Source organism: Ovis aries, chromosome 18 (assembly GCF_016772045.2).
Source record: "Ovis aries strain OAR_USU_Benz2616 breed Rambouillet chromosome 18, ARS-UI_Ramb_v3.0, whole genome shotgun sequence".
NCBI lineage: Eukaryota > Metazoa > Chordata > Mammalia > Artiodactyla > Bovidae > Ovis > Ovis aries.
Genome location: NC_056071.1, coordinates 26,228,950 through 26,780,706, shown reverse-complemented (window position 1 = coordinate 26,780,706; position 551,757 = coordinate 26,228,950). Strand labels below are relative to the sequence as shown.

The 551,757-nt window shown below is 43.8% G+C and overlaps 3 protein-coding genes and 2 pseudogenes across 27 annotated transcripts; 3 read left to right on the top strand and 2 right to left on the bottom strand.

Annotated features, from left to right (window-relative positions):
* The first annotated feature begins 128,704 nt into the window (after positions 1-128,704).
* On the top strand, positions 128,705-129,358 carry LOC114109043 (NADH dehydrogenase [ubiquinone] 1 alpha subcomplex subunit 5-like; annotated as a pseudogene).
* Positions 129,359-135,234: 5,876 nt separating this feature from the next.
* TM2D3 (TM2 domain containing 3) lies at positions 135,235-147,814 on the bottom strand. Of its 2 annotated transcripts, XM_012098604.4 has the most exons (6): positions 147,706-147,814; positions 147,269-147,361; positions 144,613-144,770; positions 139,865-140,039; positions 138,093-138,168; positions 135,235-135,982 (listed from the first exon to the last, which is right to left on the bottom strand). In XM_012098604.4, exons 1-6 carry the CDS (start codon positions 147,791-147,793, stop codon positions 135,817-135,819), a joined length of 756 nt encoding a protein of 251 aa, XP_011953994.1. In that variant the 5' UTR covers positions 147,794-147,814; the 3' UTR covers positions 135,235-135,816. The 2 variants fall into 2 exon arrangements, with proteins under 2 accessions (XP_011953994.1, XP_004017856.1); XM_004017807.5 differs by lacking the exon at positions 147,269-147,361.
* A 2,238-nt stretch (positions 147,815-150,052) lies between these two features.
* TARS3 (threonyl-tRNA synthetase 3) lies at positions 150,053-194,925 on the bottom strand. Of its 3 annotated transcripts, none has more exons than XM_042235172.1 (19): positions 194,556-194,925; positions 192,685-192,744; positions 191,336-191,532; positions 184,205-184,328; positions 182,563-182,684; positions 181,266-181,383; positions 179,059-179,123; positions 176,030-176,108; positions 175,031-175,177; positions 174,113-174,211; positions 172,253-172,419; positions 170,404-170,617; positions 163,187-163,324; positions 161,454-161,531; positions 161,274-161,374; positions 154,868-154,972; positions 152,637-152,709; positions 151,905-152,019; positions 150,053-150,562 (listed from the first exon to the last, which is right to left on the bottom strand). In XM_042235172.1, exons 1-19 carry the CDS (start codon positions 194,856-194,858, stop codon positions 150,414-150,416), a joined length of 2,454 nt encoding a protein of 817 aa, XP_042091106.1. In that variant the 5' UTR covers positions 194,859-194,925; the 3' UTR covers positions 150,053-150,413. The 3 variants fall into 3 exon arrangements, 2 of the variants coding, with proteins under 2 accessions (XP_042091106.1, XP_014957441.3); XM_015101955.3 differs by having other exon boundaries at positions 170,455-170,617; XR_006056837.2 differs by lacking the exon at positions 150,053-150,562 and adding an exon at positions 154,319-154,498 and having other exon boundaries at positions 151,983-152,019.
* A 92,927-nt stretch (positions 194,926-287,852) lies between these two features.
* On the top strand, positions 287,853-551,116 carry TJP1 (tight junction protein 1). 22 transcript variants are annotated; one of them, XM_042235168.2, is made up of 29 exons: positions 287,853-288,132; positions 299,783-299,915; positions 465,617-465,673; positions 491,034-491,158; positions 492,090-492,192; positions 502,236-502,512; positions 506,828-506,931; positions 507,512-507,680; positions 507,877-508,024; positions 520,461-520,600; positions 521,520-521,625; positions 524,348-524,498; positions 526,514-526,622; positions 527,791-528,010; positions 528,239-528,423; positions 528,519-528,614; positions 530,886-530,968; positions 531,675-531,885; positions 532,189-532,289; positions 535,295-535,645; positions 535,972-536,211; positions 536,802-537,656; positions 537,753-537,850; positions 539,102-539,329; positions 541,498-541,673; positions 544,247-544,718; positions 545,950-546,167; positions 547,025-547,108; positions 549,634-551,116. In XM_042235168.2, exons 1-29 carry the CDS (start codon positions 287,963-287,965, stop codon positions 549,726-549,728), a joined length of 5,505 nt encoding a protein of 1,834 aa, XP_042091102.1. In that variant the 5' UTR covers positions 287,853-287,962; the 3' UTR covers positions 549,729-551,116. The 22 variants fall into 22 exon arrangements, with proteins under 22 accessions (XP_042091102.1, XP_042091101.1, XP_042091100.1 ...); XM_042235167.2 differs by having other exon boundaries at positions 547,025-547,129; XM_042235166.2 differs by having other exon boundaries at positions 547,025-547,168.
* On the top strand, positions 420,026-420,106 carry LOC114109263 (U4 spliceosomal RNA; annotated as a pseudogene).
* Positions 551,117-551,757: the final 641 nt, after the last annotated feature.

The window sequence follows — 551,757 nt, the reverse complement described above, 5'->3', positions numbered from 1 at the left end:
ACGACTATGTGAATGTCCTTCACTGAGTTCATTCACCATATATATGGTTAAAACAGTATGTTTTATATTATGTGACTTTTACCACAATAAAAAAGAAAACATGAAAAAAAAGTGTGTGACTCTCTTCACGCTAAGGCTATACTGCACAAAATCTAAGTTATTATGAGGCAGCTCATGCCTCCCAAGAGTGCACCCCATGACAGCAGTGATTTTGACAGACAGAGATAAGGGTTTTTCCATAACAATTTAGTAGATTAAGGGATTCAGCCCACTGAGCTGAGAGTAGACTAAAATGCATCTGAATTTTTATTTGGAGGGATTGGAATTTATTAACATCTGCTCATTTGAGGCTAAACTTCCCATTTATTGTGGACGTGCCCAGACAATATCTTGGCTTCAATGTGATAGGCAGACCAGCTTCCCAAAATGAACATCCCAAATCATAGTGACCCCTGTGGCTTCCTGTTGATTTCACGGTGACAGGACCGCTCAATCACAGAAGTCTAGCCCTCTGCTCTGTGATGGGACCTGGAATGCAACTTGGCTCATCCTCCTGCAGGAAGAGGGTTTCCCACTCACTCTAGTTTCAGCTCTCCAGACTGCCCTTGGGGGTCGCACAGCTCTGCAGGGAAGGGGAGGTCAACAGTCCTACAGGTTGATGGGACATGGACCAGAAAGATGACTGGAACCAGTACATTTTTCAGAATTTTGCAGCAAGTGGGAGTCTCAGTTCCCCCATCAGGGATTGAACACGCACCCCTCGCACTGGGATAGCCAGTGGTGGACTGCCAGGGAAGTCCCTTCAGAAGTTTTAGCAAATGCTAACATGACAACGTGATAGTTATGCCAGCATCTTCTCAAATCAGACCAGAGACGGCAGCATTGCTGGTGGATATTACTTCACACAAAGGCTGACCCCTTTACACAAGTGCAGGCTTATACAGCTGGGGCCATGAGATGCCCAGTACTGCCCATACCACTGAACAGAAGATGATTTCACATAGCTACTGGGGTGTGCTGGAGCAGAATTTGATCCAGAAATTGCCTCCATTTAGGCAACAGGCACTTGACTGAAAAACTGCATTTCTGGACATGTGCTCTATTTGGCAGGTCAAGGTGGCCCCCACAGAGTGTCTGATGCGAGGGAAGAGCAAGCCCTCAGCAGACCTTCGCCCCTGCTCTGTGCAGCCCCAGGCAGAGTTTCTTCAGTACCCTCTGCCAGAAATGGCAGTGATGATGCTGTCTCCACGCAAGAGCCGCAAGGCCAGTCAAAGCTGAAGCGGGCCAAGTCCCTTGCCCAATCTGGCACCGAGTTTGCACTGAACAAATGGTAACCACTGCTGCTGGGCACCAGGAGCCTCCAGGGGGGCATGGAAATGTCCTGTCCTCCCCCAGGCCTCGTTGCACATTTCCTTGCATTTTAACATCCCGGAAATCTCATAGAAGGTGTTTTGCGATCACCACTGGCCTGGACCGAAATTGAGATCTTCCCAAGTAGGTTTCTGTTTGCTCCCACCAGTGATCTGGGGCATAGCTCCTGAAACCCCTTGGGGACCACGTGGGTGGTGTGGCCCCAGTTGAGAACTGGCTGGCCGTTCAAAGGGTCGGGATTCCTCCCTGACTCCACAATGGCCAGGACAGAGGCGACAGGACTCTGTGCGGTCCCTCTCTGGTGGTGGTTTACTTATCTTCTGCACCGACTGCAGCCTTTCACTGGCACAGCTTCGTGGAAGGGTCCCCGTGACACTCCCCAACTTGGACACATTTCCTTTCTTAGTAACATGTCAAACCCTGATCATCCTCTACTCAAGGCCATCTCTTGGATTTGATGACTGTGGCACTAGTGCCTCTGAGGCATACTGCAGTAAATATAACCTGTTTAACCCTCTCACATGTATCTGACCTTTTTTCTTGTAGCATCTATTGACATCCTACAGCAGAGGTAGAGAGTGCGGTGTTTTTAATGAAAATCTGTTGTGATTCATTTGGCAATGCAAGGGCTCTTCCATTACCTGGTTAGTGTGAATTTTCAAATCCTATCCTGTCGGGAGAACCCCTGGGTGCTTTAGGCTGTGCAGCCTTCAGAGGTGTGACGCCTGATGAGACGCACAGATGCATCCTGTGGAGCTGACAGCCCCACCACCGAGCCTGGATGGCACACCGGTCCCCAGCCTGGGGGACAGGAGATGCTGACACAGACACCGCATACAGCACCCAATGAGAGAGCCTGAGATGAGGGAGGGGTGGGAAAGAGCAGACCTCTGCCTCCCTTCATGCACCTCCATCTTCACCCCACCCGCAGTCCCAGAGAAAGCTTCACCCAGGCCCAGGGCATCTACAGACAGGGATCCCCCAACCAACCCCAAGTCTTTTCAGCCCAAATCCCACCTGGAGCCACTGCCTCTAGCTGTGGCGGGTCAGAGGTCTTGCCCTTCCCATGTTCTGTGCTCTGCCTTCCGTTCTGTGTTGCTGCCTGTTTATCTTATCATCTCCTTAGTGAGGGCTCCAATTCCTACTTTACTCCTTTCTGGGGGGATGTCTGACCATCTGGGATGGGGGGGCCATAAACAGCCCCCACTCCCCACCTCCTTGTCTTTATGGCTAGACTCTCCTTTTATTTCTAGATCTTCCATGTCTGAAGAATCTTGTGAAAACTGCTTCTCCTGCAAAACAGTTATCCTGGATCTAGCAGTTGTCTATTTCAGTGTTCCTTTCATAAACTCCCACGTGGAAATTTAGTGTCAAGCGAGGAATTTATGAGCAAAACAACAAAATCCCTCAGAAGCTTGTTCCAACTAAGAATAAAAGCCTTGAGGTTTCTCCAGTTTCCCTTCTTGCCTTGGCTTCTAGGAGGCTCAGCAGATGAGCAGTGGGACCTGCATCTGGGTCCTGGGTGAAGACACCATCACTTTGACACAAGAACGAGTTTCGGCTTTACTGCCCGAGCACTCTTTCCAAGTGAGAGTAACTTAGGAACTTGGGCCCCTTCACAGTCTCTGCAAATGGAGCAAGGCAGTGGACGGGGTGGCAGTGGGGCTGCAGGCACAAGTTGGAGAGAAGGGTTCCAAACGAGCCCTTTCTAGACAACTACTGTCTCGGGGGCTGGAGTGTACACGGAGATAATGGAGATGTGCATCTCAGGGGATGCAAGCAGAGTGGCTGAGCTGGGTGGGTGGACCAATTGGCTACTGGGGCAATGCAGTCCCTCTCTGCCCTCCCCCACTTTCCAAGCCACCCGTCCCTGGTCGCCCTGGTCCCCGGGGAACTCCTACTTGTGGCCCCACCCCACCCTGTGAGCTCCTGGCCCTTCGCCTGATGGTCACTCTGGGCCCACAGTCATCCACAGTTGAAGGACCAGCCACCGGGTGTCTCTGACACTTGCTATCCACACTTCCAGGGTCATGCAAGTCCCCATAGTCCTCTCCCACTCCCCTTCCAGCCCCACCCTCTCTCTCCCAGGCCCTCACCCTTCCCTACCACATTCTCAGGGGAGACCCTCCTCTCCTACCGCACCCAAGGGCTCTGCTGCCCCACCCCTGCAGCCTGAGGACCCCCGCCCTGCCCCATGGTCACGCAGGGGCTTCCCTGCTCCAGCTGCCAAGTGATCTCTGTGCACGAACAAGCTGCTGTGTTGCCATGGTCTCTAAGACAGAGATGACAACAGACTCTCCGGCAGCCCTCCGTTTCTCTCCCTCCTTTCAGAGCGGCTGTCACCACTGCCCACGTCACTAAGTCCAGCGGCCGGTTCTCAGCCCTGGTCCTCAGGCCCTTCCTGCAGCTCGTAACAACTTGGCCCTGAAGCCTTTCCCACGTGGTCTCTGGGACACCCCCTCCCCCTGCTGGTTCCCCACCGCACAGCTGCTCCTCAGCCTCCACAGCCTGGTCCTTCTTGGCATCAAGGGCCCCAGGCCCCCGTTCTTGGGCTTCTTCCCTCTTCCCTATCCCTGCCCCTGGCACAGGTCTGCCATTCTCACACTGTGGGCGCCCATTACAAGCTGATGGCTCCTAACCCTGTGTGGCCCGACAGCTGAGCTGTGGACACTGAGGGTGTTTCCCTTCTGCAGCCAAGGCCCCCCACACAAACAGCTCTGGTCTGCCTAGTCCCCACCCTGCCCCAGACTTCGCATCACAGTAGAGGGCAGCCCCTTCGACCCCTCCCCATTCTAGGCTCTCAGGGATCTGATCGTTTCTACCTTGGAAATGCGTTCAGAGTTTGAGTTCTCACCACTCTCACTGCTACCACTCACACGTGCCCCCTGGTGTAACTCGGCAGTCTCCCAAATGCCCCCCCACCCCGACCGTGCCCCTTGAATCAGCCCACAACATGGGGGACCATGTGAAACAGTCACTCAGGCCACTCCCTGGTGCAAAGTTCCCCCGGCTTCCAGGCTCACGTAGAGCAAAACCGAAGTCGGAGCAGCCCAGATGTCCTGTGTGACCCACCCCCCTCCACCCTCACCGCGCACAGTGGACTGGTCAGATATTGGAAGCACATTGAACTGGATGGTTTGAGCTCCCTGGAGGAAGTGACTTTTAAGCTGAGCTCAAAGAAATAAACAGGAAATACCCAGATGAGTGGACATCTGTCAGGTCTAAGTAGGAAAACACAAACTGCACCAAGTGTTTACACTGGAAGAACTGGTGGCCTGGGCGAGGGAGGAGCTGAGGTGGGGGAGACAGGGGCAGCCCTAGATCTGCACCAACTCCCCCGTCCCCCCCACCTGGTGTCACCAGCTCTAGGCATTGCACCTGCAGTAGGACCAGCACATGCAAAGGGCCTGATGGAGGAAGAAGGTAGAGGGGCAGAAGTACTGACAGTGAAAGGAGAGCGGCCTGACAGAGGCAGGGGCCAGGCTGCGGCAGCCTCATCAGCTGGCAAGAATCTGGACTTGATCCCTGGAGGAGAGACACTGCCCTGCTCCAGCCCGTATCTGAGCCACCCTCATCTTCAGAAAGCCACACCCCCGATCCACACCTTTAGCCCTTTACTCCACACCCTCACTGCCTCTGGCCTCTTCAACCCCACCCAGACCCTGGCCTGGAAAGTTCTCTGTGACATTCCCCTGCCTCTCTCCCCAGCCCCTCCTTCCCAGCCCCATCCTGGAAGAGCCCTCACCACTCACACAGGCTCTGGGGGTAACTCCCCATGTGGTCTCCAGCTCTAGCTCATTGCTCCTCAAACCCACCCCTACCACACCTGACAAGCTCCTGGGAGCCCTTTCAGACCACCATGAGTCTCTGCGGCCGCCAGGGTGGAGCCCAGACTCCACAAGGCACAGCCCTCATACCCTTAGCAGGCTGGCACTGTCTTTCTTGTTCGTCTGGCCCTGTCATGGGCAGCCATGTTCCCAGATAGACCCAGCCCTTCAGGCCCAGGCTGCCTGGCTTTGGACATCTCCTCCCTGGGCGTGCCTTTCTCCCCTCCCTGCCCCCCCACACAGATTCCTCCTGCCTTGGGGCACCTCCTCCAAGAAGTCTTCCTTCACTGAGAGTGTCCCTCCCTCCTGTCCCCAGGAGGAACTGCTTCAGTGCTCTCTTTTCTGTCTTGGAACCTCTCACACCCAGCTTGGTGCCAGCAGGGGACTGTCTTAGAAGCACTTTTCATCTCATGGGGCTCCCTGGGCTCCCCATTCATCCCTGTGAGATGAAGCCTCAGGCCTGATGCCCCTCCCCTGCACAAACCAGCTGGAACCTCCTTCTGGGGCTTCCTACAGCAGTGTCTTCCAGAACCCTGGGGAGGATGGCCTACTCTGATGTGGGTGGGCAGACTGTGAAGGGAATTCTCCAAGTTTAAAGAACAATTCATTGGAGCCTTGGGTTTTCCCTATAAATGTGACAGTGATCATCCTAAATGTCACTCTGCAAAGGTTCTCTATCCTTTGGTGACAGGTGACAATGACTTTGCTGAAAGAGTTAAGACCAGAACACCTAACCACAGACGTCCAGGAGCAGCAGCCGGTCAAGGGCCAAGGGCAGGAGAGCCAGATTCCATCCGTGCCGAGCCGCCTGGTGACCAGGGTGGGCGTCGGGCTTGTTGAGCCAGGGCATGAGGGGCTTCGTGACGTCAATGGGTCACATGAAACAAGGGCCGCAGAGACGAGAGGAGCCTGGCGACCGCAGGCCATGAGCAGCAAGACACAAGGACATCCCCTTTCCTGTCCACGTGCTCGCTGCTTTGATTTTCTGCTGACATGAGCGCAGCTTCAGGCAGGCTTGCCCTGGCGCAACCAGAGCCTGGTCTTGGGCGGGGCAGGCAGCAGGCAGGGTACAGCTCTGGGAGGAGGGTGGAATCCAGCCCAGCACTGGCCAGCTGTGTCACCCTGGACTGGTCACCTGGCCTACTCAACCTCTGGAATGGGACTTGAAACGGGCCCTCCCTGGAGAGTGGACCAGCACTGTGCCGTAGCCCATAGCCGAGCTCCTGAGGCGCGTGTCTGGTTTGGCAGACGCTGGCAGGGGTTGTGGAGACAGCAGAAGCGTGGGGCGGCAGGCACTGTGCCGAGTTACATTTAGATATTACTAAAACCTAAATGGTTTCTGTTATCTTGCTTGGATCTATGTGGTGGATTTAGGACTTCCAAAAATCCACTTGAGGCTTTTTATATACTCACTATTTATAGTCTAAACTCTTCCAAATCCCCAGCCCAGCCAGCACATCCCTGTTATGCTTTCTCTCCGCCCAGACACTCCAGCCTCAGAGAACAGAGCTACGGGATCTGCAGCCCTGGCCAGCACAGCGCGCTTTCTCCTGGGGATGAAACCAGGGACTCCTCTGCTCCTTGCAGAGTCGCCAGTCACCACATCCAGCCCCTCTCCCTCATAGGAACTCCAGCAACTCTATCCATTCCTGGCATTCCATACGGTCATTCCCGAAAGGTGGAAAATTCAGTTGCTGTTATTCAGTCGTGCAGTTGTGTCCAACTCTTTGTGACCCCATGGACTGCAGCACGCCAGGCTTCCATGTCCTTCCATGTCCTCCAAAGCTTGCTCAAACTCATGTCCATTGAATCAGTGACGCCATCCAACCATCTCATCCTCTGTCATCCCCCTTCTCCTCTTGCCTTCAATTTTTCCCAGCATCAGAGTCTTTTCAGATGCGTTGGTTCCTCACATCAGGTGGGCAAAGGACTGGAGCTTCAGCTTCAGCATCAGTTCTTCCAGTGAGTATTCAGGACTGATTTCCTTTAGGATTGACTGGTTTGATCTCCTTGCTCTCCAAAGGACTCTCAAGAATCTTCTCCAACACTACAGTTCAAAAGCATCAATTCTTCAGTGTTCAGCCCTTTTTATGGTCCAACACTCACATCTGTACACGACTACTGGAAAGACCGTAGCCTTGACTATACAAACCTTTGTCAGCAAAGTGATGTCTTTGCTTTTTAATATGCTGTCTATGGTTATCATAGCTTCCCTTCCAAAAAGTGTCTTTTAACTCATGGCTGCAGTCACCATCCACACTGATTTTGGAAACTTTGGTAACCATACAATATTTCTGTAGCCCATGCGATTTTGTGTCCTGCCCTCTTCTGGATCAGGGCCAATCCCTTATTCTTTGTCTTTCTCCTCAGCTCCTTCTCCCTCATCTTGTGAGCTGATCCTTCATATAAACCAGCAACAGTGAGCAGTGTGCTCCATCACGGGTCACAGATGTCACGGTCGTTCACTCAGTCTCCGCCCTTAGGCCAAGATGCTGTGCCTCTCAGGTCAAAGTTCATGTGGGACTTGGGGCACAAACAAGACAGCATGGCAGGAAGTGAGCTCAGGTCCTGCCCCCAGAACAGGAAGAGAGGGTCCAGACTGAGCAGATGTCCAGGCAGGAGGACGAGAGGCAGTGTATCACTGGGCTTAGAGCACAGATTCCTGAACTGACCATCTATCCAGCCCTGCCCTTCCTAGCTGTGTGACCTCAGGCAAGTCAGTTAACTTCTCTGGGCCTAGGTTTTCCCAAATGAGGATAAAATGGGCATAATATGTGTGTTCACTGGGAATGAATCGGTAGATATAGACTTGTGCCCTTGCCTAGACAGCATCACATAAGAGCTGTGACTATGAGGCAGGGAAGGTATAGACTTGTGTCCTTGCCTATACAGCAGCATATAAGATCTGTGACTATGAGGCCATAGGCTGGGAGGCATCTGACCACTACCTGTGAACACAGACGCTGTAGAAGTGTATGTGTACTGTGTGAACACAAACATGCTCCAGGCCGGCCGGCCTGAAGGTGCCACTCCTTGAAGACAGACGCTCCACATCCTAGACCCAGAAAGAGCACACCATGCGCAACTCTGGGGCCACCAGACGGGAGCCAGGCAAGGGAGGGGGGAGGAAGGGGGCCAAGAAGAGAAACACACCCAGGCCTCCTGAGGCCTCTGCCAGGCTCTCCTGCGTGTCTGTGTCTCATTGGTTTTGGAAACTGCCCTGAATAGTACCTATCATTTCTCCCATTTCACAGATAGGAGAGTCAAGGCTCAGAGGGAAGAAGGGCCTTGCTTAAGGCCTCAGAGCCCACTGAGGTTGAGTGAGCCAGAGAATGTGCTAGGCAGGATGGAGGTGGTAGCTCTGAGGGCACAGGATGAAAGGCAGACGAGGAGGCCAAGTCACTCCCTGCACACAGTGAGTGAGCTCCCTGGATCCCTGGGTCCCAGACCAGGCCGCAAGGGCAGGGAAGCAGAGCCCCGACTGGTCCACTTGTGTCTCAGCAGGAACAGGCGACAGGCCCAGGGAAGTCCCTGCTGTCAGTGACCTGACGTCTTTGGCATCCCCATCTGGCTGTGCTCCTGGGCTCTTGGGGTCCCTACAGAACTGCCCCTGCGGTCAGCAGGCCATACTGTGCCCCTGGAGGAAAGAGGAGGGGAAGCCACTCCACACTGCCAGCCTAGTGAGGCGGGAGACCAGGTTTTCCAAGCTGGGGACCCCCTGGCGGGGGGGCCCACCATCCCAAGAGCTGCCTCCACTCCCAGTCTGGGACACCCTCAGTCAGTCACTGCCCCTGCGTGGTGGCAAACTGGCCCTTTAGAATGGAAAGCCCAAGGACACACCCACAGCCCATGGCCCTCCTCCAGAGGCGGTAGCAAGGCCACATCCAAGGGTGGGCACCGAACACCAGCCTGGGATGCATGTGTCCCTAGAGCAGACGCAGGACTAGCTGGGAGGGTTGCAAACGAATACCAGCCACCCAGTTAAATCTGAATTTCAGATAAACAATGAAAAGATTTCAGTATAAATGTATCCCACACAATCACTGGGATATATTTACATTGTCTATCTGAAATTCCCACTTAACCTGGCCACCATGTATTTTTCTTTGCTAAGTCGGGCAGCCTTACATGGTATCATACACTTCAGCTAGAGCTGGGGAGGGCAGGTATCACTGATACTTTGAGAAGTGTCAGGCAAAGGCTTTGGAGGAGAAATTCAGAACACTTTCTGATGGGGCCAGGAACTGAGGCAACGCAAACCAGCAGCAAAGTCTTGCCTTCACCTTTCTGATGCCTTCCTCCTTCTGATGCCTTCCTCCTGAAAGACAAGGCCCTCTTATCGATGTCTAGAAACATCTTTCTGCCCCCCGATGTCTGCAAGCCTACCCTGCCAGTGGCCTGTGGGAACTGAATTATACCTTCTTTTTCAAAACAGAAAAGAACAGAAAAGGTCTTCTCTCCAGAGCAGCAGCCACATGCCCCTGAGCTAGGCCATCAAGGATGAATATTCTCTTAAAAATTATGGTGCACTTAAAAAGGAGCATGTTATGTCAGCAGTGGTGATAAGACAATTTATTACTGTCTACAAAAAGAAGGCTCTAATGACGTGGTGGAAGCTGGCTCAGTGGGCTGTAAATTATGAGCCTTTCTCTTGTTGGCAGAAATAAATCCTCCCGTCAGTCACTGTGCTGCCTGTGATGGCCAGCGGGCTGCGGGGCGGCAGGAACGACATGCCCACTGCCTGGAAACAGCACCTCCACTCCTCGGGCCCCCGAGTTGTTCACGGGAACACTGTGCCATCTCTGGTCACAATTTTGGGAAATGTGTCTTTTTTGAGATGAAAAAATAGCAACTAGTTATGGTCTTCTAATAGGCAAATAAAAGAGGAAGAAAGAAAGGAAGGAAGAAGGCGTGAAGAGGGTAGAAAGCAGAGTTCACTGTGGAGGAGCAGGGCCCATGGTCAGAAGGCCTCACAGACACCCTACTCTGGGAGCGCTCCTGTGCCTCCTGAGCCAGGCTTCCCTTGGCCAGAGGATGAAGGAGCTGGGCTGAAGGGCAGACCCACAGGGACCGCTGTTACCATAGGTGAGGCGAGGAGCCTCCTGAGTAGGGAGGGGTTCACGAAGAGCCGGGGCAGCACCTGCTGGAGACGCTGAGGCGGGGGCCTCCTTTACCCTCCATGAAGCTGAGCTTAAGGAGACTCCCAGAGCCTGCTCCCTGAGTCCAGAATTCAGTGTAAACAGTCTCAAAGCCCACCTGCCTGCCCCTGGCAGAGCTTGGGAGCACCCCACATATCCCCTCCAATGGCCTTACATCAGCCCTTCCTCAGGAACCCACTGCTGAGGCATGCCTGGACACACGCAGCCAGAGACATGCACACCGCGAGCAAGTAATGCAGGTGATCGCTAGGCAGCAAACATGACCACATATGTCTAGGGTGAGTGAGCCTGGGCTTACATGCTTTCATAGAATGGCTAAAGGATTAGTTGGCAGGGTTGCCAGACAAAAACTGGGTTGATGTTGTTCAGTCACTAAGTCATGCCCAACTCTTTGCAACCTCATGGACTGAAGCACACCAGGCTCCCCTGTCCTCCACTATCTCCTGAAGTTTGCTCAAGCTCATGTCCATTGAGTTGGTGATGCCATCCAACCATCTCATCCTCTGTTGTCCCCTTCTCCTCTTGCCTTCAATCCTTCCCAGCATCAGGGTCTTTTCCGATGAGTCGGTTCTTCACATCAGGTGGGCAAAGGATTGGAGCTTCAGCTTCAGCATCAGTCCTTCCAATGAATATTCAGGGTTGATTTCCTTTAGGATTGACTGGTTTGATCTCCCTGCAGTCCAAGGACTTTCAAGAGTCTTCTCCAGCACCACAATTTGAAAACTGGATGCTGGGTTTAATTTAAATTTCAGATAAACAATGGGAAAAAAATTTAAGTATATCCCACCTAGTAGTTGGGATATACTAATAAAATAATTTGTTATTTATCTGAAATCCCAGCTTATCTGGCTCTCCTGTACTTTTCTTTGCTAAATCTGGCAGCCTTAGATGGTTAAAAAATGCTTCAGCTGAGTTGGGAAGGGCAGAGTATCACTAATACTTTACGAAGAAGTGCCAGGAGAAGAACTTCCTTGGTGGTCCAGTGGCTAAGATGGCGAGCTCACAATGCAGGGGGCCCAAGTTCCATCCCTGGTCAGACAGCTTGATCCCACATGCCACAGTTAAATATTCTACATGTGCTTGCTTAGTCACTCAGTCATACCCAAGTCTGTGTGACCCCAAGGACTGTGGCACATTAGACTGTTCTGTCCATGAAATTCTTCAGGCAAGAATACTGGAATGGGTCTCCATTTTCTTCCTCCAGGGGATCTTCCCAACGTAGGGATCAAAACCATGTCTCCTGGGTCTCCTGCATTGCAGGCAGATTTCTTTACCTGCTGAGGATTCAGGGAAGCCAAAGACTCTGCATGCCACAACTAAATATCCCATATGCTACAACTAAGACCCAGGAGAGCCAAAAAAGAGTACCAGGTGAAGGTTTTAGCTTAAAAATTATGAACACTTTCTGATGGGACCAGGAATCAAGGCAACGAAAACCATTAACAGTGTCTTGCTGAGCTCAATTACAGCCCATCAGGAATCCAGACAGGTTAAAATAACACAAAAATAAAAACAAAGACAGACACAGACAGGAAAGCCATCACAATAAAGCTTGGAGCCTCCGGCAGCAGCATCCAGGGCTTGGAATTGGCTCAAGTCAGGGAGCTTTTGGAAGCTGGTGTATCAGGAAGGGTTTGGGTGACCCAGGAAGCATCCTGTTACCTGTCCATCCCCCTCCCTCCCTGGCCCCAGAGGGCTCCGTGGTGTGAGGAGTGGAGTGAGAGACCCAGGCCCAAGGCCAGATCAGGTGAAGGTTTCCTGTGCGCATCGCCCTGGAGCATCCCTCCTGGCTCCCACCACTCACCCAAGCACCCCAGCAAAATGGACCACTGTCCAAATCAGAGGCTCCATCCCAAACAATTCTTGTTTCTTCTGTCATTTCCTTTCACCTCTTACCTATCTTCCTTGAGTTTTAAATTCTGTTTTCCTCCATTTTTGGGGTACTTATTTCCCTCTTCCCCAAGTATTTTTCTGATTGTGAGCAAGACTCTTGTCACGTTTTACAACGTGACGTGAATTCCACCTATTGTCCTTTCTGCCCCATGAGACCAGATAACCAGGAACCTTTTCATGAACTCTGCTTGGCTGGAGCAGCCACGGTGAGAGACAGCACATGGGGCAGCTTGGACACCAGGTGGGAGGCCGTGGGCACACACAACACCCCCTGCAAGGAGGGGTCCAGCAGTGTCTACAGCACTGTCTTCTAGTCCAAAGCCAGGGGGCAGGGTTAAGGGTTGGTGACTTCAGTTCTACCATAACCAGCCCTTCTGGAGGCCTGCAGAATAGTGAGCATCAAGGCTATAAGCAGTCCTAGGGTTGTTTGAGTCTCAGGTTAAAGAGAAGCCATGATACAGTAATTTACTGAACTGTTTCCTAATTATTTGAAAATGGTCATCCTTGTCTGCCACACATGGAAACAGGGTGCCAACCATGAGGTCTGACTAACCCACACTTCTTCAGGATCAGGGAGACCTGGATGTACCTGCCATCGCTGGACCCAGAGACCTTATTCTGTATTATTTTGTGCTTTTCCCAGAAAAAAAGTGATGGATTGAAGAAGAAAAGCAGGTACAGGCTGTCCTCAAGTGAGCACGTTAAAAGGCAAAAGCTACGGAAATGTCGAACTTTGGCCACCAGCCCACCATCTGAACCCTTTACAGCTGAGCGTGTCTGCAGTGGCATCATCCCCTCCCAGAGCTCTGTCAGGCAAGGGTGGTGGCGGGGGGCTGCTATTTGCTGACAGTCACTGGGAACCTGAGCCAAACCATGATGAGGGGGGTCATCACTCGTGTCAGCAGAGCAGTCAGGAGGGGCCTTCTCAGTGGGTGTCCCAGTGCCTTTCAGACCAAGTGTTAACAGCCCACCTTGGCCCCAGACCTTCTCCCACAGCCCTGACTCTGCTCTCCTCAGTCTTCTCTTCTAAGTGAGGCTGCGATGCACACTACCTCTGTGCAGACACACATAATGCAAAGCTTTTCCCACAGGTGCCAGGCAAAGGGTCAGACAACAGCCCCAGAGGCAAAGATAACCAAGTGGCCATTTAAACCAAGCAAGTGCGATCACGGTAAGCATCTAAGGGCTGGTGGAAAAGACAATGCACTGGAAATGGCCTGAAGGGGCTGGCAAGACGCCCTGCATTTTTGGCCAGGTGAGACTTCGTTCCTCGTGAAATACGTGATGTACAGTTTCCACCAGCATCGTGAAAGCCAGATTGGATCTCAAGGTCAGAGCATCCGCTGGTGCTGAAACTCAGCATCCCTAGGCAGTCCACGCCATCTTATGCACCTTGGGGTGGTGGGAATGAGCCAGGGAGGAAATCCCGTGGGGGCTGTGTCCATAGGTCTGCCATCTCAGAGGCCTGAGGACACTAGGCCTGTGACCTGGGCGGTCAGACACGGTCCATGGGAGGCCTGGATCAGCAGGTAAGAGGTCACGCAAACAGGAACTGCCTCCCACAATGAGATGGCAGGGGAGTTGGGAGGACGGAGGCCCTGTGTGTCTGCCAGGCGGCAAGTCACTACCAGCTCTCCAGGGTCTGTCTGCCAGGACCCAGATGGGATGCAAAATCTCCAAGATTGCTGAACTACACAAGCATACAAGGGGCTCTCTCTGAGCAGAAGCCACTGGGGAAATCTGTCACAGAGGAGGATCCCAGCCAGCAGTTGGCTCTATCACTAAAGATAATAATAGCGGACTTTCTCTTATACTTAGTACTGTTTTATTTTTAGGCCTTCTAAATCACGTTCTACAAAAACTGCTTGTCTGTTTTGATTCATAACTCAGACACTTCACTCTTCTTATCATTCGCTAGGCGTGTACACACACACACGGACACATGGCCTCAAAACAATACCCCATGTTCACTGTAAGCTTATCCTCATTCTAGGGTTGCTGCTGCTGCTGCTGCTAAGTCACTTCAGTCGTGTCCAACTCCGTGCAACCCCATAGACGGCATCCCACCAGGCTCCCCTGTCCCTGGGATTCTCCAGGCAAGAATTCTGGAGTGGGTTGCCATTTCCTTCTCCAAGAAAGTGAAAGTCACTCAGTCTAACTCTTTGCAACCACATGGACTGTCTGCCAGGCTCCTCTGTCTGTGGAGTTCTCCAAGCCAGAATAGTCAACTGGGTAGCCATTCCCTTCTCCAGGAGATCTTCCCAATCCAGGGACTGAACCCAGGTCTCCCGCATTGCAGGCAGTTTCTTTACCGTCTGAGTCACCAAGTCCTAACTAAAAATGGACTGTCCCCTCATTCCCAGCAAGGTCAGCATCCTGGAGCCTGGTGACAAATGGACGATAAACACTGAAGACCCTAGTATCCTGATGGTTAAAAAATGGGCTTTTCCCTATCAACAAGCCTTCGCATCCAGACCTCAGAACAAGTGTGTATTCACAGTATAGCTATTCTGCACCTGACTCCTCCTCTCAGTAACCAGTGACGTGGTTGAACAGGCCCTTGTGGCTCTTATTATGACTGCAAGACACCCTTCAGCAGTAGCCATCAGGAAGCCTGGAGAAAAGAAAGGTTTACTACTTATAGGACCCAGAAACCACAGTCACAGGGAAGTCTTGGGCCAGGGTTTCTGTTTCTACTGAGGCTGAGTATGGGGGTCTAGGGTTTCACAGGCTCACTTTTTATTGGTGAATTTAAAATGAAAGAGCGGGAAGAGAAAAAAACAAGTAGCCCAAGCAGTCAGTTACTGAAATCAAACAAGATCTCTAAAATGAGGAGCCCCAGTGGGAGAGGCAGCCTGGGTCTTTCTCTAGTCCCGTGGATGGTGGTGTATTTCCCAGGCAGCCGTTTCTGAGGTGGGTGCTTAAGCAATCAGGACATCAGTCAGGCACTTGCATTACAAAACAACAACAACAAACAGTTGTCTGGGCTTGTACTACATCAATATTTTATTTTATTCATTTAAGCATTCCAAAATGCCTTTCTGAATACGTGTAGCAGAAGAGGGCATGTAATGAAAAGCAAAGACCGCCCTCTCCTTTCCTTTCCCAACCCAGAGGCCCACAAGCCGTCATATTTAACCATTGCTGCATTTGGCTCTTCTGGTGCTTAGCATCCTAATTCTAGCATACTCTGGCTCTATCGTGATACTCAACTCGACCCTTTACTATGAAACAGGCTTTAGCTAACTTAAACTACATCCTCCCCTAAATTTTGACAGTTACTATTTAAATTTTTCTGTTGACTACCTTGAAACATTCAGTCTCACACCTAAACTTTTACTTCTTGTTCTATTGTTTTCAATCTGTTAATTTCTCTCAATGATTCTTTGACAAGGGCTTCCCTGATGGCCCAGCAGGAAAGTATCCACCTGCCAAGCAGGAGATGTGAGTTTGATCCCTGGGTCAGAAGACCCCTGGAGAAGGAAATGGCAACCCACCCCAGTATTCTTGCCTGGAGAATCCCACAGACAGAAGAGCCTGGTGGGCTACAGTCCATGGGATCACAAAGAGTCGGACACAACTTAGCAACCAAACAACAACCACAAATTATACCCTAACAATTTTTACATTGCCAGAGTTGATAATTTTATATACTCTTTTATGAACATAATTCTTGCATGTTCTGTCCATAGGCTGATTCTTAAAAAAAATATATATATATACTGTTTTTATGCTATTATGGCTTCGAAAATATTATTCAAGTCAATCAGGTAGGATTTTTTTCTCTCTCTGTGGGTTCAGTGTCATTAACTCCAAGCATCACAAATGGTCAATCGTTACATGCATGTTACTTTGTTTCTTTCACATTTAGACATAGATATGAGCTTCTTACATAGCTTTTCCTTCTTCTTGGAATTTTTATTGGCCTTATTTTCCCTTTGCTAGATCTTTGTGATTACCAAGCCTCTTAATTATACTATTTCTTGAAGCTTTTTGCTGGAATACATCCTGCAGAAACAGAAAGAGCACTCTGGAGATCAATTTTCTGAGTACTTACAAGTCTGAAGTTCTATATTTTCTCACATGCATGACAATTTTCTATGTATAGAATATTGTGTTTTTAATTATATTTTTCAGAATTTTTTCTTCTAATATCTAGTGTTCCTGATAAGACATTGAGGACAGAATATTTTTGCTCTCTCAAGGATGACTTCTCTTCTCCTCGAAGCTTTAGGAATTTTTCTTTATATTTGGTGTCCTGAAATATCTTGAGTCTGTATCAAGGCATGAATCTTTTATTCTCTGTCCTACTTGGAACCTGGAGGCTTTTTTAGTGTGGCGATAAATATCTTCCTTCACTTTCGAGAAACTTTCTTCTATTGTGTCTTTATTCTTTTAATAGAAGTTGTATATTTACATGGTTCAAAAATAGTTTTACGAGTCTCACATAAGGTTAGCTGTTTCCCTCCCATTTCCCAAAGCTACTACTTTTAATGATTTTTGCCCTTGGTATTTGCCTCTGTATTTCTAAATTGCATGCTTAAATTCCAATGTCTCTTTTTATATATTTTAAATATAATGTATTTACTTCAGACAATGTACAATAAGGGTTCAGCTCTCTCACTCTACTTATGTGCCCTAAAATACATTTCTTCTCCTTCCCATTCTGCTAATAGAATGATATCATAATTTTTGGACAAATCAATATTTAGCATTTATGACATTATGACTATGTACACATTAGAGGCTGTAGCAGGTAGTACATTAAATTTTTCTTTCCTTTCTTATACAATCTTGTGTTTTCACTGGAAGCCAATGTTTTTTTCCATTTGTTTAGTTTTTAATATACCTATCCCAAACCCATCCCCAAACTCTTCAACAGAAGAGATAATCTTCCCTTTCTTGGGAAAGAAAACATAAGCAATTTTTTAAAAGTTCCCAAGATAATGCATGTCTGAAAGTGCCCACCAGTAACAACAGCACAGTGAGGGTTTGAAGACACAAAGTCCTAAGAAGCCACTTTCAGTAAGACATATGTATACCTATGACTGATTCATGTTGATGTTTGACAGAAAACAAAATTCTGTAAAGCAACTGTACTTCAATTTAAAAATAAATAAATAAATAAAAATTGTGAAGGTCTTTCTCACCCTTCACCTTCACTTGCAGGACTAACACTGGGTCTTGTGTGGGCCTCTGCTTTCTGCCTAACTGCAGTGCCTTCTTTTTGCCAGTAGTGTTTTGAAACTTTTCTCTGATGTGTCCTGTGTGGCTTTGTTTCCACTCAGCATGCTGGGTGTGTGATGAACCCCTCAGTATTTCACGTACAGAAAGTCTCCTTGAGTTGTTTCTCTGGTAAACTGTCCCCCTCCACTTTCTTTCTTCTCTATTTTTGAAAGTTTTATAATTTAAGCTTTTCTACTTCCTGCAAGGAGATCCAACCAGTCCATCCTAAAGGAGATCAGTCCTGGGAGTTCATTGGAAGGACTGATGTTGAAGCTGAAACTCCAATACTTTGGCCACCTGATGCGAACAGCTGACTCATTTGAAAAGACCCTGATGCTGGGAAAGACTGAAGGCAGGAGGAGAAGGGGACAACAGAGGATGAGATGGTTGGATGGCATCACCGACTCAATGGACATGAGTTTGGGTGAACTCCAGGAGTTGGTGATGGACAGGGAGACCTGGTGTGCTGCGGTTCATGGGGTCGCAAAGAGTCGGACACGACTGAGCGCCTGGACTGAACTGAACTTCCTGCTTAGTCTAATTTCCTCACTTTTTAGCTTCTATTCTCCATTTCTTTGTTGGAGTTGTTCTAATTATTAGATTTCCTCAACTTTCTTTTTAGGCTTCTACTAAACATTTCATTTCTGCTTTTTTATTTTTAAATTCCCAAATCATTTTTGTGTTCTAAATCTTCCTTTTTACAGCAATATTCCTTGATCAGCTTTATTGAGATATAATTACTATGTAACTGTTCACATCTAAAATATACAATTTGCTAAGTTTTGACAAATGTATATAAAATTGAAACTGTCACCACAATCAATATAATAATTTTTCTTGCACGGATTATGCTTTTCATGTTGGATCTGAAAAATCTTTACCTGACTCATGCTCACAGTGATTTTCCTTATGTTTCCTTCATCTACAAGATTTGTAGTTTTAGGTTTTATATTTTAGTCTATGATCTGATGTGAACCAATAAACAAGGTTCATTTTTTTTGCATATGTGTATCTCACTGTTTCGGTGCCAGTTATTGAAAAGGCTAGCCCTTTCTTCTTGAACCACTTTGGCATCTTTCTCAAAACTCAATTGCCCCAGTTTGTGTAGAACTGATATTTTTTCCTTCTTAAGTGTATGGAATACACTTAAGTGAAGCCATATGTGCTTGGACTAATCCTTTTGGAAAGATTTTTACTTACAAACTAAATTTCTTTAATAGATCTATTCATATTCAGATTATGTATTTTTGATTCGGGTTATCTATTTCAGACTCAGCTTTTAAAAATTTTTATGTGATAAAATATTCATAACATACAATTTCCCATTTTAAACATTTCAAATGCACAATTCAAGGGCATTAGACACATTTACAATGTTCTGTAACCATGACCACTATTTCTAGAATATTCTCATCATTCCAAACAGAAACTCAGTACCCATTAAATAGCAAACCTTTTCCCTACTCTTTTGGGTCCCTGGTAACCTCTATTCCTCTCTTTGAGTTTGCCTACCATAGGCATTTCATATAAGTGGAATCATACAACACTTTCACTTTTGTGTCTGGCTTACTCAGTATTAACTTTTCAAAGTTCATCCATGTTGCAGCAAGTATCAGAATGTTGTTCTTTATTATGGCTATCTCTTTCTTTTTGAATGAGCTTTGAAAGTTTACGTCTTTTCAAAGAATGTCTCTTTCATCTCAGTTATTAAACTGATTGATACGAAGTTGTTTATACTACTTCATAATTTTCTTTTTAATATGTAAAAGTCTATAGTGATATTGCCTCTCCATTCCTGATATTGGTTATTCCTATCTTCTTTCTTTTTTTCTAATACTTCTGGCCAGAAGCTTTGAGTTTTATTGATTTTATCAAAGAACAAACTTTTGGTTTCATTGATTTTTTTCTTTTGTGTTCTATTCTCTATTCATTTATACTCTTACCTTCATTCTTTTCATCTGTTCTGAGTTCTTCTTATTTTTTATAGTATAAGATGAAGTAATTTACTTGAGACTTCTCTTTTTTCTATACATTTTCTTCTGCATAGTGCTTCAGCTATATCCCACAAATTTTGACACACTGCATTTTCATTTTGATTTGGTTATCTTTTGATTTCTTCCTTGACTTTTGGGTTGTTTTAAAATGTGTTCATTTCCAAATATTTGAAGATATTACAGGTATCCATATAATTCCATAGTGGTCAGAGAATAGACTTTGATTTAAATTCTTATAGAGTTATTGAATTTTTTATTGCCCAAGAATTTTCTATTTTAGTGGGCATTTCATATGCACTGCAAAAGAATGGTAAGTGGAAGGTTCTATAAATATCAGAATATGTTGGTTGAAAATACTATTCAAGACTTCTATATCTTTACTGATTTTTATATACTTTTTGCACAAATTACTGAGAGTAGAATGTTGAAATCTCTAACTAGAATTTGTATCTGTCCATTTTCCCTTACAAATCTTTTCACTCTTGCTTCAAGTATTTTGAAGCTCTGTTATGATATGCATTAATGTTTACATTTGTTTTTTATACTCTTGTTAAATTGCCTCCTTTAGGGTTATGAAATTATCCTTTTTACCTCTAATAATATTCTCTGCTCTGAAATTTAATTTCTCTGACAGCCATTCCTGCTTTCTTTAAATCCAGACAACTGGATATTTTTAAAATCTTTTTTTCACCTTTAAATGCTTTCTTTCAACTTTTACTTTTAACCTATCTGTGTCTTTATATTTTGATGGGTTTCTTTTAAGAAGGAAATAGTTGTCTTGCTTTCTTTTATTCACTCTGAATATCTGTGCCTTTTCATTGGGGAGGTTTATACTGTTTACATTTAGTGTGATTATTAATGTGTTTGCATTTAAATATGCCATTTTGATATCTGTTTCCTCTTTGTCTCATCTTTTATTTGTTCCTATTTTCCTTTACTGTTGCTTCTTTTGGTTTATTTTATAATTTAATTATCTCCTTTTTGGGCTTTATTAGCTATGCTATAACTTTACTTTCTTATCTTGGTGGTTACTTTAGTGTTTACAGTATACATCTTTAACTTATTATAGTCTCACTTAAGTAATATTATACCATTTCATGTATAGTATAAAAATTTTACAATAGGATATTTCCATTCTCTCTCCCCTGAATTTTGTGCTATGTTTCATCTAGATTTTACATGTTACAAACTTTACCCTCTATGGTTATTACTTTTATAATTAAAGATTATTTTTTAAAAAACTAGAAAAGAAATCTTATATTCACGTACATATCATTTCTGGGGCTCATCATTCCTTTGTGCAAATCTGTTTTTACCCCTAGATCATTTTCCTTCTGCCTTTATAACTTCTTTTAAAATTTCTTGTAGTTTGTTTCTGCAAGTGATACTTTCTGCTTCAGTATGTTCAAAAATGTATTTAGTATTGCCTTTGTCTTCAAAGTACATTTTCACCATGTATAAAATTCTTATTTGACATTTTTTTCCTTTCACTACATAAACATGTTGCTCCACTGTCTTCTGGCTTGCTTTGTTTCCAACAAGAAATTGCTAGAAATTAGCAATTAATAAGAAATTAGCAATTTCTTGTTTCCAACAAGAAATTAGACTTGTATCTAACAGCAATGTATTTTTTTTCTTGGTGCTCTTTTCTCTTTATCTCTGATTTTAAGCAATTTTATTATGATATGCCTTTGTGTAGTTTTCTTTACATTTCTTACGCTGGGGGCTACTGAGTTCCTTAGACCTGTGGGTTTATAATTTTCATCAAAATTGGAAAAATTATGGCATTATTTCTTCAAACTTTTTTTTTCTGTTTCCTACTCCTACCTCATGCACTTATCTTCTCCTTCTAGGTTTCCAATTACAAATAACAGGTCATTTCAAGTAGCCTTCCAGTTCAGTTTCAATCATTTTTCCATATTTTTAGTTGTTTTAGGAGAGAGGATAAATCTGAACCCTGTTACAGTATCATCAGCTAAAACAGAAGTCCAATAATCTTGTTTGATGGATATATTTGTTTCTAAGATTTCAATCATGATTTTTAAGCTTTCTTCTGCTCATCACAAGAGAGTGATGGTCACCTGAATGAACACGATGAGGATGGGAATCTCGGGAGGTCTACCTACTTCTTGTAAAGGTCTTCAACCAATTCTCCTCATTGAGCCTCACCCAGTCCCCACTCCAGTGTTCTTGCCTGGAGAACCCCAGGGATGGGGGAGCCTGGTAGGCTGCTGTCCATGGGATCGCACAGAGTCGGAAACGACTGAAGCAACTTAGCAGCAGCAGCAGCAGCAGTAGTCCCTTCATTCAGAGTTAACTGATGCTTTCAACTCCAGAGTCTTTCGGTGGCTCTTCAGTTTCTAGAGTTTACCCTAGTGTAGGCTTCAGCTTTCGTGGGTCTATTAACAGTTATTGCTCATCCACCTGCCTCTCAGCTTCCAAATGGATTGCTTCAGTCTCTCCTCCCATTCTCTTTGCCCTTACATATTCATCCCCCTCGTTTTCATTTTACTGAAATTCTGAGAAGGAGCAGCCATGAATTCAGGTGTTTATTCTGCCACATTAAATCAGAAGATAGATCTATTTCTAAACTATTTCTAAAGTATCTCTGCGTGGAGTGCAGCCAGGGTTGCACCATGCACAGCTGCACTCTGGGGCTCTGGCCCCCAGATGCCTGGCTACCCCACCGGTCTCCCTACCATCTCTGGACCTGGTCACCCTGTTGCCACTTCTCTCAGGTCTGCTCTGTCACGTGGCTCCCTCAGTCAGACCACCCACCACTGACGCCAGAAGCATGTGTCTTATAAGCAGAATATGGCAAAATTTTGAGGCAACCTGACAGTGTTTGTTTTTCAGTAGAGGGACTGCCTACTCACAGCATGGATTTCTTTAATATTTTATTTTTATTGATTTATTCATTTGGCTGCAGTGGGTCTTAGCTGGTCTTTTTGCAGGGACCTTTTAGTTGGGGCATGCGGTATCTTTAGAAGCAGCATGTGAACTTAGTTGCAGCACGCGAGCTCTTAGTTGCAACATGTGAGACCTAGTTGCCTCACCAGGAATGAAAACCAGGCCCCCTGCATTGGGAACATGGAGTCTTAGCCACTGAATCACCAGGGAAGTCCCACATAGACTGCATTTCATCCAATGCCCCCACAATATCACTATGAGGCAGAGGAACAGAGGCATCCTCAATAAGGATAAATAATCTTGAGATTGAAGACAACATCATGGAATAGAAGCTCTTAAGCTCACACCCTCCCATGAGAACACTCAAATCACAACTAACTACTGAACAACTATCAATAAAAAAAAAAAAAGTGGAACCTACCAAACAAAGATATATTACAACCAAAAACAAAGAAGGAATCACAACAAGATGGTAGGAAGGGCGAACACGTGATATAAAAAAACAACCCCATACCCTCCTGGGTAGGTGATACCCAACTACAGAATAATTACATGGCACAAGTTCTCCCACAGAAGTGAGAGAACCTCATGTCAAGCTTACCAGCTTGGGGGTCTGGTATCGGGAGGAAGAGCCCTGTAGGGCATTTGGCTTTGAAGCCCAGTGGGTCTTGATCGCAGGGCTGGGAGAAACAGAGATCCAGTCTCAGAGGGCGCACAAAAGGTGTCATGTGTGCCAGGACCCAGGGCAAAGCAGTGATTCCTCAGGAGCCTGGGCCTCTCCTACCTGCTGCTTAGAGGGTCTCCTGCAGAGGCAGGGGATGGCTGTGGCTCTCTCCTAGGGCATAAAAGCTGGTGGTGAACATACGCAGAGTACTCAGCTGAAGGCTGACATCTTGCTTGGCACATCAGCACCAAGACCTGGCCCACTCAATAGCCTGCAGGCTCCAGTGCCGGGATTCCTAAGGCCAAACAATCAGCAGGTTGGAACATAGCCCCACCATCAACAGACAACCTGCTGAAAGACTTTCTGAGCTCTCACCCTCCTCTAGACATGCCCCTTGACATGGTCCTGCCCAATCCTGTCCTCTCCCAGAGGGCCAAGACCCCATTCTACCCAACAATGGGCAGGCACCAGTCCCTCCCACCAGGAAGCCTGCACACGCCCCTAGGTCAGCCTCACCCATCGGGGGGCAGATACCAGAAGGAAGGAAACTACTATCTTGCAGCCTGCAGAACTGACTCTGTAAGCACAGGTCAGAACTGACCTGGGTCGACTGCTCCCTGGCCCCTGGGTGGTTAGAGGGGAGAGGACTGCTGGGACACATAGGACATGCCCTACAGAAAGCTACTTCTCCAAGATCTAAAAACACAGCTAAGCTACCACATACATAAAAACACAAATACAATTTATCATGTAAGAAGCGAATCGCCAGTCGAGGTTCGATACAGGATACAGGATGCCTGGGGCTGGTGCACTGGGATGACCCAGAAAGATGATATGGGACGGGTGGTGGGAGGGAGGTTCAGGATCAGGAACTCACGTACACCCATGGTGGATTCATGTCAATGTATGGCAAAACCAATACAGTATTGTAAAGTAAAAAAATTTTAAAAATAACAAATAAAGAGCAAAAAATAATAATAATAAAATAAATAAATAAAAACACAGCTAAGCTACTACATACACAAAAACACAAATAGAATTTAAACAAAGTGAGACAGAAAAGAAATATGTTTCAGACAAAGGAACAAGACAAAACCCCAGAAAAACAACCGAGTGAAGTGGACACGGGCAATCTACCTGAGAAAGAGTTCCAAGTAAAGGAAAGTAAAGATGATCCAAGAACCTGACAGAGAATGAGTGCACAGTGAGAAGTTACAAAAGGTTTTTAATGAATAAAATAAAGAACAACCAAACAGAGACGAATGTCAAAGTGAAATGAAAAATGCACTGAAAAGGAATCAATAGCAAAATAAATGAGGCAGAAGAACACATAAGTGACCAGACAGAGCGCTGGAAATCACTGCTGTGGAACAGAATAAAGAAAAAGAATGACAAGAAACCAGGACAGTTTAAAACACCTCTGAGACAATGCCAAATACACCAACATTCACATGACAGGGCTCCCAGAAGGTGAAGAGAGAGGGAAGAGGCCTGAGAAGATATCTGAAGAGTTAACAGCTGAAAATTTCCCTAACATGGAAAAGGAAGCCATCACCCAATCCAGCAAGCACAGAGAGTCCTACACGGGATTAACCCAAGAAAGACCACACTGAGAAACATAATAGTCAAACTGACAAAAATTAAACAAGGAAAAGGGAACACTTAACATATAAGGAAATTTCCATAAGGTTATCAGCTGATTTTTCCAGCAGAACTCTGCAGGCCAAAAGGGGGTGGCATGATATATTTAAAGTGATGAAAGGGAAAAACCTATAGCCAAAATACTCTCCACAGGAAGGCTCTCATTTAGATTTGACAGAAAAATCAAAAGCTTCACAGAAAAGTAAAAGCTAAAAGAATTCACTACCGCCAAACCAGCTTTACAACAAATGCTAAACAAACTTCTCTAGGTGAAAAAGAAAAAGCCACAACTAGAAACAAGAAAACTACTAAATGGGAAAGCTCACTGGTAAAGACAAACATATTGTAAACATAGGAAAGGTTTGATACACACAAATATAGATATCAAAACCAGTAAACATAAGAGAAAGAGGGTATAAATGCAAGATATCTGAAATGCATTTGAAATTAAGAGATCAGCAACTTTAAAAAAGCATGTATTTACATAGATTGCTATATCAAAACCTCAAGGCAACCACAACCAAAAATCCATAATAGATATATATACACAGAAAAATGAAAATGGAATCCAAACTGAAAATAGCTATCAAACCACAAGAGAAGAGAACAGAGGAAGAAAGGAGGAAAAAAGACGTACTGATACAAATCCAAAACTCTTAACAAAATGGAAATAAGAACATATATATCGATAATTACCTTAAACAGATTAAATGTTCCAACCAAAAAACATAGACTGAATGGATACAAAACCAAGACTCATATATACGCTGTCTACAAAAGACCCACTTCAGATCCTGAGACACATACACTGAAAGTAAGAAAATGAAAAAAGGTACTCCATGAAAATGGAAGTCAAAAGAAAGCTGGAGTAGTAACAGTCATATCAGAAATAAAAGACGTTAAAATGGAAGTTGTCACAACAAAGAAGGACACTACATGATAATCAATCCAAAAAGAAGATATGACGATTGTAAATAAGCATTTACCTAACATAGGGGCATATCAATATATAAGGCAAATGTCAACAGACATAAAAGGAGAAATTGACAGAAACACAGTAATAGTGAGGGACCTTAACATCCCACTTATATCAATGGACAGATCATCTAAACAGAAAACCAATAAGGAAACTGAGAATTTAAATGAAATATCAGGTCAGATGGACTCTGTTAATATTTACAAAGCATTCCATCCAAAAGCAGCAGAATACGCCTCCTTTTCAAGTGCACACAGAACATTCTCCAGAACAGATGACATGCTGGACCATAAAGCAAGCCGTGGCAAATTTAAGAAAATTGAAATTGTATCAATCAACTTTTCCAACCACAATGCCAGGAGATTAGAAATCAACTACAAGGAAAAAATACTGCAAAAAAAAAAAAAAACACCCACAAAAATGTGAAGCCAAATATGCTACTTAACAACCAATGGGTCACTGAAGAAGTCAAAGAGGAAATCAAATAATTCCTAGAGATAAATGAAAATGAAAACACAACAATCCAAAACCCATAATCCAAATTCTAAGAGATGCAGCAAGGCAGTTATATGAGGGAAGTTTACAGCAATACAAGCTTACCTCAGAAGTAAGAAAATCTCAAATAAACAACCTAACCTTACAACTAAAGCAAGAGAAAGATGAATGGGGAAAAAAAATTAGTAGAAGGAAGGAAATTGTAAAGATCAGAGCAGAAATAAATGAACTAGAAACTAAAAAACCCTATAAAAGATCTAGGAAACTAAAAGCTGGTTCTTTGAAAAGATAAAACAAAATTGATAAATCTTCAACCAGACTCATGAAGAAAAAAAAAGGAGAGGATTCAAATCAATAAACTCGGAAATGAAGAAGTCACAATAGACCCCACAGAAATACAAAGGACCATCAGAGACTACCTACCACGTGTTATTACAAGCAACTATGTGTTAATAAAATGAATAACCTAGAAGAAATAGACAAATTGTTAAAAAGGTATGATCTCCCAAGAAGTACCAAGAAGAAACCAAAATATGAACAGACCAATTACAAGTACTGAAACTGAATCTGTGATTTACAAACTACCAACAAACAAAAGTCTAGGACAGACAGCATCACAGGTGAATTCTATCAAACAATTAGAGAAGTCCTTCTGAAACTACTCCAAACAACTGCAGAGAGAGGAACACTTCCAAACTCCTTCTATAAGGAAAGTATCACCCTGATACCAAAGCCAGACAAAGATAACACAGAAGAAAAATTTACAGGACAATATTACCAATGAACATAGATGCAAAAATCATTAACAAAATTCTAGCAAACCAAATCCAACAACACATGTAAAGGATCATACACCATGAGCAATTGGATATATCCCAGGGATGCAAAGGTTTTCAATATTTAGAAATATTCAAATATTTCCATTTTCAATATCTACAAATCAATCAGTGCTATAAACCACATTAACAAACTGAAGAATTAAAAACCATATGATCATCTCAATAGATGCATTAAAAACCTGTTGATAAAATTCAACATCCATTTATGATAAGAAAAAAAACTATCCAGAAAGTAAGCATAGAGGAACTTACCACAGTATAATAAAGGTTACATATGCAAACCCACAGCTAACATCATACTTAAAGATGAAAAGCTAAAAGCATTTTTTCTAAGATCAAAAACAAGACAAGATGTCCACTCTTAAGCTGTAGCAATCAAAGAAGGAAAAAATAAAGGGAATCCAAATTCAAAAAGAATCAATAAAAAGTGTCACGGTCTGCAGATGACATGATACTATGCATAGAAAATCCTAAAGACACTATCAGAGAACTGCTAGAGTTCATCAATGAATTTGGTAAATTTTCAGGATATACATTTAAAAAATAATAAACCCAATAAAGAAGAAATAGGCAGAGGCTCTAAAAAGACATTTTTCCAAAGAAGACATAACAGATGGCCAAAAAGCACATGAAAAGATGTTCAATTTTTTACTTATTAGAAAATGGAAACCAAAACTACAATAAGGTATTATCTCACACACACTGATCAGAATGGCCATCATAAAAAAGTCTACAAATAGTAAATGCTAGATACAGTGTGGAAAAAAGAGAATCCTCCTAGACTGTCAGTGGGAATATAAATTGGTAAAGTCAGTATGGAGAACAGTATGGAGGTGCCTTAAAAAACTAAAAATAGAGCTACTATATGATCTTTCAGTCTCCCTCCTGGGCATATATATCTGGAGAATACCATAATTTGAAAAGGTACATACACCCCAAAGTTCACTGCAGCTCTATTTACAATACCCAAAACATGGAAACCATTTTAATGTCCATCAACAGATAAGTGGATAAAGAAGATGTGGTACATAGATACAACAGAATATTACTCAGCCATAAAAAAGAACGAAATTACGCCACTTGCAGCAACATGCATAGCCCCAGAAACTATCACACCAAGTGAAGCAAGTCTAACAGAGAGAGACAAATTAACATATGATATAAGCTGTAGGCGCAATTTAAAAAAGGATGTAAATTAACTTATTCACAAAACAGAAACAGATTCACAGATATAGAAAACAAAGGAGATGGGGGAGAGGGATAAATTAGGAGCTGGGGATTAAAACATCACACTACTATATATAAAATGTGGGCTTTCCCGGGTGGCTCAGTGGTAAAGAATTCACCTGGCAATGCAGATGCAGAACATGTGAGTTCAACCACTGTGTCGGGACCATCCCCTAGAGAAGGAAATGGCCACCCACTCCAGTATTCTTGCCTGGGAAATCCCATGGACAAAGGAGCCTCGCAGGCTACAGTCCATGGGGTCGCAAAAGAGTCAGACATGAATTAGCAACTAAACAACAACTACAAATATATGAAATACATAACAAGTACTGACTGTATACCACAGGGAACTATACTCGCTCAATATCTTGTAATAACCTACAATGGAAGAGAATGTAGAAAAAGGAATATATATCTATATAGTTTATATATATAACTGAATTACTACATACTTGGGACTAACACAACATTATAAATCTACTACATTTTAATAAAATTTTTAAAAGAAAGAACAAAAAGTTTGCTTTTTTTTGGTAATATTCTCTGCATCTTCTGTCTAAAAATGGATAGCCTGGGTGAGGCTCTCTTGGAGTAATGCTATAGGTCCCTTATGATTTCTCTTATATTTTTAATCTCTTCGTCCTTGTGTCTCACATCCAAATGGTCTGCTCAGCTTTGTCTCTCAGCCCTCTGTCTGAATGCTTAGCTTCCAAAAGCCTCGTGATTCTCCCCTAGAGCCCTCAGAAGGAACGCAGCCTTGCCAACACCTGATTTCCAGCCTCTAGGACTACTGCTACTGCTGCTGCTCTAAGCCAAAAACCAAACAAACAAAAACCACTGCTTCTGATTCTCTTTTCATAGCAACCAATTCTGATTTTGTGGATGCAAAATCTCACCCAAATTTCTCTGAAGATACTAATAGATTGGTGTAAATGTAATTTTGGTTTTGGACCATGAATTTTAAATAATTATATCCATATTCAAATACATCTTCATTAATCAAAATACGAACCACTACAATCAACACATTTTTGCCAACAAGAAATAAGTTTGTTTATCCCTGAAGGTTAAAAATCTGTGCTTTAGGATTCAACAAACTCTTGGAAACCATTACTGCATCCTGCTGGTTGTGGAAGCATCTTCCCTGCAAAAGGTTGACAAGATGCTTGAAGAAATGGTAGTCCTCTAGTGAGAAGTCAGGTGAAAATGGCAGATGAGGCAAAGCTTTGTAGCCCAGTTCGTTCAACTTTTGAAGTGTTGATTGGGCAATGTGTGGTCAGACATTGTCGTGGTGAAGAACTGGGCCTATTCTGTTGACCAATGCCAGCTGCAGGTATTACAACTTTGGGTGCATCTGGTGGATTTGCTGAGCATACTTGTCAGATGTAATGGTTTCACCTGGGTTCAGAAAGTTGTAGTGGATCAGATGGGCAGCGGACCAACAAACAGTAACCATGACCTTTTTTTGGTGTAAGTTTGGGAAGGGCTTTTCTAGGTTCAATCATTGAGGGGTCATCACTGGTTGTCATATAAAATCCACTTTTTGTTGCACGTCACAATCCAATAGAGAAATGGTTGGTTTGTTATTGAATAGAATGAGAGAAGACCACACTTCAAAACAATTTTTCTGATTTGCAGTCAGCTCGCAAGGCACCCACTTTACTTCAAACGCCAAATGACTGTAGAATGGTCAATGTTGAGTTCTTTGGCAACTTCTCATGTAGTTATAAGACTTCCCTTGTGGCTCAGATGGTAAAGCGTCTGCCTACAATGCAGGAGACCCAGGTTTGATCCCTGGGTTGGGAAGAACCTCTGGAAAAGGAAATGGCAACCCACTCCGGTACTCTTGCCTGGAAAATCCCACGGATGGAGGAGCGTGGTAGGCTACAGACCATGAAGTCGCAAAGAGTCGGAAACGACTGAGCAACTTCACTTGGTCATGTAGTTATACGAGGATTAGCTTTGATGATAACTCTCAATTGGTTGTTGTCAAATTTCGATGGCCAGCCACTGTGCTTCTCATCTTCAAGGTTCTCATCTCCTCTGCAAAATTTCTTGAACCACCACTGCACTGTAATGTTCATTAGCAGTTCCTGGGCCAAATGCACTGTTGTCGCAAGTTGCTCTACTGCTTTATGACCCATTCTGAACTCGAATAAGAAACTCACTCAAATTTGCTTTTCATTCAACATCATTTCCCTAGTCTAAAATACATATAAAATAAACAAGTGGTAAGTCATTAGTAAAAAAAAAAAAACATGGAGTGAGAAATGCACATTAAAATGATGTATAACATAACCACATTTACTTAATGTATTCCAATATCAAACAGCAAAGTTCAACAATGCAAAACTGCAGTTATCTTTGCACCAACCTAATCACTAGATTGTCAGGTTCTCTCTCATCCCTGGGTTGTGATTTTAATCTTATGGGGTCAGCTATTCTGTTTCGTTTTCTTGGTCTTTTTCTTTCAGATGGCCAGCTTTCCCCATGTGTCTGGTTATCTTCAGTCCTCTATTCATATCTGAGATTGAAGGAACATATTTACTGTAGCTGGCATGTGGTGTGTCATCAACAAGCCATACCCTAAGCTAAAAAAGGCTTGGAGGCAAGAATCACGCATGGGCTTGGCCATGTGCACCAGTAGACTTTGCTTTAGGGTTCACCAGTAGGATGCTGGTGCTCTTGGGAGCATTCTTTGATATCTGAACAGGAAGTCCCCAAAACCCACACTGAGACTGTTGGATCTCCTTGGTCAAGTGCCTTTAGGAGGAGTCTTCTGGTTTTTCAGTTCACTCAGGGGTAAATACCTGATTGTTGGTCTCTCCTGGTGAAGTGGGTAGGGTTTTAGGCTAGAGATTAATTGACACAACTGTTCTGTTGATAAACCTTCAATTAAACATCCTGTCTGATGCGCCTGTTCACTTTCCAGTCTCTCCGTGTTCTGCTGGGAGGACTGGCCACTGTTGTAAGGCCCACTGCCGCGTTCTTGGAATGGGCGCAGTCATCCTTGGCTTCTTCCCATCTGTCACCTGGCCTTTTCCATCTCTCTGTATCCATTTTAATGTCTTCTTTGCCTATAACCCCTTCTTCTGCTCCCCCTTCCTGTTAAGGAATTTTTTTAGTTTTGTATTGAGATTTGGAAGGAAAAAGAAAAATCTACCATCTTAAAGCAGAAGTCTGTTTTTCCCTAGTTTTATGAGCCCTTAAGCTTCTGCAGAATAAACACATAATTGGTTTTTTCTTAACTTAGAGAAACATCTAAGTAGGAGTCAAAGGACCTTCCAAGTTCTTGAGCCAGCCGGTGCCATGGGTCTGTGGTGCCCAGACTTGATGTCTGCTGGTCTGTGGGGGTTACGGTCTCCTGGATCTGAAGCCAGATTTGCTGTAGCAAGATCTGTGACTCCGAAGGATTATAAGATACTGAATCACTGCCACGGAGACCCAATAAGCAACCGGAAGCTGCATCTTGGGTTCATCTGAGTTGGAGTCAGAGCACACTGGTCCCTGGAGGGGGGGTTCTATCCTATGAATAACACATCACCTGAGGCTGTGCTGGGAAGATGGAGTGCCCCAACCCTGTCCAAGGGACCTGCTGCTGCGACTGCGCAGCCCCAAGTCATCACTGGGTGCTGTCTCACTGACACCAGAGTCCCCCACAGGTGATGTATCACACACCCAGGAGATGGCCCCTGGAGGAAGTGAAGAATCTGCAAGAAAATTCTTCATAATTACTGGAGAGAAGACAGCTACCATGCAGCACATAAAGAGTCTTTTTTCTCCCCACTGTCAACTAGGGAAGAAGACTGATATGCACTTGCTTTTCCCAGGTTAGCTCCTGCTCTCCTGTAATATGTCTGGATACAAGTAAGAATAATTCCTCAGAGAGTCACCTCCTCCCCTCAGAATCCTTATTCCCTGAGTATCTCAAAACCCCCAGAGGTTCAAAGATGAATAAGCATTAAAATGTCACCATCTCTGGGACTAGGTGCTTTCAAATTTCCTGTTTCACAACCACTGAGATGTAATTTCAAGTGCAAAAATATCTGTCAGGGAGAATATTAAACAACTCCACACCTTTCAGCCCTCCTGTCTTCAGCTATTTACAGATGTGTTTTAAAAACATATGATTTAAATATGAACAGCAACTTCCTGTTAAACTTTGGATGTAGCAAAAGGCAAGAAACATGGCCCCCGGTGGTGAAAGAGGAAAAAAATAGTTTTGTATACAAAGCCCTAACACAATAAACAAGCAGAAGCACTTCCTGATAAATAGCACCAAACAAACATTCATATCCTTGCCTCCACCGTATTCAAAATATTTTCACTAGACCAAGTGCAAAGTATTATCATCATTAATATTAAGTTTATCCTTCTGGGAACTGACTCAGGCTCCAGTTCGACTAGTAGGTCTGGTGGGAGCCGACTGTATGGACATTTATCATGGCAGTTACTTTGGTTTTAATTTTCTTCCTATAAATACTGCAGAGCCGGGGATGGAAGCCCACGCCCCATGGCCCCAGGCCCGCAGCAGCCACCCCACCAACCAACCAACCAGCACAACAGAAATGCCAGAGCAGTCAACAGGCAGAACTCAGCTCCAGGGACAGTCCCCGGGGGTAGGGGTGGCGCAGGGAAGAAGGGATCTAGTGCCCACCGCTCCCTCCAGCAGCCGCGGGAACCTGGCTCGGCATGGACAGACCCCAAGGAAATCTCGCATCTTTGTGTTCTTTGTTCACCAAAGCCAAACGCTCCAAGGGTTCTATTTCTTTTAAATCGCAAACAAAACCCTGTTTAGCGACGTTTTCCGCGGGTGCGAAGGGCGCCCTCATCACAAGGCCGCTGACAGAGGACTTTTCATATTCTGACGGGGAGCCAGCAGGCCAGCCGCCTTCTGCGAGGCTTGGCTCTACCCTCCCAGGGGACCGCTCATCGCATCCTTGCTCACACTTAATCCGGGACAGGAACCACACCTCCCGAAATTGGATGGATAAAACAAAGGCGACCTCGTGCCAGTGTTTCCAGGTTGAGGACACGAGGCCCGCACGTGACAAGGAGTCACATCGCCAGGACAGGGAGTGAGGGGGACACCCCGTGGAGGGGAGTGGGGGTGGGGGAGGCATCCCGTTGGGGGAGAGGGAATTAGGCGAGGGGGGAGCCCCGCAGGCCGTCCAAGCCCTGACAGCAAGGAAACCCTGGGGAGGCGCTGGCCGTGAGGAAGACCAGCTCACTGGTCTCCTTCAGCCAGGAGGCCCTGACTGAGGCCAGCCAGCTCCCCACTCGGCCACCACCCCAAGCCCAGAGCCCAAGGAGCCCCTGTGGGAGAGCCTAGTGGCAGATCCAGCTCACAGGCGCTGGTCACTGGGACGGGGGGCGGGCGCCGCTGGACCGACAGGGACTGCGCTGCCCGACCCCAGTGATCGCCGCCCGGCAGCGGGCACGCTTCCTTACCTCACAGGTTCGCGGGGGCTCCAGAGGCCGGCGGTCCTGGCTCCTCCTCAGCCGGGTCCTGAGGGTGTGTGTGCCAGCCCCACGCCAGGGTGCCGTCCGCCTTCACCTGGGCCCCACGTGGCCGCTGGCTCTGCACAGTGTGTCTCCTAACTGCTCCTCAACTTCCAATGAAACAAGATGGAAGGGGTAGGGTACGGCCACTGAAAGGCAGTGGGCGACTTGACCTAAAGCTGGCAGAGCCTGAATAGGCCCAATATGGTGGAAGGCTGGACTTCAGGTGGAAGGTCTGCCTTATTATACACTCATTGTAATACATTAGCATCTAAGCCATGCCCACAGGTGCCATGACAGTTCCGGAGGACCATAAAAGGCCCAAAGTGGGTGGGGCCCCAAAGCCTGGAAATCCACCCGCTTTCTCTCAGTAGTTAGCCTGTGAAATTACCCTGCCGCTAGGTCAAACAGAGTCGGACACGACTGAAGTGACTTAGCAGCAGCAGCAGCAGCAAGAACTAACCACTCCATATTTCCCCAGCTGCCTCTAGCCTTCTGAGATGCCCACACTGTGTCTGTGGAGTGTGTCTCTCTCAGTAAACCTGCTTTCCCTTTACTGGTCTCACTCTTGAATTCTTTCCCAAGCAAAGCTGTAGACCCTCACTTAGTGGCCAATCCCAGGGACTCACCAGAGAGCAGTACACAGTCATCCTGTCCTGCCCCACTTTTCTTCAGCACCATCAGTGAGGGATAAGTAAATCTCCCCTTAGGAAAAAATCACTGTCAAAAAAATAGAAGGTCACATAATATGCTTGAGTGGGCATTGGCAGACATTTTGAAAATTATGCTCATTATCTATCACAGACAAAGAACAACACAGGGCAAAGACAATTGTGTCGTGAGCTGAACTGTGTTTCCATAAAGGATGTGTTCAAGTCCTAATCCCCAGTACCTGTAAATGTGTCCTTTATTGGGATACAAGACATTATCAAGTTCAAGTGAGGTCATACTGAATGATGGTGGGTCCTGATCCAATACAACTGTGGTACATAGGGGAAGAGGAAACAGTCACTCTCCCGGAACACCAGGTGGTGATGGAGGCAGAGGCTGAAGGGCTGTAGTTGCCCAGCAGGGCTCACCTGGGATTTCTGGCCTGCAGACCCTGTGAGACAACAGATTTCTGTCATCTGAGCCACTAACTCCTGGCAACCTATCAGAGATGTTGTTGTTCGGTCACTAGTCGTGTCCAACTCTTTGCCACTCCGTGTGGCAGGCTTCCCTGTCTTTCACTGTCTCCTAGAGTTTGGTCACACTCATGTCCACTGAGTCAGTGATGCCATAACATTTCAATATCCAGGCCATTGTAGGGACACCAGGGGGTTGTCTGTACCCTCCCCTTGGTTCCAGGCCTCAGGTAAGAGGGCAATCTGATGGAATTCGTCTTTACCCCAGGCCAAGGTCAGCAACAACCCTCGAGGAGGGGCAGTAGAGTATAATGATTGAGAGTCTGGACCCTAGAGCCTGAATTCCAATCCCTTCTCTCTCCCTTCCTGGCTGTGTGATCTTGGGCAAGTCATTTAACCTCTCTGTGCATCCGGAGCCTTATCTACAGAAAGGAGATAAAATTGGAGCTCCAAGGAGTAAATGAGTTCAGAGACGTTAAATGTCTTGAGCAGCATCAAGCACACAGTAAGTGCTTGCTGAGGAGAGCCATCCTGTCCTCACATGTCTTGTCTGTCCCGTTTATAGCACAGATCCAGGAGTTCACCTGATGGTCTGTACTAAAGTGAAAGGGGGCAGGGGACTCAGGCCTGGAAGGATTATTAGGCCAGTACCTGGAGTGACAGCAAGGTCGGGGTAGTGGACAAGGATGAGCAACATTCTAAAAATGCCAGCGAACGGGATGGCATGCAGATGCCGGGTAACAAAACAGCTGCCTGAAAGTCCTGCACACAGGCCCTGGAAGTGGGAGGAGGGGGGCTTCTCGCAGGGGTGCTGAGGCAGGAGATACTGGAGACCTCAGGCTGCCCTGCCCGTGTGGAGCTGGTGGCACAGGAGGCCACTTACAATTGGGGGTGGCAAGGGGACCGCTGCCTACAGTGCAGGTCATGACACCATTAGCCCGTCAGAGAGAAGGGAACACTGGAAGGGAGGAGATATTTATATCCCTGGGGGTCTGGGGATATGAGTGCTCCGCAGTGCCCATGACTGGCTGCCAGCACCCAGCTCTCTGGCCTCTGTGCTTGGCAAGACCTGGTCCAGAGCCTCCCAGCTGCTCGCCTGGCCACAGCCTTGCAGGGAGCAGTGGAGCCTGAGGACAGCCAGCTCAGCATGCAGAGGGCATTTGAAGCTGTACCTAAGCTTGCTTCCCCGCCCTGAACAAGCAAGAAAGAGAAGGCAAACATGCCCTTGGGCAAAAGTCTTCATTTGAGAAGTTAAACAAACCACATCTAATTTGTGAAGATACACACAGTCTTGTGGTGGTTACAGTAAGACAAACAGGCCCAGAAAAATCCCTAGCAACCTCTTTTTGCTCAAGGAAACATAAAAACTCAGGCAAATACCTTCAGAAGCAAATGGCAAAGGAAAAAAAACAAAACAGCACAAAACTGTCCCAAGCCTATAGAGCAGCTGACCCAAGGCCATAAGACAGCGGACTCTGTGACAAAGATCTGTAGTTCTGACCTTGTTTCCATTCTTAAAAAGAATCCATTCATTCACCATCAGAACTCTTGGTAGTAAGCCAATACATCTACTTCTTCATTTGTCATTTTTAGACAATACTTACTGATTCTACAGTATTAAAAATGAGAATTTCACTCACTTACCCTAACCTCACTTCCTCCAAAATACGATTTTTTATTTTTCATATTTTTTTACATCTGCAGCCTTGAAACGCATTGCTTGTCTGTGCACTGTAAGGAGCATTGAGCTTTCACCATGGCATCTCTGCCCTCTCCTCCATTTCCCTTCCCTGTTTCTCCCTTATCAGCTGCATTTTCCTTTTATAGCATCAAAGATTTATAACATTCCGTTTGACAACCATAATTGAGTTTTCTATTCTTTGTTAAGTTTTATCTAGGTAAAAACAAGTAAACAACATTTGCATTTTTACAACTACTTAAAGCATTCACAATAGTGCCAACCAAAAAATAAAAAAGCAGAGCTTAAAAGTTATGGCTCAGCTGTAAAGAATCCACCTGCAATGCAGGAGATTCGGGTACAATCCCTGGGTCAGGAGGATTCCCTGGAGAAGGGCATGGCAACCCACTCCAGTATTCTTGCCTGGAGAATTCCACAGACAGAGGAGCATGGCGGGCTACAGTCCATGGGGTCGCAAAGAGTTGAACACAACTAAATGACTAAACCACACCAACACAGGCTGGGATGGCAGCCTCTCAGCTCCCTTGGAGGGACTGTTCCAATGAGGTAAGGGAGGAGACAGGATATATAGGAATTTTTGCTGGGGGAAAAAGAAAAAAGGTTGAACATCAAAAGATTGCTGCTAATCACAAAAAAAAACCAGGTATTTCAAATTAATGATTTAGTACTTTTCTATGTCTGAGAGGATGTAAGAGTCTGGGCTTATTGAATTTATTCCTTTGAAAGGGACTTTTAACTGTTTCAGACCAGTATTCTGTTTTTCTCCATCCTGAATCCCTTCAAGGTGCATCTTGGTGGGATGGGGTCGGGGGAGAGCTGCAGTGCCTGGTGGCTTTAGGCTTCGTGGACACAGCAATATCCTCTGTTTACTGAAATGGCAGGCAACATTCTCTGTCTACCGCAGTTGGCGAGTTTCCTTCTCTACAGGCCGATGGCATTCCCAAGTCACACAAAGGAGAACAATTTTAGCCTCAAGATTGAAGGATTCTTTCTCTTCCACACATTCATCTTGCTTAAAATCAGACCACGAGTTCAGTTTATTCATGATGAGAACATGACTTTTGTAGACCACTTTCTTTTTTTTTTCCCTAAATGTTCTACTACCCATTCTTTTTTTTTTCCTGTAGACAAAGAGGAATTGCCTTCTGATTCTTGAGCTTCTCAGTTGTGTGCTGATCATTTACTCAGCGGTCTGTCTGGGAACGTGGCATTCTACATTCCCATGGGCACCACAGCGCTGGAAATTTGTGAACTGTATTCCCCAGCAAGGTCTGTCTCTGGTGGCAGCAGCTGGCAACGGCAGGTGCCTGAAGCCTCAGACAGTGGAGGGCCTGGCAGAAGGAGGGGGCTCTGTGTGTTCAGACTCTGCACTAGCCAGGGGCCAGCTCTCTGCTTCCCAATGAATGGCAGTAGTGCTCCCATGCCCTGGGTCACCCCACTTCCCACTCTACTCCTCCAGTTCTAGAAGGGGCTGGGGGCCCCCTGTGGCCACTGATTTCTGGGTGTTATGCACTGAGTTCATATGTTGAAGCCCTGGACAGGACATTTAAGGAGGTAACTAAGGTTGATAAGGCCATAGGATGGAGACCTTACCCTACTTGCCTGTCTTCCTACAAGAGGAGATGCCGGAGTTCTGTCTCTGTCTGTCTGTCTCTCTCTGCACACACACAGAGGAAATGTCATCTGAGGACATGGGGAGAAGGCAGCTGTCTGAAAACCACAAAGAGTCCTCACCAGAAACCAAACTTCCAACACCTTTTCTTTCTTTTTTTTGGCTGTGCTGGATCTTCATTGCGGTGCATGGGCTTTCTCTTGTGATACGTTGACTTAGTTGCCCCACTGCATGAGGGATCTTAGTTCCCCAATCTCAGATCAAACCCGTGTCTCCTGCATTGGAAGGTGGATTTTTAACCACTGGACCACCAGGGAAGCCCCCAGACCTCCAGCACCTTGATCTTGGACTTCCAGCCTCCAGAACTGTGAGAAATAAGTGCTGTGTAAGGCCCCCCAGCATATGGTCATGGCTGCCCAAGAAGACTAACACACTGGGTGACATCCACTCCCCACATCTGTGCCTCTGTCCTTCAATCCTTATTTTTTCCTCTTTACATTTCAGCTTGAGAACTGTTTATTGACACTCCTTCAAGCTTACCAGCTCTTTTCTGGACCACATCCAGTCTATTAATGAGCACATCAAAGGCATTGTTCATTTCTGTTCTGATGTTTCAGTTGCTAGTGATTCTTATCGATTCTTTCTCAGAGTTTCTATCTCTCTGCTTACCTTATCCTTGTATTTTTGCATGTTGTCCACTTTTCCATTAGAGCCCTTAGTGTATTCATCATAGTTGTTTTAAATTCCTAGTCTGGTAATTCCAACATCTCTGCCATATCTGAGTCTGCTTCTGATGCCTGCTCTGTCTCTTCAAGCTGTGTGGTTTTTTGTTTTGTTTTGTTTTGTTTTTAAATCTTTTAGTATGCCATGTAATGTTTGCTTAAAGCCAGACAGCTGTATCAGGTAAAAGAGCTGGGGATGTAGGTAGGCCTTCCCCATGTGTATCTGGCTAGAAGTCAGGCTGTGTTTATTGATGACTATAATTGTAGGGTCAGGGGCTAAAATTTACTCTAGTGTTCTTGTTTACATCTCCTTGTCTTTTGAGTTTCCCTAGAGGCTTCTAAAATAAAGCCTGAGACACACATCTTATTAGTTGTGCTCTGGTTGTTATTCAGAAGTCCTGCTGAAGTGCTGGAGATTGTGGGGGAGGGGAAGCTTCCCATAGTCCAAAGTTTGGGTCTCAGCCTTTTGGAGGGTCTGTGCCTCTGGGCTGTGACCTTCACAAGCTCTTCTCAATACCCCAACTCCCCATAAGACAGGAAGGCTGGAGGGGATGGAATTAGACATTTCTCTCCTCCCAGGTCAGTTAGGGCCTGATAAAACCCTAGTTGGTCAGACTCTAGCAAACTAGTTTCTCTTGAGGGCAGGCCTTGTTAAGAAGGACAGAATGCTCTGAAAATGTTTCAGAATGGCTGCATTTCTTTCATTTTTTCATACTGTTTATGGAGATTTTGTTTTCTTGAGTTCTAAAATCACTGTGGACGGTGACTGCAGCCATGAAATTAAAAGACGCTTACTCCTTGGAAGAAAAGGAGCTATGACAAACCTAGAAAGTATATTAAAAAGCAGAGACATTACTTTGCTGACAGAGGTCCGTGTAGTCAAAGCTATGGGTTTTCCCAGCAGTCATGTATGGATGTGAGAGTTGGACCATAAAGAAGGCTGAGTGCCAAACAATTGATGCTTTCAAAGTGTAATATTGGAGAAGACTCTTGAGAGTCCCTTGGGCAGCAAGGAGATCAAACCAGTCAACCCTAAAGGAAATCAACTCTGAATATTCGTTGGAAGAACTGATGCTGAAACTGAAGCTCCAATACTCTGGCCACATGATACGAAGAACTGACTCATTGGAACAGACCCTGATACTGGGAAAGATTGAGGGCAGGAAGAGAAGAGGGATAACAGAGGATGAGATGGTTGGATAGCATCACTGATTCAATGGACGTGAGTTTGAGCAAACTCCAGGGGATGGTAAAGGACAGGGAAGCCTGGCACACTTCAATCTACGGGGTTGCAAAGAGTCGGACACAACTTAGCAACTGAACAATAACTTTTCTCTCTCTTTCTGTTTTTGTCATTTTTTTTGGTGGCGGGGGGGTGGAGTGGGCGGGGGGAAGGGGCCACTCTGTGCAGCATATGGGATCTTGGTTCCCCAACCAGGGGTTGAATCCATGTATGGTGTATTCTGCAGTGGAAGCCCAGAGTTCTAACCACAACCTCCAGGGAAGTCCCCAGAATGACTACTGTTCTAACTCCCCTGTTGGAAGCACAAGGGAAGATTATGCTCTGAAATTCACTGCAGGGATTGTGGAGGTAAAGCTCATGAATGTGTGGGCCCCCACCAAAGGCTGAAGCCCTCTCAGACACATTCACACCAGGGATCCAGCCCTCAAGGGCAGTTTGGGCCTTTCTGCCTCGGTGCTAGACCCACAGACCCACCGGACTCACTGGAGGCTTCCGCTCTAGTGAGCTTCTATTCTCCGTATCTACCTGTCTGTCTCTACAACATTTGGGGCAGTGGTTTGCTGTGACCCCAGTTCTCCTGTAGGTCTAAGGGGAGTTGTTGATTTTCAGTTGGTTCAGCTGTTTGGTGAAGACAGGAGTGGTAACTTCCAAGCTCCTTACATGTCAGACTGGAAACTCTAAGTTGCTTTCAATACATCTTAAAGCAGTTCCCTCATTTCAACCCCCTCTGTTGGAAACATCTGTAGGAGTTTTTGCTTTACTGACCCATGCAGTGACCCATGCACCGAGTCTCCTCTGCCTGGAGACAGGCCTCCCAGGCCCTCTTGAAAGCCTCACCTCCTGACCAGGGGGCCCCCAGGCTGCTGCACCCATGTCCTCTGAGGACTTCCCTTCACCAAGAGCCTGTTTTTTGGATCCTTCCTTCTTGATTTTCGTCCTTGTTTTGCTGGAGTACTTCCTCAGGAAACTCCACAAGAAAAGCTCGTAGAATTTCTAAGTTTTCAGTTGTTGGAAAACTGCTTTAGTTAGTCCAAACCCTTCTGAGAATTGTTTCAGCAGGTATAGAATTCTACATTCAAGATATTTCCTCTTAAGCCTTGGAAGGCCTTTGTCTTCAAGAATGCAACCTCCCTGAGGAGGTCCAGGCTTTATTTCTTTACAGGCAGTCCTCCTGTATTTGTTTGTTTTCTCCCTGAATGCTTTCAGCACCTGCCTTTCATCCTTCATGTTCTCAGATTCATGAGGCTGTGTCTGGGTGTGGACATTTCATTATCCACCCCAAGTGAACCTTGTAGGTCTCCTCAGTCTGATGACTTACAGCTCTTACCTCAGAGAAGATACCCTTCAGTCCATCTGAGATTGCTTTTTTCCCCTCCCTGTTCTCTGCTTGTTCTGGGACTGCAATAGGCAGACGTTGGACATCCTGGTTTGAATTGCTATTTGTCTTTTTTTCCCCATCTCTCTCATGTTTTCAGTTTTTTTCTCATTTCTATCCTATTTTCTGGGAAGCGTCCCAGTTTTTCTTTTATTGAAAGTTTTGTTTAAAAGATCGCATTTTTAATTTTTAAAATTTCTTCTTGATTATGTAATTATTTCCTTTTCATAGTATTGGTTTTTGTTTCACAGATTTAATAACTTCTCATATCCCTTTGAGGATATGAGAATTTTTAGGAATTATCTTGTGATCCCTGCGTTGTTTCTTTTCCTATAGGGCTGGCTTGCTTGCTTATCTTCCTATTTCTCATTCACATGGCAGGTCTCTCTTATGTGTCTGGGACCATTATATCTCCTTTCATGTTTGAGAGCAGCGCTCCAGACCAGTGGTCCTGGGTGCTTGGTACGTGGTTCTCCTGTGGCTGCAGTCAGTCTGGACTCTACTAGTCCTCTCCTTTAGCTGAGGAGGGTGACAGTGAGATCTAAGTGGGCAGGGCTTCTGGCTGAGAAGCTTCAGGCCTAAGCAACTGGGCTGACGGCTGATGTGTGAGAAACAGGAAGGCCTATTGGAGTGGTTCTCTGTCCTGGCTGCTGCTGCTGCTGCTAAGTCGCTTCAGTCGTGTCCGACTCTGTGTGGACGGCAGCCCACCAGGCTCCCCCATCCTTGGGGTTCTCCAGGCAAGAACACTGGAGTGGGTTGCTGTCCTGGCTGGTGGATGTCTTAAAAATCCTGATGCCTGGGCGATGTGCAGAACCCATGAAGTCAGAATCTTTTTAGGGGGTGGGGCCCCAGGCATCAGCATTTTCTAAAGTGATTCCGATATGCAGACAAGGATGAGAAGCTCTGTTCTAGATCAAAGATCCTCAGCCTACAGTGTGTGGCTTTCACCTCCTGGTGGGGGTGAGGTGGGGGGAGGCTGGTTAAAATACAGCCAGTGGGCCCCAAGGCTGAGAGCTTCTGATTCAGCAGGTATGGGGTGGACCTCGGAACCTGCATTTCTAACAAGTTCCCAGGTAATGTTGATGCTGCTGGTAGGGAACATGTTTTGAGAAGCATAGCTTTAGAGTTAATTCTTGCACATCGGAAAGCTTGTTCAATGTCTCTAAATAAGAGCCCATTTTGCGGCCTGAGGTTGTCGTTGTTCTGTGCCTTGGGGTGGGGAATGGCCAGATTGAGCTACTTCATAAGCAAATTTCCAATGAGTCCTGCACTTTTCAACCTTCCCCTCTCCCACCTCCTGACCTGCCAGCTGGCAGCCTGTGCCCCTCTGGTTGGGGGGGGGGGGGTACCAGCAGCCTGCAGCCTCCCTCTGGTGATGTCCCGGGCTGGACTCTTCTGTCCTTTCTCCTCTGTTCATACCCATCCACCTGGTTTCCAGCTTAAAGAATCATTTCGTGTTTTGTTTGTTTGTTTTTTTCAAAATTTTTGACTGCTAATGCCCCCTGCTTCCAGGCCGGCCTGGACCACAGCAGCCAGCTCATCGTCTCCCAGTGACCCCCATGTGCACCCTGGACAATTCCTGTTCCACCCACGCAACGCTTCTTTCCAGCTTGCGGTTACGGCTGTGGCTCCAGCGCTTACGTTGCTGGTTCACCGTGTCCAGGCACCACACTTCACAGATGGGGTCTACTGTAATCTCCAAACACTAAGAGACAGGCATTCTATTTTCTCCATTTAGGAAGGAGGGGCGTGAGAAGCAGAGATGCCTGCATGGTTGGGGCCCATGACTCCCACACAGGCTCATGTGCTGCTGGCTGCGCCTACAACAGGCTCTGCCCACGGGAAGCAGCTGTAGGACAGGTGATGCCATACACCTGGGCCACAGCAGTATTGCAGTTTTGCAACTGTGACCCCATTCTCCCTGGTTAAAAAAGTAATTTTTAAAATTATATCTATTTTTAAAAGATAATTTCTTTTGAAAATTAAAGTGAATTGAAGTTCATTTTACTCTGAGAGCTTAATAGTAGCTCTTGAGATAAAATGGATTTCAATTGGTTTAACTTTGAGAAGATTTTAGTAGCTGGTAGGATGCACACAACTGTCACAAGATCTCACAAAACTAGGTGAGAAATGTCCAGCCCACGTTGGAGAAGGATGCTGATTTGTTATCCACGGAGAGTTCCATCGGCTCCCGCGGGGATAGAAGACCCCAGCTAGGGGCCAGAATTTCCCACGTTTTCTATGGAGACCTTCAGTGGTTTCATCCCCAACCTTCAGCCAAGGAAGGAGGAAGCTAGAGAAGCTCATTGCCTTGTGGTTCCCCCATAGTGCCTGTTTGGAGCCAGATCCACAGCTGAATCCAAGTGAATCTGTGGTTTCGGGGAGGACGTTCCAAAGGCGTGTGGTTATGACTAGAGGCCATGCGGACACAGAAACTACAGCATAGCCCGAGCTCCCAGGAGCCCTGAGCTCTGTGCCCCTTTCTGCCGGCAGCGATGCTGTGGCTGCTCTCTGAGCTCCTAATCCTTTTTCCTGATCTTCGCAGTGAGCCTTCAGTAGAGGAGTCACAGGTCTCAGATGAACCCCGACGCGGATGAAGAGCAAACAAGAGTACGGCTTAGAGGTCACAGGGCACTAGGACGGAGATGCCCGGCCCCCGAGAGGACGGATCGCAGGAGCGCGCACCTGAGCACCTGTGCGCGCATGAACAGACGCACACAAGAATGCGCGCACGCACACACGCACACATGGGCGTGCAAACATGCACAGACACGCACATGTGAGAGGGAGGCGGGGCGCATCCTGGCCATTCACATCTGACCCAGGGCCTGAGTGATGTCCAGAGGGGACAGACAGCAGAGGAGAGAGAACAGGAGCGCTGGCACTTCCCGATGCTCCATAAACCCGGAGGCAAGTGCGGTGACAGAGCAATTTGAGCCAAAGTCACTCAGGGACCGAAAGGCAATTACTTAAATATTTAAAGCAGACGCCCAGCGAGGGGCTGTGGAGGCAGCTTTGTTAATATTTAACACGATCTGGGCAGTCACTGGGAGAACAGCTGTTTACTGAGAAGAACAAACAGCTCCGATTGCTCAAAGCTGGGGAGGCTTTAGGGGATTAGCAGCTGCCAGGGTTTCCAACTCCAGCAGCCCTCGACCAGGCCCGGGCCGGGCGGAGAGGCCTGCAGCTGTCCCCGGGGGCAGTGAGAACCATAAACACGCGTCACGGGCTTAGCGGCCCGGCTCCAGAATCGCGCTCTGCAGGAAACCCAGCCCTGCAGCTGGGCCTGGGAGGCGGCTCCTGGCTGGCTGGCAGCCCCTCGCGTGGGCAGCTGCGCCCCGCAGCCCTGGCTGGGTTGTCCTCCTGGACTCCTGCACTGTCCCAGGGGGTGTCCTTGCAGACTGGGCGCACAGCCGGGGGCAGGTGCTCTCAAATGGAGAACCTCTAACTTGTGAAAAGAATCCCAGGCTTGCTTGAAAGCCCTCCAGCTCACACTTGGGCCTTTCGGGACACCAAGCAGGACGGCTTCCTGGAGATGACAAGCCAGCCCGTTTTCTGGAGTGTGCTCTCCGTTGCTCCCACCTTGCAGTTGCCTGGTCTCCACCACAGTGGTTATCTTGCCCGAGTCTGGATCAATCAGGGCAGGAGTGACAGATCATGCACTCACCTCAAGCCTTATACCCACCCTCCCCCACCCCCACCCCTATTTTCCATCATCCCTAAGGCTCTCCCACAGAGGCCTCCTGGTGCCCCGCTTCCTCCCGCCTGACTGCGGCTCTTGGGGTCACCTGCACGTGAAATTCCAGCTCAGGACCAAGGGCTGCTGCCAAACTCCCCATTTCATCATCCAGGGCATCGACTGTGGAGTTGCCCAACCGTAGGCCCACAGACCAAGACACCTCCCGGCCAGTCACTGCCCACCCTGCCCAAACCACAGCTGACCTTGACCTCCGGACAACTCTGAGGCTGTTTGCACACCTGGCCATTTATTGTGAAGGATGAAGCGCTAAGCAGTGTCCCATTGTAACAGGTCTGTAGGCAGACTGGGGCCTGCACATCAGTCCTTGGGGAAGTCACTTTTCATTTGTTAGAGCCAATGTTTGCGTGAAGACTTAGTCCCAGGTTTCACAGAATGAATATAGTTTTATACCCTGAGAAAAAGACACGAGGCTCTGTAAGGTATTGGAAGAAGGTTTTCTCTGTGCACAGCACAGTTCTGACAGCCGGAAACCAGGAAGAAACATGGAAAGAATCTGAACAGCATGACACTGGTCAGTAGTCATTTATCTTCAGCAAAGAGGGGTCACAGGGTTGAGAAACATACAGGGTCACTAAGATGGTGCTGGGCATTTTTATTTTAGGCTGTCCAGCATCAGAATGGCCTTCTCACGTCGGGGGAATCAGCTCTTTTGGTGGGAGGCCAACCCCTGCTTCCTTCTACAAAAACCCAAAGGTCCAGAAGGAGCTCTTCCTGAGCCCTGGAGGGGGCACTGGCCTGGGCAGGGACCCCAGCAGGCCTGGGCACAAATAGCAGAGGCCTGGATACAACCTGGGCAGGCCCTGGGCTGAGGCTACGGCCCCCAGCGCCTCTGGGGTTCTGATCATTTCCTCCAGGTGATCCTCCAGCCACTGGGTCTCCCTTTAAAAATGCCTCTCCTTTCAGTCACCCCATCATTCATTCACTGTCACCCAACAGAAACGCACTGAACACCTACTGCAGGCACGAGCCGGCTGCGAGTCCCCCACCAGCAGGCAGGAGTGTGTACTGACCATGGGTGTGGGGGAAGGGGTGGCCCCAGGTGGCCGGCAAGGCAAGGACAGGCTTCGAGAGCCTCGGAGCAGAGAAGGGAACCGTGGACAGCACTAAAGTGCTGGTGGGGCTGGGGGTTGGAAGGGCTACTGGCTCTGTGGGCACAAGGAAGCCCCTGCCTTTGGCAAAGCTGCTCCTGGGGAAATCCAGTCTCCCCAGCCAGTCGCCCTCTCCCTCCCTGGTAAGAACGTGGGTGTCCTCTCTGGACAGGGCAGAGGTCAGTGTCTGCCCCGCATTGCAGCCCTTTGGCTTATTTGTCTGTTTATTCCTTTTTATGTCCTCACCCTCCTAGCAAGCTGAATGTGAGTCCTTTTATTGGTATGTGTCCGTGTATACAACACACAGCGCTGTTTTTTATTATCTTCATTAAATTTTTTTTAGATTTTACTTTTTTATTGTGGTAAAATATACCTAACATAAAATTTACTGTTTCAACTACTTAAAAAAAAATTTATTTGGCTGTGCCGGGTCTGAGTTGTGGCAAGCAGGATCTTTAATTGTGGCCTGTGGGATCTAACTCCCTGACCAGGGATTGAACCCATGCCCCCTACATTGGAAGCATGGAGTCTGAGCCACTGGACTACCAGGAAAGCCCCACCATTTTAACTCCTTTTAACTGTACAGTTCAGAGGTGTCAAGTACATTCACTTAACTGGTTGCATGTGCAGCCATCACCACCATCCGTCCACAGAACTCTATCTTCCCCAAATGACACTCTGCACCCATTAACGCTCACTCCCCATTCTCTCCCTCTCCAGCTCCCAGCACCCACCACCTACTTTCTGTCCTTAGGACTTTGACTGCTATAGGGGCCTCACCTAGGGCTTCCCTGGTGGCTCAGATGGTAAAGAATCCACCTGCAGTGTAGGATCTGTGGGTCAGGAAGATCCCCTGGAGAAGTAAATGGCAACTCCAACATTCTTGCCTGGAAAATCCCATGGACAGAGGAGCCTAAAGGGCTATAGAGTCGAAAGTGCTATGGCGTCGAAAGAGTCGGACATGACTATACAACCACCAGGGACCTCACCTGAGTGGAACTGCACAGTCGTTGCTCTTTTGTGACCGGCTTATTTCACTGAGCACAGTGTATTAAGTTCAGGCACATCACAGCAGGTGCCAGTTTCCCTCATTTTTAGGGCTGAGCAGTAGTGCAGTGAGTGCTTCCCAGGGGGATCAGCGGGAAAGAATCCGCCTGCAATGCAGGAGACATAGGAGATGCAGGTTTGATCCCTGGGTTGGGGAGATCCCCTGGAGAAGGAAATGGCAACCCACTCCAGTATTCTTGCCTGGAGAATCTCATAGACAGAGGAGCCTGGAAAGCTACAGTCCATAGGGTCGCAGATTCAGACACGACTAAGTGACTTAGCACACAGTAGCACGGTGTTTTGAAACCACGGCTTGGTCATCCACTCATCTGTTGACACACAGCACCGTATTGTAAATTTACATGATTAATATGACTCTGTTGGCCTTGTTTGTTTCTTATTTCCACTCAGCACCATGACCATGATTCATTCCTGTTCTGTGTGCACATCCAGGCCTTGGCTTCTACCAGGGGCTGAGAGTCCCAGGCTCCCCTGCCCCCAGGCGAACCCCTCCCTTCAGCACACAGCCCTGCCAAAACCATCCATGTGCAGGTCCCACCTATCATTACCCTTCTTTCCACAGTTGTAGTTTCCACCCTTTGGTTCTTTTTATGACTCCCTGTTTCTGTTTTTTATTATTAATACCCTCCTTTGCCTGAGAATATTTATTATACTTATTTTAAATTCTGGATCTGCCTGAAAATGCTGCTCCCTGGGGTGACTGTGGTCCAAGGTGTAGTCTCTATGTGAGCTGCTGTACCTGTGGGCTCCTGCCTCCCCAGGGTGTTGTCACCCTGTCTGGGGACAGATAATGGGGGACAAGGTGAAGCCCAGGTTGGATCTGAGTGTTGGCGTCCCTCCCGGAGGGGCTTCAAGAGACAGACAAGCCCTAAGACCACAGAATTCCTGCCCACCTCCCTTCTTTGCTGTTGCTCCACCAGAATTTTCATTAAACTGATAGATGCCAGAGGTCCTGGGAGGAGGCCGGCTTTCCGAGTCTCAGAGGGGGAGGTGAGGAAGGCATGTGGGAGAAAAGTTGATCTGGAGGTGCCAGCTTCCACAGCTCCTCACCTGGCGGGATGGGGCCACCCCAATCAAACCCTCCCCAATTCGAGGCTGCTGCCTGAGCCTGGTCTCTGTCTCATATGAATGGGGCAGAGACAGAAACAGAACCACCCAGCTCTCCTCTGCCCTAGAGGCCATCCCCTCCTCCCCAGAACCCCCATCACCACCCCCAGGGTTCCCACCAGCCTCGGGTCTCCCCAGGGCTTTCCAGTTGTGTCTCCTCCCTCTCCTGAAGGGTCTCCAAGGTTGATGCTGGTGGGGGTGAGGACAGCCCCTGCTTGTTCTCCATCTCATCCAGACCCTCCTTCTGCTAAGTGTTAAGTCGCTTCAATCGTGTCCAACTTCATGCGACCCCATGGACTACTATAGTTAGCCCACCAGGCTCCTCTGTCCCTGGCATTCTCCAGGCAAGAATACTGGAGTGGGTTGCCATGACCTTCTCCAGGGATCTTCCCAACCCACGGATGGAACCTACATCTCTGTCCAGGAGGATTCTTCACCACTAGCACCACCTGGGAAGCCCTGGCTTGTTTTCTAACTCGTCCAGACCCTCCTTCTACCCTCCCCCAAATCCAGAGGGATTCGAAGCCCTGGCAGATGCTTGCAAACATAGGTGAATTCATGGATGAGATGGTGATGGACCCTCTGGAGCCCACCTTTAGCGCTTACTGGAGGCCAACTGGTAACCGGGCCTCTGCCCTCCCCCAGCCCAGGCCTCACCCTTTCCAGTGAGCACCCTGTGCCCATCAGTCTCTTTGGACCTGGATAAAGTCACTTCTGATCCACTGAGCACATTTCACAGGCAATAGTGAAAAAAGGGGCTTGGCTAGAACTTTCTTTAAAAATGAAACCAAATTGTGAAAATGTGTAAAAATTCACAGAAGAGTTCATTTTGTCTTACAAATTAAAAAAAAAAAACAGATACAGAACTATGATCTGCCTCTTACAATAAAAAATGCAGGAATCTATTGTTAGTCTTTTGGCATAGTTCATATTCTTGACGATTTTAATAGCAAACATTCCTATAGTATTTACTAAGTGCCAGGCACAGTTCTAAACTATAGATGTCTGTATGTATTTAATATATTTAACGTTCTCAATCGTGAGAAAAAGTATCATAATTATCCCCATTTTACAGATGATAAAACTGAAGTGCAGAGAGTTGAAGCAACTTGCCAGCCACACAGCTGGTGCTGGGGGGCCACGGACCCAGCCCCTCACCCTGGGTCAGTGGCATGTATGGCTCACTTCCTGTATGATGACTGTGTCCTGGTTAGGAGGAAGGTCAGCCTTGCAAAACCCCAAGGGCCTCCTGCGTCTTTGGAGCTTTTCTCTTTGGAAGTGGTTGTTGGTTGTCGGTGGTGTTCAGCAGTCCTGTCCTGGTCCCTGAAAGGGACCCACCTCACAGCCCTCACCGTGCTGTGTAACTCAGGAGGTTAGCTCTTCAGTGGGTCTACCCTGAGCCCCGTGGTACTTTCCCATGTGTGGGACCCTACAGCTCATTCCACCTGGCTGGGTTGGGGAGGCCCTCGATGCTGCAGGAGAGGCTGATATTCTGGGCTGTTCATTTGCTGGCTAAGGGAGGCCTTGTGTCCAGCCCTCATTTGGGCCCTGGGTGGACAAAACAGACACAGTGCCTGCTCTGTTTTTATGGAATGGACATTCTGTTACAGTCTAATGGGGAGGGGAAACATAAACAGGACAGTTAAATCAAATACCCATAATAAGAAGGAAAATGGAGCAGGAAAAGAGGACAGGAAGTGGTCCATCGGGAAGCTGCAATTTAAATAAGTGTTGGGGCTTCTTTGCAGGGAAAGATGCTGAAGCTGAAACTCCAGTACTTTGGCCACCTCATGCGAAGAGTTGACTCATTGGAAAAGACTTGATGCTGGGAGGGATTGGGCGCAGGAGAAGGGGATGACAGAGGATGAGATGGCTGGATGGCATCACTGACTTGATGGACGTGAGTCTCAGTGAACTCCAGGAGTTGGTGATGGACAGGGAGGCCTGGTGTGCTGCAATTCATGGGGTCGAAAAGAGTCGGACTCAACTGAGCGACTGAACTGAATTGAACTGAGGGTGAGGAGGGGTCTCTGAGATGGTGAGAGGGAGGGATGGTCCCCAGAGCCCTGAGATCAGGAAGGGCAGAGGGCAGGGGCGGGGGCGATCAGGCTGGGAGGAGGGAGCAGCCTCACTCCATTGAGGGGGCTTTGGCTCTGTCTCTGTGTTGTGGGCAGGGGACAAGCAGGACAGAGACTGGTGAGAGACATGGGCTTGGGGGGTCATGACATTTAAGCAGGGGGATGTGAGGGTGTCCAGCGGCAGAGGCAGGGCAGAAGGCCCAGGTGAGACCTTAAGGAAGGCGCTGGGAGTTGCATGATTCTCTCCGTCCAGTGCACGCAGAGGGCGTCTGAGGACTGGGCTTCCCAGGAGGTGGTGTCGCGGGTGGAGGGGTCAGTGGCTGGAGGGCAGCACCCCCCTGTCCGGAGCCGCGGGATGGAGCGCGGGGTTGAGAGCCGGACAGCCTTGGAGAGAGAATGGCAGAGGTACTGGAGACAAGCGAGTGTAGACAGCTCGCTGAGAAGTTTCTTGGAAGAGGATGGAGAGCAGTGATGGGAGGAAAGTGGGTCACGGAAGGACTTTTTGTTCGGTGTTGGCCTTTAGGACGTGAAGAAAGAGAAACACCCACGTGCCTCCAGCTGGACAATGTGACCTAGGAGGGAGGTAATACTGCTGGGAGTGGACCGAGGGGGCGGCGGGGAAGGGGGTGGGGCAGGGATGGGGTCGTGTCCCAAACAGCCGCAGACGGGGGGTGAGGGGGGGTGGGACACGGAGCAGGAAGGGTGGGTGGACAGAGGGCGGGGCTGTGCAACTCCCCGACTCGGAATGGGGGTCCTGGCCCAGCACCCTGGCTTTCACTGCCCCCACCCCTCACTGTCCCCCTCCCCCGTCTAAGCTGCCCCGGAGCTGCTCTGTAAGTGCACAGACGCTGAGCCGGGAGGAAGGGACGGGTGGTGCCATCGCGAGGTCTCCTGCAGGGGACCGGGTCTAAGCTGCCCCGGAGCTGCTCTGTAAGTGCACAGACGCTGAGCCGGGAGGAAGGGACAGGTGGTGCCATCGCGGGGTCTCCTGCAGGGGGCCGGGATGCAATGACTGCAGGTGTCGCGGCAGCGGGGGGAGGGGTGGCGGGTCCCGGGAGGGGTGGTGGGTCCCAGAACGGGCCGCGGTCCAGCGGATGCCTGGACGACTGGACAGGACCCGGCTCTGGGACGGGGCCTGGGGCCGCCTAGCTCACAGTACGCTCCAGTCACTGGATCCCGAAGCCCTCGCCTGCAGCCCCTCCCCGAGCTCTGGCAGGAGTTAGAGGCTCTGCCAGTTGACGCCCTGCCTGCACATCTGCACCGGCCGGGGTCAGGACTGAAGCCTGCAGAACTGCTGGTTCCTTCCGGAACATTCCACCCTCCGGGCCTCGTTCAAGCTGGCCGGACCTGTGCCCCAGAGACGTGACCCCCATAGGGTCCCTCCATCCCCACCCCAGGGGAGCCTGATGACCAGGAGGGGCTCTGAGGGCTGCCTTCCATGCCGTCTAAATGCGGGAAGGAGTTTCCTCTCCACTGTCAATTTTATGGTGTTCTTTCCGTTTACCAGCTGTTTCTCTAAGCTTGGCTTTATCTTTAGCGAGTATCTTCCGATCCTATTTAAACTTTTTGACATACACATGAGGAATGTAGCTAAAAATGAGAGTCGTGAAGAGAAACATTTTTTTAAGTCAGTGCAAATATTTTTGGAATTTAATTTTCCTGGGGAAAAAAAAGACAACATCCTGCAGACAGAGTCCGCTTCCTGTGTTTTCACACCCCTGGCCTCTGGGGTCTTTATTTGTAAGCCTAACACAGTGATACAGGACTCCACAAACCACCTCCCTCCCTGCAAAATCATAACAAAATCAAAATAACAATCAAACTGCCCTCCCCCTCCTCCCTTTCCTTCCCTCTCCTTTATCTTCTTGGATGATTGTGGACAAATAAGATGACACCCCCTGGAAGACAAAGCTCCCAGACATGGAGAATCAAATAAAACAAGCTGGGACTTCCCTGGTGGCTCAGACAGTAAAGCGTCTGTCTACAATGCGGGAGACCTGGGTTCGATTCCTGGGTCGGGAAGATTCCCCTGAAGAAGGAAATGGCAACCCACTCCAGTACTCTTGCCTGGAAAATCCCATGGACGGAGGAGCTTGTTGCAGGCTACTGTCCATGGGTTGCAAAGAGTCGGGCACGACTGAGCGACTTCACTTTCACCGCTACATCACTAGAAGCCTAATTCAGCAGAAGCTTCCAACAGTGACGCAAACAGATGCCCAGAGCAACACAGGAGAGCGAGCGTGGAAAAGGAGTAGCTGGCACAGGGGTCAGCCTCCAGCATGCTGTCACACATCATTCACATGATAACAGAGACCCAGATCCTCTTCCCAAGGCATCTGAGACCGAGGATGGTACTCGTGTGGCTGAGGGACCTTCCTCCACTCATAACCTGCTCGGCCTGCGGCTGTCTGGGTGCTCTGTCACGGTCCCTTGGGAAGTCCAGGCTGGGGTGCAGGCACCTTTTGTCTTCCCAAGGTGAGTCAGGGTGACAGTGAATGTAGCAGGCTCTCCTGGAAGCCCATACAGAGGAGGAGTCAGGCTCCCCGTCCATGAGGATGGCAGGCTTTGTGACTGAGCCCACTGATGGTATGTAGTGGAGGTGATGCGTGGAGCTCCAGGGGTATGGTGGTGGGGGAGGAATTGGTCAGAAAAGCAGCTCTCGCCTGGACCCCTCGACCTTTCAGGACAAGCACTGCTTTACTAAGGGTTGTCATTAAGTTTTGGGGTAAGTTGTTACACAGCTGTTTCAGTCCGTTCAAAAAGTGGTGTAACAAAAAGTGACATTAACTGGGAGGCTTATAAACAACATCTACTTTCCATCTCCAGAGGCTGGGAAATCCAAGGTCAAGGTGCTGGTAGAGTTGGAGTCCAGGAGACGTTCCTGGGTGAAGACGGAGCAGGACAGGAAGAGGTGGGCAAGTGCAGGGCTAGGCGTCTCCAAGACAGGACCACCGAGGTGTGCTGGAGCCCCCCAGGACGGGACTGGGCAGGCTTCCCCTGCCACTGTAGGGTCAGTCACCTGTGGTATTGAGAGGCCCCTTCCAGAAGTACTGAGGCCCCTGGGGGCGGCTGGCACCTTGTCCTAGGCATCTTGTCCCTGTCAGGCACAGGTCTAGGGATCTGGGGGGAGGCAAGTGGGGCCTCAGGGACCCCTCCACCTGCCATCAGCCCCACCAGCCCCACCCTAGTCCCCATGGGTGGGGCCACAGGGCTCAATGTGGCCTAAGGCCCGCTCTCCAGGGGTAAGTGCACATTCCTGAGAACACCGGCCTCCCCTTTGCTTGCAGTTATGGCATCCTGCTCCCTGTGAGGAGCACCTGGCAGGTGCAGGAGGAGGCCGGTCTCCAGCCAAAGGGTGGAGGCTCCACATCTTGCCCGTTGCTCTTGGTTGCTTCACGTTTGCTTAGGCAGCACCTTCTCCACCTGTCTACCAGGCCGGGCTTAGCTTTGGACAAACCTGGCCGCTCAGGCCAAAGTCAGCCCCACCTCACTGTCTTGTTTTCTGTCGTTTCTCATTCTCATGGCTCTTCCCACGTGCTGGAATTCTCCAGTCCCCCTATCTGGTCCATGTGTCCACTATCAGCCATCTCCCCTCTGAGACCTCAGGTTGGCAAAGACAGGGACCTGCCGGCAGGGCCACTGCCTGCCCATTAGGCTCAGAACCTACAGCCTGGCAGGGTTCAGGCTGCCCGTGTTCAGGGGGCAGGGGAGCGAGTGGGTGACCCAGGCTCCCGGTTGTGGGGTGGGTGCTGGGGATTCTGATGAACTGTGCACAGTCACAAGAGCCCCAAAGGGCTGGGCGCCATGCGTAGACAACAGTCAGCAGCACTGGGGGGCCTGAGGCGTCCCTGCTGGGCCATCTGGTCTCTAAGGAGGGTCTGCACAGGCAGGGAGGAGACGCACTTTAGGGGTGTAGCAGAGCACACCTGGGCCAGGTGCAGGGCAGGCTAAGGTGGGGAGCCATGTTCAGGCTCATCAGGCCTCGCTCCTTCAATCACTGTCTCCCCTGCACACTCCAGGCCCTTCTGAAACCCCTTGCTTGTGTGGGGTGAGGAAGGGGGACACAGAACCTTCTCCACATCCTCCACCCCACCCCTTCCCCGTCCACAGACCCTCGGGCATCTGTGCTCTACGGGGCTTGGCCATGGGGGCTAGAGGACACCCCTGCTCCCTGGGACTGTCTGGACGGCTTGTTTCCGGCGACCACGTGTGGGTGGAAAGGAGCCTGTGGGGAAAGGTAGCCTCCAAATAACAATATGGAAAAAATGTTAAAGAGATGGAGCTAGCGTGGGATGGCTGCAAGCCTCGTTCATTAAAGTAAAAAATAAGGAAAACTGGCATGAAAGTCAGGAAAATTACAGGGTATTTCCTGCAAGGAATAAACGGGACATCCATGGAAATTTCTTGAGGCATAGTAAGTTTACTGTTTCTCTTCTTTAAAAAATATCTAGCTGTGGTTCACCTGTCCCCACCCCCGCCCCAAGAAAAGCAGTTATTTATGGCTGCAGAACACTCCCTGTTCAGAGCAACTTCAGAGAACAAATGCGGCTCCTGGAGCCTCCCCAGCGGTGAACACTCTGGCACTGGGTCAGGTTCAGGGGTTTGGGGATTTGCTTGAAGCCATTAATTGCCACATAAAGCCCTTGAGAAAAGCCCTGGATCTGGGGTCTCGGCCATAAAAGCCCATTGAGAACCGGTGGGAAGCTGGTCTTCCAGTTCTTGTCGTCGGAAAGTCCAGTCCCCAAGCAGGAACTCCTGATTACTCACTGACAGGATGGACATGTGATGGCCACCTGGGGGGTCATTACTGTGAAAATCCCTCCTGGAAGCTGGCCTCGGGGGCCGCCCAGACTTGCCTGGGAGCTGCTGCCAGTGTGACAAGGGAGCCGAAGTTAGCCCTGATGGGGGACTGAGGAGAACATGGAGGCCTCATCTCCCTCCTAAATGAAGCAGGCTTGGCCCACCCCTGACTTTACAAATGGCCCAGCTAAATGCCTGGGTCTGGCTGCTCTGGCACATGTCAGGGGAGTTATTTAGAAAGCAAACACCTAAAATAAGCCTAGACACAAACTCTTCTCTACTGCTGGAGGGGCTTCCCATGAGCACTGTGCAGGAGAACAACCGAGAAGGAATGAGCTTCCCCAGTGGCTCAGATGGTAAAGAATCAGCCAGCAATGCAGCAGACCCGGGTTCAACCCCTGGGTCAGGAAGATCCCCTGGAGGAGGAAATGGCAACCCACTCCAGTATTCTTGCCTGGAGAATTCCATGAACAGAGGAGCCTGGTGGGCACATGCACGTGCACACACACACACACACACACACACACACACACACACAGTCAAGATGAATGGGGTTTCTGAGACAGTGGAATCCAGGAGGGCTGCCTGGCACAGGATGCAGCCAGGGTCACAGTGATTTGCAAAAGCAAGTGACAGATTCTTTTGCCCCTTGTGAGGATGGCCACTGAAATGGGAAGAACAGTGGACACCAGAGTCTATGTCCATTCTAAGCCCAGGCAGCTCTCTTCTCCACAGCACTGTGAACTCTGACCCTGCCTCTCCCTTCATGACTGTGTCTGTTCCAGAGACCTTCACCCACTCTCAACGGGGCACAGACCCTGTGGTCAGGAGTTCATCAGCCCAAATGGCTTGAGGAGGAAGTGGCTCTAGTTGGGAAACTGATATTGGAGTCTTTACGAGTGAGTCAGTGCTGATGGTTTGGGGCTGTTTTCATTGATCAGGTCACTGGGGTCACAGACTCATGCACAGCTGTGTTTTCCTTTTCCACCATCAGTTCTGCTCAGTGATGTTCAATATTCACGACCCGAGTGAAGGTTTACACAGAAAACAGTCCTCTGAGTAAATACAAATGGCCAATAAGTACAAGAAATAAGGCTCTACCACACTTGGGGTCAGAGAAAGGTGAAGTTTCAAACTCCACACTGGTCAGAAGGTTTGCTCTGCAGAGATAAAAAAGAGAAGGTGTCTGTGGTAGAGATGGTGATACCAAGTGCTGTGTGACGGGGACACAGGCTGTTATGTCCACAACTGAGAGCAAAGGGCTCCACCTTTCTAAGAAGGATGGCAAAGGTTTCTCAGTATTTTTCTTCACAATGTCCAACATTCAGTAAAAAATTACCAGGTTTGAAAAATGACAAGGTTGGACCAAAAGAAAAAACTGGACAATAGAATCAATTTGTACTGGAGAATCTGATACTGTTGTTGTCAGGCTCTTAAGAACTTTGAAACACTAGAGTCATGTGCTCCAGAGATTAAATGACAAGACGGATATTCTCACTAGCATCCTGGAAGCAATAAATGGACATTATAGAACTTTAAAATATGGTAACTAAAATTAAGGCACTGATTTTCAACTAAAATTAAGTTTAACTACAGATTACACAAAGTGAAGAAAGTAAATAACCGAAGAAAGTAAGTAACGGTGAAGGCAGATTAGAAAAATATATCCAGACTGAAGCAAGAAGAGAAAACATTAAAAATACAAAAAGAATTTAAGAGAAATGTATGTAATTCAAGTCCCAGAAGGAGAAGAGAGAGGGAATGGGGGCAAGAAGTAACATTTGAAGAGACAATAGCCAAGAGTTGTCCAAAAATGATGAAAGACAGAAAGCCACAGATTGAAGAAAAGTCATAAAGCCCAACTGGTACAAATGAAAACTACACCTGGACAGGAACCTGGTGAAACTGCTGAAGACCAAAGAGAATGTCTGGAAAGCAGTCGTTAAAGACTGTAAGATGAGGCTTGGATTCACCGAGTTTGGTGCCTAAGCCAGAAATGTGTCTCCCATGCAGCCACGTAAGACACAGGATGCCTGAGTAAATTTGAATTTCAGACAAACAAATTTTTGTGTGTTTAAGTAAATGCATGCTAAGTCACTTCAGTCATGTCTGACTCTTTGTGACCCTATGGACTGTGGCCCGCCAAGCTCCTCTGTCCATGGGATTCTCAGGCAAGAATGCTGGAGTGGGTTGCCATTTCCTTCCTCAGGGGATCTTCCCAACCTGGGGACTGAAGTAAGTATGTAAACATGCATTATTTGGACCGTGCATGCATGCTAAGTTGCTTCAGTCGTGTCTGACTTTTTGTGACTCTATGGACTGTAGCCCACCAGGCTCCTCTGTCCATGGGATTCTCCAGGCAAGAATACTGGACTGGGTTGTCATGCCCTCCTCCAGGGTACCTTCCCCACCCAGGGATCAAACCTGTCTCTTATGTCTCCTGCATTAGCAGGTGGGTTCTTACCACTAGCACCACCTGGGAAGCTCTATTTGGACCATGCTTACACTAAAAAATTATTCATCATCTATCTGAAATTCAATCCAAAGCAAACCTAACTGGGCACAAGTGCAGTTTGGGTTTCTAAGTCCATGGAGCCCCACCTTATTCCATGGAAGATGGGCCAAGCTTGGTGAAATGGTGGCCCAGGCCCCTGCCTCCATGGATGGGGTATCCAGGCCCAACCCAATTTGATGGCTTTCAACAGACTGTCCCCTAACCTTCACAAACACTGTGGATTAAATAGCTCAGTGTTATAAACAGTTCCCCAGAAAGTTCTGGGTCTCTGTTAAGGTTTTTTGATATTATCTTCAAACAAACAAATACATCAAAAAGGCTCATGGTTCTCATTAATCTGTGTTACTCATAAGAATTGGCCTTGACTTTTAAATCTCTGTTCTCAGCCTCAGTTTCTTCATCTGTCCAGTGAGTGCCTGACTCATGGACTCAGGGCTGGGTTACATGAGGTAACATCTGTAAAGTGCTTCATTCAAACTGACAATCACTACTACTCGACAAATGGCAGCTATTGTTGTGTGGTGGACTGAGTAATGCCTCCCTGCAGAGATAGCCACACCCCTATTCCTGGAACTTTCATGTTATGTCACAAGGCAAACAGGATTTTGCAGATGTGATTAAGGTGAAGGACCTTGAGATGGGGGGATTATCCTGAATTTTTCAGGGGGACCCAATGTAATCACACAAATATTTAGAATCAAAGAACCTTTCCCAATGTAAACTGGTGTAGCCACTGTGGAGAACAGAATGGAAGTTTCTCAGAAAACTGAAAATACAATTACCATATAATTCAGCAATCTATAGCAATCTATAGTTTGCTGTAATCTAGCACTCGACTATTCATGCCTGGAGAATCCCATGGACAGAGGGAGGCTGGTGGGCTACAGTCCACAGAGTCATAAAGAGTCAGACACAACTGAGTGACTAAATCATCACCAGTACTATGTATAAAATAAACAAGTTCCCCATGCGTACAGCACAGGGAACTATATTCAATATCCTGTAACAAACCAAAATGGAAAAGAAATAAAAAGACCTTCCCTACTTATAGTCAGAGGAACAGGTGGCTGTGGGTGGGGGGCAGAGAAATGAAGCCTGCTGTCTTTGAAGTGGGAGAAGGGCCATAAGAACAGGGTGTGGACAGACTCTCAAAGCTGGACAAAGCCAGTTCATACTTGGAAAGAACATCTCAGCTGCAGGGGGCGCCCGTCCAGTGCATGGAAGATCACAGGACGTGTGAAGCTAAAGCCACTCACCTTGAAGCCTCTCCGGTTCCCTGGATAGATGGGTGACCCTGTCAGTGTGTTATTCTGTTAGGGGTTAGAGAACCATTGACCAAGACTGCCTGCTTGAGGCCAGGCATGAGGATAACCACCTGCATGAGCTGTCGCACAACAGTACAGTGAAAACTAACTGGGAAAATTCAGGAGGTGCTAAAATTCATGTTGGCTGAGAGACGCCTGCACCACCAGGAAGACCCTGAGTCACCAATATGGACCAAGCAAGATGACTGGCCGAGACAACCTGGAATCTAACCTATCACTGTGAAACCTGAGACTGTGAGCCTCATGGCAGGGCAGTTCTCCTGGGTTCCCTGACCTGCTGCTCCCCGTATAGGGCCCCCCATCCCAGCAAAGTCTCTTGCTCTGTCAGCACGTGTGTCTCGCTGGGCAGTTCATTTCCGAGTGTTAGAGGAGAGCCCACTCTTGGGCCTGGATGGGGTCCTCTTTCCTGTAACAGCCTGTGCTGCTCCTCAGGATGCAGGAGGTCCTTTCACGTGCTCAGCGCTGCCATCTGGGTTCTGAGTGGATGCCTCTTTCAGGGGCAGCATCTTCTCCCTGCTTCTGTGGCTGCTTGGCTCACGACTGGATGCCAGGTCCTCAACTACACAGAAAAGAAAGCTTTAGTTCTAGCAAAGGTCAGGGGCAGGGGGGTCCTTTCAGACTTGAAGCAACAGAGTCCAGGCCGGGCAGGTTCTCTCTCCCCAGCTGCCTATTAAAGAGCTGCAGCAACGTCCACTGAGGAACCAGTGGCCAGATGTCTTCAGCCTTAAAAATACTCCTCCTCCCTGAATGTTGCCACAGCACAAGAAAGAAGAAAGGAGAAGAGCACAGTGTGGAAAGACACCTGCGCCCCAGTGTTCACTGCGGCACTGTTCACAACAGCCAAGACGTGGAAGCAAACTAAGTGCCCACTGACAGAGGAATGGACAAAGAAGGTGTGGCACATACACCATGGAATACTACTCAGCCGTGAAAAGAGTGAAACAGTGCCATCTGCAACAACGCGGATGGACCCAGAGGTGACCACACTAAGTCAGTCAGACAGAGAAAGACAAACACCGTACAATGTCACTTACATGTGGCAGCTAAACTATGGCGCAAATGAGCTCATCTATGAAATAGACTCACGGGCGCAGAGAACAAAGCTGTGCTTACCAAAGAGGAATAGGGGAGGGATACATTAGGAGTTTGGAATTAACAGATACACATTATGATATACAAATAGATAACCAATAGGCACCTGCTGTATAGCACAGGGAACTGTACTCAGTGTTTTGTAATGACCTATAAGGGAAAGGAATCTAAAAAAGAACACACACACACACATACACACACACATACACACATTATATAAGAGCTATATATATATATTGTTTTATATGGGGGTGCTGGTGCTAAGTTGTTTCAATAGTAGCTGACTCTTTGTGACCCATGAACTGTAGCCCGCCAGGCTCCTCTGTTCATGGGATTCTCTAGGCAAGAATACTGGAGTGGGTTGCCATTCCCTCCTCCAGGGGATCATCCTGACCCAGGGATTGAACTCCTGTCTCCTATATCTCCTGCATTGGCAGACAGACTCTTTACCACTAGCACCACCTGGGAAGCACATATAACATATATATATAAACATATATTTAAAGTTAGATATATATATATATATATATATATAGCTGAATCACTGTGCTACAAGTCTGAGGCTTACACGACATTGTAAATCAACTATACATCAATAGAAACATGTCCATCCTCCCTGAACAGCACAAGAAGCCAGCCCTCCGGGAATATACTCACGGCCATCAAGGATGAACATGGTTGGGGAAGCATTCTCTGCAGGAATCTGGGGGAGCACCAGGGACACTGCTGCAGATATAGACTCCTTCAGCTGAGCAGAAACCCCTGATGTGGCAGGACGTGGTGAGGCTTTACTGCAGTTTTTATGATTTGCTGCAGCTCTCCAGAAAAAGCCATCTGCTCTGATTCAACTAACCAGTCAATCAGCTGTTTTTGAAGGTTGCTGCATGGGTGCTGTTTTTGAAGGTCGCTGCATGGGTGCTGTTTTTGAAGGTCGCTGCATGGGTGCTGTTTTTGAAGGTCGCTGCATGGGTGCTGTTTTTGAAGGTCGCTGCATGGGTGCTGTTTTTGAAGGTCGCTGCATGGGTGCTGTTTTTGAAGGTCGCTGCATGGGTGCTGGCTGTGTCACTTGTTCCTGTGCGTGCACGGGTGAGGCTTCCCATCCAGCTCTGGGGAAATGTCCCTGAGGTGCTTGAGCTCTGGCTGAGACCCCAAAGCTGAGGACGACAGCAAAGAGGCACCTTCCATGTTGTCAACAGAGTACCAGCAGCTCCCATTCTGGGCTTTGCTAAAAAGGTGAAACTGATTCTGTGGCGCTTACTTTAGGGGCATCTGCCAACCCCTTGTGGAAACTTGAGAGAGGAGTGGGGTCAAGTGAGGTCACTGCCTGTCCGGGAAACCTGGGGGGTGTCCCTCAGGCCAGGTGAGGGAAAGTCCTTTAGAAATGGGGTGCCCCATGGAAGAAAGATGGGCATCATGTTTCCCAGGTACACATTGGCACACCCCCTGCAATGAGCAGGTTTCCTTGGGAGATACCTGGTGAGTGCTCCCTGGTGGAAAAGTGCAGAGGGTAACCTTGCTCCTAGATAAGTCCAAGTGCTTGAACAGTACGAGACTGCAGGCCCAGCCAGGGGGAGCAGGGGGACGGCCCTCACTCAGGCCTTTGGTGGGTGGCTCGAGCCCTCCCCCGGAGGCTGGCTTACCAGGAGAGGCATTGTTCTGGCCAAGTTCCCCCCAGAAACTTACCCCAGGTGGTTAAAATGAAGAGATTTATAGAATCCTGTTTATTGAGGTGTTGCTGTTCAGTTGCTAAGTCGTGTCTGACTCTTTGCAACCACATGGACTGTAGCCTGCCAGGCTCCTCTGTCCATAGAATTTTCCAGGCAAGAATACTGGAGTGAGTTGCCACTTCCTCTTCTAAGTGATCTTCCTGACCCAGGGATGGAGCTCGCATCTCTGTGTCGCCTGCATTCACAGGTAGGTTCTTTACTACTGACCCACCTGGGAAGCCCCACTGTCTCCCGAGTTTGCTCAAACTCATGTTCACTGAGTCGATGATGCCATCCAACCATCTCATCCTCTGCCGCCCCCTCCTCCTCCTGCCCTCAACTCAGTTATTGAGATGAAATTTACATAAAATGAAATTCATTCTCACTGGATGCACCATTTAATGAGTTTTGCTAAATGTTTACAGGTGTATAGCCACCACCACGAATGAGAAGTACAAGATTTATTAATACATAACCCCCCAAAGCCCCTGTGCTCTTCTGCAGCCAGTCCCGCCTTCTGCCTCCACTGACACGCTGTGTCCTCCGTGCCTTTTATAGAAGGTCCTGTGATGAGATCACAGGATGAGAAGTCTTCTGTGTCTGACCTTGTTCACTTGGCATGTTTTTCAGATTCACCCATGTCAACTGCATGAGCCTGTGGCTTGTTTTTATTTCTGCATAGTGTACCCTTTGTTCATCTGTTCTCTGTGGAAGGACATTTTGTTTCTGTTTTGGGGTGATTATGAAAAACGGGCTATAAATATTCATATACAGATCTTTGTGTGGACATATGTTTTCATTTCTCTGAGGCACATATCACATGTTAAGTGTGTGTTTAACATTAAAGAAAGCTGGCAGACCTTCCCAAAGTGCCTGTATCACTGTGCATTCTCGTCGGCAGTGTATGCAGGTCCCATTTCCTCCAAATCCTTGCCAGGACTTGGTATAGGAACTCTTTTAGAATTGCAGCCAACCTATTAGGGGTGTAGAGGTGTCTCATGGGGTTTTAATTTCATTTCCCTAATAACTGATGCTACTACTGAGAGTCTTCTCATATGCTCATTTGCCTTATACATATATTTGGTGAAGTGTCTATTCAAATATTTAGCCTTTTTTTTTTTTTTAGAAAATACTTGTAATAGAATAAAAATAAAAAGAGAATTTACCAGTACTTGTTGCATACAGCTGAAGCTATTAAATGCAATTAAAGACAATGTGGAGTCTTGAATAAGGTAAGAAAACAAATAATGGACATTAGCCTAAAACTTTGTGAAATTTGAATAAAATCTGTACTTTAATGATACTGTTCATATGTTGATTTCTTGTGTTTTTTTTTTACAACATAGTATTTCTTTATATTCAAATTGGATTAGAAGTTTCAAGCCTCATTCAAATTTTTCTGACTTTTGAGTTTTTTATCTTTGTTTTATGAGGTATAAGAACAGCTCACTCTTTGTGTAATCTGAACAATACAAGTGATTTGTCAGATATGACTTTGCAAGTATTTTCTCCTAGTCTGCAGTGTGTCTTTGCTTTTTTTAAATTAAAAAAAAAAACAGTCTTCTTAAAATTTAAAAAATACTTATTTATTTTGGGGGGCATTGGGTCTTAGTTGTAGTGCAGAGGCTCTCTCTTTGTGGTACATGGGCTTAGCTGCCCAGTGGCCTGTGGGATCTTAGTTCTCCTACCAGGGATCAAACTGGTGCCGTCTGCACTGGAAGGTGAAGTCTTAACCACTGAACTGAGAGGGAAGTCCCTATACCATCTTTTGAAGAACAAAAGTTTTAAAACTTTGATGAGGTCCCATTTATTAATTCTTTTTCTCTTATACTGGGTGCTTCTTGTGTTGTGGCGGGTACAGATTTTCCTAACACATGTGCCTATAGATACACATTCTCCTATCTTTTCTTCTCAAAGTTGCATAGTTTAGCTCTTACTCTGAGGACTGCGATCCACAGCGAGTTAATGCTAAAATGTGGTGTGAGGTGAGGGCCGAGGGTCATTCCACACAGAGGTCTAAGTGTTATAGCCTGCTTGTTGATAAGGACAAAAAGACCTTTTTTACTCGAGTATAAAGTACTCGCAGAAAAGTACAGGTCTGAGTACAGCTCAAGCAGGTTTGCAAACTGAGCACCTCTGTGTTATGAGCCCCAGACAGAGAAGTGGACCATTTCCTGCTGACCAGACATTTCAACTGCCCCTCAGCCCGACCCAGCCATGACGACCATTTCTGGCACTCTTCACAGCTAGGAGGAGTCCCGCCTGCTTTTAAACTCTCTAAGTGGAATCATACACAGTGTCTTCTTCTGAATCTCTTTCTTTCACTCAGTAGCATATTTGTAAGTCATACGTATGTTGCCTGTCCGTGAAGATCACTGATTCTCACTGCTGTGCCGTCCTCCGCTGAGTGGCGGCACCACAATTCATGGGCACGTTCAGCAGTCAACACACATGTGCCTGGTATCTAGTTTAGGGTGGTTAACAGTAGCACTGCTAGGGGCTTCCCTGGTGATCCAGCGGGTAGGAATCCACCTGCCAATGCAGGGAAGCTGGGAGTGATTCTTGGTCCAGGAGGATCCCACGTGGTTTGGAGCAACTAAGCCCACGCTTTGCAACAAGAGAAGCCACAGCAATGAGAAGTCCACGCACCACAACCAGAGAAAGCTCGTGAAGCAATGAAGACCCAGGGCAGCCAAAGCCAAAACAAGCAAATAAATACTTCTTTAAATTGAAAAAAAAAAAAAGTAGTGCTGCTACACATGTCTTTTAATGACCACTGCACACGTTTCTGTTGGGAGTTCTCCTGAGAACAGAGCTGCCGGGGATTAGGGTGTGTGTATGCTCAACGTCAGTGGACACACCAAGGACCTTTCCAAAATGCTCACACTCTCCCCTGGCTCCTAGAAGTGCAGGGTGTCCCAGCTGCTCCGCAGCCTCACCAGCACTTGGCATTTTCCACCATTCTCATTTCCGCCACTCAAGTGAGTGTGCACCCATACTTCACTCTCATTTTCCTGATGACCGACAAAGTTGAACCGTTTTGTCTGTTTATGAAACACATGAAAGGATATTTTGATTCATTCTCTTGTGACATGCCTACTCAAGTCCTGGTCCACATTCACGTTTTCTTTCTCTTGATGCACAGGAGTCCTGTGTACATGTGCAAGTCCTTTGTCGACCTGCATGCTGCTGATAACTGTTTCTGATATGGAACACCATGTGATGTCTTTTGAAGAATTTTTCTTTCTTTCTTTTTTTTTTTTTTCCTTTCATGGCCATGCTGTGAGGCCTGCAGGATCTCAGTTCCCCACCCAGGGACTGAACCCAGGCCCCAGCCATGGGAGTGCCAAGTCCTAAACACCGGAAAGACCAACCAGGGAATTCCCAGAATTTCTCTGAAGGTGCCCCTTCTGGTGGATGCCAGACTCGAGGACTGGTGACAATAGAGAGCCATTCCCGCTCCAGGGACAGAGGTCAAGGGCATCCTGAGCCCAGAGAGGGCTCGTGCTGGGAGGTGGGGTGGGCTGGCTTTTACCCTCCTGTCTCCTGCTGAAGCCTCCATGGGCTGAACCACAGGTGAGTGAGGGAGGAAGCCCAGAGGCTCAGGGTTTAGGCTCTGGGGGCACAGAGAAAGAGAAAGGGAGGGGTGCGTCAGGGTGGGGAGAGGGGGCGCAGAGGAAATGAACCTACTGAAATGGGTTGCAAGAGATTATCTAAAGATGGCATCTCCCAGGTTAAGAAACTGCAGTCTGCACGGGCCCAGGGGCCTCCAAGGAAACCACAGAACGTGGCCGTCAAGACAGGTAGCGCTGGAGAACTGCCAAGTGGGGACAGCCGCCACAGAGCTACTTGAGTTAGAAAGAAAAAAGCTGTTTTGCTCCCTTTCTCTAATCTCCCAGAGAGGAAGAGGAACAGCGAGGAATTGGAGAGGGGCATGGTGCTCCTCTCCCAGCGCTGGCCTGGTCTCAGGGCCTGCCCAGGAGTCTGGCTTAGATGTGAGATTTGAATTTTGATTGAGACTGGACTAGATTCCTTCATGCCTGGAAGTGAGTCATTTTTATAGAAACAGAGCTTGTTCTTCTAATTAAAACTGCTGGGCGAGGGCTTCCCTCATGGCTCAGTGGTAAAGAATCTGTCTGCAAATGTGGGAGACGAGTTTAATCTCTGGTCCCGGAGGATCCCATATACTGTGGAGCAGCTAAGCCTGGGTGCCACAATTACTGAGCCTGAGCTCCAGAGCCTGGGAACCAGGACTACTGAGCCTGCCTGCTGCGACTCCCGAAGCCCATGTGCCCTAGAGCCTTCTCACAAGAGAAGCCACCATAGTGAGAAGCCCATGCGCTGCTGAGTAGTCCCCACTTGACACAACCAGGCACACCAATGAAGACCCAGCACAGCCATAGAAACAACAACGGCTGGGCATGCTGAAGGGAGCTGGCTCGCTGAGATGTTGTCAAGGGGCAGAGAAGGGAGATGGGAAAGAATTCATTTGAAAGAAGCCCAGGGTTGGAGGAAGATCAAGCCACTTCCTGTGTGTTCCTCACTGGTTCAGACTGTTCAACAAACCAGTTGTAAATAATAAATCTCCCTCTCTCTTTCTGGGCTTCCTTGGTAGCTCAGCTGGTAAAGAATCCTGAAATGAAGGAGAACCCGGTTCAATTCCTGGGTCAGGAAGACCCTGAAGAAGGGATAGGCTACCCACTCCAGTATTCTTGGGCTTCCCTGGTGGTTCAGCTGGTAAAGAATCTGCCTGCAACGTGCGGGAAATCTGGGTTCAATCCCTGGGTTGGGAAGATCCCCTGGAGAATGGAATGGCTACCCATTCCAGTATTCTGGTCTGGAGAATTCCATGGACTGTATCCATGGGGTCGCAAAGAGTCGGACATGACTGAGTGACTTTCACTTTCACTCTGTCAGCAGACACGGGGCTACATGCTTTTCATGTACTACCTTATTAACTCTCACAGTCACTCTGAGGGTCAGGACTGTTACTATAGCTGCTTTACAGGTGTGGAAACTGAGGCACACACAGGTTAAGCAGTTGTCAGAGGCCACACTAGCCTGGTTTCAAGTTCAGCAAATCTGATCATATAGTCCAAGCGAGAATTGGACTTCTTTTTTTAACAAGAACTTCGCCCCCCCCCCAAAAAAAAGAGTGGTTTCAACGTCTCAACAAATTAAGAAGGTATAGAGAGTTCTATGTACCCCTGTCTACCTCACTGTTAACATCCCCCACCGCACTGGAACAGTCGTTACAACTGATGGACCTATACTGACACATTCAGTTCAGTTCAGTTCAGTCGCTCAGTCGTGTCCAACTCTTTGCAACCCCGTGAATCGCAGCACGCCAGGCCTCCCGTCCATCACCAACTCCCGGAGTTCACTCAGACTCATGTCCATCGAGTCAGTGATGCCATCCAGCCATCTCATCCTCTGTCGTCCCCTTCTCCTCCTGCCCCCAATCCCTCCCAGCATCAGAGTCTTTTCCAATGAGTCAACTCTTATTACCATCCAAAGTTCATCAGGGTCACTCTTGGTGTTGTACATTCCATTGTTCTTGTTGTTCAGTCACTCAGTCATGTCCAGCTCTTTTCGACCCCATAGACCGCAGCACATGAGGTTTCCCTGTCCTTCACCGTCTCCCTGAGTTTGCTCAAACTTGTGTCCATTGAGTCAGTGATGCCATCCAACCATCTCATCCTCTGTCATCCCGGTCTCCTCTTGCCTTCAATCTTTCCCAGCATCAGGATCTTTTCCAGTAAGTCAGGTCTTCACATCAGGTGGCCAAAGTATTGGAGCTTCAGCTTCAGCATCAGTCCTTCCAATGAAGATTCAGGTTTGATTTCCTTTAGGATTGACTGGTTTGATACCCTTGCAGTCCAAGGGATTCTCAAGAGTCTTCTTCAGCACCACAGTTCGAAAACATCAAGTCTTCAGCACTCAGCCTTCTTTATGGTCCAACTCTCACATTCATACACAACTACTGGAAAAACCACAGCTTTGACTATATGGACCTTTGTTGGCAAAGTACACTCCATGGACTTGACTAAATGTAGAATGACATGTGTCCACCATTACAGATTCATACAGAGTAGCCTCACTGCCCTAAAGTCCTCTGTGCTCCACCTGTTCATCCCTCTCTCACCTCAGTCACTAGCAACCAGCCCTTTTACTTTCCCCATAGTTTTGCCTCTTCCAAAATGTCACGAGGTTGGACTCACACAGTATGTAGCCTTTCCAGATTGGCTTCTTTTCACTTAATCATTAATTTTAAAGATTCCTCCATGTCTTTTCATGACTTGATGGATCATTTCTTTTTTAGCACTGAGTTAGTATTCCACTGTCTGTTTCTTCCAGAGTTTGTTTAGCCATTCACCTATTGAAGGACTTCTTAATTGCTTCCAAGTTATCAATAAAGCTGCTATAAGTGTGTGTGCGTGTATATGGACATAAAATTTCATCTCATTTGAGTAAACAAATACCAAAGATGGCTGCTGGATTTTATGTTAACAGTGTGTCTTCCCAAGTAGCTGCACCATTTTGCATCCCCACCAGCAATGAAGGAGAGTTCCCATCTCTCCACATCCTTTCCAGCACTGGTATTGTCAGTGTTCTCAAGCTCAGCCATCTGAGTTGCTGTAGAGTGATAGCTCACTGTTGTTTAAATTTGCATTTCCCCGATGGCATGTGAACGGAACATCTTTCCTTATATTTCTTTGCCATCTGTCTATCTTTTTTGGTGAGGTCTTAAGGGCTTTGGTCCAGTTTTTCATTTGTTGAGTTTGAAGAGTTATTTGAGTTTCTTATAGTTAAGTTTGAAGAGTTCACCTATCAGATGTGACTTTTGCAAATATTTTCTTCCAGTTAATGGCTTGTGTTCTCATTCTCTTGACACTTTCTTTCACAGAGCAGCAGTCTTAATGCAATGAAGTCTGGCTTATCAATTATTTTTTTCATTGACCATGCCTTTGATGCTGTATCTAAAAAGTATTCACCATATGCAATGTCATCCTGTGCTATCTTCCAGGAGTTTTATGTTTTACATTTAGGTTTATGATCCATTTTGAGTTAATCTTTATGAAGTGAGTTGGGATTCATTTTTCACATGTGGATGTACAGTTGTTCCAGCACCATTCTTTGAAAAGACTGCCTTTGCTCTATCTATTGTATTGCCTTTTTCTTTTGTTGAAGATCAATTGCCCATATTTATGTAGCTATATTTCTGGGCACTCTATTCTGTTCCATTGACCTAATCATCTATTATCCCACAGGTACCATGCTGTCTTGATTACTATAGCTTTATATTAAGTCTTAAAGTTGGGTGGCGTCAGTCTTCCAGATTTGTTCTACAGTATTTTATTAGTTAGTCTGAAGAAAGCTGAGCGCCAAAGAATTGATGCTTTTACACTGTGGTGTTGGAGAAGACTCTTGAGAGTCCCTTGGACTGCAAGGAGATCCAACCAGTCCATTCTGAAGGAGATCAGTCCTGGGATTTCTTTGGAGGGAATGATCCTGAAGCTGAAACTCCAGTACTTTGGCCACCTCATGCGAAGAGTTGACTCACTGGAAAAGACTCTGATGCTGGGAGGGATTGGGGGCAGGAGAAGGGGACGACAGAGGATGAGATGGCTGGATGGCATCACGGACTCGATGGACTTGAGTCTGAGTGAACTCCGGGAGATGGTGATGGACAGGGAGGCCTGGCATGCTGTGATTCATGGGGTCGCAAAGAGTTGGACACAACTGAGCGACTGAACTGAACCGAACTGAGTCTGTCCTTTTGTCTCTCCATTTAAAATTTAGAATCAGTTTGTAAATATCTATAAAATAACTTGCCGGGGTTTTGATTAGAACTGTATTGAATCTATAGATCAAATTGGGAAGAACTGACATCTTGACAGTATTGAATCTTCCTATCCATGAACATGGCACATCTCTCCATTTATTTAGTTCTTTGATTTCATTCATCAACATTTTAGTTTTCTTCATATACATCTTATGCATAATTTTGTTAGCTTTATACATACATATTTCATTTTTAGATTATATTGCATTTTTTATTTCAAATTTCATTTGTTCAGTGATTATCATTACTGGGTGTCAGGTTTTGTCAAAGGTTTCCTGCATCTAGTGATACAACATAGTCTGTTGATGTGGTGGGTTACATTAATTAATTTTCAAATATTGAGGCTCCCATACCTGGGATAAATCCCAGCTGGCTGAGGTATTAATATATAATTGTTTTTGAACATTGCTGGATTCAATTTGCTAACATTTTATTGAAAATTTTGCATCTATGTTCATGAGAAGTATTGATCTGTAGTTTTCTTATCTGGTTTTAATTGTAGAGAAATACTGGCCTTATAAAATGATTTAGAATGTATTTCTTCTGCTTCTGTCCTCTGAAATAAACTGTAGAGAATTGGTATAATTTCTTCCTTAAATGTTTGAGAGAATTCACCATTGAACCCATCTGGATTCGCTGCTTTCTGTTTGGAAGGTTTTTAACTACTGATCCAATTTCTTTAATAGATATAAGCCTATTTGGACTATTTCTTCTTGAGTGAGTTTTGATAGATTTTTTATTTTAAGGAATTGATCTGTTTTACCTAGGTTATCAAGTCTGTGGGCATAGAGTTGTTCACAGTACTCCTTTATTATCCTTTTAATGTCTATAAGATCTACAGTGATGTTCCTTCTTTCATTTCTGATATTGGTACTTTGTCTCCTATCTCTCTCTTGTGGTCAGCCTGGCTAGAGGCTCATCAATTTTATTGATCTTTTCAAAGAACTAGCATTCATTTATTGATTTTCTCTACTGAATTCTTATTTCCAATTTCAATGATTTCTCCTTGAATTATTTCTTTTCTTCTGCTTATTTTCTATTTAATTTGCTCATTTTCTAGTTTGCTAGGGTGAAAGCTTATTGATTTTAGATGTTTTCAATGCTGTAAAATCTCCCCTAAGTACTGCTTTTGTTGCAACCCACAGATTTTGAAAAGTTTTGTTTTCATTCTCATTTAGTTCAAACTACTTTTAAATTGGGCTTCCCTTGTGGCTCAGCTGGTAAAGAATTTGCCTGCAATGCAGGAGACCTGGGTTTGATCCCTGGGTTGGGAAGATACCCTCGAGAAGGGAAAGGCTACCCACTCCAGTATTCTGGCCTGGAGAATTCCATGGACTGTATAATGCATGGGGTAGCAAAGAGTCAGATACGACTAAGCCACTTTCACTTCACTTTTAAATTTCTCCTGAGATTTCTTCTTTGACCCACATGTTATTTAGAAATGTGTTTTTTAATCTCCATGTATTCTGGGATTTTCCAGGTTACTTTCTGAAAAAAAAAAAAAGTTATTGATTTCTAGTTTAATCCAGTGTCTCAGACCAGACACTGCATTATTTCACTCAAATCTGTTAAATTGTGTTCTATGCCCCAGAATGTGGCCTGTCTTGGTAAATGTTCCATGTGAGTCTGAGAACAATGTGTATTCTGCTGTTGCTGGATGAAGTTGTCTATAGATGTTACTTAAATCCAGGTGATTGATGGTGTTTGTGAGGTCAACTGTGTTCTTACTGCCTTTTTGTCTGATGGGTCTGTCCACTTATTATAGAGGAGTGCAAAAATCTCGAACTAGGATAGTGGATTCAGCTACTTCTTCTTGCAGTTCTATTAGTTTTTGTCTTGTGTAGTTTGCTACTCTGTTGTTAGTGCATACATATTAAGGATTGTTAAATCTTCTTAGAGAATTCTCTTCATCATTATGTAATGCCCTTCTTTACTACTTTCCCTGGTGGCTCAGACGGTAAAGAATCTGCCTCCAATGAAGGAGACCTAGCGTTCTATCTCTGGGTCAGGAAGATTCCTTGGAGAAGGGAATGGCTACCCACTCCAGTATTCTTGCCTGGAAAATCCCATGGACGGAGGAGCCTAGTAGGCTACAGTCCACGGGGTCGCAAAGAGTTGGACACGACCGAGCGACTTCACTTTTACTTTCCTTCCTCTTTATTTACTGTTTTTAGTGGCTGCCCTAGAGTTTGCAATATATCTTTACAACTAATCTAATTCCAGTTTCAAACAACACTATACCTCTTCACAGGTGCCGTACCTTCTAATAACAAAATCTCCTTAATTATTCCCTTATATCATCGCCGTCCTTCTCACTTATACACAGGCATATGTATTCAATACAATTGTTTTAATTATTATTTTGAACTAACTTATCTATCAAATCAGTTAAGAGTTAATAAAAGTGTTTATTTTACCTTCACTTATTTATCTTCACTTCAGTGCTCCTTTGTATTTTTTCTCTCAACACTTTAAATATTTCACTCTACTCTCTTCTTGCTTGCATGGAGAAGTCAGGCAATATTCTCATTTTTGCTGCTCTATAGACTCATTTTTCTCCTCTGGCTTCTTTGAGGATTTTATTTTTATCTTTGATTTTCTATAGTTTGAAAATAATGCTCTATAGAGGTATAGTTTTGGCTTTGTCTTGTTTTGGAGGGGAGGACTGAAGTTTTGTTTTGGGGGTGTTTTTGTGTAAGGTGGGAGATGTTTTCGTTTTGGGGTGTTTAGTATTTTCCTGATCAGCATTCTCTGAGTTCTTGGATCTGTGGTTTAGTGTTCGACATTAACTTGGGCAATTTCTCCATCATGAGTGTTTTAAATATTTCTTCTGCTCTTTCTTCTCTTTCTGGTGTTCCCATTATTTATATATGAAGCTTTCTGTACTTATTCCATGGTTTTGTGTATTGTTTTCCTTATTGTAGTCTTTGTTCTCTTTGCTTTTTGAGGATTCTATTGATAATATCCTCTAGTTTACAGATTCTTTCAGCAGCTGTGTCCAGTTTACTAACAAGCCCATCAAAGTATCCAAAAGTATCCTTCTTTCCTGTTAGATTACTCCTGATCTCTAGCAGTTTTTTTTTTTTTGGTTCTTTCTTGGGATCTCCATCTCTCTGCTTACTCTGCCTATCTTTTCTGCAAGCTGCCTACTATATCCATTAGAACCCTTAGCATATTATTCATAGTTGCTTTAAATTCTAAGTCTAATAATTCCAACATTCTTGCCACATTTCATGGTGAAGCTTGCTCTGCCTCTTCAAATGATGGTTTGTTTGTGTCTGTGTGTGCTTTCAATTTTTTTTTTTTTGCTTTGTTTTTTGATATACCTTTTTTCATAAAAGATTTTTTAAGTGGACCATTTTCAGTCTTTACTGAATTTGTTACAATATTGCTTCTATTTTATGGTTTTTGTTTTTGTTTGGTTTTTTTTTTTTTTTGCCAAGAGGCATATGGGATCTTAGCTACCCAACCAGGGATTGAATCCACACTGCCTGCATTGGGAGGAAATCATTATCATGATTGGGAAATCATAATCACTGGATTGCCAGGGAAGTCCCTGATATGTCTTGTAATTTTGTTGTTGTAGTAGTTGTTGTTGTTGTTGTTGTTGTGATACCCAGCTATGATGTACCAGGTTAAGTTCAGTTCAGCTCAGTTGCTCAGTCATGTCTGACTGTTCGTGACCCCATGAACTGAAGCACGCCAGGCCTCCCTCTCCATCACCAACTCCTGGAGTTTACTCAAATTCATGTCCATTGAGTCGCTGATGCCATTCAACCATCTCATCCTCTGTTGTTCCCTTATCTTCCTGCCTTTAATCTTTCCCAGCATCATGGTCTTTTCAAATGAGTCAGTTCTTCACATCAGGTGGCCAAAGTATTGGAGCTTCAGCTTCAGCATCAGTCCTTCCAATGAACACCCAGGGCTGATTTCCTTTAGGATGGACTGGTTGGATCTCCTTGCAGTCCAAGGGACTCTCAAGAGTCTTCTCCAATATCACAGTTCAAAAGCATCAATTCTTCGGTGCTCAGCCTTCTTTATAGTCCAACTCTCACATCTATACATGACTACTGGAAAAACCATACCTTTGATTGACGGACCTTTGTTGGCAAAGTAATGTCACTGCTTTTTAATATGTTGTCTAGGTTGGTCATAACTTCTTCTAAGGAGCAAGCGTCTTTTAATTTCATGGCTGCAGTCACCATCTGCAGTGATTTTGGAGCCCCCCAAAATAAAGTCTGCCACTGTTTCCACTGTTTTCTCATATATTTGCCATGAAGTGATGGGACCAGATGCCATGATATTAGTTTTCTGAATGTTCAGTTTTAAGCCAACTTTTTCACTCTCCTCTTTTACTTTCATCAAGAGGCTCTTTAGTTCTTTTTCACTTTCTGTCATAAGGGTGGTGTCATCTGCATATCTGAGGTTATTGATATTTCTCCCGGCAATCTTGATTCCAGCTTGTGCTTCATTCAGTACAGCATTTCTCATGATGTACCCTGCATATAAGTTAAATAATAAGCAGGGTAACAATATACAACCTTGATGTATTCCTTTCCTGATTTGGAACCAGTCTGTTGTTCCATGTCCATTCTAACTATTGCTTCTTGAACCTGCATACAGATTTCTCAGGAGGCAAGTTAGGTGGTCTGGTATTTCCATTTCTTTAAGAATTTTCCACAGTTTGTTGTGATCTACACAGTAAAAGGCTTTGGCATAGCCAATAAAGCAGATGTTTTTCTGGAACTTTCTTGCTTTTTCGATGATCCAACGGATGTTGGCAACTTGATCTCTGATTCCTCTGTGTTTTCTAAATACAGCTTGAACGTCTCTGTAAGTTCGCAGTTCACGTACTGTTGAAGCCTTGCTTGGAGAATTTTGAGCATTACTTTGCTAGTGTGTGAAATGAGTGCAATTGTGTGGTAGTTTGAGCATTCTTTAGCATTGCCTTTCTTTGGGATTGGAATGAAAACTGACCTTTTCCAGTCCTTGGCCACTGCTGAGCTTTCCAATATTGCTGGCATACTGAGGGCAGCATTTTCACAGCATCATCTTGTAGAACTTGAAATAGCCCAAGCTGGAATTCCATCACCTTCACTAGCTTTGTTTGTACTGATCCGTCCTAAGGACCACTCGACTTTGCATTCCAGGATGTCTGGCTCTAGGTGAGTGATCACATCATCATGATTAACTGGGTCCTGAAGATCTTTTTTGTACAGTTCTTCTGTGTATTCTTGCCACCTCTTCTTAATATCTTCTGCTTCTGTTAGGTCCATACCATTTCTATCCTTTATTGTGCCCATCTTTGCATGAAAAGTTCCCTTGGTACTGTGGGCAAGAATCCCTTAGAAGAAATAGAGGAGCCATCATAGTCAACAAGAAAGTCTGAAATGCAGTATTTGGATGCAATCTCAAAAACAACAGAATGATCTCTGTTCATTTCCAAGGCAAATCATTCATTATCACAGTAATCCAACTCTAAGCCCAGTAATGCTGAAGAAGCTGAAATTGAACGGTTCTGTGAAGACCTACAAGACCTTCTAGAACTAACACCCAAGAAACGCCTGGAGTAACAGGCAAATTTGGCCTTGGAGTACAGAATGAAGCAGGGCAAAGGCTAACAGACCTTTGTTAAGAGAATGCACTGGCCACAGCAAACACCCTCTTCCAACAACACAAGAGAAGACTCTACACTTGGACATCACCAGATGGTCAATACCAAAATCAGATTGATTATATTCTTTGCAGCCAAAGATGGAGAAGCTCCATATAGTCAGCAAAAACAAGACCGGGAGCTGACTGTGGCTCAGATCATGAACTCCTTATTGCCAAATTCAGACCTAAATTGAAGAAAGTAGGGAAAACCACTAAACCATTCAGGTATGACCTAAATCAAATCTCTTACAACTATACAGTGCAAAGTGAAATCGCTCAGTCGTGTCCGACTCTTTTCGACCCCATGGACTGTAGCCTACCAGGTTCCTCCGTCCATGGGATTTTCTAGGCAAGAGTACTGGAGTGGGTTGCCATTTCCTTCTCCAGGAGATCTTCCTGACCCAGGGATTGAACTTGGGTCTCCCACATTGTAGGCAGACACTTTGCCATCTGAGCCATACAGTGCAAGTGACAAATAAATTCAAGGGATTAGATCTGATAGACAGAGTGCCTGAAGAACTATGGACGGAGGTTCATGACATTGTACAGGAGGCAGGGATCAAGACCATCCCCAAGAAAAAGAAATGCAAAAAAGGCAAAATGGTTGTCTGAGGAGGCCTTACAAACAGCTATGAAAAGAGAAGTGAAAGGCAAAGGAGAAAAGGAAAGATATACCCATTTGAATGCAGAGTTTCAAAGACTAGCAAAGAGAGATAAGAAAGCTTTCCTCAGTACCAGGTGAGAAAAACTGTTATAAACCAGCCTTGAGTAACTAGGTGGCAACCTGGGGCGGGGGAGGGGGAGGTGGTGTTCTACAGCCTGTGATCGTCTCAGGACTCCGTGAGCCTGTGCCTCCAGACTATGACCTTCATAAATGTTTTGGACTTTTCTCCCCCTGATGTGGGATGAGGTGGCGAGAGTGGCCTAGAATTGAGTGTCTCCCTCCATTTGATCAGCAAGGCCCTGGTAACAACACTACAGCAGATTAAGCTCTGCTAACTAGTTCCCCCGAGGGCAGGTTTTGTTAACAGCAAACTGCTCGGCACATATTTCACAATAATTCCTTTCCCCTCCCCCTCCAGAAGCATGAGGGGATATTGCTCTGACATTTACTGTAAGAACCTTTTTGAGCTCCTGGTGGCAAATCTCCACAGAATTGTGCAGACTCTCCTGTGACTGCAGCCCTGGAGTTTCCAGCACTCAGCAGTGAGCCTCCCGCAGTTCATCAATTACAGTCCAGGGTTCCCACCCTGGCTGGGCTCTGTGGCAGCTTCCAGCCCCTAGTCTCTGCTCCATGAAGTGGTCCGTGTCTCCAGTCTCAGAGTAGTGGCTGGCTATGTGCCCTCGCCTCTCCTAGGGACCCAAGGAGACATCGATTTCTCAGTCTGTGCAGCTTTTTACTTGTTAGGACAGAGTGGCAACTTCCAAGCTCCTTACTTGCAGAACTGGAAAATCCCCTACGTTAAACTCTGTGCCTCATTCAGCAGCCTCAGGCTGGTCTGGTCTCCAGGGCTCTTTTAGGCTGCGGGAGCAGCTGGGCATGCATTGGACCTGAGCTGATTGAGGGGCAGGGGAGCCCCATATGTCCAGGGATGCTGGGAGGGAAGACGGACGGCAGCCTCTTCATACAACCATCTCCACAGGAGCAGAACCACCCTTCCACCAGCATTTCCACCCAGACACCCCCTTGGCTTCCAGAAGCCCCAGGGACTGGCCCTGGACCACTGTTGTGCAGGCTCTGCCTGGAGATACTGCAGGGCAGGACAGGGCCCAGGTACAAATAGCTCTAGCGTTGTATGCCCAGTGTGGCAGGGATGGGAGAGCAAAGGGAGGAATTACTGTTAGATGCTTGGATCGGAGAGGCTTCACTGCAAAGAAATCAGAATGTGAAACCAGACACAATGGTAGGAGCAAGAGAGGCGGGTGGTGGGTGAACTGGAGGGCAGAGGAGCAGTGCAAACAGTAGGGGCCATCACCGCAATTGGGGAGGGGTCACATGCCCCCTCACTGGTCTCGAGGTGGTGTTTGCTTCGCTGCCCCAGGTCTCCCTAACTTAGGATGGTGTTATCTGATGGCGCAGAGCCCCACCCTAGCAGGAGATGTCCACTATGGCTTTATCACTTAGATTATCACCTTGAGAACACATCACATCCTCTACTCATGAGGGCCAGTCCTCCACTAAATAGGCAAGTTTTCTTATACCCAAGGGGCCATTCACTCAGAGAGCCTCTACTCTGGACCATGACTGTCCCTTTCTGAGCCCAGTCCCAATTAACCAAGTTGTCTCATGCAGCTAGGTCATCTCTGGGCAGCCGGTCTCCCAAGACATCCTGGGATGACTTCCTACCACTCTGCCCCATCTTCACCCGAGCCCCTGATACCATGTGTAGGTACAGACCCAAGAGAACTTCAAGGAGTTCCTTACCATCCTTTCCCTCTGAAGAAAAATTTTGATTTAGTTTTTGGCTGTGTGTGGGCTTCTCTCGCGATGACTTCTCTCTTCTCGGGGAGCATGGGCTCTAGGGCGCGTGGGCTCAGTAGTTGTGGTGCACGGGCTTAGTTGCTCTAGGACACGTGGGATCTTTCCGGAGCAGGGATTGAAACTGTGTTCCCTGCACTGGCAGGCAGATTCTTAGCCACTGCATCACAAAGAATGTCCCATCCTTTCCTCTTTTAAGCTACTAACTGGGTGCCTGACTAGAGTCACTCACCGCTGTCTTTCCAACAGGTCCCTCTCAGGATGCCGCAGGGGGACCCGCCGCATCTGTACTGTAAATTTCACAGCCTTGATTGCCAGCTCGTCTTGCACACAGGAGGATAGAGAGAGGGCTGCAAGGGTTACCCAAGGCTACCAGTTTAGGTGACAGTGGAGCTAAGGGTCAGCTCGCCCTGCCCCGCTGACAAGCTCTCACCACCTGCTTCACTCCCAGCAGCTCTGATACAGAAGAACAGTGAACACGCAACAGTCCGAGAAAGCCCCACCCCCACTGGGTAAGAAGCCAGGGCTAGGCCCAGTCAACAGGGAGGAGGCAGCTTCAGTGACAGCTTTTGCCTTCTGGACACAGTCGGCTCGCCCAGGCACCCACTTCCCCCCTTTGCTACTCTCTCTCTGAAAATTATTTCCTTTACTCTCAAGGGAATGGCTGTTTGATGCACTGTGGCTCTGCTCCTGTCGGCAGTGTGTGGTCGCTTCTGCCTGGGCCCACCCGTCCCTTTCCTGAGGAGGCTGGAAGTGGGACTCAGACCCCTCTGGGCCCGAACTCTGGGGACAATTCTGAACCTTCTGGAGGCTGTGTCACCTGCAGGTAGCAGCTTGGCAGAGAGGCAGAAGAAACATGGAGATGGAATTGTCTCACTTCTCCAGTGCCTAGCGCCCAGCCCTTTTCCCAAGGCCAGCTCTTTCCTGCCCAGGAATGCCTGCAGACTGGCACCTACTCCAGTCCAGTAATGATGGGAAGCTAAAGTCTACGTCTCCGGAAACCTTGTAGCAAAGTCTTCACCTGTGACTGAGGCCCACACCAGGGGTGGCCCACAGCCACACACCTCAGGACACTGGGAGGTGGAAGCAAGCCCACAGGATGGAGGTCAGACCTTCTCCAGGCAGGGTGGACCTGGTGCTTAGCTCTTCCGCCTGCACAGCTGAGAGGGAGCTGAGAGGCAGCGTCCGTTATCCCAGCCCTAAGCCATGGGCAGGGGCAGATGTCACTGTTGGGTTTTCAGAAGATGAGTCCTGGGGTCTGGACAGGAATATTTCTGGCTGTAGGATCTAAGCGTGTGCTCTTGACTTGCCCAGAAACTCTATAAACCACATAAGATGCTGTAATAAACTCCTTTCTCTGAAACAAACTGGAGTGGATTCTGGAGTCTGCAACTAAGAATCCTAATTTATACATATGATGATAAATTCAGTTTATGCAAATAACAATACATTCCTTTTGTGGAAAGTTTCACCTGGGTGTCTGTCACTTGCAAGCAAAATAGTCTTAATCGATATAATAGCCAAACTGATCATCTAAATTGTCTGTTTAAAAAAATACAACTTTGAAATGGATTTTAAAACTCTCTTTTATCCAAATAATAGCTGTCTCCATTTTCAGGCAGTTCTGACAGTATCCTCGAGAATGAGACATCAAGACATGAAATTTCATTTTTATAGAATGGGAAATGTGGGGAATACTGTACAGTTGAAATTTTATCTTATAGGAGATTTAAAATAAAATACTCATCTTTGTTGCACCTGTTCTAGAGTTCCTGCTGTTATTGTTGTTTAGTTGATAAACTGTATCCCCATGGACTGTAGCCCGCTAGGCTCCTCTGCCCATGGGATTTTCCAGGCAAGAATACTGGAGTGGGTTGCCATTTCCTTCTCCAGGGTATCCTCCCGACCCAGGGATTGTTACTGCCTTCTTTTGTGTTAAATGTAAGTCTTATAATGTGCCATTTTAATTTTTGTGTTATTTACTACATACTTTGAGCTACTTTCTAAGTGGCCACACTGAAGATCACCATTAATAACTTAATTTACATTAATAACTTAATTTAGTTCATGTTAATGCTCATCTCCGTTGAATGGCTGTTGGTTCTAATTCCTCCTTGAGTGCTGAGGACATGAGGTCAGAGTGTCACTCAGCAGACACTTGAGTTACAGGGTGGGAACCAAAAGCCACATCCCTACACACTGGCCTGGTCTCTCCTCCCAGCACAGTATCTCTGGAAGCAAAGATTTCAGACCTTGTGACTGGGCCAGAAACAACAGAAGGAGAAAGGAGGACAGTGCCTCACCAAGCATTTTTTATTTATGATCATGCCAGCATTATAAGAAGTTGGAAGAACAGTGCCATGAGAGATGGGCTTGGCTAAATCCTTGTTTGTGATTCCTTCTCTACAGGGAGCTACCATTCACAGGGGAAGCATGGCTTCCCATCCCCGCCCCCCACCCTCCCCACACACCGTGGCCCACTGCCCACAATGCCCTCCCTAATATTTCAAGCAGCCTCCACATGGATTGGACTAAAGTGTCTAATGGACTCAGGAAGTTTCTGCCAAAAGAAGATTTGCTTCTCCCAAAGACACTCATTCCGAGAGGCTTCTCTCTTTCCTTCTCCCTGATCCCTTCTCTCACAGAGCACAGGGACGGTCTGCAGTTACTGTCATAAATCGAGCCCTTTTTCACGGCAGTAAAGCAGCTGCTGAAATGGAGGGGCAGACTGAAGTGACCCCTGCCTCACCGTGCAGCCTCTGGGAAGCAGTGCAGACGGAAAGGAGAAGCTGCCTCTGGAGGTCAGCCACCAGCCAGGAAGAGTGACCATTTCTGGTACAAACGCCACTGAAAATTCACTTGGAAGAGAGGTAAGAGCCTTCCTCAGAGAAAAAGGAATAAAAGAAACAAGGACTTTGTCGTGGGTAAACCATTGGGAAATGAGAAGAGCAGTCTTCTGGAGACAGTACTTCATAGAGTGAACCAAACAGGAAATGAAGTTGTGTGTGGAAGGATTCTTCTTCCTTCTCTCCACACGGAGGACAGTAACAACATCAGCATCCGGGAGATGGAAGCTCTTGGCTGTGTGAGGTATCACACCAAGTTCAACAGCCTGCAGAGGGGCCATAGGACAGGATCCTTTAACAGCAGTGGATCTCAGAGCTGAATGAAAGCCACCACCACTCTTTCCTCTTTGTCAGAAAGACCCAGGGCTGCAGAGACTAAAGGCTTTGCCTGGGAAGTCCTCCTCAACTGGATGCCAGCAGCCCGGTCGGACCACTTCTCCCTCATGAGAGGATGGGATTCACTGGTCCCTGGCCCAGAGGATGGAGGGACTTCCCCTGGGACTGGACCCCTACCCCAGCAGAGAGAGAAGGTGCAGCATGTTGGGCAGGAAAGCGAGGGCATTGGGGGAGCCATCACAGGTCACCAGCAAACAGTCCCTAGGCCTCTACAGGGTCAATACTGCTTCAGAAGGCAGAGGGAGCCTGGGGTTAGTAACAACACAGAACAACAGCAGCAGGATTCGCTGTCTGAAGACAGAGGAAAGGGAGGAAAGCAGCGGTGGCAGAGAAATAAGACTGGGCAGGAGCTGGGGGGGGGGGGGAAGGGGGGGGGAGAAGGCGGGGGGGGGGGGGGGGGGGGGGGGGGGGGAGGTCAGGGCGAGAGGGCCAGGGCTGCAGGCTCCCTGCAGCGGGGCAGCACAGCCAACTCAGAGCAGAAAGGCTCGCACAGCAGTGTTTCTCAAATCCTTCTGGTGCTGAACCAATTTAAAGCATACAGAGAGGAGCCAGGGGAAGGACAAGGAGGGTGACAACCTCGGAGAGGGGTGGAGGGGCGGAAGGGGGTGTGCAGCGTCCCAGAGACTTGGCTTCTCTCTGTGCCTGGCCTCCCGCTGATGGAGGGGACCAGTCCTTGGAGGGGGATGGCGGCGCTCAGCAGAGAAGTGCAGAGCGGCTGCCGCACAGTCCTGGAGGAGGCAGGCCACTGCATGCCTCAGGTAATGGGGGGGCTGCTGTCAGAACAAAATACCCCACGTAGGGTGGCTTCAACAGCAGAAGTGGACTTTCTCAGTCTGGAGGCTGGGCTGGACATCCAAGTGCCAGTAGGGTGGGCTCCTTCCAAATGACCCAGGGATGGGTCTGTTCTAAGCCAGAATCATCACACTATTGCTTTTTTAATGATTAAAAAATGAGAAAAAACTCTTGGGAATTACAAATACAGTAGTAGAAATTAAAAACAAGAGGCTGGAGGAGTCAAATAAAAGATGAAGATATTAAAAGTAGAGAAGTGGCTCACGGAAACGTGGGGTTGATCACAGAGATGGCCAAGACCCCTCCCTTCCCGCCCCCCCCCCCGCCCCCCCGCCGCCCGGTCAGTGTGGCCGCCATAGCCATGATGCTGAGACCAGACAGCTGGATGACTAACACCTGCTTTCCACAGTTACAAAGGCTGGATGCCCAGCACCAAGGGCCCAGCAGATCTGGAGTCTAGGGAGGGCTGCTTCCGGGTTCCTAGACCCAAGTCTTCTTGTATCATCATGTGGCAGAGATGGCACTGAATCGAGATTTCTCCTGTCTCCTTTCATAAGGGCCGTGACCCCTCCATGAGCCCTCCACCCTCATGACTTAATCTCCTCCTCAAAGTTCCATTTTTAAACACCATTACTTTGGGGATTAAGGGATTAGGGTTTCCATGTATGAACCTAGGGAGTAGCGCACGCCCGTTGTGGATGTGACTCTGCAGGTCCTGTGAGAGAAGGCAGCATCTCCTCCCCTTCTTTTGAGCTGGCCTGGCCTGGGGGTTTGCTTCAGTCAACAGAATGTGGAGGAAGTGACATACAAGCCAAGGCTCCCAACCTGGAACACTCCTGCGTGTCTCCCTGGACTCCTGCCATAGGAACACACACGCGGCAGCCATGAGAACTGACCCCACATTTACCAGCTGGAAGGTCAGGGAATTTGTGGAGAGGAAGGGGCTGTCCTAGCTGAGACCGTCTGACACCAGTCAGCCACCCGCAAGCCCAGCAGCAGATCACGGATGTGTGAATGAGCCTGACCAGGCCCACTCCTGACCACTGACCTCCACAGTCTTCAGCTAAACAAGTGGTGGCTGCTTCAAGTCACTCCATTTGGGGTGGTTTACTGCACAGTTAACTGACACAGAGCACAAATGCAGGAAGTACACCATCTCAGTAGTTAACACATTAAGAAAAAAGAGCAAAGAAGAAAAAGAGAAAAATTGCCAAAGACACAGTACAGAAAAATTTCCCAGACTTGAAAGATGAGTTTTCAGATGAAAAGAAGAAAGGAAATGGAAATGAGAAAGAAGAGAAGGAAATGGAAAGAGAAGGAAATGGCAACCCACTCCAGTCCATGGGATCACAAAGCTGAGTGACTTCACTTTCGCTTTCTTTCCAGATGAAAAGGTTCCACTTCATCTCCACTATAATAAATGGGAAAAATCCTACACGAGGGACATCATGGGGAAATGTCAGAATACTAGGGGGGAAGCAAAGTTTCTCTAAACTTTCAAAGATGAAACAAAAGTCATATAAAAAGAATCTTGGGGCCTTCTGTGGTAGTCCAGTGGCTAAAACTCTGTGTTCCCAATGCAGGGGCCCAGGTTTGATCCCTGGTAAGGGAACTAGAATCTGCATGCTGCAACTAGACAGAAGATCCTGTGTGCCACAACTGAGCCCAGTGCAGCCAAACAAAGAAACAAAAAATACATAAAAATAAATATTTTTAAAATATTATAAAAAAGAATCTGGAATAAACATGACATTGGACTTCTCAGTGGCAGCACTGGGAGCCAGAAGGCAGAGGAGAAAACGGCTTCAGGATTCTGAGCTATCAGTGTCCACCTGACAAGTCTGTACTCAGACTATCAGGCCAGGGTGAGGGTGAGGGTGAAATAAGATACCTGGAAACATTCAAGGCCCCAGTGGTGTGAGGCCAGGCGTCCTATCTCAGGAAGCTGCTAAAGGATGCACCTTATCACAATGAGTGAGTATTTATGCTTCCTACAGCTCAAGTACACTTTGGGGTGGTATAATTACACTTGCCCAAAAGAATAAAAAACACACAGCCACGCCAAAACCTGCACACAAACCTCCTTAGCAATGTTATTCATAACACTCAAAGAACCGGAACAACCCCAGGCTTATCCACTGATGGGAGTTTCCCTGGTGGCTCAGACAGTAAAGAATCTATCTGCAATGCAGGAGACCCAGGTTCGATCCCCGGGTCAGGAAGATCCCCTGGAGAAGGGCATGGCAACCCATTCCAGTATTTTTGCCTGGAGAACAATGTGGACAGTGGAACCTGGCGTGCTGCAGTCCATGGGGTCACAAAGAGTAAGACATGACTGAGCGACTCACACTTTTCCACTGATGAACGGATTAAATGGATGTATTACATCCATTCAGTGCGTATCATTCAGCTCAGTATGTGAGGAATGAGACACTGACACCCATACAGCATACAGCATGGAAGAACCTCAAAAACATGCTAAGTGGAAGAAGCCAGACACAAAAGGCCACCTATTGTGCGGCTCTGTTTATTTGCAAGGCCCAGAATAGGCAAATCTACAGGAGAGAGTAGGTTAGCAGTTTCCAGGTCTGGGGGAGAAAAGAAAGGGAGAGACTGCTGACGGGCTTGGGGTTTTTTGTAGCAGTGATGAAAATCTTCTTAAATTAGACAGAGGCACAGTGGTGTGAATATAATACAACCACTGAACTGTATACTTTAAATGGGTGAATTTTATGATGTATGAACTATATTCCAATTTAAAATGAATATGTAAACTTAGAACATAGATTTCTGGAGATTCAGAAAACAGGGGCTTCAACATAAGAAAGGGGTGACGGGAACCCTAAAGATGATATTAAAGTCCCAGGACAACAGCTGTGCTGCTGTTGTGGGGGTGGCGGGGAGGTAACCAGGCCAGATCAGAGCAGACTGGGCCTTTAAGAAAGATGTTACCAGTTCAAGAGTGGAGCTGGTGCTGGTGGTCTGAACATACTCAAAAGAATTTCATAATCGCTTTCGTGTTAGTATACAGGTAATACATGCAATGAACATGAACTTGGGCAAACTCCGGGAGATGGTGAGGGACAGGGAAGGCCTGGCACGCTGCAGTCCATGGGGTCACAAAGAGTTGGACATGACTTAATGACTGAACAACAATAAGGAAAAGGGTGTCCCTTCACCCTCAGGGATGTGTGCATGGCAGGGCTTTTCTCTGCCCCAGGGCAGTGGCAGGTGCAGATGTGCTGTATGGACATCAAGTTCAATGTCCACTTCTGGGTGGACGGGGTGGAGGAGCTGGGTGGAGCTTTCAGAACAAGAGAAGACATAGGTGGGCAGCGAGACCGTGAGACCAGCGTCCTGATCACAGCGCAATGGGCGGGCCTTTGTCTCTGCATAGTCTGAGGAGAGAAACTCTTCCCGCTGGGCAGTGCCACTCCCTTCTATAAGGGTGCCATGAATTGACAGTGATCCGCTTACCACTGAACTGGTCTGGCTGTCTATTATCTGTCTGTCTATACATTCTCCCCACCCAGAAAAACCATGTTACATGAATTACATGGCTTGTGTAAAGAAGAAACTTGTGTAAATACTGTATAAAAAAGAAAAACTCAATGGAAATTCTTGAGTAAAACATTTTGGGTTGCTTTGCATGGTTCTGAGATGACAAGTGTCAGAATTTTAAATTTTTGTACTTGAAAGTCTGAAATAAAAATAGAAAAATAAAGGATTGGACCACTACTCAACAGCCATTCCTCCCTCTTTCTTCTTTATAACTGAATCGTGATTCCTTTTTTTTTTTGTCTTCATGTTCCTCTGGGCGAACCCGGAGACTGGCTCTGTACTGTTCTGGTGCAATCCTAGTAATTCTCATCACAGGGACTGGCAGAGGCCTGTGATCTGGTTTGAGCCAGGGAGACAGAAAAAGTCTCCCAGGACGAAGTCCATGACAGATTTCTTAGTTCCTAAGATAGGACACAAGGACAAGAGTGTTCCTCTCCTACTCTAAACACTGCAGGGCAAGGGGAGGCCTGGGGTCCCTGCTGCCCTGTGACATGTCGAGGTCAGTAGAGAGAGAAGACAGGGAGAAGTTGGGGCCCCAGTGAGCCTACTCTGGAACGGCCCTACTCTGGGATTCCTTATTGTACAAGCCACCAAGCTCTTTATCTTCATGTTGTCATATGTTGGGAGCTCTATTGCAGCTGAAAGCATCCTGAAAGATGCAAAGATCCATATCTAACCACGCTTGATGAATTTTCAGAATAGCCAGAATCAAGAGAAAATCCCCGAAAATTTCCAGAGGCCAGAGAGGGACGGTTTTCAGTAGAATGAGAGTCTGACAAGCAGCAGACCAGCAACCTGCAGGACGCTGGGCACCACAGCGCAGAGCCTCCTGCCCCTGAGAGAAATGACTTCTGGCTAAAGGCCCAGCCACAGAGACCTCCAGCAGGAGGTGCACCAAAGAAATTTCTGGATACCCATGAATTCAGAAAGTTAACCTCTCATGCATATTTTCTTAGGAAACAGAGAATCCTCCAGCAAAATAAGAGAAGGAACCAAGAAAAGGGAAAACAGAGACTCCACGAAACAGTGGGTCCAAACCAGAATTTTAGACAGGAGAGCCACAGGACCACACCTGAGCAGAGAGCTCTAGGCTGGGGCAGGTCAGAGGCTCTGGGAGCAAGGGCCCAGAAGAATGGGCTTCTGAGCACTGCATGCCCAGACCCTGGAGCCATGTCAAGGACAGAGTGTGTGAGACAGGGGCAGCAGGGCACCCAGGAGCTCCACAGAAGGCCAAAGCACCTGTCAGAGTAGCAGAGGATTCAGGCAGGACTCAGCAGTAAGGATGACACAGACCTTGAGTCACACCGAGGTGTGGGGTCACACGGAGGTATAGGAAGCCAGAAGCTGCAAGCATTTGTAGAACAAGACCAGATGTCTCTTCTCTCCAAAAGAAAATCAAACTGGACATAAAAAATGTGACCTGAATATAAAATAGACCAAACATTCTGTCACAGTTTCATGCAGCTGGGAGCAGGAAACACAGCCCATGTGAAATCTTCCTTTCAGGGACCTGAGGATGTAGACCATGGACTCATAAAGAAGGAAGTGTAACTCTGCCACTTGACTGGACTTAGTTGTTCTGTTGTCTGTTGTTTTCTATCTCTGAGAATCCATCCACAAACAAAGCAATGATAGTCTGTATCCATCTCAACAGTGTAAGGCGGGGGATGAGGGGAGATGAGGTTTTATGAAGACCTACAAGATGTTGTAGAAGTAACACCCAAAAAAGATGTCCTTTTCATTATAGGGGACTGGAATGCAAAAGTAGGAAGTCAAGAAACACCTGGAGTAACAGGCAAATTTGGCCTTGGAATGAGGAATGAAGCAGGGCAAAGACTAATAGAGTTTTGCCAAGAAAATGCACTGGTCATAGCCAACACCCTCTTCCAACAACACAAGAGAAGACTCTACACATGGACATCACCAGATGGTCAACACCGAAATCAGATTGATTATATTCTATGCAGCCAAAGATGGAGAAGCTCTATACAGTCAACAAAAACAAGACCAGGAGCTGACTGTGGCTCAGATCATGAACTCCTTATTGCCAAATTCAGACTTAAATTGAAGAAAGTAGAGAAAACCGCTAGACCATTAAGGTGTGACCTAAATCAAATCCCTTATGATTATACAGTGGAAGTGAGAAATAGATTTAAGGGTCTAGATCTGATAGATAGAGTGCCTGATGAACTATGGAATGAGGTTCGTGACATTGTACAGGAGACAGGGATCAAGACCATCCCCATGGAAAAGAAATGCAAAAAAGCAAAATGGCTGTCTGAGGAGGCCTTACAAATAGCTGTGAAAAGAAGAGGGGCAAAAAGCAAAGGAGAAAAGGAAAGATATAAGCATCTGAATGCAGAGTTCCAAAGAATAGCAAGAAGAGATAAGAATGCCTTCTTCAGTGATCAATGCAAATAAATAGGGGGAAACAACAGAATGGGAAAGACTAGAGATCTCTTCAAGAAAATTAGAGATACCAAGGGAACATTTCATGCAAAGATGGGCTCGATAAAGGACAGAAACGGTCTGGACCTAACAGAAGCAGAAGATATTAAGAAGAGGTGGCAAGAATACATGGAAGAACTATACAAAAAAGATCTTCACGACCCAGATAATCATGATGATGTGATCACTCACGTAGAGCCAGACATCCTGGAATGTGAAGTCAAGTGGGCCTTAGAAAGCCTCACTACGAACAAAGCTAGTGGAGGTGATGGAATTCCAGTTGAGCTGTTTCAAATCCTAGATGATGCTGTGAAAGTGCTGCACTCAATATGCCAGCAAATTTGGAAAACTCAGCAGTGGCCACAGGACTGGAAAAGGTCAGTTTTCATTCCAATTCCAAAGAAAGGCAATGCAATAGAATGCTCAAACTACTGCACAATTGCACTCATCTCACATGCTAGTAAAGTAATGCTCAAAATTCTCCAAGCTAGGCTTCAGCAATACGTGAACTACAAACTCCCTGATGTTCAAGCTGGTTTTAGAAAAGGCAGAGGAACCAGAGATCAAATTACCAACATCCGCTGGATCATGGAAAAAGCAAGAGAGTTCCAGAAAAACATCTATTTCTGCTTTATTGACTATGCCAAAGCCTTTGACTGCGTGGATCACAATAAACTGTGGAAAATTCTGAAAGAGATGGGAATACCAGACCACCTGACCTGCCTCTTGAGAAATCTGTATGCAGGTCAGGAAGCAACAGTTAGAACTGGACATGGAACAACAGACTGGTTCCAAATAGGAAAAGGAGTACGTCAAGGCTGTATATTGTCACCCTGCTTATTTAACTTCTATGCAGAGTACATCATGAGAAACGCTGGGCTGGATGAAGCACAAGCTGGAATCAAGATTGCCGGGAGAAATATCAATAACCTCAGATATGCAGATAACACCACCCTTATGGCAGAAAGTGAAGAGGCGCTAAAAAGCCTCTTGATGAAAGTGAAAGAGGAGAGTGAAAAAGTTGGCTTAAAGCTCAACATTCAGAAAACAAAGATCATGGCATCTGCTCCCATCAATTCGTGGGAAAAAGATGGGGAAACAGTGGAAACAGTGTCAGACTTTATTTTTGGGGGCACCAAAACCACTGCAGGTGGTGATTGCAGCCATGAAATTAAAAGATGCTTACTCCTTGGAAGAAAAGTTATGACCAACCTAGACAGTATATTCAAAAGCAGAGACATTACTTTGCCGACTAAGGTCCGGCTAGTCAAGGCTGTGGTTTTTCCTGTGGTCATGTATGGATGTGAGAGTTGGACTGTGAAGAAGGCTGAGCGCCGAAGAATTGATGCTTTTGAACTGTGGTGTTGGAGAAGATTCTTGAGAGTCCCTTGAACTGCAAGGAGATCCAACCAGTCCATTCTGAAAGATATCAGGCCTGGGATTTTTTTGGAAGGAATGATGCTAAAGCTGAAACTCCACTACTTTGGCCACTTCATGTGAAGAGCTGACTCACTGGAAAAGACTTGATGCTGGGAGGGGTTGGGGGCGGGAGGAGAAGGGGATGAACAAGGATGAGATGGCTGGACTCGATGGACGTGAGTCTGAGTGAACTCAGGGAGTTGGTGATGGACAGGGAGGCCTGGCATGCTGCGATTCATGGGGTCGCAAAGAGTCGGACATGACTGAGCGACTGAACTGAACTGAACTGAACTGAGCTGACAGAGGCTGGGAAGCAGAACTGGGAGTGAGGAAAGGTGCCTCAAGTCATGGACAAAGGGATCCAGAAATGGATGACATTTGCTAGAGAGAGCAGTAATGCAGACAAGTATTGGTAGCATTTAGGGCTTCCCAGGTTGCTCAGATGGTAAAGAACCTGCCGGCAATGTAAGAGACACGAGTTCTGTTCTTGGATCAGGAAGATCCCCCAGAGGAGGGCATGGCAACCCACTGCAGTATTCTTGTCTAGAGAATGCCATGGACAGAGGAGCCTGGCGGGCTATAGTCCATGGGGTCGCAGAGTCGGACATAGCTGAGCAACTAAAACTTCTTGATAACATTTACATTTTTCATTCTTATTTTAATCACAGTACTTACAGAGTTTCACCATTAAATATGTTTGCTGCTGCTGCTGCTGCTGCTGCTGCTGCTGCTGCTAAGTCGCTTCAGTCGTTTCCGACTCTGTGGAACCCCATAGACGCCAGCCCACCAGGCTCCCCCGTCCCTGGGATTCTCCAGGCAAGAATACTGGAGTGGGTTGCCATTTCCTTCTCCAATGCATGAAAGTGAAAAGTGAAAGTGAAGTCGCTCAGTCGTGTCCGACTCTTTGCGACCCATGGACTGCAGCCTACCAGGCTCCTCTGTCCACGGGATTTTCCAAGAAAGAGTACTGGAGTGGGGTGCCATCGCCTTCTCCGAAATATGTTTGCTGTGGGTCATTTTTTAATTTTATATGTTTTAAGATTTTTAAGTGGATTTATGTTTACAGGAAAAAAATTGAGTGGAACTTCAGAGAGTTCACACAGAGCCTCACCTCCCACTAACTTCCCTGTTTTTAACATCTTGCACTATTGTGGGGAATGCCTGTGACAATTGGGGTGGCTTGTTTTTTTTTTGGTTGAGAAAGTTTCCTTATATTATTAGCTTATTGAGGATTTTGATCCTCAATAAGGCTGGGTGTCAGGGTTTTTAAGAAATATACCAAGATAAATATGTATCTTCCCCTTAATATGATAGCAAATTGTTGTTGCTTATTGCTCAGTCGTGTCCAACTCTTTGAGACCCCACGGACTGTAGCATGCCAAGCTTCCCTGTCCTTCACTATCTCCTGGAGTTTGCTCAAACTCACGTTCATTGACTTCGTGATGCCATCCAACCGTCTCATTCTCTACCATCCAGTTCTCCTCCTTCCTTCAATCTTTCCCAACATCAAGGTCTTTTCCAATGAGTCATCTCTTTAATCAGGTGGACAAAGTATTGGAGTTTCAGCTTCAGCATCAGTCCTTCCAATGAATATTCAGGTTTGATTTCTTTTAGGATTGACTGGTTTGATTTCCTTGCTGTGCAAGGGACTCTCAAGAGTCTTCTCCAATACCACAGTTCAAAAGCATCAACTTTTTGACACTTAGTTTTTTTTTTTTTTTACTGTCCAGTTCTCACATCAGTACATGACTACTGGAAAACCATAGCTTTGACTAGACAGACCTTGGTCAGCAAAGTAATGTTTCTGCCTTTGCAAGAGACAATACCAGATTTAAATACTTGATAAGATTAGAGGAGGGGCACGTAGGTGGGGCGCTCACTTGCCTGTGTAACGGGCTTCTGTGGGGCATCTGGCTTCGGGCACAACTGAACCAGGGGTGGGCAGCTTGCAGCCCCCAGGCTCCTGCCAAGGCCTGGACTCGGCCCCAACTTGTACACAGGACTGAGCCCTCTGATTGGCTGGATGTGGGTGACAGGGTGGCTTCCGCAGCTCCACCTTGGGTCCACTCCACCTCTGAGGAGGATCACACAGCACCTGCACGGGCCACCTCAGCCCACACACCAGCTGAGACCTCCACTAGGCGACACCACATGGGAAGGGCTCTCTCTGAGGCTGCAGATCCCCCCATAGGGTGGAGGACCCCTCTCTGTGACCTGACCATCAGGCCCAGCAAGTCCGTGGGGGCACATTACAGTATAAATGCCACAGAAACAAAATGAAAATAGAATTTATGACCCTTTTTCAAGCCAATATCCTAAAGCTGACTGAGACAGCCAACCAGTCATGGGCCCTGGATCGCAGAAGAAATTTAACGGGCATTTACATTAAACTGCACAGGCACGGGGTGAACCTGGCCGCCTTCTAGCTCCTCAGGGGACAGATGAAGGATGGAGAGAGAGGGCAGACTTGGCAGCAGTCAGCTCACGCCCGCCTCATTCTGCTCATCTTGCAGATGCTCATCTGTCTCCTGGTCCTCGGGTCACCTCACAGGCCCCTTGTTGCTGCACGGTCATTCTGAGGAGCTGGAGAGCATGTTTCCCTGGCTGAGAGATGCAGGCTGTGGGCAAATATCCAGCCAGATGCAGGACCAAGGATGCCCTGGTCTCAGTGAATGCTCTAAGTGTCTAGATGGATAAAGGGCTGGGGTTGGGACTGCCCACAAGGCCCAGGACTCCCCCTCACCCCATGGAGAGCCTCTCCCAGACCACAGAGCCAAGACCTGAGCAGTACTGGAGCCAGAACATTCCTCGGGGCAGGGGCCAACTGGTTCCCCACGGCTGCCTGCTGCTGGCCTACCCCACAGCTGGGTCACCATTCCTTGCTACAAGATCTCCAGTTATTCTGGGTGGTGATGGGTCTAGGAACCAGAGGAACAAATCATGACTCTGGCTACTGGTCATCTGTAGTAGAGGCGGGCACGTGACCGGCAGTTTTGGCAGTGAAACAAATTCACTAGGAAACTGTGCGACCATTTTCCTTCACAACCAGAGAAGACCCTTTCCTGGGGTTCCCTTTTCTACTCTGCACACATGCTATTGGGCAGTGCTGCCTTGGATTGCTGGACTGACTTAGGGAATTTCAGTAAAGTCAACTGAGAGCTGCTGAGCTGCCCTGCAGCTGCTCACCTGCTGCTTCCTGCTGGGTTAGGTGATACCTGTGTGAGTGAGACAGTGTCACCTTTTGCCACTTGCTGCTCAAAGCAACCGACTACTGCATTCCACAGTCGTCAGCATACTAGAGTCAGAATCAGGTATGACGCCAGGCCAGTGACTCTCCTACTGACTTGAAATCCCACTTTTCAAGGTTCCCCACACCTATCTAGAGCAGGCACCAGGTAACTAACACACACACTGGGTTCCACCTCTGCTCACCTCTGGAACTCTCAAGGAGAATTCCTACTGTCAGCTCTTGGAGCCTCACACGAACATGGTTGAGCCCTACTAATTATAGCATTTTACTTAATTTTAAAAAATTAAACTTTTTTAGATATTAATAATCCCAGGTTCAGTTGCAGCTTTAAGAATAATATAGAGAGATGGTGGGAATGTAAATTGGTACAGCCACTATGGAGAACAGTATGGAGGTTTTTCTTAAAAGACTGAAAGCAGATTTACTGTATGATCCAGCAGTCCCACTCTTGGGTGTACATCTGGACAAATCTATAATTCAAAAAGGTCTTCCTGAGGAAAAGCCTTTGTTATTTCCCGAGATGCAGGAGGTCCATTCACATGCCCAGCCTGCCATCTGGTTTCTGAGTGGATGCCTCTTTCAGGGGCAGCATCTTCTCCCTGTCTCAGTGGTCACTGGGCTGACGAATGGATGCCAGGTCCTCAACTACACAGGGAAAGCTTTAGTTCTGGCAAAGGTCGGGGGCAGGGGGTCCTTTCAGACTTGAAGCAACAGAGTCCAAGCTGGGCAGGTTCTCTCTCCCCAGCTGCCTATTAAAGAGTTGCAGCAACATCCACTTGCGGTCTTCACCCTTAAAAATACTCCTTCTCCCTGAATGTTGCCACAGCACAAGAAAGAAGAAAGGAGAAAAGCACAGTGTGGAAAGACACCTGTGCCCCAGTGTTCACTGCAGCACTGTTCACAACAGCCAAGACGTGGAAACAAACTAAGTGTCCACTGACAGAGGAATGGACAAAGAAGGTGTGGTACATATACCATGGAATACTACTCAGCCATGAAAAGAGTGAAATAAAGCCATCTGCAACAACGCGGATGGACCTAGAGGTGACCACACTAAGTTAAGTAAGCCAGACAGAGAAAAACAAGTATCATATGATATCACTTATATGTGAAATCTGAAAAAAAAGAAAAGACAGACTCAGAAATATAAAATGAACTTATGATTACCAATGAGGAAATGGGGTGGGAGAGGCATAAATCAGGACTTTGGGACCAGCAGATGCAAACTATTATATATAAAATAGATAAACAACAAGATCCTACTGTAGGCAAGATGTCAGAGTAGAAGGACATGCACTCACCCTCTGCGAGAACACCAAAATCACAACTGAACAACAGGAGAATGCTGGATCCCACCAGAAAATGATATCCTGCATCCAAAGGGAAAGGAGAGGCCCCAACAAGACAGGAGGAGGGGCAAAATCGTGCTTCGAATCAAACCTCACACCTGCCAGAGACACTCAGAGAGTATGTGTGCACAAACAAAACCCTTGTGCACACCAGGACCCAGGGAAATGAGCAGTGACACCCACAAGAGACTGGGCCAGACCTGCCTTTGGGTGTTTGAGGCATGGGTCAGCAGTGGCCTGCCATAGGGACAGGGGTTCTGGCTGGAGCAGACCTGGGAGGTGCAGCATGTGGCTTAAGTCCTCTTGGAGAGGTCTTCGTTAGTGTCACTATAGAGCTGCCAAGCAAACGAACCACAAATTGAAGAACAATTATACCGAAGAAGTTCTAGCACTTGTGCAAAAGTTCTAGGGCCCACAACAGACTTCCCAACCTGGAGATCTGGCAAAGGGACTAACAACCCCCAGGGAATTTGACTTGGAAGACAAGTGGGATTTGATTACAGAACTTCTATAGTACTGGGGAAATGACTCTTGGACGGCATAAACAAAACCTTGTGCGCAACAGGACCCAGGAGAAAGGGGCAGTGACCCTACAGGAGACTGAGCCAGGCTTGCCTGTGAGTGTCCACAAGTCTCCGGTGGAGGTGTGGGCCAACAGTCAGGGGCACTGAATACAACAGTCTTGGGAGCCTCAGTGTGCTGGCATAAGTCCTTTTGAAGGAGGTTGCCATTACCCCTACTATAGTTTGACCTCAGGCCAAACTACAGGGAAGGGACACAGCCCCACCCATCAGGAGAAAATCGGATTAAAGATTTACTGAGCACGGCCCCGCCCACCAGAGCAAGACCCAGTTTACCCCACAGCAAGTCCCTCCCATCAGGAAGCTTCCACAAGCCCCGAATCCTCGTCCATCAGAGGGGAGACAGAATGAAAACTGCAATCACAGAAAACTAACCAAACTGATCACATGGATCACAGCCTTGTGTACTGTAATTCACAGAGAACTATATTCAATACCCTGTAATAAATCATAAATATGAAACAAAGTATGTATATAAGTGAGTAACTTTGCTGTACATCAGAACTAACACAACATTGTAAACCAACTATACTTCAATCAAAAAAAATAAACACTGAGTTAATAAATACTGAGATCCTGTCAACCATCCTCCAAAATAATAATAATAATATGGAGAAATAAAGTACCCTTTACATGGTTTCCCCAAACAGTAAAACATCACACCCAGTAAACCAGTTAAGACGCAGAACCTCTCCTTCACTGCAAGGCTGCTTCCAGGGCCCTTTCATAAACACACCTAGCGCACCTCCCACGCCCAGTCCTTCAGCTGGGGCAACTGCTAATCCACTGAATATTCTCCGTTCCTATAATGTTGCTGTCAAGAATGTCCTGTAAATGAACTCATATAGCAGGCAGGTAACCAGAGCTTTTTCCCACTCGGATTCATCCTAGTTGCACGTGTACTGGTCATTTTTATTCATTCTGTTGCCAAGAAAATCTCACAGTGCGCATGCTCTGTTTACCTGCTGCTCAGGAAGATCTGGGTGCTTTTCACTTTTGGCTACTACGAATAAAGCTGCTGTGAACATTCTTGTGCAAGTTACTGTGTGAACCTAAGTCTTGATTTCTCCAGGATAATTGCCTAGGAACACAATTACTGAGCTGCATGGCAGCTGCCTGTTTATCTCCTTAAGAAACTACCAAATGTTTCAGAGCAGCTGTTCCATCTACATTTCTGTCAGCAATATATGTGATCCAGTTTCTCTGCATCCTTCCTAATAACACCCAGTGTTGTCACTGTTTTCCATTTCAGTCATTCTGATAGGTGTGCAGTAGTATCTCATTGTAGTTTCAACCTGCATTTCCCTAGTGGCTAATGATACTGAACATCTTTTGATATATTTATTTGCCACCTGTATACCTCTGGTGGAATGTCTGTTCATGCCTTTAGCCTACTGTCTAATTGTTTATTTTTCACTGTTAAGTTTCAAAAGTTGTTTATATATTGTAGATGCTAGTTATTTGCCAATTATGTGGTTTGCAGTGTTTTCGTCCACTCTGCAGAAGCTTTCATCTCTTAACAAGGTCTTTCATAGAACAAAAGGCTTAAATTTTGATGAAGTCAAATTTATTGGTTTTTCCTTTATGGATTGTGCTTTTGGTAGTAAGTTCAAGCTCTCTTTGCCTAGCTCTAAATCCTGAAGATTTTCTCTTATAATTTTTTCTTAAAAATTTAGTTTTACACTTTACATTTTTTAAAAATATAGTTTACATTTATAGATGAGCTATTTTGATTTATCTATATGTATATATATATGGGCTTCCCTGGTGGCTTAGCTGGTAAGGAATCCACCTACAATGCAGGAGACCTGGGTTCACTTCCTGGGTTGGGACCCCTGGAGAAGGGAACAGCTACCCACTCCAGTATTCTCACCTGGAGAATTCATATAGTCCATGGTGTCACAAAGAGTCAAACAAGACTGAGAGACTTTCACTTTCTTTCTTTCATATGTATATAAAGTTTAGGTCCAGCTGCATATTTTCTCCCTGACAGATGTCTAGTTCCTCTAGAACTTTTATTGGGAAGGCTATTCTCCCTCCATTGAATTCCTCAGCACCTTTGAAAAAAATCAGTTTGGCATATCTGTGTGGGTCTATTTCTAGGTTCTCTTTTGTGCCACTGAGGCGTGTGTCTATCCCACCACCAATACCACAGGGTCTTGACTACTTTAGCTGTATAACGTCTTGACATGGGATAGACTGATTCCCCCCAATTTATTTACTTCTTCTCAAAATTGTTTCAGCTCTCCTAGTTCTGTCATCTTTCCATAAATCTTAGAATATCTGTAACTACAAAAACGTCCAGAAATTTGGATAGGAATTATATTTAACCAATACATCAATTTGGAGAGAACTGGTATCTTTACCATATTGCATCTTCCAATCCATGAGTATGGTATATCTCACCATTTATGCAGAGCTTTTCTAGAATCTATTATTGGTGTTTTGTAGTTTTCCACATACAAGTCCTGAACATGTTTTGTTAAATATACACTTAAGTTTTTCAGTATAGTAAATGATATTGTATTTTCAATGTTGGTATCCATGTGTTTATTAATATTATAAAGAAATACAATTGATTTTTGTATGCTGATCTTCTTGTGGGTTTGAAGGATGCATTTATTCTATCATTTGAGGAGTACGTTTCTTGGGATTTTTTAACATAGATAAGCATAGCATCTACAAATAGGGAAATTTCCAGTTCTTTCTTTTAGATGTGTATAATTTTTACTTCCTTCCATTGCACTGGCTAGAACTTCCTTACTGTGCTGAATGAGTGGTGAAATGGGCATTCTTGCCTTATTACAGGAGGAATTATAGGTTAATTTCCTTTGAGAGACAGTATCCAGGGTTTCAATTAAGTATTGTGAATGGTATTAGTTGCACGGTTTTGTAAATGGTCTTTACCCAGCAGAGAATGTTCTCCTCTACTCTTTGTTTTCTGAGAGTTTTAAAATCACAAATGTGTGCTGCATTGTGTCAAATGCTTTTCTGCATCAATTGATATGATCATTTTTCTCTCTCACCCTGTTTATATTGGGCATTTAAAGTGAAAGTCACTCAGTTATTTCCAACTCTTTGCGACACCATGGACTATATAGTCCATGGAATTATCAGGCCAGAATACTGGAGTGGGTAGCCTTTCCCTTCTCCAGGGGATCTTCCCAACCCAGGGATCAAACCCAGGTCTCCCACACTGCAGGCAGATTCTTTATCAGCTGAACCACAAGGGAAGCCCATATTGGGCATTACATTGATTGAATTTTTAATACTGAACCAGTCTTCTATCCTTGGACTAAACACTATTTGGTCACAATTTACAGTTGCCTTTTTATATACTGCTGAATTCTATTTGCTAATACTTTGTTAAGAATTTTTGTATCTATATTAAAAAGGGATATGAGTCTGCGATTTCCCCGTTTTTGTATTGTCTTAGTCTGCTTTTGCTATTAGGGTAATATTGGCTTCATACAATGAGTTGGGATGTGTTCCCTCTGCTTCTATATTTGGAAAGATTTATGTAGAATGTTTATTCTTTAAACACTTGGTAGAGTCTTATAATGAAACCATCTATTCCTGTCATTTCCTTCTTGGAAATTTTTAAATAAAGAAACAAAAATGCCTGGAACTGAAAAGCAATTAGCGCAAGGTTCAAGATGCAATATTAATATACAAAAAAAATGAATTGCTTTTTTATATACAAGTGATAAACCATTGAAATTAGAATTTAAAATAGCACCGTAAATGAAATACATCAGCACCAAAAAATGAAACGATACATACTCAGACACATATCTAACAAAATATGTACAAGATATATAAGTGGAAAATTACACCTCTTTAATGTAAGAGGGGCTTCCCAGATGGCACTAGTGGTAACTAAAGAGCCCACCTGCCAAGGTAGGAGACATAAGAGACCCAGGTTCAGTCCCTGAATTGGGAAGGTCTCCTGGATCAGGACATGGCAACCCACTCCAGTAGTCTTGCCTGGAGAATCCCATGGACAGAGTTGCCTGATGGGCTACAGCCCATGAGGTAGCAAAGAGTGAGACATGACTGAAGCAACTTAGCACACACGTACAATGAAAGAAATAAAAGAAGGCTAAATAAAGGGAGAGGTGTTCCATGTTCATGTATAGGAAGACTTAACTTGAAGGAAAAACTATGGATAGAAGTTCGTAACACTGTACAGGAGGTGGTGACCAAAACCATTCCAAAGAAAAAGAAATTCAAGAAGGCAAAGTGGTTCTCTGAGGAAGCCTCACAAATAGCTGAGAAAAGAAGAGAAGTGAAAGGTAAGGGAGAAAGGCAAAAATATACCCAACTAAATGCAGAGTTCCAAAGAACAGCAAAGAGAGGTGAGAGGCCTTTTTAATATAAAGAAAAGGAGGAAAACCATAGAATGGAGAAAATTGTGGAGATACCAAGGGAAAATGAAATGGAGGTAATAGAATTCCAGCTGAGCTATTCAAAATTCTAAAAGATGACATTGTTCTAGTACTGCACACAATATGTCAGCAAATTTGGAAAACTCAATAGTGGCCACAGGACTGGAAAAGGTCAATTTTCATTCCAATCCCAAAGAAAGGTAATGCCAAAGAATGTTCAAACTACCGTACAACTGCACTCAATTCACATTCTAGCAAGGTTATGCTCAAAATCCTTCAAAAGCTAGGCTTTGGCAGTACGTGAACTGAAAACTTACAGATGTACAAGCTGGGTTTGCAAAAGGAGGAGGAACCACAGATCAAATTGCCAACATCTCTACTGGATCATAGAGAAAGCAAGGGAATCCCAGAAGAATATCTACTTCTGCTCCATTGTCTATGCTAAAGCCTTTGACTGTGTGGACACAACAAATTGTGGAAAATTCTTAAAGAGATGGGAATACCAGACCACCTTATCTGCCTCCTTAGAAACCTGTATCTAGGTCAAGAAGCAACAATTAGAACTGAACATGGAACAAGGACTGGTTCAAAATTGGGAAAGGAGTACGTCAAGGCTGTATATTGTCACCCTGCTTATTTAACTTATATGCAGAGTGCATCATGAGAAATGCTGGGCTGGATGAAGCACAAGCTGGAATCAAGATTGCTGGGGGAAATATCAATAACCTCAAATACACAGATGACACCACTCTAATGGCAGAAAGTGAAGAGGAACTAAAAAGAGGCTCTTGATGAGGATTAAAAAGTAGAGTGAAAAAGCTGGCTTAAAACTCAAAACATTCAAAAACCTAAGATCATGGCATCCAGTTCCATCACTTCATGGCAAATAGATAGGAAAAAATGGAAACAGTGACAGATTTTATTTTCTTGGGCTCCAAAATCACTGTGGACAGTGACTGCGGCCATATTAGAAGATGCTCTCCTTGTGAAGAAAAGCTATGACAAACCTAGACAGCATATTAAAAAGCAGACATCACTTTGCCAACAAAGTTTCATACAGTCAAAGCTATGGTTTTCCCAGTAGTCACATACAGATGTGAGCGCTGGACCAAAAGAAGGGTCTATGCCAGAGAATCAATGCTTTTGAATTGTGGTGCTGGAGAAGACTGTGAGAGTCCCTTGGATAGCAAGGAGATCAAACTAGTCAATCCTAAAGGAAATCAGTCCTGAATATTTACTGGAAGGACTGATGCTGGAGCTGAAGCTCCAGTACTTTGGCCACCTGATGTAAAGAGCCAACTCACTGGAAAAGACCCTCATGCTGGGAAAGATTGAAGGCAGGAGGAAAAGAGAGCGGCAGAGGATGAGATGGTTAAATAGCATCACCAACTCAATGCACATGAGTTTGAGCAAACTTTGGGAGACAATGAAGTACAGGGAAGAAAGTCTGGCGTGCTACAGTCCATGGGGTCACAGAGCTGGACACAACTGAGTGACTCAACAACAAACGTTGTTAAGATGTTAATTCTTTTCGATTACAGCTGATGTGTAGGTACAACACAATCCCAATCAAAATCCTAGCAAGGTATTTTGTGAACGTTTACACAGAAAGCAAAGGGTCCAGAATAGCCAGTACAATATTGAAGAAAACGAACAGAGTCAAAGGACAGCCACTATCCAATTTCAAGATTTACTCTCAGGCTACCCTGTCAATGAAGTATGGTACTGGTGAAAGAACAGGCAAATAAACCAATGGAACAGAATAAAGAACTCAGAAACAAATACACACAAATACAGTCCAACTGTTCTTGACAAAGAGCAGTAAAGGCAATTCGATGAAGAAGGGAAAGTTTTTTCAACAAATCGTGTTAGGTAAACTAGATACATGCAAATAAATAAAAGAATCTAGACACAGACCTTATATCCTTAATAAAAGTTAACTCAAAATAATCTCAGACTTAAATGTAAAACACAAAACTATGAAATTTCCGGTGGGCGACAGTTCATGGGGTTGCAAAGAGTCAGACATGACTGAATGACTAAGCACAGCAACACAACATAAAACTTCTATGCTATAACATGAGGGAAAATGTCTGTGAATGGCATTATTAAGAGAGGCTGGAGCCTAGGAGAAAATATTTGTAAAACATAACTGATAAGAGAATTGTATCTAAAATATACAAAGCATTCTTCAAATTCAACAAAAAGAAAACCACCAAATTGTTTGCCAAAAAGGGGGCAAAAAACAAATCAGAATAAGCACCTCACAAAAGAAGGTATACTTACAGCAAAGAAGCATATGTAAAGATGCTCACCATCACATATGATTAATTGATTTCAAATTAAAATGACAGTGAGGTATGACTACACACCTATAAGAATGGCCCAACTCCAAAACACTGACAATATCAAATGCTGATGGGGATGTGGAACACAGAGATGTCTCATTCATTGCTGGTGGTATGCAAACTGGCACAGGCACTTTGGAAGGCAAGTTGGCAGTTTCTTAGGAAGCTAAACAGTCTTATCATTCAATCCAGCAGTTATACCTTTTGGTATTTACCCAAATAAACTGAAGGGATCTCCACATGAAATGGGCTTCCCTGGTGGCTCAGATGGTTAAGAATCTGCCTGCAATGCAGGAGTTCAATCGCTGGATTGGAAAGATCCCCTGGAGACAGAAATGGCAACCCACTCCAGTATTCTGGCCTGGGAAATCCTATGGGCAGAGGAGCCTGGTGGGCTACAGTCCATGGGGACACAATTTAGTGACTAAACAACAACAACAGGAATTGTGGAACAGCTGCAACAAAGATGAGTATTTTATTTTAAATCTCTTATAAAATTTCATGGAGAAGGAAATGGCAACCTACTCCAGTATTCTTGCCTGGAGAATCCCATGAACAGAGGAGCCTGATGGGCTACAGTCCATGGGGTCACAAAGAATCAGACATGACCAAGTGACTAACACTACTTTCTTTCCACATGAAAACCTGCATACAGGTGTCTTTGGAAGCTTCATTCATAATTGCCAAGACTTACAAACAACTAAGTTTCCTTCAGTAGTACGTCAATGGATATATCAATTGTGGTACATCCATATAATGAAATATTACTCACCACTAAAAATAAATGAGCTATCAAGAATGAAAAGATACAGAGGAAATGTAAATGCACATTGCACGAAGTGAAAGAGGCCAATCTGAAAAGGCTACATACTATATGATTCCAACTGTATGATATTTTGGAAAAGGCAAAACTATGCTTTTTAAAAATATACTTTTATCTTTAGATCAGTTTTAGATCCATTGCAAAATTGAGCACAAAGTACAGAGTTTCCATACAGGACCTTCTCACACACACTCAGTTTCCCCACCATGAACATCTCTCACCAGAGTGGCACATTTGTTCTGATGAACCTACACTGATGCATTATTATTATCCAAACTCCATCATTTACATTAAGATTCACTCTTGGCTAGTACATTTCATGGGTTTGGACAAATGTATCATGACATGTATCCTCATTACAATACCATACAGAATAGTCTCACTGCCATAAAAGTTCTCTGTGCTCCAACTTATGATGGGGAACTGAGGTTATTTATCACCATAGAAAGACGATACCCTGCCCCACTTTCCCTCTGGTAACCATAAGTTTCTTTTCTATGTCTGTGAATCTATTTTTGTTTTGCTAATAAGGAGGGATAAGTTAGGAGTTTAGGATTAGCAGACATGCACTACCATATATAAAACAGATAACCAGGACTTCCCTGGTGATCCAGTGGCTAAGACTCTGTCCTCAAAATGCAAGGGGTCCAGGTTCGATCCCTGTCCAGGGAACTAGATTCCACTTGCCGCAAGTAAGACCTGGTATAGCCAGATAGATAAACACATTAAAAAAAAAACAGATAACCAACAAGAACCTACTGTACAATACAAGAAACTGCATTCAATATCTTATAATAAACTAATACAGAAAAGAATCTAAAAAGAATATATATATATATAATTGAATCACTATGCTCTGGTACAGCCAGATAGATAAATACATTTAAAAAAACAGATAAGCAACAAGAACCTACTGTACGATATAGGAAACTGCATTCAATATCTTGTAATAAATTAATACAGAAAAGAATCTACAAAGAATACATATATGTACATATATATATATATATATACACACACATGTGAATCACTATGCTCTACACATGAAACTAACAGGACACTGCAAATCAACTGCCCTTCAATTTAAAAAGGGAGGGGGCTACTCTTTACATATGTTGCAAGTCTCCAAGAGCACATATTACTGTTCTGCTTCCAAGGTGAATGTGTCTCACACATTCCAAGCCAAATGTGCAAGACAAAAACGATCCTAATTCTATTGTGGAGTTCGGATGCAACACAGTGGCATAAAGCCCACGGAAATGTTAAGACAATTTACTGAGGATTTCAGGATATTAATTAGCTTTTTGTGGCTTGGTGACTTGGTCCTTACACAAACCTGAGGCTAAATAGCTTCACTTTATTACTAGTACTATTATTATTATTCTAGACTGAAGCAATGTCAGTCACCCTGCATATCAGGATCCCCACTAGCATGGGCCCTTCTGAGTCCCTAGAAGGGATCCTAGCCATGGTCACATGGTTTCACGTTTTATAAAATTTTCAAGAGTAAGGGATTTTAATTGGAATTGCTTTGAGCAGTTTCTTTTTCCACTCTGATTTCCCCTCCATTACTGGGTGGTTTGGCAGTGGCTGTAGACATTGTGGGGTAGCTACAGATCTGAAGAGAAAGTGAGCTTGAGTCCTGTGAGAAATATTTATGTGATTCCTCATGACTTCAGTGTATAATTAAGTTATTGGAAGTCATCTGGTATAGTAGTGTCTTCCAAAAATTTGCTTACTGCCCACTGTGTCAACTCACCTGACAAGTGACAAGAAAATACTAATTGAATAATGAATATCATCAATCGAAAGAATACTTCAGATTATCCACTGCACAAGAAAACTTAAAATGCCTTGTAATCTCACAGTTCACATGACAGGTACTTGATAAAGATTTTCTCAAACTGTAAATAACCCAGAATTTTACCTGAGATTTCATTAATGACAACCTGTAAAGTTGAAACATAACTTTTCTAAACTCTCAATAAGAAAATAAAATTTTAATCAACAGTGCTAAAGGAAAGCTTCATTTATCTTTCAACTCTCTTTATAGAAAATGCCATTGCAAAGTTACTGTAAAAGCATTTATAAGAAAGAAGAATTCTAGAGGTATGTTGAAAGTGAAAGTGTTAATTGCTCAGTCATATACAGCTCTTTGTGACCCCATGGACTGTGGCGTGCCAGGCTCCTCTGCCTAGGGAATTTCTCAGGCAAGAATACTGGAGTGGGTTGCCATTTCTTCTTCCAGGGGATCTTCCTGACCCAGGGATTGAACCCAGGCTCTTATATCTGCTGCCTTGGTAGGCAGGTTCTTTACCATCTGAGCCACCAGGGAAGCCCAGAGGTATGTTAGGATATACAATCATTTTTTTAATTGTTATTTAGCAGAATATGTTTGAGGCTTAAATTTTGTATTTTCTTATATTTCTTCTATTTTTTCTCATTAAACATTCAACCTGAGTACTTAGTTTTGTTCAGATAATTCTATGTTCTTCTTCATAAAGGGGACTCCCAATTAGATAAATGAGTCATGCTTCTGATCCATGAACTCCCACAGAACCATGACATTTGGCTCAGGTAGGCCAGGGCTTACTGGTGAATCTAAGTCTCACAGATCCTTCAAGAAAAGTGAAGAATTCTGCTCTGGCTGAGCTCCCAGAACCTGAGAACTGGACTTGGCGACCCAACACTGCCCTGCCTCCACAGTGCTGGGGAGGAGGTGCCTCCGCTGCCTTGCCCTGCCCCAGACACACCCCACTCAGGCACCTCCTTGCCTCAGTCACACACATGTGGTGTCTTACGGGAGAGAAAGTCAGTGTGGAAGGTAGGATTCATGAGGCAGGGGACGGTGAGAGTGCCAGGAGGTGCTGAAAAGACTGCGGGCATCCAAAGTGACCAATGCCCACTACACCTGCTGCAGGACAAGGATCCTCAAGGCTCCCGGTGCAGACAGGTAATCAACACCAGGCCCCAAGTCCCAGGACTCCCTGACTTGTGTCGAAACACCAAAAGGACAGTGTAAGTAAGGCTCTGCTCACAGGTACCCTGAACAGTTCTAGGACTGAGTCTCCTGGTAACGGAGGGGCCCTGACCTCCTTAACTGGCTTGTTCATAGGAAGCAGTGCCAAGGCTGACCCCAAGTCCCTGGGAGGGACAATCCCCTGCTGTTGCCTCAGGAATTCTTAGTCTCTGGGTAAGTGTTAATCTCACCACATTAGCAAAAAAAGAGAAGGGGAGTTTAACAACCTAAAAATATAGTATATGCCGAACAGTTTCTTCTTCCCTCACCCACATAGCCACAGAATGTAAATTAAGATGTTTAGTTTCTAAATCTGTATGTATCAACAGGATCAAAAAAAAGGGGGGTAACTACTATTTCAAAACCTAATCCTCTAGTAGATGAAATGTAAATTATTTGTTAGGAACACTGCTTCTGTAATCCAGTATGGGGAAAGGTGTCCTGAGGATAGACAACAGTAACGATTATTTCATATATAAAGACCACAAGGAGGCCCACAAGGACAGCACAGGAAGATCCTGAACCCACCTCCTCCCAGAGAAAGACACTATACAGCCAGGAGTGGGACAGCGTCCTCTGAAAAAGAGCCAAACACCCACCCTGGACCTTCCAGCAGCCCCACTAAAGCTGGCAGCCACGCACAGACAACGCAGGTGACTCCAGACTGTCTGTCTCTGCTGGCAGGGCACTTGCGCCCCTGGGTCCCATGGGACTGAAAATCAGGGAGATGCTTCACTGCAGGCTTCCTCCCCAGAGCAGCACATGGACAGCAGACTAAGACATACCCCATCTTCCTGCGGAAAAGGCCTGTGCACTTGTTCTGGAACCTCAGCCTGAGGGCAGGGTCCCAAACAGGCAGGGGCCCCATCTTCATGCTCGGGTTTCACCAGTAACTAATGAGCCAATCTAACAACGTGGATTCCTCTAAAACTGCAACACACCCTCCTCCCTGGAGTGAAGACTAACACCACATCATGCTGGCTTGTCGTGTCACTCCAGGACCCACTTCAGACATGTACACTCCCTCGTCCATTAAACCACTGATGTCTCTTTTGCTGGCTCCGGGCTCTTTCTTCAGCCTTGTAGCTGGGCAAGTGCAGGCCTTGTAGGGGTGTGGGGTGCCGCCCAATGCTCACTCAGCTGAAGCCCCAGTTTTTGCACTGTCACCCAGAGGACAGCTCCAGATAACCTGGCCTGCAGACTTATGGGTCTACAGCTGCTGTCCCACAGGACTGTACACATGTGCATTCCTTAAAAAACTGGAAATAGAACTGCCATGAAGAAGAAGTGAAGAAGTGAAGTCACTCAGTCATGTCCGACTTTTTGAGACCCCCATGGAGTGTAGCCTACCAGGCTCCTCCATCCCTGGGATTCTCCAGGGAGGAATACTGGAGTGGGTTGCCATTTCCTTCTCCAGGAGATCTTCCCAACCCAGGGATCGAACCTGGGTCTCCCATATTGCAGGCAGATGCTTTACCATCTGAGCCATCAGGAACTACCATATGACCCAGCAATCCCACTGCTGGGCATACACACCGAGGAAACCAAATTGAAAGAGACACGTGTACCCCTGTGTTCACTGCAGCACTATTTATAATAGCCAGGACATGGAAGCAACCTAGATGTCCATCAGCAGACGAATGGATAAGAAAGCTGTGGTACATATATACAATGGAATGTTACTCAGCCATTAAAAAGAATACATGTGAATCAGTTCTAATGAGGTGGATGAAACTGGAGCCAATTATACAGAGTGAAGTAAGCCAGAAAGAAAAACCCTAATACAGTATACTAATGCATATATATGGAATTTAGAAAGATGGTAACGATAACCCTGTATGCAAGACAGCAAAGGAAACACAGATGTATAGAACAATCTTTTGGATTCTGTGGGAGAGGGCGAGGGTAGGATGATTTGGGAGAATGGCATTGAAACATGTATATTATCATATGTGAAATGAATTGCCAGTCCAGGTTCAATGCATGATACAGGGTGCTCAGGGCTGGTGCACTGGGATGATCCAGAGGGATGAGATGGTGTGGGAGGTGGGAGGGGGGTTCAGGATGGGGAACACATGTACACCCATGGTGGATTCAAGTCAATGTATGGCAAAACAAATACAATATTGTAAAGTAAAATAAATAAATAAATAAACAGAAAAAAAAAAAAAAAAAAAACTACAGCCTGGGAGTCTGGCTTCTAGTCAGCCTGAAACCTGGTGCTGACTGAGATCCTTCCCTCTGGAAGTGCAGGTTTCAGCACTCCCCCAGAGACTGGGACCTGCCATGGATGGATCAGGCTGCTGTGGTGGTGGTTTAGTTGCTAACGCGTGTCTGACTCTTGCTACCCCATGGACCATAGCCTGCCAGGCTTCTCTGTCCACTGGATTCTCCAGGCAAGACTGGAGTGGAGTTGGTATTTCCTTCTCCGGGGGATCTTCACAACCCAGGTATTGAACTGGCATCTCCTACATTGCAGGCAGATTCTTTACAGACTGAGCTGTTCATCTCCTCCAGAGGCCAGTCCTTCAAGACTGGGACAGAGTGGCTGCTTCAGGAAACACATAAACACTGAGATTCAAGCAAAATGAGCAAACAGAGGACTATGTCCCAAATAAAAGAGCAAGACAAAACCTCAGGGAAAAACTTTAATGAAACAGGGATAAATAATTTACTTGATAAAGATTCAAAGCCATGGTCATAAACAGTCTTACCAAACTTAGGAAAACAATGGATGATCACACTGAGAACTTCAACAGAGACAGAGAATGTAAGAAACTACCAAGCAGAAGTCATAACACTGAAGAACACAATTCAGTTCAGTTCAGTTCAGTTCAGTCACTCAGTTGTGTCCAACTCTTTGCAACCCCTTGAATTGCAGCACGCCAGGCCTCCCTGTCCATCACCAACTCCCGGAGTTCACTCAGACTCACATCCATCGAGTCCGTGATGCCATCCAGCCATCTCATCCTCTGTCGTCCCCTTCTCCTCCTGCCCCTAATCCCTCCCAGCATCAGAGTCTTTTCCAATGAGTCAACTCTTCGCATGAGGTGGCCAAAGTACTGGAGTTTCAGCTTTAGCATCATTCCTTCCAAAGAAATCCCAGGCCTGATCTCCTTCAGAATGGACTGGTTGGATCTCCTTGCAGTCCAAGGGACTCTCAAGAGTCTTCTCCAACACCACAGTTCAAAAGCATTAATTCTTCGGCGCTCAGCTTTCTTCACAGTCCAACTCTCACATCCATACATGACCACAGGAAAAACCACAGCCTTGACTAGCCGGACCTTAGTCAGCAAAGTAATGTCTCTGCTTTTGAATATACTATCTAGGTTGGTCATAACTTTTCTTCCAAGGAGTAAGCGTGGCTGCAATCACCATCTGCAGTGATTCTGGAGCCCCCCAAAATAAAGTCTGACACTGTTTCCACTGTTTCCCCATCTATTTCCCATGAAGTGATGGGACCGGATGCCATGATCTTGGTTTTTTGAATGTTGAGCTTTAAGCCAACTTTTTCACTCTCCTCTTTCACTTTCATCAAGAGGCTTTTTAGCGCCTCTTCACTTTCTGCCATAAGGGTGGTGTCATCTGCATATCTGAGGTTATTGATACGTCTCCCGGCAATCTTGATTCCAGCTTGTGCTTCATCCAGCCCAGCGTTTCTCATGATGTACTCTGCATAGAAGTTAAATAAGCAGGGTGACAATAAACAGCCTTGACGTACTCCTTTTCCTGTTTGGAACCAGTCTGTTGTTCCCTGTCCAGTTCTAACAATTACTTACCTAAAAAGTACCCTCAAGGGGTTCAAAAGCAGACTAGATGAAGCAAAGAAAGGATCCATGAGCAGAGGACAGGACGGAACTCACCCAGACAGAGAAGCAAAGAGAAAAACTTTTTAAAGGGAAGACAGCTTAAGGAATCTACAGGACAACATCAAACACACTAATACTCACATTACAGGGGTCCTGAAGAAGGGAAGGAGAAAGGAGCAGAAAACTTACTTTAAGAAATAATGGCTAAAAACTCATCTGACTTAGAAACAAAGGAAACAGACATCCAGGTCCAGAAACCCAGAGAGTTCTAGAGAAGATGAAACCAAAGAGGTCCACACTAGGACACATAATTAAAATGACAAAAGTTAAACAGGAAACAACTTGCTACATACAAGGGGAACTGAATAAGACTATCAGCATATGTTTCAGTAGAAACTTTGCAGGCCAGAGGGAGAGCATGATATATTTAAACTGTTGAAACTTCCAACTAAAAAGATTCCACCCAGTAAGGTTATTACTCAGAATTAAGAGAAAGAAACAATTTCCAAACAAGCAAAATCTAAAGAAGTTCATCACCTAAACCAGCCCTACAAGAAATGATAAAGGGACTTTTTTAAGCTTAAAAAAGGAGCACTGAGTAGTAACAAAAACTTGAAAGCATAAATATCACTGGTAAAGGTAAATATTCAGTATAGAGAAAATGCAGTGATTTGATCACTTAAAAAGCTAGCAGGATGGTGAAAAGACAAAGTAATAAAAATTATCATAACCACACAATTAGTTAAGGAATACACAAAATTAAAAAATGTAAAATGTGACCTCAAAAACATACTGGTAAAATGTAGAGGAGTTTTATAACATGTTCTTAAGTTGCTACCAACTTGAAATAGAATGACAAATAAATATATACATTTATAAATACTTATAAATACATATATATACTTATATCTGACAAAATACACTTTAAAACAAAGACTATACAAAAAGACAAATAAAGGCATTACATAATGATACCGTGTTCAATCCAATAAGATGATACAAAACTTGTAAATGTTTATGCACTCAACATAGGAGCACCTAAATATAGAGCAAATATGAACAGAACTAAAGAGAGAAACTGCCAGTAACACAATAATAGTAAGAGACTTTAATACTCCCCACTTATAACAATGGTATATCATCCAGACAAGGAAACATTGGTCTTAAACGACACAGTAGACCAAATGGACTTAACAGATAAACATAGAATATTTCATCTCAAAACAGTAGAATATATATTCTTCTTAAGTACATATGGAACATTCTTCAGGACAGATTTTATATTAGGCCACAAAACAAATCTAAATATATTTAAGAACACTGAAATCATATCAAGTAATGGTATGAAACTAGAAATCAACTGCAACATCTCACTAGCCAAAAAGCAAACAGTCCATTTTATAAAAATGGGCAGAGGATCTGAATAGATATTTTTCCAGAGAAGACATACAGATGGCAACAACATGAAAAGGTGCTCAACATCACTAATCAATAGGGAAATGCACATTAAAATCACAGTCAGTATCACCAACTGTCAGAATGGCTGTCATCCAAAAGACAAGAAATAACAAGTGCTGGTGAGGATGCGGATAAAAGGGAACCCTTGTGCACCGTTGGTGGGAATGTAAATTGGTACAGCCACTATGGAAAACAGTTTGGAGGTTTCTCAAATTATTAAAAACAGAACTACTATATAATCCAGAAATCCCACTACTAGGTATTTATCTAAAGAAAATGAAAATACTAGTTCAAAAAGATACATTCACCCTTATGTTTATTGCGGCATTTTTTATAATAACCAAGATATGGAAATCTAACTATTCATTGATGGACGAATGAATAAAGATGTGGTATATATATGTAATGAAATAAATGCTGTTGTTGTTCAGCCGCTAAGTCGTGTCCAACTCTTTTCAACTCCATCAACTGCAGCATGCCAGGCTTCCCTATCCTTCACTATCTCCCTGAGTTTGCTCAAACTCATGTCCACTGAGTCACTAATATCATCCAACCATCTCATCCTCTGTTATCCCCTTCTCCTTTTGCCCTCAATCTTTCCCAGCATCAAGGTCTTTTCCAATAAGTCAGCTCTTTGCATCAGGTGGCCAAATTATTGGAGCTTCAGCTTCAGCATCAGTCCTTCCAATGAATATTCAGGGTTGATTTCCTTTAGGATAGACTGGTTTGATCTCCTTGCAGCCCAAGGGACTCTCAAGAGTCTTCTCCAGCACCATAGTTTGAAAGCATCAATTCTTTGGCACTCAGCCATCTTTATGGGCCAACTCTCACATCCATACATGACTACTGGAAAAACCACAGCTTTGACTATAAAGACCTTTGTCAGCAAAGTGAATGGAAAACTACCTAGCCAGAAAAATGGAGAAAGAAAGAAAGAAAAAAGAAATCTTGCCATTTGCAATAACATGGATGGATCTCAAAGGAATCGCACTAAGTGAAACACATAAGGCAGAAAAATAAAATACTATATGGTTTCACTTATATGTGTAATTTAGAAAACAAATGAACAAACAAAAAAAGTCATTGATACAAAGAATATAACAGTTGCTACAGGGGAAAAAGGGTTGCGGGGGTGTGGGGGGAAACGGGTGAAGGGTGTCAAGAGATACACACTGCCACTTATAAAATCAGTCAGTCATGGGGATACAGTGTACAGAACAGCGACTACAGGCATAACGTTGCCGAGCACACGTGACATCTGCCAAGAGAGCAAATTCTAAACGTTCTCATCAGAAGAAAGAAAAGCTGCTAAGTTTATTCAGTGACAAGTGATAACTAGACTAATCGCAGTGATCCAGGGCTGCGGCACAGAAGTGAAGAGGTGATGGGCCCTGAGGGAACAGCTCCACTGAGGCTGGCAGTACCCAGTACCGTACTGTTTTGATAACTGTAGCTTTTAGTATAGTCTGAAGTCAGGGAGTGTGATTCTTCCAGCTCCATTCTTCTAGCTTCACATGCTAGAATCTTCTCACTCCCCAGTAAGAGCTGTGTTTATGTGTCTGTTCCTCAGGTCCTGAGGAGCCTGTTGCTGACTTGGTGAGTGGACTGTGGTGGACAGGATGCTGATGGCTCTGGAGCCATGTCAGAATATGGAACCCAGGTCCATGCATGCCATTATGTCCACACTGCAGAGCTAACAATCCCAGATAAAAAGACCTGACACAAAGGAAAAATAAATCAGATCATAAGGTCCACTGAAGTCCACAGGAGATACTGTCCAAATTGGTTACAGAAACTTTACATAAACTTACAAGAAAGATGCTTGCATATGACCTAAGAGACATCCTGGGTTTGTTTCCAGGCCACTGCAATCAAGCAAATATCACAATAAGGTGAGTTATGTGAGTATTTTGGATTCCCAGTGCACACAGAATTTATGTTCACACTCTACTGTAGTCTCTTAGGTATGCAATAGCATTATGCCTGAAAACACAATGTACACACCTTAACTAAATATACCTTATTGCTAAAAAATGCTCACCATCATCTGATGATGTAGGGTTGCCCAAAACCTTCAATTTATTAACAACAACAACAAAAAGTGATATCTGCAAAGTGCACTAAAGCAAAGCCCAATAAAATGAAGTCTGCCTGTAATTCAATAACTTCCAAAGAAAAAAGTTAACTTTCTGATCATATGTTGACTCAAATTCTTTCAAAGGGAAAAAACTTAACTTTGACGTTCATTAATAACCTTGGTTACCAAGTTACAAAATCAGAAGAAAAGCAGATCATACACAGCTCTTTGCTTTTATATATGGCTGGGAAACTCTTTGAAAGAAGTCATTTTATAGTTGGAAAAAAACTCCATGCAATTTTCTTGATAAATGCAGATAAATGAAAGTAAGTTTGTAATTTTGATTTAAAACAGATAATTTCTGCTTCCACATAGGAAGCAGAATGCTGCAAAGAACAATGAGAAAAATCTGGATAGTCTACACAAATTGTCATTTTCCTTGAGTCTATTAGAGGGAAGCCTGGCGTGCTGCAGTCCATGAGGTCACAAAGAGTTGGGAGAAAATAATAACAACCAAAACAACCGACAAAGAATTAATCTCCAAAATATACTGGCAGCTTATGCAGCTCAATACCATAAAAATAAACAACACAATGAAAAAATGGGCCAAAGAACTAAACAGACATTTCTCCAAAGAAGACATACAGATGGCTAACAAACACATGAAAAGATGCTCAACATCACTCATTATCAGAGAAATGCAAATCAAAACCACAATGAGCTACCATCTCACACTGGTCAGAATGGCTCTTATCAAAAAGTCTACAAACAATAAATGCTGGAGAGGGTGTGGAGAAAAGGGAACCCTCTTACACTGTTGGTGGGAATCCAAACTAGTACAGCCACTATGAAGAACAGTGTGGAGATTCCTTACAAAACTGGAAACAGAACTGCCATACAACCCAGCAATTCCACTGCTAGGCATACATACCTAGGAAACCAGAATTGAAAGAGACACATGTATCCCAATGTTCAGTGCAACACTGTTTACAATAGCCAGGACATGGAAGCAACCTAGATATCCACTGGCAGACGAATGGATAAGAAAGCTGTGGTACATATACACAACGGAATATTACTCAGCTATAAAAAAGAACGCATTCGATTCAGTTCTAATGAGATGGATGAAGCTGGAGCCTACTACACAGAGTGAAGTAAGTCAGAAAGAAAAACACCAATACAGTATATTAATGCATATGTATGGAATTTAGAAAAATAGTAATGACAATCCTATATGCAAGACAGCAAAAGAGACACAGATGTAAAGAAGAGACTTTTGGACTGGATGATTTGAGAAAATAGCATTAAAACATGTATATTACCATATGCGAAATAGATGACCAGTCCAAGTTCAATGCATGAAACAGGGCACTCAAAGCCAGTGCACTGGGACAACCCAGAGGGATGGGATGGGAGGGAGGGGGGAGCGGAGTTTGGGATGGGGGGACACATGTACACCTGTGGCTGATTCATGTCAGTGTATGGCAAAAACTACCACAATATTGAAAAGTAAGTAGCCTCCAATTAAAAGAAATTAAAAAAAAAAAAGACACAGCACTCTTAAAAAAACAAGTTCTCATTCCAAGATAAAATATTGTATCTATAGGTGGTGTTAACTAGACTTACTATGGTGATAAATTTTGCTAGTTTGCATTATATATATATATATATATATATATATATATATAATCATTATGTTGCATGCCTGAAACTAATATTGTTTTATGTCAATCATGTCTCAAAAAAAAAAAGTTAAAAAGAAAAAGAAGTCTTCAAAGGCCAAGTATGGGCCTGCAGGTACACTGGGAACAGCTGAGGAGGAACCTAGTGAGCGTGCTCTCGAGGGAAATACAGAGCAAGTCAGGAGCCAGTAGGGACTGCCATGATGCCCCCACCCAGAATCATCCATCCTATGGGCTGAGGGAAGGGCCCCAGGTCCTCCCACCCATGGGCACAGGTGAAAATCTATCACGTTTAAAGAAAGAAATGCAAAACCCATCTGCCTCGGGGAGAAAAGGGGAAGACCCATCACTGCTGTAGGAGTAAAAGGGTCTACTACCACGGAAAAATGGGAAACCACGTGGGGCCTGCGACCCAAGACCTACACCAGGCAGAGGAAGCGGGGCGGGGGTCCTTGTCCAGAATAAACACAGACACAAGGCAGATGTTCGCTGCGTGGGAAGGAGGAGCAGGGAGTCCCTCACTGAGATTCAGGAGCAGGTCAGCACAGGAACCCTCATGTCACCATAAGTCCCGTGCTGAGGACCAGACAGTAGCCTCCACCCCTGCTGTAGGGGCAAGAGTCTAGAAGAAGCTCCTCAGCCATACAGAAATGCAGGGCAGCTGCAGGTGAAGGGAGCGCCAGAATCACTGATGAAACCACCTGGCACCCCCACCCCCGTAAGCACAAGGGAGACACCCACATTTAGAGAGAGCAGATGCCTTAGCTACACAGACAGCAGCAGTGAAACGATAAGGCCCAAATGCTGCTCAACCCCTAACTATACGGACTCAGCATCACACATTAAACACCAGACAGAAGAGGCGTGATAATGAGCAGGTGAAAATAGTTTACCTCAGTCTTCCGTACTGTCCTTGTATACACAATGTTTGGCATATAATAAAAAAATTATAATTTCCAAAAAGAACTAAGAGAAAGCAATCTAGAGATAAAGCAATCAATGGAAATAGATTTGCTGGCCCAGACAGTTGAAACTGTCAAACAGGAATTTTAACATAACTGTAATTAATATGTTGGTGCATCTAGTGGAAAAGGAGGCAACAAGCCTGAATAGGTAGGAAATTTCACCAGTGAGATGAAAACCATGAGAAGGAGTAAAAGAGAAATGCTGGAAATAAACTATATGATGTCACAAATGGAAAATTCTTGTGACAGACCAGTATGAATAGAATGAATATAGCTTCAGAAATTCAACAAGCCTGAGGACCGGTCAGTGGAAATCATGTGACTTCAAACACAAGGATAATAAAGTGGCAAAAGCGAGTCAGAGCACTCCAGGGCTACAGGAACCACCAGACAGTCTAACATACATGTACTTGGAACGATAGAAGAAAACTGAGAATTGGAAGAGAAGAACTATCTTTGGGGAAGATAATTTTAGTCGAGAATTTTCCAGGGACTTCCCTGGTGGTCTAGTGGACTAAGGGATCTGGGATCCCAACACAGGGGCCTGGGTTCAATCCCTGGTCAGGGAACTAGATACCTCAACTAAGAGTTTGCATGCTGCAATTAAAAGATCCTGCATGCCACAACAAAGATCGAGGATCCTGGGTGCCACAACTGAGACCTGGAGTGGCCAAAGAAATAAATTTTTTAAAAGAAGAATTTTCCAAAAATAAGAATAAACATTAAACCACAGTTCAGTTCAGTTCAGTTCAGTCGCTCGGTCGTGTCTGACTCTTTGCGACCCCATGAATCGCAGCACGCCAGGCCTCCCTGTCCATCACCAACTCCTGGAGTTCATTCAGACTCGTGTCCATCAAGTCAGTGATGCCATCCAGCCGTCTCATCCTCTGTCGTCCCCTTCTCCTCCTGCCCCCAATCCACAGATCCAAGAATCAGAGAACACGAAAAAGAAAAGCTGTACAATGTGATGAAGAGAACTCACACTGCTTATGTTACATATGGGGCTTCCTGGTGACTCAGCAGGAAAGAACCCGCTTGCAATGCAGGAGTCACAGGAGACTTGGGTTCCATCCCTGGGTCAGGAAGATCTGCCGGAGGAGGGAATGGCTACCCACTCCAGCATTCTTGCCTGGAGAATCCCATGGACAGAGAAGCCTGGTGGGCTATAGTCCATGAGGTCACAGAGTCGGACACGACTGAGCGGCTGAGCACCCCTGCACTCGTGTTAACTATGAAAGCTGCTGAGAGAGCACATCCTAAGGGTCATCAATGACAAGGAAAACTTTTCCTTTTCTTTAATTCTGTGTGTGTATATATATATCTGATATGATGCCTATTCACTACACTTACTGTGATAATCAAGTCATGATTTAAGTCCAATCATTCCATATACCTTAAACTTACACAATGCTTTGTGTCTATTATATTTCAGTAAAACTAGAGGGAAAAAATACTTTTTTGAAGAAAAAAGCTTTAAGGCAGCCAGAGGAACGAGTACTTTATACACAGAAGAGCACACACAAGATGTTCAGGACACTTCTTTAAAGAAAGCAGACTTTGAGTTCATGAGGCAGAAGGAGGATGGGAGGGACCCCCTCCTAGGGGAAGACTGGGATGTTGAGACTCGTAAGGTCACGGGCACCAAGAAGATGTAGAAGATTTACCACCCAGGGGGTTTCCTGAGGAGAGAGGGGCAGGGGCTGCCAGACAGACCAGCTGGCTTGAGCAGCGCAGGGCCAGTGGTGATGGAAGGGGCTCTGGCAACTGGCTGAGCTCTCGTGAGCTTCCTGCCGGCCCCACTCCTGGAGGGAGAGCGCAGGTTTTCTTACCACTTTCTTATTGGCTTTTGCCTCAGGTGTGGAGCTAAAAGGGAGGGAGGAGAGAAAGTTGTGTATGGTCCAACATCAAAAGTGGAGACTCACCGTTTACTACATGGATAGGACAGCAGACAGGAACTCAACTGACAGAGAGATGGGGGGCACTGGAAATGGCAAAGATGAGGTGACTAGAGAAGATTTTTCTTACTGTAAATCACAATGGAAGATAATCCACAGCTTCTGGTTGCAGACAGAGTACACATTTCACCCTGCTCTTCACTGTGTACAAATAAAGCTCTTCACAAACACAGAGAAGCTGGCAGGATACTCAGGGGCAGAGAAGAGGAGGTAGGCATGGGGATCTTGACTGGAGGACAGCCAGGCAGCGTGTTCTTCTGACAGATCCTTGCCTGGGAGTCACAGGGGCCACAACCCACAAATGCCAGCATGCCCTGTACAGGCCAACAGCCTCCAAGGGGAGCCTCTTCTCTCTGCCCCAAAGCCTTGACAAAGGGCAGTCCTGCAGGAGAGAACCCACTCACTGCAGAGGAAACCTCAAAACAGCCACTCCACCCCCACCCCACCCAACACTGCAGCCAGAGGGATGGACAGCAGGCAGAGCTTTGGTGCCCTATACTGACAAGGATTCTCCATACTGGAGCAGGGCCGTGGAGACTGCGGAAAGCTCTGTGACCACCCCTGCCTGCAGGCAGAGGTGACCTGTCGACTGTTCTATCCTACACTAACGTGAGCAGAGGCACAGACTCGCTCCACATCTCACCCCACACTAACTATGGACGGGTCCCCGGCTACCATTTCTGTCTCCCCATCACCAGGCAGTACTACTGCAGAGACTGTGGCAGACTCACACTCACTCAGCAAACAAGGAGGCAGCACCCGCTCCCTCCCCATCGGGGGGGGGGAGGGTTGAGGATGACAGAGGGGAAAGAGCTGGAGACAGGGACATTAAATCTGTGCATGGAGTCCTGGGCAGACCCCCAAACAGCCCAGACATGACGAGCCAGAACGAGCACATCAAAGGACTGAAGAACTGCACTCCACGTCAAATGCTGGCCTCCAGGGAGCATGCAGCTGAGCAGGACAGCGCTGTGATCCAACCGGCCTCTGCACTGCAGCCCACAGAGGTGTGCCAGAACACACATTCTGACCCCAGCTGGTTGAGTGCCTGCTTAACAGCCTGAAATGGAAACTGGGACCTCATAAACTAACACTCAATTTGTCCTGGCACATCCTACAATTACTCATCATAGTAAGATCCGGAAAATCTCAACTCGAATGGGAAAGAGCTATTAGCAGAGCCAACACCAAGATGATACAGATGCTGTAATTACCTGACAAGAATTTTACAGGCACTATCATAAAAATGTTCCAAGGCACATACACTAAATCTGGGAAAAGAGGAAAAAATAGAAATTTTGTGAAGAAAATGAAGATTTAAGAACCCAATAACAACTTGAGAACTGAAAAAAAAAAAAAAAAAAGAAAATGTAAAACTCACTGAACGGGCTGAACAGCAGGTGGAGGAGACATTTGAAAGAATCCGTGAACCGGAAGACAGAAAAACAGAAATTATCCAATTTCAACAGGGAGAGAATAGATTTTGAAAATGAACAGAATCTCAGTAACAATATGTGGGACAACAAAATGATCTAATATTCTTGTCACTGGAGACCCAGCAGGAGAGAATGAGTGTAATGCTGAAAAAATAAAGAAATAAAGACTGAAAACTTAGCAAATTTGAAAAAGAAACTTACACATTCAAGAAGTTAAGCAAACCCTAAACAGGATAAGCTGAAAGAAACTTATGCCTGGATACATCATAATCAAATCCCTGAAAAAGAAACACAAAGAAAAATCTTGAAAGCCACCAGAAACAAATGTGTTACTTGGTGTGAACAGTAAAACTATAACTGTGACAGCATGTTTCTCATTAAAAATCATGAACTCCAGAAAGAAGCATTTTTCAAGTGCTGAGAGAAAAAAAGCTGTCACCAAGAATTCTATATTTAGCAAAACTATGTTTCAGGGACAAAGGTGAAATAAAGGTATTCTCAGAAGGGAATCTAAGGAATTTGTTGCTAGCAGACCTGCTCTAGTAAAAACAAAAAAAATGCTATAGGAAGTTCTTCAGATGGAAAGGAAATGACAATGGCAGGAACCCTGGAACATGAGGAGGGAGGAGGAGCAGCAGAAAGGGCATGTCAGTCTTCCACAGCTGTAAAGTGTGGATGGTTCAGAAGGACGCTTGTGGATCTAGAGTCTGAGTGGCTTAGCAGGTTCTCTGTCTCAGCATCTCACCCCAGGCTGCACTCAAGTGCCATGGGGCTGTGCTCCTTTTGGGATCTTGAGGTCTTCCTCCAAACTCACATGGTTGTGGAAAGAACTGGATTCCTCAAAGTTGTAGGACTGCAGCCCTCAGCTCCTGCAGTCAGCCACATGCTCCTTGCCCCCTGGCCCTCTACGGACAGTTCACATCACAGCAGCCTGTCCTACCAGGGCTCCTGTGACCAGGTTACACCACCTGCAGTAAGGCATGAGTCCCTGCGCTACTGTCAGGGTGGAGTCAGTGAAGCCCCACAGAAGCTCTGCATGCACCCCAGGCTGGACTTGCACACTACACCCAAACAGAAAAAGGATTTAAATGGGAGTAATATCAAACAGGTCTTGCAACACAATGCCAGAGAGGTGGCCAGGGCACAAAGCTACTTGCCACACCACAAACCAACAACTTGAATGAAAGAAGATAAACAAAAGGCACCAGCGCTGAGATTACTTGGAGGTTGGAATTAATCTGACAAGGATTTAAAGCAGTCATGATAAAGATGCTTCAGTGAGCAATTACATACACACTTAAATAAAAAACAGGAAAATGTCAGCAAATAAACAGAAGACATAAAAACAGAATAGAAGGGAAATTATAGAACTAAAAAATCATGATAATTAAAATTAAAACTCCCTGGACAATTGTTCAGAAGTAAATTGGAGATAGTAGAGGAAACAATCAGTGAATGCAAAGACACTAGAAATTTCCAATCTGAACAACAGAGAGAATATAGACTTTAAAAAAGAAGAAGAAAAACAGCTCCTCAGGAACTTGTGAGACGATTACCAAAAAATCTAACAATTGTATCATTAGAGTCTTGGGAAAAAAGGAGAAAGAGTATGAAGCAGAAAAAAATATTTGAATAAAAATGACTGAAAATATATATTTTTTAATTCAACTAATCCAAAAGTAGGCGGGAAAAGATGAAAAAGAAGACAAGGAACAGATGGAACAAACAGAAAATAAATAACAACCTGGTAGACTTAAATCCAATGTTATCACTAGTGATGTTAAATGTAAATAATCTAAAATACTCAATTAAAAAGGCAGAGATTGTCAGATGAGATGAAAAATCAAAACCCAACACATGCATCTAAAAGAAACTCAATTAAATATGAAGACATATAAATTCAATATAAACATAAAAATTAAATATAAAAACTTTTATATTTTATAAAAGGATGGAAGAAGATACACTACCAGGCAAACACTAATAAATAGTATAACATTAGTATAATAGTGGTTATATTAATCTCAGGAAAGTAGACTTCAGAAGAAGGAATATTACCAGTGATAAAGATGAAATTACAGGATAATGAACGGGTCAATTCATCAAGAAAACATCACATATCCCTCAAAAAGTTAAAAAGAATTACTATATGATCCAGGAATTCCACTTCTGGGCATATACCCGAAATAATTCAAACAGGGATTCAAACAGCTATCTGTACACCAGTGTTCATAGCAGCATTATTCACGATAGCCAAAAGACATGTGAAGTGAAGTCGCTCAGTCCTGTCCAACTCTTTGCAACCCCATGGACTGTAGCCTACCAGGCTCCTCTGTCCATGGGATTTTCCAGGCAAGAATCCTGGAGTGGGTTGCCATTTTTAAACAACCCAAATTTCCATCAACAGATGAATGGACAAACAGTGGAATGTTATACAGCCTTTAAAAGGACTGAATTCTGGGGCTGCCCTGGTGGCTCAGTGGTGAACAATCCATCTGCCAATGCAGGAGACACAGGTTCGATCGAATCCAGGAAGATCCCACATTCCAAGGAGGAACTAGGTCCATGAGCTACAACTATAGAGCTTGGGAGCTGCAATTACTGAGCTTATGTGTCACAACAACTGAAACCCATGCACTCTAGAGCCTGTGCTCCTCAACTAGAGAAGCCACTGCAATGAGAAGCCTGTGTACAACTTAGCGAACAGAAACAGAGGAGCCCCTACCCACTACAACTAGACCAGTATTCTGAGCATTTTTTAAAAAAATATTCAGAGATTAAAAATCAAAACCTGGCTGCTATTGGCGCCATTTTCCCCTTTCTGAGCAACACCTCACTCTTGGAGCTACAGGTAGTTTGCTGTGAAATTAGTTCTTTAAGCAAAAGCCATCTTGAGTGAATCAGCTAAGAAGGCTAGGAAGACAAATCCACACGCAGACTGTGTCTATTCCACGAGGATAAATCAATACCCCTGTCCAATAAGTCAATTGTCCAATAAGTCCGATAAGTCAATTGGAAGGAGTGGTCCAATGGAATCAACAACCTTGTGCGCACAGACCTGTTCTTCCCTGGTGGCTCAGAGGTAAAGAATCCACCTGCAGTGTGGGAGACGCAGGTTCAATCCCTGGGTCAGGAAGATTCTCCTCAAGTAGGAAATGGCAACCCACCCCAGTGTTCTTGCCTGGGAAATCCCACGGGCAGAGGAGCCTGGCGGGCTATAGTCCATGGGGTTGCAAAGAATGTAACATGACTGAGCAATGAACACTTTTACTTTCTCATATCTGTACACAAGAATAGAAGCTCTAGGACAGGAAGCACTTGCCCTCTGCTCTACCTCTAGTGCCCAGAAGGGCCTCAGTATCTATTAGCTGAATGAATACACTCATGTGCCCTACAGCACACACGCACACACAAAAGCAGAATTTGTCTTCTATTTCCTGAGTTACATTTTCTGCAAGATGAGCTCTTCCTCTTTCTTTCCAAGATGTTCCTTTCTCCTCTTTCTTTCTTCTGAGTTCTCCTGTTCCCCCTGCTATAGTATATACAGTTGCTGTACCATTTTTTAGCTTTACTGAGATAGTAAGACATAAAGTTAATCAGCCTAAAATATACCTGAGTCTTTCATTTGGTATCATGTTTTGGAGGTTTCAGTTCAGTTAAGTTCAGTTGCTCAGTCATGTCTGACTCTTTGCAACCCCATGAATGACAGCACGCCAGGCCTCCCTGCCCATCACCAACTCCCGGAGTTCACTCAAACTCACATCCATTGAGTCGGTGATGCCATCCAACCATCTCATCCTCTGTCGTCCCCTTTTCCTCCTGCCCCTAATCCCTCCCAGCATCAGAGTCTTTTCCAATGAGTCAATTCTTCGCATGAGGTGGCCAAAGCACTGGAGTTTCAGCTTTAGCATCATTCCTTCCAAAGAAATCCCAGGCCTGATCTCCTTCAGAATGGACTGGTTGGATCTCCTTGCAGTCCAAGGGACTCTCAAGAGTCTTCTCCAACACCACAGTTCAAAAGCATCAATTCTTTGGCGCTCAGCTTTCTTCACAGTCCAACTCTCACAACCATACATGACCACAGGAAAAACCATAGCCTTGACTAGACGGACCTTTGTTAGCAAAGTAATGTCTCTGTTTTTCAATATGCTGTCTAGGTTGGTCATAACTTTCTTCCAAGGAGTAAGCGTCTTTTAATTTCATGGCTGCAGTCACCATCTGCAGTGATTTTGGAGCCCCCCAAAATAAAGTCTGACGCTGTTTCCACTGTTTCCCCATCTATTTCTCATGAAGTGATAGGACCTGATGCCATGATCTTCATTTTCTGAATGTTGAGCTTTAAGCCAAACTTTTCACTCTCCTCTTTCACTTCCACCAAGAGGCGTTTTAGTTCCTCTTCACTTTCTGCCTTAAGGGTGGTGTCATCTGCATATCTGAGGTTATTGATGTTTCTCCCGGCAATCTTGATTCCAGCTTGTGCTTCCTCCAGCCCAGTGTTTCTCATGATGTACTCTGCATAGAAGTTAAATAAGCAGGGTGACAATATACAGCCTTGATGTACTCCTTTTCCTATTTGGAACCAGTCTGTTGTTCCATGTCCAGTTCTACCTGTTGCTTCCTGACCTGCATACAGGTTTCTCAAGAGGCAGGTCAGGTGGTCTGGTATTCCCATCTCTTTCAGAATTTTCCACAGTTTATTGTGATCCATACAGTCAAAGGCTTTGGCATAGTCAATAAAGCAGAAATAGATGTTTTTCTGGAACTCTCTTGCTTTTTCCATGATCCAGTGGATGTTGGCAATTTGATCTCTGGTTCCTCTGCCTTTTCTAAAACCAGCTTGAACATCTGGAAGTTCACGGTTCACGTATTGCTGAAGCCTGGCTTGGAGAATTTTGAGAATTACTTTATTAGCATGTGAGATGAGTGCAATTATGCGGTAGTTTGAGCATTCTTTGGCATTCCCTTTCCCACCTCCAAAACATGTTTTAGCATATATCAGTACCTTATTCCTTTCCATGACTGAACAGTATTGTATTGTTCGGATAGACCACATTTTCTTAACGTGTTACCCATCACTGGGGGCTCCCCAGGTGGCATCAGTGGTAAAGAATCCACCTGCCAATTCAGGAGACGCAAGAGATAGGGGTTCAATTCCTGGGTAGGGAAGATCTCCTGGAGTAAGAAATAGCAACCCACTCCGGTATTCTTGTCTGGGAAATCCCATGAACAGAGGAGCCTGGTGGGCTGCAGTCCATGGTGTCACAGAGAGTTGTGCACGACTGAGCAACTAAGCACACCACGTGATCACTTGGTGGACATTTGGCTTGTTTCTACTTTTGACTGTTATGGATATTGCTGCTATGAGCAAGTTTTTGCATATACCTATATTTTCTTTTTTTGTCGGGGGGGGGCATGTATTTAGAAGTAGAATTCACGAGTCAAAAATAGTTAACTCCATGCTTGAAATTTTTTAAGAACTGCCAGACTGTTTTACAAAGTGGCTGCAATCGTTTTCCATTCCCACCAGCAATATATGACGGTTCCAGTTTCTCCCCATCCTAATTCTTGTTTGACTATCCTTCCTATTGCAGTTATTCTAGTGGATATGAAGCTGTTGTTCCTTTTTATCATGTTGTTGTATGATGTGGGCAACCTCATGGTATCGAGTGAACAGATCACCCTGCTTGTTTCCTCTCTGAGCAGTGTGAAAGCTGTATTTTGTGTTCCATGTAATGCTCTGGAGCCTGACTGCCAGAGGCGATGTGGGAAGAGCTCAGCTGAGACTGTTTTTCCTGGAGTATCTGATCTCTCGTCTCTTCACCAAGGTTTTCTAAATGTCCCTGGCAGCGTTTCCTGCCCCGTGTAGGAGGTGATGCCATAACCTCTGGTGAACATCCCAGGCTCTGGATCCATTCTCTGGCTCGATGTGGAACCCCCAGCTCCATCAGAGTCCATCCTGGTTGCTCTCCAGCTGCCCTGTTCAGCACTCCCCTCCCCCAAGGACAGGGAACGATAAGGATGCTCAACCCACTCCCAGCTAGCCGCTCTCCTGAGACAGAGTCCCCAGATTGTGGTGATTCACCACCAATACCACTTGCAGGAGTAACCTGGCACACACAATAACTTTTTCTTCTCTTACCGTTTCTGGATTTTTTTTGTGTGGTGGGGGGGGGGGTTGTCTTTTTCCTCATCTCCTGCCAGGTTTATTTGTTGGCTTGTTCTTTGTGGCAAGGAGGCGCCAGTTTAACCACCTGTTTGTCTCACTTAGTATTTGCAAACGGAGATGCTCTGATCCAGCTGCTCTCTCCAGAAGGTCTCAGCAATGTGTTTAGGTCTCTAGCTTACTCTTTAGCTTACTCCTGAGATGCTGGGCCACAACACAGACCCTGAGCCCTGCTCTCCTGCAGTCTCAGTAAACCACGTCCAGTGTCTTAATCAAAGCTGCCTCCTCCTGTGTAAAAGCATGCTTTTAAAGCACAATTTCCATACTTCAAATCCAAGAATTTATACCGAACCGCATACCCTCTAACCTTCTTATGACAGTTCACACACTCTGGCTTGGACAGAGGGAAACTTGAGCACACATGAAGGAACCTGCCTGCCTTTTCAAGTTCTCCTGACATATCTGAAAAGCAGCATCAGTTACAGCATGCTTTCTATTCACTGCTAACGGAATGAATCAGAACTATCTGCAAATTTCTTACCTGATCATGTGCCAAAAATAAATGCAATTCTGGCACAAAGTACTTTAAAAGTGAAGAAAGCAAAGTTGTGTGGCATACAGAAGACATCTTTACATTTTAAATCTTGAAGTGTAAAAATCTATTCTTTTCCTTTTTGGCTGCACAGTGAAGCATGTGGGATCTTAGTTCCCCAGCCAGGGATCAAACCCACGCCCCCTGTGGTGGAAGCATGGAATCTTAACAACTGGACTGCCAGAGAAGTCCCTTGAAACATAAAATCCTCTAAAAATTTTTATAGGCACCATAAACCAATGCTCCTCAGCAATTTGCAAGAATCAGATTCACGTGGTGCTGTGGCCAATATTTATTTAGAGCCAACTTCTGTATGTCGCCACCCTGCAACCATCTCACCCGCCAGAGTCCAGAATCCCACTCAGGTGCTTCAATACCTGCAAGACACCTATGGCATTCATTCAGCAGCGCATATGAGGGCCACTGTCTGCATGACGCTGCGCTGGGGACAGTGATGTGGAGAGAGCAATAAGTAACACACCACCTGCCCACCAGAAGTTACTGAGGTGAGTGGAAGAATGCTGACAAAGCAAGATAGACGTGCTTCAAAGTAGTGACACAAGGCATGCTACAGTGATAAATTCTGAATTTCTAGAGTACCGTGATCTGAAGGTGGTGATCAACATGGCGCCCAGCCTGTGATGAGCTTCCCCATGTAACAGCCTCTGATCAGAGCTCCCACAACAGGGGAGCAGAGTCTAAAGGTCAGACCCAAACAAGACAGTTGGCTGCCAGCTGAGGCTCCTGCAACTGACTAGAGATCACCCCCACCCTCTTTGCTGCCCTTTGAACATGCCCTTGAACTTCCTTCAAGTTAGGCAGACCAAAATGGAGGAAGTCTTGTTTAGGCTTCAGCAGCAGGAGAGCAGACCTCTAACCTGCCTGGATTCTGCCTCTGTGACAGAGCACAGTAAGCGCAGATCTTAGCAGCCATTGCTGCGCATCATTATTCTGCACCTGTTACCAGGCAATGGGCCCTGCTCAGCTATTGGTCAGTGCCTCTTAGCCAGGATGGAGACCCTGGAGGGTGACAGCTGTGCCTTGGGATCTTGCTCTTTCTTGTCGGGACAGACAGTAACATTCGTTTAGTAGAGATTTACAGGAATATCATTACCTGACCATCACTGGGCCTCAGGAACAAAGGATCTGAAACCAAGAAATCTTCAACAGCTAACCATGCCCCTCCTTCCCCTTTTGCTTTATAAAGGGCTCTGCTAAGTTTTCAGTAACTTTGGGGTTCTTTGGGCATAAGCCACCCATCTCCTTGCATGAACCTATAATAAACCTTTCTCTGTTCCAAACTCCAATGTTTTAGTATTGTTTGATCTCACTGAGCATTGCATACACGGACTTGGGGTTTTGGTAACACCTGGATTCTGTGTCTGCTGGTATGTGTAGCAAGTCAGGCAGCACTTAAGATTAGGAAGGGAGTAGGTCTTGAATTTTTGAGTCCCTGAGGATCTGGTCAACCAATCCCCACCTCCCTACCCTCCCCGCTCCAGAATCTAACAAAATCCCATGATTCACAATGTGAAAAGAACAGCACTGTAAAAAGGTTAAAGTTAACCAGAGCTACATTTTTGCGCACAAACTGATGATATCACTTTGCAGCCAGGATCACACGTGACAGCCCTGGAACTGTCTCACCCATGGAGTGGACACACTGCCCAAGACCCTATCCCGCCTGGGATTCCAGACTGCTCTAACAAGGAATTTCCCACAACTGTTAAGTCTGGTTGTAGGTCAGCCCAATCTAGTGATGAGTATGTTGTTACTTCTATTGTTTCTATTTATATTTTTAACCACTGTACATTGAAATTAAGTTTAAAAATCTATAAAAAAATCGAAATTATTTATGTGTGTAACGAGTGGTTTGTTTTGCTAACAAACCCTTCAAACCTAGGTTCGAAATTAATCCTTCACAAGTAGAATTACTGGCAAAATAAGACCCATGTATGAATTCCAAGGACTATATATACAGTCCATGGGGTCGCAGAGTCAAACACAACTGAGTGACTCTCACTTTCACGAGTTCCTCACTCATAACTTTTGAGAACCTCTTCATCTTCCTACTAGTTCTCTGAGGCCATTGGCTCCATCAAATCCTTGATAGGGACTATCCCCAATTTGCTTATATTCTTTAGGTTCCTTTAGGTGTTGTTTTTAGTCACTAAGTCACGTCCAACACTTTTGATACCCCATGGTCTAACCTACCAGGCAAGGATTCTGGAGTGGGCAGCCATTCCCTTCTCCAAGGGATCTTCCCAACCCAGGGATCAAACCCACATCTCCTGCATTGGCAGGCAGACTCTTTACCACGGGGTGACCAAGGAAGCTGAGGTCTGCATGTAAAACAGCTTAGGAAGAAGTTCATCCATTGTCTCTTGTGCATTCAGTCTTTTCAGTTTTCACCTTTCAAACACTGGACACTGGTCATTTAACTCAAGACCCCAAAGCCATACAGATGGCCAGAAGTCAGGATACACACTGCACACCGCGAGCAGTTCCTGTCACCTCCCTGCTCCTCCTCATGTGGGAGTGACAGCAGTGTAGATTCTCTTCTATGCAGAGCTGAATATGGAGCAGATTCTTGGGAAATCTTTACCATAATTAACAAAGGCCCTGCTTCCTGGCAGGACAGGTCCTCCTTGAAATACCTGCTCAGCCCAGTCTCAAGTGCCCAGGTCAGGTAAGAAAGTGTCCTGTCTCTAGAAAAAAAAGTCTCACGCAATCCGGGCTGCCCACCTGAAGTGCTGCCTGTTCCGTGCCCAGGCTCATGGTCCCAGGGAAAAACAAGTGAACACTGGCTGCTTCTGGGAATCTGACAGGAAAGCAACTGTAATGGGGAAGCCCCACCTAGTGTTCAGGGCTGGAACTGCTACTTGACCAGACCAACACACACCTGCCCATACACAACTCCTGGTTCCTAAACAGCAAGTAGGACCTTCCCTGGTGGTTTCAGTGGTAAAGAATCCACCTGCAATGCAGCAGAGTGGGTTCGATCACTAGGTCAGGAATATCCCCTGGAGGAGGAAATGCCAACCCACTCCAGTATTCTTGCCTGGGAAATCCCATGGACAGAGGAGCCTGGCAGGCAGAGAGTTGGACATGACTAAGCAACTAACCCACTGCCACGAAAGGGTGTTATAGCACCAAAAGATTCAGTACCCCTTTCAGGTAAACTATAATTTATTCTGACAAAGAAACATGTTTTTGTCCTGAGGTTTATGGAGATATTCTCAAAAATATTTTATAGCTAAATATCTGATAACCTGGTTAATTATATCTGGCTATTGACACAGATGTTTAAAAAGTAACACTCTGCTGTCATGGCGGGCTTGCTAAAGATCACTGGCCTTGTGGAACTGGCTGTATGTGAGAGTCTACATGAGAGGCTAAAAATACTATTCACAGATTCTTGATGTTCTTCCACAAATCCCTAAAAATGAAGCATACAGAAAGTATACAGGGCTTCCCTAGTGACTCAGTGGTGAAGAGTCACCTGCCAATGTAGTGGACATGGGTTCAATTCCTCGTCTTGGAGGATCCCACATGATGTGGGACAACTTAGCCCATCACCATAATCACTGAGCCTGTGCTCTAGAGCCCGGGAGCCCCTACTACTTAAACCCAAGAGCCCTACAGCCTGTGCTCTGCACTAAGAGAAGCCACTGCACTAGCCCCTGCTCTCTGCAATGAGAGAAAAGCCCGTGCAAAAATGAGGACATGGCACAGCCAAAAAAATTAAATTATCATTTTTTTAAATTTAGAAAAGCATACAGAACAGATTACATATGAAAAGCTGAGTATGGTCAAAGCCGAACCAGATGTTAAGACACTAGAAGAGCAACTTCAGGGAGGCCAAAGAGGTGATTCTTCAGGCTGAAAATAAACTAAGTCTGGGGAGAAAAATGGTTCGGTGGAAATCACGGGAGTCTTTAGTGGAAGAGCCTCCTATCAACCAATGGAAATGGTCAACATAAATATCGTTAAATGACTTGTGTTGATGGGAAACTGATGTAAATAAATACTGTTATATCAGGAAAATAGAAACACATACCCAATTTAAAGCTCAACATTCAGAAAACTAAGATCATGGCATCTGGTCCCATCACTTCATGGGAAATAGATGGGGAAACAGTGGAAATAGTGTCAGACTTTATTTTGGGGGGCTCCAAAATCACTGCAGATGGTGACTGTGGCCATGAAATTAAAAGACGCTTACTCCTTGGAAGGAAAGTTATGACCAACCTAGATAGCATATTGAAAAGCAGAGACATTGCTTTGCCAACAAAGGTCCATCTAGTCAAGGCTATGGTTTTTCCTGTGGTCATGTATGGATGTAAGAGTTGGACTGTGAAGAAAGCTGAGCGCTGAAGAATTGATGCTTTTGAACTGTGGTGTTGGAGAAGACTTTTGAGAGTCCCTTGGACTGCAGGGAGATCCAACCAGTCCATCCTAAAGGAGATCAGTCCTGGGTATTCATTGGAAGGAATGATGCTTAAGCTGAAACTCTAATACTTCGGCCACTTCATGCGAAGAGTTGACTCATTGGAAAAGACCCTGATGCTGGGAGGGATTGGGGGCAGGGGGAGAAGTGGATGACAGGATGAGATGCCTGGATGGCATCACCGACTTGATGGACATGAGTTTGAGAGAACTTGAGGAGTTGGTGATGGACAGGGAGGCCTGGCGTGCAATTCATGGGGTCACAAAGAGTCGGACACGACTGAGCGACTAAACTAAAATGAACCCAATTTAAAGAGAAAAATGCAAAAAAGCCTGTAAATGTTTTTAAAGTAAGTTATTAAAACCCAAAAAGACCTACAAAAACAAACGTGAAACGATTAATAAAATGGAAATAAAAACATACATATCAATAATAACCCAAAATATAAAGGAATTAAATGCTCCAACCAAAAGAAACAGACTGAATGGATACAGAATCAAGACCTGTGTATATGCTGTCTGCAGGACACCCACTTCAGACTTAGGGACACATAAAGACTGAAAGTGAGTAGACGGAAAAAGATATTCCATGCAAATGGAAATCAAGAAATAGAGTCTTTATCACATAAAACAGGATTTAAAATAAAGACTGCTACAAGGGACAAAGAAGGACACTACATAATGATCAAGGGATCAGTCTAAGACAGTGATTAATAACTGCATATACAGATCCAACCAACACAGTCGCACCTCAACATATAAGGCAAATGCTAACAGCAATGACAGAAGAAATAAACAGTAACATAGAAATAGTGGGAAACTTTAACACCCTACTTACATCAATGGACAGATCATCCAGAGAGAAAATCAGTTAAGGAAACACAGGCTTTAAATGACACATTAGGTGAGATGGACTTAATTAAAAATTCCACCCAAAAGCAGCAGAATACACATTCTTTTCAAGTGCACTCAGAACACCCTCCACGACTGACCACATGCTGCGTCACAAAGCAAGCCTCAATAAATTCAAGAAAATTGAATATCAAGCATATTTTCTGACCACAATGCCACGAGGCTAGAACTCAACTACCAGGAAAAACCTACAAACAACACAAGTGGAGACCAAACAATATGCTACTAAACCACCAATGGATCACTGAAGAAATCTAACAGGAAGTCAAAAATACCTAGAGACAAGTGAAAACAAAACCACAACAATCCAAAATCTGCGGGATGCAACAAAAGCATTTCTAACAGAGAAGTATACAGCAACACAAGCTTACCTCAGCAAACAAGAAAAACCTCAAACAACCTAAACTTACACCTAAAGCAATAAGAGAAAATGCAAAAAACAAAACAAACAGACCAAAAAACACAACAAACTTAGTAGAAGAAAAGAAATCATACAGATCAGAGCATAAATAAGTGAAATACAAATTTTTTTAAATAGAAAAGATCAACAAAACTAAAAGCTGGTTCTTTGAAAAGATAAACAAGATTGACGAACCTTTAGCTTGACTCATAAAGAAAATGAGGTAAGGGGCCCCAATCAATAAAATCAAAAGTGAAAAAGGAGAAAACTACAACTGACACCAGAGAAATACAAAGAATCAGTGAGACTATTACATACAACTATATGCCAAAAAAATGGACAACCTGGAAGAAATGGACAAATTCTTAGGAAAACACAACCTTCCAAAACAGAACCAGAAAGAAACAGAAAATATAGACAGATCAAGCATAAGTAATCAAGTTGAATCTGTGATTTAAAAACTTCCAATAAACCAAAGTCCAGGACCAAATGGCTTCACAGGTGGAGTCTATCTAACATTTACAGAAGAAATAATACTTATCCTTCTGAAACTCTTTCCAAAAACTGGAAAGGAACACTCCAAAACTCTTATGAGGCCAGCAACACCCTGATCCCAAAACCAGAGATATCACAAAAAATAGAAAAATAAAGGCCGTTTATCACTGATGACCAAAGAAGCAAAAATCCTCAGCAAAATAGTGGTAAACCGAATCCAACAGTACAGTAAAAGGATCCTACACCATGCATGATCAAGTGGGATTCATCCTAGGGACACAAGGATTTTCTAATATCCACAAATCAGTCAATGTGATGCACCATACTAAAAGACTCAAGGAAAAAACATATGATTTTCACACTAGATGCAGAAAAGCGTTTGATAAAATCTAACATTTCTGATAATAATTCTCCAGAAAGTGGCTATAGAGGGAACCTACCTCAACATAATAAACGCCATACATAACAAGCTCAGAGCTAACATCATACTTAACAGTGAAAAGCTGAAAGCATTGCCTCCAAGATCAGGAAGAAGACAAAGATGCCCTCTCTCACCACTTTTATTCAACAGTTTTGGAAGTTCTTGTCACAGCAGTCAGAGAAAAAAAAAAAAAAGAAATAATAAGGGCTTCCCAGGTGGCTCAGATGGTAAAGCATCTGCCTGTAATGCAGGAGACCTGGGTTTGATCCCTGGGTCAGGAAGATGCCCTAGAAAAGGAAATTGCAATCCACTCCAGTATTTTTGCCTGGAAAATTCCATGGATGGAGGAGCCTGGTGGACTCTACAGTACATGAGGTTGCAAAGAGTAGGACACGACTGAGCAACTTCACTTCTACTTCCAAACTGGAAAAGAAGTAAAACTGTCACTGTTTGTAGATGTGATACTATAAGCAGAAAATTCTAAAGGCACTACCATAAAACTACTAGGGCTCATCAATGAATTTGGTAAATTTGAAGGATACAAAACTAACATACAAAAATCTCTTGCATCTCTATACACTATCAGTGAAATATCAGAGAGAAATTAAGGAAACAATCCCATTTACCACTGCATCCCCCCCCCCCAAAAAAAAAAATACATTGAAATAAACCTACCTAAGGAGGCAGAATGCCCATACTCCAAGGACTGAAAGATGCTGATGAAAGAAACTAAAAACCACAAACACAAATGAAAAGATATGCCACATTCTTAGACTGGAAGAATCAATAATGTCAAAATGACTATACTACCCAACGCAGTCTGTTGATTCAATGCAATCCCTAACAAAAATACCAATGGCATTTTTCACAGAACTTGAACAAGTAGCCAAAACAATCTTGAGAAAGAAGAATGGAGCTAGAGGATACTCCCTGGCTTCAGACTATACTAAAAGCTACAGTTATTAAAACAGTATGGTACTGACACAACAGCAGACATAAAGTTCAATGGGTCAATTAATTTATGACACAGGAGGCAAAAACATACAAGAGAAGAAAAGAGTCTCTTCAGTAAGTGGTCCCGGGAAACTGGACAGCTACATGTAAAAGAATGAAACTATAATATTCTTTAACACTATATATAAAATAAACTCAAAATGGATTAAAGATCAGATACTATGAAATTCCTAGAGGAAAACATAAGCAGAACACTCTTGGACAAAAATTGCAGCAACATTTTTTTGGAATTACTTCTAGAGTCTAACAGAAGCAAAGCAAAAACAAACAAAAAGACCTAATTGAACTAAACAGCTTTTGCACAGGAAAGGAAACCACAAGCAAAACAAAGACAACATACAAACTAGGAGAAAATATTTGTAAAAGAGGCAACCAACAAGGATTAATCCCCAAAATATACAAACAGCTGGTATAGCTCAAAAAAAAAAAAAAAATCAAATAATGAGCAGATGTTCTAAATAGACATTTCTCCAAGGAAAACATACAGATGGCCAACAGGCATATAAAAAGACTGTCACATCACTAATTATTACAGAAATGCAAATGAAAACTATCATGAGGTATCACCTCACACAAGTCAAAATGGCTATTACCAAAAAGTCTAAGTTATCAACAATAAAGGCTGGAGAAGGTGTGGAGAAAAAGGAACCCTTCCACACTCTTGACAGAAATGTAAATTGGTTCAGCCACTATGGAGAAAAGTATGGACACTCCTTCAAAAACCAAAAATAGGACTACCATATGATTCAGCAAACTTACTTCTCCGGCATATTATCCAGAAAAGATGAAAATTCTTAACTTGGAAAGATACAAACACCCTAATGTTCATAGCAGCACTATTTACAACAGCCAAGGTGTGGAAGCAACCTAAATGTCCATCCACAGAGGAATGGATAAAGATGTGGTACATTTATACAACGGAAAATTACTCAGTCCTTCACTGGAAGGACTGTGCTGATGCTGTAGCTCCAATCCTTTGGCCACCTGATACAAAGAGTCGACTCATTGGAAAAAACCTTGATGCTGGGTAAGACTAAAGGCAGAAGAAGGGGACGACAGTGGATGTGATGGTTGGATGGCATCACTAACTCAACAGACATGAGTTTGAGCAAGCTCCAGGAGATGCTGAAGGACAGGGAAGCCTGGCGTGCTGCAGTCCATGGGGCTGCAGAGTCAAACAATGGAGCAACTGAACAACAAATAGTTACTCAGCCATAGAAAAGAATGAAACAATGTCATTTGAAGCAACATGGATGAACCTAGAGATGATCACACTAAGCGAAGCAAGTCAGACAGAGTAAGACAAATACCGTATGTCACTTGTATGTGGAATCATAAAAATTATACAAATGAACTTATTTACAAAACAGAAACAGACTTGCAGACACAGAAAAGAAATTTATGGTTACCAGAGCAGAAAGGCTGGGATAGATAAACTAGGAATTGGGGATTAACATACACACAGTACTTTAAAGAAAACAGATGACCAACAAGGTCCTACTGTATAGCACAGGAATGACAGTCAGTAATTGTAATAACCTATAATGGAAAAGAATCTGAAAAAATGCACACACACACACATATACACACACATACACAACTATAAGAAAGTGGCAACTCCCTATAGTATCCTTGTCTGGAAAATTCCATGAACAGAGAAGCCTGGTGGGCTACAGTCTGGGGGTCGCGAAGAGACAGAATCAACTTAGTGACTCAACAGCATACATAACTGAATCACTCTGCTGTACACTTGAAACACTGTATATTGACTATACTTGAATTTTAAGAAGTTAACTAAAAATGTTTTTGCAACAAAGAGTTTTTGGATTAATAAATGTTTTTCTTTCCAAGAAAGGGTCTACAACAGATCGTATAAAGACTCAAAGGCATTTATCACACTGACACATTTTTAAACATTTCCACTGTGTGTTAATGAACCAGCCAATTATGAATAAATCTATTAGAATGGACTAATACCCTGAAAAAGAAACATTTCACTTCTTAATAATAAAAGAAAGTTGCTATGATTATTCAAGATTATGTTTTAATATAAAAAACATAACACACCCATGGCAGATTCATGTCAATGTATGGCAATACCAATACAGTATTGGTAAAAAGTAAAAATAAAAATTTTAAATAAAAATAAAAAACAACAGAAGCCTGTAAAAATTTTAAAGTAACTTGTAGTTTTATTTGTTTTCCAGTACTCTTGCAACCTTTTGTATTACTAACAAAATTGCTATCACAGGAACCAGACACAAAATTTCTGCATTTATTTCAAACAATCATACAGAAAGACCATACTATACAGACATTATTACACTGTAAAACTCAAGAGATGACTGAAGTTTAGATAAATAACTTTATTTAGCTGAAGAATGAAAAGATTTTCCACTCTCTGCAATTACAGCTCAAATTTTTTTATGGCAGATGACATTCAAGTTGGAGATACAAATGATACACTCTGAAGTAAGTAATATAAAACTCAAGTCTAGGAACTAAACAGATTTTCAGTTGCAGGTCGTTCTTCCAGTTTAAATTTTTTCACAGAAAAAAAAAGATTGCAGGCAAAGAAAACCAAATTCCATATAAGCATGGTTCACCGTTTTTTATTTTACCTTCATCAAGGCAGGCAAAGTACAGATGCTGTACATTAAACACACATACAAGTCCCTCAAACCACGTGGATTCCCACAGGCAAAGCACATTTGCTAAGCTCCGCTCCTCTCTGAAGCATGTAACTGCAGCTAAATGTACAAAGAGCCGTCCGCTGGTCCCACGTAGCCAACTCCAATGAGCAGGACATCGATCAGCGTCCATATTCCCAGGCCCCCGAAGCTGAAGAGCTTGCCGAGGCCTTCTCGCCACTGGCCCAGGTAGAAGCGATCTGCTCCAAACCCACCGAGGGTGATGCTGCAACAGCAAACAGGCCTGCAATGCATCAACGGCTCCCCAACTGCACCAGCTGGGGCTCAGTTAACCGTGCTGACTCACATGTGTGAAAGGGCCTCAGATCATCAGACCCTGGACGAGGACATAGCGATCATCTCACAAACACACACCACCAAACAATCACAGGCAAGAAGACTGCTCACATGTCAACAATGAACACACATGAGCTGTAATGAAATCTAATCCTTCTCTTTTGAAGAAAATCTAGGTTGCTACTTTTTTAAGTAGCAAAAAAAAAACAGTGCATCTGGGAGGGCAAAGCAGGGCTAGTCTAACAGACAGATCAGCAATGGGGAGGCTGCAGGAGCATCTCAAGGCAGCCAGCCAGCCGGCCACCTCACCCAATCTTGACCTGTGTCAGTCAACCCATGTAAAAAAGCTCTGTGTTCGGAAAAAATGACTTGTAAGGTTCCTTCAAATTCTAACATCTAACAATATTCAGACAACTTCTCATTGCTTTTCTTTTAAAATTTTTATTATGGAAAATTCTAAAACATATACAAGTTAAAAGAAAGCCAACAGCACCCATGTTTATTGTTTTTAGTCGCTCAGTCATGCCTGACACTTTGCGACCCCATAGACTGTAGCCCACCAGGCTCCTCTGTCCATGGGATTCTCCAGGCAAGAATACTGGAGTGGGTTGCCATTTCCTCCTCCAGGGAATCTTCCCAACCCAGGGATCAAGCCTATATCTCCTGCATTGGCAGGTGGTTTCTTTACCACTGAGTCACCTGGGAAGCCCACAACCCAGCCCCAATAATTATCACCATGTACACAGCCCCAGTTCATCACACCCTTTCCTTCCCACCCCAACCCAAGAACCATGAAGCAACTGCCAGGCATCATCACATTCAATATTCAGCAAGAAACCATGTTGAGCCCAGAGAAGAACTCTATTCTTACTGTTTAAAAGCCAGCTGTGAAACATGTCATAGTAATTTAAGATGTTCACAATGAGGGGAAACTGGTTGAGGGGTATACAGAACGCTCTAGCTTTACTTTTACTTTTCTGTAAATCTAAAATGAATCCAAAATAAAAAGTTTGTTGGAAAGCAGAAAGTCAGGTGTTATTTTCAACGTGAACTACTGTGTCAAAGACGCTGGGCAATCTCACCTTTGCTGTGTCTGACTTTCTGTCGTGGCCCCCTCTTTTCATTTTCCAGGGGAGTCTTCCTGCCAGACAGGACCCTCCACTTTCCTAGCCAGACCCTCAAGCAGTGGTCCCCAGACAGAGGCAATACCTGGAGGCGCTATTCACTGTCACCACTGGGATAGGGAGACTTGTAAACAACACCCAATAAATGGAGTCCAGAGAGGATGCTACACACCCTACTCTGCACAGGATGCCCTACAACCAAGAATTCTTGGCCTAAACATCCACAACGACAAGGCTGAGAAGCCCTGCCTACATCCCACCATACAGTCCCTGGGCTCTCAACGTAAACCTCCAACAGTGGCTGCACAACTTCTGAATCAGGAACCATTTAGCCAGCAGCCCACCTGCCCCTCCCTCTGGTGGGGGTGGGGAGAACTGCTACAATTTCCTTTTCAAACTGCTGAAAAGTTTAACAAATGTAAGCATATTTTTATGTAAAAATTAAGTCTATAATTATGCTTGAATAGTGGAATTACAGGTGATTTTCAACATTTATCTTTTGTCATTTTTGTTTTTTCTAGTTTTCAATACTGAGCATGTATTTTTTTTTTTATGATTTAGAAGAAAATTGCTGAAAATTAAAGACAGTCATAAGCCTAGCTACTTTAAATAGTAGGCAGCACTTCACTGACTCACAGTACGCTCTGAGTGGGAAGACTAACTGGTTCTAATGAACTCCAATATTGACTCGAGTCACCTCCAGAACGTGCAGGCATCTTGGGAGGAAAGCCAGCAACAGGCCACTAAGTTCCACAAAGACAGCAGTCTGGACACCTCAACGGCCCCCAGTAGCACAGTCCCCGTGGTTTAGCCAGCCCGTGGCAGGGCCTGAGGGAGCAAAAGAGGAGCACAGAAGAGCCCAGCAGCCACAGCAAACGCCCAGTGGTGTCTCTGCTCACCAGCAACAGCGCTTACCTCAGAGCCAGGGCTGTGGACCACTTGTATCCCCCGGTCCAGTTGCAGTAGACCATCTTCAGAAAAGTGCGGTTACCTAAGAAAGGGAAACACTCCACAATGAAACATGGGTATAAAAATACTCTGGCAAGAGACTAAGTTATAGGTGGTGGTCTTATGATTTATAACCTAAAAAGACAACTCTCTTCACAAAAATAAGTGTTCACTACCTTGAATGCTAAACAGAAAGCCCTAACTGTCCACGAGCACAGGCTTGTGAGGAGCACAGGTTCATGAGGACCACAGCTTGAAGAAGGTGAACCACCCCACGTGATGTCAAGGTGTGGATGACCAGGCACCAGGAGGGGAGGAGGCCACACAGGACCGACACATCCCATGGACACAGGGCACAGATGGTCCTGGGGGTCCTGGGACATCTGGCTGTTCAAACTGGAGAAAGTGAGTCTGACTCCACCTCACACCATACACGAAACCAATCCTGGGAAACTAAAGACCTAACCGTGAAAGGCTACAGTTACAACTTTTAAAAGAAAGTACAGAAAATTATCTCTGTGAATCTGGAGCAGGGAAAGGCTTTTTGCAACAAAAAAGGGCTAACTATGAAAGATGAAAAATCAACTAACTAAAATTTTAAAGTTGTGTTCAAAGAGACCAAAAGAAAGTGGGGGAAAAAGTTAAAATCCAGGAGAGGATTTTAAGGCCATCAAAGGTTACTATCCAAAATTTAAAAGAATTCATAGAAGTCTATAAGAAAAAACAAAACTTAGGGACGAGTATTGGAGATGATGTGGATCCTCACTAACAGCTGTGCACCACTGGCAGGAGTGTGAACAAACACAATCACATGGAAAAGAACACATGCCAGAGAGTGCATGCCAGACACACCCCTGTACACGTGTGAGAAGAGACACAGAAGCTTGAAGAGCAGCACGGTTTGTACAAAAAAAAAAAAGGCAAATAGTCCAAATACATCAGAGAGCAGATAAACTATGATACAATCTTACAACAGGTTATTATAAAGAAGTGAAAAAAAGAGGACAAGCTGAAGAATCTTAGAGCCATAACGATGAAACGAAACAAGTCCCCGGAGACCATAAGCAGCCTGCTACTATTCACACATTTACTGAATAATATACCATACTGTATTCTAGCACACACATGCTGCTGCTAACTCACTTCAGTCGTGTCCAACTCTGTGTGACCCCATAGACGGCAGCCCACTAGGCTCCCCCGTCCCTGGGATTCTCCAGGCAAGAACACTGGAGTGAGTTGCCATTTCCTTCTCCAGTGTATGAAAGTGAAAAGTGAAAACGAAGCTGCTCAGTCGTATCCGACTCTTAGCGACCCCATGGACTGCAGCCTACCAGGCTCCTCCGTCTATAGGATTTTCCAGGCAACAGTACTGGAGTGGGTTGCCATTGCCTTCGGGACAACCATAAAAAACTTAAAGGAAGGGATTGGGATCATAAGAAACCTCAAAAGGGTGCCACCCCTAAAGAAGGGGCAGGAAACACTCTGGCAGTTTCGATGGCATCAGATGTTTTGGCTGTTAACCTGGGGGAGACTCAATCACACATTATGCTCTACATCTTATACATTTTTATTTTATGAAATACTACGTTTTGAAAGATAACAGAACTGGCATAACTAAAAGGTGCTGGTAAACATTTTTGACTACACAATTGAAACCTAATTCTCAAACTTCTGCGATGGTTCTGCAAGTACGCCTGAAGAAGAGCACTCTGCCCAGAAGCCTCCCTCAGCCAACTCACCCAGGCAGTGGATGTGGTCCCGCACAGTGCAGTTGGTTGCATAGCGCTGCCGAGGGCAGGACACCGCCCTGCAGTTGCTGGAGCTGACGCACTCGTAGTCAGCCTCCGGGAGCTGCCAGCAGAACCTACAGGTCATGTTGAGGACGAAACTCTTCTGGGATTTGAAGTCTGGATCCTACAAAGGACACAGCTATTCAATCATAACCCAGCTTGTCAATATGTCAATAAAACTACATAGTTACAAGGTACAAGTGTCAAAAACACTTCTATTTAAGATCTGGAGGAAGTGGCGGACAAACAGGTACCAAGCCAGTATGTATGCAAAACAAATGGGTATGCCATGATCTAGGATCATAAGTATATAGCCCAAAATATATACCTAAGAAAAAATACCTAGGTAAACGCACATCAAACTATCAAAGGTTATCAGGATAAGATTACTTCATCACTGTTACTTTGGCTAAATTTTTAATAACACACACGCGTACTTACATAACACAGAAGAAAGGCAAAGGCACTTGATGAAGCCCCAGAGACACAAGAGAGCTGACAGGGCAGATGAGTCCCTCTCCTCAAAGTACTGTGCAGTACGTGGGAGTCCGGGCCCAGCTGGATGCTCCTGGAGGAACAGCCTGCCTACCGGGTCTCAACTCTTCCTAGGAGTCCCTGAGGTCCTGAGACCCAGGGCAGTCACTGCTGTCACACTCCCAGGAGTACCCAACAGGACCCACCCAGAGGCACCCGCAGAAGACCATCCCCAACTTAGAAAGAACCTCTTGGAGAGGTTCAGCCAGTGCTACTGTGGCCCTGAGCCTCGAAACAAGAGTTTTCCATTTCAACTTTAAATTTGTTTTCTGCCTGTAAGAGCACCCCATGTGCTTGTATGTTGCACATTTGGAAATTATAGGAAAACTGGTAACTTCTCCAGAGAGAAGCACTGTCTAACCTTCTTTCATTTTTGCTTCCTGTGATACAGTTTTACATACATGGAATTATACTGAAAACATTTTGTACCCTTTCACCACCACTTGATATTATGCTATAAATCATACTTTTCAAAACTGTATTTAAATGGTAACACAATCACCTCGGGAAGTATCATATTTACTAATTTTTTTTTATTAATGCAAAAACCACTTATAAGGGCAGTATTCATGAGTGTAAGGCACTGCTTGATTTAAGCATTATTATTGTAAATGTCTGCATATTTCTAGTGATGCATCTGTAACACATGTTTCTTATCAACCTGTTTTTTTTTTTCAACACTAGGCAGACAGTGTACATGGTACAAACTCTGGGAGACAAGAGGAGAATAAAGATATGGCTGGCCCTGCCAGGCCCTCAGCACTGACCACAGCTCATCCATGCTGGTCTTCCAGGGAGTCTGTTCTATGCATGGGCATGCTTACGTCAGATACGCTTCTTCTTTTTCTAATTTAATGTTCCCACTGATAATTACTTTCACTTAATTCTGAGGTATCAGTAAACATCTCTGGAGCTACCTAGTTCTTCTCAACAGCTGCAATGTATTTATTTCACTACACAGTGAGCTGCAAAGTGAACTGCTCTTTCTTGGACATTCAGCTTGCTTCCAACCTTGCTGGGTGAACAATGCAGCTAAGAATATTCTTAGGCATACTTATGTGTATCAATGTGCAATAAGCAATACCTGTTAGATGAATTCCTAGATATGGAACTGCCAGGTCAAAGCTTACATGCATCTGTACGTTTCAGAAAGAAAAAAAGTGAGGTCACTCAGTCGTGTCCAACTCTTTGCAACCCCATGGACTGTAGCCTATCAGGCTCCTCCGTCCATGGAATTTTCAAGGCAAGAGTACTGGAGGGGGTTGTCATTTCCTTCTCCAGGGGATCTTCCTGACTCAGGGATAGAACCCGTATCTCCCACATTGCAGGCAGATGCTTTACCTTCTGAGGCACCAGGGAAGCCTGCAGCTTTCAGAGATGAGACAAACTGTCTACCACAGGCTGACTAATCCACCCATCTACTGACAAGACACAGCAATGTTTGTCTCTTACACCTTCAAGAAAAGTGTTATCAAACTCTGACTGTTTTGCCAATCTGACAGGTTAAAAAAATGCATTAATTTGTATTAAACTACGAGAAAATTAAGCACCTTTCAAATACAAGTTGAAAGTCCACCTGTATTTCCTTTGCTATGAACCATGTGCTCATGCTCTAGCACCATTTTTCTACTGGAATGTCATCTTTTTCTCATTGGCTTTTTGGATGTATTGATACATTATGGGTATTAGTATATTACTTGTCACATGTGTTCAAAAAACTTTTTCATTGTTTGTCATTTATCTCTGGCCTTTATGCTTTTTAAGGTCATGCAGAAACCTCTCATCTTTAGTAGTCAAATGTATAGATTCTTTCTTGTATAACTTCTAAACTTTATTTCATACTTAGAAAAATATTTCCCACTTTGAGACGATAACAAAACTCTCACACTTTCTCTGGTACTTTGAGGTTTCATCTTCTCACACAAAGTCTGGCATCTATCTGGAATTTACTTTGGACAAAATAGGGATTCTACTTTTTTCCAATGGGCACCTGGGCACCCTAGCATTCACTAAGTCCACTTTCACACCACAAAAAAGTACAGACCCCAACAAGAGCTCATATGTGGTAAATACCTTTCCCTCTGTGACACAACTGTCATTATTGAGAATACAGAACCTACCTAAAGGAATTAAACTTGCCTCACTTACACTAGCAGACTGAGCTCTCCTCCAAGTAACAGAAACAAAAACCATTTTCGTCAAACACATCTCCAGCTGATGTCAGCTGGCCTGGCAGTTTCCATTACAGCTGGATTTCTGCACTTACTTCTATTTATATACATTATAAAACAATTTCTTTGACTAGTGTCATCCAGGTGAGATTCCCTTGGCTTGAGTCCCTATAAGTGCACATTAGAAGGATGAGAAGAGTTTATTTCCTTCTATTAATCTGAAGTTCAACATAAGGTAAGGGGAGGGAAGGGGGTGAATGCAACAGGTGAGAGGAAGAATGCTTGCGTGTACACCTGCAATGATCTTAAACACCAAGGGAAGAACACCAGGCCGGCCCCAAATCACAGCCACAGCACTCCTGGGACCCACAGCTCCTGACAGCCAATTGTTTGACTGCTCTTCGTTTCTGAGAAGAAACAGACCACCAGATGCTCTTGAGATTACCTTCAAAAGCCACCTCTGGGGGCTGGGCACCTGCTACTGTACAGGATTAGTGTTGACTGGCTAGTCACGAAGCAGGTGAGATGAAAGCACTTGAGGTGTGAGGAGGGAAAGAGTGCTTCCAGGGCATGTCTCAGCCAAGGGCTGAGAACGGACCAGGGACAGGATCAGCTAGGAAAAGTCCCTCCCTGAGTTTTGTCATTTCTCCACCTTTGTCATTTCTCCTGTCCTCTGCTATTTTCTGAAAAATGAAACCACCTGTTTTTTGTGAACACCTAAAGGAGGAAGAAATGAAAAACTAAGTTTCACTCAGGAACCAGTTGTGAGAGCTGAATGTCCAAGACACTACGGCAAACAAAGTAGGCTCATTCTGGGAAAAGCTCTCCTCAGCCATCAGGGTTTTCTCATTTTCCACAAGGTACCTACTATGTGCCAGACTTACGAAGCATGTGATTTCAAAAGCCATCAAACAGGTTTTGTTATTAGGTGAGTAGGGAGAAAATTCTATTTAAGATGAAGCAACAAAGACTAACTGATAATCCAAGGGCGGTCATGAAGACTCCCCGCCAGCTAGCTCAGTTTTCCAGAGCGATTTCAAGAGCAACACTGATACACGAAAGTGACAAATACTGAAGTTTACCAACACTACATCCAGATGCTGAGGCCACATAAAATTTCATGCCCCCTTGGAGTGAAGCCTCCCTCAGGCCTTCTCCTGATACTGGACTTCAGGAGAAACAGAAAGAGCCTGGGTTGGGGGGAGGGGAGAAACTTTCTAATCTAGCCCTCTGCAGACCAGGGTCCAAAGGACAGCTGGGGAAAGGTATCTTGTCTAAGCGAGAATCACTGGGTCGATGGAAATCCGCTAAAGAGAACATGACCTAGAATCTGTGTTTTCTTGACCACCTCCCACAACAAGGGCTCCACAGAAACACTTTAGGAAAAGCTGCTCTAAGTCCATCTCCTGATTAAACGGGAGACAGATGAATAAATCTCAGAGCTGGGCCTGGCAAGGCCAAGAGTAGACACTGCTTTGTTATTCATTTCTACTCTCTATCTCACCCAGATGCTGGGACTACAACGAAGTGCGCAGTAATTTACCTGGTCCAACCATTCAAGAATGCACATATGTGAATCTCCCTGACCTGGTCACACTCAGCAGGTGTAGGGCTGCCTCCAGGAACCGAGCTCTGAAGCAGGTGTTCTGAGAGCTGTAAATATTAGAGACAGCCTGCAGTGTGACAACTCTAACAGGGTCATTGCTGATGCACAACAGTGGGCGCCCTTGAGCCTGTTCTATGCCCTACTTGTTATAAGCAGTCTGACAATTACTTCAGTTTAGTCTTATGTCAGAAAATTGCTATCTGAATCCTTACACCAAATCTTGCTAGGAGACAGAAGTTTCATCTGATAAAGTAGACTTTACTCCTCAAATCTTACTTTTAAAATGTAGAGTACTTTCTCAATTTTCCCCTGTTCACATCTAAACTCTATTTATAACTTAAGCTTTACAGTGAGTTTATTAAGAATTCATAAGTTGCAGTACTTACAACACAGGTAACAGAAGGTTTGACTGTGCAGTCAAAAGTGACAGGCTTCCCATAGACACAGGAAAAATTGGTCTTGCAATCTATACAGTCTGCAGGAAGTCTGCTACACAGGCCATTGCTCGGACACTTCATCACATAAGGTGGGATATCGGTACTTTCTGCAAGGGGCGAGAGAGAAGCTTATTCTCTTAGAATATGGATTAGAATAACAGATAAAAGCAATTTTCCAAGGTTAAGGAACACAATCATCAGCATAACATACATATATGGTGCCAGTAATAAATCAGGACTGCAAAAAGTTTATTGTGTTACAAGATGAAAAAACAAAGGCTTACAGATGGTAAAGTTTGTTCAAGATCACAGAGGGCGGGTGGAACTGGAATCAGAATCCACATCTCTCCGTTTCCAATCCACTGTGCTTTTCACTTGAATTCACTAATTTTTAAGTGAAGCCACTGACCCTCGAACAGAATCAGTACAACAAGGAACCACCCCCAGAAGATATACTGTCATTGTTACACAACGGTACTTCCACAAGGCACAATCTGCAAGGAATATGCAGTTTTATACTACCAAAGTACAAATAGTTCTTAATATCAGCAACTTATTCAGCGGGTTACAGTTCTTTTTTTCCAGCCAGCCTACCCAGGAGTAGAATATATTGCTACGAGTTAAGAGATGACCAAAATTGTAAACACTGTTCTCAGGAAGGAAGAAAAGCTCTCAAAAACTGTCCGAAAGACTCAAAAATTCTTGTGCTTTTTCTACAAAATAATCTATGTTTTAAACTCAAGTATGCTGATGTCTTCTAGCAGACTTTAATAGAAGAATAATATATGGCTGCTAATTTCAGTTCACTGAAGTAATGGAACTCTACAGTGATGAAACTACAGAGAACAAGGTTTCGTTCGGCAAAGCACACTGACACTCATTTAAAACTGATCCTACTTAAAGTCACTATTAAGTGGGCAATTATGCAAAATATCAGAGTACATCATGCAAAATGCCGGGCTGGATGAAGCACAAGCTGGAATCAAGATTGCCGGGAGAAATATCAATAACCTCAGATATGCAGATGACACCACCCTTATGGCAGAAAGCAAAGAGGAACTAAAGAGCCTCTTGTTGAAAGTCAAAGAGGAGAGTGAAAAACCTGGCTTAAAACTCAACATTCAAAAAACAAAGGTCGTGGCATCTGGGTCACTTCATGGCAAACAGATGGGGAAACAATGGAAAGAGTGAAAGACTTTATTTTGTGGGGCTCCGAAATCACTACAGATGGTGACTGCAGCCATGAAATTAAAATACGCTTGCTCCTTAGAAGAAAAGTTATGACCAACCTACACAGCATATCAAAAAGCAGAGACATTACTTTGCCAACAAAGGTCCGTCTAGCCAAAGCTATGGTTTTTCCAGTAGTCATGTATGGATGTGAGAGTTGGACTATAAAGAAACCTGAGCGCCGAAGAACTGTTGCTTTTGAACTGTGGTGCTGGATAAGACTCTTGAGAGTCCCTTGGAGTGCAAGGAGATCCAACCAGTCTATCCTAAAAGAAATCAATGCTTAATATTCATGGGAAGGACTGATGCTGAAGCTCAAACTCCAATACTTTGGCCACCTGATGCGAAGAACTGACTCACTGGAAAAGATCCTGATGCTGGGAAAGATTGAAGGCAGGAGGAGAAGGGGAAGACAGGGGATGGCATCACTGACTCGATGGACATGAGTTTGAGCAAGGTCCAGGAGTTGGTGATGGACAGGGAAGCCTGGCATGCTGCAGTCCATGGGGTCAGAGTTGGACACGACTGAGCGACTGAATTGAACTGATGCAAAGTATCACTTTTTCCTTTATTGTTTTGTTCTTATTACTACTGAGGCTGGAGGATGGACACTTAGAATCACAAAACCAAAATGTCTCTGAAGCCTGAAAGGTTAGTAATTTGCTCCAGCTTCCAGCGGCATCACCAAACTTAAAGCCAAGTCTCAACCAGTCCCTCTGGAATTTCCCGCACCCTCACCCTCCCCTCCGCTGCACCCCAACCCTCTTCTCCCCTCCCCGCCCCATTTCACACAGCTCTTTTAAGCGGGCGCCTTTTAATACCCAACATCAGGATCAGGGTTCAAGAGGCACAAGAAATTTTCTGAAGAGAAAGGAATATTGGTTGAAGGTAATCTTGATGGGTGAGGTGAAAAAATACTAGAAATAAAAGAGATGTGAATAAGGAGCCTGGGACTGGAAAGAGATGAGGCAGGAATGTAGAAAGGTATTGAAATACCGAGACTGTCTACAGAAAAGGTCTGTGCATCTGTCTTTAGTTCACATAACCTAAAATGCAATCAATAAAATGTTCAAAACATGGAAAGTGAAACTCGCTCAGTCGTGTCCGTCTCTTTCGCGACCCCACGGACTGTAGCCCGCCAAGCTCTGTCCATGGGACTCTCCCGGCAAGAATACTGGTGTGGGTTGCCATTCCCTTCGCCAGGGAATCTTCCCGACCCAAGGATTGATCCCGGGTCTCCTACATTGCAGGCAGACACTTTATCATCTGAGCCACCAGGGAAGTGATTTCATATTCTACAGGAAATGTTCACCAAAAAGGGAAAGACCACTAGATATAAACACACACATTTACGAGCACGGAAAACGCCCGGTACCTGCCGCCCTGGGCACCGCTGTGAAGGTCCGTGTGGGCCCCGGGTCCTTGATGGCCTGCGGCAGCGGCTGCGAGGGCTCCTCGCTGAAGGACCCTGCGACCGGAGAGACGGAGACCTCAGGCGGTGCGGCTGCGCTCCAGGCTTCAGCTGCCTGGGCAAACCTGGAGGCCTGATCGCCCACGAACTGAAGGGGAAACCCAACGAGGTCGACATTCGTCCCGGTTTGCGAGCACCTGGGACCAAGCGCGGGGCCGGGACACAGCTCCACGCCCCCGGCCGAGCCCCCGGGCCCTCCCAGTTCGAGGCTCGCGGCTTCGGGTCCCTGAGCGAGCCGAGGGGCGGCGGCAAACCGCGCCGGACTCGGCCGCAGCGACTCGCGCCCTCCTCCCGCACTCTGCCTTCGCCTGCGGTCCGGGAGCCCCCAGCCCTCAACTCACCGCCGCCCGACAGAATATAGAACTGTGAGAGGAACAGCACCACACAACACAGTCGGCAAAGAGGCCGCAGGACCACCGCAGCCGCCATCTTGCCGGCGCGCTCACTTCCGGCCGCGCGGGGACGCGCGAGGGGCGGGGCGCCGGCGCGCGCCGAGGGAGCGGGTCCGGATGGGGCCACAGCGCCGGCGCAGGCGCGGCAGCCCAGCCGGTCTTCCCCCACGCTCCGCGGGCTAAGGCTGCTAGGTACCCCCGGGCTCTGCCTGCCCCTGGAATAAGAGGCTCACTTTTCTCCCTTGTGGCTCAGCTGGTAAAGAATCTGCCCGCAATGCAGGAGACCTGGGTTCGATCCCTGAGTTAGGAAGATGCCCTGGAGAAGGGAAAGGCTACCCACTCCAGTATTCTAGCCTGGGGAATTCATGGACTGTATCGTCCGTGGGGTCGCTAAGAGTCAGACAAGACTGAGCGAATTTTACTTCACTTTCTCCTTCCTTAGGGATTGAGGGCAGAGGCGGGCAAGTCTGGGAAGTTGGCCACTGTTTACCTGTGACTGGATGTGTACGTTTAGTGACAAAAACTCCTGCTGTGCGCTCGGCACCATGCAGAGATCTGACGAAGTTACGGTTAGTCCGACTGAAAAGGCGCTTGTGTACAGATGTGGCCCAGACTGCTCGGAAAGGACTCCAGGTGTGCCCGGGGGACCCAAAGCCCCACTCCGCGACACCCCGGGGCCCGGCCAGCGTCCCGCCCCGAAGTCTAGCCAGTCCCTAGAGACACTCCTCGAGGGCAGAGAGAATGCCTGGTTGCGCAGGTCTCAGGCCCCTAGACCTTCCGGAGGAGGCCCGGCTCAGGAAGAGAGCGGCTCGCAGGCCGCGGCCCCCTGAGGCCCCCACGGCGACCCACACATGTTCCTGCCGCAGCATCCTTCGTCCTGGGCCGCGCATAGGCCTCCCTCTTCGCATCCACCCTCCACAAGACCGTCCGGGTGGGTAGTCCTCTCACACCCCTTCCCTCATGAGTACATTTGGCGAATAAAGAAATCTATCTAATAGTTCTTGGCTTCAATAAAAGTTGGCTTAAAAAGTTACATTACACAACCTGCAGCTTCTAGCATCGCACAGGTGTGACCCTTGAACCACCTCGGGGAAAAGGGTGCAGGGGGAGCCCACATATAACTTAGAGCAGGCCCTCCAAGTCCAGTTCTTCCACCTGTCGCCGGTAGGATCCTGTATACTCTAGTATTTACTATTGAAAAGGGCTTCCCTGGTGGCTCAGAGGTTAAAGCATCTGCCCGCAATGCGGGAGACCTGGGTTCAATCCCTGAGTTGGGAAGATCTCTGGAGAAGGAAATGGCAACCCACTGCAGTATTCTTGCCTGGAAAATCCAATGGACAGAGACTGGTGGACTATACTCCATGGGGGTAGCAAAGAGTCGGACATGACTGAGCGACTTCACTACTATTGAAGAAGTGTGTTAGTTGCTCAGTCGTGTCCAACTCTCTGCGACCCCCACAAACGGTAGCTGCCAGGCTCCTCTGTCTGTGGGATTTCCCAAGCAAGAATACTGCAGCGGGTTGCCATGCCCTTCTCCAGGGGATCTTCCCAACCCAGGGATCCAGCTCACGTCTCCTGCGTCCCAGGTGGGTTCTTTAACGCTGAGCCACCAGGGAAGCCTACTATTGAAAAACAGCCTAAGGGATTTTGGACCCATACAGTTCAATTTGCTGTCATTCATGGTCGACTGTTCTGTTCACCACCTCTTCAGGAAGCTAAATGACCAGTGTGTACAGAAGAGAGCAGGTTTTAACTCTATGTCGAATTCCAGAGCACACAGCAAATGAAGACTGATGGAATGCAAGCTAAATTCACTATTGACATAAAGCCATTTTAATACGGTTCTGGGAAGCAAGGTATTCCTCTCAGTTAAAATCAGAAAGCCATTTGAGTCTGTAAGTCAGTGGAACGTGATTCCATCAAAAGAGCAATTTAATTGTAGGGGAGCGAATTATTATGGTAAAAACCCATAGGTGTAACCCTGGAAGCACTATGTAATACATTTTGAATTTTTTTTCCTAAAGATAAGTAAGGTTCAATTGTCATTTAGAAGCATTAAAATGGCAACTCATCCTACAGTGGAAACTACAAAAGATTATACAACACTGAATTTCTTTGAGTTTAGAATCCTTTTTTAGTAATTCAATATTTAGTACTGGCTTCTGTTGTGATTGTAGGTTAGCTAAAACAAATTGATTCTGATTTTGAAAATAAAGTTTCAGTGTGAACTTTAGTAAAACTTTAGTTTAAAAAATACCTGAGACATAATGTTACTAGAAAATAAGATTTTCCCCCATTCAAAAAGTTTGCAGAATTTTATTTGAGATTTATCTTTTGAAAAATCACAGTTCTTAACAGTAACATCTCATATTGTTCATTTCCTAGTACTTCCCTCTTTTGATAAACATTTTCCCATTTAAGTTTCTCAAAACATTTAGGAAATTGAAAACTTTCCACCCTTGTCCTTTGTCTGTAGACACATGAGTGAATCAGATTTTGTGGGTATCAACCACTCAGTTCCTGTCTCGCTTTTCACTGTGCCCAGCAGCAGAGCTGACAGTGGGTCCCAAGTTCTTAGAAGTACTAATAGTAATTAGGGAAAATGCAAGCTCAGGGGTCAAAATGAGGTTACACAGACTGAGCGCAGGGAAAGGACTTCAGAATTCTTCCTCAGCATTCAGGGTACGTGACTGCTTGAGATTCTTCAGTTTATCAATGGTGGAAATTACTGAGATCTCCCCATGAATTTTGTTGTCTCTTGTTCGAACATTTACAGCATTATTTGTCTCTTCCTTTTCTCCAACCACTGTAGAAAACAAAGGGAAGTAAATCTATTTTAAATCAACACTTTACTAAATATTAAGTCAGCAGTCACATGGCCTGTGTCGCACTGAGCTTCCTTCTTAGCACTAATCACCAAATATCAATCTAATGTCCATTGAGTCATCCACTGAGAGTAAGTTTCTGGAGACAAGGAGTAACTTCTAATCCTGTGGTCTATTGTCCATTTTGGAAAACACCTGTGGTGTTTGTGGGGGACCAATAGGAACAGAGAGCTCTTACAGACTCCCCAACTCCACCTGGCACACTTGAATCAGGGTGGGCACCAGACACAGGTCAACCAGCTGACAGAATGTTCTAGAATATAAGTAAAAGGTCTGTTCTCGCAACCCACACTGTGAAATGATGCAGAATTCTGCAGTCATGTGTCTTGCCACCTGGAAGGAAGACACTGGACATCAAGGAGAGGGGAATAAAGTAGATCAAGGAAGCATAAAGAACTAGAGCAAAAGGGAACAGAAATGAGGAGAAATGGTCCTGTTCAGAATGGAGTTCCCTCCTGTCCCAGTTACTTCACTAATGGTTCAGCTATTGAATTCTACCTTCCATGGCATAAGACACCCCAACTCCCAATACATTTCATCATGTCTAAGCTAATGTGAAATCTCTGTCACCACAAGAAGTCTGACTGAACCATCACCAATACCCATTATAAACACTTTTGATGACAAACTGCCCACAGGACCGCCCCCTGCATATTTATTTTGCCTTCTACAGAAACTTTCAACTTAATAGGCAATAACCACATTGTGCCCACAGGCATGTCAATATCCATCTCCCTTGGTTTTAAATTACTCTTACAGTCAAAATTTTAGATTAGATATCTAATTGCTCCTGTTCTTCAGGGACATTTTATTTTTTCATTTAATTCTTTTCTTTTGATCATCTTAAATTTGGAACTTTCCCTACTCATTACTTGAATCCTAAAGAGTTCTAATAAACCAGAAAAGCAAAGGATATTATTTCAGGCCTGTCACATGGCTGAAACATGAGTAGTATAATTCTACTGATAAGATCATTTACATAGTTTTTCCACTGTTTTGTTTGAGATATTAATTATTGCTGGTAATACTACACCACAGGATGCACATGAAATTTCCTAAGTCTTCTTCCAGAAAATTACAGGGTATCTAGCCAAGAACACGACAGGCTTTTCTTTGTGTTTAAGTATTCAACAGTTATTTGTCATAATCAAGCAGTTATACCATATTCTTTCTTTTTTGGTGAGGGTTTTTTGTTTTTTTGTTTTTTTGGAATTAAAGTGGAAAAAACAAGCATTTGGGAAAATATATATAGATTTAGATTACCGAAAATAAAATTATACTGAGCCAGCTGTGCATTTCGTATTTTGTTATTTAGTGTACAACCACGATCTAAGTCAACATCAGCCATGAATCCTTCCTCAAAGAAGTCACTGGATATCTACAAGACAATGAGACACTTTCATTAGTACTCTGTGTATGGTAGGGTAGTGTGGTAGCCAGCCTCCAAGATGAGCCCCAGCATCCCCTCTGCCCAGTATTCACACCCTGGTGTGGTCCCAGGTTGGTCCATTTGACCACAGTGGAGAGGGAGTGATGGCACCTAAGTTCTGAGATGAGCTTAAAGGGCTGAGACTACTTCCCTAGCTGGGACCTTTAAGCTCCCAAGGGCTGTGGCCTCACCAGGCGCCTGGGCCAGAGCCCACCAGCCGTGATGGCTCAGATCCTGCCCCACAGAAACTGTGAAGTAATACATGCCTGTTTTTTTGCTCTAAGGTGCCAAGTTACACAGCAACAGATAATGTAAGTATTCTTCCCTAACAGAGCCACAAGGAAAAGAATAACTATGAGATGTTTTAAAACACCAATTTCTCAAAAGCAAGATATAAAGTAGCTCTTATACAGCTACACAGACTTGACTCAGGTGTTACTGAAAACATGGGATGGTAAATAAATTTATTAGTTATGCAATGTTTTAAGGTGTGAATAACATTCCAAGTCAATGACATTCACTGACCACATGCCAAGATTATGTACTTTAAACATCTCTGATGTTACCTGAAGTGCATATTTTTCACAAGTTGGCCCCACAGGGATGACCATCACCTGACGAGGAGACAGCCAGAAAGGCCTGAAAAATGTAAGTAATATATATGTTTCAAAATGACCATTTATTACAAGATTAAAAACTAACCTAAGACTTTTTTTAAAAAATGAGACTTCACATGAGAGCAGGTTCAGAAGAGAGGGGTGTAAGTCAAGCAAACTATATGGAAAAGCAGTCGAGGAGACAAAAGTGGAGACGAGGCCTTCTGATTGGAAGGGGAGGGGAAGACAGGCTGGCAGCCAGGTGAAAGAGCTAAAAACATCACTGGCCATCTGACCCAGCAACTGCTCTCCTGAGCATCCACCCCAGGGAAGTGGAAACGTGTTTGCACGAACGTGTTTAGCCCTGCACGCTAAAGTTTATAGCAGTGTTCCGTATCAGAGCACCAATGCCCCAGCGCCCTTCAGCAAGTGAGCGCTCAGCTGTCGCCACATACAAACACACTGGCAGGAGTGACAGGGGGCCGAGGACTAGGGCTCGAGACACCTCGGATGGATCCCAAGGCAACTCCATCCACGGAGTGGAAAAGCCAGTCTCGACAGCTGTGCATTGAGATTCCAAGCCTGTATGGCTCTGGAAATGACAGAATTATGAAGGTGGAGACCAGATTAGTGGCTTCTAGGTATAGGAACAGAGTACAGCAGGAGGTGTGTGGGATCCTTGTAAGTAACGGACCTGTCCTATACCCTGACCAGCAGGTACACAAATTCACTCGTGTGCACAAGTGCGAGATCTGAATGAGGCTGGTAAGTGTATCAGTCACTTCCTGGTCATGCTGTATGCAGCTCTACAGGATGTCACCACTGGGGAAACTGCTAACAGGTGTGCCAGACCTCTGTGTATATGGTTCTACAGTTATTTTCAGAATGAAAATGTTTTTCGAGATGGAAAGGTGGGGATAAGCAATGTTTGATGTGGGAAATGGCTGTTTTTTTCTTCATCACATGGATTTAGTTTGAAGGTGTAGGGAAATGCATGGAGATTATTGTGGATGGCATTCTGTGAATGCACGTTTTTATATACTTATTCTTAAATTACAAACCAAAATAATACCTGACAAACCTAATTATATACATGATGAAACAGAGAAATATAGTAAGTGCTTCCTTCTGAGCTCTGCCCTCGTCCCAGACCCAGCCACCAGCCCCAGAAAGCCACACTCTACACACTTCTACTTCCCATCTCAGGGTCTTCTCCCAGCACTCAGCAGGTGCCCAAAGGCTTGCAGCATAAACTGTGGAGGGTGTGCATGGCAGCTCCATGGGGAAGTGCACCACCCCATCTCCAGGTCCCCTAGCTCTACTGCTCTTGGGAAAGACCCACCATCTCTCACTACGCTAACTACTTACAATGGAATCAACTGAAGAGAAATATAAACAAGTTAACTCACGCTTAGGAGGCACACACATTCATATCTGTATCTATACCTGTAATAGCTTGGACACCCTGTGACACCTCAGTATGTTTCTCTAAGATCACAAATAAAATCTCGGAGACAGACACAGACTCAGGCAACACCATCCTTGTGGACCGTTTTGAGTGATCAAATCTACATTTCCTAGCCTAAGTATCTCTAAGTCTGACCTTGCAGCCAAAGCAATAACTAGAGCCCACACATCAGTGTAACTCATACCTCTAGCCATTCTTCCCTTGGGGGCACAGAAGGTGACCAGATGAACAACTAAAAGCTGCTCTCAGGGAGTTCACCTGCCCCTTCATCCCCAGGTGGGACTGCCACTGCAGATGGCCTCTGGCTTTGGGGCCACGTGTGACCAAGGTCCATGTATCTCCTCCCAAGTCAGTGGTCACAGGGCTGTGGGTGGAAGAAAGGAGAGCAGGACAGCCAGCAGGGCAGGGGTCGGGGAGTGGGGATGGGGGTGGGGGCATGCTCTGGAGTGTGGCCCACATGCGTTCCAAAAACCAGATCTTTGAAGGTTAGACACACGTGAAAAGGCTAATTTCTCATTTCACCAAGTTCCCAAAAAGGTAAATGACAGGGTTATGCCACTCTGCCTTTGTTTTCTTTGTTTCCTGGTCTGGCAGATGCCACAAGAATTTTTTATTTGCTGTTTGGACACTTGCTAATTATAAGGTAGGAGCCATCATTTTTTTTCATTATTAATTTTATCTTTAGACATGACTTTAAAGAACAGGAAACATGTAGCTTTCCCACATCACTCACCATTTTCCCCCATAATTTTCCGAGAGAATGGCTATCATTCTTTCCACTGACCCCAAAATGGCTTGGTGAATGATCACAGGGTTCTTCTTATCGTCCCCATCCTTACTGAAAAATTAAAATTGCACATGTAATGTTCTCTTCAGAGTCAGGAATAACTTTATCTTCTTACCTTATATTTAAAAGTTATTTTTCCAAACTAGGTAAAAGATTCCTCATGAATTATCTTTAAACATAAATGTGCCATGCATTAATTAGAAATAAAGGGTTTTTTCTTTCAAATTATAGTATCTTTAATAAACCAAAGGGAAATGAAATATATCATCTAGGAAAAACCAAGGTAATATTAGATCACTATTTCTATCACAAGTCTACTGATTATTTTAAACTACCAGCTTTAATCTAAGTTACCAGTTTACCTCATATGAAGAGGCAATCTAACAAATTACATTTTAAAATTAATGTTATTTTGAACTATGGCTTACTCCACCAGTAATTTATTGAACAATTACCAAAGACATTGAAAAAATAAGTTTCTGTAATCTGTTAGAATACATTGGTATTCTATTAATTTGGGTTAATGGTATGACCACCGTGGCTGGCAAAACATTTACCAACCTTGTCTAATTAGTGTAACAGTCATTAGTTGTTAGAGAATATTGAGAACATATACAAAACTAGAGAGCACTGTATAATGAACTCACACATAACCCTTTCTCAGCATCGGCAAACATCAGCTCACAATCCACCTTGTATGGTCCAAACACGCCCACTCCTGACACCACCCGCTATAAACACACTGCCATGCCACCCTGTAAATGCTATGCCCCCACATTACATTTCAAAATGTTCCTGGTCTAATTCCCCTTACAGACCTGAAACCTTCATGATATGCTCCTTACATTGGAGGATCCTCTCCCCTCTTTCAAAAATGATGTAAAAGGCAAACTATGACTGTTAACTGTAACTCACTCCAAGATCTGTGTACACTCTTCCCAGGAAGATTAATGTCTTCACAGTGCTTACAAAGTTCTTAGGAGGAATTTTTATTTATAGGGTTGTACCAGCTAGTTACTACTAAAACTCATGTACGCACAAGCAAACAAAAACAGAGAGTCATTCACTGAACTCACTTTAGGTGAGTCTGGATCTCATCCCTGCCAGTCACCTCTGCTGAGGGTCAGGGCAGACTGACTGCAGGCCACGTCCTCTGTCAGAGCCAAGAGGATTTCCAGGTAGGGTGGGGGCCCAGGTCAGTCCTGCTCAGATACGTGAAGAAATGACTCACCCCACAACCTGGAACCAGTCTGGGTGTTCCTGGATGTCATATAATGTTGTTTTGAGGAGGGAATGAAAGAGAAGCCACACAGTCCTTTCACAGGCCTCTGGGTACCAGAAATTGCTGTCCTGTCATTTATTTTAAAAGAACTAAAACCGGCTCTAGCCTTAAGAAGGGCAAATAATGACCTAAACTATGCTTACATGGACACACTTTCAGGTAAACATTAAAATCAATGTCAAGTTCCCCCAAATAATCCCAGTGGATTCAGCTGAAATTACATTAGATTCAAAGACCCCCTTGAAGAAAATCAGTATCTTCACAATATTATTCTTCCCATTCCAATAATGTGTATGAATCTTCATTTAAGTAACTTTTTGGCCTTTAATTTTTATAGTATACACTTCATATATATATTATATAGGTATAGTTAAGTTTATTCCTAGATATTTGCTTGGTTTTTGTTGTTGTTGTTTCTGAAATTTGTTTCCCATTGCATTTCCCAGTGGGTTGTTTTTAATATATATATGAAAGCAAACTGATGTTTGCATTGACCTTATTGCTAGGTATCCTACTTAACTCTATTATCAGTTTTAATTTTCCCTCCATCTGATCCTGTTGGATTTCTTGACATCTTAGCATCTACGTATAGTGATGATTTTGTCTGTTTTTTCAATGTGTCTACATATCCCAGCACAACTGTGAGTAAAAGTACAGACAGACAATTTGTCTTATTCTCAAATAAGTAAATATGTTATCATTGTTTTTGAAATAGATTTTTTTTATAGTAACAGGAAAATTTATTTCCTTTCCTCTCACTAGAATGAATTACATTTTACCCAGTGCCTTTTAGCACTATTGAAGGTAATGGGTGGCAATATGCCTCTTCATGTTAAACCTTGCTTTCTTGGGTAGAAAACTTGATGAAGATAATGACCTCACTGCTCCTCCATCCTTCTCTCCTCATATTTAAGCCACAACAGATCACACTGGTTGGGCCTCCAAAATAAATCCTGTATACCTCTACTTTTCTCCTTCTACTACTACAGCCTCCTTGTTATAACTGTCATCTCTTACCTGGTCTACAGACCACTGCTTCCACTTATGCTCTCCAGTCCCTGTCATCCACACACCTAAGATGATGGACAGATGGATGGATAGATGGGTGGATGGATAGGCGGATGGATAGATGGGTGGGTGGGTGGGTGTGTGGATGGATGAGGATAGATGGATGGGTAGATGGGTGGATGGATGGATGGATGCTGGCTTGCCTGATCTGCTTCTTCTCCACATCCCCTTTAGATGGCCAGTAGTATTCAACTTTTGTTAAATTAGTTGGGCCATTTCTGCATAAAGTCCCCCTACTCCTAATTTTATTAATAGTAGGTTATTGGGGATAGATGGTTTTGAAAATATAAACTCCAGACACAATCTTTTCCAAAAGGCTCAAATTTATTCTTGACGGTTCTGCGCTTTCCCCTTTATATTCTGATGATTTTTATTCTTCTCATGTCCTGGTGTAACTCCATATGAACACTGCAAGCATTCCTTCAGCTCTTTACTTTCTCCCAGGACCTAACTGTGAGTGTAGTTCTATAACTATTAATTAAAACACAACACAGGGAATCCAAAATGAAATTACTGTTGGTTGAACACAAACTTGAGATCAACCCATAATATCATATGCTCTGGGGAACTGGTGGTTGTTCATTTATTATAAGAATCTTATCAGGAAAATAGTATAATAAAAATTATTAGATTTAAAATATGCCAATAATTTTTCCTTTCTTGCCTTAGTAACTTTTGAATGAAAGAGATCTCAACACATTGTCTAATCAACACTGCATCTAAAACTGGACATGGTTAGAAGAGGAGCATTTAAAGGAAGGATGTTGTGATTTTGTCTAATTAAAGTCAGGGGAATGTCTTTGAAAAGAAGCTGGCTCCAGGTGGAATGAAGTAAGCATGCCACACCCAGCACTCTCACTGGACATAGACATGGACCTAGGAGAGAACAAAAGGGCTGGGAGAACTGAGTTATGCCCAAGAAGACCCAACTCTCAAGAGCCACCAAACCAGCACTTCAGTTCAGTTCAGTCGCTCAGTCGTGTCCAACTCTTTGCGATCCCATGAATCGCAGCACGCCAAGCCCCGCGTCCATCACCAACTCCCGGAGTTCACTCAGATTCACGTCCATCGAGTCAGTGATGCCATCCAGCCATCTCATCCTCTGTTGTCCCCTTTTCCTCCTGCCCCCAATCCCTCCCAGCATCAAAGTCTTTTCCAATGAGTCAACTCTTCGCATGAGGTGGCCAAAGTACTGGAGTTTCAGCTTTAGCATCATTCCTTCCAAAGAAATGCCAGGGCTGATCTCCTTCAGAATGGACTGGTTGGATCCCCTTGCAGTCCAAGGGACTCTCAAGAGTCTTCTCCAACACCACAGTTCAAAAGCATCAATTCTTCGGCGCTCAGCTTTCTTCACAGTCCAACTCTCACATCCATACATGACCACAGGAAAAACCATAGCCTTGACTAGACGGACCTTAGTCGGCAAAGTAATGTCTCTGCTTTTCAATATGCTATCTAGGTTGGTCATAACTTTTCTTCCAAGGAGTAAGCGTCTTTTAATTTCATGGCTGCAATCACCATCTGCAGTGATTCTGGAGCTCCCCCAAATGAAGTCTGACACTGTTTCCACTGTTTCCCCATCTATTTGCCATTAAGTGATGGGACCGGATGCCATGATCTTCTTTTTCTGAATGTTGAGCTTTAAGCCAACTTTTTCACTCTCCTTTTTCATTTTCATCGAGGCTTTTTAGTTTCTCTTCGCTTTCTGCCATAAGGGTGGTGTCATCTGCATATCTAAGGTTATTGATATTTCTCCCAGCAATCCTGATTCTAGCTTGCGCTTCCTCCAGTCCAGTGTTTCTCATGATGTACTCTGCATATAAGTTAAATAAGCAGGGTAACAGTATACAGCCTTGATGTACTCCTTTTCCTGTTTGGAACCAGTCTGTTGTTCCATGTCCAGTTCTAACTGTTGCTTCCTGACCTGCATACAAATTTCTCAAGAGGCAGGTCAGGTGGTCTGGTATTCCTATCTCTTTCAGAATTTTCCACAGTTTATTGTGATCCACACAGTCAAAGGCTTTGGCATAGTCAATAAAGCAGAAATAGATGTTTTTCTGGATTAGGTCCTTATAATTTTGTCTTCCCTTTTGTATGGCCTGGACATAAAGACAGTCTACAACCAAGAATACACACCAGGTGCAGACAGGAAAAGCTTTGGGAGAAATCCTTGCTTTCTGGCCAGGGGCCAGAAAAAAAACCACTAAGTCTCAGAAAGAGCGGAGGGAGTAGTCCTGGGGTTTCCTTCTGTTTCTTTTTCCTGCTCTCTTCCTCCAGCCCCCAGTATTCTCACCATGCAGAGAGAGTAAACAGGTGCCTAAAGCTCTGAGGCAGGGACCCTTCTGTCTGACCAGACAGCCTTGAGCCCAGGTGCATGGGGTGAGTCCCTGTGCTCACTCTGGCGTGGTGTGTGACACAGAGAGTCTGGGAAAGGCATGTGGGGCAGGGAAGCTAAAGCCCAGCCTCCTGGCCACAGACTGCAGAAAGGACTTCAGGAAAATCAGACAGCAGGGGGCATGGGAGAGCTGCCCTGCCTCACCACTCACCACGAGTTTAAGGACCTGACCCAACAGCACACAGAAGCCTCGAGAACCAAGCTGTGGGATCTGGACTTGGGATGCGCACACAGGACAGGAAGGCCCCACCAATGCCGAGATTCAGGAATGCTCGAGTCCTTCCTATGCAGCAGTGGGTACCATGGGCCCCCACAGGCCTTGGATATGGATACAGAGGGCTGAGTACATAGTACATAGGCCTGGCAAACTAAGCTGACATCATAGTCACAGAAGGCAGGCTGGAAATTACAGCCTGAACCTGCCCAGGCACAATGACTGCTAAAAAATCAATAATCTGTTTAGGACTGAAACAAAACCCAGGGCTTCCCTGGTGGCTTAGTGGTGAAGAATCTGCCTGCCAATGCAGGAGACATGGGTTTGATTCCTGGTCCGGGAAGATCCCACATGCTGCAGAGCAACTAAGCCCGTGCACCGCAACTACTGAGCCTGTGCTCTAGAGCCGGGGGAGCTGCAACTACTGAAGCCCACACACCCTAGAGCCTGTGTTCCACAATGAGAGAGGCCATCACAGTGAGAAGCACATGCACCATGAGAATAGCCTTCGCTTACTGCAACTAGAGGAAAGCTGGCACAGCAATGAAGACCCGGAACAGCTAAAATAAATCAATAAAAAACTGCTATAGAAAAAAGAAACAAAACCCAGCATCTCATAGTATAATATTAACAGTATCTAGGATGCAGTCCAAAACCACTCCGCATATGCATCACCAGGAAAGTCACAATTCTGAACAGATTAAGGAAAGGGAGTAAGAGTAACTTTGCAGTGGGGAAACCTGGCAAATTCTATTTTACCTGAGCAATGGAGGTTAACATCACTGGTGACAAGTCACCTTGCTGCCACGCATGCCATTGACAGGGGATGCCACCCTCAAAGGTGACATACAGCATGACCCCACGTGTGTGACCTGTGTAAGTGAAGGAGAGCAGGCCAGTGGCTGCTGGGGGCTGGAGGGGAAGATGTGACCACAGAGGAACAGGAGTGTGCTGGTCTGATGGATCACAATCGGGGTGGTGGGCACTGCTCCACACAATGATAAAACTTACACAACTACACACATACACACAAACACACGGAGACACACAAAGTCGACTTTACTGTGTATTGAGAAAAAAAATTTTTAATTGCTTGTTTGCAGTGATGAAACAGCCTTTTCTGTCTGCTCTCCTGGGCAACCGCCTTGTCCTGGAGACACAGACCCAGGATCAGCCTGTACAAAGCCCCCTCCTCCACCTCAGGGAGATGTCACTGTCTGGGGTGTGTTTCTCTATCTGTTCACTGTTCTAATCTTCACCAAGGTAAGAAGTGAACACATGCTGAGTGCACTGTACATAGACAGACATTCACTGATGCTCGTTCTTATGTTGCTAAGGTGTGAGTGACAGTATTTAAGACATCAGTCCTGTGTTATTCATCACAGTCACTTACCTCACATATGTAAGGTTAAATCTTATAGGCAGTTGAAAGTCCAGCTGGATTGTAGCACATTGATGGTATCTGCCAAGAGCATCCTTGATTTCTACATCAATCTGTAAATTCAAAGACGTTTGCTTAGACACAGTTTTTACTTTCCAGTTTTACTCTTTTCGAGGCATATTGCCTACTTACTTTAGGACCATAAAATGCTCCGTCTCCAGCGTTTATCTTCCATGGTTTCCCAAATTCCATCAAGCTATTCTGTAGTTGCTATTTTTTAATAAGAAGAGAACATTAATAACTTCCACTTCATTGCACATTTTCTTTTTGTCCTATAGCTCAAAATAGTAAGTCACTGTCAATCTTCACTACATTCCATGTTAGTTCCACTTGTTCTTACTGAGCCTCTCACAGTCAGTAAAGTCTGGGTGAGGACACAGGAAGATGACTAAGATGGTGCCTGCTCTCAGGAAACAGACACTTAACTGGGGGCGAAAGGATCACTCACTGACATGTCCAGTGAATCCCAGTGAGAGCTGGTGGGGGAACTTGGGCTCATCTGCCTCTTCAGCGCCCCCACCTCACACTCCCAGCCCCTCAGGAGGGACTCTGCATGGTAAAGGGCAAGCAGGCTCTGCCCTGCCCCAGAGCACTCCGTGTGCAGGTGTAAGGCGCTCTGGGGTGGGGGCAGGCTGTGCACCCTCTTTTGTTCTCCCCATCTCTGTGCCTGCGGCTGGTGGGCAGCACCCCTAGTGGCCCCTGGGATGTGGAAGCGGGAGGCCCTCCATGGTCTGCAGACTCAGCTGCGCACAGTCCTTCCGACCAGCAGGCAGTGGAGACACCCGTGCTGCTGGCGGGGCCGGGTGTGCCCACGCCAGCAGGCTCAGGGCACTCTGGATGGCAGCCAGGCTTCCGTCACTGTCCCCATGCACTGGGACCCGAACAGGGACGCTGGGGTGGAGCGTCCTGAGGGGGTGACCCCGGGGTTGAGGGCCCTGAAAGGGTGACGCTGGGGTGGAGTGTCCCAAGGGGGTGACGCCAGGGGTGGAGGGACCTGAGAGGGTGACCCCGGGGGTGGAGGGCCCCTGAAGGGGTGACGCTGGGGGTGTAATGCCCTGAGGGGGTGACCCTGGGGGTGGAGCGTTTCTGAAGGGACTCTGATACGTGTTCTCAGACAAAGTGAGGCCCAGCTACAGCAGCTGAGGGAGGGGAGGAGTTTCAGGGGATTAAAAAAATTTTTTAAGCCAGGTTTGGGGGAAGAACATAAGGCAGAAGCCTCTGAGGACACAGGGATTGGGAAGGCCGGCTGGAGATGCTACGGGTCAGAAAGCTTCAGGTTTATGCAAGGTCAGGCCAGGGCTGAAAGCACTGCTCCTAGGCCTGGCTGTATACACTGCCCTGCACCCCTTCTCCCTGCCGTCTATCTGTCCTGTCCCACAACCACCACGTCTCTGGCTCCCAGGAGCACTGGGGTCTACACTGCAGTACTTGCTGGGCTCTGGACACAGCTGTCTGCTTGTGGTGTGCATGTGTGGCTGGAGTGCTCTTGACTCATCACAACTCTGAAAGTAGGACAGAGAAAGCCTGGGGTTAATCTGGCTCTGAGGAGCTGAGGGACCTACACTGGTCTCACGGGCAGAGGTCTGACCAGAGCTGCTGAAAAACGAGCCAGAGGATTTCTTGAAAAACTTATGAAATTGTTTATTAGGAAGCAGCACTGAAAAGACTACAAACAAAAACCTGATATAAACTAACGTGTGAAACAAATGTTAGGTATTGTTCTTATCGGTGTTTGAAGAAAACTGGATTAATTGTGTTCTACAATTAGCACATTTATCCCAAACTTCCCAGTCTTTAATTTCCACTGCAAAGCATCACAACTTCATGAAAGGTAAAATGAAAGGTAACACTTTGCTTCTCCCTACCTTTTCAGCTTCATCCCATAACTCAGTCTTTCCCAGGAAGTTTTCAGGTCTTGTTGACAAATTTAATTGAAAGGAGAAGCCAAACGTTGAGTAAACAGACTGCAGAAACTGCAAACACCCTTTTATCTCCTCTTCAATCTGAAATTAGAGCAAATGAGAAATTAAATCCACTTACAGCATTAAAAAAATTCTTCTTGTCAGCCAGAAATAAAGTGTGCTTTTACTGTGGAGGACAGTCCATGGCACTGTTTGCCTCGTTGTCGTTTTCTCACTGGAATATTCACAGGACACCTGCCAGATGCCCATATGTACCTTCAGGCTGCTGGTCCAGCACAGGACTGGGCAAAGGCACAGGCGAGGGTGCCTCTCCATGCACATGCCACCCAGGGGAAGAGCAGCTGGCCAGAGGATGTGATGGCCAAGCTGCACCCAGGGGAGAGGTGACAGCCCTCCAATGCGGCCAGGGCGGGTACCCCCTTGAGCATAGGAAACATGAAGTATGAAGGCCCAGAAGACAGAGGAGTGAGTGAGGGCGGGCCAGCCGTGGGAGCTGCCTGTGACCGAGCAGAAGGCAGAGAGGGAGTACACAGGATGGAGGCAGGTCAGGGCTGGGGAAACCCAGCGCTTCCAGAGCCAGGCTGAAGGCTGCACTTTTGAGCCAGCGAGCAGTGAGAAGTGGTGCAGAGGAACAACACAGCTCACCATGATTGTTTGACTCTGGGAGACTGACCAGCAAGATGAGAAGAGCAGCCCATCTGGGAGTTGCTGGGATCCTTCAGGAGCAGGAGGCTAGTGCTGGAAACAAGTGGCTGAAACAGGGGTGGGCTGCATCTGCAGGACACCTGTCCTTGTTCACTAACAGACAGTGACTGCCTGCGGAGTCAGCACTGCGCCGGATGCAGAGAAATGAGGAATGAGCGAAATTATTCAGGAATAACATGCTTCGGAAGAGCAATCGACAGGGCTTGTGACAAACTGGACATGAGACTTGAAAACCCAGCCTGGGTTCCTGGCCAGGGCTGTGGAGAGGGTGCTGGTGTGTCACTGAAAGGAGAGGACGTGGGGAGAGAGGCAGAAGAAGGGCCGGCACTGGACCTGGCCTACGTGAGGGTGCGTGTGATGGCCAAGCAGACATGTCCCCTGGAGGACTGGGGTCTGGAGCTCACAGGGAGAGCTGAGACACGCACCTGAGGTTAGCAGAGGGACTGAAGACAGAGAGTGAGCGCAGGGTGAGGAGAGCAGGGCTGAGCTGAGAGGCCAAAGAGGAGGAAGACGAGCACTAGGTGTGAGCGAAATGGGGCAGCAAAAACATAGACGCAGACAAAGGGTACCAGCAAGGGTCTGCTTCTGTCCTGTCACTGTGGATTAGGTTTGCAGATTTTCATCAGTGGAACCACATGTGGAACCATGCTATTTTCTTTCAGTTTTTACACTCAGTGCTTCCCAGGTGATGCTAGTGGTAAAGAAGCTGCCTGCCAATGCAGGATACAGAAGAGATGTGGTATGATCTCTGGGTTTGGAAGATCCCCTGGAGAAGAAAATGGCAACCCACTCCAGTATTCTTGCCTGGAGAATCCCATGGACAGAGGAGACTGGTGGGCTACAGTCCATGGGGTCACAGAGTCAGACATGACTGAAGTGACTTCGCACACATAGCATTTATTTCAAGGGCTTCCCAGGCGGCACTAGTGGTAAAGAATCCACCTGTCAATGCAGCAGACAAAAGAGACATGGTTTGATCCCTCAGGAAGATCCCCTGGAGAAGGAAATGGCAACTCACTCCAGTGTTCTTGCCTGGAGAAATTCCATGGACAGAGGAGCCTCGTGTGCTTAATAGCAAAGAGTTGGACACGACTGAGTGACTGAAACTAACAGTAAACGATTATTTCGAGATCCATCCATGCTGCAGTGTCAGCAGCAGATCACTCTTTTTCCTGCTGAGCAGCTGTCCACTCTGTGCATGCACCACTGTTCATTTACACACTCAGCAGTCATCGGGCTGTTTCTACATTTCGATGACTTCAAGCAAAGCTGCTCTGAACACGTGTGTACAGGTCTTTGTATGGACAGGTGCTTTGTTTTTCTCTTGGGAAAAGAAAAGGAGTAAGATGGCTGGGACATATGGTAGGTGCGTGTTTCACTTTAGGAAACTGCCAAACTATTTCTCAGAGGAACTGTACCATCTTCAACCTCCACAACTGGTGAGAGGGAGATCTAGTGCCTCCTCACACTCAACACATGTCAGAGTCTGTCTCTGAAATGTCAGCCATTCTGTAGGCATAGAGGCAGCTCACAGGGCATCAATCTCCATTTCCTCAATAACCAATGATCCTTAACACTTCATTCACATGCTTCTTTGCCATCCGCTTAGTTCCTTAGATGTGTACCTTCTCTTGTACATATTCTTAGGTAAACTGAATGGTCACATCTTTTTGCCCATTTTTTAAAGTTAAACTTTTTATTTTGAGGTTCACATGCAGTTCCAAGAAATAAGACAGGGATCCTTGAGCCATTTACTCAGTGTCCCCAATGATGATATAATTTTTGCTTTAATCATCAGATATAACACAGAAAACTCAAAAGAAAAAGAAAAAGCAATATTTATTGTAGTTAACTGAGCTTCCCTGGTGGCTCAGGGTAAAGAACTCTGCCTGCCAATGCAGGAGACGTGAGTTCAATTCCTGGTCCAGAAAGATCCTCTAGAGAAGAAACCCATTCCAATATTCTTGCCTGGGAAATCCCATGGACAGAGGAGCCTGGTGGGCTACAGTCCATGCAGTTGCAAGAGTCGGACACAACGAAGCAACTAAACAACAGCAACAAATTGTACTTACCATGTTTTATTCTTACAGTTCTTTCTTCGTTCTGAACGTTCTGAGACTATTTTATAATTTCCTTTCTCTTTAGAGAAATTCCTATAGCAATCTTTTAAGGTAGATCTAATGTCTTGATTTCACCTTCATCACTGAAAGATTTTTTTGGGGGGATATAGAATACTGGTTTAACAGTTATATCAGCATTTGGAAAATGCTGTGACTCTTCCTTCTGGCCTCTAAATTTTGTTTTTTAAATTTTTATTGGAATATAGCTGCTTTACAGCTAGTTAGTTTCTGCTCTACAACAAAGTGATTCAGTAACGTGTATACATATCCCCTCTTTGCCACCACAGAGCATTGAGTGCCCCACGCTATACAACAGGTTATATTTCATTTTGATGAGATATCTGCTGTTATTTCATTTTTAATTTTTTTCTTGAAGGTAAGGTATCACTTCTTTCTGTTTTCATTTTTTTCTTTATAGTTTTTGTAAGTTTGGCTCTAATGTGTCTAATGTTTCTTTGTTGTTGTTTAGTCACTAAGTCATGTCTGATCTTTGGTGACCACACGGACTGTAGCCTGCCAGGCTCCTCCTCTGTCCATGGGATTTCCCAGGCAAGAATACTGGAGTGCACAGCCACTGTCTTCTCCAGGGGATCTTCCTGACCCAGGGATCGAATCCATGTCTACTGCATTGGCAGGTGGGTTCTTTACCACTGCACCACCTGGTTTGGGTTTATCCTGCTTGGACTTTCTCAGCTACTTAAATCTGTAAGCTTATGGCTTTTGCTAAATTTGGCCAGTTTTCAGCCATTACCTCTTTTGAGTACTTCTTCACTTCCACCCTACTCTATTTTTCCAGAACTCTGGTGACATATATATGTCTCCCACATTGTAGGCAGATGCTTTTACCGTCTGAGCCACCAGGGAAGTGACATATATATTAGGCATTTGTTATAGTCCCACCGGTCTCTGAGGTTCTGTTCATTTTTCTCTCAGTCTCTTTTCTGTTTTTTCAGCTGGTATCAATTCTATTGGTGTCTTCAAGTTCATTGATTCTTTTCTCTGTCCCTTCCATTCTTCTCAAGAACCCATCCACTGAATATTTCATTTTGGTTATTACACTTTTCAGTTCTAAAATCTCCATTTGGTTCTTTATATCTTCTATTTCCTGAGATTTTTTAAATTTTGCATTTGTTCCAAGTGTGTTTGTAATTGTTTACTGAGACATTTTTATGGTGGCCTCATCAGATAATTCAAATAACCCTACCATCTCCACAGCAGGGTGCCTACACTGCCCTTTTTCATCCAAGTTGAGATTTTTCTTCTTCTTGACATGATGACTGATTTCTGAAATCTGGACATTCTGGCTATTTTAAGACTTCAGATTTTATTTAAATGACCTGTTTTCGCGGTCTTCCATGGACTCTGCTCCAACAGGGAGGGAGGACGGCCTGGCAGAGTGGGAGCACATGTCAGGGTTTCCCACCGGGGACTGTGAGAAGGCCAGGGGCTCCCTGTTACTGCTGGGCAACTGCAGGAGTTCTACACCCTGGTAGGCTTCTCCGATGACCCTCTGGCTAGGAGCGGCCGGAGTGTCCTGGTACCACTCTTTACGTGGCTTCTACTGACCCCAGGGTGCAGCCTCATCACTGAGGAGTGCTGGCGGGAGTCTCATCTCCCCACTCAAGCAGGCAGTGGAGGAGGCACCATGTGGCTGCCAGGTGAAGGTGGAAGTCCGGCGCCACTTAGTCTCCACTGACATTACAGGGTGGGTGTAGGGGGTCCCCGTTAATGCCTGCCAGGAATGAGCAGAACTTGGCATGACTCCTTCTCTAAGTGTTTGGTAGAATTTCCTAGTGATTCCTTCTGGGCCTGGAGTTTCCTTTATGGAAAGGTTGCTAACTACCAACTCAATTTCTTTCATAAAGGACTACTCAGATTATCTATCTCTTCTTGAGTAAAATTTGGTAGCTTGTGTTTTTCAAAGAATTTGTTCATTTAACTTGTCAAATTTCCTGGCGTAAGCACATTCATACTATTACCTTAGTATCCTTTCAGTATCTGTGGAATCTGCAGGAATGGCACATCTCTGAGCCCTAAGTTTTTTTCTTCTTTTTTTGCTGTACATTGTTGATTGGGGGATCTTGGTTCCCCAGCCAGGGATCAAACCCAGGCCCCAGGCAGTAAGAGCATGGAGATCTAACCACTAGACTGCCAGGGAATTTTCCAGTCTTGATATTTTTAATTAGTTTTCTCTCTGACAAAACTAAAGGTTTATGAACTTTATTGATCCAGAAGACCCAGCCTCTGGGTTGATACTGTATATTGTTTTTCTTTTTTCTATTTCACTGATTTCTTTTCTGCTATTATTTTCTTTTTTCTGCTCATCTCTAATGTAACTTGCTCTCCTTTTTCTAGTCTATTAAGTAGAAGTTGAGGCTATCTCTTTGAAAACATTCTTTTCTAATGTGGGTGTTCCTCTAAAGTACCATCTTAATGGCATCCCACAAATCCTGATATATTGTGTTTCTTTTACATTTCATTTGGTATAGAGCTGACCCTTGAACACGGCTGGGGTTAGGAGTACTGGCCCCTCACACAATGAAAAGCCCATGAATAACTGTACAGTTGGCCCTCGTTTTGCAGTTGCACACCTGCAGATTTAGCTAACTGCGACTCACGGAGCAGTGTTGTATGTATTCATAAAAACTGCTGTGTAGAAATAGACGGGGCAGTTCAAACTCATGTTGTGCACAAGCTAGTGTACAATATTTTCTAATTTCCCTTTGATTTTCTATTTGACACATGGTTATTTAGAAGTGTATAACTCACTTTCCAAATACCTGGGGATTTTTCAGATAGTTTTCTGTTATTGAGTTCTACCTCAATTTCAAAGCAGCCACAGAACTTTTAAAAAACCATTCATTTATTTAAAATTTTTTTTTTGCCTGTGCTGGGTCTTCCTCGCTGCACAGGCTTTTTCCCTAGTGGTGAGCAGGGCCCACTCTCTAGTTGCAGTGCACGGGCTTCTCACCGCAGTCACTTCTTTTGTGGAGCATGGGCTCTAGAGTGTATGGACTCAGTAGTTGGGGCTTACAGGCTTCAGAGCACAAGCTCTAGCTGTGGTACACAAGGTTAGCTGCCTATAGCATGTGGGATCTTAGTTCTCAGACCAGGGATCAAACCCATGTCTCCTGCATTGGCATGCAGATTCTTTACCACTGAGCCACCAGGGAAGCCCCAGAGAACATATTCTGCATGAACTGAATCCCTTTAAATTTATTGAGACTCATTTTATGGCCCAGAATATGGTCTATTTTGGAAAATGTCCCGTGGGCACTTTCAAAGAATGTATACTCCATTGTTATTGACTGGAGGGGTCTATAACTGTCTATTAGGTCAAACCATTTAATAGTGGCCCTTTGCCTGGCAATTTGAATTTGAATTAAGATAAAAACCTGAAAAAGTAAATTCTAACTTCCAGGCAAAACTGAAAAACAAACACATCCAAAATTTCACTAATACCCTTAAAATAATATTACTTAATAATTAATGTTAATAAAGTTGGAAGAAGCTTAAAAGAAAAAAAAATAGACTTCATGTCAAGAAAAACAAACAACCCAATCAAAAAATGGGCAGAAGACCTAAACAGACATTTCTCCAAAGAAGATGTAAAAATGGCCAATAGGCACATGAAAAAATGCTCAACATCAATAATCATTAGAGAAATGCAAATGAAAACTACAATGAAGTATCACCTCATACTAGTCAGAATGGCCATCATCAAAATGTCTATAAAATAATAAGTGCTGGAGAGGGTATGGAGAAAAGGGAACCCTCCTACACTGTTGCTGGAATATAAATTGGTACAGTCACTATGAAGAACAGTATGGAGCATCCTTAAAAAGTTAAAAATAAGAGTTGTCATATGATCCGGCAATTCCACTCCTGGACATATATCCAGAAGATGAAAACTCTAATTTGAAAAGACACATGCACCTCAATGTTCACCGCAGCACTATTCACAATAGCCAACGCATGGAGGCAAACTAAACGACCACTGACAGAGGAACAGATAAAGAAGATATGGTGCATATCTACAATGGAATATTACTCAGCCATAAAAAGAAAGAAATGATGCCATTTGTAGCAATCATGGATAAACCTAGAGATCATCATACTAAGTGCAGTAAGTCAGACAGAAAAAGACGAAATTCATATCAGATCATTTATATGTGGAAGCTAAAAAAATGATACAAAAGAATGTGTTGGAACTGATGGGACCTCAGAGACTAGACTGAACAACTCAGTTCAGAGCAACTCTGAAAGACCCAGCAATGCGTCTAAGGCAGCCACACTGGACCCATGCTGACCATGCCTCCCTGAGTCCCTGCTTACCTGCCCTAATATGGACCTGTGCTGACCATGCCTCCCTGAGTTCCCGTCTACCTGCCCCACTGTGCAGAAGATGTGAGCGTCATCCTGCTGGAAGCGCCTGACGCAGGTCAAGCCACTCAGAGCTCCTGATGGCTCATTCCTGTGAAGAACCCCGAAGTCAGCAAGTCTGATTGGCATTTCCCTCCAAGATCGTGGACGATGGGCAAACATCAGACTAGAAAAGACACAGGGGCACACAGTGTTTCCTTACTGCAGAAGAGATGCAGTAGCCATCTGAATGTTGTTAGTAAGTTAACAGTTAAATGACTCAGGATTTGTAAACACCTAATTCTGGTTCTTAGATTACCAATTAAAAGAAGTTTCTTCTCCCATGAATTACTGAACGCTGTATTTAGATCACTGCATACTCTGAGGAAGAACCCAATCATCTCCTCCAGAAATACTGCTCCCTATTCTCAACCACCTACAATCCATTTCAAAGGCTACTTCCTACGTGAGGCAGCCCTGGGCACTCCCCAGAAGGGCTGGTCAGTCGAGCCTCAGGCTCCAAGAACAGCCAGAATTGCCGCAGTTTTGACACTGGTCTTACTTCTTCAATAACTGACTGACTGTGTATTTGTTCCTTCTTCACTCTGCTCATGAGCTCCAGGAGGAAATGGTTGTGTCTAAAGCACCCTGCTAATATTCTCTCTGCATGAAAGGCCTCTCTTCTGCAGGAAGCAACCCCTGCTCACACACCCCATCACCACTAAGCCACTGTGGTCCTGATTCCTTGTTCTGATATAAGAAAATACAAAATTATACTCTCTGCTGTGTTCAGCTTTCTTGTAATAATACTGAAATCACAGCTTCAACTGGTACCCAATGGGAAACTGAGTTAAGTAGTAGTTAATACAGGTGTTTTGGAGAATGCAAAGCACTAGGTTTTAGCCTCTACCTTTGTTTAAAAACAGGAGGCTATATAATATTTACATATCAGTTTTCATAAAATTAAAGATAAATACATATCTTTTATATGCAGTTCCCACACAGTTGAACTTCCTTTAGTCTTTACTGAAAAGGGCAAAAAGTTTTCTTCAGTATTCAGAGGTTTCTTTCAAGTAGCTACCTCCTAAAGTCAATTTACTGAAAATGGTATGTTGATATGAAGCTACAACAGGTGGGATATTTTTTGGTGGAAAATATTTTTTGGTGGAAAAATTTTTTGTTCACTTCTAGTTGTAAAATCTACTTCTCTGACAAGGTTGCATTCACATCCTATGGAGCTTTATGATAATCACATTCTTTCATAGACTCTAAGACAACCTTGACTTTAAGATGGACCATTACATTATGTGCAACCAAGAAAGAAAACTACCATGAATTAAATAATGGCATAATGCTAAGATACCAAGTATAAAACATGTCTAAATTTCAGGGATATTGAAATATGGGGGGGGAATGCATCTTAGAATCAATGAAATCCAGTCACTGATTGTGAGCTCACTGGTCTTGTTATAATCAACCCAAATAGCACCTAAGAACTAAATGTTCTGCAAATATATATATCTGAAGTATATTACCACTGGGAAGAGAAATGTAATAATTTATAAAATTGATGGGTAATATTATCGTCTGAGAAGCACAAAATACTAAATGTTTTCCAGCCAACAGCCCACATCTGGCAAAAAGCAAACATATTTTACAAGTAAATTCATCCTTCAGAATGAAACAACTTGGTAAAGATGATTTCTAAACACCGCTCTTCATGTTAAAGGACCCTCTTAACTCCAAAAAGCAAAATAACATTAAAAACTAACTGTAGTGAAGTATCTGCTAGGTACAGATTGGCTTCATTTTTCATACTCACCAGTGCCCTGGGCAATTCATGGGCTTAAGGGCGAAGGTGTCCTTGTCGATGTCAAAGGTGAACATGTTCTCACTGTAATGCTGCCAGTGTCCAGAAGCCTCCCAGAGCTTGCAGCTGTACATGTTGGGGGACAGGACCTCCTTGAAGTTGCGCTGGTGGTGCTGCTCCTAAAGGAGACAGGCGCGCAGAGCTGAAATCTACTGGGGCAGGGCATAATTGCAGGCAAGACATCCAGACAAGGACTGTTAAATTCAGGATCATGCCTTACATCAGTTCACAGCTAATATGCCCTTGGTTTTAAGCATGGTACCTTATGGATCATAAAATAAAGATTCATGTATGCTCAGTATACTTTTCACATTAAGTATATTCATTTTATATGGCAACCCACTCCAGTATTCTTGCCTGGAGAATCCCATGGAGAGAGGAGCCTGGTAGGCTCCAGTCCATAGCCACAAAGACTTGGGCACAACTGAAGCGACTTAGCATGCAAGCATACACGCATATATTCATTTCATAATATAATGGTACATAGTATATAACAGAAGTCCCCAACATTTTTGGCACCAGGACCAGTTTGGGGGCAGACAATTTTTCCACTGACTGGCAGCAGGGGTGGGGGAGGTTGGGATGATTCAAGTGTATTACATTTATTGTGTGTGTCCACGTGTGTGAAGTTGCTTCAGTCGTGTCCGACTCTTTAGGACCCCATGGACGGACTCTAGCCCACCAGGCTCCTCTGTCCATGGGATTCTCCAGGCAAGAATACTAGAGTGGGTTGCCATGCCCTCCTCCAGGGGATATTCCCAACCCAGGGATCAAACCCAGGTCTCCTCCATTGGCAGGTGGGTTCTTCACCACTAGTCCCACCTGGGAAGCCCACATTGTTTGTGCACTTTGTTTCCATTGTTATTACACTGTCATATATAATGAAATAATTATACAACTGACCATAATGCAGAATCAGTAGGAGCCCTGAGCCTGTTTTCCTGCACCTGAATGGTCCCATCTAGGGGCGCTGGAAAACAGTGACACCTGGAGTGTGTTGCGTATGTCCAGCTTACTCCATAATCCCGTTTTGGCCGCTGTCACTGCAGAAGCCACCTGCAATGTGGGAAACCCCATTTGATTTCTGGTTCAGGAGGATCTGCTGGAGAAGGGATAGGCTACCCACTCCAGCATTCTTGGGCTTCCTTTGTGGCTTAGCTGGTAAAGAATCCGCCTGCAATGCAGGAGACCTGGGTTTGATCATCCCTGGGTTGGGAAGATCCCCTGGAGAAGGGAAAGGCTACCCACTCCAGTATTCTGGCCTAGAGATTTCCATGGACTGTACATGTACAGAGTTGGACATGACTGAATGCCTTTCACTTTCACTGCAAAAAACCCTGCTTTACAAAGATGGGATACTGGAAATGCAAGCAGGCTTTTCAGTGCTTTTGTGGCAATCTCAGGATATTCCACCTCAACCTTAATCTGAAACGTCTGGAGATCTGGAGTTGTGTCAAACATACTCTTAAGGCCACCATCATTTGCAATCTCAGATGGTAATGTGTCACACAGAACATTTCCTCCTTCCTCTCTCACAGGGAGTTCCACAGTTGGTCTAAAGTTTATCTTTGTATCATATGTGCTCTAGAAACTCAAACGGACAAGAAGCACATTTAATGAAATCCAAGGAAAATACAAATTGTCTCAATATTTTTAGTTGAAGGCACAATGCAGCATTTCTCTTTGAGGTTCAAAATTCTGAGTATTATTAAAATTAAATCAATGGAAATGCCTGGCTATGTTATGATGAGAGAAAATGGTAAAATACAAAATGGAGTTGAATAAGCATAGAATATTTTAAAAATTACTTACTCGTATGAAGTCTATCAGTGTGTTATAAATGAAGGCTCCTCTAGGAAGAAAGAAACAGCTTCCAGGGCTCAGATCATGGAAAAAGAAAAGTTCCTGTTCCTAGGTTGAAAAAGTAATTGCGTCTCAAATTCCACTGCTGTTGCATATTTACTGTACACATATGATATGCTAGAATAAAACATACACTCAGTTATTTCCAAGTTCTAATAGCTGACATTCCAAATACTTGAATCTGACTTATGTAACGGTGCATGTGAAGTTACAACTCATATTTATGATTACTCAGCTCTGAACTTAACTCTTATTTCACCTGGGATTTACTGACGATTTCTTACTTGGCATCTTGGGGTATGGATCTCATGAAGAGATGACACAGCAAAAAGGTCAGGAAAGTTCACTGCTGGAGGTGGGCTCTGAGTGGCAGTGACCTCTGCATGGCCGTCATGCTGAGAGCCTGCCAGGGTGGCCACCACCCTCCAGTGTCTGTCCTCCTGCCATCCCACACACCACCCAGCAGAGCCAAGGACACGGAGCTCCACAGTGAGCGCCGGCCCCTCACATCACAGCTCCCACGTGGAGGACTGAGAGTTAAACCAGGTCCACTTGCCTGCAAGTCTCGTTCTTGCTCTGCTTCCCAAACACAAAGTATACTATCAGGTATACACTCTTTTCTTTAAAAATTTTTGTATCATTATAAAAACGAGAGAGAAGTGCAATTTTTAAAATCTAATGGAAATACAAGAAGGAAAAAGGTTAGTAGACACTGGGGGTAGGAGTGTGAAAGAACTCAGCAGCAAACCACGAGTGTCAGGGAAACAGAAGACAGGAGGGGAGAAGAAACGTCAGCATTAAGACAGCCAGGTTCCGAGCCTTGGTCACAGAGCAGCGCAGCAGCGCAGCAGCGCTTGATGGGCGCACCTTCCCGATCGTCCTGTGGTCCCGGGCCCTGGCTTCCTCCTGGAGCTCCTCCCAGGCAGCCATCTGCTGCTCGTCAGGAAAGGACACCCCATAGACCCTCTGCAGCATTTCCATCTCAGGGTTGTCCGCCCAGTATGCCAAGGAATTCTAGACATCAGACAAGATTTGGGTAAACACATCAAACTCTTGGTGAGCAGTAAACCGCTCTGAAATACTAATATGTGCAGGTGGTTCATACCAGGGGCCTGAACTGCTGTGGACTTGGATATAAGCCAGGTATCCTGGACACCAAGGGATGAGGGACTATACACAACTTCCCAAATATCAGCACAGCTGACTCACAGGGGACTTCTTGTAGACTTAGAATCTTAGATTGTTTCTGACTAAACCTTCCCACTCTAAATTACATCATTAATCAGTAAATTACATAGTCAGTCTGCTGTGGGTTCTAGGAGTGAAAAGTGAGAAAGTGTGAAAATGAGGGAAGGCAAGCACCACGTGCATTACCCAGAAGAGGGCAGTAAAGGAGAAAGAGGTGTGGTAGCCGGCCCCCTCCCCCACCCGCCTCGAGAAAACCAAGGCAGGTCAGGACAGCTCCATCAGTCCCAGGCCTCTCGCTTCCACAGCATGTTTTTGGCATCATACCACTCCATCTCTGTTTTCCCTCCTTTTCCTACATTATATTATTCTCATGGCAGATAAACACTCTTGTTCACATTAGAACAACTCAAGAAAACAAGAGTATGCAGAATATTTTCACAGATAGAAACGAAATGTACTGTGAAACTTACAGTAAGGTTAAATGACAGTCAAAGGCTATGTAAAATGTTCTAATTATCAATCCTAAAACACTGTATTACTTTTAGAGGCCTGTACAAAAGTCAAATACACATGTGGTGTTTGAAAATGGCACAGTGTTCATATTATACAAGATATTATTGAACTACTCTTATCTAGTTCACTTAAAGTTTACTATATCAGAAAAAAATCAATCCTTACCTTGAAAATTTTTATGACCTTAATATTTCCAGTGTGTCTTATGTGAGGGCCTTTACAAAGTTCAACTAGTGGACCGCACCTGTGGTGAAATATTTAAAACATGTCCAGACATAGTTACAGCTTTGGGGACTATTGGTTGGACTATTGGTTGGGACTATTCTATGTTCTGGGGCAATGTTTAATTCAGGAACAACTTAGTGTGAATCCATCTTTAATTTAGGGTGCAGGAAGAGGTGAGTCACGCAGTCTTAGATCCCAATCTTCCCCCTTCAGGTCGCATACAGAAGCCACAGAATCTTTGGAAAGAAACTTTGCAGACAGACATACATCCCGAGGCTCTTTTAAAGGGCTTCCTAGGTCACTCAGCAGTAGAAAACCTGCCTGCTAATGCAGGAGATGCAAGAGACGTGGGTTCAATCCCTGGATTAGGAAGATCCGCTGGAGGAGAACATGGCAACCCATTCCAGTATCCTTACCTGGGAAATTCCATGAACAGAGGTGACTGGAGGGCTTCAGTCCATAGAGTCGCAAACAGCTGGACACACACAAGGCACTTAAAAATCTTCACTATTGGAAAATCAAAAATCCACTTTCCCGCTCTAAACTAATTTTCAAAACCAAAATTACATGAAAGATATAAAAAACACATTCACTTGATAATTTAAGTCAAAAATAAACTTACCAGACACACAGAATGCACAGCACCAAGCTTGAAACCTATGTAAATGCTGGATTCGGGTGACAGAGACATGGCAGTGTAGATGGACTATAACTCATGTCACATTCTGGATGGGGGGGATCTTGACCATGGGGAAGCCACATGCACACAGGGGCAGGGGTATATAGCAACTTGCTGTCCGCCCTCTAAATTCTGCGGCAAACCTAAAACTGCTCTAAAAAATAAACTCTATTAAATAAATATATAAATTCAAGGGTTTTCTTTGCTTGTTTTCAGGCCCTCTGGTTTTATAACAGAATGCCTACTTGTATTTTGGTTTATTAGATGATGCAAAAGTTTAGATCAGAGATGAAACCACTATAAAGCATTTTCCTGCACCTGTAATGAACAAGGCATCATAAAACCCTAATGAGCGTAGACTCTTCTCCAAGTACAGAAACATGAACAAAGTTAAGATAGCAAAAATGCAGGTCAGAGAAAAGGTGACTTAACGTCAACCAATTCAAGAGAAATTTAGTAAAGAAGGAAAGTTGTTCCTTAACTATTCCAACCAATTTTAAATATTTTTAAAGTTCACTAGTTAAAAAGTTAAAAATTATAATGAACACATAAAGGGACTGGATTATTCAAAGTAGAATGAAGTTTTGAACATGAAAACACCATTTCTTTGAATTACCGGGATTTATGTACTGTTCTCTGTCCAAAAAGGAGATTGTAAGTTAATGCTCAAGAGAAATGGAAAAAAATGCCTGATTAGTAAGAAAGACTTAAATAAGCCAATCTTTAAATAACCCCATAGGGAAAAAAGTCATTTATGTTCAAAAAATTAAACACAAGCCATTCCACTTGATAAGTAAGTGTTAATGTTGACCTAAGAAATGTTTTTTTTAAAAAAACAAAAGGGAGTCACCAGGTGGTGCAGTGGATAAGAATGCCCCTGCCAACGCAGAGGACATGGGTTCAAGCCCTGGTCCGGGAAGATTCCACATGCTGCAGAGCAACTAAGTCCGTGTGCCACAACTACTGAAATCTGGGTGCTCTAGAGCCTGCAACAAAGAGTAGCCCCCACTCTCCACAACTAGACAGAGCCCTCGCACATCAATGACAACCCAGCACAGCCATAAATAAATAGAATTATATTTAAAAACTGCAGAAGATCAAGTATTAAAAGTCAGAAATTTAAAACTCACCATATATTGTTAATTTCCTCATTTGTTTTTAAACTCTGAAATGGTATGCTAACATTTCTTTGTATTACAGGTAATAAATAATAAAATCTTATCAGGTCACTGGAGAGTGGTAAAAACAAGCACGGTATCCACCTGCAGCATAAAGTGGCCACGTGTTCACATGACCCTTCAGGAAACGCACTGTGCACAGCTGTGCGTGAAGGGGGTGTGACTTTACTCATGTACAGCTAAGTCACAGAACCAGAGCACTTGAGTGTGGAAAGGAAGTGCCCTGTGCAGGACATCTGTGGTCATACTTATTACAGGGACAAGTCTTCTCTGATGGGACTGAGAAGGTCACAGGCAGCCAAAGAAGGGGACACCAGGAGTGGGGACAAGCAGTACCCATAAGGCAGTTGAACAAGTGGCCAGTAACGGGGCTGGGAGCCTGACGTATAGCAGAACTAAGGCTTTGGGTTTGGGCTCCCATGGTCATTGCTATCCACCACTTCTATTCTGCCTTCCTGATGCATAGAGGGTGACGCTCTTGGCCCCCAAACAGTGGAGAGTGTGGTGAGAGGCAGGAAATCATTCCTGAGGAGATGGCCCACTACAGCTCCATTGCCCCCCAATATGAACATGGGAGGATAAACAGAATTCCTTTCCTGAACAGCCCCCGAAAACATGAGGCCCTGAGAACACAGTCTCACTTGCAGGGAGAGAGGCACTCTACAGCTAACATCCCCAAAACAGAATGTGGGTTTGTTGTTGTTTAGTTGCTAAGTTGTGTCTGACTCTGTGTCTGACCCATAGACTTGTAGCCCACCAGACTCCTCTGTCCATGGAATTCTCCAGGCAAGAATACTGGAGTGGGTTGCCATTTCCTCCTCCAGGGCATCTTTCCAAAGCAGGATCAAACCCATGTCTCCTGCTTTGGGAGGAGGGTTCTTTACCCCTGAGCCACCAGGGCATCCTGTGGTTTTTTAGTACCATCCTGATAAATACAAATGAGAAAATCATTACCTCCCTTTGCGGGGACACTTCAGAGTCCCCACACAAAGGAGTACTCTGTCAACCATGCAAACTTACAATCAGGCCTCCCACTCAAAGACAAACTTGCATCTGCTAATGCCTACAGATGCATCATTGAGCAGAGTTTACAATTCACACACACATGTTACCTGTAAACTGTGGTCGTTGGTGTGGCCACCTTCTCCTTCAGGATGCGGCATTTAAATTTATCGTACTACAAAGAAAAATACACCCAAATAGTATCACATAAAACGTTTAAGTGGGAAAAAATGTTCCCTTTTTCCAACAAACACTGAATGGGCATCTGCTATGTTCTAGGTGCTGAGACCCTGGGGACACATGGGGCTCAGCGCCTGGTTCTGTGCCACCCAGGATGGGTGCCCAGAGCCTGTGTGGGCCCTGAGCATTCGACACATAACTGATCTGAACTGAGGGGCACCGCCAGGCCAAAACACACTGGATTCCAGAAGCACAATGTGGAAGAAAAGAATATAAAATCACTTTTTATGTTGGTTACATATTTTTTGATTTACTGGGTTAAATAAAATGTTATAAAGATTAATTTCACCTTTTACTTTTAAAATGTGGTTACCAGAAAATTTCAGATGACATACACGGCTCAGATTTGGGAATGGTGTTATTAGACTGGACTGTTCTAGAAGATTTCAGCTTTAACTACAAGAAATCAATAAAATTCTGAAGACACAGCTACAGTATGAATTTGTACAAAAAATTAAAACAAAGTCTACACTAAATGATATTATTACATTAAAAAACAGCAGACACTTTTCTGCTTTCATCATTATTACTATTGTGCCAGATACTTTGTATTAAATAACTATTTAAAGGAGGTAATTATTGGGAGAAAAAAATAGACTTGTATGATTTAACTGCTGTGTACTTACATGTTAAAATCAAGTCATTTTTCTTCACAAAGTTTTGATGGAATTTAGTTCTCAACCCAAAATATGTGAGAAAATAATTGCAAATCACATATCTAATATGAGATTAGTATCTAGAATATATCAAGAACTCCTACAGCTCAACACCAAAAAACAACCAACCCAATTCAAAAGTGGGCAAAGGATTGAACAGACATTTCTCCAAAGAAGATCTACAAATAGCAACAGGTATGTGGAAAGATGCTCTCACCAGCCATTAGAGAAATACAAATAAAGACCAGAATAGGGTACCTCCTTCACACCCACTGGAATGGTTATTTTATTTTTTGAAGGGAAAGGGAAGGGAGAGAACGAAAAAGTCAAATTGTCAAGAATACAGAGAAGCTGGAACGCTCATGCTGGCAGGAATGTAAAACAGTACAACCACTGTGGCAAACAGCATGGCAGTTGCTCAAAAAATTAAACGTAAGATTTCCATATAATTCAGCAACTCCACTTCCGGGTATACACTGAAGAACTGAAAGTGGGGACATGAACAGATACGAGTACACCCATGGAGTAACATTTTTCTTAGTAGTCAAGAGATGTCTGTTGGCAAAGAGTGAATAAATAAAAGGTAGTCCATCCATAAAGGGGAATGAATATTATTCAGCCTCAAAAGAGGAAGGCAATTCTGACACTTTCTAGGACATGGATGAACCTTAAGCAAACAACACTGAGACAGGCCACTCAGAAGGACAATTACCGTGTGATTCCACCTGATGAGGCCCTAGAGCATCACTCTCAAGGAGACAGAAGGGGTGGGGAAAAGGGGATTCGGTGTAACTGCTGGGAGGCGCAGAGCTCTGGAGATGGGCGCTGACAGTGGCCGCACAACAGTGTGAGAGTATTAACGTCACAGAACTGTTCACTTAGAATGTGATTCAAATAGTAATTTTTATATTTTGGATAGTTTACCACACACAGAAAAAAAGCAGCTGCAACTTTTACCAAATCCAAATCTACTTTTTAATTCAAGCCCACAAAACTAACAATATCGCACGTACTCTCAAATTATGTTTTCTTTGATATTTATGATTTTAAAAATAAAATTTAGAAGATATTTTAAGTAAATTAGTTTGAACAATAAAAAGAGAAAGTTGAAGTTTTACACAGGTTACTCCAGGTTAGAATCTATTTTAAAAATTAGCAGAAAACCCCAACGAAAAGAGAAAAAGCCAGAATTTTATATGGTATTATTAACATTGTTGAATTCAATAGCTGGAGTACTAACACCACTCAGGATTAATCAGATTTATAAAACACACAAATGAACACTATTCTCCCGGCCCTTTACCTACTTATATCTGCATTACAAATCTGAACCAAGTGTTAGGAACAATGTGGTGAGCAGGGCCTGACCATTTGTTTAAAGCAGTGGTGTGCTATCACTGCTCAAGTCCCCCCGTAATCACCTTGAATAGGTCCAGGAGGACCTCCGTGCTGACTTCCAGTCTCTCAAATGGCTGCTGCTCTTTGATGATGGCCTGGCACATGCTCTGCAGCACCGGCAGCTCTGCGCTGGACACGGCCCTGCAGGGAAGAACAGTTGCCACAGACCACTGGGACGGAACCTGTGACCTGAGGCCCTAGTCATCAGCAGATCAACTTTCTCCCCAGAGGAACGTGCTGCTCCATGGTCCAGGATTTCAGAGACTCAACATGTCCCCCAAACCCCACTCCTTCCCTCCTCCACCATCTGTGCTCAGGTCCCTCCAGTCTCGTGGGCCGCACCCCCCAACTGCCAGACCCAAGGCTTCCCCACAGAGGCCTGGGATGCTCTGGGACAGCTCCCTGCCATCCTCCGTCCCACCCTACTTCCAGGTCACTGAGCTCTCAGCTCAGTGCCCACCTGCTTGTCCCACAGCTCTGCCACCTCCCACAGCAAACGGTGGTGTGTCTGTTTCTGTCTGTCTCCCCCGACTGGATGGCTGAGCCTATGAGGACAGGCTGATCTCCACTGGGGAGTCAGCAGCACCAAGCCCAGCACACAGGAGGCACCTACACATTCTGAGATGACTCTGATGGGGAGGGGTGCTCACAGGGGACGAGCTGGCTGGGCTAGGAGCTACAGAGCACTGGGAGCTTGGGCAGCATGGAGGTAACAGCTGGAGGTAGAATGAACCACAGGCAACCAGGCTACAGACACCAGGGGTCTACACTAAGGCAGAAGGAGCGAGAAGGGGGGTCAGGTAGAACCACTGAGGGGACAAAACGGGCAGAACTGGATGGAGTGACAGGGTTGGGGATGAGGGCCAGGGTGGGGTAGAGAGGACCCTTGGGTTTCAGTTTGACAGCTGGGAAGGCTTCCATATAGAGTCGTGAGAGGTAAGGAGGGCTGAGGCGGGGCCTGTGGCTCAGGAGTTCATGCACAGACCTAGGGAATGCGAAACCTCCAGGGACTGGCCCTTCTGGCTCCAGCCACGGGATATGTGGCTGGGGGGCACGTCGCCCTTGACCATCATGACGAGGACTACTTGCTCTCTGGGGATTAACCTGACCACTCCGGTCCGAATCAGTAGTCTGCCCTAACAAGCCTCAGGTTAGATAAATAGTGTGTCATGTCTTTCTTTTTGAAAGAAAGAAAACCACTTGAGAAGTTACCCTCAAATCTACACTCATAAATAATAATTTTCAGACATGGTTACCCCATCTGTAATCATGTCCTGTATCAGATCTTCAGTGCACTGACAAGTAGGCGCTCAGGGTTACCTGTCTTCCAGGTACACATCGTAGTGAAAGCCGCCGCCGCCGGGCGGGCTGCAGCACAGGAGGCCCCCGTAGTGGAGCTCCAGGGCTTCCCCGAGTATGTGGGCACTGGAGTGCCAGTATACCTGCGGTGGGACAGAGGCCAGGCCACAGCTGCATCGTGGGAAGTCACCAGGCGGACGCAGGGATGAGTGAGCATGTGGGTACAGCACTAGGAAACAGACCCCAGGACACAGGCAGTGTCGTCTCTGCAGACTGCTGAGACCCACCTGCTTCTGAGCCCTCCTTGGAGCCCACTGTGCCCCCCCCCAACCCATGCCCCACAAGCCAGCCGTGTGCTTCTCCTGCAGCTTTACTCTGAGCAGCGCTGAGCCCAGCTCCTAAACCATTTCCTTCTGGGCCTCAACCATGAGCAGAAGAAAGCTGGACCATGAGCAGAGCAGCCACCCAGAGCTGGTTCAGGCCCAGTGCAGAGGGCCACCTGTGAGTGTGAGCACTGGCCCCCTTCCTCCTCCTCTGGCTAACCTTTCTGAGTCAGAGATGCAGCCACAGTGGCTGTTCCTGACATCACTCACATTAACAAGATTTTGCGTCTACACAGCAGTCTTCACACGCTAAACAGCACATGGCTGTGGAAGTTTGAAAGAGGACTCAGGAAGGCAGAGGAGTCTCTTGGAAGAAAAAAGTTTACTGAATCATCTGAGCTCTGCATACTATTAACATGGTACCTTTGTGACAATGTCACTGGGTCTCACCTAGATAATGTACACCAGGGCTAGGGCTGGAGCCTGGAAGGTAACTCATTTTCACGGGCAACAACAACTATTCTGGAAGCCCTACAACATGACATCAGGTGCCAGGGGTGGACTGATCAGGCATTCTAGGAAGACTTCCCATGATAATATGATAAATGCTTTATCTTTCATGATGTCACTGAACACAGGGGGAGAGAACGTCAAGGAGGCTGACCCCTCTGTGGAACATTAAGTGTGGTGGTCCCCTGTCCCCACCACCCATATTCCTGACAGACTGAAGGCACTTAGCAGCCCACTGTTAAAAAACCGTGTCTGCAGGTCAACCAAGAGCCCACCCGTGTGGGAAAGTGCTCAGGTCTCAGCAGGATTCTGACCTCAGGAAAAGGTTAAAACCACCTGCCAGGCCAGCCACCACAGCTGCTCCGGACTGGCTCCTACTTGACCTTCTCCAGAGGCTGACACAACCTGAAAGCATCTAGCTGTTTGATTTGCTTACTAACTATCCCTTCCACCTGTCATGAACTCTGCCGCCCACAGGATCAGCACGTGCACCCAGCACCTTGGATGCTGGTCAGCTGACCGAAGAAATCAACACAGGTTTACAAGTTTCAGGGTGGCGTCTGGTATGAAGCTAGGTGACTGTTGTTAGGGTTAGTCCTTAAGTGAGAAAAACTACCACACATATGCAAGCTATGTATTTCATTACATATTTTGCTCATGCTCTTTATGAATCACTTTTAAATATAGTGTCATGAATGTTAGATTTATTAAACACCAAACTTAGAAGATCACAAAACCCACTGTTCTACCCGTTAGTGTGTGACTTTGTACATGGTATATCTGACAACATAAACATCCAAAGTGTGGTTGGCTGGTTTTCAGACACTTACGGCCTGGGCCTCCTCATCCTCGAAGGTGAGGAGCTCCACAGTGGCATCCCCTTCCAGCGGGCGGTTCAGGTCCCACAGCTCCCCGTTCACTTTGGCCACCACGGTGGTTTCTGCTAGCTCCTGACTGGGGAAAGGACGGTCATATGGGGGTTAACCCATCACAGACTAAAGCTATTCCTTAAAACAAAACATGAAATTAATTTCCAGGGTTTGTTTCTTTCTTAAGTGGAAAGTACAAATGTAAACTAAAGGATTTTTTTTTTAATTTTTGTGACGTTTAAGTACAAAAGGAATATGATTTGGTCACTGTAAAAATTCAGAAAACAGAATGCACAGAAACAAAATCACATACATCTTACTACCCAGAGATAAGTACTCACAACATTTACACATCAACATAAAAACTTTGAAAATATTATTCTACTTATGTTATCTAATAACCTACTTTTAAACTTTGGCTTCCCAGGTAGTTCAGCTGATAAAGAATCCACCTGCAATGCGGGAGACCTGGGTTCAATCCATGGGTTGGGAAGATCCCCTGGAGAAGGGAAAGGCTACCCACTCCAGTATTCTGGCCTGGAGAGTTCCATGGACTGTACAGTCCATGGGGTCGCAAGAGAGTTGGACACGACTGAGTAACTTGCACTCACTTTTTAAGCTTAACAGTAAACCACGACAGTTTCTCCAACAGCAGACAGACATGTAAAACATGCTACCTGACAGCTGCCGTGGAACTACAATTTGCCTAATGCACCCACTATTGCTGGGCATTTCGGTTATAATTTGAGGGTTTTGCTTTTCTTGTTTTATTTTGACAGTGACAAATAATGCTGCAGTGAATATTCTTGAATATTCACTGAATATTGAATATATCTTAGTTCCTATTTTCTCAGGAAAATTCTAGAAGTAAACCTGGGATTTAAACTTTTAACAGCTTAACTGGACTACATTGCCAAATTTTCCTACCAGGAGAGGGCCAAGAATACCTTTCTCTGTATTCTCAGGGAGTACAAAATTATGTCTTCTTGGCAATGTAATGTTTTCATTTATATTTCTGTGAGTGCCCTGAGCTGGGCACAGCCCTATGGTTAAGAGCACACACTCTGGGGTCAGGCCAACCTCAGGTTGAACCCTGAACAATTTACTCAGTTTTTCTAAGCCTTGCTTTCCTTATCAGTAAAATGGGAATTACAGGACCTTCTTCATATATTTATTCTGAGGATAAAGTAAGGTGTGGGCTTCCCAGAAGGCTCAGTGGTCAAGACTGCCTGCAATGCGGGAGATGGAAGGAGACGGGGGTTTGATCCCTGGATTGGAAAGATTCCCTGGAGAAAGAAATGGCAACCCACTCCAGTATTATTGCCTGGAGAATTCCATGGACAGAGGGGCGCCAGCGGACTAGACTCCAGAAGGTCGCAAAGATTCAGACACAACTGAGCAACTACACAGCGACAAAAATAAGGTGTACTCATCATCAGAACTTAATAAATGTTCAGTATTACTGTCAAAGGAGTAGAATCTCAGTTTCCTCTCTGCTGGCTGGGCCAGGCAGCTCAGGCCCCTCCAGTCCATCATCTCCATCGTCTACAGTCAGCATATGGCTGGCCCTGCAGCAGGAGGGGGCTATGTGGCTACAGTGGAGGAGATAGGCAGAAACACTGCCACATCTCTGCCTTTAGACTATGCAGGGCACCAAGCCACCCCCTTCCGGCCCTCTGGGGATGGAACACAAGTGAGCTACAACCTTTAGACCACACAGACAAGGCAACACTGTACCAGACCACCCAGTAGCCACATGGAAGGACTTCAGGTCCCCAAATGAGGGTATGGAGAAGCACTGCCTCCCAGCCTGGATCTTACACCCCCCGACTGCTCTCAGAGAGATGCTGACCAAATTTAAGCCACGGAGTTTTCTGTGGCCTCCACTGCAGCAGTTTAGCCTGTGTCTTAACTGACACAGAAAAAAGGACCTGGAAGTAACAAGGCAAATTATATGGCACTGGCTTAGCAGATGGGCAGCAGTTACAAGGAGAGACACTAAGATGCGCAGAGCTAACAACCCTTGTTACAGCACAAAAAAGTATCTTGTAAGACTTGTAGGCAAAAGATCTGCTCACAACGCCTGTAGCACATGAGCAAACAGGTATGAAAAGGTAGAATGTTGGGATATGCCAGGGAACTCCTGTGACTTTGAGCAAAAAACTACAGAGGATGAGATGGCTGGATGGCATCATCAACTCAATGGACATGAGTTTAAGTAATACTCCGGAAGATAAGTAAGGACAGGGAAGCCTGGAGTGCTGCAGTCCATGGGGACACAAAGAGAGGGATACAACTGAGCGACTAAACAACGACGACAGCCAGACCAAGAAGGCTTCCCAGGTGGTGCTAATGAAAAAGAACCCGCCTGCCAATGCGGGAGACTTAAGAGATGTGAGTTTGATCCCTGGGTCAGAAAGATCCCCTGAAGGAGGGCATGGCAACCCACTCCAGTATTCTTGCCTGGAGAATCCCATGGACAGAGGGGCCTGGTGGGAGTCCATGGCGTCACAAAGAGTCAGACATGACTGAAGCAACTGAGCATGCACACACCAGACCAAGGGATACTCAGGTGAGACCTGTTCTGCTTGCAAGCAGAGGTGGCAAGGGGACAGGCAGTGACAGCCCTTCTCAGAGTCCATGCAGGGACAGACAAGATGGGCCCGTCCAACTGCACAGGTCAGAGTAAGGGAGCCACTCTCCCCCAGCCTACGGTATGTCTAATCTTGGTTCATTAAATGGAGGAAAAGACAAACGAGTCAAGCACAAAGCCAAGGAATAAGAGGGTGAGAAGTCCCGGTCTAGGAGAACTCTTTAGGAAAATTACTCTCGTGTGAGACTGATTAGAAGCGTCTGGTGAGAGGCCTACTTCAGTTAATTGCTTGAGAGAACTGTTTTGCAGAACAAACCATAAGCCCCACTCACACATACCCGTGACTGATCCTCAGAGGAGCCCTGAGACCCCACCCCTAGCTTCACCATGTACACCAAGGGAGCGGCACCAAACACGCAGCCTCCACACCCAGTGGCTGTCCGCACTTGAGACGTGGCAGGTGAGGGCAAGGGATGACGATGGACCTTCCAAACTGCAAAACCAGGTCCAACAGAGGACAATAGGCGACCGAGCTACTCCCAGAGAACAAAGGGCTGCCAGACAGGCCGACCCAAGCCAACAGGACCCGAGGGCTCCTGAACACTGCCTTGGAGCCAGCCACACTGCTCCTCTCTGTCTCAAATGACCGAGACTGCATTGATCCCTCACTGTAACTCATTGTCTGTTAGCTTGCTTACAGCTGGCTGATGGGTGAAGGCGGGAGGGCGGTTGTGTGGTTCACCTAAAGTCAGTCCCAGGCTTTCTGCTGCCACTGGCAGTGCCTGGAGTTGACTCACAGGGGAGAGAGGAGGGACGGCAGGGCATGAGGCAGGGGGCTACTCCCAGGGGTCTGGACATCAAGGGGCATGGCTGGGAGACACTGCCCCTGATGCCAAGAGTCTTCTCTCCCGTGGCAAGAGTACCTGGACTGGAAATGGGTTGGGTCAGTAAGACCTGTGTCTCCATTCTCCCACAGCTCAGCACGGCCTGTGACTCCGTATGAGCTTACAATCCCTAGGGGATTCAAGCGTGCCACTCTGGGGTCTTGGACTCAAAGCACTCTCATTCTTCAGCTGCTACCCCCCTGGCCTGTGAGCTGGTCCATGGGTGACACCCAGCCTGCACCCCAGATGCAGACAAACCCCACCTAAAGGACAGCTGAGTGACAAGATGGTGAAGGGGGGACCAGGGTCCATGAATAAAGGCCTGGCCCAGAGATACCTGCCAGCAGGCCTCCGCCACACTGTAAGGGGAGAATGTGGCATCTGTCTTCTCTAAGCTGCGGTCTCTGAGGGGCTTCTTCTGACAGTTTAGTTAGGAGCCCCAAGGGCACTGGGAGCACAGGTGACTGACTGACTCCCGAGGGGCCCGGAGCGCTGCTCTTCTATCGAGCTCCCAGGTGATGCCAGTGCTGCTGGTCTGGGGACCACAAGCCAAGAGCTACTCATCACTGAGCTATCAAGTGTCCTTTGCCCATTTTTTCCTGTGGGGGTGTTTTTCTGAGGATAACTGGCTATGTATAGGATGACTGGGTCAGGGCTGGAGTTCAAACATTTAAGAAAGATAGAGCATCTCTGCGTCCCACCTTCTACAGGGCCACTCCCCTCAAACCCTATCAACATTAACTGATATTAATTAAACCTTTGATAGACCAATAGATATTATAATACACAATTAATTTGCAGTCCTAAGACTATTTTTTTTCCTGAAGTTTTCCTCTTTTTCCTATTAATGTGAAAAACTATTTAAGGAGCAATCATTTGTTTTATATGGTGCATTTTTCTCACATCTGTCATTTCCCTTTCTGTGGTGTCATTCTCATGCACAGCTATTTCTCCAAAATGAGTTCAAATCTTCCCATCCTTGCCTGAATGATCTGGACCTTATGCACTGCACTTCGGAAGGCCTACTACACTCCTTCAGAGCAGGAAGAATCATCTATGCAATCTGCTCTCAGGAAACCAAGGCAACAGGCAGAATAACTTAATAAAACTATTATTTTTAACTTTATTTTTGTATCCAGCCACTTCACTGCACCCTTACCAAGAGTTTTTCAGTTACTTCTCTAAGTCACATTTTTAGAGTTTCCTCCTTGTTTAATTGCCCTAACTGCCTGAGTTGAATTCTCAGTCATTTCATTTTTTCTTATTTGATAATAAAAGCCTTCAAGCAATACAAATCTGTTTCTGATCACCACTTCAGATTTATTCCACAGATGTTGAAATGTATTCTCCTATAAATTTTCTGAGACTTCCTTGGTGGTCCAGGGGTTAAGACTCTGAGCTCCCAGTGCAGAGGGTTTGATCCCTGGTCAGGAAGCTAGATCCCACATGCTGCAACTGACAGTTCGTTTGCCACCAAGACACGTCACAGTCAAATAAATAGTTTTTAAAAAGAAGCATTTTCTAAGAATATTCCTTTCTATTACTAAGAATACTTGTTTTTATTTCCCTTCACCTGAGCATCTTGAAGTTTTTAATTTCCTAGTTTTGTTTTGTCTTGTTGCCATTTAATGTTTACTGAGTTCACAATGGATTTCATTTTGTTCACAGAATGCTGTGTGTTTCTGCATCTTATTCTGAGGAGCCGAAAGCACAACCACACGTCCCAAGAAAGAAGGCACCATGTGGGCCACAGCACGGAGACCGGGGAGTAGCCTTGGAGCCCATCTTAAATGTTACTGTTCAGACCGTGTCATCTTAACACGTCTATTGGCCTATTTGGTCAAGAACTGAGATAGGTATATTAAAGCCTGCTACTCTTGAGTTCTTAAAATTTTGCATTTCTGGTGTGATGCTACATTATATAACTCATAAAGGGGTGTGAAAAGTTGAGGATTACACTGTTCTTCTATTTTAAAAATAAGCCCCCGTCTCCCACTCGATGACTGTATCCCTGAGTTCTGCCACCTGAAGGTAATATCATGACCTTTGCTTTCATCACGTATGTCTGATGTGGTTAGGCCCATCCTTTCAGTCAGTCAGTCAGTTCAGTCGCTCAGTCATGTCCGACTCTTTGCGACCCCATGAATCGCAGCACGCCAGGCCTCCCTGTCCATCACCAACTCGTCCTTTAGCGCTGGACAATTTTACTTTGTAGATAACTCCTGCAACCCCTCTGTCATCAAACTTGAGGGTGGTTTTGACCTGGTGCCTGTGGAAATGAATGTCACTGACAGAGCAACAAAGAACATGGCCTAGGATAAAATGACCTTGTTTCCCAAGCTTGGACCATCTCTTCAGTGCAGGGCAGCTCAGACTTTAATCCGCCAACATGCATATGACTCTCCACGAAGAGACAGAAGTTTACTCTTGCCTCAAAGCCCATTTTCCCAGTGCATCTATCCATCTCTCCTGGAAAGCACAGGAACAGATGGGAAGGCCCTCGAGAGTATATGATGTAATAGGATTAAAAAACACAATCTTAACCAGTTTTCAAAGGAATCTGAGAATTTGAATTGTTGAAAAGTTTGCTTTTTAAATAATAAGTTTATTTACATGGCAGTTCTGAGCTACAGCTTCCACAGAATTTTCTTTAATGCCAGGAATTAACATTAAGCAGAACAACGAAACTTCACTGAAGTGCCTAAATTCTAGGAAGACCAAAGCACCTATTCTAGGGCTGATCATAGCTCTAACACATACATCTTCAATTTATAATTAGTAAGCTTTCTTTGTACATTTCTAGAGAGGTTTTACGGAGAAGGTAATGGCAACCCACTCCAGTACTCTTGCCTGGAAAATCCCATGGATGGAGGAGCCTGGTAGGCTGAAGTCCATGGGGTCGCTAGGAGTCGGACACGACTGGGCGACTTCACTTTCACTTTTCACTTTCATGCATTGGAGAAGAAAATGGCAACCCACTCCAGTGTTCTTGCCTGGAGAATCCCAGGGACGGGGGAGCCTAGTGGGCTGCTGTCTCTGGGGTCGCACAGAGTCGGACACGACTGAAGCGACTTAGCAGTAGCAGCAGAGAGGTTTTAATTTTCAGAGTATCTTCCATATACATTATTTCATTTAATATTTACAACCTTATGAGGTAAATGATGAAAGTATTATCATTTCTACTTAAGGTATAAGAAAACAGGCTTGGACAGCTGAAGGGATCTGCCCACACTGGTCCAAAGACTCACCCATGGTTATCTACTGGCAGAAGAATGGCTTGGAGTCAAGTCTGACAAAAGACCTGTAAAATCTCATAAAAGTATCTTGATGATAAACCAAGTCAATATCATGCCACCTGTCAAGGATTATACGCACTTTTCTCTACTATGTACTTTTATTAGAACTCTAAAAGTTGGACACTTTAAAGCGGAAGAGACTGTGTTCTGATATTCAATTACTTATTAAATGGCCTCTTTAGAAGCCAAGAGGGAATAGATAAACTGATTACATTTAATTTATTCAACTAAGAAAAAAATACTTCAGCAGCCCCAAGAACACACTGCCACGAAGCTCTGGCGCAGCACTTAACACTACCTGCTCCACACTACAGTTTACCTTATTTCAGCAGCCACCTGGTAAGGCGTTGTTTTCCAAGCTTCCCCTTTCACTATTCTCCCATCTGCCACTCTTACTGTGATCACATTGCTTGTATCTCCCTTCTTTTCAGAAATGGCAAGTAAGAGCTGATGATCTTTCTTCAATATTTCAAAAAACTTCAATCTTTCCTTCATAAAATTTGGTGGATTCTTCACCTGAAAGCCATCAGAATACAGAATATGGTAAGGTTAACACACACAGCTCACTTTTTTTCTAACTGCTCAGCTCTAAATAAGCCCCACCCTCCTCAGCAGGCCCAGGGCATCCCCCCGAACCAGCCCTTAGGCTCTGCTTTAACTCCCACTCTCTAGAGACTCCCCTCTACAGGGCTGACCCCTTCCCAACTAAGTGCCTGCGTGCTCCTGTCTGACTCTGCGACTCCATGGCCTGTAGCCCACCAGGCTCCTCTGCCCCTGGGCTTCTCTGGGCAAGAATACTGGATTTCCTTTTCAAGGGGATCTTCCCAATCCAGGGATTGAAGCTGAGGCTCCTGCATTGGCAGGCAGGTTCATTACCCCTGAGCCACCAGGGAAGCCCAGGTCTTACTGAGCCATGCAAACCCCTCTTCTTCCAACTGGCATCGCCCTTCTCTGCACACTTAGCAAGCCTGTGCACAGAGCCACACAACTCAGCCCTTAACTGATACACTATCTGACTTTGTTCTCTAGTTGTTTCTCCTATTTGTCTGAACTCCTCAACCCCAGGGATCTCTGTGAGGCCAAGTACTCCTCCTCGGCTATTACCAAATGCTGATGTACTTTTATCAGTTCTCTCCAGTTGCTGTAATGACATATTAAAAAAGCAACAAAGCCAGTTTCCTTAACACAAAAGAAAAGCTCTGCTGTCTCAACTTAAAGCAGTGCTTTATGGCTGTGTGGCTGTCTCATCTCTAAGCTAAGATAGCTTTTTTTTTTTAATCTTTATTTTTGGCTGCGCTATCTCTCTTTTGCTGCACAGGCTTTTCTCTAGTTTTGGTGAGTGGGGGCTACTCTCTATTAGAGGTGCATGGGTTTCTCATTACAGTGGCTTCTCTTGTTGTGGAGCATGGGCTATAGGTGTGCAGGCTCAGTAGTTGTGGCTTCCAGGCTCTAGAGCTACAGTTCATGGAGTCACAAAGAGTTGGACACGACTGAGTACAAATACACACACACACACACACCCCTGGGCAATTAACTATATAAGCGTATTTAAATTACAGGTTATTTCCACATATAATATTACATATTATTTTATTATTTATATTTATATTATTTATTATTATTATATATGCAATAAAATTACATATTATTTCCACAGCAATGACTTACCTCATTGTCAGGGTCGATCTCCTTTTTAACATCCTCTTCTGGGCTTTGACTAGGAGGAGGCTGACAAACAAACGGAAATAATAAACAACTCATACCAATGACCACAAAGGGCAACAGGTTTGAAGCCTAAGAAACAGGGACAGGGGCAGGCAGCAGGCATCCCATATGAGAGGCCCTCCTGACCACCACCTTCAACCCTCAACAGGTAAGTGGTTTTCTGGGGTTCAGTCCTTCCTGACTGTGCATTTTCACACATTCTTGCTAACTGTTCAGTTCAGTCGCTCAGTCGTGTCCAACTCTTTGCGACCCCATGAATCGCAGCACGCCAAGCCCCCCATCCATCACCAACTCCCGGAGTTCACTCAGACTCACGTTCATCAAGTCAGTGATGCCATCCAGCCATCTCATTTTCTGTCGTCCCCTTCTCCTCCTGCCCCCAATCCCTCCCAGCATTAGAGTCTTTTCCAATGAGTCAACTCTTCACATGAGGTGGCCAAAGTACTGGACTTTCAGCTTTAGCATCATTCCTTTCAAAGAAATCCCAGGGTTGATCTTCTTCAGAATGGACTGGTTGGATCTCCTTGCAGTCCAAGGGACTCTCAAGAGTCTTCTCCAACACCACAGTTCAAAAGCATCAATTCTTCGGCGCTCAGCTTTCTTCACAGTCCAACTCTCACATCCATACATGACTACTGGAAAAACCATAGCCTTGACTAGATGGACCTTAGTCGGCAAAGTAATGCCTCTGCTTTTGAATATACTATCTAGGTTGGTCATAACTTTCCTTCCAAGGAGTAAGCGTCTTTTAATTTCATGGCTGCAGTCACTATCTGCAGTGATTTTGGAGCCCCAAGAAATAAAGTCTCACACTGTTTCCACTGTTTCTCCATCTATTTCCCATGGAGTGATGGGACCAGATGCCATGATCTTCGTTTTCTGAATGTTGAGCTTTAAGCCAACTTTTTCTGTGTACTTAATATATTTTGCTCTTTAATGATTCCCCCCACCCAAAATCTTAAACAATGTTCCTGGAAGTCAGTTGCAGAGCTGTCACCAGCGACTTTAAATGCACTGTTTCAGGAAGGTGTTACCCAGGAACACCACAGTCCCCCGGCAAAAAAGTGAGGAACATCCACAGTCTGAGCCACAGCAAGAACTTCAAATACCCTATATCACTGGAAGGTAAGTGAATCAAAACAATAACATGCATGCCTGCTCAGTCGCTCAGTCATGTCTGACTCTTTGCGACCCCAAGGACTGCAGCCAAGCTTCCCTGTCCTTCACCATCTCCCGGAGCTCACTCAATCTTATGTCCATTGAGTCGATGATGTCATCCAATCATCTCACCCTCTGTCGCCCCCTTCTCCTCGTGCCCTCAATCTTTCAGAACACTATTAAGTGACAAGGTTAAATACGCAAATCTCAAAACAGACCTCCCCCACCCCGCCCCGGAAACCAGGCAAGGACCAAACACCCCGAGCCACCTGTCATCAACAGGTCAGACCAGCCATTGATCAGAACGAAGGGAAGGTTTCTATAGGGAGTTGCTGGTCTTCCGCCCAAGCAAAGAACACTGAGTTTTAAACACCGCAACATTTTTTTCAAAGAAAGTAGAACCCCATTTCTGCCACTGAAGAAAATAAGTAGCGGACAATTTAGAAAAGCTGAGACTTCACTGCAAACGCAGCGGCCCTGGGGTGTCTGGCCTGCGGTGGGCTCTGGGCCCGAGCGGGATAGTGGGGGGAACGGGGAGGAGGTCCGGTCTCAGCACCTTCCTGCCGCCCATCGGTCCTCAGCGCATCCGCACCTGCCGCTCCCCCCCAACCCCCGGCGCACCCGCCCAGCCCGGCAGACAGCCCCCTCCTCCGTACCTGCGCGCCTGCGGCCTCGCGCCCCGCCTCCGCCCGCGCCGCGCTCTCCAGCCGCGCTTGGTGGCTCAGCTCCTCCGCAAGGCACAGCCGCAGACGGTACAGGCGGTGGCGCAGCTCGCGGTTCTCTGCCCGCAGCTGCGCCACCTCGCGCGTGAGGCACGGCCCCTCGGCCTGGCAGCGGTCCGGCGCGTTCAGCTGCTCGTCCCTCAGACGGTGGACCTCCGCCCACAGCCAGCGGATGTCTTCCTCCTGCCGCGCCAGGCGCGACGCCACCGCCTCAGCCGCAAGGGCCTCAGCCGCCATGGCGGCAAGCTCGCCTCCCACACGCACGGACGCCACGCGTGGACAGCCGGCAGTGAAGGGGCGCACTGCGGGGGCGGGGCGCGGCCAGCGGTATATAAACGGGGGGGGCGGGGCGCCAGGGCAGGGTGGGGCTGGTTGTACACTGCAGGGGCGGGGCGATAGATGCTGACGGGGAGGCAGATACTGGGCGGGGCTATAGGACCTGTAGGGGCAGGGCGATGTGGAAGGGTGGGGCCGGCCGTGCAGTGCAGGAGCGGGGCGATAGTAGCTGAGGGGGGCGGAGATATGAGATGAGGTGGGGCTCTAGGAATTGTAGGGCGGGGCCATGTGGAAAGGCGGGGCCGGCTGTGCACAGCCGGGGTGGGAGGATAGGCGCTGGAAAGGCGGTGCCATAGGACCTGTAGGGGGCGGGGCGAAGCGAAGAGGTGGAGCGAAAGGTACAGTAAGGAAGGCGGGGTAATGGGAGGGGTGGGGCCAGTTGTAAACTGCGGGGCGGGACTATGGAACGAGGGGCGGGGTAGTGGAAAAGGTCCAGGGGCCAGAAACCAGGGAGGGGCGGGCCAGGTGGACCCAGGTTGGGCACTCTTTTGGACTGGAGACCACCAGGTACCGGCAGACTGGCCTGTACAGCGGCGTTGGCCCTGAACAGGTACAAGGTAGCTTCAGAGCTACCAGTATGTTCAGTTCAGTTCAGTCACTTAGTCGTGTCTGACTCTTTGCGACCCCATGGACTGCAGCACGCCAGTATGTTGCCAAAATGCAAATTATCCAAAACCTGGGGAACATCTCCCTTCCCAGAATGGTTCTTGGCTTTCCCCTCTCAAATGCTGGCAGTCACCATTCTTTTAACTTGCCCCCAGATTCTAAAAAGTGGCCATTGAGAACTGACCTTCTTTGGCCTCATGCCAAGGCTGGCCAAGTGCAGAGGCCATGGCACCAGGGCACTCAGATTGCTACAAAGATTTACATCTGATGGCATAAAATTGCTAGCACCTTGAGGGTAGGACTAATGCCACATAGGTCTTTGTGTCCCTCATAACCGTGAGCACACACCCTCCCATAGAAGCAACACAAATTGATTTTTATTAACATTTTTATGGCTTGGGATGTGGCAAACCTTGTTCTAAGGTCTTTACACAAGTATGAACTCCTTTAATAGATACTCATATTGAGAGAGACAGCCATTTATAGGTTGAGAAACTGAAGCAAAAAGAGGTTACATGATCAATAGTGGAGGGAGGAATAAGCAGGCGGAGCACAGAGGATGTTAGGGCGATGAAGCTCCATCTGATCCTGTAATGACAGACACATGATATTATGCATTTTCCAAACCCACAGGATCTGCAACACCAAGAGTGAACTATGCGCACTCTGGGTGATAATTACATGTCAATGTAGAGTCATCCTTGTAACCAAAGTACCCCTCTGGTGGGGCATGTTGATAATGGGCAAGGGGGAGGCTGTGGGGAGGGCAGCGGGTACATGGGGATGCTTTGTACTTTCTGTTCAACTTTGCTGTGAACCTAGAACTGCTCTAAAAAATAAGGTCTGTGGGGGCCAAGGGGTCCCCGTGGCCTATTAGGAACCAGACTGCACAGCAGGTCAAAGTTAGGGTTAAGGTCAGGGTATGTTTGAAATGGGGCTTCCCTGATGACTCAGCAGTAAAGTATCTGCCTGCAATGCAGGAGCCACAGGAGAGATAGGTTCAATCCCTGGATCAGGGAAGATCCCCTTGTTGAGGGCATGGCAACACATTCTAGTATTCTTGCCTGTAGAATCTCATGGACAGAGGAGCCTGGCAGGCTACAGTCCATGGGGTCACAAAGAGTTGGATATGACTGAAACGACTTAGCAGGCAACACGAATGTTTGAGATAGCTTCAAATCTTCATACATTCTGGATTAAAGTCAAGGCGGAATATCCTGAGATTAGCACAAAAGTACTGAAAAGCCCACTTCCATTTCCAATATCCCATCTTTGTGAAGCACAGTTTTCTGCAGTGACAGCAACCAACATGAGATTCCAGTGTAGACTGAACATAAGCAACACACTCAGGGTGTCACTGTCTCCCATCACCCCTAGATGGGACCCTCCAGTTGCAGGAAACAAGCTCAGGGCTCTCATTGATTCCACACTATGGTGAGTGGTACAATTATTTCATTCTATATCACAATGTAATCATAATAAAGACAAAGTGCACAATATATGTGATGCACTTGAATTATCCAAAAACCAGCCCCTCTCTCTGGTCAGTGGAGAATTGTCTTCCATGAAACCGGTGAAAGTCGTTCAGTTATATTCAACTCTTCGCAACCCCATGGGCTGTAGCCCCCCAGGCTCCTCTGTCCATGGGATTCTGCAGGCAAGAATACTGGAAGGAGTTGCCTTTCCTTTCTCCAGGGAATCTTCCCGACCCAGGGATCGAACCCGGGTCACCTGCATTGCATGCAGATTCTTTACCATCTGAGCCACCAGGGTAGCCCTATGAAACCTGTTCCTGGTGCTGAAAAGATTGGGGACCGCTGTGTGAAGGAAAAGAAATCGCCTGAGAGACTACCAGATACCACAAGATGGCACTGGTTCCCTTAGACGTTTCAGCGTGAGGCACATGACCTTCGCTGCTGATGCTGAAGAAAGTAGTCAGATTCTATGTCATCTGGTCCTGTTCTAAGGACACTCAAAATGCTTTACAGTCGTCACAATTCAGCCCCAGCTTTGTACTTTCAATAAATGTTTTAAAATATGGAGTTTACTGTTACTCAGGCAGGGTGAGGCCAACAGATCAGGAGACACCTGCCATTGAAAAGATGGTCTGTCACCTACAGTTCCCAAGAGGAGAGGTGCTCTGTTCCAGGCAGGGCCACATGGGGAATCATGGGGTCCATCAGGAGACTGGAGGAGCAGGAAGCAGATGTGGATAAGAGCCTTAATGTGGTTTCTGCAGGGAGGAATGGGTGAGGTGGAGTAAGCAGGGTTACTATGGGCTAGTTTGAATAAATTAGCAGCCTGTGCAGCAGACGGTCTGTCCCTAGTTTTCTGGCCCTGCAGTGATTGGGGCAGCTGGAGTGTGGCCCAAGGTGTCAAGATCGCAGGTGTGTGGGGGTGTAGCTTCTAGATTGGTAACTTGCCTATGAAAGGTATGCTTGCAGGCAAGTCCTCTTCTGTCTCTAGGACCTGGCCAGCCCTCAGGAGGAAGGAGGCCCCAAGATAGCAAAATATCAGGAAAACATGGTTTACACAAACGAGTATGATGACACAGAATTATTTTCTCAAGATCACACATGAGGTCAGAAGCAAAGCCAGGAAATCTTTTCTGTGACACTACCAGCAGACAACCACAAGGGTGTTTGGATTTATGAAAAGTAACTCTTCCACACAGATATTGTAGAAAAATATCTATTTGCTTCTATAAACAGAACTGGCAGGGATATTAGAGAATAGCAGAACTTTTTATCAATTTCCTAACTGGAAAAAGAAGTTTTAGAAAATCAGGCTTCTTTAAATCTTTTCTCTTCACCTGGAAATGATCTGCTTTGTTTAAAAAAAAAAATGTATTGGAGTATAGTTGATTTACAATGTTGTATTAGCTTCAGGTGTGCAGCAAAGTGATTCAGTTATGCATATACATGCATCCACTCTTTTTCAGATGCTTTTCCTGTACAGGTTATTACAGAGTATTGTTATTACAGAGTATTGAGTAGAGTTCCCTGTGCTATGAGTAGGTTCTTCCTGGGTGAATGATCTTAGAGTGACTTTTAGAGAAAAGATGGGTGATGTGAGCTGGAGAAGGGCCCTGAGGCCATACTTCGTCTCACAGGCAAAGGAAGAGGGACAGGCCAGAGAAGAACAGGTCCCCTTCAGACGCAACCAGGGAGCAACCTGAGGTCACTAGGGCCTGGGGGCTCCAGCAGGTGGAGTAATCATATTATACGATCCTCAATGAGGCATGGCCTGTGGCCGTGCACTCTCCCAACCCGGCAATAATCCCTTCTAATCTGATCCATTAATTGAACACCAGGGCTGGGTCAGAGCAGGGGGTGGCGGGGGGGGGGGTGGGAGGGTGGGCATAATCTATGAGACCGGATCATTTAACCAGTCATCACACAGAAGTGTCCCAATTTCTTTTTCTTTTGAACTTTTTATTTTGTATTGGGTTATACTAGATTAACAATGTTGTGATAGTTTCAGGTGAATGGTGAAGGGCTATACATACAATGTATTCAGTTCAGTTCAGTCGCTCAGTCATGTCTGACTCTTTGTGACCCCATGAACTGCAGCACGCCAGACCTCCCTGTCCATCACCAACTCCCAGAGTCCACCCAAACCTATGTCCATTGAGTCTGTGATGCCATCTAACCATCTCATCCTTGTTCGTCCCCTTCTCCTCCTGCCCTCAATCCCTCCCAGCATCAAGGTCCTTTCCAATGAGTCAGCTCTTCGCATCAGGTGGCCAAAGTATTGGAGTTGCAGCTTCAACATCAGTCCTTCCAATGAATACCCAGGACTGAGCTCCTTCAGAATGGACTGATTGGATCTCCTTGCAGTCTAAGGGACTCTCAAGAGTCTTCTCCAACACCACAGTTCAAAAGCATCAGTTCTTTGGTGCTCAGCTTTCTTTATAGTCCAACTCTCACATCCATACATGACCACTGGAAAAACCATAGCCTTGACTAGACGGACCTTTGCTGGCAAAGTAATGTCTCTGCTTTTAATATGCTGTCTAGGTTGGTCAAGGAGTAAGAGTCTTTTAATTTCATGGCTGCAATCACCATCTGCAGTGATTTTGGAGCCCAGAAAAATAAAGTCTGACACTATTTCCACTGTTTCCCCATCTATTTCCCATGAAGTGATGGGACCAGATGCCACGATTTTAGTTTTCTGAATGTTGAACTTTAAGCCAACTTTTTCACTCTCTTCTTTCACTTTTGTCAAGAGGCTTTTTAATTCTTCTCACTTTCTGCCATAAGGGTGGTGTCATCTGCATATCTGAGGTTATTGATATTTCTCCTGGCAATCTTGATTCCAGCTTGTGCTTCCTCCAGCCCATTGTTTCTCACGATATACTCTGCATATAAATTAAATAAGCAGGGTGACAGTATACAGCCTTGACGTACTCCTTTTCCTATTTGGAACCAGTCTGTTGTTCCATATCCAGTTCTAACTTTTGCTTCCTGACCTGCATACAGATTTCTCAAGAGGCAGGTCAGGTGGTCTGGTATTCCCAGTTCTTCCAGAATTTTCCACAGTTTATTGCGATCCATGTAGTCAAAGGCTTTGGCATAGTCAATAAAGCAGAAATAGATATTTTTTCTGGAACTCTCTTGCTTTTTCAATGATTCAGCGGATGTTGGCAATTTGATCTCTGGTTCCTCTGCCTTTTCTAAAACCAGCTTGAACATCTGGAAGTTCACAGTTCACGTATTGCTGAAGCCTGGCTTGGAGAATTTTAACCATCACTTTACTAGTGTGTGAGATGAGTACAATTGTGTGGTAGTTTGAGCATTCTTTGGCATTGCCTTTCTTTGGGATTCTCCCCCAAACTCCCCTCTCATCCAGGCTGCCACATAACATTGAGCAGAGTTCCCTATGCTATACAGGAGGTCCTTGTTTGTTATCCATTTTAAATATAGCAGTGTGTACATGTCCATCCTCCCTGGAGTTGGAAATGGAAACCCAGTCCAGTATTCCTGCCTGGAGAATCCCATGGACAGAGGAGCCTGGCAGACTACTGTCCATGGGGTCGCAAAGAGTCGGACACGACTGAGCAACTAAACCACCACATGTCCGTCCTAAATTCCCTAACTATCCCTTCCCCTCGGCAGCCATAAGTTCGTCCTCAAAGTCTGCGAGTCTCTTTCTCTTTTGTAAGTAAGTTTATCTGTATCATTTCTTTTTAGATCCCACATATAAGGGATGTCATATGATATTTCTCCTTCTCTGTCTGTCTTAACTTCACTCAGTATGACAATCTCTGGGTCCATCCATGTTGGTACAAATGAGGTGTCCCAATTTCTGAAAGAAAAGAAACCATGTACTAGGAAACAGCACTCAGCGAACAGTTTGGGAAAACTGAAATGCTCTGTCCAAAATCTGGCTTCAGCCAAGTTCCCCAGTGTCTACAGGCAGGCTGGTTGGCAGGCTGCATCCAACCCCACACAAAGGCACAGAGAAGGCCAGAGAGATCAGTAGCCAGGTCCTGACACAGCTTCCAGCGTCACAAGGAGACCCTTCAGTACAGACCATGAGCCTGTTACATTTGTGATGTTCAAAATAATTATCTGGACTTGGGTTTTAAAAGTATCTTTGATATTAATTTCTCATTTAAATGCTTTCTTCTCACAATCACCATCTGTGTTTTTTCAGTCTTTAACTTTATTGAGGTTTTCAATGGCTAAGTCAAAGATCTCTCTTGGTAAATGTCACATTGCAGTTGTAAATGTGTGGGTTATTTTCAGATATCTTTTGATATTAATTTCTAACATAATTCCACAATGATAAGAGAACAGACTCTGTATGATTTCAATACCTTTAGACCATGAAATGTTTGCACCTTCTTTTATGTCCCTGGATATGTACCAGTACCTCCTGGTTTATAGTATTTGGGAACTTGAATAGAATTTGTATCCTACTGTTGTGTGAAAATTGTATACATCTATATTATGATGAATTGGTTCACAGTGCTTTCCAATTCTGCTATATCCTTCTACTTTTCTGTCTACTCATTATATTAATTTTTGAGGGTTTGATATTGAAACTCCAACTAAAAATCTTAATTTATCTATTTAAAAAATAGTTGTAATATATAGCGGAATTACGATCATGGCATCAAGTCCCATCACTTCATGACAAACAGATTGGGAAAAAATGGAAATAGTGGCAGATTTTATTTTCTTGGGCTCCAAAATTACTGTGGATGGTGACTATAGTTCAGTTCAGTTGCTCAGTCCTTTCCTACTCTTTGCAACCCCATGGACTGCAGCATGCCAGGCCTTCCTTTCCATCGCCAACTCCCAAAGCTTGCTCAAACTCATGTCCATCGGGTTGGTGATACCATCCAACCATGTCATCCTCTGTTGCCCCCTTCTCCTCCCACCTTCAATCATTCCCAGCATCAGGGTCTTTTCCAATGAGTCAGTTATTTGCACCAGGTGGCCAAAGTATTGGAGTTTCAGCTTCAGCATCAGTCCTTCCAATGAATACTCAGGACTGATTTCCTTCAAGATGGACTGGTTGGATCTCCTTGCATCCAAGGGACTTGCAAGAGTCTTCTCCAACACCACAGTTCAAAAGCAACAATTCTTCAGTGCTCAGCTTTCTATATAGTCCAACTCTCACATCCATACATGACTACTGGAAAAACCATACCTTTGACTAGACGGACTTTTGTTGGCAAAGTAACGTCTCTGCTTTTGAATATGCTGTCTAGGTTGGTCATAACTTTTCTTCCAAGGAGAAAGCTTCTTTTAGTTTTATGGCTGCAGTCGTCATCTGCAGTGATTTTGGAGTCTAAAAAAATAGTCTCTCATTGTTTCCATTATTTCCCCATCTATTTGCCATGAAGTGATGAGACCGGATGCCATGATCTTAGTTTTCTGAATGTTGAGTTTTAAGCCAACTTTTTCACTCTCCTCTTTCATCAAGAGGCTCTTTAGTTCTTCTTTACTTTCTGCTATAAGGGTGGTATCATCTGCTTATCTGAGGTTATTGATATTTCTCCTGGCAATCTTGATTCCAGCTTGTGCTTCATCCAGCCTGGCATTTCGCATGACGTACTCTGCATATGTTAGATAAGCAGGGTGACAATATAAAAATACCCAGTTGTGGATGTGACTGGTGATGGAGGTAAAGCCTGTAAAGAATTTTATAGATCCTGTAAAGAACAGTATTGCGTAGGAACCTGGAATGTTAGGTCCATGAATCAAGGCAAATTGGTGACTGCAGCCAGGAAATGAAAAGAAATTAAAAGATGCTTGCTCCTTGGAAGAAAAGCTATGACAAGACTAAAAAGCAGAGACATCACTTTGCCAACAAAGGTGTATGTAGTCAAATCTATGGCTTTTCCAGTAGCCATGTGAAGATGTGAGAGACCATAAACAAGGACCATAAAGAAGGCTGAGTGCTGGAGAACTGATGCTTTCAAACTATGGTGCTGGAGAAGGCAGCAAGGCGATCAAACCAGTCAGTCCTAAAGGAAATCAACCCTGGATATTTATTGGAAGGACTGATGCTAAAGCTTAAGCTACAATACTTTGGTCACCTGATGTGAAGAGCTGACTCATTGGAAAAGACCCTGATGCTAGGAAAGATTGAGGGCAGGAGGAGAAGGGGGAGGCGGAGGATGAAATGGTTACATAGCATTACCAACTGAGTGGACATGAATTGGAGTAAACTCCAGGAGATAGTGGAGGACATGGAAGCCTGGTGAACTGCAGTCCTTGGGGTCGCAGAGAGCCTGAAACGACTGAGCAATGAACAACAATAGTGGAACTGTATGCAGCTTCGTTCTGTATTTTCCAAGTCACTTGCAAATGTGTTATGGTGGGGGTGGGGGGATGATGTAGGGGTCACCTGGGATGGGGTGAGAGTGCTCACCTGGGAACCGGGGGAGGATTTCAGCGCGACGGGATTCAGTCAGGCTGCCTCTGGCTCATCTTTCCATGTTCACCCCCACAAGGGGTGCAGCGCAATCCTCTTAGGGCACGACCGCCAGCACTGCAGGTTTAATCCCAGCCCTCCCCGCAGACCTGCAGTCTCTCCAGACGGCGGGATGAGTCGGCCTGCAGATGCCCAAGCGGTGTGGACGGTGCCCGCGGAGGCCGAGGAGCCGCCAGGCCCCGGGGGAAGCGGTTTCTCGGGCCCTCCGCGTGCCAGGGCAGCAGAGAGTGGCGCCGACTCTTGGTTCTATCACTGCGAGCCGAGGGCGCGGAGAGAAAGGGAGAGGCGGGCCCAGCTGCTCGCGGAGATCCCCGGGAGTTACCGAGAGAGGGCGCTGCGGGCCCTGGACGTGGGCTCGGTGCTTCCACATCTGGTGTACGATGGCCTGTTCTCCCTGCAGGAGGGCACCCAGATCCTCTCCCGGGCTGGCTCTCAGCAGAGAGTGGACGCATTCTTCCTGAAGCTGGGCTCCAAAGGGCCGGAGGCGTTCTGTGCTTTTTGCTCTCATCTGGAGGAATTCTGCCCTTACCTGCTCACCTGCTTTTTTCTTTACTTCCAAGGTAAGAACACGCTTTGCTCTGAGAAAAGGTAAGAAGGATGAATGATAGTCTAATCAAAATATCTGGTACCACAATCACCTTCTTTAAGAATGAGTTTCAGGGACTTTCCTGGTGCTCCAGTGATGAAAGGAACGTGTGTTAGATCCCTTGTCAGGCAGGGAACTAGATCCCACATGCCCTACTGCAAGGCCAAAAAAAAAAAAAGGGCGCTTCAAGACAGCATTGATTTTTATTTTAATAAAAACTTCTTTCAGTACTCCTTTCCAGTACTGATGACACAGAAATAAATGTCTGTGGCATCACATAAAACCTTACACGACACAGCCTAGAGGGTGATTTCGGTTGTCTGATAGAATGATTTTCGCCTTTCTGATTTTAATGAGGACTTTTAATTGCAAAGCATAAAATATTCATTGGACTTCTCTGGTAGCTCAATCAGTAAAGTATCTGCCTGCAATGCAGGAGATGTGGGTTTAATCCCTGGGTGGGGAAGATCCTCTGGAGAAGGAAATGGCAACTCACTCCAGTATTCTTGCCTGGGAAATCCCATGGACAGAGGAACCTGGCAGGCTGCAGTCCATGAGGATCATGTGTCAGACATGACTTAGTGACTAAACTACCACCAAAACATTAATAGATTAAGATTCTGTTCATGGAAGCTGGCCTGAGCTTTCATTCTACACGTGAAGGCACCCAAGTTGCAATGGTTCCTCAAAATGTAAGAGTTACCATATGACCAGGATTCTACTGCTTGGTATATTCCCATGAGAAGTAAAAACATATGTCCACAGAAAAAACCTGTGTGAGAATGTTCACAACAGCATTATTCATGATAGCCAAGAAGCAATGATCCAAATGACCATCAAGTGATGAGTGAATAAGCAAAATATGGTATACTCGTACAATTAAATATTACTGTGACATAAAAAGTAATGAAGGCCTAAAAGATGCTGTAACATGGATGGACCTTAAAAACTTTATGCTAAAAGAAATAAGCCAGTTACAAAATGCCACATATTGTATGATTCCAGTCGTATGAAAGGTCCAAATGAGATAAATCCATAGAGACAGAGAATAGATTTGTGGTTGTCCAGGGCTGCAAGTAAAGGGAACAGGAGTAACTGGTTAGGCAAGTCTGTATCAGTGATAACATTTTATAGAACTATATGCCTGTTTGCGTGCTAAGTCACTGCGACCCCATGGACACTAGCCCACCAGGCTCCTCTGTTCCTGGGATCTTCAGGCAAGAATACTGGAGTGGGTTGCCATTTCCTTCTCCAGGGGATCTTCCTGACCCAGGGATCAAACGGCTGCCTCTTCTGTCTCCTGCAGTGGCAGGCAGGTTCTTTACCTCTAGTGCCACCAGAGAAGCCACAGAACTATACAACAACCACAAAAAGCAAAAAACCAAAAACACACAAAAAAGTGCATGTAAGAACCAGTACAGTCTGAATAACATCTATGGGTTAGCACCGTGCCAATATCAGCTTTCTGGTTTAGATGGTTGACTGACTATTTGATATCATAACTAGGATTATGCAAAATAATATATTGGAGGAAGTAGAGTGAAAGATACATGGGAGCTGTCTGTATTATTTTTTCAACTTCTTTATGAGCCTAAAACTCCTCGAAAATTAAAATCTGTGTGTGTGTGTGTATATATATATACATATAAACAAAGCAATACATTATCAAGAATTTAACTGGAGGGATTATTTTTCAAAAATCAAATTCTAAAATGTTCAATGTCTTTTGCTAACTGAATTTCATATGGATGGTCAGGATTTAAGAGTTTTAAAGTAACCTCTGTAGCTGGTTCCCTAGGTAACAATTTCAAGCTCTTCGGCAAGTTCTTTACAGAGGTTTGCTTTCTTCCAGTATGGGGTGACCCAACCGTGGGGCTCACCCTCTGTGGGTCCCCAGAAGGAGCTGCTTTATGATGGCCCATCATGACATCTCCCTTCAGAAGTAACTGGTCTCCTCAAGTGGGAGTAGAATGAGCTTGTGCAAGCGCCTAAGAGGCCTTTTCATTCTTCTTATATACACAGGGCCAGCTACCATCATTAGATATACATACTATAAACAGACATGTCCCAACGTGACCAACGCAAAAAAGCATCCCAATCAGTAGTTATGCTTCAGAGCAAATGCAAAGGAAAAATGACTTAATCAGTATAAAGGTGAAGGCAAGAAGTTATTGTATTTCGCTCTGTATCAGCAGCTAGTGCCATGTGGGGCCCAAGAGCATGATGGTGTTTTATGCCCACATTTAAAAAATGATTTTTATTCATTTATTTTTGGCTGTGCTGGGTCTTCGTTGCTGTGCATGGGCTTTCTCTAGTTGCAGTGAGTGGGGGCTACTCTTTGTTGCTGTGCGCAGAAGTCTCAATGTGGTGGCTTCTCTTGTTGCAGAGCACAGGCTCCAGAGCACGGGCTCAGTAGTTGTGACGCATGGGCTTAGCTGCTCCTTGGCATGTGGAACCTTCCTGGACCAGGGATCAAACCCATGTGCCCTGGATTGGCAGGCAGGTTCTCAGCCACTGTGCCACCAGGGAAGTCCTGTGTCCACACTGCAATGTTGTCTGCAGAGGGACTTGTTGCTGTAGCGGTCATTTGTGCCCATAGAAATGAAGAGTCCCTGACACCCTTAATGACAGGAGAGAAGCCCCCACACAGGGTGAGAGACTCATCCCTATGGCCTCCCCATTTCTCCTGTTCCCATTCTTGTGTGCAGGCCAGAGAGGCAGGCCCTAGAGCTGAAAAGACCGCTTAAGTGTGAACAGAGCCAGCCTCTCCCTCAGCCCAGCTCCTGAGGGAGCTCCTCCAGGACGATGGGATTCCCTGTGGCCACACAGACCACAGCTCATCAGCACCTGGCAGGTTTGAGACCAGTGCTGGGAGGGTGGGGAAGGTGCACGTGAGTGGGCATGTGAGGGGGAGGGGCACGTGAGCGAGGGCCAGGGCAGGCAGGGGTGGGCAGAGAGGTTGGCGAGTAGCCTTGGATGCTGAAGGGCCCCCCTGAAGGTTTAATTGGGTGCCATCAGCTCTTTGCCTGGGAAGGTGGCCTCCTACCACAGATGGGAGGTGGGACAAAGACACTGGCCAAAAACAAAACTTCAGATGGTTTGATCAGACATAATGATTTGAACCAGGCCCTGGAGAGGGAGAAGACGAGCTTCCCTGGTGAACCTCACGTGACTGTGCCTCCCAACCCCACCAGGCTGTGCCTGTCCTGGGTCAGCGGCTTGCAGGAAGCCGCCTGAGAAAGGGATTCCTGTTCCTCCTTCCACTTCTTCTGTCCCTGTTTCCATGAAACAAACATTCCATATCATAGGGAATGTAAATACTGACTCCAGAGTTCGGTACCCAGAAAGAGGGCAACATAGGCCTCTGAAAGCCAGCCCATCTCTTCCCAGCCCCAGCAGGTAAGAGACTGTTTCTTTTGAAGGACTAAGCATGAATCATGTTTCAGTGAACTAACAGGTGTCTAGTCAGCAAAATCTGGCCCGAACCCTGTTTGTCCTTTTGTGTGCCATTTAAATGGCCACGTCTCCAGCAACAGATGACTTAGGGGAAGGGAAGTGGACAGCAACATGTGAGCCAGCGTCTTGCCAGACTTTGACTCCTGGTTCTGTTCTGACTCAGAGAGGACCCGCGGGGCCCTGCAAGACTCAGCTGCTGCAGAGCAGAAGGCAAAGGCTGGAGCTCAGCCTGAAAAACTTCACAGAGTCCTTGAGCTGGAGAATCTGGAAAGTCTTCAATTATTTAACAAGTATGTTCACATTCCCAGTGTGTTTGCAGCCTTTCAAAAGTCCTGCCTTTTTCTTTTTAGATTTCTTCCTCCTGTGTAGATCTGATTCCACCTTGACCCCTGGGCCTTTAGAAATCATCTTGCGTCCTCAGTCGTGTCTGACTCTTTGCAACCCCATGGGCTGTAGCCTGCCAGGTTCCTTTATCCATGGGATTCTCCAGGCAAGAATACTGGAATGGGTTGCCATTCCCTTCTCCAGGGCATCTTCCCAACCCATGGATCTCCTATGGTTTCCTATGCCTGCTGCTAGTAGACAGATTCTTTACTGCTGAGCCCCTGGGGAAGCCCTTTACAAATTGTCATGCTGATACCCATATTTCTGAGGACATACCTAGGTCGCTGTGTGGCTTCTTCGGTTGTTTCATAGTATAGAAAGAACAGTTCTTGGAGAGCACAGTTATCGTAGGCCCTTGATGCTGTGGGAGCACACTCCCAACTTTCCTGGAGTTTTGTTCTTTTAAATTGGAGGATAATGGCTTTACAATGTTGTGATGATTTGTGCTGTGCAACAAAGTGAATCATATACCTATATGTATATATATGTGTATATATATATGTATATATAAAATATATCCCTTCCCTCTTGAGCCTCCTCCCCACCCCTGCCCCATCCCACCCCTCTACACCATCACAGAGCCCTGAGCTGAGCTTCCTGTGCTGTTTCACACGTGGTGGTGTATATCTGTCAGTGCTACTCTCTCAGTTCATCCTACCTTCTCCTTCCCCTCCTGCGTCTACAAGTCCTTTCTCTAAATTTGTGTCTCTATGCCTTGAAATAAGTTCATCTGTAATGGGGTTTTGTTCTTTATTGGAGCCCCAACTCTGCACTTTTGGAGCCTCCCAGGTAACTCTGCATTTCAGTGGTAAAATTCTAACATCTCAATGGAGGTTAAGAATCATGTATTGACCCCCTAAAATGTGTTCTAATGCTTCTTTGTGTGCTCAGTTGTGGCCAGCTCTTTGCAAGTCCCTGGAATGCAGCCTGCCAGGCTCCTCTGTCTGTGGAATTTCTCAGGCAAGAATACTAGAGTGGGTTGCCATTTCCTTTTCCAGGGTCTCTCCCTGACCCAAGGATTGGACCCACGCCTCCTGCATTGGCAGGTGGATTCTTTACCACTGAGCCACCTGGCAAGCCCAATAGATACATATAGTTCCTCTTTTTTGTGGTCAGCTCCTAAAAATGATGGTTCTCCAAATGCCTGAGTGGGTTCAGGTTCAGCTCAAGTCCCAAGAACTCTGTTAGAACAAACGTTTCCCCTACAACCAACTCAGCATATGGATGGTTTGCGTGAGGACAGATACCAAAAATAATACAGACAGAATTTGTCAAACAGGAAATACACTGAATTGGCATGTCACAAAATTAAATAACTGAAAAGTTATGTTCAAATTTTACCTATTTTTATATTTCCTTTCATAAAGGAGTATGTCCCAGTAACGATTAATCATTTAGTTCAATATTTTGAGAAAGAATTCTTGATATACTTATAAATCTGCATATATCTTTATGCATTTGAGTTGTTACAACAAAATAGCTTCATCTAGGTGGCATTTAAAGACAAATATTTATTTCTCACAGTTCTGGATCCTGGGACATCCAAGATCAAGGTGCTGGCAGATTCAGTGTCTGGCGAGAGCTTCTTGATTCATAGATGACGCTTTCTCTCTGTTTTCTCACCTGGCAGAAGAAGCAAGGGGGCTCTCTGGGGCCCCTTTTATAAGGGCACTATTCCTACCTGTGAGGGCTCCACCCTCCATCCCATGACCTAACCACCTTCCAAAGACTCCTCCTAACACCCTCAATATTGCAGGTTACAATCTAAACATAGAATTTGGAGTGCAGGGGGCAGGCGGACGGGCTTCCTAGGTGCTATTAGTGGTAAAGAGTACCTGCCTGTGCAGGAGACACGAGAGACTCAAGTTCCATCACTGTGTCAGGAAGATCTCCTGGAGTAGGAAATGGCAACCAACTGCAGTATTCTTGCCTGGAGAATCCAATGGACAGAGGAGCCTGACAGGCTACAGTCCGTGAGGTCGCAAAGACTCAGACATGACTGAGCAACTAAACACAGGAGTAGACACAAGCATTCAGACTATAAATACATATATAATACAGGCAAGTTTTATAAGGAGATACTTACTTTCTAAATAAATACTTTGAACAAATATTTACTGAGCACCACAGGGCTAAGTTTTGGGAGGAATGAAGTAAAATGTGGTTCCTCCCCTCAAAAACACGTATCCGCACACCTTCATTACTGTCTGCCATTTCTGCTTCTTCTGTAACCTCACCCACTCCCTCCCCCGGTTTAATTTTTTTTTTTTTTAGTTTTATTGGAGATAAAATTTACATATGTGAAAATGGCATAGTGACAAAACCACAGAGTTGGCTTATCATTTTAGCAAATACATACACTCAGGACAGAGAACGTCTCCATTAGTCCAGAAAGTTCCTCATCTCTCGTCAGGCAATCCCTCACCAACCAGAGGTGACTAGTAGGATTTTTTCTTTTTTTCACATTAGCCGAGCTCTGTCTATTCTAAAAAGCCATCTAAAGGAGGTACACAGAATTTACTCTTTTGCATCCAGATTCTTTTGCTTCACATAACATGTGAGGGGTTCATCCATTCAATAAATATATTTTAAAGTAAAGAATTGTGGAATAGAAGGTGATGGGAGCAGAGAGCTTGAGATGAGAACAGATTGGATGAGTGGGTTAGTGTCTGTCTGTGACTTTCCCTGGAAGCCAGAGAAAGGGACTTTTACTCTTTTTTCCTAGCTCCTAGTCAACAGTCTGCTTCATCCTTGCTGAAAGGGCCTGAGAGCTGGTTCTGACCCATGTTCCATCCCCCACTGCCTTGAGTCACTGTGGAGCCACTGAGGGGGGTTCTGGTGCCAAACTCTTCTTGGATCCACTGTGCTCACATCTCCCCTGAAGAACTGGCCCATCCACAAGTACCCCCCTCCTCCCCGACCCCTGTCCCTGGAAAGATAGGAGAAGGAGCTCAGAATTTGGCACAGGCCTTTGAGAGATGGTGTGTGCCTTCTCAGGGGGTAGCGTTAGGAAGGTCAGTGACATGAAAAGCCTGAGCAGAGCAGCTGGGGAGCCACAGCCAGGGCTGGCCACAAGGATCCAATTGGGAACCTGGCTGTGTACTGGTCAAGGAGGAACTCGGGCCACCCGGCAAGGCTGCAAGACGGTTTGATCTGAGTGGGTGTCATATGGGGTCAAGAATGCCGCAGACCAACCATCAAGCACAGCAGTGATAAAAGGTCTGCTGCCTGGTTCAGCCTCAGAACCCCAGCATCAGGCTCTGGGATTGGAATCCATCAAGAAAGAAGAAGGCAGTCTGGACTCAAGCTAAGTGTTGGGACTCAGCGAGTCCAAGGCAAGGAAGGTGTTGTTTTCCGACAAGAAGCTGGAGAGGTGTTGTCCAGAAGAAGGGGTGCCAGGAGGCTGATACTGGAGAGCTTTCCTTCTTGCTCCTGCTGCTGCGAAGTCGCTTCAGTCGTGTCCGACTCTGTGCGACCCCAGAGATGGCAGCCGACCAGGCTCCCCCGTCCCTGGGATTCTCCAGGCAAGATCACTGGAGTGGGTTGCCATTTCCTTCTCCAATGTGTGAAAGTGAAAAGTGAAAGTGAAGTTGCTCAGTTGTGTCCAACTCTCAGCCACCCCATGGACTGCAGCCTTCCAGGCTCCCCCATCCATGGGATTTTCCAGGCAATAGCACTGGAGCGGAGTGCCATTGCCTTCTCCCTCTTTCCTTCCTAAAGAAGGGTAAATTGAAAGGCCTTGAGAAAAGGGCAGGAGAACTTCAATGTGCCTTGTCATAATCAATAGGAGCAAAGATAGCCCCAGGTGTTGGAATCTGGGTGTGTTAATTATCGCTTGCTAAATAATAGATTATCCTCAAATCACCCCAGTATGTGTAGCTTTAAAAACACAGTTTTGAGGGACTTTCCTGGTGATCCAGTGGTTAAGACGCTACACTTCCATGGTAGGAGGTGCATGTTCAATTCCTAGTCAGGGAACTAAGATCCCTACATGCCAAGAAGACAAAAACCAAAGCAGAAAATCCCACAGTTATCATCTCATCATTTCTGTGGGTCAGGAATCCCGGCACAATTTAGCTGGTTTACCCAGCTCAGGGGTTCTCACAGGCCATCACAATTAGGGTGTCTGCCAGGGCTGGGGTCTCATCTGAAGGCTTCGTGGGAGAAGGACCCACTTCCAGGCTCCCTCCCATTGTTGTCGGCAGGATTCAGCTCCCTCTGAGATGTTAGGACCAAGCTCTTGAATCTTTACTGGCAGGTAGTTGGAAGCTTCAGATGATAAAGAATCTGCCTGCAATGTAGAAGACCTGGGTTCGATCTCTGGGTCAGGAAGATTCCCCGAAGAAGGGAATGGCAATCACTTCAGTATTCTTACTGGAGAATCCCATGGACAGAGGAGCCTGGTGGGCTGCAGTCCACAGGGTCGCAAAGAGTCGGACACAACTAAGTGACCAACACAGTGGGAAGCAGCCCAGAGTTTCTCACCATGTGGATTTTCCTCTTACTCTATCAGAGCAAACACTTGAGGAGACTCAGAAAGACAGTATATGAAAAAGAGGGAAGTCTTTTATAGCCTCTTCCCAAAAGTGATAACCCATCCCCTCTGCTGTATTTTGTTCATTAAAGTTAAGTCAGTGGTCCAGCCCATACACACAAAGTCATGAATACCAGAAGGTGGGGATTGTTGAGGGCCATTTGGGAAGCTCTTCCTCCCTAGGGGACTCGAAGAGTGGAAATGCCATGGGCCACAATAGGACAGTTGAGATGGAGATCACAGGGACCCAGATGATGATGTTGTTTAGTTGCTCAGTGGTGTCTGACTCTTTGCGACCCCCTGGGCTGTAGCCTGCCAGGCTCCTCTGTCCATGGGATTTCCCAGGCAAGAATACTGGAGTGGGTTGCCACTCCCTTCTTCAGGGTATCTTCCCAAGCCAGGCATCAAACCCAGGTCTCCTGCATTGTCAGGCAGATTCTTTAATGTCTGAGCCTCCAGGGAAGATCTAGATGATGGGCTGAGCTGTATTCATGGTAGGTGTCTCTCAACCCATGCCCATCTGAGGCCTGGGAGAGCTCATAGATTGGGAAGTACCCTGTTTTGACCATGCCCAGGACATGTTCATTTCATTGCAGAGTAAACTGATCTGTATTCTAGACAATCACAACTGTCCTTGAGAGGTGTAAGAGACCCTTCCTGGGAATGTGTTTATCAGCGATTTCCTCCTGATTCCCAGAGAACCAACATAAGCCTGACCTTGGCCGTGTTGTTGAACCACAGAGCCAAAAGAAGCCACTTTCTTTTCTTTTCTTTCTTTCTTTCTTTCTTTTTTTTTTTTTTTGAGACAGAATAAGGCCTAAAAATTGTTTCACCTTCACTGCAATTGTTACTTTTCTGGAAAAGGTCTCTTCTTATTTTAGACAAGGATGTAACTAATGCCCCCTGATTCTAGCTCACAAAGTTCTTCCGGGAGCCAAGCGAGATAAGGTTCATAAATGCGTTTTGAGGGGACTTCCCTGGTGGTCCAGTGGTTAAGACTTCACTTTCCAGTGCAAGCAGTGTGGGTTTTATCACTTTTATAGGAGCTAAGATTCCAAATGCCAGGGGCCAAAACACCAAAACGTTCAACAGAAGCAATATTATAAACAGATTCTTTACCATCTGAGCCACGAGGGAAGCCCATATAGCCATACAATATTATATGTTCCAGATGTATCATATAGTCATTCACAATTTTAGAGTTCTTATAAAGATCACATTCTACTTATAGTTATTAAAATATTGGCTGTATTCCCCATGTTGTACAATACATTCTTGTAGCTTATTTTATATCTGAAATTTTGTACCTGCTAAGGCCCTACCCTTGAATTGCCCCTCCCCCATCCCTCTTCCCCTCCTCCCAGGGAGCCATTAGTTTGTTCTGTATATCTGTGATTCTTTTTCTGTTGTGTTCACTACTTTGTTGTATTTTCAGATTCCTCATATAAATATCATGTAACTTTGACATGGATCTCTTTGAGGCATTATGTCTCTATGCATTGTAGATAGGGAAACCCCATCTTCTGAATCTCAACCCTACACAGGCAGTAAAGGGCTGAGCTGTGTCCAGACTCAGGCCCACCTGCTCCCTTCTCCCCCTGGCACCCCTGAGGTCCCCCAATCAGGTTAGGAGACACTCTTCTTCATGTCTTCAGATTTCCCCCAGTAACTGGGGATTCTGCCGCAGGTAGAAAACAGCCATCTGGGCAAACTCCTGACACACAGATATTTCTGCCACAACTTATTAAATATGGATATATTTCATTGGATAAAAAAGATTAACTTGTATTTTGTAAAAAAAAAAAAAAATGTTTGAAGAACATGTTGTAGTCCTGGTAACAGTGTATATCCACATCAAATACAAAGGTTGAACTTTCCCATTGCTGGTGGGTTAGGTCACCTCTGTGCTGGTAAATATCTACATTAGATGAAGTACCACACAGCCTTAGGATTTATTCCTTTGCAGGCATAGACTCCAGGGTGTAACCCTTTAATCTATAAAAAGTACTAACTAAAAGTAACCGTTACCATGGCAACGCACTGCCTGCATCAGGAGCCTCCAAAGGCAGAGTGCTCTGGAAACGAGGTGCACCAGGGCTACCGAGACTCCAGGGGTGGACTTCGAATCACTGTTCACACTTGCAGCTTCGTTCTTAGGTTCAGAAGGAAATCTCAGAGCTTGCCCCATACATACACTCTGAAAATTAAAGGAGAGCATTTCACTAGTGGATGCTGGTTTTTTATATGTAATATTATACACATATATATTTGAGGGCCTCCCAGGTGGCTCGTGGTAAAGAATCTGCCTGCCAGTGCAGGGGCTACAGGAGACTGGTTCGATCCCTGAGTCGGGAAGATCCCCCTGGAGTAGGAAATGGCAACCCACTCCAGTACTCTTGCCTGGAGAATCTTATGGACAGAGGATCCTGGTGGGCTACAGTCCATGGGGTCACAAAGAATCAGACACAACTGAGCGTGTATGCCCCTAAATATATTTGAGGAACCTGAAAAAATGAATTTTAAAGTGCATGGGTGGATGGGTAGGGTCCATGAATAGCTATGATACTTTGGCAAAAGAAGAGCTAGGGGTTGCAAGGCACACTCCCCACATGAAGTTATACTACAGAGTTGTAGCAAGAAGGCAGTATGCTCTGGAAAAACAAAAAGAGGTGAATGTAGCCGCTGAGAGAGCCGTGGACCCACAAGCCACACAAAGGCTTGAGATGAGCTTGGGAGAGCAGCAGCCCCCCAGACCAGTGGGGAGAAGCCCATGTGTTAGCAGCAGCGACTGGAGACTGGGACACCTGTCTCAGTAAATGGATTCCTCCCTACTCACCCGTCTCAAAGTAGGCAATGTCCTGTTAGAGCCAATCCCTAAACAGGAAAAGTGTGAATTGCCCTAGAGATTGTCATACTGAGTGAAGTAAGTCAGACAGAGAAAGACAAATATCATATGATATCACTTAAATGTAGAATCTAAAAAAAAAGGGTACAAATGAGTTTATCTATAAAACAAAAATAGAGTTGCAGATGTAGAAAATGAATTTACTGATTACCTGAGGGGAAGGGAGGGCGGGATAAATTGGGAGATTGGGATTGACAGACAAACATTATATATAAAATAGATAAACAACAAGGACCTGCTGTATACCACATGGAACTCTACTCAGTACTCTGTAATGACCTATATGGGGAAAGAATCTAAAAAAAAGAATACATATGCCTATGCTGTTGTTCAGTCGAGCTAAGTCGTGTCCAGCTCTTTGCGATCCCATGGGCTGCAGCATACCAGCTTCCCCTATCCTCCACCATATATGTATATGTATGTGTATATGTATATGTATAACTGATTCACTTTGCTGTACACCTGAATCTAACACTACATTGTAAATCAACTATATGCCAATAAATGTTTTGTTAAAGACAAGAAAAAGTAAAACCATGAAGTGGATGCAAAAAGGTCAAAGGAAATGTCTTGGAGACCTCAGGGAGAAGACTGATTCTCTTGTATGATCAGAAGACTGATCATATACGATCCTCAATTTACCAAAGTAAAGGGCAAAGTAGGATGGATAAGACACATAAAAACTCTATATGTGACTCTGTGAAAGCGTCTTAGTCAAAGTTAGCAGAAAACAATAATCTGGAAGACGATTTGAAATGAATAAGATTGACAAGGGGCTCATAGACAGAACGACTGTATCCGAGAGGATTTTCCATGCAATGAGAATGTTCCAGGTTTTCTCTGGCTGAGAGCCACGAACACTTGAAATGAGGCCAGTGTGCCTGAGCAGCTGTACTTTAATTAATTGTCATTCTAACAGGCGCACAGGACCTGTGACGACCCCACTGGGCAGCACAGACCTGGAATATATAAGAAACTCCTACAGGCCAATAAGGAAAGAGAGAAAACTCAAACTATGAAGAGGCAAAGAGAAAAATGTGGCTTCATCTTAACTTTTTACATTCATCCTCCTCTGTCTCCATTTCTTTGCTCACTGTATTTTGATCTTGTTGTATGTATGTACTCCTCTAATGCACCCCCAGCTCCCTTCTGGCAGTGAGATGTCACATATGGAGCTGACAAGAGTCCTCTCCTGGAACCAGCCACCCTGGCTGGGCCTCTCCCAGCCACCCCACCCCTGACTCTGAGCTTCTATGAGACAGGCCAGCACCACACATGGAGAAGTTCCACATTCCCATATGATGAGCCCAGGCCCAGGTTTTGTGGGATCGCATGTGTTCCAGTTCATTTGAAGAAGAAACATTTATCAGCCACTAAGCCTTCTAAGATAGTAAACAGAGGGGTCATGATGCTTCCAGCTTGAAGCAGGCTAATTTGCATGGATCTGTCACACCCTCTTTGCTCTTTACATAGTGGAGAAAGACGTCTAAAGTTGGGTAGAGCTTCCAGCCAAAGAGAATGTGGAAGAAACTGTAATTTATTACTTAAGGGAACCAGATCAGTATTTCATGTTCTTCCTGTCACTGCACCCTCAGAAGACGATCACAGTGGAGCCATCCTAAGAAGGATACTTGTCAGGCAAAGGGCAATGAGCTCTCTAGGAAGCAGGAAGGAATCCAGGCCTCCTGTGATGGTGCCACCCATGGCACTGCAGAGGAAACAGGCATCAAACAAGGGTGGTTCAGCTCAGAAAAAGTCTTTGAGGCAGAAACGATCTGTTCCATTATTATTGTGTGTTAGTCACACAGTCATGTCCGACTCTTTGCAAGCTCTTGGACTGGAGTCCACCAGGCTCTGCTCTCCGTGGGATTTCCCAGGGAACACTACTGGAGTGGTTGCCATTCCCTTCCCTGAATCGGGCAACAAAAGCAGGTCATTTACTCCTCCAGAAGTATGAAACTGAAGGATATGACACTGTCCTCTTTGTAGGACAAAAGTAGCCAACAAAACTGGCAACTTTGTGTGGTTCCTTGTGCAGCCCTGACCCAGAAAAGGCAGCCGGACCTCCCTAGGAGACAATGGGAAGGCTACCAAGCTGAGGTCCTGGGGCTGCGGGACAGACAAGCTTCAGGTCCCAGATGGTGTGAATGGAGAGGCAAGGACCAGGGAGGCAGCTGAGAGTCTGGGGGCGGAATTAGCAACACAGAGAGAGAGAGAGCTGGCCAAGTTGAGGACAAATGGGCATCCATACCACAATCAGTCAGTCCATCAGTCAGTTGGAAAGCCCCAAGGTCATTCCAATAGTAGACGCCATTGATCTTCAAACCCCAAGCCAAGCACTGAGATTCTACTGTATTTTTGTTGACTTGATAAATCTTTAAGCCAGGCATGGCAACAAGCCCCAGGGTTTTGGAAGCTCCATGGAAGATGATGCCTCTCCCCCAGGGGTGCTCCTGGCTGGATCAGGCAGGCAGCACCGTGTAGCTGGTGGTCCAGGGTGCTCAGAGACCAGCAAAAACCTGCAGAAGGGAATGCCTGTGACCCACATGTAGGGGGGGAAAGTGCAGGAGGACCCGGTTCGAAACTCTGGTTTGACTGGCTGTGAAATCTCCTATTTTACACTTTATAATGAATAATAATAGTCCATATTTCCTTTCATTAAGAATGCATCATACAGAATTAACCCATTCAGCCCTAAAACATCTCTAAGCAATTTAATAACCGTTTACGTTAAAACATAATTTAAGCGTTCAACGAGGCTGCCTTTGATGGAAAACTTCTTGTGTAGTCATTTCACTAAATCTCCCAAACAAGTCCTTTGGGTGGCTTGTTAAATTTTTTTTGTAAATTTGAGGATCAACTCTTTTGTTGCAGGAGGGGGACCACTTCCAGGGCCCAAGAGTGGGCTCTCCCTTAACACTCGGAAATGTACTGTCTGGGGAGACACACATGCTGATGGAGTAAGAGGCTTTATTGGGAAGGGGCGCCTGAGAGGAGGGCAGCAGGTCAGGGAACCTAGGACAACCGCTCTGCCACAAGGCTTGCAGTCTTAGGTTTCATGGTGATGGGTTAGATTTTGGGTTGTCTCGGCCAGTCATCTTGCTTGGTCCATACTTGGTGACTCAGGGTCCTTCCTGGTGGTGCGGGTCTCTCTCGGGCAAGATGAATTCAAGCACAAAAGATTCTGGGAGATTGATAGGATATATTTTGGGCTAGCATGTCCTCCTCCTTTCAGCCCCTCCCAAATTCTTCTAGGTTAGTTTTCGTGGCAGCATCCAGCGTTCTTTATCCGGATGCCCTATTGTGAAACACTTCAGGCAAGTGGTTATCCTTCTGCCTGGTCAAGGTGGGTGTTTTCCATCAGCGGTTCTCTAACCCTTTCTTTCAGAAGTTATTATGATGTAATTCACAGTTTCAAGTCAGACAGAGCTGGGGTGAAGCATGGTCCCTGCAAGGCTCTCCACCACCTCTGTGCACCTGTTTCCTCATCTGCAGTGGGGGCTGCTTTGAAAGGGAAGTGAGTGAACCTCAGCGTTTGTTGCCTGCTCCTTGCTTTGCTGTGCCTTTCTTACAAGGGTTCTATGATGTGACCTCATGTACGGAGAAGGCATTCAGCCCACAGACATTTCTGATGTGGGAAGAGCAGGGAAGTGAGGCCAAGGGCAGGCACGTGGGGCGGGATGCCCTAGGCTTATCTAACCGGCAGCCCCCACCATGGCCCCAGCCCACCATGCCCAGGGCACTGTCTTCCTGGATCCCACGGTCCCCAGAGCCCAGCTGCGGTGGTGACTGGAGGGACCTGAGCGCTAGGCCCTGGTGATTGTGGAGCAGGAGAAAGGAAGAGTCTCTAGGGGCTCCTCTGAAAGTCAAGAGGAGAACTGTACTCTAAAAATACTTCAGAGCAGTATAGGGCTTTTGTTTTCTTTTGTTTTCAAATTTTTATTGTGGTAAAAATGTATGCAACAGAAAATTTGCCATCTCATGTGTACATATCTTCAATGGAATACTCCTCAGGCATTAAAAGGAATGAAATAAGGCCATCTGCAGCAACATGGATAGATCCAGAGATTATCATACTAAGTGAAGGACGGCAAGGAAATACAAATATCACCTGTATGTGGAATCTGAAATACGACACAAATGAACTTATCTATGAAACAGAAACAGACTCACAGACATAGAGAACAGACTTGCGGTTGCCAAGGGGGAGGGTGTGGGGAGGGATGGACTGGGAGTTTGGGATTAGCAGATGCAAACTATTATATACAGGATGGATAAACAACAAGGACCTACTACAGAGCACGGGGAACTATACTCTATATTCTAGATACACCACAATGAAAAAGAATATATATGTGTGTATAACTGAATCATTTTGCTGCACAATAGATACTTCAATAAAATAAAAATAAAGAGTACTGTGACAAAAAGAAAAAAATTACCATTTTAATCATTTTTTTAACTTCAGTATAGTTGATTTACAACATTATATTAGTTTCAGGTATATAATATACTAGTTCAATATTTTTTATAGATGATGTACCATTTAAAGTTGTTATAAAATATTAGCTATATTCTCTGTGCCATGCAATATAGCCTTGTACTTTATATTATTTTATTTTTGAAAGAGAAATTTTGTTTTGTTTTTTAATACTTATTTATTTATTTGACTGAACTGGGAGTTTGTTGTGGCATGTGGGATCTTTAATTGCAGCATGCTGGATCTAGTTCCCTGACCAGGGACTGAACTCAGGCCCTCTGCATTGGGAGCACAGAGTCTTATCCACTGGGCTGCAAGGGAAGTCCTTATTTATTTTGTACATAGTAGTTGTTAGCTCTTCCCCAACTCCTGCTTTGCCCCTCCCCTCTTTCTCTTTCCCACTGGTAACCGCTAGATTGTTCCCTATATCCATGAGTTTATTTCTTTTGTTACATTCATTTATTTATTTTATTTTTTGGATTCCACATATAAGTGATAATGTACTGTATTAATCTTTCTTTGTCTGACATTTCACTAAGCATAAAATGCTCCAAGTTGATCCAAGTTTATAAATGGTAAGATTTCATTTTTTTTATGGCTAAGTAGTATCCCACCATATATATATATACACATACATGCATTTTGTTGTTGTTTAGTCACCCAATCGTGTCTGACTCTGTGACCCCATGGACCATGGCCTGCCAGGCTCCTCTATCCATGGGATTTCCCAGGCAAGATTACAGGAATGGGTTGCTATTTCTTTCTCCAGGGGATCTTCCCAACCCAGGGATCGAACCCTCATTTCCTGCATTTCAGGTGGATTCTTTGCTGCTTAGACACCTGGGAAGCCCAAATATATATAAATATATATAAATCACATCTTCTTTATCCACTCATCTGTTGATGGACACTTAGGTTGCTTCCAAATCTTGGCTATTGTAAATAGTGCTGCAGTGAACATTGGGGTGTATGCATCTTTTTAAATTAGTGTTTTCATTTTCTTCCAATATATGGCCAAGGTGGAATTGCTGGGTCACATGGTAGTTTTAGCTTTTTTGAGGAAACTCCATACTATTTTCCACAGTGACTGCACCAGTTTACAGCCCCACCAAGAATGTAGGGGTTTCTCCACATCCTCACCAGCACTTGTTATGTGTGGTCTTTTTGATGATGGTCATTCTGACAGATGTGTGGTGACATCACATTGTGGTTTTGATGTGCATTTCTCTGATGATTGGTGATGTTAAGTATCTTTTCCTGTGCCTGTTGGCCATCTGTCTTCTTTGGAAAAATGTCTGTTCAGGCCTTCAACTCATTTTTTAATTGGGTTCTTTTTTTTTTTTTTTTTTTTTTGAGCTGTGGGAACTGTTTGTAAATTTTGGATATTAACCGCTTGTTAATCATATCATTTGCAATTACTTTTTCTCATTCAGTAGGTTGTCTTTTTAAAAATAATTTTATTTGTTTATTTATTTTTGGCTGTGTTGGGTTTTCATTGCTATGCAGACTTTTCTCCAGTTACAGAGAGCAGGGGCTACCGGCTAGCTGTGGTGTGCGGGCTTCTCATTGCAGTGGTGTCTCTTGTTGTGGAGCACAGGCTCTAGGGCACATGGGCTTCACTGGTTGTCTTTCTGTGGCTGGCTTGTTTTACTCAGCATACTGTTCCCTAGGTTCCTCCATGTTGTTGCTTGTGTCAGAATTTACTTCCTTTTTAAAGGCTGAATAATCTTCCATTGTATAGAGAGAGCATAATTTGCATAGCAGTGTTTTTTATGTGCTTATTCTTTCTTTGCCTGTGGGAAGAAAATCTCTTCTAAAAAATCTTGCATTTTTTGCTCAGTCTATTTACAGTATATTTTCAGGTAAATGATTTTCTTCTGCATTGCAGTACAAAATAATGTCAAAGAAGTTGTTAATGCTTAGATTCAACAATCCACTCACGATGTAGTAACTTTCCCTTCTGGTCTGTTATTTGCTTGGAGATAAAAATAGAGATTTCAACCTCAGAGTGGAGTTGCTTTAATGTATTAATTTAGTGTGTTATAATTAAAACTGTTGTGAATTCTGTAGCCGCATTTTTCAGAGGTTGAGAAAACCTTTTTACAGTTTGGTTCAAGTAAATTCACACTTCTTGAGTTCTGTTTTGTGCTTTAGGAGCTAAAAATGAACGAAGGATTAAAAACAAAAGGCGACACCACCATTGTGGCGTGCCTGTGCTTGTGCAGAAGCAAAAGGATGTGTGCAATGCCTAGTGTGCCTCTAAATGACACATCCACAGACACAGCTGAAGCTCTAGGACCAAGTTGGAGCCCAAGGATGCTATCACACGTGTTCTTCTCCTGACTTTTGATCGAAGTCAGCTCTCTGAACCCATTGTCAACTGTGCTCTCATGTTTAGACTGAATTCTCTTTAAATCAGTTGAAGTATTATTTTTAAAAGAAAGAGAAGTCTCCAGAGGAAGGAGATTGCTAAAGTGTATTCATTGTTATTTGCCACCAGAGTTTTGGGGATGGCAGGAGCCTTAGCGATTAGTGGGATATAGGCCACTTGGGGCTCCCTAGCATCTCACCCTAATGTCTGTCTTTGGGGGTCTTCCATCAGATAAGGGGCACTGGGTCCTCTCCTGCCTCAGTGCAGCCTGGAGGCTACATTGTTAATACTGAATCTTGAGGACTGGATGCAAGCATAGGGGCAGGGGCAGGGATTAGAGGTCATGCTGTCCTGCTGGCAGCAGCTGTATCCCAATGGGGCTTTTCCTGCCACTTCCTACTTCCTGCCTCTCCAGGGATTTCTGGTCCCGCTGCTCTGGAGGCAGCATGGGCCCTCAGTACGTTTGTTGTTTTTTTTAATATAAATTTATTTTTATTTATTTACTTACTTGACTCTGCCAGATCTTAGTTGTAGCAGATCTTAGTAGTAGTAAGGGATCTAGTTCCCTGACCAGGGATTGAACCTGGGCCCCCTGAGTCGGCAGCATGGAGTTCTAACCACTGGACCACCAGGGATGTCCCTGCATGTTTGTGGGTACAAATGCCTGGAGACCAGCAGCCTAGGATTCACAGGAAAGTCAGGGAATGTAACCTTGGTTCAGAAGTACACTTAGGTCAGGTGCCAGTACTGCCTCTTACAAGATGCGTGGCCTTGGACTAGAGCTTCCCCCACGATGTTTTCCGTTCCTCACTGTGCAGTGGGGTGGAGGGTTTGCCTTGCACAGTCACTGACAAACAAGACCTGAATGTGAGAGTACTTTTTAAACTATAACTTACTATACATCAGAAATGGCTTTACTTTTGTTAACCAGAAGCCTGCAAGCCCACTAGAGTTGGATTGAAATGGCTTTGTGTTTATAGTTATAGCTCTCATGTCACTGCCTTCTGACCCCAACCTCATCTGCTAGATACCTCTGTCCTGTTCCTGGAAGGACTGCTTCAGGCTTCAGGGTTGGCCTAGTCCAGGCACTCCAGTCCTCCAGTGCTGCGCCTGTAGTGTCTGCCTCATGTTTATTTCCCAACACAGAGGCGTCCAAGGGAAGCAAGCAGGAGTCCATTCCATAGCTCTCTCAAAAGGAGATGACATGTACATGCTACTACATTTAAAATGGGTAATCAATGAAGGTTTACTGTACTGCACAGGGAACTCTGCTCAATATCCTATAATAACCTAAATGGGAAAAGAACTAGAAAAAGAATAGATACATGTATATGAATAACTGAATCACTTTGCTGTATATCTGAAACTAACACAGCATTGTTATTAATAGTCAATTATACTCTAATTTAAAATAAAACAAATGGATTTTAACACTTAAGAAAAAAACCATAGTATAACAAAAAGGAAATGAACCTACAGGAAAACAGAGGCATAACACTCTTTGACATTGCAGCAGTATCTTTTTATAGATCCCTCTCCTAGAGTAATGGAAATAAAAGCAAAAATTTGTGCATGGTACCTAATTAAACTTAAAAGCTTAAGTATCTAAACAGCAACAGAAGCCATCAACAGAATGAAAAGACAACCTACTAAATGGGAGAAAATATTTTCAAATTATTCTACAGACAAGGGATTAATTTCCAAAATAAAAAAATGGGTCACACAACTCAATATAAAAAAAAATCCAAACAATCCTATCAAAAATGGGCAGAAGATCTAAACAGATATTTCTCTAAAGAAGACATACGGATCATCAACAGCAGACAGATAGTATATGATATCACTTACATGCAAAATCTAAAATATGACACAAATGAACTTATTTACAAAACAGAAACAGATTCACAGAGAACAGACTTGTGGTTGCCAAGGGGGAAGTAGGGGAGGGATAAATTAGGAGGTTGGTGATTAGCAGATACATACTACTATATATATAATAGGTAAAGGACAAAGACCTACTGTATAGCACAGGGAACTGTATTCAATATCCTATAATAAATAAGTGGAGGGATTTCCCTCGTGGTCCAGTAGCTAAGACCCTGCACTTCCAGTGCAGGGGATGGGGTTCTAGATTAGGGAACTAGATTCCACATACCACAACTAAACTTCACATACCTCGACTAAAAAAAGATCCTGCATGCGGCAACTAAAGACTCCACATGCCACAACAAAGATCGAAGATTTCTACGTGCTGCAACCAAGACCAGGCACAGCCCAATAAATGTTAAAAAAACAAACAAACAAACAAACAAACAAGAAACCATAATGGAAAAGAAACATTATCATAGACTGCAAGAGGAATATTTGAGATCACCTGATATTCTGGCTTTCTCATAATTATAAGACAGTTTAGGACTTCCCTAGTGGTCCAGTGGTTAAGAATCTGCCTTGCAATGCAAGGGACACTGGTTGGATCCCTGGTCTGGGAAGATCCCACATGCCACAGAGCAACTAAGCCTGTAAGAACAGGCTCTAGATTGTCTGTGAGCCTTAACTAAGTCTGTGTTGCGACAAGAGAAGCCACGGCAACAAGAAGTCCAAGAACCACAATGAAGAGTAGCCCCCACTGGTGGCAACTAGAGAAAGCCCTCGTACTGCAGTGAAGACCCACCGCAGCCAAAATAGAAAACTAAATAAATAAACCTTTTAAAAAAGAGAGAGTGCTTAGTTGATGTGGTTGGAGACCACTCTGGTGAGGAGCACAGTGGTTTTTTGCTAAAGACGTGGCTGATCCCATCACAACATCAAAGTGCAAATGGGAAGCATTTATAACATTGAAGGTTGTGATCCAATCATTTGTGCCCCTGAGTGGCACAAATTACAAGAGCTGTCACAAGACTGTCCAGGGCATTCGCTAAAAAGCACTGTGTCTGAAAATTTAAAGTGCATGTGGATTAAACGGGGATTTTGTCAAAAACACAGGCTTTGATTCAGGAGAGTTTGTATTTGTCACAAGCTCTCAGATGATGCCAGTGCTGCTTCTGTGAGGACACAGTTAATGTAGAAAGACTGAAAAACTAAGGGCAGTGGGAGACAAACATGATTCCCATTAGAGCCCTTTGTCTACTAGTTCATTGAGTTTTAAAATGTAGATTTGCATGTAAGGACTCGATTGCATATGTGCTAATTCGCTTTAGTCATGTCTGACTCTTTATGATCCCATGAACTGTAGGCTTCCAGGCTCCTCTGTCCATGGGATTCTCCAGGCAAGAATACTGGAGTGGGTCGCTGTGCCCTCCTCTAGGGGATCTTCCTGACCCAGGGATCGAACCCACATCTCTTATGTCTCCTGCATTGGCAGGTGGATTATTTTCCACTAATGCCACCTGGAAGGCCCAAAGACTGTTCTCCAACTGAGATTCATTAACTCTAAGAAGTACCAATGATGATTCCCGAGCCCTTTGTTTAATTAGAATTTCATGTTTTTAAAGACTTGATTGCAAACATGAAATTCTATCTAAACGAAGAACTCTAGAATCATTGGTGCATACTTTTTAGGAAGAGCTAATGGATCTCAGAGAAGAGACTTCCTTCAAGGGGGATTCAGAAACATTTAGGGTCAGCATGGTTGCCATGACAACTGGGAAATTCTACCATCATTTGGTGCCTGAAGGCCCAGGATGCTATCTGATAATGTGTGCAATAGTTCTGAACAAAGACTTGTCCCACCCAAAATGCCAAGAGAGCCCCATGAAGATACTTGGCCAACCCCAGTGGAGACAGATGCTGAGCCCATGCCAGAGACCTCAGGCGATCAGTTCTTTGAAGATCTTTTTTAATTTGTAGTCTGTCACAGTTGGCCTTGCCTGTGTGTTTTAGCACATCTTTTCAGAATTTTGGCTGCCTTTGGAATTTTCCAGAGGAAAGAGAGGCCTACACTGGTACCATATTCATCAAGCTGTGGTCATTCTCTCAACAGAGGATGTGCTCAATGGGGAAGAATTCAGGAGGTCCTGCAGAGTCTGTATCCATCGATATTCTGAAAGAAAAATCAGAAAAGAGAAAGATGATGAAGTTAGACTTTTTAAAAGGGATTTTTTAATTTCTATTTTTAAAAAGCATTTGTCTATTTATTTGTCTGCACCAGGTCTTAGTGAGGGCACCCAGGATCTCTGACCTCTGTCGTAGCATGTGAACTCTTGGTTGCAGCATGTGGAACCTAGTTCCTTGTGCTCAGTCGCTCCGTCGTGTCTGACTCTTTGAGACCCCAAGGACTGTAGCCCACCAGGCTTCTCTGTCCTTGGAATTCTCTAGGCAAGAATACTGCCATCTCCCTCTCCAGGAATCAAACCTGGGCCCCCTGCATTAGAAGCTCAGAATCTTAGCTGGACCAGCAGGGAAGTCCCAAGACATTTTTGAAGATAAGGAAAACTTGAATCCACTCAGTGTGCTAGAAAAGAGGCCTTCACAACTGTGGTTTTAGAGACTAGTTGAAAACAAAGGATGAACTATTGGATACAGCGATAAGTATATTCAACACAATACAATTATGACAATAACGTATAGCTTTTCAAGTTTCCACATTAAGTTTGAGTTGGGAAACTCCTGGAGGGGTTTTGAAGGGCCAGTGCCATTCAGTCTGGGGAAGGTTTGTTCATCCTGGGGGGTTTGGGGGAGCCAAGAAGACGGTAACAGTCTCCAGTGCCCAGGAGGGGCAGTTTCACTGTGTTCACACCCCAATTCCCCCCTCACCACATTGGGATAGCTATCCTCCAACAACTCTAAGATGGGTAAACACTTCATCGGATAAAAAGTTAGCTACATAATTAACATCATGTGTGTGAAGAGCCCATGATCATGTGTTCACGTGAAGCTCACTTGCGGGTGGCTGACCAGTCCCCCTAACACAAGATTCCCTGAACGCTGGAAGCAGGTGATGGTTCAGGGCCCCAGGCCCGGCAGGGCTCTCTTCCTCTGGGTGAGAACTGACCGCACTGAGGCCAACTTGGCTTCAAGAACTGGAAGCTCACTGCCCTGGTGAACCTTCTTATAAAGTGGTGTATGGGGAACTGCTCAATATTTTGTAATAACCTAAATGGGGAAATAACTTCAAAAAGAATAGACACCTATTTATTAGGACGGAATCAGTTTGCTGTGCACCTGAAACTAACACATCATTGTCAATCAACTGTACTTCAATATAAAATAAAAACTTTTTAAAAAGGGAACTTCCCGGGTGGTCCAGTGGTTAAGAATCCGCCTGCTAATGCAGGGGACTTGAGTTCCATCTCTGGTCAGCCAAGCGTTGTGCCACAACTACTGAGCCCACGTGCCACAACAAGAGAAGCCATGGCAATGAGAAGGCCACATGCCACAATAAAGAGGAGCTCCCACTTGCTGCAGCTAGAGAAAGCCTTTGCATAGCAATGAAGACCCAGCACAGCCAAAAATAAATAAGTAATTAGCTAATTAAAAAAGAGGAGCTAAAGGCCTTGATTGTGGTGATAGTTTAACAGATAGAGAGCTATCTCCATTTCATCAATTTGCATATATTAAACATACAGCTTTTGGCATATCAATCATACATCAATAAAGGGGTTTAAAAAGAAAGAAAAGGCATGGTGTGTGGAGGTTCTTCTGCAGTGGTGCCACAAGCTCCAGTGTAAGGGATGTAGGCAGGATGTCCAGGCCCCCTTCTGCAGAAGGCCGCTATGAGACCCGGGAGGAACCATCAGGCAGGAGAGAGCCATGTGGAGAAGGCTGTATATGCTTTGCTCTGCTGCTCACACTCACTCCCACATGCTCTTTTACACCAGATCTGAGTGTGTCCGTACATGTGTGCTTCCACTCAACCTGTAGCCTACCTGCAGCGATGCAGGCCACAGCTGGGATGTACAGAGAAAACGGTGTTTCTCATTGTGTTTTCATAACTTCCCACCTTCATCAAGTACCTCTCAGGGCAACAGAGCAAACACACTAACAGTTCAGTTCAGTTCAGTCACTCAGTTGTGTCCGACTCTTTGCGACCCCATGAATCGCAGCACGCCAGGCCTCCCTGTCCATCACCAACTCCCAGAGTTCACTCAGACTCACGTCCATCAGTGATGCCATCCAGCCATCTCATCCTCTGTCGTCCCCTTCTCCTCCTGCCCCCAATCCCTCCCAGCATCAGAATCTTTTCCAATGAGTCAACTCTTCGCCTGAGGTAGCCAAAGTACTGGAGTTTCAGCTTTAGCATCATTCCTTCCAAAGAAATCCCAGGGCTGATCTCCTTCAGAATGGACTGGTTGGATCTCCTTGCAGTCCAAGGGACTCTCAAGAGTCTTCTCCAACACCACAGTTCAAAAGCATCAATTCTTTGGTGCTCAGCTTTCTTCACAGTCCAACTCTCACATCCATACATGACCACTGGAAAACCATACCCTTGACTAGACGGACCTTTGTTGGCAAAGTAAGGTCTCTGCTGTTCACCATGCTATCTAGGTTGGTCATAACTTTTCTTCCAAGGAGTAAGCATCTTTTAATTTCATGCCTGCAGTCACTATCTGCAGTGATTCTGGAGCCCCCCCAAAATAAAGTCTGACACTGTTTCCCCATCTATTTCCCATGAACTGATAGGACCAGATGCCACGATTTTAGTTTTCTGAATGTTGAACTTTAAGCCAACTTTTTCACTCTCCACTTTCACTTTCATCAAGAGGCTTTTTAGTTCCTCTTCACTTTCTGCCATAAGGGTGGTGTCATCTGCATATCTGAGGTTATTGATATTTCTCCTGGCAATCTTGATTCCCACTTGTGCTTCTTCTAGCCCAGCGTTTCTCATGATGTACTCTGCATATAAGTTAAATAAGCAGGGTGACAATATACAGCCTTGACGTACTCCTTTTCCTATTTGGAACCAGTCTGTTGGTCCATGTCCAGTTCTAACTGTTGCTTCCTGACCTGCATACAGGTTTCTCAAGAGGCAGGTCAGGTGGTCTGGCATTCCCATCTCTTTCAGAATTTTCCACAGTTTATTGTGATCCATGTAGTCAAAGGCTTTGGCATAGTCAATAAAGCAGAAATAGATGTTTTTCTGGAACTCTCCTGTGAAAAAGCAAGATCCAGTGGATGATCCAGTGGATGTTGGCAATTTGATCTCTGGTTCCTCTGCCTTTTCTAAAACCAGCTTGAACATCTGGAAGTTCACGGTACATGTGTTGTTGAAGCCTGGCTTGGAGAATTTTGAGCATTACTTTACTAGCGTGTAAGATGAGTGCAATTGTGCAGTAGTTTGAGCATTCTTTGGCATTGCCTTTCTTTGGGATTGGAATGAAAACTGACCTTTTCCAGTCCTGTGGCCACTGCTGAGTTTTCCAGATTTGCCGGCATATTGAGTGCAGCATTTTCACAGCATCGTCTTTCAGGATTTGAAATAGCTCAACTGGAATTCCATCACCTCCACTAGCTTTGTTCGTAGTGATGCTTTCTAAGGCCCACTTGACTTCACATTCCAGGATGTCTGGCTCTAGGTGAGTGATCACACCATTGTGATTATCTTGGTCATGAAGATCTTTTTCGTATAGTTCTTCTGTCTATTCCTGCCACCTCTTCTTAATATCTTCTGGTTCTGTTAGGTCCATACCATTTCTGTCCTTTATCGAGCCCATCTTTGCATGAAATGTTCCCATGGTATCTCTAACTTTCTTGAAGAGATCTCTAGTCTTTCCCATTCTGTTGTTTGCCTCTATTTCTTTGCATTGATCACCGAGGAAGGCTTTCTTATCTCTTCTTGCTATTCTTTGGAAATGTGCATTCATCTTTCCTTTTCTCCTTTGCTTTTTGCATCTCTTCTTTTCTCAGCTATTTGTAAGGCCTCCTCAGACAGCCATTTTGCTTTTTTGCATTTCTTTTCCATGGGGATGGTCTTGATCCCTGTCTCCTGTACAATGTCATGGACCTCTGTCCATAATTCATCAGGCACTCTATGTATCTGATCTAGTCCCTTAAATCTATTTCTCACTTACACTGTATAATCATAAGGGATTTGATTTAGGTCATACCTGAATGGTTTAGCGGTTTTCCCTACTTTCTTCAATTTAGGTCTGAATTTGGCAATAAGGAGTTCATGATCTGAGCCACAGTCAGCTCCTGGTCTTGTTTTTGTTGACTGTATAGAGCTTCTCCATCAGCTGTGATGGTGCACAAAGCACGGCCAAGAGAAGCTACCCAACGTCCGAGGTCAGGGGCAGAAGCCGGAAGGACCCCATGCCCGAGGGGCAGTGGCCAAAAGGAGTTACCCCACGTCTGAGGTCAGGGGCTACGGCCGAGAGTGCCAGGCTGCGACAGCGCAGGAACAGCCGAGAGGAGCTACCCCATGCCTGAGGCCAGGGGCGGTGGCCGGGAGGAGCTATCCCCCACCCGAGGCCAGGGGCGGTGGCCGGGGGGAGCTAACCCCATGCTCGAGGCCAGGCGCAGCGGCCAGGAGGAGTAACCCCTCGTCCAAGGAGCGGTGGCTGCACAGACACAGGAGGGCCTAGAGGAGCTATTCCACGTTCAAGGTCAGGAGGGGCGGTGGTGAGGAAATACCCCTCTTCCAAGGTATGGAGCAGCGGCTGCGCTTTGCTGGAGCAGCTGTGAAGAGATACCCCACACCCAAGGTAAGAGAAACCCAAGTAAGATGGTAGGTGTTGCAAGTGGGCATTAGAGGGCAGATACACTGAAACCATACTCACAGAAAACTAGTCAATCTAATCACACTAGGACCACAGCCTTGTCTAACTCAATGAAACTAAACCATGCCCATGGGGCCACCCAAGATGGGCGGGTCATGGAGAGGTCTGACAGAATGTGGTCCACTGGAGAAGGGAATAGCAAACCACTGCAGTATTCTTGCCTTGAGAACCCCATGAACAGTATGAAAAGACAAAATGATAGGATACTGAAAGAGGAACTCCCCAGGTCAGTAGGTGCCCAATATGCTACTGGAGATCAATGGAGAAATAACTCCAAAAAGAATGAAGGGATGGAGCCAAAGCAAAAACAATACCCAGCTGTGGATGTGACTGGTGATGGAAGCAAGATCCGATGCTGTAAAGAGCAATATGAACCTGGAATGTCAGGTTCATAAATTAAGGCAAATTAGAAGTGGTCAAACAGGAGATGGCAAGAGTGAATGTCGACATTCTAGGAATCAGCAAACTAAAATGGACTGGAATGGGTGAATTTAACTCAGATGACAATTATATCTACTACTGGGGGCAGGAATCCCTTAGAAGAAATGGAGTAGCCATCATGGTCAACAAAAGAGTCCGAAATACAGTACTTGGATGCAATCTCAAAAACAACAGAATGATCTCTGTTCATTTCCAAGGCAAACCATTCAATATCACAGTAATCCAAGTCTATGCCCCAACCCGTAATGCTGAAGAAGCTGAAGTTGAACGGTTCTATGAAGACCTACAAGACCTTTTAGAACTAACACCCAAAAAAGATATCCTTTTCATTATAGGGGACTGGAATGCAAAAGTAGGAAGTCAAGAAACACCTAGAGTAACAGGCAAATCTGGCCTTGGAATGTGGAATGAAGCAGGGCAAAGACTAATAGAGTTTTGCCAAGAAAATGCACTGGTCATAGCAAACACTGTCTTCCAACAACACAAGGTAAGACTCTACACATGGACATCACCAGATGTCAACACCGAAATCAGATGATTATATGGCCCATCAGGTTTAAAGTTCAGAGACAAACGGTTCTTTTGTCTGTTGCTGGGCATGGGCCAGCCTCCCGGTTCCATCTGTCCAAGTGTCTGAGTGTGAGACAGTCCTCCTCTGGGTCCCAGGGGCACTCCTGGCTATGTGGGCACTAAGCTCCCTGATGGCTTGAGAGCTGAGGCCTGGGGAGCCTGTAGGTTTCCACAGGGGAGGCATGGCCCCGATAGCCCCAGCTTCTCCCCCATCTCTCTGGCTGAGCTCCTCGAAGAGCCTGCATTATCCTCCCTGTGACTCCTTCAGGGCCCCTGCAGCCTGGCCTCACCCCACCACCAAGACTCTGGGTGGCTCCTAGCTCAGGCAGTGCTGGTGGGGACTGGTAAACTGTACAGCTGAGCTCTGAGCTCAGGGCTCCTCAGGAAGCTGGGCCCCCTCACGTGGGCTCACAGGACCCCACCCAGCAGCCCCCTTGTAGATCCCCCATATTCTGCACCCCTTCTTGCTGGAGCTTGACACCCACATCACACTGACCATGTGGCTGGACCCTTCTTGCTCTCTTGTAGCACCCTCCTTTAGAAAGGAGGAGCTCCCTTCACATCTCCTCTTTGAGAGCTTCCTCTCACTGGACTGAAGAAAGCCCTGAGGCCCAGCAGAGACAGATGGAAGGACCCTCTTCTCTCATCACTCAGGGAGATGGTTTAAGTTCCAAGTCAGGACTAGGCCATTCGAATGGCTACTCAATGAGTCAACCAAATGCACAAAGCCTTATTTCAAGCCTAGCATCAAGCCAAAGAGGGTGCATGTGAGCTCTCTGCCCTGGCCAGTAAGCCTCTTGACTCTGCATTAAGATGAGAGAGGTTGAAATGAAATATGACTTAAGGATAAAATGCACTGGTTTTGTGTTTGTAAAATACTGTTTTCATTACAACTGTTTTATAGGGTCTTGAAGGGGAAAACAAGACGAAGCAACAAAGAAGTATCTAATTCAGTAACTTTAATGGGGGTTTCCCAGGTGGCACTAGTGGTAAAAAACCTGTCTGCCAGTGCAGGAGACACAGGAGACATGGGTTCGAACCCTTGGTTGGGAAGATCTGGAGAAGGGCATGGTGACCCACTCTAGTGTTCTTGCCTGGAGAATCCCATGGAGAGAGAAGCCTGTAAAGAGAACCATTGTTAAGACCAGGCTTTTGACATCCTAAATGAGGCATGACTCGTATTTTGCATGTGATCTGTTCGTTTGACTATCTGCCTGTAGAGCTAGAATCCTGGTTGTTAGTAGTCCATGCATTTGCTAGTTATTCTCCTGTCCTCTTTTCAGCCTCCCTCAACTAATTTATGTTAACCTTCCCCCAAAAAGAGAGTACTTGAATGTCAGAGCAAGTGACTTGCATTCCAGGACACACTGTAACTTCCAGAGCACTGAGTCAGCAATCTAATGCTTTAGCCTGCATCCGCCTGACAGCTGTTTATTTCTTTCAGTGTAATTTCAGAGAAAAATATCCAGAAGGGATTTGCTGCCCTAGATCTATCAGGAAACATTTAAGATATTCTGTAGTTTCATAATATGAAAAACTAAAGCTAAATTATCTTATCATAAAAGGGTTACAATTTCAGGTACTGTTTATCTGAACTCAGGCAAAAAGGTGTTAAAAGCATGGGACAAATACCTTGTAAAGATTCAAGGAAATGACACATGGGAACAGCAGAAAGTGAGAAATGTTTCCAGTACTATTTTAAGGCAATTGGGAAGTAAAAGAATTGGAAAGAACCTTTCAGTGTTAGCTGATTGAGATCCAAGGTTTCAGCACCTAGACAGGAGCTTCCTGAATTTTGGCAGGCGTGTAGGGCTACTCAGAGATCAGAAAACCTTGAAGTCAAAGCCAGTGACTGTAAGAAGAGCCAGGTCGGAAGGACTGATTCCTCAGGCTCAGACTGAAGTCAAGGACTTGAGCAGCAAGCCAGATGGGGACAAGAGGCCAAATCAGTCCCCTGAGAGGAAGACGGGACCAAATCAGCTTCCAGAAGCCAGGAGAGAGCGTGGTCAGCAGTTTGTACCCACATAGTGACTCTTACCGGTTCTCCTGATTCCTATTCTGCCCCTCCTCGGTGCTTCAGGCTTACGGCAACTAGGTGGCACGTGTGGTATAGAACCTGCCTTCCAATGCCAGAGATGTAAGAGATGAGGGTTTGATCCCTGGGTTGGGAAGATCCCCTAGAGAAGGAAATGTCTACCCACTCCAGGATTCTTGCCTGGAGAATCTCATGGACAGAGGAGCCTGTCAGGCTACAGGCCATGGGATTTCAGAGTCAGACATGACTGAAGTGAGCTAGCATGCAGGAAGCTAACTAAAACCAGAAATAGTCCAAAAGTCGACAAAAGAATGACAATGATACACAACAAAATATCCACTTACTAAAAAAGAGGCCATAGAGGAGGAACAGAGGAACCAAGAGTCATAGAGAAAACAAATGTCCAGATGGCAAAGGGACTTCCAGTGAGATAAATTAAAACACAAAATGTGCATGGATTAAACACTCCAATCAGAATTCACAGACTGTCAGGCTGGATTTTTTTAAAAATCCATTAGATTCAAAGAGGTTGAAATTAAAGGATGGGAAAGACATATTATGCAAATAGTGACTGCAAGAGAACTACAGTGGCATGTTAATACAAGGCAAAATATGCTGAAGGAAAAAAGTTATTAAATGCAGAGGGGCTTAACATTTAAAAAAACCAATGTGCATGGCTAACATTTGAGTTAATCCTTTGTGTTGTACAGTTCCATGTGTTCTGACAAGCTCATAGTCTTGTATGCACCATTACAGTATGACACAGAATAGTAATGCCACCCCAGAGAAGTCCAATACTTGGGACTTCCCTGGTGGTCCAGTGGTTAAGACTTCAAGCTGCCAGTTCAGGGAGTGCTGGTTCAGTCCCTGGTTGGGGAACTAAGATCCCCACATGCTGTGTGGCCAAAAAATTTTCTTTAAAAAAAACTCCAGTATTCCACCTATTAATCTCTCTCCCCTCTTCTGCTGAACCCCTGGCAAAGACTGATCTTTTTACTGTCTCTCTTTATGGTTTCTAAGTCTTCGTTAAAAGTCTCTGGCTTCCTGCTTTGTTCATCTATTGTTTTCTTGAGTTCTTTGAACATCCTTATGATCATTACCTTGAACTCTTTCTTAGGTAGACTGTTTGTCTCTACTTCATTTAGTTCTTCTGGGGCTTTATCTTGTTTCTTCATTTGGAATATATTCCTCTGTGCCTCTTTACCTAACTTGGTGTTTTTATGTCTATGTATCTTATCTCTTGGTTGCATATATTCTGTTCTTTCTTTCTTTATATAGATCAAATTTCTGATCAATATAAATTTTCTTATCTCTGAAGATCTTTTTTTCTGACATCTTACAAAGTGTGTCTCCTGGTAATAAATTACCTGGATTTTTTGTCTTCTGAGAAACTCTTTCTTCCTTCCTTCACTTTTCAAGGATAGCTTCACTGGATATGACATTCTAGATTGGTATTGTTCTTCTCTGTGTACTTTAAATATTTTACTCTGTTATCTTCTTGCTTACATGGTTTTTGAGAAAAAGCTAGATGAATTCTTATCTTTGTTCATCTCCATTTAAAAGCATTTTGGGACTTCCTTGGTGGTCCAATGGTTAGGACTCTGCACTTTCACTGCAGGGAGCATAGGTTTGTTCCCTGGTTGGGAAATTAAGATCCTATAAGATGTGTGGTGCAACCAAAAAACAGTATTTTTCCTCTCGTCTCTGGTAATTTTCTTTGTTCTGAAGTCTACTTTGTCTTATATAAATAAAGCCATTTTAGGGAAAGATGATTCCAGTGACATTTAAACTGTTTTAAAGCACGGAGGAGAAAAGAAGCCTTCTTCTTAATTTATCCTTGAGTTAGTGCATTATGATTTCTAAAACCATTCTGCAGGTGGCTCCCATATAGATACACTCACAGAGCATCCCTATTTTAAAGTCTTGCTTATGAACTTACTTATGAAGTTACACATCCCTTACTTAGTAAGTTACACACACTTAAGAGCATGTTTTACAAGAAACACACAGGATTACTAAGCAAGGCTTAATTTAAGAATGAAAGAATCCTTTGATGTATGAACTTCATTCATTAATAAGTAATAATGAAAGCCTGATTTTTAAAAAATGAAAGCCTTACAAGCCATTTGAAAGTTTTGCATTACTGACAAGACTTTCAAAATACTGTACAGAAAGAGAAGTTTGTCTTTAAATATATAATACCAAGGTATGTTTAATGATAGACTGCTCTTTTTGTTTTTGAAAATATTTTGATTGGAAGACAAAATCCTGAGGGAGTGGTTTGTCCTGGAGTGCTCAACAAGAAAATTGTGACACCTAGTACAAAAACCAACAGAGGTTTGGAAGGGGAAGAAAGGTGGGAGGGAAGCAGAATACAGTGTCTATGTTTGAGCAAAATGGGTAGAAGCCTAAGACTCTTAGAGAAATTTGTCAGTGAGAAACTCCAAACTGTTTCCGAAAGGTATGTGTGTGGGGTCCGGTTGCTTGCTGCTCAGAAGCCAGTAAACAGGCCAGGTTGGTGGAAACGAAAGTTTGCTTTATTTCAGATGCTGGCAACTGCGGGGAGGGTGGCAGACATCTGTCCAAAGGCCGACTCTCCCCATCCCCTGACAAGCAGGGGGTGAAAGCTTTTATAGACAAGAGTAGGGGGAGGTTTGGAGAAAGCAATGGCACCCCACTCCAGTACTCTTGCCTGGAAAATCCTATGGACACAGGAGCCTGGAAGGCTGCCGTCTATGGGGTTGCACAGAGTTGGACACGACTGAAGTGACTTAGCGGCAGCAGCAGGGGGAGGTTACATGCAGAAGCAGCACAGTCATCTCTAATAGTCATCTTCAATTGATCATCACTGGTCTGACTAGCATCATCTTAGTTGTTTTAGTTAACCATCTTAGTTGCTTACAGTTAATCTTCAGTTCTGGGGTGCACTTGTTCCCATTTCTTTGCAGTTAATTCTCAGAATTGTGGCAGCTCAAGTCCTGGGTACAGTCTGGTCATCATGTAGTTAACTTCTCCACCTGGGGTTTTGGTATCTATAAGACAGCTGACAGGATATGGCTCAGAATATTATCTACAGTCCTTGAGAAAGAACTAAAGGTCCTTGACCATGCTTAGTGACTACATTATTGTTACTTATTCTCCTTAGACTATTTTCCTTTGTTTCAGCATTTCTCACTTCTCTGATTAAACTTACTCTTTGACTACAGTTTTCTGCAGGCAAAAGGCAGGCAGAGAACATGGTGGTCGGGGCAAGGACCATACAGTCCTGCTTCGTTTCAAAACTGGTGAGCTGACCATGTGGGAGCGCAGCAGCTTCACCGCATCCAATGCTTTGCATCCTCATGCACAGTAGCCCACCAGGCTTCCCTGTCCAGGGAATTCTTCAGCCAACAATACTGGAGTGGGTTGCCATGCCCTCCTCCAGGGGATCTTCCCAACCCAGGGAAGGAATCCGCATCTCTTATGTCTCCTGCATTGGCAGGCAGATTCTTTACCACTAGTGCCACCTGGGAAGCATGAATTGACCAAAGAACTTTAATGTCCAGTTTACTGTTGGTGTAGCAGCAGGAAAGCTGCACCCTTCCCCCACCCCCATAGAAAAGTCTGCTGGGAGGGGTTTTAGTGGTTTGTTGTTCAGTCGCTCAGTCATATCCAACTCTTTGCAACCCCACAGACTGCAGCACTCCAGGCTTTCCTGTCCTCCACCATCTCGCAAGGTTTGCTCAAACTCATGTCCATTGAGTTGATGATGCCATCCAACCATCTCATCCTCTGCCGCCCCCTTCTCCTTCTGTCATCAGCCCTTCCCAGTATCAAGGTCTTTTCCAATGAGTCAGCTCTTTGCCTCAGGTAGCCAAAGTATTGGAGCTTTAGCTTCAACATCAGTCCTTCCAATGACTATTCAGGGTTGATTGACAGGTTTGATCTCCTTGCTGTCCAAGGGACTCTCAAGAGTCTTCTCCAGCCCACAGTTCAAAAGCATCAATTCTTTGGTGCTCAGCCCTCTTTATGGTCCAATTTTTAGATCTGTATGTGACTATGGGAAAACCATAGCTTTGACTATACAGACGTTTGTTGGAAAAGTGATGTCTCTGCTTTTTAATACGTTGTCTGGGTTTGTCATAGCTTTTCTTTCAAGGAGCAACTGCCTTTTAACTGACAGCTGCAGTCACTATCCACAGTGATTTTGGAGGCCAAGAAAATAAAGTTGAAACCAAATGAAAACAGTAGGTGGGGTTTTCATCTGGCTGAGGGAACAGAGAGTAGACTGGTGAGGGTTGGGGAACAAACGAGCTCAACAGTTCAGCCAGAGCAGAGAATCAGGACTTGACTGTGGGACCGACAGAAACCTTGGAAACAGGGTTGAGCTTCCCTTCAGGAGTGCAATGGGGATTTGGGTTGATTTTTTGGTAAATCTCAAAAGACAGAGTGACCTCAACTGAAATCTGCATTATGTTAAGATTATACATGACCTATTTGTGATTCTTCCCATGTTAAAATACACAAACATATTCAAATTCAGTGTATTAACTTCAGATGGACTAAAGATTAGAGTTCTACAGTGAGAATCTGTAAAAAGGAAACAGGGATAAATATTTTGAATAATTTTGTTTTGGTTTAAAAGTTTGTTCATGTTTTCCCATAACATCTTACGGGAAAAAAAGCCAAATGAACTTTTGGCTGTCAACTGCAAATTGGTGCTTGCCAAGGGCGTTTGCCATCTGCCTCTGCAGAGATTGAACCCTGTGTTGTTGCAACTGCTGACCTTCAACACCCCGGAGAGTTCAGGATGGAGTGAGGCATTCTGTGCTCTAGGGAAACTGGTGGAACAGGTCTTTAATTTTCAGAAACTGATTGCATGACCCCAATCCTTGGATCTCTTCATATCTAAAAAAGCACTAAATCCCTTATGGTGACATCAGCTCCTCATGACTAACGAAAACCTTTTGTAAAATAAGCACTTGATTGCATTGAACCCCCCCACCTTCACCAAAATCTTATATATTGAGCTTCCCCCACTGCCTCTGTGGAGCAGTCTCTCAGAGCTATCTGAGGTGCTGTCCCCCAGGCTGCAGTCCTCATTTTGCCCCCAAATAAAGCTTTTAACTCACAACTCTCACATTGTGTATCTTCTTTAAGTTGACATGGCCAACCCAATATATTATAGGTAAGGAGTTTCCAAGGGTGACATCAGACTCAAGAAGCTAAGTAGGAGAAGACTGATACATCCAAGGACAGAAAAAAAAAAATGAAGCTCCTTTGCACAGGAAGAGAAAAATACAGTAAAAGCTGTAAAAGATAAATTTGGGCAAAAAACTGGTGATATAGGATGGCCAATTGTTACATGTTCCTAATAAACAAAGTGTTTCAAATCTGCAAGAAGAGAATAAACATCCCAATAGAAAAACAGGCAAATTTCTCACAGAAAAAGAAACACAAAACACAAATGTAAATTCATGGAAAGTTTCTTAATTTCATTTTAAGGTGGGAGATGAAAAACAGAAATAATAAGTATTGATGACAAGGCTTTAAAACTTCATTATACCCGCTGTTTGTTGGTGAGGATGAGGGAAAATAGTCACTCGTGTGTATTATTCATTGGAAAGTATGTCAGAATGACCTTCATGGGGGAGAGATTTCCTTCTCCCAAGAATATGCAGAGGGACAGGATGGTTCGGGTGTGCAGGGGCAGAACAGGGGTGTGTTATGTGATCAGTCAGGCTCTGAAACCAGCCTGCCAGGGGTCAGAGGTCACCTCAGCAAGTCTCCAGCTGTCTGACTGTGACAAATGACCTTAGTCTACCTGGGCCTCATCTGTGAGGTGGAGTTGACGAAGATGAGGTGTATTTCCGTTTCTGAAGGTGGTGTGGGGTCTGGGCCCTCGCCACTCAAAAGCCAATAAACAGTCCAGGTTGGTGGGAAAGAAAGTTTGCTTCATTTAGATACTGGCAACTGAGGTGGGGGAAGGCGGACATCTGTCCAAAGGCTGACTCCCTCCCTGACAATCAGGGGGCAAGAGCTTGTATAGGCTGAGGAAGGGGGCTCAGTGCAGAAACAGCACGGGCAGCCCTGACAGCCGTCTTGAAGTTGGTCGTCACTGGTCTGACCAGCGTCATCTTGGTTGTTTCAGGTACAGTTATCTTCAGTTTCAAGGTCAGTTTGTTTCCATTTCTTTGAAGCCAGTTCTCGCTATTGTGACAGCTTATTTCATGGCTGCAGTCTGGTCATCTCCACCTGGTGGGGCTTTCAGTATCACAAGGCAGCTCACAGGATATGGCTCAGAATATTATCTATAGCCCTTGAGGAGAAATAAAAGGTCCTTGATCGTGCTTAATGACTACCTTAGTATTATTTGGTCTCCTTTGATCGTTTTCCTTTGTTTCTTCATGTTCTCATTTCTCTGATTAAACTTACTCTTTGACTAAATTTTCCACAGACAAAAGGCAGGCAGAGGACATGGGGGGACGGACCATAGGGTCCTGCTCCGTTTCATTTGTACAGATTAGAAGAAGGCTCAGCACACGGGAGGTGGTCATCACAACATTCCTGTAAAGAGAACGTCCAACTGCTTCTCAGCTGTGAGCTGCTGAAGACAAGTGCAGCACGGCAGCTCCACGGGCACTGTATCCCATTCTCGGACGGAGCAAAGCAACTCTGACCGGGAGGATTACGTCTGCACTCCATTAAAGCCTGGATATCACAGCTTCCCACATCACTTTCTTTTCATGGCAGGATTCTAGTAAGAATTCTCATCTGGGAGTAAGACAAGTGGCAATTACCAAGACGGATATCTTCTTACATGGTGGCCATGGAGAGCTTGGCTCTTATACTTCCTGCCTTAGAGCTGGGTTTCTCAACAGTGGCACCGTTGACCTTTCGGAAGAGATTTTTTTTTTACTGGGGAGGGGTGGGTGGCTGCCTGTCCTGTCCATTTGAACATGCCTTATTTATTTATTGGGCTGTGCCAGGTCTTAGTTGGGACACTTGGGATCTATAACTGTGGCATGTGGATCTGGTTCCTCAACCAGGAAGTGAACCTGGGCCCTTGGATTGGGAGCATGGAGTCTTAACCATTGGACCACCGGGGAAGCCCCCATTTTAGCTTGTTTAGGAGTACCCTTGTAATAACCACTAAATACCTGTAGCACCCACCCCCAAGTCCTGACAACCAAAAATGCCTGTGGATATTGTCAGAGGTCCCTCTGTGAGGGCTGTGAAATCACCCTTGGTTGAAGACCACTGTTTCAGAGGCTGGTAACAGAAGAAAGGGCCTGCCGCCCCCCTGCACAGTCATTAAAATGACTCTCCCATTGGAGGCAGTAACTGTAGAGACATCCTTCCTAAGGATGAATGTGGACTGCACTGCTTCTGCTAGTTTATGTTTGGTGTGTGTGTGTGTGTGTGTGTGTGTGTGTGTGTGTGTGTGTGATTATCTGACCCAACAGTCACCCTCTGGGAATCTGGGTGAATACGTAAGCATAGCATCCACTTAATCTGCAGCAAAGCCCTTGAAAGTGTTCAGATCTGGAGTTCCAAAGCCCCTTCACACTCTCATGCTTCTGAAAGTCCACTTTTTTTAATTTCATTTTTTTTTTTCAAATCACCAATGTATTCACATGGTTCAAAATTTTAAAGGTATATGGACTTCCCTGGTGGTCCAGTGGGTAAGACTCCACACTTTCAGTGCAGGGGGTAAGCTTGATTCCTGGTCAGGGAACTAAGATCCCACAAGCTATGTGGCCAAAACAAAATTTCTTTTACCGTATAAATAAGTATAGAGTGAAAAGTTCACCTCTGCTTGTCTCCAGACACCTGGGTGTTTCCCATCTAAATGTATTTTATGAGTACATGAATACATATATTTATCTCTCTTTCTCTCCATCTCTTTTTTTTAACAAAAACTGTCAGCCTTCTGTATATACCATCCTGCACCTTCCTCCTGCACTTTCTGTGCTTACACAACAATCATTCACTGCTTCCTCCTCGCTAACAGAGCTCCAATTTTGTATGGTTCTTTCCCCCAACCCCACCCATGGGACCCCTCATGTGCCTTCAGTCAGTCAGTTCAGTCGCTCAGTCTTGTCCGACTCTTTGCAACCCCATGAATCGCAGCACACCAGGCCTCCCTGTCCATCACCAACTCCCAGAGTTCACTCAGACTCACGTCCATCGAGTCAGTGATGCCATCCAGCCATCTCATCCTCTGTCCTCCCCTTCTCCTCCTGCCCCCAATCCCTCCCAGCATCAGAGTCTTTTCCAGTGAGTCAACTCTTCGCATGAGGTGGCCAAAGTACTGGAGTTTCAGCTTTAGCATCATTCCCTCCAAAGAAACCCCAGAGCTGATCTCCTTCAGAATGGACTGGTTGGATCTCCTCACAGTCCAAGGGACTCTCAAGAGTCTTCTCCAACACCACAGTTCAAAAGCATCAATTCTTCGGCGCTTAGCTTTCTTCACAGTCCAACTCTCACATTCATACATGACCACTGGAAAAACCATAGCCTTGACTAGACAGACCTTAGTCGGCAAAATAATGTCTCTGCTTTTGAATATGCTATCTAGGTTGGTCATAACTTTAGTGAAGGTAAATTTCACCTCCAGACCTGGGAGGTGGTTGGTCAGAGAATGACTCATATTCATGGCCCTAAATCAGTTCAGAAATTGGTACGAGACTCAAATCAAATCAGTGAGCAAGCTGAGAAGTTTGCTGGGCCCTCCAGAAAAGACCTTAATTTTCTTTTTTCATTTCTTTCGTTAAAAAATATATTTATTTTCATCTGGATACATCTTTTTTTAAATTTTATTTTATTGTAGTTGATTTACAATGTTGTGTTAGTTTCAGGTGTATAACAAGCACAGTGATTCAGTTATACATGTAGATATATCTATTCTTTCTCAGATTCTTTTCCCATATGAGTTATCAGAAAATATTGAGTATAGTTTCCTGTGCTGTACAGTAGGTCCTTGTTGGTTATCTTTTTTATACGTAGGAGGGTCTGTCTGTTAATCCCAAATTTCTAATTTACCACTCTCCCACCCTTTCCCGTTGGTAACCATAAGTTTGTTTTCTATGTCTGTAGGCCTGTTTCTATTTTGTAGATAAGTTCATTTGTACTCTTTTTTTTTTTAAGATTCCACATGTAAGCCATATCGTATGATATTTGTCTCTTTCTGTCTGACTTACTTCACTTAGTACGATCATCTCTAGGTTCACCCATGTTGCTGCGAATAGCATTATTTTTTATGGTCAAGTAATATTCCATCACATGTATGTACCACATCTTGATCAAGTCATCTGTCAATGGACATTTAGGTTGCTTCCATGTCCTGGCTATTCTAAACAATGCTGCAGTGAACACTGGGGTATATATACATTCTCAAATTATGGTTTGCCCAGAAGTAAGATTGCTGGATCATATGGTAGTTTTATTTTTTAGTTTTTTAAGGAACCCATTCTGTTCTCCATAGTGGCTGCACCAACTTACACATCCTCTCCAGCATTTGTTATTTGTAGACTTTGATGATGACCATTCAGACCTGGTGAGGTGATACCTCATTGTAATTTTGATTTGCATTTCTCCAATAATTAGCAATGACGAGCATCTCATCATGTCCCTGTTGGCCATCTGATGTATGACACTTTAATAATCCATGACCTGGCCTAGAGTCATGCTGGGCCACCTTATATTTTAGGATAAATTCTGGATAAAGTCATTTTCTCAGGAGCTATGCTGCCCGGTGTTGTTCACCTTCCCCATTTTCTATTGTTTTATTTCTAATCAGGGATTGTCCTAGTCTAAAGAAAATCCTACTGTGACTTCCCTGGTGGTCCAGTGGTTAAGACTCTGTATTTCCAATGTAGGGCGCCAAGGTTTGATCACTGGTCAGGGAACTAGATCCCACATGCTGCAATGAAGATGGAAGATCCTGAGTGCCACAACTGAGACCTGGCACAACCAAATAAATAAATAAAATTTTTTCCATTGTTGCCCTGTAAATAAATTGTTCAGTACCATTTTTCTAGATTCCATATTTATGAGTTAGACTACGGTATAGATCTTTCTCTTTCTGACTCACTTCACTCTGCATAAGTTCTAGGTTCATCCACCTCATTAGAACTAACTCAAATGTGTTCCTTTTTATGGCTGAGTCACTCAGTCTTGTCCGACTCTTTGTGACCCCCATGGACTGTAGCCTATCAGGCTCCTCCATCCATGGGATTTTCCAGGCAAGAGTGCTGGAGTGGATTGCCATTTCTTTCTCCAGGAGATCTTCCCAACCCAGGAATAGAACCCGGGTCTCCCGCATTGCAGGCGGACGCTTTACCATCTGAGCCACCAAAGAAGCCCAATATTCCATTGAGTATATATACCACAATTTCTTTATCTATCCATCTGATGATAGACATCTAGGTTGCTTCCATGTTCTAACTATTGTAAATAGTGCTGCAATGAACAATAGGATACATATTTCTCTTTCAATTTTGGTTTCCTCAGGGTATATACCTAGGAGTGGGATTGCTGGGTCATATGGTAGTTTCATTCCTAGTTTTTTAAGGAATCTCCATACCGTCTTCCATAGTGGCTGTATCACTTTACATTCCCACCAACAGTGCAAGAGCTTTCCCTTTTCTCCACACCCTCTCCAACATTTATTATTTGTAGACATTTTGATGAGGGCCATTCTGAACAGTGTGATGTGATATTTCATTGTAGTTTTGATTTGCATTTCTCTAATAATGAGCAATGTTGACCATCTTTTCATGTGTTACTTACAGGACAACAATGGAGAAACAGACATAGAGAATAGACTTATAGACATGGGGAGACCAGAGGAGAGAGTGAAATGTATGGAAAGAGTAACATGGAAACTTACATTACCATATGTAAAATAGATAGCCAACAGGAATTTTTCTGTATGGCTCAGGAAACTCAAACAGGGGCTCTGTATCAACCTAGAGGGGTGGGATGGGGAGGGAGATGGGAGGGAGGTTCAAAAGGGAGGGGATATATGTATACCTATAGCTGATTCATGTTGATTCATGACAGAAAACAGCAAAATTCTGTAAAGCAATTATCCTTCAATAAAAAATAAATGAATTTTAAAAAAGAAAAAAAATTTTTTTAAAGAAAGGAAAATCTATTATAACACTGATCCACCCCTATTTTCTGTCATCTGCAACAACAAACATCCTAAAGGCCCCAAGACCACAAGTGTCCAAAGGGGAGAAATGAATGGAGGAATTGTCCTCTTGGCAGCCAGCAGGGCTCTGACATGAAAGGCCACTTGTGCTGGCCCTGTTCATGGCCAGCTGACTCCGTTGCACACTCTTAGGATCAGTAGCTCTCAAACAAGGTCCTCTCTGCTACAGGCTCAGTAGGGAACTGGGCCAATTCAACATCCAGAGACACCTGGGTACCATCTGCCTGGGCCCAAGTGCATGTCACATCTTTCCTGACTGTACTAACTGAACTTGGGTTTGTCTTGAAGTTTGTAAACATTTCGCAGGTTGTCAACAAAGACAATGATGGACAATCCTAGCAAATTCAATCCAGGTTTGTTCTTTTTTCCTTCAAGTCTCAGATCTTAGCTTCCTAGCAGAGTAGATTTCCAGGCCTGTTTAGATGAATTATGGGTTGTTTTTTTTTCTAAAGGTCATCCTTTAAAAAATTATTTATTTATTTTTGGCTGTGCTGGGTCTTTGTTGCTGTGCAGGCTTTCTCTAGTTGTGGCAAGTGGGGTCTACTCTCTAGTTGTGGCATGCAAGCGTCTCATTGCAGTGGCTTCTCTTGTTGCAGAGCACAGGCTCTAGGGCCCACAGGCTTCAGTATTATGATGCATAGGCTTAGTTGACCCTTGGCAGGTGGGATTTTCCTGGATCAGGGATCAAACTAGAGTCCCTTGCATTGGCAGGTGGATTCTTAACCACTGGCCACCAGGGAAGTCCAGAAAGTTCATTTCTTTATTATTATTATTATTATGGTAAAATCCATAGAACAAAATTTTCCATTTCAGTCATGTTAACGTGTACAATTCGGAAGCATTTAGTCCTATCCACTAGTTTCAGAATCAAATTTTTTTTACAGAATCAATTTTGAAAAAGATTTCTACAATTCCAACAGTCCTCTACCCTCTATTATATATTTAGCAAAATTAGTTTTTTCTCATTTTTTTTGTGTTCAACTAGGATACATCTGAGTTACCTAATTTTGAAGATCTTCCTATGCCAGTTATGCACTAAATATGAAAGGTGAATGTAGACAGAATATTTGGAACTATCTTCAAACTATTAATAAGTGTATCCAAATGGGTCATTTTTCATTTCATTGATAGTCCACATTATTTCTTTCTTTAGAAAATATATTCTATTTTTAATTGGAGGATAATTGCTTTACAGAACAGTGTTGGTTTCTGCCATCCATCAACACGAATCAGCCATAGGTATATGTATGTCCCCTCCCTCTTAAACCTCCCTCCCACCTCCCACCCATCTGTCATGGAGCACCGGATATTTCTTTATTATTACATAGACACAGTTTTTCTCTCTATATATAGCCTTTTCACAAAATCTGAAAAAAACTGAGCAAGTACAGTGCAGACAGAAGGGGAAAGTCATTAATTATATATGTTATTCTTCATAAATTCAAAGCAATGCTCTCACTTACTTTACTGTTGTAAAGGACATTATAGGGCATGAATATTTTTAAAGTCCTTAACTGGGTGGTGAGATAAATACTTTGCTCCTTTCATATAACCCCAAATATATTTCTATTTATAAAACACATACACACATACATTTTTAAAGCTGTCTGACTTTATGAGGAGGCCAGTGCTTGGAGGCAAAGACCAAACTACGAGCACCAATATCTGCTGTCAGGAAAATGTAGGGTTGTTGTCTTAACACCACAGGACATGATTAAGGCTTTCTGAAATCCCTGGTTGGGGGCTGATATGACTGTGATTAAATTCTTATTCTTTTTATTGGTCATAGATCTTCTTTATTCTCATCTTTCTCCAGTCACCTTCCCCGACTAGTGAAAGCTTCACCCTGATTTTGAAATGGAGCAGGATTCTATGATCCTTGTCCCTCTACCGTGTCTTCTGCCTGGGTCAAAGAATAAATTTAATCAGAGAAGTGAGAAATGCTGAAACAAAGGAAAATAGTCTAAGGAGAATAAATAACAATAATGTAGTCATTAAGCATAGTCAAGGACCTTTAGTTCTTTCTCAAGGGCTGTAGATAATATTCTGAGCCATATCCTGTGAGCTGTCTTATAGATACCAAACCCCAGGTGGAGAAGTTAACTATATGATGACCAGACTGTACCCAGGACTTGAGCTGCCACAATTCTTAGAATTAACCGCAGAGAAATGGGAACAAGTGCACCCCAGAATTGAAGATTAACTGTACCTAAAACAACCAAGATGATTCTAGTCAGACCATTGATGACCAATTGAAGATGACTGTTAGAGATGACTATGTTGTTTCTCCATCTAACACCCCCACCCCCCGACTCTGTCCATAAATACTCTTACCTGCTGCTTGTCAGGAGGGTAGGGGGCGTCGGCCTTTGGACAGGTATCTGCCACCCTCCCACCCAGCTGCCGGCATCTGAAATAAAGCAAACTTTCCTTTCCACAAACCTGGCCTGCTTATTGACTTTTGAGCGGTGAGCAACTGGACTTCCCACACATACCTTTCAGTAACAGATTCTGGCACCCAGCGCGGGGCTGGCTATGGCTGACTCCTGAGCTTTCATGGCACCTGGCTCTCCTGAGTCTTCCAGGGGAGAGTTGTGGCTATGATAATGTATTAGCCTCCTACTGTAAGCTAGCTAACCCCAGGTAGGAGATTTGGGGGACATTCCTAGCAGTTGCTGAAACCATTTGTTTTGAGGATCCTCCGTTTTTCCCCTACCTGGCCCTGGCTGTCAACTTACACTTTTCTTGGTGGAATGGAAACTTGCATTTGGGATGAGCTGATGAGCTCCAAGACACGGTAAGTCTACCGGTGTGCATACAGACAACCTTCCCATTTGTGAATGCTTAGGGCTATTTGGACATTCTTGCCTGTTGATTCTGATGAGTGTCTGATGCTGAAAACTGCTTGAGACATGAGGTGCTACTTGGGCACTTTGCCAGTTGGTTCTGACACGTGTCTGATGTTGAGGATTGTTTATGAGCACTGACTGCTATTTGGGCATTTTTGCCAATTGGTTCTGATTTCTGTCTGCCACTGAGGACTGTTTGTGAGCATGAAGTGCTTTTGGGCATTCTTTGCAATTGGCTCTGACATCTGACTATTGTTGAGGACCATTTATGACCAATGTGTGTCATTTGGGTAATTTGCAATTGGTTGTTACATTTGACTAACACTGAGGACCATTTGTATCAGGAAAATGTTTGTTTGGGACTCTGTACTAGTCACCCTTGGCAGGCACATGGGCCCCCAATAGGAGAGGGTTTATGACATATCTGTCATTTGGTGTGTGGGTATGTATTCCATTTGTATGATTGGTACTCTTATTGCCTTATGTAAAATGGGAAATTCAGGTTCAGTTCATTAAGAAAAATCTTAACTGTGAATTTATGACTAAAAAAGAAAGATGATTTTCTTTTGGACAATGTATAGCTATAGTATTCTTCAGACTACAGAGAAGATTGGTTAAGATGAAACTCTTGAAATTAAAAAAAACTGGTTTATTTTTGCATATGCAGTTAGGGAAAGCTAACTTAATAAAACACTTTTTTCAGACCCTGAGAAAACAAAATTATGCCTGGGAAGAAGTTTGAGGTTGATGTGCATTATGTCCTTGAAATACAAACACAGTTCACTTCGCCTGGATCTTCAGCCTTGGTTTAACTATGCAAAGGAAAAAAGGCTTTAAATTGAATGTATAATTTGGCTATTCTGGCTATAATCCATAAATTGATTACCTATTTTTGCATTCTTGTAAGACCAAGATGGAAACTAAAGATGTTTGGGTTTATTAAACATATGTGTTGTACCACTGAAGAAAAATTACACTATGAAAAAACATGTATGTTTTTGAGGTTATGAAGTATATTCTTAAGTTTGCCAATCAGAAAATGATGGTGTAACATTTTAACCACTTGCTTCTTGGTTTTGTTAAAACTTTCAAGGTTTCAGTTCAGTTCAGTTCAGTCACTCAGTCATGTCTGACCCTTTGTGATCCCATGGACTGCAGCATACCAGGCCTCCCTGTTCATCACCAACTCCCGGAGTTTACCCAAACTCATGTCCGTTGAGTAAGTGATGCCATCCAACCATCTCATCCTCTGTTGTCCCCTTCTCCTCCTGCCCTCAATCTTTCGCAGCATCAGGGTTTTTTCAAATGAGTCAGCTCTTTGCATCAGGTGGTCAAAGTATTGGAGTTTCGGCTTCAACATCAGTCCTTCTTAGAAATTGTGATATGTAAAATGATAAGTGAAACATTTTGGAATGTAAAGCAAGTAGGATATACAGTGTGAACAAAGAGAAGATATAAAGAATGGAAATATTTTTGTTGAGGAAAAATGATGATAATAATTTTGTCCTACAGTTGTTTGTTTCTGGATGAAGAAATACCAGACAAATTTGTTTGGATCTAGAAAGTAACAAAGTTTGTGAAAAAGGAATTTTGAAAAAAATTGTGTACATTGTCAGGATTAAGATTAGACTAAATTTAATTAGGTATATGAATTTTATTAACAGTAAATTGATGCAAGACTGAAGTTGGTTTTTTTCTCTGTTAAGAAAGAAAAGTTCTCCTGGAATATTGATGTGATTTGATAACAGAGACTTCTAATGGAAAATAACTGTCTTGTTTCTAATCATATTTTGACCTCAATGTTCAGGATGGAAAAATTGTCCAGTAAAGTATAACTGCTCATAATGTGTAACACTGCTGGCTTTAAGTGTGCCGCTTAAAGCACATGTACAGTGTTTGTGTGACAACTGGGTATGAATGATAAAATGTATGGCCTGTAAAGCATTTCCCTATTAATGTACCTCCCAGCCTGTTCATGATACCTGAGTAGTTTTCCCCCAATGTGGACAACTAGGCAAATATGTAAATAAAAAGGAGGCCTAGCACCGAGGGACATGCACCGAGGGACCCAGAGCAGACAAATGAACCATTCTGGAACCAAGATGATGCTAGTCAGACCACTGATGAACAGTTGAAGATGACAGAGATGACTATGCTGTTTCTGCATGTAACCACCCTCCCCTACTCTGTCTATAAATGCTCTCACCCCCTGCTTGCCAGCAGGGGAGTCCGCCTTTGGACAGATGCCTGCCACTCTCCCCATCCCCCCGCCAGTTGCCAGCATCTGAAATAAAGCAAACTTTCCTTCCTGCCCTGCTTATTGGCTTTTGACCGGCAAGCAGCCAGACCCCCCACACATACCTTTCAGTAACAATTTTGAGTCTGATGCATTTTCTTACATAAGCACCATCCATGGGGATAAATGATTCTTGGCCAGTCATATATAATCTTATTTTTCATTTGGCACAAAAAGCATCAAGCAGAGTTTGTTTTATCTGGGCAGTTTTTTTGTTTTGTTTTGTCAGTTGTAACCTAACAGTACACTTTGCATGCAGCTCTTCTCAGAATTTGTATATTACTGCTCCCCACTTGTATCACCCACTGAATACTAATTATAGAAAATGATCCATTCAGATAATTATTTTGGTTAAGAGTGAATAGATTATGAAAAATCTGGGAAAAGATCAAGCACTGGTTTTCCACAAGATGAAAATGAATGTTTAAGCCAGAAAGAAAGGAAGTGTTAGTCTCTCAGTCATGTCCAGCTCTTTGTGACCCCATGGACTGTAGTCCATCAGGCTTCTCTGTCCATGGAATTCTCCAGGCAAGAACACTGGAGTGGGTTGTCATTTCCTTCTCCAGGGGATCTGCCTCACCCAGGGATCGAACTTGAGTTTCCCACACTGCAGACAGACTCTTTACCAACTGAGCCACCAGGAAAGCTGTGTAACAAATACATTTACAGTAAATATCCCATTTGTTTGCACTGTCAGCTATTTTAAAACTTTGAATAATCCGTTACTTTCCTCTCTTCTTAAATACTAACTGGGCAAAAATTCATGGCATAAGTATAGATTATACATACAAACACATGTTTGGGAAATAATGACTTAGGATAGACAAGTAAAAATAGCTGGGATGTGTTGAATCTTGAGTGAAGAATATCTAAATCTGAATGAAAGCCATATTCAATAGGAGCTCGGGATTAACATACACACACTATATATAAAACAGGTCATCAACAAGGACCTACTGTAGAGCACAGAGAACTCTACTCTGTATTCTCTAATAACCTATATATAAAAAGTATCTGAAAAAGAGTGGATATATGTCTATGTATACTGAATCACTTTGCTGGACACCTTAAACTAATACAACATTGTAAATCAACTCCTTCGTTGTTGTCACCTGGTCGTGTCCAGCTCTTTGCACCCCCATGTATTGCAGCACGCCAGACCTCCCTGTCCTTCATAATCTCCATGAAATCAACTTACTCCTATATAAAAAATTTTTAAAAAGAACAAGTAGGGACTTCTCTGGTGATCCAATGGCTAGGCCTTCGCCTTCCAATGCAGGAGGTGAAGGTTTGATCCCTGATTGCAGAGCTAAGATCTCACATGACTAGGGACCAAAAAAGCAAGTCATAAAACAGAGATAATATTGTAAAAAATTCAGTCAAGATTTTTTAAATGGTCCACATTAACCCCGCCCCAAAGAAAGGTTGTTTTCTTTTAACTTTTTGAAAAAAGAATGATTATGAAAAAAGAAAGCCATATTTGGAAGAGAGCTTGTTCCAGAGGGTGTATCTCTGACCCCAGGCAGAGTCATGGAAAGGCAGGGTCAGCCTCACAGATGGACACTGCTTTGGAATTTAGGGCTTCCCTTTGGCTCACATGGTAAAGAGTCTACCTGCAATGCAGGAGGCCAGGTTTAGTCCCTGGGTCAGGACATCCCCTGGAGAAGGAAATGGCTACCCACTCCAGTATTCTTGCCTGGATAATTCCATGGACAAAAGAGCCTGGAAGGCTACAGTCCATGGGGTCACAATGAGTCACAACTGAGCGACTAACACTTTTTGGAATTTACAGTCATTCACAGGTTGTTCTCAGAGGTGGCTTGTCTCTCAAAATGCCCAAGAAAATGCAGATGGGAATGTCGTAAAAGCAGCCTTGTATTGATTCCTTGTTGGCTTAACTCCCTTCTGACCTACCTTAGATTAATTTGCCACTTTGCTAAGGAGATAGTTTGAACTTCAGGCTCACTGCTGGATAGGAATAGAAGTGGCCTCAGAGAGCGTGTGGGCTCGTGACATTTCTCCATCTGTCCGTGGGGTAGGTTGTTCATAAGGATGGTCACAGCAATTTGTCCCATTCTATATGCCCTTCTGTAATGTGATTTTTCCATCTCAGAACTGACATTCCTTCTTCCTCCCTTTGAGTCTGGACTGGCTCTGACTTTTTCTGACCATGGGATGCAATGCAAGTGATGCTGTCTGAGTTTTCGGCTAGGGCCTCCAGAGACCTTGTAGCTTCTGTTTCTGCACTTTGGAAGCCAGCTGGCATGTATGCAAGTCTAGAGGATACTGATAGCAAAGTAATGTGGAAGGAAAAAGGGTCCAGACAATAAGAGGAGAACTGAGGAACCCAAGCCAACCAGTGCCACAGGCAGAAGCTGGGATGATCCAGCCTCTTCTGCCCAAGCTGACCACACTGCAGCCCAGAAGAGCTGCTCCCACCAACCCCTACCCAAGGTCCTGGCCCACACACTCTGAGCAGTAAAACTGATACTGACTTAAGCTACTAAATACAGGGCTGCATTATCACACAGAAACAGATAAGTGAAACAGACATTGGCGCTGCCAATGCAAAAACCAAAAGCATCCGTTATTGGCAGGGCAGGCACACAGCTGGTCCTGCAAGACCGTTAGTTACCATGAGACCTTTTGCTACAACTAGACTGTTAGTTATCATGAGACCATTAGTTACCTTGAGAGTGTTAGTTACCGTGAGACCTTTGGCTACTGTGAGACAGTAAGTAACCACGAGACTGTTAGTTATTGTGAGACTTTTGGCTACCGTAAGGCTGTTAGTTATCAGAAGACTGTTCGTTAGGAGACTTATCACGAGACCTTTGGTTACACGAGACCGTTTGTAACCATAAGACTGTTAATTACCATGAGATCTTTGGTTACTGTGAGACCATCATTTACCCTGAGACCCTTAGTTACTGCAAGACGTTCGGATACCGTGAGACACTGGTGCAAGATGCATAGCCTGGCAGCCAGAGTTCCCTTTGGATCAACTGTCAGTAGACAGTGGTTCTCCCACAAGACTATGGTGCAGGGTGGACTTTGGCTGTCTGCCTGGGCTCTCCAGACCCTCCAACCTACAGCTGGTGGGTAAGTTGCGTCCTAGGTACAGGCTGGGGGCTGTGTCTATAGAGGCCCAGAGCCCTCACTGCAGCCACCCACCAGCTGAGCCTAGGCCTTGAGGCACCCGTAAGCCGCTCCCTCCTTCCCATGACCTAATAGCAGCAGCAGTCTCTATGGGTCATGGTCCACGGAGACCTCACCAACAGGAGTATGTGGACCCTGCCATGGGCAGGTAAGAGCATCAACCAGCATTGGTTTCTCCATTCATGTTTCAGTACTTGGTCCAGCTTAGCTCAGTTGTCTGCCTTTAGGAGATGACCAGAGGTTAAGTTGTAAGGGCCTTGCATTCAGTTACTTGAGCCCTCTGTGGTTAGGGCTGTTCTCAAAGAGGAGCAGTTGTGGTGAGCAGGAGCTTCACCTGGTGGGTGTTTGCTACAGTTTGCTTTCCTAGTAATCCTCTACAAACGATTTTCTCCAGTTTCAGTGAAAAGCCTGCGAGCTGGCTGGGTGCCTGGTGCCCTCAGGGATGATGGCCAGGCAGGGTCTAGGGATCCAGCCCTGAGGGTACCACCAACTAAGATAGGCCTCTCCCACTGGGCCTGGGCGCTTGGGAGGACCCAGACCAGGTGCTGGGCAAGTGCTTCTGGGCTGGTACCCCTCCTCCCCTCCTGGTAGCCTGGCCTGGACCTTGGAGGGTAAGAGTTGAGCCTTGGGCTCTTGCCCTCTTTTGTCAGAACAGAGAATAACATTTGTTTTAGTGGAGGTTTACAGGAACATGGTGACCTAACTGTGATGTGACCTCAAGAACAAAGGATCTGACACCAAGAAGTTTGCAACAGCTAACCACCCCCTTCCCTCACCCTTCCTGTAAGAGGGTTTTGCTGAAGCTTTTAGGGAATTTGGAGTCTTTACAGCATAAGCCACTCATCTCTTTACATGACACTGCAATAAACCTTTCTCTGCTCCAAACTCTGACATTTTGGTGGTGTTTGGCCTCACTGTGTGTCAGATGCACAGCCTTGCACTTGGTAACATCATGAGTTTTGATACTGGGTGGAAGAGGGTGAAGAATCAGTGAGAAGACTGTTAGGGAAGCCTGGAACAGCAGCAAGAAAATTGCTAGTGGATGCTCAAGAAAAGGGTTAGCTGTGTTACATCTGGTGGAATTTTTGGCCACATTATATCATGGAAGATAGAAAATTTGCAGCTAATGAACTTGCTGATTTGGATAAGAAGATTTCCAGGCGAAATACTGAAAGTGCAGGCAACTTGAATGAGTGGGAGAAAGTGTTTTCAAACCATCTATCTGATGAGTGATTAGTGTTGAAAATGTGTCAGAAACTCATACAATTCAGTAGCAAAAAATAAAAAAACAAACAAATCACAACAATTCTGGTGAAAAAGTGGGCAAAGGATCTGAATAAACACTTTACACAAAGAAGTATACAGATAGGCCAACAGGTACATGAAAAGATGCTCAACATCACTCATCATCAGGGAAATGCAAATCAAAGCCACAGTGAGACTGGCTATCGTGAGGAGAGAAAAATACAAATGAGATTATAAACACTGTACAGTCAGCCCTCTGTACCTGTGAGTTCCACATCTTTGAATTCAACTGTTGGTTTGGAAATATTCGGGAAAAAAGAGATTCCAGAAAGTTTCAAAAAACATTGAATTTATTGTGCATTGTCAACTACATAGTATTTGCATTGTATTAGGTATTAAAAGTAATCTAGAAATTTAAAGTCTATGGGAGGGTGTGCATAGGTTATTTGCAAAACCATACCATCTTGTATAAGGGACTTGAGCATCCACAGATTCTGGTATCCCAGGAGTGGGGGAGCATCTTGGAACCAATCCCCCATGGATACTGAGGGACAGCTCTGCATTCACAATGTATTTTTCAGTGATTATGCTATTTACAAAACACTGAAACTGGTTCAAATAGAGTTTCATTCATTACACATGCATTACTAATGCAGTCTTAATTGTCTCGATATGTTGGTGTAGCATATGTATTTATTGATTTACAAATAAAATATGAAGTGTTTAAAAAAATAACAAGAGAAAGTGAAGAAAAGGGAACACTTGGGAACTGTTGGTGGGAATGTAAATAGGTGCAATCTATATGGAAAATGAGGTATAGGGGTGCCAGAAAAAATTAGAGCTAGAACTCCTGCTGCTGTAGCTGCTGCTAAGTTGCTTCAGTTGTGTCCAACTCTGTGCGACCCCATAGACAGCAGCCCACCAGGCTCCCCCGTCCCTGGGATTCTCCAGGCAAGAACACTGGAGTGGGTTGCCATTTCCTTCTCCAATGCATGAAAGTGAAAAGTCAAAGTGAAGTCAGTCGTGTCTGACTCTTTGCGACCCCATGGACTGCAGCCTACCAGGCTCCTCTGTCCATGGGATTTTCCAGGCAAGAGTACTGGAGTGGGTTGCCATTGCCTTCTCCGAGAGCTAGAACTACCATATTCTTATACCTTATAGTCCAAAGGGAGTTAGTTGCTCATGTGTGTCTGACTCTTTGTGATCCTATGGACTGTAGCTTGCCAGGCTCCTCTGTCCATGGAATTCTCCAGGCAACTGGAGTGGGTAGCCATTCCGTTCTCCAGGAGATCTTCCCGACTCAGGGTTCAAACCCAGGTATCCTGTATCGCAGGCAGATTTTTTTTTTTTTTTTTTTTACCATCTGAGCCACCAGGGAAGCCCTTTTTTGGACTATATAATTCAGCAATTTCATTTCTTGGTATCTGAAGAAAACCAAAACACTAATTTGAAAAGATATTTTTCCATGTTCATTGCATGATTATTTGCAATAGGCAAGACACGGAACATCCTAAGTATCCATCAATGAGTGGATGGACTTTAAAATATAGTCTTTATACACAGTGGAATATTACTCAACCAGTAAAAGAGAAGGAAATCTTGCCATTTGCAACAACATGGATGGACCTAGAGGATGTTATGCTGAGTGAAATAAGCTAAATAGAGAAAGACAAATACTGTGTGATCTCACTTTTTATGTGGAATTAAAAAAAAACCCAAAAGTCATAGATACAGAGAACAGATTGAAGGCTAACAGAAGGTAGAAGGTATGGGTGGGAGAAAAGGATGAAGGGGATAAATAGGTACAAATTCCTATTATAAGTAAGTCCTGGGGATGTAATGTATAGCATGGTGACTATAGTTAATAATACTGTATTGCATGCTTGAAAGTTGCTGAGAATAAATCTTAAAAGTTCTTATCACAGGGAAAAAAAGATTATGTAATTATAGTGATGAATATTAACTAATTATGATCATTTTACAGTATATACAAATATCAAATTATGTCATATTAATACATCTGAAGCTAATGTTATATGTCAATTACACTGCAATTTTAAAAAATAAACTAAATATGTTGCTCATATTGGGTTGACCAACAGTTTCTTATGGGTTTTTCAACCCGAATGAACCTGTTGGCCAACTCAGTATTATAAAAAGGAAAAGAAAATGCAACTGGTTTCTTTTAGCTGCATTTATAAAATGCAGGAAGAGAGAGATTAACTAAAGAAGGAGGTATTTAGCTTTTAGGTGGGATAATGAAGAAATACAGCAGGCCTCACATAGTCTCTCTGGCCAGCAAAACATTCTCAAAATAAGAAATAGCCTCAAACTGCTATATTTAAAATGGGTAACCAACAAGGATCTACTGTATATCACAGGGAACTCTGCTCAATGTTATGTGGCACCCTGGATGGGACAGGAGTCTGGGGGAGAATGGATACGTGTATATGTATGGCTGAGTCCCTTCACTGTTCACCTGAAACTATCATAATATTTTTATTGGCTATAGTCCAATATAAAGTAAAAAGTTTAATAAAAATTAAATAAATAAATAAATAAAAGAAAAAGAAATAGCCTTGGAGTAAAGATTAAATTTGAGAAGGCAATGGCAACCCACTTCAGTACTCTTGCCTGGAAAATCCCATGGATTGAGGAGCCTGGTAGGCTGCAGTCCATGGGGTCGCACAGAGTCGGATGTGACTCAGTGACTTCTCTTTCACTTTTCACTTTCATGCATTGAAGAAGGAAATGGCAACCCACTCCAGTGTTCTTGCCTGGAGAATCCAAGGGATGGTGGAGCCTGGTGGGCTGCCGTCCATGGGGTCGCACAGAGTTGGGCACGACTGAAGCGATTTAGCAGCAGCAGCAGCAAAGATTAAATCACGGGCTTGGCTATAAGGTTCCTGGTTAAAACCCCATTAAAACTTAAGGCTGCAGAGCCTCTCAACTAGACGCTGGACTGCTAAGAATATTAAGGCTGTATTTTCCCATTGCTGCCTCCCATGTATCCCCAAATAAAAAGAAGCCTAACTTAGAAATAATTATGGATGCTTTTTTTTTTTTTTTTTGGTCATGGTGTGGTCTCCAATAAAATCCATAGGGAACCCAAAATGCTTTAAAGAAGATTATACTTGTGAAAGCACCATGAGCTTTCACTAAAAGAAGCAGAGAGTTCAAGATGAAAAGAGCTCAGCAGGCCCCCAGTTTTGGGAAGGCAAGAATAGGATTGAGAGAGAAGCTCCCAAAGAAAAGGAAGGACAATTAAGAAGGCAGAGCCATGAGCAGAGAGGATGAATTCAGGAGCCCCCAAACGTAATGACTAGGGATCCACTGCCAGGAATCCACTGCCAGGGATCCACTGCCAGGGAGCAGAAAATGGACGCCGCTGGTACATATGTGCCTGGCTGGACTTTGGAATTATAATGGACCAGTGACTGCTTTGTATGTCTCATTCTTCCTAGTTTCTATAACTGAGATGACAGGAGATGCTAATAAAATTGCCTGATCCCCTTGCTGTGGGTGATCAAAGATATACATCCTTCTTAACATTTTTGAGGACCACAAAGCAGCCCAGTTCTTTCTGCTCTGATCATCTTCCATAGCTGAGTCGGTTGAACATGAGATAATCTCACCAACCATATGTCCTGTTCCTTTCATACCTTGTATCACGTAGAACATAGATTACCTTTCCTCAAAAGCATTGTTCACACAATATACAAAGTAGACTAGGGACTTCCCTGGTGGTCCAGTGGCTCAGACCCCACACTCCCAATGCAAGGGGCATGGGTTCAATCCCTGCTCAGGGAACTAAATTCCATGTGCCACAACTAAAGAGTTCACATACCTCAACTAAGACCTGGTACAGCCAAATAAATACTTAAAAAAAAAAAAGTAAACTAGATGAAGAACCTAAGGTAATAGGGAACGCGAGGTCACCTCAAATCTCTAATTTGTATACTTAATTAACTCTTTTTTGACCATATCTGCCAGCTCAGGATCCAGCCTTTCACCAACATATTGAGCCCTCTCTTTCCCTCCCTGTCCTTTTTTTTTTTTTTTAATTTTAATTTTTACTTTATTTTACTTTACAATACTGTATTGGTTTTGCCATACATTGACATGAATCCACCACAGGTGTACATGAGCTCCCAAACATGAACCCCCCTCCCACCTCCCTCCCCATAACATCTCTCTGGGTCATCCCCGTGCACCAGCCCCAAGCATGCTGTATCCTGCGTCAGACATAGACTGGTGATTCGATTCTTACATGATAGTATACATGTTACAATGCCATTCTCCCAAATCATCCCACCCTCTCCCTCTCCCTCTGAGTCCAAAAGTCCGTTATACACATCTGTGTCTTCTTTGCTGTCTTGCATACAGGGTCGTCATTGCCATCTTTCTAAATTCCATATATATGTGTTAGTATACTGTATTGGTGTTTTTCTTTCTGGGCCTCCCTGTCCTTCTTTGTTCACCTCCATCTCAGTCCATTCCTGTGGAGAACTCAGCTCTGAGTCTCCACTCAAGACCCAAAGGCTCTACTGAACTGGGGTCTCATGTCTTCCTTTCTCCGACTGGTTCATGTCAGGAGAATAAAGCCACAGAGAGATTTCTCTCTTCAGTGGTATAAATTATGTTGCCTTCCTCAGAAGGCAGAGGCAATAATAGATAATTTGGGCTCTGTTTTTCCCTTTCCCCTTTCTTTTGCTGCTGCTGCTGCTGCTGCTAAGTTGCTTCAGTCATATCCAACTGTGCGACCCCATAGACGGCAGCTCACCAGGCTCTGCCATCCCTGGGATTCTGCAGGAAAGAACACTGGAGTGGGTTGCCATTTCCTTCTCCAATTCCCCTTTCTTTTAGATAATACTAAATAAAAGCCACAGTTTATATAAGAGTTTATATAATAATATTGGGGGCTAGAGTAGAAATTACTGAGAAGGATAAATTGCTGAGAATCTGAAGTTTCATTCCACATGAAATTTAGTACCATTTAAACACTTTTAGATTATGATTATAAAAAATAATAGAATCTAAAATTGAGGTAAATATCTACTATTAAGGACGAAAATAGGACGAGATGGAAGAAGAGGCTGAGATTCTCCAAGGTTGCCACCCACAAGCATCAGATAATTGCTTTTCTCTGGCCATTGATTTCAGCAGCTCAAAAGCTAAATAAATACCAAATTGGAGTGAAACTTTTTTTAAACCATTGGCTGGCTGGCTTATTTTAATAATACACTTTTAATTACAATATTTAAAGCTAGTTAGAGCTGTATAATTTAGGCAGAGCTGTTATTTGGCATATTTGTGTATGTACATATAAAATACATTGTGTCTTATAGGCAAACTTTTGAAATATTGCCAGAATTGTTTTTCATTTTCAAAACCTAAGCACCAACTATAAAACTATAAAAGGGAAGATTAATAGACCGAACTAAATGAGAATAACTGCTCAGTGAAAGACACACTAAAAAAAAGAAAAGAAAAGAAAGGTCAGTGTAAACTAGGAGAAAACATGTTTGGGAACGCATGTAAGAATTAAAGATTTTAAAATTTAAAAAATAAAAAACTAAAAAAAAAATACACATCATCCTCAAGGGATTAGTTCAGAATATATGTATATCAAAAAGGAAGGCACAACACAATAGGAAAATTATTAGACAAATAGACAATTCAGACAGAAGAAAATAGGAAAGCTCAGTTCCAGTAACAATCAGGAAAATGGTGGTTAAAATTACAAAAAGATACAATTTATAATCATCAGACTGGCACCAAGTACAGAGAGAGCATCACACCATCAAGGACTGGCTAGCTGCAGAACAATGTGTGTTTGGGTTCACTCCAGTGGGAGCATGTGAAGAACAATTTGAAACTTTCCATCCAGCTTTGGAGAGGTACACATTTCATGACCCAGTAATTATACTCCTAGACTCAGACATAGGGGTCTTTTTAACCTTTGTAAAAAATTTACTTTAATGAAAGATTAAAAAAAAAAAAAACTAGTACAGTCAGCATATTTTTGAAGTTTGAAAAAATTTTTAAATTACTTGTTATCTGATTGGGGCTCCATCGAGCCCGAATGGGATTTACCCACCCTCAGATTTATGCCTACAGTCAGTAAGTAATTACTTCCTTTTGTCAAGTTTTTCAAGCTACAATTCCACTTTCCTCTCCCTAGAAACTGAAATATTCATCAGATTCCATAAGAAGAGGTACAGCTCTCTCAGGCTCTCTGAGTTCTGCAGTCTAGAGAGAAAGTTTGCTGCTGCTGCTGCTAAGTCACTTCAGTCGTGTCTGACTCTGTGCGACCCCATGGACGGCAGCCCACCAGGCTCCCCTGCCCATGGGATTTTCCAGGCAAGAGTACTGGAGTGGGGTGCCATTGCCTTCTCCGAGAGAGACCAGGCTCCTGCTGCAGGAAGATTAGAAAAGAAAGCCAAGGCCAGGATTTCGAAAGCCTAGCCTTGGGTTTCTTTTCTAATCTTCCTGCAGCAGGAGCCTGGTCTGCTGCTTCCTTCCTTCCCTATAAGACCTATTTTCCCCACTTTGGGAACAGTTTAGTCAATAGTCGCAAAAGAAAATGTTTACGGAAGCCAGGCAGGTAATGCAAGGCAAGTTTCAAAACAGGAAGTGATGGCAACTGGAGCAAACCAGAGATCCAAGTGCCAACAGAGAACCACTTCTAATCAGCTCCAGCTGCTGACTAAAGGGCTCATTGTTCCAGAGGTGCCAGATCTTTATAGGAAATTTCCTGATTTAAAAAGTACTATGCAGGCCAAACAAAGATGTCTGTGATCTAATATAGATCCTAGGCCATGAATCTGCCAAATTGGGAGAAAAAATGTTTCTTCCATATTCCTGTTCCTAAAGGAGAGTGAGTCCATTACTGTGCCGCAGGGTTTTCAGTTCTCTCCTTCTGTGATGTTGCAGGGCTTCGCAGCTAGCTCAGTGGTAAAGAATCCACCTGCAGTGCAGGAGATGCAGGAGACATGGATTCAATCCCTGGGTTGGGAAGGTTCCCTGAAGGAGGCCATGGCAACCCACTATAGTATTTTTGCCTGGAGAATCCAATGGATTGAAGAGCCTGGCAGGCTATGGTCCACCAGGGTCACAAAGAGTCAGACATGACTGAAGCGACTTAACACACACATGAGTTTGCAGGAATCATGAAATCACTCCAATGACTGTTTAGTATCCAAAAATAAGCATTACTTGTTTATTTTAATTTTGTTGGTATTTCTTCATTGGCTAATTTGTCTTATTAACATCCCCAACTTAGCTAATTTTTACACTGAACATTTTTCTATGTTTTTCTTCTCACTATTATTGTGTTGTAATACAACCTTAATTCTCCAAGTGGACCAGTTTCTCAGGATTGTTAATGAAGCTTCAAAGTAGTTTTGAGATAGAAAAAATATATACCTTTAAAATGTAAGGTTAAATGTTGAATAGGATTCCTGTGTAAATTAGAACAGAAATCAATGTATGCTCAGGCTAGATATCTACCAGAGTAGATAATTCAAATAAGTGTCCAAAATAAATATAAATATATGAACCATTGAATAGGAAGCACAAAGATCAACTTCTGAAAACTGAGGATTTGAGGACCAGCAACCTATTCCTCTAACAATTTCCCATTATATAAATTTGACAAATAATGGCACGATCCATCAGTGTTTTATGTAATTTTCAAGGACAGCATAGTGAGCTTCTGCCTGAGCAATGAAAGTTTTACAAAACAAATAATGCTTTTCAGCACAAACTTGACAAATTGTGTCTCTGAAGGAGAAAAGGTAAAACTAAAGAACATTGCAGCATCCTGTAAAAACTGGGACAGATCACTGTATTTCCAAGGATGGTCTCAAGGTTAACAGCAAATATTATGCTTAGAGAGCAGACAGGACAAACATGGTCAAAATCCATTTTCCATTGACTGTTGTTGCAAGTTATGTAATATCAATATTATGCAGTATGGAAGACTAGCTATGATTGTGTGTGCTAGGAATTGTCTCTGAAAGAACCCTAGTGACTCAGGTCAGACGCCCACGAGAGCAAACCTGTGTAGGCCAGACCAGCACAATCCCTGAGCTGAGTGAAGTGTTGGGCCTCTCAGCCCTCTGACTCATGGAGGAAGTGGGGACAGCCTCCTGAAAAAAATAAACGTCAACTTCAGTCTCTGTGGTTATGTTATACACAATATCCAGCACAGAATGAAAGAGGCATACGAAAGAAGCAGAGAAACATGACTGACTGAGGTGGAAAAACAGATAAATAGATCCACAAATATCCTAGCTATTTGAGTTGGCCAAAAACGGACTTCAAATGATTAGTATGAATATGTTAAAGAATGTAGAGGAAAATATGGATTTAGTAAATGAAAAATGAAAATTTTTCTTTTTCCCAGTTTTATTAAGATATAATTGACATATAACATTCTACAAGTTTAGGGCATACAACATGATTTGATATAAGTATATATTACAAAATAATTACTACAATATATTTAGTTAAAATTTATAACCTCACGTCATCAGTTCAGTTGCTCAGCCATGTCCCACTTTTTGTGACCCCATGGACTGCAGCTCGCCGGCCTCCCTGTCCATCACCAACACCCAGAGCTTGCTCAAACTCACGTCCATTGAGTTGGTGATACCATCCAACCATCTCATCCTCTGTCACCCCCTTCTCCTCCTGCCTTCAATCTTTCCCAGCATCAGGGTCTTTTCCAAGGAGTCAGTTCTTTGCATCAGGTGGCCAAAGGATTGGAGCTTCAGCTTCAGCATCAGTCCCTCCAGTGAATATTCAAGACTGAATAACCTCACATAGTTAACATTTTTATTGTGATGAAAACTTTTAAGATCTACTCTCTTAAAAACTTTCAAATATACAACACAGTATTGTTAACTATAGTTATCATACTGTACATTTCATCCCAGAACTAATTTATCTCATAACTGGAAGTTTCACCTTTTGACCATCTTCACCTATTCCCTCACCCTACAATTCCCACTTCTGGTAACTACCAATCTAATCTGTTCTCTGTTTCTATAAGTTTGGGTTTTTTTTTTTTTTAGATTCCACATATAAATGAAATCATACAGTATTTATCTTTGTCTGACTTACTTCATTTAGCATAATACCCTCCAGGTCCATCCATGTTGTCATAAATGACAGAATTTCCTTCTTTCTCGTGGCTGAAATAATAATATCCCATTGTGTGTATATATGTATAAATAAGTATATATATATTTCATCTTCTTTATACATTCATTTGTTGATGGACATAGGCTGTTTTCATGTCTTGACTGTTGTAAAAAGTGCTGCAGTGAACACGCAGGTGCAGCATCTCTTGAAGATCATGATTTCATTTCCTTCAGGAGCCTACCCAGAAGTGGAACTGCTGGATCATATTGTTTCTGGTTCTAGGATTTTCAGGAGCCTCCACACTGTTTTCTGTAGCGTCTGCACCGATTTACATTCTCACCAATAGCATTCACAGAAGAACTCTACATAAAGGTCTTAATGACCCAGATAACCATGATGACGTGGTCACTCACCTAGAGCCACACATCCTGGAATGTGAAGTCAAGTGGGCCTTAGGAAGCATCACTACCCACAAAGCTAGTGGAGGTGATGGGATTCCAGCTGAGCTATTTCAGATCCTAAAAGATGATGCTATTAGAGTGCCGTGCTCAGTATGTCAGCAAATTTGGAAAACTCAGCAGTGGCCACAGGACTGGAAAAGGTCAGTTTTCATTCCAGTCCCAAAGAAGGGCAATGCTGAAGAATGTTCAAATTACCACACAATTGTACTCATTTCCCATGCTAGCGAGGTAATGCTCAAAATCCTTCAAGTTAGGCTTTGGAGTGCATGAAGTGAGAACTTCCAGATGTAGAGGATGAATTTAGAAAAGGCAGAGGAAACAGATATCAAATTGCCAACATCCACTGGATACTAGAAAAAGCAAAGGAATTTCAGAAAAACATCTGCTTTATTGACCTCACTTTGACTGTGTGGCTCACAGTAAACTGTGGAAAATTCTTAAAGAGATGGGAATACCAGACCACCTTATCTGCCTCCTGAGAAATCTGTATGCAGGTCAAGAAGCAACAGTTAGAACTGGACATGGAACAAATTAGGACTGGTTCCAAATTAGGAAAGGAGTATGTCAAGACTGTATATTGTCACCCTGCTTATTTAATTTATATGCACGGTATATCCTGCAAAATGCTGGGCTGGATGAAGCACAAGCTGGAATCAAGACTGCTGGGAGAAATATCAATAACCTCAGATATGCAGATGACACCATCCTAATGGCAGAAAGCAAAGAGGAATTAAAGAGCCTCTTGATGAAGGTGAAAGAGAAGAGGGAAAAAGCTGGCTTAAAACTCAACATTCAAAAAATGAAGATCATGGCATCTGGTCCTATCACTTCATAGCAAATAGAAGGGAAAAAATGGAAACAGTGACAGACTATTTTCTTGGGCTCCAAAATCACTGCAGATGGTGACTGCAACCATGAAATTAAAAGATGCTTGTTCCTTGGAAGAAAAGGTATGACAAACCTATACAGCATATTAAAAAAGCAGTCATATCACTTTGATGAAAAAGATCCATATAGTCAAAGCTATGATTTTTCCAGTAGTCATGTATGGATGTGAGTGTTGAATGGTAAAGAAGGCTGAGTGCTGAAGAATTGATATGCTTTTGAACTGTGGTAGTGGAGAAGACTCTTGAGAGTCCCTTGGATAGCAGGTGATCAAACCAGTCAATCCTAAGGCAAATCAACCCTGATAATTCATTGGAAGGACTGATGCTGAAGCTGAAGCGCCAATCCTTTGGCCACCTGATGCAAAGAACTGACTCATTGGAAAAGACCCTGATGCTGGGAAAGATTGAAGGCAGGAGGAGAAGGGGGCAACAAAGGATGAGATGGTTGGATGGCATCACCTACTCAATGGACAGGAGTTTGAGCAAGCTCCAGGAGTTGGTGATAGACAGGGAAGCCTGGTGTGCTGCAGTCCATGGGGTCACAAAGAGTCAGACAAGACTTGGTGACTGAACAACAAAAGCCAATAGCATACCAAAGCATTCTCTTTTCTCCTCATCCTCACCAGTGGTTATTTCTTGTCTTTTTGATAACAGCCATTCTGACAGGTACGAGGTGATAATTTATTGTGGTTTGGATTTGCATCCCCCTGATGATTAGTGATATTGAGCACCCTTTTTGTGTATCTGCTGGCCATCTGAATAGGTTCTTTGGGAAAAAAATGTCTGCACAGATCTTCTGCCCATTTTTTAATTGGATTTTTACATTGAGTTGCATATATTTTAAAGTCTTTATTGAATATATTGCAGTATTGTTCTTGTTTCATCTTTTGGTTTTTCCACCTCAAGGCATGTGGGATCCCAGCTTCCCAAATCAGGGGTAGAACATGCACCCCCTTCATTGGAAGGTGAAGTCCCAGCCACTGGACTACTAGGGAAGTCCCAAATTGCATATATTTTAGATATTAAGCTCTATCACACAGATGATTTGAGAGTATTTTTTCCCATATCATAGGTTGCCTTTTCATTTCGTTGATGGTTTCTTTTGCTGTGAACAGCTTTTTAGTTTGTTGTGGTCCTGTTTGTTTATTTTTGTTCCTGTTACTTGTTTTTTAGGTGACATACATAAACAATAATTTGAGTTTTAAGGCTGCAGGTCTCACATTAGGTTTTTCATTCATTTCAAGTTAATTTCTGTGAGTTGCATAAGAATCTAGTTTCATTCCCTTGCATGTGCATATCCACTTTCCCCAGCACCATTTACTGAAGAGACTGTCTTTTCCCCACTGGGTATTCTTGACTCCATTATCATATATTAGTTGACTATAAATATGAGGGTTTATTTCTGGACCCTCATCAGATCTCCAAATAGGTGGATGTATATTTACGATTGTTGTATCATCTTGTGCATTTAATTCTTTATCAGTGTGCTCAGCTGCTCAGTCAAGTCCGACTCTCTGTGACCCTCTCATCTCTTGCCTCTCGTTCATTGGCAGCCAGGTTCTTTACCCTAGTGCCACCTGGGGAGCCCCAGCACATATCCTCTCCATGCTGAATTCTTTATCATTATGTAATAACTTTCTTTGTCTCTTTTTACAGCTTTTGAGTTATAATCTATTTTGTCTGATATAAGTATAGTTACCGCTTATCTCTTTTAAATTCCACTGGCATGGAATACCTTCTTTCATCCTTTCACTTGGAACCTGTGTATGAGGTGTGGAGCCCACTGACCCTGCTGCTAGGAATGGGGGTCTTAAGTGACTGATCCACAGCCCACACCCCTGGCCTACTCCCATTTCTCTTCTTGGTAATCTCTGAGTTTGGGCCTTTTACTTTCCTAGTTGGGCTCTTGTGTACAGAAAGGAATCCTTATAATTAACTTGTTTTAATCCATATTATATTATTATAGCTATAAAAGTAAAAACCTTGTTTTCCTTAAACATTTACAACTTCTTTTTCATTTACAAATTTGATAATTTTAATAAAAAATAAGAACAGTCATTTTCACTTGTGCTTTTTCAGTTAATTCATACATGTAACATATTTAGGTATTTAATCAAATTCCCTTGGCTGCTTCAAAGTACAGTTTTAATACAATTGACCCTCTCAAACATTTCAGATACACCAAGAGGATTAAAAATATAAGAAACAAAATCTTCCTAAGCATTTAAGCCACTCTTATCAATCTACAAAATCAGCCTTATAAATTTTGTGGATAAAATCCTTTCAAGCCTTTCAAAAATCATTAAGAAAATTAACAAGAGTATGTACAGGACATCATAATGGTTATATTTAAACACAACTTATATAAGAGGACACTGAGTTTTAGAGATTATAAATTATTCATACTACTAACAGGAATAAAACAAGCATGTCAGACCAACTGATATTCCAAGGTCAAAAACTTAGGACAGTGGCCTAAGTTCCAAGTGAAACATACTGGAAACCAAAGGATACCTAGCAGCTACTGATCAAACACCTTCTTATGGACAGATTTGGTCTTGCATAGCATCAGCAGCTTCTCAGTTCATGACTTTCAAAGATTTGACCAACCGTATGCAACTCAAATTAACCTATTTCAATTTTTTACAATCTGGTGATTTTTCTCCTCAAAAAGCAACCTGCCCTTAAGTTAATGAGTGCTTTCCAGGTCTTGGTTTTAAATTCCATTTTCTGTAATTCTTGTGTAAACTTTGGTACTAAAGCTAAGAATACTCTAATGGAATGTTGGGCCCCTCACTTAGCTATAACCTTTTAGAACTTTTTTTAATCTTTCAAGCAGAATAGTTGGCAATCTAGGACACCTTTTTTCCCCCCTATATTATGCCATATAAGCAATGCATTTCTTTTCTTTATTCATTAAGGTAGAATGATTTGTAGGTGTCAAAATCTTACATTAGCAATTTGTGCCTGAGTCTTCTGAGAATTTCTAATTTAATTTCATGTGGCTAAAAAAGAATTACAAAATGTCCAAGCTCAGTTTCTGCTATTAATTTCCTGGTAGGCTTTCTGGAATTATTAATGCTAGTCTGTGGAAGCTGATTTTAGATTATTTATTTCAGTTTCCTGCTGCCCATTACAGTCTTTCTACATATCTTTATCTCTGAAATGTCTACATTAAAAAATCTAGGAACTGCTGCTGCTGCTGCTAAGTTGCTTCAGTCGTGTCCGACTCTGTGCGATCCCATAGATAACAGCCCAACAGGCGTCCCTGGGATTCTCCAGGCAAGAACACTGGAGTGGGTTGCCATCTCCTTCTCCAATGCACAAAAGTGAAAATTGAAAGTCTAGGAACTAGCACAATGCTTATCAAATAGCGTGTACTGAACAATTATTGATCGAATGAAATGGATGATAAATAGATCAACTATTATCTTTAGTCATTTGTACCTCAGTCATCCAGGTTACTTTTAGGAGAAATTTAACATATATGAAATGTTTCTCTTTTTTTAAAAAAGACCTTTTTTTTTGATGTGGACCTTTTTAAAAGTCTTTATTGAATTTGTTACAATATTGCTTCCATTTTATGTTTTGGTAATTTGGGCAACTGAGGCCTGTGGGATCTTGGCTCCCTGACCAGGGATCAAACCTGCAGCCCTTGCACTGGAAGGTGAAGTCTTACCCACTGGACCACCAGGGAAGTCTGAAGAAATGCTTCTTTAACTGCCTCTCCATTTGTGTTTTTGAAACTTAATACTTCATATCAGCTGTGGCATCAATTAGACTTATACCTTGACCTTTCAGTTTCTCATTTAATATAAAACAATTTTATCAAAATCCTGCAATGGATATTTTATTGTAGAGAGCAAACATTATAACCAAGGGTTTTTAAATTACCAAGTGATTTGTGAGACTAACCCCTTCCTGACTCTGTCCCTTCCCAGCTCCTGATTAATTAGATGATACCAGCTGTGGCTTTGGGTCAAAAGCAGAAAACACCAGATGGTATCATGTCTACCTGGGGATATAAGAAAAACAAGGTTCATTTGAGGAGGGGAGAATATCAAGCAGGTTGTATGACATTAAAACTCTGAATGTGAACGATGGAGTCTGGATAAATTTCAATAACTTACCTACAGACTTTGAAGAGAAACTTAAAAATCTTGAAGTAACAATTAATGCTTATGGGAAAAAATGATAACACTTATGGATGAGTGATTAAGACTCCTTATGGCAAAGATTGCAGGCTGCTCTCTCTTTCTTCCTTAGTAACATAGCTCTTGGAGAAGGAAATGGCAACCCACTCCAGTATCTTGCCTGGAGAATCCCATAGACAGAGGAGCCTGGTGGGCTGCAGTACATGGAGTCGCAGAAGAGTTGGACACGACTAAAGTGACTAAGCAACAACAACAACATAACTCAGATTCTGTTCAGAAGGTCCGTGTGCCAAGCTAAAACATTTTTTTCCCAACCTCCCTTGCAATTAAGGGAGTATTCATTGAAATTTACGTAGAAGTCTTTGGTTCCTGTTTTCTGAAATTCTCTTTAAAGAGGGCCTATCTTGGATGAGAGAAGAGGCTCTTTTGTCCCTTGTTTCCCTGTTTTCCCAAAATGCAGATGTACTGGATGGAGCCCCGGCAGCCATCTTGTGACTGTGAAAATGGAAGCAACATACTAAAGAAGGCAGAGCAGAAACTGTAAAGTGCCTGGATCTCTCATGACTCTGTGGAACCACCTTACCAACTCCATACTGGCAGCCCAATGGATTTTTGTTTTCATTTGTTCAAGCCACTGCAACAGGTTCTCAGTACTAACACCAACACCCTTCCTAACTGATACATTCTAAAACTCTGCATGTTTATACCTAATAATCTGAAGATCATAAGACAGACTTTTACTAACCACCTACTATGTATAGTAAACTGGGAAAGTTTCTCTGTAGGGAGCTCAAAAATGGATCAGACAAAGATCCTGTCTGTCACAAAGTCTCTGTCTACTAAAAGAGCTAAGGCATGTCCTCCCTACAGTAGTGATACAAGAGATTAATAGAGACTGAAGAGGATGAAAGGGGAGCTGGCAGTAAGACATTAGTTTAGAAGAACATCCTGAAGAAGGTGAGGTATGTAGGTTTCAAACAAAGCAAGCTTGAAAAAAAAATGCCATCAGACTACAGAAGAGAAGAAGAAAATGGCTCATTTCCTTGAGAGAAGAATATGATTGATAATTCCTTCTTTCTAACTATTTTCTACACAATTTAGTTGAATATAAGAGCCAGTGGAGGTCAAAACAAGAATGCCATTAGGAGTTTTGCCAACTCTTGAGCATTCCCGTGGAAGAAATTCCTCATCTCATGTCAGAGGAAGGAAACTATTGAAGCAATATGACAGCTGTTACTTCCACTAAGTGGTAGCTGAACAATTTAGCCCTGGGACTGACAAGAGACAGAATTGATTGCCTGGCCGTTCATCAAATCCAACAATGCAGGAAGTGAGCAGGTGTGCATCCTGGCACTCCCCAGAGTCCCTGGGTTCTTCTCCTACACTCAGTTGCTGTTTTTATAATACAGAGAGCATTTCCCCCTGTTACTGTGTATGAAAATAGTCTTCATAGCCTCTACCAAACTTACTTTACATTTATAATTTTGACCAGTCTTATAGGACTGTAGAGGGTCTCATTGTGGTTTTAAGGTGCATTTCCATGAATAAAAAGCAGGGTAAATATCTTTTATGTGTTTATTACACATTTTTTTGGTTTTTCCAGTAGTCATGTATGGTTGTGAGAGTTGGACCATAAAGAAAGCTGAGTGCCAAAGAATTGCTGCTTTTGAACTGTGGTGTTGGAGAAGACTCTTGAGAGTCCCTTGGACTGCAAGGAGATTGAACCAGTCAATCCTAAAGGAGATCAGTCCTGAATATTCATTGGAAGGGCTGATTCTTTGGCCAATCCTTTGGCCACCTGATGCAAAAAACTGACTCATTTAAAAAGACCCTGATGCTGGGAAAGATTGAAGGCAGGAGGAGAAGGGGACAACAGAGGACAAGATGATTGGTTGGCATCACCTACTCAATGGACATGAGTCTGAGCAACCTCTGGGAGATGGTGAAGGACAGGGAAGCCTGGTGTGCTGCAGTCCTTGGGGCTGTGAAGAATTGGACATGACTGAGTGACTGAACAACACCAACAATTACACATTTGGAGCAGCTTCCTGTTCAAGTCCTTTGTGCATTTTTCTAATGAGTTATCTGCCTTTTTCTCACTGGTAGTCAATAAAAAATTTATATATTCTTGATATGAGTCCTTTGTCAGTTATTTCATTACAAGTATCTCTAGACTTCAGTCTTATGATGGGGAAGATGTCTTACTGATGAGCTCTTAATTTTAATGTTGTCTTACTTATTCATCTTTTTCTTTATGTTGAAATACATTTTATGTAATATTTAAGAAATCTTTCCTTACTCCCAGGTCTTGAAGATATCCTCCTGTATATTCCGTTGAGGTCTTCCCAGGTGGCGCTAGTGGTAAAGTATCTGCCTGCCAATGCAGGTAGATGTAAGAGATCCAGGTTCAGTCCTTGGGTTGGGAAGATCCTCTAAAGAGGGCATGACAGCCCACTCCAGTATCCTTGCCTGGAGAATCCCATGGACAGAGGAGCCTGGCAGGCTACAGTCCAAAGGGTCACACAGAGTTGGACACAACAGCATATTCAAAAGCAGAGACATTACTTTGCCAACTAAGGTCCATCTAGTTGAGGCTATGGTTTTTCCTGTGGTCATGTATGGATGTGAGAGTTGGACTGTGAAGAAGGCTGAGCGCCGAAAGAATTGATGCATTTGAACTGTGGTGTTGGACAAGACTCTTGAGAGTCCCTTGGACTGCAAGGAGATCCAACCAGTCCATTCTGAAGATCAGCCCTGGGATTTCTTTGGAAGGAATGATGCTAAAGCTGAAACTCCAGTACTTTGGCCACCTCATGCGAAGAGTTGACTCATTGGAAAAGACTGATGCTGGAGGAATTGGGGGCAGGAGAAGGGGACAACAGAGGATGAGATGGCTGGATGGCATCACTGACTTGATGGATGTGAATCTGAGTGAACTCCGGGAGTTGGTGATAGACAGGGAGGCCTGGCGTGCTGTGATTCATGGGGTCACAAAGAGTGGGACACAACTGAGTGACTGAACTGAACTGAACTGAAAGTGGCTTAGCACCTGATCTATTGATAGTCCTATAGTTTTGGTTGTCATGTATATTTGCTTATAACTAACTGAGTTTTATGACTATCATATTCAGTGTTTTTCTCATATGAAATCCCAATTATTCTGGGACTAGTTAATGAAAAGCCATCCTTTTGACACTTGCTTGCAATGGCAGCTCCATCGACTTATTGAGTGTCTACAGGTGTGTAGGTTTATGTCTGTGCGCTCCCTCTGGCCCACTGATCTAACTGTCTGTCCCTGAACCAATAAACAGCTTCTTATATTATAGTGTTGTTTTAAGTCGTGACATCTTATGGGGCAAATATGCCCATGTAGTTTGTTACAGGTTTCTAAACCCTTTCCAGTTCCATATAAACTTTAAAGTGTTAGCCTAGTGTAACAACCACATAAACTATTGTTTTTATTGTGATTACATTGTATCCATATATTAATTTGAGGAAAACTGATATATTTATATTAGTCAACCTTCTAACCCATAAGTTTATTATATTTCTCTATATCTTCTTTGATATCTGTCAATAAGATTTTATAATTTTCTCTATAACATCTGTTGTTAGATTTTCTTACTAGATCCTTTGTATATTTTGGTACCATTGTAAATAGTATCTTTTACTTTTTTTCATTTTGCAAATTTTTGATGCTGATATATAGGAATGCAATTGCTTTTTTTGTATCCAGCAAACTTGTTTAACTCTCTTATTAAGTCTAATAAAATATATCTTTAGTTTTATTTTGAATTATCTATTATATAGATAATATATATGAACATTATATTCTAATAATAATAGTTCTGTTCTTTCCTTTCTAGTTCTTACACTTTTTTTTTTTCTTATACTTACTTACTTCATTGGCTAGAACCACTGCTACAATGCAAATAATGATGAGGATAGTAGAAATTCTTGTCCTGTTCTCAAAATATCACCATTAAGAATATTTGCTGTATGATTTTTGAAGATAACTTTCAAGAATGTACCCTTTCATTCTCACTTTGAGAAGAATTTTTTTTTAATCATGAAAGTATGTTGGAGTTTATTAAATGGTTTTTCTACATTTACTGAGAAAATGTTATGATTTTCTTCTTTAATATGGTAGCATGGTGGATTATATTAATTCATCTTCTAGTGTAAAACAACCTTGAATGCCTGGGATATAACCAACTTGGTCATGATGTGCTATCCGTTTTATATACTGCTAGATTCACCTTGCAGATATTTAGGATTTTTGTGCCTATGTTCATCTAGGAGATTGCCTGTAATTTTCTTTTCATGAACTGTGTTTGCCAGGTTTTAGTATCAAGGCTATACTAGTCTCAAGAGTTGGTGAGTCTTCTTTTTCTATTTCTGAAAGAATTTAAGATTAATAGTATCTTTTTTCATGAGTGTTTGGTAGAACTTGCTGGTGAATTTGAGCCTGGAACTCTTCAGGATGAGCATTTTGGGCTATGGATTTCATTTCTCTTAATTATTAGAAATAGGAAGGATGGAACATATGGCTTATCCTCCAAAATGTAACACTTCTGAGAATTAAAAGGGTCATTAAAACAATGATATATATTAATCAATGATGGGCATAAACTGGGACTGTTTTGGGCAAAGTGAGATTTATGGATATCACAATAGTAAGATTTCCTATTTCTTCTTATATATTTCCTATTTCTTTCTGAAAAAAATAAGTTATATATTTTTAAAAAAAAAAACTGTCCAGTGTGTCTAAATTTTTCAAGCATATTGGTACAGAGATTTCATATCAATCTTCTTTTTATTTAACATGTTCCTCCCCCAACACACACACACACCAGCTTTACTGAGGACCATGTTAATCTTACATTGTCTTATTTATATTTGTGACATCTGTAAGTGTATCTCTTTTTTGCTTCTGGATATTGGTTATTTGTGCCTTAATTTCTTGATCACTCTTGATAGAGATATCGTTATTTGTTAAAATCAACAAGCAACTTTTGGCTTTGTTGAACATCTCTGTTACGTAATTGTTTTCTGTTTTTAAAGTGTCTCCTTTTATCTTCATTACTTCTTTGTTGCTGATATAGCTCTAACTTCTTCAGATGAGTATTTAGTTACTTAGGTTTCAGACTGTCTGAAGGCAACTCACTTTGGGATTGTGTGTTACTCTTTCTGTACTGCATTCATAAACTTTGACATGAAATATTTTATTATTCGGTTCAACATATTGTCTAATATTTCCTTAATTTTGTTTTGATGCATGGTCATTTTAGGTCTCTAGCATCTGGGTTTTTTTTCCTGTTTCTAATTTTTCTGATTTCTAGTTTGTCTTATGGTACAGCCATGCTCTGTATGGTTTTGAACTGTTGAAATATACTGAGACTTGCTTTATGGTTCATATATGTTTTGTAAATGTTCTGTATGCATGAAAAAATAATGTATTCTACAGTAGTTATGTAGAGATCTCAGTATGTCCGTTTTATTATTTTATTCAAACTTTTTCATGTCTACTCATTTTTGTTTGTTTTTTTTTTCTGTTGGTAACTAAGAGATGTAGTGCCAAAAGCAGCACTCCTTCTATCCTTATAGATTTGTCTGTTTCTCCTAGAAGTTCTGTCAGTGTTACATATCCTGAATTCAGTTCAGTTCAGTAACTCAGTCATGTCCAACTTGTTGCAACCCCATGGACTGCAGCACACCAGGCTTCCGGGTCCATCACCAACTCCTAGAACTTGCTCAAACTCATGTCCATCGAGTCAGTGATACCATCCAACCATCTCATCCTCTGTCACCCCCTTCTCCTCCTGCCTTCAATCTTTCCCACCACCAGGGACTTTTCCAGTGAGTCAGTTCTTCATATCAGGTGGCCAAAGTATTAGAGCTTCAGCTTTAGCATCAAGTCCTTCCAATGAATATTCAAGACTGATTTCCTTCAGGACGGACTATTTGGATCTCCTTGCAGTCCAAGGGACTCTCAAGAGCCTTCTCCGACACCACAGTTCAAAAGCATCAATTCTTCGGTAGTCAGCTTTCTTTGTGGTCCAACTCTCGCATCAATATGTGACTACTGGAAAAACCATATAGCTTTGACTAGACGGGCCTTTGTTGGCAAAGTAATGTCTCTGCTTTCTGATACGCTTTTTAATATGCTGGATTGGTCATAGTTTTTCTTCCAAGGAGCAAGTGTCTTAATTTCATGGCTGAAGTCACCATTTGCAGTGATTTTGCTGGACTTGGACTGTAGCTCAGTTGTGTCCGACTCTTTGTGACCCCATGGACTGTAGCCTGCCAGGCTCCTCTGTCCATGGGATTCTCCAGGCAAGAATACTGGAGTGGGTTGTCATTTATTTTGGAGCCCAAGAAAATAAAGTCTCTCATGGTTTTCACTGTTTCTCCATCTATTTGCCATGAAGTGATGGGACTGGATGCCATGATGTGCCTTTTTTGAATGCTGAGTTTTAAGCTAGCTTTTTCACTCTCCTCTTTCACTTTCATTAAGAGGCTCTTTAGTTCCTCTTTCCTTTCTGCCATTAGGGTGGTGTCATCTGCATATCTGAGGTTATTGATATTTCTCTCAGCAATCTTGATTCCAGCTTGTGCTTCATCCAGCTTGGCATTTTGCATGATGTACTCTGCATATAAGTTAAATAAGTAAGGTGACATATATACAGCCTTAACATACTCCTTTCTCAATTTGGAACCAGTCTATTGCTCCATGTCTGGTTCTAACTGTTGCTTCTTGACCTGAATACAGATTTCTCAGGAGGCAGGTAAGGTGGTCTGGAATTCCTATCTCTTTAAGAATTTTCCACAGCTTTTTGTGATCCACACAGTCAAAGGCTTTGGCATAGTCAATAAAACAGAAGTATATATTTTTCTGAAACTGTCTTGCTTTTCCTATGATCCAAAGAACACTGGCAATTTGATCTCTGCTTCCTCTTCCTTTTCCAAATCCAGATTGAACAATTGGAAGTTCTTGGTTCATGTACTGTTGGAGCTTCACTTGGAGAATTTTGAGCATTGCTTTGCTAGTGTGTGAGATGAGTGCAATTGTGCAGTAGTTGGAGCATTCTTTGGCATTGCCTTCTTTTGAGATTGGAATGAAAACTGACCTTTTCCAGTCCTGTGGCCACTGCTCAGTTTTCCAAATTTGCTGGCATACTGAGTGCAGCACTTTCACAGTGTCATCTTTCAGGATTTGAAATAGCTCAACTGGAATTCCATCACCTCCACTAGCTTTGTTTGTAGTGATGCTTCCTAAGGTCCACTTGACTTCACATTCCAGGATGTCTGGCTTTAGGTGAGTGATCACACCATCGTGATTATCTGGGTCATGAAGATCTTTTTTGTACAGTTCTTCTGTGTATTCCTGCCACCTCTTCTTAATATCTTCTGCTTCTGTTAGGTCCCTACCATTTCTGTCCTTTATCGAACCCATCTTTGCATGAAATGTTCCCTTGGTATCTCTAATTTTCTTGAAGAGATCTCTAGTCTTTCCCATTCTAGTGTTTTTTTTTCTATTTCTTTGCATATCCTGAAGGTATATGTTGAAAAATATACAAATTGAAGACTGTCCTATAGTTTCAGCAATGGAACCTTTTATTAACCATGAATCAATATTCTTTGTATGTACGCATGCTATGCATGCTAAGTCGCTTCAGTTGTGTCCGACACTTAACGGCACTGTGAACTGGAGCTTGCCAGGATCCTCCGTCCATGAGAGGGTAGCCATACCATCCTCCAGGGGATCTTCCTGACCCAGGGATGGAACCTATGTCTCTCATGTCTCCTGCATTGGCAGTCAGGTTCTTTACCACTAGCACCACCTGGGGAACCCTCGACCTCCTTTACTGCTGCAATTTTATTTTCTTTTAAAATATTTTCCTCCTTAATATAGCTATACTAGTTTTCTTAGGTGTAAAATGTATCAGGAAGTCTTATTTAATAATGTCACTTCCAAATTTTCTCTATCCTTAATCCTTATACTTTTAAGATACGTTTCTTGTAAATAACACAGAGGTAGAATTTGTCTTTATGAAGTCTGAAAATCTTTGTTTTTTGACTGGGGCATTTATTTCATTTATATAAAATGTAATTAGTACTACATTATGAATGCCATGATATTGCACCACTCCTAAAGGCACAGTTCACATTGCACATATATTTGCACTTGGGTATGAAGACTCTTGAGAGTCCCTTGGACTGCAAGGAGATCCAACCAGTCCATTCTGAAGGAGATCAGCCCTGGGATTTCTTTGGAAGGAGTGATGCTAAAGCTGAAACTCCAGTACTTTGGCCACCTCATGCGAAGAGTTGACTCATTGGAAAAGACTCTGATGCTGGGAGGGATTGGGGGCAGGAGGAGAAGGGGACAACAGAGGATGAGATGGCTGGATGGGATCACTGACTCGATGGATGTGAATCTGAGTGAACTCCGGGAGTTGGTGAAGGACAGGGAGGCCTGGCATGCTGCGATTCATGGGGTCGCAAAGAGTCGACACGACTGAGCAACTGAACTGAACTGAACTGAAAACTTATTTTGTGCTTTCTACTTGTCATACCTGTTGCACTTTTTTGTCTTTTTTTTTTTTTTACCTTATTTTGAATTTACTGAGTATTTCAGTTATTCCAGTGTTGTCCCCTCTAATGCTGCTCCTTGGAAGGAAAGCTATGGCAAACCTAGACAGTGTATTAAATACAGAGACGTTATTTTGACAACAAAGGTCCGAAGAGTCAAAGGTGTGGATTTTCTAGTAGTCATGTACAGATGTGAGAGTCGCACCATAAAGAAGGCTGAGTGCCAAAAAATTGATGCTTTTGAATTGTGGTGCTGGGGAAAACTCTTGAGAGTCCTTTGGACTGCGAGGAGATCAAACCAGTCAATCCTAAAGGAAACAGTCCTGAATATTCATTGGAAGGACTGGTGCTGAAGCTGAAGCTCCAATACTTTGGCCACCTGATGCAAAGAGCTGTCTCACTAGAAAAGACCCTGATGCCGGGAAAGATTGAAGGCAAAAGGAGAAGGGAGTGGCAGAGGATGAGATGGTTAGATAGCATCACCAACTCAGTGGACATGAAATTTACCAAACTCTGAGAGACAGTGAAGGACAGGGGAGCCTGGCATGCTGCAGTCTATGAGGTCATAAAGAGTCTAGCAACTCAACAACAGTCACCCAGCTAAGTAGTTTAAGAAGTTATACATTCTGTTCATTTCTTTTAGTAGTTGTCCTTGAAATTATAATACGCTTACTTAAGTTAATGAAGTCTGAATAAATCCCTTAATTTCTTCCTGCATAATAAAAGAAACTTAGAACAGTTCCCAACTTATAATCATTTTTCCACGAATTTTAACTATTCTTCTTTAACTCTGAAGACATTCTTATTATTCTTTTATTACACAGTAACTGCTTAGATTCACTTTACTGTTTATCCCTGTGTCTTAAACCTACCATCTAAGAAAACTTTCCTTCTGACAAACGTGTCATTTCAAATTTTCTTTATTGAAAGTCTGCTGAAGACAAACTAAAATTTGAAGACAAATTTTTGTTTGACTAAAAATGTCTTTGTTTCACCATCATTCTTAAAAGATATTTTCAGTGGCTGTAGAATTCGACTCTCTTATTTTCCTTCAGTGCTTCTGGGTTTTGGCTCCTGTTACTGCTCCTGATAGACCAGCATCAGTGTAACCACTGCTGCTGCTTCCTTTCTTAAAAAACAAAAATTATTTATTTTTGGCTGCGCTGGGTCTTCCGTTGCAGTGTGTGGGCTTTCTCTAGTTGCGGTGATGGGGGACTACTCTCTAGTTGCTATGGGGAAGCTTCTCATTGCAGTGACTTCTCTTGTTCTGTTGCAGGGGCTTATTGCTCCACAGCACATGAGATCTTTCCAGATCAGGGATCGAACCTGTGTCCCCTGCATTGGAAGGAGGATTCTTAACCACTAGACCACCAGGGAAGCCCGTTCTTCTTTTTTTTTTTTTTAACTTGAATTTGCTGTGCACCAGCAACTATTTTTAAAAAAATATTTATTTTGGCTTCACTGGTTTACAGCATGGAAAGCTGTATTGCAAGGCATTTCAGATTCCCACTGGAGATGTAAGAATGCTTAGCAAAATTAAACAAACTGAAAAGCTACGCAAGTATCAACTCTGGGTAAAATTAAAAGTTGTATATGAAAGGAAATATAATCATGGTACAATACTATGGTCAGTACTAAGCAATCTTGTGTGCTTAGTCACTCAGTTGTGTCTGACTCTTTCAGACCCCATGGACTGTAGTCCACCAGGCTCCTCTGTCCCTGGAATTCTCCAGGGAAGAATACTGGAGTGGGTTGCCATTCCCTTCTCCAGAGAATCTTCCCAACCCAGGGACTGAACTTGCATCTCTTGAATTGCAAACAGTTTTTTTTACCACTGAGCCACCAAGGGAAGCCCCACTAAACAATCTTAAATAGTCCCAATAAGTAAGTATATAGATTAACCAGTAGTGTTGACTTTCCACATGGCAGGATGTGTGAGTCTCCTGCCTGAGGTCACTGTAATAAGGAGCCTGGTAGGGAGGAGAGCTTAGTGGCTCAGCACTCAGTGTACAGGCTTTCCCACATTTCTCCCCCTTTCAGCCTGACAGCCCACCCTACTGTACTGATTCCACTCTAGTTTCTCTCCTGGGAACATTCCTCCATTTCTGCAGGATAGAGGAAGAGTGGTTGCCTAACAGATGGGGTGGGAGGGGATATCAAAAGAAATGACATATCTTATTTGATCTTTCAAATGAAGTCCCTGTGTTCCATGCTTCTTGTCTCCCTCACCTTCGTCCATCTTCCATGGTGCCTGTTGCCTCCCTGATATTCCTTAGCATCTCTGCAGGGGAAGAGAGCCTGCTTCATGACACCACCTTGGGTAGGTTCTTGGGTTCATGAACCCCTTCCTTCTGCTGAAACGTTTACTACTTTTATGCTGCTTTCAATTTCTTCTTTAAAAAAAAAAAGGACAAAACACTGTTATTGATTTCCTCTTTTTTTTTTTTTTAATGTGGGCCACTTTTAAAGTCTTTATTGAATTTGCTGGGCTTCCCTGGTGGCTTAGACAGTAAACAATCAGCCTGTAATATAGGAGACCTGGGTTGGATCCCTGGGTTGGGAAAGATCCCCTGGAGAAGGGAATGGCAACCCACTCCAGTAATCTTGCCTTTGAGAATTCCATGGACAGAAGAGTCTGGCGGGCTACAGTCCATGTGAGCTCACAGAGTTGGACACAACTGAGGGACTAATACTAAATTTGTTACAATACTGCTTATGTTTTTGTTTAGGTTTTTTGGCCCCAAGACATGTGGGATCTTTCTTAGCTCCCCAACCAGGGATCAAACCTGTATCCCCTGGATTGAAAGGCTGAGTCTTAACCACTGGACTGCCAAAAAAGTCCCTGCTTTCAGCTTCTGAAATAGGGTTTTAGATATCTCCAGGTTTCCAGGGGAGAAGGCAATGGCAACCCACTCTAGTACTCTCGCCTGGAAAATCCCATGGACGGAGGAGCCCGGTAGGCTGTAGTCCATGGGGTCGCGACTTCACTTTCACTTTTCACTTTCATGATTGGGGAAGGAAATGGCAACTCACTCCAGTATTCTTGCCTGGAGAATCCCAGGGACAGAGAAGCCTGTTGGTTGGGCTGCCATCTCTGGGGTCGCACAGAGTCGGACACGACTAACACGACTTAGCAACAGCAGCAGCAGGTTTCAAGGAAGATGGAATTTTTATTTCCCTTTCTTAACTTTTTCTTGGCTGTGCCAGGTTTTTGTTGTGGCATGCACCAGGTGTTCGTTGAGGCATGTGGGATCTTTTAAACTTATTTTACATTGGAGTATACATGTGGAATCTTTAGTTGCAGCATGTGAACTCTTAGTTGCCACACGTGGGGTCTAGTTCTTCTGAACAGGGATCGAACCCAGCCCCTGCACTGAGAGTATGGGAGTCTTAGCTATGGACTACCAGAAAAGTCCCTGTGCTTATCCTTTTGAGCTGATTTTCAAGAGAGAAGAAAAAGGGGGGAAGAATGTCACCACCTTAAAACTAAAAGTCCATGTTGTTGGTAACACTTAACATGCGGGCGACAGCCCAGGAAGATCACTGTTGACATGAACTGGAGGGATGGGAATATAATCTAGCATCTCCACATGAATGCGGACAGGTCCTTTCCTAAAAGGACCTCAGCACCTGGCGGGTAAGTCACAGCTCCCACCACACCTTGTGGACAAACCCCGGCCACATTCAGGCTGTGACTGCCTCACCCCACTGGCTTTGGATATGTGAGTCCAGGCCCAGGGAGTGACACATGACAGGGAAAAGTCATTGGAAGAGATGAGGCCAGGGGACTGAGAGGCAAGACACACTGAAGTCTTTTAAAACTACACTGGAAATAAGGAAAGGAGAAGTCATTTTCCTCTGAAGCACTGGCTATCCTCTGAGAATCTGCAGCACATTTTAATGCCTTTGACTTTGTAAAATGATGTCAGTTTTCCAGCTGTAGTATTTATATACACTGCATGCAAAACTCCATGGGTAGTTTTCCCTCAGTTGCTAGGATAATGAAATACTTTATGAAAAGTCATAGAGTCTTTCATTTTGCATTTGTGCCCTTATGCAAATTCAACAAATATTTATTGAGTGCCTGCCATATACCAGACCCAGTTCTTTTTGTTTTGGAGGTATAGTAGTAAACCCTTTCCCCTGGACTTGGGCTTTGAATGGTGGTTAAGTTTTAGAATTCAACCTCTTGATATAGTTCTGTTCAGGTTTTCTGTTTGTTCTTGAGTCAGTTTCAGTAGTTTGGTCTTTCCGGACCCTTTCCCATTTCATCCAGGTTATTTAATTTGTTGGCATACAATTATTATAGAATTCCATTCAAATCCTTTTTATTCCCATAAAATTGGTAGTGATGTCCTTTCTTTCATCCCAAATATCAGTAATTTGCGTTTTCCTCCCTTTTGCCCCCTTTGGTGTTTAGCTAGAGGTTTGTCAATTTTATCGATTTCTTCTAAGAACCAGCTTTTCCTTTTGCTAATTTTCCTCTATTGTTTTTCTATTCTCTATTTTGGTTCTTTCCACTCTATATTATTTTTTTCCTTTTGCTTGCTTTAGGTTTACTATACTCTTCTAATTTGTTAAGATGAAAGGTTAGGCCATAAATTTCAACTCTCTCATCTTTTAAACTATTGAGATCACAATTTTAAATTTTCTTCAGAGCACTGCTTTAGCTGCATCCAAGTCCTATGTTATACATTTTATCTCAGTCATAATTTTTTCTAGTTTTTCTTATTATTTCTTCTTTGCTCCATTGGTTATTTGGTTTGGGGATGTTTTAATTTCCATGTTTTTGAATTCCCCAAATTTCCTTCTATTACTGGTTCCTAGTTTGATTCCATTGTGGTTGGAGACCATACTTTGTATGATTTTATTACTTTTAAACTTATTGAGAGCTTGCTTAGTGGCCTAATGTATGATTTATCCTGAAAAATGTTCCATGTGCATTTGGAAAGAATGTGTATTTGACCATGTTGAATGCAAATGTTCCACAGATGTGTTGGGTCTAGTTGAATATTGGTGTTGTTCTCGACTTCTTTTTCCTTGTTGATAATCTGCCTTATTCTATCCATTACGGAAAGTGAGGGTGTTGAAATCTCCAGTTATTATTGTTGAATTGTTTAGTTTTCTCCTTTGATTCTGTCAGTTTTTGCTATTTTGGGGTTCAGCTGTTATGCACACAAGTGCTTCCCTTTTTAAAAATATATTGGTATTTACTCTTTTTTAATGTTTCTTTCTTTTTGGCTGTGCTGAGTCTTCATTGCTGCACCCTGGGGCTTTCTCTAGTTGCGGGCTTCTCATTGTGGTGGCTTCTCTTGTTGTGGAGCACAGGCTCTAGGGCACTGGGGATTCAGTACTTGTAGCTTCCAGGCTCTAGAGCAGGAGCTCAACAGTTGCCCAGTAGCATGTGGGCTCTTCCTGGAGAGGGATCCAACCTGTGTCTCCTGCATTGGTAGGCAGATTCTTTACCCCTGAGCCAGCAGGGAAGCCACACAGGCGTTTCTTAAATGTTAAGTTTTATTGATGGATTGACCTGTTTGTTAGTATAAAATGTTCTTTGTTTCTAGGAACAATTTATAGCTGAAAGTCTAGTTTGTCTGGTATTAGTATAGCCACTTTTTTTTTCTTTCTTTTTACATGGTATATGTCTATTCTTTTACTTTCAACCAATTTGTGACTTTAAAGTGTCTCATAGACGGTATATAGTTGGATTGTGTTTTTATATATATTTTGTCAATCTCTGTCTTTTGATTGGAGTATTTAGTATATTTACATTTAATGAAATTACTGATAAGGCAGGATTATGACTGCCATTTTGCTATTTGTTCTCTCTATATGTCTTTTTGTTCGTCTTTTTCCTTATTATTGTCTTCTTTTGTGCTGTATATTTTCTACTGTAGTATTTTAATTTCTTTGTTGTTTCTTTAACTATATTTTAAAGAGTCATTTTTAATGGTTGTGTTGGGGATTACAATTAACTTAAAATAATCTAGGTAGAATTATTAGTAGCTTAATTGCAGTAGTACACCAAAATTAAGCTCCAGTTGTGCTCATTCTCTCTCTTCTCCTTTGTGCTATTAGTACTGTTATCATTCCAATTACATATAAGTACATATATATAAACGCACACTGTTTATTTAACTTATACTCAGAGTACATCATGTGAAATGGCAGGTTGGATGAATCACAAGCTGGAATCAAGATTTCTGGGAAAAATATTAACAACCTTGGATGCGTAGATGATACCACTCTAATGGCAGAAAGTGAAAAGGAACTAAAGAGCCTCTTGATGAGGGTGAGAGTGAAAAAACTGGCTTAAAACTCAACATTCAAAAAACTAAGATCATAGCATCTGGTCCCATCACTTCATGCCAAATAGAAGGGGAAACAGTGGAAGCAGGGACAGTTTATTTTCTTCTTTTTATGCCTTCAATATTCTGGTAGGTAACTTACAACTCTTCCTTTGCCTTCACTTTCTCCTGGCTCGGAACCTCTAAGTCAACATGAAGTGAGAGATTAGGGCCTTCTCAGATATTTCAAGAGTGTGCACAGTCTTGAACTGTGCATGGCATTCTGGATTCCCAGGAATATGTCAGAGCTAGCTTTCAAGGCACCCTATGGACTCTCATTTCCCATTTTTGCTTTCATTTTTTGGTTAACCTCTTGTTAGCCCCAATTGGTTTTACCCACCTCAGGCAGCTGTGATGTTAAACAACTGCTGTTGATTGTTTTTGACAAATGCCCTAGGGATAGGACTGTTTGCACAGAGTGAATTCTGAAGCAGGTCAAAAAAAGACAAGCCCTGTGAATGGAGCTGCCAACAGGTCAAATAATGACAACTCTCTAGGGATGGGGTTTTAGGAATATCTAAATCCATTCTTCCCATCCAGTGGCTGCTAGTCTACTGGGTTTCAAAGCTACTATTGTTTTGAGGCTATTAGTTGCCAAAGCTACCACAGAACCAGATAGGAGGGGTTGGGAACTGGGCAAATTACAGTGCCATCAGGGTCACTGTTCCTATCACACTTCAGTCATTTTTATTGAAAAACAATCTTTGGATGGTTGGAAGACTTTGGTAATGTCCGGAGTTCTGAAAAGGTTGATTTGACCATTTAAGCCGGTATTCTGTTTGTTTGTTTTTTTTTTTACAGAGAATCAGATTTTTTCTGCCATTCTGGAAGTGCTTCTGCCAGATTTATTTTTATCTCTCTTTATCCTGAATAGATCCCCTCAACCTCCAGTTCTCTAAATCCTTGATAGTGCAGTATTTTCATCAAATATCTTCCATCTTACATTTTCATCAAATATCTTACAACAATATAGCAGGGTGGTACAGAAGACCGAGCACATGTAAGAAGTGGTAAATAGATAAGTCTGATGTCTGATGTCTTTTCAAAGGTCTTCTCCCTAGTATGTACATTTGAAGTGTGAAAGATCTTCCAATCCCTCATTCTATGTAAGAGCTAAAACCTCTGAATAAACAAAAGTGAAATAGATTCAGACCTAGTTTTCTACCAAAGTGGCTGTGAAATTAAGTTAAGAGCCTAAACTAGGAGATTGTTTTGTTCTAATTTTCCTCTGTGCTAATTATTTTGGAAATGAAGCATTTAAGCAGAGGTACATGAGGGACACACAGCAGAGAGAGTGGGATGACATTTGATCATTCTGCCCAGTGGGTGAACTTGCTATCTGTGCTCTTCATTTACACAGACAGACATACACAGACTGCTTCCAGGCAGTCCTTGCTTTGAGGGTTCAGATATGCCTGAATTCAGCTACCAGAGTTTAATTCAATAATGCCAGCAGATCAATGATATGGTTCAAATTTCAGTTATCATGGCATACTGTGAGCAAACGTGTCTAGTACCAGCTCATCTAGAACCAAGTTGACACCAGCATTTTCGTCCAGAAATCACTCCACAAGTGCATCATGGCCAGAGAGCAACTGAAGCAATTCAGAGGTTTCCGTATTTGGTCTCTGAACACTTTTTTTTAAATTAACTTTTACTGAATTTACTTTACAATGTTATGATAGTTTCTATTGTACCGCCACACAAGTACATTTATTTCCGCTTTTTTGGACTTTCTTCCCTTTCAGGTCACCACAGTGCATTAAGTAGAGTTCCCTGTGCTGTACAATATGTTCTCATTACTTACCTGTTTTAGACATAGTAGTAAGCTTTTCTTCAGGGCTTCCCTCCTGGCTCACAGGGTAAAGAATCTGCCTGCAATGCAGGAGACCTGGGTTCAATCCCTGGGTTGGGAAGATCCCCTGGAGGAGGGCATGGCAACCTACTCCAGTATTCTTGCCTGGGAAATCCCATGAACAGAGGAGACTGGCAGACTACAGTCCATGCGGTGGCAAATAGTCAAACAGATTAAGCAAATAAGCACAGTGTGTATATAACAGTCCTAGTCTCCTAACTCAACCCACCCTCCTCCCCTTGGTATCCATACATTTTTCTCTACCTCTGCATCTCTCTTCCTGCCCTGCATGTAGGTTCACCTGTACCATTTTCCTAGATTCCACATGTGCCTTAATACATGATATTTTTCTCTTTCTTGCATACTTCACTCTGAATGACACTCTCTAGGTTCATCCAGGTACAAATTTTGAGCATTTTTAAGCTCAGACACCGTCAGCAAAGTGTGTCATTGTGTTGCCTCCTTTTCTCCTAGTGATAAACCCACACAGCCTTGTTAAAAGAACACCCAACCTCCACCCACCATCTGCCCCTACCCGCCCCACAAGCAAAAAACAAAAATAAGTACCTGAAAGATAGAATTGGGCGACAAAGATGGAAGTGCAGCAAACAAACAAAAAAATGATAAAGGCGGTAATGACATGAAATATGCACGGAATGTAACTGGAGTTATTAAAAAAAAAGGCAACTGTGGGAATGCTGACCTCGACACCTTTCCAAAGATGCCAGATTTGCCCCCAGGGGAATGCACGAATGAAAAGTTGAGGAAAGAGGCTTGGATAAAAGGACTGTAGGTCCCAGAGAACAGACGAAGCATTCAAGGCACTGTGACGGGGAACGCCCAGAGGATAACGTGTTGAAAGTGATACAAACAGGACGTTCTGCCAAGACACGGAAAAGATGCTTTCTGTGCACAAAGCGACACGTCCACGAGAAGACAAGACCCGTTCAAGCCACTCCTGTTAAGCTTTTCCTGCACAGAAAGAAAACAGTTCAAGTCTTCGTGTGTGTGATGGTTTACAGTATAAACAGTGACTAGCTTTGCTATTTTTCTCATTTCCCTACACATGCCTAACCATCAGTGAAGAGTTAAGAATGTCTCGTGGAATAGCGCTAGTTTTCCTCACATACGATGACTTCAGGGTCCTGTCCATCGCCGGCGAGGCCGGCTTGTGTGCACACGCACCACCCATACGTACAGCATACAGACAGGCGTGCAGTTTACCCAGCGAACGTCCACACACTGCAAGGTGGAGCCCAAGTCACGGCGACAGCTACTGGGGGAGATTATAAATGCAGAATAGTCCTTCTCCTCTCTGGATGGTTTTGATTGGGCTTCTGCGGGAGGTGGTGAGGAGTGAGCTCCCGCCAAGAGCTGAGGGGGACGAGGCCGCAGAAAGGGGGCGGTGCGGTGCAGGGAAGGAGCGGGGCACTGCGGGGAGGGGGCGAGGCCGCGGGGGCAGTGCGGGGAGAGAGCAAGGGGTGGGGCGGTGCGGGAAGCTGGGGGCGGTGCGGGGGCTGGGTTCGCCCGCCGCTCGGTACCACAGCCCTGCCAGCTGGCCGCCCGGAGGCGCGCGGGCGCCGCGGGCCGGTGCGCGGCGCGGAGGTGGTGGGGCGCGGGCCACGCACGGCGGCGGCGGCGGGAGCGGCGGGCACGCACGCACGCGGGCGCGGGGCGGCACGCACGGCTGGACGCACGGCGGCGGCGGCGGCGGCGGCGGCAGGGGGCGCGGGCGGCGGGCGCGGCGGCGGCGGCGGATGGCCCAGGTCTGACTTATGCGGCGCCTGGAGGGGCTGTGCCTGCGGCGGCGGCGGCGGCGGGGCCCTGGCCGCGAGCGGAGCGGGGACAAGATGAAGTACCAGAAGTACCTGACGGTGCTGCAGATGGCCATCGGCGTCACGCCGTCCAACCGCGGCAGCCTGCTGCCGCTCAAGAGGAGGCTGTGGTGAGGGCGGGGGCCGGCGCGCGCGGGCGGGGGGCGCGCTCGTCCGCTCGGGGACCCCCGGCGTGCGCGACCGGGCGGGGCCCGGACCGCGGCAGACAGAGGGGCTGCGCCGGCGGGTCTGGCTGGAAAGTCCAGCAGCTCTCGCGCTGCGTTTTCTGCGGCACCTCCTATCCATCGACTGCAGGTCGGGGTCATCATCGGTGGAGGGGGGCGGTGCTCCCACCTGAAAGCCGCTAGAGAAAGGTGTCCGGGATCACCCGGAGCCGTGCACACACGGGATCATCCGTTGGATTGTATCCCGTTTTGTTAGCATGTAAACATGTCACAAGAATCCCGGTGGTCACCCTGGTGTTCCATCCACTTGAGAATTGGATGCCTGGTTCTGTCACAAGGGAAACGGTTCAGTAAAAAGGATGATGATGGAGAAAAAAGGTGTGATGATCATGGGATTCGGTGGTCATTTCAGTTAAAAAATGCGTGCTCAATACAGTCCCATAGTTTGATTCAGTTCAATTGAACATAGTCCAGTTTAATTTGAAGGTGATAGAGAAAGGAAAAGAGGCTGCTTTTAGGCAGTGTAGAAAACTAATATCAGCTTTGTGAAACAAAATGGAATAACCATTCAAAGAACATAAAGATTGAGCGGTCAGGAAAAAAAGAAGAGCTTAGAAAAACAGTCCCAATAGTGGAGAATTTTGAAGGTAAGACCAAAATATATGAGCAGCGAAGTTCACATTTCCGCTGTGCCGCTTACTGTGTGTAGACAAGTTACTGGAGAGTCTGTTTTTTCTGTAAAATGGAAATGATACTCTACCTCGTGGGGTCGTGGGGGAATGAACTGCCATGGTCAGTGCATAGTGCCACTCTCCCCAGCTGCATAGTAGGTGCTCAGTGAATATTACTGTCTTTCTTCCCGTGAAACCCCCTCCCCCGCCCCCAGTTGTTCGGAAAAAGAGAAGTTTATTTTTGCAAAAGGTATTTTAATTTGAAGAACAGCAAGTGACAACACCTGGAAGACTAGGCTGGTAAAAATCGGCAGTCACTGAATTAAGAAATGTCCATGGAAGAAGATTTTAGCATATGTATCAACAGTATGTCATTATTCTGAAGTAACAAGCAGTAACGTTTGAAGATGACTTTCCAGATGGATGGGTTACAGAAAGAGAGAAAACAAAGCCAAAGTTGGCACCGACAGTCTTACCCTCAACTCAGCTTTCCTCCTGAGTGCTTACCAGTATGGAACATGCTGCATATTTTATCCCTCTTCCCACCACCCCCCCCCATGTAAGTAGCATGGGGCCAGGGCATTTGTCTGTTTAGTTGATTACTAAATTCCCTACAGCTAGTTTCCAGTACAAATAGATTCTCAGAAGATGTGTGTTTGTTGAATTGGTGAATTCTTCATAATGCGTAACTGGGAAAGAAAGTTGAGGGAATTTTTTTTACAGCTGTTCTGAGTGGCTTGCAGGACCTTAGTTCGCTGACCAGGGACTGAACCCAGGCCCTCAGCAGTGAAAGCACAGAGTCTACTCACTGGACCTTCTGGAAAGTCCCAAGGAAATTTTCTTGATGTTACATTTAAAAACCAAGATGTGGATACAGTGTTTGAGGAGCTGTTCCACATGAATATTAGCAGTGAGTGGTCACAAGGTCAAGAAACTAGGTTTATTCCTTTTCATCACTGGAGTACTGCTTCTGAAACTGCTGTCCCAAGTATACAGTTTGTGAAGAAAGAACAAAGAAAATGAAATCCAGGTAATGTTTGTACTCTAGAGATTCATGTTTGAGGCAGGCAGTGACCTGGGACCAACATTAAAAACCGTCTTATGAAGAGACAGCCTGAAAAAATCAAGGAGATTTTGTTGAGCTTTCCCCAGTCTTAAATGAGCATTTGAGAATTTCTATCTAATGTTAAGAGGATTTGCGAATGTTCATCTAGTTTCTCCAGTGGCAAAGTGAAGAGCACGCTCTATGAAACTCTGGAGTGGGTGGTACTTTTGAACACAGATGCGTAATCTTTTATTAAGTTGGAGAATATTGTGCCGTCTGGTTCCTCTGTCTCATGTCTTATGGAATTCATTTTCTAGGTAACATTTTATTTTCTAGATGATATTTTGTTTTGCTTGTTTTGCCAATGTCCTCACAACTGCATATGGAGAATTGGAGATGAAAGGCAAAAGCACTGTTATTTGTCTGGATGTGTGAATGGGTTCTGACCTCAGAGTGGTGAGTGGGAAACTAGTATTAGACATCGACAGTGCATTCAGACCTTGGGATGCACCAGTTTGTGTCTGTTTATGAAATGTGAGGTCATAGCATGGTCGTTGATCATGGCTTGTGTGAAGCTTTATGGGAGGACGTTTAGAAAGATATGTATGCTCCCTGCATTCCTCTGTCTTAACTCTTACAGTCTGTGTGGGAAGACTGCTAGCTCACAAAGCTTATGCCTGTCCAAGTAAAGCTTAGGCTTGAGGGGGCCAATGCTTTGGTCCCACTCTGCTCTCTGGTCTGGCCATTTGAGCACATCTGCTTTCCTCTCTGCAGTGTCCTTCTGTCCTTCTGATTGGCTCTGCACGTCCTTAAAGGAGTACACACTTGCAGACACTTTTACATGGAACCTGAAGGGGACACACTCCACTGCGTCAGTGGAGCCTGCAGGAGCCTACTTCTTGAGGGTCTTTCTCCAAGAAGTTTAGTACATGGAAGTGTTTGCAGTGTTTGGTTCTGAATCATTACTGTTCACAAAGCTGGAACTCAGGCTTGTTACCTGAAGGAGACACGGGTTCGTGTGGCTGCTGCCTGCCCCAGGGCCTCCAGTGAATGGTCAGTGATGGACAGAAGCCACAGAGCACAGTGCTTCCTAGAGACTGTAGCAAATCGCCAAAAGCAACGGAAGTTTATTTTCTCCCAGTTCTGGGCCCAGAGTCTGAAGTCGGTGTTGGCGGGGCTGCGCTCCCCGAATACCCTGGGGAGAAGCCTTCCTGTCACCCCTTGTGTCTGTGGCTCCAGGGCTCGTCTGTGGGACACACCTCTTCAGTCTGTCTCTGCCCCTTCACGTGGTCTTCCCTGTGTGTCTTGTCTTCTCTTCTGTCTCTTATGAGAACACCTGTCGTCAGAGTTAGGTAGTCAGTGACCTCTGCAAAGACCCTTTCTCTAGCCAGGGTCACATTCATGCGGTTAGAGGGTGTGGGGCAGGGAGGGGCAAGGCTTAGTCCAGCACAGGAACCACACCTGCTCAGCAGGTGTGAGGCCCAGAGAGTTGTTACTCCTGTCTGTTTTAGATGAAATGTGAAAAGTATTTTCATAATAAGTTTATTGTTGTCAGGGTTTTGTTTTTTGCATTGAGCGCTTTCAGGAGCGTTTACATGGATCTTAGGGGAAAAGAGTGTCATATCATTTTCTTATATTTCTAAGTCTGTTTCTCCCTGTTGAGACTGTATTTATTGTAGGTCATATAGTATCCATTCAACCACTGAAGTTGTCATCTCATAATCAGATTTTGAAAGTAAGAAGAGCTGCCGTTCACTGAGCTTGCTCCCTGCTGGGCCCTCCATCTCCCTGGAGGTGGGGGCTGTGTCTCCCCCAGCTTTACAAATGAGAGCGTTGGCCTGTCCAGAGTCATACCTCAGCTTTATGCCAGTTCTTAGGATTTAAAATCACGTTTGAGCAAGGATATGCAGGTCTGGAAAGAGAGATGGACTGAAGACAGGAACCAAAGGGCAGGAACATGTCTTACATGATATTGTTTCTCCCAGGTGGCCCATGGCCCCTTCATGGCTCACAGAGGTCCCTGATGGGATAGGACCATATCCAGGTCCTCCCTTGGTTTCTTTCCTTTAAAAAAAAATTATTTATTTGGCTGCAGTGGGTCTTAGTTGCAACATATGAACTCTTAGTTGTGCCTTTAATTCCCCAGTCAGGGATGGAACCCATGCCCCTCCATTGGGAGTGTGGAGTCGTAGCCGCTGGACTACCAAGGATGTCTCCTTGGTTTCTTTAATGAGCAAATTATAGGCAGTGACACACATTATTGTTTATAAGTACAACTAAGGGCCATTTAATACAAACTTTTTCAGTGATCTGAGAAACCTGATGCTGGGAAAGATTGAGGGCAGGAGGAGAAGGGGGCAACAGAGGATGAGATGGTTAGATAACATCAGTGACTCAATGGGCATGAGTTTGAGCAAACCCCAGGAGATAGGAGGAGGAGTGATCCTCCATGAAGGATGGAGGATCCTGACATGCTGCAATCTGGGGTCCCAAAGAGTTGGACATGCCTTAGCAACTGAATGACAACAGCAATTCAGTGAGTGAGTAAGGTTTCTGAAGTCTGATGCTCGTAAACAAAAACTAGCATTTTACTAGCATTTAGTGAAGAACCCTTCCACAGTACCCAGTGTCCTTCTGAAGTCAGCTGCCTGCTGTGCTTGGCAGTGCCTCAAGGCTCCTGTTCTCACACCCACATTCGGGGAAGGGTGCCTTGTTAACTCATCCATGTTAGGTTGACTTGGTTGAAGCCATCAGTTGCTGACATTTTAGAATTAGTATATTGTAGAAGCATTGTTTTATCCTGATGGAACTGCTTTGTTTTTACTATCTCGATTGTTTTTGCCCAATTCTGTGTTACTATTGAGTACTTTTCCACTGGAAGTTAGCAGTGGGAGCGGCAGATGAGGTTGGGAATTATTTGTCTTAAGTGAACTGCAATCAGTAGTGGTCGTGAGCCAAATCTCCTGTGTTATAACAAAATGAGAGGGTGGACCCCGAGTTTCTGCCTTTTAAGCCTATCAGCCAAATGAAAACATGACCCCGTTAGAGAAGTTATGAAGGGAATGGAGAGAGGCAGACATTTTCCCCCCAATTGCCCTCTAGGGATGATTCAGTAGAATTAAGAATTAGGAAAAGAAAAACTTCCTTTTAGACCAAGTGTTGATTTTTCCAGAGTTGAAGGGAAAGCACTCCAGAGTTGAAGGGTGCTTACAGCTCAGTTCTTGACTTTACTTCCCTGTCATCAGAGTCCATGCTCCTGATATTCAGGGACTCATCTCCAGAGTCTGAGGCATTCAGGTCAGGCTGGGTGAGAGGGGTGCCTTAGGCGACAGAGGTGCTGTCTTCTCCACATTAGGAGCACCGTGGACAGGGCTTCCCTCCTGAGCTTTGGGTGCACCTCAGTGTTCTTGTGTGTGTTTGAGTGTCCAACATAGAACTATCAGACACACATATTTCCACAAATATTGTTGTTTGTTGTTCAGTTGCTAAGTCATGTCCAACTCTTTGCAACCCTATGGACTGCAGACTTCAGGCTTCCCTGTCCTTTAGTAACTCCCAGAGTTTGCTCAAACGCACATCCTTTGAGTTGGTGATGCCATCTGGCCATCTCGTCCTCTGTTGTGCCCTTCTCCTCCTGCTCTCAATCTTTCCCAGCATCAGGGTCTTTTCCAATGAATCAGCTCTTCTCATCAGGTGGCCGAAGTATTGGAGCTTCAGCGTCATCATCAGTCCTCCCAATGAGTATTCAGGGTTTATTTCCTCTAGGATTGACTGGTTTGATCTCCTTGCTGTCCAAGGGATTCTCAAGAGTCTTTTCCAGCACCACAGTTCAAAAGCATCATCTTTGGTGCTCAGCCTTTTTTATGGTCCAACTCTCACATCCATATGTGACTATATCTGGAATTAATTCTCAGAAAAAAACATTAAAATGAAAGAGAAGCAACATCTTAAATTATCTTATATCATCTCAAGGCTCCTCCTACTTAAATAAGAGTATAAATATTCTACATATTTATCTGGACCTGTTTATCCCTTTTCTTCATCCCCCACTAGAGAAAGTGGGGCCGTGACCGAACAATGTGCTTGTTAGTGGTTGGTCTCTTAGCTTTGCAAAGATCTGGTCTGAGCTGTGAAGTCACTGAGATTTCTCCCCAGGAGCTGGTTCAGTCCTGGGATAAGACCTTCTCCTCCTGCTGAATGTGTGGGTAGGTGGGTTCTGCCCGACCCAATATTCCCCTCGTGGATGCCAGCTCAGCCCTCCTGGTTATTGAAGATTTTTATTGTGATCCTGATACATTTTTTGGCTCTTAGTCATTTTTAAAATTTGGTGGACACAAATTCTTACTGAAGACTTTAGGTTTTAGGCTTTTAGTTTGGAAAAAAGGAAATTGGTGATGCATCTCTAAGTCAGATGAAGAAAGGCTTTTGAAAATATTTTTCTGTCAAAAAAGTTTGTATTCCATTTGTATTAATTTCTAATATTATCATACCACCTAACCAGGGCTATCAACATGAAGTGAGAGAGAGGAAATAAAGAGAATTCAAGACTTGTATATATATTTCTTTTAATTGGAATATAGTTGCTTTATGATTTTGTGTTGGTTTCTGCTGTGCAACACAGTGGCTCAGCTCTACCCGCTGCGTCTTGGACCTCCCACCCCACCCCCCTCGCACTCCTCTCGGTCATCACAGAACACGAGCTGCGCTCTTACTGCGCAGCACTCTCCCACTGGCTACTGCTTTACATATGGTAGATGTCACTGCTGCTCTCTTAAGTTGTCCCACCTCCCTTTCCCCTGCTGTGTCTACAAGTTCATTCCTTATGTCTGCGTCTCTGTTCTTGCCCTGCAGATAGATTTGTCAATACCCTTATTCCAGATTCCATGCATATGCATTAATATATGATACTTGTTTTTCTCTTTCTGACTTCACTTGGTATGACAAATTCTAGGTTCATCCACATGACTACAAATGACTCAGTTCCATTCCTTTTCATGGGTGAGCTATATTCCATTGTATACAGGTACCACATCTTCTTTATCCATTCCTCTGTTGGTGGACATTCAGGTTGCCTCTGTGTCCTGGCTGTTGTAAACAGTGCTGCAGTGGACATTGGGGTACATGTGCCTTTTTGAATTATGATTTTCTCAGGGTATATGTCTAGGAGAGCTATTGCTGAATCATATAGTAGCTCTATTTTTAGTTTTCTAAGAAACCTCCACGCTGTTCTCCATAGCAGCTGTACCAATTTACTTTTTCATCAGCGGTGCAAGAGGGTTCCCTTTCTCCACACCCTAAGACTTGTATTATGCCATTCGGTTTCTCTTTACCATATGCCCTCTTCTGGAGCACAGTTCTTCACTGTGTTCATGGAAGCTCTTCCCTGCAGAAAGGAGAATAAAACTGTTCAAGGTGCTGCTCTTTGTATTGAGAATTGTGAAAAGGACATCAGCAAGATTTTACTCTAGGAGGTGACTTGAAAGGTGTCCTTGCTGGAACCCAATGAAATAACAAAAATATAAATGAAAAAAGCTGCAGCATTAATAATAACAGTCTGCGTAAACAATGAAGAATACCATCAGTGGACCAGCATTTTTGAGGGATCTCTGAGAAGTAGAGAAGTAGCTGAAGCTCCAATAGTTTAGCCACCTGATGGGAAAAGCTGACTCATTGGAAAAGACCCTGAGGCTGGGAAAGATTGAGGGCAGAAGGGGGCGAGAGAGGATGAGATGGTTGGGTAACATCACCGACTCAATGGATATGAATTTGAGCAAACTCTGGGAGATAGTGAAGGACAGAGGAGGAGCATAGTGTGCTGCAGTCCTGGGGGTTGCAAAGAGTTAGACATGACTTAGCAACTGAACAACAACAACAACTGAGGAGTAGTTAGTAGGCAGGAGTAGTTCTGTAGAGAGAACAGCCTCGCTGAAACCATTGTCCAGAAAATGTGCAGAAGATTGCTGCGAAGTTAAGGGTGGACGGCTTAAGGCAGCTTCAAGGACTGGAAGGAGCTGAGGGCGTGGGAATTCATCAGATACGACCGCTCGTCCTCACTGAGATGTGATGCTAAGGGGACAGCCATGGTGCTTTCTCACTGTGGCGGTACTGTGGGCACTGAGGCTGGACCTGAGATGGTCACTGCGTGCCCTGACCCAGAAGAGATGCCGCCTCACACGCCTTCTGGCAGTGTGTCCTGTCTGCCAAAGCTGCTGCGGGCAGGCCTGGTGAGCGCTTCTGTGGGGATACAGTTCTCTGGTGGAGTTAGAGTTCTCCGGTGGAGATAGATGTAGACTGTACAGATTACACAGAAGTTGGGAAAAGCCAGTCTTTAGAGACTTACTAGGAGAAGGCAATGCACCCCACTCCAATACTCTTGCCTGGAAAATCCCATGGAAGGAGGAGCCTGGTGGGCTGCAGTCCATGGGGTCGCTAACAGTCGGACACGACTGAGTGACTTCCCTTTCACTTTTCACTTTCATGCATTGGAGAAGGAAATGGCAACCCACTCCAGTGTTCTTGCCTGGAGAATCCCAGGGACGGGGGAGCCTGGTGGGCTGCCGTCTATGGGGTCACACAGAGTCAGACACGACTGAAGTGACTTAGCAGCAGCAGCAGAGACTTACTTAGCATCATCAACAGGCAGAGAAACTGTATAGTCTCTGAAGGAAAAGAAAACATTGGATCTACATGTTTTTCAGAAAGATACAGGAGAGAATTCTGTTAATAAAAACATACTGGACTCTAGAAATGTAAAATTTACTCATTAAAGTGAAAGAATGGACAAATTGACAGAACTGAAAAGCAGATTAGAAATCTGGAGGAATAAGCTGAAGAGTCACAAAAGAGCTCCTAAAACTATTGCTTTTTGGTTTGGTAGCACTTCCCTGGTGACTCAGACGGTAAAGCGTCTGCCTACAATGTGGGAGACCCGGCTTCAATCCCTGGGATGGGAAGATCCCCCGGAGAAGGAAATGGCAACCCACTCCAGTACTCGTGCCTGGAGAATCCCATGGACGGAGGAGCCTGATAGGCTGTAGTCCATGGGGTCACCAAGAGTTGGACATGACTGAGCAACTTCACTTTCATAGTCGCTTAATGGGAGCTTCTTTTTTTCTTCTTTTTTGGAGCAAACATTTGAAACCTAAACTGAATGCCCATCACAGGGAAATTTTAAATAAATAATGGTACACATTTACTATGAAGTGAGGCTTCCCTCATAGCTAAGTGGTAAAGAATCTGCCTGCAACGCAGGAGACTCAGGTTTGGTCCCTGGATTGGCACTTTCCCCCGGATGAAGAAAAGGCAACCCACTCCAGTATTCTTACCTGGAGAATCCCCATGGACAGAGGAGCCTGGTGGGCTACAGTCCATGGGGTTGCAAGGAGTTGGACACAACTTAGTGGCTAAACAGCAATGAGAGTGCTGTGGTTAACCATTAAAAAGAATGAAATAGATCTGTATGGTTATTATGGGAAGAGTGTCATGATAGGTAATTAAGTGAAAAATATAAGATACAAGGCAATATAAACAGTTTGGTTCCTTAAAATTTTCAAAAGGAGATTAAAACATACATAGATAAATGTGATCATTTGAGAGGTTTTCCAGAAAACTGTTGGTAATGATTATCCTTAAGAAAAAGGATGGAGATTTGGCATGAGGGTGATAAGGGAGGACTTTTTTTTTTTCCTTTTTTTGATCTGTGCCTCTCCATGCCGGATACTGGATCTTAGTTCCCCAACCAGGGATTGAACTCGCACCCCCGCAGTAGAAACTTGGAGTCCTAACTGCTGGACCTCCAGGGAAGCACCAGGCTTTTATTTGTCATTTTTGTGTCTTTCTGTACTGTTTAAATATTCTAACTGTGTGGATGGAGTACTTTTAAACTGTTCAGTTCAGTCGCTCAGTCATGTCCCACTCTTTGCGACTCCATGAACTGCAGCATGCCAGGCCTCCCTGTCCATCACCATCTCCCGGAGTCCACCCAAACCCAGGTCCATTGTGTCGGTGATGCCATGCAACCATCTCATCCTCTGTCGTCCCCTTCTCTTCCTGCCTTCAATCTTTCCCACCATCAGGGTCTTTTCAAATGAGTCAGCTCTTTGCATCAGGTGGCCAAAGTATTGGAGTTTCAGCTTCAACATCAGTCCTTCCGATGAACACCCAGGACTGATCTCCTTCAGGATGGACTGATTGGATCTCCTTGCAGTCCAAGGGACTCTCAAGAGTCTTCTCCAACACCACAGTTCAAAAGCATCAATTCTTCGGCGCTCAGCTTTCTTTATATTCCAACTCTCACATCCATACATGACCACTGGAAAAACCAAAGCCTTGACCTTTGTTGACAAAGTAATGTCTCTGCTTTTTAATATGCTGTCTAGGTTAGTCATAACTTTCCTTCCAAAGAGTAAGCGTCTTTTAATTTCATGGCTGCAGTCACCATCTTGAGTGATTCTGGAGCCCAGAAAAATAAAGTCAGCCATTGTTTCCACTGTTTCCCCATCTATTTGCCATCAAGTGATGGGACCAGATGCCATGATCTTCACTTTCTGAATGTTAAGCTTTAAGCCAACTTTTTCACCCTCCTCTTTCACTTTCATCAAGAGGCTCTTTAGTTCTTCTTCACTTTCTGCCGTAAGGGTGGTGTCATCTGCATATCTGAGGTTATTGATACTTCTCCCAACAATCTTGATTCCAGCTTGTGCTTCCTCCAGCCCACTGTAGGTGTACCTAAACAAGTCTCTTTTATGCTATTTACTCCTATTTTATTTTTATTAAGTTCAATTTGTTTTGCTAGTAGTCATCCTTGTGTCCTTTTCAAGCAGTATCAGACATAGCTTATCCTTTTCAGAAAACATTTTATTTTTTTAAGGTTTTTTTTTTCAATGTGGACCATTTGTAGTCTTTATTGAATTTGTTACAATATTGCTTATGTTTCGTGTTTTGATTTTTGGGCCGAGAGGCATATGGAATCTTAGTTCCACAACCAGGTATTGAACTCGGCCTTTCCAGTGGAAGCACGGAGTCATAAAGGCTGGGCCCCCAGAGAAGTCCCAGAAAACAACATTTTAAATATCAAAAGTTAAATATGGTGATAAATTCATGAACATGAAATGTATTACAAATAGAAGCTCTGAGCATAAAATAAGAATGCTGTTCTTCCCAGACTACACTTACAAATCAGTCTCATTACTTTATAATCTTTATTATCACTAAGACCATAATCCACTGAGCAGTTTCCTCCCAGATTCCCAAGGCATCTTGTTTAGGACTGCCACCAGCAGTGGCACAGACATGGGAGAACACATGGCAGTCTGGAGTGTGTGTTTGTATGTGTGAACACATAGCCCAGTGTGTGTTCTGTAGATGGTTTGGTTCATGTGCCGTTTCTTATCTGTATTTTCTTAGTTCATAGTAATACTGAATTAAGTGTCAGCTGTCATGGTTAGATTTTTAAAGGCGATTTTCATGCTTAACAAAGCCTCCTGAACAGTGTCTGTGTTGGTGCACATGATGGCTGGTGCACTGGTGTGCCAGGCGCCCAGCTGAGCACTTGATGAATAATGACCCCAGGGAACAGCGCTTCTCGGTCACCTAGGAAACTTCAGTCCAGTCTTAACTGCTTCTCTGATGGTCACAGAACTGACCCTCAGTGGATCCTATATTGTAATATTTGAACTGTCACTAGAGATCTCTAAACTCACAAGCTGCTGAGAAATATCTAGAAAGGTGCCTGATAGAAGGCAGCTCCACTGTGGTTCTTAGCTCTCTAGCTGGGAAAGGATGGCTTTTCCACAGCTGTTCTCGAGTAAATGTCTACCTCGTACTGAGAAATGTGCTCCTCTGCGAGCCTGTCGTCTCAAGTGCTTTCCTCTTCTTGCAGGGTAACGCCGTCCTCTGAAAACCCCAGTGGTGCTACTTCTAGTGTCAGCCAAGGAAAGCCTTCTTTAAGACGAATTAAAGGGAGACTGCACAGGAGCAAGAGCCTCGATAGCATCGATTTCTGTGAACTCACTGTGAGTGGATGGTTTAAGACTTTTCTTCCTTTTCAAAGCATATGAAAAAATTAAATTTTACAAAATTTCATTAAAAAGCAACAAGGCTTATTTTGTGTTAAGCATTTTTCAGTAAAAACTGGTTTACCCAGCAGGTTACCAACTGGTGTAACTTCCTTAACCAGTACCCATAGATACATTTATGATAAGTGGTTCATAATGATGATTCTGGTTCAGAGACCAAGATAAAGATGTGTTTCCTGAACTCTGCAATAAAAACTGAATTAAGGTCAGTGGATGAAGTGAATTTCTTGGAAAATCACAAATCCACATGTTAATGTAGGTACAGACCTAAGTATTTGATGAACCCCAAACACCCAACTTCCTGGTAGTTCTGGAAAATAGAGGTACCCTCATATTATTATGTTAGGACAGATCCTGGTTCAGTTAATGGTGGTGTTTTCTTTTCGTACTTGGTGGTTAACATTAGTGGTCTTTTTCCACCAGGCAAGGTAACAGGTTTTCACAAGGCATATGGTAAATTCGTGATGTCTTTAGAGAGCACCACCACGTTCAGGCCCCATTGTCCCTTCCTGTTAATTGTGTTGTCCTGGTCTAGAAGAGCTGCTTAATGCCGTAAAGGAAACACTAGGGTTTTCTCTGTGAGAAAACCAGCTGTGAGATTTTTTTCATATGTATGTGCTGTAGGATTCATTGGCAAATTAATGGATGTTTGGGATGCTTAGACTAGTTATGTTAATTTCTCCCCTTTTTGAGCTCTGAGAAATTCAGAATTATGAAAATACCACTGACCATTACTGTTTCCAAAGGCAGTTAGAAAGTATAGAAGTAAAGCCTGTCTTTTTTGAGGATACAATTGCAACATCTTTTAACTATAATTGATGAAAACAAAAGTTTTAGTAATAGTGGATGTTTTGGGGTTTTTTTCTTCATTTTCCAACATCTTCATTAGAATAATTTTACCCAACTATTTTACTTAAAAGTACACTTGACCATGTCAGACCTAAGAAGGTGAAATGTGACCTGTCAGAAGATGTTCGAACAATAACTGAAAAAGGTAAAAAGATGGTAAATTCTTGCTGAATAGACTTGCCAGAGTGACAGAGGAAAATAGAAGTCTGTCTAAAGTAAAGTGAACTGAGAAACAAATTTTAATTATTTGTTAATTCAAATTTGAGAATAATATACAAATGAGAGTTGAAATTCCATCACATTATTTTATATGGTGTTAAATGTTATCATTATTACTATTACTGAAACATAATCAGCTAACTGATTAATTTGGCATGTCATAAAGTATGCTTACTTGCTTAAACAATTTTTTGTGGTTGGGGAAGATGTTAAATTTTTCTGGAATGTGACAGGAGAAAAGCTTAACTTCATATAAGGTTAACTTCAGTTTCTCAGATAATAGATTATTTCATCTGTGAGGAAAAGTTGGTGAATAGAATTATCTTTTTATTGTCATGATCATGTTTATAAATTATTGATGATAGATTTCCTGTCTCATTCTGTGTCTGAATGAGCTGATTTGGCTGAAGTTAGTTTACAGTCCAAGCATGGGAAAAATAGCACTGGCCAGGTGCAGACTTAGTTTATTTCTTTGTGATGCTCTTTCTTGTTTGACATCTCAAAAGTGAAACGTTTTAGCATCTCTCTGGGGAAAGATTCTGACATTGAGGTTCAAGGAGAGCTACAGCTGAGTTCAGGAAAGTGGATTCTGGGGAGGAGCCGTGGGTACTGGTATGGGATGTACTTGGCCCCACACACTGTCCTGGCTCTGACTTTGGTGTTCTGCTTTCTGAAGAGTGCATTAAAAGGCCACGTTCTGACAATTCATCTACTTGTCAGTGATGGGAATGTATTAATGAAATGTAATTACCACAATCAGTTTGCATTTTTTGCAATTTGATTTTCTGTCTCAGGTTTTTGCAGTTACAGTTGGGGCAGCAATTTTGTATTTTGTTGTTAAACGTTTTTAGATTGTCAGAAATTTTTACAGTGAACATGTAACATTTTTAGCAAAATAATGAACTGATGATTTTCTGAACAATAAAATAATAGAACACTCTCCCAGCTTGGGTATTCCCACTGTCTACCACAAGCTGCAGTCAGATAATACTGTAGTATCCAGAAGATATAAGGACATGGAGTATTTTTGGCTTGGGGCTGAAAAAGGACTTTATACCCCCACTTTAAAATTTTATCTTTTTTGTTTTTAAAGGAGTGTTACACTTTTAAAAAACAGTTTGGAAAAGGATTTCATGAGAGGCAAAAGGTATTTAGATTTGATTCTCTAATGCAGTTGGCTCTATCATATAATTGTGGAGAACCAGATTTTAAAACCTTTGCCGCAAAGTCTAATGGACAGATGCTCCTTGGGGAAGGGTCCACAGTGACTTCCAATGGGACAGGAGAATACACCCTCACTCTCGTCACTCCAGCCATTGCAGGACTCTCTTTAGAGATGTTCTTCTAGTTCAAGTAGACTGGAAAATTTGTCATACTGTATGCTAATTTTTAAATTGTAAAAATTCTTATTAACTCTGTGGCTTCCTTTGTCTGCCACAGTAAACAGAGAGCCTTAAAATCGAAAGACTAAAACTTAGTTCATGGTCTGAGTTCATGGTCATGAACTAAAACTTCGTTCATGTGGATATATATCAAATTTGTGTGACCAGCAGAGGAGCATGCAGTATTTTTATACTTTGCTTTTAACTTTGCCTGAGAAAAAACGCAATCTTTAGTGATTTTGGGAGAACTTGGCAAGTGGAGCAGCAGGTCCGCTTGCCCTGGTGTCAGGGTCCTGATTTCTGGCTGAGAGGCCTCAAGTTCCAACTGAGACCATTGGCTTTGGTTCTGGCGTCAGAGCAATGCCGTTTCACCCCTGGGGAGAGGTGATTGTTTCCGCTTTCTCTGTGGGGATTTAATGAGATGGTCTTTCCAGTTCATTTGGTAAACCCTGCGGCATCATTGATTGACATCCCAATTTCCTGAGGGGACTGGAATCCATCCAGTCTGCCGAGGTCCTCAGACAGCTCCCAGGGATGTTGGTACAGTTTTCTCAGGCGAGGCCTGGAAGGGATGAATCTGTTATGAAGGTGTGTTACACCTAGAAAACCTGAGCCATTCTGCAACACTTTCATATGCAAAATGCTATATAAACGACGTGACAAGTTCCTTTTCTCCCTTGGGGTGATGGAGTGATGTATTGATAATTGATACGAAGAAGAGAAGTCTTGAGATCTAGCTAATGGTGTTTCTGTTCTTAGCTCTTCCATGTCACTGTAGTGTCCTTGACATCAACTTTAGAGCCATCGAGTTGCCTTTTCACTTCTGTCCCTTCCTCCCTCTCAGATCCTGAAGTGTATTGTCAAAGAATCTTAAGTAATACTTTAAAAATTCAACAGACTGCTTGGAATTTGATGGCTTTTCTTAATTATTCCTCCCCCCTAAAACAGGAGCCAGCTGGGTGGGACTCCTTCCATTTGGGAAGCTGTTCTAAACATGAACTTAAGGAATTTATTTCCTGCTTTGTGGGTGTAAACCTTGATTGTTCATTTCTCTTTCTTCCGACAGGGAAGTACTACAAAAACTCTGCACAATAAATGGAAACAGTGAACTAATTAAAAACTTATGTCTCTGTTCACTTAGCCTTGAGTGAAGGGTTCAGTCATCACTGAGAACCCTTAGGCAAAATGATACATGTTTCAAACTCTTCCAGGGAGTATTTGTCCTGAAGCAGGAAAATATGTGAAGATATTGCTTGGAGTGTTACATTTTGGGGCCAGTAAGTCACATTTCACTGCTGCATGAATAGTAGTTCTCTGGTCTTGTAATGATCAGCAGTTTTCACATTTGAAAAGAAACATTTTCTCCTGATAAAGGGGCATCTGTGTAGGCTCTTGGAGGATCTATGTACCCCTGTGGGAATTTCAGTGACAAAATTGTCTCCTTCTTCCCTTCCCCACGACCTTCTCCTGTGAGATGTGTAGCATGCTGAGGCCTGATTTAAAACTAAATGTCCCTTTGACCTTGACCGTATGTCAGGTTTGCTTTACTGGTGCCTGACAGATGAGTGACAAGCTGGCAGTTAAGGTGCAGAGTCTGTGGAGGGAGAAGATGGGGGGACACTGAACACCAGCTAACCCTGCTTCCTGGTTTGGTGGGAGGAGTCTGCTGCTCCCTGTTCCCTGCTGACCCCCACACCTGCCTCATCCAAGGAGAGTTTAGAAGAAGCAGCAGGGAGCCTCGCGGGTCCTCTCCGCTCCTCTCACCCTGCGCTCTAATGACATTGCTTCTTCCTGTTCTCTTTAGGTATCTCTGAGTAGTTGGGAATGGTGACCCCAGGCCACCTGCACATCTCCTCACTGCATCCTCGCCTCTACTCCCCATTGATGATGTGCTTCAGCTTCTCAAAGGCAGGGAGCATGTCTTTTTGTATTCCCCAGATGCTGAGCATGACAGGTCTGTGCTCATTCAGTGTTTGTTGGTTGATTGTGTTGGTTAACTCTTTGCTTCAATAGCTATGGTAGCTGAGTAGAGGAAAGCTGAGAGACCACTAAATGTTAAAGTGGTGAGGCTGAGGAGCAAAAGGACATGGAAAATAATGTCACTCATTTGACATACAGGAAAAGGAAGCAACTTCATATATTGGCTCCTGTTACGGGGAATATGCCTGAGCTTGAAGCAATAAGGGGAACATTTGTTTTGAATAACCAACGTAGATGTGGCGGTGCCGATAGAGGTAGAGGAGGTAAGTGTTGGAGGTGGAGGTGGTGGTGAGGGTCATGGTGATTAAGGTGGTGGAGTAGTACTGGTGATAATGGAGGTGGTGGTGGCGGCGGCAGAGGTGATGGTAATGGTGGTGATGGTCACGGTGTGGTGGTGGAGATGGTGGTGATGGTGGTGATGTGGTGATGGAGGTGGTGATGGTGATGATTGTGGTGGTGGTGGTGCGATAGTTGTGGCAGTGGAATGGAGGTGTGATGGTGGTGGAGGTGATGGAGGTGATGGTGGTAATAATGGTGGTGGCAGTAATTGTGATGGAGGTGATGGTAGTGGTACACGTGGTGGTGGTGGTGGTGGTGATGGTGATGGTGGAAGAGACGATTATGGCAGCTTCTGTTCTCAAAATTGCCATGCCCTTCACATTTTGAGGCAGTGAAAATGTTGCTGATTGCATGTTAAACAGTGACTCAGAGTGGCCTGAACTTTCAGGATGTTTATCAGGTCACATTCCTAGAGGTGCAGAATCTAGTGGGGTGATCTTCAGGACTCACTGAATCCAGTGGACTTCATCAGTAGGATTGTCATATGATAAGTGTGGCACAGGCCTCACATCCACATGGATGAGGTCTGGAAGGAGGGGAGTCTCTTCTACAAGCATGGAAACCCTCCCCTGGAGCTCCCTTTACCCCTTCCCATTTCTCTCATCAGACCTTTTTTTGGACCAGGATTTGGCGAATGATATGTATTGATTTGCTTAGCTTGGGCTCTTTGACCAAAGAAGTGCAAAAAATAAATAAATAAATAAACAAACAACAGCTATATGTATGTAAGAGTTGGGTGATTGAATTACAGTCATTTATTAATGTTATTTATAATAGTAATAAAATCAGCTGCCAAGGATTTTTCTCAGTAGGCTTCTAGGGTAGGCAGTCATGGGCCCAGAAGCCCTCTGCTGTGATGAGACTCAGCTCTCTCCACCTGTGCAGGCCCCCTCAGTCTGTAGGCCTGGGTCCTCAGACCTGTCTCCTGTGGCCTCTGCGTGGCTGCTGCAGGACTGCCCTCAAATCTTGTGTTTCCATTGAGAAGCACGAGCCAGCCTAAAGGGGCAGGCTGTGTCCCCGGAAGCTTTGTCCAGTTATTTCAGAGGAGATCATGTTCGCTTAGGGATGTCCTCCTGTATCTCTTTGGCAGGAACTGTGTCATGTTGTCCTCCCCAGTTCTGAGGAAGGATGAGAAGGGGAAAGTGTTGGTAGCACAGGGCTACAGGGGATAAAGTAAGGTTCTGCTGGTGAGGAACAAGGAGGAAGTGGGTATTGTGTCAGTAACTGGCAAGGTCCGCTTACATACCCTTGCACGTCTGGAGCTCACCACTGTACAGACCAGACAGTTAATGCTTAATTAAAGCCAAATCTGAAGGGGTTAAGTTACAATGGATCTGGTGTTCTGTGAAAGGTGTGTGTGCCCCAGCATCAGTGTGATGGCCCAGGAGAAGCATAATCAAGACCTATACGGTTCGTGACATTGTGCAGGAGGTGGTGATCAAAACTATCCCTAAGAAAATTGCAAAAGGCAAACTGGCTGTCTGAGGAGGCCTTACAAGTAGCTGAGAAAAGAAGAGACACGAAAGGCAAAGGAGAACAGGAAAGATACACCCATCTGAATGCAGAATTCCAAAGAATAGCAAGGGAGATAAGAAAGCCTTCCTAAGTAAATCAGTGCAAAGAAATAGAGGAAAACAATAGAATGAGAAAGACTAGAGATGTCGTCAAGAAAATTAGATACCAAGGGAACATTTCATGCAAAGATGGGCACAATAAAGGACAGACAGTATGGACCTAACAAAAGACGAAGATACTAAGAAGAGGTGGCAAGAATACACAGAAAAACTGCACAAAAAAGATCTTTATGACCCAGATAACCGCTATGGTGTGATCACTCACCTAGAGCCTGACATCCTGGAGTGCAAAGTCAATTGGGGCTTAGGAAGCATCATTATGGACAAAGGTAGTGGAGGTGATGAAATTCCAGCTGAGCTATTTCAAATCCTAAAAGATGATGCTGTGAAAGTGCTGCACTCAAAATGCCAGCAAATTTGGAAAACTCAGCAGTGGCCACAGGACTGGAAAAGGTCAGTTTTCATTCCAGTCCCAAAGAACGGCAATGCCAAAGAATGTTCAACCTACCACACAGTTGCACTTATTTCACATGCTAGCAAAGTAATGCTCAAAATTTACCAAGCTAAGCTTCAACAGTACGTGAACCAAGAACTTCCAGATGTTCAAGATGGATTTAGAAAAGGCAGAGGAACCAGAGATCAAATTGCCAACATCCGCTGGATCATTGAAAAAGCAAGAGAGTTCCAGAAATACATCTGCTTCATTGACTACGCTAAACCTTTTGACTGTGTGGATCACAACAAACTGTGGAGAATTCTTAAAGAGATGCGAATACCAAACTGCTTTACTTGCCTCCTGAGAAACCTACATGCAGATCAAGAAGCAATAGTTAGAACCAGACGTGGAACAAGGAACTGGTTCTAAATTGAGAAAGGAGTACATCAAGGCTGTATATTATCACCCTGCTTATTTAACTTATATGCAAAGTACATCATGCAAAATGTGAGGATGGGTGAAGCTCAAGCTGGAATCAAGATTGCCAGGAGAAATATCAATAACCTCAGATGTGCGGTAACACCACCCTTATGACAAAAAGTGAGGAGGAACTAAGGAGACTCTTGATGAAAGTGAAAGAGGAGAGTGAAAAAGCTGGTCTAAAACTCAACATTCAAAAAACTAAGATCATGGCATCTGGTCTCATCACTTCATGGCAAATAGATGGGGAACCAAGGGAAACAGTGACAGACTTTATTTTCTTGGGCTCCAAAATCATTTGCAAATGGTGACTGCAGCCATGAAAATAAAAGACACTTGCTCCTTGGGAGAAAAGCTGTGACAAACCTAGACAGCATATTAAAAAGAAGAGACATTACTTTGCCAACACAGGTCCATCTAATCAAAGCTATGGTTTTTCCAGTAGTCATGTATGGATGTGAGAGTTGGACCATAAAGAAAGCTGACTACTGAGGAATTGATGCTTTTGGACTGTGGTGTTGGAGAAGGCTCTTGAGAGTCCCTTGGACTGCAAGGAGATGAAACCAGTCAATCCTGAAGGAACTCAATCCTGAATATTTATTAGAAGGACTGATGCTGAAGCTCCAGTCCTTTGGCTACCTGATGCAAAGAGCTGACTCATTGGAAAAGACCCTGATGCTGGGAAAGATTGAAGGCAGGAGGAGAAGGGGATGACAGAGGATGAAATGGCTGGATGGCATCGCCGACTCAATGGACATGAGTTTGAGCAAGTTCTGGGAGTTGGTGAAGGACAGGGAAGCCTGGCGTGCTGCAGTTCGTGGGGTCGCAAAGAGTCAGACACGACTGAGCAACAACAACAGTATAGTTGTGAACCCATTGTCCCAGAGCACTCACAAAATTAGGTGGCTTATTTCTGTTTTCCAGATAGAGTGGTCTGGTTACATTTCAGTCAAGTTATGCAATTTTTGAAACTCCTCCTTAATTTAGAGAATTTACATAATTTCAGATTTGTGTATGAAGTGGGACCATTAATGTTTCATGTTGCATGATTTAGATCTGCACCACTAAAACTTGCTTAGCACGTCATCAAATTATGTTCAGTTTAAGACAGTAAAGCATATATGTTTTTAGAAAAAGTTACATAACCACATGGTTAAAATACAAGAGGGTTTTGTGCCTGATGTGGTAGTTGGGACTAACTTCTCTATCCAGAACAAAGTGCTCCCCAGGTTCTCCCTCATTCCATCAAGTCTCTGTTTTCAAAGTGCAACCTCCCAAGGATCTCTTGTATCATTGTTTATCTCTACTCATTGCCTCACTGGTTTCAAAGATGGATCATGTGTCATTAAATTAGAGAGCTTCATAATACCTGGCATAATGTTAAGGACTTAGTGGAGCTCAGGGCAAATATTTATTGAATGAAGGAAGAGATTTCATTCGGTGGATCAATGGCCTGGCTGACAGGTGGGCCAGAAGGAGGCCCTGTGAATGAAAATGGAAACCACAACTTACGAAACATAAACTGTACTCAACCACGCCGCGGTGGCCACCACAGACTGTGTTTCGGCTCTTAACACCTGTCCATACAGACCCAAACATCCATACAGGTAAGGCCAGAGACCCAGAGGTCTGACGGTCACTCCTCAGACTCCCCTGAGCTGTGAAGATAAACCACCAACTGGTCCAGCTTCCCTCTGGTTTCTAAATTCTGACTGGACTTTGCCAGAACCATGCAGTGACCCATTCTTGCCTTGTCCCTCCCCAGGTGCTTTGGGAGCCCTTAACCCTGGCCACCTCCCACCCTGCTGCTCTCCCCCTCCCCTGCCATAGAGGTGTTTGGGGTTCCTTGTGGCTGCAGCAAGTTCACAGACCTCACTCTGTTTGCCTGCAGGTGTGTCTGGGGGTCTTGACTCTTGGGCTTTGTCATATGTAAGGAAAGGAGGGATTTAAAAAATACTAGAATAAACAATAGGAAAAATTTTTGAATGTCATTTTGAAATATTTTTAAACTTGAAGAAAAATTATAAGGACAGTACAGAGAATGGCCATAACAAATCTCCCAAATTTCGCAACTGATAACATTTCATAGTGTTTGCTCCACTGCCCTGCTCTCTGCATAGAGATGGTACGTGTGTGTGTGTGCGTACATGCCTTGTCACTAGTCCTTTGCTGAACACTTGAGAGCAAGCTGTAGATGTCCCACAACCCCTAACTCTTTCGGGTTTAGTTCCCTCACACTAGGCCTTTCCCTGCCTAATCACGATGCAGCCCACATAACCAAGGCAGGGAGTCAGCACTGTCAGGGCAGTTCTGCCCAGTCCACATCTCCCATCCAAACATGCATCCTTTCTGGATGTCGTATCTCCTTATTGGCGGTTTGAAAGAATCCTCGTCCGGGGTCTTCCTCATGACCAACCTCAGGTTCTATGCTCAAGCAGAAACAGTCTGTCCTCACCAGTCCGGGCTCCCTGAGTGGCTGCATTGCTGGATGCCTGTGTGCTGTGGCCAGTTCCAGCCCTCCGTGAAAGGAACATGGCTGGAGGGTGTAGAGATCCACCAGAATCACCACCCAAAGCGGTTTCCCAGAGTCACAGGATTCAGCTTGGGGAACAGAAGGGTCTGGCTGTTGGAACTTCCCTGGTGGTCCAGTGGCTGAGACTCTGTGCCCCCAATGCAGGGGACCCGGTTCAGTCTCTGATTAGGGAACTAGATCCCACATGCCCCAGCTAAAGATCCCCATGCTATGACTAAGACCCAGTACAGCCAATTGAATATTGAAAACCAAAAGAAAGAATCTGGTTGCCGATGTGACTTCATGGCTTCAGTCTGAATGCAGTTGCCAGTTGACAGCCAGTTAGTAGGAGCTGCGTTGTCTGTAATGGTCACTTCTCCATTAAACTGTGAATGTCCAGATGTTTCTAAGGGACTCCTACAGACAATCTTACAAGGACTTTGTAAGTGGTTAATAAACACAGCGGCTCCAAGCACTCTTGTTCTTGTAACATTGTCAGCCTGTCTTTATCCAGCAGGCTTTTTGGATTGCTGTTGGAGCTCAGAATTTTGTCTCCGTCTTGGACCTTTGCTGATATCTCTGATCTCTTCAGAGTTTCTTTTCACTAACAACTGCTAGTTATAAAGTTTGTTGGCTCTAGTTTTAGGCAGGATTTGATTTGTCAGAACCGAGGAGAAAACAGGGTCCTTTTAGAAATTTAGGTCTTAAGGAAAAAATATAAAAAGTACGATTTCCAAGCACTGAATGAGAAGCCTTTGGATGGAGGGAAGCAGAACACAGTGTATATATTTGAGCAAACTAGGTGGAAGCCAGAGACTCAGAGAAATTGGCCAGTGAGAAATTCCCAACTGGTGAGTTGACCATGTGCATGCTAAGTCACTTCATTCATGTCCAACTCTCTGCATCCCCATGGACTGTAGCCCGCCAGGCTCCTCTGTCCATGGGATTCTCCAGGCAAGAATACTGTGGGTTGCCATGCCCTCCTCCAGGGGATCTTCTTGACCTAGGGATTAAAATCTTGTCTCTTCTGTTTTGTGTGTTGACAGGTGGGTTCTTAACCACTAGCACCACCTGGGAAGCGTGGAGAAGCCTTTAGTTTTCTGCATTAGTTTGTATTTCTGTTAGGAAAGCCGCTCCTGGATTTTGCCTGACAATCTCCCTCAAGGGCTCTGGTTCCTTTTGTGGGCAGGACTGGAGGCCAGTGGCTGCTTTCTCCTCCAGCTCTCTAGTCACTGCCTGCCCCATGGCCTCACTTCTGTTCATGCAGAGCAAGACAGTAGCCCACAGCAGAACACTCCTGAGCCTTGTGTTCGGTTCATCTGGAACCCCTCTCTCCCACACCTTTCTCTTTCTCTCTCTCTCACACACACACACACACCACACACACACACCATTACCACCACCACCATCTCGTCTGCCTTTAAATGGTCTTGATTTAATAGAAAATGCAGAAATGTCAACAACATTACGCCACCTCAGACAGTAGTAGAGGCCATGCTCATCCCTGCCTGGTGCAGAAGAGAATCACCAAGAACTGACCTGGAACTGGACCTGAAAGAGGCATCTGACTTTGTAAGGGGGAAGGTGGGGGGTGTCCCCAGGTTGAGGGAGCTGAGCAGGGAATGGGGATGAGCTGGGAGCTGCCAGGGCCTTGTGAGGGACCGCAGGTTGTTCTGAGCCTGGAGCTCTGCAGAGCCCCACCCTCCCTGCCAGCCTGGAGCTCCATGTTTATCTATTCTACTTTGGGAGGGCAGGAGAACAGGCTCCATTTCATTGGGGAATAAGGATTCTGTTATGAGGATGCTTCTGGGAACTAAGAGGGCTAAAGCGTGAACCAGAGAGCATGGCCAGGTCAAGGGCGGGGCGCAGGAGGGGAGTGAGGAGAGCACATCTGTGGATGGGTGTTAGCTGAGGAGGACAGTTTCCAGTAAGGAGTGAATGACCTGCAGGTACGTGGAGGAGGGGAAAGGACCTGTCTGTGGTCAGAGAGGGTCACTTAAGGAGTGGGAACCAGAGTTTGTCTTTTTTACTTTTTATCTTGAGAAGAGAAATAGTGTAATTATTTTGTACAGTCTCAGAACAGAGAGCCATGTCATGGATGCTGACAGTTGTACCATCTTCTTGACAGCACCTCCTCCAGGGCTATGAGAGGGCCCAGGGCAGTGGAACTCAGCCTCCAGGTTCTGTACTTACAGTGGAGGGTAGGGTAGGGAGGGGAGCATTTGGGGGTTGCTGGTGATGTTGGTCAAGGACAGTGGGATGACAGGCAGGCAGGGCAAAAGAGGCTGAAAAATTATAGAAATAAAAAGATTATTTTCACGTGTGCTGAATGAGTAAACTTATGGAAATAATTCTTTTTTACCTAAAATGGAAGAAAAGCTATGACAAACCTAGACAGCCTATTAAAAAGCAGAGACATTACTTTCCTGATAAAGGTTCGTCTAGTCAAAGCTCTGGTTTTTCCAATAGTCATGTATGGATGTAAGTGAAGTGAAAGTGAAGTTGCTCAGTCGTGTCCAACTCTTTGCGACCCCATGGACTGTAGCCTATCAGGCTCCTCCGTCCGTGGGATTTTCCAGGCAAGAGTGCTGGAGTGGCTTGCCATTTCCTTCTTCAGGGGATCTTCCCAATCCAGGAATCAAACCTGGGTCTCCCGCATTGCAGGCAGACGCTTTACAGTCTGAGCCACCAGGGAAGCATTGAACCATAAAGAAAGCTGAGCACCAAAAAATTGATGCTTTTGAACTGTGGTGTTGAGAAGAGTCCAAGAGAGTCCAAGACTCTCATGAGTTTCTTGGTCTGCAAGGAGATCCAACCAATCTGTCCTAAAGGAAATCAGCGCTGAATATTCATTGGAAGGACTAATGCTGAAGCTGAATTTCCAGTCCTTTGGCCACCTGAAGTGAAGAACTGACTCGTTAGAAAAGACCGTGATGGTGGGAAAGATTGAAGGCAGGAGGAGAAGGGGACAACAGAAGATGAGATGGCTTGATGGCATTGAGACGGCTTGATGGACATGAGTTTGAGCAAGCTCTAGGAATTGGTGATGGACAGGGAAACCTGGTGTGCTGCAGTCCATGGAGTCGCAAAGAGTTGGACATGACTGAGTGACTGAACTGATTGACCTGAAATGGATCTGTTTCAGGTTTTTTAGAAATGATTTTTGTTTTATTACTTTTAACTCAAGGAACTGAGTCATTTGATTTCCATATTTGTTGCTGAACAGAATGAATAATCTCTGAAAAAAAATAACAATATAGTATACCTGTGTCTGTGTGCACACTGTAATTTCAAGGATTTGTAGAAATTGGTTACCTGGTTATTATGTGACATATTTTTCTCTTATTTTTTAAATTATGAAAGTATGATAACCCATTTAGAGGCGACTCAGAAAATACAGAACACGGTTACATATAGTTCTACTGTAAGAATTATTTTTTTAAGTAGATAAAATTTTTAGTTGAAGTTTCAATATCAAACTCTCAAAAATTAATAAAATGAGTAGACAGAAAAGTAGAAGGTTATAGGAGACCTGAAAAGCACTATGAACTTCCTCTCTGTGTAATTAGGGTTTATATGATTTTCATGCAACAGTAGGATATAAATTCTGTTCAAGTTCCCATAGACTATAAACCAGGAAAAACTGGACATAAATCTAAGCGCCAAAATGTCATGGTCTAAAGGTATTGAAATCATACAGAATCTGTTCTCTTATCACTGTGGAATTAGGTTAGAAATCATATCAAAAGCTATTTACCCCCACATATTTTCAAGTGCAGTGTGACATCTACCAAGAGAGATCTTTGACTTAGCCATTGAAAGCCTCAGTAAAGCTGTGAGTGTTAGTCACTCAGTCATGTCTGACTCTTTGCAACCCCATGGACTGTAGCCCACAAGTCTCCTCTGTCCGTGGAGTTTTTCAGGCAAGAATACTGGAGTGGGTTGCCATTTCCTTCTTCAGAGGATCTTTCTGACCCAGGGATCGAACCCATGTCTCCCGCATTGTGGGCAGACCCTTCACCATCAGAGCCACCAGCAGAGTGCAGAAGACTTCAGTAAAGTTAAAAGACTGGAAAAGCACAGGGAGTGATTGCAGAGTTGCTGCTGCTGTTCTTCAGTTGCTAAGTGATGTGCTGCTTACTGTGACCTCGTAGACTGCAACATTTTAAGTTGAAATTCCAAAATTTCTCATTTCAAGATAAATTAATATCAAAGAGACTTAAAAAAAACCCATATATTTGGGAGTTGTCCACTTTTAAATGATAGCTGTGTCTAAGAAACCATAACAAGGAAAAATAGAAAATATTTGTAATAGAATAAAAAGGAAAAGAAATTACCCCAATTTGTTGCATGCAACCAAAGCTGTTGAATGGTAGGAGGGGATATGAAAGATTCAGAATGTATAGTTTGCTCTCGTTGGGATGCCCACATTTGTGGTCACTCGGTAGTCAGTAGTGAGGGCTGTTGACTATGGGCCTGGTATAGGAGGTGCCCACTCTTGGCCTGAGCTGGGGCGGCCCTAAGAGGACCGCAGGCGGAGAGCAGGCCTTTGGTGTCCTCGGTGCTTCTTCACTGTGTCCTTTCTGGTGGCGGGTGTGGGAGGGTAATGCCACTTCTCTTCAGTGGTAACTTCATAGATCATGGGAGGGCTTGCTCTTCAGAGCCTGTCTGGTGCGGGCACAAGACCCAGTCCTCCCTGATCTCTATGTTGCTTGTTTTTTCTGGAAACCACCCCTGCTCTGAGAGTCCCCCATTGGCTTGGAACTGGCTCTCACCTTCAGAGGTGTTGAGAGGCTGCCCCCAAGGTGGACAGAGGCACAGGACAGATGGGATGTGGGGCTGGTGGGCAGAGGTTGATGGCCGAGGGCTCTGGCTCGGGAGGAGGCTGAAGCATGAGAGGAGAGGCCCAGGCAGTTGGAAGGGCGGGTCCCAGCCCACAGACGTGGTCCAGGGCAGAGGAGGAACACAGCAGGGCCAGGACACTGGGACGTCCTGTAGGCCCCAGAATCAGAGGAAGCCACCCATGACCTTTACATACAACTTTACTGTTAATGAAAAGATCGTAGATATCACACACAACCTTTTCTGTATTGCACTGGCAGTGAAACACAGGTGTGAGCAGAACTGGGGCTAAGATCTTGAAAGTCAGCATTGGCTGAAGCCCCCGAGGGCCTCTCCGCAAGGCAGTTGTGGGCCTGGCAGCTGCTTCCCTTTGGGGCAGCTACCTGCATGTGGTCACCTTGTCCAGGACACTGGGCCTGAGCCTGGGCAGAGAGAGAATCTGGTAGGAGACTGTTCCTGTATCTCTCTACAGAACGCGTGGCCTTCTCCCTGCTGCCTGGGCAGGATAGCTGGTGGCCACTTGGGGGCAGGGCTTCCCAGCAAGTAACCTGCCACCCAGGAGGACTGGCCACTGGGGCCTTGCTGCCTGAAAGCTTCCTTCTTCCTACTTCCTGCCTGTTGCACCTCTGCTTAAATTTGTAACTGGTGGACTTTAAGATGGAAATGAAAGTGGAATGCCTTTCCACCTGGAAGGTGTTTGGTTATTTGACTCTCTGGAAGCTGTTGGTATTTAGAAGGTGCTGAGGGCAGAGAAGAGTACGGGGCCACCCTGTGCTTGTCTAAAGGTGACTTACATGCCGGGGACTCTGATAATTGAGGATAGCTGCAGCAGGATGACAGCAGTGGCTCTGTTTTCTTCTTTGGGATAAAAAATGAAAGTGTTTTAGGGACTCTGCTGTCTGGAAGAAGAGTCAACTATTTTCTTGATTGGTTTTTAAAAACCAACTTAGTTGAAATTCTTTGAAACTAGCTATATACCTGTACTCCAAACATGATTTTAGCTTTCAGTTGTTTTAAAAATCAAAAATATTTTGATAGACATTTCCATTTTTGTAAGCATTTATTATAGGAACCATCTTTGTAAGCATTTATTAATTTTGTTTTTCCATTCTCTATTGTGTATTAAATTTTGAAAGATATATTATAATTAGAGAATGAAAATCATGAACTAGGATTTTAAAATATTTTACTTTTTCCCTTTTGCTCCTACTGTATACTTTGAATTACTGCATCTTATTTCAATAACTCACAATCACTGGCATCTTCCTACTATTTTGACATGAGAATTCATTTTCAACATTTTAGAAATTATATAATTTAGCATGTTCTTATTGCTGCTGTTCATATTTTAAAAATCTTAGCCTTGGCTTCCACATAAATGTGGTTCTTTGTACATGTCCTGTAAAATAAGCACACCGTGTATTCTGTGTTCACAGCAGAATGTTTAGTGGCCTGTGTAATTTTAAATGGTTCAAATGTTTATGTTTTCCTCCTTAAAATTGTTAGGGAGGTACAGTGAGATTGGCAAGACCTGCTGATGCTTTGAGCCAGCCATATTTTATTTCATCTAAATTTTGTTTTTGCGTAACACTTGGATTTAGCATCTGATAATTAGATTTCTTCCTAGTGAAGAGACGTGCTCTTCCTTGTACTTTTCAAACATGCACCCATGTTTAGGTGCGTTTTGAGCAGGGCACAAGGACAGCCTTGCTGAAGAAGTAGCATTCCCCAGACCGTCCTGTAGGAGAGGACAGAGTCGCGCTGCCCTGTTTCCTGACTTACTCTCCAGATGATGGTGTGTTCAGCGTGTCTCTCTGTCTGTCGTCTTGTGTCTTGGACTGCGTCAGGCAAGCATTGTCTGTTTTAGGTTGTATACTGATTGTTTCCTTTGCACATCACATGCAGATGGTATCTGATAACTGCTTTTTTAATTAAAAATTTCTTTTGGCTGCACTAGGTCTTTGTTGCTGCATGGACTTTTCTCTAGTTGTGGCGAGTGAGGACTGCTCTCTAGTTGCAGTTCCAGGCTCTTCACTGCAGTGGCTTTTCCTGTGATGGAGCATGGGCTGTAGGGCACGTGGGCTTCAGTGGTTGTGGTGCAAGGTCTTAGTGCCCTGGGGTCAGTGGGATCCTACCAAACCGGGATTGAACCCATCTTCCCTGCATTGGCAGGCAGATTCTTAACCGCTGGACCACCAGGGAAGTCCTAGATACCTGCTTTTTGAAGTAATTAAATTCTGCTTTGTGGTGCTGTCATGAAGTACAAGAGTGCCTGTGGGTTTTAGCATGCTGGGGTTTTCTTCATTTTAATTTCATAAGATACAATATATAAAGTTACAGCTAACTTTCTCTGTGTTTTCTCAGATTTATTTTGGATCATTTTTTTTTTAAAAAAACATATCAGTTCCTTTGTTTGGATGGTAAAAGATGAGACAATGGAGAATTTATCCAGTGGAAACCAGTATATTTGTAAGCTTGTGTTTGTGTGTATGTGTGTGTATGTACTCATTCATGTCCAACTCTTTTGTGACCCCGTTGGACTATAGCCCGCCAGGCTCCTCTCTCCATGGAATTTTCCAGGCAAGAATACTGGAATGGGTTGCCATTTCCTTCTCCAGGGGATCTTCCCAACCCAGGGATTGAACCCGAGTCTCCTGAATCTCCTGCATTGCAGGTGATTCTTAACTTGCTGAGCCACCAGTTAACCCCTTGTAAGCCTAAGACTCCCTAAATCTTTGTTCAGGGTCTGACTTTCCAGTTTATGACCACCTGATATAACCTTTTCTTCTTTGTTTTTGGCTGAACAGTTTCACATATTCTGTGCTCTTAAAATGATGCTCTTCTCTAAGCATAAACCATAGAGCATTCGTTGTTATATATAATATATGATGATGAAATATAATGGGGTCTGTAATAGTGTCATTTGCTCACCACTGATGAGTCGTGTAGATTTCAGAATCTGGTTATACCACCTTGTGTTGTTATCTAGTTGCTCAGTCGTGTCTGACTCTTTGTGACCCCGTGGACTATAGCCCACCAGGCTTCTCTGTCCATGAAATTTCCCAGGCAAGAATACTAGAGTGGGTTACCATTCCCTTCTTCAGGGGATCTTCCCGACCCAAGGATCTAACCCAAGTCTTCTTCTTTGGCAGGTGGGTTCTTTACCACTGAGCCACCAGGGAAGCCCCGGTTGTAACACTTACCAGAACTTAAAATATGTAGTGAATGAAATGGCTGTCTGTTGTGGCATGGGTGTTTGCCATAGATTTGATGAGAGATGGGTTGGAGATGGTAGAAAATAAGAGGAACAAGGGAGCCAGGGGTGAGGAGACCAGCTGAACTGCACCAGGACAGCCCATGTCCTGTGTGCAGAGTCTTAACTGTCCACCTAGGTAGAGCTGCCTAAAGGCCAGGCTTTTATTCAGCTCCCAAGTATAGTGATGTGAAGCTGAGGTGAAGGGATCTGTGGTAATTCCTGGGGTTAAGATGGAGTCAGGACCCTCAGCAGAAAAAGCTGGTTCTTTGTCAGGAGATTGGTTGGAAGTAAGTGTAGTCGTGGGCGTCCAGGGTCACCTGCCGTCCCAGCGGGTGCCCAAGTCCCAGCTGAAACCAGGTTGGGGGTGGGGTGATCAGAGCTACTGATGTGAGAAAGAAAGCCTCAATTTGGGGAGCCAGTGGGTGGTCCCTTTGATCCCACAGGATGGCTGGAGGCTTGATCAGCGGCTCAGGGATGAGAATAGTCAGCGTCTACAGGAAAGAGCAGGGGAGCCATCTACTGACAGCGCAGGTAAAACGATATGGTGAAGGCTGAGCATACCGCTGTGTTAGCACTCGGTGAGTGTTAAACCTACTCTGCAGAAGTTTGTCGTTTTCAGCATATGCCATTTTCTAGAAATGGGAGAGTGTTGAGCATCTTTCTATGCCCGGGGGATCCTTTGGAGTTCTTGAGGCAGGAAGGGGGAGCAGGGACAGAGATAGAGGGCTCTACTGCTGCCGGCATTGGGGGGGTGGGGTCGGGGTGGGGGTCGGGTGGGTGGGATTCACAGCACAGTGTAAGGAGCCCCGCCCCAGAGAGGAGAACTGAGTAGTGTGCACAGAGTAAGGTGGGCTGGAAGGGCATGGAAAGCACCAGTCAGGAGGAAGCAGTGGGTGAGCTTCTGAGGAGAGGTGATGATGCAGGGTTGCTGCTGAGGGACGGAAGGAGAGGGAAGTGACTGGGACTGTGGGCAGGGATTGTGGGCATGGTTGAGGGACCCTGAGGTCAGAGACCATGACTGCAGGGCATGGCGGGCCTGTGTGATGGCTCTCCAGACAGGCTCTGCAGCCTGGCACAGCAGGCTGGCCCGTCCAGAGGAGATCGAGTGGGGGGAATTGAAGTTCTATATGAGAGGATGATGGAGATGATGGCCCCCGGGGCCAGAGTGATAATGCAAGGACATGGAGTCAGAAGAGAGTGTCGGCAGGCCTAGTGCAGGATTCAGGAGCTTTGGCTGGAGTGCTGGGCGTGAAAGTTTAAGAAGTTGACAGGGGAGCAGTGGTACTGAGACCGGGTGTGGCTCTAGGAGGGACAGTTGGAATGGAGTCGGGGTCAGGGTCTTTCCTCCGTAAAGGGAGCTAGTTAAGTTGTTTGGAGTGACCATGGGCCATGAGATGGCCATTCCTAACTGTTCTCTCCTGGTCATGTTAGCACTGCTCTGGATGGCTCTTGTAAAGCCACCTGCACCTCAGGCAAGATGCCAGAATTTTAAGAAAATTCCTGACAGTAATGCCAAAGTGACGGGGCTCACAGAGTCGAGTACTTTTGATGACTGGAGCAGAGGAGGTTGAGAAGATAAATATGAAGAGTGGAATTTGAGGAGAAATTTGAGAATAAGGACCCTCTGAAGAGAGAGAGAAGAAATGGTTTATGGCATGATTTCAGCTAACAGAGTTAAATGCTGAGTGTTAGGAGACATACAGGTGTTTTGTGGGGTATTAATGTAATAAACAGAAGAAGCGTGCTTGGAAGCAGGGAGGATGTGGTGCTTTGTTTGACTTCATTTCTGATGATCACTTTCCAGGTACTTCTGAGAGTTTGCCTCTTGCGTGTGGATTTGAACCACCTCTGAGGCCTCCACCCTTAGCTGACTGATTTATAGGAAGGTCACAGCTATTTCAGAAATTAGAATTATCGAACATTTTGTAAATTCAGTCAAATGACAGTCTTTGCAAGCTTTATTTACTTCCTGAAATCACATCAGCTCTTCACACCCTCCCCGTAATGAAGCTGATTAGCTTTTGCCTCTAATGTTTGTATTTGAAGCTGAAAACCATGTTAGAAATTGCAAACACTTCAGCCATAAGCTTCAGTCATGTGTACACTTAGAAGATAAACATTCTTTTAAAAATTTTATTACTCATTGAGGTAAGTCAGACAGAGAAGGACAAATGTCTTATGACATCCCTTATATATGGAATCAAAAAGAAATGATATAAATGAACTTTCAAAACAGAAAGAGACTCACAGACTTAGAGAATGAACTTATGGTTGCCAAGGGGAAGGGATAGTTAGGGAGTTTGGGATGGACATGTACACAGCACCAAAGAATTGATGCGTTTGAACTGTGATGTTGGAGAAGACTCTCGAGAGTCCCTTGGACTGCAAGGAGATCCAGCCAATCCGTTCTGAAGGAGATCAACCCTGGGATTTCTTTGGAAGGAATCATGCTAAAGCTGAAACTCCAGTACTTTGGCCACCTCATGCAAAGAGTTGACTCATTGGAAAAGACTCTGATGCTGGGAGGGATTGGGGGCAGGAGGAGAAGGGGACGACCGAGGATGAGATGGCTGGATGGCATCACTGACTCAATGGAGGTGAGTCTGAGTGAACTCCAGGAGTTGGTGATGGACAGGGAGGCCTGGCGTGCTGCAATTCATGGGGTCGCAAAGAGTCAGACAGGACTGAGTGACTGGACTGAACTGTACACAGTGTTATATTTAAAATGGATAACCAACAAGGACCTCCTGGATAGCACAGGGAACTCTACTCAGTGTTATGTGGCAGCCTAGGTGGGAGGGGAGTTTGGAGGAGAATGGATACATATATGTGTATGGCTGAGTCCCTTACCTGAAACTATCACAGCATTGTTTGTTAATCAGCTATACCCGATATAGAAAGTTTAAAGTTTGAAAAAAAAATTTATTACTCATGAATTTTAGATCTGTTTTAAGGAGCAATGAAAGCGGCCAGTCAGCATCCTTGTCTCTCCGGTTTTGGGGCTTGGTGTAGGGGTGTCTCCATTTGGCATCAGTCAGGGTGCTGCGAGGAGGAATGTAGGGGGTGTGGAGGGGGCTGGGAAATCACAGCTGGCCTGCTCCCCTGTCACCACTGGCCACCGCCCCAGGGTAACCTGCAGAGAACTCTGAATCACCACATGCCTGCTTTAATCACAGATGTTTAAGAAAACACGGGTTGGGTTGCTTCACCTTGAATTGTTTTGCTTTTAATTTTGTGTCTTAAGTTAGCACTTATGCAGTTGCCCACGTAGCACAGAGACATTCATTACGTGTAGCATTCGCCAGTAGTGTAGATAGACACGGTCAAAGATAATATGGAAGGAGTCAGGACTTTCTTTCTTTTAAGGAAACGAGTGCTTATCTGTCCTTTGTGTCATCAGATACCTAGTTATAAAAATTTCCCTCAGCATCAATTTTTGTGACATTTCTCTCAAATCTTGGCTCTCCTGCCATGAGTGACTTGAAGCAAAGACAGAATGAGAGATTTTCCTCTTTTTTGTATTCCTGTGTGCTGTCAGATACAACTTGGTGGGATGCGTCTTGCTTTAAGCTTCTGTCCTGTGCTAGGCCCTGGTAGGAAACCGACCACAGTTACTGGCTGGAGGCCCCCTGCCTGTCCATCCGCAGCTTGGGCGGGTCCCTATGGGGATGCTGTCAACAGGCTGCCACGCCCTCCTTTCCTGCCTCTTCCCGCATCCCCGTCTCTCAGTGGACCAGGCTGAACTTCCGCTGGTGTGTCACCCTCTGTTCCTGCCGAGTTTGCTGACTGTGAGGTCCACACACAGCTTTGTCTCCTATTCTTCCCCTTCCTTGTAATCTGATATTTCACCAGATGAAATGTCTTCTCAGATGCCTTTTCTTCAGCCATTGTCCTGACTTCTTTGCAGGATCCATCAGCTGAACGGTATCATCTTCCTGAAGTTCTTTCACAGTATACTGACTCTCATACTAGCCTCTCCAATTCTGCCTCCTGTTTTTCCAAGACTTCTTTAACCCACCATCTTCATATGGTCCTTAGCTGGTGCTGAGCTGTCGCTCCTGTGACAGTTCCTCCTCCAAGAGTGACATTAACTCTTGTTGCTCTGAGCCTCATTTGTCGGCTGGCATCTCCTGCTGATGGACGGTGTTGGCATGTGAACAACCTGCCCTTACTTCAGACCCAACTGAAATGGTCATGCATGTGTTATGTTAATGTATTACAAGGTACACGGACATGTCTGTAGGTATTAATAGAAAGAAAGTCTAGAGAAAAATTCCAAAATATTCACAGGGATTTGTGTGTGCATCAAGGATTATTAATGATTTTTATTTTTTTAATTTGTTTCTTTTCCATTTAACTTCAACTAAGCATTTAATATTTCAAATGTATATTTTAATGTCTTTATAAAGTTTGTACAATAATGAATAATTTTTAATCATAAAAATACTTAAAATACATTAGTATTAAAATTGTATTTATTTGTTTGGCTACACTGGATGTTAGTTGTGGCACCTGGGATCTGGATCTTTGATCTCTGTTGACTGTAGCATGTGGCATCTCTTAGTTGTGGCATGTGGGATCTGGTTCCCTGACCAGGAATCCAACTCAGACCCCCTTCATTGGGAGGGCAGAGTCCTAGCCACTGGACTACCAGGGAAGTCCCTAAAATACATTAGTTTTAATATATTCTTTAATAGTTCTAATACTACTCAAATCAGTTTTAGAATTCTGTGTTGAAAATTACAACAAGAGAAGAAGAATAACTTTCAGAGAAGGTAAATATTCTTTTTGCAAAATGGAAACAAAAATGGAGATTTTTCACAGTTGTAGAATGAGCTGATTTGTTTGGAGAGAAGATCCGTTATTGATTTGTAGGAACTTCTTGTACATTGTAGTTGTTAGTCCTCTAATGGCAATATTCATTGCAGAGGTCTTCTCATCCATGATTTACCTTTCACTTGCTACTTTGTGCCCCTAATTTTAATTGGTCTTTTCCTTTATGGTTTTTATTCTCTTAATGTCTTATTTAAAAAGCCCTTTCTTTCTCCAAGTCATAAAGAGAATGTTCTCCCTTATATTTAAAAAAAAATGTTTTAATGTTTGCTTTTCACATTTGAGTGTTTAATCCTGAAGTTTATTTTTGGGTGTTGTGAGAGGTAAAGATTGCTTTGTTATTTTCAGCATGGATGCTATTCATGAAAAGTTTCATCCTTTCTGTACTGATCTGTAATACCTTATCTGTCAAATAGAAGGTTCTTATGTGTTTTCTTTTCCACTGATCTGTTTACCTAGTCCTATGTTGAGACCATATGGTGTTAATTACTGTAACTCACAAACAAATCAAGAAAGCTGGTGGGGCAAGTGCCTTCCCATCTCACCCTGATTGTTGACGGCTGCCTGGACTACACTTGGCCCTTATATCTTCCTTCCACATTTTATAATCAGTCATCAGATTCCACACAAAACACCCATGGGAGTTTGATTGGGATGACATTGAATGTGTAGAATTAGAATGGGGGAGAATTAATCTCTTTATAGTTTGGACTCCTTGTACTTGAACAGAGCATGTCTCTCTATTCTAAAATTGTTTTCAGTAAAGTTGCATCTTATATGACTTATAAGATTTGTTAGTTTTTTGTCATTGTAAATTGCTTAAATTTTATTTTTGCTTTCTAACTGCTGATGTGTAGATGTGTAATTGACTTTTGTATTTTGGTGTTAGAACCAGCAGCCTGCCATTTTAATTCTCATAGTGTCTAGATTTCCTGGAGATTCTCTGTAGACTCTGCTGGTCCCTGCGAGTTGTGATGGATCTGTCTGGGCCCTCGTGTCACCCTGCGCATCTTCCATCTGTGCTGGCCACCCCCGTGCATGGCCGGATGAGGGCCATGATAGTGGTCCTCTTAGCTTCTGATGCTTTGCCCTTAGGGGTGGTATTTGCTGCATATTTTTGTAGGTCACCTTTATTAGGTTAGAGAACTCCTAGTCTCAGTTTACTAATAATTTGTATCATAAATTAGTGTTCAGTTTTGGAGAGTGACTTTCCTATACCTATTAAGCTAATCCAGTGTTTCTCTTTTAATTTTAATTGACATCTTCATGTCACTGTGGTGAGTTACAAAGTTCTACTGTTGTATTTTCTATTAATAGCATAAAACTGTTTTTGTGTCACTTGAATAAATTGTACTTGACAATGTTGATGTTATTTAAGACTTGGCAAAATTGGGTTTCCTAACATTTTTAGAAAGATTTTTGCATCTACTTAGAAACCGAGATGTTGGTGCTGTTGTTATGCACTTGGGTTTCTGGGTTTCCCTGTCTTCATGGTATGAGCTGGCATTGATTCCTTCCCTTCTCGTTCTCTGGGGCAGTTTGTGTAAGCAGAAATTTATCTGTATCTCGATGTTTGATATAACTTGCCAAAAGTATCATTGAAGGCTGATTTTTGTTTGTTTCTATTAATAATATGTTTTGAAGGGTAGATATTGAACTACTGATTCAATTTCTTCAGTGCTTCTAGGTTTATTCAAGTTTTACATTTCTTCTTGAGTTAATTTTGATGTTATATTTTTCTTTCTTTTTTAAGAAAGTATGTATTTATTTGTTTGTGCCAGGTCTTTGTTGTGGTACATGGGATCTTTAGTTGTGGCATGTGAGATCTAGTTCCCTGGCCAGGGATCGAACCTGGGTCCCGAGCTTTGGGGGCATGGAGTCTTAACCGTTGGATCACGAGTGGGGTCTCATTACAGTTTTATTAAAAACTTTTCATTCTCCATCAGAATTTCACTTTTATTTGCATACAGTTGTTCACTATATTCTTTTTCTTAGTGTCAGCTATCTCTGCACTGTGACTCTCTTTTTCATTCATATTTCTTCTTTGTACCTTCTGTATTTTTCTTTTAGTCAAGGAGCCAGCTTTTGATTGTGTTGCTTCTTGTCATGATTTGTTTTCAGTTTCATCATTCTCCTCACACACTCTTAACTTCTGCTCATTCTTCCCTTCATCTTTGAGTTGCACATTTAGCTTAGTGTTTCTCAGTCTTTCTGCTTTTCTAATATACACTTATAACACCAGATTTCTCTCTAAGTAGTGGTATAGATGAGTCCTATTGCAATATCTAGAGCTTTCATTGTGGTTAGTTTAAGTATTTTCTAATATCCTTTATGGTTTCTTCTCTGACCTATGATTGTTTCTACCTGTGTTCATAAATTTCCAAGAAGGACACAGATTGGTTACCTTTCTGCTCTTGATTTCTGATTTCATTGTTGTAAGATAATGCAGTCTGTATGATGATGTTTCTTTGATAATTGTTGAAATGTGCATATTGCCTGATTATGTCAGTTTCTTTAAGATGCCGATGGGTTGAAAACAATGAGTTCTCCAGTCACTTTGTGTGAGTTGCTCAGTCATGTCCGACTCTTTGTAGCCTACTGGTCTCCTCTGTCCATGGAATTCTTCAGGCAAGGTTATTGGAGTGAGTTGCCATTTCCTCCTCCAGAGGATCATCCCCACCCAAGGATTAAACCTGGGTCTACTGCCTTGCAGGCAGATTCTTTACCATCTGAGCCACCAGGGAAGCCCAGTCACTTTAGATTAGACTTACTAGTTATTTAGATTTTCTCTATTTGATCAATTAATTTACTGAAATAAATGTGTTAACTCCTACAACTGTGATAGTGGAGTTCTCCATTTTTCCTTCTAGTGATCAAATTTTGCTGTTGGAAGTTTACTTGCGTAAGTCCTTTGGTGTAAATGCACATTTGTTTCTGCTGGTTGTATAACCTAGATGTAGAATTGCTACATATTAGCTTGTGCATCAAACTGCCAACACTTCTCTGGATCATAGAAAAAGCAAGGGAATTCCAGAAAAACATCTACCTCTGTTTCATTGACTGTGCTAAAGCCCTGGACTATATGGATCATGGCAAACTGTAGAAAGCTCTTAAAGAGATGGGAATACCAGGCCATCTTACCTGTCTCCTGAGAAACCTGATGCAGGTCAAGAAGCAACAGTTAGAACCCTGTATAGAACAACTCATTGGTTCAGGGTTGAGAAAGGAATACAACAGGGCTGTCTGCTGTCACCCTGTTTGTTTAACCTATGTGCTGAGCACATCATGAGAAATGCTAGGCTGGATAAGTTACAAGCTGGAATCAAGATAGACAGGAGAAACATTAATAACCTCAGATATGCGGTTGATACCACTGTAATGGTAGAAAGTGAAGAGGAACTAAAGACCCTCTTGATGAGAGTGAAGGAGGAGAGTAAAGAGCAGGCTTAAAACCAAGTATTTATAAAACTAAGATCATGGCATCCGGCCCCATTACTGCATGGCAAATAGAAGGGGAAAAGGTGGAAGAAGTGCCAGAGTTCCTCTTTTTAGACTCTGAAATCACTGTGGACGATGACTGCAGCCATGAAATCAAAGGAAAGGAAAGCTTTCTCAGCAGGAAAGCTATGACAAACCTAGACAGCGTGTTGAAAAGCAGAGACATTACTTGCCAACAAAGGTCCATATAGTCAAGGCTATAGTTTTCCCAGTGGTCATGTACAGTAGTGAGAGCTGGACCACAAAGAAGGCAGAGCACCAAAGAATTGATGTCTTTGAACTGTGGTGCTGGAGAAGTCTCCTGAGAGTCCCTTGGACAGCAAGGAGATAAAACCAGTCAGTCTTAAGAGAAATCAACCCTGAATACTCATTGGAAGGACTGATGCTGATACTCCAGTATTTTGATCACCTGATGCGAACAGCTGACTCATTGGAAAAGTCCCTGATGCTAGGAAAGATTGAGGGCAGAAGGGAGAAGAGGGCGTCAGAGGATGAGATGGCTAGATGGCATCACTGATGCAGTAGACATGAACTTGGACAAACTTTGGAGGTGGCGAGGGACAGCAAGGCCTGACATGCTGCAGTCCATGGATTTGCAAAGTCAGACATGACTGGTCTACTGAACAAGCTTGTGCATATGTTCAGTTTTATTAGATGACACACAGTTTTCTAAAGTGATTTAAATGATTGATAATCTTATGAGTACTGCATGAGAGTTCCCTTTACACTATTTTAGCAGCATTTGGTGTTGTCAGTTTTAAAAATTTTAGCCATTGTAGCTGGGATGTGCCAGCTACAGGGCACGTCCCTGGTCAGGGCCTGACAAAGCTTGATCTGCTAGAGAAGGGAATGGCAAACCACTTCAATATTCTTGCCTTGAGAACCCCATGAACACAATGAAAAGGCAAAAAGATATGATACTGGAAGATGAGCCTTCAGGTTGGTAGGTGTCCAATATGCTACTGGAGAAGAATGGTGAAATAGCTCTAGAAGGAATGAAGAGGCTGAAACAGTGCCCAGTAGTGGCTGTGTCTGATAATGAAAGTAAAGTCTGATGCTGTAAAGAACAATATTGCATAGGAACCTGGAATGTTAGGTCCATGACTCAAGGTAAATTGGACATGGTCAAGTAGGAGATGGTAAGAGTGAACATCGACATTTGAGGAATCAGTAAACTAAAATGGATGGAAATAGGCAAATTTAATTCAGATGACCATTATATCTACTACTGTGGACAAGAATCCCTTAGAAGGAATGGAGTACCCCTCATAGTCAACAAGAGTCTGAAATGCAGTACTTGGATGCAATCTCAAAAATGACAGAGTGATCTTGGTTCATTTCCAAGGCAAAACATTCAGTATCACAGTAACCCAAGTCTATGCCCTAAGCACAAATGCCAATGAAGATGAAGTTGAACAGTTCTATGGAGGACCTATTAGACCTTCTAGAACTAACACCAAAAAAAGATGTCCTTTTCATCATAGGGGATTAGAATGCACAAGTAGGAAGTCAGGAGATACCTGGAGTAACAGGCAGGTTTGGCCTTGGAGTACAAAATGAAGCAGGGCAAAAGCTAACAGTTTTGCCAAGAGAACACGCTGGTCGTAGCAAACACTCTTCCAACAGCACAAAAGATGACTCTATGTGTGGACGTCACTAGATGGTTAATACTGAAATCAGATTATATCCTTTGCAAGTGAAGATGGAGAATCTCTGTACAGTCAGCAAAAACAGACCTGGAGCTGAGTGTGGCTCAGATCATCAGCTCCATACTGCAAAATTCAGGCTCAAATTGAAGGAAGTAGGGAAGACTGCTGGAGAAGGCAATGGCACCCCACTCCAGTACTCTTGCCTGGAAAATCCCATGGACGGAGGAGCCTGGTAGGCTGCAGTCCATGGGGTCGCTAAGAGTCGGACACAACTGAGCGATTTCACTTTCACTTTTCACTTTCATGCATTGGAGAAGGAAATGGCAACCCACTCCAGTATTCTTGCCTGGAGAATCCCAGGGATGGGAGAGCCCGGTGGGCTGCCGTCTGTGGGATCGCACAGAGTCGGACACGACTGATCCAACTTAGCAGCAGCAGCAGCAACAGCAGCAGCAGCAGGGAAAACTGCTAGGCCATTTATGTATGACCTAAATCAAATCCCTTATGATTATACAGTGGAGGTGATGAATAGATTCAAGGGATTAGATTTGGTAGACAAGAGTGTCTGAAGAACTCTGGATGAAGGTTCATAACACTGTAGAGGAGGTGGTACCAAAACCATCCCCAAGAAAAAGAAGTGCAAAAAGACAAAGTGGTTGTCTGAGGAGGTCTTAAAAATAGCTGAGAAAAGGAAAGAAGCGAAAGGCAAAGGAGAAAGGGAAAGATATACCCAACTAAACGCAGAGTTCCAAAGGATAGCAAAGAGAAATAGAGGAAAATAGCAAAGAAATAGAGGAAAATAATACAACAGGAAAGACTAGTGATCTCTTCAAGAAAATTGGAGATACCAGGGAAACATTTCATGCAAAGATGGGCACAATAAAGGACAGAAACGATAAGGACCTAACAGTAGCAAAAGAGATTTAGAAGACATGGCAAGAATACACAGAACTGTACAATAAAGGTCTTAATGACCTGGATAACCAGGATGGTAGTATGGTAAGTGTGAAGTCCTACAGTGTAAAGTCGTGTCAAACTAATAACATGTAAAAAAAAATTTAAAAAAATTAAAAAAAATAAAGTCAAGTGTCCCTTAGGAAGCATTACTACAAACAAAGCTAGTAGAGGTGATGGAATTCCAGTTGAGCTGTTTCAAATCCTAAAAGATGATGCTATTAAACAGTGCTGCACTCAATATGCCAGCAAATTTGGAAAACTCAGCATTGGCCATAGGTCTGGAAAAGGTCAGTTTTCATTCCAATCCCAAAGAAAAGCAATGCCACAGAATGTTCAAGTTACTGTACAGTTGCACTCATTTCACATACTAGCAAGATTATGCTCAAAATCCTTCAAGCTAGGCTTTAGCAGCACATGAACTGAGAACTTATCATGTACAAGCTGGATTTAGAAAAGGCAGAGGAACTAGAGATTAAATTGCCAATATCTGTTGGATCATAGAAAAAGCAAGAGAATTCCAAGAAGCTTTACTTCTGCTTCATTGACTATGCTAAAGCCTTTGACTGTGTGGATCACTACAAACTGGAAAATCCTTAACAAGAAGGGAATATCAGACTACCTTACCATCTCCTGAGAAACCTGTATGCAGGACTGAAGCAACAGTTAGAACCAGACATGGAACAATGGACTGGTTCAAAATTGGGAAAGAAGTACATTGAGGCTGTATACTGTCACCCTGATTATTTAACTTATATGCAGAGTATATCATGAGAAATGCCAGACTGGATGAAGCACAAGCTGAAATCAGGATTGCCAGGAGACACGTCAGCAACCTCAGATATGTAGATGATACCACTTTAATGGGAGAAAGTGAAGAGGAGCTAAAGAGCCTCTTGATGAAAGTAAAAGAGGAGAGTGAAAAAGCTGGCTTGAAACTCAACATTCAGAGCAACAGAGATCATGGCATCAGGTCCCATCATTTCATGGCAAATAGATGGGGAAAATGTGGAAACAGTGACAGATTTTATTTTCTTGGGCTCCAAAATCACTGCAGATAGTGACTGCAGCCATGAGATTAAAAGACCCTTGCTCCTTGGAAGAAACGCTATGACAAGCCTAGACAGCATATAAAAAGCAGAGACATCACTTTGCAGACAAAGGTCATGTACAGATGTGAGAGTTGGACCATAGACAAGGCTGAGCGCCAAATAACTGATGCTTTTGAGCTGTGGTGTTGGAGAAGGCTCTTGAGAGTCCCTTGGACTGCAAGGAGATCAAACCAGTCAATCCTAAAGGAAATCAGTCCTGAATATTCATTGGAAGGACTGATGCTAAAGCTGAAGCCCGGTTACTTTGGCCACCTGATGTGAAGAGCAGACTCATTGAAAAAGACCCTGATTCTGGGAAAGATTGAAGGCAGGAGAAGAAGAAGGGGATGACAGAGGATGAGATGGTTGGGTGGCATCACCGACTCAATGGACGTGAGTTTGAGCAAACTGTGGGAGATAGTGAAGGACAGGGAAGCCTGGCGTGCTACAGTCCATGGGATCACAGAGTCAGACACAATACAGCAACTGACCAACCAGCTGGGGTATAATAGTAGCACATTGTGGTTTTAGTGTACATTTCTGTAATAACTAAAGAGTTTGAGCCATTTTTTATGTTTCTTGATTCTTCTTTGCAGTTTCTGGCTCTCTGTCTCAAAAATTTTGTATTTTATCTTGTCGACCACAAGTTATTTTATACTTTGTGTCTCACTCTAATACTCAGAGTGATTGTCGGGATTCTGTTGCTTGTGAGCTTTTTCCATAGAGTCTTGTCTTTTTGTGTGTCTGTTTATATTTATTGACTAAGTGACTAAAAGATGAAACAAATTAACAAGAAATTAAAGTACAGTCTTTTTCCAAAATGGGTTGTGTTTGTTTCTGGCAGGCACTTGGAGTCTTTGTCCCACCTTAGTCCAGTTGCAAGGACTTGGGTGGTTCAGAAGTGAGCCTGTGAGGTGCCTGTGAAGACCTGGTGGTCTCTTTATTTGAAGGGAGCATGCTTTCCAGAACCTATTCCAAACTAAGGAGCATTTCCCATGCACTCTCACTTGGGCCTGGATTCCAGTTTCTGTCCCTTGGGCCCATGATGGAATCACAGAGCTGCTTGGCCACATCCTAGAGTCAGAGGGCACCCTCATGGGGAGCGACCCCCATGTGCTTGACTCATGCCCCCAGGCCTCCATTCTCCCAGGATCTGACTTAGAAAATCTTTGCTCTCTTACTGGTTCTGTGATTTCTTCAAGAAAATATCATTTGTGTTTTTCCAGTTGTGTTCAGGTGGAGATTTATTAGGCCACCTCTCCCGGAGTCTCAACTCCTCCCATAGACATGTTTTTTCCTCCTTTTATTCTTAACCTCTCTTTATGTGTCTCTGTGGATTTTGTAGAGTGTATTTTTCTTTTTTACCCAATCTAAGTTTTTATCCACTTAGACATATTGCCTGTATGTATTCTTACTGTGATTTATGATATATTTAGATGGATTTCTATCATGTCTTTCTGTGCTTTTTATTTACCCTACTTCTTCTGGGATTTTCGCTTTCTTGGGCCTTTTCTTGTCCATCACATGTGTGAATTTATTCGTTACACCAAATAATTCTTTACCATTTGATGGGTCTCTCTGGTTATTTGTGAGATTTTAATTATTTGTGGGGATAAAAACAAAGATTATGCAAAAAGCTCTTTTAAAAAAGCTCTGTTTTATTTATAAACTCTCAATGTGCACCCTATACTTTAAAAGTACACAAAAATGTGTTTCTTTCACCTCCTTTTTATCCTTTTTCCTTTGGTTTTCAGTAAGATCAAGCATTCTGAGTTGAGTTTGTTTCCTTTTGGGGGATTTTGGGGTCATGACATGCTGAGTCTAGCCCACAGCCCTGGGTCAGGCTCCCTCCCAGGCTTGCCAGCCCCCAGGGGGCTGAAGACAGCCCTGGTTAGACAGAGTGCCCAGGAAAACTGAGTAAGAGGAGATGACCAAGATGTTGCAAAGAACATATATCTTTCATCTTCTGCTCTATGCTGGTCAGGATCTGCCTGCAAATAATAAAAACCACCGAACTTTACCCTTTCAGTGGGTGAATTTTATGATGTGTGATACATACTTTAATCAAGCTGTAAAAGGGAAGATCTGCCATCAGAGAGATAAGGGAGAATGTATCAGAAACTGCTGACCTGCTCATGAATTCCACAAGTCTGCTGACTCAGTGTGACAGGTATTTCCACTTAAGTACCGTGCACACAGGCAGGAAGGGGTGTGTATGTTTACAGGAATGACTTCCTGAGCTCTTGGTGAATGCCATCATTTACAGGTTGTAATTATTATGTCCACAGCAGCAAGTTGGTATCTCTGTTTGTAAATTTTTTTGCATATATAGAAAAGGAAGTAGCACAGAGGAAGAACGAGCATACTGTTTGACGAGAGCCTCCAGTGAGCCGCCAGTCGTGGGGCTCTAGTGACCAGGACGGGAGGACAGCGCCTCGGCTCAGGGGCCGGACGGCTGCTCTGTTCTGAGATCCTGCTGCTCTTGGAGAAGGATGCTCAGCTCAGGGGGCTGAGGGAGCGGGCTGAGAGGTCTCCTGCGTAGTTCACGCTGTGCTGCTCTCGCTGTTTCTGCTGTCTCATCCCAGAACAGGAGGAAACTGAAGGGAGGTAGTACAGCCTGGGACGTTCCACCTTGACCCCAGCGAGAGTGTGCAGTCCTCTCAGCCCACACAGTACTTGGGAGGTTAAGAGAGCTTCACTGTTCACGACTCCCCTTGCTCATGAAGCTGAATTGGCTCTTGGATTCCTTTCTGTGGTTGGAGGATGTGGGTGCTGCCGGAAGCTGCCGGCACAGGTGGACTGCGGCCAGCGGTGCTCCCGGGGATGTGCTGCCCAGCCAGTGTGTGCTGGGCACTCCCGAGCCTGCATTCCAGTGAACACCGGGAGCATGGAATGCAAGTGCAGCGTGTCAGGACTGAGGCAGGGACCCAGCCGCATTCCTCAGATAACCGCAGGCCCAGCATCAGGCAGTGGGGCCACAGTCCACTGGCAGGTGATGCGGGGTGGGGGCCTGGGGTCTTGAGACACATCCCCCACGTTCATGTTGCAGGCATGTGTCATATACGTGGCAGCAACCACACTGCTTGTACTGTTTGTGCTCCGCTCTTTTTCAGTATTCTATATTCTTTGGAGATATTTTAATGACTTTTTGCTATTTCTTAATGGACATGTTGCAGCTGATTGATTCCTCAATTGTTAAACATTTAGATTGCTTGCATTTTTTCCCCCAAATTAAAAACTTTCTGCTTTGAACAGAAGTCTTTTAAGTTTACAGTTCCTTATGATAGGTTTTTGAAGGAGAATCTTTGAACCAGTGGGTGAGAGTTGTTATATTAGCTGTTGGCGTGTGTCATCAGATGGCTTTCTGGAACGGTGGAGTGACTGATGCATGTAGAGCTGGCTGGGTGCATGCAGATGATGACAGAGACATGCTGGAATAAACATGTCTAGCTTTAAGGATAAGAGCACTCAAGACATGGTAGTAACCTAAGTGTCCATCCACAGAGGAATGGATAAAGAAGATGTGGTACATATATGCAATGGAATATCACTCAGCCATTAGAAAGGAACAAAATTTGTGCCATTAGCAGCAACATGGATGGGCCTAAAGATTGTCATACTGAGTGAAGTGAGACACAGAAGGAGAAATACATGACACCCCTTATATGAACTTAGTGACAAAACAGAGAGACTCACAGGCTTAGAGAACGAACTTATGGTTGCTGGGCAATGGGATAGTTAGGGAGTTTGGGATAGACATGTGCACACTGCTGTACTTAAAATGGATAACCAGAAAGGACCTACTGTACATCATATGGAACTTTGCTTAATGTTGTGTGCCAGCCTGGATGGGTGGGGGGGGGGAGTTTGGGGGAGAATGGATATATGTATATGTATGGCTGGTCCCTTTGCTGTTCGCCTGAAACTATCACCACATTGTTAATTGGCTATACACCAATACAAAATAAAAAGTTAAAAAAAAACTAGGTTCTTCTGTGTACCTCCCAAGGTCTGCTGGCCATTACACTTGGGAAAATCCTGCTACGTTTTACTTTGTGTGGTAGTAGTTTCTCAGTTTTGTTGTTGTTGAGTTATAATTAACATACAATATTATATTCATTTCAGGTGTACTGCATAGTGACTCAGTACATGTATACGTTAGGAAATGATCACCAAGATAAGTCCAGTTGTCATGCATCACCACACAGACTTGTTAGAGTATTAGTGACTTATTCCTTGTGTGTACAACACATTCCTGTGATTTGTTTATTTTCTGGCTGGAAATGTGTACCTCTTAATCCACTTTACCCATTTTGAAAAAAAAAGGGTAAGAGCACCGAGGTGGTAAAGGGGCATCACAAAGATACTCAGCGTATGGGAGAGCTGTTTTTGAATACATTTATACGCATGCCGCACAAGTCACCATTTAAAGTGTACCATTAAGCACCTTGTAATCTATTTACAGTTGTACACCCATGATCATAATCAATTTTAGGATGCTTTCATTAGCCCCCAGACCTACTCCGTTTGCCCCCACTCCCCTATCCCCCACTCCAGCCTCCCCAGCCCCGTACATTTCATACACCATGTCGTCCTTTGTGCTTGACTTTTCTCAGTTCACATGATGCTTTCAGGGGTCTTCGATGCTGCAGTGTGTGTCAGTACTCACTGCCTCCTGTTGCGGGTAGGAGAGCTTTGGCTGCTCAGCAGAAGGGCCTTCGAGTGTAGTTAGAGAGAGTGTGCCAGGCGCATTGCGGAGCAGTATCGTGAATGTATGGTGACACAGTTTCCTTGTTATGTGACTTTCTCTAACACCCTTAGGTTTTCATGGCTGTAGCAGGAATCCTTTTTGAGGATGTACCGTAGTTTATTTGCCCTAGCCATTGTTTGTGGATAGTTGAATATTTCCTAGTTTTTGCTCTTCTGAACACTATTTCAGATAAATCTTTGGATATTTCTGTGATTATCTTCTATGGATAAATTTCTAGAAGTAGATTTGGTGGTTGAAAGAATATGGCCACTTTACATTTTGGCCATTTGTGTTTTTTCATTTAAAACATACAACGTTGGAAGCTTAGTAAAAGTTTAGAATTTTTATATAGTTGAGTATTTTTAATATTTCCTTCCACTGCTTTCTGTTTCATTGAGACTATAATAGTATCTTATTACTGTTAATTATCATTATTCTACTGTTAACCTGTTTATTATTCCATTATCCTTTTCTTTGACTGTTCTGTTACCGTTTCCTTTCCACTACTTTTCCTATGGCTTTTAATAAGCATTTAATGTCTTTTAAAATGCCACCTTCAGTGTTACTCTTCAAAATATTTATTCTTCTCAAGATGCAACACACTTACAACCCTCAATTAGACATTTTCCCACACAGCTAACCCTTGTATTTTCACGCCAGTTAATTCTTTTTACTTTAATTTTAGAAGACTCTAAACTGCTAACTGAAGATTTTCTTAGAAACTTAAAAGCAAGGCCCTTAACAAATACACTGTATATGTGTAGCCTTAGGGTTAATCTGTTCATTTATAAATCAAAGTTATTGAATATCATATTAATAGTCTTAATTTATGGTGACCTTTTTAAATATAAATTTATTTATTTTAATTGGAGGTTAATTACTTTATAATATTGTATTGGTTTTGCCATACATCAACATGAATCCACCACAGGTAAACACGTGTTCCCCATCCTGTACCCACCCTCTCTCCTCCCTCCCTGTACCATCTCTCTGGGTCATCCCAGTGCACCAGCCCCAGGCATCCAGTATCATGCATCGAACCTAGACTGGCAATTGTTTCATAGATGATATTATACATGTTTCAATGCCATTCTCCCAAATTATCACACCCTCTCCCTCTCCCTCTCCCACAGAGTCCAAAAGACTGTTCTATACATCTGTGTCTCTTTTGCTGTCTCGCATACAGGGTTATCGTTACCATCTTTCTAAATTCCATATATATGCATTAGTATACTGTATTGGTGTTTTTCTTTCTTGCTTACTTCACTCTGTATAATAGGCTCCAGTTTCATCCACCTCATTAGAACTGATTTAAATATATTCTTTTTAATGGCCGAGTAACACCTCGTGCGAAGAGTTGACTCATTGGTAAAGACTCTGATGCTGGGAGGGATTGGGGGCAGGAGGAGAAGGGGACAACAGAGGATGAGATGGCTGGATGGCATCACTGACTCGATGGACAAGAGTCTGAGTGAACTCTGGGATTTGGTGATGGACAGGGAGGCCTGGGGTGCTGCAATTCATGGGGTCGCAAAGAGTCAGACATGACTGAGTGACTGAACTGAACTGAACTGCATACTCCATTGTGTATATGTCCCACAGCTTTCTTATCCATTCATCTGCTGATGGACATCTAGGTTGCTTCCATGTCCTGGCTATTATAAACAGTGCTGCGATGAACATTGGGGTACACGTGTCTCTTTCAATTCTGGTTTCCTCAGTGTGTATGCCCAGCAGTGGGATTGCTGCGTCATAAGGCAGTTCTATTCCCAGTTTTTTAAGGAATCTCCACACTGTTCTCCATAGTGGCTATACTAGTTTGCATTCCCACCAACAGTGTAAGAGGGTTCCCTTTTCTCCACGCCCTCTCCAGCATTTATTGCTTGTAGACTTTTGGATCGCAGGCATTCTGACTGGCGTGAAATGGTACCTCATTGTGGTTTTGATTTGCGTTTCTCTGATAATGAGTGATGTTGAGCATCTTTTCATGTGTTTGTTAGCCATCCGTATGTCTTCTTTGGTGAAATGTCTATTTAGTTCTTTGGCCCATTTTTTGATTGGGTCGTTTATTTTTCTGGAACTGAGCTGCAGGAGTTGCTTGTATATTTTTGAGATTAATTCTTTGTCAGTTGCTTCATTTGCTATTATTTTCTCCCATTCAGAAGGCTATCTTTTCACCTTGCTTATAGTTTCCTTTGTTGTGCAGAAGCTGTTAATTTTAATTAGGTCCCATTTGTTTATTTTTGCTTTTATTTCCAGTATTCTGGGAGGTGGGTCATAGAGGATCCTGCTGTGATTTATGTTGAGAGTGTTTTGCCTATGTTGTCCTCTAGGAGTTTTATAGTTTCTGGTCTTAGGTTTAGATCTTTAATCCATTTTGAGTTTATTTTTGTGTATGGCGTTAGAAAGTGTTCTAGTTTCATTCTTTTACAAGTGGTTGACCAGTTTTCCCAGCACCACCTGTTAAAGAGATTGTCTTTAATCCATTGTATATTCTTGCCTCCTTTGTCAAAGGTAAGATGTCCATAGGTGTGTGGATTTATCTCTGGGCTTTCTATTTTGTTCCATTGATCTGTATTTCTGTCTTTGTGCCAGAACCATACTGTCTTGATGACTGTGGCTTTGTAGTAGAGCCTGAAGTCAGGCAGGTTGATTCCTCCAGTTCCATTCTTCTTTCTCAAGATTGCTTTGGCTAGTCAAGGTTTTTTGTATTTCCATACAAATTGTGAAATTATTTGTTCTAGCTCTGTGAAAACTACTGTTGGTAGCTTGATAGGGATTGCATTGAATCTATAGATTGCTTTGGGTAGTATACTAATTTTCACTATATTGATTCTTCCGATCCATGAACATGGTATATTTCTCCATCTATTAGTGTCCTCTTTGATTTCTTTCACCAGTGTTTTATTATAGTTTTCTATATATAGATCTTTAGTTTCTTTAGGCAGATATATTCCTAAGTATTTTTCTTTAGGTAGATATATTCCTAAGTATTTTATTTTCGTTGCAATGGTGAATGGAATTGTTGCCTTAATTTCTCGTTCTATTTTCTCATTATTAGTGTATAGGGATGCAAGGGATTTCTGTGTGTTGATTTTATATCCTGCAACTTTACTATATTCATTGATTAGCTCTAGTAATTTTCTGGTGAAGTCTTTAGGGTTTTCTATGTAGAGGATCATGTCATCTGCAAACAGTGAGAGTTTTACTTCTTCTTTTCCAATTTGGATTCCTTTTATTTCTTTTTCTGCTCTGATTGCCGTGGCCAAAACTTCCAAAACTATGTTGAATAGTAGTGGTGAAAGTGGGCACCCTTGTCTTGTTCCTGACTTTAGGGGAAATGCTTTCAATTTTTCACCATTGAGGATAATGTTTGCTGTGGGTTTGTCATATATAGCTTTTATTATGTTGAGGTATGTTCCTTCTATTCCTGCTTTCTCGAGAGTTTTTATCATAAATGGATTTTGAATTTTGTCAAAGGCTTTTTCTGCATCTATTGAGATAATCATATGGCTTTTATTTTTCAATTTGTTAATGTGTTGTATTACATTGATTGATTTGCAGATATTGAAGAATCCTTGCATCCCTGGGATAAAGCCCACTTGGTCATGGTGTATGATCTTTTTAATGTGTTGTTGGATTCTGATTGCTAGAATTTTGTTAAGGATTTTTGCATCTATGTTCATCAGTGATATTGGCCTGTAGTTTTTTTTTTTTTTTGTGCCGTCTTTGTCAGGTTTTGGTGTTAGGGTGATGGTGGCCTCATAGAATGAGTTTGGAAGTTTACCTTCCTCTGCAATTCTCTGGAAGAGTTTGAGTAGGATAGGTGTTAGCTCTTCTCTAAATTTTTGGTAGAATTCAACTGTGAAGCCGTCTGGACCTGGGCTTTTGTTTGCTGGAAGATTTCTGATTACAGTTTCAATTTCCGTGCTTGTGATGGGTCTGTTAAGATTTTCTATTTCTTCCTGGTTCAGTTTTGGAAAGTTGTACTTTTCTAAGAATTTGTCTATTTCTTCCACGTTTTCCATTTTATTGGCATGTAACTGCTGATAGTAGTCTCTTATGATCCTTTGTATTTCTGTGTTTTCTGTTGTGATCTCTCCATTTTATTTCTAATTTTATTGATTTTATTTTTCTCCCTTTGTTTCTTGATGAGTCTGGCTAATGGTTTTTCAATTTTATTTATCCTTCTAAAGAACCAGCTTTTGGCTTTGCTGATTTTTGCTATGGTCTCTTTTGTTTCTTTTGCATTTATTTCTGCCCTAATTCTTAAGATTTCTTTCCTTCTACTAACCCTGGGGTTCTTCATTTCTTCCTTTTCTAGTTGCTTTAGATGTAGAGTTAGGTTCTTTATTTGACTTCTTTCTTGTTTCTTGAGGTATGCCTGTGTTGCTATGAACTTTCCCCTTAGCACTGCTTTTATAGTGTCCCATAGGTTTTGGGTTGTCATGTTTTCATTTTCATTTGTTTCTATGCATATTTTTATTTCTTTTTTTATTTCTTCTGTGATTTGTTGGTTATTCAGCAGCATGTTGTTCAGCCTCCATATGTTGGAATTTTAATAGTTTTTCTCCTGTAATTGAGATCCAGTCTTACTGCATTGTGGTCAGAAAAGATGCTTGGAATGATTTCCATTTTTTTGAATTTACCAAAGCTAGATTTATGGCCCAGGATGTGATCTATCCTGGAGAAGGTTCCGTGTGCGCTTGAGAAAAAGGTGAAATTCATTGTTTTGGGGTGAAATGTCCTATAGATATCAATTAGGTCTAACTGGTCTGTTGTATTGTTTAAAGTTTGTGTTTCCTTGTTAATTTTCTGTTTAGTTGATCTATCCATAGGTGTGAGTGGGGTATTAAAGTCTCCCACTATTATTGTGTTATTGTTAATTTCCCCTTTCATACTTGTTAGCCATGCTGACTTTTTGCATTAACTTTTCTTTATTTCTATATGATTTTTTAAAAAATTTTCTCTACTGCTCACTTCATTTTTTCTAATCTCCCTCCTTTCCTTTTGGAATGAGGGAAAGCTTCATTCTTTAATGTACCCTAGAAAATCTTACTTTTCATTCCATACATTACTGTGTCCTGAGTAATCACGTTGGAAATAGCTTATCACTAGCTCTGAACAACAATTCTGGATTATGAAACTGGTAGGTAATAGCTGAATAAAGAGATGACTGAGAGTGTTACTTAAAAGTTTAGCATAGAGAAGCTAATAGAAAATACAAAACACTCTTAAGTACCGAAAGAAATGCTGGGAAAGGAATAACAGAAGAAAGAGATTGGACCTCATACTATATATTATTATATATATTATAGAAATTATTCATATTGATAAATGTAAGCAGATCTAAATGATTATTAAAAGTTAAAGAGCCTCCAGTTGGTGAAGTAAAACCTAACTCTGTACTGTGTGCAGAGACACACTTAGAGCGACTGAGATGTATGAGAAATAAAGGATTGGGAAAGATGTACCAGGAAAATGCATATAAAAAGAAAGTCTTGATATGAGACAAAGTAGAATTTAGGCCAAAAAAATTAAATGAGGGACTTCTCTGATAGTCCAGTGGATAGGAATCCGAATGGCAATGCGGGGGTCACGAGTTCGATCCCTGATCTGTGAAAATCTTACATTCTACAGGACAACTAAGCTCATGTGCTGAAACTACTGAACCTGTGCTCTAGAGCCCAGGAGCTGCAAAGACTGAAGTCCACACACCCTAGAGCCCACACTCTGCAACAAGAGAAGCCACCACAGTGAGAAGCCTGTGCCGCGCAACTAGCAAGTAGCCCCCACTCCCTGCAACTAGAGAGAGCTGAGTGCAGCAACAAAGACCCAGCCCAACCAAAATAAATACACAGGAAAGTCTTGATATCAGATGAAGTAGAATTTAGACCAAAAAAGATTATGAGTGACTTGTAATCTGGTGGTCCAGTGGCTAAGACTCTGCACCAAATATGGGGGCCTGGGCTCAATCCCTGGTTGGGGAACTGGATCCCAGATGTCGCAACTAAGACCCAGTGCAGCCAAATAAAGAAATAAATACTTGGGGTGGGGGGTAGAGGGCAGGGAGAAGATTACTTAAGACACAGATACTATCTAATGCTAAAGGCTATGATTTCAGGTTTAAAAAAATGACAGTTTTTAACATCTGTGCTTTTATTAACACAGGAACAATGTTCCTAAAGCAAAAACTGTAGCTGTGAGGAGTGGCATGTATTGCCAAGTAGGGACTTCTGATGTGCTCTCTGGTGACACAGATGAGGTGCAGATGTGCATGGGGGCATAGATGCCCAAGGAAGCAAAGAGACCTGTGGACACTCGCTGAACTGTGTACCCCTAGACAGAGACTGTACCACTGATACCAGCTGGCCTTATATCAGCTGACTGTAAAAAAGTTCAAATAATTTTGAAAAAGAGAAATAAATCAACATATTCCAAATGAAGTTAGAAAGTAATAAAAACAAAAGTATAGCTTCACAGCAGTGTGAATGTACTTACTACTACTTAATTATACCCTTAAAATGGTTATTATGGTAACTTTTGTGTTACGTGTATTTTACCACAGTTTCTTTAAAGCCTAAAAAAAAAAAACCAAAAAACCCAGTGACTTGATAGAACTGGAAAGAACGCATGGTTGACCTAGAGCAGATGAGTATGAAATGGGGGAGACTCTGCCACCACATAGAGCTAGGTTCAGTTCAGGGACCTTCCAGCATCTTGAGGCCCAAGAAAAACAGTCAGCTTTACAAATTGCTTCCCCAGTTTTCAACTAGGTAATATCACTTATCTTTAGGGTGAAGATTTACTTAGAATTTGTGGTGAATTCCTGACAAATTCAAGTTTTTTTAAAAAGTGATGGTGTTCTTCCTTTAGAGTTTTTGGCATTAAAATAGTTCCGTGAAGTAACTAATGATGAGCAGTCTCGATGTGAACTCATTACTTCCATTAACATTTAGAGAAGATACAGGACCTGATTGTCAGGAGGAAAATCCAGAAAGTGATCACAGAAATCTCCAACTCCCACTGCTTTAAAGTTCATGGACAGGTGAGGAGGAGTGTTTTACTGGACTGCTGGTTTATTCCAGATAGAAAATGGAAGTACTTACCACTCTGAGTGCAGCTATAGAGTAGAATTTAGACCCAGAACAAGCCTTGGAAGCGAGGGCACCGTACCTAAACAGGGGGTGATAATGAAGCCCAGAGAGGTTCATTGCTTCCTTTAGTGTCTCGCAGCTGGTTAGTGGTGGACCCAGGGTCTGACTTGGTTTTGTGTTGGGAGTGTACACTGGAAGCACATCTTTGGAGTAAAACTAATAGGGCCAGAAGAAGAGGGATAACAACACAAAAAAAAGTAATGCAAGTACAAATAAAAACAAAATCTGCTTTATGTGGAAATTTTTAGGGTAGAGTAAAAATGCCCATTTGCTCCAAGGTGCAGTTTTAAATAACAGTTGTTCTATTCATTAAAATTGAAGGCTCTTTAGTCTGGAACACTTAAAGCTCTATTCAATAATTCTTGGATCACAAGGGAAACATGAACAGAGTGCTGAGAAAGTAGCAGTATTAAAACCATGCTGTATCAGGGTCAGTGTGAATGAAGCAATGCTTAGGAAGATTCATAGCATAAATATCTACATAAATAAAAATCAAAACATAAATGAATATAATGAACTGAGAAAAACTCTGGGGCAATAAATGACAAAGTAAAAAAAAATGGGAAGAAGGCATTAATAAATATAAAAACTGAAATTAACTGGTTTGTAAATGGAAAAACAAAATAATTACTAAATCAAGAATCTGGTTCTCAAGATAAAAATCAAGAAAAGATAAAAACCACTAGCCCCCACCTAATTTAAAAAAAAAAGTGGTATAAGAAAACCATATATGTCAAATAAGATAGAACAAGGGAGAAATAACCATCAAATCGAAGAAATTTAAACTGAAACAAGAGATTACTTTGCACAGATCCATCCAAATATATTTGAAAGCCTAGATGAAATGGGCAGTGTGTTATGAAGATAAACATTACCAGTAGAAACAGAGAAGCTCAAGGGCCCAGGAATACATGTTCAGTTCAGTTCAGTTCAGTCACTCAGTCGTATCTGACTCTTTGCGACCTCATGAACTGTAGCGTGCCAGGCCTCCCTGTCCATCACCAACTCCTGGAGTCCACCCAAACCCATGTCTGTTGAGTCAGTAATGCTATCCAACCATCTCATCCTCTGTCATCCCCTTCTCCTCCTGCCCTCAATGTTTCCCAGCATCAGGGCATCGGGGTCTTTTCAAATGCGTCAGCTCTTCACATCAAGTGGCCAAAGTATTGGGGTTTCAGCTTCAGCATCAGTCCTTCCAATGAACACCCAGGACTGATCTCCTTTAGGATGGACTGGTTGGATCTCCTTGCAGTCCAAGGGACTCTCAAGAGTCTTCTCCAACACCACAGTTCAAAAGCGTCAATTCTTCAGTGCTCAGCTTTCTTTATAGTCCAACTCTCACATCCATACATGACCACAGGAAAACCATAGCCTTGACTAGACGGACCTTTGTTGACAAAGTAATGTCTCTGCTTTTGAATATTCTGTCTAGGTTGGTCATAATTTTCCTTCCAAAGAGTAAGAGTCTTTTAATTTCATGGCTGCAGTCACCATCTGCAGTGGTTTTGGAGCCCCCCAAAATAAAGTCAGCCACTGTTTCCACTGTTTCCCCATCTATTTCCCATGAAGTGATGGGACCGGATGCCATGATCTTAGTTTTCTGAACATTGAGCTTTAAACCAACTTTTTCACTCTCCTCTTTCACTTTTATCAAGAGGCTCTTTAATTCTTCCTCACTTTCTGCCATAAGGGTGGTATCATCTGCATATCTGAGGTTATTGATACTTCTCCCGGCAGTCTTGATTCCAGCTTGTGCTTCCTCTAGTCCAGTATTTCTCATGATGTACTCTGCATAGAAGTTAAATAAGCAGGGTGACAATATACAGCCTTGACGTACTCCTTTCCCTATTTGGAACCAGTCTGTTGTTCCATGTCCAGTTTTAACTGCTGCTTCCTGACCTGATTTCTCATGAGGCAGGTCAGGTGGTCTGGTATTCTCATCTCTTTTAGTATTTTCCACAGTTTTTTGTGATCCACACAGTCAAAGGCTTTGGCATAGTCAGTAAAGCAGAAATAGATGTTTTTCTGGAACTCCCTTGCTTTTTTGATGATCCGGTGGATTTTGGCAATTTGATCTCTGGTTCCTCTGCCCTTTCTAAAACCAGCTTGAACATCTGGAAGTTCACGGTTCACGTATTGCTGAAGCCTGGCTTGGAGAATTTTAAGCATTACTTTACTAGCGTGTGAGATGAGTGCAATTGTGCGGCAGTTTGAGCATTCTTTGGTATTGCCTTTCTTTGGGATTGGAATGAAAACTGACCTTTCCAAGTCCTGTGGCCCCTGCTGAATTTTCCAAATTTGCTGGCATATTGAGTGCAGCACTTCCACAGCATCATCTTTCAGGATTTGAAATAGCTCAACTGGAATTCCATCACCTCCACTAGCTTTGTTTGTAGTGATGCTTCCTAAGGCCCACTTGGCTTTGAATTCCAGGATGTCTGGCTCTAGGTGAGTGATCACACCATCGTGATTATCTGGAGGTTGGAAAAAATGCAGAATTTAACTACCACGCCCTGATGGGGGATTTTGTCAAAGCTTCAAACCCTGATAATCTCAGTACTTCTTAACCTATTCTAGAGCATAGAAAAAGAAGGGAAAGTCCAAACTCTTTTAATGAAGTGAATATAACTAATACTAAAATCTGATAGAGATTTTAAGTAAAAATGGTAAGTAGAATGCTAACAAATATAATAATCTGATGGTACCTAAAAAATATCATGATCAAGTAAAATTTACTCCAGGAATTCAAATGTGATTTATGAATCCATTCATATAGTTTGTCAGAATAGGTCAGTAGATTTAAGGAAAAAAATTATGTGGTCATCTCCATAGATACCAAAGGGCATTAACAACATTGAACAGTCACCCCTTAAAAAAATGCTCAATAAAACAGGACTCAGTGTGTATAAGCTGGCATGAAACATTTTCACATGAAGACATACACACACCCCCCAAAGTCAGCACCTTATATAGTGGAGGAAAGATAGAGGCCTTCCTTTTTTAAAAAATTCTATTTTATATTGGGATATTGCCAGTTAACAAAGTGTGATAGTTTAGGGTGCACAACAAAGGGACTCAGCCATATACATACACGTATCCATTCTCCCCAAAACTCCCCTCCCACCCAGGCTTCCACAATACATTAAGCCGAGTTCCATGTGCTATAAGTAGGTCCTTGTTGGTTATCCATTTTAAATACAACACTGTGTACATGTCCATCCCAAATTCCCTAACTATCCCTTCCCTCAGCAACTGTAAGTTCGTTCTCTTCTAAGAGAACTCTTCTAAGTCTGTGACTCTTCTAAGTCTATGAGTCTCTATTTTGTAAGTTCATTTGTATCATTTCTTTTTAGATTTCACATTTAAGGGATGTCATATGATATTTCTCCTTCTCTGTCTGACTTAATTCACCCAGTATAACAATCTAGATCCATTCATATTGCTTCAAATGACATTATGTCATTCTTTTTAATGGCTGAGTAATAATTCCATTGTGTATATGTACCATGGGGGCTTCGCAGGTCACACAGTGATAACAAATCCGGCAGCCAGTGCAGGAGATGCAAGAGATGCGGGTTTGACCCCTGGGTTAGGAAGGTCCCCTGGAGAAGGAAATGGCAACGCACTCCAGAATTTTTGCCTGGGAAGTCGCATGAACAGAGGAGTCCGGTGGGCTACAGTCCATGGTGCCTCAAAGAGTCAGACATGACTGAGCAACCGAGCTAATGAGCGTGCGTGCACACACACATGCACATGCTTACATACGTACCACGTCGTCTTTATCCACCCCTCTGTCGATGGACGTTTTGGTTGTTTCCGTATCGTGGTTATTGTAAACAGTGCTGCAGTGAACACTGGGGTGCGTGTATCTTTTTAGATCATGTGTTTCTCTGGATATATGCCCTGGAGTGGGATTACAGGGTCATATAGTAGCTCTAATTTTAGTTTTTTAAGGAGACTTCATACTGCTCTCCATAGTGGCTGAACCAATTTACATTCCCACCAACAGTGTAGGAGGATTCCCTTCTCTCCACACTCTCTCCAGCATTTGTTGTTTGTGGATTATTTGATGATGACCATTCTGGCTGGTATGAGGTGATATCTCATTGTGGTTTTGATTTACATTTCTCCCCGACTAAGGTCTGTCTAGTCAAGGCTATGGTTTCTCCTGTGGTCATGTATGGATGTGAGAGTTGGTCTGTGAGGAAGGCTGAGTGCCGAAGAATTGATGCTTTTGAACTGTGGTGTTGGAGAAGACTCTTGAGAGTCCTTTGGACTGCAAGGAGGTCCAACCAGTCCATTCTGAAGGAGATCAGCCCTGGGATTTCTTTGGAAGGAATGATGCTAAAGCTGAAGCTCCAGTACTTTGGCCACCTCATGTGAAGAGTTGACTCATTGGAAAAGACTCTGAAGCTGGAAAGGATTGGGGGCAGGAGGAGAAGGGGACGACAGAGGATGAGATGGCTGGATGGCATCACGGACTCGATGAACGTGAGTCTGAGTGAACTCCGGGAGATGGTGATGGACAGGGAGGCCTGGTGTGCTGCGATTCCTGGGGTCGCAAAGAGTTGGACACAACTGAGCGACTGAACTGAACTGAATAATTAGCAGTGTTGAACATCTTTTCATGTGCATCTTGGCCATCTCTGTGTCTTCTTTGGAGAAATGTCTATTCAGGGCTTCTGCCCATTTTTTGAGTGGGTTGTTTGTTTTGGTGCTGTTAAGCATTATGAGCTATTTGTAAATTTTGGAGACTAATCCCTTATCAATCTTTTGCAATGATCAGTAACATTTGCAAATCTTTTATCCCAGTCTGTGGGTTGTCTTTTTGTTTTCTTTATTGTTTCCCTTGCTGTGCAAAAGCTTACAAGTTTAAGTCCACTTGTTTATTTTTTTTTAAATTTCCATTCTGGGATACAGATTGAAAAAGATATTGCTGAAGTTTATTTCAGAGAGTATTCTGCGTATGTTTTCCTCCAGCAGTTTTATAATATCTGATCTCATATTTAAATCTTTAATCCATTTTGAGCTTATTTTTGTGTGTGGAGTTAAAGAATGATCTAATTTCTTTTTTTTATATATGACTGTCCAGTTTTCCCAGCACTATTTGTTGAAGAGACTATCTTTCCAACATTATATACTCTTGCAGAGGCCTTCCTTTTAAAGTCAGGAATGTTAGAGGCCTACAACCTGGAAAGAGAGTTGAAAATCTTCTCTGTTGGTAGATCTTAAGTTAAAAATCTGTGATGTGAAATCTTAATTTGGAATATCAGTATGAACTGATTTTTTTTAAAAAGTTAAAATTGTTATCTCAGCTCTCTTTAGATGGTAAGTTCTAGGGGCGATGATGACTGTAGCAGTGAACACATCCAGCACATACTGTAGCATCTATCCCTGACTTCTTGAGAAATGGCCAGTTCCTGTTTGGACAGGAAATATTCATAATGAGCCTGGAACATTTTATTGTGCCAGAAAGCAAAGAAGTTATTCAAGGCTAATGAGGCATGTCAATACACCCTCTACCCAATGTGAAAGAACTCTCATGGGACAAAGATGGGAGAGTTGGGGAAAGTCAAACACAGGAGGAAAAATCCAGTTAATTAAAATACAAAGAACTTGTAAAATCCTATGAGTTCATAAGAAAACTTTAAAAGAGAAAGTCAAACAAACAAGTCTTTGGGCTTTATTGGATTATTTCAGAATTAGGGCCGGAGTCCTCCTCTGAAAGTTAGCACTTAAAAGGAAAGAATTATTCCCTTGTCCTGCCTTTTGTGTTATGAACTGTAATACAGGTGAACTCACAGCTGTAACTGATAAGGACAAGTTCTTTGTAGAGAATTCCAGCTAGGAGCTATGGAAGGATGCTACACTTAGAAGATCATCCTTGTATTGACACCACCCTTGGTTAGGAGACCGATGGAAGTGGTGAGAGCACTGGGTGACAAGTTGAGGGGGCTTCACAGTGCGGCATTCAGGTGGCCACCAGCTCGTCCACTACCCGGTCCCAAGGCAGGCGCCTGCCACAGCCCAGGGCTCCCAGCTAGATGCAGCAGGAAGCGCAGAGCTAAGGCAGGTGCCCACCGCAGCCCGGGACTCCCAGCTAGATGCAGCAGGGAGCACAGAGCTAAGGCAGGTGCCTGCAACAACCCGGGACTCCCAGCTAGACACAGCAGGGAGCACAGAGCTAAGGCAGGTGCCCGCAACAACCTGGGACTCCCAGCCAGATGCAGCAGGGAGCACTGAGCTAAGGCAGGTGCCTGCAACAACCTGGGGCTCCCAGCTAGACACAGCAGAGGCAGGTGCCAGAGCTGGGGCTCCCAGCTAGACGCAGTAGGGAGCACAGAGCTAAGGCAGGTGCCCACCACAGCCCAGGACTCCCAGCTAGACACAGTAGGAAGCGCAGAGTGCTCCTGTAAGTCCTGCCTGCCGAAGACCAGAGCCCGAGAATGATCGTGCTGCTGGAGCTAAATTCTGTTGTGAGAGAGAAAGGAAGATATTAAACAAATAACACCATGAGGAAACAAGCAGACAAGTCCAGAATGTGGGTCAGCTGGAAAAAACACAACGAGTTAATGGTGTTAAATAAACAAAGGTGGGGGCCGGGGGTTGACTTCTGGATTCTGAGGCCCCAGGAGACACGTAGCTACAGGGAGCGGGTACGGGCCCCCTGTGTGGATCCTGATTAAAACTTGTTTGAGTAAAAGTCATTTTTCAGACAATCAGGATTTTTTTTAGGGTATTTTTATTGTTTACTAAGTATTACATGTTAGCAAGAAGTTATATTTAATTTTGTTATATGTGTTAGTGACATTGGGGTATTGGTTTTCCAATTCCACATTTTTAGAGAGATGTCTTAAAGAACTGAGAGTTCCTCTAAAGTACTCAGCAAAGAAAAGAAAAAGAAAAAAAGGAGTAGTAAAGCAGATATGTCAAAATCTTGATGTTGTTGAGTATGAGGGATGGGTTTATTATACATTTCTTTCTACTTTTGAGTATATTTTTAAAATTTCTTTTAAAAAAGTATTGAAGCTGTTGAAAGGCGTGCTGCATCAAAATGAGAGTAAACTGAGCTCTCTGGTAAGATCTGGACCGTGGAGGAGAGAGGAGATTCACCACCAGAGGGACGTGTGTGGCCAGGGCCTGTGGGGTGAGGGGGAGCCAGGCTGCCCCGTCCCCTGGGTAACACAGTTGCTGGATATCTGAGATAAGCTCCCCAAGGTGGGGCTGCTTGGAGTTTCCTGCCTCTGCATCCCTAGTACCTGACAGTGACTGCTGCTGCTGCTGCTGCTGCTGCTGCTGCTGCTGCTGCTGCTGCCGCTAAGTCACTTCAGTCGTGTCCGACTCTGTGCGATCCCATAGATGGCAGCCCACCAGGCTCCCCCATCCCTGGGATTCTCCAGGCAAGAACACTGGAGTGGGTTGTTGCCATTTCCTTCTCCAGTGCATGAAAGTGAAAAGTGAAAGTGAAGTTGCTTAGTCGTGTCCAACTCTTCGCAACCCCATGGACTGCAGCCTACCAGGCTCTTTCGTCCATGGGATTTTCCAGGCAAGAGTACTGGAGTGGGTTGCCATTGCCTTCTCCTGACAGTAACTGGCCCTGCTTATTCCAGGGAAGATGCTGAGAGAGCTGTAAGACTGGGTGTGGCTGGTTGACCACCCATGGTATCTCTGCTGGGCATGGAAGAGAGAGAAACATGGAGAAAGGCGAGGTTTGGGCTCTCAGTATCTTCCTGAGGTGGAAGCGCTGATGAGTGCTTGAACTGGAATGAGAGGAAGTTGGTTTGAAGAGGCAGCGTCTCCTTTACAGGCAGCGCCTCCGTGCAAGAGGATGAGGTTCGTGAGCTAAGGGAGCCCCCACTTGTTGAGGGTCATGAAACTGGACATGGCGTTGTTGAATGAACTGTTCACACAAATGTTGAAATTATTTAGGATGATGGGAGAGCCCTCCCCAACCCTGCAAGATTTTATCATGAAAAACCTCAGGAATACTCTGAGCACAAAAGGACATTACAGTAAATACTCCTAATCCAATACCTGGATCCCACCTTGATCACCTTATTTCACTTGTGTTATCACATTTCCCTTCTTCCACCTATCCATCCATTTTACACTTTTGGCTCATTTCAGATAAATTGCAGACACCATTGTGCTTCTCTCATGGGGGAATTTTGAAGATTAAATGGGAAAGCAGTTTAGAAATACATGATGTTTTAAACCTGGCTCAGAGGTCACCTGACTTCAGGTTGCAAATGATGACTCAGTTCTGGCAGCCCCGGGGAACTGCGCTGGACCTGGGTGGAGTCAGGCTGCCTGCTTTCCTTGCTCAGCAGGGTAGCAGGGCCACCTGCCACTCCCCACGTGGGCCTGGGCACCCCCTCCCACATTGCACCCTCTGATGCTCACAGGATGCTGGACAGGGTTTGGCTGCAGCCCACAGGCAGGGAGAGAAAGATGTGGGAGGTTTGGAAGGCTGAGGTCATGGGCTCCAGGGGACACTCAGGTGAAGGAAGTGATCAAACATGGGCACACCTTTCTTCCAGGGTGTCTTTTTTCCAGCCCTTTGAAGTTTTCTCTCCTGAATTTAGCAGTTATTTCTGATCTGAGGTGGAGTAAGTCTCACCTGGTTCTGGTTGCTGTCTCTTACCATGGTAGCTCCAGGAGAAGTGCCTGGAGGAGCAGAGTCACAGTTTATTCAACAATGAATGAGGAGCTCTGTTGGTCTCACGAACTACCTACAGCTTGAGGTGTATTTTTACCTGTATGAAGAAAGTGGAAAGTGATGGGGAAAACGTTTTTACATCTGCTGTTGGCTGGTCTCTAAAGCAGGTCCAGGCTGTAGTTTGGGCCCTGTAGGTGTGGTCTGTGACCCAGGACAAACTCCTTGCCTGGGGGTCTTGGTCTCTGGTCTCAATGGGAAGGAGGATACCTGCCTGGGGAGACACACGGAAAGAGCTGCAGAAGTAGAGAGTGGCCTGTCGCTGGAGCCCGTGTAGGCCTGGACTTCCCACTTCATACTCAAGTACTGTGCCCTTTCTGTCTGGGCTCCGTCTTCCTTGCAAGGTCCCCACTGCACAGGGCAGGCACAGAGGGTTGGCCTGGCAGGGCCCGGATGTGGGGTGACTGTGGCTGGCAGACCTGGCTGCTGGGCTCCAGGCTGAGCTTCCTAGAGGAGCAAAAAGAGCTGAGATGGCTGGAGACTTGTGGAAACTTTGTTCTTGGTGGGGGCGGGGTCCCGGCATCCTCCTTCCTTGCTGCTTGTTGACCCCCAGGGCTCTGTCCACCGGCCACACTCTGACCCTCACCCTCCTCATTTTCCTCAGCTCTTTACCTCACTGGGTATGTTTGTTTTTTAGCTGCCCTTCCAGCCGTGGAAGGAACACTTTGTGAGGACCAGAGCTCTGGCCCTCTCTGAACAGACCAACAGCCCTGATGGAGGAGACCCTCAGGAACATGGCCAGGCGACTGGGGAGGCCTCCATGCCTGGCCCCGACCCCCACACTCCAGGCTGTGGGACTCTTCCATGCCCAGGCCTGACCACCGAGCTTCTGATGGCCGGCTCCTCTGCCACTCTGATGGGAACCAGGCCCTTTGTGCCTCTTTCCTGATTGATGGTTTGCTTGGTTACAGAATTCCAGCTTGAAAACTGTTTTCCTCCTAACTTGAAAACCATTGTTCTTCTCTAGCCCAGCTCAAGTGGTGCCATTCCGTTTCCTAAGCCTTGAAGTGATCTGCTGTTTTCCATGAAAGCTTTCCAGCATCTTTGTTTGTATTGCAGTTTCACTGTGATGTGCCCTGACCGGTCTGTTTTCATCTTTTCCCAGCTCTCAGAAGGCCCTTTGCTTGGTAAGTCACTTCAGTCATGTCCAACTCTTTGCAACCCCATGGACTGTAGCCTGCCAGGCTCCTCTGTCTATGAAATTCTCCAGACAGGAATACTGGAGTGGGTTGCCATGCTCTTCTCCAGGGGATCTTCCCAACCCAGGGATCGAACCTGCATCTCTCACATCTCCTGCATTAGCACATGGGTTAGGGCTTGCCAGGTGGCGCTAGTGGTAAAGAGCCCGCCTGCCAATGCAGGAGACATAAGAGACATGGGTTCGTTCCCTGGGTCGGGAAGATCCCCTGGAGGAGAGCATGGCAACCCACTCTGGTATTCTTGCCTGGAGAATCCTATGGAAAGAGGAGTTTGGTGGGCTACAGCCTATGGGTTTGCAAAGAGTTAGACGTGACTGAAGTGACTTAGCAAGCTCTTTACCACTAGCGCCACCTAGGAAGCCTGGAAGACCCTTTGGCATTTTTATTTTTATTTTTTTAATTGCTAAAGTTTTAATAATGAAACTTACATTAACCAACATGTGAATACTGTCTTTAAAAGTGTAGGAAATCTAATGTAACTTAATGTAACATTTCCTAATATATCAACAGTAACTGAGATGAACATCTTTACCAGAATTAACAACATGTAACTGGAAATGTCGTCTTTTGTTTCTTGATAAACACCTTTCTTCTCTGTTAGTTTGATGTTAGACAATATTGATTCTTCGCTTTCGTCTGTAGCATCTGATCTCTCTTTTTGCACAATTCTTCTAAAAACTGTTTATTGTACTATTTTAAATGCTCAAGACTCCGTCCTCATTTCTGTTGGTTTTCTCGCATTAACACTGGAAAAATTTCCTGAGAGTTTAATCTTTAGTTATCAGTTTATATGAAGGAGTGACTCACTGACAAGCACTTGAAGTGGCTGAGCAGGCCGGACGGCAGCAGGGCAGACTTGGGGATGAAGTCCTTGCATCTTGGCCTTCAGGGGCCTGTCTTTAGCCTTGTCAACCTCCTTGCCCAGCCCTGCCCCGTGTGGCTGCTCCCTGAGCCACAAGGCTTCCCTGTCCCCCTGCCCTGCCCTGGGAAATTGCTTCCGGAGCCCTCTCTAGGTCTCAGAACAATCCCGTTTCTCTGTGCTTTGTGCTCTGCAGGCTGGGCTATGGCCTTTGCTCCTTCTAGTTTGAAACTGCTCCTGTACCCCTTTCGCTCTTCCACAGCATGTTGCCAGCTCCTGTTCACTTGGATCTTTATCTTCTGGCTTTATATCTTTTTTTATGGAGGGGCTATGATTCAGGGGAGAGAGGAAATAACATATTATACATGTACTATCAACCTTTTTAATCAGAAGTCAGCATAGCTATTTTTTAACAGCTCTAATCATATAATTATGGATATACCACTTTAATCTCTTTAATCTTCTCACATACAAGTGAAAACTCAAAGTACTGTTTCAGCCAGCTCTTCAGTTGATGTCATTGTCCACATTAGGACAGCCGTCCTCTGGGAGCTGGGGTCACAGTGCAGAGTCAGCTTCTAAACCCAGGCTCTGCTGATTGACAGGCCCCGTGAGGCAACATCCGTTCCTCATGGCTGAGTGACAGCTCTGTGCCCAACAGCATGAGACGTTCCCCAGAGAGGACAGAAAACAGTGGTAATGACAAAGATACCTTCATAGAGCTGAGTCCTGAAAGTCTTACTGTCATTTGTCTAAACAGGGTTGAAAAATACTTGAAAGCTTTCAGAAGAAATTAACATTAATTGGGCTAAATTTCTTTGCTGTACAGAAGAAATTAACACAACATTGTAAATCAACTATACTTCAATAAAATTTTTTTAAAGATGGGCTGAAGTTAAACCATAAATCACTTTGCCCCTAAGGGTGTAAGTAAGTGTAAGTGAAGTTGCTCAGTCGTGTCCGACTCTTTGCAACCTCATGGACTGTAGCCTACCAGGCTCCTCTGTCCATGAGATTTTCCAGCCAAGAATACTGGAGTGGGTTGCCATTTCCTTCTCCAGGAGACCTTCCTGACCCAGGGATTGAACCCGGGTCTCCCACGTTGTAGGCAGACACTTTACTGTCTGAGCCACCAGGGAAGTCCACTCATAAAGGTCCATCTAGTCAAAGCTATGGTTTTTCCAGTAGTCATGTATGGATGTGAGAGTTAGACCATAAAGAAGGCAGAGTGCCAAAGAACTGATGCTTTTGAATTCTGGTGCTGGAGAAGCCTCTTGAGAGTCTGTTGGGCTGCAAGGAGATCAAACCAGTCAGTCCTAAAGGAAATCAACCCTGAATATTCACTGGAAGGACTGATGCTGAAGCTGAAGCTCCAATACTTTGGCCACCTGATGGCAAAGAGCCAACTCATTGAAAAAGATTCTGATGCTGGGAAAGATTGAGGGCAAGAGGAAAAGGGAGCGATAGAGAATGAGATGGTTAGAGAGCATCACCGACTCAGTGGACATGCTTTGAGCAAACTCTGGGAGATGGTGAAGGACAGGGAAGCGTGGCACGCTGTATGTAGTCCATGGGGTTGCAAAGAGTCAGACATGACCCAACAACTAAAAACATAAATATATCCATGAAAGATTGGCGTGTGTTGCCACAAAACTTTGAGGTGTATGTGTACACTGTGCATGTGTTGTAGTGGCTATTGGAAAAGTGGATTAGAGGGGAGGGCTTAAAGGAACGTGTCTGTGACATCACCACTTACTGGTTTGTTGTTGGTTTCAAAATTGTTGTTCAGTTGCTAAGGCTTGTACCACTCTTTGTGACCCCATGAATTGCTTTCAAAATGCTTGATACCAATTGCTTAATGGATGCTGTAGACTGATACACTAAAATTCAGTGAGTTCATTTCAAAACTAACTTGTGACAGCCATATAGTAACACTTTTTAGGGACACCTGCCCTTTTAACTGTGGTCCTTAGACAGGGATCCCCTCTTTGAATTGACAGCAGCCGCTGTAGAGCAGAACCTAGGTGTGCAGGAGCTGACTTGTGAGCTTGGGCAACACTGTGAAGAACAGAAGAGAATGAGTTTGTGTGACTGCATTTGTGTATGTTTAAAATTCACAGCAGTCTGTAGATTCCATTTTGGCTGCCTGTCACATGAAGTAAATGTAATTTTTCTACTGTTATCTTTTTTATAATTTTGTTTATTTATGACTGAGCTGGGTCTTCGCTACTACCCAGGATTCTCTTTAGCTTCAGTTCAGTGGCTGCTCTTTAGCTGTGGTGCATGGGCTTCTCATTGCAGTGGCTTCTCTTATTGTGGAGCATGCGCTCTAGGCTTTGAGCTTAAGTAGTTGTGGCACACGGACTTAGTTGGCCTGTGGTATGTGAGGTCTTCCCAGACCAGGGATCGAACCCGCCTCTCCTGTATTGGCAAGCAGATTCTTTACCACTGGACCACTAGGGAAGCCCCATGAGTTTTAGTAATTTCCCTTCCTCCTTTTTACAGTTAATCTCTTCCATGCTAAATTTTCCAGCTATTTTTTATAGTAATTTGCCTTTATCAGGTGCTTTCAAAGCATTCACTGAACCCGTTCACCAGTTACAGTAATAAGTACAGCTGTAACAGTGAATCAGCTAAGGCTGTATTGTTCACAGAGCTTGGCTGGTGGGAGCATAAGTTGCGAATGTGCATGTGCCTTTGTGTGCATGTGTGAGCATCCTTGGCTTGCATGTGTTGTGGGCAGCCACGAGGCCTGAAGGCCCCATACCTCATGGTCCTGGTATCTGTGATGCTTCACTGAGGAAGCGAGGGCAGTGGCTGACCCAGTGGAGCTGTGGCATGGAGTCCGGGTCAGAGTGCCGTGCTGTCCAGTGTGGATGGGAGCATCAGGTGCCCCACTCAGGTCCTGGTGGCAACCGGCTCCTTGCAGCAGCAGCCTTCCCAGCCTCCCAGCCAAGCAAGCTCCTCCTCTGGGGCTGCCCTGCATGGCTGAGCTGGCCCCACCAGCAGTGAGCCCTGCATGGCCGTGCATCTCGATATGGTCATGGCATCGTCCTGCCTGCTGCACACAGACTCGCCGGCCTTTGCTGGCTGACTCTCTCCAGGCTTCCTGAGGCTGTGCCTTGGCTCCCTGGACCCAGGGTCAGACAGCAGACAGAGCGACTGAGAGCTCTCTGTAGAGCACCCTCCTCCACACTTGGGGCCTGTGGGCTGAGGGCTGGCGGGGCTCTGAAAAGCAAGGCTGGCCACACATTACATCAGTGCTTCGGAGGGCCACAGCGGTGGGTCCCTGATGGGCCTCCCTCTCTGCTGGGGTGGTCTGGTTTTCCCAGAGCGAGAGCAGGCAGGTGGCTCACTGGCCGACTGCTGGACTGCGTCAGTTTTTGGCCTGTGCTGAGAACACTCGGCTCAGGGCACAAGATCACAGGCCACCCTGGGGGCAGACCCAGAGAGTCCATGGACCTTTCAGGGAAGGTACACAGAAACCTGCAGCCATCTATGCAGGTCTGTGCAGTTCAGGCTTGTCCAGGGCTCATCCTCTTCCGGAATCCACCTTTTCCCTTTTGGACCTGCACACCTGTACCCCTCCTCTTTCTCCCTCTTTCCTGTGGAGCCTGGAGACCCCTGCTCACTCCTCCGGCCCAAGGGCTGAAGAGTGGTTTTGGCTCTTGATCTGCATTTTCCCTGATTGTGCCAGAAATCTGCCTGTTAAACAGGCTGCTCAGTGGTGAAGGGGAGGCGGCGGCAGAGATGACAGTGTGACCCAGCGGTTCTCAGCCGGCCAGCCCTGCTCCAGTGGCACCACATTGGAGCTGGTCGGAAATGCAGGCTCCTGGCCCGCCCAGACCTGCTGAGCCCCAAGGGTTCAGTTTGAGAACCGCTGGCAGAGGGGATGAGGGCTCTACTCTCCTGGTTTTAATTAGTATTTCCCAGACCATGTGAAGTTCTCTCTACGCTCGACTTCAAGCCTCTTTCCAGCCAGACGTGTGGCCCCTGCAGGCCTCTCCAGGAGAAGCTGGGGTCCTGGTTTAGTGGGTGCACGGCAGGAGGTGCCTACAGTCCTAGTCCCCAGCCTGTCAGGGGACGGGGGAGACCTGCTGACCTGGGCTCCATGGGGGTGGGGGGAGTGGGGCCCTTATAGCCCTCAACTCACAGGTTTTTGGACATCAGAGCCGGTTCAAGGGTGATGGAATCAGAGAAAGCGACAGACAAGTCGCTTCTAAGAACAGCTGGAAAGGAAATCTGGGACCAGTTGCCTTGACAGTCGCCAAAGTCGAAGTTCGTGGCACTCCAGTCCCAGCAACTCCTGCGAGACACACAGGCAGATTTTCTCTGTGGTCTCTCTTCCCTAGACATTCTGGTTTGTCCTGCTGATCCTCACCCCCATCTCTCTCTCCCCACCACTTATTTCTCAGGCCAGTGGCTTTCAGACTATGAGCAAGGACTGTAATGTTCACACCCCACCCCACCGCGGGGAGTCTGATTTAGTTGGCCGGTGGGGCCTGGGAACCTGCATTTTAACACATGCGCCTGGACAGTGTGCCTCCACGGCCCATGGTCCACTTCTCTGGCTCCTGTAATAGAACCCATGCTGGCTAATGGGGATTTATTCCACAGATGGATTTCTTTCATGTCTTGTTTATGTAATAAAAGCAAATATCTTTACAATTGGTTTCTAAATCTACAGAAATTTTTGTTTTACTTTAAAGTTAGAAAGCTAGAGGTAAGCAGTCATATTGTTCTGGACGCAGCTCTGAACACCTACTGTGTGTCAGTCACTGTTTAGACTTTGGAGGTCAGGACGTGGAGAAGGGGATGCTGAAAGGGGCCTTCAGGCTCCTCTTAACAAAGTTTTGCTGAAGATGTGTGAGTTGTCCATTACGTGTTGTATGTGTGTGTGTAAGAACAGAAGGGGTGAAGCTATGTCCATCTAAGGAATAATCCACCCTGGAGCATCTAGTCCCTAATTTGTGAAAACCTCAAATAATATGGAATGTTCTATACATAAAAAAATAACACTCTGCTTTGCTGTCTTCAGCTTGCTTTACTTATTTGTGTTAAATTCATTGCTGCCTCCCTGAGGTTTGCTGATGCCGTGAGAATGTGGAAAGAGAAACCTCCCTGACAAAGACTTTGAAGATTGTTTTCTCATCTGCCTTTAATTTTTATATGCAAACAGGATCCTCCATAGTTCACCTTATCTTTGTCTTCACCCAGAAATACTTGTGGCCATAAAAATGGGCCAAAACCACCAGCTAAGTGAAAAGGTTAAGTATTTGATTCTTTGAAGTGTAGTTGTTATTATTTTTGCTTTTTGTGTAAGGATACCTCCCTCTGTCTCTTTCCTCCTCGCACTTTCCGGATCACCACGCTAGAATCTCTGCTGTCATCATTCAGTTCTCCTGTCACTCTCGCTCACTGGCTGACTGCAGGTCCAGAAATGCAGTCATCACCAAGGGTCTCATGAATTACTCTGTTCTCTGCACACACATGGCCCATGCCCCACTCTGTGCACCTGTGCAATTCTTTTTTGAGGTTACGAACCCTTGGGTGTCTGATGAAGGCATAGGCCCTCTTGCTGAGAAAGTGCTTATGCTCATGGACACATACACATGCACACACACAACACACTCACAACCACACACAATCATCTGGAGAGATTTGCAGATCCTGGTACAGAAAGCCTCATCAGGGCCATTTTCTGGTCTCTAATAGCTCCTGCAGTACATATTCTCCACATCTTCACTGAGGTTTTCTTTCCAAACTAGATGTAATAATATCCCTCCCCTAATTAAAAACACGATTGTCTCTGTAGAATAAATTCTGATCTCTTCTGAATTGTCTGGAAGGCCCTCCATCATCTAATTCTACCCCATTTTTTTTGTTGTTGTTGTTTCCCCACTTTCAGGAACTTTCTCCTGCCTGACATGCTGAGTTTGCGTAACTTTTTGCCTGCTCATTCTGTTCCTGTACCTACAGTGCTCACCAGCGCCCCTTCCTTCTGTGTCTGTCTGTCTATAGCCTCTGCTTGTTCAGAGCTCTGATGAGATGACTGCGGGTCCCCTGTTAGTCTCCGCTCATCTCTGCACCCTGTGCTGCTGCACTGGAGCATCCATGGGGTTGAACTACATGAAGCTGTTGATATCCATTGCTTGCAAAATGTGTCATTTAATTTAGAAAAGTTGAGTTCCCTCTTCTTGGTGTCCCATCCTGAGAATCTTCACAGGTGCTTTGGGTTCTTTGGGTGTCACCACCACCATGCTCAAGATATGGGACAGTTCCATCACCTCCCCTGCCCCAGGACATTCCTTCATGCTACCCTTTGTAGGGTTCTGTTTTTTAATGTAATTTTGTGTGGTTCAACCTCATATTTAATCTAAAACTAAATAGTTGTTTGCTTGTTTCTCCTCATCAGGCTATAATGAAACCCCATCTCATTTTTCGGTTTCCCAGTTGTTCCTACCACAGAACCTGGTGTGTTTTACGTTCTCAGGGCATGAGTCTTAGCTGAGTCAACACGTGAAGTCATGGTTGACACAACTAATTATAAGGCTTGCTTTAATTATGAGATTGAACTTCCCTCACCCTCATTTTCCTGCCTTTTCCTCCTTCAGCTGAATCTCCTCCCAGATTCCCCGTGCCCTGCCCAGTTTGGGGTTTTGGAATTGAGCTGTGTGGGCAGGTGGGTCAGGTGCCCTGGATGTGGGGTCAGCTTCTTGGAGGCGGCAGGTACCTGCTGGATTTCAGGAGACACCTCTGTAGGTAAAGGACTGAGAGTGTGTCCCCTCACTTCAGTCTGTCTGCCTCAGTGCTCCTTGAGTTGCTCATGGCCTGCTTCCTTGCCTCACGTGCTCTGAGAACAGCAGAGCCACCTGGGGCGGCAAGGGGCAGCGGGCGACCAGTGCTGGGCAACCCTCCTCTCAGGTGTTCCTCCCCCGGCCCAGATGTACATCCTCACCCTCCTCCCCTGGTGCAGGGCACGTCCTGTCTCCTTCCATGCAGCCCTTGCATGTCACAGGGGATGTGGTGTCTGTGTCTCCTGGGGCTCCCTGTGCTTCTGTTCGCAGGAGAGGGGCTGCTGAGCCTCATGTCTTCAGAGCCGTTGGGGTGGGTGGGGTCGATGTTGGTCGCTCTGCATAGCAGGGCTTCTTGAAGACCAACTCGTAAGTCTGTTTGTGTCACTAGCATTATTAGCAGAGCTGTTAGAGTATATGTAGCTCTTTTCAACTTGAACAACGTACTGTAGAATCATCTGCATGCAGGTGGTAAGCATAAGCTCTGTTGCTCGATTTAATTAAAATACTTTGCTTCAGATAAACAGTGTTTGGAATAGAAAAGTAAACAAAATATTGGAAAATATTTTGAAAGTGGAAAGGTTAAGGGAGTGGTGAAGTGTTCACAACAGGCAGTGTGTGTGGCTCCCTAGCGATGGGCGGGTGCTTTGGCAGAGGTTCAGGCATTGTAGCAATGGACCTGGGTGGCCTGGACATCTATGGTCACTCTTTCCACAGCACTGTTGACAACAGGAGCTTGTATATGAGAGAGAAAGTGAGTGGGCAGAAAATAAGTCCCGTTATTTATATCGTGTTAGGTTTCTATGACATTGTAACCTTTCTCAGTATGAAGGCTCTGCCCCCACTGCCTGCCATTGTTTTGGGAGGAAAGTGGGTGTTAGATATTAATCTAGATGTGGGGAGGTGAGTAAAGGTTCAGATTGTTTTTGCAGATAAATAAGGCGTTTTCTCCAGTGGTTTCTAGCAGTACAAACAAGCAAATAACACGTTGCCTTTCAGAGTATTTTCCGATTTCAGTGCCCGTATCTCAGCCCTCTGTGGAGTGTGAAATGGATCCTTCTGGAAATTCTGCTTTGACCAGATCAGCAACGGAGACATGAAGAATTCTCAAAGAGCTGACCATTTCCCACCTTTGCCTGCTGCAGCGTACATTTCCCACCTCTGCCTGCTGCAGCGTACCCCGAGGATGGCTTCCACGCGACGCTGAGGCCTCCCAGGGCCCTGACAGCCATGGCTGCCCTGTGGCCTGGGGACCTGGGTTCTAGTCTGCAGGCCTTAGTCTGGCACCAGTGCAGAGACGTCGTGTTTGGGGGGAAGGGGTGCTTGGCTGCCCTCAGAACCTTGTGTGTGCATGGTGTGTGAGCAGAGACCCCATGGGCACAGTGTCCTGGGAGCCACAGCCAGACTTGCCCCAAAGCCGCTGTGATTGTCGAACCAGGAAGGGTGACTTTGCTCTTAGCTCCTAAGCAGCTTGTCCATCTTCACAATCCCTTTCCTGTGGTTTATCACGCTGCAATTTCACTTTCAAATTATCCAGTCTTCTCTTTTAAAAACTTCACTTCTATACAAAGCAGTCACTTGCTTTCATTTGTGAATTAATGAATCTGTTTCCTGAAATCATCAAAACCAGGCCTTTGAGGTTTAATGGGAGCAGGACGGCAGGAGAGGGGAGACCCTGGAGGAGAGGGAGAGCAGCCTGGGGGCACCCAGAGAGGCTCCCCAAAGATGATGCCAGAGTCTCTGAAGGAGGGAGGAAGGAAGCCCCACCCCCACTCCCCAGGGGCCCTCACAGGCCACAGAGGACAGCACTCTCACAGCTGTGCCCCTCCTTGGGAGCCCTCAGGCCTGTGCCTCAGCACCCTCCCATGGTTAACGTGATGAGGTTTACTCTTTCTTTCTTGTTAAAATTAATTTAGCAAAGTAGCTATTCTGTGCCAACCCTAACTGGGTCTCCTGCTGTTCCATTCAGGCATTAACCACCTAGCATTAGCTCAGACCCCACAAGTTATAGGGCTGGGTCCCCAGCGGAACTTCTTTCACTTCTGACCACGCAGCTGTTAATGAGGGGCTTCCCATGATCCTCTCAGGCCAGAGAACTAACCAGAACAATTCTCAACACCCAGAAGGCTCTGTACTTATGGTTGCAGTCTTATTCCTATAAAAGGACACAGATCAGGAGGAGACACAGAGGAGCCAATGAGGCTCCTCATTGGATCAGCCAATGAGGAGACACAGAGGGTGCGCTCTAGGGAAAATGTGGGATTTCTGCTCCCCCTCTTCCCTCCCTTCCCCCCCCCCCCACCCCCGCCCCTGGGAGCCGGAAGCATCCCCCTGTGCTCACAGCCAGGAAGCTCCACTGAACTCTGTGGTCCAGGGATTTTACTGGGGATTCACTGAGTCACGGGCATGTGATTGAAGTCAGCCTTCACCCCTGTCTCCCCCCATGGAGTCCCTCCATGGAGGTCAGGCAGTAGAAAGCCTCCTAGCCCCCTCCTCACAGAGTAGGTCCTCCTGGTCCTCCCAGGGCCTGGCCCTCGGTGGGAAGCCAACGGGGGAGTTACCTTGTTGGGTAACAGAGATGCTCCTGTCACTCAGGAAAGCTTAAACTGTAGGTGCTCCTCCAGAGACCTGGGACAGGGACTGAGCCCAGATGGGTTCTGTGGTATACCACAGCAGCGCAGTCATGTGGCTAATGCGACACATTCTTCTCAGAGATTGAGTTCCTCCAGCTTTCAGAAGCACTCAGAGACTCCTCTGCAGCACTTGCTCACCTCCTCATTGCTAGGTAACAGACCTTCTCTGAAGTCTCTTGGTGTGACCACGTGAAGCATTCCCCCATTGACTTCCTGTTGCTGAAGATGGGGGCGGAGGGGAAGCTCGCTCCCTGGACCCCCTCCCTCTCCTTCCCCCCATCTCAGAATTCAGAGCTGAGGTAGTGTGACTATATAAATATTATTCTCTGCTGAGCCAAAGAGCATATTATGATCATTTTCTCCTTTCTTGTGCAAATTTTCATTTTCCTTGGACTTAAAACTTGCCTCATCTATTTGCTTATTTTCTAAGCAGCTATTATTATGTCTTCTTAAACTGTCAACTTGTGGAGCCCTTCTTCATGTTATTCTCCATTTGGTGACTAGCCACACATCTGCTGGGTTTTCCTGCAGACCCTCCTGTGGCCCGTCCTCTGGCTCCAGGCCACACGTGTGTCCCTCAGCCTTCGCATGGCTGTTTTCCTTGGGCATCAGTTCATTGTCATCCCAGGGCTTCCCTCGCGCTCCTGTTCCATGGCTCCAGTGAGGCCGCCTCCATTGGTGTTCTGAGAATGGGGACATCTCAGTTTATGGTGCTTTCAACTACAGGTAGGAGCCAGCTAAGAGTGACTTACACAGAAAGGACTTTATCATATTAGGGAAGTCAGGAGCTAGGATGGTACAGGGCTGGCTTAGTGACATCTTCAAACATAGATTCTTTCACTTTCAACCCCTCGGGCTTCCACGTAGAATCTGGACTCACAGGCCAGCTGTGAGGTGGCTGCTGTGTTTTGGGTGTCCTGTGCAGGCAGCAATACCGAGGAGCAAAAGGTGAACCGTCCTCTCTGGTGAGGCTCTGTTCAAAGGCCAGAAGATGGTCTTGTCGAGACCTTTCCGCCAGCCTCAGTTCACATCTCAGGCCCCAGGACCAGAGTTGAAGGGGCTATAACTGGATTCTAGAAAGGATTAACACCCTTCCCCCGTGCCCCCACCCCCACAACAACATGGATGACCACATAACAGAAGAATAAAGTCAGGGTTTCTCAGTGAGAGAAAGAGGGTGGCTGTTGGGTTGGCTGTCAGTAGTGGCCACTGTGGTGTCAAAGGATTCGGTACATGGAATGTCCAGGACATCTTTGCGTGGCCCATGTGCTGGACAGGTGGCTGGGGTAGGATTCCAGGGCAGAGACCACGTTCTCTTTCTGCAGCTGCCACTTAATTGCCTTCCAGTTTCCCTACAGGGCATTTTCATCCTCAGCCCTTTGTGTGTTCCTGTTTCTCCCTCCCTCTGGACATTTTTAGGAAATCCTCTTTATCCCTGGTATTCCAATGTGCTGTGAAGTAGGTCTTTCTTATTCGTTGTGATGGGCACTTGCAACTTCCAAGTAGAAGCTTGAAACCAGAAATATCTTCTAGACTCTGGGGAGTTGTTAAGTGGCATTTTCTTCCTCTCTAGTTGGGACCGTGGGACTGTTTTTTAATTTCCGTCTCTTTTTACCTCTATTTATCCTCCCGTTTACCTCCTTTAACTCCCCCTTTTAATCCTGCTTTATGAGATAATTTCACAACTTTATCTTCCAAATTTCCATTGATTTTTCCCCCCTTCTCTCATATTTTTAGTTTTCAAGAGCACATTTGTTCCCCATTCTGTTTTTAAAGAGCAGAGTGACAGAGGAGTGAGAGATGCAGGGGATGAATACTCCAGGAAGCTTTGTGTGAGCGAGGGAGTCAGAGGTTGTTCATATTCCATGAATTTCAGTATCTCTGAAGAAGTGGGCAGGTTGCTTAGTAAAAGAAAAGGAATTTGAAGGAGGTTTGTTTTTTCTCAGATTAATGTTCTTAGGTTTCTCAGACCCTTACATTTATTGTTACTTTTAAATGACATTAACTACATTCCTGACTACGAAAGTAATACATGTTTATTGTAGAAATTTGGGAAATAACAAGAACTCACAAAGAAAAACATAAAGATTGTGTGAATTCCACCACTCAGAGATAACCATGATTAATATTTGAGTGTTTTCTGTGCTGTCTCTAATAGTATATAATATATGAATATGTATTCCTTCTTAAAAACAAATAGAATCCTACTATAGGTTGCTTTTATATTCGTTTTCCAGTTAACAATGCATCACATATTTTGAATATTTTTAGCTCTAAATATTTTTTCAAGATCATATTTTTCTTTTGAACTTTCAAAAAATGAATAGACTTTATTTTTTAGAGCTGTGTTGGGTTCACAGTGACACTGAGCAGGAAGCACAGTACCGTGTGCCCCATCCTCACGCATGTTCATCCTCCATTCTCAGCGTCCCCTTGGGACACTACATTTCTTAAAACTGGTGGGCTGACATCAACCTTTCTCTTATCCCAATGCAAAGTTCACAACAACATTATAGTCTTTCCCGTTGTAATCCTAGGATGAACATTCTTCTTTTCCAGTCTTTGCACACATTTCTAATTATTTTCTGAATATAAATTTCTCAGATTGGAATTTCTAGTCCAAGAGATATGGTTTTTTAGAATTGTGTAACTTCTGTGACATCGTGTCTCCCAAAGGTTGTGCCACTGACAGGCTCTGCCAGCAGGGAGCGAGACTGACCACCTCCCCTGTTCTTGGTAACATCATCAGTTATTGTATTCGTTTTCCAGGGCTGCCGTAACAAATAAGCACAGATTTGGTGGCTTAAAACAACAAATAAGCACAGATTTGGTGGCTTAAAACAACAGAAATTGAGACTTTTCTGATGGTCTAGTGTCTAAGATTCTGAGCTCCCAGTGCAGTCGTCCTATGTTCGATCCCTGGTCAGGGAACTAGATCCCATATGCCCCAGCTAAAGATCCCACATGCTACAACTAAGACCTGGTACAGCCAAATAAATAAATAAATCAATCAAAAGAAAAACACACACACACAACAACCCAGAAACGTACTCTCTCCATTTGGGGCCTGGAAGTCAGAGTCAGGTGTCAGCAGGCCGCACTCCCTCCCAGAGCTCTAGGAAGGAGTCTCCCGACTTCCTTAGCGTCCATGGCTCTGTCATCCGGGGTGTCCACTGACTGATGGCTGCGTCATTGCAGTCTTGCCTCCCATCTCGTATGGCCTCTCCCAGGCTTGTGTCTCTGTGTGCATCTCCTTTTCCTAGAAGGACCCCAGCCACTGGGTCTAGGGCCCACCTAGTCCAGTATGATCTCATCCTAACCCATCATCACACATGTCAAGACCCTATTTCCAAACAAGTTCCCTCCCTGAGGCTCCTGGTGATTGAGACTTTGGGAAACCATCCAGACCACCACAGTTACCTTTAAATTTCTTTTCTAATTGAAACAGAGGGGAAAGCATCCTGGTTTTGTTTTAGTTTGTGTTTATGTAATGCAGTTTGCTTTACTAGTGGTGTTGAAATCTTTTGATGTGGTTGTTTGCGTGTATTTCTTGTTTGTAGCCCTTACCTGGTTTTCAATTCAATTTCTTGTTGTTCAGTTTGCTCAGTCTTGTTTGACTCTTTGCGACCCCATGGACTGCAGCATGCCAGGCTTCTCTGTCCTTCACTATCTCCTGGAGTTTGCTCAAACTCATGTCCATTGAGTCGGGGATGCCATCCAACCATCTCATCCTCTGTCGTCCCCTTCTGCCCTCAATCTTTCCCAGCATCAGGGTCTTTTCCAATGAGTCAGCTCTTAGTTTTCAATTCAGTGGTTCATCTTAACTCATCAAACAATCTGGAATTTATTTTTATTTATGAAAAGAGGCAGAGAGGGACCTTTGTCTTCTTAGATTTCGTGTCTTCCTTATGAATACATCCTGTATCCCATCACGTCTCACCTCCTCCTCTACCCGCTGCGAGGCCAGAGCCATTCTTTGTTTCTCAGGGATCCTTGCAGGGGAGCCTTGCAGCGCTCTCTCTGGCTCCACCCAGTTTGATCTCAACCAGCAGCCAGAACAGCCCTTTTCAAATGTAAATCAGACCCTGCAGCTCTCCGGCTCAAGAGCCCTTCAGTGGCTCAGCTCACATCTGAACAAAAGCGTGAGACCTGCTAGTGGCCCTGGGCCTGCGCCTTTCCCACCTCCTCTCCTGCCGCTCTTCCCCCCGCCCCCTCCCTCCGGTTTATCCAGACAGGCTTTCAGGCAACTCTGCTGAAATCCGCCTGCTTATTTTAGGCTCAGAGAGGTCAAAACCTGATAACACCTGGGGTCGCCCCCCAGCTCATCCTTCGCCAGCTCTGCAGTTTGAGTGTGGTGTTCTGTCTTCAAGTTGCCTACTACAAATACATATTTTTATTTGGAGTTTTTAAATTCCCATAGAGGAATTTCCCATTGCTATGATCTGCTTCGTGCTAGTGCTGTCGCTCAGTTGTGTCTGACTCTTCACAACCCTGTGGACTGTAGCCTTCTAGTCTCCTTTGTCCATGGGATTCTCCAGGCAAAAATATCGGAGTGGGCTGCCATGCTCTTGTTCAGATGATCTGCTTAGATTGATGCTTTTCATGAAAGCTCTCCTCTGGTGTCTGAAAAAGAAAGAGCAAATGTCTTGAAGACTGCAGAAGAAAGTTTTCTGATTTTTCAGTATTTTGAAACTTGGTAAGATTAAACATATAAGAGTGAACACTTAATAATTGCTCAATGATTAAGACCTTTAATCTTTATCTACTCTTTTACCAGATGTCAAGGAGATACTTCTAAGTAACTATTAATATTACACAATAGGTACATTTGATCACCACGGAAGGAAACTAAGCATTTTTTTGGTATGCATGTTCTATGCCTTGGTAAAAAGTTTATCTTGAGCCTCATACACAGTGTGGGGAGGATAGCACATAAGTTGAAAAGTTTTGCTTCATTCAGACTCACCCTTCCCCGAATTAGAGGCCACCAGGAGAAAGGTAGAAGGGACTGGACAGGTGTGTCTGTGAGAAGCCTGGACGTGTTCACTGAGGCTTGGCTTGCCTGTGAATCACTCAGGTCAAAACTGGGCCTGTGAAATGCAACAGATACTTTTCTTAGATAGGGTTGGCAGTGTGTTGTTTTTTTCCTTGGATGTGAATGAAGGGCATGTCACCGATGTTAACTTGTTAAACAGTTGGTTTTCACATGCTCTGGTTCTTATCAGTTTCCTTTGGATCAAACTAATTCCTCTAGGGCAGGGTAAGTGGAACTTTAGTATAATTTATTGAATGGAGGAGTTCTGTCTTAACAGAACTGCTTTATGGCCAAAAAGAAGCACTAATGAAGAATAGTTCCCTTGGTCCTGAGCATTTTTCAGAGGTGTTTGTGTATGGGACTAGGCATCTGACCTACATGAATACTGTGAATGTATAGAAAGTTTATTTCTCTTTATTTTTAATTTATTTTTTATTAAGAACATTTTTTAATTGAAGTAACATTGATTTTTAATATTCTAGAAAGGTTCTCTTTAAAACCAAGCCTGGGCTCTACTACAAAGCCACAGTCATCAAGACAGTATGGTACTGGCACAAAGACAGACATATAGATGAATGGAACAAAATAGAAAGCCCAGAGATAAATCCACACACCTATGGACACCTTATCTTTGACAAAGGAGGCAAGAATATACAATGGAGTAAAGACAATCTCTTTAACAAGTGGTGCTGGGAAAACTGGTCAACCACTTGTAAAAGAATGAAACTAGATCACTTCCTAACACCGCACACAAAAATAAACTCAAAATGGATTAAAGATCTAAATGTAAGATCAGAAACTATAAAACTCGTAGAAGAGAACATAGGCAAAACACTCTCAGACATAAATCACAGCAGGATCCTCTATGATCCACCTCCCAGAATTCTGGAAATAAAAGCAAAAATAAACAAATGGGATCTAATTAAAATTAAAAGCTTCTGCACAACAAAGGAAAACATAAGCAAGGTGAAAAGACAGCCTTCTGAATGGGAGAAAATAATAGCAAATGAAGCAACTGACAAACAACTAATCTCAAAAATATACAAGCAACTTCTGCAGCTCAATTCCAGAAAAATAAACGACTCAATCAAAAAATGGGCCAAAGAACTAAACAGACATTTCTCCAAAGAAGACATACGGATGGCTAACAAACACATGAAAAGATGCTCAACATCACTCATTATTAGAGAAATGCAAATCAAAACCACAATGAGGTACCACTTCACACCAGTCAGAATGGCTGCGATCCAAAAATCTGCAAGCAATAAATGCTGGAGAAAAGGGAACCCTCCTACACTGTTGGTGGGAATGCAAACTAGTACAGCCACTATGGAGAACAGTGTGGAGATTCCTTAAAAAATTGCAAATAGAACTACCTTATGACCCAGCAATCCCACTGCTGGGCATACACACCAAGGAAACCAGAATTGAAAGAGACACATGTACCCCAATGTTCATCGCAGCACTGTTTATAATAGCCAGGACATGGAAACAACCTAGATGTCCATCAGCAGATGAATGGATGAGAAAGCTGTGGTACATATACACAATGGAGTATTACTCAGCCATAAAAAAGAATTCATTTGAATCAGTTCTGATGAGATGGATGAAACTGGAGCCGATTATACAGAGTGAAGTAAGCCAGAAAGAAAAACACCAATACAGTATACTAACACATATATATGGAATTTAGGAAGATGGCAATGACGACCCTGTATGCAAGACAGGGAAAGAGACACAGATGTGTATAATGGACTTTTGGACTCAGAGGGAGAGGGAGAGGGTGGGATGATTTGGGAGAATGACATTCTAACATGTATACTATCATGTAAGAATTGAATCGCCAGTCTATGTCTGATGCAGGATGCAGCATGCTTGGGGCTGGTGCATGGGGATGACCCAGAGAGGTGTTATGGGGAGGGAGGTGGGAGGGAGGTTCATGTTTGGGAACGCATGTAAGAATTAAAGATTTTAAAATTTAAAAAATAAAAAACTAAAAAAAGTAAAATAAATTAAAAATTTTTTTAAAAAAAGGAAAAAAAAAAATAAATAAGGATTTCAGAAAAAAAAATAAATAAATAAAACCAAGCCTGACCCAGGACTTCCCTGGTATTTCAATGATTAATAATTCACCTCCTAATGTAGGGGACACATGTTTGATCCCTGGTCCAGGAAGACTCCACATGCCATGGGGCAGCTAAGCCTGTGAAATGCAACTACTGAGCCCATACTCTAGAGCCTGTGTGATCTTTTCACAAAAGAAGCTACCACAACGAGAAGCCTGAGCACTGCAAAGAAAACACTTGCATGCCGCAACGAAGACCCAGCTCAGCCAAAACTAAATAGATAAATTAATTTTTTAAAAAGTTTAGTATTAATAGAGTTGCATTATAAATTTTTATTAGATAAATAAAATTGAATTAAACCTGACTCTTGTTTCCATGTAATTAACTGAGTTTTTTTTATCCTTACTTTACTAATGATTTCTTCTACCATTTGGACTGTTAGAACAAAATACAGACTAATGACACTGAAGTATGAATTCACATTTTCTCACTCAGTTGCACCTATAACTTTCAAATGGCCAGCAAGGGGAAAAAATAAAATGTTGTATTTCTTTCAGTGAAAAGGTTTTTTAAATTGCATTTTTTAATGGCCTGTTTGTTTCCCATTTTCTGATTTTCTTACAAAATAAAATTTCAAAGATCTCCATGATTTGATTAAAGAATCCAGTGTGACAGTTAAAATTTTTTATTTACCATTTGGATTTTTTTTCCTATTTATCTTCTAACTCTTGAAAGTGGAGTTGTTTTTGGAATTGATGATGTGAACTCAGGATTTCCATCAGAAACTCATGGCTTATTTTTCCATGTTATTTAAGATGTTTATAGTTTTTTAAATTTCATGTTATTAAGAAAATCAAATTAAATATAGAATTATAGGCTGGTACTTAGTATGTGAACAGTATAGGAGGATCTGACTGGAACTTTCCTGGTGGTCAGGTGGTAAGACTGCATGTTTCCACTGCAGGGTTCGAACCTTTGCTCCCCAGTTGAGGAAGTAAGATCGTACGTGCCTCATGGCCAAAAAACAAAAAAAGAAAAGAAAATTTCTTGAACTGAATAAAAATGAAAGTACAACATATCAACTTAAAAAAAAAAGATCTGACTGTAATAGTCAAGAGGACATGGTGTGATTATGAAAGCAAGAATGGTCAAACCAAATGGCAACCTCCTGCCGCTCAGGGGTTGTTCAGAGGGACCTGTGTCTACGTTGTGATCTCCAGGATGGGTGATTGAGCCCACCATGCTGTGGAGTGTAGAGGGGAGCTGCCTGCTCTCAGGTTCTCAGTGGTGGACGCTCGGTGCCCTGTCCCTCCTCTCTCCAGCCATTTCCTGGGTGTGCCAGCTCTCATCCCTCTCCTCTGCTCTGCTGACACCTCCTCTTAGAGGCCGTCTGAGACACCCCCACCTGCCCATCCTGTCTTCTTGTCTTACTTGCACTCCTGTGGACCCTTGCGGTGCCGAGGAAGGCTTCTTTCTCCCTCTAGATCCTGAACTTCTGGAGGGGCTTCCACACCTTCCCCGTTTGTATCTCTGGACCAGGCCCAGAGCAGACATTCAGCAGGGCTTGTTGAATGTCTTGGCCCCAAATGTAACCTGAGGGCCCTCTGTTCCTGGCATTGGGCTGTGTGCTTACCTGTGTTCACTGCTCATCTGATCCCAGGGTCAGGAATGACGTCACAGGTGCAGGCTGGGTGGCTCGTCAGCAGAGCCCGAGTTCTGTCTGCCTCTGCTATAGGATGGGGATAGAAGGATGGGTGGGGATGGAAGGATGAGGACTTGCACAGTTCAGGTACTGTCAACCTCTAGCAGAGCAAAGAGGAGAAGGCGATGGCACCCCACTCCAGTACTCTTGCCTGAAAAATTCCATAGATGGGGGAGCCTGGTAGGCTGCAGTCCATGGGGTCGCTAGGTGTCGGACATGACTAAGCGACTTCACTTTCACTTTTCACTTTGATGCATTGGAGAAGGAAATGGCAATCCACTCCAGTGTTCTTGCCTGGAGAATCCCAGGGATGGGGGAGCCTGGTGGGCTGCCATCTATGGAATCGCACAGAGTCGGACACAACTGAAGCGACTTAGCAGCAGCAGCAGCAGCAGAACAAAGAGCTATTTTATTTCAGCAGAGATGAGTTTATTCGAAACAGCAGTGGAATCACCTTTCACGACAAGCACCCTGGTGGCCCTGAGACAAGTGCAGGGAGCAGAGGAGGAGAGTGTTCTCTGTAGAGGAAAGGAGAAGGCTGGGAGGGGCTGTTTGGAACATAAGTCACTGCTGGGAAACTGGAATGCAGTGTGAGGGGCTTCCCTGGGGCCACAGGCAGGGACCTTGCGGGCTGGGCCAGCGCCCTCCTTCCCAGCTTCCTGACTGCAGTTCTGAGTCAGGTTTCCTTCACACATGTTCACAGCCCCGATGGTACATGCTTGGCTCTATTGCTGTGGAATGATTTGGCCAAAACCTGATGGATTTCGCAAAATAACATCTTAAGAGACTCTGAGTGGAGCACCTGCCTGAGTCAACACCTCTTCCCCCTTCAGGATGAGGCAGTTGTGGATGTAGTCACCAGTTTTGCCAGGTCACCTATGGTGATTCATACCCTGGAATACAGGCATTTAAAATGGGTTATATTAGTGTAGTAGGTGTTTAACAATAGTCCCTTTATTCTTCCTCTGCCCATTAAACATAGTCACAACATTAACGTGGATCAAAGTGAGCATGTTTCTGTACGTTTTATGATGAGCGTACTGTGCAGATTCACTGCTGTTCTAGGTTATGCGTCAGCAAACCTCTGTAACAAACAGACAGCAAATACTTTAGGCTTTGTGAACCAAGCATGGTGTCTGTAGTATATTCCGTTTTTTAATTAACCCTTTAAAATAATAAAACACCATTCTGAGCTCTGTTTGGGTCTCAGCTTGTAGTTTGCTGACCCCTGTTCCAGATTAAATGAGTTCTGTAATTCAGCTATCATCTCTTAAAGGATATGAAAAAAAGAAAAGTGGATCATAGAAACTAACATAATCATTCAAAGTTTTAAAAATTAGGATTATTTAATGTAGAGTAGGTTAGAAATGATTATTGTTTTTTATATGGAAACTTTATTGAGATATTCACATAAAATACAGTTCACCTGTTTAAAGTATACATTTCAGTGGTTTTTAACATTTTGACAGAGTTATGCAGCTTCCACTATGGTCTAATTTTAAAACTTTTTCATCACCTTCCTCAGTAGTCACTACCCATTAACCTCCCTGTTTGCCTCTGCCAGCCCCCTAAATACTGCTCAGTTGCGTCCTCCTCTTGTGACACCATGGACTGTAGCCCGCTAGGCTCCTCTGTCCATGGGATTTCCCAAGGAAGAATACTGGAGTGGGTTGCCATTTCCTCCTCCAGGGTATCTTCCCAATTTAGGAATCCAGTCCACATCTCTTGTCTCCTGGATTGGCAGATGGATTCTTTACCACCACCTGGGAAGCCCAAAAACAACCTTCAGAGAAGGTGAGACGTTACTTGAGGTACTGTGCTTAATTGCTCATGTCTGACTCTACCCTGCAGAACATTAATCTATTTTCTGTCTCTGTAGATTTATTGGTTTCCAGCATTTCATATTAATGGAGTAGTATATTCTCTGTAAGCAGGTCAGGAAGCAGCAGTAAGAACTGCACATGGAACGACAGACTGGTTCCAAATAGGAAAAGGAGTATGTCAAGGCTGTCTATTGTCACCCTGCTTATTTAACTTCTATGCAACGCTGGGCTGGAGGAAGCACAAGCTGGAATCAAGATTGCCGGGAGAAATATCAATAACCTCAGATATGCAGATGACACCACCCTTATGGCAGAAAGTGAAGAAGAACTAAAGAGCCTCTTGATGAAAGTGAAAGAGGAGAGTGAAAAATTTGGCTTAAAACTCAACATTCAGAAAACTAAGATCATGGCATCCGGTCCCATCACTTCATGGGAAATAGATGGGGAAACAGTGGCTGACTTTATTTTTCTGGGCTCCAGAATCACTGCAGATGGTGACTGCAGCCATGAAATTAAAAGACGCTTACTCTTTGGAAGGAAAGTTATGACCAACCTAGACAGCGTATTAAAAAGCAGAGACTTTACTTTGCCAACAAAGATCCGTCTAGTCAAGGCTACTGTTTTCCAGTGGTCATGGATGGATGTGAGAGTTGGACTATAAAGAAAGCTGAGCACCAAAGAATTGATGCTTTTGAACTGTGATGTTGGAGAAGACTCTTGAGAGTCCCTTGGACTGCAAGGAGATCCAAGCAGTCCATCCTAAAGGAGATCAGTCCTGGGTGTTCATTGGAAGGACTGATGTTGAAGCTGAAACTCCAATACTTTGGCCACCTGATGCGAAGAGCTGACTCATCTGAAAAGACCCTGATACTGGGAAAGATTGAGGGCAGAAAGAGAAGGGGATGATGGAGGATGAGATGGTTGGATGGCATCACCGACTCAATGGACTTGGGTTTGGGTGGACTCCAGGAATTGGTGATGGACAGCCAACTAAGATGGTTGCAAATGGCTCCTGTCTCTCTTTTTTTATGGCTAATACTCCATAGTATTTAAGTACCACATCTTCTTTATCCATTCACCTGTTGATGGACTCTGAGGTTGCTTCCATGTCTTGGCTGTTGTAAATAATGCTGCTGTAAACATTGGGGTATGTGTGTCTTTTAAAATTAGAGTTTAGTCTTTTCTGGGTATATGCCCAGGAGTGGGATTGCTGGATCACATGGTGATTCTACTTTTAGTTTTCTGAGGAGCCTTCATACTCTTCTCCATAGTGGTTGTACCAGCTTACACTCCCACCAGTAGTGTGGGAGTTTCCCTTTTCTCCACACCCTCTCCAACATTTATTATTTGTAGATTTTTTGATGCTAGCCATTTTGAACAGTGTGAGGTGATACCTCATTATAGTTTTGATTTGCATTTCACTAATGATTAGCGAAGTTAAGCATGTTTTATTTGACTGTCAGCCATCTGTATGTCTTTGGAGAAATGTTTACTTAGGTCTTCTGCCCATTTTTTTCACTGGGCTGTTTGTTCTTTTGATATTGAACATTGATATATTTTGGAAATTAAGGCCTTGTTGGTCACATAATTTACAAATATTTTCTTCCAGTTTGTAGATTCTCTTTTAAAAAATTTTGTTTATGGTTTCCTTTGCTGTACAAAAGCTTATAAGTTCAATTAGGTCCCATTTGTTTACTTTTATTATTCTTTCCATTAATCTAGGAGACAGATCCAAAAATAATATTGCTGCGGTTTATGTCAAAGAGTGTTCTGCCTATGTTTTTCTCTAGATATTTTATAGTATCTCATAAGATCTGTCTCATCTTACATTTAGGACTTTAATCTATTTTGAGTTTATGTTTGTGTATAGTGTTAGAGACTGTTCTAATTCCATTCTTTTACATGTAGCTGTCCAGTTTTCCCAGCACCACTTATTGAAGAGACTGTCTTTTCTCCACTGTCTATTCGTGCCTCCTTTTTTGTAGTTTAATTGACCAGTTTAATTCGTTTAATTGTAGTTTAAAAGAATGCTAGATGCATGGGTTTATTTCTAGGCTTTCTGTCCTGTTCCATTGATCTGTGTGTTTGCTTTTGTACCAGTACCTTACTGTTTTGATGACTGTAGCTTTGCAGTATAGATCAAGTCAGGGAGCTTGATTCCTGCAGCTCTGTTTTTCTTCCTCAAGATTGTTTTGGCTGTTTGGGGTCCTTGTGTTTCCATACAAAGAAAAAAAATGTTTTGTTCTAGTTCTGTGAAAAATGCCATTGGTGATGTTAATAGATTGCTTTCAGTAGCACAAAGATCTAACTGATGGCATTAAGAAGTAAGCAAATAGTGGAGAGGCTGTACTTCTATTCCTTTATGATGGCCTGTGAAAGTGTTTTCAGACTCTTTCGTTGACCACGATGGCTACTCCATTTCTACTAAGGGATTCCTGCCCGCAGTAGTAGATATAATGGTTATCTGAGTTAAATTCACCCATTCCAGTCCATTTTAGTTTGCTGATTCCTAGAATGTTGACATTCACTCTTGCCATCTCCTGTTTGACCACTTCCAATTTGCCTTCATTCATGGACCTGACAAGGCAGAGGAACCAGAGATCAAATTGCCAACATCTGCTGGATCATGGAAAAAGCAAGAGAGTTCCAGAAAAAATCCATTTCTGCTTTATTGACTATGCCAAAGCCTTTAACTGTATGGATCACAATAAACTGTGGACAATTCTGAAAGAGGTGGGAATACCAGACCACCTGACCTGCCTCTTGAGAAACCTATATGCAGGTCAGGAAGCAACAGTTAGAACTGGACATGGAACAACAGACTGGTTCCAAATAGCAAAAAGGAGTACATCAAGGCTGTATATTGTCACCCTGCTTCTTTAACTTCTGTGCAGAGTATATCATGAGAAACGGTGGGCTGGAAGAAGCACAAGCTGGAATCAAGATTGCCGGGAGAAATATCAATAACCTCAATATGCAGATGAAACCACCCTTATGGCAGAAAGTGAAGAAGAACTAAAGAGCCTCTTGAAGAAAGTGAAAGAGGAGAGCGAAAAAGTTGGCTTAAAGCTCAACATTCAGAAAATGAAGATCACGCCATCTGGTCCCATCACTTCATGGGAAATAGATGGGAAACAGTGAAAACAGTGTCAGACTTTATTTTTCTGGGCTCCAAAATCACTGCAGATGGTGACTGCAGCCATGAAATTAAAAGACGCTTATTCCTTGGAAGAAAAGTTATGACCAACCTAGATAGTATATTCAAAAGCAGAGACATTACTTTGCCGACTAAAGTCCGTCTAGTCAAGGCTATGGTTTTTCCAGTGGTCATGTATGGATGTGAGAGTTGGACTGTGAAGAAAGCTGAGCACCGAAGAATTGATGCTTTTGAACTGTGGTGTTGGAGAAGACTCTTGAGAGTCCCTTGGACTGCAAGGAGATCCAACCAGTCCATTCTGAAGGAGATCAACCCTGGGATTTCTTTGGAAGGAATGATGCTAAAGCTGAAACTCCAGTACTTTGGCCACCTCATGCGAAGACTTGACTCATTGGAGAAGACTCTGACGCTGGGAGGGATTGGTGACAGGAGGAGAAGGGGACGACAGAGGATGAGATGGCTGGATGGCATCACTGACTCGATGGACGGGAGTCTGAATGAACCCCGGGAGTTGGTGATGTACAGGGAAGAGCCGGACACGACTTAGCAACTGAACTGTAACTGTGAAAGTGTTAGTTGCTCAGCTGTATCTGACTCTTTTGCGACCCCATGGACTATAGCCCTCCAAGCTCCTCTCTTCATGGGATTTCCCAGGCAAGAATACTGGAGTGGGTTGCTAATTCCTTCTCCAGGGGATCTTTCCCACACAGGGACCGAACCTGGGTCTCCATATTGCAGGCAGATTCTTTACTGTCTTTGCCACCAGGGAAGCCCCTTATGATGGCCTGTTCTCCTTATTTCTCATTTTGTCTCAGCTGGCTTGTCACAGTAATTTTATTTTAAATGATATGAGAAAGGTTTCATTTCCTTGGCCGTAGAATGCTGTCATGCTGTTGGTTTTTACATGGAGTGGGGGACACAGGGTGGGCAGGGGATCAGGGCCACTGTGTAACCCATTGTGGAGCTTTTGTTCTCCTAAATAGGGAATACAGGTGTATCTAGGGACTTTGCTGGTGGTCCAGTGGTGAAGAACCACCTTCCAATGCAGGGTGCGCAGGCTCGATCCCTGGTTGGGGAACCAAGATCCCACATTCTGTGGGGCAACTAAGCTTGCATGCCACAACTAGAGAGCCCACGTGCCACAAAGAGCCAATGCAGCCAAATAAATATTTAGGAAAAAAAAAAAAGAAATGTATGTGAAGAGAGGTCATGGGAGAGGCCAAAAGAGATAATGAAATTGGCAGGAACTTTTGAGGAGAAGGATATATTTAACGGAAGAAATTAAAATTTTTTGCTACATGGTATATGGAAAAAGTGTTAATTTTGCTGACCTTTTCCCCATGAAATCTTTGGTAAAATGACTATGACTTGATAATGCCTTGTGGCGCCAGGTCTCCCTGAAGGATGAGATGAGTTACTCTGTGTCACCTCAGAGCAGGAAGGACTGGCCTGGCTCCTTTTCCCAAAAAGCCTCCGTGGCTGCAGCTGCAGGAGGGCCTGGGGAGAGAGGAGACAGTGAGAGTCCCCATGTCCAGAGGGACTGCTGTCCTCACAGGGGACTGTTGCAGTCACTTGTGTTTATAGATGACATCCAGTTTATGGAGGTTATACTTTTAAAAGCTAGTTTTCCTTTTCCTTTTCAGTTTAAAAATCTTATTTCATCAATGAACTCATTATTTTGCATAACATTAGACTGGTTGTCAATTTTTTAGGGCTTCCCTCGTAGCTCAGTCGGTCATGAATCTGCCTGCAGTGCAGAAGACCGGTGTTTGATCCCTGGATTGGGAAGATCCCCTGGAGAAAGAAATAGCAACCCACTCCAGTATCCTTGCCTGGAAAATCCCATGCACAGGGGAGCCTGGTGAGCTGCAGTCCATGGGGTCACAAAGAGTCGGGCATGACTGAAGGACTAACACTTTCACCTTTCAATTAATTTTAGTTAAATGGTCTTTCCTTCCAGTATTTTATACTACATTTGTGGGTTTAGTATATTTTATTTTTAAGCCTTTAAAATGTGTGAGAGGCAAATTTACAATCCCAGTAGAAAAATAAGTCTCAAGCTAATATAATATGATAAACTATTAGTTCCGTAATCAGGTTATCTCAATAATAACAGTGTTATTTATAAACCTAATACATTTCTGGTACATCTTTCAGCTTACAGATGACAAGACCATTTGACAAGTCTTCTAAAATGTTAAACATTGAAAAGTAATTAATTTATTTTGGCTGTGCTGGATCTTTATTGCTGTGCAGGCTTTCTCTAGTCGGAAAGAGAGGAGGCCAGTGTCAAGTTGCAGTGTGCAAGCTTCTCATTGCAGTGGCTTCTCTTGTTGCAGAGTACCAGCCTTAGGCATGTGGGCTTCAGTAATTGCAACACATGGGTTCCGTCATTGTGACACACAGGCTTACTTGCCCCACGATATGTGGAATTTTCCCAGACCAGAGATTGAACCCATCCATGTCCCTTAAATTGACAGGTGGATTCTTACTCACTGTGGTGGTGTTCACTTGCCAAGTCATACCTGACACTTTGTGACCCTGTGGACTGTGGCATTCCTGGCTTCCCTGTCCTTCACTATCTCCTGGAGATGGCTCAAATTCATGTCCATTGAGTTGGTGGTACTATCTAACCATCTCATCCTCTGCTGCCTCCTTCTCCTCTTCTCCTTCTCCTCAATCTTTCCCAGCATCAGGGTCTTTTCCAATGAGTCGCCTCTTCACGTCACAGTATTAGAGCTTAGTCTGAGTATTAGAGCTTTAGCTTCAGCATCAGTCCTTCCAACGAATATTCGGGGTTGATTTCCTTTAGGATTGACTGCTTTGATGTCCTTGCTGTCCCAGGGACTCTCAAGAGCCTTCTCCAGCATCACAGTTTGAAAGCATCATTTCTTCAACACTCAGCCTTCTGTATGGTCCAACTCTCACATCTGCATATGACTACTGGAAAAGCCATAGCTTTGGTTATGTGCTGCTTCGTCGGCAGACTGATGTCTCTGCTTTTTAATACGCTGTCTAGTTTGTTACAGTTTTCCCAGTAGGTCCATCAGTACCACTTTTCTAGATTCCATATATAGGCATCAATATACATTGTTTGCTTTTCTCTTTCTTAGTTCATTCTGTGTAACAAGTTCTAGGTTCATTCACCTCAGTTCAGCTGACTCCGATTTGTTCCCTTTTATGAATGAATAATATTCCATTGTATGTACCACATATTCTTTATCCATTCATCTGTTGATGGACATCTAGCTTGCATCCATGTTCTAACTATTGTAAATACTTCTGCAGTGAACATTGGAGTACATGTGTCTTTTCTGATAATGATTTTCTCAGAGTATATGCCCAGTAGTGGGATTGCTGGATCATATGATAGTTTTATTCCTAGTTTTTTAAGGAATCTCCATAGTGTTCTCCATAATGTCTATATCAATTTACATTCCTACCAACAGCGCAAATGGGTCCCCTTTCTCTGCTGCTGCTGCTGCTAAGTCACTTCAGTCGTGTCCAGCTCTGTGCGACCCCATAGACGGCAGCCCACCAGGCTCCTCTGTCCCTGGGATTCTCCAGGCAAGAACACTGGAGTGAGTTGCCATTTCCTTCTCCAGTGCATGCACACATGCTAAGTCACTTCAGTCGTGTCCGATTCTATGTGACCCTATGGACAGCAGCCCACCAGGTTCCCCCTTCCACAGGATTCTCCAGGCAAGAATACTGGAGTGGATTGCCATTTCCTTCTCCATTATTGTTTCTAGATTTTCTCAATTAAAAAAAAATGGGTGGAAGACCTGAACAGGCATTTTTCCAAAGAAGACATACAGATAGCCAATAAACACATGAAAAGGTACTCAACCTCGCTCATTATTAGAGAAATACAAGTCAAAACTACAATGAGGAATCAACTCACACCAGTCGGAATGGCCGTTGTCGCCAAATCCCTCATCTCATTTCTTTCTTGGGACTGATTACTTAGCCCGGGGAGTGGATTTGCTCCCTCTTGGTCCCAAGGAGCAGAAGTGCTTGGCTTTCCTGAGCACGTGTTCTGGCCGTTTTTCAGCTCCAGCATTTGGGGAGATCCAGTCTGTTCTGCTCCCTCCCTGGCTTCCCCATTCTCCTACTTCCTTGTCGGGCTTTTAGCCCCATGTTTATCCTTTCAGTAGCATCCTAGTGCATTTGATATTCTTCTAGTGCTTCTGTCGGGGTGTCAGTCTAATGCCAGGAGTGAAAATGCACACAGGTAGTGTTGGAATTCTGGGCACACTGGACTAGAATGGTTCGTTATGGAACGTATTGGGTTGGCCAAAAGGTTCCGTTTTTTTCTATGAGGTGCTCTAGTAGTGCTTTTGTCTTTAACTTCATTTGAAATAGTTTTTTAGACTGTATTCTGTGAGCTGTCATATTAGCATGCATTTTTTAAAAAATGTCAAAATTGGTGAATTTTTGTATAACCATTTTAATAGTGAAAATAGAAAAAAGCAACATTTTCAACATATTATGCTTCATTATTTCAAGAGAGGTATAGGAGTTCCCTGGTGGTCTAGTGGTTAAGAGTCTGCCTACCAATGCAAGGGACATGGGTTTGATCCCTGGTCCAGGAAGATCCAACATGCCTTGGAACAGCTAAGCCTGTGTGCCACAACTACTGAGCCTGTACTCTGGAGCCCATGAGGTGCAACTATTGAAGCATAAGTGCACTATTTCCCGTATTCTGCAACAGGAGAAGCCTCTGCACTGAGAAGCCTGTATACCGCAATGAACAGCCCTGATTGCTGCAAGTAGAGAAAGCCTGTGTGCAGCAGCAAAGACCCAGCTCAGTCAAAAATTAAATAAGTAATTTTAAAAAAAGGTAAAAACACACACAAAACAAATGTGCAGTGTATGGAGAAAGTGTCCAAAGTGGTTTGTGAAGTTTCATGCTGGAGACTGCTCGCGGATGATACTCCATGATCAGGTAGACCGATTGAAGTTGATAGAGATCAAATTGAGACACTAATTGAGAACAATCAACATTATACCACAGGGGAGATAGCTGACATACTCAAAATGCTCAAATTAAGTGTTAAAAATTACTCGCACCAGCTTGGTTATGTTCATCACTTTGATGTTTGGTTTCATGTAAGTTAAGCAGGAAAAACCCTTCTTGACCATATTTCTGCATGCGATTCTCTACTTAAACTTAATGAAACTGTTCCATTTTAAAAAACAAATTGTCACAGGCAATAGAAAGTGGATACTGTACAATAATATGGAATGAAAGAAATTGTGGGGCGAGCGAAATGAACCACCACCAACCACAACAAGGCCAGTCTTCATCCAAAGAAGGTGATGTGTATATGGTGGGATTGGCAGGGAGTTTTCTTATGAGCACCTAGAAAACCAAATTATTAATTCCTACAAGTACTGGTCCCACTTAAACCAGCTGGAAGCAGCACTCGACAAAAAGCATCCAGAATTAGTCAACAGAGAATGCATAATCTTCCATCAGGATAAGACAAGATTGTGTGTTCCTTTGATAACCAGGCAAAAACTGTTATAGCTTGACTGGGAAGTTCTGATTCATTTGCCGTATTTGACAGATGTTGTACCTTTGATGCCCACTGATTTCGGTCTTCACAGAATTCTCCTAATGGAAAAAGTTTCAATTCCCTGGAAGACTGTAAATCACCTGGAACAGTTCTTTGCTTAAAAAGATAAAAAGTTTAGGGAATGTGGAATTATGAAGTTGCTTGAAAAAATGGCAGAAGATAGTGGAAAAAACTGGAAAATTCTTAGAGATGAGAATATCAGACCGTCTTACCTGTCCCCTGAGAAACCTGTATGCAGGTGAAGAAGCAATAGTTGGAACCAGACATGAAACAACTGACTGGTTCAAAATTAGGAAAGGAATACATCAGGTCTTTATATTGTTACCATGCTTATTTAAATTGTATGCAGAGTACATCATACAAAATGCCAGGCTGGATCAATCACAAGCTGGAGTCAAGATGCTGGAAGAAATATCAACAACCTGAGATTTGCAGATGATACCACTCTAATGACAGAAAGGGAAGAGGAATTAAAGAGCCTCTTGATGGGGGTGAAAGAGGAGAGTGAAAAAGCTGGCTTGAAACTCAACATTCAAAAGATCATGGCATCTGCATCCATCACTTTATGGTAAACAGAAGGGGAAAAAGTAGAAGTAGTGACTTTTTATTTTCTTGGACTCCCAAATCATTGCAGACCATGACTGCAGCCATGAAATTAAAAGATGCTTACTCCTTGGAAGGAAAGATATGACAAACCTAGATAGTGTATTAAAAAGCAGAGACATCACTTTGCTGACAAAGGTCCATAGAGTCAAAGCTATGGTTTTTCCAATAGTCATGTATGGATGTGAGAGTTGGACCATAAAGAAAACTGAGCTTTTGAATTGTGGTGTTGGAGAAGACTCTTGAGAGTCCCTTGGACTCCAAGGAGATCCAACCAGTCCATCCTCATCCTAATCCTAGTTGTTTATCGTGGACCATGGTGCTTTTTCGTGTGTCACTTAGCTGATGTGTTACAGTGAGCGTACGTACACTGAGAGTCAGCGGGTCTGCCATCTTGGACCTAGCTGGTTCCAGTCCGTTTATGTCATGTCCTTGGGCTATGTCATGCTTTTAGAGCAGCAGGCCCCAACCGTTCTGGCACCAGGGACCAGTTTTGTGTAAGGCAGTTTTTCCAAAGCACAGTGGAGTTCCTGCTCCTAGGAGAACCTAATGCTGTCACCACTGGTCTGAGAGGAGGCGGAGGCTCAGGCACTAACTTCAATGTGGTGGGGGCAGCTGTACATACAGATGAAGCTTTGCTCCCTCTCCCGAGGCTCACCTACTGCTGTGAGGCCTAGGATGGGGTCGGGGTGGAGAACCCATTTTAAAGGTTTTGCACGGCCCTGTTCCTGTCTCATTCTCTACTCAGAGATTTTTTCCAGGCTGAGTAGGAACGTTAACCCTGCCTGTCAGGAAGTAAAAATCTGCATGTCTGATCTAGGGGCCTTAGGGGCAGGATGGCTCCTTGTTTTAATCGGTATGGGCTGGAATCCCCACATAGCTGTTATCTATCTGGATGTGGAACCTCAGTAGCCTTCCTATGGGTCTCCTTGATGATGAAGCCCTTTCTGTAACAGCATCACAGCACAATAACTGTCTGTAAATGACAAAAAGACTTAAAAGTCACGATTAAATATTTGACTACAGTGTAATCGATAAAGAACCCTGATTACTAATGTGGCAGCATTTAGGATAACAACTAGAACTCTAGTATTATACCAGGACATATCCAAATTTTAGAAACCTCATATAATTTTTGGAAAGTCCATATTAATAATATTCATCCATACAGTATTTTTTTCTGAACTTTTTATTTTGCATTGGAGTATAGCTGATTAATAGTGTTATGATAGTTTCAGTTGGACAGCAAAGAGACTCAGCTATATGTGTACATGTATCCATTCTCCCCCAAACTCCCCTCCCATCCAGGCTGCCACATAACACTGAGCAGAGTTCCTTGTGCTGTACAGAAGGTGCTTGTTGATTGTCCATTTTAAATATAACTATGTGGACATGGCCACCCCAAACTCCCTAACTGTTTCCTCCCCCATTCTTCTCCCGAGCAACCGTAAGTTCATTCTCTTAAGTCTGTGAGTCTCTGTTTCCTACAATGTATTTTTAAGTAGGTTTTTCGCTCCTGTGATAATGCTCTCCATGTAAGTTAACATACCAAATATAATGCTACTTAAATGTTTCTCTGAGATGCCTCAAGGGCCCTTGGAAGCATCCCAAAGTTAGTTGACAGTCAAATAAGTTTGAATAAAATTTGATATTTGGAAAGTTTGTCAAAAATTTTGAAACACTTGATCAAAGACCACGGTCACTTTGAGACAATACTTATTTCTTAACCAAAGTTACAGGACATCTCAAAAGTAAATTCAGATCATGTAAAGACAAAGAAAGTCCACACAATCTGTTATCAAAAATGGCATTCCAAGGAAACTTTGTTCTCTTACCAGAAAGAAAATCAAACCCAAGTCTTACTTTAGCTTATTCCCAACAGAATCCATTTACCAAACTGAATTCAATCCAGTCTTAGAAAATCCTGATCCAGCAAACTCTTTTCAGTATTTTTTCACAGGCAGGGTCTTGTCCCCCGCTGCCCACCCCCACCTCTCATTCAGTTCACTTTGTCCAGAGGCTGCAGCCCCAGTGCATCCCACACTGGGCAGCGCATGAGCCGGTGAGCTGAGTTCTCACTGCCCTTGCTGGCCAGCCATCCTGCTGCCCTGGCCAGCAGGGCCTCCGGGTGTGAAGTCTTTCATGATCACCTGAGTCAGGAGGAGAGTGAGCTGCCTAGAAGCCCTAGGTCCCTGTAGTCAGCCTGTTCCTGTTGTGTTTATTGCAGGCTATGTGAATTGTGCCTCTCTGTATAAATGTCTCCTCTCTGCTCAGTTGTAAACTCCTTGAGGGCACTGCTGTGACAGTGGTGCCTGTAACATCTGGGTTTTCAGTAAAGTTTGTGGAACGAGAAAAGCCTGGATGTCCCTGTGAGGCAGTGAAGAGAAGGTATGTGTCTGCTCGCCTGTCTGCATTTGGCGTTTAGTGAATGTTCTAGTAGGGCTTCCAGGTGACTAGCAGCAGCAGCCAGTAGGGCTTCCAGATGACCAGCAGCAGCAGCTAGTAGGGCTTCCAGGTGACTAGCAGCAGCTAGTAGGGCTTCCAGGTGACTAGCAGCAGCAGCCAGTAGGGCTTCCAGGTGACTAGCAGCAGCTAGTAGGGCTTCCAGGTGACTAGCAGCAGCAGCCAGTAGGGCTTCCAGGTGACTAGCAGCAGCCAGTAGGGCTTCCAGGTGACCAGCAGCAGCAGCCAGTAGGGCTTCCAGGTGACTTCGTGGTAAAGAGCCCGCCTGCCAATGCAGGAGATTCAGGAGATGTGGATTCAGCTCCTGGTTTGGAAAGATCCTCTGGAGTAGGAAATGGTAACCCAGTCCAGTCTTCTTGCCTGGAGAATGCCATGGACAGAGGACCCTGGTGGGCCTCAGTCCATGGGGTCGCAAAGAGACGGACACAACTGAGCACGCAGGCGCATGCATGGCATGAGTGTTCTAGTTCAGAGTTGGTGTGGCGGTGTGATGATTGGATTACGTTCTGTTCAGCTCACCACTCTAACCTTGGACAGCCTGGATTGGAGTTTCTGTGTTTGAAAAGGTCCTCAAAATTCAGTGTAGAGAAGAGTGACATAGGTGCTTATTAAAACTGTGGATGCCTGGGCTGTGCCCTCTGAGACTTGTCAGGCTCCAGAGCTGAGCCATGTAAGTACATCCACTTCCCCCACCCCATGAACCAGCCCCATGTGAAGCGAACCACTGAGCAAGGTGACCTCTGTGGTGTCTCCAGCTCTGTTTTTAAAGGACACTTAGATAGGATGGACAGCTCTGTGAAGTTACTTTCTATCATCGGATGTTTAATTTCCTTTCCCTTTTGTGAGTTGGGTGCAGTCACAAGCACAGATAATGAGCATGTGCCTCATTTAGTAGAAAAGGCATGTTTTCAGATCCTCTGCAAGGAGGGAGCAGTCAGTAGGGTGACCGTTGCAGCAAGGAAACCCCATGTAACTTTCGGCCTAAAGGCTTTTTCCCGAGAACTTTACCTTTCAAGAGTTTCCATATTTATCATCTGTTCACTTTATTAACACATTACAGCAAGTTCCCTACCTATGAACCTTCAAGTTGTGAACTTTGAAAGATGCAAATGTGCATTCCATAAATGTCATATGTGAGTGAAACTGCAGCTTGCCTCCTGTCACCTGTTGTTGATGACCCTTCAGCACCACCATCTCCTACCTCCTGTCCCTCCTCCAGTCAGTAACTCTTCTTGCCTGTTCACTCAGTGCCAGCCCCTGTGTGCCAGCTGTTGTACTGTACTGCTGTACTTTTCAAGGTACTGTACTGTAGGATTAAAAATGTTTCATTTTTGTGTGTTTGTTTCTTTATTATATATTATTTGTGTGGAAAGTATTATAAACTATTACAGTACTGTACTATATGGCTGATTATGTTAGTTGGATACCTAGGCTAACTTTGTTGGACTTAGGACGATTGTGCTTTCAGAATGGAACTCATTCATGTATAGGGGACTTTACAAATATAGCCATGGACCATGGTTTTAATAAGTTCACCCCCAAACATAGGAGGCAGTCAAGCTCTATGTATAATTTGTCTTGTCCTTCATTTCATTGAGCTGTAAATATTTGATGAATAGAATATATGCACAAATTCTGAAAGATGTATATAGTCACCGTTCTTTAAAATGCAATTCTTTTATCACTAGGTAAAGTACCTCTTTTTCTTCTGTGTTACGTGGTCATTGTATTAAATGGCACTGATAGAATAAATGATGTCAGGACTAAAAGGGAAAACCCCACCATTTTACCACTGAAAAGTTGTGTGTGGGGGCTGTAAGGAGATGGGTTGCTGCAAGGAATGTGTGAGATTGTTGTGTCATCTTACGCCTCAGTCATGAATCACAAGTTGTCCTGGACTGAGGAGAAAATAGAGGTTGTTTAGTAATATGAACAGTTCAGAGTGACAGAGAACACAGAGGGACGGTCTGCATTCCCCGCATTCTCGGGCATTGTGCACAAGCCGCCCCAAGCCCCGCCCTGAGAGTTGCCCTTGCAGGCTGTCCAGGGCCTCAGGAAGTGGACCCAGCATTCTCTTAAGTCCTCAGGCAAGCCCACCGCTTGAAAGAGATTTTTTTTTTTTTAGATTCCAAGTTGAATTTCTTTGACATTAGTTGGAGGAAGCCGGTAGACTTCCAGTGGGCTGTAGACTGTATTCCACACGCTGGGGTCTCTGCATCTTAGCATTGGAAGCAGATTTACCAGACTGTCTTTCCCAGCGGGAGCAGAAGTCCTGGGACTCAAGGAGAGGCATGTCTTTTCATTAATTACATCGGTTCTTTCAGAACCATTTTGAAAGAGTCTGAGTGCCTTAGTCATGTGAGCACTCCTCCCACTGAAGCCCTAGGAGTGGCAGCATCAGAAAGCTGAAAGAAGCCTCGACAGCAGTCAGGAGGCATTCCACAGTGATGACGTCGCCACCGGAGGAGGAGGTTGGTCAGCTCTTGGGTCTGTTTGCTTTTCCTAGTGACTCAAAATCCCTCCACCAGATTGATCCAACAGGTTTCCTTGTGGTTGGTGTTTTAACCTTTATTGGTCACATGAATTGTACCCGTGATTGTGAATGTGGGGAGGGTGGTTAGGTGGGGTGGGGGTGGGGCGGGGTCAGAACTTTGTGGACGGTTGCTCTTCAGCTTTAATCCACCACCTAAATCTCTTGGGGATTTTGTATTTAAGCCCAGTTACAACTTTAACTGTGGTCCCCCTCCCATCCTCTGTGCCTGATAACCACGTGCCTCCTGTGCCTCCTGGTCACTGTATGGCCCCTTTCCTGCAGCCTGTTGAATGAGTTGTTACCTAATGATTTAGGATGAATGGCATGAAGTCATCTTGGAAAGGTTCTCCAGGTTTGACCAGGAAGTCTTTTCTTGCTAATGCTGGGGATGGGGGCCTGAGAGTCATGTCATGTTCAAGGTCTGTGCTGGGTGTATCTGTGAGTCTGCTGACACCTCTTTCCCCTCCCCCAAACCACAACACAGACAGACAGGCAGAGCACATGGTGGGACTTGCCCCGATGCAAAGGTTCACTTCCTTGGTCTGTTGGTTGGTGCTCTGGGGCAGCTTCAGGCCAGCTTGGGCTGAGGCAAGGGTGTCAGACTTTACTGTCCAGAAACACTTTTTAAATCTCACTGATTTAGCTGGGAATTACTTCTGAATACCCAAAGCTTCCTGAATAGGGGCGAAAGGTATGCAAGTTGTAGGTCAAATCTGCATCTGGTCTCGAAACAGGAGATGAACTCTGGCTGGATAAAGCCTTTGGAGATGAGATGCTGTGTCTGTCAGTTTGTATCACCGCAGGTGGGCAGAGAAGGAAACCAAGCAGAAAGTCAGTTGCTTGTCCTTGGTTCAGCAGTGATGCTGGAAGGATGTGAGCACAGGTAATGAAGCTCTAAAGCTTTACCTCGTTACCCACTACATTGGACTACCTGGCTGCAAAGGATGCAAAAGACCATGGACAAGGTCATTGCTGTTTTTATTATTACATCTACTATTATTGCTTTGTAATTAGCGACAATAAAAACCTGAATGTACATACACACAGAGAAATGGTTGAGTCAGCTGTTGCAGTTAATTGCACCAAGAAAGAAATAGTTGAGAATGTGGTGGAGACGTAAGTAATAAATGTAGTAAAACTTGTGTAATTTTGAAATTGACTCTGTATTAATGAGACGTGATTGTTTTCTTAATACTCAACGTGTTTCAGCGTAGCTCTGTAGTAAAAGCTTGTGTAATTTTGAAATTAACTCTATATTAATGAGAAACAATTGTTTTCTTAAAACAATACTTAATGTGTTTCAGAGTAGCTAACAAGATGAAGGTGTTTGTGATACAGGGGCTGACTTTGTCACTTGGTCCAAATCACATGTGGACATCGGGGTCCTGTCCCTGAAATACCAGTAGGAAGAGGGCTGGGGTTGATGCTGATGACCAGATGGCTTTGCCCAGAGACACATTTCCTAGAACACCAAGATTTAGTTTTAAACCACTGAAAATTGATTGGCCTAATTAAATCATTAATGTAGCATTAGAAATCTGTGGGTGTGCACTCAGTCACTGTCATGTCCAACTCTTTGTGACCCTGTTGACTGTAGCCCACCAGGCTCCTCTGTCTGTGAGGTTCTCCAGGCAAGAATACTGGAGAGTCGGTCGCCATTTCCTTCTCCAGGGGATCTTCTTGACCAGAGATCAAACCCGTGTCTCCAGTGTCTCCTGCATTGGCAGGCAGATCCTTTACCACTGAGACACCTGGGAAGCCCATGAGAAGTACACACCTAAGGAAAATATTCAAGAGAGGAAAGAAAGGTGGTGGAGAATCTGGCCCCAATGTGTTGGCCCTAGGGGAGGTGGTGAGTCCTGGAGACACCTTGTGGAGGTGGTGGGGGTGGGGGGCGGTGTGCAGCATGAGAGCAGGAGGGGACACAGGTCAGCCTCAAGGCTTATCTTCCACCTTTCTGAGATGCTGCTCGCCCGCTAACATGGTATTTGTTGTTCTTTTTATCCTGCGGTAACCCTTGTGTAGGAATGTGTGGGGGAGAGGGTGCTGGGGAGGCCAGGGCAGTAGTCAACATGCAGGTCACTTGCTCTGGTGCATGCACGAACCCCCGGCCAGCCCTCCTCCCACACCAGTTTCCCTGCTGGCCCAGGCAGAGTAGGAATGTTGTGCAAACAAATGCGGAAACAGAGACATACAAAAGGGAGACTGTTTTTCATTTCAGCCACTGACGTGTGTGATCAGAAATCACTCATGCTGTGGACTCTGTAATTGTGGGGACCTTTCAGAAGATGCCTGCAGAGACTTCCTCTAAGTGCTCATCTCCGCTCTAAGGACAGGTGGTGGTTGTAGACAACTGTGACCTGTTGTCTGAGATGAGAGTGTATCAGAACCATAAGAGCAAAGTACTCATCTGAGCCTGCATCTCAACTCCTTCCAGGAATTCGTGGCTCTGGGCAAGTCCTGGCTGCCTGTGGAGATCAAGTCAGTTTACATAGCTCTCAATAAGTCACAATTAACTGGCTGTTAAGAAACCATACTTTTAGGTAAAACAGGCAAATTTTAATTTAAAAAGTGAAAGGATTTGTTTTTAAAAGAAATAGTCTTCCAGCTTTATGTCCTGGAGTCAAATGTGAAGTCACATCCTCTAAAATCTTCTACGCCTGTTATTGCTCTACATGAAACAGTAAAAACAGTGAACCTCGATGAAGGGAAGGTCCTGAGCTAGTTAAGATCAGGGTTGAGTGTGCCACACTGAAGCAGAAGGGGAATGGATGTACTGTACAGAAAAGCAGCGGAAGGAAGGGATGAGTGAGGTAACCTGAATGAACTGAAACTCCTGCTTTGTGAGTGCACTGGCTCCTTGGGCCTCTCATGTGTTTCTATCCTCATAAATGGGTGGGCTCTGCCCCTAGCAGAGTCCTGACCCCTCAGAGCAGGTATGAGGGGTTCTCACATTTGTATCCACAGGTACGCTGGGTGTCAGGATTGTGCTAAGTTCTCTGGAGGCCCAGATCCCCTGGGCCACACACTTACTGGGCTGGAGTGGAAGGTCGGCTTTAGGTCCACAGTGGTTGCCAGACTTAGATGTGGCACTCCTTGCCCTTGTGAGGGTCTGCGAGTGCCTGACGGGTGGGCACTTTGGGGGGCATCCACTTTAAGGAAGAGTTTCGTATGTAACAGATCCCTTCAGTCTGGACAAGGTTTTGTGCTGCAGCCCCAGTGAGGAATAGACAGCAGTGAGTGCTACTTAGCACCAAGAAAGGGAGGGGAAATCCATTTCCCTTTAATGTCGTTCTCATGGGTGTATTTGCTTTTTGTGATCATGAAATGGTCCTGTTTTATACATATGCATGTCAGAATCAAGTAGGTAGTACTTTTATATGATGTTTGTGTGTGTGTGTGTGTGTGTGTATGTAATACATACATACATTGTTAGAAGCAGCAATTATATTAATAGCTGTAATACTGGTGAAAAGCGTTAGCCGCTCAGTTGTGTCCAACTCTTTGTTGACCCCATGGACTGTAGCCCTCCATCTGTGCATCGGGTTCTCCAGGCAAGAATACTGGCATGTGTTGCCATTTCTGATACAGCAGCTCATTAAGCAGTCATGTTTAAAAGCTATTCCTCATTTAATAAGGAGCTAAATTGGACTTTTTGCCTCAAAAGCTCAATGATCAGGTGTGCCAACAAATAAGAATGATTAATTCTACATTTGTTGAAAAGGATGATTTTACTAGTGTTTACTGGTTTTAGAAAATTTCATTAACTTGGATTTTGCGATACTGGCCATTCCTGGCCCATTGTAATGCCATTCTGTCAGCTCAGAAAGAGCATAGACAACAATTTGCTGAGGTTTCTCCTCTTTCATAATTGGGTACATTCCTGCCATGCCCCAGCATTGTCCCTGGCTGCTGCAGGCTGTGTCAGGGCTGCCGACAATTGCGCCCCGTGACTGGGGCATGCTGGTGGGGTCACCCTCCTCCCCCTACTGCTCTTCGAGCAGCTTCCAGTGAGCTGAGGGCCTGATTGGTTCCGACAGCAGAGTGGGGACTTCGCTGGGCCCTGCAACCCCATCGGTGACACAAGGCCCACCGTCACTCTGCAGGCCCTTCTCACCCATCACCCTCCTTCTCAGAGAGGAGCCAGGACGCAGGCCCCATGTGGCCTCAGAACAGGCCCTTCTTGTTTTATTCATGTGGCTGCACCCCCTCTCTGTCACTGCTGTGATGGTGGTGACACTGAGATGGGGACCTGAGGAGAGCGTGGCCTGTCATCCCTGTCTGTGCATTAAGCTTCGTGACCAGGACACCCCCATGGGTGGCGCATTTTGGGGGAGAGGAGGAGGTGGGCTGGGGAAAGCTGCCCTCCTTTCTGTCCCTTGTTTAGTTCTGATGTGGACTTTGAGCCTCAGGGGTGGGAGCTTGTCCAGTGCTGTGCTATGTGCAGCACTGATATATATTTCTGTCCTCAGCAAAACATTGATGATCAGCAGTTTCATTTACAGTACAGGCTTTCTAGGTTTATCTGGAGCAGCATACCTTTGTGGTCCATCCCCTAGGAAGTGGCCAGGGTCTCGCTAGGCAGGTGGAGTCACCTTTACACTCTGCTGAGAGAAAGGGAGACCCGAGCTTGATATCTGCTCCATGAGAACATGGAGGCGTGACACTGAAGAAGCATGCTAAGCATGGCAAATGTTGTTGCTCTCTGAGTCATGTCCGACTCTTTGCGATCCCATGGACTGCAGCATGCCAGGCTTCCCTGTCTTTCACTGTCTCCCAGAGTTTGCTCACATTCGTATCCATTGTGACATCTAACCAACCATCTCATCCTCTGTTGTCGTCCCCTTCTCCTCCTTCCCTCAGTCTTTCCTAACATTAGTTGGATCTTCATGTCAGGTGGCCAAAACAGTGGAGCTTCAGCTTCAGCATCAGTCCTTCCAATGAATATTCAGGGTTGCTTTCCTTTAGGATTGACTGGCTTGATCTCCTTGCTGTCCACGTGCCTAGCAAACATTGCCTTCATCATAAGTGAACAGTCTTCTATATTCACTCTATGTCTCTAATTTGATTTATTAGATTCTTTACCAGCTGAGCTACAGGGGAAGCCCAATTTGATTCATGAGAGGGGCCAACTCCCCACGCAGAGTGGTTTGCTTTCACACAGGATGGGTGGTGGCCACTGGGCCTGGGAGCAGGATCTACCTGTTTGATCCTCCCCTAGGTGTTTCTAGCTTTAAATTAGGTTTTAACATCAAATGATGTGTCCTTTGAATCTGGGAACCACTAATATCTGCAATTAATGTTTTAAGCCTGAAAGACCGAGAAAATGTCACACACGTGTTTAGTATCATTGGCAAAAACACAGTGGGTTGGTCTGTTTGTAAAAGAAATTCCTTTGCCAAATAGACATGAAAAGAAAAGCTCAGAGCTGCTGGAAGTTCCTGGGCTGGGGCCTTGCCCCTCCCCGCCAGGGCCCCCAGTGTGTGTGCCTGTGGCTTCATGGGTACCTGCTCTTGCACAGCTTTCTTCCAGGCCCCACGCATCCTGTGAGGCCCCTTTCAGTTTGAGTAGCAGGAATGACTTGGCTCAGGAACTAGGGACCTCAATTGCTTGTGGAGGGTGAGATACCCCTAGAACCTGACCCAAAGTACCTACTTTCTCCAGGGTCTGAAACGTGTTTTGGTTACTCTATCCTTGAATTGTGCTTTGTTTGTTTTTTCTGTTCTAGTCTGTGCTTTCATCTTTGTTTTCTGTTTTAAATCTGAATGTGAGTTTACGGTCCTTCATAATCCTCTCTCTTTGAAACACAGGAAGGTGTGAGTTAAAAAAAAAAGAGGTAGAACTCTTGAGAAAGTACAGAAAAAAAGGTTTCATCACATAATTGGACAGTGCAAGCACACTTATGCTCACAGTATAAATTCTTCTCTAACCCTAGAACAGTCCAGATTTTGTAAGAGAAGTAACCAGGAGGGCTGAGGTGTTTCCGCTGGAAAGTTAAGTGTTTTCCTGTGCCCTTCAGCTGCGGCCTCCTGGGTCCCCTGTGGTCACCGTCCCAGTCCTCTAAGCCCCCAGCCTTCCTCTCCACATTGGTGCTGCTGTGTGTTCAGACCTGTGCTCCTTCAAAAGACCTCAGAAATAGAGAAGCATTTCTGAGGTCTTCCATTCAAAGAAGCAGTGTAAAAGCACAGTCGTTGTTCATTGACCTGTTTGGTTCACGTTTCTCACGTCTTAGAGCATGAAGTCTACTTCTGGGCCTTTCACACTATGGGTACTGCCGTTGTGTGACTGTTGTTGGATAGGAACCCACCCTAGACCTTGTTGACTCGTCTCTTGTTCTCCTCGGTTCTCCCCAGGGTCTGCCCTGGGCTGGCGGTCAGCTGGAGTGGGGCAGGCTCCTGTAGACCTGGGCTGGGTGTCCACAATGCCTCTCGAGTGCCTGCTGGGCATCGCCCTCCAGGTTGTGCCCCGTCTTGAGTGTCATGCTTCCTCCCAGGGCAGGTGCCCCAGAGATGGAAGCTGCCAGGCTTCTTCACAATTCAGCCTCAGAGGTCATAGGGCTCCACGTCACTGCATTCAGGGGGGGGGAAGAACATGGGGGAAGAACATGGGGGTCGTGGGGGTGTCACCCTTGGAGACTGGTCACCACAGCCAGAAAACCAGCGGCAGGCACTTCCCTATTTCACAGTGCTCCTCACGGTCATTAGAATCTGCTCATTTTACTGTTACTCTCACAAGACTGAAAGTTCCATCTCTCTCACTCCATATCCTGCATTGAGTTGTTTTTCAGAACTGTCAGGGAAACAGCCCCAGAACTGGAGTCGTAGCTGGATGCTTCAGTTACTAGCTCTGAGTGAGGCCAGTGTCCTCATTGTAGGAGCTGCTTTCCTTTCCTTTGTCAAGGGAAGACACTGAGCAGGATTCAGTGGGACCTGCTGGGCATGGTGCCTCCCTGCCGCTGGAGCTCCTAGCCCTCGGGTGGCTGGAGAAGGCCCTGCTGTGGGGAGGTGACCTGCCCTGCTGCCCCAAGGTCCCCTGTGACCTAGGGCAGGTGGTCACACACGCAGGGCCCTGATTTCCTCCCTTTGTTGTGTTAATTTCCCCATCCTTCCTTGTCCTTTTCCTTGCCCTCGGTGTAAAGTGATCAGTTCCGATCAGCAGGCAGGTGTGGACGACCAGTTTCTGGTGGGCAGCAGGCTCTGAGAGAACAGGCTTTTGCTCAGAAGGAGGGTCCCCTTCCTCTTGTCCTGGGGGGACAGTCCTGGCTGGGAGTTGATAAGGGCATGTTATGTAAAATCTGGAGGGCAAGCCTTTCCCTTGTAGGTCAGCATTCCGCCGCCAGCTAGGAGGGCTAATCAGCAGCAGCATTTTCTGTGCTCATTCCAGAGAGTTTCCCGGGGGCTCGATAAATCTAGCAGCCTGTTTACAGGAACATGGTTATTTAACAAACTCGTCTCCAGAGCTTGAGTCTGTTTTCACCCCCGTCTCGCCCAGCCTGCCCCTTATGTGAGACCGTTACTGTCTACTCCTGCTGCTCTGTATGTTATTGTAACATGGTTTTGCACCCTTAATATAGAAGTTGCTTTACACACCAGTCATGTTAAATTCGTTAGAGAACTGTTGTAAAGTTCTTACTTTTTAGTCTTTCCCCTGTTTCAGTCCTGTTTCTCATCTGGCCACTGGTATTTCTAGCTAGCTAATTTAATTTGCCTTATTGACACTGTCACTCACCCGTTTGTTCATTTATTCAACAAACGTTACTTTGTATGCCTGGTGTGGGCTGTGTAACATTAGATCGGATAGATGGGGCACTGGAGCCTGGCGAGCTGTCTGCACAGGGTGTCCGGTACTGTCGGGGAGGGCCCCGACGGTGTCCGCGGTCATGGGGCTGAACCTGAGCGCAGGGTGTCGCCAGGGGACAGTACTGCCGCTGCTGCACCCTTGGCCTTAGAGCAGCTCTCGGAGGGGGGAGTGTGTGTAGGGCAGATTCTTTGTGGCCCAGGCATGCTGAGATAGATGTTCTCTACGTTTGGGTAAACATCACCACAGTCCCCAGAAATGCTGCATTTAATGTGTACTCCCCTCCATGGTGTCTCTCTGCTTCATTCCAGGCCCTCTTCACTGTTTTGCAGTGTGAAGGGTAAAATGAACTGTGTCTCATTATTTGTTTTACCTCTTTAAATATGTGTGAAGTCAAGCATCTTCTGATTTTTGTTTTGTTTTTGAGATGTGTATTTCTCTTCCCATGAATTTTCTGATGCCTTCCCCATTATTCTGTTGCTTTATTTATTTTTGTCCATATGAGCACTTTCTAAAATAAGGAAGTTACCCTTTGTGTCTTGTCACTAATGTCTTCCCTGTTTGGTTCTGAGGTTATGTCCCGCCCCAAAAGAGACCATTCTTCCTGCCTTGAGATGATGCACATCCTCACTGTTCTCCCAGGCTTCCTCTTACGGCTTCATGTTAGCTTCATTAGAACCTTTGATTTGTCTAAGATTAATTGTGGTGTAAAGCACGAGGGAGTCTGGCTTTGTTTTTTCCAGATAGCTTCCTGGTTACATTTAAACATGTTGATTGAGTGATCTTTTATTTATTTATTTGACTGCATGGGGTCTTAGTTGTGGCATGTGGGTGGTAGTTCCCTGACCAGGGATCAACCCAAGCCCCCTGCATTAGGAGTGAGAGTCTTAGCTGCTGTACTACCACGGAAGTCCTAAGTGGTCTCTTTTCTTGAAATCCTATATTTATAATGATATACTTTTATCATGGGCTTCCTCGGTGGCTCAGCAGTAAAGAATCTGCCTGTAGTGCAGGAGCCACGGGTTTGACCTCTGGGTCAGGCAGATCCCCTAGAGAAGGATGAGACAACCCACACCAGTTTTCTTGCCTGGAAAATCCCATGGACAGAGGAGTCTGGTGGGCTACAGTCCATGAGGTTGCCAAGAGTTGGACCCAACTGAAGCAACTTACGTGCGTGCATGCACCTTTATCGTAAATTAAATTCTCTTATGTATTTTAATCCTTTTTGTGATCTAGTCATCTGTTTTGTTTATTTCATTTTCAACTCCAAACTGTATTGATATTGAAGCTTCGTAATATGTTTTATTATCTGCTAGAGCTAGTTCCTACTCATTACTTTTCTTTCCAAAATTTTGTTTTCCCATTGTGAAAACTTTTCTTTTTGCAAAGTTTGTTAGCAGTAGCAATTTCTCTTAGGTCCTCAGAACCAGTCTATAAAGGAAGTTTGAAAAAACTGAATTTAGGCTGTTTACCTTATTAGGGGATTCATTTTTTCAACAAATATTGGGGAAGCTACTGTCTGTTGATGCCAGACTCAGTTGGCTGTTTCATTCTCTCGATTTGCTTCCCCTCTTTCCTTCTCTTCTTTGGTGTTTATAGCGTGATGCTCTCTGCGAACACTGAACTTGGTGGGAGACACAGAGGAGCACCAGCCTCCGTTTCACTGATGGCGCCCCTGGAGCTGGGCCTCGACCTCTGGACTGGGCACATGCAGGGCCTGGTCTCAGAGCTTGTGTAGACTCTAGACCACCAGGAAAGGCAAAGAAGGGAGTGAAGCCTCCCCTCAACCATTCCTATGTCCTGTCCTGAGCCTCCGTACAGCCCCCAGGCTAGGCTAGCAGCCTTATGACTGACCAGTGGTTCTTAGAACTGACCGCTGGCGCTGAATGCCTAGAAAATCACAAAGAAACAGCTAGGAGCTGGCACTCAAAAATTCTACTAATTCTACTTGGAAATGTTTTGAAAACACATACTTTACACACTGAGACAGTCTCAAGGGAGTACACACCCTCTCCTTCTCCTGCGGGAGGAGTGGAGGGCTGCGTTCTGAGCTCACCGTGGGAGGGAAGGAAGTGCTGTTCTCCTGCCCAAGTGCGTGGGCTGAGCAGGTGTGGAGGCAGGCAGGCCCTTTCTCCAGGGACCATGCTTGGACCTCCAACAAGTGCCTTTACAGTTTCGCCCTTGTCCCCTCTTGTGATGGTCATTATGTAGGTCATTCATTTTTTCAGTTGGTTTCTTGTTCACTGTTGCCCTTGCCTTTTACACTTAAAGACCAGGTTCTAATATGGGCCAGACAGCCAGTGCAACTGATCTGGGCATCGCTCAGCTTAGATGGCAGAGGTTTCTTGTGTCCAGGACAGCTTTGGTGCCCATCAGGAATCACTCGTTCCACTTCATACGGTTGACGTGGTACATGATTGATTTTGTGTGCGTGTGTGTTCAGTTGCTTCAGGCATGTCTGACTCTTTGCGACCCCATGGTCTGTAGCCTGCCAGACTCCTCTCCTCTGTCCATGGGATTCTCCAGGCAAGAATACTGGAGTGGGTTGCCATTTCCTCCTCCAGAGGATCTGCCTGACCCAGGGATCAAACCCACATCTCCTAAATCTCCTGCATTGCAGGTGGATTCTTTACCGATGAGCCAGGGGAAGCCCCACAGAATTGATCTTAAGTGTTCTAAATAAATGTCTTGAGTCTAGTTTGGTTAGTCTTTTGGGAAGGTCTCAGGGAGCACAGACACACAGGCAACTCTGGGTCCCCACACAGACAGGACAGGACTCTAGTGACCCATCCTCCTCCTCCTCCTCCTCCTCCCTCCTTCCCCCTTTTCTGTTCCTTCCTTGCGAGGCTAGGGGCTCCTGATGCTGGCTCCCTGAGGTCCCATGCCCCCAGCTCACGGCCTCCCAGGCCTGCTCAGCTGAGGGCGGCCACTGGACCGCTTCTCCTGACGGCTCACTTCCAACCAGAGGCATCTGTGTTTACTGAACGTGCCTTTCCCCTTCATCAGTTTATTGTCGTGAAGGACATGCTATAGTCTTCAGTGGATCCAAAGCACTGGAATGCTTTCCAAACATTCCAGACTATTTTCTGATCTGACATTTGACTTCTATGAAAGCAGCCTGTTTGTTTTTATCCTGCAGAAAACATACGCTAAGGGCAGCTTTTGTAATATAGTAAATAAGATCCCACACGAATTCCACATAGCCTGCTGTGCGGGGAGTTCACATAATAAGGTGAAGAATGCTGCTCATTTGTGTTCCCACCAGCCTGGACATTTCACCCCCCTCCCTTTGCATCTGTCAAAGCCGTGTTGCAGCACGCAGATGATGTAGTTAAATGTACTGACGGAAAATGGATGGTTTCTCTTCATAAACAATCAGAACTATTGTGGCAACTACCCTGTGTGTCTCAGTGAGGGTGAAGATGGGCTCTAAATATAGTCAGTGACTTAAGCTAATGCTCCATTTGTGAGGGAAAATGTGTTGAAATTCAGGTGGGTGTTACAGAAGGGGCAGCGAGGTAGGGGGTAAGACTTGGGTACATGGAAGAAAGTCATGCCAGTTATACAGGCAGATTCCACAGAGTAGAGGTAACAGAGAATTAATATGCTGCTATTTTTGAAAAGGAGAAGGTGTCACATCACCGAAAAGAGAAGAAAAAAATCCTTAAAGCTATGTTTACATCAAGTTTATGTCGGCTCTGTGTTTCCTTTCTTTTTAGGGCCTGTGATGGAAGAATGCTTCTGCAGTTGTTTTCTGCAGGTTTGTTTCTGTGTCACTAACAGACAAGGGCAGGGACTTCTCTCAGTGGAGACCAGGTTTCTCCCACTCAGCAGAGCCTGGTCGTGAGACTAGATCCCTGTGTGTGTGCGCACGCTCGGTGGTGTCCGACTCTGTGCAACCCCATGGACTGCAGCCTGTCGTGCTCCCCTGTCCATGAGGTTTCCCAGGCAAGAATACTGGAGTGGGTTTCCATTGCCTCCTCCAGGGGATCATCCTGACCCAGGGATCAAACCCATGCCTCCTGCATCGGCAGGCGGGTTTTTACCACCGGGCTACGGTGGGAAGGCCCCCTTCAACAAGCTGCTTCTGCCTTTTTAGCTTCCCTGTTTGTCTCTCTTGTCTGCTCCCTCACGCGTCTTCTCCGTTCTGCAGCAGCTGTTAAGGCTCTGGAGGGCCAGATCCACCCATTGTCTGGTGTTGGTGATGGTGCCTGGCTCAGGCCTCATGTGAGGTGCTGCCGGGTGTGTGTACATCTTCTCTCGCCCCCTCACTGACAGATGCAGACTGGTGGTCTTCCTCTAGGTGTGCAGCGTGGCTCCAGATTCTTCACCATGTCTGTGTACCTTCATTCATTCATCTATCAAATATCTATTACAATACTTTTTACAAATACAGATGTACTGCTAAAGATGATCATATTATGAAAGGCCCCCAGCTCTTATGGAGATTGCAAGTTTCTTTCCATGTTACAGTCACCCTCAAGCTGAGGGAAGCCACAGCCCACTCTGTGGGGAGAAGTGTGTGTTGAGGCTGCACCAGACCTGGCAGAGTAGAGTCTTCAACAGGATGGAGAAGAGTGAGAGGCAGAGCTCAGGTTAACGTGCACAGCTTGTCCGCCTCATCCCATGGGCACCAGGGCTGTACACAGATGCTCTTGGTTAGCATCTTACCATTTGCTGCTGTTGGTAGCTGCAGAAAGAGTGATTCTTATCCTGTCAGGGGGATTGGCATTGACTTATGTAGCTAAAACCAGAAACAGCCATCTGATCCTGTCCTCGAAGAGTTTCCTGGTCCTGTTACATCTTGCTCATCTTGTTAAAACTCAGTTGCAGATTCTAGCTCAAGTGAATTAGGAAGATCCTGGCTCATGTGAGCTCTCATGGTTTCCTGAATGTTCACATCAGATCTGGAAGGGCCAGGCCCTCTTATATCTCCTGGAGGAGGAGGAAAAAAGGCTTAAATTTAAGCCTTTTAAATTTAGTTAATGTTTGCTTCTTATCATAGAACTTTTGTTTCAATTTTAGAGAAGAGATTTACAAGCAAAATACAGGTCAAAGTTTGTAAAGCAAAAAGTTGAAAGGAATGATAAGTAGCAGACGTGTTTACCACTCAGTGCCCAGTAAGACAAAGAAAAAGGAAGCCAGATGTAAACTGGAGAGAAAGCGCCTATGTGGCCAGCAGATAAGGCACTGGGGATGGCGATGATGGAGCAGGACTCACTCCAGCCCCTCCAGCTGGAGCTTCAGCCCCTCTGTCCTGGAGACCTCAGGGTCAGATGCTAGGTTGCTTGTCTTTTGTGTCCCTGATTTGGGTGAAAGCTCTGTTGACTTGAACCTGACCCTGAGGCCTCCAGGCAACTGGAGTGGAAAAGAACTTGCGGATAACTGTCCTGACAGTGAGTGTCCCCGTGCAGTTCTCAGGAGTGACCACGGCCTGAGACTGGGACCTCGCTAAACTCACGACTTACCACCTAAGCCAGGTACAGTCCCTCCCCTCAAGGAGCTTATGCTCTGAAAGATCTGAAAGAAGGAAGCGGTGAGCAGACTTCAGAGGAGAACGTCTTCTCATCTTGAGAGAAAAATCTTTGGAGAGCTACCAATTGAAGACAAAGGAAGTGAACACTGTATCACTGACCAACCCCTCGAATGTCCAGGCAGCCTTGGAAAAGCTGAAGCCTGTAGTTTAAAAAAGCCTGTGCTGCTCAGGGAATGACACGTAGGAGCTTTCTGCAGTTTTCTGTCATAAACCTTCAGCAGGAAAATGGAAACCACAGTTGCCTCGCCATCTTGAAGGACTGGCCGTGGAGGCTGGGAGCCAGCAGTGCAAACTGTGGTGAGCAGCAGATCCAACAAAGATTTGTCCTCCTGGGAGCAGGTGGTGGGTGGCAGGGCGGGTGGGACACACCCAGGTCCCGAGGCCAGCCTTGCTCTGCGGTTCTGTACCCCCAGAGGCCTGGCAGCAGCTGCTTTGTCCCTTTCCCCCCAGAGCCACCTCAGCTTGTTTCTCTCCAGACTAGACCCAGGTGGTGAACTGAAAGGCTCACAGGGTCTGACCAGCTGCATCCTTGATTCTCCTGCCACTCAGGCCTGAGGGAGCGCTGGCTTCTAGCGCCCCAGGGAGGGCTTCTCCTCACCCCTAACCCCCAGCAGGCATTTGAGGTCAAGATGTGTTAAAGGCGCCAAACAGCACTTCTCTGCCAGCTGCATCAGAAACCTGGGTGTGGGCTGAGGACTCTGCACTAGCCCCTGTCAGGAGCTGTTCCAGGGCCTCCTGTTGCCTAGGACCCAGCACTGCTGTTGCCTGGGTCCGCCACCCCTTTCTCCAGCTGCTGATTCCTGATCTGGTCTGCTGGAGCCTCTTCCGTGTGGACACCCTGTGCTCCACAGCTGCCCGGGCTTTATCCTCGTCTACTCTCACTCCCTGTCCTGTTGGCCCCAGTTTAAGGCCCCACCTCTCAGGTGACTGTGTGTGTGCCGTGACAGCCCAGCCTAGTGGTTTCCTCAGAGTTTTCTTCTGCTGGATGACCCTCGCTGCATGGTGCATCTTAGCTTACATCACCCTTTAACTCAGTCTCTTTGTTGCCATCCCATGCCACTCTGCCTGTTTCTGTGCTTATTCCTGATTCATTGTATTTATATTCCAATATGGCAATGTTTGTGAAATTCTGAACAGTGGGAACTAGGTTCTCTTTCTTCCTGTAACTTCCTTTATTCCAAATACAGAGCAGTTTTACCTTAGTCTTTCTGGGCCTAAAATTTCTCATTGATGAAATGAAGGTACTGGAGGTGTCTACCACCACCAGAATTTGGTTGTTCTCAACTGGAGGTACCCAACAAGGTCACCTGGAGTCCCATGTGTGTGCTGGACAACACATGGACACCCCATGTAGAGTCATGAACCGGGCCCCGTGTTTTGCTCCAGACACTAAAATTGACTCAGAGTGGATCACAGACGTAAATCATGAGAAGAGAACCCAAGGCTAAACCTTTCTGACAATGGAACAAGGAGTGGATTCTTAGATATGATAACAAAATCACAAGTGACCAAAGAAAAAACAAATGTTAGACCTCATCAGTGTTATAAACTTCTGTGCTTCAGAGGACGCCATTAGTAAAGTGAAAAAATAAATCAGAAAATGGGAGGAAATACGTGCATGTCACACATCTCCTAAGGGCCCAGTGTCCAGAAAGTGTAAAGGACTCTTACAAGTCAGCTATGAAGCAGCAATGACAGAAGACCTGAATAAACAGTTCTCCAAGGAAAGTATTCAAATGGCCAACAAGCATGTGATGCTCAGCATCACTGGTTGTCAGGGAAACACAAATCAATATCACATTAGATGCCACTTCACACCACTAGGTTGGCTATAATCAAGATAAAGTCACAGATGTTGACTAGAAAGTGGAGAAATTGGAACCCCTGTGGATGCTGGTATGAATGTAAAACAGTGCAACTGCTATGTAAAAAAGTTTACAGTTCCTAAAAATGTTAATATAGATCACATGGTGTAGTTTCCATTTTTTGTTATTGTTGTTCAGTTGCTAAGTTGTATCTGAAAAGTGTCACTAAAACATGGCAAGAATACTGAAGTGATTTGCCATTTCCTCCTCCAGTGGACCATGTTTTGTCAGAACTCTTTACTGTGACCCGTCTTTCTTGGGTAGCCATGCATGGCTTGGCTCATAGCTTCATTGAATTATATAAGTCCCTTTACCACAACAAAACTGTGATCGGTGAAGGGGATAGTCACCATGTGACCCAACAATTCCATTCCTAAGGGTATGTACATAAGAGAGTTGAAAATGTACGTTCACTCAAAAACTTGTACATAAACATGTAGCAACTTTATTTCCTAATAACCCCAGTGTCTATCAGCTGATATATGGGTAAACAGATTGTGGTATATCCATACGATAGAATATTATTCAGACATGAAAGTAAATGGAATACTGACACATGCTGCAACATGGGTGAACCTTGAAAACGTTGTGTGTGTGAGAGAAGCCAGTCACAAAAGGCCACATATTCTATCCTTCCATGCATATGAAATACTCAGAGCAGGCAAATTCACAGAGGCAGAAGATAGATTAGTAGTTGCTAGGGACTAGAAGGTTGGGAAGGGGAGAAGAGCAGGGTGTGCTGATTACTTGGAACAAGGTCCTTAACGGGGTCCTAAAAATGTTCAGAAATTAGATACTGGTGATAGTTGCACTTCTTTGTGAATATACTAAAAACCACTGAGTTTGTACACTTTAAAACGGTGTCTTTGTATGTGAATTATGCAAATCTCAAGAAAGCTGTTTTGTTCAATCCCTGTGAGAGGTTTTCTAAAGTACACATAGCATCTTCTGTTGTCATGTCCTGGTTCAGCTTCAGCAGGACCGGAATGTGTGTAGGGTTCCACCCATAAGACTCATAGTAAACAGTAGTCCTGTCTGCCGTGCACACACTTGGGTTACCCTAGAGCAAGTGTGGCATGTTCTCTCAGTAGGTGAGTATAGCTGTGCAAGTCTGACAGTGCCCTGGATGACCTTAGGACGAGTGGAAGGCAGAGCCTGTGATCCCAGCCTGCTGTCCGGATCCAGGCAACAGGGACAAGAGGAGAGGAGAGCAGTCAACTGAGGGTACGAAGGACTCCTGGGAAAAGTGAGGCCAGAGAGTGGGATATGATCCCCCAGGGGAGGGACAGAGTCCCCAGGAGAGGGATGCAGTCCCCAGGGTGGGGACGTGGTGTGAGGTCATCGTCTCCTTGACAGGGGTGTGGAGGCAGGGCAGAGACAGGGTGTGTCTGTGGGACACACGTGCTTGTGGTGTGGTGGCCAGCATATCTTTGAAGATGTCCTGCAATCAGTTTTTCTCCCCGAGATATTTCCTTGTCAAGTTACAAAATCACTGTAGCAGAGGGAAGTGCACTCTGGAAAATCCCATGGACAGAGGAGCCTGTTAGGCTGCAGTCCATGGGGTCTCGAAGAGTTGGACACGACTGAGCGACTTCACTTTCACTTTTCACTTTCATGCATTCGAGAAGGAAATGGCAACCCACTCCAGTGTTCTTGCCAGGAGAATCCCAGGGACGGGGGAGCGTGGTGGGCTGCTGTCTATGGGGTCGCACAGAGTCGGACACGACTGAAGCGACTTAGCAGATAAGGAAAAGAATCTGGAAAAGAATAGATATAAATGCTGCATGTATATATATGTATGTATACATGTGCAAATGTGTATATATGTGTGTGTATATATATATATGAAATTAAAAGACGCTTGCTCCTTGGAAGAAGAGCTATGACAAACCTAGACAGTGTATTAAAAAGCAGAGACATTACTTTGCTGACAAAGGTCCATCTAGTCAAAGCTACGGTTGTTCCAGTAGTCATGTATGGATGTGAGAGTTGGACCATAAACAAGGCTGAGCATTGAAGAACTGATGCCTTCACCGAACTATGGTGTTGGAGAAGACTCTTGAGAATCCCTTGGACTACAAGATCAAACAGTTGATCCTAAAGGAAATCAACCCTGAATACTCATTGCAAGGACTGATGCTGAATCTTCAATCCTTTGGCCATCTGATGTGAAAAGCTGACTCACTGGAAAAGACCCTGATGCTGGGAAACATTGAGGGCAAGAGGAGAAGGGGATGACATAGGATGAGCTGGTTGGATTGCATCATCAGCTCAATAGACATGAGTTTGAGCAAACTGTAGGAGATAGTGAAAAACAGGGAAGCTTGGCGTGCTGCAGTCCATGCAGTCTCAAAGACTTGGACGCAACTGACTGAACAACAGAAATATATACATACACACATAACTGAATCACTTTGGTGTACACTGGAAACTAACTCAACTATACTTCATTTTAGAAAGTCATGAAATGATTGGCACAGATGTAAAAATAAAAACCAACCAAAAATTAATTTCCACCACACAGAGAAATGTATGGCACAAAACAGTTGACTTTCTAAATAAGATGGTCCTGTAAAGAAGACAGACCCATGGACAAGACCATCCAGCAGCAAGCTGGCGTGCTTTCAGGTGTGATGTTAGAGTTGACTTCCTGGTTGGACTTCAGGAAGATGACACCATTGATGTTAAAATTGGAATGTTAATACAGAAACACTGGGCAAAAACCCAAAGGCATAAACACTTAGAAGATTTAAAAACAAATAAGGATTTTTCTGGTGGTCCAGTGGCTAAGACTCCAGTCTCCCATTGCAGAGGGCCCAAGTTTCGATCCCTGGTCAGGGAACTAGACCCCACATGCCATAACGAAGAGTTCACATGCGGCAACTAAAGGTCCTGCGTCCTGTGACTAAGAATCAGCACAGCAAAAAAAAAAAAAAAGAAAAAAACCAAAAGAAATAAAACCATTGTTTTAATAATAGAACACTTTCTAATAATAATATTGGAAATGAGGCAATGTTACAAGCCACTAACTGAAAATACAGTCTTGTTTATTTAAGAGTACCCAGTGTGCAGACTTCCCTGGTAGTCTAGTGGTTAAGACTCTGTGCTTCCACTGCTGGGGGTGGTTGGAGGTGAGAGTTTGATCCCTGGTTGGGAGTTAAGATCCCACAGGCTTCATGGTGTGACCAGAGAAAAAAACAAACAAACAAAAAACAGTCCTAATTATCTCCCAGCTGCCAAAGGCAGGCTGTATCTTGGCCAGAGGCCCCTGGAGCAGGGCACTTGAACACCGTCCTCTGTCTTTCATTCTGTTTGGCTGCAGAAAGGCCTCTGCTTTTCTTGTCCATGTGGCAGAAAAATACGGTCAGGGCCCAAGGGTGGGTCCACGTGTGAAGGAGACAGACCTTCAGGTGTCGACTGCTCTGGCCTTTTAAAAACTTCCATTGTAACCACCTCTTTTCAGTCCAACAGTAAAACAGTAACCATTCAGGAAGTCTCTTGTGTTGTAAAAGTTTGTAAATTTTATTAAGTTCATCCATCCTTTAAAATTTCTTTAATCCATGTCATGCTTAGAAGGGTGACCTCTCCCAGTGAAAGATTGTTGAAATATTCTTCTCTTCTTTTTTTAAAAATTTTTGCTCCCATATTTATTTTGTGATGTGGTTTAAGATAAAAATACAACTTCATAATACCAGGGTGATTCCTTCACTCCAAAAGAACTTCATGGTGGTTAGCAGTCACCCCGAGTTACCCACTCTTGAGCCTCTGTCATTACCAGTCTATGGATTTGCCTTTTCCTAACGTTTCATACAGATGAGATAATGCAATATGTGGCCTTTTGTGTCAGGCTTCTTTCATTTGACATGATGTCGTCAAGGCTTACTCGTGTGGTAGCCATACTTCGCTCCTTGTTAGGGCTGAGCAGTACTCTGTTATGTGAACAGACCACAGTTTGTTCAGTCATCAGTTGGTGGATGTTTGTGCTGTTTCTGCTCTTCAGTTATTGTGATATAATGCTGCTCTAACTGTTTATAAGTTTTTATCAAGGTGTATGTTTGCAATTCTCTTGGGCGTAAGATTGCTGGTAACTCTGTATTTAACATTTTGAGGAACTCCTAGACTATTCTCTAAAGCAGCTGAGCCATTTTACATCCCCATCAGTGATACGTGGAAGTCCAGCTTCTCTGTGTCCTCTCACTCTTGTTTTTATTGGTCTTTTTGATAATAGCCATCCTCATGGTTGTGAAGGAGTGTCTCATCATGGTTTTCATTTGCATTTTCCTAATGACTATAGTCCACCAGGCTTCTCTGTCTGTGGAATTCTCCAGGCAAGAATACTGGAGTGAGTTGCCATTTCCTTCTCCAGGGGATCTTCCCGACCCGGGAATCACTCACGTCTGACTATGTCTTCTACACTGGTAGGTGGATTCTTTGCCGCTGAGCCACCCAGGAAGCCCACTCTTTCTGGCTTACTTATTTAATTTGTCTTCAGTTCCTGTGTAGTTAATTGTCACATACTGTATAATACAAGGATAGGAATTCTTCCCCATGCCCACCCTACCCTACCTGGGTCCAGCCTTTGTCCTTGTAAAGCTTACTGATTTGATACTCTTTCCTGTTGCTGGCTTTACCATAGATTAATTCTGTTATATAACAGGATTTATTTCTCTGTTATCTATTCTGCTCCATTTAGCTTCTTCCTTATGTTTTATTAGTTATACCTTTATATCATGTCTAGTGTCCAGCAGGTCTTGTTATGATCATATCTGTCAGTTTACCTCATAAATCTTTTTTATCGCTAGATTTTTACATCATTTGTACTTTGGGATCATTTACATTCCTTTGAAAAATATATTTGGGATTTTTTTTTTTCTCATTGTGTCAAGCAAACTTGAGACTAACTTCCATCTTACGGTGTTTAGTCCTTTGCTCAGCAACTGGGCATGTCCCACTTCTTGACAAATAAATAAACAACTATAAATAATAATTAAGAAAATAGTAATTAACTTTTTTCTTTGTTTTCATATAGGCCCATGCATAGTTGGCTAAAGTTATTCCTTGATACTGTTTCGTACTTTCACACTTTTGTGAGCTGGAGCTCTAAGGTACTCTTTTAAAGAATCTGTGTGTGTGTGCCCGTGCTGGGCCTTTGTGCTGTGCAGGCTCTTCTGTAGCTGCGGCGTGCTGTCTTCTCACTGAGGTGGCTTTTGCTGCTGCAGAGCACAGGCTCTAGGTGCTCGAGTGTCAGTAGTTGCAGTGCATGGTCTCAGCAGTTGTGACTTCCAGGCTCCAGAGCACAGGCTTAGTACTTGCGGCCCACAGGCTTAGTCACTCCAAGGCATGTAGGGTCTTCTCAGACTAGTGATCAAACCCATGTCTCTTTTATTGGCAGGCAGATTCTTCACCACCGAGGAAACCACCCTATGGTATTCTTGAGACTGTTTTATCCTGACTTTGAAAGATAGTGGTTTTCATGTTTTCCTCTGATTGGCAGGTATGTGGATTATATTCCTGCCGAAGGGAGACTGCTCTAACAAATTAGCACATAGTCCTGGAGGCTGAAAGTCCAGAATCTGGCAGGGCCACGCTCCCTGCAGGAGGCCAGGAGAGATTGACCCTTGTCCCTTCCAGTCTGGGTGGCTGCCTGGTGTTCCTGGGCAGTGCTGGGCATGCCGGGCTGGCAGCCTCTGCTCTCCAGCCTCTGCTGGGCTTCACACCCTTCTCCCTGTTTCCCTCACACCTCCTCTGCCTCCCTCGTGAAAGGAAGGACACTTACTGGATTTACAGTCTCCTGTCTCAGAATCCTTATCTATAAAGACCCATTTTTCCAAACAAGGTCACATACTCCAGCTCCTACGGATCAGGGTGTGGACTTGTCTCACGGGCCAGCATCCCCCCTACTGTGGACGGCACCCCCCAGTTGCCAGCACAGAGACTGTCTGTCTTGTTTATAGCTTTTTGGTGCTTCTCTGTCTTTTTTGTATCTATGTTAGTGTAGTAGAGTCTGGAGACCCTTCCTCCCGTGGACCTCAGTTCCTGGTAAGGACGCAGAGAAGAATGAGGTCTTATCTGTTGCAAGAAAGCTTATTAACAATAAGGAAAGAAAGAACAGGTCTCAAAGAGATGGACATGACTGAGCACACAGAGCAGAGAGGACACCTCAAGGGAGAGGTGGGCCATGCCAGGGGAGGCAATGGCCCCAGAGGACTGCAGTACAGAATTTTTAAGGCACGGCTATTTGCATAATCCAGGGGGGTTGTTGATTGACAGCTGCAGGTTGTATAACAAGATTCTCTATCCTCCAGTTTTTCTCATAATTCAGTCTACTCTAATTAGATGTATATATTCATGAAATATTTATGAGCAGCTAATGAGTCCAGTGACCACCAAAGGTTACTTCCGTATAAAACACGTTCCAGAGTAGGGATAGTCCCACCAGTAGACAGAGGATCAGTTGGTTGGATGGCATCACCGACTCAATGGACATGAGTGTGAGTAAACTCTGGGAGATGGTGGAAGGACATGGCATTCTGCAGTCCAAGGGGTCACAAAGAGTCGGACATGACTGAGCAACTGAACAGCAACAAGGCAGTAAGGGGTTTTATTCGGCCCCCAGTTTTTGGAGGACTGGAGGGTGTACCATGGGTGGGACTGATACACTGTTCAGTGGGATTAGGTGGCTATTGGTTAGTTAGCTAAAGGGGCCACCTCTCGTGGCTCACCTAACTTCCTGCACATCATAAATACGTGTTTGGTGAATACATATTTTTTCCCGAGTAATTACATGCTTTCTGAAAATGCCATGGCACAAGAATGGACTGACTGGTCGTGTCTGCATGTATTATTAGAGGGGAGGTACTGAGATGCGCCCACTTCCTTCTCCCTGCTTCGTGGGAGCCTGGTGGTGATGTGGAGAAGGTGCTGCAACCGCCTGCTGGAGATGCAAAGGCACGGTTGCTCCCTCCATGAGGGAGCCTTTCGAGAAAAAACCACTGTTGCCTTGTTATTGTTATCGTGGCAGAACAGCATTCATCACAAAAGTCAGTCAACAAAGGATATTCATTTCTAGGTTTTGATGTAAGGAAATCACTGTCATGATCCGGAAAACAAGAACATTTAGTAACCTTGTCTGATTACATTTTACAGAGCTTTGAATTTATTTTTAGAATGTACTTGTATTTATTTTAGTTTTGATATGTTGATAAATAACCACAGGGTATCTGTTCCTCTTATTCAGTTTTTATGGCATGGCCATTGTGTTAAATATGAAGTTTGTAGAAAAAAATGGAGCCACTTTGATATGAATATATCTGTTTATCTAGCCTTTTATATTTTTAATTAAAATTTTATTCAGATAAGTGTAATTTCACATGCAGTTATAAAAGTCAATACAGATTAGTCCCTTGAATACTTTGTCCAGTTTCCCCATTTATAACATTTTGTAGAAGGACATTTTAATATCACAGCCAGGTTATTGACATTGATACAGTCCACTGGTCTTATTGATATTTCCTTAGTTCTGTTTATCTGCGTGTATTAAGTTCTGTACAGTTTCATCACTTGCAACATGTGTAGGTTTGTGTGTATCTCCCACTACAGTCAAGATACTATTTCCAGCACCACAATAAACTCTCATATGTCGCTTTTTTATAACCACGTGCAACTTTTTCCCTTCCCCCGGCAGGTCCCTAACTCCTGACAACAGCTAATTCTCTGTTTATAAGATATTATAATTTCAAATGTCATATAAATGGAATCAAGCATTCGGTGCAGACTGAACCTTTTGGGATTGGCTTATGTCACTCGATATGATTTCCTGGAGATTCAGACAAATTGTTACAGATTTAAATTGGTTTTTCCTTTTTTTAAAAAAAAAGTTATTTTTTATTCCTTTCATTTTCATTTTTATTTTTACTTAATTTTTATTTTTTAATTTTTATTTTTACTTTACTTTATAATACTGTATTGGTTTTGCCATACATTGACATGAATCCGCCACGGGTGTACATGAGTTCCCAAACATGAACCCCCCTCCCACCTCCAACCCCATATCATGGTTTTTCCTTTTGATTTACAAATAGCTGGTATAGCTGGACCCCAGTGTAACTCACCTGCTGAAGAACACCTAGACTGCTTCTAGTCTGGGGCTCTTATAAGTAAAGCTGCTATGAACATTCATGCACAAGTTCTTGTGTGCATATCAGTTTTAATTTTGCTGAGATAAATGCCCAAGAATGAAATTTCTGGGTGTGCTAATTGCATGTTTACTTCCATAAGAAACTGCCAAGCATTTTTAGAGTGGCTCTACCATACCGCGTTTCCACCAGCAATGTATGTGTGTGTACTAAATCACTTCAGTAATGTACGGCTCTTTGTGACCCTATAGACTATAGCCCATCAGGATCCTCTGTGGATTTTCCAGGCAAGAATATGGGAGTGGGTTGCTATGTCCTGCTTCAAGGGATCTTCCAGACCCAGGGATGGAACCTGTGTCTCCTGCATCTGGAGGCAGGTTCTTTACCACTAGCACCACCTGGGCAGCCCAGCAATGTATGAGTGACCCAGTTTTCCTAGGTCCTTTCTGGGCATTTGGTATTGTCACAAAGCAGGTTTTGATTGATAAATGTGCAGTGGTACCTCGCTGCGTGTGCATTTCCCTGAGGGCTCAGGATGTTGAACACCTTTTCATGCTAATAATCATCTGAATATTCCCTTCAGTGAAACATCAGTTACTTATGTATTTTAATCTCTCTATTAGGTATGTGCTTTGCGGATATTTTCTTTAAGTCTGTGGCTTCTCTTTTCCATTGTCTTAACAGGGTCCTTGGCAGAGCAAAAGGGTTTGATGATGTGCAGTTCTTCACTATTTCCTCTGGTGGGTTGTCCTTTCGGTGTTGAGTTTTGGAAATCTTTGTTCTTGTTGTTCATTCCCTCAGTTGTGTCCAGCTCTTTTGACCCCATGAATGGCAGCATGCCAGGTTTCCTGTGCTTCACTATCTTCTGGAGTTTGCTCAAGCTCATGTTCGTTGAGTCGGCGATGCCATCCAACCATCTCCTCCTCTGTTGCCCCCTTCTCCTTTTGCCCTCAGTAATTCCCAGCATCAGGATCTTTCCCAATGAGTCAGTTCTTTGCATCAGGTGGCCAAATTATTGGAGCTTCAGCTTTAGCATCAGTTCTTCCAATGAATTTTTACCTAACCTGAGATCCTGAAGGTTTTCTCTTTTTTTCACTAAAGATTTTGCATTTAAGTGTCTGATCAGTTTTGAATTAGTTTATGTATAAGATGTGAGATTTTGGTCCATATTCATTTTTTTTTGCCAATGAACTTCTGATTTCTATAGCACTGCTTGTTCAAAAGGCTGTCCTTTCTTGGAATTGCACCTTTACTCTTGCCTGGAAAATCCCATGGATGGAGGAGCCTGGAAGGCTGCAGTTCATGGGGTCGCTAAGAGTCAGACACAACTGAGTGACTTCACTTTCACTTTTCACTTTCATGCATTGGAGAAGGAAATGGCAACCCACTCCAGTGTTCTTGCCTGGAGAATCCCAGGGACGGGGGAGCCTGGTGGGCTGCCGTCTATGGGGTCGCACAGAGTCGGACACAACTGAAGTGACCTAGCAGCAGCAGCAAGACGGACGAATCAGGCGTGTCTGTATTGGTTATACCGATCTTTGTCCATAGCACATAGTCTTGGTTACTGTAGATGTGTAATAAACCATATAGACTTGATTCCTCCCATTTTATTTATTTTTTCAAAATGAATCTACCTACTCTAATTTCTTTGCCTTCCTATGTATTCAGTTCACTTCAGTCACTCAGTCATGTCCGACTCTGCAACCCCATGGACTGTAGCATGCCAGGCTTCCCTGCCCATCACCAACTGCCAGAGCTGGCTCAAACTCATATCCATTGAGTTGGTGATGCCATCCAACCATCTCATCCTTTGTCGTCCCCTTCCCCTCCTGCCTTCAATCTTTCCCAGCATCAGGGTCTTTTCCAATGAGTCAGTTCTTTGCATCAGGTGGCCAAAGTATTGGAGCTTTAGCTTCAGCATTAGTCCTTCCAATGAATATTCAGGACTGATTTCCTCTAGGATTGACAGGTTTGATCCCCTTGCAGTCCAAGGGACTCTGGAGAGTCTTCTCCAACACCACAGTTCAAAAGCGTCATTTCTTCGGCACTCAGCTTTCTTTATAGTCGAACTCTCAAATCCATACATGGCTACTGGAAAAACCATAGTTTTGACTAGATAGACCTTTGTGGGCAAAGTAATGTCTCTGCTTTTTAATAGGCTGTCTAGGTTGGTCATATTTTTTCTTCCAAGGAGCAAGAGTCCTTTGATTTCATGGCTGCATTAACCATCTACAGTGATTTTGGAGCCCAGGAAATAAAGTCTGTCACTGCTTCCATTGTTTCTCCATCTATTTGCCATGAAGTGATAGGACCAGATGCCATGATCTTCATTTTTTGAACGTTGAGTTTTAAAACAGCTTTGTTACTCTCCACTTTTACTTTCATCAAGAGGCTCTTTAGTTCTTTTACAGTTTCTGCCAGAAGGATGGTGTCGTCTGTATATCTGAGGTTATTGATATATCTCCCAGCAGTTTTGATTCCAGCCTGTGCTTCATCCAGCCTAGCATTTCTCATGATGTACTCTGCATAGAAGTTAAATAAGCAGGGTGACAATATATAGCCTTGACATACTCTTTTCCCAGTTTGGAACCAGTCTGTTGTTCCATGTCCAGTTCTAACTGTTGCTTCTTGACCTACATACAGATTTCTCAGGAGGCCGGTAAGGTGGTCTGATATTCCCATCTCTTTAAGAATTCTCCACAGTTTGTTGTCATCCACACAGTCAAAGGCTTTGGCATAGTCAGTAAAGCAGAAATAGATGTTTTTCTGGAACTCTCTTGCTTTTTTGATGACCCTGCAGATGTTGACAATTTGATCTCTGGTTCCTCTGCCTTTTCTAAATCCAGTTTGAACATCTGGAAGTTCATGGTTGATGTACTGTTGAAGCCTGGCTTGGAGAATTTGGGGCATTGTTTTGCTAGTGTGTGAGATGAATGCAATTGTGTGGTAGTTTGAGCATTCTTTGGTATTACCTTTTTTGGGGATTGGAATGAAAATTGACCTTTTCCAGTCCCGTGGCCCCTGCTGAGTTTTCCAAATTTGCTGGCATATTGAGTGCAACACTTTCACAGCATCATCTTTCAGGATTTGAATTAGCTCCACTGGAATTCTATCACTTCCACTAGCTTTGTTTGTAGTGATGCTTCCTAAGGCCCACTTCATACTCTAGGATGTCTGGCTCTAGGTGAGTGATCTGGGTCACATCATGATTATCTGGGTCTTGAAGATCTTTTTGTATAGTTCTGTGTATTCTTGCCACCTCTTCTTAATATATACTTCTTCCTATGTATACTTTGAAATAATATTGTATCAATAAATATCTTGCAGGGATTTTGATTAGTGGTGGTGTAGTGTTTAGTCACTCAGTCACGGCTGACTCTGTGCTAATCCATGGACTGTAGCCTGCCAGGCTTCTCTGTCCATGGGATTCTCTAGGCAAGAATAGTGGAGTGGGTTGCCATTTCCTCCTCCAGGGGATCTGGCTGACCCAGAGGTTGAACCTTTGTCTCCTGCATTGGCAGACGGATTCTTTACTGCTGAGCCACCAGGGTAGCCCTTGATTGGTGTTAATTCTTACTTAAATGTTTGGTATTGAATCCTTTTGGCCCTGGAAATTTGTCTTTTGGAAGCTTTAAAGTTAGATACGCATTTTTAAAAGGTGACAAGACTGTTCAAATTGATTATTTGATCTTGGTTGATTTTTGGTAGTTTGTGGGGTTTGAGGTATTTAGTCCATTTCTTTTGAGTTTTCAAATTTCTGAAAAGGTTGTTCACGGGATTGCCTTGTTATCTTATCATTGACTATGGGATCTGTACTGATGTCCCTTATTTCATTCCTGATAATGGTTATTTGTGGTTTCTCTCTTTATGTTTGTCAGTCTCACTAGACTTTTGTTCAATTTTATTGATCCTCCTCCCCTAAGAACCAGCCTTCTGATTTTTGCTTTTCTCTTTTGTTTTTCTGTTTTTAATTTTGCTGGGTTTTAGTCTTATATGTATTACTTCCTTCTGTTCACTTTGGCCTGATTTTGCTCTCCCTACCCCCACCCCCAGTTTCTTGAGGTAGGAAGTTAAGTTATTAATTTGAGACCTTCCAGCATTTTCTATTCAAGTATTTAGTGCTATATACTTTTAATCAGACCTGCTGAGAGGCGCCTGCAGTTCCTAACTGCAAGGAGGGGCTTTTCATCTTTGTCAGTTTTTGCTTCAAGCATTTTGAGGGTCTGTTGGGATATTATCTGGAATAGATTCCAGGGTCTGATTAAGGTTTTAGGGGAGAGGGAGAGGAAGGAGACACTTCCTGACCAGTGCTGTCTCTTTGTGTTTATAACTTGGTGTCATTTCAGTGAGATTTAGGAAAGGAGATAAACACGTCTGTAAATGTCATGTTTAATTATAAGGACTTATTAAAAGATTACAAACTGGTTTAATGTACCTTTTGTGAGGATTTGGGGTGTCCATTTGGTCAGTTCTCATTCTTAGCCAGGTGACAGCATTTGCCACGGTTCACAGTTGATCAGTCCCTCCTCCTTCAAACATCAGCCTCACTTGGCTTCTAAGACACTGTCCTCTGTCTTGTTGGTTCCTCATTCGTAGTCGCCTGGGCTGCTTCTCCCTGACTTCTGACCCTGACATGCTCCATCCTGGGTCTCTTCTGTGCATTCACAGTCCCTGCTGTGTGAGCTCACCACCAATGGCTTCAGAGAGAACCTCACACTGATCTCTGCATTCACCCTGGACCTCAAGTCCAATCACATTTCCCACGCTGACCCTGTGTTTCTCCGTGGACATCCACATGAGCCTCTTGCACAACACGCAAAAACTAGCTGCTGACATCTGCCACCAAAACCTGCTTTTCCACACGGTATATGATCTTATTTGCTGGAGGCTCCACACTTTCAGTAGCTTAGATAAAAAAATCTTAGCATTTTCCTTGGCTCCTTTCTTGCCCTGTTTTGGCATCTCTTCTCTCAGCACATCCTGTGGGCTCTGCCAGAAGACCCTACATGGAATCCATGGACAGCATCTCCACTGACGTGTATGCTATAAATTTACTTAGTCAAAGAAGTAAAGTTATAGCATATAAATAAATGCAGCCTTTCTCTACTTTGCTGATACTGTGACTCCAATTCAGTGGTAACCAAGTGCTCCAAAGTATAGGTCCTGGAGGACAGACCTTCTTTTAATGAGCAGTTAAGGATCCGTTTTAATCAGTAGGTTGTTTGTACACAGATATAAATTATCTTCAGTGGGTTAAATATTTTTGCTGAAATATTTTACCCCTGCCCTTCTGCCTGGTCAGCTCTTTGTCGTGGACTTGCCAGACCCAACTCCAGTCCAGACTGCATGGAGCATGGGGATCAGCGCCCCTACTGTCCTGTCACATAGAAACCCAGCTCTCTAGGCTGGCAGGGATGCTGCCAGGGTTGCCTCCCCCTTCTTGTCAACTGCATGTAGTCACGTGTACCCTTGGTGGGGTCTCCTTGCCGCTTGTGGGAAATGCCAGCTCCTGCCCTCAAAGTGGTGGCACCCTTTGAAATGTACTCTACGGACTTTGAAATACAGGGACTTATTCTTGGGGCCACGTTTTTCTGTGTCAGATGTTACCCTCCCACTGACCTGCCTCCTGGGCATGCCTTCCCCAAGCCCCCATCCAAGCAAACCTCCTTGTTCTCTGCTTCCCTTGTCTCCACCTGCTCTCAGCCCTCGTTCTCTGGTTCTTTTCTCATATATCGTCTCCTCCTCTAGGAGGAGAGAGGCTTTGAGGAGAGAGACATTCTCTCTATTCTTTCTTGTATCCCAGACATGCAGAATGGTGTGTGGCATCTAATAGAGAAATACAGTGGATGGTGAAGACCAGTGCTTTGTGTTCATGGCAGGTGCTGCTGCAGGCAGCTCTCCTGTGTGCCTTTGAGTAGCAATGTCTGAGGAAGTCTGCACACTGCTCTCTCCAGGTTCAGAGCCTGCCCCTCTTCTTTTTGGGGAGTGAGGAGGCTGTGGACAGTTATAACTTTTGGTCTAGGTATGAAGTGGGGATGTAGCTGAGAAGAAGGTGGGGCGTGCCCATTTATCTGCTCTCTGAGCCGTCTCCCCATGATTGTCCAGAAAGGTTCCACTGCAGCCAGAGTGTTGGGGTCATCCTGGCCCAGGGCCCCCTAGAAGGCTCTTCTGTGGTGTCCCTGAGGGATTCACTGACTTCTTTGGCATGGAGTGTCCTCATTCTAGCACTCAGTATCCTGTGTCCCAAGAAATCATACCCTGGGACATGAAACCCTGGCTTCTGGTGATGGGTACTGAAGGTTGGGTGAAGGGGAGTACAAAGCCCATAAGATGGTCCCCTCCCCCCAAATAGGGGCTGGAAACAACACCATTTTAGTGTTTCATGGCTCCTGTGTGGTTTGTTTGCCTTCTGTGCCAGCTGTCACTATTTCTGTGCTGACCGCTGGTGGCACCACGATTTGCAGGTCACAGTAAATGCACCATTGTTGCATCACCGAGCCGGGGAGGTTTAAGTGTATAATTAAGGGTGATGCAACCCAAGCATTAAGAATTCGGTGTTGACTGTTGGTTAACTGTGTGCTTTGTGTTGAGATAGTGCTGGTTAAAGTATTAAACATTGTGAACATTCTGATCATGCTTTCTAAGGATTCAGATGATTAAAATGAAAACAATTGCAATAGCAGTGGCAGCATCGCCCAGACCTCACTGAAAAAGACAGAATGACCATGAAATTTTAACAACAGATAAAAAGAGGCACGGGGACCAGGAGGACTGGATCAGGAAGAGCAGGTGACCCAAAGAGAGCCTAGAGTGCAGCAGCCAGAATGGAGCGGGAGCAGGGCATGGGGAGGGGGCTGCGGAAGGGCAGAGGGGAGCCCACCACCTGGAGCTGAGATAGGCAGGTATTTCCCAGTCAAGCAAAAGTCCCCCATCTCCGCTAAAGACACCAATATGCAGTTGAGACTAGCTGGTGTGGAAGAATCTCTGGCAGGCCACAGGAATGCAATACGACCTTATTGCCCGACTACTCTATGAAACTAAGGAAGGTTACATTTCCCAGTCCAGAAGTTGCAATAATATGCCACGTGGGCAAGAAAGAGGAAATCTCCCTGGCAGACGTGTTGAGCCGTGTGGCTTAGGTCTGATCCTATCAGGGCTTGTCCAACATCTGCTTCTGCAGTAGGTCAGGGGTGCGTCAGTTCGGGGCAGCAGAAGTGTTCTACCCAGCTGTGAGGTGTTTTGATTTAAAAATTGACATTTCAGATCATCTTCATTTCTGTGGCTCAGACCATAAAGAGTCTGCCTGCAATGCAGGAGACCTGGGTTTGATCCCTGTGTCAGGAAGATTCCCTGGAGAAAGAAATGGCAATCCACTCCAGTATTCTTGCCTGGAAAATCCAGATGGAGGAGCCTCACGGACTATAGTACATGGGGTTGCAGAGTCAGGCATGACTGAGCAAGTAACACTTTCCTTGGTTTCTGTGAAGTTTTAAATGATATCTCAGTAAGCAAACAGTGCAAGGTTGTTGATATCTTGTCCTACTCTGTTTATCTGTCTGTTCAGTAGACAGAGCAAATGTGAATCCCAGTTAGTCTGAGTGAAGAAACTGAAATGGTCTCACATGCTACATGGCTGCACACCTCATACACAACACTCCTAAAAAGATTCACCTGAGATGCTTTCCAAAAGCAAGTGTTTGGTTACTTTTCAGCTTCCTCAGAATATTTAAAAGCACTTAATGCAATGTTTGCATTTATAGAAAGACAAAGAGATTGTCAACCCAATGGCTGGTGGTGTTCTCAGGCATGATGTAATGTTAAAACTTTGACCTGACATAAAATAGTATTCCCTGCACTGTCACCCCCCAAATCCTTTTTCCAAAGTGCAGATAAAAGGCATGTTCTTCTCTGATTTGGACACACATTGAGGATGAGAATGGAGAAAAGAGGTCTGAATATTTGTATGCTATTTCTTCAGAACTGCTTGATGGTCTTTGACGACGTGTAAGAAACCAATGAAAAGACGGAGCAATTGCACCTAAGGTGTTTGCTGTTATGTTTAGGCTGAGGCAAAAACTCATATGGTGAGATGACGACTCATTTTTTAATAACTGCTTAAAAGTTAAGTCATCAGATAAGGGCAACTTTCTCAACTAAACTAAAACTTTTTTCCCACAAGTTCAAATTATATCTTTGCTTTAAAACTATTTTCTCTGAGAGAGGTGTAACTTATCCATTTGGGTAGTTTAAAAATGATAATGGGCCTTGGGAAGCATTACTATGGACAAAGCTAGTAGAGGTGATGGAATTCCAGTTGCATATTTCAGATCCTAAAAGATGATGCTGTTAAAGTGCTGTACTCAATATGCCAGCAAATTTGGAAAGCTCAGCAGTGGCCAGAGGACTGGAAAAGGTCAATTTTCATTCCAATCCCAAAGGAAGGCAATGCCAAAGAATGCTCAAACTACCACACAATTGCACTCATCTCACATGCTAGTAAAGTAATGCTCAACATTCTCCAAGCCAGGCTTCAGCAATACGTGAACCGTGAACTTCCAGATGTTCAAACTGGTTTTAGAAAAGGCAGAGTAACCAGAGATCAAATTGCCAACATTGGTTGGATCATAGAAAAAGCAAGAGAGTTCTAAGAAAACATCTGCTTCATTGACTACACTAAAGCTTTTGACTGTGTGGATCACAACAAACTGTGAAAAATTCTTAAAGAGATGGGAATACCAGACCACCTTACCTGTCTCCTGAGAAATCTATATGCAGGTCAAGAAACAACAGTTAGACTGGACATGGAACAACAGACTGATTCCAAATTGGGAAAGAGTATGTCAAGGCTGTATGTTGTCACCCTGCTCATTTAACTTATATGCAGAGTACATCATATGAAGTGCCAGGCTGGATGAAGCACAAACTGGAATAAAAATTGCTGGGAAAAAGATCAATAACCTCAGATATGCAGATGACACCACACTTATGGCAGAAAGCAAAGAGGAACTAAAGAGCCTCCTGATGAAAGTGAAAACCGAGAGTGAAAAAGCTGTCATAAAACTCACCATTCAAAAAAATGAAGATCATGGCCTCTGGTCCCACCATTTCATGGCAAACAGATGGGGAAACAATGGAAACAGTGACAGATTTTATTTTCTTGGGCTCCAAAATCACTGTAGATGGTGATTACATCCATGAAATTAAAAGACGCTTGCTCCTTGGAAGAAAGGTTATGACAAACTTAGACAGCATATTAAAAAGCAGAGAGATTAGTTTGCCCACAAAATCGAAGTCATGGTTTTTCCAGTAGTCATGTATGGATGTGAGAGTTGGACCATAAAGAAAGCTGAGTGCTAAAGATTAATGATTTTGAACCGAGGTGTTGGAGAAGACTCTTGAGAGTCCCTTGGACAGCAAGGAGATCAAACCAGTCAATCCTAAAGGAAGTCAGTCCTGAATATTCATTGGAAGGACTGATGCTGAAGCTGAAGCTCCAGTGCTTTGGCCAACTAATGTGAAGAACTGACTCATTAGAGAAGACCCCAATGCTGGGAAAGATTGAAGGCAGGAGGAGAAGGGGGCAATAAAGGATGAGATGGTTGGATGGCATCACCGACTCAATGGACATGAGTTTGAGCCAGCTCTGGGAGTTGGTGGTGGACAGGGAAGCCTGGTGTGATGCAGTCCATGGGTTCATAAAGAGTCAGACACAACTGAGGAACTGAACTGAACTGAAGAATGACAGTCAAGCTTTGCACAGTGGCAGTATCATAACCAGTGAGGTTTACAAGGTATGATTATTGCTAATTGAAAAAAAAAAAAGATAGACAAACTTAAATGTAAAATGTAAAACTATAGAACTTCTAGAAAACAATGTAAGAGAAGATCTTCAGGACTTAGAACAGGGCTGGAAACTCTTAGACTTGATACTCAAAGTGTGATTCATAAGAGGGAAAAATTGATAAGTTCTAATTCATCAAACCAGCCTTTGCTCTGGGAAAGAGTCTGTTGAAAGGATTCAGATAAGCTATTTACTGGAAAAAAATGTTTGCAAACCAGGAATCCAACAAAGTGCTTATATCCAGACTGTTTAAAGAACTCTCAAAATAACAGTAAAGAAAAATTTGTTGGGAAAGTGGGGGAATTTCCTGGCAGTTCAGTGGTTAGGACTTTGCACTTTCAGGGCCAAGAGCCTGGGTTCAGTTCCTGGTCAGGAATGAAGATCTTGTGATGTGGCCAAAAAAACAAAAACAAAAACAAAAACAAAAACACCCCACACCTGACAAGCTGTTCAATATCATTAGCCATTAGGGAAATGCAAACTAAAACCATCTAAGATACCATTACACACTTAGTCATCAGAGTGGCTAAAGGGTAACCTATGGACAATACTGAAGACGCAGAGTATCTGGATCCCTCAGTCACTGCTGTGAGGATGTAAAGTGGTGCAGCTTCCCTGGAAAATAGGTGGGCAGTTCCTTTCAGAACTAAACGTGGACTCACTGTAGGGACTCAGCTTTTGAATTCTTGGGCATTTATCCCAGAGAAGTGAGGAGTTATTTCCATGCTGAGGTCAGTACACAGACACTCATAGTGGGTTTGCCCATGACGGTATCCTTCAGTGAGTGATGGTTGAGCAGACTGTGCTCCATCCATACCATGGACACCACTCAGCACCAAGAAGGAACGAGCGTCTGGGATGTGCTGCAGCTTGTGGAAATCTCAGGGAAACTGTGCCAAGTGAAAAAAGCCAGTTCTGAAAGCTTACATACCTTGTGATTACATGTATGTAATATTTGTGAAGTAATGTAATTACAGAGATGAAGATCAGATCGCTAGTTGCCGGGTCAGGGAATGGGGGACAGGATGGGTGTGGTTATGAAGGGCTGATAGGAAGCAGCCCTGTGGGAAAGGCCGAGTATGAGTGAATGTCTTGGGGGGGCGGTGGTTGTGGTTAAAACAAGCAGCATAGAGCAGGCACCCATGCACAGACAGCTCATGAAATCCAGACAGTCTCTGGTTGTCCTATGTGCATTTTTGGTAGCAGCGTTGTCCTGGGGATATGTTTGGTGTTGACCTCAGTGTGGTCAGGGTGAAGGCAACATGAAACTTCCCTGTACATTGCTTTGCAGTTTCTCCTGAATCTGTAATTGTTTCAAAATGAAGAGTTTTTTTTTTTTAATAAAACAGTGGATCTTTTAGATGTAGCTCATTTGATGAATTTGTAGATGCAGACAACCTGATTAACAAGCCTGTAGATATGAAGTGGGTGGACATTTTTGGAGAGGTGGAAATGAATTACTACAAGTCTGAAAACCTGCTCGTTTTTGTTGAGAGGAAAGCTTGATGTCCTGTGGGCTTGACAAAGGTAGGCAGGTATTATAGGGAAAGGAAACAGAGTAATGATACTAATACCCTATGGTGTCATGGAGCAGAAAGGAACAGGACGTGTGTGTGTGTGTGTGTGTGTGTGTGTGTGTATATGGTAGTTAAATAGTAGTGGCTCAGATGGTAAAGAATCTGCCTGCAGTGCAGGAGACCCAGGTTTGATTCCTGGGTCAGTCAGGAAGATCCCCTGGAGAAGAAAATGGCAACCCACTCCAGTATTCTTACCTGGAGAAGCTCATGGACAGAGGAACCTGGAGGGCCACAGTCCATGGGATTGCAAAGAGTCGACATGACTGAAGTGACCTAGCATGCAGGAAGAGAACTAAAACCAAAAATAGTCCAAAGGTCCATGAAAAAATGAAAATGATACATAACAAAACAACTACTTACTGAAAAAGAGGCAATAGAGGAGGAATAGAGGAACAAAACACAGAGTCGTATAGAAAATAAATATCCAGATGGCAGAGATACTTCCAACTAGATAAGTTATAAAACTAAATGTGCATGGATTAAACACTCCAATCAAAATTCACAGATTGTCAGGCTGGATTTTAAAAAAAGTCCGTTAGATTCAAAGAGGTTGAAAGTAAAAGAATGGGAAAGACATATCATGCAAACAGTGATATTATTACATATTTCTCATGTATCATTTTTCTCCTGTTAATTACTACTGATTGCCACTCAAATTCCATTGTTTGTTTTATTTAAATAATAACATTTATGTAACAGAAAGAGAAATAATGCAGAATAATATAATTTCTATAAGTACCTATTTTTTAGGTTAAAGCAATAATATGTGTATAATTACTTATTAAATGTTATATTATTATGGTTTTTTATCTGTTATTGCTGTGTCCTGGATTGACTCTCTAAAAGGTGGTCATTACAAGAATAGCTTCTCTTAACAATAGTCGGAGAAGCACAAGTTAAGTCCAGCTGGAACTGTGTTTCCATTGTGGGGGATGGGGATGGTGAAGAGCAAGCAAGTACTTGGATATCTCTTTGTTCCTCCTGACACTGCAATGTGAGGGGTGACCCTGAGAGGTGTGTTTCTCCCTTAGTAAGAGAGCATTCTGGTTTTAGTACCGTATTTTAAAGGTATTCTTTTAAAATTATTTATTTATTTAGCAGAAATTAACACAGTGTTGTAAATCAACTATATTTCAGTTTTACAAGTATGCTTGAGTTATCTGAATATGGCCTCGTACCTAACAAAAGCAGGAGTATGAAAAAGAAAAACTGGAAAAAAAATCAACAGATATTATTTCTGGCACATACTAAGAGATATATAAATATTTGTAAAAAATTAAGTGTTAGTCACTCAGTCATGCGACCCCATGAACTACAGTCCACCAGGTTCATCTGTCCGTAGGATTTCCCAAGCAAGAGTACTGGAGTGGGTGGCCATTCCCTTCTCTAGGAGATCTTCCTGGCCAGGGATAGAACCTGGCTGGCTCTCCTGCATTGCAGGCAATTCTTAGTGTCTGAGCCACCAAGGAAGAAATATTTGCTGAGGATTAATTAGTGAAAAAGTTGGCTTAAAGCTCAACACTCAGAAAATGGCATCTGGTCCCATCACTTCATGGGAAATAGATGGAGAAACAGTGGAAGCAGTGTCAGACTTTATGTTTTTGGGCTCCAAAATCACTGCAGGTGGTGACTGCAGCCATGAAATTAAAAGACGCTTACACCTTGGAAGAAAAGTTATGACCAACCTAGATAGCATATTCAAAAGCAGAGACATTACTTTGCTGACTAAAGTCCGTCTAGTCAAGGCTATGGTTTTTCCAGTAGTCATGTATGGGTGTGAGAGTTGGACTGTGAAGAAAGCTGAGCGCCGAAGAATTAATGCTTTTGAACTGTGGTGTTGGAGAAGACTCTTGAGAGTCCCTTGGACTGCAAGGAGATCCAACCAGTCCATTCTGAAGGAGATCAACCCTGGGATTTCTTTGGAAGGAATGATGCTGAAGCTGAAAGTCCAGTACTTTGGCCACCTCATGAGAAGAGTTGACTCATTGGAAAAGACTCTGATGCTGGGAGGGATTGTGGGCAGGAGGAGAAGGGAATGTCAGAGGATGAGATGGCTGGATGGCATCACTGGCTCAATGAACGTGAGTCTGAGTGAACTCCGGGAGTTGGTGATGGACAGGGAGGCCTGGCGTGCTGCGATTCATGGGGTCGCAAAGAGTCGGACACGACTGAGCGACTGAACTGAACTGAACTGAATGAGTGAATGAGTGAAAAGTATGTGAAGTGTTGCTACATTTTCCAATCCAGCTAATTGTGTAGACTGTCTCTAAAAGGGAATTAGGAGAATACAGATTAGAAATCTTTTTAAAATCACTGTTCTTAGTTGATTTAAATTGATTATATGTATAGGAATATCCTTTTCTGTGCTATTTTAGGCTCCTGTTCCTTGCTGACTTAGGATATCAGAGAAGTGAATTTGGCTTTGTCAGAATGTTTCCAAACAACCCAGCCAGGAAACCACACCCTTTCAAAACATACTCTCACATACAGATTTAAATTAAGTTGGATTTTTATGTGTTTTTTAATTTGTCCAGTTGTTATAAAACTTTTCATTTTATATAAATATGTACTCTCTTGTGGAAATATTAATCACATTTAACAGTGAACTGGTCTAATGTTAGCTTTTCACAGAAACAAAGTATATGGTTTTATAATAGGTATATTTCCCAAACTTGTAAGACCTCCAAATAACCACATCCCACAGTGGCCTCCTGGCCTCAGGAATGAGAAGGATCTTCAGTTTTTGACTGTTCAGATCACTGAAAGTCACAGCTGGAAAGGGTCTTAGAATTAATCCAGCCCTGCCCCACCCACACGAATCCCTTGGAGTCAACCCCCATCTCACACCCCCACTGCTGTGTAGATAAGGAAACGTTAGTCCCAGAAGACCTTTTCCAGATATTTCCATCACGTTCTCTTTGATGCTTTCAGCATGTGTGTCCACACTTTGTTAGCCAAAGAGAACATTTGTTTTAGTTTTAAGTAGAAAGATAATGAGTTAATGGCTTTTCCTAGCCCTTTGTGTGGCCCTTTCCAGAAGAGAAGGCAGAGCTGCCAGGAGCTCAAAGCCTCTCCCAGGTGAGGGATATGTCTGGGACCCTTAGTTCCTGGTGTACCTTCAGCTCAGCCTCAGATTTCCATGTGTCCTCTGTAAGTGTAATTTCACAGGTAACAAAGCAGCCACCACTTAAAAAAAAATTTTTTTTGAAAGTCTGTTCTTCCCCAAAATATTGTTAAAGTTGCATAATGTTGATCCAAATCCATAGTCCATAAAAGCTTTTACAAGCATTTGAGTGAGTGAAGTCGTTCAGTTGTATTTGACTCTTTGCAACCCAGTGGACTGTAGCCTACTAGGCTCCTCTGTCCATGGGATTTTCCAGGCAAGAGTACTGGAGTGGGTTGCCATTTCCTTCTCCAGGAGATCTTCCTGACCCAGGAATCGAACCTAGGTCTCCCGCATGGTTTACAGCATTTACTGAATAATAATTTGCTAATTCAAAATAGTATAAAATTTAGTTATTTACTTTCAAGATTCTTGTGCTTTAAAAAAATGTGCTTATAGGGACCTTCCCTAGTGGCTCAGTGGTAAAGAATTTGCCTGCCAATGCAGGAGACACGGGTTCGATCCCTGATCCAGGAAGATCCCACCTGCCACGGAGCAACTAAGCCTGTGCGCCACAACTGTTGAGCCTGTACTCTGGGGCCTGGGAACCACAACTGCTGAGCCCAAGTGCCACAACTACTGAAACCCGTGCATCTAGAGCCTGTGTTCAGCAACAGAGAACCCACTGCAATGAGAAACCTGTGCACTGCAACTAGAGAATAGCCGCGGATGACTGCAACTAGAGAAAAGTCCCCATGGCAACGAAGACCCAACACAGCCAAAAATAAATAAACAAACAAACAAAAAATGTACTTACAAAAAACCATACTGCACCTTTAAAAATATAAATGAAGAGACTGGATAAATTAGCATGTAAATGTGGTGGCAAGGGTGTGCAAAGTGATTCTAATGTACTGAAAATAGTCATATTCACCAAAAATTAAAGGAGCAAATCAACTTTCAAATATTTCCAAATAAATAGCTATTATGGAGAAATATTTGGAGAAATATTTAACTATGTTGAAATTTTCTTTTATGAGTGCAATATTTCGCTAATGACACTAAGATGAGCTACACAGTCCTTACGAAGATCAATTTAAAGCTGTGTAAATCAGCTAAATTGATCATAGTTTAAAATCTTTTCATATTTTCTTTTAGTAAAAAATACCTTAGCTGAAGCATCCCTGTGTACCTCAGTGACTTTGCCTAGTTTATCCATGATGCCCTGAGCACTCTCTAATTAATCCCATGAATCCATCATCTGCTGGTGAACATCTGTCGTAAAGAGGAGACATGATCTGTTCTTGGGGTTCACAGGGTGAAATCTGCCCTGTTGGAAGGTGGCCCAGATGTGTTCCTGGGTACCAGGCAGTCGCAGCGCGGCCCTAGGGGGAGGGAGGGTCAGGCAGGCTCTCTATAGCACTGGCTAGTTGGGTGTGTCTGAGGAGACAGGCAGGGCCATCCGCCAACCATCCCAAAGGCTTTTGTGTCACGTCTGATCATGGTGACCAGGGTCACAGCCAGACCTTTTTAGTCCTGAAAAGAAAAATGTTCCCTTAGTTTATCTGGCATACTTGCCTTTATCTGTGGAGGGACTGATTGGTTTTTTAGCTCTTCTTGGCATGAAGGAGCCTCTTCTTCAGGCCTCTTCTTTTTATACATACAAAAGGAGGCAGACTACTCAAGCCTGCCCTGTCTCTAGAGCAGTTTCAGTGCATCATTTTCCAGTGCTCTGAAACTCCCTTTCAGATACCCTGACAGAGTGCGTGCCTTTGCCCCACAGTACTAAGAAGCTGGTGATGTTTTGCATATGTTTGTGTAGTACTCCTACAGGTTTAGTTTACATATCAGTTTGTCCTTGCTTTGTAACCGGCCACCCCCATACTTAGCATCTTTAAACATAATCATGGTTCTGTGGGCTCTCTGTTTGGGCTCAGATGAGCTGAGTAGTTCCTTTTGCTAGACTCACCTGGGCTCACGCAGATGCCATCAGCCTGTGACTTGGCTGGGACTGTGGAACTAGAATTTCCTTGCTCGTATGTCTGGAGGCCGGCAGACTGTCAGCCCAAGCATCTCATTTCTTTCCCCTGTGACCGCTCCTGCAGGCTAACCTGGGTTCCTTCCTGTGGGTTGCAGGGGTGTCTGCAACGAGAGAGAGCAAGCCAGGTGCTTTTCAGGCCTCTGCTCGTGCTGTGTTCGCCCTTTGGAACAAGTCATGCTGCTGCCCAGATTCAAGGGGGAAAAGGACTCTCCCTCATGCCAAGAAGAGCTGCCATGTCACATTGCAGTGGGACATCCAAAGGGATTCTGCAGGAATTTATGACAGTTATTTGCAATGTATCTACCTGTGCTCATGGGTGTATTTTCATAACAGATTTCAAATGCATACCACCATTCAAACCTACCCTGAAGTAGAAAGAATAACGCATTAAACCTCTTATATGCCCATCATTTGGATTCAACAATTTTCAATATTTTGCTGCCTGTTTTTTGGCCTCTGTTTTAAAAGTTTTCTCTTTGCTAAAGTATTTTCAAGCAAGTCCCATGGTGCTGTTTCAGCTCTGCATGTTTCAATATGCCTCCCCTGAAAAAGGAGACCTTGCTTAGGTAGCCGCTAGCGTGGTCATGTCGTGGTATTCTCAGCACTTAGTCCATAATTAAAATTTCCCAGTTGTCTCTTTTTGCAGCAGGTAGATTTGAAAAGGATTCTGCCCACATAAAGTCTATAGCAGTCCCAACTTGCCTTTCTTTTCTTTTTGCCAATTGATCTGCTTTGAAGACTGGTCTGTTTTCCTACAAAGAACCTCCCGCATTCTGTATTTGTGTGGCTGCTTCCTTTTGGGATCATTTGACATGCATCTCTAGCTCCTGTACTTCTGTTTGTGAAAGTTGCTTAGTGGGTGAATGTCATTCAGTGCCACTCCTGGAGCAGGTGTCCTTTTTAAAGAGGACCCACATGCTTCCAGTCTCGTCATGTGGAGAATTGTCTTACTTTCGTTGATGCTAACACTGACGGGTGGGCTGACCCTTTGATGATCATTACATGAATCTGTTATTTCAGTTATTATAAGGCAATGATTTCCTAACTCTATCATTTCTTCCAGATTTTGTTAGCTGGAGTTTCTTTTATAAGGAACTTTCCTCATCAATTAGAGTCACTTAGTTATCTGCAGCATGTTCGGACAGCTGATCCTTTTAATTGATGGCTTACAGAATAAGGAGTTGGTGCACTAGTTATATCCAGAGCTACTCAATTCATAGTGGTTTGGGGTGTCTCTTTCTTTTTTCCCCACGTTTTTGATATTACAGCCAGACTTCAAAGATATGAAAGGTTCTAATCCACACCACTGCAATAAAGTGAATATCATAGTAGAGTCAGACAAATTATTTTATTTCCCAGTGCATACAAGAGATATGTTTACACTATACTATAGTCTGTGTGCAATAATAGCATTGTGTCTGAAAAAACAATGTATATACCTTAATTTAAAAGTAGTTGGTTACTAAAAATGCTAGCCATCCTTGACAGCCTTCAGTTTATAAAAAATGCAAAGTACAATAACATGAGGTATGCTTGTATTATGAACTCATCATGGGTTTTAGATATTCAATGTGTTTCAATCATTTGCGTTTTTTTGAGGCTCAAATTGTTTTGTCTTTGGGCCTTGGGAGCTACTTGTTGGCTTCTGTCTCCCTTGGCACCATTACCCCTTGAGAGTGCCCTTGCTTTCCAGCACAGTATATCTCAGGATATCTGGGGGAGTAAGTAAGCGCTAGTCTTTCAGTCGTATCCAACTCTGTGACCCCATGGACCATAGCCTGCCAGGCTCCTCTGTCCATGGGATTCTCCAGGCAAGAATACTGTAGTGGGTAGCCACCATCCTCCAGGGGTCTTCTTGACCCTGGATTTGAACCCACACCTACTGAATTGCAGGTAGAGTCTCTACCATCTGTGCCACCAGGGAAGCCCATCTCATATGTTTCTTGTGATCATCCATTCCTGGCTGGAGTGTAGGCAGTGGTTGGGCTCATTGCTGTTGAGTTTTTATTGTTTGTAGTCCTTTCTCTGGCAAGAGCTGGAAGACACATATATATAGTCAGCCTTCTGTATCTGTGGGCTCTTCATGTATTCACCCAGCTGCAGATAAAAAATACTCAGAAGAAAATTCCAGAAAGTTCCAAAAATCAAAACTTGAATTTTCTGCACACTAGCAGTTATTTACATAGCATTTACATTCTATCAGGTATTATAAGCATCTATTTCTGCTTTATTGACCATGCCAAAGCCTTTGTGTGGATCACAATAAACTGGAAAATTTTGAAAGAGATGGGAATACCAGACCACCTGACCTGCCTCTTGAGAAACCTGTATGCAGGTCAGGAAGCAACAGTTAGAACTGGACATGGACCAACAGACTGGTTCCAAATAGGAAAAGGAGTACGTCAAGGCTGTATATTGTCACCCTGCTTACTTAAATTCTATGCAGAATTTAAGAGAAGAGAGAAACGCCATGAGAAACGCCGGGCTGGATGAAGCACAAGCTGGAATCAAGATTGTCAAAAAAAATATCAATCACCTCAGATATGCAGATGGCACCACCCTTATGGCAGGAAGTGAAGAACTAAAGGGCCTCTTGATGAAAGTGAAAGAGGAGAGTGAAAAAGTTGGCTTAAAGTTCAACATTCAGAAAACGAAGATCATGGCATCTGGTCCCATCACTTCATGGGAAATAGATGGGGAAACAGTGGAAACAGTGTCAGACTTTATTTCTCTGGGCCCCAATATCACTGCAGATGGTGATTGCAGCCATGAAATTAAAAGATACTCCTTGGAAGGAAAGTTATGACCAACCTAGACAGCATATTCAAAAGCAGAGACACTACTTTGTCAACAAAGGTCTGTCTAGTCAAGGCTATGATTTTTCCAGTAGTCATGTATGGATGTGAGAGTTGGACTATAAAGAAAGCTGAAGTGAAAGTGAAGTCGCTCAGTTGTGTCCGACTCTTTGCGACCCCACGGACTGTAGCCAATCAGGCTCCTCTGTCCACGGGATTTTCCAGGCAAGAGTGCTGGAGTGGATTGCCATTTCCTTCTCCAGGGGATCTTCCCGACCCAGGAATCGAACCCCAGTCTCCTGCATTGCAGGCAGACGCTTTACCGTCTGAGCCACCAGGGAAGAGCTGAGCGCCAAAGAATTGATGCTTTTGAACTGTGGTGTTGGAGAAGACTCTTGAGAGTCCCTTGGACTGCAAGGGGATCCAACCAGTCCATCCTAAAGGAAATGAGTCTTGGGTGTACATTGGAAGGACTGATGTTGAAGCTGAAACTCCAATATTTTGGCCACCTGATGCGAACAGGTGACTCATTTGAAAAGATCCTGATTTGGGGAAAGATTGAAGGCAGGAGGAGAAGGGGACAACAGAGGATGAGATGGTTGGATGACATCACTGACTCAGTGGACATGAGTTTGGATAAACTCCAGGAGTTGGTGATGGACAGGGAGGCCTGGCGTGTTGCAGTTCATGGGCTCACAAAGAGTCGGACACGAGTGAGCAACTGAACTGAACTGAACTGAGAGGTGATATAAAGTGTATGGGAAGATGTGCATCGGTTTATATGCAAATACTGCACTATTTTTTATAAGGGACCTTCATGAATTTTGGTATCTGCAGGGAGTCCTGGTACATATAAATACATATATGTCTCTTTTTCTCTTAAGTATATTTTAAAAATCAAGTATAATTGATTTTTTAACTTAAGTTAGAATTGCAAAATTTTTATTTAACTTCTTTGCATTTTATACTCTTTTCTCTTTTCAATGAAAAGTTTTGGTTAGTGTATGTTAACATGCACTATGTATTGATATATTAACTAATGTGTGAAAACATGTAATATTACTATTATTAGCATATACTAATGCTAATAATATATTGTATCAGCATTATTACTTTGAGATTGTTATATACTTACATTTAACTTTGAACTATTATATATATAATGTGATAATGCTAATATTATAAATTATTGTAAATAATAACACATATATTAAGTATACTAATATATTAGGTAATACACAGATAAAACAACTCATTATATGTATTGGCACACTAGTGAGTTTGTAACAGTTTTAGATTAGTTAATGCACAGGCACACACACATAAATAAAAGTTTTGAAATAATAGTGCTGATATTATTAGTAACAGACTTGTTGTTCATTTGCTAAGTCCTGTCTGACTCTGCAACCCCATGAACTGCAGCACACCACGTTTTCCTGTCCTTCACCATCTCCCAGAGCTGGCTCAAACTCATGTCCATTGAGTCGGTGATCCCATCCAACCATCTCGTCCTCTTTTGCCCCCTTCTCCTCCTGCCCTCAATCTTTCCCAACATCAGGGTCTTTTCTGACTGGATGAAATTTAAGTTTTCTCCGTAGTGCCCTTTCCCGTAGAAAATATTCCACTGAGAATTCCATCAAAGTACTTTGGACAAGTCACTGAAAACCATTCTTTTCTTTGTATGGTTAAGGCACCAAATTAATCTATATATTCTCACCCCAGTTGGTTTTCAGTTTTTACAGATGCCTTTTTTCTTCTTGATTTCATTTTTTAAAAATATATAAAACATTTTTGTTTCCAAAGTCAAACCACAGTATAGAGTCTGCCTAGAAAAGTCTCTTTGTTACTAGTGTTACCTCCCTCCTCTGAAGGCAGGTCCTTTCATTTGTTCTTAGTTTTCCTTCCAGTGTTTCTTTTGCAAATATATTTCCTTTTAGAAATTATGTTAAATAGAAAAAAACTTACATCTTTTTCAATGAAGTTCCACTAGCTTTTCTATATTTTTTGGTTATTATTTGTTTTAAAAGACTCATATTATAAAGGTTTTATCATACCTACCTGTGTCAAGTGTAAAAGAACAATCCAAACATTCTTTCCCAGATGACACTGTTTAGCTTCTTTTAAGAAACATATCTCTCTCTTCAATGAGTTTGGTACACTTGGGAAACAGACTGCAAACTAAAGTGAAATAGAAAGATTTCTTCTAATTTCCATTTGTTATCTGAGGCTGAGAAAATATCTCACAGAAGTTATTTTACAAAGATGAGTCTGAGAAAAAAAGTTCCTTGAATTAAACCATAATGAAAAATAATATGAAATAGAATATATATGTGTGTGTTTATATATACCTGAATATCTTTGCTGTACAGCAGAAACTAACACAATACTGTAAATTAACTATGTAAAGTGAAAGTCACTCAGTCATGTCCCCAACTCTTTGCAACCCCATGGGCTGTGCAGTCCATGAAATTCTCCAGGCCACAGTACTGGAGTGGGTAGCTGTTCCCTTCTCCAGGGCATCTTCCCAACCCAGGGATTGAACCCAGGTATCCCTCATTGCAGGCGGATTCTTTACCTTCTGAGCCAGCAGGGAAGCCCTGGTGTGTAGTTGAAGTCAACTATACTTCAATTAAAAAAAAATAGCAAGATGAGAAAGACATTTTTAAAAAACTTACTAAGAACCATGAAACTCCAGGTGTACCCTGTGTATTGTCCTCTGTCAACTTAATTCATTCTCTGCCTCCTTCATAGTCATGCTCATAGACTTGAACTTGAGAAATTCTAGAGCCTCAAAATTAACATGGCCAAAATTGTGTTCATAAGATTTGGAAAGAAGGAGGCTTTGCAAAATTAGGAGAATATCAGAGAAATTAGAGTTGAAGTTGGTAGAACTTGATGCACTTTTGTTAGTAATGTTAGAAAATTATTATTTGCTTTTGACACATATACCAGAGTTATATAAAATGTTGACATTGGGGCAACTTGGATGAAGGGTATAAGGGAATACTTTGTACCATCTTTCCAGCTCTTCTATAAAGCTAAAATTGTTCCAAAGGAAATTTTATTTCACACACACACACACACATACACACTTATACTTACATACACAGACAGTAAACTAAAAAGACTTAGAATGCATGAAATATAAAGGGATCCTTAGAGAACTTCAACAAAGTGGTAAGAGAAGTAACCCAACAGAAAAAAAGGATTAAATGAAATGCACGCCAAGTAATATACCATTTTTGTTTACCACACAGGCGAAATGTATAAGGTTAATATCAAGTGTTCATATGGGTGAGGGAGACAGGATAGGGTGACCTAGTACCCTTGGTTGGCAAGTTGACAGTATCAGTTTAAAATTTTTATTTTAGCTAGGTATGTGCATGTGTGTGCTCAGTCGTGTCCAACTCTTTGCGACCCCATGGACTGTAGCCCACCAGGCCCCTCCTTCCATGGGATTTCCCACGCATGAATACTTGAGTGAGTTGTCATTCCCTTCTCTAGAGGATCTTCCCCGCCCAGGGATCAAACCTGGGTCTCTGCATTGCAAGTGGATTCTTTACCCTCTAAGCCACTGGTGAAACCCTAGATACACTATGGTACATCCATACTGTGAAATGCTAGACAGCCATTTAAAAATCATGAGGTAGATTTTTATTGTTTGACATCATCTCCAAGACAAAAATATTAAGTGAAAAAATAAACTGTAAGATAGTAAATGTAGTCTATCATTTGTTTAAAGAAAACAGGCATTGCTGTATATCTACATGTTTCTCTCTTTCTCTTTTTCCATGTATATGCATACATAAATACGCAGAAAGCAATCTGGTATATACTCTCTAGTTAGATTTAATACTGTTATTCCTGGGTAGTGGGAATGGGCAGTGTGGGCTAGCTGAACTTTGAACATCTGTCTATAACTCAAGTCTTTTACATAATTGATCACAGAGACACAGGAGTGGGGCGGGGTAGGGAACGTCTCAGGCAGCTTGTCGTGAACAGAGAGAACGCTGTCTAGCAGGGGTCGACTCTGAGCTCCTTGTGTCCCTGTGGGGTCCAGTGCAGAGTGAAAATGTGGGATCCTTTGCTCAAAATACAGGACAAAGTATCATTAAAGGTGCATATGATTTATCATGTATCTTTGTATTGGGCAGGTTTTAGATGCAGAGATCAGAACTCATAGGAGGACTTAGCTGAATTACACACTTGATATGTCAGGGCTTGTTCCTGGAGTTGTCTCTCAAGCCAGTAGAAGAGACCAGCCTCGGCCAAGTCAGGACGGTTGAGGAGAGAGAGGACCGTACTCCTCACTCACAGGCACAGGGAGCACCCCTGGGCCTGGGGACAATCACAACCAGGACAGACCCTCAAGGACCCTGGGGGTCCCATTTGTCTGCTGGGCCTACCAGAACCTCCTCCTCATCAAACGCCTGACTGAAACAGCCGGGCTGGGCACAGAGTCTAGGGGAGCCAAGCTGCCACGTCCACAGTAGACAGCAGCCAGCAAGGATCCTTAAATCTCCAGGCTGGGAAGCCCGGGTACCTGAGTGGGGGCTGATCAAGAGGCTCCCCTCCTACCAAGGTGAGCGATGGCTTTGCTTACCCAGGATGCTGTGATACCAGCACTTGCCTATCCCGGTCAGGCAGGGAGGCACAGACTGCCTGGGAAGCCCTCCCCAGAGGCCGCAGGAACCAGGGCCAGTGTGAGCTGAGGCCCCGGGTCTCCAGTGTGCCTTGCGTTGTCCAACCTTCAGTTACTAAACACAAATCCAAAATGAAAATTGTTCAGAGTCAGAGCATTAAACCCAGGTGCAGGGCTCTCCCAGCGCTGGGTTGTATAGCTGCAGTGCTGGCACACCTAGGAAGGTAGCCTGGGTGGGTCAGTGGGTTTTTTTTTTAAGATGGGAGACACTAGGGGAAGCATGAATTCTGAGAGGTAGAGTCCTTTAGCTGAGGGAGGACAAAGGTGATGGCGGGAGAACTGATAGGGCCAGCCCCCGAGATGGGATTCCTAACCCAGCGGGAGGGAGCCAGGAGAAAAGCAGGTGTTAGAGTGTGTGTGTGCATGCGCGCGCGCGCACACACACACGCATGCTCAGGCATGTCCAACTCTTTGAGACCCCATGGACTGTAGCTTACCAGGAGTTGGTTGTCATACCCTCCTCCAGGGGATCTTCCCAACCCAGGAATAGAACCCAGGTCTCCTGCATTGTAGGCAAAGTCTTTACCATCTGAGCCACCAGGGAAGCCCAAGAATACTGGAGTGGGTTGCCATTTCCTTCTCGGGGGATCTTCCCTACCCAGGGATTGAACCCACATCTCTTGTGTCTCCTGCATTGGGCGGCAGGGTCTTTACCACACTGTCTCCTGGGAAGCCCGAGGTTAGGGTCGGTGTGTCATATTTGTCAGGAAGATAAGGGAGTTTCCATTCCTCTGTTTCTGTTTTCTCTGTGAAATATGTGCTTGGGCTGGGAGGGGCCAGGGTGGGAGTGGTGGTTCAGTGATCATGATCACTGGGAGAGTGTAGAAGGCGGGGAACTGAACTGTGGAGAGGAGACTGTAGTCATGGGCTCCATGGGATTATGGACAGTAGGCTTGGCTGTGTGACATTCAGGAGCCTAAAGAGAGAGACCCTGCCGTGTCCTGCTCAGAGGAAGTACGGCCCCACTCTTTCTTAGGAGGAGCTCTTCCTAGGAAGGATTGTCGTTTATTCTGAATTGAATTTTAAAAGTCCTCTTTTTAGTGCTTCTCTGTCCTTTTAAAAAATGAAATGATATTGGTGATATCACGTAATGTTCTTTCGGTATTTTTGTTTTACTGTGGCAAAATCTATATAAAACTTACAGTTTTAACCATCTTTAAGTGTACAGTTCATGTTTATTTTTAAATGTCTTCACTTTGCAAAATAAAGTAAGATTAAAAATTGGTCATCCTATATTGTACCCCAAAGTGGTTTTGTGTGTGTGTGGGTGTGAAATTTTACTGGTCTGTGAAATGTAGAAATGCTATGAGCCTCACAAAGCATTTCTCTGTTTAAGTGTTACACAACACTTCAGAGGAAAACTCTGAAGCAATTTTTAGAGTTTTTAAGATACCCTGTAAGAATGAGAGTGGAATTATTTATTTTATATTGCTCTTCTGATGCTCTGAAAAAGTTCTCCTAATTCTAGTATTTTGTGTATATATCCTCTTTCGTGACATCATCAAGACTGTCTCCTTTTCTTCCGCAGTGCTATAATATTTCCCTTTTGTATTTCATGTGTAAACTCACCGCTCATACTATAACACATAACAGTTTTCTAAGGATATTTTTGGTAAGAGAAACATAAATACACTTATATAAAATGTGGGTATGGGTATAGTTGTTCACTTGGTCAAAGCCATTTTAATAAATGGTTCTAAAAGATTAATAAAGATTTTGTACACAGTTTTTTTTTTTTTTTTTTCAGTCTGAGCCACAGACACCAAAAATCCCACAGGAAGTTGTCTTTGTAAGTGTTGTGGTTTTTTAGTTTCCTATTCAGTTTGCATTAGATGACCAGAAATAGTCTGTGCAGTCAAAAGAGATTCTTGGTTAAAGCTTATTGTAATTCTGAAGGAGACTCTGAAATTTGCTTGTATTTCTTCTCAAGTAGTTGATCCAGAGGAGCTATAACAAGATCCATACATAGACATTAAAGTTGTGGTATCATGTGAAACTTTTTTTTTGATGTTCAGTGGATAAACTTCATTGTTAAAGGGGCAACTATCTGAAATTAGGCTTTATGGTTTCCACTTCTTATCAAAGCATTTTCTAAGAAATAAACTGTAGGAGTGGAGATAGGTTTTAAATTGACAACTAGGTTTTACCTTTATTTTTACAAATGACAAAAACTTTCTCTTCATTCTTTAGAGAATTGGAGATGCATTAAAAATGTTGTACAGCTTAATTTGGATATTATAAATACCACTAGAAAAAAATTTTAAAGCATACAATTATTGAACTGTTTTTATTAATGTAATTTTTAAAGCATAGTATTCTCAAGCTTAAATTTCTTCCTTATTTTTAAAACCATGGCAAAAATAAAACTAAAATAAACTAAAACTGTCATCAGATATATTAGATCTTTGACATATCATTATGTAATCTAGCATTTAACAGGTACAGTAGGCCTGGTGAAAAGTGACAAATGAGGAAAGAGGAAAGGTCTCTGCGTTTGTTTTAAACATTTCCAGGTTTAGGTCTGTTAAAGGAATGGTATCTGGTTCTGGGCAGGTCATGCTGACTGCACATCTTATTAAATGGGTAGATTAATAAAGATAACGTGGAAGGTTTTTCCACGGTCATCTTTGAAAATAAAAAATAACGCCACATTGAAAAAAATATAAGAAAAATTTCATTACAGTTCTGAAGTGAATAAAACAAAAGTCACATCCAACATGACTTTAAAACAAAAGAGACTGTAATAATTTCTGTGGGGGGAGGGCAGGGTGAGGAAGATAAAAGAGAAAGGATTTGATTTGCAGAACACTTTTAGTTCCAGAAAAGTGGGAGACCTGGGTTTGATCCCTAGGTTGGGAAGATCCCCCGGAGAAGGGACCGGTTACCCACTCCAGTATTCTGGCCTGGAGAATTCCATGTACTGTATAGTCCATGGGGTCGCAAAGAGTCGGACATGGCTGAACAACTTTCACTTTAGTTCCGTAGCTTCAGGTTGCAAAATGTATGGTATTTTAGTTTGAAATTTTAATTCATTTTTGTGTATGATAGGCAGGTATTTCTTGGTTAACTTAGATTTTCCCAACAGTTGAATTCTAAAGAGGAAACTATCGTTTCTGCTTTTTTCCATTTCTTATGTACCTTTTGCTGCACTGTACTAGGTTCTTTAGGTTACCATTTGAGAGCTTCACGTTTTACAGAGTGCAGAACAACGAGGGCCGGAGAGGTTTCTGAAATACTCCTTGGTGTCTAGCGAGGCCGTCTGCACTGCGGGCCGGTCCCCCGGACACTGGACCCGACATCCTGGCGGCTCTGCCCACCGCGACCCCTTCCCCTTGCCACTGAGAATCCCAGCATTTTTGATGCCAAAAATATGCGTTTAGGATCCCTGTCTACATGAGCTGTTGAAGGTGGTGCTGGATCTCTATCAAGGCCTCGTGTGGGTGGGCCCTCGGGTGCCCATGACCCCGTGACCAGTGTTCGCGGGGCAGTCGGTCCGTCCACTACGACAGCCTGGCAGCACTTCCCAGCGAGGCTCAGGCAGGCGGGCAGCGGGGGTCGTGGCCTGGGGCATCTCTCTCCAAGTCGCAAAGGCTGGGTATGGGGGTGCTCGCTCCTCGGGGGCGCTTTCCGCCGGGCCGTGCAGCGAACAAACAGGAAACTCCGTCTCCAAGTTACTTCGGAAACTGGGCTTTTCCTTCCGCGACAAGGGGTCGCATCCGGACAGGAAGCGGACCGGCCGCTCGCCCCGCGCCCTCGTGGCCCCGCCCCTCCTGCTACGGCCCCGCCTCCGTCGATCGCACCGCCCCAGCCCCCACCCGTAGGCCGGGCATGCTCAGTGGGCCGGGCCGGGCCGGGCCGGCAGGTTTGCGTGGTCGTCCGCGGTTGCCGGCGCCGGCTCAGCCCGCCGACGCCACGTCCAGTTGCTGCGGCTCGTTCCCGGAAAGTTACGTGCTAAAGCGTCCCCCGAAGAGCCGGCGGGCGGACTGCGGGCGGCGGAGGCCCCGAGGCGGCCGAGCGGCGTGCCGACGTGCCCGCGGCTTGGCTGCGGGCGTAGCGTTGGGAAGGAGGCGCCGGCCGGGCGCACCCCGCGGGGAGCCCCGGGCGGGGCGGGCGCGGCGCGGACTTTTGTCCGAGTTCAGTCCCCTCCCTGTGGGTTGGGCCTCTCCGGCGCCCCAGCCCCCGCCCGCTCGCTCCCGGGAGATGTTTATCTGGGCCGCGGCGTGAGGAACCGGCGGCTGGCGGCGCGGAGTCTCGGGTCCGAGAATCGTTGCGCGGCGCGGGAGAGACAAGATGTCCGCCAGGGCCGCGGCCGCCAAGGTGAGCACCGTGGGGAGTGTCCGCTGGGGGCCCTTCTCCCTGTGCCCGCGGGCTGCCGGGCGGGCCGTGGAGGGGGCGGGCGGCGGGGCCGGGGCCGGCCGGGGCCCGGGCAGGTGCACTGCTGCGGCGTCGCTGCCCGGTCCCGGCTCCAGCTCCGGCCCCGGCCCACGGCAGGAGGGAGAAGGGCGGGCGGGGACGCGCAACAGGTCCTGCCGGGAAGCCGGGCGCGGGGCGCGGCGGGCGGGCCGGGGCTACCCCGGCGGCTGCAGTCTTTGCGGGAGTGGCTGGTCCCTGGCGAAACCGTGTGGTTTCGGTCTGATGTCACTGTCGCTGGTATGCGCGCGCCCGCGACACGGCTTTGGGACGGCACTCAGCCCCTGTGGAGTAGGTAGGATCTTTTCGCTGTTTTATTTATTTAAGGTGACATTGGAAAAACTAACTTCCTAACACTTTTTAAGAGTTCAGTTCGAGTTACACTTTCAAAAATACCGCACAATGCCCTTAAAAATGGATAGTGAACTTTTAAAAATAAAAATTGACAAAGACCTGTGGGTTCGTTAAAAAACTAACGTTTTCCTATCAGTTTTTTCATATGCTTTGAAGTACTGTGCCATATTCTCAGTGCTTTCAAGCCAGTTTGTATGTTACATGAAAAAGCTGAAGTTCCTAAAAATCAGTTGTCTCCTCTCCTTTTGTACGACTTAATCATTTCCACCGTAAACGGTTGCGGGGATAAAGAAATATGAAGAGTAAAAAAATCTCTCTCAAAAATCAATTTATTACTTTAAGTAGCATCGGGTGCTTAAGCGGGTGCTGGTTTCATGTTTTTGCCTTTTTTTTTTTTTTCTTTACTGTTTGAAATGTTTATTCATAGCATCTTGGACCAGGCATAATTAGGCCCTAAAGTTTCTGAACTCAAGACTTTGTTTTTTGGCTGAAAGTTAGCGGTTACGTTTATCAGTGAGTAAATTCTTGTAAGGAATTTAGTGTTCTCTCTTTAAGAAAACTTTTATGTGTACCTTTATTGCTCTACATAGATAAAGACCAATCTAAAGGTAAAACTTGATCTAAAGATTTAGAATAAAAGGCAAATTTTCGCATGATTTTTAAAATAGTCTTACACTGTTTACTTTCCTGGGACTTCTTTACGGGGAGGAGAGGCTTTGTTTCCATATTGTAGAGAATGTCACTGTGTTCCTGTAGTGTGCTCTCTGGCACTTTATATCCAAAAAGGATATTTCTCTTACGGAGAGAAATGTTTTCAGTGGATTGCCATAGGAAAATGATGCCTTAGAAAGAGTCATACTTTTCCTCATGAATTATGGTGTTGAGATTTTATGGCATATTAACAAGTATCACTAGTTAAACATTACATTTTGGTGACGTTTGCATTTTTAAATATTTGAGTAGAATGTCAGTTGAAAGCTTATTTTTCTAAAATGCTGTGTTTTGGGACCACCGTTAAATCTTATATAGAGAAAGGCCATAAAAGTTGGGGGAAATGAAATAATACTCAACCAACCAAGTCACATTTAATTTTCTAAGATGATTAAAATGCTTAATAAGAACCAGGCTGTGTATGTACTCAGTAGTTTACATGTGATATTTTTGTTTCCCCCACTTCTGTTTGAAAAAAAAATATGAATTTGCAGCTTGCTTTTCTTGCTTTTAGCATAATAATTTGTAGAACTCTAAGTCAGTATCTTTGATTCTATATTCTTTGTAATGATTGAATATTTTTCCATTCCATGAATAGGCTGCAGGTGGTTACTGATACACATTTAACTTGTTTCCAGGATTTTGTAATAAATAGCCTTATATTTTTCTGCATGTGTGTAGTATTACTGTGTGTCTCGTTGTTAAAAATGGAATTTCTGGATCAAAGGGTATGTATGTGCATTTAAAATTCTGATACATACCACTAATTCTTTCTCCAAAAAGGTTGTACCTAGGAAAAATACAGCAATTGTTGGTAACTTAACTTTAAAGGACATAAAACTTAAGTAAGTGAGACGAGAAAATATAGTCTCTGAATGGGGAGGATACCATAGAAAATGTCACATTTCCTAGAGTTGGTATATAAATGTTAATACAATTCCAAATAAAATTCCAGTGTGATATTCTAGAAAACTTAATGTGTTGATGAGAAAGTTTATCTGATAAAATAAATGGATAATAACTGTGAAAGTTAAGAAAAAGAAACCTTATTAGAAAATCTAATAAATTCAGAGTAATTTGAAGCAGTCTTTTAATTCAGGAGTAGACATTGGAATCGCAAAGTCCAGAAACATCTGTGTGTTTACAAGTTTTTTTAGTGATTATGGTTATCAGCATTTAATGTGTGTTAGCTATTGTTCTAAGTGCTTAATATGAATTAACTGATTTAATTCTCATAGTATCCCTATGAAGTGAGCACTGCTGTTATCCCCGATTTATGGATGCGGAAATTGAAACAGATAGGTAACTTCCCCAAGTTCACCTAGCCTACAGGAAAGGAAATTGAGACTGTGATAGAAATAACGTTGTAGATTTCTGGAGAAAGGATGCATTAGTATAGGGTGCTGGGACTGTTGACTATCCTTTGAAAATACATGTTGTTTCTGCCCTTAGGCCATCCCCCTCCAAAAAAAAAAATCCGTTTGAAAAATATGCAGAGAAGGTAAATCATAAAACACTAGAAGAAAGTGTAGGAGGCTTAAAAAAACTCCTCAGTGGAAAAGGCTTCTCTGTGTATATTAACTTCAGTAATAAAGGAAAAGTTTTAATCTGTGGTATATATCTTAATTTGCAAACAGAATCAACAGTGTACCTGATGCAAATCATTCAAAAGTTGAAACCAGGAATTTGAGGGTAGTTCTGTCTCACCAAGGAATTGTTTAATTATGTGAGAAAATGACAGAAACAGTTAGAGACATTTCCATTGGTTGAATCATGGAGAGTCTGAAGGAAGTTTAGCGGCTTGTGGACTCAAGCTGTTCATGCCAGAGGAAACAATAAAATGTAGCATTGTTCTGTTACAGATTTTGCTGCGTAAAAGTTTCCATTTTGTCTCAGAATTTTTTTCCCACTGATTATTTCTAAAATTTTAGTGTACTTTAGTATGGAAATTATTTACGCCACTTAGTAGGAATTGATTTATTGTATCCTTAATAGCTGATCACTTGAAAGTTAAAAACTGTAGAATATAGCTAAATGAACAAAAATAATTACAAAATTACTCCCTGTAGATAGGAAATGTCTTGAGTGGCTGTTACGACATAGTTTTAGTTCTGGCACTTTGTGATTGGTGTGTATTTGCTTCGGGGAAGCGCGTAGCTTTATGAAAATTCACTTGATTGTGTCTGTCAGTGTTTATTGAGCTTCACTGTGGTAATATTTTTCTGTACCTGTCAAGTTTGTATAATACTTTTTAAAATTTTTCTTTATTTGAAAGATAATTGCTTTATAAGATTTTTTTGTTTTGTTTTGTTTTTTTATCAAACATCAACATGAATCAGCCATAGGTATACATATGTCCTGTTTTTAACTAGAAATGTTTTTATAGTATTTAAGGGAAAGAGGTTTAATTTTCTGTGTTAGTGTGTTTAACATTGTAGACGCTTATGGTTAGAATTGTCCTTTATATCCTTGGTTGATAATCCCTGACCACATTTACAGCTCTCCAGTTCATTTTAGGACAGTTCCATTAGATAGGTGCTTTTCAGATTGCGCAGTGCTGGCCCCACCCCAAGATTGTTCAGTAGCAGAAATTGCTCTGTGCTATTAGGAAAGACCCTTTTTTCTTTTGTTTCCTTTTTGAGAACGGTGACGATTTCATTTTAGGGACTTGAAAACTTTTATTTTGTATTTAAGAAAGACTGATGCTGTGTTTTGGTGACTGTCAGTAAGTGACAGAAGTCAGCCATCCACACCTACAAGTCATGCGGTTAAGACCCATCTGCAGTTGTCAAAAGCTGTGGGCTGGTAGATGGAGTCCCGTTTCCTGTTTGGTTTGAAGGAAAAAGATTACAGTAGTTTCACTTCTTTTCTTTTTTTCAATCCTGTTAACAATGTGCTGGCTCTGACTTTTACTTGCTCTTTAATCTTTTTTCTGTTAGAGACCAAATGTAAACTCAGTGTCATTCTAAGAATAGAACTGAGTATAAACAAGACAGCACTATGCTGCTAAGGAAAATGTCATTAAAAATAATAATTTTGGTGAAAAATTTGGAAATGTATATCCTATTTATTGATGGAGCTCTGACATGATAATAATTCAATCTAATGAAAGACCAGGAGTCTGACTGTAAATCTTAAGTGTGGTGCCACTGGTCCCTGGATGCCTAGCCACCACTCACTGCAGGCCCTGTGCGGTCACCCACTCAACATCCAACACTTACCGAGCCTCCTGGGGCTGGAGACTAGCTGTGGGACGAGCAGAGTTCTTTTTTTATTACTAGAGTTTTTGATCAAATGTTAAGATTGAAAGATAGTTTCTAGTATGATGTTTCTGAAATATTTGATTTGAACTTGCTTTGCATCTTTGAATTTTGGAAGGTAGTCTTGAAAAATCTTTTTAGCTTAACTTTTAAATCTTGTAGAAAGAGACATTAGAACAGTTCACCAAGTTTTGAATCTAAGATGGGCCTGTTTCAGTACAGTATTTCTAATACAAGTCAGCAATAAAAACAGGCCTTTTGCTGTTGGTGACCTAGAGTACTTCCTAATTTATTTATTGCAGACAAGAGTGGGTTCAAGTTGCTCCTTGATGGGCTAGCCAGGTGCTTGATTTCCATGCCTTCTCAAACAGATCCTTAGTAATAAGATGGGAAGCCTGATGGGCTGCCATCTATGGGGTTGCACAGAGTTGGACATGACTGAAGTGACTTAGCAGCAGCAGCAGTGACTACAAGGGTAGGGAAAATTTCATTTTATATCCTAGAAGTGGATGAAAATAGTGACTCAGAGCAGTGTTTTAACATGATAAAACCAATGTTGCCAAAATTTGTACTATAAAATACCATTTGAGATTTAATGTGTTAAATATTGAATCTCAGAAAGCCCTTAACTTTGGGATGTATCAGAAGACAGGTTTTCATTTGTGTGTAGGTGCATTTGGGTATATGATAGAACACCCTAACTCACTTGCGCTGGTAGCATGCTGGGAAATGAGTTGATTGATGAGTGGTCTCACTCATTCTAGCTTATCATGCCCAGAGGGAGCTGAAGACTGGAATGAATATTACTTGGATACTAGTTAGGAACATAAGATTAGCATATATCTGGTTTAGTTTAAAATTGTTTTTTTGATTATCTGAAATATTTTTTGTTTTTTAAAATAGTGTGCATCCCAAAGAGTGAAAGTTCATTTTATTTCTTGGCTGTTATAGGAATTTTCACTCTTTTCAAATTGTCATTAGTAATCTTTTGAATTTGTGCACAGTTTTGATAAGTGAATTAAACTTAATTTATGGTTGCTCTCTCAATTCAGTTCAATTCAGTTGCTCAGTCACGTCTGACTCTTTGCGACCCCATGAACCGCAGCACGCCAGGCCTTGCTGTCCATCACCAACTGCCAGAGTCCACCCAAACCTATGTCCATTGAGTCGGTGATGCCATCCAGCCATCTCATCCTCTGTCGTCCCCTTCTCTTCCTTCCCTCAATCCCTCCCAGCATCAGGGTCTTCAGATGAGTCAGCTCTTCGCATCAGGTGGCCAAAGTATTGGAGTTTCAGCTTCAGCATCAGTCCTTCCAGTGAACACCCAGGACTGATCTCCTTTAGGATGGACTGGTTGGATCTCCTTGCAGTCGAAGGGATTCTCAAGAGTCTTCTCCAATTCAGTACATAATGCTAAAATTTAGGAGGCCCTCAGTAATGACGTTCTCTTTTGTTAGTTCAGTGAGCATTCGTTGAGCACAGTTTGTTTTGGATCCCTGTCCTCTAAAGGCTTATAATTTCTAGTTGGTCTATATTGTCATAATCAGTTGTGAAATATATCATTTTTAAGATCAAAAGAATTTTGCATTTTTCTCTCTAAACACACTTGAGGTGTTACTGATACAATAGCATAGCTCTCTGGTGTGCTTTTTTGGTTGGGGAAGATCATGAAGTCCTATCTAGAGCCTGGACTTGGTGTAACACATGAGCTTTTGCATTTTCTTTTGTTAATTAAAAAAAATTTCAGTTCACTCTAGATACATTCGTGTATATATTGTATGCATGCATTTGGTGAAAGTCTGAACAGGACAAAAAGGTTAAGAATTACAAAGCAATTCTAATTTATTTATGTGTTGAATATACTGAAATGGAAAATGGACAGTAAGCTGTCTGTCACTGTTATGTTTAGGGTCTAGCCAGCTCTTAACAGTTTGGAGTTTTGAAACTGTTTTCTATATTCAGCAGGTATTTTCTGCTAGCCTAGTGTGTACCAGGCATTGTTGTAGGTGGTAGAAGTAGAGCAGCGAACACATTACTGTGCTGTACTTACGGGCCCTTTTAATGCTGTAAATGATGGTGGGCACCGGCATCCCCAGCAGGCCATTTCTGTCATAACCTGCTTTCTCCAGATATCACAAGAATCTTCCATAGTACTTATTTTCTAGTTTTCCTTTATAATTTTACCACTTACACATTCTGTAAACACTGTGGTTTTGCCTGTGAACTTTATACAGACAGAATCTTCCGGTGTGGATTCTGTTGTGTATGGCTTCTGTTGCTCAGCGTGGTGTCTGTTAGTTGATGGGTGTTGAGGGTGACTAGTTCATTAGCTTTCTTTGTAGTTGTGGATGAAATTCATAGTGTTCCTTTTTAGGGAGGACTTACTGCCAGATCAGCTTCTGGAAAAAGTAGTTTGAATTAGACTTCTGTGGGATTTTGGAGAAAAATGTGTCTTTACCGAAGGGCAAGAATTAGATAAGAATATTGGCTAGGCACAGTATACTTGCCTGTACTTTGGCTAGGACACAAAAAGTATGTGAAAAATAAGCTGCTTTTGGTGTTCACAGGATGTTACTTTGAAAAGTCAGTTTTAATTTTGAGGGCATTTTATGACTGAGGTCTTAAAATCCACTGAAGTGTATTTTTGTTAAGTATCCGTTCACCTCACACTGATTAGACCAGTAGAAGCCCTGATGGGGAGAAATATGTGCTTTGGCAAAAACAAGTAAACACAAGTGTACTTTTCAAAGTATAATCATAGGAAGTCTTTCCCAGTGGTGTCATGTAAAGGAACTTTGGAAGATTTATATGTTTTTCTTTTTTAAATAGTGATACATGTAGGGATATTTAATTAAACATATACCAACCCATATTTTGATACTGTATTTCCTGTATAGTCAGAAGACAGTGGCCATGGCAAGCAGCTTTACATTCTAGGCATAAATATGAGAAATGTGTATTAATAATAAATAAAAGCCTCCGCCTCCTAATACTGAGTGCTGTTTCCATGACAATACTGAGCTAGCTGTTTTATGTGCATTGTCTCATCTGATCTTAGCAATTGTTGTAGGCACTCCTAGGACCTCTGTTTTATAGGTGAGGAGTCTGAGGTTAACTTTACTGCTCTGGCTAATGGCATACTTGATTCTAGGCTTTGTAATTCACACATGCACGTGCTTTTATGGTCCTGTGTTGTAAGGAGTGTCAGGGAGAGGAGGAGGGAATGGTGTTAGGTGCATCGTGACTCACAGGAGTCGGACCAGAGGGTGGAAGAGAGGGTGCAGTGTGGTCAGACAGCAGGAGCTGCTCTGAGGGAAGGGTGTTTGCGCAACCCCAGCAGATTGTTGCTGGCCTGGAGGAAGGCAGGCCCAAATTGTCTGGCTTTTCAGGATAGGTCGGAAACCCAGATTTTATGTAAATTACTTTGACTTACATGTTGCCAGCTGACTTCATTTTTTTTTTTAATACTTTTTTATTGTGAAACTTAATATCTAGTAAAAGCACAGAAAGCACGTGTACATTAGTGAATTACCACAAAATGAACGCCCATGTAAACACCACCCAGGTCAGGGCATACAACATTGGGGGCTCCTCACCCTCGCCCCTACCTGACAGCATCCCTACCTGGCAGCATTATCCTGCCAACAGAGCTGCTGTCCTGACCCTAAAACCCCTGTGTTAGGCTCTTCCTGCCAACTGCATTCTTTCCCCAAGACAGGCACTGTTGTAAATTTATGTTTTAAAGATTCGTGTGTTGTGGCATTATGAATTCATTCATCTTCATATCTGTTTAGTATTCTATTGTGTGACTGAACTACAGTTTATTTTACTGTTGATGGACATTTGGGGTATTTTCTAATATGGACTATTAAGAATAATGCTCCCATGAACACTTGCATAGCTCTCTTGGTGAACATGTGCACGTATTTCTCTAATATGTATTTAGGGATGGAATTGCTCCTGGATTGTTTAGTGTGTCTTCAATTTTAGTAGACAGTGTCTTTTCTAGAGAGATTATACCGGTTTATACTCATCACCATCAGTGAATGAGACTTTCTGTTGCTCTGCATTTTCACAAAGACTTGGTATTATCGGACACTTTTAGTCCTTCTGGCTGGTCTTTAGTAAATCTCACTGAAGTTTTCATTTTCTTTTTATTTTTTTGACTAGATGAAGTGGAGCAACTTTTCATGTTAATGGCCTGTTTGAGTCTTTTGCCTATTTTTCTTCTTACTGACTTGCTTCGTTTTTTATGTTTGGATAAAAGCTAGTTGATTATATTTGTTGAAGGTGTTTTTTCCCATATGGTGGCTCTCTTGATGGTCTTTTGATGAAGCACTTACTTTGCATGTGGTCCGAGTGTCGAGGCACAGAGAGAGACCAGCAGGGGACCAGAGAGGGATCTGTCTCCAGACCACACCTGCGCAGAGAGAGGTCAAGCAGTGTAAGAACTGAGAAGGTTGTTGAATAAGCTTGTGTGTTTGTCTCTGTATCCTGAGTTCAGGCTCTGGAATCTGCATCTTGAGTCCACCAGTTAACACTGTGTTCTCCTCTCGTAGGGGAGAACAGCGTGGTCCCAGTGCGCACAGTCAGGGTGCTGGACACTCCACTTAGTGCCTGAAACAGGGGCACTATCCAGTTAGATGGCATTCTCAGTGGAGCCCGTCTTAATAGCAGGAAAGAGGCGTATGGGAATTACGATATTTCTGTGTGTACACTCACACGAACATCTACTTATTCTGTCTATTCGTGTGTGTATGTACTTGTTTATTTAATATGGGATGGAGGTTGGTTGAGCCCCAGACCTGTAAGATGTGCTGCGGTTCCAGAGGAAGTTCCTGAGTTGCTTTCGAAAATGTTTTTTACGATAACGCTGAGGAAGAGTTGCAGTCTTTATTCTGATGAATTAGGGATTAGAGATGAAGGACTATCCCTACTTCAGTGCGCCCAGTCCGGTTGGATTACCTGTCCAGCATGGTGAATGACCAATTAGCAAATTCCTTTTCACCTGAGCACCTCTTATCTCTCCAGTTGTTCCATCTGTATTGTCTACCATTTACATCCCGCTCCTCTAACACAAAGACATAGACACATGTGAACACGTGATGGGGCTTCCCAGATGGCGCTAGTGGTAAAGAACCCATCTGGCAAGACAGGAAACCTCAGAGATGCAGGTTTGATCCCTGGGTCGGGAAGATCACCTGGAGGAGGCATGGCCACCCACTTTAATGTTCTGATCTGGAGAATCCCCATGGACAGAGAAGACTGGTGGGGTACAGTCCATGGGGTCACTTGGCCCGCGTGCACACACAATATATACACGTACATACAAGATATATCACACCTCTCCTCCCTTCGTTGTTCTGTCCACTTGCTAGGTCGTATCCAACTCCCTGCTACCCCATGGACTGCAGTGCTCCAGACTGTCCTTCACTGTCTCCCAGAATTTGCTCAGATTTTTGTCCATTGAGTAGGTGATGCCATCCAACCACCTCATTCTGTCACCCCTTCTTTTGCCATCAGTCTTTCCCAACATCAGGGTTTTTTCCATTGAGTCTTTTTTAAATGGCCCCAGTACATGTGCTCCTCCTAAAACTCCTCTGCATCTTAATTGCCTTTATAAGTAAAGACCAAACTTCATAATAAAATCAATACACTCCTACAGGGCTATTTGGCCCCTGCCTACTCCTCGAGCCTCACCTTGCATCTCCCCTACCCCGCCACCTTAGGCTCCGTTCTCAACCTGTACTGCCCTTTTGAGCAGGTACTGAACTGCTGCCTGTTTGTCTGTAGTTCTCTCATGGCTCTCATTCTTTCCTTTATGGTATTTAAGCCTGTGATAATAGTTGTGACATTTCTTAATCATTCGATTCTCCCATTAGACTTTAACCTCCATAAGAACAAAGGTCACCTTGATGTGTCTCGTTATCGCTGAGCTTAACACAGTGTCGAGCATGTAATAAGCGTAGATATTGTGAAAGTATAATGCGGAAAGTGCTTTTGTACCCTAGGGCTATTGCACATACTGTTTTCTCCACCTGGAAGGAACGAGGGTCCCTCGTTCACCCAGCATTAGTGCCAATTCTTTTTTCTTTAAACAACTGATTATCAGCTTATTAAATAAGCCCATTTCAGCATCTGCAGTGACTTCATCCCTGACTCCTGGTCCAGTCCTGGTGGAGGTAGTCTACTTAATTATGTCTCAGAAGGACCTGCTGGTCTGAGTCTCTGGGAGCCTCTTCTGCAAGCCACCCCACATTTTAGGACCTTCGCCACCAGGTTTCCTTGTAGCTATTCTCAGGGTCTTGGTATGCACCCAAACTGGTCCTTCCAGTTTGAGGTGCTTTTCCTTTGTGTGTCTGGTCAGGTCAGTGTTGAGGCTGCTGAAGATAATTGTGATTTGATGAACTGCCACTCCTAGTCTGGCAGGTTCTTCCTGCATTTTAAAAAGCGAGGTCAAAGCTAGGCTTCCAGGCCACCTTGTTCCTCTGGGTGTGGCCTCGGCTGGGAGTGGCTGTTTCTCTGCTGGAGTGGCCAGATCTCTGCTGCCTCTGTGACCGTCTTCCTCACAGAGCCCTGGCCCTGCTCTTCTCCATGAGAGCCTTGCTCTGAGCCCAGAAAACACCCTGTGCTCCCCCTATCCTGTCCTGCACAACAGTGTGTTACCTCCTTGTCTGCTGCCTATTTGATTAGAATCTGATGCTGCTTCTAGACCAGGGTCACCGTTTTCTCTCTGGTGCTCATTACTACTCATAGACCAGGTTACATTTAGCCAAGAAACTCGCAGAAGTCACTGGTGCGTCTCCAGAACGGGTGACAGCTGCTGGAGGAGCCAGCCCGCTGAAGCGTGGCTTACCTGCTTGGCATCTTGTCGCAGGATTCTTGGTCAGGCCTTTCCTAGTTTCAGTAATTAACTTCTAGTCCCCTCAATTACCCCCACCCCATTTTTTTTAAGTGGAAAAATTTCAAGACCATACAAAAGTAAATGAGTATAATGAATCCCCACACTAGCATCACAGGCCTAGTTGTCAGTTATGGCCGTCTTGTTCCATCTATACTTCTATCCATTGTACCGTCTCTCCTCCATTATTTCAAAGCAAATACCAGACTTTTCTTTTCATCTCCTAATACTTAAATTTGTTCACTTGCTAAGTCCTGTCTGACTCTTTGCAACCCCATCGACTGCAGCACACCAGGCTTCCCTGTCCTTCACTATCTCCTGGAGTTTGCTCAGACTCGTGTCCATTGAGTTGATGATGCCATTCAACCATCTCATCCTGCCCTCGCCTTCTCCTCCTGCCCTCAATCTTTCCCAGCATCAGGGTCTTTTCCAGTGAGTCAGCTCTTCGCATCAGGTGGCCAAAGCATTGAGTATGTATCTCTAAAAGATAACTCTTTGTGTTTAAAGATAGGGTTTTTTTTAATTATTATTTTTGACTGCACTGGGTCTTCATTACTGTGCGCACAGGCTTTCTCTTGTGGCAGTGGGCAGGCCACTCTCTGGTCTTGGTGTGCGGGCTTCTCATTGTGGTAGCTTCTCATCACAGAGCACAGGCTCTAGGGCGAGTGGGCTTTAGTAGTTGTAGCACTCAGGCTCAGTAGTTGTAATGTATGGGCTTAGTTGCCCTGAGGCATGTGGGATCTTCCTAGACCAAGGACTGTGTCCCTCACATTGCAGGGGATTTCCTATCCACTGTACCACCAGGGAATTCCCAAGAACCCTTTAAAAAAAATAACTTATATTTGTTACCACACTTAAAGAATAACTTCTGAATGAAAAAAATCCACCATTTAGTCAGTGTGCAGTTTTTTTGTCTGAAGTATCAATTTCCTCTTGAAACATATTTTTAAAAAATCCAGATCCAAGTAAACACCTCCCATTGTGGTTGGTGTGTCTCCTGTCTCTAAACTGTAAGACTCCCCCATCTGGCTCTGTTCTGCCCGCCTGTGGTGCAGTCTTACTGGTGAGGAACAGAATTGTTTGTCCTGTAGGATTTCTGGGTCTGCATTTTCCCTGTGGTAGTTACCATCAATTCTTCTGGCACTCAGCCTTCTTTGTGGTCCAACTCTCAACAGCAGTACATAATTACTGGAAAAATCATAGCTTTGACTATACAGACTATACCTTTGTCAGCAAAATGATGTTTCTGCTTCTTAATACCCTGTCTAGGTTTGTCATAGCTTTTCTTTCAAGGAACTAGCGTCTTTTAATTTCATGGCTGCAGGCACCATCCACAGTGATTTGGGATCCCAGGAGAATAAAATCTGTCACTGCTTCTACTTTTTTCCTTTCTGTTTGCCTTGAAGTGATTGGACTGGATGCCATGATCTTAGTTTTTTGAAGTTGAGTTTTTAAGGCAGCTTTTTTCACTGTCCTCTTTCACCCTCATCAGGAGGCTCTTTAGTTTTTCTTCTTTCTATCATTAGAATGGTATCATCTACATATCTGAGGTTGTTGATATTTCTTCCAGCGACATTGATTTCAGCTTGTGATTCTTGGTGTTATTTTAATTTGCATTTCTCTAATTATGAGTGAGTTTGAATATCTTTTCAAACCTTAATATCCTTTTTGTGAAATATCTTTTTCCCATTTTTAATTGAATTTTTGTTGTTCTCCTTGCAGTTTTGGATTTCTTTATATATTAGATATACTGGCTCATACTGGCTCTCACACTTGAGATACTGGCTCTCACACTTGGAAGTGTGAGAAGCTACCACACTTCCAAGTATGAGAGCCAGTGGCTCTAATATATAAAGAAATCCAAAACTGCAGGGAGAACAAAAGTTCAGTTAAAAAGTGGGAAAAAGATATTTCACAAAGAGGATATTAAGGTTTGAAACAATGTTCAGACTCAGTCATAATTAAAGAAATGAAAGTATTCATGTTTCTATTTTGGTCAGGCATACTTTAAAAATTTTTTGTGTACTTAAATTTATTTTATATCCCTTATGTATTGAGTTATTCTTAGAAAGCCTTTGCCTACACCATCATTAAAGAGGAATCCACTCAAGTTTTCTTCTAGTATGTCTCTCATTTCATTTTTTACATTTATATCTCTAAATTCATTGGAAGGTTATTCTTGTGCTTTGTGAAAAAAATATATGTTTTCTCCAAGTGACAGCCCAGATGTTCTGGCAGTGTTTATTAAAAAAAAATCTCTATCTCAGTGAGTTGAGACATTACCTTTTTCACATACTGATTTTCCATTTATTGGAAGGTAGGGCTTCCCAGGTGGCTCAGCTGGTAAAGCATCTGCCTGCAATGTGGAAGACTTGGGTTTGATCCCTGAGTCAGGAAGGTCCTCTGGAGAAGGAAATGGCAACCCACTCTAGTACTCTTGCCTGGAAATTTCTATGGATGGAGGAGCCTGGTAGGCTGTAGTCCATGGGGCTGCAGAGTCGAACACAACTGAGCAACTTCACTTTCTGTTTAAGAATTTTTCCATTATTCCAATGGTCTATTTACTCATGCCTCAGTGTTACACCATTAACTGTGGATGCGCCTTATGTTGAGTCTTACTTCAGAGGCCATAACTTGATAGGGATAGTTTCCGCCAGTAGCTTTTTTTCTGCAGTGTTTTTTTTTTTTTTTAAACCCATTATTAAACTTAAATGGAAACATGTTCTTATGTGTGGCTTCTTTTGTCCAGTATTGAGCAGCGTTTATCCATATTTACTTATGTGTATTAATCGCTCAGTTGTGTGTGACTCTTGCAACCCCATGTACTTTAGCCCGCCAGGCTCCTCTGTCCATGGGATTCTCCAGGCAAGAATACTGGGGTGGGTAGCCATGTCCTTCTCCAGGGGATCTTCCCAGCCCAGGGATAGAACCCGGGTCTCCTTCATTCACCGTCCAAGCCACCAGGGATTGTGCAGGTTGAATTTATTCGTTTCATGGCTGTACTATTCCGTTGACTGAACGTTGCATCATTGGTGGGCATCTAGATTATTGTACATTGTTTCTGGTTTTTGACTGTTAAAAATAGTGCTTTTGTGACATACTTATACATAAATTCTTGTGCATATATGGACATGTTTTTATTGATTGATCATCCAACATGCTTAGTTTTGCCAGTTTCCCAAATCCGTGATACCAGTTTGCATTTCCACCAGTGCTGAGTTCTGATTAGAGTGTTCATTACTGTTGTTTTTTTTCTTTTTAAGCTTCTTGTGTGGTTGTGTAGTAGCATTTAGTTGTGTAGTAGCATTTAGTTGTGTTTTCAATTTGTATTACCCTGTTGAGTAAGGAAGTAAAGCACTTTTTCCATGTGTTTACTGACCATTTTGATGTCCTCTTGTTTGAAGTGCTCCCCTCAAGCCCCCAGTCCATCTTCTCTGTTAGGTGCTCTGTCTTTGTTGATAGAATTCTTTTGTGTTTTCTGGATGTGAATACTATATATATATACACATACACACACACACGTATGTATGTGTGTGTGTGTATGTATATATAAGATATATGCAGATTATTTTTCTACATTTAAAACTTGGCTTATTAAGCTCTTATATTTGAAACAAGCTTAGCGAAGCAGGAGAAAAAGGCACTATGCCTTTAAGAGCCCCAACTGGCTACAGCTAAAAAGTAATATAGATTTGCCCTGGAAATAGGAGCATAAGGTTATAAAAAGATTGTAAGCAGTGGATGAAGCATTTACTGGAATGGAAGTCCGGCTTGATGAAGGAGTTTCTTGATGGCAGGATGTTTCTGATAGGGGACCACTGACACAGAAGAGAAGGCCCAGAGGCTCCACAAGCTGCAGTCTGAGGTAAAATAAAACTTCGCAGGTTGCTTTAAAAGCCCAGTTTTCTGTGAAAACAAATATGCTGCTTCTCTGTTGTGTATGGAAGAAGTCGTAAGCTACCCAGTGGCTGTCATTCTGACCCGTGCATTTACTTCTTCTCCCTGAACCTGATCTGTTGCTGCTTCCACCTTAGTTTTAGTGAGATGTCTGGCCCAGGGGAGTGAGCCTGCATGAGGCTCAGCAGCTGAGACCTTACCTCAGACACTGTGATTTGTGTAGTTTGAGGATTGAGGTGAAGTAAGGAGGCTGATTTTAAAGAAGTGACCTTTTAAAGAAATGTGTAGTGTATACATTTGTACATATTTGCTATTTATCATTAAGTGCTTTGTTAGAAAAGCAGCATGGTTTTTCATACATTTTATTATTTAGAAATTGAAAAGATTTTCTGAAATCTTTTTTTTTGAAAATCAAATAGTGGTTTAGTGAGGAGAATGAATAATAAGAAACTCCACAAAACTGATACATTAATTACCCATTCAGGTTCCTTCAGTGAGTTGATTATTTTCTTTATTTATATCATCTAAAGGAAGAATGATTTTGGTTTTGTTAGGAATTTGATGAATTTGCCTATATATGATAGTTCAGAATGTGACTTCTTAGATGTTCTGCTCAAAGCAGATGTAATCAAGATGACATTTTTTTGGTACCAGCAATCTTCAGCTCCTTAACTCTTGTCATTATCATTCCTCTTTCCTCTTTTTTTTTTTTTTTGGCTCTGTGAAGATAATATAACTACAGTGGTTTATAACTTCATGTTTCAAGTGTTTAGCTGCAGATTCTTTTACATTATAGGTTACTATGAGCCATTGCAGATCCTGCTATTGCAGTTCCCTGTACTATACAGTAGGTCCTTGTTTATTTTATATATAATGGTATGTCTCTTTTAATCCCTGTATATATGCCCAAGAGTGGGGTTGCAGGATCATGCGGTAGCTCTGTTTTTTAGGGTGATGTATGTTTGTTAAATTTTTATTAGAGTATAATTGCTTTACAATGTGTTACTTTCTGTTGTATAGCACAGTGTCTCAGCTAGACAGACACATATATCCCTTTTTTGGATTTCCTTCCCATTTAAGTCACCACAGAGCATTGAGTAGGGTTCCCTGTGCTATATAATGGATTCTCATTAGTTATCTACTTTATATCAATCTACATAGTATCAATAGTGTATCTATGTCAGTCCTAATCCCCCACTTCGTCCCACCCCCACCCCCCTTTGCTGTGCATAGGTTTGTTTTCTATATCTTTGTTTCTGTTTCTGCTTTGTGAGTAAATTAATTCGGATCATTTTTCTAGATTGGGCATACAAGTCATACTATATGATGTTTTTCTCTGACCTCACTGTATGACAGTCTGGGTTTATGCAAGTATCTCCCTCTCACAATTATTGTTTGTAGATTTTTTTGATGATGGCCATTCTGACAGGTGTGAGGTGATACCTCATTGTAGTTTTGATTTGCATTTCTCTTAACAATTAGTGAGGTTGAGCATCTTTTCATGTGTCTGTTGCCCATCTGTATGTCTTCTGCCTGTTTTTCGATTGGATTTTTTTTTTTTTTTAATATTGAGTTGCATGAGTTGTTTGTATGTTTTAGAAATTAAGCCCTTGTACATTCTTTCTCAGTTTGTAAGTTGTCTCTCTTTGTTTAAGGAAAAACTTATAAATTTTGAGTTAATGTTAGAGAAAAGTTGTAAAAATACTAGAGTTGTATCTTTCATTCTACTCACCCTCCATTTCCCATAACTGTAACTGGAGAACATCTATCAAGGATAAGAAGTTTACATCAATCCAATAATAACTAAATGACAGACCGCATTTGAGCTTTATTAGTTCATTCTTTTTCTCTTCCAGGATTCCACTTTGCGTTTAGTTGTTACTTCTTTTTGATGTCTTTGAATCTGTAACAGATCCTCAGTTTTCCCTCAGTTAATGACTTTTTGGAAAGAACTGATTATTTTTTAGACTGCCCTTTAGTTTGGTTTTGCTTCCCTGGTAACTCAGTTGGTAAAGAATCCCCCTGCAATGCAGGAGACCCTGGTTCTATTCCTGGGTTGGAAAGATCCCCTGGAGAGGGGATAGGCTACTCACTCCAGTATTCTTGGGCTTCCCTAGTGGCTCAGCTGGTAAAGAAGCCCTCTACATTGTGGGAGACCTGGGTTCAATCCCAGATTGGGAAGATCCCCTGGAGAAGGGAAATGGCTACCCTCTCCAGTATTCTGGCCTGGAGAATTCCTTAGGCTGTATAGTCCACGGGGTCACAAAGAGTTGGACACAACTGAGTGACTTTAATGTTCTTAGGTTTCTGTTGTGTTTTCATCACTGGGATGAGACGGTGCATTTTTGGCAAGAATAGTATAAAATGCTTGATATCATGTTGTACACCATGCCAAGGAGTTCATAATGTGATATATCTTACTGTTGGTAATGTTTACTTTGGTTACGATGATGTTCTCTCCTGGAAAGCTATTATATTTCTAATTTATAAATATTTTGGAGGAGAGGGTTTGAGGCTGTGCTAGTCATGTTAATCCTCAAGCACTCACCCACCAGTTTTATCCTCTCTGGGTGATCTTCATCTGCAGCAATTGGTGGAGTTTGCTTGAAGGTAATTCTCTAGCCCCCTTTCCTTCCACATTTTTTTTTTCTTTCTTTCTTTTTTTTTTCACATTTGTTAATTGAAGTTCCATTATTAACAAAGAGCTGTCCCTTTCCCATTTTCATATTTGATTATATCATATGGGATTCATGGGTTATTTTATGGGTTAAAAATCAATTGTTATCATTATTTTATTGCTCGTTAATTCCAAATTTGTCCTCTCGAAACTCTTTCCTGCTGATTCCTGTGTTCTCTTGACAAATTCCCATAACTTTTTGAGCAGTCCTTTCATTTCTAATGTTGCATGATACTCCAGGTTTATCCTGAATTTTCTCTGACCCAACCCTGCAGCCAACCCCTTCTCTAAGAAATTCTAGTTTGTTTTATTAAAGACCAGTATGTGCTAGCCGTGCTCATTGCTGTTGGGCTTTTTGTGCTGCTAGGCTCTCAGCAGACAGCTGGGAAGTAGGGGGGTGTGTGGCTCTATAGGACTCTGTTTCTCTGTACCTGTCTACATGTGTATTTAAACCATGGGTTTATACTGATACTTCAGAGTCTGGTCTCACATCATACAGTTCAATTTATTCTCCCTCCTTTTCTTACTTATAGCAATAGAAACCCACCTCTCATTATCTTCAGTGCATTTATTCACTCCTAGTGACACAAAGCAGTATACTTTTTTTACTCATCCCTCCCTGTAGGACTTGAGTGTGTGGAGGATAATGTACCATAAAGCAGGACTGGTGCACAGAGAACACTCAGAAATACCAGTCCCCCATCTCTGCGGCCCCTTTCCCTTCCCTTTCTATCTGGAAAAAGTTTGAAAGGTCTTTTATCCATCTTCAGTCACTAGAAAATGTCAACCTAAGACGTTTTATTGCTAATAACTGGAAAGCAGTGATTTTTGGGGAGTGTCTGTAACTATCCCTTCGTGTTCCTATAATGGTTAATGGTGACTTACTTAGCTGATATTCTTTCACTTGGATCTCAAGACAGCAGCAAATAGGCAATTTATCTGTAAACTTACTTAAACTTTGATCAACCAAAAAAATTCTAGGTCCACTTACATCTTTTTTCTAGCTCTCAATATTTTTTAATCATATCCATCTCATCAAACAGTATCTGATGTCTCCTAAATTCTCAGCCAAGGAGTATACACAGCAAAGTATTAGAAAATTTAGCTGGAGTTGGAATAGCAGAGCGTTGGTTGCTTCGTTACTTTCACTTGAGGCTGAGAGGTTCAGTTGCTGTGGGTTACTTGGATCGTTATTTTTAGTTCTTACGCTTTAGCCAGTTCTTATCTTGTGTTTGTGAGATTTGCTGAATTCTTGATGCTCTTCATTTGACTTCAGATGTATCTTTTTTATTATCTCTTAAACAGGACATCTCTGTTTTGAAAGTTTGTATAACAGCCCTTCAGATCAATCCAAATGTATATTTTCCCCACTTTTTAGCACATACTCTAGTCTCTTTTTACTTCATTTGTGTAGCAATGATCACATTTGAAATTAAATGTTTAACTGAAGGTCAAAGGGGCTTCCCTGGTGGCTCAGCAGTAAAGAACCTGCATGCAGGGTAGGAGACACGGGTTCCATCCCTGGTACGAGAAGATCCCTTGGAGGAGGGCCTGGCTACCCACTCCAGTGTGCTTGCCTGGATAATTCCAAGGACAGAGGAACCTGGCAGGCTACAGTCCATGGGGTCACAAAGAGTTGGACTCGACTGAACAACAACAAGAAAAGGTCAAAGAGGGATGGGGGCATCTGTTTTATTCACTAAAACTTAGGCTGTACTTCATAAGTTTCTGGCTCACCTTATCTCAATAGGTGATCTTGCTTTCTATTTTTGTTTTGGATGGAAGGCAAAAAAAAAAGAGACAGAAACCCAGAACTTCATAGGGGAGGAAAATTCAGAAACAGTTGAGTGCAGCAGCTCTGCTCAGAGAAGAAAAAGCCCAGCAGGAGCCACCGGAGTGCGACTGCTCTGTTTACTGTCTGGTTTTCCTATTGAGGACCACGGTCGTCAGCAAAGAAAGCTCAGTGTGCTTTATTTAAGAGATGGCCCTGAATAATCTATTTTAAATACATGTTTGATATGTAAAGGTCCAACAGTTTAAAAATACATGAAAATTGTGTTCTTTTATGATATCTTGACTTTCCTGTTTTGTCATCTTTTCTGGACAGCTGTTCAGTCTCTCAGCTGTGTCCAACTCTTTGCGACCCCACGGACTGCAGCACTCCAGACTTCCCTGTCCTTCACTATCAAGTGACATTGTTGTGTGAGTTCCTTGCTGGCTGTTCCTTCTCAAGTCCCTGTGGTTCTTCCTTTTTCCCCTTAGAGTACTCATGTTGCACAGGGCCAGCTTAGTGCTTTGGTAATTGGAGCTTTCCCCTTGGGTTCAGAACTACTTTGTAGATTACTCCTAGATTCTTATCTAGGCCAGATCTCCTGTATCCACCAGCCTACTGCCTATCTCTCTGCTTCAGTATTCCACAGGCACCTCAACTTAAAGGCGACTAAAACTGAATTCGTCATCTCTTCTGCTGGTTTTTTCATGCAGCTGTCCAATTCAGAAGCCTCTCACCATCATCTTTAGCTCCTCTTCCTTCACTTCCACTTTCTAATTGGTCTCCCTGCCTCAACTCTGTCTTCCATGTCACAGTGTCAGAATGGCTCCTTAGTATCTTTCCACTGAGTTCACTGTTGCTAGCCTGACATTACAAGGCCTTTGGTGTCCTGCTTCAGGGGCTCTTTTACCCGCATGACAGCAGCGCTGTGTGCAGCAGCAGTAGCAGCCTGTTGACATGCTGATTCCTCTCTGGAACCATCTTTCCCCACTTCCTTTCCTGGTCATCCTTCAAGCCGAAACTCAAATGTTGCTTTCTTGGGGACTCAGTCTCCTATCTTCTCAGCAGGCCTTGTCCTCTCCACCTGCTGTGGCACTCGTATGCACCATTTATCTAGTGTTCTAAACCTTCTCCTTGAGCCCCTCAGGAAGAGAGGGTTCTATTCTTGACCTCCGTAGCACTTAGCATCAAAGTCTGGATTGAATAAATGAATGGATTGTTTTAAAATTACAGCCATAAGGAGGTAGGTTTTGACTGGTTGTATGTCTACTTAATGTTAAGGAGTTAAGACTTTTCCTATATTTGGGGAACACTGACTTTTACTTTAGTCCATCCTGGATTTGGTCTTCTCCCAGATATAGGTTGTCATGATCTGTGGCTCAGATCATGAACTCCTTATTGCAAAATTTAGACTTAAATTGAAGAGAGTAGGGAAAACCACTGGACCAGTCAGGTATGACCTAAATCAAATCCGTTATGATTATACAGTGGAAGTGACAAATAGACTCAAGGGGTTAGATCTGATAGACAGAGTGCCTAAAGAACTTTGGACAGAGATTTGTGACATTGTATAGAAGGCAGTGATCAAAACCATCCCCAAGAAAAAGAAATGCAAAAAAGGCAAAATGGTTGTCTGAGAAGGCCTTACAAATAGCCAAGAAAAGAAGAGACGCAAAAGGCAAAGGCGAAAGGGAAAGATATACCCATCTGAATGCAGAGTTCCATAGAATAGCCAGGAGAGATAAGAAAGCCTTCCTATGTGAACAATGCAAAGAAATAGAAGAAAACAATAGAATGGGAAAGACTAGAGATCTCTTAAGAAAATTAGAGATACTCAGGGAACATTCATGCAACGATGGGCACAATAAAGGATGGAGACGGTATGGACCTAACAAAAGCAGAAGTTATTAAGAAGTGGTGAACACATAGAAGAACTATACAAAAAAGATCTTAATGACCCAGATAACCACGATGGTGTGCTCACTCACCTAGAACCAGACGTCCTGGAGTGCGAAGTCAAGTGGGCCTTAAGAAACCTCACTATGAACAAAGCGAGTGAAGGCGATGAAATTCCAGTTGAGCTATTTCAGATCCTAAAAGATGACGCTGTTACAGTGCTACACTCAATGTGCCAGCAAATTTGGAAAACTCAGCAGTCACAACAGTACTGGAAAAGGTCAGTTTTCTTTCCAGTCCCAAAGAAGGGCAATACCAAAGAATGTTCAAACTAACACAGTTGCACTCATTTCACATGCTAGGAAAGGTAAAGCTAAAAGGTAAAGCTGAAAATCCTTCAAGCTAGGCTTCAGTAGTACGTGAACCGAGAACTTCCAGATATACAAGCTGGATTTAGAAAAGGCAGAGGAATCAAACCAGAGATCAAATTGCCAACATCTGTTGGATCATAGAAAAAGCCAGTGAATTCCAGAAGAACATCTACTTCTGTTTCATTGACTATGCTAAAACCTTTGACTGTGTAGATTGCAACAAACTGGAAAATTCTTCAAGAGATGGGAATACTAGACCACCTGACCTGCCTCCTGAGAAACCTGTATGCAAGTCAAGAAGCAACATTTAGAGATAGACAAAGAACTGGTTCCAAATTGGGAAAGGGGTATATCAAGGCTGTATATTGTCACCCTGCTTATGTACCTTATAGCAGAGTACATCATGTGAAATGTGAGACTGGATGAAGCTCAGGCTGGAATCAAGATTGCCGGGAGAAATATCAATAACTTCAGATATGCAGATGACACCACCCTTATGGCAGAAAGCAAAGAGGAACTAAAGAGCCTCTTGATGAAGGTGAAAGAGGGGAGTGAAAAAGCTGGCTTAAAACTAAACATTCAAAAAACTAAGATGGCATCCAGTCCCATCACTTCATGGCAAATAGATGGGGAAACAATGGAAACAGCAACAGACTTTATTTTCTTCGGCTCTGAAATCACTGCGGATGGTGATTGTAGCCATGAAGCTAAAAGACACTTCCTCCTTGGAAGAAAAGCTATGATAAACCTAGACAGTGTGTTAAAAAGCAGAGACATTGCTTTACCAAGAGGTCTGTATAGTCAAAGATATAGTTTTTAAAGTAGTCAAGTATGGATGTGAGAGTTGGACCATAAAGAAGGCAGAGAGCTTAAGAATTGATGCTTTTGAACTTTGGTATTGGAGAAGACTTGAGAGTACCTTGGATGACGAGATCAAACCAGTCCATCCTAAAGGAAATCAACTCTGAATATTCATCGGAAGGACTGATTGCTGAAGCTCCCAATACTCTGGCTACCTGATGTGAAGAGCTGACTCATTGGAAAAGACCCTGATACTGGGAAGGATTGAAGGCAGAAGGAGAAGGGGCCGACAGAGGATAAGATGGTTGGATGGCATCACTGACTTGATGGACATGAGTTTGAGCATCCTCTGGGAGTTGGTGAAGGACAGGGAAGCCTGGTGTACTGCAGTCCTTAGGATCGCAGAGTCAGACACGACTTAGTGATTGACCAACAACAGATACAGGTTCTCCTGTCCATTCTTGTAACTTCCTGTCTTTCCACCACTTGGAATCTGCTGAAAGGACAGTGAAGCTGCCTAAAATTAGGATCTGAAGTTTTGGCAGGGAGCCCTTCACAGTTGGTAATCTGAGTAGTATCTTTGCCAGCTGGAGCTTAGAACAAAGACACCAAACAAACTCTTTGCACTTTCTGAAATGCAGCTTTTTGCTCCTTCAGAAATTGGGATTCTGGTCAGTGGATGCTGATTTTAAAGTTGTGTGTAGAACTCAGCCCAGTGGCCAAGAGTGTTGCTGTTCTTGATGCCCACACTGGTTACCTAATTAATGAATTTGCAGCCTGTTTGGAATTGGAATTACAGTCTAGTAGGATTTTGGAGCTAGACAGGGCTTTCTCCTTGAGTTGATGTATCCCATTCCTTAAATGGGGAACACTAAAGTTACTTACATATTTAATGGCAGACTTGGGCTCTGATCTTGGTGTTCGTGGCCTCTTCAGTTTCTGTTGAACAGCATATTTCAGAATTACAGGGGTGATAGTGCTGGAATCATTCTTATTGGAGCAACACTTTGTTACTTGTGGTCTCCCCACAAGCCTGAATATTTGGGGAATGAGACTTTACCAGAAAATCCTTGTGCAACTTACACAATTATGCGGGGTTTTTTTTTCCAGTAAGAAAAATGATGAGTTGTAAGCAATTTTATAATAAGGATGATGTTTTTAAATTACTTGAGTAAGTAGTAGATGAACTTAGCAGAACACTATTAAGTGAGAAGTGCTCACAGTGAAAATAAATTTTCCTGCCTGCCTGCCCCAGTTTCTTTTTCTCTACCCCAGAGGAGAAAATCCTGGAGTGGAGAAAATCCCCTTCCTTCTTTTTCTAAAGTATCAAAATTTCTGAAGTACCAAATTTAATAGTACTAAAAATGCTTTATTTCCGTTTTAGCCTTCATAAAACTGAGTGACTTCCTTTAAGAATCTGCTCTCCCTACCCCTCAGCATTTTATGGTCAAATAGAGCAAAGTTGAAAGAATTACCGTGAGGACTTGAATCTGGTCGACTAAGAGTCTACCGCTGTGCTTCACTGCATTGTATTCTCACAAATCTGTGTGCTCATCCACTCGCCCCTCAGGGCCTTGAAGTCCTCATAAAATCTGCCTAGTTAGACAGCAGTGGATAGTTTCGTTGCTTTTGCCAGTGACAGAAGCCAGAGGCCTGAGAGTGGAGAGGCGTGGCATGGTCTGTGGTTTAAACTAGGATGCTTGTGTATGCCTCTGTGTGTTTAAAACGCTAAGGATGAGCCGGGCATAACCACTTATGTTACAGATGTCATTGGTTTAGTGTGTAGGCTAAGCATCTAACTGGACATCGTTTTTCATATTTCATTCTCTGTTGGCCCCTGTCTTGTTCATTGGTCTCCCTCTGGTGAATTGAGCTAATAAAGCTGTGTTCGGCTTAATCAGAGAAGTGAGCTGCTGTTGCCCATTCTGGGGAACCCACTGAGTTGGTTGAGATGTGTGCTTTTCTGAAGAAGCATACTAATTTTGATTAAAATACTGAGAACCATTGTTTTAGAATTCTTATTTTTCCCCTTATGTAAAATAATCTAAATTTCTCTTATTGTACTCCTCTTATTGTACTTCCCCTAGAAGCTTGTACATTAAGACCTTATTGTATAAACCCCTTTCTAACAGTAATTTTTATCAGTAACATAAAGTAATCTTCTTAAATATTACTTGATTTTTCCTAAAAGCAAAGTTAAAAATAGATATTTGAAGTTCAAAGTAGGATCTAATGAATGTGTCTTAAAATATTTTGGCAATTTATTCTGATTGGTAATGGAGAAAGAAAAGGAAAAAAAAAAAAAACCTAATGAAGAGATATCACCCATAGTCCCCTCACTTTGAAGATGATCGTGTTAACATTCTGTATATCCTTTTATATATCCTTTGTTTTCCTATTCATGTTTAAACTTTGCTCTGCTTGAAAGTGATCATGTTAAAAATGAGGGTAACAGAATACAAGCTGTTTCAGAATCTTTTTCTCCCTTCACATTAAATGAATTTTCTCATTTGATTTATATTCTTTTACAAAATGAAAAGCTATGTGGCCATTCAAACTATACGCAGGACAATAAATTTTCATTCCAAAGGTTGTTATGGAGGTTCTCTCCTGGTATAAGATCACTTTCAGTTTGCCCTTGTTAGGAAAGGATTTAAAAGTAGTGCTGCTGATTAAAGAAGTGGATTCAGGCATGATGAGCTTAGAGCCATGCAAGCAATTCTTATTTTTCATAAGTCAGCTAAGCTTGGACAAACTGGCAGTTGCAGATTATTTTTATCATGTGTAATTTAGTAGGACTCTTTCTGTTTACCAGAATTACTCCTATCATCACTGTGTCACATTGATGGAGGAATTTTTTTTAAATATATGGATCTTGGTCATTTAAAAAAAAAAAAAAAACAGCTTTGTTTCCAGTAGAGGTCTCATTAAAAAGAGGTTTTGCTGCACTTGACTGCAAGATTGAAACAAAGCATTAGTGGACAGTTCTTATCTATGGGAGGGAACAGAGGGATCCTTTCTCTCCCTCTCTTGTTCATCTGGCAGGAAAGTTAATCTAGTGGCTCTGAATTTAGGGAGGTGGGCTTTCTTTATAGGGATTCATTTTCTCAAGGGGCATTAATGTTCGATTTAATTTGCTGTGGAAAGAAGTGGGCCCACAGCCCCATGGTGGATACCTTCTCATGATGCTCATGCCAGCAGTGTGCTCGGAAAGCTCACCTGTGGCACAGATGGTGATAACACTGGGCGACAGCGATGGCCGGGCAGTGTCATGCTCAGCGTTCCCCCTTCCACCCTACCTTTGGGTGACTCTGGAAAGCCTTTAGACAAATTGTAAATGTCTATATATGTTCAGCAACCCCAGCTGCAGAGAATGATAGCATTAAAAGAGATTGAATTACTTTAAACTTCCAAGAGCAATGAACCCAGTTTATAAGAAATTTACTCTAAATTCCTTAGTGCCCATCCTGTAGATAGTGATTTATTTCCCTCTTCAGTAAAAGCTCTGACAGAAGAACCTGAGTTATACGGACATTTGAGCAGCAGCATCTCTGGGCGCTCGCATCACTTACTTTACCCAGGGATTCTTTTGAGAGGGGTGGAATTGTTTGTTCTTTTGGTATGGGCTTGTGTGCATGATATGTATGCTAGAAAAGCCCCACCCTTTTTTTTTTTCCTTCAGAGTAATAAACAAAACTTGAAGATAATTCTGCAGTAAAATGAAACTAGGTTGAGCAGTAGTGTTTCATCTGATACTGAAGCAACCACTGACCAAACCTGTCAAATGGTCTTATCTGTTATCCTGTAATATGTATTTTATAATTACTGAGTTCAGAGGTATTTGTCGTTTCCTTTCTTTGCACAATGTAAGGAAAGCTTTTAAATGTTTTATGTTGTTAGATACTTTAAAAATGCTGTTCTAACTTCTGTCACTGTTAAGTTGCAGAATTAGCGTGAATACGGATTTCAGCTGGGCTGAAGTGAGTGTAGAGTGGCGTTTGTCCAAATTAAGTTAAAACAAAGGAAGTTCCTGTGTGTACTTTCCTGTCTCTTACAACAAAAACAGAAGCAAGCAAAAAACTTCTGTAATTACTAAGCGCTCTTCAGAGTACCTAATATTAAAAGTATGGATTTTGGTATTTTACTGTGCTAAATTGTTTGCTAGAGGTTCTCATCTACTTTATGAAAGACATTCTCTTAAAAGATAATTGTTTTTCTTTTCCTCTGTCAGAACACAACAATGGAGGAAACAGCTATATGGGAACAACACACGGTGACACTTCACAGGGTGAGTTCTGTTGAGTAAATAATCTCTGTGTAACTCAGGATCCTGGCAGTTTCTGAAAACAATAGAGGAAAGCCAGATGTCAGGAAGCCAGAAGAAAGGGGAAGAACTTTTCTATAATCCTTTGTTTAAAATCAGAGTTGCAATAAATTCTTGATTAAGGTCAAAAGTGAGCATGATTACTTTTTCATATATCCTTTTGGTTGTTATTTGTATTTTGCTGTTTTCAGTCATGACTTAAGTGGTTTATATTTTAAATTTTGAGTGATCAGATAAAAGACACCGTATGCTGGGGTAAACGTGTGAACTGTCTCAGTGTTTCTGAGTATATAAGTACATATTGTAAGCTTGGGGTTTAAAATTGAACAAGGTCATGCAAGTAATAAAATCTTAAAAGATATTCCTTGTTTTGAAACATGTAGAACCAAGCTGTTGCTTAAGCAATTGCAGATGGTCAGAGAGCAAATTACAGTGATCTGGGTAAGAGTAAGAACTTTGTGGTACTTCCCTGGAGGTTGAGTGGTTAAGACTCTGCACTTCCACTGCAGAGGGCATGGGTTCACTCCCTGGTCAGGGAACTTAAGATACCACATGCCATGTGGCTGTAGAACTAGATGGAAAATGCTGAAATGAGGATTAAGTAAATGATGCTTTAAAATACTTACGTTAAAAGAAAAAAGAGCTTTGTCTGAAATGAACCTGTTTGGAATTTGCATTCTAGCACTGCCTGCTTCCCTTTAGAAATGAGCACATGTGGTCCAACTCACTTCTAAAACTTTGGTTTCCACAGGTGTAAAATGTGGCTGATGCCGCCTAATAGTACTTGGCATAAAGTCATGCTGCCCATAGGTCTCCCTTTTCCTCCCTCTGAAGAGAGCTGATTGCTGATTCCCCTTCTCCCTGGAGAATGTGCAGAAAGAAATGAGAGAACAGACAGACGTCTTACACATGCTGTTTCTACTCGCTGTGTCCATTACTAGCAAGTTAGAGGGAAAATCATGTTCCTAAACCGCGATCTTGTGAATCTTTGAATCTGCACATGATAGGCAACGGGTAAATTCAGTTCAATTCAGTTGCTCAGTCATGTCTGACTCTTTGTGACCCCATGGATTGCAGCACGCCAGGCTTCCCTGTCCATCACCAACTCCTGGAGCTAACTCAAACTCACGTCCATCGTATTGGTAATACCATCCAACCATTTCATCCTCTGTCAGTGCCTTCTCCTCCCGCTTTCAATCTTTCCCAGCATCAGGGTCTTTTCCATTGAGTTGGTTCTTCACATCAGTGGCCAAAATATTGGAGTTTCAGCTTCAGCATCAGTCCTTCCAATGAATATTTGGGACTGATTTCCTTTAGAATGGGCTGGTTGGATCTCCTTGCAGTCCTAGGGACCCTAACAGTTCAAAAGCCTCCGTTCTTTGGTCAGCTTTCTTTATAGCCCAAGTCTCACATCCATACATGACTACTGGAAAAACTGTAGCTTTGACTATATGGACCTTTGTTGATAAAGTAGTGTCTCTGCTTTTTAATATGCTGTCTAGGATGGTCATAGCTTTTCTTTCCAAGGAGCAAGCGTCTTAATTTCATGGCTGCAGTCTCCATCTGCAGTGATTTTGCAGCCCAAGAAAATAGTCTCTCCCTGTTTCCATTGTTTCCCCATCTATTTATTTGTCGTGAAGTGATGGGGACCAGATGCCATGATCTTAGTTTTCTGAATGTTCAAACTACTGCACAACTGCACTCATCTCACATGCTAGCAAAGTAATGCTCAAAATTCTCCATGCCAGGCTTCAGCAGTATGTGAACTATGAACTTCCAGATGTTCAAGCTGGATTTAGAAGAGGCAGAGGAACCAGAGATCAAATTGCCAACATCCAGTGGATCATCAAAAAAGCAAGAGTTATCAGAAAAACATCTACTTTTGTTTTATTGACTATGCCAAAGCCTTTGACTATGTGGATCACAACAAACTGGAAAATTCTTCGAGATGGGAATATCAGACCACCTGACCTGCTTCCTGAGAAATCTTGTATGCAGGTCAAGAAGCAACAGTTAGAATTGGACATGGAACATCAGACTGGTTCTAAATTGGGAAAGGAGTATGTCAAGGCTGTATATTGTCACCCTGCTTGTTTAACTTACATGCAGAGTACGTCATGCGAAATGCCAGGCTGGATGAAGCATAAGCTGGAATCAAGATTGCTGGGAGAATTATCAATAACCTCAGATACACAGATGACATCACCCTTATGACAGAAAGTGAAGAAGAACTAAAGAGCATTTTGATGAAAGTGAAAGAGGAGAGTGAAAAAGTTGGCTTAAAACTCAAGATTCAGAAAACTAAAATCATGGCATCCGGTCCCATCACTTCATGGGTGAATTAATTGTTCAGAAAAGAAACTGATTTCAGATAAAATACACTCAATTTTTTGTGTGTCTCCCTAAATAGTAAAAAAAAAAAAAATCCTAATACTAACCTTAACTTTATAGAGCTAAGATATGGCCTGAATTTGTTTGAAATATCCTGATAACATGTTTAAATCAGATTAAACATATATCATCATGCCTTATAAATAGTCAATTGTCTAGTGTTTATAGAATAATTTGATACTATTTTATCATATTTCATTAATTTCCTTAATACTTTGTTTTTGTTGATATTATTTACACACATTAAAATTCATTGTTAACGTACAGTTCTGAGTCTGCCAAACGCATTTAGCCCTGTGACAGTCACATAACCACCACTGCAGACCATGTAGAACAGTCTAGTCACCCTGAGGTTCTCCCACGTGCAACTTGTAGTCAGCTCCAAGCCCTTACCTTCAGCGCTTAGCAACCACGGGTGTTTTCTATTCTGTACACTGGCCTTTTCCAGAGTGTCATGAGAGGAACTCATATAGTATATAGTCTTATGAGACTGGCTTCTTACACTTAACCCAATGCACTTGAGATTTCTCTGTGATAGACTTGTATCAGTAGTAGTTAGTTCCTTCTTATTGCTGAGTAGCATTTCATTATATGAATATAGAATAATTCACTTATTCATTGTTCAGCCTGGGTACCTTTGTAATTATGAATAAATCTGCTCTGGTATACAGGTTTTTGTATGCTCATACCTTTTCCTTTCTTCTGGGTAAATTCCTGGGAATGCAGTGTTTTTGGTTTTATGGTAAGTGAATGTTTAACTTTTATAAGGAGCTGTCATACTTTCTGTACTATTTTGCATCTCAGCCAGCAGCTCATAAGAGCTCCAGTTACTTTGTATCCTCACAAACAGTTGATTGTATCAGGGCTGGGGTGTTGTTTTCCTCCTTATTATCTGTTCTAATAGGTGTGTTGTGGTATGTCATTGTGGTTTTAGTTTGTAGTTCTCTAAAGACTAATGATGTTGAATATCTGTTTATGTGCTTATTTGTCATTTATATATCCATCTTGTTTAGGGCTTCCTTGATAGCTCAGTTGGTAAAGAATCTGCCTGCAGTGCAGGAGAGCCCAGCTCGATTCCTGGGTCAGGAAGGTCTGCTAGAGAAGGGGTAGGCTACCCACTCCAGTATTCTTTGGTAAAATGTGTTCACATATTTTGCCTATTTTTAATTAAATTATTTGTTTTCTTGTACTGACCTTAAACAAATGTTATTTCTCCAGCAAAAGTGGGTTTGCTGGGAATCAACAAAGAATTGCAGTTGAGGGTCTGCAACCATGATGAGACAATGCAGGACCTCAGCATACGGTGGAAAAGGGCACTGTTTTATGGAGGGGAAAAGGAAGTTGGGAGGGCTGAAGTAAACAGTGAGTCCACCGGAGGAATGGAGAGCCCAGGGTATTGTGGTTGTTCACTGGCTGAGTTGTGACAGTTTGTCACAGTGGAGCTCCTGGCACGCAGGAAGAGGAAGTCAGTCTTATTCCTGCTGGGCTCTGCTAATAACACAGTGCACAAGCGCATCCCCTCCTGGCCACCTAACTCTATTTTCATTGAGGTTTCTGCGTATTAATTTTTATACTTACTGTTTTTTTAAATTGTGGTAAAATACACATAACAGGATTTACCATCTGTTCAGTTCCCTTTTTTTCCCAGTTCCTTTGTCCATTTTTTAATTGGGGTTTTATTTGTTGAATTGTAGGAGTTTTTCTATATTCTGGTCATGAATCCCTTATCAGTAGATATATGACTTTTAAATTTTTTTTCCATTTCATGGATTACCTTTGCATTCTGTTGACTGTGTCCCTTGGTGCACAGAAGTTGTTACTGAGTTTTGAAAGATATTTGAGAATTCTGCCAAACCCGAGGTCCTGATTATTATTCCTGTTATTTTCTTCTGGAAGTTTTTTTTTTTTTTTAATTAAATTTTGTATGTATTATAAAATAAGGGCAAGGGATTTTGTTTTTTTTTAATACAGATGTCCACTTTTTTGAACAACCACTTATGAAAAGGTTATTCTTTCTTCATTTAATTGCTTTCTACCTTTGTCAAAAATCAATGACTGGGACTCTCCTGGGGGTGCAGTGTTTGAGATTTGGCCTTCCAGTGCAGAGTGTGCAGGTTCAATCCCTGGTTGGGAAACTAAGATCCCACGTGCCTCACAGCCAAAAAGCCCAAACATAGAACGGTAACAGATGCAATAAAGACTTTAAAAGTTGTCCACATCAAAAACAATCTTTAAAAAAAAATCCATCACCATGTATGTGTGGGTCTTTCCCTAGTCTGTTCTATTGAGCTGGTGTCTATCCTTTTGCTTATTATATCTGCCTTGATAATTGTACTTTATATTAAGTGTGGAAATCAGGTAGTGTGACTCTTCCAAATGTACTATTATTTTTAAATTATTTTAACTAATTCCTTTGCCTTGCTATATAAATCTTAGAATGTTTGTCAAATTACAAAAAAGTCTGCTAGGGTTCTCATTGGGATTGCATTGAATCTGCAGATCCATTTGGGGAGAAATGGTATCTTAACAGTATTGAGTATTCCTCAACAGTATAAATTATGGATGTAGTATGTCTCCATTTACCTTAATACTGTTTTGTGGTTTTCAGCATACAGATTCTATACACACTTTGTTAAGATTTCTTGACAAGCATATTTTATGTTTCCTCATGCTGTGGTAAACAGTGGTTTTTAAATTTCAGTTTTTGATTACATATTAATATGTAGAAATACAGTTGATTTCTGTTTATTTTAATAGTGAACTTGAAACTTCTAAACTTAGAAGTTCTAGGAACTTTCATGGTAGATTTCTTTTGCATTTTTCTTTGTGGGCAGTCATTTGTGAATAGAGGCAGTTTTAGTTCATCTTTTTAGATGTATAAGCTGTTCATTTCTTTTTCTTGCCTGACTGTACTAGCTAGGACTTCCAAGATATTGTTGAACAGGTACTGTGAGCAGGCATCTTTTTCAGCCTTGTGTGTGGATGTTGGCAGTAAGGTTTTTGTAGATGCCTTTTATGAGGTTAAAGAAGTGGCCTTGTGTTTCTATTTTGCTATTTAATAGGTTGAGGAAGTGCTGTTTTATACTTGCTTTGCTAAAAGCCCCTTTTTTTTAAAGTCATGAGTAGATTTTGGATTTTTGCCCATGCTTTTTTCCTAAGTATTGATGGAGGTTATCATTAAATTGATTTAAGTTATCACTCTAAAGTTTTCAGTCTGTTGATATGTTCAGTTTCTTGCCTTTTGGAGTTGAACAGCCTTCCATTCCAAGGATGAATTCCGCCTAGTTGTGATGTGTTGCTTATTTTATATATGGCTGGATTGATTTGCTGATGTTCTGTGGAGACACTTGTTTCTGCAGTCATGAATGATACTGGTTAGTTAGTACTTTCTCCTTGTGTGTGTACTGGTTTAGGTTATTGGCTAGTACTTTTTTCTCTTGTGTGTACTGATTTAGGATATTGGTTAGTACTTTCTTCTCGTGTGTGTACTGGTTTAGGATATTGGCTAGTACTTTTTCCTTGTGTGTGTGCTGGTTTAGGAGTGAGGAAGGCTGCCTGTCTCCTTGCTATGTTCCCTGGCAGACTGTGCAGCTGAAGTTCTCTCGACGGAGTGTAGCTGTCTGGTTCTGGAGTTTTCTTCATGAAAAAGCTTTCAACTAAACATTTGTTTTCTTTGATTTTGTATAGGACTCTTCAGGTTATATGTTTCCTCTTTGTTAGCTTTTCGAGATTTTTTTTTTTTTTTGTAGCTTTGGTAGTTTGTACCTTTCAAAGTATTTGTTCCTTTTATTTGAATTATCAAGTTTATAGACATAAAGTTATAACACTCCCTTATTTTAATGTCTTAGGATCTATAATATTTTCAGTTTTGATATTGGTAATCTGTGCCTTCTCATTTTTTGGTCAGTCTGGCTATAGGTTTAAACAATTTTATTGATTTTTCAAAATACCTGCTTTTCTTTTTAGTGATATTTTTAAATTTTCCGCTTTGTATTTCACTGGTTTCTGCTCTTATTTTAATATTTCTTCTACTTATATTGGGTTTAAGTTACTGTTCTTTTTATAATTTCTTAAGGTAGAAGCTAGATCATCTGAGACCATAGGGTATAATTTAACCACATACCACATTACATTTTTTTCCCCTAATACCTTTTTAGTTTTTAAATAAGTAAAATAAAATAAAACACTTAAATTAGCTAAAGTATGTTTCTCCTTTTGTACTGTTCTGCCAGGTTTTCTCAGTTTTGGGCAAATGCTAGTTTATTTTCTACAGATCTGTCTCATTGGCTTAGGCCAAGAAGGAAAAGATTCTGAATGGTGAAGAAACAAGAGTCTGATTTTCTGAATGTGTTAATTTAAAAGTGTCCCACCAGCTCTTCATGGAAGTGATGGTCCTCAGGCAAAGGTCTGGAACTCCCGTCTGGAAAGATCAGTGTGGATTCCCTTCTCTCACTCTTCCTGGGCTTCAGATTTCTTTTGCTTTAAGGAGGGTACCAGCCGAGAAAAATGTCATTAAAAGATAACTTGGAAAAAAAAAAAAAAAGATAACTTGGAGAGAAGATGAGTGTGTATAATTCACAATTTTTTGGTTTTCAAAGACGTTTACTGTTGTGCTGGGAACACAGAGCTGTGTGCCTCTGGGCCTCATCAGAGAGAGACTAGGACAGAATGGAAATCCTCAGCAACTATCCCTCCAGGAAGCGTTTTTGAAGGTTTTTAAAAATAGACCTGTCACTGTAAGACTTAACACCAAAGCATAATTCAGTTGACTTCATTCTCTGAGGCTGCAGAACTGTCTTCCAGATGTCTTTTCTTTGGTTTTCTGAGTTGATCCAGAATAAAATATGGACTTTCTAGAGCACTGTCAGCAAACTTTTACTGTGAAGAGCCAGCTAATAAATAACTTCAGGCCTTGCAGGCCATGCATCTCTGTCACAGCTACTTTATGGTTGCAGAAGCAACCATGGAGAGTAGGTTAACAGATGGGTGTCGCTCTGTTCCAGGAGAGCTTTATTTACCCAGTGGCAGCTAGCTGGATTTAGCCCACAGGCCATGGTCTGCTGACCACTGGTGGAGAGCAGTAGCCCTCTAGGTTTATTGTAAAGAAGAGTAACTGGATCATCCCCACTCCTCAAAATCTGGATTCTTTCGGTCTGGGATGGAACCCCTCATGTGTATGTTTAAAACCACATGTTTGAAAGGGAGGGCTGTGGCCTCTAGCATCACATATTTAAGAAACACTGACAAAGGAATGAGACAGTCATTCTCCTAGAGGTGAGCCAAGTGAACTTTTGGAACAGTAGTGTGAAGGAGATAATTTGAGACTGTATGCTTTTGGCAGTAACCTGGAGTTATAGACACTGTGTCTTGACAGATAAAGGCAAATCCATATTCTTTGACATCCAACGTCAGTTACGTGAAAAGCGAAGATAGCTTTTTCAAAAGAATAAAAATCCTGTGGATTAAGCTACCATTTTCTGCTGTTTACTGTCCAGAATAATATATGATATGCTTCTGTATTCCCTCATTCTTCTGTTTGCATCTTCAGAGGAAACTCTCTTCTGAGAATACTAGAAACCACTGAAACCTATTCATTCTTCAAAGCTGAGTAATTTAACTCCACTGTATGCCAAGCACTGTTGTAGTTCTGGGAAGTTTATCAGAAAAGGAATAGGCAGCATTCCTTGCATCATGGATTTTTTTTATCCTCAGTGATAGATGAATATATACCCCAGGTGGTTGTTTATCCCAACTCCTCTTGCATTACCCTTTTAGTGCTTGGTGTACTTAGTTATGCCCAGTGAAGCTTAATTTCCTAGGAGGCCTATATAGTCAACACAATCGCTTTTCAGAGATAAAATAGTAGCATTGCCCAGTAGCAATATAATAAAAACCATAATGTAATTATAATTTTCCTATTCTTAATGTTGAAAAATGTAAACTGTGTGTGAATTGATTTTATAATAGATATTTAATTCATTGTATACAAAATATTGTCATTTTCAACATGTAATTAATATTTAAAAATTGATATACTATACTTTGCTTTTTCTCTTCCATACTGAGTCTTAGAAAACCGAAATTACACATCGTGCAATTTCAGCACATTTCAGGTAAGAATAGCCACATTTTGGGTGCTTAGTAGTCGTGTATATAATGGCTATAGTATTGGCAGGTGCAGGGTCTGTCGCTTGAGATGGTAGTGCATCCAGGTGGCCCTGTGTCCCACCCTTCCCTCCCATGACGTACCCATGGCTTTCTTTACTTTGAGATGTTCTCCCTTAGAAAACACATATATGTTTAAAGTTCTTTGAGAAATGAATAAATGCTCTGGAATGAGTTGGTTTCTCTACTTTTTTATTTTCTGAAAAAGTACTATTAATATGTGAAAGATTAAATGTATTTCTATACTAAGGAATTTAAGGGTTGAGAGAACTTTGAGAGAGGCTTGGCCATGATGGCAGAGAAGAAAGACCTTGTGAGCTCACCTGGTCTTGTAGGTACACCAGAATGAACACCTGTTTACAGAGCAGTTACTGATGACCAAGATTGGGGATATGAAGATCTACAACTAAAGATGATAAGGAGCCACATGAGATGGGTAGGAGGGGTGGAGTCACTGTCAAGACCCATACCCTTAGGTGGGCGACCAACAAATTGGGAGGATGATCACAGTTGCAGAGGTTCTCTGAGGAGTGGAGTGTGAGCTTCACATCAGGCTGCCCAGCCCAGGGGTCCTGCACCAGGAAGTCGAATTCCCAGAAACCCCAGGCCTTGGCTTTGAACACCAGTAGTGCTGTGAAAAGTAGACTTCACTCTTCAAGAGGCATAGAACGTCTCACACTGTCCAGGACCCAAGGCATAAGTAGTAATTTGAAAGGAACCTGGATCAGGTCCGCCTTCTTATCTAGGAGAGCCTCCTAGAGAGTCAGGAGGCAACCACAGGACTCCCAGGGGATACAGACACTGGCAGTGCCCATTTTGGGGAGCTCATTCTAACTTGTGGCCCCTGGTGCTGGCAGGGATCATTTTGGAATCATCCTTCCAGCTCATTAGCACCAGGACCCCCAGGACCTGCAGCCAGAGACCTGGGGACCTGGCTGCACCCACTTGTGAATTGGCACAGTCCTGTGAGCAGCTTCACACACCAGTGGGCAAGCACCAGCCCAGCACCCTTTGAGTCTCAGCCCCTCTCACCAGCGGTTCCTGGTTTCCCTGCAGCCAGAGACCCCAGGACCTGCCTCTGCCCACCAGTTGACTGGTACTAGCCCTGGAACCTCTTTTCACTTCTTCCATAGGGCATGAGCCCCTGTGGTCCCCTGGACCTCATCCCTACCTGCCAGCAGACTGACACCAGCCCCAGGACCTCTTGGGACCTTGAGAATGGCCATCATCAAAAAGTCTACAGATAACAAGTGTTGGTGAGGATGTGGAGAAATGGGAATCCTCGTACACTGGTGGGAATGTAAATTAGTGCAGCTTCTATGGAAAACAGTACAGAGGTTCCTCAGAAAACCAAAAATAGAACTACCATACAATCTAGCAGTTCCACTTTGGGGTGTATATTTGAAGAAAACAAAGACTAATTTGTAAAGATACATGCACCTCAGTGCTCACAGCAGCACTAGTTACAATAACCAAGATATTAAAGCAACCTAAGTGTTCATCAACAGGTGAATGGATAAAGAAGATGTACGTAAACACAGTGGAATATTGTGCTGTGCCTAGTCACTCATTTGTGTCCGACTCTTTGCGACCCCATGGACTGCAGCCTGCCAGGCTCCTCTGTTCATGGGGATTGTCCAGGCAAGAATGCTGGAGTGGGGGGCTGTGCTCTCCTCCCGGGGAATTTCCCAACTCAGGGATTAAAACCAGGTCTCTCCCACATTGCGGGTGGCAGATTCTTTACTGTCTGAGCCACCAGATAGTATGGAATATTCCTCACCCGTAAAGAAGAATGAAATAAGGCCATTTGCAACAACATGGGTGGACCTAGAGAGTATTATACTTATTAGAAAGATGCTATGCAGAATCAAAAGTAAAACTGGTGAATATAACAAAAAGAAACAGACACAGATAATAGAGAACAAACTAGTGATTGCCAGTGAAGAGAGGAAACGGGAGGTTCAAGATAGGAGTAGAGGGGTTAGGAGATAAGACTACTATTTATAAAATAATCAACTCTGTGAGTAAAAAAAATTTTTAAGCAGTATGTTGTACACCTAAAACTAAAAAAATTAAATGGGAAAAGTATGTTGAAAGCCAGGAATCTAGTTAAGAGATAGATAATACAAGGTCAAGCAGGTGAGTTTCAAATAGAGAGGTAGTTGAATAAATAACCTTGGAACAGGGGCCGGGATAATTCAATGAAAAAAGGAATAGTCCTAACTAATGGTACTGGGATAACTGGTTGACCATATGAAAACTAGTGAATTTTGACTCCTGTTTCACACCGAGAACATAATTAACCTATGTACTCAAAACCTAAACGTAAGTTAGAAGGAAACATAGAAATAAATCTTTATGACCTCAGGTTAGGCAGTGATGTCTTAGACAAGATGTTGAAAATACAAGCAATTAAAGAGTAAACAGATAAAATGAGGCTGCATCAAAATTAAAATTTTTTGTGTTTCAAAGGAAACCAAGAAACTTTCAGTAAGAAAGTGAAGGGATAACCCATAGAATGGGAGAAAGAAAATATTTGCAAATCGGATATCTGATAGGGACTTCCCTGGTGGCTCAGCAGTAAAGAATCTGCCTGCAATACAGAAAGACAAGGGAGATGCAGGTTTGATCCCTGGGTTGGGAAGATCCTCTGGAAGAGAAAATGGCAGCCTGCTCCAGTATTCTTGCCTGGAGAATTCCATGGACAGAGGACCCTGGAAGGCTGCAGTCCATGGGATCGCAAAGAGTCGGACATGAGTGAGCAATTGAGCACAAAGGATGCATGAGAAGGGAGTTGTATCCAGAATACAGAAATTTGGAAGTAAAAAGACAATTCAGTTTTTTAAATGGACTGAAGAATTTTAATAAGACATTTCTCCAAAGGAGATACAAAACTATTCAGTAAACATATGAAAAGGTGCTCAGTGCCATTGACCATCAGGGAACTATGTCAAAAGTGAGAGTGGCACCCTCTGGAATGACTGTGATCACAGAAGCAGACGGTAAAAAAGTGTTGATGAAGATTGGATGTTGGCTGGTGGAGCCAACTATGGTAAAGGAAGGTATTCAAGAGGTCAACATAGAATTTCATGTGACCAGTAGCTCTACTCCTAGGCATGTATATACCCAAGAGAAATGAAGACTGATACCAACACAATAGCTTAAACATCTGTGTTCATAGCAACATTATTCACAGTAGCCTGAAACTACAAATAGCCCACATGCCCATTCACTGATGATAAATAAGCAACGTGTCTTATATCTGCACAATGGAATATTGCTGAACAAGAAACAAAGTACTGATACGAGCTGTGACATGAATTTATATGTCAATAAAGCTGTTCTAAGAAAAGAGGCTAGGAGAGTGGAATTCTGCATGTTTGTTGAGTAGTTGCCAACCAGTGTATGATGGTAGAAGTAAGCATTTACACTTAGGTGAGGATATAAGCTAAGCTAGGCTTGTTTTGTCTGGTTGGATGCCATTGTGTATATTTATAGAGTGCATTATGAACGTTTCAGAGCCTTTATTTAATTCTCTGTGGTGGTGTTCAGTCACTGAGTCATGTCTGACTCTTCACGAGCCCTTGAACTGCAGCATGACAAGCTTCCCTGTCCTTCACTATCTCCCAGAGTTTGCTCAGTTTCATGTCCGTTGAGTCAGTGATGCCATTCAACCATCTAATCCTCTGGTGCCCCCAATCTTTCCCAGCGTTGTGACAGGTGTCAGTAACCACATGGAATAAACTAAGTCTCAGAAAGGTCTAGGGAAATGGTCTCAAAGAGGAGCATCTTGACTGCAGGTCTCTGGACACAGCATAAGCTCTTCTCACTTACATGTAAAATTTAACTTTAAATATAAGGAATATTTATGGACTATAATACCTAAAATTTCAAAACTATTGTAGTTCTATTACATAAACTACATGTTTTTTTAATAAAGTGAGTCAAATAAAAAGTAGTAACATTGATAAGAAAGGGGCCAAAGTTTGGCTTTTTTTTTTTTTTTGAGAACATTGGTGGTAAGTTCAGTTTTGTGGAGAAAAGGACAGTTTTGGAGGAGTTGAGGTGTCCTGTTCAGTTCAGTCAGTCACTCATGTCCGACTCTGTGTGACTCCATGGACTAAAGCACACCAGGCTTCCCTGTCCATCACCAACTCCCAGAGCTTACTCAGACTCACGTCCATCGAGTCAGTGATGCCATCCAACCGTCTCATCTTCTGTCACCCCCTTCTCCTGCCTTCAGTCACTGACAGCATCAGGGTCTTTTCCAGTGAGTCAGTTCTTCACATCAGGTGGCCAAAGTATTGGAGCTTCAGCCTCAGCATCAGTCCTTCTGATGAATATTCAGGACTGATTCTTCTAAGATTGACTGGTTTGATCTCCTTGTGGTCCAGTTCAGTTCAGTTACTCAGTCGTGTCCGACTCTTTGTGACCCCATGAGTGGCACCATGCCAGGCCTCCCTGTCCATCACCAACTCTCCGGAGTTCATTCAGACTCACGTCCATCGAGTCCGTGATGCCATCCAGCCATCTCATCCTCTGTCATCCCCTTCTCCTCCTGCCCCCAATCCCTCCCAGCACCAGTCTTTTCCAATGAGTCAACTCTTCGCATGAGGTGGCCAAAGTACTGGAGTTTCAGCTTCAGCATCATTCCCTCCAAAGAAATCCCAGGGCTGATCTCCTTCAGAATGGACTAGTTGGATCTCCTTGCAGTCCAAGGAACTCTCAAGAGTCTTCTCCAACACCACAGTTCAAAAGCATCAATTATTCGGCACTCAGCTTTCTTCACAGTCCAACTCTCACATCCATACATGACTACTGGAAAAACCATAGCCTTGACTAGACGGACCTTTGTTTGCAAAGTAATGTCTCTGCTTTTGAATATGCTATCTAGGTTGGTCATAACTTTTCTTCCAAGGGACTCTTATTAAGTCTTTTCTAATACCACAGTTCAAAAGCATCAATTCTTCAGTGCTCAGCTTTCTTTATGGTCCAACTCTCAGATCCATACATGACTACTGGAAAAACGGTAGCTTTGACTAGACTGACCTTTGCTGTCAAAGTCTCTGCTTTTTAATATGCTGTCTAGTTTGCTCATCTCACACGCTATTGAAGTAATGCTCAAAATTCTCCAAGCCAGGCTTCAGCAATACGTGAACTTCCAGATGTTCCAACTGGTTTTAGAAAAGGCAGAGGAACCAGAGATCAAATTGCCAACATCCGCTGGATCATGGAAAAGCAAGAGAGTTCCAGAAAAACATCTATTTCTGTTTTATTGACTATGCCAAAGCCTTTGACTGTGTGGATCGCAATAAACTGTGGAAAATTCTGAAAGAGGTGGGAATACCAGACCACCTGACCTGCCTCTTGAGAAACCTATATGCAGGTCAGGAAGCAACAGTTAGAACTGGACGTGGAACAACAGACTGGTTCCAAATAGGAAAAAGGAGTACGTATATTGTCACCCTGCTTATTAACTTCTATGCAGAGTACATCATGAGAAATGCTGGACTGGAAGAAGCACAAGCTGGAATCAAGATTACCGGGAGAAATATCAATAGCCTCAGATATGCAGATGACACCACCCTTATGGCAGAAAGTGAAGAAGAACTAACGAGCCTCTTGATGAAAGTGAAAGAGGAGTGTGAAAAAGTTGACTTAAAGCTCAACATTCAGAAAACGAAGATCATGGCATCCGGTCCCATCACTTCATGGGAAATAGATGGAGGAACAGTGGCTGACTTTATTTTTTGGGCTCCAGTATCACTGCAGATGGTGATTACAGCCATGGAATTAAAAGACGGTCACTCCTTGGAAGAAAAGTCATGACCAAGCTAGACAACATATTAAAAAACAGAGACATTACTAGACAGACATTACAAAGGTGTGTCTAGTCAAGGCTATGGTTTTTCCAAGTAATCATGTATGGATGTGAGAGTTGGACTCTAAAGAAAGCTGAGCGCCAAAGAATTGATGCTTTTGAACTGTGGTGTTGGAGAAGACTCTTGAGAGTCCCTTGGACTGCAAGGGAATCCAAGCAGTCCATCCTAAAGGAGATCAGTCCTGGGTCTGATGCTGGGAAAGATTGAGGGCAGGAGGAGAAGGGGATGACAGAGGATGAGATGGTTGGATGGCATGATCTACTCAATAGACATGAGTTTGGGATTTGGTGATGGACAGGGAGGCTTGGCGTGCTGCAGTTCATGGGGTCACAGGGAGTCGGACACGACTGAGTGCCTGAACTGAACTCAGCTTTTCTTCCAAGAAGCAAGCGTCTGATTAATTTCATGGCTGCAGTTACCATCTGCAGTGATTTTTGGAGCCAACAAAATAAAGTCTGTCACTATTGCCATTGTTCTCAATCTACTAGCCATGAAGTGATGAGACTGGATGCCATGATCTTAGTTTTCTGAATGTTGAGTTTTAAGCTAGCTTTTCTCTATCCGCTTTCATTTTTGTCAAGAGGCTCTTCAGTTTCTCTTTGGTTTTTGCCATAAGGGTGGTGTCGTCTGCATATCTCAGGTTATTGATATTTCTCCCGGCAATCTTAATTCCAGCTCATGCTTCCTCCAGCCTGGCATTTTGCGTGATGTGCTCTGCATATAAGTTAAATAAGGCAGGGTAACAATATACAGCTTTGACGTACTCCTTTCCTCGTTTGGAACCAGTTCCTTGTTCCTTGTCTGGTTCTAACTGTTGCTTCTTGAGTTGCATACAAATTTCTCAGGAGGCAGGTAAGGTGGTCTGGTATTCCCTAAGTGGGTATTCTGGAGGTGTCCTGTAGGAAGCTGGAAATAGGGAAGTGGAATAGGAATAAAAATGAAAGCTGTAATGTTCAACCGGATCTCCAGGAGTGAGAGTCTCAGTGTAAGAGTCAGTGGGGACACAGAGAGTAGCCAGGCGTCTGATGAAGGATGCAGAAGTTGAAAACGACGAATTTGACAGTCGTAGAGGTTTAAACATTTTGGTAACTACCGAGCTCCAGTGGAAAAGCTGTGAGGGGTCTTGAGACTTCTGACCTAATCTGGGCTCACCACTAATTTTGAACTGGTCTTTCAGACTTCTTGAGATCCCACAGAACTGGAGCGTATCAGAGTTGAGAAAATCCTCATCTCCTCACCAAATCCACAGAGACCCTACGTGTGGTCTACTTACCGGCTAATGAAGTGACTAGAGGACTCCAGGCTTTCTGAATTCAGTGGTGAAAAGGAGCTTGAGCAAATGATTGCCAAGGATCCATTTAGTCCAAAAATTTTTTGACCCCATGTTCACTGTGAAAACATATAACTGGAACAGTTTCCATGGACTGTTGAGGGTAGATTGGAAGAAGAAGGGAAGAGGAGGCAAATGACAGAAACTGTAGAAGTAAACTGCGTGTGTAAGGTGAGAAAAGTTAACATTAAGTTTTAGAATAAATGTAGAAATGTAGTTGTAGAAATCTGGCATAAAAACAGGAGGAGAAAAAGGCAAGAAGAATCTTAAAAAAGTTGAGCATTTTTTGAAGGAGAGAGAAGAGTCTTTGGAGGAGAGTGTGTTCATATTGTGCAGTTCTATTTCGGCAGCCAGCAATTTTCAGGACTCTTTCCCCCCTTTTAAGAAGTCTTTTAAGGGATCAAGAAATACTTAGACGGGAGGAGAGGGTGAGATGTATGGAGAGAGTAACATGGAAACTTATATTACCATATGTAAAATAGATAGCCAGTGGGGAACTGAAACAGGTGTTCCAGTATCAACCTAGAGGGGTGGGATTGGGAGGGAGGTTCAAGAGGGAAGGGTGATATGTACATCTACAGCTGATGCAAGTTGAAGTTTGACAGAAAACAACAAAATTCTATAAAGCAATTATCCTTTGACTAAAAAATAAGACATTTCAGCAGATGAGTGGGCAAATCATTCCTCTTGATACAAAAGGTCAGACAGTAAATAGTTTCAACTTTGTTGGCCATATGGCCCCTGTTGTAACTACTCTCTGCAGAAGCAGTTATAATGGAGTGGGCATGTCCAGTGAAATTGGAAAGTAACTGAACAGATTGTAGGTCTCCTGTTTACCATCAGGTTAGTTTCACTACCAGGCAAAGGTAGAAGTACAGGTTAGTGTTGCTTGTGGCTGCCTGTGGTCTTGAAAGAATGAAATAAGATGGAAATAAAATTCTTCTGATGCTTTTAATTCATCTAAAAACTATAGCCATGTATGTGTGTGTGTGCATACAAATAAATGAGATCATATTATACTGTTTTAAACCAGTTCTCCCATCACCATAATAAAAATATCAGTATCTTGGACATTTTCTCATGCAAAAATATGAAAATCAACTACATTTTGATGCATCTAAATTTTTTTATGGTTAACATATATGAGAAAAGTGGATTATTTTCCATTTCTTTTGAAAATCCCTCTGAAAAGCACCATGCTAATCTTTTTGTAAATCCAATACAGAGTATACAATTGCCTTGGGATAATAATAATTACACTACTGTCAGTTTTGATTACTGGAAACAGTATTAAAAGTTTTTTTTAGCAAATGCTCATACTGTTCTTCTCCCCATTTAAAGAAATGGTTTTACAACTGTCTTGATCATATAGTTATTATACAATTTAACCCTTTCATCCTTTAATCCTCATTTAATCTTAGTATTGTAAGTAGGTGTATATTTATCACCAGTCCTTTTCATGTGATGCTTGTCATTTTGATTGTCAGAACGTTATTTTCTATTAGGAAAGGATCATGAAAACTGATATTCCCTAAGGTTTTCCTATGTTTAGTAGCTTATCTCTGCCCTTTTATACTTGAAGATTAGCTTTACTGGACATAAAACCCCGTAACTCACTGTTTCCCTGGAGTATTTTTGACATAATGGGTCACTACCCTAATGTGATAATAATCTGGTTTTTATTTCTTTTAAAATTTTGCCTAGATACAAATGAGTCTTCTTCCTGAAAATCTAGTCAGTTTACTTGAATATATTTTGGTGCTTCCTCTGAATTGGTATTCTCAGGTATCTACAGGGATTTGTGTCCTTTGAGTATGTACAGTTTTTTATCTATGTATATAATCTATATAGGAAAGGAAATATTATTTAATTCTAGTTTTACTGTTTTATTTTTTCTTTTATTTTGGTTTTGTTCTTTGGGAACTCCTTTTATATATGTTCTATCTCTTTTGCCTGTCTTCATTATTTGTCATTTCCTCTCAAATCCTTTTTTAAAAAAAGTCCCTGAATCATTTCTGTTTTAGAAATGATTTCTCTCTTTTACTTTGTTTCTTTCATGGTAGTATATTTATTTGTGTCCCTATATAAAATTGCTTTTAAAATTTTCTAATTAGCATGAATTCTGTCAGCGTCATTTTTTAGTTTTTAAAATTCTTGTTTGTATTGTTATGTCCTGTAAGTTTTCTTTATGTCTTTTCACTTGTTTCATAAAAGTCGCAGTTTTGATCCTTTATTTTTCTTTCTTTCAAGCACTCTTTTTGCCATGCTTTCATTTTCCTTAGGGATATTCTGCTGCTCACCATCTTCTATAGCAGTTTTGTTGGGGGTTTTATCATAATCCCTTTTCTGTTCATTTTTATGGGAAATTAGCCTTCTTGAACTTTTAGAAATTGGCTTGGTCTTCTTGTATGTGTATGCTCGTGCTCAAACATAGCTGCTATTTTCGGACGCTTTCTAGGCCTGTGCCCTCTGTACCTTGTATGCTGTGTTCTCCTGTCCCTGGGAGTCTGAACCCGCAGTCTTCACAGGGCCTGGCTGGTCTGTGTGGAGAAATCCTGGGGTGACACCGCTCTCACCATTCAGGCTCTCTGCAGGCTCCTGCTCTCATTGATGACTGATTTCAGCTGCTATTATATCAGTTATATGGGGGTTCCTCCGGTTTTGGGGATGTCAGCTGCCTGTGGCTCTTTTCTCAAGTTGGGAGCACGCAAGTCTAACAGGTGTTGCTCATCTCCACCTGAGTCCTCAATGGGGTGTATTGGTTACCTGGTTTTGTTGTGAATGTGGGTTTTTGTTGTATAGTTGCCCTGCTTGATTTTATTTGGAGATGCAGAAAATTCTGAATCCTTGGAACTACTATGGCTGCTAATGATTATTTAGTGCTCAAATATGTGCAAGTTGAAAAAAGACAACTCTGTAAAGGGAAATGGAGCTAAACTGAATAGTCAGTCAGATACTTAAAGTGCACTACTGCACTAATGTTGTTCAGCCACTTTATGTTAGACCGGTGCAGGGTTGGGCTTAGCTGGGACTGTAGAAGCATGTGTAGCTCCCTCCCAAGTGGAGCTTTGACATCCAGGCTACTTGCTGTGCTGGTGTGGGGTTGCACCGGGCGTGGGTGCTCAGGGAGTGTACAAGACAGGACTGCTACCCGTGGAGGGCTGGGATGGTTTTAGGAAGGAGACAGCAGTGACCCTGAATGTCGAAGGGTGAGGAGCCATAGGAATCCCAAGCAGAGAAGATGTGAAAGCTGAGCTTGATGTGCGTGGACTGCTGAAGTGGGAGCACTGGTGACGAGTGTCAGAGCCAGGACCAGTGCTGGGAAGCGCGTTGGCCATGCCTTTCAGGATACTGCCAGTGTGGAGGGTAATGGAACAGCAATGGCATATTTGCTCTAGAATAATAATCCTTGCAGCCCAATAGAGAGTAGACTGGTGCAATGGAGGAGAGGCCAGATGAAACAGTGGTGAGAGTGTCAGTCTGCACAGGTTTCAGAGGGGGCCTTCCCTGGGAGGGAGGGAGTGTGGGGGTCACTGAGCCTTGTGGAGTTGTGACGGTCACTCACGTCTGATGTTCACAGTGTTTAAGACTGAGATTTTTAGCCCTGACTGCCCGTTAGAATCACTTTGTTGCTTTTAGCACGCCAGGCTTCCCTGTCCTTCAGTATTTCCAAGTTTGCTCAAACTCATATCCGTTGAGTCAGTGATGGCATCCAACCATCTATCCTCTGTCATTCCCTTCTCCTCCTGCTACCCTCAATCTTTCCCAGCATCAAGGTCTTTTCCAGTGAGTTGGCTCTTCGAATTAGGTGGCCAAAGGATTGGAGCTTCAGCATCAGTCCTTCCAGTGAATGTTCAGGGTTGATTTCCTTTAGGATTGACTGTTTTGATCTCCTTATAGTCCAAAGGACTCTCAGAGTCTTCTCCAGCACCACAGTTTGAAAGCATCAATTCTTTGGTGCTCAGCTTCTTCATGATCCACCTCTCACATCCATACATGACTACTGGAAAAACCATGGCTTTGACTGTGTGGAATTTTGTCAGGAATGTGATGTCTCTGCTTTTTAATATGTCTAGGTTTGTCATGACTTTCCTTCCAAAGAGCAGGTGTCTTTTAATTTTGTGGCTGCAGTCACCGTCCGCAGTGATTTTGGAGTCCAAGAATATAAAATCTGTCACTATTTCCACTTTTTCCCTATCTGTCTGCTGTGAAGTGTTGGGACCAGATGCCATGATCTTAGTTTTTTGAATGTTGAGTTTTAAGCCAGATTTTTCACTCTCTCACCTTCATCAAGAGGCTTTTTATTTCCTCTTCGCTTTCTGTCATTGCTGCTGCTGCTAAGTCGCTTCATTCGTGTCCGACTCTGTGCGACCCCAGAGACGGCAGCCCACCAGGGTCCCCCGTCCCTGGGATTCTCCAGGCAAGAACACTGGAGTGGGTTGCCATTTCCTTCTCCAGTGCATGAAAGTGAAAAGTGAAAGTGAAGTTGCTCAGTTGTGTCCGACTCTTAGTGATCCCATGGACTGTAGCCCACCAGGCTCCTCCTTCCATGGGATTTTCCAGGCAAGAGTACTGGAGTGGGGTGCCATTGCCTTCTCCGCTTTCTGTCATTAGAGTGGTTTTATCTTCATATCTGAAGTTGTTGATATTTCTCCCAGCAATCTTGATTCCAGCTGGGGAATCATCCAGCCTGACATTTTGCATGATACGAGATTTTTAAAAGAATACCTGCCATCGCCCTCATCTAGTATTATTTAATTTGTATCAGTTGAGGAGCTGGAAATTGTCAAGCACTTTTGACACTGATCCCAAGTGGGTCTCATCTGTAGCCAGGGCTCAGCATCAAAGACCTCCTGGGTAGTCATGAAGGTAGCATACGGAGTGCTGACGCAGGAGGATGACGCCCCGCAGTGTGCGGTCGGCTGGCTTTGAGGCCCTGTCTCCTGCAGTCAGAACTACACTCACTGTTCACAAGCAAATCCTCAGAAATAGCTACTCATCTCTCCTGTCCATGAGAGTTCCTGACATTTTCATTTGGGGCATTTCTTTAATATTTTTGTGTTACATTTTAAATTTTTAAATGAATTATCAAATTTTTAAATGAATTATAAATGTAAGCATTAAAGCATACAGAATAGAAGATTAGTCCTAGCTTCTTCCCAAGGAGGAAAAAGAGCCAAAGAATAACACATCCCTCAAGATTGCCAGGAGAAATATCAGTAACCTCAGATATGCAGATGACACCATCCTTATGGCAGAAGTGAAGAAGAACTAAAGAGCCTCTTAATGAAAGTGAAAGAGGAGAGTAAAAAAGTTGGCTTAAAGCTCAACATTCAGAAAACTTAGATCATGGCATCTGGTCCCATTGCTTCATGGCAAATAGATGGGGAAACAGTAGAAACAGTGGTTGGCTGTATTTTTCTGGGCTCCAAAATCACTGCAGATGTTGATTAGAGCCATGAAATTAAAAGACGCTTACTCCTTGGAAGGAAAGTTTTGACCAACCTGGACAGCACATTAAAAAGCAGAGACATTACTTTGCCAACAAAGGTCTGTCTAGTCAAGGCTGGTTTTTTTAGTGGTCATGTATGGATGTGAGAGTTGGACTAAAGAAAGCTGAGCGCTGAAGAATTGATGCTTTTGAACTGTGGTGTTGGAGAAGACTCTTGGGAGTCCTTTGAATGGTCAAGAGATCCAGCCAGTCCATCCTAAAGGAAATCAGTCCTGAATATTCATTAGAAGGACTGATGCTGAAGCTGAAATTCCAATACTTTGGCCACCTGATGTGAAGAAGTGACTCATTGGAAAAGATCCTGATGCTAGGAAAGATTGAAGGCGGGAGGAGAAGGGGACGACAGAGGATTGAGATGGTTGGATGACACCACCAACTTAATGGACATGAGTTTGAGTAAACTCCGGGAGTTGGTGATGGACAGGGAGGCCTGGCGTGCTGCAGTCCATGGGGTTGCAAATAGAACTGAACCGAACTGAACACACCCCTCCCCACCCTGCCCTGGAGGTCACCCTTGGGCATTAGTTTTTTCCAGTATTTGCAGGTAACAGTCTGCAGTGAATGACTGTGCACATGCATGTTTTCTTACTGTTGTGTGAGTAAACAGTTTGTGATTTTGTTAGGATTGCCAGGTTCCTCCCCACAGAGCTGCAGCACTTTGCATGCCCATTAGCAGTGGGGCCTCTTTTGCTGTAGCCTCCTCAACAAAATGTCCTGTTATACTTTGGATTATCTGCCACCATGAGATGAGCTCAATACTTTGCAGTACTTAAAGACTGTGATTGAATTGGTGGTGATATTTATTAAAGCATAACTTAAAAAATGTTATATAGTGGTGAAATGTGTCATCATTTGAAGTATTTTCCAAATGACTAAAGACATCTATTATAGGGCTTCCCTGATAGCTCAGTTGGTAAAGAATCCACCTGCAATTCAGGAGACCCTGGTTCGATTCCTGGGTTGGGAAGATGGAAAAGTGCTAGGCTACCCACTCCAGTATTCTTGGTCTTCCCTTGTGGCTCAGCTGGTAAAAAATCCACCTGCAATGCTGGAGACCTGGGTTCGATCCCTGGGTTGGGAAGATCCCCTGGAGAAGGGAAAGTCTACCCACTCCAGTATTCTGGCCTGGAGAGTTCCATGGACTGTATAGTCCATGGGTTTGCAGAGAGTCAGACACAAGTAAATGACTTTCACTTTCATGTTATTATAAAATCACAGTGGATAAAATACCCATTCAGGAATGGACCAGTGGACGGGTGTTGGTGTAACAACAAATACAGAAGGTTGTCTGTCAGTTTCAGATTGTACACTGCACCCTCCTATTAAGAAACTGTCATCGATATAAAATGAAATGTGAATATCCATCATCACCTTAAAGACTTTCTAAAGTAACACCAGTCCATTCTGAAGGAGATCAGCCCTGAGATTTCTTTGGAAGGAGTGATGCTGAAGCTGAAACTCCAGTACTTTGGCCACCTCATGTGAAGAGTTGACTCATTGGAAAAGACTGGTGCTGGGAGGGATTGGGGGCAGGAGGAGAAGGGGACGACAGAGGATGAGATGGCTGGATGGCATCACGGACTTGATGGACGTGAGTCTGAGTGAACTCCGGGAGTTGGTGATGGACAGGGAGGCCTGGCGTGCTGCGATTCATGGGGTTGCAAAGAGTCGGACACGACTGAGCTAAGTAACTCCTCTCCTTTTCAAATAATGTGTGTGGGGAAAAAATATTAAAATAGATTGAAAGTGTCTTCTTGATTCGCCACCCCACCCCCGACCCCTTGGTCGTGAATGTTGGATTTTGTCAAAGGCCTTTTCAGGGTCTATGAATTTAATCTCTGAATTTCCACCCCACCCCCCTTAGTTTTACTAGTATAGAACTCTTATATAATGGCTTTCCTAATACACCAATTTTTGAAATAAACCACCTTTTCATGGTATATTTGTGTGATGTAGGCCTTTAAAAATGGTGTTAGGCTGTACTGTTTGGAGGAGGCTCTGTCCTGGTCATGGGGAGTCACTATCACATTTAGATGTCAGTGTTACAGTTACTTCTTGAGAAGAGTTTGGAAATCTCCCTTTAATGGTAGAATGCCCTGGAATGACTCATGGAGTACCAAGGCTCTCTGGACATCGATGTTTTGGTGGAATTCCCCTGTGAAATATCTGTGCCTGGTATTTTTTGTGAGATAATTCCGTCCTAACTATCTCTGTTTGCTCTCCAGAAACTGGGCTGTTTAAACTTAATTTCTAATAGAGTCAGTTTCAGTAATCTATATTTCCTTACAAAATTTTCCATTATCTAAGTTATCCCATTTATTTGAATTTGTTCTGTAGTCTCTTATGTTTTCTAATTGTGTGCTAATAGTTGCTTTCTTTCTAATCATTTCCTGTTTTATTTATTTTTGAAATTTGAGCCCTGTGTCTAGCTGTTTTGAAATTTGGGTATTCTCTTTTTCTGAATTATATCAAAGGTATGGTTTTGCGTAGTGATTTGCTTTGTATTATTTTGGAGACATAGATTCAGGCAGTTGCCTTTACTTTGGCCACCCAGATGTTTTTCTGTTTGTTTTTCTCATTAGCCTTTTTTGGAGGTGGGCGGAGGGCAGTAGCTTTAGCAATGTAATTCACATACTGTACAATTCACCCTTTAAAAGGTATACTTTAGTGACTTTTTAGTTTAGTCACAGAGCTGTGGGACCATCACCAGTCACTTTATTTAAACATTTCATTACTGTAAAAAGAAATGATGTACTCATTAGCCACTCCTCCCCCATCTCTCCATCCCTCTCTTCCGCCCTGGCCCTCAGCAAATCACCAGTCTACTGTGTCTTATACGTGTTGGTCATTTCTGAAAATCTGGTATAAGAGGAATTGTCTGTGTGTGTGGTCTTTTGTAGTTGGCTTCCTTTAGATAGCATTGTTTTCCAGGTTCCCCATCTTGTAGCACATACCACCACTATGTTCCTTTCTGTTGCAGATAAGAGTTCACTTTATGGATAGACCATATCCATCAGTTGATGGACATTTGGGTTGGTTCCCTTTCTGGCTGTTAACAGATGTTGCTGTGTGGGGGTGTGAATTTCTCTGCATGCACGGATTTTCATTTCTCTTGGGAGTATACCTAGGAGTGGAATTGCTGGTGTTTATTCTTTTTGCAGAAGAGTTTTCCCCTTCTTCCTCCTCCTCGGCTGTTTCGGTAGACTCTGGGGTGCAAGGAGAGGTCATGATGGACCCCTCTCTGGTGGACATGGTCTTCTCGTGGACTGGCTTGTGGGGCACAGAAGCCCCTGTATTATGTTCACACGTATTATGTGAACACGTGGCCCCTGACTCACTGATTCTGGAGCCCTAGGAAAATGTTGGGTGTTTGCTTAGATGACTCTGAGTACTTCCCTTATTTCCTTTGTGTGGCTTTCTTGGAAATTAGGCAGTTTTTAAATAACTTGGAACTATTTTGACTTTTCTCTGTGCTGGACCATCTTTAGTCATTAAGGTAAAGATTTTCAGCTTATTTAGAAGTTATTAGTTCATTATAATTTTCTTTAATTAGAAATATAAGTAATTAAAGTTGCTTGATATGGTTAATGGACTTTCTGTTGAATACAGTGTACAAAGACATTGTAGTGTATTACTTCAATAGAGATTCTTAGTGTAAGTGAAGGAAATTGATTTTCACAGCTACTGATATTTTATTATATAAAATAGCTTCTGATGTATATGCTTATTATATGTCATTCTGTGAATTGTTTGCCAGTATTTGTGGTGATCTACTGGGGCACTGCTAGTTCCCTCAAGAAACCTTTTGTTAAGCAAAAAGGAACTGAGAATTTCAGTCTTGAGAATTTTTAAGTGTGTTGTAGTTCTTAACATTGACGTGGTTGGCAGTTTTCTGTTCCACCCAGCATTACATTCATTAGAGCTGTGTTCCCATACCAGGATCTCTCATCCTCATGCCTGTCTGGACAAGTGAGGAGTGTTTTGTGTAGGACTGATTGTAGAGGATGACCTGATAATGACATTTTACTCTCATTGTTACTTCAGGCTCCTGGATTTGGGTTTGGAATTGCAATATCTGGTGGAAGAGATAATCCACATTTCCAGAGCGGGGAAACCTCCATCGTGATTTCAGATGTGCTGAAGGGGGGTCCTGCGGAAGGGCAGCTGCAGTAAGTGTGCTTCTTTCTCCTCGTGGGCACCAGGTCACAGGTACTCTCCTGCCCTCTGCCGCCAGCACGTCATGCTAGTGAGTCCTCTAAAAAATGTGCTTATGCTTATCTGTCATAAATGGAAAGCTAGTTTCACTTACCTTAAGTAGGTCACTGTAAAAAGTAAAGATGCTGAAAATAAAACTTGTTACTCAGTTTGGAGTAGAATCTAGCCTTCAGGAGCTGCTCACCAAGAGTCTTACCATTTCTTGTTAAGCAGGGAGATTAGCAAGATTGAAGAGAGGCAAAAAATGCACTTGCAAAAACATGAGTATGATTAGGAGGACTGAAAGAAAACTGGAAGGAGAAAGGCTTTATCTTTAAAGATAAAATAACTTTTCCCAGGCTTATGACCTAGTATCATTGAATGCATGTAACGGTACCAGCAGAAGTCATTTTGTGTGCTGTAGTACCTGATCAGGGTTTCACAGGTGGATCAATTGGTAAAGATTCGGCCTGCAAATGCAGGAGACCCATGTTCGATCCGTGAGTCAGGAAGATCCCCTGGAGATGGGAATGGCAACCCACTCTAGTATTCTTGCCTGGAAAATCCCATGGACAGAGGAGCCTGGCGTGCTATAGTCCAGTGGATTGCAAAGAGTTGGACATGACTTGGCCACTGACCAATAACAGCAGTATACTTGTTCAATCCTTTCAAGAACCTTTGTATTAATAGCTAAATAATAAATGACCTGTGGTTAGTTACTTGCTAAACATTTCTTGTGGGCGATCTGAAAGAAAATAGTTGTACATTTTAATAATTATTGATCTGAAGATAGATTAATTAGCCCATAATAGGAATATCTTTTTAAAATCCTGTCTTGAAAACACCTTTATAAACTTATCTGTGTGATTTGTCTAACATGTTGTTTTGATCGTTTTTTTTCTTTAGGGAAAATGACCGGGTGGCAATGGTTAATGGCGTCTCCATGGATAATGTTGAGCATGCGTTTGCTGTTCAGCAACTAAGGAAAAGTGGGAAAAACGCAAAAATTGTAAGTGTTTTTTACCTCTAACTTTATAAAGGTACCAGCTGTACTGTTATGTTTTCAGTGTTTGATTTCATTCTTCCCATTTAAGAAAATAAAATCTGGGACAGTAGTTCAAGTTATTTACATATACAGCACCTCTTCTGATACTGGTGGTATGTTTTGTTACTAGTGTGTATTTTCTCAAAGCTCAGATTCCAGGATTTTTTTGATTGTAGAGGAAGGAAGGAATTCCTGGTTAAATAATTACTTCTTTATGGCTTAGTATTTCCTTTTTTAAAAAAAACACTTAAATTAGGTGGAATCTTGACAGATAATCAGTTTAAAGTCTATAGCACAGTTTTTCTGATACAGGATTTGTTTAATGGGTAAATTTTATGTCATCCCTTAAACACATACGATGTTGCTACCTTGTTACTGTGATACAGTTTGAGGAAAGAGGAAAGAGAGTGGTAAGGGTTATTTTGTTAGAGTTGTTCAGGGAACTTTTGTTGTTTTTTTTTTTTTTCGTATGTTTGCTAGGCTCTTACTTCATATTTAAGAAGTTTTTTTCCCCCATTTTTCTTGTTTTTAGTAAGAGATAAAGTTCAGTAATCTCTCAGTAACTGGCCTCAAATCACAGTTAAAACTAGGCAGTTGTGACAGAGAATGGATTTAATGTTAAAATCCTACTTAAAAAAAATTATATCTACATAGAGACTTTCCTGGCTGTTCAGTGGTTAAGGACTCTGTGCTTCCACTGCAGGACATGGGTTCAGTCACTGGTCTGAGAACTAGGTGCCCGCACGCGTGTGGCCAAAAAAATAATATACACATACATGTATGTTTCTACATAGAAGAGCACCTTAGCCACTTCGCTGCCTTGTTTCTTCTGCATCTAAACTCTGAAATGCCTGATTGAGGTTCTGTGAGGCCTTGGCTGCTGTGTATGGGGCAGAAGGCAGAGACTGTCCTGCCCTGTCCCTTGAGACCCTTCTGCTTTGCAGCAGACTGGCTGAACCACAGTGGACCCAGCAGAGAGGAGAGAGCTGGAGTGAGGAGGCCTGCCTTGGTATGACCTCTGGGAGCTGTGCTGAGAGCCAGAGGGGGCTTCCTGAGGCTGCCCTCACCCCCAGTCGGAGGTGCGGACACTCTGCAGCAGTGTCCCTGCTTTCCTCACAGTAGTGCTCCCAGGATTCAGTTACCACATTCCAAATGACAGGCAGCTTCTAATGTGCAGGTGTTTTCACAGCTTCCATTGTACTTGTGTTTTTATAGCTGTAACTCTGATGTTGTCTTAAAGTGTGGTTCATGTGCAGACTGGCTTGTTGATGGTAGAGTTTTTTCACAGGTTTTATAACATGAGATTGTAAGTGTTTACAGAAGCAAGTGGCTAATTTTTATAGTTGTTGATTTTTATAAATTGAGTAAGTGTTCTTTGGTTGAGTTCCTGAATAAACTGAATTTTTCCTCCTGTACCTGAAGTTATGGGCTTCAGCTCCAACTTCATTCTTCTGGAATATGGAACTGTTTTGTTTTTTCATGCAGAATGTTTAGTACATGTGCCCCACATCAGTAATACATCCAAGAAAATTGTTATCTGTACTCTAGACTTTCTCACCATAGCAATGATTTGTAAGAAGCAATGATTTTCTGTTATGTGTTTGAAACAGCACATGTACAAAGCAACCTGAGTTCTCCTCTCACTGTGCTTGTCTGCATCATTTGGGAAGGTGGAACTCAGGCTAGGCAAGTATTTTTGCTCTTCAGGGAGAAGCTGTAGAGGGTTGGGTGGAATTCTGTTCAGTCACCAAAGGGTAGTTGTTCAGTTCTGCATCTAAAGAGAGTGGATCATGTCATCTGTTGATGCCAAGTTTTTCATCACCGTTTGAGGATAAAGCCATAGTATCTTAGAATGTGGCCTTTCATTGTAGGATGTCTTTACCTCCAGCCATAACAAGAACCTCAGATCTTATATTTGCTCCCCACCCTTGCCCAGTTCTGAGTAACTGGCTCCTTCCCTCCTGCTTTCTGATCTACTAGTCTTCCTCTTCCCTGTTCTCTTACATATTTATGGTTGTCAATTTATATCTTTCCATAAACTAAGACCCCTCCCTGGATATTAGGCTCAGTACATTTCTTTTCCATTGAATTAAAATCTTAGAACTCCTTTGACAATAGAACGACCATAAATATGCTTAATTTTGTTTAACAGTATGTGAAGAGAAGATAGAAAAAGTTTTTATAGCATACTGAACATGTGTAATTTCTACTAAAATTCTGAACATAACAAAAAAAAGCATTATGAGGTGAATGGGCAGAAACTTTGCAGAGATGAGCTATCTGAACGCTCAAGTGTGTGTGAAGGCATAGCTGTGTGGTGTCTCAGTGTATGCACACCTCACCCTTCCTCCCCCGCTTGCTCATGGGCATTTAAGTGTCCAGCTCCCACAGGTATTATTTAAAAGTTGTGTTGAGGATCACCATTTTGTACCTGCTTATTCAGTTCCTTTTCTTGGGAGTGGCTTTTTGGAGTCAGGTGGCATGAATGACTTGAGGTACATGGGTTGCTCTTTTGCCAGTCAGAGAACCAGTAAGGTTTTGAGAGAGTGCAGTTTCATCAGCCCTTGACGTCTCTGCCAGACTGACGGACTGAAGGTATGTCAGCTGAGGAGCCTTCCCTCCTTTCCTGGCTGTGCCTGATCTTCACTGCTGCGCGGGCTTTTCCCTGGTCGGGGCGAGTGGAAGCTCCTCTCTGGTTGTGGTGCACAGGCCTCTCATTGCAGTGGCTTCTCTTGTTGTGTCAAATGAGCATTTTTAAATTACAGGTGGATTTGGTTTCCACGTGGTGTGTCTACTTCCCATGATGTTTCTTTGCCTGTTCCTATCCTCTGCCCTTCCATTGTGATGCTGTCACACTAGTGTTTCTATATTAAGGTGATTAGCCTGTTGTTGTATATACAGCATACATTGTTTTTCCAGTTATTTTTTGAGTGTGTGTAAGTGTATGGTATTTTTGGTTTGTTTTTCTGTCACCTTGTTTCATCATGGAAATGTTTTCATTTTTATCCTGTCATATCTGTCAGCCTTTTACTTGATTCTGCCTTTGGTGCTTACAAAAGTCTAAGTGTTTGGTGCTTAGCAGAGTTATGAGTGTGTATCTTGTGTTTTATTCTGGTACCTATGTAATTTCATTATTTTATTTTATATTTGAATCTTTTATTCAGCTAAGCTGTTTTGAAGTAAGCATTTTCCCCCAAGTTTTGTGTCAAAATTTTCAGAGTTGGGACTTCCTGGAAGTTCAGTGATTAAGGCTTGTTAGCCTTCCAGTGCAAGGGGTGAGGAAGGGAGGGGTCAGTCCTTGGTCAGGGAGCTAAGATGCCACATGCCTCGAAGCCATGAAACCAAATCATAAAACAGAAGCAAGACTAACAAATTCAGTAAAGATTTTAAAAGTGGTCCTCATCCAAAAAAAAAAAAAAAAACCACCTGTGAAAATATTTGTGTTAAAATCCGGAATGATCAGCAAGCAAGCCTTTGTGGGTTCATTCGTAGTATAAATGGAGAATCATAGCAGGATTGGATATTTTTCAGTGAGTTAAACATTTACTGGGTGCAGACACTTCTCAGGAAACTTGAATTTCAGCAGGCTCCATGGGGAGGTACACACAGTCGTCAGCATAATGCGCATAACCAGAGATGGAGAGGGCTTCAGGCACAGATTTCAGAGGAGTAGTGGTGTACACTCACTCTCCTGGGGGAGTGATAGGGAAAGCTTTGAGGACTCCATTGGTTACTTTGTTTTTGTTTGTACTGTGTGTGTGCGCCTGCTCTGTAACTTCAGTCCTGTCCAACTCTTTGTGACCCTATGGACTGTAGCCCACCAGGTTCCTCTGTCCATGGGATTCTCCGAGCATGCATACTAGTGTGGGTTGCCATGGCCTCTAGGGGATCTGTTTGACCTACAGTTTGAACCTGCATCTCCTGTATTGCAGGCAGATTCTTTACCCACTGAACCACCTGGGAAGCCCTGTTTATATCTTATTATTGTTGTTGTTCAGTTGCTAAGTTGTGTCTGACCCTTTGCTACCCCATGGATTGTAGCACACTAGGCTTTCCTGTCCTTCGCCATCTCCCAGAGTTTGCTCAAACTCATGTCCATCCAGTCGATGATGCCATCCAACCATCTCACCCTCTGCCACCCTCTTTTCTTCCTGCCTTCAATCTTTCCCAGCATCACAGTCTTTTCTAGTGAGTCAGCTCCTCACATCAGGTAGCAAAAGTATTGGAGTTTCAGTATCACTCCTTTCAATGAATATTAAGGGTTGATTTCCTTTGGGATTGACTGGTTTGATCTCCTTGGTTTCCAAGGGACTCTTGAGTCTTCTCCAGTACCACAGTGTAAAAGCATGAGTTCTTTGGTGCTCAGTCTTCTTTATGGTCCAACTTGCACATCCACACATGACTACTGGAAAAACCATATCTTTGACAATATGGACCTTTGTCTGCAAGGTGACATCTCTGCTTTTTAATAATGCTATCTAGGTTTTCCATAGCTTTTCTTCCAAGGAGCAAAGGTTTTTAAATTTCAAGGCTGCAGTCACCATCTACAGTGATTTTGGAGCCCAAGAAAATAAAATCTGTTACTATTTCCATTTTTCCCCATCTATTTGCCATGAAATGATGGGACTGGATGCCATGATCTCAGTTTTTTGAATGTTGAGTTTTAAGCCAATTTTTCCACTCTCCTATTTTTCCTCTCCTCATCAAGAGGCTCTTTAGTTCTTCACTTTGTGTCATTAATGTGGTGTCATCTGCATATCTAAGGTTGTTGATATTTCTCCCAGCAATCTTGATTCGATTATACCTTACTAGGGAGCAGTTGAAGATCAAAGTGCTAACAGAATAGCTTCTAATACCAAATGTAGGAGATGGAAATAGAGGTGAAACTCAGGGAGGCAGTTAGGGGGGTGCCTTACAGGGAATGTGGCCGAGAAGGGCTCAGCAGGGCGGTACTGGGAGCAGCAGCACTGGCAGCCTTTCCTGTGTTCAGCACAGGCCTCGGCTGCCTGTCCTTTCCACATGCTAGTGTCTTGCTCCTTGCTGACCTTCAGCTTCAATGTTATTCCCTCCAAGAGGCCTTCTTTGATCACTCTTAGTGGTCAGAAGGTATGGTATTAAGTGTGGAGCAGCCCTTTGAACAAAGTTAGTCACAAAAAGAAGAGAAAAGATGATGACTTGGAAATGAGTAGCACACGCATATGCCAGTTAGTAGGCAGAGGACAAGCTGGAGGTAAATAGGGTGGTACGTGGGGCAGGGGGTGGTAAATGATGAGGAAAGGTCATGCAGGAGGGGAGGGATAAGATTAAGCTCCTCTGAAAGGGTGTTGCTCGTAAGGAGGAGGATGGACTTGTCTTTGAGACCAGGAAGGAAGACTGAATAAATGAGATATTGAAAACATGTAGGAGTGGAGGGGATGTGAAGTGACTGATCTCTGCAAATCAGCCCAGATGAATGACATCTCAGAGAACACTTTGGGGCACCCTTGTTAGTTGATTCCACAGAATCTAAGGCAGCCAGAGGTAGATGAGAGGATTGCCAAAGAAATGAAAGGATTCTTTGAAGTAAGATGAATTTGTAGATGATGACGTCATCATAGAGTGGGGGGATGCAGCCACCCAAAGGGGGCCTAGCACAGGATCAGGGTTTGTCCTGGCACATGGCCAGCCTTATTGAGACACAGGTGACAGCCAGCACTGTGCAGGTTGAAGGGGTGCAGCCGGCTGATGTGGCTTCATGGAACAATGACCATGGTATGTGTAGTGAGCATCCATCACCTCATAGAGATACAAAATTAAAGAAATAGAAAAAGTTTTTTTTCCTTTGAAGTGAAAACTCTTATGATTTAGTCTTATCAGGTTTAATTATATTTGTTATGGTCTCCATGACACCTCTACTACTCATTTATCTTATAAAGGGAAGCTTAACACTCTGATTTTCTTCATCTAGTCCCCCATCCCCGCCACCTCTATAACCACAAGTCTGACCTCTATTTCTATAAATTTGTTTTTGGAGTATAATTGACCTACAACACTGTGTTCAGTTAAGTTCAGTTCAGTCGCTCAGTCATGTCCGACTCTTTGCGACTCCATGAATGGCAGCATGCCAGGCCTCCCTGTCCATCACCATCTCCCGGAGTTCACTCAGACTCCCGTCCATCAAGTCCGTGATGCCATCCAGCCATCTCATCCTCTGTCGTCCCCTTCTCCTCCTGCCCCCAATCCCTCCCAGCATCAGAGTCTTTTCCAATGAGTCAACTCTTCGCATGAGGTGGCCAAAGTACTGGAGTTTCAGCTTCAGCATCATTCCTTCCAAAGAAATCCCAGGGTTGATCTCCTTCAGAATGGACTGGTTGGATCTCCGTGCAGTCCAAGGGACTCTCAAGAGTCTTCTCCAACTCCACAGTTCAAAAGCATTAATTCTTCGGCGCTCAGCCTTCTTCACAGTCCAACTCTCACATCCATACATGACCACAGGAAAAACCATAGCCTTGACTAGACGGACGTTAGTCGGCAATGTCTCCGCTTTTGAATATGCTGTCTAGGCTAGTTTAACAACACGGTGATTCTGTATTTCTCTGCCTTTCAAAGTCACCAGGGTAAGTCTAGCTGCGTTATGTCTACACAAAGGTCTTGCACAGTTACTGTGTTTCCCACACCGTACATTTCACACCCACGGCCCACTTATTTTGCAGCTGGAAGTTTGTGCCTGTCGGTTTCTCTCTTCTGTCTCTCTCCTCCTCTGGCAACCACCCATTTCTGCTCTGTATCTGTAGCTCCATCTTTATCTTGTTAGGGTTGCTCATCTGTTTTTGTAGATTCCACATATTACTGCACTTAACATAATGCCCTCCAGGTCCATTCATGTTCTTGCGAATGGCACATTATTATTCTTTTTCATGGCTAAGTAGTATTCATGTATGTGTGTGTATCAAATCTTCTTCATCAATTAATCTATTGATGGACACTTGCATTGCCTCTGTTTCTTAGATATTATAAATAATGCTGCAGTGAACATAGGAGTGCAAATGTCTTCTCTCTTTTCTTACTTTTTTTTGGCCTTGTGGCATGTGGGATCTTAGTTACCCAGCCGCAATTGAACTTGAGCCTCCTGGTGTGGAAGGTGGAGCCCTAACCACTGGACCAAAAGGGGGTTTCCATAAACGTCTTTTCTGTTTAGTGTTTTTGTTTTCTTTGGATAAATAGGAGTGGAATTTGCTGGATCATATGGTAGTTCTATTTTTAATTTTTTGAGATGGGCTATGCTGTTTTCTGTCGTGGCTGCACCAGGTTACATTCCCACTGGCAGACCACAAGTATTTCCCTTTGCTCCACACTCAGCACATCTCCCTCATCAACGCTTGTCATTTGCCTTTTTTTTTTTAATAATTGCTGTTCTAACAGGTGGGAGGCAATATCTCATTGTGGTTTTGATTGGCATTTCCTGAATATTAGTAATATCGAGCATGTTTTCATGCGCCTGTTAGCCATCTGTATGTCTTCTTCGGAAAGATATCTATTCGGATCCTCTGCCCAGTTTTCAATCGAGTTACTGATTTATGTATTTGTTGATACTGAGTTTTGTAAGTTCTTGGTATATTTTGGATATTAACCCCTTGTGGGTCATGTCATTTGCAAATATCTTCTCCCATTTTCTCAGCAGCCTTTCCGTTTTGATGATTGTTTACTTCACTGTGTAAAAGCTTTTTAGTTAGATGTAGTTCCATTTGTTTATTTTTGTTTTTCTTTCTCTTGCCTGAGGAGGCAGATCCATGTACCGCCTGTGTTTTCTTCTAGGACTTTTATGGGTTCAGATCTTACATTTAAATCTTACATCCATTTTGAGTTTATTTTTTGTGTGTGGTGTGAAAGAGTAGTCCAGTGGAATTCTTGTACATGTAGCTGTCCTGTTTTCTCAGCACCATTTATTTAGGAGGCTATATATTCTTGCCTCTTTTGTCAAGGATGAATCACCCTTGTAAGTCTGGATTCTTCATCTGGGCTTCCTGTTCTGTTCTAGTGATTTATGTGCCTGTCTTGGTGGTAATACCATGCTGTTTTGATGGCTGTAACCATGTAGTGTAGTTTGAGATCTGGATATGTACATGTTGCCTCCAGCTTTATTCTTCATTTTCAGGATTATTTCTGGGTTTGTTTGTTTTTCTATTCAGTCTTTTGTTTTTCCATACACATTTTAGAGTTACTTGTTCTGTGGAAAATGCCACTGGTATTTTGAGAGGAATTGGATTGGATATGTAGATTGCTTTGGGTGGTGTGGTTGTGTTAACATTATTTCTTCCAGCCCATGAACTTGTAGCTTTCCATCTTTGCCTCTTGTCTTCAGTTTCTTGCATCTGTGTCTTTCTATTTTCCAAATATAGGTCTTTTATCTCCTTAGTTAGATTGTCTCCCAGGAATTTTATTTTCTGATGTAATTTATAAATGGGATTGTTTTCTTAATTTCTCCTTCTGATAGTTTGTTGTTATTGTATAGAAACGCAACAGATTTCTGTGTATTAGTTCTTTATTCTGCAACTTTGCTGAACTTATTGACGAGCTCTGCTAGTTTATTGGTGGTGTCTTTAGGATTTTCTTTGTGGTATGTCATCCTCACACATCAACAGTTGTCCTTCTTCCTTTCCAGTTTGGACTTCTTTGTCTTGTCTGATTGCTGGAGCTAGGACTTCCAATAGTACTTTGAGTGAAAGAGTGACAGTGGGGATCCTTGTCTTAGAGAAAATGCTCTCAGCTTTACACCACTGAATATGATGTTAGCTGTGAGCTTATATATGACCTACCTTTTTCACGTTCCCTCTATATGCACTTAGTTTTTCTTTTTTTTTCAATCATACATGGATGTCAAATTTTGTTAAAAAGCTCCATGGCCGGGGGTCCTGGTGTCAGCCTGCTGGTGGACGGAGTCAGGATCCTGTGTGTCCAGGACTAGTGCCCAGGGTAGGCAGGCTGGTCCTGGGGTCGCTGGCCACAAGGCCCTGGAGGTACGGGGACTGGTGCTGGCCTTCTGGGGCGGCTAGGTCCTGACTCAGCAGGTTCAGGGCTGTGGGGTCCTGGGGCTGCAGAAAATCATTTAAATACCCAAACCTGACATCTCGTCAAACTTGGGAAGAAGGCTGTTGAAACTAGGAGGGAGTTGATGGATTTAGGAGAACAGGAGGGCATGGAGGAGTCAGAAACAAGATGGACGGGTAAGAGTTTTAGTAGATGATGGTGTCAGAAGTAGAAGACAAGGAGTGTTCCCCAAGGAGATCTTGCAGATCTCTGATGAGAGCAAGTGTACACAGTGTGGGGAGTCAGGCCAGGGAGGAGGCGGCCCCTTTGTGAGCAGACAGTGCACACAGACCTTGATCTTCAGAAAGTGAGGGAAAGAAATGGACAGGAAAACTTAATCAGCACCAGAGCCAGCCAGGAGAAAAAGCCAAAAGACGTTCACACCTGGACCAGAAGTTACATATTTTGGAGAGAGAATCTGAGAGCAGTTTATATTGATAAAGTATCGTGAAGTTTTTAGCTCCAGCATACTCGTCCAGTGTTAGTGTGGAGGTGCAGTGAATTTGCCTCGTAGAGTTCCCACAGGACACTTGTGGTCCTTGGTACTGATGGATTCTGAAGCTTGTCAGGAATGGAGTGGAGCCTGCAGTGGTTTGGTAGCTCTGCAGGATGCTCAGTGATAAGGGTACAGCACTCCCGCCTTTATTCAGACCACTGGCTGTTACTAGTTCCCCTTTAAGTTTGTGATTATTAAACGTAGAAGATGTTCTGAATTAAGTAAAAACTTTATTAGCCCTCGATTCCAATGCGCTTCTTAACCAGATCCTTTACCAGTAAAGCAGGAAAGAACCTGTATGGAAATGTATTTCTTAGTAATTGGTTATATTTGCCTATTATATTTGTTATTCATAATTAATATGAGACCAGAAAAATGTGGTTTTCCTCTCCGAAGAACTGAAGGTGCATCCGTCAACTCATACCATCTCCTTTCTTATTTATAGACCATTCGAAGGAAGAAGAAAGTTCAGATCCCAGTAAGTCGTCCTGATCCTGAACCTGTGTCTGAGAATGAACAGGACAGTTATGACGAGGAGGCACACGACCCGAGAAGTGGTCGTGGGCCCCTGGCACACAGGAGGAGTGAGAAGAGCTGGGGCCGAGATAGGAGTGCCAGTCGGGAGAGGAGTCTGTCGCCGCGGTCCGACAGGCGGTCTGTGGCCTCCAGTCAGCCTGCCAGACCCACCAAAGTCACCCTGGTGAAGTCTCGGAAGAATGAAGGTATTTCCGCCAACCTAGCCTTTTCGCATGAGAATTTTAGAGAAGTAAATTTGCGGTCTCTTGACATCTTTGCTCTGTTGTCTTTTGTTACCTTTGTTGTTGTGTCCTTGTGCTTGAAAGCACATCCTGTTACTGCAGGCCTCAGGGCTCGTCGGTTTCCTCCTCTTTCTTGTTGTAGCAGATAGCGTGTCCAGTAGGGGTGCTAGGTTAGCTCTGTGAGTAGGAGGTGCCCTGCCGTCCCTGCCTCGGTTGCAGTGCTGCGTTGACTTCGTGGTCAGGCTCGGGCTGGGCTTAGTCGTGGCTGCATCCGCATCCCGGCAGAGAGTGCTGGCTAGGAAGGGAGGGCAGCTTGCTGCCCCAGATGGAGAGCTGGGATGCTCCTCTATAAAGAAAGAACACAGTTGTCAAAACTCTGTGGCTGCAGCCTGGCTGCCTGCCCTCAGGTAGTCACAGCCCATACCAGATGAGTCTGGTGGTGGCCATACCAGCCCTGCTATGGATGTGTCTCTCCCACACAGGAAAGCACTGGTGATGACAGCTTTGACGAAAAGGCGCAATAGTCTCTCCAGCTTGGTTTTGATTTGCTTTCCTGAAACCTGACGCATCCCCTCCTCACGACTCCCGCCCCCTTGTCCACAGGACTCCATAGAACGGTCTGTGTTCAGAACTGGTGCTTCTCGTTCGCCACCCATGCTTCAGCCCCCTCTCTGTACCTGCTCCCAGAACTAGTCAGTGCCCCCCGCTTCAGTGTCTGGTGGGTGCTCTGGTGTCTGCCCCGGGACCTGGTCGCACGAATCCAGCAGGAGTTCCCAGTCTGCATCTTGTCCCTTCAGCACCATTTCACAGTTCACCGCTCCGGTTCTCATGTTCTCTCTTGGCTTCTGCGGTGCTGTGGGTGTCAGGGCTTCCCCCCCTTCTGTATCCTTGGCAAGCTCATTATACTCACCGTAGCTTCCAGTGTTCTGTGAATTCTCTCCTGGGGTGTTGAGGAGCTCTCATGATGGTGCAGCTCCTTCCCCACGCCTGTGTGCACCGCAGGGTCCCGGCTGGCTCAGACTGGTTCACTGACGCGTCCTCCGTGGCCCTCAGACTCAGCACATCTCCAGCGAAACTCCCGTGTCCCTCTTGGAATGTTTCCTCATGTTTCTTACACAGCAGCGCATCAATTGTCCTTCTGCACCTGGTGTCTCAGGCCAGCCATGCTCACTGTGGCGTGATGACCTGCGCTGCCATCTCCACTCAGCTTCCCTGTGTCTGCTGAGTCCACAGCCACCCTGCTGTCCTGCTCCTCCCTTCTCCACCCCCGCCCCTCATCCAGGCCACCAGCACCTTCTCTTCGCCCATCGTTGCTGACGTGTGATAAACAGTATGTGTTCGTGTGTATATCTGAAGTGTTCAGTGTGATGCCTGAGGTGCGTACACACTAGAGAAGGACCACTGCTGTCAAGTTAACCCACGTGGGTTTTGGCAGCGGGGTGGTGGGGCTCGCTGAGGAGCACCACACTGCCCTTTCTTAACTGGACTGGCTCACCCTCGTGAGCTCGTCTCTGGGGCTCCTGTGGTTTCTGCTCCTTGGGTTATAGGGCCTCTGGGGCGCTGCTGTGTCTGACTCTTCCTACACTTCAGTTTAGTTCAGTTCAGTTCAGTCGCTCAGTCGTGTCTGACTCTTTGCAACGCCATGAATTGCAGCACGCCAGGCCTCCCTGTCCATTACCATCTCCCGGAGTTCACTCAGACTCCTGTCCGTCGAGTCTGTGATGCCATCCAGCCATCTCATCCTCTGTCGTCCCCTTCTCCTCCTGCCCCCAATCCCTCCCAGCATCAGAGTCTTTTCCAATGAGTCAACTCTTCGCATGAGGTGGCCAAAGTACTGGAGTTTCAGCTTCAGCATCATTCCTTCCAAAGAAATCCCAGGGTTGATCTCCTCCAGAATGGACTGGTTGGATCTCCTTGCAGTCCAAGGGACTCTCAAGAGTCTTCTCCAACACCACAGTTCAAAAGCATCAATTCATCGGTACTCAGCCTTCTTCACAGTCCAACTCTCACATCCATACATGACCACTGGAAAAACCATAGTCTTGACTAGACGGACCTTAGTTGGCAAGGTAATGTCTCTGCTTTTGAATATACTATCTAGGTTGGTCATAACTTTTCTTCCAAGGAGTAAGCGTCTTTTAATTTCATGGCTGCAGTCACCATCTGCAGTGATTTTGGAGCCCAAAAAAATAAAGTCTGACACTGTTTCTATTGTTTCTCCATCTATTTGCCGTGAATTGATAGGACCGGATGCCATGATCTTCGTTTTCTGAATATTGAGCTTTAAGCCAACTCTTTTGCTCTCCTCTTTCACTTTCATCAAGAGGCTTTTTAGCTCCTCTTCACTTTCTGCTATAAGGGTGGTGTCATCTGCATATCTGAGGTTATTGATATTTCTCCCGGCAATCTTGATTCCAGCTTGTGCTTCTTCCAGTCCAGCATTTCTCATGATGTACTACTCTGCATAGAAGTTAAATAAGCAGGGTGACAATATACGTACTCCTTTTCCTGTTTGGAACCAGTCTGTTGTTCCATGTCCAGTTCTAACTGTTGCTTCCTGACCTGCATACAGATTTCTCAAGAGGCAGGGTAGGTGGTCTGGTATTCCCATCTCTGTCAGAATTTTCCACAGTTTATTGTGATCCACACAATCAAAGGCTTTGGCATAGTCAACAAAGCAGAAATAGATGTTTTCTGGAACTCTCTTGCTTTTTCCATGATCCAGCGGATGTTGGCAATTTGATCTCTGGTTCCTCTGCCTTTTCTAAAACCAGCTTGAACATCGGGGATTCACGGTTCACGTATTGCTGAAGCCTGGCTTGGACTTAGGCTTCATCAAACCTGCCTCGTCTTCCTTCATGCCTTCTGCTGTGTCTGTTTTTAGGCATTCTGTCTGTGCCACTGCCCCACCACACAACCTCACTTTTCAGCTTTAGTGGCAGTGTTTCTTAGATGGACCGTCAACTTGGTTGCTTCTCGGGGCCGAGAGGGAGGTGCCCTCTGTGACCCCCCCCCCCCCCCATCCCCCCACCCCTCCCCGGGCACAGAGGGCTGTACTACCCACTCTGAGCTCCACCGAAACTGGACTGCGGTGACGTCCTTTCCCTGCTGCCAGAGCGCGGGGCTGCCTCTTGCTTGCTGCTTTTCTCTGGAGAGCCTGCGACCTCATTCATATTTACCAGAGAAATACTTGAGATAAATGATACTTTCATATACAGGGAATATTTCAGAGTCATATCTGTATTGGCAGTTTATAATTTTTAAATCCTAAATAAGGGCAGGCTTTTAATCAACACTTTATTTCTGAGATACGATGACTGTTTCTGAAGCACCGAGTGGACTGCGTAGATTCTGTAAAGTCTTTTTTTTTTTGGTCCCAGTTATTTCTATTTGTCAACACTCTTTGCATATTTACCTTAAGTTAAACTGTAACTTTGATGTAGCTTCTAAAAGCTTGAGTAGCAGGTTTTAGCCCACCTTAAAAATAACACTTATTTCCCTTCTATTTTTCTTGCTCCCAGTTAGATTCCTAACACAACCAGGAGCAATCCTGTTCCTATGGACATCATACTGATTGTATATTGTTCTAATTAAAAAAAAAAAACAGTCCATCACTCTGCAGGCCCCTGGATGGGGTTTTGGACTCTGCCAGTAATATCTTTAGTTCTGACCGCTCCCCTGCCCACAGGTCCTGTTCCTGCTGCTGCTGCCTCCTGGGTGCTCTGCTGGCTGTTGGAAGGACTGGCATCCTTAACTCCTCCCCTCTCTGCTTGGCTCCTTCCAGGCCCTAGTTCTAGTGGCTCGTGCTGATGTTCTGCTTTTGCCTCTCAGAGTTGGACAGGTTTAGGACCCAAGATCCTCTTCTGTAGGAATTGGGGGAAACAAAAGTAGTATACACGTGGTAATACAAGTCATCGCTAAAAATCATTGAGCTTCCCAGGGTATTTGTTTTCAGAATTATTGTCATCAAACCTTCTAAGAGCCTGGTGCATCAGCCTGGCAGGTCAGAGGGCATGGTCTTCTCTTTAGTCCTCTCTCTACGCAGTGAGGGCATGAGTGTCAGTCTGCTGTTGGACCACAGACTTGCCCTGTGCTTTCGCACTGATGGTGACAACTTCTGATGGCACGAGGAAATGTCTTCTTTGCAGGAAGGCCAAGAAGAACTTATTGATTGTACTTTAAAACTTTCTTTATGTGGTGATTATTCGTTTCATACTTTTAAACTCTATTTAAGTGTCTTGGGATTTTACACTAAAGACATTTAAATATATTATTTCAGAATATGGTCTTCGATTGGCCAGCCATATATTTGTGAAGGAAATTTCACAAGATAGTTTGGCAGCAAGAGATGGCAATATTCAAGAAGGCGATGTTGTATTGAAGGTATAGTCATGTTCTTAACATTTTGATGAACTGCAATAGAAAACAAGTTCTAGTGTGACCACATAGCTCCTTTTCATATTTGAATGGATTTTTCCAAGAAGAATTAGAAATCAGTATTTGGGGGACTGTATAGCCTGCCATGACTGTTACTCCATGTCAACACGGTTGCTTTTCTTTGGGCGTCATGTTGTCCTGGAGAATTAATAGCTCCAGATGCGTATTATTCACTAACAGGAGTTACTTTGTAGACAGGTTTGCCTGTTGTTCCACTTTAAGTGGTTTTGATTACTCCTCCAGATGTTACTGAAATGTCAGCTTTATTGGTTTGCTCATAAGTCACAGGAAGAGGTAGAGGGTGTGATGTGGGCTCCTCTGGCAGAGTAGCTGTGTAGTGAGTATAGTGAAGGTTTATCATTTGGGGAAGGAGGAGTACTTTGATAGTTTAGGAAAGTGCAAAGGGAATATTTTAGCTCTCAGAGAAAGCCTGGGAGCAGCTGAGATATTGCTGTCCATGTCTCACTAAGTTAATGCTTGTATTTTTGTCATTTAGCTTCAAACTACAGTCTCTTTTCTGTTGCAGATAAATGGTACCGTGACGGAAAACATGTCACTGACAGATGCAAAGACGCTGATCGAGAGGTCTAAGGGCAAGTTAAAGATGGTGGTTCAGAGAGATGAGCGGGCTACCCTGCTGAATGTCCCTGACCTTTCCGACAGCATCCACTCTGCTGACGCCTCCGAGAGGGACGGTGAGTGTGGTTCTGTTTCTAGAGACCCTCAAGGTGATCTGTTGCTTAAAGTGGGAAGGTCGGACGTGTTTAAGTTAATGCTTAAATCCACCATTGTATGGAAAATTATATTTAGTAACTTATTTCCTTTGTCATTGGAGTGCCTTATATTTTACTATAATCTTGGGAAAATAAACAGCACCCTTTTGTTTAACAGATATTTCAGAAATCCAGTCACTGGCATCAGACCATTCAGGTCGATCCCACGAGCGGCCTCCCCGTCACAGCCGCTCTCGGTCTCCTGACCAGCGGTCTGAGCCTTCCGACCATTCCAGACACTCTCCACAGCAGCCCAGCAGTGGCAGGTAACCACTCTCTGTTGTGTAAAGGAAACAGTGGTGTGTGTGCTCGGTGCATGCTTCTGGTTTTGCTTAGAAATAAAACTAGAAGATGGATCTTTTTTTTTTGATTACTTAAATTTGCTTTGTGTTTCTCTATTAGTTTATGTATTTCTTACCTAGAATAACAGAGGTCAGTCAAACTGTTTCATAAAAGGCCAAATAGTAAATGTTTTAGGTACGTGATCCAAATCTTGTCACTCAGCTCTGTCTTAGTGGCTCAGAACTACTGTAGACAGTATGTAAATGAATGGACATGGCTGTTTTCCAATGAAACTTAAAAAAGAAAACAGTTGGCTCTTGGCTGTAGTTTGCTGATCCACTCACTGCATTAGAAGATGCTAACAAGCTTTAGGAGAAATTAAACATGTATGATAGTGTCTTTCAGTGGAGATTAACCTAGACTTTTGTTTTTCCCTTTAAAGTACACTGTGTGGTATTTATTTATGTCAAAGGGTCTGCCATGGTAGTATTATGTGACTTATCTGAGTTTATGTTCTGAGGGGGTCACATGCACATTTGAGAATCTGAAAAAAAATGATGATCTTTCTCTCCAGAAAGATGCACATTCACAGATACATGTAGCATTTTACGTAAGATTTCTGGACGTGCTCAGGGCTCTGTTGGCCAACAGTGGACCTAGGTTTTAGCAGCAGTCCACATGGGGCTCTTCTGTGTGCACTTAGTCAAGTCCAGAGCTGACCAGTTTAAGACTCACTGTGATTGTTTGTGACTGATTTGCATGAGGGTGGTGGTCACCTAAGCCATGAAGTCACTAAAATTGCCAAGAGAAACAAAAGAGAGAATGCCCAGAAGTGGGTACGGCAAGTGTTTGCCAAGGATGCTGAGGAAGAAGAGAGCTTTCCTGAAGACTGTCAGAAATCACCCTGACACAGTTGTTGCACACTGCTGATTTTAGCTGTTTGTGAAGCTGATTCTCTCTGAATTTCAGATTTTAGATTTATAAATTGTATTAACCCTGATCTTTGTAATTAACATTGTAATGATTTTTAAGGAATATTATAGTACATCCCATGCAAAACTGACTAATATCTGATCACTAGTTTTAACTGCTGTACGTTAACATCTTAATTCTGAAAATCTTGCTGACACGGTGCATCCCTTACCTGGAGAGGGACGGCTGCCCGCAGCACATACACAGCAATAGAGCTGACACCCAGATGAGCCATGGGGCGTGGTGTGCTCTTAACACAGTTCTCTGCCCTAGAAGCCAGGCTAGCAGCAAGCAGTTTGGACATGATTTTCCTTTAAAAAGAAAGAAAGACTCATCAAAATTTTGGCCATTTGTATCTATTGTAACCAAATTCTAAACTTTAGATAGGTCTTTTTAACACTTACATTTTTTCATTTAGATTTCCTAAATATTCGGCATCTGTAACTTTAAATGTTGAAGAGGGTTTTAAAAAAATTTTTTAGGTGTCTTCCTATTATATTGGAGTGTTTTGCTTCTCTTGGGAGCCTCAAGTATTCTTTATAGGTGACACCAGTTATATGAGCTCTTTGAAAAATACAGAATCTTGAGCCTGCTTCTGAGTTCATCTGGGATGGAGGCAGGGAATAATACTTTAAGTTTCTAATATAATAGCATTCTCTTCTGCGTGTTACCACAGAGCAGATCCTAAGGAGAAGACAGTACTTTGGCTACAGAAGACAAAATGTCTGCAGATTTATTTTCATGTGTTTGTGCTGATAATATAATTCCTGAAAACTTAAGTAGCCTGCCTAAAGGCAGGATGAAAAATAGTACCAGTTGCTTAAAGGTTTTATTTCCTCCATAAAGTTACTATTAAAATTCAGACAACTGTGCAGTTTTAATTTAGAGGGTCCTTGCATTTTGAGAAACACTTTAGATATCAGTTCAGTCGCTCAGTCATGTCTGACTCTGCCACCCCGTGGATTGCAGCACTCCAGGCTTCCCTGTCCGTCACCAGCTCCCAGAGTTTGCTCAGACTCATGTCCATCAGTCCGTGATGCCATCCAGCCATCCCAGCCTCGGTCGGCCCCTTCTCCTCCTGCCTCAGTCCCTCCCAGCATCTTTTCCAATGAGTCTGTTCTTTGCATTTGGTGGCCTAAGTATTGGGAGTTTCAGCTTCAGCATCATTCCTTCTGATGAAGACTCAGGACAGATAGGATGGACTGGTTGGATCTCCTTGCAGTCCAAGGGACTCTCAAGAGTCTTCTCCAACACCACAGTTCAAAAGCATCATTTCTTCGGTGCTCAGCTTTCTTTATAGTCCAACTCTCACATCCATACATGACCACAGGAAAAACCATAGCTTTGTCTAGACAGACCTTTGTTGGCAAAGTAATGTCTCTGCATTTTAATATGCTGTCTAGGTTGGTCATAACTTTTCTTCCAAGGAGCAAGCGTCTTTTAATTTCATGGCTGCAGTTACCATCTGCAGTAATTTTGGAGCCCCCCAAAATTAAGTCTGACACTGTTTCCATTGTTTCCCCATCTATTTGCCGTGAAGTGATGGGACCGGATGCCATGATTCTAGTTTTCTGAATGTTGAGTTTTAAGCCAATTTTTTAATTCTCCTCTTTCACTTTCATCAAGTGGCTCTTTAGTTCCTCTTTACTTTCTGACATAATGGTGGTATCATGTGCATATATGAGATTATTGATGTCTCTCTTGGCAGTCTGGATTCCAGCATGTGTTTCATCCTACAGAGTAAAATCCTAGTGTAAAAAACACCATGGAACATCCTTGTGTTGTTTGTTTGAACAGATGCTTTTGTTTTACAAATATTATAATTCTGCAATTTAAAGTGATAGAAAAAGACAAGTGAAAAAAGTTTCAGTTTAGTGTGTCAAACACTACTGCCCCCCTGGATTTCTGAATATCTTTGTGTTTGTAAGACTGCAGTTACCTGCAGAGAGTAGTAACTTTCATTTTGTCAGAAATGGAGTAACCTTCTGTTGTCAGAAGCAACAGAATGCAGTCGTCTCTTTGGGCTTTGAAGCCAGTTTTCCTGGGTTTGAGCCCCAGCCTGTCATTGGTTACTTGCACCACCTTGAATCCCTCTCTGAGCTTTAGTTTCCTCATTTGACATAAAGAAGGCATCATACACCACAAAGTTGTGAAGGGTGATTGGAACACCTGGCACAGATATTGGCGGCTTCCTTTATTGCAGTGATTGGTGGTAGGAGCAGTCATGCTGTAGGCTGTCCACGTAGCCTTCTCATGTGCTCACATTGACCGTGTCTAAGATGATTTCCTCGTTCCGTAGGCTAGTCAGTGTAAGCTGAGGATCAAGTCCAGGGTTATGTTGTTGACAAGAGAATTAAGGCCTCTTGGCCTTTTGACTCAAGGGTTGGCCCTTCCTGGAGTAGAGAAAGAAGGGGAAGGTTACTCAAGGGAACAGAAACCTTCAGAGCCTTCCCTTGTTGTGACCTACGTAGGTTCCTCTACGTGATATTCTTTTCTTAGAGAGGTGAGTTCCGAGTGCAACACACTTGCTCACTTCTTCCTTAGAATCAGATGAACAGTGTACTCTTATTGTTGTCTTGAACAGCAGCTGGCAAACTGCAGCCAGATTCAGCCTGCTGCCTAGTTTTGCAAATAAAGTTTTATTGGAACCCATCCTACAGTGTCATAACTATGAAAAGTTTTTGGCAGAGAGTGCCTGGCCCACAGAGCCATTTACAGAAAAAGTCTGCCAGTCCCTCCCTGGTCTAGGATGTTAAAATAGTTTTGTTTGTAAATTAAAAAAATAATATCTGTATAGAGAGTGCTGTTACAGTGATTTTGTTATATCACTTGGTGCTTGTTGCTAGGTTCTGTATATTTTATTCAGTGTCGTTCCACTGCCTGCTCTGGACTGAGACTCTGCTCAGGATGGAGCTGGGGGTCCTCACTGGGGCACTGCCTCGTGCTGGTTGGCAGGACTGTCAGTAAGGGGACTCATCACTATAGAGTATTTGAGGTGCAGAGTGAGTTCCAAGCCTCTGCCTGGCTATACTGCACTCTCCCTAGTCGTTACAGTTATTTAACAGGCTCATTTTGTGACTTTTCTCTGTAGAAGAGCAACATATTGTTTATGCTTTGGTTCTGTTCTATAAACTGTTGTGATGTGACTCTTGTGCTACTGATTTGTCATAAGCGGGTACACTGTTGAAAAACGCTATTGCAGTAAAAGTTCAAACTAATTCGGATATGGTTCATATGTAGAAATTTTGAATTGTAAAGGTTATGTTTTGTATTACTTAGTCATTTCTTATATCCATATGTATATATGGAACGAAGGCCTCTCTCTGGCCACCTTGTCTTCAGGGGAGCCAGTGAGAAGGTGCCGCAGTGGAGGACGGGTCCGAGTAAGAGAGAGAGGACAGCTCTCAGCTTGTTGGGAGGACAGCGTGGCAACCATTGGGGTGGACCACAGAAGCAGAGGAGCCGGTGCTCTGGAGTCCTTGGAAATTTTTCTCTTTTTTCCGGTTTTGGAAAATTGGTTGGGGAGAATGTGAAACTTTAAAACAGTTGTTTCTAAGTTGAATTGTTACTGAAGGGTGGATTCTTTGTGTAATGTTGGAAAGTGAGTGGAATGTTGATGACCCATCCCGAACTTCTGTTATTGAGGGTAAGCACTGACTGTTATTTTCAATCCTTGGGAATTTTAGGTAACCGGATTAGAACTCCAGAGTGACCTTTTGTTTTTCATACTCTTTGTAAGGGAACAGTCTGAAGGGAGAATCACAGTTAATAACGGTTCTCTAGTTAATGGAGACCCCCGTCTAGTGATGTTGTGGGTATTACGTAGTGATGGATTTTAACCTCTAAGCAGAGATTGTGGGCCCAGTGGCACCAAAGCAAGCTTAAATATTATACTTTATTGTCACTGTTTTTAAAGTAAAAAGTATACATTCTATTTGTTCCATCAGCTGGGAATTATTTTCTTATACAAATATAGTATAAAACATAAAATAGTTGAAAACAGACTACTCCACTTACATACGAAGGTAGTAAGTATGTGAACTTTTATTTCCGCTTTTAAATAATGTAAGGCAGTTCTTTATTCCCTTTGAGAGAATGTTAATAAAAAATGAAGAGTGTGGTAACTTAACACTGGTCTTGTTATAAGATCAGCCAAATATCCTGCACAGTCAAGGGTAGTTTTACTCAAAACATTACTCCAAGTGCCTAACAGTCGTCGAACCAGTGAAGCCCTGGCAAGGATGCCCTTCCTTCTTAGTTTTTCTCCAGTCATTCCTTACTAAAAGTTGTTCATTTCTTCAAAAATTACACTTGCAGAATGATGGGTCTGTTTTCTTTCGAATTCAGGTGGCTAGGTTACAGTGTTGTCAACCATCGAAACAAACGAACACGCAGGAGGAGAATCTCTGTGCAGACTGATAGGCATCATGAAAGCCCCTTGTCGCAATGAGCGGTACAGTCATTATTTCTTCAAAAGCATATACCACATGTATTTCTAGACAATGTTGCAGTGTATAAAGAATGGATTTTAAATTGTGAGAGCTTAGCTTGCAGATACAGTTCAGTGAATGTATGGTGGTCATTCCTTGCTCTCAGCATGCTCAGGGGCAGCTCTCGCTTCTCTGCCTGAGCACCTACCCAGAATCTCCATAGCGCTCACTCTGCCTTGCTCACCCTCTAATCCACTGTGCCGTGCTATAATTTTTGAGTTGCTTTTGAGGAGAAACTGCAGTGTGTAATATCTGTGTGTTTGCATATTTAACTTAGGGGATTAACTGGTGGGAACATCCTGAGTTACCAGACTTGAGTGCACCTTGGTGTTTCTTCCTCATATGTGTTAGGGGCCCATCGTGCTGAACTCTTGTCAGTGGAGAAGAACTTGGGAGCCTGGTTTAAGTTACTTTCTGAGTTTCTGATTTCTATTATTAGGGGTGAGATACTCCAGTGGTCTTTAAAGGGCACCTAGTTTTTATTTTCATTTTAAACTATGTAGTTCTTGCCAATCTGTATGCAATAAATGTTCTGAAAAGAAAGTATAAAGTTGCTGTCGTAGGATGAGTCATTTCTTAGGTAACAGGAAATGGGCTTTATAAAAGGATGTTTTATTACAGTGAACATTCAGCCTTAGTTTATTTCCTATATTCAGATTATTTTTAAATAAGATATAACCAGTCCATTAGAAGGTGTTTGAGAGCTAGAAATCAGAAATAAAACTTGAAGAGTTGCCAGTCTGCTATATTTCATCAGGGTCCAAGAAACAGCACAGTTTCAGCAGAACAGGTTTAATATAGAGAGGTTAAATATAACAAGATTGAAGCGACAGAGGATTAGCCAGTAGAAAATGAAAGAGAACTCTGGAGAATGTGAGGGATCACCCGTGAGGAGGTCAACAGCAGTGGTGCTGAGGTGGAGCCCGCCCCACGCGCCCGAGGCTCACTATGGGTGTCGCTGGGTGGACTTACAGGGATCCTGCCCTCCGAGGGCCCAGGGAAAGCAGTGCTGGAGGACCTGTCTTGTCAGAGACCGAGTGCCTGAGTACCCTCGGAAGTGTCGGAAGCTGTGGCCTGCCTGCCTGCTCAGGGAACTCGGAGGAGAAAACCCCTTCCCCTGTCCCTGTCTCTCCAGGCCCCTCTGATCCAGCTGCCTGCCCTCTGCCTGCATACCTGAAGTCTTGCTCTTAAAGCCATCTGTTACTGATCTGGTTGAGTGTGTGTTAATCTGCTATTCTCACACAGAGTTGACGGGATAAGACTTAAGGCTCTGTTTCCATTGAGTTTGTTTATGTGACTAAAAACTCTCTCAGAGACTTTGTCTTAACAATTGTCTTCTACAGAACTTTGGGGCTTCCTAGGTGGCGCTAGTGGTAAAGAACCTGCCTGCCAGTGTAGGAGACGTAAGATTCTCATCCCTGGATCAGGAAGATCCCCTGGAGGAGGGCATGGCAACCCACTCCAGCATTCTTGCCTGGAGAATCCCATGGACAGAGGAGCCCGGCGGGGTATACTCCATAGGGTCACAAGGAATCAGACATGACTGAGCAGCTAACACTTGGAAATACACACCAGAGTTTGATGGCTGAGTACACCAAAAAACAATGTGTGAAGTGAAGTGTAGTCGCTCAGTCGTGTCCGACTCTTTGCGACCCCATGGACTGTAACCTATCAGGCTCCTCCATCCCTGGGATTCTCCAGGCAGGAATACTGGAGTGGGTCGCCATTTCCTTCTCCAGGAGATCTTCACAACCCAGGGATTGAACCTGGGTCTTCCGCATTGCAGGCAGACTCTTTACCATCTGAGCCACCAGGGAAGCTCCTAATTTATGATTATTTACTGATTTATTGTAATTGATTATGATTACTTTATGATTAATATTTAAGTATATTGAGTTAAAATGTGTTATTTGATTTCACCTCATTTATTTAATATGAGTTTTAGAAAATTTCAAGCTACATAAATGACTTTCTTCATGATTCTGTTAACAGCATGGCTCTAGATCTATATGTATTGAATAATGCCTCCACCTTTTGGTAGATAATGGAAATGCACTAAAAAGAATAATGATTTTTTAAAATACTGATCATGTGACCAGTTTAATAGAATGATGTGAGTTCCACTGATCTGCAGTGTTAAGGTGTAGTAATTACGTTAATGAAAGGTGGTAGTCAGAAAAGAATGAAAATTAGCCGAAAATGAAATATTTGTGGGATTTTTGTGTGCTGTATGGAGCAGGAGCCCTATTACAAGGCCTGGTTACCATTGGGGAGCATGGTCACGTTAAAATATTATCTTTGATTCTTAGTTATCATCAGTGTTACTTAGTCACGTTATAGATTCAGGAAGTTTTTTTTTTTTTTTCAGTTACAGGAGAGGAAGAAAATCAGTTGGAATTGGAAATTGTTTTTTAAACTTACAACTTAAAAAAAACCTGTTGGTGCCTGTGAGCTTTCTCTGGTCAGAGAGAGCGGGAGCTGCTCTCTGGCCATGGTGCACGGGCTTCTCGATGCAGCTTCCTCTGGCTGTGGAGCGCAGGCTTCAGTAGTTGTGGCACAGGGCTTGTTTGCCCTGTGGCACGTGGGATCGTCCCAGACCAAGGATCAAACCCTGCATTGGTAGGCAGATTCTTAACCACTAGACCACCAGGAAAGTCCAGAAAGGTGATCTCGATTAAACAGGATAGTTTTAAGCCAGTTGCAAAGCAACAGAATTCTGTAGAACTGTTAAAATTATGTAGTTCTTTAACCTTGATCTCTTCAAAATGTTCATACATACATTTGTATTTTTAGAGCAAAGAATGCAGGAAGAATTTACTATTTTGTATTGCCCTTTTTATTATGAATCACCTAGAACAGTTTGCAGATAGCTTAATTGTATTTAATTATACTTAGACTAATTATATGTGAGATATGAATACATAGTGTCAGTTCCTCAGCCCTGTCTGCATCTTTGCAACCCCATGAACTGTAGCCCACCAGGCTCCTCTGTTCATAGAGTTCGCCAGGCAAGAATAGTGAGTAATTCAGTGGAGTGAGTAGTCATTGCCTTCTCCATGGGATCTTCCCAATCGAGGGACTGAACCTGGGTTTCCCATATTGCGGGCACATTCTTTACCATCTGAGCCACCAAGGAAGCCCACCCCATTATTACATAAACAATGGCAAAAAAGTTTAACCTTTTATGATTTAAAAGTAGTTCATTCTGGTTTGAGCAAGAAAATATCTTGGCATACTTGTGTGTGTATGTGTGTGTGTATTTTACTAAAAGACTGTTTTACTTACATGCAGCTCTTTTAATATATATTACTTAAAACTGGAATACACTCTCCCCAGAGTAGTTAAACTAACTTAAAAATAGAACTCTGAAAACTTTTCGTATAAAAAAGTGTATGTTTTATTCTTTCAGGAGGACATCAGGAAGAAATTTTTTTCCTGGTAAGGGACTGCTAATAATATGCACTGTGGAATTAAATTCTTTAAAGTTAGACTTAATTTCATCTTTAAATAATCATTATTTTAAAATACTTAAAAACTTTTCAGTCTTTTATAAGAAGATGTGATCTTACGGACTATAGCCCACCAGTCCCTCTGTCCATGAGATTTCCAGGCAAGAATACCGCCATGCCTCCTCCTCCAGGGCATCTTCCCCACCCAGGGACTGAACCCATGTCTCCTATGTCTGCTGCATTGCAGGCAGATTCTTTACTGTCAAATTGAAACAGTCAAGATAAATTTAAGGTTTCTCTGGGCTGCTCTTGTATCTGCATCCTGTTTTGTGAACCGCTGTCACCCCCATCTGTCTGCTAATTCTGCACATGGGGTGTGTGTGTGTGCACACCTGTGCACGCATGCACACCTGTGGGAAAAAGTGGTCTTTAATACCTCAGTGGTGTCTCACCACATGTATTCTGTATTTGCTCTTCACATTTTGTTTTGGGGCTATTTTCATATCTCTCGTTACAACACTGTTTCATTGTAAGTTTAAGATTTTAGTTTTTTATCTTCAGTTATGAAAGCATTGTATGCTCATTAGAACAAGTGGCACAGGCCACAGCTACCAACTCCACTGCATCTGGATCTCAGACTTGAAGTAAGCTTTTCTCTGTACGCGTGTCGATGTTTTGCATCATATATAGAGTTTCTGTGTGTCTTAAAAGAATTTTAAAATATCAGGCTCTACACGTTATTCCCCACCTGTTAGCTTATTTCACATAACACAAGGTAAGCATCCTTTTAGCTTTTTCATTTGATCAGAAATTTTCCATATTATGGAAAGTCTGTTTCTAGGTCTTTTTCATTTTTGTCCATGGGTTCATATATTGGCTTTTTTAATTGTTAAAATACTTAAAGCATGTGTTGGCATTTAAAATTTTTCATGCTTAGTGCCACATTACTTTCCAAAAGTAGTGTTTACATTTTTATCTTGCTTGTAAAATTGAAGTATATTTAATTTACAATGTTAGTTTCAAGTGTGTAGGAAAGTGATTCAGTGATACATAAGTGGCAGTGCTTTCATTTGTTTCTCAGAGTTCCATGTGTACCAATCTGATGGCTGCAGAATGGTAACTTATTATCAGTTGATTTCCCTGACTAGTAACTTGACTATCTTTTTGTGATATTATCCATGTTGAATTTCTTCTTTAGTATATTTCTGGTTCATTTCTGTTGCTCATTTTCCTGGGGTGTTGTTTTTTCATGGCTTTTGAATTTTTATCTTGCTTTTTAAGGAGATCTCTCCTAGTCTAGGTTTGTATAGATTTATAATTTTTAACACTATTGTTGTAGAGATATTTTTACCCTTTCATTTCCATCTGATTGTTGAGGATATTTAATTCTCAGTGTAATTAAAGTTACTTCAATTCAAATAATTTTTAATATTCTTTTATACTCACTAAAGTGTTCTGCCAGTATTTCCGGGCACTTTATTGCATGATTCTGTCATCCGAGTCATCAGATAGTGATAAATAACAGTAATGTTGGCAGGTGTCACTGTGCTATTACTGATTTTAGAGCAAATAGATTCAGTGTTTCACTACATAATGTGATAATAGCTCTTGGTTTTGGAAAATAATTTCATTATTATGCTGCCTGATCTTTGCTTTATTTGTGACTTTTATTATGAATGGCTGTTAATTGTTTTCACATGCTCATTTGACCAGTATTAACTTTTTCTGTAATGTTTGAATAGAATTATGTGGTAGACTTCTAATGCTGAACTAGTCTTGCACTCTTGAAACAGCCCTGCTGTGACCACTGTATCAGTATAATAATCCTCTAATAGAGTGTTATTTTCCCTTAGTATTTTATTTGGATTTTTTTCCCTCCATTTATCTTTTAAAATATTTTTGTCTTCTCATTTGGTACTGTTAATTGTCAAGATTTGGGTGTTAAGCTTCTGTTAGCCTAAGGTTGAATTGCTAATCACCAGAAAGTTGAAAAATACTAAATAAAGATAGGTACATGACATTTTTATTATACTGTTCTCTGTATGTATGTATGGGATTTTCTACAATAAAAAGTCTTTACAAAGAGAGTTAGGGAGCTTTCTATATTTTTCTGCAGTCTAGGATGATTGAAGAAAAATATTATTGGGTTTTTCAGAGTTGGGAGAACTCAGCCATAAAATCTACCAATACATTAAATGGTAGATCTTGATTTATCTTTTTATGTGAAGCATATGTATTGGTCTTTATATATATATATATTTATAAAGTTCACTTTTTATAGTTGGTATTTTTCTGGGGGAACTGTTGGTGGGCACTGAGTTTTGTTTATTGCTAGTTGAGCTGCTATCAGAGTAAATATTCTTATAAAATCTTCTTGGACATGAATATGTGTGTTTCTTCAGGATAAATCTAAGGGTAGGATTCCAGGTTTTTGTGTATGTGCATTTTTTTTTTTTGATAAATAACTCCTAGTTTTTGCTCAAGTAGCTGTACACTCTTTTTTTGTGTTTACAAATGGCAATCCACTCCAGTGTTCTTGCCTGGAGAATCCCAGGGACGGGGGAGCCTGGTGGGCTGCCGTCTCTGGGGTCGCACAGAGTCGGACACGACTGAAGCCACTTAGCAGCATCAGCAGCACACTTTCTTCTACTGTCCTTTCCCAAATGTCTGTATCTCCATGTCGTTCTTACAGCTTGATGTGATTGGAGAACTCTCGTGAGTAGTAAGAGCTCTAGTTTTCTATATTTGCATTTTCCTCGTTACTAGTGAGGTTGAATATTTTTTATTTATTGTCTGTGTTTATTCACTCTTTATTGGTGAATTTCCTCTTCCTAGTGGTCTTTTTTCCTCAATTGTCTCTCTTAAACTGATGTGTAGTTCTTATATAGTCTAAATATCAAATCCTTATTATATGTATTGTTGGATCAATGTGTAGTTTTAAATCGAACTTCTGTTACATTTTGTTTGGTCAGATTGCTAATATTCAGTTGTTCGGACTTAAAATTCATTTGGTTCTACATATGACATTTTTTCCAATTATTTTCATATCTTTTAAAGCTTTTTATGTATTTACTTGATATATTATGGCTTTTGTTAATTGAGACTTACTTCAAAAGTATTTTTGGTAATATAAACATTTTTAATGAATTTTATGTTTAGGACTTTATCTGAAGTTGATTTATGTCACTGATACATGTAGTCAGCTAGGGTTTCTAGATTAGTGAACAGTTCTGACACTGCTTATTACACACTGTTCTGTTCCAGCAGCTTTGGCCTGCTCTTCCATGATAAACTTTGGTCCTGCAGAAGTAGCTCTCCATTTTCTGTTTTTCTACGTGGATCTGTGGCAGTGCTACTCTAGTTTTAATTAATGAGTTTTTTACAGTATTTTGATATCTTTTAGAGCAAGTCCTTTGTCATCCTTTCTTGACATTGTCTTGGCTGTTCTTGTACTCTTTACAAATGATTTTCACGGTGCGCTCATAACTTTCTGTTTTATTGATGTACAGTCTCCGGAGCAGAGAAGAAGAGAGAATTTCTAAACCTGGGGCTGTCTCAACTCCAGTAAAGCATGCAGATGATCACACACCTAAAACAGTGGAAGAAGTTGTAGTTGAGCGAAATGAGAAGCAAGCACCGAATCTTCCAGGTAAGCCTCGCCTATGAAATACGAAGTGCAGAAAACGTTCAGTCAGACTAAACTGTTGTACAATTTACAGAATTATATTTACAGGAGATACAAAGATGCAGTTTTTACTACTGCAGCTATTGCTGTTACCTACTACCCATGTAGGTAACTACCCGTGGAATTTTTCTGTAGTTACAGCATTTTCTATGTGGATAGGAGGTCACTAGATGAGTAGGCATTCTTGAATGTTTTTCAAGTTTTCTACATAGAAATTATTTGTGGTTCACAGCGAGTGAGGTTGTTTTTCAAACACTGCTCATTAAAGGGAAACATTAGATTGACTTCAGACACTTTTAAAAGTTATCTTGCCAGTGGACAGTGTTTTCAGAAACTCTTTATGAAGTGTACCTTGCTGAGCTGGATACGAGACCACATGTGAAAACCTGCAGGGTTCTGAGATCCTGCAGGGTTGCTTGAAAGGCCTAGAGGTTCCGATTCTATTGTCCCTCAGGTCCTGCTCCCGAAACCTCTTTCTGCTCTGCTTGCTTAGTTGCAGGAATGTGTATATTTAAAAATGAATTTTACAATAGTTAAGAAAGTGACAGTCCCAGCAGAGAAATGTAGGGATTCTCTCTTCATACATTCTTCTGTTATTCTTCCCTAAAAAGTAGATTTTTTAAGACTTTAACAGCTGGAGCTATGGAAAGCACAGGTGGTCATGTGATGTGCATACATGTTATGAAGATGTCAGAATATATGACTATAAAATGTACCCTGATAGACGCATATGTAGTATATATGTGCCCAATCGGGTTCTCTGAACTTCTATTTTCGCTGTATTTTGCAGACTTCTTATTGTTTGGTTATGCAGTGGGTGCTTGCACTGTTATTCCATTTTGCACAGTGTTTCCTGCACAGTTTAGATTTTCTCTTCTTTCAGAGCCAAAGCCTGTGTATGCCCAGGTAGGACAGCCAGACGTGGATTTACCTGTCAGTCCATCTGATGGTGTCCTGCCCAATTCAACTCATGAAGATGGCATTCTTCGGTAATGTGGCTTTAAACTTGTGTTGTTCTCTCTGCCTGTTTCTGATCATGGTTTAGAGTGAGTGTTCAGTTGTGACCTGTATTACAAATGCTTTTGATACATAGTGTGTGCTGCATAATGCTCTGATTAGACTTTCGTTTGTTTAGTTTCTAAATTGTTTATATGATAGAATCAGAGATTAGAGGAAAACATACTTCTTTGGATGTTTAATTCTTTCTCACCACTATTTTCTACCTAGTTTTTGGATCAGAAATTAGAAAATTGTTTTCTGGACTTACGTAGTGGTCCATTGGTTAAGAGTCTGCACTCCCAATTCAAGGAGCATGAATTTAACCCCTGGTTAGCAAAGCTCACACATGCTATGCAGTATGACCAAAAAGAAGAAAACTTTCTAGTTAAACATGAGAATTTTCACAGGCATTCTCAATCCCCAGCTTTAAAAAAAAAACAAAAAAAAAAAACGACAGCATTTCTCCATCTCAACACCTTGACTGAGGCCAGATAACTGTTTATCATGTGAGTGTCCTATACACTGTGGGTGCTGAGCAGCATCCCTAGCCAGCAGTGGTCAGTAGTATGCACGTGCACACACACACACCCTGGTTGTGACAACTAAAAACACCCGCAGGTGTCGCCGGATGCACCCGGATGCAGGATCACCCTGACTGAGAACCTGCTCTAGATCAGTCAGCATCTCAGAAGTCAGTGTTTGATTTCCAAACATTTCATTACATTGTATCTTATATACTGAGGCTGAGATGTAGATTTTATATCCAGATTTCAAACAGTCATGATCATCTAGGTTTTTTGATGCCTCTCTGATAAAAGAGAGGTGACAGGATGTGAATAATAGAAAATTACCAAATCTCCTAAAGTAAGTTAGATCTAGACCCCTGCTCTCATCTGTTCTCTGTGCTGAAGGAAATTGGGTTATTACCCTAAGACCCAGCATGGTCTTAAAATAGGTGGGAGTGTCACAAGTTTAAAATTACACATTTTAATATTAAGGTAACTGATAATTCAAAATTTTATAAATTGGAAAGGAATTATCTTCTTGTTTTTCCTTTCTTAAGACTTGCCTGAGCACTTTCCTGATTCTTTAAGGTTTACCAAAACTTTGTTAGATTCCAGAGACTTGTTTGCCAGAGGAGCCCTCAAGGACAGATAAGGAGAGAACTGAGGAGTGGTCAGGATTTGTATTTGGGGTTGTTCACTCACACTCTGTGGATGTGTTTGAGGCAGAGGCTTCTGCTGCTGTGTGCGGTCAGTACAACAGAGGGCCAAGAATAAAGGACCCCGACTCAGTCACGTGACCCTGAGATGGAGCCTGGAGCTGTTCTCGAATGGTGGTTTTTAAAAGCCAGGTCTTCCTGAAGGATGCAAACTGAAGTCCACGGTTGTTACCTTTTGAGGTGCTCTAGGTTGGTCAGTGTTTAGAGAGGACGTAGGGCCCCGGAATCTTATGGACTTTAAGGGGGTGCTTAAAGAGCTCTCTGGATAGTTGACTTTGGGAGAGGAGGCTCTTGATGCAGGTGGAAAAGTAGATTCCACCACAAGCAAGGGGCTCACCGTCCATGATCCTTAGATTCGGGGGACCTCCTGTGCCACCAGCCCCAGCAGTAAGTGACCTTGTCTGATCTACATGCTCTCAGGTTTCTGCCCAGTTCATGGTTAGCTCATGTGAAGAAAGCAGATCAAGTCCTAAAAGCCAAGGTAGTCTTTAGTTGGTTTAAAGAAGTAGGCATCAGTCTCTGTCTCCTCAGCTCATTCATTCATTGGTTGATGTGTGTTTTTAGTTACTACTAACTTCAACTTATTTGTTCACTGTTACTTTAAAAGAACTTTTCTACATTTCATGTCCAGATAGGTGTAAAAGACTTGTGTCTTCTTGTCTCCGAATGTGGGATGGCTATGGAAACCTAGAAGGGTAATTGGTAACTATGTACGTAATTTGTTATTAATTACCCAAAAGGGTAATCTGTAGTTACTAGTAGCCATTCTTCTGTGGCATTCTTAGTATTTGTTTCAGGAGTGTCAGGAGTTTTGACCCTGCACTGATAGTAGAGGAATTAATGTGTCTTCATTAGTTCTGCTCCATTCTTTCCAGCATGAAGAGATTAACATGGGCTCATCCAGAAAGGGTGGGTGGTGAGCATTTTGGTTTAAAGTTCAAAGGGGCCTCAGAGCAAGTAATCTGTGTGAGCTACTGCAAGAGCCCCTGGCTGTGGAGCTTGAAAAGCACTGTCTGTCAGGCGCAGTGCCTAGAGCTTGATTTTGACTCCTGGTATTAGGGAAATTTGTCAGTATACACTTCAGTTTCTACCTTTGTACAGTAGGACTTCTCAGTTATTCGGTAGAGATGATATGATATGAACTGGGATGGGAAAAATGGAACAGTTTTTAGCCATTGTTAATATATATGTATCAAAGAGTCAAGAGTTGGGAAAACATGTTTTCATGGAGTAATTTTACAGTTATTATGTAAAACAGTACTAACATATTACATTTGGATATTTCAGAACTTATTTTTGTTAATTAGAATTAAAGTGCTATTAAATCTGATTTTGAGTTCTAATGCTAAATTTTATTAAGTAAATTAGTGGTGTGGGGGAAATTTCAGATATGATGGTCCTTTGTTTTATTCTAAATATGGTTTTCATTATAGCAGTTTGCTGTAACTGTTTAAGCTTAACTCATTCAAATGAAATACTTGTTTTAACAGGCCCAGCATGAAGTTAGTAAAATTCAGGAAAGGAGATAGTGTGGGTCTTCGGCTAGCTGGTGGAAACGATGTTGGCATATTTGTAGCTGGTGTTCTCGAAGACAGCCCTGCTGCCAAAGAAGGCTTGGAGGAGGGCGACCAGATCCTCAGGGTATGTCCATGATCAACTCACATGGCTTCAGATACTTAGGTCTCCAGAGCAAGGCCTCAGACATAGCAGATCTGTTATGATGAGCTTGTAATCTGTGTGAAAGAACGTGGGGCTCCATCAGGTCTCCCCTTCCTGCCTCTGCTCACGTCTATGTTAGGTGTGTCTGCACAGTATGTGGCTTTGGTTTCATTTTAATCACTCATATCTGTAGAATGTGGAAAAACCAAGTCTTGGAGCTCACAGTGTCTCCCAGTTATCTGCAGTTCAGCTGAGCATTCCTGCTGGCTGGACTCTGCTGTGGGCCCCAGCCTGCCAGCAGGGCAGCACAGGTATGCAGCCTGTGGCCCCCCTTTACCCAGTGATGGCTCAGGTGTGCCAAGACAGGTGTCCACTGGGTACATGTGTAAGCCGCTCTTGTTCTGAAGTTTCACATCCACAAGGATGAGAGTCTAGGAAAGCCCAGCTTAGATGCAGTGTGCCAGTGGGCTCTTTGTGTTTTTGTTTCTTTTCCATAAGCAATGTTACCTAGTAACATAGTACCATCTTTATTCATCTCCTCTCTTTTTAAAATATCCAAACCTCCTGCTGGATGTACTGCATCCCATTCTAGTCGGAGGACCAGCTCTTAAGTGGGAGTTCCCGCCTCACCTCTGCTCTGCTCTCTTTTTCCTTCCTCCTGCCCCAGAGTCTGACTGCTCTGTTCTGAACTCTCTTTCCCTGCCTGTTGGTTCCTCTTCTGCCTTCTGTTGTCTTTCTCCTCCGGCTGTTGCACTTGCAGATAAGGTGGCGCCCTTCCCTGCCTGCTTGTGTCATGAGGCCGTGCGGCCTGCCTGCCACCTTCGCCACGGCTCAGGGTGGGTTTCCATGAGGCACCACCAACCCGATGGCATCTTCAGCCCTCGTTTTTCTGTATTTCTTACTCCTGTTTTAACCTTAAGTAATTACTTTCTTCTTTGGAGTCCATAATGCTGTCATTCTGGCCCTCCTACTGGATAAATGTTTGAGTTCTTTTCCCACCACCTTCTTATAATCATTCATCTGAAAACCTGGCGCATGTTCAGCAACCCCTTCTTTACTGTTGCTTCCCTGTCTCCATGCTGGGTTTGGTCACTTGAGGCAGCAGCTCGCAGTCAGAAACCGTCCTCCGAGCGTGGGGTGAGCTCCCTCAGGCTGTGGCGGCCCCCCGGTCCCCCTTCCCCTTCATACTCGCATGGAAGGAGGTCAGGGCATTCATTGGCTCAGCCTGGCTGATTTCCACTTGATGTTGTATTGACAATGTTTCTATTTTCTCAGATACAACATTGATAATTAAGTAGACCTATTCTCTTACCCTCTCCATATGCTGTTTGAAGTAATCATGTGTCATTTAAAAATATTTTCTCATTATTTATTTTTGTTTTGTATCATTAAGGTACTGCCTATTGAAACATTTTCTCTTAACGTGGAAAATTTCCAGAAGATGAATAGAAGGAAGTCTCCCTGTTACCCTGCACACAGTCACATGACATTTACGTTAGGTCCTCAGGGGTGTCTGATACGAGTGAGCCCTGGCCTGGCAGACTCTGAGCCCGTGGTGTACACATGCTCTCACTGAGGTAGCATAGCGCACACGCGTTTCCTTCTGATTGCTTCTCAGAGTCCTAAGAAGTCGGGCTCTGTTACACAGTCTGGACTTTAATTTCAAAGTTTAAATCATGAGATTTTATAATAATGAGTCATTGGAAGTAGATGTTGGCTTTCTTGGTCGGAACTGGTTGGAATTTGCAGTGTATAATCTCTAACATTGTGTGGCATTGTCACTGTTTAAATGAGTTTATACTTTAACTCACTTTATTTACTTGGTTTCTGCTTGTTACAAACTAGGGTCTTTTCTCCAAAAATAAATATTTTCACTTTTGGAGATGTGATATTTCTAGAGTAGATAAACTCTAGAAATACTTGTTTCCTGTGCAGTTAAATGTTTTTATCGTCTTAAAATATGGCCAATAGTAATTTGTGAAACGTTGTTTTAACAGGTAAACAATGTAGACTTCACAAATATCATAAGAGAAGAAGCTGTCCTCTTCCTGCTTGACCTCCCGAAAGGAGAAGAAGTGACCATATTGGCTCAGAAGAAGAAGGATGGTAAGTTACTCTCAGGAAGGTGAGAAAATAAACCTGGAGGTGCTGGACTACTTAAAAAGGAATTTTAATGTTAATGTTTTTAATAAATCACTCAAAGCTGAGTGATAAATGACTTTGTTAATGCCACGGATTTTGTCATTTAGGGGCACACAGCCTTTACACTGTGGGGCCTCCATGGTGGGTCAGTAGTAAAGAATTCTGGCAGTTTGGGAGATGCAGCTTCGATCACTGGGTCGGGAAGATCACTGGGCCTGGAGGAGGAAATGGCCACCCCCTCCAGTATTGTCGCCTGGAGAATCCCATGGACGGAGGAGCCTGGTGGTCTACAGTCCATGTGGTCGCAGAGAGTCAGACACGATTGAGTGACTAAACAGCATCACAGTCTCAACGCTGTGCTTGTGAGCACAGCACAGTAATGGGCCAGCCAGAGTCCCTGGGCTTCAGCTTAAGCTAGAGTGCCATCTGTGGGAAAATTGTATACTCTTCCACAAAGAACTGTACATGGGCAGCTTCTCAGTTTTGTATTGATGTTTTCTAAGCATTATGCTCTGATGTTTGTTGGCATTAGTTTCAAGAGAATGACTAATTTTCTGTGATTAAGAAGATGCACTTTTCATTTAGAATAGACAAGGTCTCTCATGCTTGGCACTGTTGATGTTTTGAACCAAGTAATGTGGTGAAGGCCGTCCCGTGTATCAACACTTGAGGCTGTTTGAGGTGTCCTCCCTCTGCTCACTAGGTGTCTGTACACACACCTTCTTCCAGCACATGGTTGCTGCTATCAGAAATGTCTCCATGCGTGCCAGCCCTCTCACCTGACGGGGACCGGGTTGCCCTCATTTGAGAGCCATAGTTAGCAGGAGCGTCTGTGCAGGGCTGAGGCGGGACTGTTAGGTGACTGAAGCAGGAAGCACGTGTGGCTCTGGACAAGTTGCCTGCTGGGTGTCTGCAGCAGTTTCCTCATCCAGGAGGGGGTTGCCGAGAGTCACCCGTGCCATGAGCTCACGGTGATGCCCAAGAGACAGAATATTTAGGAAGGAGCTGCTGTTAGTTGGATACAGTTGTTTTTGTCATTGCTAACGTTATCAATAGAATCTTCACCTAATGTATTCTATTCATATTAATTTCTTTCTCCACTCATTATTGATTATATTTCATTTCCATTTAGTTTATCGTCGCATTGTAGAATCCGATGTGGGTGATTCTTTCTATATTAGAACCCATTTTGAATATGAGAAGGAATCTCCCTATGGACTCAGTTTTAACAAAGGAGAGGTGTTCCGTGTTGTGGACACTCTGTACAATGGGAAGCTGGGCTCCTGGCTCGCCATTCGGATTGGCAAAAACCATAAGGAAGTGGAACGTGGCATCATTCCAAACAAGAACAGGTATGAGCGCTCCGCTGTGTCTCACAGAGCAGGTTAGGGAATGAGGAAAAGGTTTCAGCCCCACGGGGAGTCTTCACTGTACTCACCATGTCTAAGACTGACCTAGCTTTATAAACTCCTTTAATGTAAGCATTAAGGTTTACAGTCCATGTGAAGTTCTGTCCAGGGTTTTGACATTGTGTTCTACCACAAGTCTTGGTGCATTTTGTTCTGTATTCTCCTGTGTAGAGCTGAGCAGTTAGCCAGTGTGCAGTATACACTTCCTAAGACAGCAGGGGGAGACCGCGCCGACTTCTGGAGGTTCCGTGGCCTGCGCAGCTCCAAGAGAAACCTGCGCAAGAGCCGAGAAGACCTTTCGGCCCAGCCAGTCCAGACCAAGTTCCCGGCGTATGAGAGGGTGGTTCTTCGAGAAGGTAGTCTGTTTCCTGCCAACCAGCCTATATTAATGTCGGTTTGCCTAAGACAGATAAAGCATAAACTGTGCTTCTTTTTATCTGAATCTTCTCAGCTGGATTCCTGAGGCCTGTAACCATCTTTGGACCAATAGCTGATGTTGCCAGGGAGAAGCTGGCAAGAGAGGAGCCAGATATTTACCAGATCGCAAGTAAGTGATCTCGATGCAGACTTTCAGTGGGGTTGAGGGTGCTTCTTTACTAGTTACTCCTCTAAAGGTAGATCTGACCCATTCACCTAATAGAAGTAACACTTTTGTAAGTGAAAATTTGCCGCTGACCCCACGTGTTTAATTGGAGGGAAACCTGAGGGATGGTGTCCTTACTCTGCCAGGTCCCTGTCCCCCAGCCCACAGTCACATTTAATCCTGACAGTATCCCAGGGCAGTTGTTGAATGTTCACCCTGAGCGAGGCAAGCTGGGTGCACCGCCCACCTCCCCAGTTGGGGCGTCACAAGGACTACCGGTTAAGTCACTCACTCGGCTCTGAACCCAGCTCTTTCTGGCTCCAGCCCAGCTTTTTCAGCCATTAAGCAAATAGAGAACTCAGATATCAGTGTCAGAAGGTAACAGCAGCATGGTTATGCTGTTGGTCACTGCAGACATTTACAGTGTTCTGGGGTTACGTGTAGATGCCACGTTCAGATGCTGAGGAAGCAGTGCTCTAAATGCCTTACAGGGTTTGCTTGCAGATTCTTCCAGTTTCCTTATTTTAACCACCATGGTAGTTTAAATCCACAGACTTAGATACGACCCCTTAGGCCTGCTTTAATTTACATGTAAAAACTTTAAAAACATTTTTTTCTAATTAGAAATACACCATTTTGTATTTGGAAAAAATTAGAAAATTAGTTTTGACATATTCGTCATCACCCTCAATTTTTACCTTGTTGTATTTTCCTCCACCCTCCCCACCCTTCATACTTTTATGAGGTTTCATACTGTTTAGAAAAGTGTATATTCCATTTTCCTTCTTAGTGGGTAACTCATGTTTTCATTTTATTATCTATTCTATAAAAGTCTGTGGTTTGATTAGCCTTTGTTTTTATAGTTTGTTTCAAACTTATATTTTACTAATACAGAGGGTGCATAAATCTGTGCAGTTTGTTTGCTGGGTGTAAACACTCCAGTACATAGCTCTGTGTGTGTGTGTGTGTGTGTGTGTGTGTGTGCTGGGTTCATTAGAATTCCTGGAGACGGGTGGGCTCCCTGCTGCTGCTGTAGTGCTCTGACTGCCCCTGTGGTGCCATGAGCTCCAGGGGCTGGTTTACATAAGCAGGGTGTTGCCTTTGTATTTGTGTTGTATACATTACTTTTCATTTGCTTGCTGGTGAAGCTGAATGAAGACGTGTGTCCTGAAACTCAGAAGATGCAGACAAATGATAGTAAAATTTGAGCAATTTAGAAAATATTCACTTCTGATTCTCCACTCAGTTTGTTAAGTCTTTTCAGAAGAGATCTTTTTTTGGTTGTGCTTATAGATAGCACTTTGCCTAAAGAAGTTGGTGGTTATAGATACCACCCATAACCAAGCTTAAGTCTTTTTAAATTTGGGAAGAACAAGTGTGAAGACCTACAAAGTTCTGTCTTAAGGACTAATTAATGGTTACTTTAATTGGGTTTATTCTACAACCAGGAACTTAACAAAAGGGGTTCAGATCACTTAGTTATTATATACCCTCTTTGAATCAAATGAGAGTCTTTGAATTTAGAAACTGGTAGCATTTTCTCCAGCCAGAATTCCCAGGTGGTCTCCCCATCATTGCCTGTGTCCAGTGGACCGGAAGCTAGTCCTCTGTCTTGTGAGAGCCTTGTCCCCCTTATTACTCAGCCTGACCTCCGCACTTCTACGTCTCTGCCTTAAAATAGCTGGAACATTTTTGAAAACATGCATCTTAAAAAACTCACATCACTTTAAACTTAAATATTTGGACCAAACATATAATTTTACTTTGTTGACTTAAACGGAAGCAAGTTCATCGATACTAGTTTTTTAAAGCTGATTTTCAATTGAGAGAATTGCCGTTTTGGCAATTTCTCTTGACCAGTAGACAATTTATGCTGAAGTTCTGCTTCCTATTAAAATGTTGTTCATTGGGAAGTATTACTTTGGTGTTGTGAGCACACTGCATGCAGTGTTGCTCAGCTGCTGGGTGGCGGCACCCCTGGGATCACCCCTGGTGGGTGAGTGCCCACCCACCTTCTGATGGTGTGAAGCACTGATGTCGCCAGGTGCTCCCAGCAGGGGCAGCCCTAGAGAGGACATGTGGCCCCAGTTCTATCACTGTGGGTCGGGAGGGACACGGGACTGCTGCTGGCACCCAGCAGATGGAGCCCACGGTGTTGTTAGTGCCCAGAAGTCGAGGGCCTGGTCTCACCAGTGGAAATCTGATGTTTTGTTTCTCTCCGGACTTCCTGACTAGAAAGTGAACCTCGGGATGCAGGAACCGACCAGCGCAGCTCTGGCATTATTCGCCTCCACACAATAAAGCAGATAATAGATCAGGTACGTTCCTGGAAGTTGACCTGTTCATTGTAAGCTGTGGGATGAGTCTGGCTAAATTGAAAGTAGGACGTAGTTTTTCTCAAGTTGTTACTGGCATACCGTGAGAAAATTAAACCAGACACTGTCACGGCTGGTGTCAGGGAGGGTAAGCAGTACTTGCCTCAGAAGATGAGCTGTCACCCCCACAGGAAGGGATCCAGCGTCCTCGTGTGGGCAGTCTGCGGCTGTGACAGGGGGACGTTTGAGGTTGCCCTTCGGTGCTCAGATGATAGGAATGTGTGTTAGTCACAGGGTTATGTCAGGCCCATTACAATGTCACAGTTAACTTTCACTCTCTGCTCGCAAGGATTGGGGCCTCTTAAAAGTGAGCTGCCAGGAGAGGTGGCAAAATATAGAAATGGTAAGGAATACTCTTTCTAAATTTAATGTGTTTCCTGCTGTACGTGGTTTTAAATATCTTTGTGCAACTCAATTTATAAATTAAACATTGTGAGTAAGCAAAAATAAAAGTGAGCTCGTTAAGACTTTCTGCCTTATATTGGGCTAGAAAATATATAGCATTAACTTGAGAGTACACCTTTTCCTGATGTGCTCCTGAGACAATTTGGAGCTAAACATCTGTTCCTGTTGGAATGTAGTCTCGGGTAGGACTTCTGAAGGTGATGGTTCTCAGTTACCTGTGTCTGCTTTCTCCTTCTGTCTTTAGGACAAACATGCCTTACTGGATGTAACACCCAATGCAGTCGACCGTCTGAACTATGCCCAGTGGTATCCAATCGTGGTATTCCTGAACCCGGACTCAAAGCAGGGTGTGAAAACAATGCGGATGAGGTTGTGTCCTGAATCTCGGAAAAGTGCCAGGAAGTTATATGAGCGGTCTCATAAACTTCGTAAAAATAATCACCATCTTTTTACAAGTGAGTACGTTAAAGCCCTTCTTTCATCTTACAGTTTCTGTGCAGTAATACGTGGGCAAAAATGTTATTTACATATTAAAACTCATATAACCTTTGCCTGTTTTGCTTGCTCTTGTGTTAATGGCTGCTGTTGATGGAAGGAAATGGTTTGGTGCCAAAACAGACATTTCCAGGGGTGTGTCCTCAGATACTGTCTGTAAGAGAACTCAGTGGTGGAGGCTGAGCTCTAAGCAGTGTTGAGTGAATTCTTATTTGGTGGCAGTGTTCTAACCAGAGAACAATGCTGTTGTTGTCTGTTTTCAGCTACAATTAACTTAAATTCAATGAATGATGGCTGGTATGGTGCATTGAAAGAAGCAATCCAACAACAACAGAACCAGTTGGTATGGGTTTCTGAGGGAAAGGTAAGAAGTTTCCTATTGTTAACCCATTTGACAACTTATATAAGAGAAGCTTTTGAGACACCGTTTTCTACTTGGATCAACGTATTAGAGGAATCGGGGGCTTCAGTGTCTAGGCCTTCACAATTTGCATGTGGGGTTATGGAGTTCTTTTTGGTAGTAAAGGATTCGGAAGTTTCCTGCCCACTGAGCTACCATCCGGTGGTGTTCTGTGTCTCAGAATGATGTGGAAGAGCATGGCTAAGCTCTAGCTCCACCCACCTGACCAAGAATGAGTGTGAACCTGGCTTCCTTCCTCCTCTAGGAAATAAGGGGCTGAGTGGGCTTGGTGAGGGTCCCCAAAGTGCTGTCCTTTGCATGTGAGATCCAGGACTTGTCTAGAGGAAAAGGCAGGGAATGGGCAGGGCCCACTGTCCCTAGACCCAGCCCTGAGGCAGCATGGACACACAGCCGCATGGTGGGGGCCGGAGGGCCTGCAGTGAGGGGCTTGGCTCTGCTGCTCGCTGCAAGCGTGGCCCTGCGTCCCTCCCTGAGGGATTTCTGCATCAGTACCTGTTAACTAACATCCCTGAGACACACTGGAAAAGTCAGGTTACGCAGCCCAGACTTTTGGCTTTGCATTCTGGTGTTCTGTATAGTAGCATGCACTACTTTTTGCTGTTGGCCTGTCTGGGCTTCTAGCAGTTCTTAATGGCACAGGATGTTGATTTTGTTGGGAGTTAATACTTTTCTAAGAATACATAATTAAAGAAGCTTTTGTTATAAACGTGTTTTGCCTTCAGATGAATACGTTGTTAGTGTGTTTCCGCTGCTAGGGAAAGTTGAGAATGTCTCTTCTATTTTGTTTCCGTGTTTCCTGGTTGGCTTGTTTCTGCTGTGTTTTCCCCTGCACGCTCCCCCTTACCTGCCTGGCTGTGGCCCCTGAGGCCAGTGCAGTGCATGCTGCATGCTCAGGACCCCTGCTTCCTACCTGGAAGGCACCACCTCTGCGAGAAGAGATGTCCTAACGCTGACATCTGGAGGTGGTGTTGGCTGCTCTCACCCATAGTCACGTGTCAGTACCACTCACATGCGATCATGAGACCCCCCTGACCACTGACGTGTCAGCCAGGAACTTGATAGACAGATAGAGGTGGAGCAACTCACTGCAGCACTTCCCACAACACACTCACTTACTTATTGACTCTGTGGCCTTGGGTGAGTATGATCACTTCCACTCCATACTGACCATCCAGGACAACACAATTCCGCTAGCAGCCTTTGTCAGCTAGACTGTTAGCAAGCAAGCTATTAGTTTATAAACGCACAAAATATACTTGCCTACCTATCTGAGAGGTTTTTTTATTCCACAAATCTTAGTTTTATTTCTCTGATATTACAGTGTGGTTCCTTTGCTTGGATTTTAAAATGAAGGTCTAACTCCCCAGCTATTTTTGTGTGTGAGGAAAGCTAATAACAATTAATTAAAATGACCTATATTAATAGGTCTCATAAGTCATTTACTATTAGAATAATAGGTTGATGCTCTAAATCAGAAAAGGTGTTATAATTTAAATCAAGTTTGACTTATAGTATATTTTTTCCAAATAGGTTCTTAAACTAAGAGATTCTATTTAGTTAAGAGATTCTTAAACTAAATAGATTCTCTTCATTTCCACACTGAACTCCCGTGAGTTAACTACTTCCACCTGGTTTCCAGGAAGAGTTCCTCTCTGCAGTTCTGATGGTCTTACATGTTCCCCACTGAACCAAGAAGAGTCATCCTGGGGCTTTCTTAACAGGAGGCATATGTCATCTCTGGCTCCAAGCGCTTGGTTCTTGCTCCTTCTGCATTTCAGACCCTGCAGCAGCTCAGAGAGTTGTGAGTTGCTCGTCCCTAGGGCTGTAAGCACTGCCCCGACTGGCCCCTGCGTTATAGTCCTGCAGGCTCTGCAAGTGGAGGTTAGAGTGGAGAGAGCAGGCGGATTTTTGCAGTGGGAGAGACTCCGCTCATCACCCGTGGCTTTCCAAACTGCTGGTCAGGGACAGCTGGTTTTTCCCACCTGGAAGAGGCATTCAGGATCAGGCTCCTGCAGAGCCAGGATCAAGACTGGGGGAAGTGCCATTCAGGCGGCTCAGGCCTTGTCTGTCCATCAGTCTGTGCTGGTAGAATTCTGGGTTCCACATCTTCCGGGTCTCGAGCCATACCCCACCTCTGGGTCTCCAGGGGAGGAGCGGCTGTTGTGTGTGGTCCAGGCAGTAGCGTCACATCAGTGCGCACTGATGGCCTGTTGTTCCCGTTCCCTCAGATACTTGTGTGTTCTCTCTCACTGGCTCAGGAGACACTCGGTGGAGCCTGGAGCCGACTCAGCTCTTAATCCTGCATAGAGCATCATTTCTGCATCTTCCCCCTGCCCCACCTCTGCTTCCACTGGACACTGACTGCATCTGTGCACAGTTTTAACAGCAGTTCCTAGTGAGCAGCCAGCACTTAGCTGATGCCTTTCCATGTGTTCTATAAAAACTCCAGGGCCAAACACCAACTTGTAATCTTCGTACGTAGATTTTCTGTATGCATAAGGCCTCTCACTCAGCGTGCACTGTGGTGTTCATCTCCTGGCCAGTCTCATGCGCGATGTTCTGTCAGTCGGTGTGTCTCTGTTTTTGTGAGCTTGGCCTGGCCACATCCCCCTCTTGACCCTGCTCTGGGCTGACAGGCTAGCAGGTAACTAGGTTCCACGAGCCAGAGGAGGGCCAGGGCTCCTTGGCTGTCTTCTGGGGCTGGGCATCAGGGGCCAGCGCTGTCATGCCGGCCAGCCGACCTCACTCATCCAAGCCCTTCAGATATCCGAGGGTGCTCTGTGTGTCCGCGTGTGTGCTTGTGAAGTCTTCTTGACCTTTCCTCAAGCCTCTAGATGTAGCTGTGATTTCTCCGAGGACAAGTATCCTTTTCAGTCCCCTTGTGAACTAAAGGCCATCTCTTACAAAACTGCTGAATAAAATTTCTAATCTACTTCTATTTGACCCAGGCGGACGGTGCTACAAGTGATGACCTTGATTTGCATGATGATCGCCTGTCCTACCTGTCAGCCCCAGGTAGTGAATACTCAATGTATAGCACGGACAGTAGACACACTTCTGACTATGAAGACACAGATACAGAAGGCGGGGCCTACACTGATCAAGAACTAGATGAGACCCTAAATGATGAGGTGGGGACTCCCCCGGAGTCTGCCATTACCCGGTCCTCTGAGCCTGTCAGAGAGGACTCCTCTGGAATGCATCCTGACCACCAGGCATATCCTCCCTACTCACCACAAGCGCAGCCACAGCCAGCCCATAGAATAGACTCCCCTGGATTTAAAACAGCCTCTCAACAGGTAAGCAGCAGCATCAATGTTCTGCAGGTGGAGGTACTTTATCGAAGTCTAGATGTGGTGACTGACTTAAAGAATGTGGTGTCCTTTCTCGCAGGTTAAGATTTAATCTCTCAGTTCAACTTGAGAATACCAAGGACTTAATTCTAAACTTTGTGTGTTTAGAATCTCACACAGCATTATACTGCAATTTACAAATTCAGAACATGAGGTCACAGTTTTTTTACTCAGCACACTTAAAATGTATGTCTATCAACCACTATAAATGGAAGTGGGGAGTTAGCAGTGAACAGAAGCATTATATTTAAAATATTTTAAACACTTCACAGAAAGCAGAAGCCTCATCTCCAGGCCCTTACCTTTCGCCTGAAACAAACCCGGCACCATCAGCCTCTGCCGTTAATCCTCACGTAGACTTAACTAATGTCAGACTGGAGGAGCTGAGCCCAGCTCCCCCCTCCTCTGACTCACCACACGCCGACTCTTTACGAGCTCCAGGCACTGAGGCCGCTCACGTGCAGCTCAGAGGTCCAGAGCCGTCCCTGTCGTCGCATGTGGGCCCAGCAAAGGTACCTGTGCCGCGGGGGCTGCCCTCACCCGCCGCTCCCCGTCAGCCTGCCACACGAGCACGTCTGCTTTCCCTCGAGTGTCCTCTGCTTTTACTGTGGGCTCGACACCATGTTCTCAATCACTGCAAGTCATCTGGTTCTGCAGTCTGCATGGCTTCCAGTGGTGCCTGATTCCTTAAGTAGGCCTTTTAATTGGGATTGATACCTAATACTTTCATAGGTTTTTAATGTTTGGCTTTAGAATCTTCCAAAATTTCTTAATATATTGTTCAGATCCATTGTAAACTGCTTTACGTTTTCTAAACTATTATGTCCATAAATTTTCTTTATGATTTTCATTTTCAGTGTCCAAATCAAGTGGAATCAACAGCTGAATGCATTAATTTTCTACTAAACTTCATTTAGTGTTGTTACATGCTGAAACATAAAAGCCCCTACTTGCATTATAAATTTTGAGCTTTCACTTAAACTTGCTTTCTCCACTAATCTCTTTCTGTCCTGGTAATAAAGGGTAGAACATGTCATTTCTGTCTCTTACTAGACTAGGAATTGAAGCCAGCCTGTGTCCTTACTCATGGCTGTTTACGCAGGTGTACAGGAAGGACCCCTACCCTGAGGAGACGAGACAGAACCATGTCTTGAAGCAGCCGGCTGCGGCTCACCCTGGGCAGAGGCCAGACAAGGAGCAAGGCCTGAGCTATGAGCCGCAGCCTCCGTACACAGAGCGGCAGGCTGGCAGGGAGTTGGAGCAGCCCGCGTACAGATATGATGCCTCTGGCTACCCGGAGCAGTTTGCTCGGAACTATGACCCCCGTCTGCGCTATGACGACCGCCTCCTCACCTATGAGGAGCAGTGGCCCTACTACGATGACAAGCAGCCTTACCAGCCCCGGCCTCTTGATGGTCAGCCTCCCGCGGAGCCAACAGAACGAGGGTATTTTTCCCGTTTTGAGGAGCCGGTGTCCCTGTCCTATGAAGGCCGAGCGCACTACGACCCACTGCCCAGGACCTCCACCTTGCGGCACGAAGAGCCGCCCGCCCCTGCCCCTGGGTACGACGTGCATGGAAGGTACCGGCCTGACACGCAGCCCTACTCCACCACTGGCCCCAAGGTGCCCCCTGAGCCCAAGCCGTACTTGGACCAGTACTCTCGGAGTTACGAGCCGGTGCCAGCTCAGGGCTTCCCCTCCCGGGCAGGCCCAGGCCACTATGAGCCTCTTCACAGCACCACACCTGCTCCGCCACTTGGCCCCTCGTCCCAGCACAAGCCCGAAGCCGCGCCCACAGGCACCAAACCCCTGCCTCCACCCCCAGCTCCAGCCGAGGAGGAGGAAGACCCAGCCATGAAGCCACAATCCGTGCTCACCAGAGTGAAGATGTTTGAGAACAAGAGGTCTGCTTCCATGGAGAACAGGAAGGATGAGAGCCATTCCACTAGTTTCAAGGTAAAGATCTGATCACCGTTTCCCTGCCTTGTGTCCAGAACACATTCAGTGATGAGTGTGCAACATGCCTAAGATGTGTATCTTCTTTCTCTGCAGCCCCCAGAAGTCACGTCAAAACCGGCAGGTGCTCCTGTCCCAGGTCCCAAAGCCCCTGCTCCGAGTCAGCTCGGTGAACACGACAGAGCGGCACACAGGTGGGTGCTCCACAGCCTCGTGGGTGGGCAACAAGCCCCAGCTGGGGAGGGGCGGGGAGGGGGGGATTTGCGGGTCTTCACTTGAAATCTGCCATGTATCTTCTGCAGCACATCTTTGTTATCCTTTCCATAAACAAATCTGAAAACAATTTTCTAGCAAATTTCTAACATATGCTAATATACAATTTTAGAGCCCTAACTTCGGAAGGATGTTTTTAGTTTAATAGTGCTGTTGGCACACAGGCTGTTAGTTTTTAGCGACAAGAAAACAGATAGCTGTAAACTAAACTTCATCTTTTTAAATTTTTGTCTGTACTGTGCGGCATGTGGGATCTTAGTTCCCTGAGGAGGGACAGAGTCCATGTCCGCTGCAGTGGAACTCTTGAGTCCTAACCACTGCACCCTGGGAATCCCAAACATAATCTGTTAGTGAGCATGTAGCCTGTGACATGTGCCTGCCGTGGTCAGGAGCACGGTCAGCATCAGGATGACTGGGCGGAACGAGGCTTCGGGGACCTGCTGTGCATGCTCCTCACTGTGGCTGCCCCTGCTGTTGCTGAGTGATGGGCTGCGTCTGAGCAGTTCTCTGGCCTAATGTTTCATTGGCTTATATTTGTGCTTGTAATAAAGAGGAACTGCTGTCTCATTTCCTCTGGTTTTCCTGATGCCTAGTGCTTCCATGCAAATGTAGACTACTGCGGTGTCTCCTTTAGCTGGGATCATTCACAGATAGGCTCTTGCACACGGAGTAAGTGTGTTGTAACTGACAGCTTAGCCCTCCTTGGTGTGAAGCCTAGTGTATCTGTTTCTGATGCTGAGTTTCTGAATTACCCAGCAGGGCCTAAGTAACAATACCTCACTTTGCTGATGGTTGACCTCCTTTGCCTTTCGTCACTGTCTAGCTCCTTCCTCACCTGGGGATCATGTATCGATCCTGGCATCAGAGTCTTGCATTCTCAGCAGTTGTTCTGACGGTGGTGCCCGTGCTGGAGCTCCCCACTGTCTGCCTTCCCTTCTGTCTCTGCCTCTAACCAGCTGGTTGTCAAGCTCAGTAGATGGGTTGTGTTAGGAGAAGGCTGCCCTCTGAGTGTGATGTGTGTGCACTTAGGGCCCAAGTTTCGGCCTTGGTGGCTGCCCTGCTCAGCTAGGTCACGAGTAGTCAGGGTGTCAGTGGAAGGTCAGAGATACCTATTCTGTTCTCTTAGCCAAGTTAACGTCTCAAATGTTGTTCCATTTATCACTTGTTGTCAGGATCCCTGAACCACAGAGGCCTCATGTGAAGCCACCTGAAGACATCGTTCGGGCAAATCACTATGACCCCGAGGAGGATGAGGAGTACTACCGGAAGCAGCTCTCCTACTTCGATCGGAGAAGCTTTGAGGCCAAGCCCCCCACCCACGTCCCCGCTAGCCACCTCTCCGAGCCCACCAGGCCGGCTCACCCCCAATCTCAGCCACAGTTTGCCGGTTACTCTTCCAAGTGAGTCACTTCATTTTAGATGTAAATTTTCAAAGTTAAGATGAAACAAAGGATCACTTGCATCAAATGGAGTCAGCCACACAAAGTTCAGTGTGTTCTGAAGGGAAATGTTAGCTGTGTCATACTTACTTGATTTCTGTGGGTGTTAAGCAGTTCAGCATGCATGCTATCCAGCCTGGGGTGTGTAGCTTTGTTCTTAGACCCTGGCGTCATCTGTGTGAGCTTCTTACATTAGAAAAGATGTTAAATGTCAAGGGGTTCTAAGGGTCCAAATACTTTGACAAAGGTAAGAGGGTGAGCATTTAAGAGACTGACCTTGAAGTCCCTCCTTCCCACGTGGCACACTCAGTGCTGCTTCTTGGCATTCTTCTTGGTTTTTGTTCTTTAAATATAAAAGCAGGCTATGCTAGGGAGTGAAGAGTTGTTTGGTGTTCTCCCAAGGCAAGAACAAACTTGCCTGCTATCACTGTTTGAGCTTAAGGGGACGTAGTGACTTCTGGTCCACTTGTCAGCGTGGGGCGCTGTGAAGGGGGCAGCACAGGGCCTGAGCTCTGAGGCCCTGCCCATCGTCTTCCTGTTCCGTGCTGCACCCTTCTGTTTGCTTGTCTACTGGGCCTCTGGTTGCTTTACTTTTTCGTGGATTTTGCTGGGTTACAAGCTACAAGCTCACCTGTGCCTTTGTGGGTTCCTATGTTGTGTGTATTCTGGTTCTGCCTCTGGTTGAGCCCTGACTGGGGGCGAACTTCATTCTGAGAATGGAGTGTAATCGCACACAGGCACAGGTGGGCCCATACCTGAGCAGAACAGACTCACAGTAATGAAGACAGACGTGGATGTGTTACGAGGAAGTCGTTTACACAGTGTTGGTAAGCAAGTCCTAGGTCAGCAGGAGAGGGAAATTTGGAGCCGTGTCTGAGCTGAGAGAGGCTGTTGTGTCCTCTTAAAAAGCTTCCCATCTAGATAGTCTCTTTTGGGACCCCTGCAGTAGTAGTGTTTGAATCAGTAACTAGGACTGTTAACTACCAGGACTGGTTCAGTGTAGCCAGGTTGAGACATGGACAGAACATGAGGTAGAAACATAGTTCTGTTTGTGGCAGACTTAGATTGACTGTTTTCTTTGACTTTGCTCTTGTGCTGGCTTTGCCACCACCTAAATTTCTTGGCTCTTAGACTAGCTCTGACTGCTGGTCCAGGAGCATCCGTGTAAGACACTAGTGTGAGCTACGCCATGCGGGCCCTTCGCAGTGCACACGTGGCTGACTTCCTGTCCTCCTAAGGGTGTAGTTTTTTGAGTTGACCATGCGACTGGACCGTGACCAGAATCTGTGACCATTCCAAGTTCTGTGCTACCGTGTGTGCGCGTAAAGCAGGTGCAGCGGGGCTCTGCAGAGCTCAGGTGGCAGCACTGCGATTCTGGGTCCTGTTGTAAAGGTGTCTTCTTTGTGAATTTTATGTATTCCCATATGAACAGTTGGCAATCTGAAAAAAAAAGCATACATGGCACAGTTTGATTTAAATGAGTCTTAAAATCAAGCAGTGTTTGCTCCTCTAGGAATTGCTAAACAGAGAATGGATCTGGTAAATCAAGGGCAGATTTAAAGACCACAGTGTCCATGTTACTGGACACAGCAGAGTCCTGTCCCTTAAATGCTGCTTTTGGCTGCTTTTGGGCAGAGTTTGAGGAGCTGTGAGAGAAACTGTGTGGCCCAAGAAGCCGAAACATTTCCTGCCCAGCCCTTAGCAAAAACGCCTGCTAGCCCCTGCTTCATCCTCTAGTGCCCAGCTGGTGCCTTAGATGCAAAAGCAGATGGGAATCTAAGGAGGATTTGAGCCAATAAATGTTTCGTCAAAATACTTACCAACCATTGCAATTTTTTGTGAACAACCATCTTCAGTATTATGAGTGTACCGAAATTTCATCTGCCATTTGGTTGCCATCTTCTGGATGTCTTACTAATATTCTTACTATATCTGTGGTGTTTTCACCTCTCTGGGGCTGATGATGGCTTAACTTAGTTTGTGTATTTTGGTAGAGTACCCATACTCATAGGGAATAAATTGTGAAATTCTCAATTGAAAGCAAGCAACTTGGGGATGCCTAGAAGGATGGGAGCTTCCTTGGTAGTGTGCGTCATCTTCAGGTGCTGATGTGTCCTCATTTTTCACAGGGGGAAGGCTGCTGAGGCTGAAGCTGTGGACAGGTCGTTCGGGGAGAAGCGCTATGACCCACTGCAGGCGACGCCCCCACCTCCGCCGCTGCCCGCTCAGTACAGCCAGGGTGCTCAGCCCAGCGCCAACACAGCTCTTGGCCTCCATGCACACACCAAGGGGGCTCACGGTGAAGGTAGACGGCTCAGGAGTGGGCAGACAACTGTTACAGTTAGACTTATGAGGCTAATGTTAGACTCGTGCTTTCTAAGTAAAAGTGGGTTTATGTAAGAAAGACACACTTGAATCCTATGGGCTTAGGACAGTGAAAAATAAGGATTTTGTTAAAAGTACATCTTTTTCATGACTGTTGCCTTTTAGCTAGATAGAGTTTATTCTGCCTAACACAGCTCAATTTCTGTACGTGGAGTTTACCAGTATGTCCAAAACTAAATGAAGGGTGGTTTGTAAAAATCATGGTGACATCCCTCCTCACACGAGGTCTCTCAGCAGGGCCATCTTGGGGGTGTCCCTGCGTGTCTGCCTGTGTCTTGTCCTCCACATCTGTGATCAGTAAACTGTCTCCCTCGCCCAAGGCACTGCCCCCACCCCCCTTCCTGCTTCCTTCAGCTTCCTCCTGCGTCTCAGCAAGTACACCTCTCCTGAGCCTCCCGCCATCTTTCCAGCCTGCAGCCTAGACACCCTGGGAGGGCCTGTGGCCCCACCCCCACCCCCTGTGGCGCCCTCCCAGGACACACACGGCGCACGTCTCGTCGTACGTCCCACTGCTGCAGACGGTGCTGCTCTATAGTCACCGGTGTCCACTCCCAGGGCTGTGATTCGATAACACTGTATGCTAGGATTTTCTTTTCACACGGTCATGTCTGCAGACAAAGTTTAACTTTTTACTCTCCAAACCTTATGCCTTTCTGTTGTTGTTTTTTGCCTCTCTGCAATGGCTGGGATGTGCAGTGCTATGTGAATAGAAGCGATAATAGCACACCTCTTTTGCTCCAGCTCCCACTTTGGGAGAGCAGATGGGCAGTGTGTGACTTCTCTGGGTGCCCTTCCTTCTAGTTTGCTGAAAACATTCTATCAACTGACTTTATGTGCAGTTGTCCTTGGTATCTGCAGGACGCCCCTACTCTGCATGCGGAGCAGAAGTCCCTGGTGGGACTGGTGCAGTACAGCGCCCACCCCCCGCTCGGGCTGCACATCCGAGGATACAGAAGGCCAAACGCACTGTAGAGGATCCTATGATTTATTTCCTTTATTTTGTCCTGTGATAAGTTATATTACTATGCTCACAAAAAATTTTCTTGTCCTTGTCTGGTTTTGGTATCAAAGTTGTACTGGTCTCTTGAGAGCTGGGACAGGTTTCCTCTTTCTCTCATTTCTGGAAGAGTGTGTCAAACACTGATATTAACATAAAATGCAGTTGGTGTTATTTTACACTGCCACCAGCCGTACAGAAGGTTCCTGACTTAATGACGCTTTCACTTTACTGCAGTACAAAAGCAAAACACACTCAGTAGAAACTGTACTTTAAATTTTGGTCTTTTCCCAGGTTAGTGAGTAGTACAATCCCTTGTGATGCTGAGCAGCAGCAGTGAGCAGAGCCCCAGTCAGCCGCCCCATCACAGGGGTGAACAACTGACACCATTACAGCTGTCCCGCACCCAGCCAGCCAGTTTGTTTTTCACTCTCAGGACAGCATTCAGTAAATCACATATGATACTCACCTTGCTGCTCTAACACTCCCAGGGGAATCAAAGAAGATCTGTACATAGAAACTCTTGTTAGTTCACATCTTTGCCAGGACTTGGCATCGCCACACTTTCAAAGTTTTACAAATTCAATAGATGTGAAATCATATTTTTTTGGTTTTGGTTTTTAATTTTCCTAAGTAACAGTGATGTTGCTATGATTACTGGTTTAGTCTCGTTTTCACTTGTATTTTTGCCTGTTCAGTTTTTTGCCTGTTCCTATTGGTTGATTCTTTCTTATGGACATACAGGTTTTTTTCTCCTAATTTTTATCAATTATGCATGTTATAAGCAGCCACTCCCACTCTGACTTTTCTTTTTTGACTTTAATTATGGTGAGGTTTGTAGTACTGATTTAACATAAGACACATTGGTCATTCTGCTTCAGTTTTGTCATGGACACTGGAGTGGGGCTCCTCTGATGCCAGTCTCCGGAGGCACGGCCCCGGCTCCAGGTGCATCAGCGCCGTCCCAGGTATCACACCGTGCTTTCTCTTGCTCCCTCACGATCACACACGGCCACCAGGGTCATGTGGTCCTCAGACTGGCAATCAGCCCCAGCACCGCCTCTTGACGCCAGTGGGAGAGACAAGCAGGTGGTGGTGTTGAAGCTTGTTTCAGGAAGGAAAGGCATTTGGGTTTCTATCTTCTGTTGGATGAAAAACTGTTTCAAGATTTATTCCTAGAGACCAAGTTTAGAATTACAGATACTGTAGTTTCTGCAGAACATTACTTGTCGATACTTTGATGAGCAAATTGTTCATCCAGGTGGATTTATGCTTGGCCTGTTGTAACATCTTTTCCATCTCACCAAGCATTATAGTCAGTAAGAGATGGATTTCTAATTCTGTTTTTATTCACGCCACTGAATATACTTTTTACTTTTTCTTATTGAAGTATAGTTGACTTCATACTAATTTCAGATGTACAGCATGGTAATTCAGTATTCACAAATTAAATTACGTTCAGAAGTTCTTGCAATACTTCTCTACTTTTTTTTCAGGTAATGCCATGTCATTGGATTTTCAGAACTCATTAGTGTCCAAACCGGACCCACTTCCATCTCAGAATAAGCCAGCAGCTTACAGACCAGCCGCCCGAGAGGACGCTGTCCAGTCTGCCTTCTACCCCCAAAAGAGTTTCCCAGAGAAAGCCCCAGCTAATGGGGTCGAGCAGACGCAGAAAACCATCACGCCAGCATACAATCGATTCACACCAAAACCATACACAAGCTCTGCACGGCCATTTGAACGCAAGTTTGAAAGTCCTAAATTCAACCACAATCTTCTGCCGAATGAAACCGCACACAAACCTGACCTGTCCTCCAAAGCCCCCGCTTCTCCAAAAACCCTCCTGAAGTCTGCACAGCCTCCTGAGTTTGACAGTGGCGTGGAGACCTTCTCTGTCCACACAGACAACAAGCTGAAATACCAAGTAAACAGTGTTAGCACGGGACCGAGAGCAGTGCCCGTGAGGTAAGAGTCTTGTCTTTGCCCGGCCTGGTGATTGGCCTCATGTGAGTCAGGTGTAGTTGGGGTACTTGCCTGATGATCTCAGCTCAGACTTGAAGGTGAGTGGTGCCATGCCAAACGCTGGAACCACTGCCATAGCAGGGATTCTGCAGAGATGATTAGTGCTGTCCTGAAGCTACTGCTCATGTGGCTCAGCTGTCCTCACTCACTGTCCCTGCTGTGTAAGAACCAGGTTGAGGGACACTGCAGCTCATTCAGCATGACACGACCCCAGTCTGACCTCTGACCTCCAGCTGGGGAGGCACATCCGGAAAGTGTCTCGAAAAGAGTTTGTTTCCTCACCCACTGTTCATTTGCAGTGAGGGTAAAAAGAAACACTTTCTTAACGGTTGTGGTCAGATGGTGAGCAGATGAGAAGAGGCCAGCCTGCCTGGGGCCGGCTCCCTGAACCCCTCCCTTGTCTGCACCGTGACAGCCTCCCTCAGCCGCTGATACAAAGGGACAGTCAGGTCCACCTGCAGGCTGCCCCTGGAGCAGAGGGACAGTCAGGGTCCCGAAGGAGCAGGCCCACCCCTTCATCTGGCTGCTCAGGAGTGAGCCTGCAGGCCCTCATACTTAGCTTCATTTTGTCCAGAAGCTATCTTGCTGCTAACCTTTAGTCCTGGCTCAGAACTTAACTCTGGGAGATCCCAAAAGCCCCCACTTTTGAAGGAGAATTGGTACCGCATCCTCTCCACCTTGTGTGACCATGCACACGGGCTGGCCCCTCTCCACGTGTCTGCCTGACTTCATGGAGCTGGATGGGTCTTCATGGCTTCATGGAGCTGGATGTCTGTGCTCTGGGTGGGAAGAGAAATAAATGCACACCAGAAATCCTCAGTGGAGGGAGAGGAGGCCTAGTGAGTGTATATTCTATCATGTCTAAGATGCCACTGTTGCATTACTTATCAGTAAGAAGGGAAAAACAAGCTATCAAAACATGATGTGCCATCAATTTTAAAACACCAGTTTCATGGATGTAAGATGTTGGGTGAGCAGTGTATCAGGCTTTGCATGTTCTGGTTGCAAAACTTGTCCGGAAGCGCATGTTTAGTTATTCCAGTGAGTAGGATCTGTCACTGAAACTACTTACTAAAATACCTTGATGATGTGGAGAAATATGCTTGATTAACACAGCCGTGGGAGTTTCTATGTGTCACTAGCAATGTACTTCAATGGCTGTTTCTGAACTCAGTCCCTCAGCCGTGGAGGAGGATGAAGATGAAGATGGTCACACAGTGGTGGCTACTGCCCGTGGTGTGTTTAACAGCAATGGTGGGGTGCTGAGCTCCATTGAGACCGGTGTCAGCATCATCATCCCCCAGGGAGCCATTCCCGAGGGGGTGGAACAGGAGATCTACTTCAAGGTCTGCCGGGACAACAGCATCCTGCCGCCTTTGGACAAAGAGAAGGGTGGGTGCGCGCTTCAAGCAGCCTGCATGCTCTTGCAGGCATATCAGGCCGTGAGACAGGATACCTGGCTGCCCTCAGGTTCCTTCTGCTGGGGAGGGGCCTGCCAGCCAGTCCTGGCTGCCCTCCCCCAGATTCATCTGTGAGTCCTTACCCTTGGCAGCTCTGGAGATGGATTAGGTAATAGGTAGCACCCACTCCAGAGGCCTCACTCGGAGCAGCCGCCTGCTGGTGCAGGTAAGCTGTTGGATCAGCCCCCATCACCCCCAGACCCTGCACAGGGAGGATGCATCCCCACTGGCTGCCGCAGCTTGTGTCACAGTCTTCCTGGGTCAATCAGGATGACACAGTAATGAACCATGTTACAACTTCTTTTAGAATATTTGCTTATTTCCTTAAATAGATCGTTTTCACTCACTTAACTCTGTAGCAAATGCAACAGTAAAAACGTAAGGTACAAGTGACCTCTGTAAAACATTTACGTGTGTCTCATACCATCAGGACCCTGCGGCCACCAGCAGTGTGCTGCTCTTCAGCACTTGACACATGGCTGCTTTAAAACTGAGAAGGGCTAGATGTTCCAGAGATGTAGTAAATTGCTCACTTTTTGAAATGTTTTGGATACATTAGGTTATATAAAATAATAAAATTGACATCACCTGTTTCTTTTTACTTTGTAACATGGCTACAGGAAAATGTTAAATTCCCTCTGGAGTCTGTTAGGTTTCTCTTGGTCAGCACCACTCAGAGAACTAATCACCTTTTGGCTTTAAGGCCTGTGGTTAGGAGAAGGGTGAGAAGAACTGTGTCCAGAAGGAGGCAGCTGTCTAACCTCTTCTCCCTGCTCTCCCCTCCCTCAGGTGAGACCCTGCTAAGCCCCTTAGTGATGTGTGGGCCCCATGGCCTCAAGTTCCTGAAGCCAGTGGAGCTGCGCCTACCACACTGTGCGTCCATGACTCCTGACGGTTGGTCTTTTGCTCTAAAATCATCCGACTCCTCGTCGGGTACGCTGTCTTCTCTCTGTCCTTTGGGGCTTTGGGTGCTGTCATTGATTGAGCCTGGGCTGATGGCGCTACTCACGCTGATCATGAGCCAATCGCCCTCCATTCCTCTGGCCTTGTAGGCATCACCGGTGTTGTGGAGTTTCCTTGTGACGCATCTGTTGTAAATGAGAAGGGTAAGGTGTGGAAGCCTCTGCCTTTAACATGGATGATTTGGCCAAAAGTGGACAGTTTCGTGGTGGTCAACAAAATTATGTCAAAATTTCTAAGATGTGGTGGGAGAACTGATACTGTCCTGCATACATAGGGATTTTCATCTTACAAAAAGGACTTGATTTATGTAATAACTTGTTTTTGGTTACTTTAATTTCTCAATGTACAAAATGTATATATTACTTTGTAGAGTGTGTGTGTATATACACATAGACTAGAGGAACTTGAAAGATAAAAGACCTTCCACTGTGATCATACTTGGCCATGGTTTTTCCATGTAAAACCCTAAATACTTCTGTAATACACTATTTTAAAACGGCTTTTTGCTGTCAAGATCATGAATTTCAAGGCTTCCATTGCATTTTCACATTTCTCACTTCCTTGGGTGACTAAGTCAGTTAGAACTTTCTATATTTTTGGTATAGATCACTTTAGAATTTAAAAGTCCTTCTGAATTTTTGATAAATCAGATGATCCAATTATGCACTTTTAATTTGGAACAGTATGAGTAAAAGTTTTATGGTGTAAGGAGCATATTTTAATACTACCTAACATAAAATACTAACGTATTCACACGTTCTCCATTTTCTGGGGAAAGTTAGTTTTTACATAGTAAATATTAAAGCTGTTTCTTCAGGGCCTCCACTGAGAACATTGTATTAGCCTAGTTTGAAGTAGTGAATTGACATTAATAATAAAATTACACTTAAAACCTATATCTTACAAGTCAGGTCTTAGTATGGACTGTGACCATCCTTGAATCCAAAACAGGTTGAGAGCCCTAACTGTAAGTGAAAATCAGTATGCTTCAAATAGTTTGCCTTGTGCCATAAAACATCATTTTTTTAGATTGAAACTTTTTCCTGTGTTAAATTTGAGTACTTAACACCTGGAAGAGAAATGTGCTTCTGTGTAATTCTGTATGACTTTGGAATGCTTTTGCTGCTATAAATTTCTTTTTTAAAAACTCAAGGGTAGATTTCAATAGCTACTGACTTAATCCAAGAAAAACGAGTATACTGAAAAGAATTTTTGAACCTAAAGATACTTATGACAACTCTGAGGAAAACCTTATCTCAGTGCCTGAACAGTTTGTTGTCTGCAGTATTACATAAACCTACATGTACCTTTGAACTGAACTTCTCTGAACTCACGTGATCCATGACATTGCTGAGGTAATGGACAGCCTACTGTGTGAAGGTTCTGTGGGGTGTTTTGAGAGTCTCCCGGCTTCTAGGTGCCAGCTGGGACCCCAAAATCGCCTCTGGACACCATCCTCTGGGGGTACAACTGCTCCTGGTGAGGAACTGTTGGTGCGCAGGCATCAACTTTTTGACAGTGACTTACATCAGGAGATGCCCTGGAGAAGGGGATGGCAACCCACTCCAGTATTTTTGCCTGGAGAATCCCATAGACAGTGGGCTACAGTCCATGGGGTCACAAAGAGTCGGACACAACTTGAGTGATTAACACCAACACTACCATGGACACAGGAGACAACAGGCCATCCCAAGTCGTCTTCATGCTGAGTCCACTGCCAGGGCTGCTTAGCTGCAACTGTGAATGTCAAGTCACCTGGTTAAGGGCCCAGGCCTGGCTTCAGTCTCACACAGCTCACTGACTTGGAAGCTTCATGATGGTTTTTCTGTATAGCCAGAGCAGGCTGAAAAACTCGAGCCCGCTCTCACTGTTTTAATTTTGGGTAGAGGGAAAGAGGGTCTTTTGGTGGGGCTCCCTGTGGGATCTAGTTCTCTGACCAGGGATGGAATCCTTACTTCCTGCAGTAGGAGCAGAGTCTCAACCACTTGGACCACCCCAGAATTCCCAGGGAAGAGAGTCTTTCAAATTCTGTAGAATGTTGAGGGTTTCATTTGGTGTGTCAGGTGTGAGAAATGTGTTCTTAGCTCAAATGGAATGATCATACAAATTAATCCAGACTTTTGAAAGTGAAAGAAGAGTACTTTTAATGAGTGTTTGGACTTGGGCAAACTGGAACTGTCCCAGGCATATAATCACCCTGACTTGTATTTATTTTTTAAAAGGCATGAACTTAAAAACAAAGAACAGAAATCTGCAGCAGCTTTTGGATCATTCAGTTCCAGCGGGTCTGCAATGAAAAGAAAGCACTAAGAGCTTTGGCGCAAGTGCAGTATGCTAAAGGAATAGAGGAAAATTGTGTCTACACGTTTTATTTGCCCCATGATTGCAAGCAGTTTAAGAACCAGAAATGATGTGGACTTTTTTTTCTCTTGTAGGTGATCCTAAAACCTGGCAAAACAAGTGTCTTCCTGGAGATCCAAATTATCTTGTTGGCGCAAACTGTGTTTCTGTCCTGATTGACCACTTTTAATCCTTAAAATATACGAACTTGATTAAATAATGTGAAACTGGGTTAAACTTACTAAATCTAAAATGGAACCACTCTATCAAGTAGTACCTTTTCCTGGAGTTGATCCTGCAGTGTGTTAGTCTTACGCGCTGTGTTTGGATGGGGGAGGCTGAGTGTGCGTGCCTGGGAACATGCTGCCCACTGCCCATTTGGGGCTGGTGTGGGCTGGAGGCTTAGAGATGCGATGCTTTGTAATGACTTTTGTACTTTTATATGGTCACTTACTTAACATTGATTTCCGTTAAAATACCAGCCAGTAAATGGGGTGCATTTGAGTTCTAGTCTTTCCAAAGTACACTGTTTCAGATTTTATTATGGCCCTGGCCTAAACACAAACATTTTATTATGCATGAAGTAATATGCACACGTTTTTAAAATGCACCTCGAATATATAACCAGTGTAGTGGATTTAACAGAAATGTACAGCAAGGGGAATTTGTGGTGTGTTGGGGGGGAGGTGCGGGTCAAGTGAAGACAATGACTTACTGTATACGAAAACTCACTTTTCTTAGGGAAGGACACCAAAGCATGAGACTGGTTCCGTGGCCTCTTCTGGATCCATAAACTAACCATATCACCACAGACATACTGACCAGCAGGAATGCCTTACCCTCATGTTTTTGTTAGATCATTCTGTCTGTGTATCACTAAGTTTTATGGCTTTGTGTGCATCGAGATACTGTATCATGAAAAAGATGGAGTAAATTGTGGATTTGGTGGTTTCAGAAATGTGTGATCACCCAGAAGAAAATAATGGTGTGATTTTGGGTGGTGGTTTTTTTTTCCGGCAAGAGGCAGTGGTTGTTTTTCTTTTGGCAATGCATTTGATAAATCTTGATGTTTTAAGGATGCTTGTACATAAAGCGTGCATACCACTTTGTTCTTGGTTTGTAAATTAACTTTTATAAACTTTACCTTTTTTATACATAAACAAAACCAAGTTTCTTAAGGCTACCTTTGTATTCTCTCCTGTACCTCTTGAGCCTTGAACTTTGACTTCTGCAGCAATAAAGCAGCATTTCTATGACACACACAAGGTCATTTTTTAAGAAAAAAGAATGCACAGAGTTGTTACATTTTTAAGTGCTGCATTCAGAAGACACAGTTACTCAGAATTCTCTAGTTTGAATAAATTCTTGCAAAGTATCCCTACTGTAATTTGTGATACGATGCTGTGCCCTAAAGTGTATTTTTTTACTAATAGACAATTTATTATGGCACATCAGCACGATTTCTGTTTAGATAATACACCACTACATTCTGTTAATCATTAGGTGTGACTGATTTCTTTTACAGTTATTAAAAACTCTCAAATTTCTAAATCTACAGAATAAAACTTTTTAAAATAAGGTGCTTGTTTGTCTGTTTGCCCACTGGTTCTAGTGTCCTGCAACTTCACAACCTAACATAAAATCCTGCAGACCAGTCATCATCACTTGCTGCAGTGTTGGGCCTTGTTTGGGCGGGGGGTGGGGGGGGGGGAATTCCCTGTAGCCTGGCAGAGAACAGGCCATCTTAACATTGTGCCTGTAAGTCTACATGGGTTTCATATTCCTGAGGGCCAACTGGTATATAATTGGTCTCCTCCCTTAACAGTTTCCCAAAAACAACATGGACGTTTTCTGATGTTGCTATATTTGGGGGGAGATAAGGTATAGCTTGCATCTGTAATTGCTTTTGTGCCAGTACCATACTGTCTTGATTACTATAGGTTTGATTACTATAGCTTTGTAGTACATTATCAAGTCGGGGAGCCTGATTCCTTCAGCTCTCATTTTCCTTCTCAAGATTGCTTTGGTTATTTGGGGTCTTTTGTGTTTCCATACAAATTGTAAAATTTTCTGTTCTAGTTCTGTGAAAAATGCCATTGGTAATTTGATAGGAATAGCATTGAATCTGTAGATTGCTTTGGCTGGTATACACATTTGTCTTTGACTTCTTTCATCAGTGTCTTAAAAGTTTTCTGCATACAGGTCTTTTGCCTCCTTTT

Coding starts and splice junctions, on each gene's coding strand:
- TM2D3 (XM_012098604.4), bottom strand. CDS start 147,793: ATGGCGGCTGCGGTGGTCCTGCGGCCTCTTTGCCGACTGTGTTGTGTG. Junction 144,771..147,268: donor AGCGGTGCCCAGGGCGGCAG/GTACCGGGCGTT, acceptor CGCCCCTTGCAG/AAAGTACCGATATCCCACCT. Junction 135,983..138,092: donor TCCACAGCCCTGGCTCTGAG/GTAAGCGCTGTT, acceptor TTGCTGTTGCAG/CATCACCCTCGGTGGGTTTG.
- TARS3 (XM_042235172.1), bottom strand. CDS start 194,858: ATGGCGGCTGAGGCCCTTGCGGCTGAGGCGGTGGCGTCGCGCCTGGCG. Junction 172,420..174,112: donor CACTGATAGACTTCATACGA/GTAAGTAATTTT, acceptor TGTCTCCTTTAG/GAGCAGCACCACCAGCGCAA. Junction 152,710..154,867: donor GAAAATTATGGGGGAAAATG/GTGAGTGATGTG, acceptor TACATTTTTCAG/GCCTTTCTGGCTGTCTCCTC.
- TJP1 (XM_060401394.1), top strand. CDS start 287,963: ATGCGGCGCCTGGAGGGGCTGTGCCTGCGGCGGCGGCGGCGGCGGGGC. Junction 491,159..492,089: donor CCTGCGGAAGGGCAGCTGCA/GTAAGTGTGCTT, acceptor TTTTTTCTTTAG/GGAAAATGACCGGGTGGCAA. Junction 539,330..541,497: donor TTTGCCGGTTACTCTTCCAA/GTGAGTCACTTC, acceptor CATTTTTCACAG/GGGGAAGGCTGCTGAGGCTG.